We start from the raw sequence: 576,716 nt of genomic DNA, 5'->3' as shown, positions 1-576,716 counted from the left end.
ACCCCCAAGTGCTGTTCATAAGTTCCTGTGACCCTTGGCAGTGTCTAATTGAACTTCATACTAACATCACTGAAACTCAGGGACTTGAAGACCTCCAGAGGACTGGGACCAACCTGCTAAGCCGATCTGCCCAAAGTGGTTTGACACTGGGTTGAAAAAACAGGATTCTCCCACTAGGAAATTATTGCTGCAATTCAGTAGGACCTCAGAAGATATTCAGCTTCTTCAGATATAGCCTTCAGCCTTACCTGCTGGAGGATTCCGAGGTCTGACAAAGAGAATACATTTTAGATTTGCAAACATTTTAGAGAACGCAGATTAGAAAATGAAGTTGATGTGACCCGTAAACAGGAGAGAGACAAACTGTGCCTTATTTAAAATAAATTGTGCAGTTCTGTTTTCCCCATGCGGCTCACTTGGGCTGCTTAGCAGCAATGCCAGCACCCTTGTGGCATAGTGCAAGGGTGTTGGGGTTGTGATCATATTTTTTGTGTAGGAGGGGCTCAAATATCTTCCGATGCAAAGTAACACATGTCAGCACAATGTGCTGCATCCTTTTGTTTTTAAGAAGGAAGGCAAATGGTATTTACATTGCTTTGTGTAAATACCAAAATGGATTTTGCGCTGCGTCTGCTTCAAAAAAGTGTAGTAAACCGGATGCAAAATCATTGTATATCAGGTCTTGAGTCTGAAAGCAGAAATCTTGGCAAAGTCACCAAATGTATCCAAAGGTGAAGAATGTTTTCCTGGGTATAAAATTCGAATGTTCCCACTCTGAGCTTTTTCCACGAAAATCACCGGCTTCAGCATGTCATCTTCCAAAGTGTATCTGATGTAATGGAGCCCTCCTATGATACACTCTGGTGCCTTGCCCTGCTGAAATATTTTGGTCGGAAAAGAGTCTCAGGGGCTGATTACGAGTTTGGGGGTCTCACCTCCATACCGCTGTGGCAATGGCCCTAAGAAGATCAATGAGACAGTGGTCTTCCCCCTACCATATTGCGAGTTTTACACAGGGTTGGTGGTGTGTAGGTGGCAGAGTCATGGCAGTGGCATGCTTCGGCTCTGGAAATGAGCCTCCAGCCAATTCTGGCCATACTGTGATACCTCCAGTCAGTCAGGCACACTGTTTCCTTGCATTTTGTTGTCCAAGTCAAACATTGCGGGCACCCAACCTGGAGGCATTGAAGGGCACTACATGAGCACCAGCTACATTACACATGGAAGCATTTGCCCCTGACCCAATACTGCCATTCTGCCGGATCCTTTATGGCGGTGTAGGGAAATAGGATCTGTTTTTATTGTTACCCCTACTTTTTGCTGGTGCTCTATTGTTTTTCTACTAGTCTGACTGGGATTCTGCTAATCAGGACCCCCACCACTGTGCTTCCTCCCTTAATTGCCTACGGTGAGTACCTTGGTACATTACTAATTGGCTTCTGGTGTATCCTAGTAAGTCCCTAGTATATGGTACTAAGGTACCAAGGGCCTAGGTACACCAGGGGTCTCCATGGGCAGCAGCATATGTTATACCGCCCATATGGATCTCTCCAAACTCTAACCACAGGCCTGCCATTGTAGCCTGTGTGAGTTGGTGCATGCACCTCTCATTAAAGATATAAGTTCCCTTTTATTCTACATTAATACACTTGAAACCTATAAGTCACCCCTCTAACATTCCTTTCAGTCCCAAAGGCAGGGTGCTCGGTTCTGAGTATGAGAGTGGCCCTTCATGAGTGGACCACTCCTACAGACCCCGGAGTCCATTCTCCAGAAGTTGAAAGTGAATCAGTCATTACTCCCCTGTATCTGCAGGCACAGCAACACAATCGGCTGATCTGCCGAACCTGGGCTCCCACAGACTCCAAAGGGCTCAGCAACACAGGGGCTTGGTCTGTATTCTCTTGCAGCCTGTTGTCCTCTCATCGAGTTGAGGCCAACATCGCTCATAGAACACCCTGCAACCAAACTTCTGTGCATCGCTTCTTATCGCTTCATCACACGGTTACCGCATCGGTAACGTCAATCGACTCATATCATCTGAGTCAGATGCAGTGAAATGTTCTGTCGAGTCTGTCCCCGCTATATCTGACCCGTGCCAACACGGTTGGTTGAACGGACAGACTCTGTCGTCTTCAGCAAAACAATGGCTTGGGCAGAGCTGCAGATTTGGTGTACCCGTACTTGAAGCCTTTTCATCAACTGACCTGTTTCCTAAGATTCGAGTGGCGTTCATCTTTCATGCCTCCTGGACGTCCCGGTGTGGCATAGACTCTGTCTCCTCTGCTTTCTGGTACTTTTCAACACTATCCGTGCCCGGGTTCCAAAAGACTCTTTCATCCTTTTGCAACAGCGGTCTCGTCCTGAAGTCCCCGATTGTGCTCAACAGTGGTTGTAGGTATCCTGATTCCAACGGTTTCCACAGTTGGGGTAGGTCCTCAACCTTCTGTCTTCCACAGGGTCTCTTTGGAGTCCACTGGGAAGGGTCTTTTCCTATTCAAGACTGCAACCACAACATACCCTGAGTAGTATTGTGTACGCGGTCGTGTATCCTCCTGGCATATGACTATCGTGGGGTAACTGACTCCCACCTGGGGTGGTATCTTGGGTCCCCAACTCTCTACATCTTCTGGGTTCAGTCTCATCTACTGTCATGGTTTGCATTTCAGTATTTTGATATATGGGTTATCTCCCCCTGGGGACCACCTTGTATTGGTGCTGCTTATTGTTCTACTTTGAAGTATTGTGTGCATTGACAGAATATCTCCGGGTAGGTGATATTGTATAGTATTAGTGAGTGATTGTAAAAAAATATCTATTTTTGTAAGTACACTGTGTGGTTCTTTTTCACATAGCCTAAGCTAAAGATTGGATACTCTTAAACCAAGCTGCTTTACAGCTAGTAGTGTACACTAATCACTGTACGTAAGTCACAAATGCAAGTCCACATCCTAACGGCTGACCACCAATTTTAGAAATAGGGGTCTCCAGCTGGCAGAGGTAGGTACTTTTGTCCAAATAGGGGCCCTTGCTTCTAGTCAGGGTAAGGGGGATACACTCCTAAAATAACCCCTGCTCACCCCCTTGGTAGCTTGGCACGAACACACAGGCTTATCTCTGAGGCAGTGTCTAAAGCATTTGTGAACACATACAGTAACACAGTAAAAACACTACAAATGGACACCAGTTTAGAAAAATAAGTAATCTTTATCTAAAGCAAAACAAGACCAAATGACAAACATCCACAATACCGTATCAAAAATAAGAATCTTAAATGGTAGAAATAGTTCAGTTCAAAGCAAGTTGGAAATGCAACACTTTTCGGACAAAGTACCTTAGATGCGGCACGCAAAACAAACAAAAGGGTCGTAGGGAAGGTGATGTGTCAGTTCCTTCCTGCGGGGAAAGTGATGTGTCTGTTCCTTACTGCAGTGGAGGGGATGCATCTGTTCCTTACCGGAGAGGAGGGGATGGGTCTGGTTTTTTACTGTGTTCCTTTTAGAATGCGACAAATGGCGCCTTGATGCGATGCGATGATTCGGTGCAATGACACAAAATGGTGGCTCAATGCAATGCGACGATCCGGGACAATGCATGAACGTTTGCAGTCACACAGCAGGTGTTACAATGGTTTTCTCGGCGATGGGTCCGGACCCGGTGATGATGTGGTGTGCTTCTTCCTGGTTGCTCGGCGAGGTGTCGGAACCAGGTGCGGATGCAGCAGGCTTCTTCCTATGGCTCGGCAAAGCTTTGGAAACAGGTGCGGATGTGACATGCTTCTTCCTCTTGCGTTGATCTTCCAGCTCCCAGCGACAAACTCTCTAGAGGTCCTAAACAGCAGCAGGCACCTCTATGCAGGTTGGAATTCCCAGCAAGGAAATTCAGGTGAGCTGGTGGTGAAGTCTTTGTGGCCCTGAGAATTCAGAACAGGAAGCAGGCTCAGTTTCAAGTCCTTGGAGATCTTTTCTTCAAGCAGGTGACAAAGCAAAGAGAAAAGTCCTTTTTCTCCTTTACTTGGCAGCAAGCAGCCACTGCAGGCCAACCCCAGACAGCTTACGGCGCAGGTGAAGTATTCCTCCTCAGCTTCTCCGGCTCTTCTCCTTGGCAAAGGTTTATCTTGATTCCCAGAAGTGATCTAAAAGTCTGGGTTCTAGGTCCCACTTTTTATACACACAAATCATTTGTTCTCTGAAGGTAGGAAGTGTCTGTGCCTAGCCTAAACCAGTTCTGTCCTCTCTGGGTCAGCTTCCTAGCAGAAGGTGGGGACAGCATAGTTAAAAGCAGACCTGGTCCAGGGAGGTGAAAGGAAATCTCCTCCCCTACTCTAAATTCAACCCAGGTCCATTCAGCCCAGCCCTGACTCTTCAGACTGCTGGAGCCGCTGCCCTCCTCCAGCCCCTGTCATTCAAAAGCCAGACATGCAATGCACAAACCTAGCAGAGGCACACTGGATGGTTAGGCAAGAAAATACCTACTTTCTAAAAGTGGTATTTTCAAACACAGAATGTAAAACTCACCCACACTTAAAGATGCACTTTACCATTCTGAGTTCAGGCAAATTAACCTTAATTTTTCCATATTGCTCCCAGGGTCAGTTGTGTTTATAAGATGTTATTAACAAACTGCCGATTCTAGCCTATGGGAACAGATAGCCTTTCAATAGTGAAAAACAAAATTGGCAGTATTTCACTATCAGAACATGCCACACACATCAGGGCATGTCCTACCTTTCACATACAATGTTGCACCCTGCCCACAGGGGTACCTGGGCCTACCTTAGGGGTAAATAACATGCAAAAAAGGGAAGGTTTGGGGACTGGCAAGTATGTGCACTTGCCAAGTCAACATAGCAGTCCCAGACTCCATACAGGCTCTGCAATTGCGGGCCTGAGTCGCATTTTACAGGAGGCTTCTGTGGGTGGCACAATCAGTGCTGCAAGCCCACCAGCAGCATTTGATTTACACGCCCTGGGCACACATGATGCAATATACTAGGGTCTTACAAGTAAATAAAATAACCAATCATGGAATCACTAATCCATAACAACAATTTACAAAAGGGAGCACTTGCACTTTGGCACTGAACAGCAGTGGCAAAGTGCCCAAAGCATGTAGGCCAGCAAAAACACAGGAGGCAACAGCAAAAAAAATGGAAGGGAGGCCCATGCCAATGGTGCCAAATCTAATAAGCACCATAAAAGGTTCCCCCAAATATTTTAGTGTTACAGATTTCTAACGCTGGGGCCACTTTCCTGGATTTTACTTAGGCGAGCAGTTTGATGTACTAATGATATTTGAGCCTTTTCGATGTGAGGCACCCAATTTAGCTTTGAGGTTAGGTGGATACTTAGATAGTCGAATGCAAAAACTTGCTCTATATCCTGTTACATTTGACTTCTTGGTGGCTTAGAATTCCCCTGCAAGAAAATCATATATTTCGTTTTAACCTTGTTTAGAAGCAGGCCATACTCATTGCAGAACTCCATAAAATTATTCAACAACTGTTGCAAACCATAGGAGGATGTAGAAATTAATAGGGCGTCATTTGCGAAGACTAGGGCTGGTGCTCTTCTCCCCCCCACCTTTGGTGCGTCGCATCAATCCCTATCTAGATAATCAATCACCCCATTTATAAAAAGGGAGGATAACGTGGGCGCTGGAACAAACCCTTGTTGCACTCCGCATTCGACTGGGAATTGCTCTGATTGTTGATTGTTATCCCCTCACCTGACTTGTGCTGTATTTGAAGAGTGCAGCCAAATTAATTGTTTTATATAACACCATACAGCATCCAAATTTGCTGCACTGAGTTGGGCAAGGCGGGCAGTGCAGAGTCATATCTATAAAGACTGGCCTACTGCTGGTGTCATGGCCTCCATTAGAGTCCAAATAAAGCAACCCTTGTGTGATTCAAAGCCTCCCACTATGGTGCAGAAATGAGCCTGTGATGTCTATTATAGGATTTGTATACTGTATAAATTCCCATGTGTAGGCAAACTCGAACTGTTCCCAGGAATTGGGAGCATGTGTTTCATTACATATCACATACAATGCGTTTGTTTTCAACACATTTCCCTTGTTCCTGTCAGCTTGAAGGTGGCATTAGTTTTTTCCAGTCTGGCCATTTTAGTCAATCGGATTTTGTGCCAAAACACAGGGGATTTGCACTGATCTACCACAGTAAAAGGCATTTGAAACTAAATAACTGAAAGGGGTGTGTAGCAGTCTTTGCACTGTGAAAAGTGAACCGGTCCGGTGCAATACACTATTTGCGCTAGTTAGTTAATTGCATCCTCCACTTTCCTTTGCACTAGAGCAGGCCTAAAGGTTTTGTAAATTTAGACCGAAATGTGAACTACTTCAAGACAGCCAAACATGCCAAGGGTGGTTGGAGACATTTTAAAGACAAACAACAATTATGCATTGCACTAAAAAAACGTTCTCGCAAAAAATATGGTATTTGAAATTGACAACATTTCAAGCTACACAAAACATCTGATGAATTTTGGGACTGTCAGGTTAAATACTTGCCAAGGAATGTTGGCAGAATTTGCTATTTATTGGTCACATCTATCCAATACAACATGTTTGAGATTATATTTATTGCAGTGAAGTTATTTCCCAAAAGGATATTTTGCCAAGTACAGCTTGGTGGGGGGGGAGGAAGGGTCAGAAACACACATTTTTTGCCAGGTTTCTAATCAAAACATGATTAAATCATTTGTGTTAAAAATATTGAATGCTTAAAGAAGCTGGGATCAAAATAGCCACGTACATTTGATTTTTAAAATGATAATTCAAAAGTAAAATGATATATAAAAGAAGTATGAATGGGGTAAGGCCAGGGGAAAGTGTGAGGGATGTGGGCAAGGTAAGTATCATAAAAATGTTTGGATTCATATTTGGTAGGATTGGTGTACGATGAGGAAAAGGAGTAATGTTAGAATTCGAAATACTTACATGTAAGGGTTAATTTATGCATTAGGGAAATTACAGGATTAGGGCATGGGTATATTTGGTTTAAAGTTGGAGAATGGGATAATGTTTGTCAAGGTTTAGGCTTAGGATAAGTTCAGGTGTTAGATGAGCATTACAATTAGAGTAACGGGTTGTGTAGAGGACAACTGTCCATACCAAATCCTTGAGATTCTATTTGACGTTCTAAAGAATTTGCATTTAACGTCATGGTTGATAAATGTATCCTTTGTAAATATTCTGAATACCAGTCTTTGATGCAGCCCTTCATGAACTTTGTTGGATACGCATGGCGTACTGAATGTTGAAGCGGTTAGAGTAGGAGTCAAATTAAAGTGCAATACAGGGGATGCAGTGATGGTTAGAGGGTACAGTAATGATTGCTAATGGATCAGTTACGTTTTGCAAAATTGTAAAATGGAGGGTGTGATGCCAGTCAATGTTTTTAAATGTAGAGTTTTGTATTTCACATTGAAATACATGTAAAGCAGGACTCTGTAGGGCATATTACCAACGTTTAGCGATATTTACCGCTAACAATGCTTAGCAACGAATTTTTTAACGCTAAGTATCGCCGGAAATTATCGCAGAGATAACTTGCTATTAGCAAGGTTTATCTCAGTAGTGATAAAAATCCTCGCTCTTACTGCCTATTGAGAGATTATCGCAGGAAAACCAACGATAATCTCTCGATGTTTGGCGTTAGCTTGATGATAGGGGCTCACAAACTTATATTATAAACAAATAGGGAGAGTAAAGGGATTTTATCCACCTTGGTGGACGGAAGAGTACTCCTGATCCCCTGGGATAGGTAAATATATAACAAAAAAAAAGGAGTACCACCATATACAAAGCTCAAGGAGCGATTTTGGTGGGATGGAGTTCTAATGAGAAAAAAGAAGAAGTCCTTCTTTGTTTTTAATAAACCCCTCACTCACCGACCTGGTCGGTGGCATGCTTCCTCATCGGGGCCACCTTGACAGCCGAGTGCTATCAAGGTGTGTAATCTCACAAACTTAGCCATGATATCCACCTTCCATAGGATATCATGGCTAAGTCAGGAAAATACCAGGGGGCATATTATCAAGGGGGTTTATCTCCGCTTTTTTGGCTTTAAAAGCCAAGAAAGGGGAGATAAAATTATCTCCCTATTACACCAGTTAGCGACAGCTAGTAGGAGATAGTGACCATCTTGGGCCCCACTTTGCATGTCAATGATATTTATCACTAATGACATGCAAAGTGGGCGTGACAAGATGTTAGCGACTGAAAACAGTCGCTAACATCGCTATCTCCTATTACCAACTTTTGGAGATATTCGCGCTAAGCGCGAATATCTCCAAAAGCTAACACCTGCCCTGAGCAGTTCTTAGCCATGTTATCCAGTGGGAGGTGGATAACATGGCTAAGAGCATTAGCTCGGTAATGCATGAATATTGCTGACTTTTTAGCGATATTCATGAATTGCGGCGATTTTTATTGCATTTGCGATAAACCTTGGTAATACCAAGGTTTATTTGCGGTAAAAATCACCGCAACTCAGCGGTAATTTTTTGTCTCTAACCAAGCAATAGCAATAATTATCGCTATTGCTTGGTAATATGCCCCCAGGTGTAAAAAATGCAGTGCTAACCGCGGTTAGCACTGCTTTTTTTTATCACTAACAGGGTTAGCGAAATCCTTGATAATAGTAGAAATGTCGCTTAACAACATTTCTCCTCTTATTTTTCTCTGGAACGCCCCCTTTGCATCTCATTAGCTAACATGCGAATTTGCGAGTTAGCACCCTGTTGCTAATAGGGAGATCATTTTATCTCCACTTTCTTGGCTTTTAAAGCCAAAAAAGCGGAGATAAATCCCTTGATAATATGCCCCTGTATTTTTTACGTCTAGATTTTTGCCTTCCTAAGCCTTGCCCCGGCTGAGCATTCCAAGATATCCCACAAGAGGAGCTGGAGGACGAGGTTCCCACTCTCTAAAACTCACTGTTTGAAGCTGGAGTTTTAGTGCAAACAAGTAGTTTTATGTGATATACACACACTTCATAAACACATGCTTTAACATTATGCAATAAGGAAAGGACTTTGGACAAAATACAGAATAAAAAGTATCCTGCTACAGCAATATCGTGCTAAGAATATCAGGATTACAAATATATCATGGACAGCAATATCGAAGATAAAAGTATAATTTTAAGTCTCCTTTTTAATATCGCTGTTAAAAATAACAATGCAGTAAATGTCACTACAAATATTTTTTTTAGTGTTAATTAGTATGTAATGTAATGTATTTTTTAAAACTATGTGTTTTTATTTTCTCCATTATTTCTATATTTTTCATTCTTTTATTTGGTGAAATGTTTAAATTTGTATTTAAGATTGTAATATGCTTTAAATTAATTATTGCTTTTTTTAGCAGTGGGTTGTTGAGCTATATGGGGATTAGGATGAGGAGATTATTTTTCGGAAAGATGTAGTTTATTTGTAAACTTGTTAATAATTGTAAAGATATGTAAATAAATTGCTTTGTATTTTAAAATGTAATTTATCATATTATCTTTTAATATTTTTAAATATCATATTAAATAAGTTATATAGCTATGGAATTATTAAAAATAAATAAAACATGAAATATTTAACACTTTTACGATTTTTTAAAATAATTTAATAAAGTAGTATATTTGAATACATTTTGATGTTTACATGAAAAATGTTACATTATTTTTATGAAATTGTTAGAATTGTATAAGCAAATATTCCCATCATGTTCATTTACAATAATTGAAAATGAACTTAATGGTCATATATTTTTTTTGTGCATATTTATATAGCGCGAACTCGACCCAAAGGTATTGGAGCGCTTTACATGAGCACCGTATTTACATCACACATTGAGGCACAAGGAGATTAAGTGATTTGCCCAGAATCAAAGGATGTGGACGCGACCCGAGGCTCGAACCCTGGTCTCCAGGACCTATGCGTGTATCTGGTGACTGACATTGAAGGACTGGGTTCTTTAAGACCCAGCGGTGCCAGGGCACAACACCTGAAACCTTCGTGGGTAACCTGCTCCGGCGTACAAATCACAGAGACACGGGACACTTCCTTTGGCGTCAAAGATTCAAGGTTTATTTGCTGCAGGGAACACAGATATCACGACAAGTACAACTCGTGCAACTTGGGGAGACTGCTTCAAATTGGTTCTGTGGATCGCTCCTTTTATACAGTTTTTACCCATAGGACAACATGGTACACAAAGGTTTACAACCCGGTTCCCACCATTATCCCCCAGAGGGGTCGCTTTGGTCACTTTGATACACATGAGGTCCGGAACATAAGTGCGGAAACATTTGGCGGTTCCCAACTGTAAAAACCCATCTTCCCAACATTAGTGCATTCCAATCGGCAGTAAAATCAGATCGAAAATAGGAACAAGGACAGGTGCAGAGGAAGACGGAGACAGTGGGGAGATCGGAAAGGGTGTAAAAGGGGAGGTATCGGGAAACACGAGATACAGGCATCAAAGGGACGTGCCTAATGAGATGCACGGCTGAGACAATAAACCGGCACGGCGAGATGAGCCTCGAGCGGGGCCATCTGCCTTACAGCATCATCCCCCTCGTCATAAAGACACTTTCAAAGGACATGTGTCTTCCGCAAATATCTTGGGAGTCCCAGGGTCGCGAAGCGGACATCGTCCGTTCGCTGGCTACTTGAGGGCAAGAGACAAAATGGATGCCGTATCTAAGATGGAACCCGTGGGTACAGATGAAAAACCCACATGACAAACGAACGGTTTAAGTTAGCACAGCGAAACTGCGCACACTTACTAAACTCGTCATTTGCGGTTCATAGATACCAGACTCGACCATATTCGTGCGAGTCGAAAACACCACTTACAATTGTCACGGAACCTCAGACGCTCCTTTTGCCCTCATGTAGGCAAGCACTAGTCGGAATCATATTCGATATTCATCAGACCATCGAGATGTTGCTGTAGCATAGCTCTGTCCAACCGAGTCCCCTTGGTAACAGGTGGCTGTCTCATACACGTTGTAGCACAGAGGCCACATAAGGCAGGACCACACTGCACACAAAGGCAACACGTGAACAGGAACACCACAACGACTCCGATGATCATCAGAATCTTCCAACCCCAAGTCGACATCAGGCCCCAAAACCATCCAAGTAGCGTCCAATCCCCTACATCCACGTGTATGGATTCGGAGATCTTATGCAACCTCGAGATGGCTTGATAGACAGTTGGAGCGTTATCTGGAATGAAAATGCAGCAGCTCGAATGGATCACCTTACATACCCCACCTCGATCTGCTAAGATGACATCTAAAACCATACGGTTTTGTAACGTCATAAGTCTATCCGCCTGAAGTTCTGTGGTGATATTACCAAGGGCACTGGCAGTAATATTAGCTGTCGATTCTACCACTCGAGTCAATTGTCTCAGGTTCCTACTATTAACCATAGGTCCCCAAAACGGGAGGAAACCCTTGAAAAAGTCTCCTGCCTCTTGACCGGCAGTATCCTCTTCGCTAATTACGCCTCGCACAACTCTAGTCTTATGATAATCGGCATCTACAGTGAACGTCGGAGGCAACAGATTTGCAATGAAACATGAGCCCATGAAGTCAGCGGGCAACCATGCGTATGCACGATCATAACAGATAAAGTATGTACCCTTGGCAGCCAGAAACACAGGGGACGAGAACATCGGCAGAATGTAATTTTCAGTGCAAGCACTCGCTCCAAGTCGGGCTTGCGATCTTCGGCCACGACCCATAAGACAAAAATTACCAGTGTCGGGTACGACCCATATTGGAGGCGAGCTTTTAAGCTGCTTTTCACTGGTGAACACACTATATTCACCTCTACTTAGGACCCTATAGGCTTGTACCTCTTCTTCGGGAATAAGCGAGGGATCATAGATATCACTATCTAAATCCTCTATGGCTATCGACAAAGGTTTTTGATACGAGGTAGGACCAGAGTAGGGAGAACGTGGTTCTCGAATGGGGTGGAAACCCAGTGCGCTTCGAAACATTGTCTGAAATGCTCGAGCAGACCCTTGGGAACTATACGGTAACACCAGATATGGAATTCCCTTATCCGTAGTATGTGGCATCAACCCACACACCCAACAATTAGTAGTGTTAACCACTAACTGATGCTGATGAAGGAGCTGAATAAAGGAATTGTTGCGGAATTCTACACGTCTAGCCTGTTCGTGTTCGGGTAACATATGAAAGGAATGAGGAGAAACAGTGGAGGTAAGTTTAGGGTCAGAAGTAGGAGTAGGTGTAGCAGAAGGTAAGAAGTAAGACATCGTGTAATACACCCCACCCGCCAATAATGCAGAAGCAGTCAAAAACAATACAAATAGTTGGAATATAAAACATTTGGTGCGACTGAGTTGCTGCAGCTTGAATCTATGAGCCTGAGCTCCTTCCAAATCATTCAGCTTCGAGAATGCCATTCCCTACGACCGTCCGCAAAGTTTCTTGACGCACTTTGTTCTGTGTAGCAATAGTCAATCCCTAGGAGTTCCCAGGAACCGACGGCCTTTAACCTAGCGTCAAGACCTACTATCCAGAAGGAAGTACGCGCGCGGCCCTACGGCCTTTAATGCACAATATATATGCAAAACAATGTCTCTCAGCTGTAGAAGCAAAAAGTGTAAGAAATAGAGCTCAATGAATATATACAAAATAATTACAATGGCACGAATGTTCAAAACTGATCACGGAAAACGGGATAATGCAGTTGTCAATACAGCAAAGCAGGATCTTTTATTAGTCTTTAGTGCTAGATCGCAAAAAGTATCGGGTTTTCCCAGGACGTGTCTGTTCGTCAAACAAAGGATCCGTTGAAGGGACAGCGTCCTGTTGATCAGCTGAATGTTTTGGTCTTGAGTCTTTTACTGACAATTGTTCGACAGTGTCTCTCTGCTGCACTGAGGATTCTCCGACAGGCTGTGCGTCGCTAAAAGGTACAAACGCCGGCAATACTTTGGTTTCAGTTGATGCAATGCCTTTCCTCACCCACGAGTCTGCTGGCAACGGGATGGGGACTTTTTTGGTGTGGGTGGCGTGCACCCAATTCTTCCGCCCCTCAAGACGAACTGCAGTTCTCGTGGCAAGGAGGACCTGATAGGGTCCGGTAAACCTCGGGTCCAAGTTGTTCTTGCGCGAAAAGTTCTGCGTCACTACCCAATCTCCGGGCTGGAGCTGGTGGCCTGGACCCTCCGTCTGCGTCGGCAATGCTTCGTGAACCTGTTGGTTAATTAACCTCAGTTTAGCAGTCAAGTCATGAAGATAATCGATCAACATTGGGTACTCAAGATCACAGAAAATACCTGGCCTAGGAACCCCCCACACATTCGCAGGACGACCGAACACTATTTCATAGGGACTAAGCCCTACTCGGGAGTGTACAGTCGCCCTAGTTGACAGTAATGCTAAAGGTAAAGCGTCAGGCCACGAAAGACCAGTCGTAGCCTGAATCTTCGCTAGCTTTAGTTTAAGGGTACCGTTATACCCTTCAACCAAACCAGCTGACTGGGGATGATTGGCGCTGTGGAATTTCTGATTAATTCCAAGGCCCTTGCACACACTCTTCATCACACTACCCACAAACTCACTTCCGTTATCTGACCACACGACTCTAGGCATTCCATACCGAGGAAAATATTCCTTCAGCAGGATTTTCGCAGTAGACAAAGCAGTATTGTCTTTGAGAGGATAAGCCTCGATCCATCGGGAGAATGCGCAAACCACAACTAAAACGTATTTCAGGTTATTGCATCGCTCCATATGGATGAAGTCCAATTGAATCACCTCAAAGGGGCATGAAGGGGGAGCAAAACTGCCAGGAGGAGTTGGGGTTCCTTTGCCAGGATTGTACATCATGCACACCATACAATTCTTCACCAGACGTTCAGCACATTTTGTGATACCATCATTCTTCCATACAGGGGACAGCAATTTGCAAATACCTTTCGCGCTAATATGTGCTAACCCATGCGCCATAGTCACAACGGCCAGCAAATACACATCCGGTAACATCCATCTTTTCTGATCAGACAAATCAATCCAACAACCATTCGCATCCAACTTTCCCGTACTTTCTTTCCACTTCGTCTTTTCAGTGTCGGTGGCTTCATTCTGAATTGCTTTCACACTCTCGATAGTGTCCTCACACATACTCGATTCTGTAGGCCACCTAACCGAACTCGTCACATACATTCGAGTGCTAAGGTTCCGGGCAGTCTCCTTAGCAATCTCATCCGCAAACGCATTACCACGACCAACATCATCCGTCACCTTACGATGCGCACTACATTTAACAATCGCAACTTGCTTAGGCAACGTCAGTGCATCCAAGAGATCATTCACAAGTTGTCCATGCTGAATCTTCGTACCATGCGACGTCAAGAAACCTCTCTCTCTCCACAATCGTCCAAAACTATGTGCGACGCCAAATGCATATTGGCTGTCGGTAAACACATTCACACGTTTCCCTTTCGCTAACACACACGCTCTAGTAAGAGCAATCAGCTCTGCAGCTTGGGCAGAATTCTGATTTAATCTTGCAGTCTCAACAACAGTATTCAACGTTACAACAGCATAAGCAGTAGTCACATCGCCGTTCGGCAACTTAAAGCATGACCCATCCACATACAGCGTACCATCCGGATCTTCCAATGGGGTGTTTTTAAGGTCCACTCGACCTTTTGTTTCTTCTTCGGTCCTCAAGTAACAATCATGTTCTACTACTTCATCTGACTCTGTGCTAATTGGTAACAAAGTTGCCGGGTTCAGGACATTATAACGTTTTATTTGAATGTGGCTTGCCAACAGCGTCAGCTCGTACCCAGACAACCTCGCACTTGTCAAGTGCTGAGTTTTCGTCCGATTCAAAAGAGTATCGACTGCATGCGGAACCATCACCGTAAGCATATTATCCATGACCAATCCTGCTGATTGTCGGATGGAGACCGCGGCTGCCGCTGTTGCTCGTAAACAACTCGGCAATGCTCTAGCTACCGGGTCCAAGGTCGAGGAAAAATATGCACATGGACGTTGCTTACCACCAAAAGGTTGCGTTAAGACACTCAAAGCACAACCTTCTCTCTCGTGAACATATAATGTAAACGGCTTGCTATAGTCAGGAGTACCCAACACAGGAGCCGAACACAATGAATCACGCAATTCAGAAAAACTTTTCTGACATTCTTCCGTCCATGGTAAAGGAATCGAAACATCCTTGCACGTAAGAGCCACTAATGGTTTCGCCAGCAATGAAAAATTAGGAATCCATTGCCTGCAGTACGACGTGATACCTAAAAAGGCACGCACATCTCTTTGGGTTGTTGGCACAGCCATTCGCGCAATTGCTGCAATTCTCTCCGGGGTCAACCTCCTTCCCTCCTTTGACAATAAGTGGCCTAGATAGGTTACTTCTTGACAACAATATTGGAGTTTAGTAGGTGACACCTTGTGATTTAACTCACAGAGATGTTGCAGCAACGACACCGTAGCAATTTGCAAATGTCCTGAGTATCAGCAGCTACCAATAGGTCGTCGACGTATTGGATTAAGGCCGCGCCAGCCGGCAACCTAAACGCATCCAGTTGACCCTTCAAGGCTTGACTGTAAATCGATGGACTTTCACAGTAGCCCTGAGGGGCGCGTTTGAACCGGAAGCTGCGTCCACCAAGAGAGAAACCGAAAAGGTCTCTGCTCTCCTCGGCAATTGGGATGCTGAAAAACGCATTTTTCAAGTCAATCACCGAAAACCACGATGCAGAAGCTGGAATCAGAGTCAGTAGCGCCGTGATGTCAGGCACAACGGGGAATTGAGGAACCACAATTTTATTCACCTCCCGTAAATCGATAACAAAGCGATAAACAGGCGGTTTCGAAGGATCGGTACGTTTAAGAATGGGCAGTACAGGGCTGTTGCACACGTTTCCCCTAGTCTCCTCAATGACATCTTTCTCGATCAGATCATAAATGATCGCTAACAGTGCTCGTTCACCATCAAGGGAGATACGATATTGGGGAATACGTGGCAATCGCACATTAGATTTCAACTGAACAATATAAGGTGAGATATCAAGTAGGCCCACATCATTTGGACCAGTTGCCCACAAAGACGCAGGAAGATAACTCAATTCCGGTGGGAGCTTATCGAGGGACAAGTACATGGGAGAGACAACCCTCTCTCCTAACGTAAGCTTTACACCCGCAGGAGAACAATACAAAGTCGCATACAAACGTTTAAGCAAATCCAGGCCCAAAAGATTTTCACCACAACCCGTGGTTAGAATCAATGGAGCTTCTAGCTCACGTGGCCCAATTTTAAGGGGCAAAGGGCGCGAAACTGGATTGCTAACGGGGGCGCCAGAGAATCCAACGGAAACATTTGTTAAGCCAGACAAAGGTGCGCCAGGGAGTTTCGAATGCTTAATGGAACTTTTCGCTGCACCAGTGTCCAACAGAAAAGGCTCAACGACGCCCGATGTAGCAACTGCGACGTAAGGCCCTCTCTGATCAACCGGAACTGATACCACTCCCTCTCCTTGTCTTTGGCTGTCCTAGTAATTACTGCCGTCAGTTCCCTGATCGACGTAATAATCGTCTACATTGTACTGCGCAGATCGTCCTTGCGACGAACCACGTTGATCGAAACAATTATCGGAATTTGATGAGTTATCTGAGCGATCGTTCTGAGCACCACGACCTCTACCACGTGATGCCTGCTGTGAACCACCACGACCTCCTCTAGACGAGTTACCACTATTACGTTCATTTAGAACAGGACAATTGAATTTAATATGACCCTCTTGTCTACAATAAGCACATTGATTGTACCCTAACGAAGATCTTTGGGAAGAGGAGTCATTACGGGTTTGAGATCGGTTCGATTGCGGCTGCGATCTATTCTGTTGCGAATTATTCTGATTAGAACGTGGGGGATACGCTTGCTAAAGCAGCACTTTAGTTTTTAGCTCTTTCGTCTTTTTATCAGCACGGTCATTCTCTTCTTTCTCTCTGTTCTCATAATATTGTGCCGTAGCCAATATCTGAGCCGAAGTAGAAACAGCCCATGCACTTTCTGAATTCCTCAATTTATTGCTCAAATCGGGCAGCAAGTTCGAAACAAATTTATCCACGAACAACCTTTGACCACCCTCAGTGCTCATATCCTGGCCACTATGGTCGATGAATGCCTCCTCGAACCTCGTAAAGAAGTCGGAAACACTCTCGTCCTTCTTTTGCTTACACGCTGACAATTTGTCCCAATTTACCCTCATAGCGGGCATAAGAGTTTTCATTAATGTTATAATTCTTTGAGGAAGGGCAGTAATCAGCTGCTCGGGTTTAGCACCACCAACTTGTCGAGCATCCGCCGCTACAATGGCAGCCCAAGCACCACCTAATTCGTTTGCATGATTTTCTTGGCGAATCTTAGCCCATACCGGTTGCGGTACGACATTGCCGAACAACATATCGATATCGGCAAGATTCATTACCGTAGCATCTACGAGCTGCGATAATTCTTTGTAATACCCTGCAGGATTCTTGCGAGGGTCAGGCAAAGATTGCTTCACCTGTAACACTTCCGATCTTTTCCATGGGAGATGTATCCATACCCTCTGGAAAAACGGCGGGATCGGAGGGTTAGCTGCAGGATTACCTGGCATCCAAACTGGCGGAACTTCCCGCATAGGATACTGACCAGACTCATCTGTCTGTCTTTCGACATCCTCGACAAACAAGGCTTGAGGTATAGGAGTGGGACGAAAAGATAGCAACCGTTCAACAGCACGTCGAACATTAGTATCCACTATCAGTCCAGTCGAGAACTGAAGCTGTAAATCAGACAACGCGGTCAGCACCTCGTCAGGTGCGTCGGCCGATATCTGATCACGAAGAACCTTACACATTTCCTCGAACACAAATCTTTGGGTTGGTATATTGAACTGACAAAACGTCTCGAGTACAACGCGTGGTGGATTTTTAAGGGGGTGCGTTATCCAACCCATCGCCATATTATATAGCGAAGCACGTTCCCTATTACCAGGAAGCTGACTACGTCTCTGAGGACCATCTGAACCAGCGGACCCAAGAACAGGTCCGAGCGAATGAAAGAAGCTAGCCGCAAGAGGAGAATTACGACTACGAGTAGAGGGAGAAGCATAGGACACAGGGCTAACAAGTGAAGGGGTAGAGACAGAAACAACAGCAGGGGTTAACAAAGCAGGAGCAGTAGCGTGAGCGGGAGTATGTGGAAGCGGAGGAGCAGTAGGAATAGAAACAGATGAAGGAGCAGGAACAGTCGGAAGAACGGGTGCAGGTTGAGGAACGGGCAAAGGAAGAATAGGTGCAGGAACAGGTACAGGGGGAATCACAGGGGCTGTGGTACCCTGTACGTACGGAGGTGGCGATTTCATAAGATAGGATATTAAAGGATCCTCAACTGACTCATCCTTCTTTTCCGACTCCGTAGGCAAAGTAGGATAGCATTTATCTATAGTCATACGCTGTAATCTATCAAGCACTTCCTTTTCCCTAACCTCCTTATCATGCTGGAACTGCTCTGCTTTCTTTACAATGGTACCAGCACTATCTCGCTGATTTCGTTTAGTCTGTCTGATTTCTTTCTGTCGGGCTTCTTTACGCCACAACCGAAAGGCATCAAACATGGCCGGCCTTGACTTCTTCGCGAACAATTTAACCTCTAGATTATCTAAGATCGGGGCCTCGAAGCTACCATGTGGTGGCCAGCGAAGGTCACCATCTTTCTTCGTATATTTGATCCAGTATTTATTAAAAGTAATCGGGCCTAGCCCATGTTTGCTGTACAGTTCATAAGTGGGAGTTCCAACCGGAGGTATCGGACACGAGTCCTCCAGTCGGGAATCCGTACCACAAGGTCTGAAACAACTAAACAAAGTACTGCGGCCAGGCATCTTGCACACTAGCCGAGTTTCACAAACTTCAAGGGTTACGGGATTTACCAAGTCCCAGCAAAGAACAAAACCCTCGGTTTTTGGCGGCTGCAGTCGTCAAACAATACAACAAAGTACGCTAGCAAAGTGTCACCGACAAAAACACTCACACAGCGTTAACAACAAAAACACTCGCTAAAGTGTCAACAACCAAGAACTCTGGGAGCGACCCACAAATACTTAACTCAAAGATCGATGGCGTCTCCAGGAAGGCCCGTCAATCGTCTCGCTATACCAAGGTCTACGCCAGGCGCCAAAACAGGTCTACAGTCAGGGCAGCAGTCCGTCGCAGCCGTCAGGAGGCGGGAATCTTCGCGGGAAAAGTCTTCGGGCCACTTATTTCGACAACAGGATCGATGAAGCGGAGTGCACCTTCCTTCGGAGATTTCACACGAAGTTCCTCACGATCGTCGGGCTTGGACCGGTACCACTGATGCAGCCCCACGTTGGGCGCCAACTGAAGGACTGGGTTCTTTAAGACCCAGCGGTGCCAGGGCACAACACCTGAAACCTTTGTGGGTAACCTGCTCCGGCGTACAAATCACAGAGACACGGGACACTTCCTTCGGCGTCAAAGATTCAAGGTTTATTTGCTGCAGGGAACACAGATATCACGACAAGTACAACTCGTGCAACTTGGGGAGACTGCTTCAAATTGGTTCTGTGGATCGCTCCTTTTATACAGTTTTTACCCATAGGACAACATGGTACACAAAGGTTTACAACCCGGTTCCCACCATTATCCCCCAGAGGGGTCGCTTTGGTCACTTTGATACACATGAGGTCCGGAACATAAGTGCGGAAACATTTGGCGGTTCCCAACTGTAAAAACCCATCTTCCCAACATTAGTGCATTCCAATCGGCAGTAAAATCAGATCGAAAATAGGAACAAGGACAGGTGCAGAGGAAGACGGAGACAGTGGGGAGATCGGAAAGGGTGTAAAAGGGGAGGTATCGGGAAACACGAGAAACAGGCATCAAAGGGACGTGCCTAATGAGATGCACGGCTGAGACAATAAACCGGCACGGCGAGATCAGCCTCGAGCGGGGCCATCTGCCTTACAGCATCATCCCCCTCGTCACTGTTAAACAGTGCTGCGAGTCTTCCTAATTGATTTGCACTAGGATACAATGTGGTTCATGGTGATGGGTGTTAGTCATAGATAAAACATAAACCTGTCAAACATAACAGAATATGATTATCTGTAGGCCAACTGTACACTAACGACTTTCATTAATCTATTCACCTACTTCCAAATATATTCAGAATACTTCCTTTCATGTTCTTCACACTTCCACCATGAGTGCGGAACTGTACTTTCCACCCCATCTTGTCCATGTGCTATTTCTGGCCCTCCTCTATGAATAATGAAGCTGAACTCTCAGTATGTTTTTGTGTTGAAGGATTATGATTTCACTAATGAAGTTAACCCGAATAGAGATTCAACCTGACGTTTTGCCTGCATACTCACATAAGGAATACTCCAATTCTTTTCAAAATAATATTGTTTTTTGGATATGGTAAGTAGAAAAACGATCTTATATGTCTCAAGAGGATACATCAATCACAAATGCAAAGAAACCCCTGCTGGAATATCTGTTAAAGCTTTATGATGACCTGAATCTAAAGACCTGATGTATCACATCTATAGTGAAAATGGTAGAAATTACTGCAAATAGGCTTTTCAGAGGAAATGCACGGGTTGAGCACACATTATGTAACACTGATGCAAGAATGAGGATGCTAAACTGTTGTAATGTAGGGACGCCACATATAAAGTTGCTACGTTTGCAGTAGACAATTTCCCTGGGAAAGGCTATCACCTTTTTATCTGTGGCAACAAGTCCAAAATGGCAGAACAGTGAGACAGAATGTATGTCTCATATCCGAGTCCTGGAGATAGAATCCACATTTAGAGACCAGATCCATTCCCCATATAACACATGTCTATTATTTGCTCAGTGTTGCTTTATCGTTTAAGATGTAAGTTTTCTGCTGGAATGTTTTTTTTTAAACTTTTATCTGCCATTTTTAAGAATCAAACAGTTACATATCCATGAATGTGCAACGACAATTCTGCCGGGATATTTAAAAAGTGTTATGTTTGGACTGTTTGAGACTGTCAAGGCTTCAAAGGATGTCTGGAACTGAAGGAAGCAGAAGATATTTGAAGTGGAACTGGAGAAAATTGTTTTTGGCTGACCAACCATAAATCCTGTGGCCCATATGAAACCATTCCCAGCATTCTTAGAACATCCCACGACTTGACCACTGAAAACTCTGTCTACTGGCACGCTCTAAATGGATGGTGGTACGGAGAAAATCATTGGCATAGCTTTTGCCTATTTTATTTATTTATTTATTTATTTACGGATTTTGTAAAGCGCACGGCTACCCCCAATGGAGGTGTCCCGGCGCTAAAAACTGATTGGCAGAAAAGAGAGGAAGTAGACTACACAGATACAAAAAGCCAAGTCTTCAGGCGTCTGCGGAAAAGCACTTCAGATGGGGCAAATCTAAGATCAATAGGTAGACTGTTCCAGTATTTGGCTGCAAGGACGGCAAAAGCTCTGCCACCCATTCTTGTGCGACGGAATCTAGGCACACACATGAGGCGCAGATTGTTGGAGCGGAGATCCCTGACCGAGTAGGACAACCTCAGTCTTTTTCTTAAATAGTCTGGGCCAGTTCCATTCAACGCTCGAAAGGCGAGGATGAGCGTTTTGAACTTAATTCGGTTAACTATAGGCAGCCAATGAAGCTCTTTGCGAAACGCTGAGATCGAATGTCTGTAGGGAATGTTACCAATCAATCTTGCGGCAGCGTTCTGCACCACCTGGAGACGTTCAATTTGGTACAGAGGGGCCCCTGCATATAAACTGTTCGCGTAATCCAGGTGGGAGGTAATTAAGGCCTGGGTAACAGTTCTGCGTGCCTCCATAGGTAAAAAAGGAAAAATCTTCCTCATCATTTTTAATTTACCATAACAGATCGACGTGACCTTATTGATTTGAGGGCTGCAAGATAGCGTGTCATCGAATATGAACCCCAGGTTGCGGGCAGAGTGAACCGGGATAGGAGGAGGGTTGAGTATCGTAGGCCACCATAAAGAAGGTGGAATGGTCATTTTTTGATTGAAAAACAAAACCTCCGTTTTATCGGTGTTTAATTGCAGATGGTTAGTGGACATCCAGGAGCAGATCTCGCCAAGACAGTGGCGAAAACTGGAGAGGCTGGAGTCAGAGTGATCGCTGAAAGAGAATATAAGCTGAGTGTCGTCAGCATACGAGATCACTCTGACTCCGCATGCCTCTACTACCTTGGCCAACGGGGCTAGGTAAACATTGAAGAACAGGGGGCTTAACGCTGATCCCTGTGGGACTCCGCGAACCAGAGGTTTGCATTCTGATTCAAACGGTCTGAGAAGAACCCTCTGTGATCGTCCTTGGAGGAAGGAACCCAGCCATGATAAGGCAACGCCGCTCACTCCAATCTGCTTCATACGGTCAAGGAGGATTTTATGGGACACCGTATCGAAAGCGGCGGACAGGTCGAGGAGGACCAGCATGGCCTCCTCGCCCTTGTCCACACACTCTCGCACAGTCTCCGACACTTCAAGCAGTGCGGTCTCAGTGCTGAAACCAGCACGGAAACCGGACTGGGAATCATGCAGAAGAGAATTGGTCTCCAGGTATTCTGCTAGTTGTAGTTGGACTGCCTTTTCCAAAACCTTCGCAGGTTTAGGAAGTAGAGAGATAGGCCTATAATTACTGAATTGCGTAGGGTCGGCATCCGCTTTCTTCAAGATGGGTACAAGCAAAGCTTCCTTCCAGGCTAAGGGGAACTGGCCTAGTTGTAAAGAGGCGTTCCAGATGGAAGTAAGAGGCTCTAACAGTAAGGTAGACAACTCACTCATAATTTTAGGGGGGACCGGGTCCAAAGGGGAACCTGATTTGCACTGTAATAATAGTTTATGTGCAAGATTAGGGGTGAGGTCCTTAAAAACAACTAAAGTAGGAGCAGTGTCCTGGTTAGTTGAAGCCGGGAAAAGGGAGAGGTCTAGAGCACCAGCTGGAGGGAAGGAGGAAGCAATTTTGTCAATTTTTCCTTGAAAGAAGTCTGATAGTCCATTACAAAGAGACTGACTGGCAAGATTATTGGGTGTCATAGCGGGGGGTTTAACAAAGTCCTTGACAATTTTAAACAGTGTTTTTGCCGAATTATCTGCGTCTTTAATTTGTGAGGTAAAAAACTCTTTCATGGCCAATTTTCTTGATTTAGTGAATTTCCTAAGGGCCATTCTATAAATAGTTTTTGCCTCAAGGTCGTACGTAAGTCTCCATTTACGTTCGAGTTTTTTACAATGGCTTTTTTCTTTACGTAAGGCATCTGAAAACCAAGGAGCAGAAGGGCGAGTTCTGGCAGAGGACATAGCTATACAAGGGGCAATTTCATCGATCGCAGCCGATAGAGTGGTGTTAAACTTAGTAACACAGGTATCAATATTTCCTAAGCTAGACTCAAGAGGGCAACTGAATATTGGCTCTAGGGTAGTACAGGTAACCTTATGCCATTTTCTTCTATGGCCTAGCCCCAGTTCCACCGGGATGGGAGCCTGAGGGATAGGAATGCTTATTTTTTTAATCCTGTTACCACACATCCTAATATGAGGCTATGAGTCTTCCCTAAAAGTAATGGTGAGTTGAAGCATTGTGTGATGAAGGGCATTTCCGAAGTTTGACCTGTAGATGGAAGTGTTGAATTATTTAAGAAGTTAAGAACTGTATCCCCAATTACTATTATCCCCAATAAAATGTGCCAAAGGAAATGTGAAAGGTGCTTTAATGTCTGTCGAACGCATTATGAGTGCCCCTTTTTGTCACTCCATGTGCTTATGGAACCCATGGAGATTAGATGATTTTCAGGATTACTACATGCACCAATTTCTTCACCCGGATTGCTGAAAGCAGCTGATATTTCTATGTGGTTCTCTAGTCAGACATGGAGAATCAGTGCACAAGCAATAATTTCCCATATTTTAACCCCCATTAACATGCAATCACCAGCAATACCCTCCCCAAAAAATAATCACTGCCCAGTGTATTTCGGAGGGGCTAATGCTGGGCTGCTAATCAGCCCACTTATAATGATCTTGTCAGTGCATCACAGGCAGGGTGTGAATGGTCTTGAGCAGAGAGTACCTCTAGAATTTTCACTGAAAGTTACAAAATCAAAAATTACAGGGGAGGAGTAATTAATTTTATATTGAGGATTGAAGAACTGGGAGTCAGAATCCTTCTTAATGATTAAATTCGAGAATGAATGTTTCATTGCCCGTGGGAACACTCTTTTTCTCAGATTTGGACCTCATAACATTGGAAAAGATGTAATCCTTCTCCCAGTTGAGAAGGATTTGAACAATTTTGAAAAATGTAAGGAGTAGTCTGGTGCAGGTGCAACTAAACATGAAGACTAGAGTTGTAATATGTTAGAAATTGGGTTTCTGGTTGACAGAGGTTTGCACCCTGTCCAAGCAAGAACCACAATCCTAGTCAGGGTAAGTCAGTAACAAACTATAAATTACCCTGTGCTCACCCTCTGCTAGCTTGGCACAGAGTAGTCAGACGTAACTAAGAGGCAATATGTAAAGTATTTGTTCACACATAGTAACACATTGAAAACACCACAAAAGGACTCCACACCAGTTTAGAAAAATAACCAATATTTGTATGAGTAAAACAAGACCCAAAAAAACTAAATTCCAATGAACAAAATTCAAGATATGATTTTTTTAAAGTATTAATTTCTCAGTAGTGCTTAGAAACAGATAGCACCAACCGGAGCTCTCTGATCGTACTTGATAGGAGCAAATACCTAAATTCAGGTCAAAAGCAATGGAGTGCAGGTCAGATACAGGGACTAGTCTTGGTTCACTGAACAGTACCTCAGATGCCTAGATGTCAAGGAGGCGATGTGTCAGTGTTGATCTCTCAGATGGAGTGATGCATTGGTTCCGATCTGTGCGAAGTCAAGGATGCATCAAAAGTCAAGATGCAATGAACATCGAGGTGATGCAATGTCGTTGAACCGCTGGAATGTAGGTGATCAGTGCAGCAAAAAATTGATGTTTTGGCACAGAGCAGAGCAAAGTTGGGGGATGATGCGTTGAGCTGTTGGTGATGCAGGGTCTGCAGTTTGTGCTTCAGGGGGATGAGTCAGTTTTGAAGGTAACTTGCTTGTTTCGAATAGTGCAACCATTGATGCATTGATTTTCTGGGCTGTAGCACAGAAAACTCAATTCCCAACACCTAGGTCTGGATTGGCACCACGTGGTAGAGCAGGACTCACAGTAGACAGGCACTGGTTGCATGTTGCAGGGTGAAGTGTTTGATATCCCTGAGTCTTCAGAAAAAGGAGGCAAGCCAACAAGCCATTAGTGAAACTTTGATCCTGGAATTTAGAGATGCAGGTCCAGTCCTTCTAACTCCCAGACAAAAAGCAGCAGGCCACGTGCAAACATAGCAAGCAGTTCAGAAAAGTGTCATTCCCTCCTGGCAGCACAGCAGTCCTTCTTCCTGATAGAATGTCCTCAGTTTTGGAGGAGCTTTGATTTGGCAGTGTCAGAGGTCCAATACTAATAACCATTTGGGCCTTTAAAATAGGAAGACTTCAAAAGGATGCCTTTGATGTACACAAGTCAATGTCCTTCCTGCCTTGGCTCCAGACTGAGTACAGGACAATATACAACCATTTGTGTGGGGGCAGGGCACAGCCCTTTCAGGTGGGAGTATCAGCTTGTCCCTCCCATCCTGCTCAGGATGACCTATCTGCATGCAGATAGCCTCTCAGTCACACCTGCCCTTCCTTTGTGTGTGGCTGTCTATATGGAATGCAGGAAGCCAGCTATCACCCACCCCTGGAATGTATTTTAGAGACAGGCAGAAGACACCAAATGGTTACAGTAAGAAAATGCCATCTTTCTTAAAGTGGCATTTTCAGAATTACAATTCAAAAACCAACTTCACCATGAGTTGTGTTTTTTGACGAATTCCTGTGACAGAAATTGTGAAGGCCCCATCACTTTCCGATTGTAAATTACACTTATAAACTTTAATAATGCAATTCCAATGCGATCCTGTGTGAGAGATATGCCTTGCAGTAGTGAAAAACGAAGTTAAGTGTATTTCACTACCAGGTCATGTGAAAAACTAAAAGTACATGTCCTACTTTTAAATGCACTACACTCTGACCCTGGGCTGTCCCAAGCCTACTTTAGGGGTGACCTAAATGTAATAAAAATAAGAATGTTTGGGCCTGGCAAGTAACTTGCCAGATCAAAATTTCAGTTTGCAACTTCTCACACAGGCTCTGCAGACATGTTTAAAAAGGTTATTCAAGTGGGTGGGACAATCCGTGCTGCAGGCACACTAGTAGTATTTGAATTATAGGCCTTGGGCACATGTAGTGCACTCTACTAGGGACTTATAAGTGAATCAAATATGCCAATAGTGGATAAACCAATGTTGCCATGTTTTAAGTAAGGAGAACATGCACCACTTTAGCACTGGTCAGCAGTGGTAATGTTCCCAGATTCTTAAGGCCAGCAAAAACAAAGTCATTCACAGGGTGCCAGGTCTAACAAAATCGTGATTGTTAGTGGTGTGCAACCAAAATGGTACTCCAAAATCTAGACACCCCAACATTTTTATCTGAATCATACCTCCCACATTTGCTGGATAGCAGACGGTGGTAAACCTCCATTTAAAGAGGCAATGTGTCTTCACATTGAGGCATCTCCCCAAAAATCAGATCAGCAGAGATAAACACCTCATTAATTAACGAGATTAACTTGATAACTGAGTTCTAGATCAAGAGAAAGTTAAAGGGTTTTAACACAAAGTAAAACAAAATAAGAGAGACAGAGTTAATGTTAAAGGCTCTTGGATGCAAAGTTACAGAGTATGTAAAATTCCAAAACTATTCCAAGTCCCAAATGAGCAAGTAAATCAAAATCAAATCAGGCAGCATCACTAGCAGCATAGGAAAGCTCAGGAAAGTATATGGATCATCCCCAGAATCAAGGGGGCTATAAACGTAATTTTACATATTAAATCAACAATTCCGTGGCTTCATTGTGGTGTGAGCAAATGTATAATTTCTTCGGCAAATCAGAGTACATAATAAATGAATTTCCAATTGCCCTCACACCTAAGCAATAACCCATTCATTAATATTTATTCTGCACCGTCTATGCTAATGTCATCCAGAGATGTTTGAATAAAATATGTAACACTGACAATAGGAATTTCTTCAAATGAACAGGCACAGTGAAGAAACTGAAAATGTTGTTACATGTAACATCTATACAGCTGCACCAATTAAAGTTAATTGTAAGCAAAACAATACAAAAATACAGCAATTAAAAGTAATATGACATTTGCTCAACTGTGTACTGTGGAGCATGTGGGGCAAGGTAGTGCGCAGGAGGAAGAGTGCCAGTGAGTGGCAGAGATGACACATATCTTGTACAAGATTATTTTACACAGAAATGTGGTATAACTAAAACCCATTATTTAACAAAATCATTTTTCACATTATAAGAAATTTGTTTCAAAGACAATTACACTATATCAGGCTGTAGATGTAAAATCGTGTGTTAAAGGCATGTTACACATTTTTAATGATGTGCAACAATATAAATCTTTAAAACACTTCCACAGTAACTGCTATTAAGACTGATAGCAACTGGTTTCCCACAATAATGTTTCTGGAGGCTAACGTGTTTTGGGTTCTTTTCCTTATGGTCTCAGTGGGTTTGGGTTCACACTAGGATTATAGAGATATATTTACAGAGAATTCTGAAAATAGTTAAATTGAGATACTAATAAATACTATACTTTACTATTTAAATAATAAATGAGTGCAATCTTTGGGTTAACGTGTTCCATTTACAACCACTCTTGCAGTGTTTTTGCAACCTTAATTTTGCTCTATGGGATTGTTTTAATAATAACTTTATTCTCAAAAAATAATAACATTCAGAATAAAGGATTTGGTTCTGAATGTTACTGGATCCAATGTATGCCTAGAGAATTCACTGTTTGCCCTTCATAAAAGATGGCAAATATTTCTGCTTACTATGGGTTAGTCATAAGCGGATTTGTTCATGTACTCCAGCTCGCTTACAGTGTAGAAATGTAGTTTTATAACAATTTCTTCAGCAGTTTAGCTACTGGGTAAAAAGCAACATTTTAGATGCAGATCAAACTCATTTTTTCTACATGTAAAATCAGCAAGGGACTGGCTAATTACCTTCGCAGCAGCTATCTGTTGCGATCATCTGCAGGTAACGGCAGGCCAAGTAGGAATTAAATCATGGCCTTCTTATCCTCTCATACTTCTGAAGTGAAAATGTCATATGTCATCCTCTCCCCATGGTAATAACAGTATTAGGCAGGAATAGGTAATATTCCTTTGCAAGGAAGCTTGATATAAACGTATTCCAATTACTGTTGTTATTATTGTTATTATTATTGTTAATATTATGATAATTAGTACTAATATTGTTATTATTATTAACATTATTATTAGCATGATTGTTTTAATATACAATTTCAATTATTAATTGGGATAAGCTATGATGCACTGATAATTGGAGTTTAGGTAGGATTGTCCTATTACTTACCGGTAATCTTCATTACTCCGGGTCCCGTTGTCTTCGTCCCCTTCATAATCAACAGTGAGATTAACCATCTCTCAGACAGAAAAAAGAAAGCAGGAATGCTGTTACGCCCCTCCCTCTCCCTATAGGGAGTACATAAGGGTACAGTACCCAGCATGCCTCCTGAACCACCAAGCCCAAGATGAGGGCCAGAAAGCCCGGGAGGGAGGGAGGGATGCTATGAAGGGGACGAGGACAACGGGACCCGGAGTAATGAAGATTACCAGTAAGTAATAGGACATTACCCCCAGGTCCCTCCTGTCGTCATCCCCTTCATAATCAACAGTGAGAATACCCAAGCAGCAACCGGCCATCATCAAACAACAAACCACCAAGACACAGCAGTACAGCAAAACCCAGCAATTTATTGAAAAACGACAGCACAGGACAAAGGAAAACAAGGGGAATCAGGAACAGTCAGCCCGAAGAACCCCCAAACCAAAGTTAGTGTCATCCCCCACAACATTCTGGATATGGTATTGCCTAACAAAGGTATTAGCAGAAGCCCAAGTGGCGGCGCTACAAATTTCAGAAAGGGACACCTCACGAACCTCCGCCCAGGAAGCCAAAATCCCCCGAGTAGAACGCCCCTGAACCCCAGCCACGGGGGGGGGGGCCCGAAAGGGAATAGGCCAGAACAATTCCCTGCTTCAACCAACGCCCAATGGAAGAAGAAGAAGCACGGCAACCCCTGGAGACAGCACCAAAAGAAACGAACAGGGAGTCAGAAAGCAGAAAGGCACTGGTCCGATCCAAATAAACCCGCAAAGCCTGACAAACATCCAGCAAGCACCAAGGAAGGTCGTCCCCTTCCACTGGAGTTGAAAGCAAAGCAGGCAGGACCAGCTCCTGAGAGCGATGGAATTGGGAGGAAACCTTAGGAACGATCTATCTGGAACAATCTGGCAGCCTCGATCCATCACAGTCAGGCTTCAGGCCAAAATATAGTACAGAAACGGCCTTGCTGTCGATAACAGACGATCTTAGGCAGTACCAGGACAAAGGCTACTCTGTGGTCCTGGTGCTGCTAGATTTATCGGCAGCGTTCAATACTATTTCTCATAACATCCTTATCGAACGCCTGTCTGGGAGTGGAATCGGTGGTACAGCACTGGAATGGATCAAAAGCTTTCTCTCCAACCGCACCCAATCTGTCACCATGGGTGATTTTAGGTCGGAGGAGGTTGACATTACCAAGGGGGTCCCGCAGGGTTCATGCCTAAGCCCGACCCTATTTAATACCTATGTGGCACCCCTGGCAGATGTAACCAGAGCTTTTGGTTTTCATCCAGTGTCATACGCTGATGACACGCAGCTGCTCTTCCCGTTTAAACATCTTACTCCGGAGATAATACAATCTTTCTCCGATGGGATGAAGGCAGTTGCAAGGTGGATGTCCTCCAATTTCCTCCAATGCAACGTTGGAAAAACGGAGGTGATGCTTTTCGGGGAAGTAAAGGTCCAATGGTCTCCTGACTGGTGGCCTCTTGATCTGGGCCCAGTTCCCGAGCCCAAAACAGTAATCAAGAATCTAGGAGTCAGATTGGAACCGGAATTGACCATGAAACATCATGTCACCACTACTGTAGGAACATGTTTCCACGTAATAGGTCTCCTCCGGAGGATTTTTCCATTCCTCCCTGACTCATATAGGAAAACCTTAGTCCAGGCTCTTGTTATCAGCCGTCTTGATTACTGTAATGGACTCCTGATAGGAGTTAACGAAGAGGTTCTGGACCGCCTACAGGTGGTACAAAACACAGCAGCTAGGTTGGTGCTTAATGCACCTCCTATGTCCCCCTCGAAACCACTTCTCCATAAACTACACTGGTTGCCTATTCGGCAACGAGTAAAGTTTAAGGCGTGCTGTATTATCCATAAAGGCCTTAATGAATTGGGACCAGAGTATCTGGCCACTAAATTTGTTCCATATGCTCCCACCCGTAGCCTCAGGTCTAGTGATCAGCTGCTGCTAAACATTCCTAAAATAACTAAAGCTAGGTTAGGAGGCAGGGCTCTGTCTGTGGTAGGCCCTAGCCTCTGGAACTCTCTCCCGCTTTTCTTAAAGCAATGCAGGAATCATCTTAAGTTCAGAAAATGTCTGAAAACCTTTCTGTTCAGCTCATTTTAATAGGCATCCTGTTGGATCTGAATAGTCCCCTGATACATTCTCCATTACTGTGGCCTATTTCCTGTTTTATACCTGGTGTCACCAGCGCGGAGATACTCCTTCGGGAGTTTATTCATAGCGCTCTATAAACCTATAAATAAAAAAAATAAAATAAATAAACGAAGGAGGAATCTAAACGAAGAACCACCCCATCAGCAGAAAAGGCTCCCGAGCCATCAAAGCACCCAGCTCCCCTAGGTGACGAGCAGAAGTGATAGCCACCAAAAAAAAAAACCTTCAGGGTGACAAACTTCATATCGACCTCCTCGAAAGGTTCAAAGGGAGCGGCAACAAGAACCCTCAAAACCAAGGGAAGATCCCAGAGAGGAAAAGAAGGACGCACCACAGGGCGGGAATTAAAAAAACTACGCAACAGACGGGAAACCAGACCATCCACATCCGGCAGATTCGTCCAAGGAGCCCGAAAAGCCACGATAGCAGCCCACTGAGCTCGTAGAGTAGAAACAGACAAACGCTTCTCGAACCCATCCCAAAAGAACTGGAGAACATCCGGCAAAGGACAAACCAAGGAGACAAAGCCAGGCCAAGACCAACGCTCAAAGTTGCCCCAATGCCTACCATAGGACTGAAGAGTAGAAGGCTTCCGAGACGGCTCAATAGCCAAGGCTAAATGCTCCGGGAGACCCCTATTCCGCCACCCCTGCCTCTCAACCGCCAAAACGACAGCCGAAGCCGCCGCAGGGGCAACATTGGAGAGGACCACAATGGAGACGGAGGGAAGGGGAAGAACCATGGACCCTGAACAGCCAACAGCAGCAGCGTGGGAAACCAAGACCTGCGGGGCCAGAAAGGCACCACCACCACGGCCTCCCGATCCTCCAGCAACAGCCGGAACAGAAAGCGAGAGATCAGAACCAGAGGAGGAAAGGTGTACAGCAGGCGGGACGGCCAAGGAAGGGACAGGGCATCCACCCCCCAAGTCCCCTCCTGAGGAATCCGGGAAAAGAAACGGGGAAGCTGCGCATTGTGCCAGGAAGCAAAGAGGTCCAGAAAGGGAAGACCAAACCTCACGCACACCAGACGAAAGGCCACCGGAGTCAAGGCCAACTCCAGGGAGGCAGGAAAAAAACAACTGAGGGCATCCGCCACCCCATTGTCCACCCCCCGAACATGTACAGCCACCATAGACAACAGATGGCACTCCGCCCAGCAAAACAATGGGGACACCACCGCGTTCAGGGACTGAGAACGGATACCGCCCTGGTGATTCAAGTAGGCCACCGTCACCGAATTGTCCGACTGAACCAACACATGTTGGCCCACCAGAAGGAGCCGAAACCCCCGAACAGCCCGACACACAGCAGACAACTCCCGCCAGTTCGAAGACCGACAACCCTCCAGAAAGGAGCACCGACCCTGAATGCACTCCGACCCCAAAGTCGCCCCCCAGCCCAGAGCGCTGGCATCCGTCGTAAGGACCACCGGAGGAGGAGACTGCAGAGGCAAGCCCTTGTCCAGATTGGACGACAGAGTCCACCAATGCAGGGAAGGAAGGATTGACAGGTACACAGGAACAAAAAGGGACAAGGCCCCCAACAACGGATCCCACCGAGCCAGCAGGTAGGACCACAGAGGAAGTTGGATGCGATCCGGATCCTTCCACTCCCGATCCAAAACCTCCTTCACACATAGATGAACAGGCATCACCACTGGCGCAGAGTACTGGAACTGGCGAAGTAAGGAACCCCCAGAAGTATCGGGAACATCATCCGCAGGGAACCCCATATTAGCCTTAACATGGCTCAACAAGTCTGGCAACATATCCTTATCGACATATTTGCCTTTAACAGAATCAGCGTCCAAACCACCCTCCTCCAAACCAGAGGCAGAAGAAGAAGAAGAAGAAGGAGGTGGAACACATCTGGACCGTGACTTGGACCTGGCCGAGAATCCCTTGGACCTGGGACCCCCCATCTCCAGCAATGTCTCCTTAATTAGAGCCTTCAACCTCGCATCACCACCCCTGGAATGATGCCTAGAACGGGCTGGAGAAGGAGAGGAGGATGAAGAAGCAGAGGAAGAGGAGGACACAGCAATATGCCGGCTCTTCTTAGCATGTTTCCCCATGACCAAGTCCAGCAGGGAACACAGAGTAGAGGAAAACTGGAGTCGCACCCCAGCCAAGCCAGCAAGCAAGCCAGGCAACGAAGGACCCAGAGCCCCAAGGCAAACAGCACGAGCCAAAGCAGCAGCACCATGCACCAGCCCCAGCAAGAAACGAATGCAGAGACACTGAAAACGAACTTCCGCTTATGAAGGGGAAGAAAAACAAACCACTACGCAGTACTTACAGGAAGGACCGGCAACACTGCCATGAAACTGCCGCCAGTCGATCACCAAAACGCCTGACTTCCTGCCCCAAACAAAGGAAGTCAGGCATACACCGGAAGGAAGCGCCCCAGCCACATCGCCGGAGTAAACCTTCCAACATCGCTGCGTCTCCGAAAAGCCCGGCAGAACGGAGACGCGGCCCGGACACTTCCAGCGCCAAAACCGGAACCAGCACCCACGAAGAATCCAGGGAACATCCAGGAAGTGCCTCAGGAAACTCCCCAAGCCCGGCAGGAGGAGAGACCCGGGAAGACCAGATCTACCCAAAACCCAGCAACAGGTAAACCCCAGGAGCTCACCGGCTCCTGGATCCATGCAGAAAAAACTGTTGACAGAAAGAAAAAAGAACAGGAGGCATGCTGGGTACTGTACCCTTATGAACTCCCTATAGGGAGAGGGAGGGGTGTACCAGCATTCCTGCTTTCTTTTTTCTGTCTGAGAGATGGTTAATCTCACTGTTGATTATGAAGGGGACGAGGACAGGAGGTACTTGGGGGTAATATATACTTCAACGTATTGTTTGCGGTTTGTGATTAGGGCAGGCTGTTATGATACTCTATTAGCTGATGAGGCAGTTAGTCATTATGTTCACTAATTAGTGCAGAATGCCACCATGTATTGGTATTAATAATTTGTGCATGCTTGCATGCCATGACCATTTATGGTTAGGGCAGGCTGGCTTCCATGGCATATACTACTTAGGACAGATCGCCATGTTAAGTTATTAGGTTGTGCCCTAACAATAAACTAAGCAGCTTCACCAAGTTTTGATATTTGTTAACTTCACCTACCATTGAAAGTTCATGCAAATGTATGTTTCTGTGGGATATTATCCACAAAACAACTGTGAGATGATATTCCATGAAAACCTTGTATTTGCAGTCTTTTTCTCCAGCTAAACTGACATGCTGCATGATATTCACCCATTTGTTTCCAAACTTTCACCCATTTTGAAAAATTCTTGAATTTGGTGAGAAACTTCTCAAAGTTTGTGATGTTAAATTTTACAAAGATTGTACACCCCAGCATCCAAGAAATGTACTGTTGAACATCTCATCTCAACTGTCTAGTGATGGCTAACATGTGATACCAGGTCGGTGGACAAGCCTTCTTTGTGATTGCCTCCCATTTATTGAATTCAGTGACTTCTTCTGTATAGCTGCATAATTATCATGTTCCTTGTTATTATTCCTGGCATGTGCCAAGAACAACGACAAGAAGCAGTAAAAATATGGCTCAATGGAATGATTTTAACAGTTTTGATTTCAACTCTAAAGCAGTGCCAATTCACTTGGATTTACCCTGGACACCATCCTCACCCTTAAGGAACACATTTGAAAATAAAACAATGGTGGCCTGGTAACAGCACTCTCTTCTAAACAATAGAACGGTTTCTTCCCGAAAGGGTCTTCAGGACTGCTGTTCAATCCCTCCTACCCGCGCATCTGGACGGTGATCTGCCCTGCTCCATGGCCCCAAAACCAGCAGGATCCTTTACAAAGCCATCGCGGCCTGCACCTCCACCTTTCAGAGAGCCATGCACACAACACCTGATGGTTCTTGGCAGGCCGCAGCCAGCACGTCATCAGACGACAGATGACATACTGCAGGCTGAAAATGTCAAAAAGGAACTCAAGACAGTAGGCCTTTTAAATCCCTGTATCCATCAGATCTGCAACCATATAGCTCCATCTTAGGAAATAATGGAAGAATCGCTTCGATAAAGAGCAGTACATCCAGATGCATTAACAGCCCACAAACCAGCTCGCGCTCACACCTCCCGTGGAATTTATGGATGTCTTTGACCCTGTGCAGCACCCTGCTACTTTTTTTCTCGGGTCGAGTATGCAGACATACATAAATACATTATTTTTACTATTACTTCGTAATTGGTGGAAGAAATTCAGAGAACAAAATACATTGTACAGTAGTATTAAGCGTACATAGGATTGGGCGACTGAGAACAATGGACCAAAATCCCGTACAGTAATGTTCCTTTCCTGAAAGCTCTATATTTTAAAGTCTAAGAATGCGTCGTGTTAAAAGTCGCAAGAGTCAGGAGTGGGTTAAGATGAAACACTTCAAAATAGCTCTGAATAATGCACTACAAAAGTCAAACGTCAGTGTTCATATTTCTGGCACAATTTCCAGGCAGAATCGAACAGCTCAAGTGATTTATGAAAATCATATCCACAGTAGCTGCAGCCCGAGCTCTTAAAAGAGAATTATGCCTTACAGCCTCCTATAGCTCATATGTGAATGGCTTTATGTGATCTACGCCGCAATCGTGCTATCTAGCAGGGTGCGGAACCGTCCAAGGTCGCCGATATTCCGCTGACGTGGGCAGTGTAATAATAGATAACTGCGACAGGTGGATAATAGATGCTACAATAATCGCAACTATATTAATGCACACAATGGATAACATAGATGACGCACGCGCCCAATTCTTCAAGCTCAGGCCATGGTAGAAAAAGCATTGTTTATTTTCAGATAGATGAAAATAGTTACTTACTTACATAATATTACTGATACATATTGAGGCACGCTCAAGAATCCACTGCACGTTGAACGCGTCTTTATAATTTAATAAAGTTTGTGGCATGGTCATGACAAATGAAACCCTTATCTTAACGATTGCAGTCTCTGCACATAAAAAGATAGGACAGCCCTATCTTTTAATGTGCAGACACTCTGCAGTGGTAAAGATACTACTCGTAAAATACCTTTGTGAAAAGTAAACAATTTTAAACGTACACAAAATTGTATGTTTACCTTTTTCTGGTCATCTGCTCCTTTCAACCCTGCAGACCTAAATAGGCGATTTTTCTACATGGACTTTTATGTGGTGATACCAAAACCTGATGAATATTGCAAGGTGCAGTTCTTAATATTGCTTTATTACCTCCACTTCCTGAGTGTGTTCACATACAAGGCGGTCAATGTAGTAATTAATATCACATTCTTACCCCCACTTCACATAGACAATTACAGTATTGTTTCCACACCTTTTGTCAGGTTTTCTTGGACATTTGTGAGCAGCAAACGTCTGTTATTTCTGGACCACTTATAATTCTGATTTTGGTGCAAGGTGCCATTTTTGAACAGATTCGAGTTAAGGCCCAGACAGGAAGAGGAAGAGAGAAGCCTCAAATTAAACAGGAAGTTATCCTTTGTTCTAATGTCCGCATTCAGGACTGGTAGACCTAACCTTCTCTGGAGTGTCACCACGATTTTTGCCTTCCTCTACCTCCCATTGCTGATCATGTTTTTGTTGGCTTTGAGTATCTTGTGCGCTTTTAACCACCTAAACAGAGGTAAAGTGCTTGTGACATCACTTGAAAACATGGTAAAAGTGGCCAAAATCTGTTTGGTTAATACAGTAATAAGTCTCTAATATATGGTTCTACAGGTACCTCAGGCCTGTAAATTAAACGCTACTAGTGGGCAGCAGCACTTATTGGGCCACCCACTAAAGTAGCACTGTACAACCTGCCTCAGGCTTGTCACTGCAGCCTGTAGTGCAGTTTTACAACTTTTGCCAGGCCTAAACCTTACTTTTATGGTCTGGCATGATAGCACAGCTGCTACCTTTACAATTGTGTGAGAACCACCATTGGGAGCCAGAAGTATATGTATTCATTGGGCAGATGTGGTGTGCTTCCACTAAAATGTGTTTGCTTTCCATACAGCTGTGATTATTTTGTTTATTTATCCAGCTACCTGAGCTGGAAGTTTCCGAGGCACACAATTAACACTGTAATGCTATTACAGTGTAGTAGACAACTAGATAATTTAGATTTTTTGAAATTCACTTACACAAAGACTAGCACCAGGTATAAAAATGTGAAATTCATAACCACTCACCAGAACACTCGTGCACCTTGAAAGATTAAGAATAAGGACTGCCCTGCCGCTGTTAGACAGGACTGCCCTGTTGCCTGATAGGATCCTTTGCTGTCTGAAGAAGGAAGTTTGGACATGTTTGCCTCTCTGCAACTATCCAGCTGACGAGCAGCAATGGCATCTGTTAAGCCTTGCTGCTATCCCCTGCTAAAATGATTCCTGATCCTCAAGAGGTGACTAAAGGTCCTTAACCCTTGGCAGGCATAAGTAAGACCTCCTTGTAAAGAAAATAGGTGAAGCAACAGACATTTTGGTCTCCTCGCAACCACAAACCTACCTCTCCATGCCGAAAATTGACCACCTTTGACAACCTCCAATGAGAAACTCCAGAGGGAGATGCTCTTTGCACTGACACTGGATGACTGCAATGACAGCCAACATGAGCCACACACTTCACAGTACAGCAATGTTCATTTGCAATGCCCCACCTGCTCCTTATACCAAAAGCCTCCTCCACGCAACTACTGCCACGGTGAACAGCACAATTAGTACCAAACTTAAGATAGTAGATCTTCAGCAGGACCAACCGGGTCCTTATATCAAACCCACACTCTATTGCAGTCGGCCTGAACTTGTGAGTTTTCCTGGTCTAGTGTGACTGGGGGAAAGTCACAAGTGACAGTGAGTGGACCTTTGTGCTTTTATACCCTTTTATCATTCATTCATTCATTCCGTCTTTATTTCGATCAATTTTAGATCATAAAAGATATACAAAACACATTCAGTTAAAACTACAAGACGGTTAAGCCAAAATGCACAACATTCAGAAGAATATTAGATTTACATAAAATCAGAACATTTCAGTTATGCCAGCTCTTGCTCAGATTTTAAAAGTCAATTATGGATGTGCCACATCGCAGTTAAGAATTTTGCCACCCCAAATACAATAGTAGGTGAAAGGTCCGTTTTTAAAATCCTATAAGCTGGGAGGTATCTTGTAAAACCCCCATTTTCAGGAGGGGGACAAGCCAGTATTCCCTGGGTCTTCGATAGGCCTTGCAGAAGAATATGATGTGTAGATCATCTTCCCGATGGTGCGAGCAAGATGGGCAATGCTCACTCAATGAAGTCTGAGCCCAGTGTTTTGCGAATGCCCTTGTAGGAAGTGTGCCATATCGCCATTGTAAGAAGATCTTCCTTGTAAGGACCGGGGAAATGTCATCTAACACACGCTCGAAAAAATACATTTCCTTGAACTTGAGAAACAATTCTGTCAAGGACCCCTCCCGTTGTTTTCCCAATATAACAGTGAGCCTCCTCTCGCGAAAATCTCTCACTATGAGTTTGCGTGGGGTCCTGATGCAAGTGTTGGCTGGATCTAACCATAACTCTGGTCTGCCTATTTTCTCACATGTTTGTTTAATGTAAATCACCCATGGAATTTGTCTTGATTTAGGCATGCAGAGAATCTCTTGGAGCTCACTTCTGTAACTCGCAAGTTCTGGTGTGCTCCATATGCGGCGCCAGAAGATGATTGGCCTCAATCCCAATTCCTCCATAATGGGTCTCAGACCTAAGTCGAGTCTCAACGGGAGGAGAGCGGTGCTTACAGGTAGGGCCGCCATCTGCCTAATAAAATTATTTTCAGTAGTTTGTAGTTTTTGACTAGGAGAATGACCCCACAATTCACCTCTGTATAGAACTGCCCCTCTGGCCTGCATTTTGTAAATTTCAAGGTCAGCACTAAAGGGTTTATAGGTCGATCTACTTATCATCCTAGATATACCTCCCGATAGTTGGACCAATTTCATGTGAGCCTTTGCCTGATGCGTGTCCCACGTCATATCCTGGTTGATAGTTACGCCCAGGTATTCGAAGGTGAAAACCCTCTCCAGTCTTGTTGAGCCAATAGTAGGGTTGGGGCGTGTTAGTGGGGGGGGTTGAGAATCATGAATTTGGTTTTTAACGAATTGATCTCAAGCCCCCGCTCCACACAGAACGCTGAGAACCCATCCAGGACTCATTGTATACCCATTGGTGATTTGGACAGCAGCAGGGTGTCGTCCGCAAACATAATTGCGGGCACCCTGCTGCCGTTCAACTTGGGGGCATCGATGTCTTTGATCCTGGTCAGGTGGTCAATTTCCCATTTGACAAAGAGGCAGAACAGGGTTGGTGCCAGCACACAGCCCTGTCTCACCCCCCTGTCAACGGAGAACCTGTCTGAGAGTGCCCCACTTCTACCACACCTGACTCGTGCAAAATTTCCCTGGTGTAGCCTTATCAAAATAATTTATCACTTTAAACTTAGAAAAATTATATCTCTCAGTACTATTGATTCGATTTTGTTTGCTTTTTTGTCATTTTATTTATTATCTAGCTGCTTTTGTGCCAAGGAAACAGAAAGTTATGGTCAACTTAATATAGTGACTGTTTGTTGTTCACCATGACAATGGTTGTGTTAATTATTTTAGTGGACTTCCCACTCCTCTAAACTAATAACCCAATTTCTTACAAGGACCTTAAACACATTATTATGATTTTCTCTTTCAGGAATTTTAGAAATATTCCTCATTTAATTCCCTCAATGATTTGTCTGTCCAGTTGGATCGCAGTGGGTGAGCCTTACATTTGTTGCTACATCAAAACACTATTAGATACCCACCTAATGCACCACCACCAAGCAAGCAAATGGTACACCAGTCCAGACAAAATATATCCTTGCACCAGCCTTTGCAGTGAAAAGATTTCAACATCAACTTGATCCTACCAGGATGCAACATATGCAACATACATTATAGCTCTAATTCATAGATTGCTGCCATGGTGTAGGAAGCTGTTCTCTGCAATGTGCACTAAAAAGAAGCACACTGTGAAGAGACTTCAGAAAGTCCCAGGCTGGTATACAGAGGCAAAATAAGTTAATATTAATGCTCTATTTGTGATAGTGTGGGTGAGCAGTTAGGCTTATCAGAGGGTAGTGCTAAGCATTTCTTGTACCCACAGAGGCAATAAATGAGACACACGCTCAAGAATAAATCAGAGATGATTTTGCAAAAATAATACCTATTTTTATACAGTTTTTTTAGACCAAGAACTTTGTCCACAGATAAGTACTTATGATTTATCAAATTTTGAAAAATAGTTAACTATTGTGCACAATTACGCACAATGATTTTCTATAGGAGAAAATTAAATAATGCATATAAATTCATGAAGTGGGTCCTAGGGGTTAATCTTCGAGGTTTAGGGTGACACCAGGCCTAGGTATAATGTCCCACCGGTTGATTGTCAGGAACATTCCGGATTTGCGCCGGAGCAGGGTGCTGGAGGCTCTGGTAGCTGGTGCACCTCATAACAGACTGCACAAGGAGGCTTACAGGTAAATATGAGGGATATCAACCAATGAATTAAATTGCAGGGGCCTCAGGAGCATTAAAACAAAGCTTGTTTGTCTTTACCCAGGTAAGTTGGGCTGGGTGCAGAGCAGGTTGGTCAGCCGGGCTCTTTGCGTTAAGACAATCTTCGTCGTCCCAGGCAAGCAGCTTGCAGGGATGATTTCCAGACAGATGGGCTACCCACTAAGTGGGTTTCATGTGTCTCGATGTCCCTCGATGGGTGCTTGTTTCCTGGGCAGTTGAAGTTCAGATTGAACTTTTTGCCTCAGTGTTGGTTTCTGGGGTCCAGGACCCCAAGCAGTGCTACAGAACAGCTCCAGTAGGTCCTGCTGACTTCACACTCAGTTAGGAGACAGATCTAACCCTCAATAGATGGTGTACCTCTTCTGGCTCAGTTGCTGTGTCAGAGTCACAGGGGAGCGGCAAGTCCGTAAACCGAACTTGGTGGCTTAGAAGTCTGCAGTCTGAAGTGGAGTAGCTCCTCTACTCCAAGGTTCTTGGGCACTTTGAGAAGTGCCGGGTTCTTGAAGTCCTCTCAGTGGCAGGATAAAACAGTACTTCATGCTGGTTGAGCCTTTGCAGCTGCAGGTAATGTTTCACACCCAAAGTCAACAGCGGGTACTCGGTTCTTTCTTTCAGCAGCTCTTCGTTGTCCGCTTTCTTTTTAGGTCCATCGAATCTAAAGTTCAGGATCCAGGGGTGCCAACTCAATTCTAAATTTAGGGGCATTGAAAGGGAGTGACAGGTAGTACCCAATGGGTGACTACACCCTCATATGACCACTTCCTTCGGAAAGAGAGAATAACCCTAACTCTGGTAGGCTAATTCGCTACAAGACACAATGGAGAAATTGAAAAAGTGGGGTTCACAACACCTGCCCAACTCAGGGGTGGTGCTGGCTTAATGTGGGCACACCTCTTAATCTAATTTTCCAGCCTGTCATCCTGTCAAAAGTGTAGCAGAACAGATGGTTTGGCATCCTCCACTAACTGAAGAGGCTGGTTTGCATTTCAAAGGTGGCACGGCCTTTTAAGTTTCCCGTCTTGGAGGAGGTGTGAAAGACCTCCGCCCAGAGAATGCATTGTTCCCGGCATCTGAGAGTGAAGGCTCCCACCCCATAAAGTCAGAAACATGTCTAGTTCTGGCAGGTTGGCTAAGACTCATCAGAGATCACACCAGAGTTTGGTAGGTTTTCTGGGGGCACCACTAAGGTGCCCTCTGTGTGCGTTCAATAATAAATGTAATACTTGCATCAGTGTGGATTTATTAGGACAAAATGTTTGGTATGAAACATCCCTGGGTACAGTGAAGCCATCATGGTGCTTTGTAACCCATAGTAATAGATGTCCAGCACATGTACTTTATATAGCTCCCATGCACACTTACAGTATCCAAGAATAGACTTAGAAATTTTAAGGTCTTATCTGCTCAGGCAGATAGGACCACACATGTGACATGGTGCACCCTGCCTTAGGGCCATAAGACCTGCAGTAGAGGTGACTTCCCTATACCTCATGCAGTGCCTGTGGACATAGCACACATGGATTTGTGCCATGTTAATTCTTCAGTTTTCTCAGCACCAAGACACACAACCTGTAATGAAAGTTTGCATGGTCTTGGTGAGGGGTACTTAGGGGGGCACAATTTGTGCTGCAGCCATAGAGGACCCTATTCAGTCCCAGTACTCTAGGTATCTGTGGGTACCATAAACTAAGGTCTTCTAAGGGTTGCTGAAGTTGTGCCAATCATGCTACAGTTTGGGGAAAGACCACTGGCACTTGGAACCTGGGTAGCAGGGACTCAGTGCACTTTCACTCAAAATCACATAATGTTCCAGGCAAAAAGTGGGGGCAGACCATGTCAAAAGAAGCACTCTCCCACATGACCTCCCCCAAATGAAAGACAATGAAACTAACCTTTTCCCTAGATAGTCTTCATCTTCTAAGTGGAATAACCTGTAAAGGCCATCTGCATTGGCACAGTCAGTCACAGGTCTGTGTTCCACTGTAAAGTCCATTCCCTGTACAGTAATGGACCACCTTAACAGTTTGGGGGTTTCACCTTTCAGTTGCATGAGCTATCTGAGAGGCCTGTGCTAAATTTGAACTAGGAAGTGAGAACCAAACAAGTATGGTCTCAGCTTCTTCAGGGACTAAACCACAGCAAAGGCTTCCCTCTTAATAATACTCCAACAATTCTCTCTCTCATACGGTTTCTTGAAGAGCCATTGTCTCTTTCACAATCAATCTCTTCCACAAAAATGTATCTGTAAAAACTCCTGTGGATATGCAAGGTCTGAAATACTCAATTGTATTTGTATCTAAACACTCTTAGGAGTTTCACTGGTATTAAAAACCATAATGGCAGGAAACAGTTTTGTTAAAAAAATACATGTCATGATGGCCATTTGTTAATACATGATTCCTCTGATCTATTAATCAATCAATCAATCAATCATAACATTTGTATAGCGCCCTACTCACCCGGCAGGGTCTCAAGGCACTTGGGGGAAGGGGTCCGCTATTGATCGAACAGCCAGGTCTTGAGTTGTCTCCTGAACGCGAGATGGTCCTGGGACAGCCGAAGATGGATGGGGAGGGAGTTCCATGTCTTGGCTGCCAGGTAGGAGAAGGATCTACCTCCGGCGGTGGCTCTTCGGATGCGTGGTACGGCGGCGAGGGCAAGGCTTGTAGAACATAGCTGGCGGGTGGGCGTGTAGAAGGTCAAGCAGTCGTTGGGGTACTTGGGGCCCAGGTCGTGGAGAGACTTGTGTGCGTGTGTGAGGAGCCTGAACGTGATCCTCTTGCTGACCGGGAGCCAGTGCAGGTCCTTCAGGTGGCCGTAGATGTGGCTGCGTCAGGGGATGTCCAGGATGAGTCGGGCGGAGGCGTTCTGGATGCATTGGAGTCTTTTCTGTAGCTTGGCTGTGGTTCAGGCGTAGAGGGTGTTTCCGTAGTCCAGTCAGCTGTTGACGAGTGCCTGGGTGACCGTCTTCCTGGTTTCGGTCGGGATCCATCGGAGGATCTTGCGGAGCATGCGTAGGGTGTTGAAGCATGATGAGGAGACGGCGTTGACTTGTCTGGTCATCAAGACGGAGGAGTCCAGGATGAAGCCCAGGTTGCGTGCGTGGTCTGTTGGCTTGGGAGTGGTGCCCAGGGCGGAGGGCCACCAGGATTCGTCCCAGGCGGAGGGCGATGGTCCCAGGACGAGGACTTGCGTCTTGTCTGAGTTCAGTTTGAGGCCAATGGATAATTGGTCACATTTGAAGACATTATTGCTTCTCAAGACCTCAGAATGGCTTCCATAACATGAGTGGATTATGGTCACACCTTAGTTTTTTAATATTTTTGTTGAAGATACTACTTTTAAGGTTTGGTATATATTTATATCTCAGAATTGTAAGTGTGACTTCAATTCCCCAGGTAGAAATGTCATACAACAAATGGTTTCTGGCACACAGTTACCTAACTATGTGGATGAAACAAACTTCTCTTGTCAAATGAGATGTGTAATATGCCACTCCACTTTTGTTATATGATGTTTAGAATTGTCACTAGGTCAGTATTACATTTTCACTCTTTGAGCCACATGTCTGGGTTTTCTATAAGGCATCATCAATTTCTTTAATGCCATCACCCAGGCTTAATTTTGTGTTCCAAAGAGAAACCTGTTAAACATTTGGAAGCTGGACCAGTTCACGGGTACATTAATTTGTATTTATTTTAGAATATTCTCTATTAGAAAATAAGTCATCTTGAAATAGTCCTTAGTTTTATGGAATATGTAACAATAAGGTTGCCTTTTAATCTCTGAAATGTTCACAGTAATCACAAATGTCAGGAGATACTTCTTCTCGAGATGCAGATGAAAAGGTCCATATACCTTTAGGATTCATGTTGTCTTTTTCTGGTGGGTCTCCGGTTATTTTTATCTTTTTTATGGAGTGATTTTGATCATAAGATTCTGGGCATTATGAAAATCCAATTTGCTTGCACAGTCTGCAAGAATTGGGTTATTGGTTGGGAGGGGTGGAAGCCCCACTCCAGAAACAACAATAAACCTTGTCAAGATGAGCCACAAAATTCAATAAATTAACCTATGATTAACCCTCAGGGAGCTTAGGACAAAAGCAGTCAGACATAACTTAAAGTTCAATGTGTAAAGTATTTGTGCAGCACATAACAGTACTAAAGTGAAATCACAACACAAGAAAAATCCCAAACCGATATAGAACATTTTAAGAAATAAAATGATACAAGAATGTTTAGCCAAAAACTGCAAAAAGGCACATATCGCCAACTGTGGTTTTCAAGTTGTGTTGAACTAGGACCAAGTCACAAGTTCAGGCCAACTGTGATTGAGCACAGGCAAGGCACAGGCCCACTGAGAGTTGCACCTTACGTCATTGATGCAAGTTCTCTGTTGCGTTTCTTTGTGAGGTTTTGCGTAGTTATGTGTTGGTTCCAATCAAGCTTTCAGCTGTGCAGCAAAGCTCTGCGTTGCTGAGTGTTAGGACTGATGAAGCTTTCAGCTGTGCAGTGAGGTTTTGCAGGGCTTTGCATCACTCCGTGTTGGTTCCACTGATGCTTTCAACTGTGCAGCAGGGCTTTGTGGAACTACCTTTAATACTGCATTAGTTATGATGAGGATGTCAGCTGGTGGTGAGATTTTACAGGGCTTAGCATTACTTTGTAACAGATTTGATGGAGCCTTCAGTTAGGCAAGGAGGAGTTCTCTTGAATGCCAAACAAAGACTCAGGACCTGCATGGCACAACCCAGTAATCACACCAGCAGAGTCCAGTTTTATGACTAAGGCAGGTTCAGGCAGGTCTAGTTGCAGCAAATCAGTTGAGCATTTGCAAGATGGACTCTGAAACATGTGTCTCTGTAGTTCACACACAAGGTCAGGCAACTGACCCTTGGAGTCACTCTGTGTAGCCTGGTATCAAGGCAAATGCATCCAATCTTTCTTATTGTCCCCTGACCTTCTGTAACTTTCACAAGTCTGGGAGTGTTCTGATGAATGGTTCTGGACATCCAATATTTATACCAGTGACAGCCTTTGCATGGAAGGACTCTGTGTCCTACCCCCATAATTTATTCCCCTTCATGTGCCAAGGCTCCAAACTATATAGAGTGACAAAAGGGCAAATCTGTTGTCAAATTCCATTGTGTGTGCAAGAAGTAAAGCCCTTTAAAGTGTAAATAAAGCTAGGTGCAGTCCCTCCGCAGTCATCCTGCGAGAATGGCTTATCTTGTACACACTTTAAGCTACTGCCTTTGCGCTACTGCCTCGAAGCAATACACAAAACCTGGCAGCAGAGCCATCCACAGTCATCTGGCCTAGGACACTGACAGGAGGCCCCAATGGTTAGGACAAGAAAATGACAACTTTCTAAATGCAACTTATGGAATGGAGCAACGTTTCCCTCCAATACCAGGTGCACATCTTCAATTGTTATTCTCACAGGTTTTATTCAACCGCTCTTGCACTTTTATCACTAATTATACCATGTACTCTAAAGTCTATTTGAAACTTCATTTATTTTCTTTGCACTTGTGTGACGTTTATATGTTTCGACAGCTTCTCATGTCCCAGATATGCCCATCCGAGCCTTTGTCTGGGCACGCCAGAAAACATAAAACATCATCATTTGCGAATCATTATTACCTAATACATTTCGAGCTTACAATTAGCTCTTCTTCGGGGGTTCACTACAAATGAAAAAATATTGCCATTAAAATGTGGCTTCAAACTGCTATGTACAACATTAAATCTTTTTACATAGACACATTCAAACCATGTTCTCAGATTGACCGTTACACAGCACTTCCCCTCTAAATACGAAGCAAAATGCTACCACTGTCTTGCTTGAAAATCCTTATCTAGACCTCCTTCACCCCTCATTTAAATCTTCCCTTTGATGGACTTCTCATTCCACGCATAATCACCTATTTTATCACCCTCGAATTTCCTTGTCAGTACCCCGTTCTTTTACCATCTAAACGTAGCCCCAGTCTCTCATACCTTCGCAGCTTCTACCCGTGTTTTTCTTTTCCAGATGGTTCCCTTTGGAAAAGAGTGCAGACCTCCCCCTTAATTATACTCAAAAAAAGTAGTCACAGCCTTAAATTTAAATGTAACCTATCAACGCCACCCTCCGATCACCATGTTAGCACTCACAACTACGTTACCGATAATGCACCCCTATGTTGATTCACGGAGTCTTCATTCAGTATTTTATCATCAGTAACCTTACTTCCTCAAGTGACTTACTCCTGTACCCCGCCCACCCTATTGTGGTTATTTGCTGTGCTTAAACTTAGATGTTTCAATTCATCATGAAACATAGGTAACTAATGGGCGTCAAGTAAAATGCTAAACTAAAAAGGTGTTGTAATTTCTGTCTTTCACATAATGTTCAATTCCATAAACTGAATGATACCAACAGTCTAATAACTGAGGGGCATATTACCAAGCAATAGCGATAATTATCGCTATTGCTTGGTTAGAGACAAAAAATTACTGCTGAGCTGCGGCGCTTTTTACCGCAAATAAACCTTGGTATTACCAAGGTTTATCGCAAATGCGATAAAAATTGCTGCAATGCATGAATATCGCTGAAAAGTCAGCGATATTCATGCATTACCGAGCTAATGCTCTTAGCCATGTTATCCACCTCCCATTGGATAACATGGCTAAGAACTGCTCAGGGCAGGTGTTAGCTTTTGGAGATATTCGCGCTTAGCGCGAATATCTCCAAAAGTTGGTAATAGGAGATAGCGATGTTAGCGACTGTTTTCAGTCGCTAACATCTTGGCACGCCCACTTTGCATGTCATTAGTGATAAATATCACTGACATGCAAAGTGGAGCCCAAGATGGTCGCTATCTCCTACTAGCTGTCGCTAACTGGTGTTAGCGACAGCTAGGTAATAGGGAGATAATTTTATCTCCGCTTTCTTGGCTTTTAAAGCCAAAAAAGCAGAGATAAACCCCCTTGATAATATGCCCCAAAGTTCCTTTAATTTCTGAGGTGAGTTTCTCACGAGTGGATGTCCTTTGAAGTTGATTTATCATTTTTCTCCGTGGGTGCAACTTGCAGATAGGGCAGATATTTCCATACTTCGATTCCAAGAATTGCAGTGCACACCACCCCAACATTTTCATCAATTTGCCAATATCCATTTCCAACTTAAATCCGTTTGCGTGCTCCCTGGATGGCATGATCTGCCCTAATGTCACACGCTGATCAATACATCTTATGGAATGGAGCGAAGTTTCCCTCCAACACCAGGTGGTATTGGCGGCATTCTCGGAATTGTGCCTTAACATCTGAATTTACAATTAAACAGGATTGTAAAGTACAATTCACTTAGGTGAAATCAGCATATGTCTATCTGCTAACTTCTATCTGCTCTCTCGTTGAAATTAGCACTTATTAAATGTAATAGGCAACCCAGTATTAGTCAATGGGAGAGAAAGGCATTACAACAGTGAAAAATGTATTTAGGAATTTTCTACTGCTATAACATGTAAAATTTAAACACACATCCTACTTTTTAAATACAATACACCTTGCCTTATGATCCTTCACTGCCTACCTTAGAGATGACTTATGCGTATTAAAAAGGAAGGCTTATACCTAGCAAATGATTTATGTGGGGAAAAATGATTTAATATATATAGTGCGGTTGTGTGACCTCACTGTGTAATAAACTCACAACCCTTTCTTGGGTCCAGTCAGACTCGTTTGGAAAACCTTAGCTCAATTCTGAGTAGCTGTGGATTTGAGGAGTCAAGCTTTATCAAAGGCACAAGTGCAAAACATTTAGAAGTACAAAAAACAATTGTATAAGAAAGAAACACAGCACAACAGAAATCCTACACTAATTTATAATAATAGATTGTGTTTGTATAATGTTTTAGACACTCAAACAAACAAAATCCACCAACGGTTCAAAAGCATTGCTAACTATTGTGATTAGAGGTTACTTTGAAACTTTAAAACACGTTTTAGGAAATTTTGCTTGGTTACTTCGGCGCACTTTGGGTGATCAACTCCTTTAAGAAGTAGGTAAGTCAAGGTGGTCATTAAGGCTGAGCATGACAGTTATCTTGAAGTCTTAACAGTCTCCAGTCCAGTTCTCAGCTCTAGGGGCATGCTACCATAAACATCAATTGAATGGTCCTGATGCCAGGGATAAAGGATGCTGAAGATGCTGATCCGGTGGACAGGGGTCTTCCTTGGCCACCCATAAGTCACCGAACATGAGGGGGCTACTATTGCTACAAAGGTCAATGTCTCAGAAGTCCAGCCAAAAATCAGTCACTTCTGGTCTACTAGTCTCCGGTCACAACAAAATCAGAGGTTCCTTTAGCTGAAGCTAGTGTCAGTTTTGTGTGTCCAAACTGCACTTTGATGAATCAATCAATTCCAGCAGACTCGGATGCAACTTTTTGAGTGCTAGCATTTGGTCTCCCAGGCTGTGTTTTGGATTTCAGTGGATTGTGGCTACCAAAACTCCAAAGTAGGCTTCTTCAGCTTTTGTGGCCATGGATCTGTAAGAGAAAGTCAGCCAAATGATGCTTACAGTTCACATCTTCTGTCTGGGGATCGGGGATGACTTTTCCACAAGCAGGGAACCAGAGGTACAATCCTCACTTTGCTATCCCATGAGCAACAGGTGCAGTCTAGTCTTTGATGCAGATTCACTTTGCCAGGTCCAGGGAACAGCAGGGCAGTCCTTTTGTCTTCACACTAGTGCAGGCATGATCTGAGATCTGCATGCTAGGAGTAACACTTTTATGCCCACATTTTGCCCTTGGCGAATGACGTGACTGCTAGCCCAATGGGTTACCAGGTCCTCTTCTGCCTGATAATGACTTCCTGCAATATGTGACATCTAGCTGTCCCAGAGGGCAACATTCTGCCCTCTCAAGTTGGTAGAACCTCTCTCTTTGTGTGTGGAGCTTCTAAGTCTGCACTAGAGGTGTGGCAACCTGAGCACGACACAATCACGGAAAAAACGGTTTGGCATCCATTTACCGCTCTCTATCTCTTACATCAGCTTGTTTACAAGGACAAAAGAGCATCCCCTCTCCTGTGTGTCCACATATGTCCTTCAAAGCAGCTCCCACTTTGAAGCTCACCTTTTGGGCTCACACCCTGTGTAGCATTCTGCTAGGGAGATATAACACCTCCTCCAATGGTAGACCTTTATTATTTCCTTTCCAGGACGTCTTTTACACTTCTCCCAGGAAGGTAGAAGGCTGCCTTGTGGCCAGCATCTGCGAATGTCCACTGGAAATCTTGGGTAACCTAGTGGTAAATATCCAAAGTTGCATTTTACTCAAAAGGTACAATAAATTCGATTTGGGCATCAAGTTTGGTTTAATGTAATTATTGTTTTGATATCTTGCATTACCAACTTCAGTAGTTCCATTCAGAAGTTAGCATAGCTGAGTTGTCAATTTGTAATTCTGTAGGTGTCAATGGGGCTACTAGCCTTTTTAAGGTAAAATTACTATTTGCGATTTTACTGTTAAGACATATAAAAATGCATGTCCTAATTTTTTATATACAGCATGCACCTTAGAGCTAAATGAGCCTACCTTAGGGGTTACTTATATCAAGAAGGAAAATTCAGGCTATGCCAATATTTTAAATGGCAAATTTTAATTAGCAGTTCGAAACTACTGTTTCAGTCTGCAGGGGCTGACTAAGAGACATGCTTTTACTTTGTCACACTCTTGGTGGCTTAATAAGTGCTTCAGTCCATGAGGGACACTTTAACCTACAGGCCTTGGGTACCTCTTCTAACAAATACTAGGGACTTATCAGTTAGTTACCTTATGCCAATCAAATATACACTTTAGAGGGTCAAAACATTGGCACTGAAGTCTGGTTAGCAGGCCTCAGTGAACTCTCAGAAAGTCCTGGGAAGAGCTTGCAGAGTTTGAATTCATGGAATTCCACAGAGTTACCGAAAAACTGTGGAATTCCACGGAGTTCCACGACTGGGAGGAGTATTGCTCAGCTACACCTAGTTGATTTACCTTGCACATTCCTCTTGCAGATCTCCCCCTTTTCATTTGTAAGAACAACTTCTGGAACATTGTCATCTGTTGTTTATATTGAAAGGACTAGTTTACAGCATGTGATATATTTTATAAAACAATATTTAGAGAAACATTGGAACAAAGCAGCTTCCTTCTCTCTCTCCTGCAGGCTCCTATTTTAGGTCTCGCCTATGCAGTGCGCATGCGCTGCTTAGGAAAAAGACCTTTTGAAATCGCTTCCGTTTTGCAGGCAATAACGTGCACGCGCTGCATAGCTTGCGGGAGCAAGCTTTAAAACCATCTGGTTTTAATGAACATATGTTTCCTGCTCGCTCCCACAAGGGAAACAGTTGCAGGCCCCCTCCTCTCTCCCCTCCACCTGCAGCCAGCGCGAGGCACGAGCGCTTGTTTTTTTTTTTAGTAGCGCGAATCTGACACCAGTGTTTTAAAGCACTCTATAATAGACACAGACACTACACTTAAGGCACATTTTTTTTTTTAAGTAGCTCAAATCTCACACCGGTGCTTTAAAGCGCTTTATAATAGACCCAGAAGCTACATTTAAGGGACAATGATAATTAGTGATTTGCGCAGTCACAAGATCCGTCGTGTCAATGGCGGTTTTTGAACCGATTTCCTAGTTCCAAAGTCTATATTTTGCAAATGTTAACGCCAGTGGGCCACAGTAAACACAGGAACGACAGCGCCTGACTCCGTCTTTACAGGTACCAAGTGTATTTAGCCTTAAGGTTTCAATTACAATTGCAAAATAGCTATTTTTCCCCACACCATTTTTCTTTATAAAAATATGACACACTACAAAGAATCCCAATTTAAAGAAACCCCCTGTTTACTTTTCTTACATAGTTACAGTTTTTTGTATAGAGCAAACTCGACCCAAAGGTATTGGAGCGCTTTAGATGAGCACAGGTTACATTACATTAGGTTAAATTTCACAAGGACACATTAATTTTTGTAGGCCACTGGGAGGTTACGAGATTTGCCCAGAATCACAGAACGTTGACCCGATGCTGAATGAATAAATGAATAATTTTATTTGTGTGGTAACTTAAAACCTAAAGGTCGAGACTAGAGCCTGGTTCCCCGGCTCCAAAGTCAGCATATTTTGGTCTGACACTCTTTTAATATTCAAACATCTTTATCACCTCAATAGGCGATTCACTGAGTATGCAGCTAAATTTGAGTAATACAAACTTGCGTTTCTTTGAGTGCTTGTGCGTGATCTGCTCATTCCAGGTGGTTAGTGATTCTTGCTCTGCGCATGCATAGAGGGTTGACAGGAGACTAATCCATCTGCTCTACTTCAGCATCTGCACAGGGAGTGAATTGTGTGAAGTCCGGTGTCCGTATCCTCCATCCTCTCTTCCTTGACAGGACACCGCAGTCCACCAGTGGGAGCACAATGTTCAGGAAAGAAAGGATGGCTTGGCACTCAGTGGAGAAGGTGAGTTGTGATGCTGCATGCCTTAGAATTCTGGCCAATGGCCCCTCGTAGCCAGCCCTGATTTTCTGGTCTGTATGGGGTTGCATTCTAAAATTTGTAGTTCGTGTTTCCCTAGTAGACGTTTGGGTTTAAAGGTCCCGGTGTGCAAAATCAGGCCTATAAATAGGTCATCCATAGGAGGTGGTGTATCAGACTGCACTAGCCATGTGCCAAATATGAATACATGCATGAATGAAGGTCCCATAGTCTGTTATCGTGGCTCAGTGTGTTAATGATTCTGCCCAACTGGCCTGTTGGGATGCTTTCCAGAGCCCCCCGAAGTGGCTCCAGGTCTTCTGGTATTTTCTGCAAGTGGTGGCATTTTATCTAGCACCATTAGGCATGTGGCATCTTCAGGCCCTGTTTACAGTGTCAAAAGCGTGACTACAAGTTCCACAATTCAGTATTTGTGGAGGAAAAAAGCTAGGCGTAAGTGAAGAGGCCACACATGCGTTGCCACTGGACATCTTGTCTTTGGAGAAGATGGTATTCCTGCAGTGTCCGCTCAGACATGTATCATTCTAAGGCTGCTAAAATAACTAGCATTGGAGCCAGCACCTGTCATGTGACAGACAAAAGACCATGAAGGATTTTAGTGTGCCTTGTGATGGTTTTTTTACTATGTGAGAAGACGTACCCCAGGAGGTACATTATAAGGATATATCAAGACGTCAAAGAAACCTTTCCTTTTTAGGTCATAGAACTTCAGATAACTTGTATTACTCAGTAAGGTTAGGTGGCAGTATTTTATTTATTATAACTCAGGGTCACACCTTCACTCAGACCCCCTTTGCTTTATGAGATCCTCGGACTCTTCAACTTATCTTGTCAAGAGCAGGTCTGGTTGTAGATAACCTGTACCACATTTGTTGGATGTACTGTGACTATAAGCACACCCAGGGCTTTAAGTGGGATGAAAAAACTAGGGGGTCTCTCAGAGGGGCTTGGCCAATGTAATTATCGGCATGGCTTAAAACACGTAAGTTAAAAATCTGGGCTTGGTATAGTGTGCATTTTGCTGTTTCTGTCATTGCATCCAGATATATGATACAAGCAACACTACACCTTCAACAAGCCAGGACTTTTGGCTTTATCAATGGTTGTTAGTTGCAAATAATAAATAAGCAACGATTATGGCTTTTATATAATATTGATAAATCCTCCACTTATGGTACTCGTGACGCCAAGACAATGTTGATGCTCCTGAGTTTCAAAAAGAGAAGTGAAACCCAGAGAGAAAATGACTCTCTTTGAAAGATTTTTTCCCCTACCACGCTCACCTGGCATGACGTCATACCGTAACTTCTCCACTAGTGAGAGTGTGCACCCGCACATCCATGTGCCTGCTGTCACTGCAGTTGGAAACACGCATTGGCATAGCCAATAGGTCTTTCTTTTGGGACCTTATGAGTATTTAGTTATGCAGCACAATATCCTTGGTGCAACAAAATTACCTGTTGCATGGTTAAACACGTATAAGGTCCCAAAGGCGAGACCTATTGGCTCTGCCAATGCTTGTTTTTTCTTGCACACATGCACAAATGCCCACAAGCAGCATGAAGCTTTTACGTGATATAACTCATGTGCAGATGCAAGCACTTACAGGACAAATACTAATACGTGCATATTTGCACATGGCTATACACGCACACAAACACCACAACAGACCTTAAATTATGCATTTACACTCACTCATGGGCAATTAACCCACCACCAAAACACACAGCTATTTACATGAACAGACAAACACACTTAACAGCATACCAAGATATATACAGACACGCAGAAGAGCGCCATTTGCACACACACACACGCAGATGCATATGAAACTGCTCATATTGGAGCATATCTCCCATTGGTAGTAAACTGGAAAAATCACTGCCAAATAGGTGAACTTACGTTGTAATAATCGCTTTTCTTTACCCAAATCTCTGGAAATATGCACATCAGTTCATCCTTCTTCACTTACATGCTCTTTCAGTTAATAATGAAATTGAGGTTATTTTTACTCTTTCTTCTTCAAGGCTCTCAGTAAAAGATGTCTAATTAGAGCAAGTAATTTGTACTTCATCTCAAGTGCTAAACAAATAGGGCCCGGCAAATGCTTACTGAGAATGTCATATTCAGGGGGCGGGGAGGGGTGAAATTGAAGAGGAAGCACTCAACGTGCTTTGACTCTGCAATGAGCCGTGCCAGCTCAGCTGCTGTAACACTTTGTACCTGATGCTAGCTCATCAACACCTCTGAGAACAAGCAGCCAGTGCCCTTGAACCCCTGAACCCCAGCAGTATCATCATGTCTCCCCTTGCAGTCCACCCCCTATTCACCACACTGCTTGTGTGCCTCAGACTCTTCACACTTGTATGTATCTATCAACATTTGTGTTTGTAACTGGAGTTAAATTGTTTATTGTGTGTGCCTTGAGCTCCTCACCATGCCGGGGTGTCTCGCTGTCCATGTGCCTTAGCTCCTCGGGCTCTGTGTCAGGGAAGGGCAGATGATAGGAGAGCCACTTCCAGAACACAGAGTACCTCTTACACCCAGGGAGCTTTCTTCGCTTCTGAGATCTGTACCAGGGGAGAGCAGACGGTGTTAAGGCCACGCACATCCAATGGTAGGCAGCACGGGCAGGCAAACTCCACTCCGTTGGCGGATTGCGGAGTTCTTACCGAACTTTGCACTCCAAATGGAGCATGGTGTTACAAAACTCAGCAAACCTTTCTGGTGGAGTTGAGTTTGTCACTCACTCCTACTCTCAGAGTAGAAAATTCAAATGTATTGGTCCACAACTTTGGGGTGATCATGAAAAAAAGGAATTTCCTTACTGTTTATTGTGGCAGATCAAAATGGCAGTTTAAAACTTCACTCCAGGCTACAGTAGGCGACTTGAGAAATGTTTAAAAAGGCTATTGTAATGGATGGCACAATGAGTGCTGCAGCACCACTCGCAGTATTTGATTTGCATGTCCTGGGTACATGTAATACCATTAACTAGGGTCTTAAAAGTAAATACATTTATCAATCAGGTACATGCCATTTGAGCCATGTTTAGGGAGAGATCCTAACACTTCTTATGGAGGAAAAAGTGCAGAGAGCTAATATCAACAAAAAAAACCTTTGGGTGACCCTACAAAAAGGGCCAGGTCCAATACACCCCTCAGGCCAAAATCTAGTGTATACTAATTAACACTTTGATTAACTTTCCTGCTAAGATGACAGAATATGGATGATAGCCATCTTCTGCAGTGGCACTTGTCAGTTCTATGCCCATTTAAGTATGTTTGTATACTTCTGGCACTATCCTCTGGGGATCATAACACTAGCTCATGCGTAGCCCTTCTCCTCATCTGTTGACCCCTTCTGTGAAGTTCCTAACCTTAACTTGTTCACAGATGCATGCCAGATAGGCAAGGTAATGTTGCCCATTTCACCCCTTGGGTCAGAAATATGTTCCCAAACCAGGGAAAACTCTCCCCATAAAGACAACAACTAGTAGAGGCCACTGATAGTTGTCAGTCTTAAGAGACATGCCAGGTGAAGGCTCCAAGGTAGGGCTTTGCAGCACTCTTTTTGAGCCTTGGGGCTGGCAAGGAGATCCCTACTTGTTCCTGAAGTTTCCCAGATGTTCAAATTTCTAAGAATAGGGGTCAACTTCTAATCTCCTTCGACCAGTCCAGGGGTGGTATCCCATAGCTAGCAACTCAAACCAGAGTCTGGTACTAAAGGCTGAACAAGTGCTTGGCAAGCCAGGACTTCCAGGAGGGTACCACTACCCCTTCAAGGTTAGCACACTCTGTCTGAGTCATGCTGGGGTCTGCCTAGTGCAGAGCTCCTTTCCTTTGTCTCTGTAACTGCATGGGCAGCACCTCCAGGTCAGAAATGACACGCCAGGGTTAGTAAGGGTGTGCTCTTCTGTCAGAGCAGGTAAACCCCGATCTTCTGCTACTCCCACCGTGGACTGTCTCTGCATCTTGCACGCCCTCTGAGCCTACGCACTCTCCTTTTGGTATCAACGAAAACCTGTTCTTTCAGGGCCTCCTGGTCAGCTGCCCCGCCTAGCTCCTCTGACAATGGTGGTAACTAATTTCCCAGAATGCGGTTCATGTGGGGATTAACTTTGACTCTCTGCTGCGTCACCTCTCTGCCCCATTACAGGGACAGCAAGGCCAGAGGGCAAACAAAGTATGGCCCGTGGGCCTGAGTTACTCTACATGCCTCCTTGGTGTACTGCTCTGCGGAAACCAGTCTTTTGGCCACCATGATCCTACTGTCACAGGTTTCTTTTAGGGCAGTGAAAGAATATCCCATTAACCATGACCTGATGGAAGTGATGAGTCACACTCTTAGGGATTGCAAGTTTACTCTTAGAGTCCACCTCCCAGCTAAGGGACGTCTGGCCATGTTCAGCCCTCTGCTCCTAGGGACTACCTCCCCCTAAATCCATATTGGCCAGCCATTTAGAGGTCCAACCAATTAATGTTTTTTTAGGTTAGAAAGAGTTACCCTGCATGTGTCCTAAATTAAAACAACTAAAGCACTACATTTGGAAGTAGGGTGCCCTGGACCACCGTCAAACAGAACCTCCCCTGTGTTTCTCATAAGGAGATTGGATCTTGTTACCCCTACCATATTCAGGAATCTGTCTGTTTCACCTTGGACCTCCAGCTTTACTTTGCTAGGGGGAACATGAACCACCTTAATTGGGGTCCCTCCCTTGTACCTTCTAGTGGACCCTGGTGCTGAGCCAGAGGTCGGCTTCCTTTGTGCATTTCCTGGGATCGCAGAGTCTGGAATCAATCAAGCACTGGTGCAACTCTGTAAAGCAAGTATTGAGTAGGAGCTCCTTCAAAATCAGATCATATAGCCCATAAAAATCATTCAAATTACTGTCCTTCGCCCAACCAATCAGTGCCTTACTGGAGTAATCAATGAAATCCACAGAGAACTGCTTTGACAGCTTAAGGTAGTTTTTGGGGATGAGCTCAAATTTAGTGAAAAGAATGACTTTGATGGGGACATATTGTGATGTCTTTCTTCATTCAATTTGTATGACAATTCTTATATGGAACATAGAACTTAGTATGTAGGCAAGTTCCCATCTGTCAGTTGCTGCCTGGTAGGTGATGGATAAGGTGCTATTAATAAACACTCATATCTAATCTAAGCTGTGTTGTACATTATTTGAAGGACTTTTCACTGGCAACGAGCGAGGGTATAGAAAACGGAAGGGACACCTCAACATTAAGCTAAAGACTATCAGAAGGATTGATAACAGTGTATTGGTGAGATATGATTTTGAACGGTGTCAGGCATAGAACTTATGACCGCTTGTGAAAAGCGGGAGCATCGGACGCACAAGGTACTGTGAAAGTATTATTTTATTGAAATTTGCTGGAGAGTTGGAGGGGTTAACGGTTGGTGTGCACAGCATTAGGACATTGCGAGCTTTGTTTCTTGGTCAGCTCAGTGTGTGGAATTCACTGTTAGCGTGAGCGATATGGAGCGTGAGACAAGCATTGTTTACTGAATCAACGTTGGCATGTGCATTAATTAAGACTGACTGAAGTTCACAGTCTCTGCGTGCGGAACGCGCGAGTGAACTAGAAAGTTTAAGTTCATTTAAAAAGGGAAAGAACTTTTTGAAGAAAAGTTTGACATGCAATATTTAAAAAACATTTTTTATTTGTGCCTGGTCATCATGAGTAAAATGCGTGAGTGTGCAAAATAGTTGAAGTGCATGTCATTGCGGAAACTTCTTTTGAAGTCGGGAGGATAAAAAATGTAATATTATACCTTGGAAGTGTTGAACAAAGTGTTGAGAAAGAGAAGATTTGAAGCAGATTGAAAGTACAGAGGAGCTCATTTTGAAGTTGGAGAGTCTTACGTGAGAATCATCATTGACCCGCACACCAGGAAGTACATCTGAGGAGGGCTTGAATCATCAATGACGCGCACACTAGGAAGGAAATCTGAGCGTGTTGAGTCTTCGGGGAGAGCATTGCTGGCAGTTTTAAAGTTGGGTCATGTGAAGATGATCAGTGATAGGCACCGAAGGAAGAACATTTTGGGAATTACTGTGTATCAAGAGAGATGTGCACATCAGAAAGTGAAATTAAGAATAGCTATTTTCATTTGTAAAAAAAATTGTATTTGAGACTCAAGTATTTCAAAGAAAATTTTAATATTTTGTGAGACATAGGTATTTTGAAGATTTTTGTGATTATATGCAAAAAAAGGAGAATTAGAAATTTAAGGTTCGTTTTATTTCACTATAATTTGAAGAATATCATATAGACACACCTTATTTTGTTGTATTTTATTAATACCAAGTAAGTCATGCAAAATGTACCTGCTCCACCATTTTTCTTGCCCAATCCAGGTGAACCACTTGTTAAATGGAATAAGTGGAAAAACATGTTTGCGCATCAAGGGTCTGTGGAACAAATTTAGGTGCAGAAAGAAAACATTCATTACTTTTACATTGTTTAGGTGGTGAAGGTCAGGAAGTATTAGAGAATGTATCCGATCTAACCACAGAGGAGCAACGAGGTTTAAATGAGTATGACATTTGCAAAATTAGATAAACATTATTTACCTAGGCTCAGTACCATTATGAAAAGGTATAATTTTGGTTTAAGGGAACAATTAAAAGATGAATCTGTACAAGATTATTTAACATGATTGAGGAAGTTAGCTGCAAGCTGTAAGTTTGGGGGAGCTATTGAGGGGAGAATATGAGGTCAATTTGTATTAAAGTGCAAGGAAGATAAAATAAGAGAAGATCTATTGCAAAAAAAGTTGAACACATGCTTAAATGTGTTAATGAGTTAAAGTGTGAAAAGAGAAAGACTCAATCTGTAGTTGAATAGGTACAGGAAAATATATGAATCTTCCAAGACCACTTTTGAATGTTTTCGTTGTAGAAGATAATTAGAAAACTTGTCCTGCTTTGAGTTTTGTTTGTCATGGTTGTGGGAAGAAGAGACATTTTATTAAGTCTTGTAGATCTAAACAAAGGAAATTTCAGAATATGGAGATAAAATAAATAATTTGTCAGGTCAGTGAGAGTAAATCTACTGATCATCCCATAGGAAGAGTAAACATTGAGGGATTGATCTTGAAATTAAATTTGATGCTTGTTCACATCTCACAATAATTTCTAAGGAAACTTTCTATAAATTGTTTCAGAAAAATAATGCTCTTAAAAGAATGGATGTGAAAACAGGTGGATATGGAGGCCAACCTATTAGTATGTTGGGATACTTTGACGCTTGTATTGAAATGAAAGAGAAGTTGATTGTTGGTAAAATTTATGTGTCTAAACAACGTGATGGATTACTTGGCTGACCACATCAACGTTTATTGGGGGTTACTTTTAATCCACATGCTGATCCTCAAGTCCAAGTTCAAGGTATAGAAAATAAGTTAATTGATTTTGTGACAGAACTTATTTTGTTTGAAGATAATTTAGGTTGCTTAAAAGGATATAAACATTGTATCACATCAAGAAATGGAGCTATGCCCTCTGTGTCTAAAGATAGGAGAGTTACCATTGCTTTACAAGAGAAGGCTGAACATGAATTAGCAAAATTTCTCAAACAAGACAGAATTCCTCCAGTAGAAGCATCTGAATGAATGGCACCAGTTGTTGTTGTGAACAAACCCAATGGTGATATCAGACTGTGTGTAGATCTTACATGACTTAACAAGGAGGTAGTTGTGGATAAGTTTCCTTTACCAAATATAGATAAAATGATGTCTACGTTGGGTGGTGCAAACATTTTTACAACTCTTCGTCTAACACAGGCTTATCCTCAGATATACCTGACACAGAACTCCCAGGATCTGACAGCATTCATCACTCCAATGGGTGCTTTTTAAATATAAGAGAATACCATTTGGTCTGGTGTCAGCAGCATCCGTTTTTCAGAGGGTAATGTCATCTATTTTGAAAGGTATAAAAGGTGTAAAATACTGTCAAGATGATCTACTTATAATTGGTTTGACTCAACAAAAACATGATGTTAATGTAAGAGTAGTTTTAAAGAGACTTGAAAATGCTGGACTCACTTCGAAATTTGAAAAATATACGTTTTCAGTACAAGAAGTAAATTATTTAGGACACTATTTCTGCCACATGTATTACTCCCAAGAAGGAATTAGTTTATATTTGTAATTTGGATTCTCCAAAAACAAAAGAGGAGGTAGTTTCATTTGTTGGAATGATTGAATATTATGCTAAATTTGTGATCAATTTAGCAAGTAAATCCTGTAACATGAGATAGTTACTTGGTAAGAACAAACAATTGCATTGGTCTTATGAATGTCAAAATGAATTTAATGAGTTTAAGGAGGATTTAAAAAATGCTCCCAGTTTACAATCTTTTATTCCAGGCGAGGAAACTACAATTTTAACTGATGCAAGTTCTAAAGGGCTTGGCGCTATTTTGAAGCAATGTAGAGAAGGAAAAGAATATCTAATTGCATGGTCATCAAGAAGTTTACGTGGAGCTTAGATAAATTACTCAGTAATTGAAAAGGAGGCATTGGCTATTTACTGGGCCCTTAACAAGTGTCTAAACTTTGTTTGGGGAACTTGTTTAAGGTTTGCTCAGATCACAAACCGTTGAAAGAAGTATTTTCAAAAAAAAGTTTCGATTTTATTTCATCTAGGATAAGACGATGGGTATTTATTCTTCAATAATTCAATTTTGAGGTATAATATCTTCCTGGTGTATATAATACCACTGCTGATTGTTTGTCTTGTTTGGTTTCTCACGTGGAAAAAGAAGAATTATTGGATGATGTTTTGAATGAAGAGGTGAGTGTTTGTGAAATAACTTCTGGTGTTATAAAAGAGGATGAGTTGAAAGTTGAACTTCAAAAAGATAGTGAACTTATGAAAGTCATGAATATGATTCAATCTAAAGTTTTATTTGACAATTCTTTGTTGAAAATTTGGCTCAATATTTCTGATGAATTGTCTCTTGATAAAGGTATTTTGTTAAGGGGAACTAAATTAGTTCCTCCTATCTCTTTAAGAAAAAGATTCATTGAGGAATCATATCAAGGTCACTTAGGTATTGTAAAAACAAAAGAAAGATTGAGAGCCTGTTTCTTGTGGCCTGGTATGGATATTGAAATTGAGCAAGAGGTTAGAGAGTGATTGTAATGTAAAGTAAGTGATGAAATCCTTACTCCTCGAACCATGCCTATGGTTTGTCATAGATTACCCAATAATCCATGGGATGACTTTGACCTTGATATTGTTGGTTCTCTTAGAGGAGAATATTGTACACCGTATTTAATAGTCTTGATTGATCTGTATTCTAGATGGGTTGAGGTTTCATGTGTATCTGATGTGACTTCTGCGTGGCTCGTCTCTTTTCTACAGGATGTATGTAACAGAGAGGGTTTTCCGAAAAGTATTTTGTCAGATAATGGTCCTCAATTTTGTTCTGGGGAAATTACTGATTTTTTTTGTCATGTGGTATTGCACATAAGAAGTACTCAGTTTATCATCCTGAAACTAATGGTGCTGTTAAGAGATTTAATAGAGTGATAAAAGGAAATATTCAACTTTCAAGAGTTACTTTGTTGAATTGGAAGGCAGAATTTTAACTCATCATTTTACGCCTCACTCCACTACTCGGAAGTCTCCTTTTGAGTTATTCAAAGGTAGGACTCCTAATAGAAAGTTGTGTCCAAGCTGGATGATTGGGATAAAGGTATAGAAGATAATAATACTGTTGTGTGGCGACAAAGGGAGGAAAGACAACAACTTAAAAATGCATTGAATTTTGATGCAAGGAAAAGGGTGAAGCCGGTTGTTGTAAAAGTTGGTGATTTTGTTTGTGTTAAAGCTGCTGTAGGTTCTATGTCTTGGTCCAAATTGACTCTTCCTTTTGGTGTAACAAAGTGTTTTAAAAATGCAGTTAAATTCGGAAATTTAAACATTTCGAATTTAAGTTGTGTTGCCATTCTTAGACCTAACTCTGACAAGACTGTGCTTGGAAATATTTCATCAGATGTTACAAATTGGTTTTCGGGCTCAAATCCAAGACGAAGTGCTCGTAAGACAACTGTGATATTGTATGTTAAAGATTATGTTAAGTAGTATCTCTTTCATTCTTATAGATAGAATGATTTATTTTTGTGTGGATTTATGTTTGTATTATATGTTCATCTCAATATTGGAAGGGAGATGTGTGGTGTCTTCCTTCACTCAATTCGTATGACTTTACTTATATAGAACATAGAACTTAAAATGTAGGCAATTTCTCATCTGTCAGTTGCTGCCTGGTAGCTGATGGATGAGGTGTTATTTATAAACCCTCATATCTTATCTAAGCTGTGTTGTATTTTATTTGAAGAGCTTTTCACATACATCATCTGGCCATCTACCTCCAATGATATCAGGGTATCCCTCCTAACTGTAGTCATGTGTTTCTGAAGAATTATCCCTAATTCTTTTTTGTGATGCTATGCATCCTTAGGGCTACCTAATACACTGAAAACGAATTGTTAATATCATACTTAACTATATAGCTAAGCACTAGGGCTCTCATTTATGGAGATTTGGTGTAGGACCACGTGGCAAGCCAGTTGCTGCACTGCCCTAAGTCAATGTGAAAGTGCAGGAATGCAATGTATTTATGCAATACGGTGCATTCCTGTCCTATCTCCCTGCCCTAGTGTTGTTTTAGCAGCCTAGTGTCAATGCAGGCACCCTTGCACCATGGTGCAAGGGTGCCTGTGTTGTCAGCAGGATTTTTCTGTGCAGGAAAGGGAACTTTCCTGTACAGAAGCAATCCTAGGATGCATTTTCCTCATTCTATGTGTGCTGCACAATGCAGCACACATAGAGAGAGGTCGAACAAGGAGAAATAAAGATATTTCTACTTGTTACATCTCACTCGGGAGGCGTAATGTTTTGGCACTTCCCCAGGTTCAAATGCTCTCCTAAATCAGGGGAAAGGTCAAACTCCATGGGTGTTGCTTGGGAAAACCCACTGCAATGCCCATGGAACACCTCACTTGCGGATCATCTGACGTGTATGAAGACACAGGTAAAATTCTGACTAAGACGACAGCTGAGACTTCTGTATTTACGGACGTCTCCACCTAACTAAATAAAGACTTTGTGGTGAGCGTTTTCCCCACATTGGCCATTTTCAATTCAACTTTGATTCTTGGTGTGCCAAACTAATTTTGTGTTGCTGTCTAGTTTGACTTTGTAACTTAAGATTAGGCTCCCAATTTGTCAGGGTCATCAGTACACATAAGAACTTGATTCCTGAAGATGGTCTTACAGATGCCTTCGCCATAGAGACTGAAACGTCAACAATTTGACCCATTTTCTTAGTGATTAATATTTTAGGAAATGTTCACTGTATAGTCAATGATACTGTTCCTGTTGTTAGATATGTGAAATGGGTTATGGCAAAAGTATTCATGATAGAAAGATCCATATGAAGGAATCTTCATTTCAGTTACTTTTGCCTCAATGTGAATTGCAGTTTGTGCCTTTTTATATATTACAACCTTTAATGTAAATTTTGACCTTTTGCAGGATACACCAATGCTGAATTTTGTTTCTTACTCAATGTATTTCAGTTTTGAGTTTGATTAGTTGTTTAATCAAATAATTCATTTTTTACATTTTTACATACATAGGCCAGACCCAACAGCCAATCAAAGCGCGTTTTGGGCAGCATCGCAGCAGAATCAGGAATGCTGTTCCCAATGCCCCACTTGTCAACCACTACCTAGAAAAATCTCACACAGCAAATGAGCTTAGGTGGCAGGTTATAGACAAAGTCCAGATCCCAGCAAGGGGAGGTGACCTTTCTCAAATACTCCAAAGACTAGAGTGTCGCTGGATTGAACGCACCAACTCAATCACAGAGGGGCTCAACTCCGCAGAGGAGTGGCGGGGTTTTGTGACTTCACTAGCATCTTAAAATTTCATTTGGCATGACCACACCCCCATCTGACAGTCCTACCCTGGCTGGTAGATCCTTGACCTACTATGTTCACACAGTATATTTGCATGCATAACAACGCAGCAAGGTGTTCTGTTCTGGTACTATAGCGCGTAATAACTATACTATGCACATCAACTGTAATAGGGTTGTGTACGAACGTACATTAATTTGGATAGAGCTGTTTTTAAAGGTATTATATGCCTGTTTGTTCAGCAGACTGCCCCACAGAACAGTAGGATACTCCAACTGTAACCGTGCTTAGATCGCCACATGAGTAAAGGTTGCTATCATATTGCGTTATAGGACCGTATGATCCTTTAGATGCCTCTACATTGTCGTCACTACATAAGTAATGGTTAATCTTGGTTCACTTTGCAGCACCACAAGATCTAGCAAATGTAACCTTGTTGTTTTCACTGTATGCCTAATGGTGGTAAAATAAAGGCGCATAATGACTAAATCATGATCATTGACTGTATTTACAATGTCTGCAATGGTACAGTATGGCTTCTCGATTACCGTAATGTCTTAGAAGACCCCATGATTAAGCATGAGCGAATTTTGCGGATCTCGCGTTCGCGAATTTTGCGGATTTGCGGATTCGCAATCCGCAAAATCCGCGAATTCCCGCGAATTTGCGGATTTTTTTTTTTTTGTGTTCGCCCGTGTTTCTGCCAGTTCGCGAGGGTTTTTACAATTTAGCAATTTGCGAACTTACCTGTCGGGTCGCAAGTATTGCGAACTTGTTGTTTCTACGTGTCCAACCTGTTTGGGACACTCTTCTTCATCACTGCCACTCTCTGTCACCACTGCCACTCTCTGACTACTCATGCCACCCTCTGGCCCACCCATGCCACCCTCTGTTTCATCACCACACCCTCTGGTTGTCCAGTGTACATTATTTTCGGCAAAGCAAAGCACACCTTCCCTGCCTCAAGTGACCTGAATTAATTTGGGGCTGATTAATGTGTCACAGAATATTTTTTTAGCTGGCACCTGCTTCCTTAGTGCGCCCTGATTAGTGATCTTTTGCACTTGCTAAGTGCTTTCATTGTTGCAAAATTAGTTACAACACCTGCCCTGCCCCAACTGACAATAATGAATTAGGGGCTGATTAATGGATTTTAACTTCCAGCCTGGCTCCTGCTTGTCTCCCTTAGCTGTAATTCATGACCTTTGTGGCATATGTGTAACTATTCTGAGGTTCAGAGCAGGGTCACATAATAGTTTCAACTGGCAACTGAACTCTGGAGGGGCCCCTCAGGAAGCACTACAGGAAATGGCTACTAATGATGTGCCTGAACTTCTGAACCTGGTAAGTAGTTACTTTCAGTTTTGCTTAGATCGTATTTCTGCAATTTCGCACTTATTCGCGGGGCGCGAACTCACGCGAACAGTGCGAGCAGTGCGAGCAAAATCCGCTGCTCGCGGATTTGCGGATTTTTCAGGAAATTCGCAAATCTCGCGGATTGCGGATTTCCCGAAAATCCGCAAAATCCGCGAGCGGAACGGATTTTCCGCCCATGCCTACCCATGATCCTTTTAATTGTTTGAATGCTATTATGTTGTCTATGCTACAAGAATTATAGCTGATCAGACAGAGGTGACTTTTCATGCTTAAACACCTAGCGCATATAACAGCGTAGTGCTTTGCATCTTCCAGTTCGACCATCTCTCAATACTTTCCACACAATTTTAGTCTCGATAGCTCCTTGCCGCAACGTCTCTTACACCAGCAAAGCACTGATAAATGCCGGGCAAAACATAAAGGATACTACACAGTTTTGTGCATTGTCCACACAAGTACCCTTCAGTCTGTTGGCCATTTTAATGGGTACATGGATCCTGTGATCACAGATATGCGGATTACTACGGCGCTCTGTTATCTACTTACCAGCCCCCACAAAATGGCCATATATAACGCCACTAGGTGCAAGACATTCCCTGTCATCGCACCAACAAGAGAGGACACGCCACAGAGACCGTCCACGAATACCACGCTATACCACAGGTATGCGATCGTGCTCGCTAGATAGCAGATGTCATTGTTCTCATGCATCAACTTTTTAGTTAACTGGGATAAGACTAATTTTAGATTCCTATCCACAGCACCAGCATCATCTGGCTTGATCCACCGAAATCGGGAGGAATCCTTCTATCCATTCCATCAGACTCACCCATGTAGAGAGCACCCTTGTGTGTATCTTGGTGAGAATTACCATCAGTTCAATTCATGTCTAATATTCACTATGGATGCATTGTCTTCATTCCTTCCCTCATTTGCATCCATTTCACGGTCTCGTGCCTCTCCTGCAATTTGCCATTTTAATTTCACGACACAGATTCTATGGACCAATAATTAACATACGCTTGCCTGCTTACTTCACCCTTATGGGGTAAGTACTGATAAATGCCCTTAACTTTTCAATTGTTTCGTGTCTGAATCCAATCACCTCGAGTTTAGAGTCTTATTCGATGATTTCTTTATTAAACCTTTTACAGATCCTGGCTGGGAACCCTGTAAGTTTTTACTGACTTTCACTTATACCTCATGGTGTCACCAATTTCTCGTTACTGAACATTGCAAGCCCCTACAGATACACCAATACACAGTTCCTTACGACACTGCTGACTACATTACAATTTTATCTCCCTTGCTGCAAACTAGCTAACATGTGCTTATCAAACTTCATAGGTGTTCCAATACTGACCAGTCCTGAGGAGACCCGACATCCATAACGGGTCGAAAAGTCGTCAACAGCTAAAAAGAGACAGACCGTGCACAATAGTTGCTTACACTTTCCAACTGCTGTATATTGATTGTTTATACCTGACTTGGTCGCCTCTTTGAAACCAAATGTAAACTAGAAACCTCCTGCTTTCTACACACTACTACTTCTCACTTTAGTAGTATAGGTTCGTTTTCTTACATATTCACTTGGGACACACCATCACTATGTTATTATTTGTATGTATATAATGTTGGATATGCTTTGTAAAAATTGTTTACGATTATTTACACAATCTATGCGAATTGATGATCAGATTCACCAAGTGTGTATACAGCTTCCTTTTTGACATCCCACATACCACCCACATTGCCCTTGTGCCTTACACTTATCTGAAAAAATATCTATCTATCCACAGGAGCCGTTGTTGTTTTCATAAAACTTTATACCCAGGCTCCAAGTGAGTAGGGTTCTCTTGTTTTCTTTCCCAATAGTTTGACGTAAAGTCGGGCATAATAATGTCAGGAAAGAACCCCTAGGGAATAGAAGTTCTTTGCAAAGTACATGAGTTTTTGGATAAATCAATATTCAAGCAAGGGAAGGTCCCTGACTGCTTAAGCCGTTTTTCCAAGAAATCGTCGTGACATTTGGTACGGGTGGAAGTAACCATGCCTGTATTTGGTCTGCATGGGTTATGTCTAAATAAGGGTTTGATTGCTATGCCTATATTAGGGCAATGTGAATTGTACCTATATAAGGGCATGAATCTGGAAAATTCACTCGGAGCCTAAAACGCCACACAACAAAAATGCCCTAGGAAACCCATACCAAAGGGATGCTACTATTCAAAAAGGGGGTCATGTGGCTATCTCCCTGAGCGTTCTATCGCCCTTGGGACCCCAGAGCCCAGGGCTGGCTCACTAGCTCTCTTCCAGGGAGCCCTTCCCCTGGAGCACAGATGTTTCCCTGCCCATACTGGAGCTGTGTTTGCTCTTACCTGGCAGGACCATTTTGTAATCTCCTACCACGCAGGAAAAAGCATAAAGTTTGCCCCACGAGGGGGCCACTAACTGGATAATGTCATCAGTGAAGTCATTTGAGATGTCACCAGTGATGTCACTAACCATGTCATGAGTGATATATTATGTGAGGTTATAAGAAGTGCATTGTTGGGGAGTAAGCTATAGTTAGCTCAGGTAACTATAATTACTGAATATCACTGGGTTTGTATGAGTGAAATCGAAGCTTAACTATAACGTCTCTGTAATCATTGTATTTTCAGTGAATTTCTACATTTTTTAAATTGTATTTCCTAACTGTAGTCTGACACCTTTACAAGTGGGCGTGTGAGTGGCTGTATAAGTCGGTTTTGTCTTAGCCCTTTTTGCAGGGTCATCACAGACCTTTTTGCCTTCCTCCCTGTATTTCTCCTGACCTGTTTTTGTTGGTTTTATGACTCTGGTCACTTTACCACTGCTGTTCAATGTGAAAGTGCATGTTCTCTCTCTTGTAAACATGATAAGATTGGTTTACACCTGTTCGGCATATGTCATTTATAAGTAAGTCCATTGTACAATGCTATCCCATAAACCCAGGGCACATAAATCAAATGCTACTAGTGGGATTTTAGCGTTGCTTGTGACACCCACCAAGCAGCCTTTCAAACCTGTCTCAGGCCGCTGCAGGGCTTGCGCACTCAGTTTACTGCTGCAGTAACATGGCATGTAAAGTGGTTACCATGTCTGCAACTCCCATTTTACTACATATAAGTCACCACTAATGTAGGATCCAGCTAGCCCTATGGGCAGGGTGCTGTGTAGGTAAAAGGTCAAACATTTGCCTTACATGTGTGGCATGTCCTGGTAGTGACAAACAGCCTATTTGTTTTCTCACTACTATGAGGCTACCCTCTCATAGGTTTGCATTGAAATTCCTTGAAATATACTTCAGTTGTAACTTCTGATATGAGTGAGGTAGCGTGACCATTTTTGGTCTGTTTGGAATAGTAGTGATAAATCCTGCATGTTGGTGACAGCCGATTTGTCATTACCATTTTAGAAATGCCACTTTAAGAAGTGGGCATTTCTGTGTGCTTATTAGTCTTTGTGACCTGCCTGGATGAGTATTCACTGTCTGGTTTAGACTGACAGGAGAGAGGGAATGTGCATTCACTCTAGACAGTTACAAGGGGGGTTGTGGACGGTGTGTCCTGCCTTTCCTGGGTGACTCATTGTTAGGCTCAATTGAACTTGGCTGTATTTAGAGTGGCAGAAATAGTTTCCCTTGCAACTGAATTGGGTGTGCCTGCCTTTTACAATGCTGTCACTGCCCCCCTGTAGTATGTTTGGGGCCTAGGCTTGAGATGAGAATAGGGGTGTTGTACACTTCTAAACAGTGTTTGAAGTGCCCCCCAGAACAAAGATGTTCTGACTGTAACTACAGGTGCTCTGACCTCTGGAAAGGGGAGACACTAAATGGGACCAGAAGATTACTGTGCTGCCAGGGAACCGCCATCTGAACATTTGCTGTGTGCTGGCCTGAGTCTGCTTCCTGCTGGGGGCACCCAGCGATCTCCCAGGGCTTTGTGGCTTGCCCTGTGTGACTTGGAACAGTGCATAGTAAGCACTGTGGTGGTGCACATATTGAGTGTCGAGCGCGGCACTGTCCATGGTGTTTGAGGCAGTAGGAGGGGACAGCTTGGGTTTGGAAGTGCTCTCCCCCTTCTTTTTTTTTAGCCAGTGCATGTGCCCGATGTGTCATAGTGAGTGAGGCAGCGATTGCTTTCACTTGAGTGGCAGCCGCAAGCCCCGGGCTGTGGGGTACTGTAACCCTATTGCCGCAGGTGAGGTGGTGGCACAGCTGAAGTCTCAGCAGGCCCACAGAGTTTCCCTCCAACCCTCACAGCATTAGGGGTGGGCAGAATTTGCGTAATCGCGTTACGCAAATCTCTGCAAAACTGTAAAAATCTCTTCGAACACGCAGAAATTCCACGAACATGCAAAATTGCTTGTTCGCGATGCTTTTTCACTGTTCGCAATTGCTGTTTCCATGCTCGGGGGGAAAAATCTCGCGAACATGCATTTGAGAATGCAAACAAGCAAAAAATTTCGTGAAGTCACGGAACGCAGGTTTTTGGGCAATTTTGCGTTCTCGCAAAATTACCCAAGTTCCGCAAATTCCGCAAACGCAACGCAATTTACCGCCCAGGCCAACACAGCATACAAGTAGATCATGCTGCATGCCGGCCTCGGACGAGTTTGCACTTCCTGCCCAGACCGGGCCGAGCAGTGCACATAGCTGGTTGCTCCATGCAAGCTCGCCAAAGTTCCCGCTTGTGCTGCGGCAACCGCACCACCCTGGGAAATGCTTGCCTCATCCTCCAGGCGGACGGGAGGAAGTAAACACACCAACATCCTCACAAAGTACCTCTTCTGGAATGGACTTCGGCAGTAATCCAGCTCTGCCATCGGCAAGCATGGATGATGAACTGACTCTCAAAGGCACAGTAACACCCTCAGAGGGAGGGCCATGTTTTCTTTTCTTCCTGACTGCCGCTAGCATGGGGGCATATGGCTTTTATCTCTGGTTAAAAAAAAAAAAAAAAAAATAGGAGCAGCCCAGCAACAGCCCCTTGCTACATGCTTGCGCTGTTAGCTTTGGATATAGTGAACTCCACTCATTTCAATTACGCAGCCTCAGTTATTACCGTAACCTTGCTAGAAGGCGGGCAGGTTTTCTGAGGCCCATATTTTCCTGCTGTTATTGATGTGCTTAGGGTGCGATTTTGCAACCCATGTGTTCATGGTGACAGATGGAGATGTAGGTGTTGTCTTATTCCAATCTAATTTGACTGCATGGCCTGATGTGCATATAGGTATTGTTTTATTCACTAAGCTGCTTCATTTTCATGCTCTGGTGTTGAGCTGCATGTTGTGTGGAGGCCCTATGCAAATAACAAGATAACGAGTAATGTTTCAGAATGCACAGTACATATGCAAAATGTGATTTTCCATGAGCTTCATTATGTGTGCAGCCTAAATGTGTTTACTTAATCCTGCAAAATGTATCACTATGACCATTGCCTAGTGGCAAAGTGAGTTTATGATCTATGTGAAGACTTGATAAGTGCCTAGTGGCACAGTGATTTATGTGATTATTGTGTTTTATGATTAAAGTGGTTTATGAAAAATACTAAGGATATTTTTATATAGCCTTGTGTGGAGTCTCTTTTTGTGGTGTGCCTAGTGTGTCACTGGTGTGTGTATGTGTTGTGCAAAATGATTTACATATTGCCACTGTGATAGGTGTGACTACTTTGCAAAGCTACCAAGGAAGTGGGCTGGGGCTATCTTGGGTGTGTAACTCCCTTACCCTGACTAGCCTGGCTCAGGTGTAAATACAAGCCAACCGGAAACTCTATTTCTAACAGTCAGTGAGTGGGTATGTGAGTGAGTGGATATACGGGGGTGTGAGTAAGTTTGTGAGTGTTTTGGGGGCATAGTAGTAGATGTATGAGGGGCGCATGGGTCAGTAAGTGGGTGTATGAGTGACTGTATGGGTCAAGGAGCGGGTGTGTGAGTGTCTACATGGGTCTGTTGGTAGGTGTGTGAGTGTATTAGTGGGTGTCAGAGTGGGTGTGTGAGTGTGTTTGTGGGTCTGTGAGTGAGTGAGTGCCTGTGCAGTTTTGAGAGTAAATGTGTGAGTGCCAGTGTGGATCTGTGAGTGGGTCTGTGAGTGCTTGTGTGAGTGAGTGTGGGAGTGCCTGTGTTAGCCTGTGAGTAGGTGTGAGAGCCACTGTGGGGTGGGTGAGCGGGTATATGAGTGTCCTTTATGGGTCTGTGAGTGGCTATTTGGGTCTATGAATAGGTCAGTGAGTGCCTGTGTGGATCTGTGAGTGGGTCTGTGAGTGCCTGAATGGGTCTGTGAGTGGGTCTGTGAGTGCCTGTGTGTGTGTGAGTGGGTTTGTGAGTCGTGCTATGGATTTTGTGCATTTGCATACTGTTGGTATTTAAAAGGGATGACCATGGACTCTGCGCTCACCATGAGACTACAAGAAAGAAACCTGTCACCACAGTCACTACCGATCAGATTGTTCTCCAATAGATCAATGATGAATTCACCTTCATTAAGGATTTCATATAGTTTTTCAAAGTGGAATACAAAAGGACACAAGCTTGCTTTGCCTTTGCACCGCTCAATACCTTCTGAATATTTGTGCTTTACACAAGTAGAGATTCAACGGGGGCACTGCTATGTTTATATTTGTAAGTGCTTCCCATTGAGGTTTAATTTCTGTGAAATCAGGACCATAATTGAACATGATTTATCTGAAAAGAGTCCACAGTTTTGCCAAAAATATCTACCTAATTGCGGTGCTTCCTACTGGTTAATTAGTGAATGCAACAATTAATCAAGAAGAGGGATTAGGGATTGGGATATCTGTTTCATTCCCCAGGGTAAGTAGATAGCTAATCAGAAAGGAGAAACAGACACTTGTTACACTTCTAGACCATTGGTATAGAAGATTTTAGAGTAACCTCAAAAAACCCTATGCTGATGTTGTTGTGCGGTATATCTGATTCATCCGCCCCGCATTCGGGTTGTTGGCAGTTATCATCGGTTACTCTAAAGTAGTGGTATTGCCCGCCTCAGCCCGAGGCACCTCTGGTCTATTGTGCAGTGTCCAGAGAAGTGGAGAAAAAGTGTGCAAAAATAAATTATCAAAAAAAGGAAGAAATGGTTAAAAAACTGGAAAATCACCCTAGGAGACTTTTAATATTGGTGTGATTACCAGATTGGTTAAAATGGTTTCGGTACTACTTGGTAGATCGAGTTACTGGGCCAGAGTAGTTTTATATATACAACGTCGACATGTTTCAGCTCTCTGGGCCCTAGGGGTCTATAGAGCTTTCGTCAGGACTCACACACATATAAACAATGGACTTTTTACTCACACCATTTGTGTAGTTTTAAGTAGTAACCTGTTTAAATTTTCAGGAATAATGGCTCCTCCAGTTTCTGAAATAGAATGGGGAGAGTACACAGAGAAATACACACTTTTATGAACATCCTAATTCAGGTTTGCGCATTTGTTGAATAAAATTATTATTCATTTACAGCGACTTTACGTGGGTGGGAGGGGTCTCGGGATCGAGTTTTTCATAAAGGTGACATTATTGATAGGCTAGAAATCCAGATGGTTTACTTTACGCGCTGGCGTGTGGGGGGGCGCGCTATTTCAAGTTATGACCAGGGACTCTCTGAAGTCTGGTATAGTCTTTACACATGTTAGAATTAAAAATCCCCTGGTATGCGGGCGGGAGGACTCGCAAGGAAATTAGTTATAAACGCTGTGCGCTGTCCTACCTTATACCAGGAAGGCGCTTGCTTGCATCAGGGAAGGCACTTGACCCAGAGCTGTATTAAAAGTTATCGCATTAGTTTGCATGTCACGCAGGCATCTTACCGGGGTTCTGTGAATTCACAATCCTCCCTCCGCCATTACCCGCGTGTGTTTGCAATTCCGTCTGGTGCTGGCTCTGCCCCCGGAAGTGACGGACTCGTGAGGAGGGATCATTTTTAAAGGGGCAGGCATTCAGAGCGGCGTTTTTTTATCAAAGCGAACTTTATTCGGTCATGGAGTTAGGGACAGAGTTCTTATGTCCTTATGTGCCCAATCTTTAACATGGTTGGCGAGTGATTCGTTTTTCATTTGCAATTCTAAATATACATAGACCTATGTACTAGCGGGCATTTGGGACAGCTTTATTTTGCAAACTGGTGCCACGGAATTGAATCATTAAGTCTGTGTTCGTGGGTTTTAAGGCGTTCCACCCACCTCTGCTCCTTTTCAAATAGTGTTCTCTCACATCTTTGAGTTTTGTCACTCAACATTTCTATTACTGTCCAGCGAATGTCGTCGCAGGAATGACCTTCTTCCACGAAGTGTGAACATAACTTGGTGGTATTCTTTTTTAATCTGATATTACTCCGATGTTCTCCAATTCTAGTTTTTACTTTGCGACACGTCATTCCAATATATTTTTTTGTCGCAAGGGCAGCTTACCATGTAAATGACATGTGTCGAGTTGCAATTTGTGTGTTGACGCTGGTGCCAAATTAGTGTGTCTGAGAGTTGTAATGATTTAGATGCTGTTGTTGTTTTACATGCGATGCATGAACCACAAGGATAATGCCCAGTTACAGGTGCCATGGTTGCGTCTCTTGTTGTGACCACTTGTACTTTTTTTGTAGGTCGAGTATGTACTAGGACATCTTTAATATTCTTTGATCTTCGATTTGCAAATCTGGGTCTGGGCCAGTTGAAAGAACCCGTGTGAAGAATGTGCCAGTTTTTATTGATCAGTTTCTTTATTTCATAGGAAGCTTGGCAGAATGTGGTTACGCAAGTTGTCAAATCTGGTGTTGGTACTTTTGGGAATGTTTGTAAGAGACACTCTCTCGGTTGGTTACTCGCTCTTTTTCTACAGAGTCTGATTGTTTTTTCTGTATAGTCTCTTTGCCTGAGTCTGTCACTCAGTTCTGTTGCTTGCATTTGGTAGTCTGCGTTGTTGCTACAATTCCTCTTCAGGCGCAAAAACTGGCTGTAGGGAAGATTGTCCCTCAATGGTTTTGGATGGTAGCTCTTATACGATAAGATGCTGTTTTTGGCCGTGGGTTTTCTGAAGGTCTTTGTATGAAGCACATTGTCTTTAGCAAATATTGTTATGTCCAAAAAATCGAGGTTGTTACTTGTGGCCGTGTACGTAAACTTTAGCCAAGGGTCAAGATTATTGAGCCAGTTCATAAAAGTCTGTAAATCCAGCTTAGAGTCCCAAATCATAATGATGTCGTCAATGTATCTCTTCCAGTATAATATACTGGAAGAGAACATGTTGGTTTCACTGGTTATGTGTTGCTCCTCGAAGTGGCTCACATAGAGTCCTGCCACCGAAGGAGCGAAGGCGCTCCCCATGGAGGTTCCATGTATTTGGAGGTACAGGTCATTACCGTAAGCAAAAAAGTTCTCTTTCAATGCTAATTTGCAGCATTCGAGGATAAAGTGTCTCGGTGTATTATATTGCCACTCTCTCGTAAACAGTACATCCTCCAGAACTTGTATGGTGTCATCTTGGGGGAGACTTGTAAATAAAGCTTCCACATCTAGGCCCACCAGGAGCATCGTGTTGGAGTTGAAGGGCATTTTTTCAATTTGCACTAGAAGGTCACGAGTGTCCTTTAGATACGCCGGTGTTTGTTGGACGAGCGGTTTAAGGTATTCGTCCGCGAATTTAGAGAGCGGTTCTAAGATCGATCCGATGCCCGAAACTATCGGACGACCAGGTGGTGGGGTTCTGTTCTTGTGCGTTTTCGGCAGAGAGTAGAAGTAGGGTGTGACGGGCTCTTTTGTCATCAAATAATCGGCCTCTTTGGGTGTAATCCAGCCTTTGGTCTCTGCTTCGTTTACCATGATGGAGATGGTATTTCTGAGTCTTTCGGTTGGATCTGAAGAGATCTTCTGGTAGAACCTTGTGTCAGACAGGAGGGCTAGGCATTGCAGATTATATCCATCTTTACTCAAGATAACTGTACCTCCCCCCTTGTCAGCTGGCTTGATCACTATTTCTTCATTTGTTCTCAAAGCCTCAAGGGCTGTGCGCTCTTTCTTACTTAGATTTTGGTAGACCTTTTTATTTTTCAGTTTGTCTACACCATTCAGAAGTGCTTGTTCAAAGGTCTGTAATTCTGGGTGTACAGTCGTATTAGGAGGGTTGAAGGTGGATTTTTTTCGTAGAGTGGTGTCACCCTGTTCAATCATCCCAGTATTGGTATTCTGGTTAGAAAAGAAGGCCTTCAGCTTCAATGTTCTACAAAATTCTGCTAGCTCGCACTTCAATTTGAAGGTGTCGAGTCGGGGGGTAGGCACGAATCCTAATCCTTTGTTAAGGATTTCCAACTGGTCCTTTGGTAACTCCAGACCTGAAAGGTTGACTACGAGGGATTGGTTTTGCTGGTGGAAGGGTGGGATGCTGCCATGCTGCGTGTCTGCACGTTCCTCTGTTGGTCTTGCCATCTGAGTGATTTTTTCTTGCCTCTTGGTTGGTTTTGGCCTCTCGATAAACAATGAGGTTCTTTTTGGGTAGTGTGCATATTTTGTCCCATTTGTTGATCCCCCATTGGTGGCATCTGTTGCATACCTGAGTTGAATGGGTCCATCCATCCTCCGTATGGAGGCATGAATGGCTGGTAGTATGGCATGTTGTAACCATGGAAATATGGTCTCTGCCATCTGTTTCCTCTTCTTGGACGATGTTGTCTGTAGTTGTTCCTGCTTCTCTTTGGGAAGTAATCATCTGTGCTGCTTACAGAGTTGTTGGAGGAGTTATTGCCAGTTGATTCATTGTCTGATCCCGTTTCTAGTGGGGAGTATTCCTCTGCAGTATATGGGTGCATCTTTTCTTGGCTGAACTTTTTTAAATCTTTGCCAAGTTTATTCAATTTACTCTGTGTAATGAATTCCCGAGTTTCCTCCATTTCTTTATTAATTTCATCCAACCTTTGTTTGTAGATTGCGGGATTAATGCCCTTCTTTAGTTCTTTCTCACAATCTTCAATTTCTTTGAGGAGTCTGTCTGATAGCCTTTTCGCTGTTTTTACAATAAGAACCAGATAGTCAAGTGTGCATTTCCACGATATTGACGACCAGTCCCTTCGGAAGACTAGGTCACTCAGAAAAATCCGTGGGGCATTGTTAACCCAAAGGCCTCTTGGTGCCGCTTTGACCCTCAGGTATTCTGTCATTATTATACCATGTATAGATGTTCTAATCTGCTCTCTTTTCTTTTCTGTCATCTTGTCCCAGTCATCTGCCAGTGCTAATGCTTCAGTGAGTTCAGTATTTTGTAGGAGAGACTGTCCCGCCAGGATTTCTTCTATGTCATTGGCGTCAAAACTCAAACCCAAGTTACCCTCCATTGTAAGTCTCGTGTGGGTATATATATATACAGATGTATATATAATGGAATCCCGCTGCTGCACGCAGCTTAAGAAACAATTAATCAAGAAGAGGGATTAGGGATTGGGATATCTGTTTCATTCCCCAGGGTAAGTAGATAGTTAATCAGAAAGGAGAAACAGACACTTGTTACACTTCTAGACCATTGGTATAGAAGATTTTAGAGTAACCTCAAAAAACCCTATGCTGATGTGGTTGTGCGGTATACCTGATTCATCCGCCCCGCATTCGGGTTGTTGGCAGTTATCATCGGTTACTCTAAAGTAGTGGTATTGCCCGCCTCAGCCCGAGGCACCTCTGGTCTATTGTGCAGTGTCCAGAGAAGTGGAGAAAAAGTGTGCAAAAATAAATTATCAAAAAAAGGAAGAAATGGTTAAAAAACTGGAAAATCACCCTAGGAGACTTTTAATATTGGTGTGATGACCAGATTGGTTAAAATGGTTTCGGTACTACTTGGTAGATCGAGTTACTGGATCAGAGTAGTTTTATATATACAACATCGACATGTTTCAGCTCTCTGGGCCCTAGGGGTCTATAGAGCTTTCGTCAGGACTCACACACATATAAACAATGGACTTTTTACTCACACCATTTGTGTAGTTTTAAGTAGTAACCTGTTTAAATTTTCAGGAATAATGGCTCCTCCAGTTTCTGAAATAGAATGGGGAGAGTACACAGAGAAATACACACTTTTATGAACATCCTAATTCAGGTTTGCGCATTTGTTGAATAAAATTATTATTCATTTACAGAGACTTTACGTGGGTGGGAGGGGTCTCGGGATCGAGTTTTTCATAAAGGTGACATTATTGATAGGCTAGAAATCCAGATGGTTTACTTTACGCGCTGGCGTGTGGGGGGGCGTGCTATTTCAAGTTATGACCAGGGACTCTCTGAAGTCTGGTATAGTCTTCACACATGTTAGAATTAAAAATCCCCTGGTATGCGGGCGGGAGGACTCGCAAGGAAATTAGTTATAAACACTGTGCGCTGTCCTACCTTATACCAGGAAGGCGCTTGCTTGCATCAGGGAAGGCACTTGACCCAGAGATGTATTAAAAGTTATCGCATTAGTTTGCATGTCACGCAGGCATCTTACCGGGGTTCTGTGAATTCACAATCCTCCCTCGGCCATTACCCGCGTGTGTCTGCAATTCCGTCTGGTGCTGGCTCTGCCCCCGGAAGTGACGGACTCGTGAGGAGGGATCATTTTTAAAGGGGCAGGCATTCAGAGCGGCGTTTTTTTATCAAAGCGAACTTTATTCGGTCATGGAGTTAGGGACAGAGTTCTTATGTCCTTATGTGCCCAATCTTTAACATGGTTGGCGAGTGATTCGTTTTTCATTTGCAATTCTAAATATACATAGACCTATGTACTAGCGGGCATTTGGGACAGCTTTATTTTGCAAACTGGTGCCACGGAATTGAATCATTAAGTCCGTGTTCGTGGGTTTTAAGGCGTTCCACCCACCTCTGCTCCTTTTCAAATAGTGTTCTCTCACATCTTTGAGTTTTGTCACTCAACATTTCTATTACTGTCCAGCGAATGTCGTCGCAGGAATGACCTTCTTCCACGAAGTGTGAACATAACTTGGTGGTATTCTTTTTTAATCTGATATTACTCCGATGTTCTCCAATTCTAGTTTTTACTTTGCGACACGTCATTCCAATATATTTTTTGTCGCAAGGGCAGCTTACCATGTAAATGACATGTGTCGAGTTGCAATTTGTGTGTTGACGCTGGTGCCAAATTAGTGTGTCTGAGAGTTGTAATGATTTAGATGCTGTTGTTGTTTTACATGCGATGCATGAACCACAAGGATAATGCCCAGTTACAGGTGCCATGGTTGCGTCTCTTGTTGTGACCACTTGTACTTTTTTTGTAGGTCGAGTATGTACTAGGACATCTTTAATATTCTTTGATCTTCGATTTGCAAATCTGGGTCTGGGCCAGTTGAAAGAACCCGTGTGAAGAATGTGCCAGTTTTTATTGATCAGTTTCTTTATTTCATAGGAAGCTTGGCAGAATGTGGTTACGCAAGTTGTCAAATCTGGTGTTGGTACTTTTGGGAATGTTTGTAAGAGACACTCTCTCGGTTGGTTACTCGCTCTTTTTCTACAGAGTCTTATTGTTTTTTCTGTATAGTCTCTTTGCCTGAGTCTGTCACTCAGTTCTGTTGCTTGCATTTGGTAGTCTGCGTTGTTGCTACAATTCCTCTTCAGGCGCAAAAACTGGCTGTAGGGAAGATTGTCCCTCAATGGTTTTGGATGGTAGCTCTTATACGATAAGATGCTGTTTTTGGCCGTGGGTTTTCTGAAGGTCTTTGTATGAAGCACATTGTCTTTAGCAAATATTGTTATGTCCAAAAAATCGAGGTTGTTACTTGTGGCCGTGTACGTAAACTTTAGCCAAGGGTCAAGATTATTGAGCCAGTTCATAAAAGTCTGTAAATCCAGCTTAGAGTCCCAAATCATAATGATGTCGTCAATGTATCTCTTCCAGTATAATATACTGGAAGAGAACATGTTGGTTTCACTGGTTATGTGTTGCTCCTCGAAGTGGCTCACATAGAGTCCTGCCACCGAAGGAGCGAAGGCGCTCCCCATGGAGGTTCCATGTATTTGGAGGTACAGGTCATTACCGTAAGCAAAAAAGTTCTCTTTCAATGCTAATTTGCAGCATTCGAGGATAAAGTGTCTCGGTGTATTATATTGCCACTCTCTCGTAAACAGTACATCCTCCAGAACTTGTATGGTGTCATCTTGGGGGAGACTTGTAAATAAAGCTTCCACATCTAGGCCCACCAGGAGCATCGTGTTGGAGTTGAAGGGCATTTTTTCAATTTGCACTAGAAGGTCACGAGTGTCCTTTAGATACGCCGGTGTTTGTTGGACGAGCGGTTTAAGGTATTCGTCCGCGAATTTAGAGAGCGGTTCTAAGATCGATCCGATGCCCGAAACTATCGGACGACCAGGTGGTGGGGTTCTGTTCTTGTGCGTTTTCGGCAGAGAGTAGAAGTAGGGTGTGACGGGCTCTTTTGTCATCAAATAATCGGCCTCTTTGGGTGTAATCCAGCCTTTGGTCTCTGCTTCGTTTACCATGATGGAGATGGTATTTCTGAGTCTTTCGGTTGGATCTGAAGAGATCTTCTGGTAGAACCTTGTGTCAGACAGGAGGGCTAGGCATTGCAGATTATATCCATCTTTACTCAAGATAACTGTACCTCCCCCCTTGTCAGCTGGCTTGATCACTATTTCTTCATTTGTTCTCAAAGCCTCAAGGGCTGTGCGCTCTTTCTTACTTAGATTTTGGTAGACCTTTTTATTTTTCAGTTTGTCTACACCATTCAGAAGTGCTTGTTCAAAGGTCTGTAATTCTGGGTGTACAGTCGTATTAGGAGGGTTGAAGGTGGATTTTTTTCGTAGAGTGGTGTCACCCTGTTCAATCATCCCAGTATTGGTATTCTGGTTAGAAAAGAAGGCCTTCAGCTTCAATGTTCTACAAAATTCTGCTAGCTCGCACTTCAATTTGAAGGTGTCGAGTCGGGGGGTAGGCACGAATCCTAATCCTTTGTTAAGGATTTCCAACTGGTCCTTTGGTAACTCCAGACCTGAAAGGTTGACTACGAGGGATTGGTTTTGCTGGTGGAAGGGTGGGATGCTGCCATGCTGCGTGTCTGCACGTTCCTCTGTTGGTCTTGCCATCTGAGTGATTTTTTCTTGCCTCTTGGTTGGTTTTGGCCTCTCGATAAACAATGAGGTTCTTTTTGGGTAGTGTGCATATTTTGTCCCATTTGTTGATCCCCCATTGGTGGCATCTGTTGCATACCTGAGTTGAATGGGTCCATCCATCCTCCGTATGGAGGCATGAATGGCTGGTAGTATGGCATGTTGTAACCATGGAAATATGGTCTCTGCCATCTGTTTCCTCTTCTTGGACGATGTTGTCTGTAGTTGTTCCTGCTTCTCTTTGGGAAGTAATCATCTGTGCTGCTTACAGAGTTGTTGGAGGAGTTATTGCCAGTTGATTCATTGTCTGATCCCGTTTCTAGTGGGGAGTATTCCTCTGCAGTATATGGGTGCATCTTTTCTTGGCTGAACTTTTTTAAATCTTTGCCAAGTTTATTCAATTTACTCTGTGTAATGAATTCCCGAGTTTCCTCCATTTCTTTATTAATTTCATCCAACCTTTGTTTGTAGATTGCGGGATTAATGCCCTTCTTTAGTTCTTTCTCACAATCTTCAATTTCTTTGAGGAGTCTGTCTGATAGCCTTTTCGCTGTTTTTACAATAAGAACCAGATAGTCAAGTGTGCATTTCCACGATATTGACGACCAGTCCCTTCGGAAGACTAGGTCACTCAGAAAAATCCGTGGGGCATTGTTAACCCAAAGGCCTCTTGGTGCCGCTTTGACCCTCAGGTATTCTGTCATTATTATACCATGTATAGATGTTCTAATCTGCTCTCTTTTCTTTTCTGTCATCTTGTCCCAGTCATCTGCCAGTGCTAATGCTTCAGTGAGTTCAGTATTTTGTAGGAGAGACTGTCCCGCCAGGATTTCTTCTATGTCATTGGCGTCAAAACTCAAACCCAAGTTACCCTCCATTGTAAGTCTCGTGTGGGTATATATATATACAGATGTATATATAATGGAATCCCGCTGCTGCACGCAGCTTAAGAAACAATTAATCAAGAAGAGGGATTAGGGATTGGGATATCTGTTTCATTCCCCAGGGTAAGTAGATAGTTAATCAGAAAGGAGAAACAGACACTTGTTACACTTCTAGACCATTGGTATAGAAGATTTTAGAGTAACCTCAAAAAACCCTATGCTGATGTGGTTGTGCGGTATACCTGATTCATCCGCCCCGCATTCGGGTTGTTGGCAGTTATCATCGGTTACTCTAAAGTAGTGGTATTGCCCGCCTCAGCCCGAGGCACCTCTGGTCTATTGTGCAGTGTCCAGAGAAGTGGAGAAAAAGTGTGCAAAAATAAATTATCAAAAAAAGGAAGAAATGGTTAAAAAACTGGAAAATCACCCTAGGAGACTTTTAATATTGGTGTGATTACCAGATTGGTTAAAATGGTTTCGGTACTACTTGGTAGATCGAGTTACTGGATCAGAGTAGTTTTATATATACAACATCGACATGTTTCAGCTCTCTGGGCCCTAGGGGTCTATAGAGCTTTCGTCAGGACTCACACACATATAAACAATGGACTTTTTACTCACACCATTTGTGTAGTTTTAAGTAGTAACCTGTTTAAATTTTCAGGAATAATGGCTCCTCCAGTTTCTGAAATAGAATGGGGAGAGTACACAGAGAAATACACACTTTTATGAACATCCTAATTCAGGTTTGCGCATTTGTTGAATAAAATTATTATTCATTTACAGAGACTTTACGTGGGTGGGAGGGGTCTCGGGATCGAGTTTTTCATAAAGGTGACATTATTGATAGGCTAGAAATCCAGATGGTTTACTTTACGCGCTGGCGTGTGGGGGGGCGTGCTATTTCAAGTTATGACCAGGGACTCTCTGAAGTCTGGTATAGTCTTCACACATGTTAGAATTAAAAATCCCCTGGTATGCGGGCGGGAGGACTCGCAAGGAAATTAGTTATAAACACTGTGCGCTGTCCTACCTTATACCAGGAAGGCGCTTGCTTGCATCAGGGAAGGCACTTGACCCAGAGATGTATTAAAAGTTATCGCATTAGTTTGCATGTCACGCAGGCATCTTACCGGGGTTCTGTGAATTCACAATCCTCCCTCGGCCATTACCCGCGTGTGTCTGCAATTCCGTCTGGTGCTGGCTCTGCCCCCGGAAGTGACGGACTCGTGAGGAGGGATCATTTTTAAAGGGGCAGGCATTCAGAGCGGCGTTTTTTTATCAAAGCGAACTTTATTCGGTCATGGAGTTAGGGACAGAGTTCTTATGTCCTTATGTGCCCAATCTTTAACATGGTTGGCGAGTGATTCGTTTTTCATTTGCAATTCTAAATATACATAGACCTATGTACTAGCGGGCATTTGGGACAGCTTTATTTTGCAAACTGGTGCCACGGAATTGAATCATTAAGTCCGTGTTCGTGGGTTTTAAGGCGTTCCACCCACCTCTGCTCCTTTTCAAATAGTGTTCTCTCACATCTTTGAGTTTTGTCACTCAACATTTCTATTACTGTCCAGCGAATGTCGTCGCAGGAATGACCTTCTTCCACGAAGTGTGAACATAACTTGGTGGTATTCTTTTTTAATCTGATATTACTCCGATGTTCTCCAATTCTAGTTTTTACTTTGCGACACGTCATTCCAATATATTTTTTGTCGCAAGGGCAGCTTACCATGTAAATGACATGTGTCGAGTTGCAATTTGTGTGTTGACGCTGGTGCCAAATTAGTGTGTCTGAGAGTTGTAATGATTTAGATGCTGTTGTTGTTTTACATGCGATGCATGAACCACAAGGATAATGCCCAGTTACAGGTGCCATGGTTGCGTCTCTTGTTGTGACCACTTGTACTTTTTTTGTAGGTCGAGTATGTACTAGGACATCTTTAATATTCTTTGATCTTCGATTTGCAAATCTGGGTCTGGGCCAGTTGAAAGAACCCGTGTGAAGAATGTGCCAGTTTTTATTGATCAGTTTCTTTATTTCATAGGAAGCTTGGCAGAATGTGGTTACGCAAGTTGTCAAATCTGGTGTTGGTACTTTTGGGAATGTTTGTAAGAGACACTCTCTCGGTTGGTTACTCGCTCTTTTTCTACAGAGTCTTATTGTTTTTTCTGTATAGTCTCTTTGCCTGAGTCTGTCACTCAGTTCTGTTGCTTGCATTTGGTAGTCTGCGTTGTTGCTACAATTCCTCTTCAGGCGCAAAAACTGGCTGTAGGGAAGATTGTCCCTCAATGGTTTTGGATGGTAGCTCTTATACGATAAGATGCTGTTTTTGGCCGTGGGTTTTCTGAAGGTCTTTGTATGAAGCACATTGTCTTTAGCAAATATTGTTATGTCCAAAAAATCGAGGTTGTTACTTGTGGCCGTGTACGTAAACTTTAGCCAAGGGTCAAGATTATTGAGCCAGTTCATAAAAGTCTGTAAATCCAGCTTAGAGTCCCAAATCATAATGATGTCGTCAATGTATCTCTTCCAGTATAATATACTGGAAGAGAACATGTTGGTTTCACTGGTTATGTGTTGCTCCTCGAAGTGGCTCACATAGAGTCCTGCCACCGAAGGAGCGAAGGCGCTCCCCATGGAGGTTCCATGTATTTGGAGGTACAGGTCATTACCGTAAGCAAAAAAGTTCTCTTTCAATGCTAATTTGCAGCATTCGAGGATAAAGTGTCTCGGTGTATTATATTGCCACTCTCTCGTAAACAGTACATCCTCCAGAACTTGTATGGTGTCATCTTGGGGGAGACTTGTAAATAAAGCTTCCACATCTAGGCCCACCAGGAGCATCGTGTTGGAGTTGAAGGGCATTTTTTCAATTTGCACTAGAAGGTCACGAGTGTCCTTTAGATACGCCGGTGTTTGTTGGACGAGCGGTTTAAGGTATTCGTCCGCGAATTTAGAGAGCGGTTCTAAGATCGATCCGATGCCCGAAACTATCGGACGACCAGGTGGTGGGGTTCTGTTCTTGTGCGTTTTCGGCAGAGAGTAGAAGTAGGGTGTGACGGGCTCTTTTATCATCAAATAATCGGCCTCTTTGGGTGTAATCCAGCCTTTGGTCTCTGCTTCGTTTACCATGATGGAGATGGTATTTCTGAGTCTTTCGGTTGGATCTGAAGAGATCTTCTGGTAGAACCTTGTGTCAGACAGGAGGGCTAGGCATTGCAGATTATATCCATCTTTACTCAAGATAACTGTACCTCCCCCCTTGTCAGCTGGCTTGATCACTATTTCTTCATTTGTTCTCAAAGCCTAGAGGGCTGTGCGCTCTTTCTTACTTAGATTTTGGTAGACCTTTTTATTTTTCAGTTTGTCTACACCATTCAGAAGTGCTTGTTCAAAGGTCTGTAATTCTGGGTGTACAGTCGTATTAGGAGGGTTGAAGGTGGATTTTTTTCGTAGAGTGGTGTCACCCTGTTCAATCATCCCAGTATTGGTATTCTGGTTAGAAAAGAAGGCCTTCAGCTTCAATGTTCTACAAAATTCTGCTAGCTCGCACTTCAATTTGAAGGTGTCAAGTCGGGGGGTAGGCACGAATCCTAATCCTTTGTTAAGGATTTCCAACTGGTCCTTTGGTAACTCCAGACCTGAAAGGTTGACTACGAGGGATTGGTTTTGCTGGTGGAAGGGTGGGATGCTGCCATGCTGCGTGTCTGCACGTTCCTCTGTTGGTCTTGCCATCTGAGTGATTTTTTCTTGCCTCTTGGTTGGTTTTGGCCTCTCGATAAAAAATGAGGTTCTTTTTGGGTAGTGTGCATATTTTGTCCCATTTGTTGATCCCCCATTGGTGGCATCTGTTGCATACCTGAGTTGAATGGGTCCATCCATCCTCCGTATGGAGGCATGAATGGCTGGTAGTATGGCATGTTGTAACCATGGAAATATGGTCTCTGCCATCTGTTTCCTCTTCTTGGACGATGTTGTCTGTAGTTGTTCCTGCCTCTCTTTGGGAAGTAATCATCTGTGCTGCTTACAGAGTTGTTGGAGGAGTTATTGCCAGTTGATTCATTGTCTGATCCCGTTTCTAGTGGGGAGTATTCCTCTGCAGTATATGGGTGCATCTTTTCTTGGCTGAACTTTTTTAAATCTTTGCCAAGTTTATTCAATTTACTCTGTGTAATGAATTCCCGAGTTTCCTCCATTTCTTTATTAATTTCATCCAACCTTTGTTTGTAGATTGCGGGATTAATGCCCTTCTTTAGTTCTTTCTCACAATCTTCAATTTCTTTGAGGAGTCTGTCTGATAGCCTTTTCGCTGTTTTTACAATAAGAACCAGATAGTCAAGTGTGCATTTCCACGATATTGACAACCAGTCCCTTCGGAAGACTAGGTCACTCAGAAAAATCCGTGGGGCATTGTTAACCCAAAGGCCTCTTGGTGCCGCTTTGACCCTCGGGTATTCTGTCATTATTATACCATGTATAGATGTTCTAATCTGCTCTCTTTTCTTTTCTGTCATCTTGTCCCAGTCATCTGCCAGTGCTAATGCTTCAGTGAGTTCAGTATTTTGTAGGAGAGACTGTCCCGCCAGGATTTCTTCTATGTCATTGGCGTCAAAACTCAAACCCAAGTTACCCTCCATTGTAAGTCTTGTGTGGGTATATATATATACAGATGTATATATAATGGAATCCCGCTGCTGCACGCAGCTTAAGAAACAATTAATCAAGAAGAGGGATTAGGGATTGGGATATCTGTTTCATTCCCCAGGGTAAGTAGATAGTTAATCAGAAAGGAGAAACAGACACTTGTTACACTTCTAGACCATTGGTATAGAAGATTTTAGAGTAACCTCAAAAAACCCTATGCTGATGTGGTTGTGCGGTATATCTGATTCATCCGCCCCGCATTCGGGTTGTTGGCAGTTATCATCGGTTACTCTAAAGTAGTGGTATTGCCCGCCTCAGCCCGAGGCACCTCTGGTCTATTGTGCAGTGTCCAGAGAAGTGGAGAAAAAGTGTGCAAAAATAAATTATCAAAAAAAGGAAGAAATGGTTAAAAAACTGGAAAATCACCCTAGGAGACTTTTAATATTGGTGTGATTACCAGATTGGTTAAAATGGTTTCGGTACTACTTGGTAGATCGAGTTACTGGATCAGAGTAGTTTTATATATACAACGTCGACATGTTTGCCAAAAATATCTACCTAATTGCGGTGCTTCCTACTGGTTAATTAGTGAATGCTCCTTCATTGGGTAAATGTATAGTGAATAGTCTACCCTACAGCTGTGAAAAGGACTGTGATGTAATGTCTTCAGTGACCTTGTGTTCAAGTAATTCTGGCAATGTGATTGTTCCTGCAGCATCTTCATCCCCAATTCTGTGGTGACATGAATCCTTGTGAAGAGAAGAGGACAAGACACTCACTTTAGGTCTATTATGAAGCTGTAGTGTAGATTATGCACTAGACATTTAGGTAGTACTTACTAATTATCCAATAAAAAGTACTCCAATTGGGTAAACTTTTTATGCAAAACTGTGGACTCTTGTTAGATAAAAGGGCAGGTGAACTTTTGTTTTGGCCCAGTCTCTCTTGCAGCTACTGACACCCATTCAGACACTCAGACACCTTTACAGCCACTCGCACATATACTCACAGACCCACACAGTTTCTAACACACCCACTCACACATCCATACAGTTACTTATGCATTCACTCACACATCCACATAACTACTCACACACCTACTCACAGACCCATTAAGCCACTTACACTCCCACTGGTAGACCGGACGCTTTCTGACTGGCTAGGACGCATCAATGCCAGAAAGATTGTATCATCCTAGATAGGATGAGTATGATACACTTGTGTAATAACCTGTGTGAACCCTTGTGTAGCTTGGTTCAGAGCAGACAGGCCAATCCTCAGGGTTAAAGTGTAAAGTATTGGCACAACACCATTTTCACAACACACTGCAAACGTGATACAAAGACTCCCCAATGTATGGATAAAACACTGATCTTTGTATTACACACACATTGAAATCAACACAACATGCCATTGGATATATACTTTACCGTTATTCTATGGAGGTGTGAGCTGCAGTTGCTCCGGGCAGCCAGCCATGGGTGCCCACAAGGCACAACAAGACTCCTTGGGTCCATCACAATATGCTCCAAAACAGAGTACCTTGTGGTGTGGGTTCGGGGAGAGTGCGCCAGTGGTCTCAGACGTTGTCCGCGATGTGAGGCACTACCATCCTCCTGATCTGGAAGTAAGAGGGAGTCTAGGCTTCCAACTCAGACCCTGTGGACTCAGCAAACATCCCTAGCACCTCTTGGACACTACACACTATAAACTACAAGCTAGCACAGGTTTCTGGTTGCAAGCATGGTTCCCTTGGACTCTGCACACTCACCCCAAACTGCTCAAACTCCTCACAGTCTGGCACCACAGGTGGGCCACTGACCTTAACAAGCACACTCCTCTCCACAGTGTGAATATGGAATACATCAGGATGCTCCTTGTCTTAACCGATTATCACTTCAACCTGTTTATGCCATACCCTGGTGTAAGCAGGGAGATCCTTTCTATCTCTGGAATCTCATGGACAGGAGGCCAGCCACCGGACCTTGGAGAGTTTTTACGGACCTGGACCATGGCAGTTGGCAATTAGCTGCAGGCCAACAACTTCCAGGCAAAATCCACCAAGTGATGGTCCCCTTCCTTGAGCACTAGAAGCACAAGGCCACCTCAAGACTGTGGATAATCCAGTTGCAGCCCCTCCTGCCCCAATAGTTCCTCTTCTCGATATCCCAAAGTCGAACCAGCATGGTATGGTTCCAATTTCAAAAGCATTCCAATAGTTATACCTATAATGGCCTTTGAAGATGAGATCAGTTCAAAAGGCCACCTTTGATATACACAGGCCCTCTCTAAATGTTGTCCTGTCTGACATCCTACCCCAGGAGGGTTGATAAATATTTTTAGAGATACCAACACCCTGCCGCTTTGACTTGGAATACATTCCAATTCCTCACCCACACATCCCTCCCAGGTAGGCCCCTCAGAGTCAGAGACATGCAGTTTTCCTTTATCCCTTAGCTTATGGCCTTCTATTAGGAATGTACAGATGTAGCTGACCCCTCAGCACCAGATGTGATTGTAGACAGGCAGACAGGCACAAAGAGTCATGAGCACAAATATGCCCACTTCCCCAAAGTGGTATTTCCACACTAGTAATGTTGAATCATCCCATACCACAGGATATAATCTGTCATTACTAACTCATCAATATCAAACATTATACTGCCACTCTTCTGCACATAGGAAGTACAGCACAATGCGAAAAGCAGGCCCTGCGATACAGAACACCCCATCCAATGCCATTCACTACCAGTACATGTAACAACCCGTTGCACATGACCTACCTCTTCCCTACTCGGCACACTGCCCCCAGGGAGTACTCAGATGTAGTGAGAGACATGCAGAACCTTGGCAAGTAGATTGTTAAATGCCAAGTCGAGTAACATTAGCCTGTACACACAAGCACTGCCATGGAAAACGTATGGCACATTTGAAAAGATACATCCATGGGAAGCACAGCCAGTGCTGCAGGCTCACGGGGAATCATTTGAATTACATGCTATAAGCATATGGCTTACCCCTAGACAAGGGACTTACAGCTAACTCAAATCACCCAATCATGTATACACCATTCACCAGTATGTATATTACAAGCAGAGCACTTTGACATTGAATAGCACTCCTATGTCAGCAAAACAAGGGCTAAACAAGAAGTCGGAATCCACAAAGGCCAGGGGAGACATGACAAAAGATGCCAGGTCGAACACCCACTCACACACCTACATCACCACTCATACACCCACTCACAGACCCATAGGGCCACTCAAACACCCACTCACACACCCATAGAGCCACTGATACATCCACTCAGGAACCCAGACAACCGCTCACACAACCACACTTACATGCAGACTCACTCACACACCCATACAACCACTTACAGATCCACACAGGCACTCACAAACCACTCACACACCAACACAGCTACTCACACACCCAGTTACAGACCCATATAGCCACTCACACACCCTATCACAGACCAAAACGTGTCTCTTCCTGCACATAAACGGATCACTGACAGAATATCGACAGTCAAAATATCGACTTGCCAAAATATCGAGGTAAAAATATCGAATGCCAGAATATCGACTTCTTATCTACAAACAGGTAAGTACAAAAATATCGACTTCAAAATATTGATAGGAAAAAATATAGAGAGTCAAAATATCGAATTTTTTAAATATCTTAAAAGTAATTTAAAACTAATACAATAATACATATAATTAATTTAAACATACTTAAAATACTTAAATAAACTTAAAATTAATAAATAAATAATGTCACTTAAAAAAAATAATAATAATTTTAAAACATATATATATATATATATATATATATATATATATATATATATATATATATATATATATATACATATTATTAACAAAACATATACAATATTTTTTCCGTAGGATAGCGAGAGAGTTACATTTACTATTCTCACTCCAGAGAGTGCAACAGTAGGGAAAGCGTTGGATAGCGTAGGGGTAAGAATTACTATTCCCACTCCAGAGAGCGCAACAGTAGGGAAAGCGTTGGATAGCCTAGGGGTAAAAATTACTATTCCCACTCCAGTGAGCGCAACAGTAGGGAAAGCGTTGGATAGCATAGTGGTAAAAATTACTATTCCCACTTCAGTGAGTGCAACAGTAGGGAAAGCGTTGGATAGCATAGGGGTAAAAATTACTATTCCAACACCAGGGAGTGCAACAGTAGGGCACGCGTTGGATAGTGAGAGGGTAAAAATTACTATTACCACTCCAGAGAGAGCAACTGTAGGGAAAGCGTTGGATAGCCTAGGGGTAAAAATTACTATTCCCACTCCAGAGAGCGCAACAGTAGGGAAAGCATTGGATAGCGTAGGGGTAAAAATAACTATTCCCACTCCAGAGAGTGCAACAGTAGGGAAAGTGTCGGATAGCGTAGGGGTAAAAATTACTATTCCCACTCCAGTGAGTGCAACAGTAGGGAAAGCGTTGGATAGCGTAGGGGTAAAAATTACTATTCCCACTCCAGTGAGTGCAACAGTAGGGAAAGCGTTGGATAGCGTAGGGTTAAAATTACTATTCCCACTCCAGTGAGTGCAATAGTAGGGACAGTAAATACTTCATATATAAATATGAATAACATAAATATTAATACCCTAATTAAAATATTTTACAATTTTATACAATATATTAATTAATCAATTAAAATTACAAATACAAATCAACTAATAATAAAAATTACCTACTAATACTAATTATTTACCAATTACCAATAAATTAATTTACAATATAAAAATAATGAAAAATTAGACACAATTTGTTTTAAAAAAATGTCATTACTTACAATTAAATTACTTCCCAAGCTATTCCCCTATAAACACTCAACCCACTACAGAAAATAATGTAATAAAAGTAACATATGTATCAATTAATCAATTACAATAAATTACAATTTATATTTTAATTAATTACCAATTAATAATTAATTAACAATTAATTCTAACTAAATAACAATAAATAAAATAATATATTTAATTAATTATAATTAAATTACTTCCCACCCTATTCCCCTATAAACCCACAATCTGCTACAGAAAATAAATTACTAAAATTAACATATTTATCAATTAATCAATTAAAATGAATTACCAATTATATTTTAATTATTTACAGAGTAACAATTAATTCACAACTATTTCCCAAAAAATACCAATAAATAAAATAACATACTTAATTAATGATAATTAAATTACTTCCCACCCTATTCCCCTATAAACCCACAACCCGCTACAGAAAATAAAATACTAAAATTAACATATTTATCAATTAATCATTTAAAATTAATTACCAATTATATTTTAATTAATTACCAATTAATAATTAATGGACAATTAATTTTAAATAAATACCAACAAATAAAATAACATATTTAATTAATTATAATTAAATTACTTCCCACCCTATTCCCCTATAAACTAACAACCCGCTACAGAAAATAAATTACTAAAATTAACATATTTATCAATTAATCAATTAAAATGAATTACCAATTATATTTTAATTATTTACAAAGTAGCAATTAATTCACAATTATTTCCCCAAAAATATCAATAGATAAAATACCATTTTTAATTAATTATAATTAAATTACATCCCACCCTATTCCCCTATAAACCCACAACCCGCTACAGAAAATAAATTACTAAAATTAACATATTTATCAATTAAATAATTAAAATTAATTACCAATAATATTTTAATTAATTACGAAATTAGTAGTTAATTGACAATTAATTTTAAATAAATACCAATAAATAAAATAACATATTTAATTAATTATAATTAAATTACTTCCCACCCTATTCCCCTATAAAATAACATCCCGCTACAGAAAATAAGTTACTAAAATTAACATATTTATCAATTAATCATTTAAAATTAATTACCAATTATATTTTAATTAATTACCAATTAATAATTAATTAACAATTAATTCTAAATAAATACCAATGAATAAAATAACATATTTAAATAATTATATTTAAATTACTTCCCACCCTATTCCCCTATAAACCCACAACCCGCTACAGAATTATATTACACAAAAATTAAAAATTAATATTAACTTACCTTAAATTCGATATTTTTGTTGTCTATAGTCTGTCTAGTCGATTATATGTCCATTCTATATTTTTGATTCGATATTATGTCCATTCTATTCAATATTAAAATTCTCTAGTCGATATTTTGGTAGTCTATATTCTGTCTAGTCAATATTATGTCTATTCTATATTTTTTACTCGATATTATGTCTAGTCGATGAAAAAAACTCGATATTTTTACTCTATACCACATAAACACAGTAGTGGCTGCTACTAACAAGGGGTGGTGGGGCAGGGGATGAGAGAAGGAACGAGGGAGGGAGAATAATAAAATAAATTACACTTACCTCTTTACTGTTGGCCTTCGCTGCTGCCTCTTCTTTCTCCGGCCTCTTCTCTCAAGGAAGCACACAGCCTCCCAAATTCCCCTGACCAATCACAAAGCTTCAAAAGCAGCGTTGAGATCGGTCTGTGTGCTGAGGTTCGACGCTCAGACAGGGGATGGAAGGCTGTGCATGTTGTCCACCCAGGCGGTAATACAGCCTGCATGGAGAACGGAGCCGGCTGACCAATGCATCATGTGCACCTATCATGCGCACTTTAGGTGCAGCCACCACCCAGAGGCCTAGCCTCGCCCACCTGGCTTCAGCTGCAAGCTGAATTTAAAAAACAAAATGATAATAACAAACCTTATTATCATTTTAATTGTTTTATTCAGCTTGCAGCTAAAGCAGTGGGGGTGATACACAGCGGCCTTGGCTTAGGAATTGCCATTGCATAAACAATCATTAGATAATGACGATTTTCAACTTCTATATGTGCTGCATTCTGCAGCACACATGGAAGTTAAAAATTGCCATTTGTGATTGTTTATCTGCAGGAAGGAACACCTTGCTGCACATGAACAATCATTCCCTGCAACGCGGGCACCCTTGCACTAATGTGCAAGGGTGCCTGCGTTGGCGCTAGGCAGCTAATTTAGCACCAGCTCTAGAGGTAACGCCGGGATGAGACAAAATACTGTAAATACGGTGCTTCCCTGCGTTTTCAGAATGGCAGGCTTAACTAATTGTGGTGTAATACCACGCTCAACCATTCTGTTGTAAATATGCCCCTCTGTGCCTTTCTTTCATGCATCCCAGGCATTACAAGGAGTTGTAAAACAATCTTTTGTAAAGAAACTCCCAGAACACCATGTTGCAAGCATAAGTTCGGTTTTTGATTAACAGAAGCATTTCCTCTTTTCTCATCAGCCATACATGGTATTACTCAATTTAAAAACAACAGCCAAGCTCTCGGTTCTCGGCAGAATGACTAAAACACACTACAGATTCTATTTCTCCTGAAAGCAGCCTGGCGTATAACGTTGCTTTAAAATACAGCACTGCAACAATGGAGAAGAAAGCCAATTACTCCCAAACTGTCGGAGCTGAAGCTCGAGCCTGTGCTTTGAATGGTTACAGGAGAGAGTCTTCCAATCATATCCAATGCAGTATGATGTCTAAGCTCCAAGTACCTAGGAGACCAACCTATTGACTACACTATCTATCACCACAGCTGTTAAGACCCGCAGAATAAACACAGCTGACAATGGCCAGACAGATTGTAATCTGGGGGCATATCCTTCATTCCTGATTAAATGGAGCACGCGTTGCAGTCAGATACAAATGGACACCACCGACATACCGCCCTTATGAGTGAAATCTCGAGCACGTATAAGTCGGGATTCAATGCGGAAATGAAATGCAGCGTTTCAGATCGAAAGCTCGTGCATGAGAGTGTCGCTTGTCCTCACTATCCATTCTCTCGCCAACCTAAGAGGTGCATGATATCATATTTTCAATAAATGCTGTACATGTCGCATCTATCACATTTAATATTTTACATCTACTTGGTCTGTTTCTACAAAGAAGTCCCTCAAGTGAACCTTTTCAGTGATTCATTTATATATTGTAAAAAAAAAAAAACTTCAGAGCATTTATATAACGTTAAAAAAATTAGCTCAGGTGCTGAACGTTTTTCTGAGGATCCCACTGCCAAATGCTGTGACTACCGAATTCCAAGGCCGGCTAATATCGATTACTCAGAATGCATGTCTCCGCCTCCCCACCCCCACATTTTCTCTCTTTTTTTCACACTCGTTACTGTGTTCCTAGCTTACTATTCCTGTTTCTTTTTGATTTTTCTTTTGTTCTGGCGCAAAATCTGATACTGAAAAAGAAGTCCCTGCGCCGGATCACATATTATTGACTGTAGTTATTTCATGTCCTTTGCAGTAAATTAAGCCAATGCTTGGTGTAAATACATTTGACCACTTTATTCTAAAAGCATGTTTCTGGAGTGAGAGAAGAATGTTTGTGTAAATGTACTCAATGGCATTTTACCATAATTTGTGTTGTATTTTTACGTTTGCATTCTTCCAATATGATATTGCTACTGCTGTGTTACATTCTGGTTGTTACATTTTTGTTGTGCTCAGTTCTAATTGTGTTGTTATTCTATTACGCATATGATGTTGTGTTATGTTTAGATTTGTCAGCAAATGCCACTACATTTCCTGGCAGGCACAGCACGTCTAATTAATTATTTTGAAAAACAACTACAGTGTAAAGTGGTAAATAAAACAATTTAAGTCAAGAGTCAAAACAAAACCGGCAGAGGCTGTGTCTTACAACAGTGCCTGCAGTTCTCGCGGTATGTGCTCTGGCCGAAGGTCTCCAGACACCTACAGCACTACCACAGTTTGAAGCACTGATTTTGGCTCCAAATGGCAGATTTATGTCTGTATTTTTGATATTGCACTTGGGCTGTACTCTAGTATTCTCGAAATAACTGTTGAGACTCTACCCCTGCCCGCCACCCCTTGAAAATAGACTGTGTTTCCTTCCACCACTTTACCATCAGCCAACTCCTCAGCCCAGTGGGAAATGTCTCAATGCATGCAATTGATGTTGGTAACAACAAACATTTGTTATTTCAGATCCAAGAGACCCAAAGCATGGGTGAACATGTTCTTTACAAATACATGTCATGCCATGCTGAACTGAGGATCCAGAGCATCAAGCAAACTACCGGTGGGCTAGAGGCATGGTAGGAAGAGCTTGCAGGTCCTGCGCTGTTCTGGACACATACAGCCCATGATGGGCTTCATGACAGCTGTTCAAAATACCATATATGCAGACAACTGGACTGTTATCAGTGTCCAATGCCTCATACAGTGCAACTGTGTGTGTACGTATAGCGCATCATGTCAAGCTGCATTTCTGCTTTCCACAACTTTCAGAAAATATCTGTGGTTTGCAGAATCAGTGTTTATGAATTACACGTGCAAGAAGAATGAATACTCAGTTGCTGGGTGATACACTCCTGGATCGTTTATGTCCCATTGGTCGCACACTGCTCGTCCTATCAGCGAGTTGCCCCAAAGCACCGTGGTCCATGTAGTCAGCATCGGCGGGTTCGCCTCTGCCAGGGTCTTCAGCAAAAAATCAAATCGCGTTGGCCATCCCTGGACACGTGTTTCGAGGTTGTTGCCTCTCGTCAGCAGGGAGTAGGAATAAATGATGGGGTGCTGCATAGGCTGCCAAAAAATGTCTTCAGGTTCGGTACCACTCATGGCACGCAGGTGCGTAACCCGGCTCGTCAGCCCCACCAGCTCCAACGAAGGAGCTTGAATATAAGTTTATGTCCCATTGGTCGCACACTGCTCGTCCTATCAGCGAGTTGCCCCAAAGCACCGTGGTCCATGTAGTCAGCATCGGCGGGTTCGCCTCTGCCAGGGTCTTCAGCAAAAAATCAAATCGCGTTGGCCATCCCTGGACACGTGTTTCGAGGTTGTTGCCTCTCGTCAGCAGGGAGTAGGAATAAATGATGGGGTGCTGCATAGGCTGCCAAAAAATGTCTTCAGGTTCGGTACCACTCATGGCACGCAGGTGCGTAACCCGGCTCGTCAGCCCCACCAGCTCCAACGAAGGAGCTTGAATATAAGTTTATGTCCCATTGGTCGCACACTGCTCGTCCTATCAGCGAGTTGCCCCAAAGCACCGTGGTCCATGTAGTCAGCATCGGCGGGTTCGCCTCTGCCAGGGTCTTCAGCAAAAAATCAAATCGCGTTGGCCATCCCTGGACACGTGTTTCGAGGTTGTTGCCTCTCGTCAGCAGGGAGTAGGAATAAATGATGGGGTGCTGCATAGGCTGCCAAAAAATGTCTTCAGGTTCGGTACCACTCATGGCACGCAGGTGCGTAACCCGGCTCGTCAGCCCCACCAGCTCCAACGAAGGAGCTTGAATATAAGTTTATGTCCCATTGGTCGCACACTGCTCGTCCTATCAGCGAGTTGCCCCAAAGCACCGTGGTCCATGTAGTCAGCATCGGCGGGTTCGCCTCTGCCAGGGTCTTCAGCAAAAAATCAAATCGCGTTGGCCATCCCTGGACACGTGTTTCGAGGTTGTTGCCTCTCGTCAGCAGGGAGTAGGAATAAATGATGGGGTGCTGCATAGGCTGCCAAAAAATGTCTTCAGGTTCGGTACCACTCATGGCACGCAGGTGCGTAACCCGGCTCGTCAGCCCCACCAGCTCCAACGAAGGAGCTTGAATATAAGTTTATGTCCCATTGGTCGCACACTGCTCGTCCTATCAGCGAGTTGCCCCAAAGCACCGTGGTCCATGTAGTCAGCATCGGCGGGTTCGCCTCTGCCAGGGTCTTCAGCAAAAAATCAAATCGCGTTGGCCATCCCTGGACACGTGTTTCGAGGTTGTTGCCTCTCGTCAGCAGGGAGTAGGAATAAATGATGGGGTGCTGCATAGGCTGCCAAAAAATGTCTTCAGGTTCGGTACCACTCATGGCACGCAGGTGCGTAACCCGGCTCGTCAGCCCCACCAGCTCCAACGAAGGAGCTTGAATATAAGTTTATGTCCCATTGGTCGCACACTGCTCGTCCTATCAGCGAGTTGCCCCAAAGCACCGTGGTCCATGTAGTCAGCATCGGCGGGTTCGCCTCTGCCAGGGTCTTCAGCAAAAAATCAAATCGCGTTGGCCATCCCTGGACACGTGTTTCGAGGTTGTTGCCTCTCGTCAGCAGGGAGTAGGAATAAATGATGGGGTGCTGCATAGGCTGCCAAAAAATGTCTTCAGGTTCGGTACCACTCATGGCACGCAGGTGCGTAACCCGGCTCGTCAGCCCCACCAGCTCCAACGAAGGAGCTTGAATATAAGTTTATGTCCCATTGGTCGCACACTGCTCGTCCTATCAGCGAGTTGCCCCAAAGCACCGTGGTCCATGTAGTCAGCATCGGCGGGTTCGCCTCTGCCAGGGTCTTCAGCAAAAAATCAAATCGCGTTGGCCATCCCTGGACACGTGTTTCGAGGTTGTTGCCTCTCGTCAGCAGGGAGTAGGAATAAATGATGGGGTGCTGCATAGGCTGCCAAAAAATGTCTTCAGGTTCGGTACCACTCATGGCACGCAGGTGCGTAACCCGGCTCGTCAGCCCCACCAGCTCCAACGAAGGAGCTTGAATATAAGTTTATGTCCCATTGGTCGCACACTGCTCGTCCTATCAGCGAGTTGCCCCAAAGCACCGTGGTCCATGTAGTCAGCATCGGCGGGTTCGCCTCTGCCAGGGTCTTCAGCAAAAAATCAAATCGCGTTGGCCATCCCTGGACACGTGTTTCGAGGTTGTTGCCTCTCGTCAGCAGGGAGTAGGAATAAATGATGGGGTGCTGCATAGGCTGCCAAAAAATGTCTTCAGGTTCGGTACCACTCATGGCACGCAGGTGCGTAACCCGGCTCGTCAGCCCCACCAGCTCCAACGAAGGAGCTTGAATATAAGTTTATGTCCCATTGGTCGCACACTGCTCGTCCTATCAGCGAGTTGCCCCAAAGCACCGTGGTCCATGTAGTCAGCATCGGCGGGTTCGCCTCTGCCAGGGTCTTCAGCAAAAAATCAAATCGCGTTGGCCATCCCTGGACACGTGTTTCGAGCTTGTTGCCTCTCGTCAGCAGGGAGTAGGAATAAATGATGGGGTGCTGCATAGGCTGCCAAAAAATGTCTTCAGGTTCGGTACCACTCATGGCACGCAGGTGCGTAACCCGGCTCGTCAGCCCCACCAGCTCCAACGAAGGAGCTTGAATATAAGTTTATGTCCCATTGGTCGCACACTGCTCGTCCTATCAGCGAGTTGCCCCAAAGCACCGTGGTCCATGTAGTCAGCATCGGCGGGTTCGCCTCTGCCAGGGTCTTCAGCAAAAAATCAAATCGCGTTGGCCATCCCTGGACACGTGTTTCGAGGTTGTTGCCTCTCGTCAGCAGGGAGTAGGAATAAATGATGGGGTGCTGCATAGGCTGCCAAAAAATGTCTTCAGGTTCGGTACCACTCATGGCACGCAGGTGCGTAACCCGGCTCGTCAGCCCCACCAGCTCCAACGAAGGAGCTTGAATATAAGTTTATGTCCCATTGGTCGCACACTGCTCGTCCTATCAGCGAGTTGCCCCAAAGCACCGTGGTCCATGTAGTCAGCATCGGCGGGTTCGCCTCTGCCAGGGTCTTCAGCAAAAAATCAAATCGCGTTGGCCATCCCTGGACACGTGTTTCGAGGTTGTTGCCTCTCGTCAGCAGGGAGTAGGAATAAATGATGGGGTGCTGCATAGGCTGCCAAAAAATGTCTTCAGGTTCGGTACCACTCATGGCACGCAGGTGCGTAACCCGGCTCGTCAGCCCCACCAGCTCCAACGAAGGAGCTTGAATATAAGTTTATGTCCCATTGGTCGCACACTGCTCGTCCTATCAGCGAGTTGCCCCAAAGCACCGTGGTCCATGTAGTCAGCATCGGCGGGTTCGCCTCTGCCAGGGTCTTCAGCAAAAAATCAAATCGCGTTGGCCATCCCTGGACACGTGTTTCGAGGTTGTTGCCTCTCGTCAGCAGGGAGTAGGAATAAATGATGGGGTGCTGCATAGGCTGCCAAAAAATGTCTTCAGGTTCGGTACCACTCATGGCACGCAGGTGCGTAACCCGGCTCGTCAGCCCCACCAGCTCCAACGAAGGAGCTTGAATATAAGTTTATGTCCCATTGGTCGCACACTGCTCGTCCTATCAGCGAGTTGCCCCAAAGCACCGTGGTCCATGTAGTCAGCATCGGCGGGTTCGCCTCTGCCAGGGTCTTCAGCAAAAAATCAAATCGCGTTGGCCATCCCTGGACACGTGTTTCGAGGTTGTTGCCTCTCGTCAGCAGGGAGTAGGAATAAATGATGGGGTGCTGCATAGGCTGCCAAAAAATGTCTTCAGGTTCGGTACCACTCATGGCACGCAGGTGCGTAACCCGGCTCGTCAGCCCCACCAGCTCCAACGAAGGAGCTTGAATATAAGTTTATGTCCCATTGGTCGCACACTGCTCGTCCTATCAGCGAGTTGCCCCAAAGCACCGTGGTCCATGTAGTCAGCATCGGCGGGTTCGCCTCTGCCAGGGTCTTCAGCAAAAAATCAAATCGCGTTGGCCATCCCTGGACACGTGTTTCGAGGTTGTTGCCTCTCGTCAGCAGGGAGTAGGAATAAATGATGGGGTGCTGCATAGGCTGCCAAAAAATGTCTTCAGGTTCGGTACCACTCATGGCACGCAGGTGCGTAACCCGGCTCGTCAGCCCCACCAGCTCCAACGAAGGAGCTTGAATATAAGTTTATGTCCCATTGGTCGCACACTGCTCGTCCTATCAGCGAGTTGCCCCAAAGCACCGTGGTCCATGTAGTCAGCATCGGCGGGTTCGCCTCTGCCAGGGTCTTCAGCAAAAAATCAAATTGCGTTGGCCATCCCTGGACACGTGTTTCGAGGTTGTTGCCTCTCGTCAGCAGGGAGTAGGAATAAATGATGGGGTGCTGCATAGGCTGCCAAAAAATGTCTTCAGGTTCGGTACCACTCATGGCACGCAGGTGCGTAACCCGGCTCGTCAGCCCCACCAGCTCCAACGAAGGAGCTTGAATATAAGTTTATGTCCCATTGGTCGCACACTGCTCGTCCTATCAGCGAGTTGCCCCAAAGCACCGTGGTCCATGTAGTCAGCATCGGCGGGTTCGCCTCTGCCAGGGTCTTCAGCAAAAAATCAAATCGCGTTGGCCATCCCTGGACACGTGTTTCGAGGTTGTTGCCTCTCGTCAGCAGGGAGTAGGAATAAATGATGGGGTGCTGCATAGGCTGCCAAAAAATGTCTTCAGGTTCGGTACCACTCATGGCACGCAGGTGCGTAACCCGGCTCGTCAGCCCCACCAGCTCCAACGAAGGAGCTTGAATATAAGTTTATGTCCCATTGGTCGCACACTGCTCGTCCTATCAGCGAGTTGCCCCAAAGCACCGTGGTCCATGTAGTCAGCATCGGCGGGTTCGCCTCTGCCAGGGTCTTCAGCAAAAAATCAAATCGCGTTGGCCATCCATGGACACGTGTTTCGAGGTTGTTGCCTCTCGTCAGCAGGGAGTAGGAATAAATGATGGGGTGCTGCATAGGCTGCCAAAAAATGTCTTCAGGTTCGGTACCACTCATGGCACGCAGGTGCGTAACCCGGCTCGTCAGCCCCACCAGCTCCAACGAAGGAGCTTGAATATAAGTTTATGTCCCATTGGTCGCACACTGCTCGTCCTATCAGCGAGTTGCCCCAAAGCACCGTGGTCCATGTAGTCAGCATCGGCGGGTTCGCCTCTGCCAGGGTCTTCAGCAAAAAATCAAATCGCGTTGGCCATCCCTGGACACGTGTTTCGAGGTTGTTGCCTCTCGTCAGCAGGGAGTAGGAATAAATGATGGGGTGCTGCATAGGCTGCCAAAAAATGTCTTCAGGTTCGGTACCACTCATGGCACGCAGGTGCGTAACCCGGCTCGTCAGCCCCACCAGCTCCAACGAAGGAGCTTGAATATAAGTTTATGTCCCATTGGTCGCACACTGCTCGTCCTATCAGCGAGTTGCCCCAAAGCACCGTGGTCCATGTAGTCAGCATCGGCGGGTTCGCCTCTGCCAGGGTCTTCAGCAAAAAATCAAATCGCGTTGGCCATCCCTGGACACGTGTTTCGAGGTTGTTGCCTCTCGTCAGCAGGGAGTAGGAATAAATGATGGGGTGCTGCATAGGCTGCCAAAAAATGTCTTCAGGTTCGGTACCACTCATGGCACGCAGGTGCGTAACCCGGCTCGTCAGCCCCACCAGCTCCAACGAAGGAGCTTGAATATAAGTTTATGTCCCATTGGTCGCACACTGCTCGTCCTATCAGCGAGTTGCCCCAAAGCACCGTGGTCCATGTAGTCAGCATCGGCGGGTTCGCCTCTGCCAGGGTCTTCAGCAAAAAATCAAATCGCGTTGGCCATCCCTGGACACGTGTTTCGAGGTTGTTGCCTCTCGTCAGCAGGGAGTAGGAATAAATGATGGGGTGCTGCATAGGCTGCCAAAAAATGTCTTCAGGTTCGGTACCACTCATGGCACGCAGGTGCGTAACCCGGCTCGTCAGCCCCACCAGCTCCAACGAAGGAGCTTGAATATAAGTTTATGTCCCATTGGTCGCACACTGCTCGTCCTATCAGCGAGTTGCCCCAAAGCACCGTGGTCCATGTAGTCAGCATCGGCGGGTTCGCCTCTGCCAGGGTCTTCAGCAAAAAATCAAATCGCGTTGGCCATCCCTGGACACGTGTTTCGAGGTTGTTGCCTCTCGTCAGCAGGGAGTAGGAATAAATGATGGGGTGCTGCATAGGCTGCCAAAAAATGTCTTCAGGTTCGGTACCACTCATGGCACGCAGGTGCGTAACCCGGCTCGTCAGCCCCACCAGCTCCAACGAAGGAGCTTGAATATAAGTTTATGTCCCATTGGTCGCACACTGCTCGTCCTATCAGCGAGTTGCCCCAAAGCACCGTGGTCCATGTAGTCAGCATCGGCGGGTTCGCCTCTGCCAGGGTCTTCAGCAAAAAATCAAATCGCGTTGGCCATCCCTGGACACGTGTTTCGAGGTTGTTGCCTCTCGTCAGCAGGGAGTAGGAATAAATGATGGGGTGCTGCATAGGCTGCCAAAAAATGTCTTCAGGTTCGGTACCACTCATGGCACGCAGGTGCGTAACCCGGCTCGTCAGCCCCACCAGCTCCAACGAAGGAGCTTGAATATAAGTTTATGTCCCATTGGTCGCACACTGCTCGTCCTATCAGCGAGTTGCCCCAAAGCACCGTGGTCCATGTAGTCAGCATCGGCGGGTTCGCCTCTGCCAGGGTCTTCAGCAAAAAATCAAATCGCGTTGGCCATCCCTGGACACGTGTTTCGAGGTTGTTGCCTCTCGTCAGCAGGGAGTAGGAATAAATGATGGGGTGCTGCATAGGCTGCCAAAAAATGTCTTCAGGTTCGGTACCACTCATGGCACGCAGGTGCGTAACCCGGCTCGTCAGCCCCACCAGCTCCAACGAAGGAGCTTGAATATAAGTTTATGTCCCATTGGTCGCACACTGCTCGTCCTATCAGCGAGTTGCCCCAAAGCACCGTGGTCCATGTAGTCAGCATCGGCGGGTTCGCCTCTGCCAGGGTCTTCAGCAAAAAATCAAATCGCGTTGGCCATCCCTGGACACGTGTTTCGAGGTTGTTGCCTCTCGTCAGCAGGGAGTAGGAATAAATGATGGGGTGCTGCATAGGCTGCCAAAAAATGTCTTCAGGTTCGGTACCACTCATGGCACGCAGGTGCGTAACCCGGCTCGTCAGCCCCACCAGCTCCAACGAAGGAGCTTGAATATAAGTTTATGTCCCATTGGTCGCACACTGCTCGTCCTATCAGCGAGTTGCCCCAAAGCACCGTGGTCCATGTAGTCAGCATCGGCGGGTTCGCCTCTGCCAGGGTCTTCAGCAAAAAATCAAATCGCGTTGGCCATCCCTGGACACGTGTTTCGAGGTTGTTGCCTCTCGTCAGCAGGGAGTAGGAATAAATGATGGGGTGCTGCATAGGCTGCCAAAAAATGTCTTCAGGTTCGGTACCACTCATGGCACGCAGGTGCGTAACCCGGCTCGTCAGCCCCACCAGCTCCAACGAAGGAGCTTGAATATAAGTTTATGTCCCATTGGTCGCACACTGCTCGTGGGACATAAACTTATATTCAAGCTCCTTCGTTGGAGCTGGTGGGGCTGACGAGCCGGGTTACGCACCTGCGTGCCATGAGTGGTACCGAACCTGAAGACATTTTTTGGCAGCCTATGCAGCACCCCATCATTTATTCCTACTCCCTGCTGACGAGAGGCAACAACCTCGAAACACGTGTCCAGGGATGGCCAACGCGATTTGATTTTTTGCTGAAGACCCTGGCAGAGGCGAACCCGCCGATGCTGACTACATGGACCACGGTGCTTTGGGGCAACTCGCTGATAGGACGAGCAGTGTGCGACCAATGGGACATAAACTTATATTCAAGCTCCTTCGTTGGAGCTGGTGGGGCTGACGAGCCGGGTTACGCACCTGCGTGCCATGAGTGGTACCGAACCTGAAGACATTTTTTGGCAGCCTATGCAGCACCCCATCATTTATTCCTACTCCCTGCTGACGAGAGGCAACAACCTCGAAACACGTGTCCAGGGATGGCCAACGCGATTTGATTTTTTGCTGAAGACCCTGGCAGAGGCGAACCCGCCGATGCTGACTACATGGACCACGGTGCTTTGGGGCAACTCGCTGATAGGACGAGCAGTGTGCGACCAATGGGACATAAACTTATATTCAAGCTCCTTCGTTGGAGCTGGTGGGGCTGACGAGCCGGGTTACGCACCTGCGTGCCATGAGTGGTACCGAACCTGAAGACATTTTTTGGCAGCCTATGCAGCACCCCATCATTTATTCCTACTCCCTGCTGACGAGAGGCAACAACCTCGAAACACGTGTCCAGGGATGGCCAACGCGATTTGATTTTTTGCTGAAGACCCTGGCAGAGGCGAACCCGCCGATGCTGACTACATGGACCACGGTGCTTTGGGGCAACTCGCTGATAGGACGAGCAGTGTGCGACCAATGGGACATAAACTTATATTCAAGCTCCTTCGTTGGAGCTGGTGGGGCTGACGAGCCGGGTTACGCACCTGCGTGCCATGAGTGGTACCGAACCTGAAGACATTTTTTGGCAGCCTATGCAGCACCCCATCATTTATTCCTACTCCCTGCTGACGAGAGGCAACAACCTCGAAACACGTGTCCAGGGATGGCCAACGCGATTTGATTTTTTGCTGAAGACCCTGGCAGAGGCGAACCCGCCGATGCTGACTACATGGACCACGGTGCTTTGGGGCAACTCGCTGATAGGACGAGCAGTGTGCGACCAATGGGACATAAACTTATATTCAAGCTCCTTCGTTGGAGCTGGTGGGGCTGACGAGCCGGGTTACGCACCTGCGTGCCATGAGTGGTACCGAACCTGAAGACATTTTTTGGCAGCCTATGCAGCACCCCATCATTTATTCCTACTCCCTGCTGACGAGAGGCAACAACCTCGAAACACGTGTCCAGGGATGGCCAACGCGATTTGATTTTTTGCTGAAGACCCTGGCAGAGGCGAACCCGCCGATGCTGACTACATGGACCACGGTGCTTTGGGGCAACTCGCTGATAGGACGAGCAGTGTGCGACCAATGGGACATAAACTTATATTCAAGCTCCTTCGTTGGAGCTGGTGGGGCTGACGAGCCGGGTTACGCACCTGCGTGCCATGAGTGGTACCGAACCTGAAGACATTTTTTGGCAGCCTATGCAGCACCCCATCATTTATTCCTACTCCCTGCTGACGAGAGGCAACAACCTCGAAACACGTGTCCAGGGATGGCCAACGCGATTTGATTTTTTGCTGAAGACCCTGGCAGAGGCGAACCCGCCGATGCTGACTACATGGACCACGGTGCTTTGGGGCAACTCGCTGATAGGACGAGCAGTGTGCGACCAATGGGACATAAACTTATATTCAAGCTCCTTCGTTGGAGCTGGTGGGGCTGACGAGCCGGGTTACGCACCTGCGTGCCATGAGTGGTACCGAACCTGAAGACATTTTTTGGCAGCCTATGCAGCACCCCATCATTTATTCCTACTCCCTGCTGACGAGAGGCAACAACCTCGAAACACGTGTCCAGGGATGGCCAACGCGATTTGATTTTTTGCTGAAGACCCTGGCAGAGGCGAACCCGCCGATGCTGACTACATGGACCACGGTGCTTTGGGGCAACTCGCTGATAGGACGAGCAGTGTGCGACCAATGGGACATAAACTTATATTCAAGCTCCTTCGTTGGAGCTGGTGGGGCTGACGAGCCGGGTTACGCACCTGCGTGCCATGAGTGGTACCGAACCTGAAGACATTTTTTGGCAGCCTATGCAGCACCCCATCATTTATTCCTACTCCCTGCTGACGAGAGGCAACAACCTCGAAACACGTGTCCAGGGATAGCCAACGCGATTTGATTTTTTGCTGAAGACCCTGGCAGAGGCGAACCCGCCGATGCTGACTACATGGACCACGGTGCTTTGGGGCAACTCGCTGATAGGACGAGCAGTGTGCGACCAATGGGACATAAACTTATATTCAAGCTCCTTCGTTGGAGCTGGTGGGGCTGACGAGCCGGGTTACGCACCTGCGTGCCATGAGTGGTACCGAACCTGAAGACATTTTTTGGCAGCCTATGCAGCACCCCATCATTTATTCCTACTCCCTGCTGACGAGAGGCAACAACCTCGAAACACGTGTCCAGGGATGGCCAACGCGATTTGATTTTTTGCTGAAGACCCTGGCAGAGGCGAACCCGCCGATGCTGACTACATGGACCACGGTGCTTTGGGGCAACTCGCTGATAGGACGAGCAGTGTGCGACCAATGGGACATAAACTTATATTCAAGCTCCTTCGTTGGAGCTGGTGGGGCTGACGAGCCGGGTTACGCACCTGCGTGCCATGAGTGGTACCGAACCTGAAGACATTTTTTGGCAGCCTATGCAGCACCCCATCATTTATTCCTACTCCCTGCTGACGAGAGGCAACAACCTCGAAACACGTGTCCAGGGATGGCCAACGCGATTTGATTTTTTGCTGAAGACCCTGGCAGAGGCGAACCCGCCGATGCTGACTACATGGACCACGGTGCTTTGGGGCAACTCGCTGATAGGACGAGCAGTGTGCGACCAATGGGACATAAACTTATATTCAAGCTCCTTCGTTGGAGCTGGTGGGGCTGACGAGCCGGGTTACGCACCTGCGTGCCATGAGTGGTACCGAACCTGAAGACATTTTTTGGCAGCCTATGCAGCACCCCATCATTTATTCCTACTCCCTGCTGACGAGAGGCAACAACCTCGAAACACGTGTCCAGGGATGGCCAACGCGATTTGATTTTTTGCTGAAGACCCTGGCAGAGGCGAACCCGCCGATGCTGACTACATGGACCACGGTGCTTTGGGGCAACTCGCTGATAGGACGAGCAGTGTGCGACCAATGGGACATAAACTTATATTCAAGCTCCTTCGTTGGAGCTGGTGGGGCTGACGAGCCGGGTTACGCACCTGCGTGCCATGAGTGGTACCGAACCTGAAGACATTTTTTGGCAGCCTATGCAGCACCCCATCATTTATTCCTACTCCCTGCTGACGAGAGGCAACAACCTCGAAACACGTGTCCAGGGATGGCCAACGCGATTTGATTTTTTGCTGAAGACCCTGGCAGAGGCGAACCCGCCGATGCTGACTACATGGACCACGGTGCTTTGGGGCAACTCGCTGATAGGACGAGCAGTGTGCGACCAATGGGACATAAACTTATATTCAAGCTCCTTCGTTGGAGCTGGTGGGGCTGACGAGCCGGGTTACGCACCTGCGTGCCATGAGTGGTACCGAACCTGAAGACATTTTTTGGCAGCCTATGCAGCACCCCATCATTTATTCCTACTCCCTGCTGACGAGAGGCAACAACCTCGAAACACGTGTCCAGGGATGGCCAACGCGATTTGATTTTTTGCTGAAGACCCTGGCAGAGGCGAACCCGCCGATGCTGACTACATGGACCACGGTGCTTTGGGGCAACTCGCTGATAGGACGAGCAGTGTGCGACCAATGGGACATAAACTTATATTCAAGCTCCTTCGTTGGAGCTGGTGGGGCTGACGAGCCGGGTTACGCACCTGCGTGCCATGAGTGGTACCGAACCTGAAGACATTTTTTGGCAGCCTATGCAGCACCCCATCATTTATTCCTACTCCCTGCTGACGAGAGGCAACAACCTCGAAACACGTGTCCAGGGATGGCCAACGCGATTTGATTTTTTGCTGAAGACCCTGGCAGAGGCGAACCCGCCGATGCTGACTACATGGACCACGGTGCTTTGGGGCAACTCGCTGATAGGACGAGCAGTGTGCGACCAATGGGACATAAACTTATATTCAAGCTCCTTCGTTGGAGCTGGTGGGGCTGACGAGCCGGGTTACGCACCTGCGTGCCATGAGTGGTACCGAACCTGAAGACATTTTTTGGCAGCCTATGCAGCACCCCATCATTTATTCCTACTCCCTGCTGACGAGAGGCAACAACCTCGAAACACGTGTCCAGGGATGGCCAACGCGATTTGATTTTTTGCTGAAGACCCTGGCAGAGGCGAACCCGCCGATGCTGACTACATGGACCACGGTGCTTTGGGGCAACTCGCTGATAGGACGAGCAGTGTGCGACCAATGGGACATAAACTTATATTCAAGCTCCTTCGTTGGAGCTGGTGGGGCTGACGAGCCGGGTTACGCACCTGCGTGCCATGAGTGGTACCGAACCTGAAGACATTTTTTGGCAGCCTATGCAGCACCCCATCATTTATTCCTACTCCCTGCTGACGAGAGGCAACAACCTCGAAACACGTGTCCAGGGATGGCCAACGCGATTTGATTTTTTGCTGAAGACCCTGGCAGAGGCGAACCCGCCGATGCTGACTACATGGACCACGGTGCTTTGGGGCAACTCGCTGATAGGACGAGCAGTGTGCGACCAATGGGACATAAACTTATATTCAAGCTCCTTCGTTGGAGCTGGTGGGGCTGACGAGCCGGGTTACGCACCTGCGTGCCATGAGTGGTACCGAACCTGAAGACATTTTTTGGCAGCCTATGCAGCACCCCATCATTTATTCCTACTCCCTGCTGACGAGAGGCAACAACCTCGAAACACGTGTCCAGGGATGGCCAACGCGATTTGATTTTTTGCTGAAGACCCTGGCAGAGGCGAACCCGCCGATGCTGACTACATGGACCACGGTGCTTTGGGGCAACTCGCTGATAGGACGAGCAGTGTGCGACCAATGGGACATAAACTTATATTCAAGCTCCTTCGTTGGAGCTGGTGGGGCTGACGAGCCGGGTTACGCACCTGCGTGCCATGAGTGGTACCGAACCTGAAGACATTTTTTGGCAGCCTATGCAGCACCCCATCATTTATTCCTACTCCCTGCTGACGAGAGGCAACAACCTCGAAACACGTGTCCAGGGATGGCCAACGCGATTTGATTTTTTGCTGAAGACCCTGGCAGAGGCGAACCCGCCGATGCTGACTACATGGACCACGGTGCTTTGGGGCAACTCGCTGATAGGACGAGCAGTGTGCGACCAATGGGACATAAACTTATATTCAAGCTCCTTCGTTGGAGCTGGTGGGGCTGACGAGCCGGGTTACGCACCTGCGTGCCATGAGTGGTACCGAACCTGAAGACATTTTTTGGCAGCCTATGCAGCACCCCATCATTTATTCCTACTCCCTGCTGACGAGAGGCAACAACCTCGAAACACGTGTCCAGGGATGGCCAACGCGATTTGATTTTTTGCTGAAGACCCTGGCAGAGGCGAACCCGCCGATGCTGACTACATGGACCACGGTGCTTTGGGGCAACTCGCTGATAGGACGAGCAGTGTGCGACCAATGGGACATAAACTTATATTCAAGCTCCTTCGTTGGAGCTGGTGGGGCTGACGAGCCGGGTTACGCACCTGCGTGCCATGAGTGGTACCGAACCTGAAGACATTTTTTGGCAGCCTATGCAGCACCCCATCATTTATTCCTACTCCCTGCTGACGAGAGGCAACAACCTCGAAACACGTGTCCAGGGATGGCCAACGCGATTTGATTTTTTGCTGAAGACCCTGGCAGAGGCGAACCCGCCGATGCTGACTACATGGACCACGGTGCTTTGGGGCAACTCGCTGATAGGACGAGCAGTGTGCGACCAATGGGACATAAACTTATATTCAAGCTCCTTCGTTGGAGCTGGTGGGGCTGACGAGCCGGGTTACGCACCTGCGTGCCATGAGTGGTACCGAACCTGAAGACATTTTTTGGCAGCCTATGCAGCACCCCATCATTTATTCCTACTCCCTGCTGACGAGAGGCAACAACCTCGAAACACGTGTCCAGGGATGGCCAACGCGATTTGATTTTTTGCTGAAGACCCTGGCAGAGGCGAACCCGCCGATGCTGACTACATGGACCACGGTGCTTTGGGGCAACTCGCTGATAGGACGAGCAGTGTGCGACCAATGGGACATAAACTTATATTCAAGCTCCTTCGTTGGAGCTGGTGGGGCTGACGAGCCGGGTTACGCACCTGCGTGCCATGAGTGGTACCGAACCTGAAGACATTTTTTGGCAGCCTATGCAGCACCCCATCATTTATTCCTACTCCCTGCTGACGAGAGGCAACAACCTCGAAACACGTGTCCAGGGATGGCCAACGCGATTTGATTTTTTGCTGAAGACCCTGGCAGAGGCGAACCCGCCGATGCTGACTACATGGACCACGGTGCTTTGGGGCAACTCGCTGATAGGACGAGCAGTGTGCGACCAATGGGACATAAACTTATATTCAAGCTCCTTCGTTGGAGCTGGTGGGGCTGACGAGCCGGGTTACGCACCTGCGTGCCATGAGTGGTACCGAACCTGAAGACATTTTTTGGCAGCCTATGCAGCACCCCATCATTTATTCCTACTCCCTGCTGACGAGAGGCAACAACCTCGAAACACGTGTCCAGGGATGGCCAACGCGATTTGATTTTTTGCTGAAGACCCTGGCAGAGGCGAACCCGCCGATGCTGACTACATGGACCACGGTGCTTTGGGGCAACTCGCTGATAGGACGAGCAGTGTGCGACCAATGGGACATAAACTTATATTCAAGCTCCTTCGTTGGAGCTGGTGGGGCTGACGAGCCGGGTTACGCACCTGCGTGCCATGAGTGGTACCGAACCTGAAGACATTTTTTGGCAGCCTATGCAGCACCCCATCATTTATTCCTACTCCCTGCTGACGAGAGGCAACAACCTCGAAACACGTGTCCAGGGATGGCCAACGCGATTTGATTTTTTGCTGAAGACCCTGGCAGAGGCGAACCCGCCGATGCTGACTACATGGACCACGGTGCTTTGGGGCAACTCGCTGATAGGACGAGCAGTGTGCGACCAATGGGACATAAACTTATATTTAAGCTCCTTCGTTGGAGCTGGTGGGGCTGACGAGCCGGGTTACGCACCTGCGTGCCATGAGTGGTACCGAACCTGAAGACATTTTTTGGCAGCCTATGCAGCACCCCATCATTTATTCCTACTCCCTGCTGACGAGAGGCAACAACCTCGAAACACGTGTCCAGGGATGGCCAACGCGATTTGATTTTTTGCTGAAGACCCTGGCAGAGGCGAACCCGCCGATGCTGACTACATGGACCACGGTGCTTTGGGGCAACTCGCTGATAGGACGAGCAGTGTGCGACCAATGGGACATACACTCCTGGATCGTGATTAACGGTAATTTGAATTTTTGAGTTTAATTTTACGCCAAAACACCCATTCACATAAAAAAAACAATATTATTCCAAGAACTCTTTTTATGCAGCAATCAATCGAGACACCATTTAAGAACATCATTATTTTTTCATGTCTTTATCTTTTCATCTTACACTAACATGCTCATTTATGCATAAACTCATATAGCGGAACGTTCCTATTATAGACGGGAATTCCGGAGTTGCATGCCACGGCGACCTGCTGATGCAGGACGCTGTTAGCGTTTACATTCAGAGAGACGTTTGGTAGTTACACTCATGTTAATGTTTATGCAACGTCAACGTTAGTAATATGTTTGGATTTATATCTGCCCACACATAATGTTGATCTTGCCACTCAGGGATTTATGTACATGTAGTTTTGTTTCCAGAAGATACATAATGTTTCTTTGTTATTAACTTGTTAACAATGGTGCCGAAGTTCAAGCTAAGATTGTCCCTTTTTTGTGTTCACGATACTAACACACGTACTCACCATCACAAATATGGCAGCTATCTCATATGCTGACACAGAAGGGTCAGAAATATCTTGTTACTCACCGGTAATCTTCATTACCCCTATTAGGGTCCTCCTCGTCCCAGTCCTTACATAGTAAGGCTGTACTGCTTCCAACCAGCCAAAATGCCTGAAAAACACAAATTAAACCCCTCCCACCCACCGCCATGCCTGTTATCAACAAGTCCAGGACACAAACACAGCGGGAGGGAGGGAAAAGGACTGAGACGAGGAGGACCCTAATCGGGGTAATGAAGATTACCGGTAAGTAACAAGACATAACCCCTCATGGGTCCTCCTCGTCCCAGTCCTTACATAGAGAGGAACTCACAAGCAGAGAACCAGGAAGAAAAAACGCACGACACCAGGGATCCATGCAAGAAGTACAACATTTTAATCAATCAGATGGTCAACGAACAACAGCGCTCAGACCGGCAACAGCAAAACTGTCAACAGAAGCATGTAAAACATCAAGACAATAATGTCATACAAATGTGTGATGGGACTGCCAGGTGGGCACAAATCTCCTGGATAGAGACCCCCGCCACCTCAGCCCTGGAAGTGGACAAGAAACATGTCTAACGACCCTGCACCTGAGACAGAAGAGGCAGACCAACAGACCTATACGACTGGCAGAGCATTCCGACCGCTGTCAGAGCATGAAAAAAACAGTGGTCTTGCTGACAACTAGTCAGCAAGACCACTGACTCATTGTAAGTGAAATTGCTCTCCCCCTCGCAGCTCCACCATCAAGTGGTGCCTTCCCCTGAGCCCCTGCACTCTCAAGTGCTGGTGTTGGATGCCCTCCTCCACAACCTGAATGCCGCAGCCCGAACCCTGCACAGATGGATCTCTGACAGCGCCAACAATATAGCCCCGCTCAAGAAAAACTACAACACCCACGGCAAGAAAGCCAGATGGTTTGCCACTGAACTTGGAGAGTCCAGACGCACTTGCCGCCGCCTCGAAAAGGGCTGGAGGAACATCATATCCACAGAAGCCTACAACAACTTCAGAGCCGCCACCAATGCCTGCCACCAACCCATCAAAAAAACGAGGTAAAAAGCAATTGAAGACAGAATCTCCAATCACGCACACAACAGCAAAGAACTCTTCAACATTATCAAGCAGTATGCCCAACCCATCAGCGAGTCCACCCACATCTGTCCCTCACACTACCTCTGCAACAAACTCAGCACCTTTTTCCACCACAAAATCAAGAGCATCTACAACAACTTCGATGAAGACAACCAACACACTGAACCCACACCAACCACCCCCGACACCCTGAAGCCAGCGATCGACAACTGGACAGCCCTCACCACGAAGACACACTGTAGACAATGAAGTCAATCTACTCCGGGGCCCCACTGACCTCTGCCCCCACTACATTTTCAACAGAGCCGCCGACACCATCGCACCCATGCTCTGCCACACCATCAATTGCTCCCTTGCAACTGCCACATTTCCAGATGACTGGAAACACGCCAAGGTCAACCCCTTCCTGAAGAAACCCTTGGTGGACCCCACCGACCTCAAAAACTACAGACCCGTTGTTGGACTCTTTTGTCAGGTTCACCCCTAAAATTTTTGCCTTTTCTGTGACCTGATATTAGTAATTTTTGGCCTCTGCGCACTTTAGCACTGTGGCCCAGTGTAAAGTGTGCGCGCGCTCTGAGTCCGCGTGCTGACATTGGCCTGCCCTCTCATAGGGATGCATGGGGATATGTGTGTCCATAGTAATTCCTGGTATGAGAAGAGTGCAGGGGCGAGTTTAGTATGTATGAACTTGTGAGAATAAATGCTGTGCAATGGTGTGCGCAGATGTATGGTGACTGGTGGAGAAATGCCACTTTTAGAAGTTGGCATTTCTGTGTGTGGCGTGTCTGCCTGCCTGATGTGAATTGCATGTCTGGCTTGTGATTGACAGGTGCTGGATGGTGTGGGTGGCTCCAGGAGCCAGGGTGAGTCTGCCCAGTGGTGAATAGGGAGATCTGCATGTAGATAAGATGGAGAAGTTGCACCTGGGACCTGAGTAGGACTATGCCTCACCTCCACAATGCTGGATCTGCCCCCTGTGGTGCACCTGATCCCTGGGCCCCCACCTAACTAAGGAGAGAGGAGCTGACCAAATCAAAGTGCTCCAAAGCTCCCCCAAACCAGTCCTAACTGGTGTCCCCAAGCCCTGTGCTGTGACACAAAGGAAAAGGGCATATAAATGAAGGGGCTGTGACCCCGCGAAAATGTTCTCTGCTGTGCTGGTCCTGACGCTGGGGGCTGCTGCTGCTGGGCTCCAGGAGGAACCGCCACAAGGGACTGCCTCCCTGCTGGAGGGCCATGTGTGCTGGCCTGCCTGAGCCCAGCCTTGTGCCCCCTGAACTTGGCCTGTATTTGGAAGAGTGCTTTGCTCTTTATTGCTGGGAAGAGCGCTCCAATTTTGACCCTGGACTTGAATCCTAGCACCTGAAGAGCACTTTACTTATTTTTCATTCCTGGGAGCGCTACATCTTCTTATCCCTGAGTGCTGTTCACGCTCTTTAAAGGATCGCTGGTAGCCTGCAGCGCAAAGCTATAACATGTGGGAGTCCCCCACACTGCCCCTGTATTTCGAGGGAGCCCATCCCACATTTCAGCAGCCTTTGGTGCTTATTTTTAATTATTGGCGGGTGCCCACCTGTGCTTTTGCTCGCCGCATTGTGCACTGAGTTGGTGCCCAGACCGCATTTTACAGATGTCGCGGGTGCCCACCCCGCATGTGGACAATGTTTTCCTTTTAAAATTAGCAGTGCCCACCCCGCGTTTTGGCAGCAAAATCACCGCTGCAACCCGAGTTGCCAAAAGGAGCGCTGCCGAAAAGGAAGTTATGTTGGTGCCGCCTGACTGTGGGCAGGGCCTACACTGGAACCAAGAAATGGTGTTGTCCAGAGCGGGGGCACCCATGAGCTGGTGGGAGCCCCGCACATGTTCCACAACGAGACTGAAGAAGAAATCCAGGTGGGAGCCTACCCCGCCTGCCTGTTGCCCGGACACGTAACGAGGAAGCAGTCCGGGAGCCTTTCGGGCTGCAGAATGAAGTCCCGGTCCCGAGAAGATGAAGCTCATTGTACAGCGGGGCTCCCGAGAGTGAGGGAAGCACCGGAGTACCACCCGTGCGGGCCGTCTGTTCTGAAACCCTGAGGTCCGCTGAAGGAAGTAGCATGACGTACGCAGGGCACCGTGTGGTGAGAGAGCCCTGCATGTTGAGGAGTCTGGTGAGTGGGGCCAAGTGGAGGACCGGGAGGAGGGGGGGTGCAGAGGTACATTGTCAGTGCCTTCCCCGTAGTTGCACCCCAGAGACACAGAAGTGCCAGAGCCACAGCTTATTTATTCACAGCTGTACCAAAATGGTGGACAGCTGCAACGTGTGGGTCACAGTGTTGGAGGAAGCACCAGTGGGGCTTCAGGGGCACAGTTAGTGCCAGTGCCATCTTTCCTTAGGGGGCAATTGGTGCAACGAGCCCCCAGAGCGGGGCCCAGGTGCACTGTAGTGCCAGAGCTTGTTTTTTACCTAATTTCCCCAGGTGCCTTACGAGAGTGCAGGCAGCTGCAACCAGGGGGCCATTTCTTTAGTGATTGTAGAAGCGGTGAGAAGTACCCCAAGCCCCCAGCGCAGTGCACCCTTTGCTTTTGCTGCCTTTGCAGCCAGCCCAGACATACTGGACATTGGGCATTTGAGCCTGTGTGAGAGGCCAATTGGCCTGGGGCCAGGTTCAATGCTTTGTGCCTCCGACTGGGGCACACTGCGTTTATGCTAATTATTGGCCATTGTGATTTCGGCGTAGTGTTATGCCTAACGTGATGATTATTGCATAATGTCTTTATGCTTGTGATGCCTAATGTCATGTTATGATGATTAGTGGTAGTACCTAATTGCGTAATGTGTTTATGCGTAGGAGGTTGGAGACCAATATGTTTTATGCCTGAGGTGATAATGCTGAGATCAGATCTTTACCAGTATCAACTGGTTGTGTGCTATTTTTGTTTACTATTGATGCTACATTTCCCATTTGTTATTTGTTCTGATTTTGACAGTGGGCCAATTGGCCCTGTCATGTGTAAATAATCTCCTGTAAATACTGCCTGGTGCCGGTTGCCACAGTGTACATTGTGTAATAATTATCTAATGTTATTATTATAATACAAAGGCTATTTTTATATATAGAAAAACACAAAGGATGCCAAGGATCTAAATAACACTGTCAACTCACTCAATAGGTAGTGTGCAAACACAGGTATACAAATGTATTTATATGTGTGTGTTATATAAAAGGAGAGATATATAAACCCATCAGCCCACCTATCGGCGGAGTCTCGTCATCTGGGTTGTTTTGTACAGATTGATACCATCCACATTTGATATTTTTATATATAACCTTGTGTGGAGTTGCTTTTGTGGTGTGCCTAGTGTGTTGCTGCTGTGTGGGTGTTGCGCAAGAGCTTTACACATTGCCTCTGTGATAAGCCTGACTGCTAGTGCCAAGCTACCAAGGGGGTGAGCAGGGGTTATCTTCAGTCTGTAACTCCCTTGCCCTGAATAGAGTGGTGGACTCTGCCTGGCTTTGGCTCAAGCCTTAGCCAACCAGAAATCCCATTTCTAACAACTATCTCCCTGCTCCTGTTCCCAGTGAAAGTCATAGAGAAAGCCATCAACATCCAACACGCCACATTAATCCATGAGCACAATATCCTTGAATCCTCTGAATCCGGCTTCAGACAAAACCACTGTACAGTAACCGCCCTCCTCGCTGCAACAGACAACACCTGCACCCTACTGGACAAAGGAGAAACAGCAGCTCTCATGCTCCTTGACCTCTCAGCGGTGTTCAACACAGTCTCTCATTGCACCCTAATACGCAGACTCCATGACACAGGAATCCAGGACAAGGCCCTCAACTGGATTTTCTCCTTCCTCTCCGGCGGAACACAGCGGGTCAGACTCCCCCCTTTCCTCTCCGACCCTACATCTACCACCTGCGGAGTCCCCCAGGGGTCCTCCCTCAGCACTACACTCTTCAACATCTACATGGCTCAGCTCACCCCCATCGTCAGAACCTACGGACTCAACATTGTTTCAAACGCAGAAGACACCCAACTCATCCTCTCCCTATCCAACGAACCCAACACCGTCAGACACAATTTTCGAGAAGGCATGGAAGCTGTCGCCAAATGGATGAAAAACAGCTGCCTACAACTAAACACCAACAAAACAGAAGTACTCATCATGGGCCCAAACAACGACACATGGAACAACACTTGTGGCCCTGCGCCCTCGGGAGTCCGCCCACCCCCACGGACCACGCACGTAACCTGGGAATCATCCTGGACTCTGAGCTCAAAATGGACCACCAGATCAACTACGTCTCGTCCTTCTTCTTCCACACCCTCCTCCTCCTAAGTAAGACCTTCAAATGGATCCCCCTCTAACACAAAAAGACCATCACTCATGCCCTGGTCACCAGCAAACTCAACTACGGCAACGCACTCTATAGCCAAAATAAACAAAACCTCACCCATAAGCTACAGAACATCCAGATCGCCGCGGCAAGACTGGCCCTCAACCTGCCAAGATACTGCCACATCTCCCAGCACCTAGCAAAATACAAGTGATGCCAATGGTGTTCAATTTGAACGTAGGTATTTAAGGACAAGGATACCATCAATTATCCCTCCCCAATGTACACATTTACAATGACTCAATCCAATGTCCTACTTTTATGTTCATCTTATGGTTAATTTTCTAAAGAAACACAAAACACATAAGTGATATCGTTTTTGTAATCATACACATCAAAAAATCACACAATATCTTTTTTCTTATGTCAAGCAATTTTCAACAAGACATACAGGCAGAAAAAACAAATAACAAAATAAAGTTTAGACAATCGTTGACCCTTAAACCATGGGTTATGTCTGAAGCCCAATAGCTTACAACTAAGGAAAATTGGAAATGTCTCTTGTAACCTTAATTCCTTTTTCGAACAATTTGTAAAAAGTAAAAATTTGTTTTACTTGGAAGTAATATGGGATATACGCCCGAGGAGTTGGAGTGACTTGAGAAGCCATAAAAACATTGAGTTGTGCTTCACCGACTCCCAAATACAATTGTGGTGTTCGAAAAAGGAATTAAGGTTACAAGAGACATTTCCAATTTTCCTTAGTTGTAAGCTATTGGGCTTCAGACATAACCCATGGATTAAGGGTCAACGATTGTCTAAACTTTATTTTGTTATTTGTTTTTTCTGCCTGTATGTCTTGTTGAAAATTGCTTGACATAAGAAAAAAGATATTGTGTGATTTTTTGATGTGTATGATTACAAAAACGATATCACTTATGTGTTTTGTGTTTCTTTAGAAAATTAACCATAAGATGAACATAAAAGTAGGACATTGGATTGAGTCATTGTAAATGTGTACATTGGAGAGGGATAATTGATGGTATCCTTGTCCTTAAATAACTACGTTCAAATTGAACACCATTGGCATCACTTGTATTTTGCTAAATGTATATTTACCCAGATGCCTAGTGGTTAATTGGGTACCCCCTGTGTTTGCTAGAGACATCTCCCAGCACCTGCGCACACTCCACTGGCTCCCCAGCAAAGCTAGAGTCACCTTCAAGATGCTCACCAACACACACAAGGTCCTCGACGACCCCGCACCAGCATACCTGAACAGTGAGCTACAAAACGGTGATGGATCAAGCCCTGATCTCTTGACTGGGTAGGAGTATTCTGCATCAGTATACCCAGACGTGAGTCCCTAGCTCATTGCACCATCAGGATTCAAGCAAGCCGGGCCGACGACGGCTGAAATGCCAGAAACCGGTCCCCGGAAGCTTGTCTCCTTCCCAGTATAAGAATTGGCTTGGTAGTTTGGTTTGCCCTGTTCCCATCATGCACTGAGACAGGAACAGACTAATTTGCATATAGCCAGGTTCTGAGCTGGGATGGTGCAGTGAGCTAAAAAACGGTAATGGATCAAGCCCTGATCTCTTGACTGGGTAGGAGTATTTTGCATCATTCAGAAACTCTGTCCATCACCTTTTCCAAAATTGATTTTATCCACACTAAGTGTGGGAGGGTATACTCAGACGTGAGTCCCTAGCTCATTGCACCATCAGGATTCAAGCAAGCCGGGCCGACGACGGCTGAAATGCCAGAAACCGGTCCCCGGAAGCTTGTCTCCTTCCCAGTATAAGAATTGGCTTGGTAGTTTGGTTTGCCCTGTTCCCATCATGCACTGGAACAGGAACAGACTCATTTTCATATAGCCAGGTTCTGAGCTGGGATGGTGCAGTGAGCTAAAAAACGGTGATGGATCAAGCCCTGATCTCTTGACTGGGTAGGAGTATTCTGCATCATTCAGAAACTCTGTCCATCACCTTTTCCAAAATTGATTTTATCCACACTAAGTGTGGGAGGGTATACTCAGACGTGAGTCCTTAGCTCATTGCACCGTCAGGATTCAAGCAAGCCGGGCCGACGACGGCTGAAATGCCAGAAACCGGTCCCCGGAAGCTTGTCTCCTTCCCAGTATAAGAATTGGCTTGGTAGTTTGGTTTGCCCTGTTCCCATCATGCACTGGGACAGGAACAGACTAATTTGCATATAGCCAGGTTCTGAGCTGGGATGGTGCAGTGAGCTAAAAACGGTGATGGATCAAGCCCTGATCTCTTGACTGGGTAGGAGTATTCTGCATCATTCAGAAACTCTGTCCATCACCTTTTCCAAAATTGATTTTATCCACACTTAGGGGGTCATTAGGATGGAGGATTTTCCGCATCCTCCGGGCCGGCGGAAGCCACCGCCGGCCCGGAGGATGCGGAAAATCCTCTGCGGACCCACCAGGACCCACCGCCACATTAGGATGGCTGGTGGGTCATGGTTTAGGTCCGCAGCTTTTCCGCCGCGGCTGGCTTACAACCGCGGCGGAAAAGCACTAAAATGGTGAAGGTGTCTCTTAGACACCGTCAGCCAGATTAGGATGTGCTTGGGAACATGCTTTTCCGCGGCGGCTTTTCCGCCGTGAAAAAGCATGTGTAACTGCACTGCAGGGGCCCGTTGCGGGCCCCCTAGGTGTAGTGGGGGGTGGGGGGTGCACATGGGGGGCACCTATGGTACCCCCCTGCATTTGCGTGCACAATGCAGCAGGCACCTCGCGGTGCCTGCCGCTTTGTGCACGCAAATGCTGTGCATGCATTTTTAACATTGCTGCGGGTGCAGCTTGAAGCTCCACCCGCAGCAATGTTAAAAATAGAGGATGTGACCGCCACCCTGGCGGCCACATCCTAATCTGCACAGAGGGAACGCCGCAGCCCATGCGGACGTTCCCTCATGCTCTGGGGTCGCGGACGGACTCAAGTCCGTCCGCGATCCTAATGACCCCCTAAGTGTGGGAGGGTATACTCAGACGTGAGTCCCTAGCTCATTGCACCATCAGGATTCAAGCAAGCCGGGCCGACGACGGCTGAAATGCCAGAAACCAGTCCCCGGAAGCTTGTCTCCTTCCCAGTATAAGAATTGGCTTGATAGTTTGGTTTGCCCTGTTCCCATCATGCACTGGGACAGGAACAGACTAATTTGCATATAGCCAGGTTCTGAGCTGGGATGGTGCAGTGAGCTAAAAAACGGTGATGGATCAAGCCCTGATCTCTTGACTGGGTAGGAGTATTCTGCATAATTCAGAAACTCTGTCCATCACCTTTTCCAAAATTGATTTTATCCACACTAAGGGGGTCATTACGATTGCGGTTTTTCCGCATCCTCGGGGCCGGCGGAAGCCGCCGCCAGCCCCGAGGATGCGGAAAAACCGCAGCGGACTGACCAAAGACCCACCGCCAGATTAGGATGGCTGGTGGGTCCTGGTTTCCGTCCGCAGCTTTTCCGCCGCGGTCGGATTACAACCGCGGCGGAAAAGCTCTAATATGGTGACGGTGTCTTCCAGACACCGTCCACCATATTAGGATGGCCAGTGAGTAATGCTTTTCCGCGGCGGGTTTTCCGCCGTGGAAAAGCATACGGAACTTCACTGCGGGGGCCTATTGCGGGCCCCTAGGTGAAGTGGGTGTGGCAGGTGCACATGGGGGGTACCTATGGTACCCCCCTGCATTTGCATGCAGAAAGCGGCAGGCACCGCACGGTGCCTGCCTCTTTCTGCATGCAAATGCAATGCGTGCATTTTTAACATTGCCGCGGGTGCAGCTTGAAGCTGCACCCGCGGCAATGTTAAAAATAGAGGATGTGACCGCCAGGGTGGCGGTCACATCCTAATTGCACAGGAGGGAACTCCGCATGCCATGCGGAGGTTCCCTCCTGCTCTGGGGTCGCGGACGGACGCAAGTCCGTCCGCGATCCTAATCGACCCCTATGTGTGGGAGGGTATACTCAGACGTGAGTCCCTAGCTCATTGCACCTTCAGGATTCAAGCAAGCCGGGCCGACGACGGCTGAAATGCCAGAAACCGGTCCCCGGAAGCTTGTCTCCTTCCCAGTATAAGAATTGGCTTGGTAGTTTGGTTTGCCCTGTTCCCATCATGCACTGGGACAGTAACAGACTAATTTGCATATAGCCAGGTTCTGAGCTGGGATGGTGCAGTGAGCTAAAAAACGGTGATGGATCAAGCCCTGATCTCTTGACTGGGTAGGAGTATTCTGCATCATTCAGAAACTCTGTCCATCACCTTTTCCAAAATTGATTTTATCCACACTAAGTGTGGGAGGGTATACTCAGACGTGAGTCCCTAGCTCATTGCACCATCAGGATTCAAGCAAGCCGGGCCGACGACGGCTGAAATGCCAGAAACCAGTCCCCGGAAGCTTGTCTCCTTCCCAGTATAAGAATTAACTTGGTAGTTTGGTTTGCCCTGTTCCCATCATGCACTGGGACAGGAACAGACTAATTTGCATATAGCCAGGTTCTGAGCTGGGATGGTGCAGTGAGCTAAAAAACGGTGATGGATCAAGCCCTGATCTCTTGACTGGGTAGGAGTATTCTGCATAATTCAGAAACTCTGTCCATCACCTTTTCCAAAATTGATTTTATCCACACTAAGTGTGGGAGGGTATACTCAGACGTGAGTCCCTAGCTCATTGCACTATCAGGATTCAAGCAAGCCGAGCCGACGATGGCTGAAATGCCAGAAACCGGTCCCCGGAAGCTTGTCTCCTTCCCAGTATAAGAATTGGCTTGGTAGTTTGGTTTGCCCTGTTCCCGTCATGCACTGGGACAGGAAGAGACTAATTTGCATATAGCCAGGTTCTGAGCTGGGATGGTGCAGTGAGCTAAAAAACTGTGATGGATCAAGCCCTGATCTCTTGACTGGGTAGGAGTATTCAGCATCATTCAGAAACTCTGTCCATCACCTTTTCCAAAATTGATTTTATCCACACTAAGTGTGGGAGGGTATACTCAGACGTGTGTCCCTAGCTCATTGCATCATCAGGATTCAAGCAAGCCGGGCCGACGACGGCTGAAATGCCAGAAACTTGTCCCCGGAAGCTTGTCTCCTTCCCAGTATAAGAATTGGCTTGGTAGTTTGGTTTGCCCTGTTCCCATCATGCACTGGGACAGGGACAGACTAATTTGCATATAGCCAGGTTCTGAGCTGGGATGGTGAAATGAGCTAAAAAACGGTGATGGATCAAGCCCTGATCTCTTGACTGGGTAGGAGTATTCTGCATCATTCAGAAACTCTGTCCATCACCTTTTCCAAAATTGATTTTATCCACACTAAGTGTGGGAGGGTATACTCAGACGTGAGCCCCTAGCTCATTGCACCATCAGGATTCAAGCAAGCCGGGACAACGACGGCTGAAATGCCAGAAACCGATCCCCGGAAGCTTGTCTCCTTCCCAGTATAAGAATTGGTTTGGTAGTTTGGTTTGCCCTGTTCTCATCATGCACTGGGACAGGAACAGACTCATTTGCATATAGCCAGGTTCTGAGCTGGGATGGTGCAGTGAGCTAAAAAATGGTGATGGATCAAGCCCTGATCTCTTGACTGGGTAGGAGTATTCTGCATCATTCAGAAACTCTGTCCATCACCTTTTCCAAAATTGATTTTATCCACACTAAGTGTGGGAGGGTATACTCAGACGTGAGTCCCTAGCTCATTGCACCATCAGGATTCAAGCAAGCCGTGCCGACGACGGCTGAAATGCCAGAAACCGGTCCCCGGAAGTTTGTCTCCTTCCCTGTATAAGAATTGGCTTGGTAGTTTGGTTTGCCCTGCTCCCATCATGCACTGGGACAGGAACAGACTAATTTGCATATAGCCAGGTTCTGAGCTCGGATGGTGCAGTGAGCTAAAAAACGGTGATAGATCAAGCCCTGATCTCTTGACTGGGTAGGAGTATTCTGCATCATTCAGAAACTCTGTCCATCACCTTTTCCAAAATTAAAAAAGCCAAATGGATGAAAAACAGCTGCCTACAACTAAACACCAACAAAACAGAAGCACTCATCATGGGCCCAAACAACGACACATGGAACGACACTTGTGGCCCTGCGCCCTCGGGAGTCTGCCCACCCCCACGGACCACGCACGTAACCTGGGAATCATCCTGGACTCTGAGCTCAAAATGGACCACCAGATCAACCACGTCTCGTCCTCCTTCTTCCACACCCTCCGCCTCCTAAGTAAGACCTTCAAATGGATCCCCCTCTAACACAGAAAGACCATCACTCATGCCCTGGTCACCAGCAAACTCGACTACGGCAACCCACTCTATAGCCAAAATAATCAAAACCTCACCCATAAGCTACAGAACATCCAGATCGCCGCGGCAAGACTGGCCCTCAACCTGCCAAGATACTGCCACATCTCCCAGCACCTGCGCACACTCCACTGGCTCCCCAGCAAAGCTAGAGTCACCTTCAAGATGTTCACCAACGCACACAAGGTCCTCCACGACCCCGTACCAGCATACCTGAACAGCCAACTAAAATTCTACGCACCCCAGAGGACCCTACGATCTGCCCAGCTCTCCTACGCTGTGGTCCCCTGCACCAGAAAGACCAGATTGAGAGGCTGCTCCTTCTCCTTCGCTCCTTCTCCTTCTTCGCGACCCGAGCCTGGAATGCCCTGCCACTCCTCCTCAGACATACAACATCGCTCCCCATCTTCGCAAGAAACCTCAAAACCTTCAACAGACCCCCCCTTGATGGACTGGAGCCTGCTAACCCCTCCCCCCAGCGCCTTGAGACCCTTACGGGTGAGTTGTCACGCTTAACAAACGCCTGATTGATTGATTGGGTGGGAGGAGCTTATGTGACCTTTGGCTTTGTGTTTTTCTGGCATTTTGATTGGCTGATTGGAGGCAGGACTGCCTCACTATGTAAGGACTGGGACAGGAGGACCTATGAGGGGGTAATGGTCCTGATATTTTAACACGATGAGTGATTAAAGTGAGCACCATGCTTAATTACACTTTTTATTGCTTAAAACCGATATGTACTTTTGCATTTTGGACTACAATACACGTGCATGTTTCAATTTCAAATCACATGCACATGAGACTGTATCGTTTTTTTGCTTTAGCTGCATTCAATTCACTAATGAGGACTATGAGCTCTGCACGTGTGCATGACCTTATTTCCTTCAGTCATTTATCTGTTTTCTAACGAGTATTGTTCGTTTGGTAATTTTATGGCTTCACCACAATTTCGTTTTGGTTTGCTGAGCTCTGAAGTATGCATGACCTCATTTGCATGTAAACTCATTGGAATATTCACTGGTAACCTTTTTCTTCTGTTTAACAAAGAGCACTTTGTGTTTTGATAATTACATGGTTTTATCATGATTTCATTCTGGCTTTGTTTAGCAACATACGGAAGTCTACACCTTTCCGGAAATTTGGCAAGCACATGATGGTATTTACCTTTCAGTTTTCCATGACGGGCAACGCTTACAAGGAAATCTAGAACATCTAGGCCTCAGAATTTGAAATGGCCGATATACCCTTGATAAAAGGCCTGGGCTTTTGTTTTTTTTTAACCAATTTCGGCGCTTCACTCATTGACACCTTTTTAAGCCTCCCATTACTGCAGGGCTTTATTGCTTATGGGCTTGGTGAGAAATCGGAAGGTGACGATGGCCCACAAAAAATAACTCTGGACCTAGGTTTACAAGCACATATACCTGCAACGGGTTTGGGATTTCCTGGGTCTACGAACAACCAAAAAAGCCTAAAATGCACGGCTGCCTCCCTACCAGCTCCGATACAAACAGCAAAATCATTGGTGGTTAATCACTTTTCGAGCAGTCACTTTAACCACGGGGATCAACATAGGTGCAAACTAGAGGATTTGGAGTTAGAAAACACTCCACACATCACAAATAGGGGTAGGGTCCCAACACCAGTTGTTTGCACAATCAGTCCTTGTTCTGAGCAGAGGCGAATTGCAATGAGATGTAAAGAGGAGGTTGGGCCCAAACGGCTTTCAACCAGTCTTCAATAAGGAGGATCCACCATTATGGGCGGCCTCGGTTTTTTAAGGCTGTAAGGCAGCACCACAGCATTCCTTCCTCTTGGAGGGGCTCAATTCTTACCCCAAAATACAAGGGAGGAGACACGGGTAACCTTGGAAAAGATCGATTAATAGCCCTAATCGATAATGACGAGTATTTTGCAGAAGTCTTATTGGAGGAGCTACAACACTGGGCGGAGGAACACTCTATTATCCCTGTGAATCAAACCATCTTTACAAAACAAACTGTGACCACAGCAAACATCATGGCACTTTCATTGTTCGCCTATACACAAAAACAAATAACCACCCAATCCACCTGGGTTTCATTGACCTCAAATTAGCTTTTGATGCAGTGGACCAGGAGTAACTCTGAAAAAAGAGGCAAATAAAACATCCTATTTCGGCTGCTCAAAGCCCTGGAACTACTACACACAGACACTTGGGTTAGGCTTAAGGTAGTGGATGGTTCCCATCTATCAAGCAGAATTAAAACAACACAAGGGCTGAAACAGGTATGTGTTTTCGTTCCAACCCTGTTTAACTTGTTTCTTGCAGATCTTATACCCCTATGAAACAAAGTGAATTCTCACTGGCCCAAGCTGATGGGCTTTCAATTATTTAACCTAATGTATGCAGACTATTTAGTCCATATAAGTAGAACTAAGGTCCGTTTTCAGTGCTTGTTTACTACAACCCTTGCATATTCTGGAAAAAATGGATTGACCATTGTTAGAAATGGGGGTCTCTAGTTGGCAGAGGTAGGTACCTTTGTCCAAATAGGGGCTCTTGCTTCTAGTCAAGTTAAGGGGGATACACTCCTAAAATAACCCCTGCTCACCCCCTTGGTAGCTTGGCATGAGAAGACAGGCTTATCTAAGAGACACTGTGCAAAGCATTTATGAACACATACAGTAATAAAGTGAAAACACTACAAATGGACACCAGACCAGTTTAGAAAAATAAATAATCTTTATCTAAAGCAAAACAAGACCAAATAACAAAAATCCACAGTCAGTTATCAAAATATATTCATGGAAATAAAGGTTGTAGCAACAAATAAGTCCACTTGGAGTTATAACAACGTTGTGGTAGGTGAAAATCCCAAAGTACGGTGCCGACGCGAGGTGCGCAGTGTGGGGCCCACACAGAACAGTACCTTGGAATAATGAAAGCAAAGATAGTTCACAGCGTAAGGCAGGTGCGTATTCGTTGGCGCTGTGCTGCGTCGGGTCCTTACGACCCATGGGGAGGTACAGCTTCTGTTCCTTACGGCAGTGGTGCAGGGGAGAAGAGATGACGGTTCCTTACTGCGCCAGGGACATGATGGCACAATGACGCCTAAACCACTGTTCCTTACAATGGCACGCTGTCGATGGATTCAGGAGACACCCACGTCGAGGATTGGCTCTGCAATGGTGGAGTTGGCTTCGGAGTCAATGCGGCATGGCTGCAGGCGTCGGGCCTACTTCACAAGTCGGAGCAGCACTCACAGCTTCGGTGCAGGTTAAGGCTTCGCTCGCCAGCCTTGGTGTTGCAATTTCCTCTGTAGCAGCTGAAACAGCAGTTCCAGATGCAGAGAGACAGAAGGGGTGGAGTCTTTGTGTTCCTGAGACTTCAGAACAGGAGGCAAACTGAGTTTCAAGCTCTTGGAGATCTTTTCTTCAAGCAGGTGAAAAAGCAAAACAGCAAAGTCCTTTTTCTCCTTTCCTTGGCAGCAAGCAGCCACTGCAGGCCAACCCCAGAACGCAAACAGCACAGGGGCAGTATTCCTCCTCAGCTTCTCCGGCCCTTCTCCTTGGCAAAGGTTTCTACTTGATTTCCGAGAAGTGATATAAATTTCTGGGGGCCTGGGCCCCAATATTTATACCACAAAATCCTTTGTTCTCTGAAGGCAGACTGTCTGTAGAGCCAGACCCAGAACCAGCCAAAACAAGTTCTTTCTTCACTGGTGCAGCTTCTTGGCAGGAGGTGGAGACATCATTGTTGAAGGCAGACCAGGCCCATTCAGGTAAAAAGGAAATCTCCTTCCCCTACTCTAAATGCAGCCCAGGTCTATGCAGCCCAGCCCTGACTCATAAGACAATTGGAGACACTGCCCATCTCCAGCCCCTGTCATCCAAAAGCCAGACATGCAATACACAAACGTAGCAGAAGCACACTGGTTGTGGTTGGTTAGGCAAGAAAATAGGATATTTCTAAAAATGGTTTTTTCCAGTACAGAATGTAAAAATCACCCTCACTAAAAGATGCACTTTAACATTTGCAGTTCAGGCATACTAAACTTTTTCTTTCAATCTTGTTCCCAGGGTCAGTATGTTCTATGGGAACAGATAGCCTTGCAATAGTGAACAACCAAATCGGCAGTATTTCATTATCAGGGCATGCCACACACATCAATGCATGTCCTACCTTTGACATACAATGCACCCTGCCCACAGGGGTACATTGGGCCTACTTTAGGGGTGACTAACATGCAGAAAAGGGAAGGTTTGGGGACTGGCAAGTGTGTGCACTTGTCAAGTCAACATGGCAGTCTCAGACTGCACACAGGCTCTGCAATGGCTGGCCTGAACCACATCTTACAAGCTGCTTCTGTGGGTGGCACAATCAGTGCTGCAATCCCACCAGCAGTATTTTATTTACACGCCCTAGGCACACATGGTGCACTGTACTAGGGTCTGACAAGTAAATTAAATAGCCAATCATGGAATCACTAATCCATAATAACTATTTACAAAGGGAGCACTTGCACTTTGGCACTGAACAGCAGTGTCAAAGTGTCCAAAGCATATAGACCAGCAAAAATACAGGAGGAAACAGCAAACAAAATAGAAGGGACACCCACACCAATGGTGCCAGGTCTAACAACCATCAATAGAAAAATAACCCATTAACAGTGCAAAGAAAACTGGCACAGAAACTTACATGGTTCCTAGGGGTGGGGTGTATTGAATCATGAAAATGCTTTAAGTACCTTGGATTTTACATCATGGGAATGGAACCAAGATTGACCTCCTGGAGGAATTCAGGAAAAAGGGCAATGCTTTGGCATTCAGCTTCAAGTCTCTCTAGAGCAAACTTAAAGGATCCACACTCACCCTCATCGTGCAGGTAGCGCGAGCTAAGATCCCACCCACTTTGACCTATGGAAGTGATCTCTCAGGGGAAGGGACTGCACCACCTTGGACAGAATGGTTCATAAAATATACAGGTCAGTTTTCCAGCTGCCCCCAAATACATAAACTTGCAGCTGGAATGTGGCATCACTAAACAGTCTCTGGCTTGGATTGCAACTTTTGTATCCTACTGTTACAGGCTGAGGTTGGCTCCAGCGAGCTCCTTGGGCAGCTATCTGTCACAGGAGCTGAAATTAAGACCACACTCCCTGGCATATGCCTTTCTAAATCAGGCCATGATCTCACACAGAGTAACAAATGTCTGAGATCTACAGTATGACCACTGGGAGCTCAAAAAACAAGCAAAATCCAGTGCACAGCTGCTATCCATGCTTGAGGACAAAGACAAAGGGGGTCATTAGGATGGCGGGTGGACTTTCTCCGCCGCCATCCTATCAGGAAATGGGACCACCCGCCATAAGGGTGGGGGTCCCGTGGTGGCTATGAGGATGCGCCCGCCACGGTGGCGGGTGCATCCTGCATTCCTGTCATTGTGGCGGGCGGTGCACTCAGCACCGCCCACCCCAATGCCAGGAAGGCATGTTGTGCACTTCCATGCACAAAATGGCAGGCACTGCATGGTGCATGGAACTGCAGGGGTACCATAGGTACCCCCCATGTGCACCCCCCACCCTCCTGTGTCCCTGGGGGTCTGCAACAGACCCCCGCAAGTAATCCCTGCATTGCCACCACGAAAGGCCTGTTTCCGCCCCATCCGAATATGGCTGGCGGTGTCTAACAGACACCTCCACCATATTAAACTCTTTTCCGCCCGGTCAACTTGTTGACCGGGCGGAACAGTGGCGGACGGTCTTTCCGTCCGCCGCGGTCCTCCATCACAGTAATATGGCAGGGGGGAAATGAGTGGCAAGGGGGGAAGGATCTCAGGCGGATTGCCACCGCCCAAGATCCTAATGGGGCCCAAACTGTCTAAATGCATCCACGGATGGATGACACTTCAATCCTGTACAAGGCAAAAGCCACAGAGCTACTTAAGTGAAACCTACGTCAACAGGGTTAAGGTGCTCTTTCTGAAGTACAGGCTGGGTCTTTTACCACTACTAAAACACTTCCCCCCATGAAGGAAAAGGCCTAAGCAAAAAGCCTGTTGATTATGCATGCAAGATCCAAAGAACAATGTTCATGTCCTGTGCCTATGCCGACCTGGTATGGGGGACTTATGCGCGTTTCTGCGCCAGAAGTGGAGAACCTGGGGCATTAGGTCTTGTAAGGTGGCCGTGCGCGCATGTGTTGATCCTACTGATAGTATTTTGAACTGTGCTATGATCACATTTATGCAGAGTTTTGAAAAGAAGAACAGGAGCAAGAACCTTGCTGCAATTGGGCAAACAGGGTCTGCTGGAGAAGCTATTACATGAGCACTCAGCAGTAGCCCGCAACAATGGCCAAATAAATAATCTTGTCTAACCATGACAGAGGGATAAAATTGTACCTTAGCTTCACCTTGACTGCACTTACTCCTACTTTATCAGCACATCCAAAGAATTATGTGGGTTTGCTAATTGATCTGCACATCTCTTGACATACTAAGTCTTAATGTTGATTTTCAATTGTACTACTAAGGGGTGCTCATATGATGTTGTAATATCCACCAGGGTATTTATATCTCTAGGACTGCAAAGTCTAGAACAATGATCAACCACAATACATCAGAGCACAACCGATCACTATATCTATAATCCAATAAGATTGTGAAACAAAGAATATTGGAGATTTTTCCCTGAGATGTGTTCCAATTTTCCTTGTCAAGTGTCCTTTCAATAAAGTTTCAAGCACACTCCTGAATCAGGTCTTTTACGTTTAACATTTATTTCCAATTTTTTCAACACACAAACAACAACAGCAGCCGACAAGCGTTTCGCCAACTGGGCCTTTTCAAGGCACTGAGTTGGTTATTTATGGTTTTATTTACGTTGCCAATTAACAATGGCCCGGCTTCATGAAGGGAAGGCTTCCCGTGTTAAATCGTTGCAGAAAGAGTAGCAAGTCGCGTTTGACCTGTATTGGAGCAGCGGAAATTGATAGTCACGACTACAAACACGGACAGCGGAGATACAGAACGGACGTATCAAGGTCCGAGAACGTACACAAGCAACCATTGAGAAATGGTAGCGATCCTCAGGATCAGGAGGTAGCTTCCGAAACAGGTTCACAGTCTGAAACTCAATTTTCGCTGCTCCACTAAGGGCCAAACGCTACTTTCTGAGGCTGCTGGGAATGTTATTGGCACCCATAAAGTATATAGGGATGAAGGGCTTCTGTATTCAGATAATAGATAGCCCAAGCATGGTGCTTCCAGGAGGTTGGTCATACCTTTGGCATTCAGGGGCTTTCTTTTGACACTAGCCCATGATATTCCCTTAGCAGGACATCTTGGCCAAAACAAGACTTGGGACAGGCTTGTCCCTCACTTTCACTGGCCCCACTTGTCTGAAGACACAAAGGAGTTTTGTTGCTCCTGTGTAACCTTGCAAGCCAGTGGTAAAGCATGTGGCGCTACACAGGCCCCCCTTATCCCAATACCTGTGGAGGGGGTTCCCTTTGAAAGAGTGGGGATTGATATTGTTGGACCAATGGATCCTCAGACAGCATCTGGGCACTGGTTTATCCTGGTGGTAGTGGATCATGCCACCAGGTACCCAGAAGCTATTCCCCTTAGCACCACTACAGCACCTTTTGTGGCAAAAGCCCTCTTGGGAGTTTTCTTAAGAGTAGGTTTCCCTAAGGAGGTAGTATCAGACAGAAGTGCAAACTTTATGTCTAGTTGACTGCAATGTGGAAGGAAAGTAGAGTGAACTAGAAGTTCTCCACACCCTATCATTCACAGTGCAATGGTCTAGTTGAAAGATTTAACAAGACCTTAAAGGTATGATTAAGGGTCTCCCAGAAAAGCTCAGGCAGAGATGGGATATCCTACCACCCTGCCTTATGTTTGCATACAGGGAGGTTCCATAGAAGGGGGTTGGCTACAGCCCATTTGAACTTCTGATTTTCTGTTTGGGTTCCCTGTCAGAGGACCACTTTGTCTGTTGAAGGAGGGATGGGACAACGCACACAATTCAGCGAAGACATCGCCGACTTCATCAGCCCACACGCCCTCTGCTCCGCTGACTACATCCTCCTCGGGGACCTCAACTTCCACCTGGAGAACAACAACGACCGCAACACCACCACCCTGCTGGCCAACCTTGCCAACCTGGGACTCAAGCATCTGGTGACCACCCCAACCCACTACGCCGGACACACACTCGACCCCGTCTTCTCATCCAGCAAGGACATCGCCTTCAGCCACGCCACCGGGCTCCACTGGACGGACCATAGCTGCGTCCACTTCAGCTTCGTAAGGACCACGATCCACCACCACCAGCAACAGGCTGCACGCAGGAACTGGAACAAGATCACAGCCGACCAGCTCGCGTCCGCCCTGAGCACGAACGCTCCCACCTTCACAACGAACCCTAGCCAGGCGGCCACCAACCTCACGAAGTGGATCAACGACTGCGCAGACAAGCTCGCCCCCCTGAGGACCCCGCCCAGCAGACCCAGAAGCAAGAAAGCCCCATGGTTCACCGACGAACTCAAGAGCTCCAAGAAGAACTGCCGAGCCCTCGAGAGAACCTGGCGCAGAGACCCAACACCGGACAACATGACTGCCCTCAAGCTCGCCACCCGGAAACACCACCAACTCATCCGCGCCACCAAGAAAACTGCATTCAAGGAACAACTGGACAACAACGCACACAACAGCAAAGAACTCTTCAACATCGTCAAAGAGCTCTCCAACCCCAACGCCGGAAACAACGACATCACCCCTTCGCAAGACCTCTGCAACTCCCTCGCCTCCTACTTCCACAACAAGATCGCGGACATACACAACAGCTTCAGCACCCAACCGACGAGCACCACGACCAAACCACCGCCCCCCACCTCCACCCTCCGCGCCTGGACTCCGATCAGCACCGAAGACACCGTCCGCACGGCGAACTCCATCCACTCCGGATCTCCGACCGACCCCTGCCCTCACCACGTCTTCAACAAGGCCGACGCTATCATCGCACCCCACCTGCGGGACATCATCAACACCTCCTTCGACACCGCTACCTTCCCAGAGAGCTAGAAACACGCAGAACTCAGCGCTCTACTCAAGAAGCCATCGGCCGACCCCACCGACCTCAAGAACTACCGCCTCATCTCGCTGCTCCCGTTTCCTGCAAAAGTCATCGAGAAGACCGTCAACAAGCAGCTGGCCGCCTTCCTCGAGACGAACGGATCCCTCGACCCCTCGCAGTCTGGCTTCCGGGCCAACCACAGCACCGAGACCGCCCTGATCGCAGTCACCGATGACATCCGAACGCTGCTCGACAACGGAGAAACAGCGGCCCTCATCCTCCTTGACCTCTCCGCGGCCTTCGACACTGTCTGCCATCGTACCCTAGTACAACGCCTCAGCAACGTCGGAGTCCAGGAGAAGGCACTGGAGTGGATCATCTCCTTCCTCGCCGGAAGAACACAGAGAGTCCGCCTCCCCCGTTCAGATCTGAAGCCACCGAAGTCATCTGCGGCATCCCTCAAGGCTCCTCGCTCAGTCCAACCCTCTTCAACATCTACATGAGCTCCCTCGCAGACATCGCACGCCAGCACAACCTCAACATCATCTCCTACGCCAACGACACCCAGCTGATCCTCTCCCTGACCAACGACCCCGGCACCGCCAGAGCCAACCTTCACGAAGGGATGAAAGAGGTAGCCGAATGGATGATGAACAGCCGCCTGAAACTGAACTCGGACAAGACGGAAGTCCTCATCCTGGGATCCTCACCCTCTGCCTGGAACGACTCCTGGTGGCCCCTTGCCCTAGGCAGCGCACCCAAACCAACAGACCACGCACGCAACCTGGGCTTCATCCTGGACTCCTCCCTCTCCATGACCAGACAAGTCAACGCCGTCTCCTCGTCGTGCTTCAATATCCTGCGCATGCTACGTAAGATCTTCCGGTGGATCCCCACCGAGACCAGGAAGACGGTCACCCAGGCCCTCGTCACCAGCCGTCTGGACTACGGCAACACCCTCTACGCCGGAACCACCGCCAAACTCCAGAAGAGACTCCCGCAGATCCAGAACGCCTCAGCACGACTCATCCTGGACATCCCCCGTCGCAGCCATATCTCCGGACACCTGAGAGATCTGCATTGGCTCCCGGTCAACAAGAGAATCACCTTCCGCCTCCTCACCCACGCACACAAAGCCCTACACAGCCAAGGCCCAGGATACCTCAACAGCCGCCTCAACTTCTACGCTCCCAAACGCCAGCTTTGTTCGTCCAGCCACGCCCTCGCCGCCGTCCCCCGCATCCGCAGGGCCACCACAGGGGGACGGTCCTTCTCCTACCTCGCCGCCAAGACATGGAACTCCCTCCCCACCCACCTCCGCCTGACCCAGGACCACCTCGCCTTCAGGAAGCAACTCAAGACCTGGTTGTTCGAGCAGTAGCAGATCCCCCCCCCCCCCCCAGCGCCTTGAGACCCTCTGGGTAAGTAGTGCGCTATATAAATACAATGATTGATTGATTGATTGATTGAGTTACCTCTCAAACCCCCTAAACAGGATATTGTGGACTATGTACTTGGTCTCTGCTCCAGGTGGCTGAGTACATGAAAAAGGCAACCAAAAACCTTGAGTCTAGCCAGGAATTACAGATAGCCTGGCATGACCAAAAGGCTGGACTAACTTTTTACCAGCCAGGACAGAAAGTGGGGTGCTGGAGCCTGTGGCCCCAGCAGCTCTCGAAGACAAGTGGAGTGCACCCCACACTATTGGTAAACAGAAGGGAGAGGTTACCTATTTGGTAGATCTTGGAACTCCCATAAGCCCCCATAGGGTGCTTCATGTCAACAGATTGAAACCATGTGTTAACAGGGCAGACGTGGGCTTGCTCATGGCCACCGATGAAGGACATGAGGAAGAGAGTGACCCTCTCCCAGACCTGCTCTCAGAACCCTGATGAGGCATCAGTTGATGGAGTATCCTTGGCAGGCAGCCTCACTGATCAGCAGCAGACTGCTTGCAGACAATTTCCACAACAGTACAGAATTATGTTTTCATTGACTCCAAGTCAGACTACCTGGTGCACTCATCAAGTGGACACTGGGAACATTCTGCCTGTTAAAAATAAGATTTACAGGCAACCTGATCATGTCAGGGACTGTATCAGGACTGAAGTCCAGAAAATGTTAGAGCTGGGAGTGATTGAACCTTCAGATAGCCCTTGGGCTAGTTCAGTAGTCCTTTACCCAAACCTCACACCCAGGGTGGTAAGATAGAGATGAGGTTTTGTGTAGACTACAGAGGTCTCAATGCAGTCACTAGGACTGATGCCCATCAAATTCCAAGAGTAGATGAGCTCATATATAAGTTGGCATCTGCCAAATATCTGAGCACATTTGATCTAACAGCTGGCTACTAGCAGATCAGACTAGCTGATGATGCACAGCCAAAAACAGCATTTTCAAACCCTAGTGGACATTATCAATTTGTGGTAATGCCATAGGGGCTGAAAAATGCACCTGCCACATTTCAAAGGTTGGTGAATACAGCCCTAACAGGCTTGGAAGACCACTGTGCAGCTTATCTTGACGATATTGCTGTCTTTAGCTCCACCTGGGAGGATCACCTGATCCACCTGAAAAATGTTTTGGAGGCCCTGCAGGCCTAACTTTCAAGGCTACTAAGTGCCAGATAGGGCAGAGTCAGGTTGTGTACCTGGGCCACCTTGTAGGTGGAGGCCAGGTTCAACCATTACCGAGGAAAATCCAGACCATAATGGACTGGGTTGCTCCAACCACCATGACTCAGATCAGAGCTTTCTTGGGCCTGACTGGGTATTATAGGAGATTTGTCAAGGGGTATGGTTCCATAATGACACCACTGAATGACTTAATTTCTAAAAGAATGCCTAAAAAAGTTCAGTGGACAGTGAGCTGTCCAAAGGCATTTGATGACATTAAGCAGGCCATGTGCACTGCTCCAATTCTTCAAGGTCCTGACTACTCCAAAGAGTTCATTGTACAAACAGATGCTTCTGAGTTGGGGGTAGGGGCTGTGCTATCACAATTGAATAATGAAGGTCAAGACCAGACAGTAGCTTTTATTAGCAGATGGCTGACCCCTAGAGAGAAACGTTGGTGAGCTATTGAGAGGGAGTACTTTGCTGTGGTTTGGGCTCTGAAGAAGCTGCGGCCATACTTGTTTGGTACTCACTTCATAGTTCAGACAGACCATAAGCCCCTCTTATGGCTAAAACAGACGAAGGGTAAAAATCCCAAACTGCTCAGTTGGTCTATTTTCCTACAGGGGATGTATTATACAGTGGAACATAGACCTGGGAGTAATCATGCCAATGCAGATGGACTCTCCAGATATTTCCACTTAGAACATGAAGTCTCAACTGGAGAAGTGTGGCTCACTGGTTAGAGAAGACAGACCCTGACGCAGAGGTCATACCCAGGACCAGGGTTCAATTCCTGACGGGGCAGGGTCTTGAGCCCAAAATGTCCAAAGACTCGATAATTCTCCCCTACTCGAATCACTTGTTCACACTCTGCAACTCTGGGCATTAGCTTGCTTAATCTCCACTGCGGCGGGATGCCTGGCTTTCACCTTGGGGATACCCAGTACGGGTTATCTCGCAGGGAAAAATCAGGACGGGTTCCCAAAGCAAGCGCCGAGATGCCTCACGGTGATTCGAGCGCTATAAAAGAAGACATAACATAACAACTGGTCAAGGTTAGTATAATGTCCCTGCGTTTGGCGAGGGGTTGTGTAGGAGAGTATTGTTGCTTCCTATGGTTACCCCCACTTTTTGCTGTGTTTCACTGGTTTTTTGACTTTAGTCTGGCTGTGGCCCTGCTAATCAGGACCACAGCCTAGCTGTTCTCTCTCTAAATTGATACCATGTACTTTAGGTACATATCAGATTGGTTACTGGGTCACCCTTGTGAGTCCCTGTATATGGAAACTTAGGTACCCAGGGCATAGGTACTCCAGAGAACTACCAGGGGCTGAAGCAAGTATTGTGCCACCCCTGGCAGCCTTCCAAAATGACACCACAAGTCTGAACTTGCAGCCTGGGTAAGGTGGTGTAAGCACCTCTTACTTGGATATAGTATACCTATGTCTACCGGTATATATAGACACATATTACCTATAAGTCACTCCTATGACAGGCCTTGACAATCCCGAAGGCAGAGTGCTTGGTTTTGTGTGAGAGGGTGCCCTAGCATGAGCTGAGACCCTCTGCAGCTTTCGGAACCATCCCCTCATAGCTGTACTATGATATAGCCATACCATATAGTCTTAAGTGCATTATAAGCCTCGCGGTTAATGCTAACTTTGGTTTGGCTTTATCAAAACATGTTGTGTATGCTGTCAAACAGTTTGGAATAATACCCCCCCGTCAGTTCTGGCGGCGGGGGTAGCATTCCACCCTTCTAGAGCGAGAAAACATATACCTACCGGTATACCCGGTTAAAGTTTAAAAGAGCCTCAGCATCACAAAATGGATGCTGCTGCCACAGACACGAATCTGACCTCCTGTTGCTGGAAGAAACTCCGGCAGGGGAGGTCTGGGCAATTGGTTTACTCAGACAGGGTTTAGTGTATTGGGGCATGGTGGGTTGCATTCAGTGAATGATTTTCAGACACTGCCTGGGACACACAAGGTGCTCCATGCATTTCCCAGTTCAAACCGGTTGCTGGGGATACCCAAGTGCTACCTCACAACCTCCTGTGACTTGCGTCATGAGCCTCTCAATCGACACCAGTGACCAGACTGCAAAGCTCCTCTTAAATCTTGTGTCAGGCTTCATAGCAGGAGAGAGAGATAGTCATGATTGATCAGCACAAGAAGCGGAAGCTGTGAGCGATACCAGAGAGTCAGGTACGTAGTCACTTTTAAGTGTTTGCCCTAAGTTTATGTTTTGTTTTATTGTAGAGCTCAACTATCACTTCTTGGCGCTAATAACGGGTCAAATATGGACTCATGCTTCAAGTACTGAGTAACGATCGTTAAACACCAGGAAAAAGCCAGGTCTTTAGCAGTCTCCTGCAGCTCATGACCTTTGACTCCTCTTTGAGAAAACACAGAAGCAGTGTGTAATGGGAAAAGCCTGTCAGTGGCGAAACTTAGGACCCACCTATGTGATGGGAGGGCGCTAAACACATTCTGGAAGCATAACATAACATTAAACTCTAGTGCATCTTTCCTAATAGCACATTTGTTTAATTTGATGTTCAGACCATGTGTGCAGTGTATAGTAAGAAACGCCTGAAGTCATATATGGCTATTTTACATAAGAATCTGCTACACAATGAAGATCGTGCTGGCATTCCCCTAAAACCTGATTCTGCTATTTAGGACTAATTATACTCTCCCATGAAAGCACAAAGTTGTAATTGAAGCAGAAATTAAGCAGCACTTTTTATCCCAGACCAATCAAGCTAATTATAGCATTGTGTAACTGTAGCATTCTACGAGCGTTGCTGTAGTTAATGGCCTTCTCAACTGTTTATTTTTCATCTTTTCCACAGTACATCTTAAATGCAATGATTTAAAGTTAAAGACCGTGATTTAAAATGATAACAAGCACACAAAACTGGCATCAGCCAATCACTGATTCCCAGTCTTTGGTGTAGATTAGCTCGTCCGTGGTCTTTGTACACCAGGCCTCGCCAACCTGCAAGGATGTGTTAATGTAAGGGGCTCTCACGCTGGCAGCCTGTTGGGTCACATGCTTGCCCCACTGTCCTGATGCCTGAGAACCGTGAGCACTAGTGAAAAACTAAGCATTGGCAAAGCAGCAGGTCTCACCTATGCAAGATCAATTGTTGTAGTGTTTTATTTAAATTTTTTTGTGTAGTATGATATGGCTTGTCATTCATTGTACAGTATTGTATGGTCCGTTATTTTATAGAATAGTATGTTATGGCATGGTGTGGCTTGTCGTATGGTATGGACTGTCGTATGGAATGCATTGGCCTGGTATGGTATGGTATAGTATGGTATGGTATGGCCTGTCATTGTAGGGTATGGTATGGCCTGCCATTGAATAGTATGGTTTGGTATAGCCTGTCATTGTATGGTATGGGCTATCATTGTATAGTATAGTATTGAATGATACGGTATGTTTGGTGTTTTGCTGTTGATTTGAATGAGTTGTTATAATTGTGTGGCTTTGGCTGAGACAATAGAGACCATTTAAATAACTGAGATTCCATAAAAAACTGTAGAAATGCATAATTTATTCAATATTACAAGTAGTTCATAAACAAATGGCAAATCTCTCAATATGTACTTTCTGGTACCAGTCACACATGGAGGACTTACAACGTGGAAAGAGGAAAAAGCAAGTTTGAATGAGCTTCTGTCTGTTTATACAGCTCACACCGTATTATTAATCGCCTCTTGGCACTTGCATAGTGGGTGTTTTATTTATTCAATGCAATGACGCTCCTGTTATTTCTCTTGGAAAGATGAAAGACTGAATCAGCAGAGGTTCACAGGTGGTCCTACAGACAGAGTTCAAACCACTGAGCTACTGCTCTAAGTATCTATCACTATCAATGTCTATGATATCCTGTTCTCAGTGCACACACCTCTTGTCCTACAGTTATGGTGAGGCACCAGGCGGCCCCTGCACCCTTGTTGGAGGTCTGCCTCCTCTCTTTCCTACAGCATCACATTCACAGAAAGTATGTCAAGGTTTGATACTGTGTATAACAAGTCAAGCATAAGTTACACACCTGAACTGTGACTGACACTGTGTCCTTGGGAAGATAGCTCAGTGAGATATGCTCTAGCTGTCGAGTGGGGTGTATATATATGTGTGTGTGTGTGTGTGTGTGTGTAATCTGTAAGCTTTATACTCAGTCATTTAACCTTTTGAAGTAGATTCACTGAATAGTAACACCTAGTATTTACAGTGCTTTAAAGAGACAAAGTCCAAAGTTAGCAAGCACGATAACAACAAATAATCACCTTTTATGGTTCTAATATTTAAACCAGTTACATAATATCACACTATTGTCTATATAATTGTATAAAGCAAACACAAGGAAATGATGGAAGGAGTGCTGAAACTTTTCAAATACTCACCCCCAGTCATAGATCTGGGTTGAATCCATCATGGATGTTTGTCGTTACAACGCATGCTTTTTCCACGCATGCCTTTACAGCGCAGATTTTACAACGAAAGTCGTTACAACGACTTGCGTTGGGTGGCGCTGGATAGTGAATCGTTTAATTTACTATTCCAACTCCAGTCCCTGTGGATAGTAGGGAAGGTTTTGGATAGTAAATTAAACTATTCCCTATCCTACAGCGCCCTCCAGCTCAAGTCGTTGTAACAAATTGCGTTGTAAATCCTGCGTTGTAAAGGTACTGCGTGGAAAGTTTTGTTGTAAAGAATTTTTCCCATCCATCAGCATTCTTTAGCTCACTTTGCCACCCCAGTTCAGACATAGCTATATGTTCTGCATTCATTCTGTCCATCAATTGTTCTTTTTGCATTTTTTAGATAAATGTATAGGCTCAGATGTTATTCACTTACTTGCTTCACCGTCAGAAGGCTCCCTTGCTGAAATTCAGATCAGACATTACATCTGACTTTCAGCAGTGCAAGTTGAGTATGTGGGTGGAGCCAGTGGAATAAGTAGGTGGAGCTGGGGAATGTAGGTGTGGCCTCTGAGAAAAATTTGAGCACCTGGACCTCATATTTTACAAATTAAGCACTGCATAGGCGACGCTTCGCCTGGTGCAGAGAGCCAACTTACTGAACAAGCATAAATGCACCAGCTACGCCTCGCTGGTGGTATAATGAGCTAGTTGCTGTTAATCTGTGAGTTGAGGTGCACGTTGCAGGAGAGTCGAACTGGTGCATTGAGGTGCGATTGTGGGATTAAATGCACAATTGTATCTTTTTATCAACGCAGTTTACCCCTAAGGAGCCTCTGGAAGTGGATAATAAAATATACAGACAATACACAACATCAGCCACCAACACATTTCAATTTCTAAGAGAGGGACAACAAGGCCTATGCTGCATTGATCAACAAATAGGTATCAAACTTACAGAAACCTGAAATGCTGTGACCAATGTCTGCTACATTGTGCCGACTGGAGAGGCAGATGGAGTCTGGACAGCAATCCTGGGACTTAAATAGGTGAAGGAGTAGAAAGCATATAGACTAAAACACTGATTCGAGTGCCCAAAGTGCAGTCTCTAAGGATTAAAGGACAGGGGCTTAATACCACTGAGAGCAGAGCAAAGGAGCATGTACTACAGCAACACTTATCTACTAACTCTATGTCAAGTAAGGAGAATAGAATGAGAACTGAGACAGAGATGGGTTTAGGAGTTGAGACAATATGGACAAGGCTAACGAAGGGAGTGGAGAAAAGAGCCCCAAAGAGCAATACTGAAAAAAGAAGGGAAAAAGATGGAGAGGAAAACGGGGAACAGATTAAAATATAATGAAGACAAAGAAATAGTGATGAAAGAGACAAACAAAGGGAACAGGGGTCAAGGAGGAAAGCCTGGTTGCAGAAACGTTGGAAAAACAAAACACCCCCATGGAAGGGTAAAATCCCATGGAAATTAAACCATGGTTAAGAAATCATAAAATCACTAAAAATCTAAGCTTGTGTCACATTTTTGTGCAAGAACTGAGGGAAGAGGGGTACCAAGCCGTCATCGGCTCAGGAGAAACCCACAGTGCCGGCATATATTTCTCTGTACTTGCACGTGATATGCAGTTAACAGGAAAGACAGAGCTTTGCACTGAAGGGAATAGCGTAGTTTTATAAAATTGCATTATTTACAGGTAAATGGATGAATCAAGGTGCCTTACATAATGGATAGTATGAAAATGCTAATAAAAAGTTGCTTTACATATGTGATAGGATGAAAATGTGAAAAGGTGCTATGCATACAGTAAACAAAAGAAAATCCAAAATTAATTTTGATATGAAAATATTGTTTTTCTTTCCATTTACTAAGTCTCTCAGAGCCCACTGAACATAGCCTTCCCGCCAGCAGAAGAAATTCCTGTGTGCGCAAGGAAAGGAGGTTTAGTGATGTGCAGAACTCTGCTTTGCCTGTTACGGTGCATTGGGTTCAGTTCATGTTCCTGGTCATTATTATCTAATTCTTTTGCTGAATTGAATGTTTTTTATTTATAACTTAATCAGACCATAAAGTCAACTGTGTTTCCACATCACCTCCAAAACACAGCATAGGCCCTGAAAGACTGCACAAGTGATAATAGTTGCACAATCAAAACAAGGTTGCACTTCACTTAATAGGCTCCTACTGCTCGGGAACCCGATATAAATGAAGATAAATTGATCTATTCCAGAAAACTAAATCCCTTCCTTGAAGCTGAGGACCTAAAAAACGCAGTTCAGGGTTAGTTATCTCCAAAATTGAATATGGGTGCTCAACCCTATCTGGCCTACCAAAGACCTTTACGGCCCCCCTAAAAGATTGCCTTAAAGCAGCAGCAAGACTCTTAACAGGCTCACATTTTTTTTACCACATCTCCCCACATCTGAAGGCACTGAACTGGCTTCCTTTTGAAGCCAGAATCCAGCTCAAACTGGCCTGTATCACGCACAAAGTACTATACACAAACTCCCCAGCATATCTCGCCCAACAAATTGTGGTATCTGGGGGAGTCAGAAACTCCAGGTCCAGCAGAGACCGTGTGCTCCAGCAACCCCACTTCCGTAAGGAAAAAACGTATAACCGTGCCTTCTCTGGGGCTGCACCAAGAATCTGGAACTCCCTACCGTCCTCCATCAGAAGAATAAATACCTTCTCTGTCAATATTTAAATGGGAGCTAAAACATTCCTAATGAGCAAATTCCTCCAATAACTCCCTTTCATAGTGCATACCGCCATGTGTCATTGATTCTGTTTCTAAGCAAAATTTTCTGTTCTGCTTGGTCGCCCCTATTCCTTGTACCAATTTATTCCTCCTTCAAGTGTATTGCTGGTTCTCTCTGCTTTTTGCTCTCATATCTCCCCTCATATATATTTGCTGTTTTTCTCTATATATTGCTGACATGTCACTCTGTTGATTATTGTATATTGCCATGGTTTTTGTCCTGATGTAGTCTCTTCCCTCTATCCCTCACCATGTGTGTTGCCTTTGTCAAACCAATTCACAGCGTGTTATCCCTGCAAAAGCGCTCAGATACCCCAATGGGTCACGTTTGCGCTCTATAAAACCTCAAATAAATAAAAAAATACAAATAAATCTTAGAACCCAATAGGGAGCCCTTAAAAGTAACAAGTAAATCATTGAGAATTAATTGTATCTCTTATTCCGTGTAGTCCCTCAAAAAGAGTGATTCTTCTTTAATTCCATTTAGAAACTGAAACCCTAGTGTAATATCGAAAAATATTTACTTGTTACTTTTAGGCACTCCCTATTGTGTTCTAAGGTTTGGAAAATGGTTTATTAATAAGTGTAAGTAGGTAGCTACTCTTGAAAAGTGGTTTATTAATAGGGATATGTAGTGAATTTCTACTAATATTAAGTCCATAAACACAATTAAAGTTTCAGACAAGGTCTCAATAAATTATTCCCTTGCTCACCTCTTGGTAGCTGGCAATGAGCAGGCAGGCATAACTTAGGAAGTAGGTATGTAAATCATTTAAAAATAACAATGCATTAAATATGTAAGACACAACAAAAACAAAAATCCAACTATTTTTTTCTTTTATGAACAAATAGACACCAAAGGGACTAAAATCCAATATAGGGAAGAGGAGATGTGCATTTTTAAGTAATAAACAGTTTCTAGTGTTTATAAATATATTGTGCCACTATGGGACATCTGGTTGCGACTGCCCGGGACGAAGTCAAAGTTTGAGGCTCACTTTGATGGAGCCCTAGTCGAATATTCTAAGCGGGGGGCCTCGGTCAAAATGTTGCTTTCAGACCTATAAACATTTTGGGAGGATTTTCTCTTAGTATCAAATGGTTCCCTCCAGCAGGCCAATTTCAATGCAATGTTGTCTAATTGCTTCTCTGCAAGGAGAATCTTGGAAGTCTGGTAATCCGGAGCATTCAGCAAGACAAATCTGAATTCTAGATCAGGTTGTAATTGAAGGTAGCTGGCTTGACTCACGATGTCAAGTCGGTCACCTTATGGAGCTCAACATTTTTTCAAATTTCTGGAACGTATTCCTGCACTCCCTCTTGAGGTTTCAATGTGTCCAAAACACACCTCCAAGGGTGTGGAATCATCTACTAGACGGTCCTTGGGATGTTTCGACTACAATTCCCACAATGCAGCTGGACAAACCCTCTAAGTACACTGGACGCACTCCAGGTTGGGGACTCTTGGTGGAGATGATGCATTTGGGCTCTGTCAACCTGTAGCGTGCAGGGAGTCCACTCCTTAATCCTTGTTGAAGCAAGGCAAACTCCTTCAGGCTGTAGTACCAGATTGTACAGCAGGTGCAGTCCTTCAGAGTACAGCTCTTTGGGCACCGATCCAGATTCCAGCAGGGCAGTCCTTCTTCTCCTGATAGTTTCAGGCAGCAGATCTGAGGAGCTATGCAGTTCTTCCATATTTATCCATATCTCTGGGTTTTAAAACTGGGGGGCACCCCTGACCAAAAGGATACAGGATGCCACTCAGGTGTATGACCATTTCCTCCAAAGTGTGGCACATTCTTGTCCCAGAAAGCACTCTTTCTGTCAAAATTAAAAAGGGAGAAAGTCTTTTCAGAGGAGCTGAATCAGTCCCTAATAGTGTGGCAAATTTTCCTAAACACCCCCTTTCAACCCTCTCCCTAATATAATTACAGGGGCTCCTGTGTGGCAAGGGTGACAGGATGTAGGGGTCAGCCTGGGCTATCCTAAAATGTCACTCTCCCCTTTAAGGACAGTTTGGCTACCCCTCACCCCCTTCCTTCCATCTACTCTGAAGTTTCTACATTTTTGCCCACAGGGAACCCATTTGTCTCCCTAGCAGGGATTTTCACACCTTATTAGAGCAGCCTGGCAAGCCTGGGCAGAGGCTGGTCAATCAGAAGAGAGCAGGTGAAAGACTGGATTTTGGCTCACAGAAAAGGAAGTTTAATAACTTATTTTCTGTCATAGTTATTTTAAATACACAATTTGATGTTTTTACCTTAACTATTAATTAGATTCTTTGAAGTATATTTTTAGATGGTTCCTGTCAATATTTTTACGTGTATAAAATATCTCAATGTTAGCCAACAGAGTCATACACTACAATGGGGAAAACAGAATTGGAAGTTTTTCCCTCACCTGGGTTTATACAACATATTTTATAATTTCCCTGTTTGTTGTTACACGGCACCCTACCACTGGGGAACCTATCAGTGACGTTAGGGGTGACTTATCTGGTGAACTTATAGATCACACCACATTCTTCGCAAGTTGCCCTCAGATAGCTGGGATTTAAATTCATGCCTCTATCTGAAACCACCTCCTTTGGGAATCAAGTTCAAGTTCAAGTTCAAGTTCAAAAATTTGTATAGCGCACTACTCACCCAGAGGGTCTCAAGGTGCTTGAGGGAGGGGGGGTATTTTACTTATCGAATATCCACGTTTTTAGTTGCTTTCTGAAGGAGAGGTGGTTCTGTGTAAGACGGAGGTGGGTGGGGAGAGAATTCCAAGTTTTGGCCGCTAAGAAGGAGAAGGATCTACCCCCCATGGTGGATCTATGGATGCGTGGAAATGCGGCAAGGGCTTGATTGGACGATCGCAGTTGTCGGGTGGGGGTGTAAAAGGACAGGCGCGTGTTGAGGCATTCGGGTCCTAGGTCGTAGAGGGCTTTGTGTGCGTGGGTGAGGAGACGGAACGTTATTCTCTTGTTGACGGGGAGCCAGTGGAGGTCTTTCAGGTGACCGGAAATGTGATCTTGGCGGGGGATGTCTAGTATGAGTCTGGCTGAGGCGTTTTGGATGCGTTGGAGTTTTTTCTGTAGTTTAGCTGTGGTTCCGGCGTAAAGGGTGTTTCCGTAATCCAGTCGGCTAGTGACCAGTGCGTGGGTGACCGTTTTTCTTGTTTCGGTGGGGATCCAACTGAAGATTTTTTTGAGCATGCGTAGGATGTTGAAGCATGATGATGAGACGGCGTTGACTTGTCTGGTCATCGAGAGGGAGGAGTCCAGGATGAAGCCCAGGTTACGTGCGTGGTCCGTTGGTATGGGTGCGGATCCCAGGGCCGGTGGCCACCATGAGTCCTCCCAAGCAGAAGGGGATGAGCCTAAGATGAGGACTTCCGTTTTGTCCGAGTTCAGTTTTAAACGGCTGTTCTTCATCCACTCGGCTACATCTTTCATTCCTTCATGCAAGTTGGTTTTGGCGGTGTTTGGGTCTTTGGTGAGGGAGAGGATCAGCTGGGTGTCGTCAGCGTAGGAGATGATGTTGAGGTTGTGTTGGCGCGCGATGGATGTGAGGGGACTCATGTATACGTTGACGAGGGTGGGACTGAGTGATGATCCTTGTAGTACGCCGCAGATGACTTCGGTGGCCTTTGGATTCTCTGGGTTCTTCCGGCGAGGAACGAGATGATCCAGTCCAATGCTTTTCCTTGTATTCCGACGTTGCTGAGGCGTTGTATGAGGGTGCTATGACAGACGGTGTCGAAGGCTGCGGAGAGGTCAAGTAGGATGAGGGCAACTGTTTCTCCGTTGTCCAGTAGTGTTCGAATGTCGTCTGTTGCTGCGATGAGGGCGGTTTCGGTGCTGTGTTTGGCTCGGAAGCCGGACTGTGAGGGGTCGAGGGATTTGTTTGATTCGAGGAAGGCGGCGAGCTGACTGTTGACGGCTTTCTCAATGACTTTGGCAGGGAATGGGAGGAGCGAGATGGGGCGGTAGTTCTTAAGTTCAGTGGGGTCTGCTGTGGGTTTCTTCAGAAGGGCGCTGAGTTCGGCATGTTTCCAGCTTTCCGGGAAGGTGGCGGAGTTGAGGGAGCAGTTGATGACGTCTCGGAGATGGGGTGCGATGATGGAGTCTGCTTTGTTGAAGATGTGGTGGGGACATGGGTCGGTTGGTGATCCTGAGTGGATGGAGTTCATCAGGCGGATGGTGTCTTCAGTGGTGATTGGGTTCCAGGTTCAAAGGTTGTTAGAGGGGGGTTTTGGTTCGGAGGTGGGTGGAGCGGACTGGTCTCCGGGCTGGTTATCAAAGCTGTTATGTATGTCGGCGATTTTGTTGTGGAAGAATGAGGCTAGGGAGTCGCAGAGGTCTTGGGAGGGAGTGATGTCGTTGGTGCCAGTGGTGGGGTTGGTAAATTCTTTGACGATGTTGAATAGTTCCTTGCTGTTGTGGGCGTTGTTGTCAAGTCGATCCTTGAATGCTGATTTCTTGGTGGATCGGATCAGTTGGTGGTATTTGCGGATGGCGTTCTTGAAGGTGGTCAGGTTGTCAGTGGTTGGGTTTTTTCTCCAGGCTTTCTCGAGGGCGCGACAGAACTTCTTGGATTTGTTAAGGTCATTGTTGAACCAGGGGGCTTTTTTGCTACCTTGCTTGAATTGATGGTTTTTCAAGGGTGCTAGTTCATCGACGCTGTGGGTGATCCATTGTGTGAGGTTGGTGGCAGCTTGGTTTGGGTCCAATTATTTGGCAGGAGGGTTTTAGTTTAGCGATGTGAAGAGCTGGTCGGTGGTAATTTTGTTCCAGTTTCTTCGGGGAACTGGTTGTGGGAGGTTGTGGGTTGTGGTCTTTTTGTAGTTGAAGTTAACGCAGCTGTGGTCTGTTCAATGGAGAGCTGTGGTGTGGTTGAAGGAGATGTGCTTGCTGGAGGTGAAGATTGGGTCGAGTGTGTGTCCGGCATAGTGGGTGGGGGTATCAACAAGTTGTTTGAGTCCGAGGTTGGCCAGGTTGTCCAAAAGGGTGGTGGTGTTGCTGTCGTTTTTCTTTTCCAGGTGGAAGTTGAGGTCTCCCAGTAGAATGTAGTCCTTGGAGGGGAGGGCGTGTGGGCTGATGAAGTCAGTGAAGTCTTCACTGAATTGTGTGCGGGGTCCTGGTGGCCTGTAGATGAGGGTGCATCTGAGTGTGGTCTTGGGGTCGGTGTGGATCTGGAAGTGGAGGTGTTCGGCGGTTGTGAGGTTGTCGTCGGAACTGGTCGTGATGCGGATGGTGTTCTTATGGACGATGGCGATGCCTCCTCCTGTTTGGTTGGTGCAGTCCTTTCGGATGATCTTGTAGCCGTCCGGGATGGCTATGGCGATGTCTGGAGCTGAGGAGGCGTTCATCCAGGTTTCTGTAAGGAAGGCGATGTCCGGCGATGTAGTGTCGAGTAGGTTCCAAAGGTTAATGGCGTGTCTGTGGACCGAACGGGTGTTGAGTAGGATGCATTTCAGGTGGTTAGTGTTGGAGCTCTGTTTGGAGTTAGTGGATTTGGTGTGGGTCCTGATGCTGTCAAACTTGCAGGAGCGGCAGGTGAAGGGTCCATGGGTGTGTCCTGGGGCGGCTTGGTAGCAGTTTGGGAATCGGCCGGGGTTAAGTGCTGAGAGGGTAGCGTCGTCGTACGTTATGCGGGCGGAGTGGAATTTGCAGGGAACAGGGGGTCTGGCGCTGGGCGCGGTCCAGGCGCGGACGGGCGTAGACGGGCTTACCTTTGGCGCACCTTCGGCACGCATAGTGCGCGTTCTTTGCGCGTGAACACTGCGCGCAAAAGCGTCTGTCATAAGTCGATAGTGGAGGGGGGTGGGGCAAGGGAGGAGCAGCTGGGAGGCGGGAGCGGGGTGGAGGGACGGGCTGGGAGGCAAACAAACAATAAAATGGCATCAGCAATAAAAGCGAAACCAGGCTCAGCAAACACTCAGGCAATGCGATATAGCGCTACGATATAGCTCTACGATGTGGCACAATTTAAATGCAGGCAATATTACAGTCCAGCGCAGCGCTACGATACCAATCTGGCACAATATGAATCAGGCAATGTAGCAGTCCAGCGCTACGAAGTTAGGGGGCGTGGGGAGCGACCACCTCTGCAGGAGTCAGGATGGTCCCACTCTGTGAACACACCAAGTAGGACCCTAGCCACTGAAGGAGTAGTGACTGTTCTGAGCGGGATTGCTTCAATGTATCTTGTGGTATAGTCCATTACCAATAAGATATACTTGTTCCCTGATGCAGTTGGAGGTTCTTGGGGACCAACAATGGCCACCCACAACATCTCAAAGGGAGTCTGAACCACTGGAAGTGGTATAAAAGGAGTCTTTGGTTTGCCCCTTGTCTTGCCACTGGCCTGACAGGTTGCAAAGGAGATGCAAAACTCATTCCCTTTGCTAGTCATGTTGACCCAATAGAAATGGTTAACCAACTGGTTCCAAGTCTTATTTTGATCCTAATGACCTGCTAAGGGGATTAAAGTGAGGAGAAAGTCTCTGCACTTTTGGGGAACTACCAGGCTCCTGGTGGCCCTTTATTTTGGTTTCTGACCTTATTGTAGAGAACTCCATCCTTCCAGTTGACTCTGTGGAATCCACTGACTTCCCCTCCTATTACCTGTAGGTGGTCTGCCTTAAGTTCTCAAGGATAGTACACACTCTCTGTTCCTCACAAAACTCCTCTCTCTAGAGGGTCTGCCAGCACCTGTCAATGCTGTGAAATCTGACAGATATTGCAAGGTTTGAATCCTTACCTCAGATGTCATATCCTTCCCCTCAAGGTCAGATTCCTGATGCACCTCTGGAGTTCCTTGGGCAGACAGACCATACCCATTGCCCTTTTTTTTTGCCAATTGATGCTTGGCTCATTGTTCCAGGATCCTTAGTTTATTGGTTATTGTTATTAGTTATTAAAAACCATCACAATACAGGTTAGATACATTTAAACAAAACGCTTTGAAAAAAAATAAATTTTCTTAAAAGCATTGATTAATGTTGGTGCAACACTGAAGAATATCATGGATTTGTTAAAATAGAATGTTTAAAATTCATTCAATTCATAATTGTAGGTAAACTTCACCATTTTCTTAATGTAGCGTGTGCGTCTGTAAAAAAAGAAAATTCCGCAGTTCTAGATATTAACATCCTGCTATTGTTTTATCATCATATCAATATCTTCCATGATCTAACTGTCCAGCATTTTCCTACTGAATCTTGTCACAGCACATGCCCACACAGGGAGATGTAGCATCCGTGCATGGACCATTTTCCCTACCCCTGACCAGTCAGATGCTTTAAGATCATTTACCAGTAGATAGTCTACTGGGATTGCAGGAGACACAACTACCTTCTTAGGGCCTGTCACATCTCCCCATTCCAAACTCACCATTGCCATGGGATGGAGTTTGGCTCTGCTGTCTGCATAGGTTACCTAGTGTTACACACAGGTATGATTTGCTCTGGAGAAACCAGTTTCTCCATGGGGACCATAGTCACAATTGCTTCAGTATTTCTCAGAGCCTCAACCTTAGTTCCATAAATTGTATGCCTCTGTTTACACTCCATGCTTGGAGGCAAGGTGGCCAGGGTTGCAATTTCTACCCCACCCAAAGACACTAAAGGTAACTCTGTCAACCCCTTCCCCATCTCTAGGACAATCTCCACCACCACACCTACATTGACAGCCCCCTGGTACTGCCCACCAGTGGGGGGCTTCTTTGTGCGGACAGCATCTCCTTTCTTGTGTCTGGGCTGATTACAGTCATAACACTTCCCCACCAAAGAATTTCCTATGGGCCAGATGTATTAAACAGTTTTACCCCTTCTGTGTCTATGGGAAAATGTTTCTCCCCTCAATGGACACGTTGGTTTTGGTGGGGGGGGGGGGAGTCCCCTCCCTTCTCTAGCTAGAAGTACAAACCTAGTGCAGAAAGTAATGGACATGTCATCCTCATCTACCTCCACTAGGAGATCGCTAGGGGCTCACCTTCCCCTTCACTCTTTGGAGCTGCCTGTGCCCAGGCCTTAAGGGCCCTAATCAACTTTGCCTTTCTGTTCTTGTTGCCATTAGGTAGCCTCCTGGACCTACACTGAACCCTAAGCTCAGCCACTGTGAGTTTTTTCAGGTTAGCCAGATCTATCTCCATAGTATCCCTGGTTTTGGTTCACAACACAGTGACACAACACTGACTCAACACAACACAGTGACACAACACAAGACTGTGTTGCCAATTCTGTTGGCAACACAGAGATAGAACATATTGAAAAAAAGAAAACATGGATTAGAAAACAGTTTAGTCCAAATTTCAAAAATGCAAACATCAATTTTTGTTCTACATCAATGTAGAGTATTTTTAAAGATCTTCACTTAATTATTGTTTGGTGTAGAAAAACACAGATAGTTATCCTCACCACTAAACAAGAAATGTTGGAGAGAAGTTTATTAGTAGGGCTAAGTAGGTTGATCAGGTAATATTTTATTTAGACCTTGACAACTTTTTATTGTGATTGTGGGCCTGCTACTAGCGGCAGGTACTTACTTACCCCTACTAATAAACCACTTCCATCATAAGTGTTTAAACATTGTTTTACCTCGAGGGCGGTGATAAATTGGGCTAAGCATGCATATATAATATTTCACATAGAATGTAGTGTGAAATAGAAAAGGAAGTGAAGAACATGAAGTGAAATCTTTAAATGAACATAGCGAAATGCTTCACATACACAGCAATGTGCAAACAGAGATTAATGGCCTCATTTATGGCCTTTTGGCATGGAACAGTGCAGCAAGGCACCTTGTACGCTGCCGCACACCTGAGTGAAAGGAAGGAATGCACCATATTTATGCAATACAGTGCATTCCGGTCCTTCCTGCCTGCGCTTGTGCCATTTTGGCAGCCTAGCACCAACCTAGGTACCCTTGCACCATGTGCAAGGGATCCTCTGTTGCAGGCAAGATTGTTTTTGTGCTGGATCCTGCACATAAATAATCCTACAACGTGCTTTCCTTTCTATGGGTGCTGCATAATGCCACACACATAACACTTGGAAAGAGGAAATAACATATTTCTCCTCAATATGCCTAACCTTGGGAGGCGCTCAAATTTGTCACTTCCCTAGGTTTACATTACTTTGTAACTCTGGGCAGTGTCAAATTCCATGGGTGTTGCATGGGAAAACCCACTGCAACGCCCATGTAACATCTCTCAAGTGCAGAATCGGCAACATAGAGAGATGCACTGGGTCGTCTTACTCATGATTTATGAGGTCACTCAAAGTCATGCAGTGTGGCTTTGTGTGGCTTCATAAATCTTTATGCGAGCCCTGCTTCACACATATACCACTTTTTGCTGTGAAAAAGTGAAACAGGGCTCTCATAAATAGGCCCCTGATTGCTTTAAGAACAGAGAAATCTCAAGATAAACATGCATACTTTATACAGATCATAATGCTTCCCACACAGAACACTGTGAAAATTTGACTGACAACGCGCTTTGGATAAAGGGTAATTTGGAAACATTCATAGCCATGTTGTTTTTCTTTAATACAGCGAAATTGATCCTGGTTACCTTACAGTCTTATAATGTCTCATTGAAGAATTATGGGGTACAATTAGAAAACTGGATTGCATTTGTAATAAGTAAGTGTGATGTGATATTAACACATTCTGTATCAGCAGGGGTCAATCGTTCCTACAAACGATTGACCCCTGCTGCCTACCTCTCCACGACATTTTCACTTAATCTAAAACGCTGCCTGATTGCCCTAAGAATGGGAGACTGGCGCTTTCTTCAAAATCTACCCACCTGGCGTCGTAAGGAGGACACAACAGGCAGAGGATGCGGGTTAGCAACAGAAACAATCTTGCATATGCTCTGCATCTGTCCCTCATTTAATTCCCAACGCAGATGTCTGCTCAAGCCAGAATGGAACAGGCTGGGAGTTCGGACCTGTAGGCATGCCATTATCGCTGCTCTGTCTCCAGATAATACTGTCTTAAACATAAATTTGTCCAAATTTATTCAGCATGCTTATCGCAACCTAGATAAAATGGACACTGCTGAGGCCTTACTGCTGATTGACAAGACTGAACATGTATTTTAATATTACTTGCAAAGACCGGGAGGGCTAATCTACAAATTGAAATGTTTTAACTAGCATGCTTACGGTCATATTTTATTTTTCTACTCTTTTATCATTTTTTTATTCATAAAACTGTACACAATGTGATTTGTGCAATCTTTTAAAGATATGTTTTTTATATCTAAATAAAGAATTATTATTACATTCTGTATCAATACAACAGAGCCATCGAATGCACTGATATTGGTACTAAAAAAAGGAATACTAATTGCTGGTTCTTTTCTGGTCTCAGTATTCCTTAAAGATTCAATATGATGTTTGTGTTAAGTCGCTGCATATTCTTGGTATCCTCCTCTTCATACATCTGCTTAACATGAACTCTACATTTTCTTGTGGTGGCCCACCCCCAAAACAAGACCACACTTACATTAATCAATGTGAGCTCCGCTGCATGGATGTCATCTGTGCTACACTCAGAGGTAATCGTGAAGTGTACCTGATGTTAGATTGATAGTGTTAAAACCGTGACATACATACAGACTTTCTTTCTCATAACATGGCATTACTAGCACATTACGACGATTAACACCAGTGTCAATTTTCTGCTATCAAGCTACAAACTCGACAGTGTTATACCTTGTTACAGTGAATAAATACAATCAGCCTCATTCTTATAAACACTAATTAAAAATGAATACTTAAATAGCCATTTACAATTTATAAAAGCAAGACATATTTCCAAGAGTTTTGCTGTCAGAGACTTAATTGAAGAAATGAAAACATACCACTCTACACAAGACCTTCCTAACAAAGGTCGTCGAAGTGAATTATCACCACAGCATCGCTCGGGGATACAGGCGATTTAATTTGTATTCATGGGCAATTGTCAGTACGCTTTGCAGGTGCCAAGTATTCCTAATAGGAAAAAAGAATTTAAACCTAGGGATTGTAGATTGTGAAATACATTTAACATACTACCAGCAAGCCAATGAGGTAAAACCCATCAAGGACATCACAGTCCGTGATGGAACAGCGAATACCCCTGTAAAGCACTTGACGAAGTCTTGTAAATAATTCACATATGCATATTTTAAATTTCGATACCTAATAGAAAACTGCACATGACACCAAAATAGTATACTGCAAAAAGCAACGACATACAATCAGACAAAATGAAACTGTTATACGAAGCAGAAGTAGAAGAACACACGATTCCCCCCAAAGTTGACACAGACGTTGATGTTCGTTCATCCAGTGCCCATGCTGGTGTCGGGTCCTGCAGCCGAGTGTGCTAATGCATTCGGAGAAGTCCCCTCTGCTTGCACCAGTGCCTACAAATTCGAATCCTCGTACTTCACTCACCCTGCCACGCCTCTGGGTGTTGGTACAAAGTGAGGGACAGAGTTGAGTCGAAATGCTGGCCAATATACTAACATACTCTTCTCGTTGAATTCTCGTTGCTCTGAAATGCAGCAGTTGTGATATTTAGCAATGTGGTAACCACTAAGGAAGAAAGTTGACATCCTAAATGCCTTAAATCATGGAAAAGGCTGCAAAGACTACAACAATGAACCCTACATTGGAGAAAATGGAATGCTAACACCTTTGCATTTTAACCTTTATTGGGTTACATACTGTAACCATGTCATTTAATAGAATCGTGATTTCCGTAGATTGCACCAAACAAGCTTCTTTTATTCCATGGAAATCGTTTCATCAGCATTTGAGAAAAGCAATGCAGTATTTGAGGTATGAATAATCACAAATGTAACCAACAAGTCCAAATTGCACCCCTCTGGGTTACAGCAACACCATAATAACTCATTACTCGGAAGTCCTCTGGTGCTGGGTGAATGTTATAAACTAATGTTGCTTGGCCCCCAAAGTTCCAGGTGGTAATCCAAGAAAAAACAATATGCTAATTGTTCACCTGCACTCAATCCTTATTAAGTTCTATTCTTCAGTTCCATAACACAAAACAGCATAGTTCATTAGTCTTCCATGGTACAAGTAACCAACTTCTTTACTTTCCTTTATTGGTTTGTCAACAGTATATTAAGAACCTCTGGCCAACATCTATTTCATTCCTTAGGAGGTTATCCGTAGAACTTCGTTAGGGTGCTGGTAGGTATTGTGACATAAGTAAAAAGTAAGTGCATAAAGAGGAGAAAATCTGGAGTTCTAATGTATAATGAATGCGGAAGGACTGTATTCAGTTCAAATAGTGGTTGGCATATAAGAGTTCCTTTCCAGTACATAAGGTATTTAAAAGCAATCATTGAAACTTGATGTGTATATACAATCAAAGTGTACCAGACCTGGTAGTGTGGTAATTTATGGATTACAAACTCTTGCAGGTAAAGAGTCAACCACTGTTCAAAAGTTTTTGCATTTAAGTTCAATTTTGGTGGCTGTCTGAAGATACAAATCAGCACTGTAAATTTACAATCAAAGATTTTTCATCATTCCACATCTTACATAAATTCGACTTAATGTGTGTCTTCTATATTATCTATTTCATAGTATTTACATGTTTCTAAAGTCATCAATATTCATAAAACACAATCATCAAAAACAAATGACGCACTTGGACATTATAAGTATTCTAGAAAATGGACTTGTAATCCCCTGCCACCATAGCTACAGATATAGGGTGTACTGGTAACTATGTTGTGAGGAATGTTCAGCTCATTAGAAATTGGGAGATTATTAGGGAAAGCAAAAACTCCAAACCAATTCCCCATTTAATACTCATGCTTCCCTGGTTTTCTATTTGGCAATTGCACCTGTCTGAAGCAGGTGAAATCTCTAGGAGAAATGAAAACGGGTCCATCTTAAATTTGTTGACCATTCCAATGGGAAGGTAACAGGAATTAGTGGCACCATTGGTATTAGGGGCTAAGTTGCAATGAGTGCCATGTGGTTGTTTCATTCAGGCAAATATTCAATTGCACCAAAGCTTCAGGAATAAGCATTGCAAACATCCCCCGCTGGCCCATCCTCACAATTCCCTCTCTTCCTTCTTTCCTAATCTCAAACTGAAACATCTTATACTTTTAACAGAAGACTCTCAAAAAACAACCAAATAATGCTATACATGCGAGTTACACACTGTTGATGGAAACAAAAGCATATCTGCAGTATTTGGAGATGGTGATTAAGATGTCTGGAATATAACACGAGGGAAAAACATACTCTGGAAATTTTTTACAGGAGCTCCAGGGCAGTCAAGACTGAGGGGTATATTCAGAATAACGTGTGATAAGTACTGCCAGTGAAGCGTAACACAACTTTCAACATCTCAGCCTATCGCAGGAAAATATCCTAGTGTCAACGTGGAATTCACAACACAGCGGTAGCATGCAAAGGTTTGCCGAAACCGCGGCCAATGCCTGCGACACAACCACCTTGATGGTAATAAAAACACAAACCCCAACACGAAAAAACCAGAGAGGGGTTAAAGCGTGATTATAAAACAGTGACAACCAGCGTGAGGGCAGCAATACTTAAGCGCAATGCAGGAAAAAGAACAAGAACAGCATACGGAAAATGCCACAGAACAAAATTCCTCAAAAGCGGAGTACCACGGACCTGGCCAACTGCAGAGGACAGCATGTACACCACAACATCCAAGCACCGAAGGAAGAACAGAACCGACAGGCACATCGCATGAAAGAGACCATTGGCAGACAAATTAGAGCAGCAGGAGCAACACACCCACTGTGCAGCATACTTACATAAGCAGGAGCGACCTTGACATTGACAACATCCCGATACAAACAGCAACCCCTCCACAGTTGAACATAGGACACAACTGGTTTCGCAAATGGGCACAACCTGGCAAATCATATCTGAAACCGCAGGGAAATGTAACATGACAATGTACAAGTACAACCTGTAACCTGCAAATATGTTTTAATCACACATGCAGTGCAGTTGAACATCTTCTACTGTCGCATGATTGCCATGGATGGTCACAATGTGACGTGCTCATGAGAAGTACGTGTCAATGATGGTGTTCCTCTGGGCCATTCCTGCCGCAGCTGCAGTGGGATGTGTGCCACCTGCCCCTTAACCACCATCATCGGCCGGTACCTCTTGAACTGGAATCCATGGGGCCCTGGTGCGAACACAGATGTTGTGCAACACACAACATGCAACGATCATCTTGCACACGATGTCCGGGCTGTACAGGAGCTTCCCACCTGTGCCATCCAGGCACCTGAAATGTGACTCTAATACGCAAAATGTGTTTTCAACAATGCCCCTGGTGCATATGTGGACTGCATCGTACTGCCTCTGGGCGGGTGTGGCCAGGTCTCAGAGGGGTGTCATCATTCAAGGGCAGAGTGCATATCCTTGATCACCTGTGACAGTGCGGGGAGAAAAGAGTCAATACTTGGTTCGGCAGGATGTGATGGCAGGTCCACCAATCCAGTGACGCTTGTGCTGGCTGTGTGTGGGGTGAATATAAGCCAGCTCTCAGGGAGTATCTGATGCTGGCAACTACACCAACAGTCATCAGGCACTCAGAAATGCAATGTCAGAACTACAAGGGGGGATGATTCGAGTTGCACAGGGCTAGTGGACCCAGATACACAGCGGCTGACACGGGCCCACCGTCACGAGACGCTGACCTGCGGGAGATTGGTGTAGGGTCATGAGGGCAGAGCAGTGCCTCAAATGTGTCATGGCTGCATCCTGCATCTCCACACCTTCAGCTGGTGTGTGGCTGTGGTGCCATGAAATGTCTGTATTGGTTGCAGGGGTGGCCTAGGAGGACCATGGAGTGGTCGTGTCTGGTAGGTGGTTGTGTAGTTTGACATGTTGAATGTGATTTGGTCACGTGTGCATCACCACAGTTGTGCTTTGTGCGTTGGAGGCTTTGGGATGTGTTGATTTGGTACTTAAAGACGAGCACTCCCGTTCCATATGAGCCATCCTGAAAGCACTGGTTTATGATGGACTGTCGGATGATGAAGGAATCATTCACACTGCCTGGGCAGTTGGCTACGACATTGGTGAAGAGTCCTCGGTGGTCCACTATTGCCTGCACATTGATGGAATGTGTGTGCTTTCTATTGCGGTAATGGTGTGGAGTCTCCGCAGGGGGCACTATTGGGACATGTGTGCAGTTGATTGCCCCCAACATGGCCAGGAATCCTGCTGTTGCGAAGAAGCCTTGCTTTGTCTCCAGCTGTTCCTGAGCAGTGTTGGGGAAGTGAAGGTACTAGGATATGAAGCTGAGGTTTTTGGTTTGCATCGCGGATATGTCAGTCCGTTGGGAAAGTGGTGTTGTAGGTTTTTTCTGTGTGTTTCTGCACGGGTACGCCTACTCTGCATCTCATTAGGGTTAGTTGGTGGTGTCAGCCGTGGTTTTAGGTTTTGGGGCAGTTATCGCAGGAATACTGACAATGTCTGCTGTTTGCACCAGCTTGTGAATGGGGTGTTAGTTCTATCTCCACTTTTGATGCGTTAAGGTGGAGATAAATTGGAGGTAAGTCCTTGTGAATATGTCCCTGAGAGTTACTGGGTTAAGAGTGGGACAATCAGAGATATTTGCCACTGGTGTCCTGGCACTTAATCTTACTAATAAGCCTGAAACTGAGCACAAGTGCACAACTTTAGCACTTTAACCAGATGGTAGCAACGTAGAACAGTCCACAATGGTTTAGGCTTAGATATTGTGGACCATGGATTTATCAAAAGCTAGCATTGCCCGTGCGCTATGCAAGCTGACAGAAGGGTAACACAAGCCTTCAGTCAGATTTACCAATCGATGCAGGAGCCTTCCTGGATCATTTGTAGGCACTTGTGTGGTACAAGTGCTGCAATGAGTCAGCCTGCATCATTCAGCAATAAATGAATGCAAGTTAGGTTTCCCATGCAAAATCTGACTCAGTGGAATTTATCTTCATTCCACTGCATGACGCATCATCACACAGTGTAATGCAGGTGCATGCAATAAAGCAAGGACAACAGTATAAAAAGATCACCATGACAATGCACTTTGGCAAGCTCAACTGCACCATGGAGGGAGGTAGTCATTTGGGAATTGGTAGTAGGTGCAAGACAACAAAGACAGCCAGCAAAGGAGGGTGGAGTGTGTATTTCAACAACGGTTATCCCTCATTGATCTTAGGGAGGAGGAGGTCATCCTGTTATACAGATTGAATAAGCAGATTATCTTGGAGTTGTTGGAGAAGATATCGTCAAGTCTACAACCAGCAATTTAAAGGACCAATGCCATACCAATGCCATACCAATGCCATACCAGCCCATGCCAAATTGAAGGCAGTCCTACACATGTTGGCCTCTGGATAATTTTACAGCACATCTTCCAGTTTGGCTGGCATTTTACATGTTGCGTTTTCAGCATTCCTCCCATCTGTGTTGCATGCGATCATCAAACTTACACAACAGCACCTTGCTTTTTCAAAAAATAGCCAAAAACAATTAGCTACCAAGCAAGGTTTTTATAAAATTTCTGGATTCGCTCGTGTTCTTGGTGCTACAGATTTCACTCATATGCAATCGGTCCCAACTGCTGCCCCTGCGTACATTTTCAGAAAATCACAACCTCAATCTACATCCAAGCAATAGTGGATTATCATGGAGTATTTACCAATGTCCTTGCAAAGTACCCTGGAAGAGCCCACGATGCATATATAATTCACAACCGTACCACCAGTGAGTGATTTGAGAATGGAAGATATGGAAAAGGCCTTCTCATTGGTACAGAATACACAATAGAAATGACAATATTTTCACTCAAGCTCATTACATTACATTTTAATCTTTATTTTCAAAATCTGTGTGACATACACGTAATTGGTGTGTTTCAATAAAACACAGAGCCAAATGTTTTCCATTGTGGTATGACTTCACTGATAACACAATCAATGGTAAACACAGCACACAGTTAGAAGTAGTGTGTCATGCCACACTGCTTGTCGCCCAGGAACAAATGAATAAATATAAGACATCTTCACAGCAACTCAGAGCTTCTGCCTGAAACAAAATGGAGAAGAAGGACTGCCCTTCTGGAACCCTGATCTTTACCCGAAAAACTGCTTTCTGAAGGACTGCACCTGCCCCACAATCTGGTACTACAGCCCTAAGGACATTGCTTGGCTTCACAAAGATTAAAGAGTGGACTCCCTTAAAGCTACAGGTTAACAGAGCCCATCTACTTCATTTCCACCAATAAGTTTCAATCCTCAAATGTGTACAGTGGACTTTGAAGGATTTGGCCAGGTGCATTGTGGGAACTGTAGTCCGAACATCATGAGGACCATCTCAGAGCTTCTAGACCCTAGGATTTGTGTTTTGGACATATTACACCCACAAGGGGAACTTCAGGAAGAACTTCCAGAAGTGTGGAAATGTTTCATACGGTGACCAGGTGCATTGTAGGAGTTCTAGTACCAGGCCCCTTGGCTTGTATGGTGTATCACTTTCCTGCATCAGAAAAACTAATGGAAGTAAGTGTAAAGAACTCTTGACTTTGTTCTGGTCCAGCACAACCTTTTTTAACCATTTGAGCACTAGTTGTTAATTATCGATAGTTTTACTTTTAATCTTCAAAGATATATATCTCTGGGTCCCTACATTGGATTTTTGTTGCTTTTTAGTGTCTATTTGTTCATACAAATATACCCTATTGTTTATAAATTGGTGTTGTATTTTTATTGTGTGTTGTATTTAATGTATTTGTGTTCTTCAGTGCTTTTCACACCTGTTTCCAAGTTAGCCGTGCCTGCTCTTTGCCAGCTACCAAGGGCAGAGCAAGAGAATACTTTGTTGAGACCTTGACTGGCTCTCCTACTGGGATTGTGGCTTTTTTTACTTGTGGTAGGTATCTACATACCCCTACTAATAGACCACTTTTGAACAATCTTGTTGCACCTATTGAAATATTAGAATATACTACTGCAATGTAAGGCAACATAACATTTCTAGTTTTTTTTGTGTCAATGTGAAATCAAATTGACACTCAAGTCACCTTTATGTGTTTCTTCTCAGGACTGGCAAGTAGTACATAAATATTTCTAATATATCCTTGTCACCATGTGAGACACAAGGCAACATTCAATGTTAAATTATCATAAACTAAGGTACTACAGTAGTTTTTGCAAGGTTATAATACATTCTATAGCATGAGAACAACAATTTCTAACCTGTGTCATAGACATACATGTACTCCAACAAGTAAATATTGTCACACATAAACACATACACATTAAGAAAGTAATAGGGGCTTGTGTAGATGAATGTTACTTCACAAAGCATCAATTGACTTCACCAGACAAATGGATTAATTGTCGTACCAATGTCATCATTATACGTTTTCTCAAATCCATATCATACATGAATTTGTTGCTGGTGTATGTTAAATCCTAAAATAAATATCAATGCTGCATGGAGATTAATGGCTGATTGTGATCATAATCAAAGAATGCTACATTGTACTTTTCAATGTAAGACAAACCAAACTATTAGGTACAAAAGTAAGTAAATCCCTGGGGATAAGCCAAAGTATGGTTTTGTGACTGACAATGTGGCAGTCACTGATAGTAGAGAAATGATTTCCTTTATTTCATGAATGTAAATTGAACAAGAGCAAATATTGCATAACAAATGTCTACATTTTGGTTAAACACTGAAGGCAATATTTGAGAATGCTTACAATGGTAAAATGTATTAGTCAAAATGCAAATTGTATGTTGATGTGTTGTACTTCTAACACTGATTAAAATACTCTCACTGCACAATATATATAAAACATTAATGAAGAAAAAGATTTGCTACATAAATTCACATTTATTTTTACATCAAATATACTAGTTTTTGATAGTTGTGAAACATTGCATGTGATATACATTTTACTACTAGTTCAAAAATAAATAGGTTTAATTCTCAGTTCAGGTGATCAAGGATAAGGATTGCAGCCATGAATGATCACCCCCTATCAAAATACACAGAATGATGCTCAGAAGAAATATGTCAGTTTTGGGAAAAGCTCTCAATGTTGTTGAGCGCATGTTTGTGGTACTTAAATCATGGTTTCAATACCTCGATCACTCAGTTAGAAGATGTATTTACTCTCAAGAAATAGTAGGCAAAAAAATTTGTGTGCGCAATTTTACACAACATTCCCCTAAAGCTCAAATTTCCTTGGGACTATAACTGTACAATCACACCTGAGGATGATGAAGATGAATAATCGCAATCTTAAAAAATGCATTCAATAGTAGGCTGTGCCAGGTGAGATGATATGGTTGGATTTAGTTTACCTGAATGTAAAAAAAAATGGTCACTTTGTTTTGAAACCTGTGCAATAGCAATAAATGATTATTCAAAAAGCTAAATGTATGAAGTCATGGTTTACGTTTTTGGGCTTCTATATGGACATATACTGTGTGTCCTTTACTTACAAATCCAAATGTAAACTCATGCAGACATGTTAGTGTTGCTACTGTGTTGCAGCCATTCAGTAAGTCTGGATTTGTTGTTTAGTGGATCACCTTTTATTTGGATTTTTTACTCTGAGTGAGTCTCAATACATATGTCTCACCCACAGTGATAACATTGCAAATTAAGTGTATGTATATTCCGCCGGTGTAAACCTTTTAGGAAAAGGCTGCTGCAAAGTTAAGGGTCATATGGCTAGTTCCACGAGGACACCTGTGCACACCCATGTGCACAGGTGTGAGAGCTGCATGTGTGAGACTACCTTTGTGCGCAGTCCAGTAACTGCACACAGGTAGCCCGCCGAAGAGGGGAATCTGCAGGATTAGATATTGACCTGGGGTAGATGTTATAATGTAAGGGTACTGTAATAGGGAAAGTCAGTGTGAGTTACTGTTTTATCTGGAGCGACACTTTATTTTGTAAATAGCTAAGAAACTGTCTTAGAGTGAAGTTTTGCTTCCCATTGGCCTACAGAGACCAATGAGGTATCGAATTGGGTTGTAACCTATACAGGAAAATCAGTTCCTCAAGTTCTACAAAGATATATGTACAAATTATAGGCCATCCTTTTTCTCTGCCTAAATTTAAGATTAGAGCCCAGTCGTTTGTAACCCTGTTGTGCCAGATTAATTGCAATTCTCTCCAGCAGCAGAAACAAAGGCCTCCCTACACAAAGGGAGACATTAAGAGTGGTTCAGCCAGCTCCGGAGGAGGAATGGGATGGGGATGAATTATCTGCATCAATCAATTACCTGTCACACTCTACCAGGGATATTCCTGCTCAATGCCAACATGTGTTTGCCCGGAAGGACCGCTCACCCCCTAAAAAGATCAAATAAAATACAAAGAATGGCGCACTGCCCAAGGCCACGTGTGAAGAAAAATAAAAGTGTCTCTTGCCACTCATGAGATTTTCACTGCTCCTGGGTGGAGGGGTCCATAATGCCCTACGGGGCTTCCTTCTTTACATAATTATTTACTTTTGGTGGCCTCTGTGGGTCTAGGGAAACACCAATGAATCAAGAACGTGTTGTGGAGGGTTGTAGCATTTACAGCAGCCCCCAGGAGGAAATAAAAGGGACTGGCCCTAAGTCTGCAGGATCCTAGAAAACTAGACCACTCTGGTATTTCACTCAGCTTTTCAAAGTACTCCTGAAACTGAAACTTTAGCTGTACAGCTGGGAGTGCAGCACCCTATAGATGTTCATTGTATGGGAGCATTTATTGTGGTGTGAATGTCCTTGACAGCCTTAACAACATGGTCAATAGCACGCATGCTGTTAGGATGCAAGTGTTGCCACGCTTGTGTTTATCATGCATATGCCTTTAGCACGCATATATCTGTACCATGCATGCCTTTACAATGATTGTAAAGTTGATAAAGATATATGCGTGGTAAAGGCAGTCAGCACTCTAGATTTGTAGCTGATGGGTGGGGGGGGTGGGAGATGTTGGAGACTTCTGGCCTGGACGAGAATGGAAGGAACAGAGTGGTGAGTAGTTTCTTCTGTTGTTTTTAGGGCTGGAGTTTGGGTACATTTTAGGGCTGGGTTTTTGGGCTCAATGCAGGGGGCCGTGGTCCTTTTTAGGGCTGGGGCCCTGTTTTAGGGCTCAGTGTAGGGGGTTGGGGTGTTCTTATAGTGGGACGGGAAAATTTTTAGGTCTGTGGGCTAGGTTTCAGGTATCAGGGGAGGGTTTTGGTGTAGCCTTTAGGACTGAGTGCTGGTATTAGGGCTCAGTACTCGGGATTGAAGTGTTTTTAGCGATGTGGCCGGTGTAGTTTTGAGGGCTGGGGGTCGGTTTGATTTTGGTGGCTCAAAGGTTATTAGGCAATGTCTTCCAAGAAAAAGTACCTTACTGGACAATCATTGACTATCAGGCACGTGCATCAACGTTTTTTGTGATCGCAAATGGTGCAATTCGCAAAAGTCGGCCGTTTGCAATCGCAAAATTAGCTTTTGCGATGCATGAAACAACTTGCCCCTCGCAATTTAAGAAATCGCAATTTTTTGCGATTTCCTAAATTGCGATTGCATGTAAGGACTCGCAATTTGCGATTCCTTAAATGCAATGCAATAAAGTCAAAATAATTGCGATTTCACAATTAAGAATCGCAATTTACCATCAAATGAAAGGTGATGGTAAATTGTGATTTCTTTGGAAAATGCACCAAAGTGCATGTTTCAAAGTCATGTTATGCGCACACATGCCCTAGGGGCATGTGTGTCGTAACATGGGTGCACTTATCAATTTCAGGGGTGCAACAGGGTGTCCTTTTAACACAATTGCACCCTTGAAATTGGATGCGCAATTTGCGCATACCTATTGGTACTCGCAAATTGCTCATGCAATTTCCCATTCATTCCTAAGGGCCTACAGAATGGGAAGCCATTCCTTATTTGCAACTCGCAATTTGCGAGTCGCAAATTAGGAATATGTAGGAATCACTATTTTTATAGTGATTCCTACATGCATAGGATTTTGCGAGTCCTTATTTGCGATTCCTTAATTATCGCAATTAAGGACTCGCAAAATCCTACCTTGATGCATGTGCCTGTAAGTGCTATTATTGCCTGCCAATGAATACTGATTGGTAGCCCACACCACCTCTCCTAAGTAGGTTTTGGACAGCTCTGCTTCACTACCCTGAGAGAGTCAAGAGCTACAATGAGGTGCTTGGTTTCCAGTAAGGACAGTTGTGGACCTATTACATGTGCACCCCTCCCCCCAGGCAGTCGGGGGGGAATTGAAATCTGTCAGCATCCCGACTGATGTTGTATTGATTAATGCCCCAGATATGTCAAATTTTTAAGACTGACACATTTTTTTCTCCATGCCTTATTTCCTCCCCCCCACCGCCTTAACAGATATGTACATAACTGGCTATCATGAACCTAAAGTGCATGATTGCCAAAGGCATCTCGAGAATGTGTAGCTGCACATTGAAATCAAGTGAAGAATGACGTAAATAGCTGTAAATGAGGGACAATTAGCTCCTCTTAGAGTGGTTGTGAGCCTAATTTCAGTGAAATGGCTGCCTTTCTTCTGATGGTGTGTGGTTCTATTTGTGGGTTGGAGAGCTCCTTCATCATCTTAGGGAGAAGAGGCAGGTTTTTTACTGTAGCGCAGAAACCTGCGTGGTTTTGAATACTTATTGTCTTTGCGGGAGGGAATCTCATATTTTTGATGTGTGAGGTACCCTTTTAATTTTTTTCTTGTATCAAGGAGGAACCTGATTCCAGTCTGATGAGATTGGTTCTGTTCTATGAGCATCTTTGCAAAACAGAGTACCTTGAACGTTTAACATCCAGCCATAGACAGGAAGCAAATTGACAAGATGACTCATAAAATAATGTCCTGTTGCCAAAGGTGTAGCAGTTGTGTTGCTGCTGTATTTCGGAATATTTACCATCTTCAAAGCAGCAAGAGTATTGCCCTTAAGTGGAGTTCAACGGCAAAGCCTACAGGGGATTCTGATAAAGGAAATGGTAACAAGTCTTTTCTTTGGGAAATATAGATGTGGGTAATTAGTTGTCATTGTTTAGAAAGTGCTTATTGTGACTTGATTCACTAGAGGGACAATAGAAATGTTAAAATGAATGATTACTCCCTGAATTGTTATGTCAAAATGTGCAGCTGCTGGTGGGAATATTTTCTGCATGTGATAATTTTCCAATGGGAAAATAAATAAAAAGTTAGAGAGCTGCTACTGACCAGAGGAGGCTGTGGGTGCTCCTGTGCTCCTCCTGACACCCGCTGATCCTGGGGCGCGCTTGTTGGCTCCTCCACCAACACCCAGACCAATCCACACTCTCGTGGGTCTTCCAGTCCCAGAGTGCAAAGCGTGGACAAAATCACTCTCAACTGCGAGGGAGGCACTGCCTGAAGCCTCTTAAGCGCCGCTTGCACCCTGTGGTGGGGACGCACGAACTGCCGCGGGTGAGCTGCCGTGGGTGAGCTGCTACTGACCAGAGGGGGCTGTGGGTGCTCCCGTGCTCCTCCTGACACCCGCTGATCATGGGGCGCACTTGTTGGCTCCTCCACCAACCACAAGACCAATCCACACTCTGGTGGGACTGCCAGTCCCAGATTTCAATGCACAGACATAATCACTCTCAGCTGCGAGGGAGGTACTGCCTGAAGCCTCTTAAGCGCCGCTTGCACCCCGCAGTGCCGGATGCGCACCGGCCGCGCCCTGGCAAAGCCCGGACCAAGGGTGGGCCCGTCCACGCCTGTCAGTGACCAGAGGAGACTGGGCTGGGCCACCCCCCTGAGAACTGTTTTTATGCATTGAATTGTCCGTAAAATTATAAGATTGTGTGCACTGTTCCAGATCAGTGCTGTATTGATTGCTGGTTCTCGATTTAATTAAGTATTATTATTGCTACCCATATATCTATGACTATGACTATGAGTAAGCGTAAACGTGCATCAGGCCGCTAGATGCTTTTTTAACCAAAACAGAATCCCAATTGACACATGATATCCAAATGACTGAGAGATGGTTGTCATTGGATCTTACACAACTCCCAACATATAGGCAACCATTCATTTTGAATTCGAACGATCTACCACAACAACTTCTACTGAGCCCAATGATAATTGTTCAAAGCAAACCAACAATATCTGCTTTGTCAAGCATAGTTATAAGTCCAGCCTTAATTGATCACGGTAGACAGGGTATAGAAACAAGATTGCGAGCTCCAAAAGCATCAGAAGAGCTCAAAGACAAAGTGCCCCAAACAAAGCATAAGCGAGTTATGGGGCATCAAAAACCTAAAATTAAGAGTCCAGGGGGTTCTAGGTCCTTTCCCCAAACAACTATACATGTAGAGAATAAGTTGTAATATTAACAAATACTGTAAGCATGCAGACAGATGCAGCTTTCGACCCTCCCATGCTGATAATGAAAGGTAGCTCAGGGGCTCATGATTGTAAATTCACAACAATATTGGAATCAAAATGTGGGTCCATGTTATTACAACTTACTGATTTAAAGAACACAAGGTTTGATATGTTAGATAAAAAGTTCTATCACCTATATGCAGTGATTGGAAATATGGGAGGCAGTAAGGAACCAAAGGAACTGAAGGGTGCCCAAACCTCTAGTCTAGCTGGTATAACTAAAAGGGGCTATAGCATAAACGTGGAAAATCCCATGGCACAAAGAGAAAATAGGGAGAAAAGTAGACAGGCCAAGGCCCACAGAACAGATCATAACTTAGGGGAGAGGCAAGTTATATGTCCTGAACAGTTAGACCCGAATGTTTCTGCAAATCGCTTGGGTTCTGTTGTAACAAAGGATCTGCAAGGTACAACCTTGAACCCAAGTACTGATGTCATAGGGTTACCACCCACCTCATGTCCCTATGTTTTAATTGGTTGTTTAACCCATTTGATGCTGATGACGAGCTCAGCTCGTCATCAGCCACGGTGGTCGTGTGCTGATGAAAAGCTGAGCTCGTCATGTAACGCGGCTTTTGCAAAAAAGCCGCGTAGCGCAAAAATAACCCCTGCACGCATGTGGTTAAGCATAAAAACTTTAACCCACGGAACGCGAATGAAATCTTAATGGTTCGCAGAGTAGGGTGGATTGGTGTTTCCCCGAAGAAGATTGATGGCAATTGTATAGTAATACATTTTTGCAGACCCCATATGGTTCACAGATTGCTAAACCAGCATCTGTGTATTCCCCTTAGGATGTTTTTATAAACCACACCCTAGGGAACTTGCTCATGATAACACCCCAATAGCACTCAAATAGATTTCAGGCATTATCTGACTTAAACACCTTAGATTGACAACCAACAAATGGAGGAAAAAACATACATCCTTTTGCTATTACTCAGCTAAGTTGCAATATGGAGCAGATATGCTCCCCATTAGGGCAGCACTTAAAGGAGACCCACGGGGAGGTAAACAGTTGTAGTACAGCTGAGTCTAATGGAAAATTAGGAGTGGAAGAGTCATGGGGGCTACCATCTAGCTTTTCTCAACCCCCTTTAGAGGAAATAACGAAATGGTCATGGTTAAATACAATAAAGACAGGAGCAAAGAAAGTGCCAGAAGTACGTCTTACCGCCTGGAATATTGCGGGATTAAATAGGAATCTTAGAGACACCAAATGGCTAGAATATATGGAGCAAAGTTGTATCTGCCTATTGCAGGAGACCTGGACATTAGACACCCCTCACAAGGTTGGGTTCAAGACATTTAGTATCAATGCTATTCCATCAGCTAGAGGTAGGCCTTCAGGGGGTCTCGTTATATGGATTAGAATAACTCTAAAATCGAGTTAACCCAGTTGGATATACCATCCCAGGGTTTGATTGGCGTAAAAATCATAACACAGGATAAAAAAATAATATACTTGATCAACATTTACAATAGGCCAAGTCCAGCCACAAAAGAATCGTTGATCATCAAACAGCTTCACTCTTTTTTAAACTCACTAGAACCAGGGGCAATGGTAATTGTAGGGGGTGACTTAAATTGTAACTTTGAACCAGTGGTGAGCTTTGAGAACCTCTTTGCAGAGGAGGATGCAGCAAATATTATGTCTGCTCTTGAAAGTAGCTCGACAGTGTCTTCTATTATAGCCGTCGCACAAATTATGAAAATAACAACAGGGGAGGGGATTAGAGCTTGAAATGGTCGCTTACCCTCAGACAGACCAAAAGCTTTTATCTTTAGTAGAGGCAGTTGCAAAAGCAATACAGGTTACATACTGGTCTCAATCGAACTCTGGCCAAATGTACTAGGTCTGACAATAGGCTCCAGAACCGACAGTGATCACCGCCCATTACATTTAACATTAGTAACTGACCTTTTTATTGAAATCATTGAGAATAATGAAGAAAGTAATATCTCAATTGATGATATCTTTGTCAGCAACAATCATCGAGCCGCAAAGTGGCCACATATTCTAGGAGACACTCAAGCCAAGACGCATATTTGCAACACCTTTCTAGATGTCATATCTCTGCACATGGGTACACCCGCAGCAGAGTTTCCGACACTGGCCGCACATTAAGCTTTGATAGATGCTTCAGCACTGATTGTCGGTGGAATTTCCAAAGATCCTAGTGGTAGAGACTTTAAAACAAGAGATAATATGTGGTATAACAAAGAGTGTTGGGAAGCAAAAGTTGTTCTTATATTGGCAATCAAAACAAACGATATATTGGGCATAAGGGAGAAAATACTTCATTATAAGCTAGTTCTTCCTCACGCCAAAAAGATATGGGATGATAACATCTAGTCAGACTTAATTTGTGCAGCTAAATCCAAGGACCAAGTAGGCTTTTGGCGCCTAATTACAAAGGGCAACAAGACTGGTAGTGACAGTAGGGATCTCTATCTTTAGATGCTAACATTTGGGAGGATTATTTTTCTAGCCTTTATCTGGCAGTACAAAATGACAACATTTCTGTTAGTGCAGCTCCTGTAGTTGACTATAATAGGAATGATCTCCATTTTTGCTTAGAAGAAACACTAATGGCAGTAAATGCAGTCAAGCCTGGAAAAGTGCCTGGCCCTGACAAAATCCAGGGAGATATGTTAAAGCATGACAAGTAGTGTTTGGGGGCCAGACATAAATCGCTTATGCAATGCTATTGCATTTGGCTCTCCCATACCTGAATCCTGGATCATTACGATTTTTAAGAAGGGCAATCGTCACGACACCACAAATTATCATCCTATAAGTTTAATTGATTTATTACAAAAAATGTTTGCTGGGCATAGTTTAATGAGATTAAATGGTTGGCTTAATGAGAACAGTGTGCTTACGAAATCCAGGCGGGATTCAGATAAAAAATCAGCACAAATGATCCGGTTTTTAGATTCATTTGTCTATGCTGGAAATACATTAACTTAAAAAAGGGACACTTGTATATCGCTTTCATAGATCTTAGGGCCGCTTTGATCTCATCCCACGGAATTTACTTTGGGGATCATTGAAATCTCAGGGATTGCCAATGGAAATACTTACACAAATAATAAGATTACACATGGAAAATTTCGCCAAAGTGAGATGGGGTCCGAGGGGCGAACTCACTAAGGCAATCCTGGTCAGAAGGGGTGTACATCAGGGATGCGTACTGACGCCCACCCTATTTTCTTTATATGTCAACAATATCCCAAGTCACTTGCTTGGGTGTACCCATGACTCGCCAAGGTTGGTGGGGGGGGATCTGAAACCAGCACTTTTATTTGCTGATGATACAATATTAATATCACAAACCCCCAAAGGCCTGCAATGCTTATTGGATTCATTTAATAAATATTGTAGTATTAAGGGCCTCAAAATAAACGCCAGCAAAACGAAATCTATGGCAATAAACCCACACAAGTCTTTTAAAAAAGAACCTAGTAATTAGCAATCAAAAACTAGAATAAGTTCAATCCTTTAACTATCTCGGTATAACCCTGGATACAAAGCTGTACTAGAAGCCACAGCTAGAAAAAAATAAAATTACCCTGCTCCAAAACACATTGCCTATAATAAAGAAGCATGGGTCTAGTATCTCGAAGGCGGTGTTTCCCGCCGTAGAGGTCTTCAAACACAGAGCTCAATCAGCCTCTCTTTATGGGGCAGAAATCTGGGGACTTAATTGTAAAAAGAGTTTTGAACCAGGAGAGAATACATTTTTTAGAAGACTGTTAAGTTTACCAGTGCGAACACCCCTAATCCCGATTGTTATGGATTTAAACGTTAAGCGAACAGACCACCACGCAATATTAAGACCCTTGTTATACTGGGTGTGGCTCTGGTCAACTCAAGAACTATCAGACTATAAGAAAGTCCTTGAGGAGATCTTAAGTATCAACCAGAGAAAGAACATCTCGTGGCTCAATCATGTTTCTTCTTGGTTTAGAAATTAGGCCTGTACCATTTTGGGGAACACCCGACACAACTGACACTAACATTTAGGGAACTGCTAAAATCAACATTTTGGGTTTACATTCAAAATAACGTGTTTTATGGCACAGATAATGGTTCATAAACAACCAAGTTCCTTCCTTTTAAGGAGGTAACCAGTTTTGAGTCATTACTAGATGAAGTTCGTCCACAACTGGCCAAATCGATATAAATTAAATTTAGATATGGCGTGCTACAAACTAACACAAATATGTTAAACTGGGCTACAAATCAAGATGGAAACAGTAATGAACATTGTGAATTATGTCTAAATATGTCTAAGGAAAATTATTCAAACATATTATTCTCCTGCACGGCATATGTAAAACCTAGGAACAAATGGATTAAACCCATCTGTAGAAATTTGAATTTTGAATACCAGACGTTGCCTGGGCAGGAAGGCAGGAAGAATATTCCTCTCTCAAAGGGTTGTTTTTAGTGTTAGCAGATTCTTTTTTAATGTGAGCCTTATAAGGGCAAAAGCAGGGTTAAAACTTTATGGTCTAACAAACTAAGAATTGGTATTTTTTTTTAAGCGAATGATTTCTGTAAATTATGCACATGTACCTTAGGGATAATGGTACTTTAAGGCAAAATGTGTATTAATTGATTGTTATAAAGTATCTGTAATCTGTGTTAACCAAATGGGATCATCATTTAGATCTATATACATAATGTATTAAGAGCCCGTATTGGAGTAATGGACATTGATTATTTAATTCACTATGCAAACGAATTTTAAAATGTTTATGCCTAGTTTTAATTAGTTGTATATTTTTGTCTGTTGCTTTTGCGGTTAGGAAATGAAAATTATCTTTTTCTAACGACAGCCCTTAATTTAATGAAGTGTTATTTATTACAACAGAAGCTGCTACTTCTGCAAATTAACATCCAAACAAATTGTATGTTAATTTTATGATGCATCTTTTATGGTTTTATGTGAACCGAAATAAAGATATATTGAATTGAATTGAATAAAAAGTTAAATGTCAAATGCACATGTGCATCTCATCTGTGCATTCAAAACCTTCTATCAGTCGGAAAATCTCCTTTTGTAAATGTTAAATTTTTTTGGAATCAAGAATATTCATGAATGTCCAATATTTCCTTGGGAATACATAGGATTATTTGTTAATCCCTGTAGAGTCACAAATTGGATAGATTCATAGAAGAATGTATTGTAGAAATACCAGTTTTAGTGAAGAAGTTACATTTGTTGTTGTGGTATAGGGTGCGATAGTATGAAAAGAGCTGAGCTACCCCTTCGATAAGTGTTCTGCCTTCTCTTACCATAGCCTCATTTTCGTATATGAATTGCTTTGCAAACCTATCAGGGACCCAAACAAGAATGATACTATGGATAATGAATCCATGTGCTGCAACAGTACAATGCCAGAAAATTATTCGTTCTTCAATCAACTGTAGCCTATTATCACATTTCTCTTGCTTTTTATTGTAACATATAGGACTGGTGGCACTTCCTTTGTCTTGCAAAGCACATTTGCAAGTGTCAACAAAAGCTTTAATCAAGAAATCGTTAATCAAGACTGGAATTAGATTGACTAAAATTGCATAATGTATGTTCCGCTGCTGGCTACTTGAATGTGTGAAGGAAATGGAACACATTGTTCTGTATTCCACTTTCTGCACAAAGGAAAGCAGAAACATGGCTTTCTTTGTCAAAACTGATAACCCCTGCGTCCTAACACGCAACAAGGACATTCTGTCACAAGATAAATATTTCTAGCTTCAATAGGTTATGGTTAATATTATGTTGTAAATCCTGTTGAAAATTAAAAATAACATTATTTTTACTTGCACTTTTGTTTCGCGATGCTGTTCTCAAAGTGCTGTCACTCTGTACTCGGAGTCTTTGAGAACTAAACCAAGCACAAAATCAATGGACCAAATAAATAAAGAAACAAACAAACAAACAAGATAAACGACAATTTATAGACTTAAGTCTAACCTATTACACAAAAATTATGAAAGTCACTTGAACTGATGTATAAATAGTCAATAGTGTTTACAATATTTTGTCAAAAACAATTCCTAATCACATTGGGCTTGGAGAAAGGATTATACCTGAATGTAAATCGCTGTCTTTATCATAAATGCGTGCATTTGTGAATTGATTATTAAAGTGGGTACAGTCTTGCAGAACAAGCAGTGGGTACATTTGCTTATGTGTGCCTGTGTCTATCAATTTTCTTCCAGATTGGACATAACTGGTACACTCTGACCATAAGCACAAAACCTTCACAAAGCAAAACATGTAATGCAGGACAGGGTACCATTGACCGGTGGAGGAAATGAAGTTAAATAGGAAGAAAAAAACTGTAGTGCCTTACGTCAAAAGAAGACAGGGTCTCGAGCCAGCAAATACTTTAAGATTGTTCGATTGTATGAAGAACATGGTAGTGCTGGAAGCACGGTAACACAATAATGAATGTGCCCCTTCTTTCCTTCGAGGTACACATTTCGTATTTTTTGCTCTTAGTGTTACCCTTCCTCTCTGCTGCTGCAGAGCCCTTCCGCTAGTGACATTTATGGGCTGTCTGGAGCAGTAGAATGAAGTATAGATTTTTAACCCTATATTACTGCATGGAACCATCATGTGCTGGTTTTCTTTTCAATCAATTTAATTTGTCTAATCTGACATCTGGAGTCATATCACAAAAACTGCTTGGTGTCAGCAGTTTTTGATTATGCCAGCCATACTGTACAAATTACATAAACAGAACTCGGTTTGCTATAGTTCCATATGTCAATGGCAAAAGCTGACTACATTCTTTTATTTTATCAGCAGGGAGTGTGCAGTGCTTAATCTTAGCACTATATTGAACAATACATTTTATTTTTGTTGTTGCCAGTAGTGTTTCAATGATAAACATTGCGCACAGCATGTTAATAGAACAAAGAGGTTTTATTGTTAACATAGTACAGTTTAGAGTACATTCTCAGATCTTCCAAAAGAAACAATGCTTTTAGTTTTTAGATTTTTTGTTTTTAATCCTTTGCCCGTCACAGTCTATCAAACTTGTCCAACGGCAAGTATTCAATACAGCTGATTTCCCCCAAATTCCTACAATGACCCAACATCAGGCCCAAGGTTCATGGCGCTGCCTTTATTATCAAGAGGCAGTAAAGGCTAGATAGTAAAGTAGCTTTAAAGTCCTCTCTGCTGATATTGATGAAAACAACGGAGCTGAAAACTCTCCTCATCTACAGAGATTTTACTTTCAGAAATAGGTGAAGTTAGGTCAAAGATTGGGCTCTGTCCATGGAGAAACCCGTTTCACCATTCTGGCAGATCCTGTTCTTTTTCTAGTACAAGTGGTCAATGGCCTGAGTCTCCACAACAGAAGATCTGGATGATTTTGACATGTTATTAACAACCAGAGTAACAGACTTTTTTGGTGACTGGAGTTCATTCAAAAACATAATTCCTATTAATGTGTTGATTTACCACCCAATTGACCCAGCCATGACACAACTAATGGTTGGTAGTAGCTGACTCTATTGGTGGAGTACAGACCTTTTTTACCAGTACTGTAGGGTGGAGTCTGTCTACCGTTTCTCCCAAGTAATTTCATTATATTTGGGTGGATCCTCCAACTTCTGCTCCTCTCAAAGACCCGTTGAGGCCTGCAAACCGCATTAAATAGATTTGATGAGTTTGCAAAGCCAACGATATGAAAATCAATGTGAGCAAAACTAAATTTATGGTCTTGACTAAAAGCCGCCCACTCAAAAGTTCAGTGAGCATGAATGGGGAAAGTCTCGAACAGGTAGAGGTCATGACCTACCTAGAAGTAACCCTGGATCACCGCCTTAGTTGGAAACCACAGGTCCATACACTACATCTAAAATTTGCATGCCATACTGGTTGTCTCCTGCAGGAGCAAAAAAGGTCTCTAACAAAAAGGGTCAAACCCGCTCTTAGGATCTATGAAACCAAGGTCAGCTATGCCATTTTATACGGGGCTGATCTATGGGGGTAGAAGAACCTATCATCTCTGGTAAAAGTCCAAAACAAATTTATGCGCAAACTGGTAGGACTCCCCCAATCCACCCCGACTAAACCACTCTGTCTGGACCTGGGTTGCAAACCCATCAACGAGATGGCTCGATATCGGTTAGTAGCTTTGTGGAGACGCATCTGGACGTCCCCAGATTTAAGCCTTTTTGCCAGGGAATTGGAGGAAGTAAGATCAGTTCAGGGGTCCAGTAGTATACCCTGGCTGCATGAAGTCAAATTAATTTTGGAAGATATGGGTTGCAACCAACTGTGGGTAACCCCAGGGTCCACTATCTTCCCCTTCAAGCAAGACTTCAAAGCACTTTATTGGGCCTCTGTTCGACATGAGTCTGTTATTAGTTCAGATGCTACTAGCTTAACAGGTAGATTCCTGTCTCACAAACTGGATCCCTCTTATGAGAATTACTGGGACGTTATATCCAAGCCACTCGACAAAAAACTGTATCACCAGTTTCGAGTTGGGTCTCTGCCTTTGAGGACTTTTACCGAGAAGTGGTCCCCCCTATCAACTGATTCCTGCCCATGGTGTACTCTCCATAAGGAGAGTGCTGGTCATTTTTTATTTGCATGTCCTGCCTACCACGCACCAAGAAACAAATGGATTAGGCCCATTTGCCGTCAGCTAAAAGCTCGAGGGAGCGCTGAGGCTTTGTGGGCGCCACGTACTACCACCTCAGAAGTGGTAGTCGTAGGTGTTGCCAAATACTTGGGGTGGGCATGGGTTTTAAGAGCCAGACAATTGCAGGCATCTTGATTCTATTTTTTTTAAATGGTTCTAAAATTTGAGGTCTTCATTATACTGTTTAATCTTCTCTTAACGATGAAATGCTCTATGTAATTAAGATGTAATTAATTTATTATGTTTGTTTCACACTCTGTTGTTTTAAGATGTCTTTTATGATGTACAAATCGCAATAAAGACTTTAAAACCTGGTAGTGCTGGAAGCACAGTAACACAATAATGAATGTGCCCCTTCTTTCCTTCGAGGTACACATTTCGTATTTTTTGCTCTTAGTGTTACCCTTCCTCCCTGCTGCTGCAGAGCCATTCCATAAGTGACATTTATGGGCTGTCTGGAGCAGTAGAATGAAGTATAGATTCGTAACCCTATATTACTGCATGGAACCATCATGTGCTGGTTTTCTTTTCAATCAATTTAATTTGTCTAATCTGACATCTGGAGTCATATCACGAAAAGTGCTTGGTGTCAGCAGTTTTTGATTATGCCAGCCATACTGTACAAATGACATAAACAGAACTCGGTTTGCTATAGTTCCATATGTCAATGGCAAAAGCTGACTACATTCTTTTATTTTATCAGCAGGGAGTGTGCAGTGCTATATTGAACAATACATTTTATTTTTAGGTTTCGGCCTGGCGTTGCAACTGCGTAGCAGTTGCTCCGCCCAGGCGAAATCTATTGTTATCTCTATAGTGGGGACTTGACACCGCCCCTTCTTCCATTGGCTAGCTCCATAAATGGAGGCTAGCCATTGGAAGAGATTGGCCGTCAATCACGTTTTCCAGAGAAAACGCGATTCGGGGGCGTTTCTGGGTCTTTTTTTAAGCCCCGCCCCTTGTTGGCATGTGTCCCGGGCCGCGCTGTGATTGGCTGCAGGCCCGGGACACCCCAGTGACGTCATTTCCCGGGCCGCGCTGTGATTGGCTGCCGGCCTGGGACACCCCGTGACGTCAGCCAATCACAGCACGGCCCAGGACCTGACTTGTTTACCATTGAAAGCACGGAAGCAAACATTAAACATCTCCTCTCCCCGCTCCAATTCAGCACATAATCCATGAGCGTTTCACCTTCCGCGTCACTTAAATGACTGCCTTGGCTCAGTGGCCGAAAACACACACTGTAAAACCATACATTATATGATCACGTTTTACATCGTTGTCGAAAGCTTCATAATGGAACAGTAACTCCAGTGTGTCACCCGGAGGAGAGAAGGGATTATGAGTGTAATGAATGGTAATAGAAGAAAGACTACCGTATATCGTACTAAGAGACAAATGCTTGTGGGGAAGAGCTTGTCCTGAAGGTGGGGCCATCTCAAACAAGACTGAGACAGAGGGTAACGGCGTCGTTCGAAATTTGTATGCATAATGATACCTACACGGACACACATTTTTGTTTTTATCAGAGATGTTGCTAATATGTTGAAGTTTTGGATATGCAGTCATTCACTTATCATTATCAAGCCATCAACAAGGAAGACAGAGTGCATCTCTATATTTTACCCATGAATGTCATTTGAACGTATGCATTGAATATTCTGAAGAAACCCGTTTTAAAAGCATCACGCTGGGGCAAGGACAACACAGTAACAGGAAGGACATTGAAACTACAGTTTCTGATGTGCTTATCATTGGTAGGTGAAAGACATACTTGCTACAAATAACCTTCACGACAGCATACAGGATGGCGGACCAAGATCTAAATTATTGCTTGAGTAAACAAGGCACTAAAACGTAATCTAGAGTTGCCCTAAACCGCTCTACCCCTGAATGCGCCGATTATTCATCTCAAAGTCCTATGCAATCCGACAACAACTCTTATGCACGCATAGGTCACTCTTTCACATTTTATTTAACTTGCTTTCTTGTAATTGTAATATTGCATATGCAGAGTGGAAACAGTAAATAATTAACACACGCCTGGAATGGAGTGACATGAAAACTCCGCTTTAGATCCCGTCCAGTCAAACATCCGCCCCCTGCCACTTGCATAGTAACTTAACCGTACCGCCGTTCCTTTCAAATCTATTGTGTGGTCGCTTCCCTGCTCCCAAATGTCCTTGCTCCCAAATGTCCTTAACACTAGTTCACGTTTCACAATCAATGCCATATTCCATGCGCGTCAATATTTTCACCTCACCTCACTGGCTTCCGATTTCTAGCGCAACTCCCGAACTTCTCATGCCGCCTGTCTCACAGCCGAAGCTCCGCCTGCGCCTCGTGCTTCCGTTGCCAGCCGTTTCCTAGGAGATGAGTGGTCGCCGTGAGGAAGGCAGAGGGAAAACCAAGGTTTTGACACGGGAAGTGGGACCAGAAGAACCGGAGAGAGGACCCCTACGATCCGAAAGAGAGTCTGTCGAATTAGAGGGAACGTCGGAACGCCAGGGAGAACAAAAGTGGAGAAGGTAAAATTAATTGGAAACCTCAGCTTCAGAAAACTTCGCAACAATTTCAAAACACTTGCCCGCTTTTGCGCATTTTGATATAAGCGTGTGTTTGCATTAGCAGAAAAATAGCGTTCTCTTGCTGGGTTTGCCGGAAGTAACGCTCTTCTGCTTTGAACACTACCCATTGTGGCATTTGTGAAGTTGAAATGGGTGACTAACATTGAAAATATTTGTATAATGATGATGATGCTGGTATCAATGCAGAATGAGGAGGCAGACTTGGTGACTATGGGGAAGGTCGCTTTATTATAATTACAGGATCGCGGGAGAGCGCCGAGCGTCTGCTCTGCTCCGATCCGCGGGCTCTCTTCGCGCGCATGCGCACTCGCTCGGACTGGGTGTCTTCGCGTGTTGCGTCATGACGCAACGCGCGAATACTAGAGCACAACTCTACATATCTCCCCTTTTTATACATACACAAAAGAGTCCCCAGGGGCTTAACATCCCCCTAGTTCAAAGTCTCTGAAATGATTGGGTCTGACCACCACTCTACCGGCGCGTGTGCGTCTTACCGGTGTGGAGGCTTCTCTGGTGTAGTTCTCTTCAGGGCTTACAGTCTTGTCTCTGCTGAATCTGCTCGGCTCTTTTTGGTGTCACACACCTTTCTCCCTGTGTTTCCTCTGCAAAGGGTCTTTCTTGATCTCCCAAGTCCTCGTAAGATCCTTCTTCCGTCTGGTGCTCTTCCCCAGCTGATGTACATCCTTCTCTGTCTCTTGGCCCTTGATCTTGTAGGGCTCTCTCTTCCTCCGCAGGCCACTGAAGGATCTTGTTTAGGTTTCGGCTACCGTCCCACTGCTTAAGCAGTGGGTAGGCGGAGCCGAAATCTTTTGTTAGTAGTATAGGGGGCCTGAACACGCCCTCTTCTCCATTGGCTGGCCTCGTAAATGCTGGCCAGCCATTGGAGGAGAGGAGCGTCACTGAGTTCAGGGCCCGCCTTGACGCGATTCGGGGGCGTTTCCGTGTCTTTTTTTAAGTCACACCCTCTCCTCTTCCCATTGGCTGGAATTTTACCTTCCAGCCAATGGGAAGAGGAGAGGGCAAAAACACGCCCCCGAATCCCTACAGGGCGCGCTGTGCTTTCAGTGTACAAACGACAACTTGTTTTATTTCTGTGCAATGCCACGGACTTAGCCCAGGCACGCAGCTTTCCTCCCACAAGTTTTAGGAGACTCGCAATGATAACCGTCTGGAGCAGTACGGTACGTATGCCTGAAGCGTGCCCTTCCGCACCGCAAGTTGAGCTGCCAGAAGACGTACTGCCTTACTTGGCTTCCGTACGTCTCGTACTGCCTGGAATTGTGTTGCCTAGTGTCTGCCCCGTACGGCCCATACTACGGACCCAATTGCCAGGCGTGAGCAGATAGCTGCGCGGTGTGGGATGCCGGCTCGCTTGAGGAGGGTAAGGAGAGCTGGGTTTGGGGGTTTGAGTGGAGACGTGTCTGACACACTCCCTATCCCTTCCCAGTAGCAGGCATATTTTGGGATGAAGGACAGATGGAATTATGCAATTCCACGGCTGCAGATTTTTTTTCTTGCATGATTATGGAATTGCTGCACAATCCTTCATCTTCAGCACAATCTGCAGATTTTAACAAAGATATTGTTCCAAGCTCAAATGAATCAAAAGTTACTAAAACCGTGGCACCGTGGTCGCAGTGACGTGAGTTTGAGGTATTTACATTGCAAATAACAATGCCTTTTATTTCTTTTTATTTTTTAAAACATAAATAAAAGGCATTGTGATTTACAATGCAAATAGCTTAAATTTGCGTAACTGTGGTAACTGGCGGCTGCCCCAAGCTGCACAGGTACGAGTCGTACGCCAGGAGCGTACTGAAGCACACCGCACCGTAGCCCCCGCTCCGAGGCCGCGCCGCACCAGAGCCGTCCTGTACATGTGGTACAGCCCGCCCAGCAATGCATCTTGGCGAGGAATGATGTGGAACGTTCTTGAATTACGAGACTGCTTGTATATTCCCGATGTGTGATCCCACGTAAAATGAGAGTGTAGTGAATACGAGTGTATGACTGGAGCATTTGAATCTATATAGTTACGTGACAGCTGATCTCTGTAATGTAGAGAAGTGCTTGTGGGGTGCTTATTGCCTGTAGGGCAGACCTGTGGGGCTTCTGTCTTGTCAGGTCCAGAATAGGTGTGCAGGGCATTATAATTCCTGACTCATTGGATTCTGGCAGACTAGGGAAGGGCTCTAAGCTTTTCTATAATGAATGCTGCTCCTGCTCAAGGAAAACCTTGATGGGCTCATTGCTATCACTGTGAAATAATGACCATATTGGTAAACAGTATACTAGTAACCACCCAAAGGCTTCTGTTTGAGTTACAAGCAGAAGGAAATACGTTATCAATGTGCAATGACTCTACATGATTAATGAAAAAAAAAAAAGACCTGAGGCAGCACACGCCCAGCAGTAAATCTCCCCAACTCAGTTTGAATTACCATTCAACTCTCAGCTTTAAATATGCTTTGGAAATGCAGACCATTTTGTCTTTATCAGCACGTCCGTTTCTGAAAATAAAAATAACTATCAAATAACTTTGCCATTTTGGAATAATAAACTACATTTTCCGAATGTATATTCCGAAAGAAACATAATTTCTGCTTTTAAAATAAATACCAGTTTTATCTTGTTTAGTGAATACCTTGTCAGTTGTCACTATGTATCGCGCGTGTACAAATACGTCACATTGTCCGAATTTGCTTCAAATATCCAGGCTTTAAATACACCTGCAGTGGATACTCACTATAATGCCAAGGATGGCAATAATACGCCAAAAATGCTCACCATTATGTCAGAGGCAAACACTGTGCCAAGGCTTACATCGTACCGGGCAGGGTGCTCACAGCACACGCCTGCCCATTATTATGATGGTGCAGCCACCATTATGTCAGGGGTGCCCAAAATTAAGTCAGGCATGCTCGCAATATGTGAGGAATGACTCAAAGTACACACACCAAGACCAAGGAGGATCACAATATGTTAAGGATGATAATTATTATGTATGGGACACTATGATGCCAGGAATGGACATAATGTTGACAGAGATGAACCGTAGGATGAGAAGCAACACATTATTTTGGTAGCTCTTTACAACAGGCATAGCTACCACGGAGTGGCACTCTAGATCAAGGAGAAACACAATGCCAAGTATGCATGCAAACAGACACACACATAAGTGTGCGCACATGCATGCACACATGTATGCACAGACAAACATTCATGCACAGTGAGGCTTGGAAGTGGATCTCTGCTCTGCATACAGCCCCTGCTCGCATCCGCTCATACACTGATCATGGACCCAACTCACACACTTTGTCTCTCGCTCCTGCCAGCCCACACTTAGGTGGCTCCAGCCCTGGCTACTGCTGGGCCCCATCTTTCCTAGTCACACAGTAAGACTGATAGAGTGTGGCCTACACCATTTTCAATCTCCTTGTGACTTTACTAGTTTTACAGTGGTTAAATATGGTCATACTGAAGGCCCTGCGTCCAACACAGTGTGTGCTTGTGTCTTAGCATGAGTCTTCCCTCGGTTTGGCTGGCTACCACTCTAACGTTCTTTAGATGAACAGTGCTATCTTCTTTATAGTCCATAAACACCCTGATTGATGTTCTGGGCTGAGCTTCACTCTGGAGAGCTTAAAAATGTGTTGGCAAGCTACCAGAAGCTCCTGAGATAACAGCTGGAGACCCATGGGCTAGAATGACCAGCTTGACAAGAAAGACTGGATATGAAAGTGGGCCATTTTCATTTTTCACTTTCAGCCTAGACGTTTTTTTTGTCAGTGAAATTTGGAGGGGGGGGGGGTCATATTCATTGGAAGACTTGCTCCTCTGTCATTTCCATGGCCTCTGGGCCGGGGCGCTCACCTAGACTTTGATCTGCGGCGCAGCCGCCCGCAGACTCCCAAATCCTTCTCTCAGATGTAATCGGGGCTCTGTGTGTTGTGCGTGAGGGGGCCTCTGTGTGTGTGTGGTGGGGGCTCTGTGTGTATGTGGGGGAGGCTGTGTGTGTGGGGGGGCCTGTGTTGTGTGTGGGGGCCTGTGTTGTGTGTGGGGCTGGGCTGTGTGTGTGGCTGTGTGTGTGGCTGTGTGTGTGTGTAGGGCTGTGTGTGTGGGGCTGTGGGTCTGTGTGGGGGGCTCTTTGTGTGCGTGTGGCCGTGTGTGTGTGTGAGTGCAAATGCAATAGGTCTCGCTTTAGCAAAAGATTAAGCTATTGACATTGTAAATGACAATGCCATTTATCTGTTTTCAAAACCAACACATAAATAAACAATTTGTCATTTACAATGCCAATAGCTCTAACTTTGGCAAAGGCGAAACCGTTGCATTGTAAATGCTTGTTGCTGTTGCCAGTAGTGTTTCAATAATAAACATTGCGCACAGCATGTCAATAGAACAAAGAGGTTTTATTGTTGACATAGTACAGTTTAGAGTACATTCTCAGATCTTCCAAAAGAAACAATGCTTTTAGTTTTTTGATTTTTTGTTTTTAATCCATTGCCCGTCACAGTCTATCAAACTTGTCCAACGGCAAGTATTCAATACAGCTGATTTCCCCAAAATTCCTACAATGACCCATCATCAGGCCCAAGGTTCATGGCACTGCCTTTATTATCAAGAGTCAGTAAAGACTAGATAGTAAAGCAGCTTTAAAGTCCTCTCTGCTGATATTTATGAAAACTGTTCCAAACGAGGGAGTTGAAAACTCTCCTCATCTTCAGAGATTTTACTTGGAGAAATAGGTGAAGTTAGGTCAAAAATTGGGCTCTGTCCATGGATAAACCTGTTCCACCATTCTGGCAGATCCTGTTCTTTTTCTAGTACAAGTGGTCAATGGCCTGAGTCTCCACAACAGAAGATCTGGATGATTTTGACATGTTATTAACAACCAGATGTAATGGCAGAGTTTTTGGCTCTATTTAGCAGTGATATAGATCTTAGTCTTGCTCACATCTAGGATAGGTATTCTTAGCCTGTGTTGGCCCTTTTAATTCCTTTCTTCCAGACCTAGAAGAGGATAGCTGCTTAATATGATGATAGATCCCTTATTCTTGACTCTAAGCTGTCTATTGCCTATTGGCTTTGACATACTAGACACATTGGTATGGTTTATGTAGGTATTCTGACAGAGCTAAGGGGTATTTCATCCCTTTCAGGCCTACAGGCCTAGAACTAGAGGGACTCCATCTTGATGGAGCTGAGAGGCTTTTTAGAGTGAAGGTAAAGTTTACAGTAAGGCTGTTTGTGTGCTAGAGGAAAATCCAGTTAGGACTGCTTCTTATCCGAGGAATGTGTTTTTCTCTTGGGCCCAGACGTAACATGCAGATGCGCACTGCGGTTGCGTGGAAGCCTGGGAGCTGGCACAGGAATTCGGTAGGAGACAGCCCTTTGTTGGAAATTTCCATGAGGGGAGGGGAATCCATATTAGCGAGTTGCAGGAAAGGAGGAGTGTTCATTCCAGCTTGTGTGCAGTTCAGCCTGGAGCTCAGAACAGCTTGGAGCTCAGAACAGCTGGGAGCTCAGTTCAGCTTGGAGCTCAGTTCAGCTTGGAGAGAGAGAGAGGATGTCTGCTGGAGCTGCAGAATAGAGTGCAGTTCTTGAATGGAGAAAGAAGGCAGACGATTGCTGAAGATGAGGAGAGAGAGAGCAGTGCAGAGAGCATCAAAGAAGGCTGTCAGCTGGAGCAACTGAACCAGAGGCGTGGTGATGTGGTGAAGGAGGGAGAGACAGAGAGAGCCCTAATCCCACCAGAGGCAGAGAGAGCCCTGATCCCACCAGAGTCAGAGAGAGAGAAATCTTCCTTCTAATAGGTGAGGTAGTCTGGACCAAGTCCCCTTTACATGTACACCTTAATCTTGTTCTTATTCCCTAGGCTATTGTATGTCTAATCTTTTCCCTTTCAGCGGTGTGTTATAAATTGTATGCCTAATCCTTTTCTTTCAGCGGGGTGTTAAAGTTACTGCTAGTTATAGAGACCCCATAGTTTTGTGTATGTGTACTTTCTTATTGTTACAATAAATGACCCCATTTAATTAGTGAATTAGTGTGCATGAGTTTTTTTATGATAAAGCTAGCCTGGCTTCTAGCCAGTTGCCGTTGAGCCACTGATGGATCAGAAGGGAGTAGGAGCGCTTAAATCAAGGAATAACTCAATCACATAGTGTGTATATCTTTGTCCCCATACAGTGAGGGTAATCCCCTTTCCTAGTAGTATTACTGTTTGAACAGATGCTACCCCTGATCAGGTAAGTAATAGTGAGGGAGAGAGGAGACCTGCAACTAAGGGACCAAGTTAGTACACCCTCCCATAATCCTGTAAACAGCGTCTTCTGTTCCAAAGCATAGGTAACCTTTTTCTCCTAGTCAGATGTTACAGCCAGAACAGATGCTGCCCTGATCCGGTAAGTCTGAATAAATAGAGAGAACAGGGAGCCCTTGAGCTAGGGAATTGTTGACACTAAGTAATTTGGCTATCCCATAATATTATTGTAGTAGCAGACCCTTAGTGAAGAGACATATAACTGAAGGTGTTCATAGGAATGTGGTCGTCGTTGATATACGGCGTTAGTGAGAGCGCTGGGGTGGATGACCAGCGTGGATACCCACAGGATTGTGGCTTGTGTAAGTGAGAGCGCCAGGGGGGATACTGGCGTGTAGGTTTGCCGGATTGTAAACCGTTTGGAAAAGAGAGCATTGGGTTCTGCAGGCCCATGTGTAGACGCACCGGATTGTGTGTCATATCTGCCCTGGGGTAGATCAGTCTGGGTCGGAGTGGCCGCGAGACTAACTGATGTGAATAAGATATCCTTAGTAATCAGTGAGTATTCTTAGTATCCCTATAGATTTAGTGGTGTTTCTAATAATATGAGCTTGTATATTGCGAGTTCCCCATCCTCAGGTAGATACCCAGGTGCCTGGATAGATGGTCCTGAGGAGGGAGGTGGTTACGTTCTGGCTGGGTTGGAGGGGCCCCTAGGGGCTGATCCCATCTAATCAGAAAACCCGGCCATTACACCAGTGTAACAGACTTTTTTGGTGACTGGAGTTCATTCAAAAATATAATTCCTTTTAATGTGTGGATTTACCACCCAATTGACCCAGCCATGACACAACTAATAGTTGGTAGTAGCTGACTCTATTGGTGGAGTACAGACCTTTTTGACCAGTACTGTAGGGTGGAGTCTGTCTACCGTTTCTCCCAAGTAATTTCATTATATTTGGGCGGATCCTCCAACTTCTGCATGTATTTGGAACTAAGAATACTTTGATTCATTTGACATATCATATCCTGTGAGATTCCTCCATTAGGGGAGAGGAGTTGGCCTAACGGGTAGGGCGGTCGACCTCGAATCTGGGGAAATGGGTTTGGGTCTCGGCAATGACGCTGAACATCCTGTGATTCTGGACAAATCAGGTGATCTCCCTGTGCCTAACAAAAATAAATGTGTCCTCATGTAACGCAACTGGTGCTATGTAAAGCTCTCTGATACCCAATAAAAGTTCAAGTTCGCACTATATAAAACTCCATAAAAAAATTAAAAAAATAAAAAAAATATATATTCACAACTCGCTCTTTAGTCAACAAAGTAAAAGCACTCCAGTGGGTTCTCCAAACGATTTTAATCCGGTCAACAAAACAGACGCGTTTCGGACGTCTAGTCCTTCGTCAGTGTTTACCACATAGTCAGTGTTGCCTGGCTATAAAACAACACGTCATTGCTAGCTATACATAAAAAGCAATGACGACTTCAAAAGTATTTCATTTCGTATGAAAACACCGTGGCCATTTTAGAATGGGCAAATCCATGATTAAACATTTTATAAAATATTTTACAAAACATTGTATGGGCCCGCATTTTATGCGGTGCCAGGTTGTCACATAAATAAAGCCGTGTATCGGCAAATAGGCCGCGTAGGGTCGGTGATTATAGCAGCAATCAAGCCGTGTATCGGCATAGCACCAGCCATCACATTACATACCGTACCGGGCCAAAACCATTGACAGTACTTATGTTAAGTCAAAATGATCAAAGGAATATTAATTTTTTGTTTTCATTGTTAAGTTTAACCTTTGTCATATATGTTCTAGGATATGGAGTCAAAGTTTCATCATAATCTACATCAAAATTATACATAGAAAGAGCAATTCAGAAAAATCAGAAAGAGTATCAAAATATACAGAATTATTTGCAGTTATAGATCGAAATAACAGTAACAATGCATGGTTTCATATTTCATTTGCCCAAATGAACTGTCATCTCTTCACCACTATTCATCCCTTGGGGGGTCTTAGTATCTAGGTCTATAATATAACGTGATTCTAGCCTTCTCAGCTTCAGTAATCTGTCCCCTCCTCTGGGTTGTGGAGGTACATGGTCTATACCCCAGTATTGCAATAGATCCCTATTGCTATCATGTAATTGGGCGAAGTGTCGGGCAACCGGATATGTTGTATCCTGGTTGGTTATTGCCCGTTGGTGTTCTAGAACCTGTAGTTTAACACTCTTGATCGTGCTGCCGATATATTTCAGGCCACACGGTTAAGACAAACAGTAAACCACAAAGGGAGTAGAGCAAGTGATAAACTTATTAATTTCCCTATTTTTTGATTGTCCTGGTATTTTGTAGGTCAGTGTTCTTCGACTATTCTCACATGCTCTACATTTCCCACAGGGAAAAAAACCTTTCATTTCCTTCAATGTTCCCAAGTTTTTAGGTTTTGGTGGCATGAGATGACTTTGGATTATTTTGTCTCTGATGGATTTTAATTTTCGGAATGTGATTAATGGACGGTCTGGGACATCTTTACCAATTACTGGGTCAGTGTTCAGTATATGCCAGTTCTTAGTTAGTGTCTTACGTAAAAAATTGGCATCGTCAGAAAAAGTTGTTACCATACGGAATTTGTCAACAGTGGACGTGGATTCCTTTATGTTTGTTTTGGCAAGTAGTAGCTGACTTCTAGGGATCTTGATTACTTTTTTATAGGTTTTCTCTAAGAGGTTGCTGTCATACCCTCTAGTTTTAAACCTTTTGATACATTCTTGTGCCTCCCTTATGAAATCACAATCCTGTGAGCAATTGCGTCGAATCCTGAGTAGTTCTCCGTACGGAATACTGCGAACTAGACTCGGGGGGGATTACTTCGAGCATGTAGTATGCTATTCCCCGCGGTGGGCTTTCTGTACAAAGCTGTATTTAATTTGCTCCCACCACTGTTCATGACCCTGAGGTCTAAATAATGTACCTCCATGTTGCTGATCTCGCTGGTAAATTTTAAATTCAGATTATTTCTGTTGAGTGCGCAAATGAAGTCCTCTGCCTCGCTGGAGGAGCCCCTCCACACGAGAAAGAGGTTATCAATATAGCGTCTCCAAGCCACTACCTGTGTTGCCCATTTTGCGTTATCCCCCGCCAGGGCCACCTGCTCCTCCCACCAGCCAACGAAGAGGTTCGCGTAGCTGGGGGCGAAGCAGGTTCCCATCGCAGTCCCGGATATTTGTTTATATTAGGTCTCCTGAAACATAAATATGTTATGGGTTAAACAGAATTCTAATAGTTCCATTATCATGACCCCATGTTCAGTATATTTCGCAGGCCTTTTGTTGAGAAAGAATTGTATTGCCTCTACTCCCCTTTCATGTTGAATACAAGTATACAAACTTGAAATATCAAGAGTAATCAATAGATAATTAGGGTCCCATTCTATTGTCTCTATTTGGCCAATAAATCCTTCGTATCTTTCACGTGTGATTTTAGTGATGTAACATGAGGTGCCAGGAACGAATCAATAAAAATGGAAAGATTCTCTGTTAGTCCACCTTTGGAGGAGACTATTGGTTTGCCAGGGGGTGAATTCAAATCTTTGTGTATTTTGGGCAGTTGGTAAAACGTGGGTATAATTGGTTCGGGGTTCCGTAGAAATAAAAATTCATCCATGTCCAGCATTTGTCTATTGCGCCATTTGTTGAGAAGTTCATGGTATGTTTCCACACTCTGCAGGTATTCCTCTTTGTTTGTTTTGATGTAATCATGGGAATTTTCCAATTGTCTGAGTGACTCCTGGCAGTATTGTTGTCGACTGATTAACACAATATTTCCACCCTTGTCAGAGGGTTTTACTATTATTTCATCCATCTCTCCAATATCATGGATTACGGTTGACTGTGTGATGGATAGATTCTGTTGTTTGCTTTTCTTTTTTTGTTTGTGTTGAGTCATTCTGAATTTTTTCAGATCCATGATTACTGCCTCCGAGAAAGTGTCAATAGCATCATAAGGCATTTGTGGATTGAATTGGGAAGGTGTTTTAAAATCAGTGACCGGGGCCTGTTGTTCAATTCCAGCCCTCCTCATACGTGCAATGGCATCAGTGCATTCCTCTTGTGTCTGTCCCAATCGTATGCCTTCAAGTATTTCTATGGTATTGACATCATCACTTACAAGAATGTCGGTGGCTTGCTTCGAGGTTTTTTTCTTTGAATTTTTAGATTTTTCCATTGTGGGTTTCAACATAAAGAATTTATGAAGTTTGATTTTCCGCACTAGTTTGTACAGGTCAATTCTTGTCTGCGTATATTCTAATTTTTCGTTCTTGCAGAATGTTAGACCTAATGTAGAGTCTCTTCTTCTAGTTTGGATAAAGTTTTATCAGTTAGATCGATGACAGTCAGGTTCGTCTCTGATTCTAGCGTCTCGTGCCCCTCTTCTTGCGGGTGATGTTCCGTGGGGTGCCTTGGGCTTTTCCCCTTCCTGTTCCAGCCACCTCTCCGAGTTCTTCTTCGTCGTCCGGTGGTCTTGTTTTCCCGTCTCTTAGCCAGGTTTTGCGGATAAGGTCGAATTCCACATGAAAAGGATTTTGCTTGGTTCCTATCTATGTTCCGGCTGTCTCCTCTCCTGACTGTTCATCTTCAGTTACGCTTGACTCAGATGTCTGTACTACAGCTGATGGTACTGTTGTTGCTTTTTTCTTGTTTAGTGCTTTCCTTGGTCCATCAAACATTTTAGAGAACGTTAAGATCCTCCCGAGAGCATAATCTTTTTCGTCTCACTCATACTTCTCCTGTTTTCTTTGTCTGATCTTCATTTCATATTTAATTAGGCGCTTCTTCATCTCATCCCGTAGTTGATTTTGTTTCACCGTGTCTGAGTCTTTGGTTATTTCGAGTTCCAAATTGCTCATTTCTTCTAGGGCTTTAGCTCGGTCACTCCATGCGAATTTGACTAATAGGTCAAGCATGGCTTTACATGAGGCTGCAGTTAATTCCGCCCATTGGTCTAAAAGTCTCGGGTCCGGATTTTCATATGCGGGTACTTATATCTATATATTTCAAACAACAACGGGGTCCTTCCGGGATCCTTCCTCCCCAGTCAGGTGGTGTGTCAAATTTGGCGGACTACACCGGCCGAAAAGTCAATTTTTCCACTGGTTGCTTGCAAGCAAAAGACGCACTCAGGAATATTGCAGGATAAAGGATGTATTATCCAGTTAACACGCTACGCGTTTCGACAATAACTCTTGTCTTGTACACACCTGAAGAAACCCCTGCTGGTCAGATAATAATATACACATTTAGTATCAATTCATGGACTTAGAGGAGGATATTCATCCATACTACATCATGTGATGTAAGGTAGTAAAACAAACCGCCATCTTGGAATGGTTTGCTTTGTGCACATTTGCAATGCTCTAAGTATGTGATGTATAAATAGGGGGGTTTACCCAAACATAGTCACTGAGACCTGGGTTATGTAGGTACTAAGAGGAAGGGGTCCCAGTGTGAGAGTAATATAATGTGTACAATTCAGAAAATTATTTTACACAGACACTGAATGGATCCACATTGTTTTATTCACAATGGGACTAGGTATATTGAATATAAAAACAACTGATCAAAAATTCTAAACGGTTGTACAGTGCCCCAGGGGAGAGGGGGGGGAAGTGGCCCTCAGGTGCTCTTGTATCCTCTTCCTCGCCATACATGTGGTACTCCCAACATACCTCTTTCTACACGGGCATTCAAGTACATAAATTACATAAGTTGTTGTACATGTCAGAAATTGCTTAATCATTTTGGGTTCTTTCCTGCCAGGTATGTCAATGTACTTACCATCATGCTAGTTGTACAGGCTTTACAGTGCCCGCATATATATATATGTAGCCCTAAGAGGTTTAGGATGCTCCAATGATTTATAGGTAGTGAGGATTGCTACCTGCATTGCCCTCTGCTTCCTCCTCCTCCTCGTGTGGAAATTTTATAAAATAAAATGCATATGGCTGGCTTCAATCAGCACCTTAAAATAACAGAATAGAGCATCTGGACCACAACCAATTCCTGCAGATCACTATGTGATTTGCCCAGAGCAATAAAGGAAAATAGGCCAAAATTTGGGGCAAGACTGCACAGCTTTTGCAAAGACTTTGGCATTCCAGGCTACCTTCTATTTATATTGCTTTGTTTTGCAGGAAAGAAAATAGTAGAAAGCAATACACAAAATTAGAGTAACAGTTTCATTTAGTGTTTCAGTGGATGTATAAATGCGACAGAGAGCAATAAACAATTCTATTCAAAACTTTTATTCAGATTTGAACAAAATGCATAAAAGAATAAAAACATTTAAAAGATAGTATGTGATTTACATAACCTTATTGTCAAGAGATAAAATCAGCAACATTATATCCTTAATGTGAAAAAGTCGTTCTCCATATTCTAAAGAAATCCTCACAAATTACTAAGAGAAGGATACCAACAAACTGTGAACGGTGACTCCAAAATAATATTTTGTCCTGAAGAAGGTGTTTATCTTTTTCAGTCAGACCAGCAGTACCAAAAATTCATGTGTATCTGAGGCTTTCTAGGCTCCACTTGGATTCTATATTAAAAACAATGCGTCAACGCGTTTTGGTGTTCAGATCCAATGGATGGTGAAACACCTTCTTCAGGACAAAATATTCTTACATTCTTAGAATTTAGTAATGTCGAACATAATAAAGTGGAGTGGGTGTTGTATAGCATTTTGAGACCTTAGTGTAATTTTCCAGATTCATGCCCTTATATAGGTACAAATCACCTTGCCTTTATATAGGCATAGAAATCATAACCATATTTAGACATAGCCCATGCAGTCCAAATACAGGCATGAATACTTCCACTAGTTCACTAAAGCCACAATGATTTCTTGGAAAACTCGGCTTCAGCAGTTAGGGACTTCCCCTTGCTTGAATATTGATTTGTCCAAGAACTCATGGAGTTTTCAAAGAACTGCCATTATTATGTCCAACTTTACGTCAAACCAGGCACCTTCAAGGTATAAATATGGCCACACTTACTCTGGCAAACACACGGTAGTTTGGAGCAGTTTAACTATCACTTGCCCGATGCAGCTCGCTACAGCAAGTGCCAATGGAAGCCGACCCTCCAGCTGATGCACTGAGAGAGACGCTGTCTTTTCTCTTGCCGAGAAATCCAGCACCAGTGTTTCCAAGCTCCCCTTGTGAGGTGTTGAGAAATTGAGTCCAGAGACAGAGAGATACCAGACCTCCTTCATTCTAAACCAAGGTGATTAGACCCTAAGAGAAATCTTGGATAGATTATTGGCAAAGAATACTAAACCTATGATACACCACACTTACTTCTTCCCTCGTACTAGACTTAGGTCAGGTACATCGGGGTAGGCATATTTTAGAAGCACCAGTTGAGTACTTTTAGTCTTTATTTATTTGTGTATGTATTTTATGGTTTAGAAACCATACCATGCTTTTACAGTATTAATTCATAATACTCTTCTTGCTGTACGTATTATACCTTGCAGCCAGTATTACGATTGTAGAAGTTCATTTCTTCTGCATGATAAAGAAGACTGTTCAATAAATACTTTTTATTGAAAACGCCTGTCTCTCTATTTCTCTGCACCTCTGTTGAAACGAAGCATGCACGAATGACTGAGTGAAATATCTATCTATTGTTTCCATGACTCTGAAGATTCGTTTAATCTTGGGGAAACAACGTTGTCAAGTTTATGCGGTTGTCAGAAACTAATCCCTTTGTGTTTATTCGCGAAAGTTTCTAGTGACCTCTGAGCTATCTGGCACTCACAATTAAGCTTAATGTATTCAATAGAGACCTAGTCGACCTAAGTCCTATGTCAATTCTATAGGATATATTATTCCAATACGCAGAGTCTATTGGGAATATCGGAACTACACTACAGTATGCCAGTAGGTGCGTGGTCATATATAATGGTGAGTGGGTGGTTATATGATGGTGGCTGTATTGGTGTTTGGCATTGGTTGTGCAGTACTGTGATGACGAGTGTGTTGGTATATTATAGGGTGTTGATGTTTAGGCATACTCTTTACTTGTTTGGGAGTATGATAGGAGCTATATGGGTGTATGATGTTGGATGCATGGGTGTATGATGGCTGGAGATAACACAATGATGCTCATGTTGGCCTAGTACGGAGGTTGTATAGGTTAACAATGTTCTATGCTTGGCAGTCTAATGGTCTGTGTGTGTTAGCATATGCTTGTGGCTATATGGCTGTTGGATGGTGGGAGTTTGATATGCAATGGTGGACATTTTAGCATTTTTTTGTATGTGTGTGCATCTATTTGTGAATGTAAGTTCATGATATCTCTGTCCCTATACATCTATCTATGCTGTCCCTGTCTCTCTTTCTATCCTTCTCTTTGGCTTATCTCTGTCTGCATCCCTATATTTCTGTCCCTTTTTCATATTCTTCTTTTCCTGTCACTCATGTCCAGTCCCTCTACCTCTATCAATGTAATTCCCTTTCTTTCTAGCACTTCCCAACTTACTTTGCACCACCGTCTTTCTATCACAGTCTCTATCCCTTTGTATATGTCCCACTGTGTCTCTCAGTGTTCCTGTCCCTCAGTTTCTGTCTCTTTCTCCCGGTCCTGCTTTTTCTTTTCTTCTATGTTCCTATCCGCCTATACTCTTAAAGCTAGATACTCCGTCTCCCAATTCAGCTTGCTTCTACAGTTACTTGCACTTTTTTACCCTCGATTACACTTACTAACCATTTCTTTACTCTTACTCCTTACTTCTACCTACTCAACTTAATTCTACATCTTGTAACTCCTATTCCTAGTCAAGCCCACCTTTGCTCCTAACTATTTACTTCTTCTCTTTTTCCTACATTTACTTCTACTTGCTCCAACTCTTTCCCATGATCACGCCCATTGTTTCTTTCACTTTTGACAACTCTTACTCTATGTCCCTTCTATGTTCACTTAGCCATGCTAACATTTTTCTATTTACTCCTACTATTACTCCTTCCTACTCCTAATGTTAGTGCTACATTTAGTTTAACTGATACTCTCACTCCGACGTTCACTCCTGCACAAGGTTTTACTTTATCCTGCACTTCTTCCTGCAGGCCACTGCGCTTATTTGTACACATACTCTTACTCCTGCACTTACTTTTTATAACTCCTATATGCAGTCCCGAGCATGTCTACCCAAATTTCTACTTACATCCATTTTTACTCCTACTCTTCCAATCATCCCTTCTTACTCCTACTTCTGCTCTTAAGACAACAACAAAATCACAGTGAAATATGAATTGTCATGACCATGCACAGTGGACATGATAGACCCTGTGGCTGAGTTGTGGCCTGGTCATTGGTGGGTTTGGCTGCCCCTCAATTGTAATACAGAGGCCCTGTGTCCAAATCCTCACAGATCATGGATGAAGGCCACTCTCAAGGGATGTTGAAAGCTTGCAAAAGGTTGTGTGCAGGCCCTTTGTACAGTCAACCCCCACTGCTCTTGTCCAAATATTGTGATCAATGAAATTACTATCAAGAAAATGTGGAACATGGACCATAGCCTTCAGTCCATACCTATGTGTATGATCAAAGGCTATGAATAGTGATTGTTTCTTTTATAGATGATAGAAATAGTATACTATCAAAACTCAATTGAAATTCATTGAAAAAAACTGTATTGAAGGTAAATAAACCACAACCTATGTTTGAATAATCTTTGAAATTGTTGTCCATATATATAAAAAAACGAAAGTATGTCTGTTTGTTCTTCATGCATTACTACACCATCCATCCGATCGGCATGAAACTTTGGGAAGTTGTTGAGTACACTCCCGCGAAGGTTTCTGGCAAAAAAAAAGAGCAATTTGTTAAATATCGGCCCCGGCCCCCCAGGGCCCTCATAATCTTTCCAATACTGAACTTTTACAGTTTCCGGTGCGACTCGCTTTTGCAATGACCATCAACAAAGCACAAGGACAATCGCTGCAAGTGTGTGGACTAGATTTGGAGAATCTGTGCTTCTCACATGGACAACTGTATGTGGCCAGCTCACGCGTCGGAAAACCTTCTGATTTATTTGTGTATGCACCAGACGGAAAAACAAAAAATACCTTGGAAAACACTTTAAAATGTTTTCCATATTAAAATGAATACTTTTCAATAAAAATTACACAATCTAAATTAAATATTATCATAACAATTTTCCTAAAATTTCCTTTCTTCTGATATCCCAGCAAACGCACGACGGGCAAGCTAGTTACCTAATAAAGCCTAAACATCTCTGAAATTGGGAAATTAGGTGTAGTCACAAAAACAAAGCCACGAAAACCTTAACTCACCCATCTGATGCATGAATAGAAAGAATAAGAGAGAGAATCAATATTGGGTTATTGAGTAATAAGGTAACATATTTCCTCTAGGCCTTCTGGTGACATCATAAACCACAAGATTGAACACTGAATGGTTTGTAAATTTCATCAGAACCCGAAATCGCACAATAATCCCATATTGCCGATATTTCCTGTTATGTATTTTTATATTACATGTTTACTTTGTAACCTGCTAACAATGGTCACTTTTTAGAAAAGGATGTAAATGCATCACAAGGGGTTGGAATGGAAACATAACTGGTTTATGAATAATTACGTACGTTTTTGTTGATGTTGCATGGATTGCGCCGAGCTGTGAAATGAAATTAATTTGTACTTGTAAAGCACACTTATACCCCAACCAGGGTTTCCTTACGCTGTACGCATACCGCGGTGGAACCCTTCCTGTCTTTACCCTGTGAAATGTCCACTCCTGGGCACCCCCAAGGTGAAGCCAGGCATCCCAGCGCTGTTGGGGCCATTCTGGAGATTAAGCAAGCTGTTGCCCAGAGTTGCAGAGTGGGACCCACGATTAGAATAGACACCGAGTCAAGAATTATCAGGTCCAAGGAAATTGAGCCCAAGACCCACCGAGGCAGGAATTGAACCCTGGTCCCGGGCCAGACCTCTGCATCAAGGTCTGCCGCTCTAACCATTGAGCCACACTTCTCCACTAGCTAGTCCCAGGTAGTCCACCAACTCCCCTTTTCACTCCACCAAATTTAAGACAGCTCAAAACCTACTATGGTATTAGGTTTTCCTTTCATGTAATTGGGTCTTTTTGTTCAAAAAGTTTACAAATACTGCTACCATGAGTTCATATATGTCTTGTCAATTACAAATAATCTTTTAGGCAGGTTTATACAGACTTTGTACCATCACAAAGGCGTGCACAGTGGCGCGGAAAGTATTTACTTTGCAAGGCAAAATATATTTTGTGCTGTAAAATTGCCCTTGCCTTAGCGCAAATGGTGTTCTGCACAACTTTGTGATAAGTGGGTGTTCCCTGGGTGCTATTTGGGCATTTCCCATGGTAACACAAAACTGCAAATATTGTCAGACTGTGTTTTGCATTGAAAATCATGCCACCTTGAGCCAGTCCTTAAATAGGAGGAACATTTGTATTTGTATTAATACTTCACATATTGCATCTATTCTGTGTGATATGCTTTCAAGTAGTCTGAGCATCTTGGTGCAACGATTTGTGTGGCACAAGATAGCTCTTCTGTGCGCCTGCGCAGGGTAAAAGAACAGCAGCAGGCCATGTTTTGACAATGTTTTTCTGCTCGCTCTCTCCCCTGGGCAACACAGCAACTTTGAGTGGCTGAAGGTTGTCATGATTCACTGTGTACATATTCAATACCTGTTCAAAATATGAATTGTCAGGTCATAGCCATTTACCGTTAGTACCTTAGTAAAACAAAAAATGGCCGTGTTTCTTTCCCCATGCCATTGCGATTTTCAGAGCGAAGCCTTCAACTCATGTATCTGCTTTCTGCATGTGAAAACAAAAACATGAAGTACTGATATCACACTCCCTTTTTCCAGTTGTTAAATTCAGGTAATCTGTTCCTTTTGACATTTCGAAATTTGGTTGACCATTTGCGTTGGTCTTTGACATATTCCACTGACAACAGTGACAGAAATAATTACATGTTCACCGCCATCACTGCACAGACAAATGTCACCGCTTCAGCTAATGGTTTCTTTGGAGAAGGATGAGCAGCCGTTGTTATCCGCGCAGAAATGTGTTTGGCTCAATGCTCTCTTAACTTGCATGTCATTACATCTTGTTAAAGAACAGCACCATGCATCACAACTCGCATTCGTATCTGATGAGGCGCTGTGATGACCAATTACAATGTCACTCGCTCCTCAGTCGCAATTCCCCAGAAGGGCTGACACGCGCGAACTGTTTCCGGTATATTGTGACGTGAATGTCATGTTTTCTCACTCTGTGAAGCAGTCCCGCTGCTTCCCTAATTATTCAAGAAGAAGATTACTATGTTGCTCCGTTGGTGGTGGTAGGGTATCATGGAGATGCAGCATTTCTTTAAATATTGCAATATTGTTTGCGAAACAATAAAATAATTGAACCCCTGGATACTTCAGATCCACTTTTAAAGGACAGGGGTGAAAATTAAATGGTGCAACTATTAGTAAGGATTATCAAAAAAAGAAAGACATTTTGATCTATGGACAAAAGAACTATAAAATAACTGGTGGCAGACAGAGAGCTGGCAGAGGCCAACCAGCATATAAATTAACTAGTCTCACCTAGCACAGTATCACCATCAAAATACCAGTTGTCACTGGCTTTCTCAATTGTGTCACACTTCCTCTTCTCTGGGCCAATTCCCCACCACAAGCATAATATCCTCGCTTCATCTTTTTATAGAAGCAATGGTATGTGCGTGTGTGATAAGCCTTGGAAGGGAGGAGTGAGTGGGTGCCTATATATATGAGTGGGTAAATGAATTGGTACATGATTGACTGAATGGGTCTGTGAGTGAGTGTGCGAGTCTCTGAGTAAGTTTGTGAGTAGTACATGAGTGTCTGAGTAAATCTGTAAGTGGCTGTGTGAACCTTTCAGTGGGTGAGTGAATAGGTTCTTGAGTGACTGAGGGGGTCTGTGAGTGGATGCATGAGCATATGATTGGGTCTGTGAATGGGTGTGTGAGTGTCTTAGTGACTCTAGGAGTGGGTGCATACGTCTCTGAGTGGGTCTGTGATAGAGTGTGTGAGAGCATGAGTAAATCAGTGAGTGGCTGCATGAGCTTCTCACTGGGTGAGTGAGTGGGTTCATGAGTGTCTCAGTGGGTTTGTGAGTGTGTGCACGAATCTCCGAACTTGTCTGTGAGTGGGTGCATGAGCATATCTGTGAATGAGTAAGTGGGTGCTTGAGTGTCTCAGTGGGTCAGTGAGTGGATGTGCAAGTCTCTGAATGGCTCTGAGTAGGTGCATTAGTCTCTGGGTGGGTCTGTGAGTTAATGTGTGGGTCTTTGACTAGGTGTGTAAGTGTCTGTGAGTTACTCCGTGAGTGGATGCATGCATCTCTGAGTAGGTTTGTGAGTGGGTGTGTGACTGCCTGAGTGGATCTGTGAGTGGCTGCATCAGCCTCTCACTGGGTGGCTGAGTGGGTGTGTGAGTATCGGAGTAGGTCTGTAAGAGGGTGTATGAGCTTCTGAGTGGGTGAAGGAGTGGGTGTATGAGTGGGTCTGTGAGAGTGTGTGTCGGCCTCTGTATGTGTCTGTGAGTGGGTACTTGAGTGAATGGTCTGTGAGTGGGTGTGTGAATATCTGAGAGTAGGTGAGTTGGTGCATGAGTGTCTGAGTGGGTGGGTCTGTGAGTCAGCGTATGACTGCCTGAGTGAATCTGTGAGCAATTGCATGAGCCTCTCACTGGGTGAGTGAGTAGATGCATGAGTGTATGAGTGAGTATGTGATGAGCCTCAGAGTGGATGAGTTATTTGGTGCATGAGTATATCAGTCAGTCTATGAATTGGTGCATATGTGTCTGAGTGAGTGTGTAAGTCTCTGAGTGGGTATGTGAATGGGTACATGAGTGTCTGAGTGGGTCTGTGAGTGGCTGCATGAGCCTCTGTGGGTTAGTTAGTGGGTGCATAGGTATCTGAATTGGTCTGTGAGTTGATGCATGAGAGTCAGTGGGTGCATGAGTCTCTGAGTAGATCTGTGTGCATGTGCGTGAGTCTCTGAGTGGGTCTGTGACTGGGTGTGTGAGTACCTGAGTAGATCAGCGAGTGGCTGCATGACCCTTTCACAGGGTGAGTGAGTGCATTTATGAGTTTCTCAGTCGGTCTGTGAGTGGGTACATGAGTCTCTGAATGGGTCAGTGAGTGAGTGTGTGAGTCTCTCAGTAGGTCAGTGAGTGGGTGCATGAAAGCCTCAGTGGGACTGTGAGTGGATGTGTAAGTCTCTGAGTGGGCCTGTGAGTGGATGTGTAGGTGAATGTGTGGGTCTTAGACTAGGTGCAGGAGTATCTGAGTGGCTCTGTGAGTGGGAACATGCATCTCTGAGTGGATTTGTGAGTGGGTGCGTGACTGCCTGAGCGAATCTGTGAGTGGCGCATGAGCCTCTCAGATACATGAGTGTCTGAGTACATCTGTAAGAGGGTATGTGAGCCTCTGAGTGGGCGAGTGAGTGGGTATATGAGTATCTGAGTGGGTCTTGGAGAGGCTGCCTGAGCATCCGGGTGGGTCTGTGAGTATGTACATGAGTGAGAGGGTATGTGAACATTTGAGTGAGTGCATGAGTGGATGTGTGACTGCCTGAGTGGGTCTGTGAGTGGCTGCATGAGCTTCTCACTGCATCAGTGAGTGGGTGTGTGAGTGTCTGAGTACGTATATAAGAGGGTACATGATCCTCTGAGTGGGTGAGTGAGTTGGTACATGAGTATCTTAGTGGGTCTGTAAGAGGGTGCATGAGTCACCAAATGGGGCTCTTAGGAAGTGTGTGAGTGCTTGAGTGGATCAGTGAGTGGCTGCATGAGCCTCTCACTGGGTGAGTGAGTGCATTCATGAGTGTCTCAGTGTGTCTGTGAGTGGGTGCATGAGTCTCTAAATGGGTCTGTGAGTGGGTGCATGAACAACTCAGTGGGTGATTGAGTGTCTCAGTGGGTCAGTGAGTGCATGTGCATGTCTCGGAGTAGCTCTGTGAGTGGGTGTATTAGTCTCTGGGTAAGTTTGTGAGTGGGTGTGTAACTGCCTGAGTGGAACTGTGAGTGGCTGTATGAGCCTCTCACTCTGTGACTGAGAGGGTACAGGAGTGTCTGAGTAGTGCCTGAGTATAAAAAAAGGGTGTGTGAGCATCTGAGTGGGTGCATGAAGGGGTGCCTGAGTGGCTCAGTGGGCCTGTGAGAGGGTGTGTTGACCTCTGCATGGTTCTGTAAGAGGGTAAGTGAGTGAGTTGTCTATGAGTAGGTATGGGGACCTCTGAGTGAGTGAGTTGATGCATGAGTATCTGAGTGTGTGGGTGAATGTGTATGTGAGTCTCTGAGTGGACCTGCTAGTGAGTGCATGACTGCCTGAGTTGATCTGTGAGTGGCTGCATGAGCCTCTCACTGGGTGAGTGAATGGGTGTATGAGTGTCTGAGGGGCTCTGCGAGTGGGTGCATGCATCTGTGAGTAGGTTTGTTCATGGGTGTATGACTGTCTGAGTAGATCGGTGAGTAGTTGCATGAGCCTCTTACTGGGTGAGTGAGTGGGTGCATGAATGACTGAGTGGGTCTGTGAGACGGTGTGTGAGCCTCTGAATGGGTGAATGAGTAGGTGCGTGAGTGTCTGAGTGGGTCTATGAGAGGGTGCATGAGCCTCTGAGTGGGTCTTTGAGTGGGTACATGAGTGAATAGTCTAAGTTTGAGTGCATGAACTTCTGAGTGAGTAAAGGAATTGGTGCAAGCTTGTCTAAGTGGGTGAGTGAGTGGGTGTGTGAGTCTCTGAGTGGGTCTGTGAGTGAGTGTGAGTGTCTGAGTTGGTCTGTGAGTGCATGCATTAGTACGCAAGTGATTGTGTGAATGCATATGTTTTTTAAATATCAGCAAGGTTTGCGATTCCACCGCAACCGTACACTGGGGCAGTTTTGGAGTGCAATGAGGGTCTACGACTCCAAACCAGTGAAAATTAATGGTTTGGGGATTCTGATACTCATAAGGGCTCCCTCTGAGACCCCTACAGTGCCCCCATAGGGACAGGTACCCCTACCCTGACCCCTTCCATAGCTTCTAATGTTTATTTTCATCCCCTGGGACTGTGTTCCAGTTTATAAAAAATGGCGGCTGCAACTTTCTATGCAGGTTGCAACTAGCCAATCACAGCACTGGTCATGGTGCAAGGGTTCGCAAAGCTTCGAATAGGGATCGTGAAGGATCCGCATCCCTAGATATCCAAATTCAGGTTTCTTTTCATAAGTTTAAAACTATTGAATGGATTTACATCAAATAATAATAAAATGGTGTGATTCCATCCAGCGGTTTGGCCTGTAGTCGTGTTCTAAATCCCTATCGGAATTAACATGGGAAAAAATGTTTTTGACTTCCCTTTTTTCTGAACCCCGGCTTCACGGCTCACCCAAAAACTTTCCATGCACTATTAGAATCAGGAGGTCCCTTTTTGAAAGGTTTGGTGGAGATATGTAAGACGGTGCCAAATATATAGGCAAACCAAAGAATGCTGTTCCTATGGATTCATGGTCCTACCTATAACTACCTAATAGTGACTGAAAAATCTAAACATTAAAGTAATATTATAGTTAAGTGAATATGTCAGAGACGACATTAATGTTTTGAACGAAAAAAAAACAGAAATTAATCAGTTATAGATAGCAGTGCTAACTATTACGTATGCCCCTGTTATGCACTGCTTATGACCTCACATAGTGCATCACTTATGGTATGTTCTATGACTTCAATTATGACATCACTGATGACTTATCAAATGACATGATTGATGACATCACTGATTGCATCAGCCAATGATCGTTAGTTTGCTTTATAGTTTGCATAGCAGTGAGACACTACCATATCACTTCTCTACCTAATTCTTTACAGCCTGTGTCCAGCTAATGAGCATAAGTGATTGCATAACACATTCTTTTAATGCATCATAGGTGTGTAAAGGTATTGAACACGTTATAAATATTTTTATTGAAGAGAAACTCTGTGTGCAGTTGACAGTTGACAACTTGTGTCTAGTATTTTGCATACAAGGTTTTTGGCTCTGCAAAAAAAGTTCACAACCAGGCAAAGATTATTCTTGGTAGATACTAGGCATTGTGAACAGCCTTGAGATTTTAGACAGAATCATCTCAGCATTAACATTTTTACATAACATCGAAGACTGTGTGCACCAGGTACTAACTTACATACAGGTGCTTCTTTTTCTCTTCTGAAGACGGGTTATCTAGTTTTCACCACAATATGAAGGCTGCAGCTGGTATGATCTTTAGCTTTAAGACTTTAGTTATTTAAAGGGAATAGTGTCTTTTTTGAAAAGTGTTGCAAAAAGTGTACCATGTTCTTAGTAGCTACCTTTTTAATACTGTTTGGAGTTTTTCCCATGAGATTTTCACCGTCTGCAAACAGTGTAGTTTTTTTAACATAAAGCACAATTTTATTATCATACGTAAAACCAACCCCCCATCAAGCATTGCCAAAAGTCCTGCAGCAAACCCCCCACTGGCAGCCAACGCAAGGCTGCGCACAGCCTTCGGAACTTTTGCATACTCAGCAGCAATTAAAAGGGAGAACAATGGACTCTGACCTCAAACTTGGAGACCACAAGAAAGAACCTACATGTCTTGAACATTCACTGCTGAAGACATTGCACTCCAATTAATCAACAATGTAGAGCACATAGACGATTGGTACCGTTGCACACTCAGAAGCAATTTAAATGGAGAACCGTGGACTCTCAGACCAGGAGACAAGAAAGAACCCATTTGTCTTGGACAGTCAATACAGAAGAGATTGAGCTCAAATAAATCAATGATGCATTCACCTCCATCAAGGATTTTAGATAATTTTTCAAGGTGGAATTGATAGGAAAACACACTATCAACCTGAGAATAGTGTTGCTACTATTAACATGGAAGGGGCAGGGCCAAATGGACATTGCTCTATTTTTCTTTTTTTTAAAGAGAAGGCAGGCGGTGCAGCCCCTAAGCCTATTCTGGCCCCAGGGACTCCATTCACCTAGGCCTACTTTAATATGGGTGGATGCCATGGTGGTGGCCTAAAGCACCCACCATTCACTCACAGAGGGCTTTTTGGGAGCCCCTAGGCCCCTTGGCCCCAGCTAGCTCTCTACATGCCACGGGAGCCAGCATTGCTACCACCCACAGGGAGCAGCTCCTTATGCCGGCTTTTGAAAAGGGCTTGAACCAGTTGTTGTTTATGCTCCACTGGAATGAGGAGAAGAATATTTTTGTCAGAATCTTCATGGTGTATTAGCACGTGGCAAATGTTTGGATACCTGCAACTTGAAAGTCATTTTTCCATAAAAGATAAAACAAAGCTTGGCGGAGCTCACAGAGTGTCAGTACGTGGACTTTCATGGAGTTACCAGGAAACTGCCAAATTCCACGTTGCCTGCTACGATCTTGCTGGCATTCTGGCAAAGTCACACAGAAGCTGCTGAGAGCTGCACATGGATACGTGAATTGCTAGTTAGGTCCTAAAATGCTCCTTTTAGGGTAAGTATAAGTAATAGTATACAAGCATAAGCAATACAAAGCTTACCACGTATCTGGATTCCTGAAAGCCGCCCGACACAGACTGGAGGCAAGCAGGGGCTTAGTCGTAAGCAACCAGTGATGCAATCAGGGCTGGGTGGCTCTCGGCTGCAGATGGTGCCACACAGTCTGTCTTGCAGAAGAAGAGGACTAAGGCACGACAGGCTCTGATGCTAGTTCTTAAAGCAAGGTACCTCAGTGAAGGTTGCTGCCTAATCAGGATTTACAATTTACACGACCTCCATAGAGCAAAAAAACAAGACGCGGAAGGATTTAGAAAGAGAAGGACGGGAAGGCTTCCAGTCTGGATGGAGACCTTATTTAGGGGAACTTAATAAATTAAGAAATACTGACAATGATGAACTTAGAACTTGGAGAATAAAATCGTTATAAGAATGTGCTAACTTTAGAAGATGAAAAAAAATAGCAAAATCAAGAGACTATAAAATCCCTGAAGAAGCGCAGTGGAGCGAGAAACACGTGTTGGCTTTGAACAGACTGCAGCTATGATTTGACTGCTTACGAAAAATAAATAACAACAAAAGAGAAATGAACTAAGAAGATATGATTAATATTGATGTCTTATGTGTGTATATCTCAGTGATAGTTTTTGATAAAATAAAGAAGCTTGTATACCTTGGCATTTTACTCCCCCGTCATTCTGGGAAACCCCTCTCACTTGCATTTGAATTGAAAACAAATTGTGTTGACTTAGATATGGCGGGATCAGCGCTGCTCGCCTCTGTCTGATACTTTATGAAATAAAGCTTGTTTTGCTCACCTTGAGGGATTGCTTTCAGACTCTTGATGCGTTGCACATCCTGATCGCAACAGAATGTCAGGGAGGTTCCCTGCCCCTGGGCAGTTGTTATGGCAGCAAAGCAGCTTTTTAATCTCTTTAGTGGTGCAGAGTCCCGCTTTTAAGTAAATGTGGAAATTAGTGGACGGAGTGCTTATCTGAATCCTTGCCTAGAAGTGCAAAAACAGCTGGCATGCTCTTCCCTTATTGTATACGCCCAAGTAGCATAAGAAAACGTTTGCTAAATGCATACAAGTGGAAGAAAAAATATGCAAAAATAAGACTTGGCAGAAGAATTCTCTTAGAAAAAATGTTTTCTTTCTTTTTTTATGCTGAATGCTTTTCTGTAATCTTGAGTGGGTGAAATCATCAGCGACCTATTGACTGGATTGTGTTCACTTGAAGGGTTCCTGATTTGTGTTGCTGACACATTTCAGACTCTATATCTGTAAAGCGTGTCATTAAACTGAAACTTCCACACAGTTGTGATGTTTTCAATGGTTTAGGAAGTATGTTGGAAGTTCGCTACTAGATGTGGGATATCCTTCTTGACCTGTATTCACATGTTTTTTAGGCTCCCCACCTTCCAGTGAAGTACCGGAGGGGCCCTATCCATTCATGGTCACATCAGATGTTAGTTTGTTAGGTTAGGTGTTGGTAAAACACCGCCACCCAGTGGAGTCTGAGTTTTATGGTGAACTCCACTCTCCCTGCGGGGTGCGGAATTGACAAAACTCTACAAACTCCGCTGGCGGAACGGAGTTCACCACCTACCGCAGATTTTGAGCTTTGTCAATAGGTGAGGATATCTGTTCCTAAAGATTGTCATCACTGTGATTCTGCCTAGGCTGAAGGGTTACCAGAAACTTCCTCCTCTGTTTTATCAGTGTTCATTTACAAATAGTTGGCATTCATCAAGGAGGTTACACTAGTGAACCCTGACTAAAAACTTTCTTTTGAGTTCCCAATCCTATCCAGCCTTATCAGTGTCATCTGCAAAGGTGTAAAAATTCAGGCCGATTGACTCAATCAATTTTGCAAGAGGTGCCACATAGAGGCTGAAAATAATGGGGCTCAAAGCTGATCCTTAGGGTACGCCACATAGTTTAAGGCACTGCTTCTGACTGTAATTGATCTAGGTCAGATACATGGTTCCTGTTCATATGAAAGGATGTAAACCATCTGAGCACTTGTCCCTTCACTCTTGAATCTTGGAAGTGATTAAGCAGGAGATTATGGGAGACAGTGTCCAATGCTGTCAATAAATCCAACAGGATGAGGACAACTGATCCACCTGCCATTCTTATATCATTGGATGCAGTGATCAACACTCTCCATCTATGCTCATGGTTAGGTTGAAGCCGGACTGGACCCTGTGAAGAAGATTGTTTTCCTTCATGTATTGTGACAGCTGTATATTAACTCACTTCTTTAGGATCTTTGCCATCAGTGACATCAAGTAGATCAGTTTTGGTGCAGTTGAGTTTGTCCATTGTTGGGCTTTTTAATAGAAGTTGGGCCACTGCCTCCTTACAGAATTGAGGAACTTGGCCCATCTCTAAGGGCTGATTAGATTTTATAGTCATCATGGGAGCTAAAGATTCTTCAATTATTCTGCATTGTTTGGCTGGCTTAGGGTCCCATGGAGAGCCTGTTTTGATAGTGAATAACTGTTTCTACCATATTGGATAGGACGTTATTCCATCTCTCTGATTTACCATTTAATATGACCTGGATGATGGTGAAGGCACTATCTTCTGCAGACATGCTAGTACAATGTAAGAGAAGAAGGTTGTAAGGAGGCTAGACTTTTTTGTTCCAAAATAGGATGACAATTTTTGACAGAACTCTTGGGAAGAGGGAATTGTTTTAATATACTGCTCCTGTTGACAAGGCTTTGTAGATCAAAAAGGCCTCTGTCGCATGGCTTATACTTTCCAAAGTGAAACTGTGTGTTTTTTGGACAACATAAAAATCAGAACTGTGTGAGACTGATTTTGAACACACCATCATGATATGTTAGCCTAAGTCCTGCTAGCTCACAGTGCACCATCTGTACCCATAACCTGACAAGGTTACAAATGGATTGTGCAAACTCAGAACATGACTATCCTGAGTCCTGAAGGAAATCATTGCAACAGATCTAGAAACCTTTATGTTGGGTTAATAATTCATACCCAAAGAGGTGCACAACAAACACCAAAGATGCAGTTAAAACATATATTGACGAATTGTGAATCTTGAGTGAAATGTGTGCGCTGCAATAAACAATAGAAGGAAACAGAATAATGTGATCACCATTTCAAGAATGTAAAAAAGATACACAGTTCAAGCATTTAGCTGTGTTCAGAGAATATATGCTTGCATATAAGACCTGTAATAAATGGTACTCTTACCTAATGTTCCCTAACCTAGTGTGGGTGAATCTGCCAAATCCGTGTAGGGAGATCGAACTCCCTGTTACCGGTGGGTAAGTATCATCAGTCTGCCTGTTTTTGTGGAGAGCTGTGCTGCATCCCTTGCATAAAGTAAACACAAATCAGCTGGACTGGAATTCCAGTATGAAGTAACTTCTCAGTTCCTACCAAATGGTCTTCTCTCTAAACAAACAAGTGATGTTGTTTACATAAAAAACATCATCCATGTTGCCATGCTAAAGCCTCAGTCAGGGTGCTATTCTTCATTCTATTGTGATTGCTCTGTCGCTGAACTGCAAATAACCACATTTTGCATAATAAACTTCGCCCTTGTTCAGAATATTCACAGCATTTGATAATGTTCCTACGAAGTGGAAATATAAGCAAAGTTCAATTCGAAGAATGTTATCCTGCACAGGCACAAAATGAATGTATGTCAAATGTCCTTTTGTTTGAGAAAAGAAGGCAACAAATAAAACGTGAGAATTCAAAATTATAATTTTCCCAGAGCCTTATGTAATCACATGACACCCACCCCTTGGGCATGAGACAACTAAAAAACTTCCTAATAACAATGCTAACAATACAGGTAAAGGCATAACACCTTATAATATAAAAACTATTGTGCTATTTTGAAAATCAGAGCATTCAGAAAGCCAAAATACAAAAATGTAAAAAGGAAACGTAAAAAGCAAGTTACAAATTTCATGCAATTTAAAAACAATTTATGATATTAAAAACATGACAGAATTAAAAGTTCCCTCAACATAAAACTGCCAGATTATTTATGTGCTACGAGGAGTAGAAGAAACATTGCTGTTCCCAGCAACTGCAGACATTGTCCCCATGGGCACCCAATGCATTAGGTTCATAGAACAAACAGTCCATCCCCCTCAGCCTCCTCCAAGGGAGGAACACCCAGTAGAGTCCACAGAGTATAAGCTAGGATCCAGATCACCAGGAGCCAAAGCATCCAATAAAGGCTCATAGTATGTATTTAGAAGCAACAGCAAACATGAAGGACAAGGGTACAAGTGGGCCTTTTAGGGACCCACCTGCAGTTCTATGTTTGGAAACTGAACCAGGTGCATTCCCAAGCATATGTCCAGGGCACACTCAAAAGTGCACAGCAGACATTGGCAAACAGGCTGCACACTATAGAGCCCGATGGGATAACAAAAAAAAAGAACCAGTGGTCATTGAGTTCCTGAGGTAAGGGTGAGCCAAATGACAGTATTATGCATTTTTGACACAGGAGCACAAGTGGCAGTGCCTTCCTCATTTGGCCTCGTGATGGGACATCCATTGCAGAGCATTAAAAAAAGCATAGTGCCAACAACTAGGAACAGGACAAATGGTAAGCCTTCAAAAATGCGTCCAAGTATGAGTATATGAATGATGGAATAACTCCGAAGACCATCTGGAAGGTGCTAACCAACCCGAGGATAATGGTTTTGAAAATGTGCGCTACCCCCTTAGTACTAGACATGTTAAAAATACAGTGCACATGGTCCCCAAAATGGTGTCGGAAATTATTGTGGAACAGTAACTGTATCTCAGAAGAAGACCTTGCAACTTGAAGAATAAACATCATGCTTGCACATGGCCGGACTGGGAACCAAAACCAGCCCTGACAAACTGCTCATCTAACCCCCCCTGGAGGGAGGGGTGCAGCTGAGCTGTTTATGAGGGCCGGTTTCAGCCGATTTTGTTACAGGGAGCTGATATTGCCAACCCCGGTAACAAAAACACCCCTAAGGGGCCCAAAAATGACCCACACGCCCGGTGCCCGCTACGGCCAGTCTGGCCCTGCGCATGCAGATGCTAAGGCCACATCCTTCTGGAACAGAAAGGCTTTCTGTCTGCTTAAAATGCTCAAACTGCACATTTGAAATCTTTATCAAAGGCCAAAGCAGTGCATTTGTAACTATATGGGCAGGTGGAAACAGTACTTTGGTACAACAGGTCATGACCGCAGAAACCATTACCAGAATGGACATTCTGGTCTCACCCCAGAGGATCAAATAACTCCCATTAGAGAGTAATTTGAAAGCCGGGCGTATCATAGCAGCCAGAGGGACCTTCAGATAACACAACAAATTTGGCTTAGACACATTCCATTTGCTGTAAAGTGAAACTTTCCTGCAAACTAAGGAATGGCCCAAGGTACTCCCGCAGTCATACCCAGTAAATAAAAATATCAGTCTCACCATTCCTGCATCAGTAATTGAAAGGTAAAATCCATGATTTGTGTACATATCCTTCCCCTAGCGCTTCATATCTGCCCACTTGATGGTTTTGTAATCAGTATTGGAATTGAAAAGTCAAGATTGGCAGAGAAATAAAGCTGTGGATTATCTAATCTGTGAAAGGTATTTCTGCAACAGTGATTACTAGGTTTTCTAAATTCTTTTGTGTAACATAGTGCACGTCGCTTCCTTTTAACCACAATCATCTGTTGTTTAGTGACATTGTATGGTCAAAACTAGTGCCAGAATGGTGTTTCAAAAGAACGCGGGCCAACATAAAGTGTCTTTAGTGTGCAACTCAGTAACATGATAGCCCTAAACTGCGACTGTCCATGTTGTAATGAAGACATGTCACTCTGTATGATGTCAATTGCAAATGACACAATGTTACCCTGAGAGAAAATCCTGGTGGATAGAATAGTCATACTATTATCTACTACGGCCAGTGCCCTTTATAAATTTGTCCTGCCAATTTCACGCTGTCACTCGGAAGCTTCCTTTTTTACTCCTTTTTATTGCAAATTTGAACATATAGACCTCTGGACTCCCACCCCACCCAACACCCTAGCCCTCAAATTCATCCATTCGTACAATTACAAGTGCCAAAAACAATAAATCACAGAAAACCGTTTACATACAGAAACAAATAAAATAATGGCTTAGCTAGTCCCACTCTCACCCAACTCCTTCCTATCCCCAAACCCCTTCCCCATCCATAGTCTCACCATCTCAGTCTCTAGTTTAGTTCCTCAAAAGGGCGCAGATTTCCAGCTCCTTTTTCTTGGCCCCCCTGCCCTTCCAAACATGAACTGCTGATTCCATAAGGTATATAGCTAAGAGTAGGGCCATCCAATGCTGACTTGTAGTCGGGACCAGATCTAACCATCCTGTAGCCAGACAGAGCCTTAAAACTGTCATAGCCACACACTTTTTTTCTCAGGAAATCCTGTCTGCAGGGACTTAAAAAATTCTCTATGTCGACCCATACTTGCTTTTTACCTCTTTAAATGAACAAATACTCACATTGCCCACAAAATCTCCCAGTTTAGACAGCCCAAGCTCTTTCCACGCCTGGCTGGACCAGCCCTGAAGATATCAGGGAGCAGGTTATTGTTGTTTATGTTAGTGTAGCAATTGACATGCCCTAGGCCTAGTTTCTTTCGGACTTTCATCCTTATTTTGTATGCACAAATCACTGTATTAAACTTGACCCTTTTATAATATCAAAACTCCAATTAGTACATGAGGCAGCCCCTAGCTTCCTCTCCTATCAATAATTCATACATTGAAGGGGGGCCATCCTCAAATAGTCCTGCCTCACCATCCCTTTTCAACAGGACTGTCATTTGTTGAAGGGCCAAAGCCCAGTAATACAATAGGAGATTTGGGCAGCCCAGCCTCCATGGTCACTCGTAAGTGTCAGAAACACCAAAGCTCTTCTGGGACGTGAATAGGACAACAAAAATCTAGAGATCACCTGGTTTAGTATCTTAAACCAGCAGCCATCAATCTCTAAAGGGATAACCCTGAAAAAATCCAGAATCTTAGGTAAAAACATTACTCCTTTCAATCAGGGTAAGCCTAAGGTTGTTCATTCTCACAAATTCACATTTAGTTCTTTGAATCAATGGCCCCTAGGTTGTTCTCCACTATTTTCTCTATATCAGTGGAAATATCCACCCCAAGATAGACAGCGTGTGCAACCACCCGACTGTCGCTTGATTGAGTCATTCTGTTAACTACATTTTGTGTCTTGTTCTGATTTAGCAGATACCACAACACCTGTCCAAACTTCATCCATCCATCTCAATCTCTCTCAGAGCACCCTCAGGGTTGGAGGAAATAACTGCCAGATTGTCTGCTTATGTTAAATGTTCATCTATCCTCTTACTATACATAGGTAGGACTGAGAGATTAGCCTTAATTTTCCTGATCAAGAGGTCTGTATGCAAGGTGAATAGTAAGTGTGAGCAGGGGCATTCCTGTCTCGTATCCTGTCTTATAGCTATGACAACAGATATAACTCCATTACCAAAATTGTTGCTACAGGATTGCGATATAGAGATTGGATTGCTGTAATGAACCTAGCACCTAAACCTTTTTATCTATTACTGCCCATAAGGAAAGCCATGAGACCTTTCAAAAGCTTTCTCAGTATCCAGCAAAATTAAAGCCATAGAGTTGCCGGCTACCTTTGCAGCATCAAATATTGTAATTTCCCGATGAATATGATCGATAGTACTGCATCCGGGAATAAATCCATGCTGAACCGGAGAGACCATTTTCGTGGTCGCCCCAGCCAAAACTGTAGTATACATTTTAATATCACTATTAACCAAAGTGATTGGCCGATATGATCCTAACTCTTGGGCAGGCTTCCCTTTCTTAAGGAATACTATTATATTGGCCAAACCCCAAGACTCTCCCCTTGGTGGTGCTTTTGAAAAAACCTCAACCATAAAAATGTGTAGACAGGAGGCAAACACCTTATAAAACTCTCCTGGTATAAGGTCTGTCCTGGCCGCCTTCAAAGCTGGTACAGATTGAATAGCCTTAAAGACCTCCTCTCACGGAATAGGTCCTGTCTCTTCAGTATTTAGTGCCTCATATGGCATATCATCCAGGTATTCATCAATTTCTTGGCCCACTTGGCCCTTCTCCTCCATGTACAGTTGCTGATAATATTTTTGAAAGGAGAATCGTATTTCAACAAGGTTAGAAATCGATCTGCCTTGAGGATCCTGAAATTCCCTAATCTTGCCCTATGTTAACTTCTGTCTTGTGGGTAGAGCCAGCAGGTGTCTCACTCTTTCGGTAAATTCATATGTCCTATTCTTTCAGACCCTAGACTTATCCACTGCCTTTTTTGCTGAAATAATAACAATCACCAATTTGGCGACTGCAACCCTCAACTGGGCATTTTTAATATCTTCAACACTGGTTACTGTTGTGATTAGTAGCCACTAGTCTCTCATACAATTCTTGCAACAATTTCTTCCCCTTTTTCTATTGTGCCCAGATGTATCTAGTAGTCACTCCCTGCACCCTGGTCATAAAATCCTCCCAGACAACCTCTTTTCTGCAATAAACCTCAGTTCATATGTATGATATATTCTCATCTTACAGCAATGCCCTTTTAAATGACCAGATAGGGGCGGGAGGGGGGCTATTTCCATCTCTAACTCTGCCACCAAAGGATTGTGGTCAGACATGTCCCTGGGATATTTATATATTCTGCTTGTCAGAGCTGATTCATGAGACACAAAAAAATCTAACCTAACATGTGTCCAATATGGGGTGGATCAAGATGTATATCTCAGATCGAGAGAATCCTTTTTAACCCAAACATCGGATAACCCATGGGTCTGACATAAATACTTCAAAGATCTAAACACCCTAGGTTTGCGGCCGATGTATTGTACTTCCCCCATCTTAAGACAGCCACCTGTACCATTAATGTTAATATTAAAGCCCCATAAATTATAAGTGGGACCGGCCAGCCAGCAAGTTCATTATTAAGCCATTCAAACATGGTCGGATCGTCAGCCACGGCACCATAATCCAAGCATTATGTAAACATGTTATTTACACAGCATATCACTATAGCCCATCGGCAATTTTTATCTGCCTTGGTACATGGGAACCTATCTCCCCCTTTGCGCGCCCTAATGGCCACCCCGTCAATGCGACCCTTGTTTAGAGTAGGACACTAATTGGTACCCTGCCAACGCTGCTATTTTCCTGTCTATTTCCCTCTACATGCATCTCTTGAAGACAGACAATGTCTGCCTTCAAGAATTGTATATCCACATTTACCCTTCGTTTTTTCAAAGGGTTATTTAACCCATAGAGTTTATTGATGCTATCCTTAGCTTACTGATCTATGACTGGTAGCCATCTACCGGCACTTATCAACGATCCTATCCATACCCACTCTCCAACAAAGCCTGCTTGGAACATCCCAACAACGGACCAACCCCCCAACCAACCCCAAGCAGCCACTGGCCTACCTCAACATCCCCAATATTGTGAGCAATGGGATCATAAATACCCTTGTGATACCACCTGCACACACGCTGCCCTCCCCGAGCCGCCCCCCCAGCCCCGCCATACCAACTGCAAACCCTCTGGTGATTAAGAAAATCCCAAAGAAGAAAAAAACTATTTAAAGACTAGGCCTATTTGCAATAGAAACTTCTCAGCCCTCCCTGTGAAGTTGATTACCCCCCTCCCTCAGGCAGTTTCCAATTGCCATCATTTCTGTGCCCATTGTCATTTGAGAAAGTTTGGTCCTGGCCGAATCAATTATCAATCCAAGATCACACACTACTTACCCTGATCAAAATCTCCTTCAAAAATTCTTTGGCTTGGATTTCTGATAAAAATACCCTTGGATTCCCCTTAAAGATGACCTTTAGATGGGCAGGGCTCAAAAGGTAATCTTCACAGCCAAGTCTTTCGAAGGGCCCAATCATGTGTCGCAGTTGCCACCATCTTTCCACGGTCACGTTGAAAAAATCTGGCCTGACAAAAAAGGTATGGCCCTCAAATGTACATTTGGCCTCGGGCTTGGCCTTATCAACAAATTATCTGGCACAGGGGAAAATTCTCCCCAAAAATCAGAATGGCTCTAGGCTTGTTGTTTGAGTCTGGTTGACCCCTTTTTTTTAGCATAAGAGGGAACCAATGTACTCTCTGCACCTCGGCCTACTACTCCCAGTGTGCCAGCTCAGGGAATGCTGCCTTCAATACTCTAAACATAAAATCCCGAATATGGCTCCCCTCAGAATTCTCAGCAATACCAAGAAATCAAAGATTATTTCCACGCTGGCGATTCTCAAAATCTTCGAGCTTCCACAGCATGTCTGTCATCCGAGCTCCTTGAGAGGCTAGCTGACTTCCCCTAGCCTCAGCACCTACCTCTAGCACTATCTGTTCTTCCACTGCTGTTGTGTGCTCTGATATTTTAGTACAAATCCTATTAACCTTGCGCATGGCCCGTTGGAGCTATTAAGTAGCCAGATGTGTTCTCCTATTCTCCATGCGGGCTTCACTTTGCATTTGTTTCAATGTAGAATAAATTAGTCCCATTGAGGTAGAGAATCAGACTCCAGATTCAAGATTGGCACTTCCTGTGGTGTTCCTCCAGCTGCTGCTGAACCACTGTCCTCCAGCACAAGATTCGAGTCAGAAAGGCCTAATTTCAACTGTTTGGCCGTACTCCAATAAGACTCAAAGCCGAGCTAGCGAGACCTCGATTTTCCACTAGATGTCTTCCTTTTTTGGGAAGCCACCCATTTTGTTTGAGTGACCAGCTTGACCAAAGAGCTATCAAGTCCATCCCCAAAGGTGCTTGATATCGAGTCTGCATCAGATTGGACATCACTAGCGGCAGGGGTTGGCACTCTGAGTCTACCAAGCATATGGTTGGCAAAGACTGGATTAGTGAAGAGACAAAATCTGCTGACCCAGCCCATATTTCATCTAGAGGGAGCTTTAGGCTGTCTTTGTCGACTGCTGAACTGCTTGGAGACGTCAAACAGGTTACAGAGGTACTCACAGTGTTTGCCTCCCAGAAGGAATTTTTTGCCATATATAGCCTGTTGAGTCCTGGCCGAAACCTCCACAGGACCAGCTTTCTTGCTGCCTGCCCCAGCACAGCCGGAAAAGATCTGCAGGATTTTTGCCAGCTTCCCTCTCGGCGGTTCAGCACAAGGCTGCATACCATTCAGTCTAGTTTTGTTCGCGGTGGGAGCTGCCGCGTTGCCAGACTTTTGCATGACCAGCGTTTTCTGGCTAAAGGGAGGATCCCCGCACCCCATAGGTACTCCACCTTCACATTGACCGCTGCAATCATTAGCAGCAATATTCATTTTTGGGGGCAATGAGACCAACTGGATTGACAAAACCCAAGGAATAATCCCGCCAAGCACCACTGCAGTTGTATGGAGAAAAAGTAGGGTAAGCTTTCTGGCTTCAATAAGCTCCAAGAAGATATTTCCTTTAAGGTGTTTCAGGATCTTTTTGGCTGCATAAAGCAGCACTGTCTGCATTGTGTTAACGTTACCAGAACTATAAATAATAACGGTGAATGGGAGCGGGCAGCTAGTGCAGCGTTCAAGCAGCCGCCATCTTGCTCCACCCTGCCAGCGCAAGTCTGGCACTCGGCAGCTTCCTGCTGTGAAATCTTCTACACTTCATTGTATATGGCATACAGAAATCCCTTTTGACGTGGTCTTTGAGGACCTCACAAAAGGTCCTGTGATCCCATGTCGAACGAAGAGACAAGTTTTGTTTCATCTGAGACAATGTGTGACAACTCCCCAATGCTGTACGTTGTTACCAACCCCGTGTTGTGTCCGAACATAATGTGGGTCTGGTCTATTGTTCCTAAACCCTTTGATGCTGTCTAGAAAACGTGCCTGACATCCGTTAGTTTCTAACAGCGACACTAATCCTTCCTTCTAATTGGTTCACAAAGTAATGTATGAGCCATTGCGAAGCATGGGGCATATTACCAACAACTAGCGATAATTTTTGTCTCTAACTTGTTTAGAGACAAAAATTATCGCCGCACATCGGCGATTTTTATCGCAGATAAACCTTGCTATTAACAAGGTTTATCGCAAATGCGATAAAAAACGGCCGAAATGCATGAATATCGCTGAAAAGTCAGCGATATTCATGCATTATCGAGCAAATGCTCTTAGCCATGTTATCCACCTCCCATTGGATAACATGGCTAAGAACTGCTCAGGGCAGGTGTTAGCTTTTGGAGATATTCCTGCTTAGCGCAAATATCTCCAAAAGTTGGTAATAGGAGATAGCGATGTTAGCGACTGTTTTCAGTCTCTAACATCTTGGCACGCCCACTTTGCATCTCATTAGTGATAAATATCACTGACATGCAAAGTGGGGCCCAAGATGGTCGCTATCTCCTACTAGCTGTCGCTAACTGGTGTTAGCGACAGCTTGGTAATAGGGAGATAATTTTATCTCCGCTTTCTTGGCTTTTAAAGCCAAAAAAGCGGAGATAAACCCCCTTGATAATATGCCCACATGTTTCTTCCGTGTAATTTCTTAATTGTTGCCAGCTTGCAAATCGTGCAAATGTGGGACTATTTGGTGCATTAAAATCCTTTATCTTGGCCAAGCCATGGTAGAATGTTTGCTGCACAGTATGTTCAGGAAAATCATTTTGTGTTGTGTAAAGCATGCTCTAAATAGTGCCTCACTCCCCTGATCCCAGTAACCTTTAGTTCCCCAAATGGATTTCAAATCAACATTGTCTTTCCAAAGATCAAACACTTGCACAGAGAGCTGGGAACTGAAAGATACAGAATAAACCAGCTTTGTGTCAGTAAGCAAAGTTTTCTTTGGCCGTGAAGGTGTGAGTTTATAATAATAAAACTCTGGGTCAGCTCGATTGGTTTGAAAAATATGCAAACTTGTGTACAAATGTTTTTGAGCTACCTTGTGGTGGTATAGGGCAGTGTACCCATTGTGGGTAATTAAGTACTGCACATGGAGTTCTCCCTTTATGCAAAAAATGATTACCATAATAGTGAAAACAGAACATTTCATCATAATTGGGTCTACCAGCTTACATATCTTCAGTATTAAAAATAGTAGAATGCTGTAGATCGTCGAGCGTTTCATGCATTGTATCAATATGCCAATCATCAGAGATAGTACTAGGAGTGGAAGCATCATGCAAAGAAATGTTAAATACATATGTTGTTTTACTCGACTTAATTGGTCTAAATATATCATATGATATCTTATCTAAAACAATTCCAACAGGAACTGGAACAGCAGAAATGTTAACTAGGTAAAGGTTTCTGCGCACTTTGTGTGATGAAGAAGATGTGTTAAAACTAAATTAACTAGTTCAAAAGCAGAGTATTCTAGGAGATAGTGTTTATTCGGAAGCAAGAAAAAGACTGTCACAAAACCAATCCAAATGAAGAGAAAAAGTAATGACAATTTAATCCAAATGTTATCCAAGGCAAGATAACGTATGTCTTTTTCAGCCAAATGTAGAATGTATGCAATCCACCTCAGGGTGGTGTTAGTGTTGGGTCATATGTATATGGAGAAAAATCATCAAATTCGACGAAGTAGCTGGAGCCTGTTCAATCTATTTTTTGCAGTCCTGGTGTCTGTGTAGAACTGGAAGTTGACTTGAATGGTGGTATGCTGCAGTAGATACCACCTTTGTTTATTTGTAGAATTTAAATCTGTGTTTTCGTACATGTGTGTTTACAACAAAGTAGTTTTTTGTTGTAACAGAAAAGTGGTACTTCAGTGTTTGCTGTCCCCTGCCAGGGAGTAGACGCTGCATATCTGATCAAAGCTTCCTTCCATCAGGACTTCCTGTAGGGTAGTGAAAGGATGTAATTCGCAAAGGAGCCAAGAGGGAAATAAGGGTACCTACGGGATAGCCCTACACTCAACAGACGTCAATATCAAAAAAAATCCCTGTACCCTGGACATTAGCATTCATCTAATAGGCATCCAATTACTATTTTCTGGAAAAAACAATACTATTTAGATCCAGTCTTTCACCCTCTCTATATGTAGTTGGGTATATTCTATCTCTGCCTAGCTGTCCGTCGGGCAATTTAAAGGACAGGCTTGTCCATACCCATGAACGGGTGCCCCCCAAAAATAAATTTACAACCCTAATGGGCATTACCCCTGCGGGTCGTGCTCCGTGTGCCCACTCACAAAGAAATGCAGCAGTGTTACGTTGGCAGCGGGCAAGGAGTGGTTTTTAAACCACTTCAGCAACTGCAATACCACCAATGTGGTCTATAGACTACTCTGTAGTTGCGGCCTCCAATACATTGGACTCACCTCTAGAAAAATAAAAGACCGTATTCAGGAACATCTTAGTACTATAAAGGCAGTCAAATTAACAACCAAATTGGTCCAGCACTGTTTTCATGAGAAACATAGCTCACATGGACGGTGCTTGAGAGAGTCAAGGGTAACCCCAACAACATTGAGGCTGTGTTCCTAGCTAAGGAAGCTAGATGGATTTTCAGAGAAAGAAGTGACACACAGGGTCTGAATGAAATAATTGAATGGAACAGAGTGAAGTAAAGTAACCTGCAGTATTCCACTGTGTTCCACTTCCAGTATTTTGAGCTTGCCATTGCCCCCCCCTTGTGGGTTAGTGGGGTATAACTATGGTCAATGCTCCACTTCCGGTAATCCGAGCCCTTAGTGTCCCCCAGAGCGACTGGCTATGCGTGTCCAACTCAGCCGCTGACTGCAACGATGGGATCCATTTCTGGATTCCCTGAGTGTTTAGGCCACACAACAAACATCAGAGGATGGCAAGTGGAGATTAGTCTCACCCTTACTAACGCCGTACAGCCGCAAGACACTAGTGTTTACTTTTGGGTGTCTACTTGTTGGCACCCTGGTGTCCGTTTGGAAAGGATGCTTTTTTGTAAGAGCATACGGGATTGCTAGACACTTTTGTTTATATTGTGTATCTATAGTTCTGTGTCCAAGTTTGTTGAATAGAGGTATTCTCAATAAAGTTTTTTTTAATAAAAAAAAAAATTGTGGTTACCTATGAACATTAAAAAAGTCATTGCTAAGAATTATACTGCTTGCCTCCCCACGGGCAATGTAAGCATATAGTGAATGGCACTACGGTCACACTGGACATGGATGTGAGTCCGGTTTATATATGTGATTGCGTGAAATATATTGATAATACAATTAAACATGAGGTTTGTTATTTGCATGGCTTGAACTCCTTTTCGCTATGCGTTAAAATTGAGGACTCGTTTATTATAATGAGGAATGGCAGTGATTTGCACGTTTGTGACTCCGTTCAAAGATGGCGCCCACAGTAATCTCCAGGGTCACATGATGTCTACACCACGTGACCGGGGGCAGCCTGGGTCCGGGAAACTTGGTTTGTTTAAAAAGCGGACAGACAGGAGCCTCGGCGTTCCTGGGATGATTCAAGGTCCTGGCTTAATACCCGTACGGTGAGGAGTTGGGGGCATGAAGAATGATAGTTTGTGTCGTGATTTGTGCTTGGAGCTGAGGCTGACATGCGTTTTAAACTCGGCATTAATAACAACAACGGCTGTGTGTCGGAACCCTGATGAGTGCATCTTTTGGGTACAGGGGAAAAGACAGGCTACAGCATGAGACCATAAGCTGCTGGGAGAAATGTGCGGCATGCGTTTGGTCCATTCACTATGGGTCCGTGTTTATGGAGGGAATGTGAGTTTGTTAGGCTGGCAATTAACATGGTTCCTGAACAAAGCAATATGAGCCAGCATGCAAGAGAGACATGGTTGATTTTAAAATGAATAGTAGCAACGCAGCAACAGGGGTTGTCCTGTGAATGTGTTTGCAGTACATCAACGCTCACCATATGTGACAACGTGTTTATTACTTCTAGATTGATGCGACGATCAACAGTAGGGTAGAGAGCTATCCCTTGCCAGCTTGTATGGGAGGACGTGGCTGTACAAGGGTAATTGGTCTTTTTCTTTACGAATAGTATGCAAACATATGATGAATGCTAGGAGTGTGGTCCGTAGGTGGTTTTAACTAAGGCTGTGTTTTCAACTCGACAGTTCCCATAATGATGATGTCCAACACTGGTGCAGTGACCGAGTGGTGAGCCCTGATGAATCTGCTATAAAGTGCATAAGGCAGTGAAACATGTTGGCTACAGGTATTGGTATGCAACGTTAAGCTACCAGCCTTTTTATTTCATCAGTACACACCAGATCTAATAATAAAGGTGTACTATTGGTGTGTCTGCTGATTTTAATCACTTTTGATGTCACATCAGGGAGCGAGTCCTTGAGCCCTTTGTTTTGCACCTGTCCTTTGTCACAACACGTATAGTTTTGTTTTGGACACTCTTTTCCTTCATCTTACTTTGAAAAAGAATGGCAAACGATGATGAGAAAGGGGCTGTAAACTGGTAACATCTGCCAAGTGCCCCGAGGGTTGTTCGCCCGTGAGGTGTCATTCTTTTTCACCACACATTTTTCACTCTATTTATTTTCAAGTGTGGTTGGATGTACTGTCTCAGTTGAGCAGACATCTGGGGGTGTGTCGAGTTGAATTCCTTTCAGAATCTCCCTTTTTAGCTACAAACAATGGTTTGATTTGGGCAGCTAGGCAGAGATAGAATATACCCAACTACATATAGAGAGGGTGCAAGTCTGGATCTAAATAGTATAGTGTTTTCCAGAAAATAGTAATTGGATGCCTATTAGATGAATGCTAATGTCCAGGGTACAGGGATTTTTTTTATATTGACGGGCAGTGAAAGGAGACAGGTAACTACCCAGGAGAGCTGTTGGCTTATTGTGTAGGCCACATGATGTGGTTTGATGATATCTATTGACACAATACTCTTGTTTTCACAGCTCGCAAGGATTGCCAGAAGCACAGTTCTGGTACCTTCGGCTGCCATTACAGGTACAGGTGCTTGTTTGGATGGCCTGAACTCCTTCTTGGCCACTATCTTCCATTGGACTAGATCATTGATCTTTGGAATCTACCCAGGAGTTGCTAGTGCTTTCTTCACTTGGAAAACACAATGAATTCACTTTACCAGTGGTGGTACTTGTGAACTGGATTTTATTCTGAGCTTCTCAAAAGTTGTTCAGGTCTTGTAAAACATCCATTCATGTCAAATTATGCTTCTGCCACCATTGTACTGGGACTTTCGAAGTCTGGAACCAGCATGTTAATCTCAAACAGGATTTCATAGGGAATCCGGACACCCAGGGATTTTCTAGGCAGATTATTGAGGGCTCTCTGGACCCCATATAGGTGATGGTCCCAACTGCAACCTGAACCTAGTATCCTAGCTATTAAAAGGCTGCTTTAAGTCCTCGTTCTTGTTTTCCACTACCTCACTTCCCTCTAGATGGTAGGGGAGGAGTATAGCATCGTTGCACCCTATTTTCCCATTGTGTCACTGTAAGCCCAGGAGGCAAATGCTGGACTCTAAATCAATTGGAATGTGGCTACTGCTAATGGCCCAATGAAGACTTGCAAGTCTTTTACAATATTTCAGGCATAAACTGATTGTTGCTACTGAGATGTATTTGTAAGTCCCATCTGATTATAAAGGGCAAGAGTAGTCCAAATAAAACTGAGATCAGTAGAGGTGTCTGTATTGGCCAAACTATGATGGAAACCTCTAGCTGCTGGCGGATGTTGCATTTAAGGACAAAATCCTTGGTCAGTTATTAGACACCTCTCCACCTATACCATTGCTGTAATAATAAAATTGCAGCTGATATCCATGCATGCGGTGCAAAAGGGGGTGGTGATGGACAGAGCATCAGAACGAATCAAGCACACACACACACAGTCAACAGATCTGGGTTTAATCCATCACCGTTCTGTAGCCCACTCTGCCACCCCAGTTCAGACATGGCCATATGCAAATCAGTCTGACCCTGTCTCATCCTGGACTCCTCGCTCACAATGACCAAACAAGTCAACGCCATCTCATCCTCATGCTTCAACACCCTGCGCATGCTCCGAACGATCTTCCTGTGGATCCCCACAGAAACCAGAAAGACGGTCACTCAGGCCCTCATCACCAGCCGACTGGACTAGGGGAACGCCCTCTACGCAGGAACCACAGCCAAACTTCAGGATCGACGTCAGCACATACAGAACGCCTCCGCATGACTCATCCTCGACATCCCCCGCCACAGCCACATATCAACCCACCTGAGAAACCTTCACTGTCTCCCCATCAGCAAGAGGATCACGTTCAGGCTCCTCACCCACGCACACAAAGCGCTCCACGACATGGGCCCCGAATACCTCAACAACCGCCTCCCGTTCTATTCTCCTACGCCCTCGCACCCATCCCACGGATCGGCAGAGCAACCACCGGAGGAAGATCGTTCTCCTACCTCGCCGCCAAGACATGGAACTCCCTCCCCGCACACCTACGACTGACCCAGGAGCATCTCAACTTCAGGGAACACCTCAAGTCCTGGCTATTCGAGCAGTAGCATCCCCCTCCCTTCAGCGCCTTGAGAGCCTCGCAGGTGAGTAGCGTGCTCTATCAATGAACTGATTGATTGATTGATTGATTGATTGATTGATTGATTGACCCTGTGCCTCATGGGAACAGTCCAGCCCGAACTGCCAAGCCATGCCTTCCCTGGACCGTAAACAATCTTCCTAGGACCAGTTTCTGGCATTGCAGCCGTCTTCAGCCAGGCTTGCTTGAATCCAGTGGCAAAGTGAGCAAGAGACTCATGTCTGAGCATACCCTGCCAATTTATGGCGAACAAAGCGGTACAAAAGGGGGTGGTGATGGACGGAGCATCTGAACCAATCAAACCCTCACACCCAGTCCACAGATCTGGGTTTAATCCATCACCGTTCTTTAGCCCACTCTGCCACCCCAGTTCAGACATGGCCATATGCAAATCAGTCTGACCCTGTGCCTCATTGGAACAGTCCAGCCCGAACTGCCAAGCCATGCCTTCCCTGGACCGGAAACAAGCTTCCTAGGACCGGTTTATGGCATTCCAGCCGTCTCCAGCCAGGCTTGCTTGAATCCAGTGGCAAAGTGAGCAAGGGACTCACGTCTGAGCATACCCTGTCTACTTATGGCGAGCAAAGCGGTACAAAAGGGGGTGGTGATGGACAGAGCATCTGAACCAATCAAACACTCACACCCAGTCAACAGATCTGGGTTTAATCCATCACCGTTCTTTAGCCCACTCTGCCACCCCAGTTCGGACATGGCCATATGCAAATCAGTCTGACCCTGTGCCTCATGGGAACAGTCCAGCCCGAACTGCCAAGCCATGCCTTCCCTGGACCGGAAACAAGCTTCCTTAGATGGTTTCTGGCATTCCAGCAGTCTTCAGCCCGGCTTGCTTGAATCCAGTGGCAAAGTGAGCAAGGGACTCACGTCTGATCATACCCTGCCAACTTATGGCGAACAAAGCGGCACAAAAGGGGTTGGTGATAGATGGAGCATCTGAACCAATCAAACACTCACACCCTGTCAACAGATCTGGGTTTAATCTATCACCGTTCTTTAGCCCACTCTGCCACCCCAGTGCAGACATGGCCATATGCAAATCAGTCTTACCCTGTGCCTCATGGGAACAGTCCAGCCTGAACTGCCAAGCCATGCCTTCCCTGGACCGGAAACAAGCTTCCTAGGACAGGTTTCTGGCATTACAGCCATCTTCAGCTGGGGTGGCTGAAAAAGGATCAAATGCACGCCAACCAACTTACCAACTTTGGCCGATATTGCCCTCCAACGATATAACACACAAAAAACAAATGCAGCTGGGCATATCCTCCACTGGGAGCAATATACAGGATCCTTGCTAAAAGAACTGGCAACTAAGATCCCCCCAAAAATGTACTTGCATAAAGAAATGAGTAAAACCAACTTTAAAAAAGGACCAAAAGCAGAATTAAGTCAACACAAAAGATTAGTAAATTCGACCCTACGAAAGCTAAGATCAGCCCCCGACAACGCACATCTTCGGACAGTGCTGAAGAAACAAAGAACTGAGCTCAAATGCATAAAATAGAACATAAAAAAAGATGCTGAAAATGAGACATGGGCAAAATTATTACATGACTTCAAAAGTAGTAACAGCCCATGCTTCTGGCAATCAGTAAATAGGATCCTACGACCACAGCATAAAGATCTAGGCTCGCACATTGTGGAAGAGTCATGGATTAATTACCTCTCTAGCCACTTCAATGACTTACCAGAATACGCAGGAGCGCAAAAAATGAACACCACAGAGCCCAACTCCATAATGCTCACGCTGAAGGCCCTGACCAAGAGAGAGCAAGGCCTACCCTAAAACATACCGGATATAACAGCCGGCCAGCAAAGAACATTAATAAAAAAGCAGATTCATAAGGGCAGGAAGGAAGGAGCTCCGGGACCAAATGGCATTCCGCCAGCCCTATTCAAGGAAAAAGCTACTGGTTACAGGAACTGCATGGGGATTGCACTCGTGAAAGTCAAGGATGCAAAGGCCTCCATCAAGCATCATAGCTAATTTTGGACTGTAGATATGGGGAGAAAGCACACCTGCCCAGCCAACAAGTGCACAATTTTTCTGAGGCTGATTAACTTTGCCATCACGCCGAAGGGCGCCGGGGTCCCTCGAGTGAGCTGTCCATCATAGTGGGTAAGGGGCGGGAAGACGGTGCACACCGCTAGTGTGTGGGGAGGGGGGCAAATGGGGGGGCTTCTTTGCGAGTTCACATGCCTCTTGTGTGTATAAAAGGTCAGGCACCGATCAGAGCAGCAGACAGGGAGAAACAAGCTACTGGTTACAGGAACTGCACAGGGATTGCACTCGTGAAAGTCAAGGATGCAAAGGCCTCCATCAAGCATCATAGCTAATTTTCAACTGTAGATATGGGGAGAAAGCACACCTGCCCAGCCTCGAAAAAACACACAATTGTTTGGGGCTGATTAAGGAGTTACTGAATTTGACCTTCAACTTGGGCACCTGCTTTATCTATATCTGTAAGTGCTTCCTGTTCACGGAGCCTCGTTGTCTACTTGTAACTATTCTCTGACCCTGCTTTGAGGGTCAGAGCAGGGTCAGAGATTAGTTGCAAGTAGGCAATGAGTTGCCACTCAGGAAGCACTTACAGGGTTACAGCAGGTGCCCAAGTTCAAGTTAATTTCTTTGTAACCATTTTGTAAATGGTTACAAAGAAATTAGCTTCAACTTGGGCACCTGCTGTAACCCTGTAAGTGCTTCCTGAGCAAAATTTGTCCCGCTCGCGAATTTGCTGATTTTGCTACGATTTCGCGCAATTCGCGGATCGTGAATTTGTGGAAAATCTGCAAATTCCGCAAGCGGAACACATGTTCCACCCATACTTACTCACCATGCATCCTAGGACCAGTTTCGGGCTTTCAGCCCTCCTCATCAGGATTTAACTCAGATCTCTTGACTGGGGGTGAATATTTACATTTTTCTGCATTCCGTCCATCAATTGTGTGTCCTAGGATGCTTGTTTCCTGGCTTGGGCAGTTCGGGCTGGACTGTACCCATGAGGCACAAGGTCAAGACTAATTTGCATATGGCCAGGTCTAAACTGGGGTGGCATGTTGAGCGAAAGAATGATGGTTGTAACTCAGATCTCTTGACTGGGGGTGAATGTTTTGATTTTTTTCTGCATTCTGTCCATCAATTGTGTGTCTTTTGCAAAAACAAATAACATTTTGCATAATGAACCGAGCCCTTGTACAGAATGTTCAAAGTATTTGATAATATGCCTACGCGTACATGAATAACGGTCAAATGTCCTTGTTTCTAAGAATAGAAGACAACTTAAAAAGGAATGCATGTAAAATTACGTTTCTAACCGGGCCCAATGTAAAAATGTGACACCTCTTCAGTGTGATCTTTTGCCGAACAGATGCAATTTCAGTAAAATTAATTGTAGGCTTTGGTCAACAGATGTTTATAGTGTTTAAGTTCTCTTTTATATTCCTTTTTAGCATTATCCTGGTACCTGCTTTTCCATGTTTGCTCTTTCAACTTGCATTGGTGTTTGGCTTGGACAAGGGGTTCATTGTTCCATGGAGCGGACAAGTGTTTTTTTCTGAAAGGACCTTATCCAGGGATGCTGACATTGATGTCTGCTGACAGTTGTTGATAGGACATTCTATCTTTGACTCCTGAGTTGGGTATGTGCTATGCCAGAGGCTGGTTTCAGCATCCCCTCTCTTTGCACTTGGTAAGTCAGGCACTTTGTTAACTTTACATCTAACTCCTTTCCTCTTTTAAACCCTTTAATAATTGGGCCCTTCCCTTTTTTTTTTAACACTTTGCGGCATATTAGCAAGGAATTGCGATATTTATTGCAAAACACGCTTAGCGTGTTTTTTGTATCGCTGCCTATCGCTGGATATGTTAGGGGAGAAAATATGCTATTAGCAACGTTTTTCTCCATTGTGCTAAAATATCCAGCGATAGCAGCGAAATGCGTGAATATTGCTGGAAATCCAGCGATATTCACGCATTAATGCCAATGGGGGCTTAACCTGACAAACCACCTCCCATTGACTACACAGGTAAGTCATCCTATTAGCAGGTGTTAGATTTTAGCGATAATTGTGCTTAGCATGACTTTTTTTATCGCTAAGCCTGCGTTGCTAATTGTGATAGCTGTGCTAATGATTGCTTTCAGTTGCTAACAGTTTGGGTACACCCACTTTGCATGTTATTAGCAATAAATATTGCAGCTTTAGTGGGAAAAAGTCCCGCTAAAGCGGCGATATTGCCCTTGCTAATATGCCCCTTTATTTTCAGCAAAATTGCATCAGTACATAGCTTTTTCATAGCAGTATTAGTGCTCACAATACAGGAATCCAGCATCTTTACATTCACATCATATTAAGCAAAGGTTACCACATTTTGCTGCTTCTTTTCAGTGTTGGTGGATGTCCTGCCCATCTAACCTGGGCTTCTATTGGAATTCTATAACGCATATTAGAGAGCCCATTATCGCCATTTTAACGGCATTTTGTTGTTGCTAAAACAGCGATAATTTTATCGAGGTTCTTGCTAATATGCCTCTGTATTCCTAGTTTTAGACTCATCCTGTTCTGCTGATATTGTGCCCCCAAAGGCTACAAAGCTAGCAATTGCTTAAAAGCCCTTCACGTTTAAGATGAAATGTAGGGGCATATTATCAAGCAGGGGTTAAAATAATTGCTGTTTTAGTGGCAGAAAACTGCTGCTAAAAGGGCGATAATGAGCTTGATAATATGCCCTGGAGAATTCCAATAGAAGCCAATGTTCACACCAGAAAATGGGTTTCTATTGGAATTCACAAGGCCATATTATTAAGCCCATTATCGCCGCTTTAGAGGCAGTTGTCTGCCACTAAAAACTGCGATAATTTTTAACGCTCTGCTTGATAATATGCCCCATAGTTTGTAAATCAAAGAAAGTTTTAAATTTGGCATCCCGCTAACATCTGTACTAAGCAAAACATTTCTTGTGTCAGGCATGAAAAATAATGCTCCTGCAAGATCTGCCCAAACGTTCTCAACTCTTGCCAGCTGTTACAATATAGCTCAAACATCTTAAATTCTATTTTCCCTAAAAACTTGGGATGATTTAACTTAAATAATAACCCCTTAAAATACTATCACCCACCACCACATTAACCAGACAAGAGCTGTCATATGATATTGCATAAATAGTCTTAAACAATCTCCGGAGATGTGCAATTTAGGGACCACTGTGCATGGTTCAGGCTCAAAACACCCTTGACATCAAGGCAATGGTAGACCAAAGTCATGAGTCCTGTGAACAAACAGCATCCAACAAAATAAGGCATCAGCCAGAACAAGAGTGCTAATTGTATAACTCTATTATTTCTTTTCTCTATTTCATCTTCATTAGATACCCAAACTATGTAATACTTAAGGACACTAGAACTAAATAAATAATGTAACACAGACTCAAAATAATGTTAAATTAATGATTTCACTATTAATAAACGAGCTGTTAGCTTAATATTGAAATTAATTTAAGTAATTTAGTGAAAACTAGAAAGAGATCTCTAGTTCCAAACTTAACAGCAGACTCGGCAAGCAGATACCCATACTATAATTCTCATGATCTTCAGGGTTCATGCACTGAACTGAGCTTAGTACCAAGATGGTACCCTAGTAATGGGGAGCAAGAAGAAGGGATAACTCAAAACCTTTGCTAGTTCAACAAAGCATAACAGCAAAAAATATTTTCAACAAAACATTTCTCAATCAAAGTTTGCACAATCTATTTGCCTCAGGCCTAATATGAGTAAAGTATTGGGTCTGCCCACAGAGAAGTCATCTTTCCACCCTCAGCGAGGAATGGAGGGATTGTGGTCAAGCACAACAGTCAACTTGAAAGCATCTTCCCCTTTTTTACATTTTACATTGAGAAACTCTTTAAGTGCCTTGGGTTAAACGATTTTACACTGTCAATAGGAAACTCAGGGCATATTCTCAAGTATTCATCGCCGAGTTATCGGCAATTCATCGCAGCCGAAGTGGCAATACATTTATCGCCCCATTCACAAGCTGGTACTAACAGCCCATATCATCAGTTTACCTGTGATAGAAGCCGCAAAAAACATTGCCACAGATGACCCCGGCAACTATTACTAATGTGATACAGAGTAGGCTTTCCCGTGCAAAAACAACACCACCCTGCAACATTCTCAACGACCAGCCAAATCGGTGATAAGAACCCAAAACAGGCGATTAGGCGCTTTATCAGCAGGAAGTTAACACCTGCTCTTATCTGGTGTAAAGTCAGATGACAGCCTGCACCAGAAAAGGGAGCCCAGCCCAGAGCCACACCTGAAGATCAACAGATGCAATGGAGCCACTGATAATGCAGCTCGGAGCCACAACACCCACTGCCACCACCCCCATTACCCCCCCACCCCCTGGACCCCCATGCTCCCCTTACCACCACAGAGGCAGTGCAGATAAAGACAGCAACTTTCAGAAAACGCACCAACCTCACAGACCCAACACCAGAGAATGTCATTGCCCACTACAAGCTCAAAAGGACATCATGACAACAGGATGGCAGTATCATCACCGCAGACAAACAACATCCCACCTCAAACAAAGCTGCTGGCCATGCTGCACTTGTATGCCTCTGGTACCTTCCAACCAACAACCACCAGGGTCGGAGGAGACTCTCTGCCAGCCCAATTTAAGTTTCTCACAACGGTCTTAGATGACATCATCAGCTTGGTACCCCACTACCTATACTTCCCCCACACTGTGCAGGAACAGCTGGAATCCAAGCAAGGCTTCTACGCCATTGCTGTCTTCCCACACATGTTAGGGGGCAATTGACTACACACATGTCCTACTTGTACTCCCTGGCAAAACTGCACACAATAACCGCAACAGAAAGCAGATGCATTCCATCAATGTGCAAGCAACAGTGGACCACCAGGGAATCCCCACCAACGTTGTCGCCAACTAACCAGGCAGTGTGCATATTTACTACATCTACCGACAGTCCATCATCAACCAGAGCTACCAGAATGGCACCTATGGAAATGCACTGCTCGTTGGCAAGTACCAAATGGACACACCACACACCTCAACTGCACAATCATGCAACTAATAACACTGGGAATGCACATGTTACAAACTCACATACAACATGCCAAACAACATGCCCACCCACCAGACATGACAGCAGAACTTATTGTGGGAACCTGGGCGAGCCATGTACATAAGCCATCAATGGTATGGTACTTCAGCCACACAGTATCAGATTGTGGGGAGAGGTGGGGACCAGGCATGTGCGAAGGAGGTAAGTGACCCATGAATAAGAATTTACTCAATGCCAAGTGTGGCATGGATGTGATGGCCAGACTGCAGTATGCAGACCACACACATATCCATGTTGATATACACTGCTGGTGTATGGAGTGTAGTGGCAGTGGACGCAACCATATCACCCCTGGCAGCGGATAAGACCTTGGACATGTAGCTTTGTCATCACCCACTCAATACATAAGAGAAGTGGACTGGGCCATCGTACGGAGGTCCAGCGTGGGTGTGCGAATCATGATTATGGGGCTCTGGGCGTGGTTCATTACAGGAAATGTGCAAATGCATGTGTCTCTGTCACAGTGTGAGTCTCCTTTGTGGGGTGTAGGTGGTCCCTGATGGGATTTAGACACCCTCGTTTGGGATCTACTTCAGTTTGGAGGAGGTCAGACCCCATCTGCACCTGTTCGGCCACCTTCTTTTGGCATTTTAACACCTGGCACTAGATGCGATGCAATGTGTGCCTCAGTAAAGTGTTGGGAGCCAGCCGAAGTGGCGGGTGCTCCCTGCTCTGTGGTATGTGCAGGGGCTGGGTCTCATCTATGTAGCTTGGCTGCCCTGCTCCTCGGGGCGGGTTGCCTAAGATGCCCATGAGCTGTTGTAGGGCATCGGTGTCGAAGGTGTGGTGCTCCTCTCCAGCATCACTGATGAGTTATCTGGTCTGCTCTGCTGGAGGTGTTGTTTGTCCCTCTGCAATGTGAAGGGGAGATGCATGTTTCCAATGTGTTAACATGTATGATGGCGCATTGTTCTAGTTTACATGCAGACTGTATGACAATGTACATTGTGACTGTTTGGGGGTGCTGAATATTTGCTGCTGGACAGTGGACATTTGAACTACACGACGGATATGCGATTGTACACGTACATTTCCATCTCACAGTTTCCTGCTATGTTAGATGTGATTGGCCAGTTTCTGCGCATGAGCGGACCCAGTTGTGTCCTCTGTTCTGTAGTGTAGGTGTTGCACTTTGTGCCACATTGTCATCGGATGTGCTATGATTGCTATGTGTGTGTGCTCCAGTGTGCCACAGGGATCAGGGACATGATCCTGGGTCCTTGTGGGTGTGCAGTGTGCTACACATCGTTGTGCATGTGTGTCATTGTGCCCATCTCCCCCGGTCCCCCAATCCCTGGTTGTTACTCACCCTGTTGATGTTGTCCTATCGAGCTGTGTCAGTACTCCCAACTCCTTGCAGAGTCTCCACACTAATGACTGTGGCCTCCCTTTTATTCAGCTCCTCCTGTGGTGCAGGACCCCAACCTCCCGTTACCGTTGCTGCCTTCCTTTTGGCAGCGGGTTTGTGCTTGGTTTGTCTTTTCACATCATGCCAGCGCCTCATGGGCTCTTCCACTGACCTCCTCGACACTCCGACTGCATTCACGTCTGTCAAATTGACGTTCAGTTGATGGTGATGTTCTGTCACCTCTGTGACGCTGTTCTGGTTTTCCTGCGGGCTGCACCCCGTCTTCCTCTTCCTCTTCCCCTTGGCCTTTCTCGACCCCTAGGTTCCTTGCTGGTGGTCTGTGGGGCTTGTGGGGTTCGCGTTGGCCTCTGCAATCGCTCCGGGTGCATCCATCGTGCTACGCAGTTTGTTTTTGTTTCCCTTTGTTTTGTTCTGTTTTTATGTTGCCTTTTCCAGCTTGACGCATGGGAATTGCAGACCTGTCACTGGTTTTCGCGGATTTTTGTATCGCTATTGGCCTCATCACAATGTTTTTGACGTTCGTGTTTCACATTTTTGCAGCACCGCGTTGACTTTATCACGGACATTTGACGCGTTATCGTGAGCCTATCGCATGGTACCACTGTGTTGAGAATACAACATTAACACAGCGTTATTTTCCCATGATTGACTGCAATGTGAAGAGTTGCGTTAAGCTAATTTTGCGGAAATTATCACACGTTCTTGAGAATATCCCCCTTACTGTATAAATCTCGAAAATGTCTAAACCATTATTCATGCTGTTAGTGCAAATATGCACATCACCAATTGGAGACCTTGTCAAGGCAATTGTATTTCTTTACAAAACTGTGCCTCTCTGTATTGATGATCCAGCATAGTTTAATCTCCCTGTGGATTATACTCCAGGTCTTACATCATGCCAGCATTTTGAACAAGACAAACTTCATTTCCAATATATGTTTACATTGTTACCATTATTATAGCAAACTCCATACCCTTCATTTTCAAAAGGTTGCTGACGCAGTCACAAAAACATAAGAGAAGAACCCTTCCGAAAGCAGCGCCCCATATGTTTTTGCTTCTTTCTATGCCTTATTTTTCACTGAGGAGTAAGAGGATAAGGAGCAATGTAAACACTAATGGAACCTTTCTCTACACACAAATACCGTTCCTTTTACAAGTGTTTTCAGCTAGAGAGCAACAAAATAAATTCAGGAAAAAGCTTCTGCAGAGATATTTTTTTTATTTTTGTGATGCTTAGAGAGATGCTTCATTAGGTGATGTCTACGACAAATGCCATTCTGATTTGTGACTCATGGCTTTCTAATGTGTTCGATGGATTGTAAAATTCCAGCTGAGAGTTGAACCTTATCTGCTGGGGGTTTGTTGTGTATTTCCTGCTGGCAAATAAAATACTAAACAGACTCTGCCGCAAAGGAAGCCTGAAAAGGAACCAACCCCATTGAGTGACAGTGCATCTAGCATGGGATGGTGCTTCGCTAGGAAGTCAAAACGTTTCATATTTAGGTTTAAAGGCCTCCACATCAGATTGCCAAGGTGGTGTTGAGGAGGGAAAAGGCTTGTAATCCCTGCATTTAATTTTTGCGTTTTTAATCTTTTCAAATCTTCTCGTGTACTTAGACGAGCTTGTGCCACTCCACAACAGAAATTTGTTTGTGCAGGCCACTGTAAATACCCATCCTTCAAACTATGAGGCTGCTAACCCGTGTTCGCGTTGCACTCCGCTGCGAGTGTTGGCTAGTAGGCCTGTGTTCAGCGTGGGTGTGTGACGGAGGCAGGCAGCTGCTGTGAGTGCATCCTTGGAAGACAGAGGCAGGGTGCTGCTGTGAGCGCGTCCTAGGGAGCTGCTTAGCACCAGTGACTCCCTGTGCTACTATCGAAAGAAAAGGAAAATATATATAAAATAAAGAAAGGGTGCTGTGCCAGAAGAGCATTAAGCAGTCGCGGCCGGCATTAATCGCAGATGAGGGAGCAGGGGGTCATGCAGGGAGGGAGTAAATGTAATAATTGATAAAACAACTGACCTGTCCGCTTGGCCAGGTTCCAATTTTACTCGGCTCCTGCTCTCCTGTTTCTGGCAGATACAGGAAGCAGGCAGCCTCCCTCCCCTCCCCCTCCCGTAAGCCAATAGCAAACCCAAATGGTGGGGGTGGCGTCCCCACCATTTGCAGCGTTGCAAATGGTGGGGACGCCGCCCACCCAGGGTATAAGGGAGGCCATTTTCTCCATGTAGGCTGCATTGCAGCCTGCATAGAGAAAGGGCAGAGTGCGCAAGACTGGTTTGGGCAGCCTCAGAAGGCTGACCAAATATGTAATTGCACCCTCAGGAGTAGGCACACCGCTCCTCCCCTGTGCAGCCCTCCTTGCAGAGCAGCGCCGCCTACCCACCCAACTGCCCGCAACCAATCCCTTTTGCTTTCTCACAGTGCGAAAAGCAGAAACAGAAAATGGTAGTCATTACCATTTTATGTTTCTGCTTCTTGCTCTGTGCGAAAGCCGTGGGGAGCCACTCCTCTGCCCTGGTGGAGGAGCCACGCCTGGCATAGGGAGCAGGACGGAGGGCATATTAAGAATTTTTGGCAGACATTAAGTCGACGCTCGATCTTGACAAGGACGCAAAAAAGAGATTCATAGATATTGGGAAGGGACACACAGACAACTGGTTACTCATTCTGATTGGCCAACAGATTAGCAGAGAGGTAAACAGCAAGGAAGGACTCACAATTAGAGAACTGCCCATTGTCATTGTTGGAAAGTGGATCATTAGTAGTTATGAGTAGTAACTTACCACTACTAATAAGAGCACAAACACAATAAAAGGGTCAGTAAAGGTCTCAATAAATCATTCCCTTGCTCAACCCTTGCTAGCTGGCAATGAGCAGGTGTGACTTATGAGACTGGTGTGTAAAGCAATTAAAATCACCAAGACATTAAATAAGTAAGACATAACACATAATAAAACTCCAAGTCCAATCATAAAAATAGATTATATTTCTATGAACAAATAGACACCAAAACAACAAAAAACGAATGTAGGAAATTGGAAATATGAATGTTCAAGAATAAAGACTTTCTAGTGCTTAAAATCATATAGAGCCACTTTGGGACATCTGCTCGCACTTGGCCGGCGCAAAGTCAAAGTGTGAGGCCAACTGCAATGCAGATGATCGAATAAACTAAGTGGAAGGCCTCAGCCAAAATTTCCACTTTACATTTAAAAACTTTCTGGACCTTTTTTTCTCTGACGTCGAGCAAACCACTTAGTCAGGACGGATTCAGTACAGGTTCACCAGCTTGAGTTTCTGTGAGACACCTTGTTAAATCATGGAAGTCTGGAGCTACGGAGCTTTCAGGAGGATGAACCTGAAATCCAGGCCAGGTCACGTTTGAGGGGTGCCGGCTTGACTGGACATTGGATCGGTCAATACAAATCTAATGTTCTAGCATCTCCTGGATTGTCCTTGGGAGGTCTGGACTACAATTCCCACATTGCACCTGACCAAATCCTTAAAAGTCCACTGGACACACTCCAGGATCGGGACTCTTGGTGGAGATGATTCATTTGTGCTCTGTTAACCTGTTGCTTGTAGGGAGTCCACTCCATAGATTCAGGCAAAGTCCTTTTGATGCTAAAGCCCAACGTTTGCAGCCATTGCAGTCTTTATGAGTGCAGTCCTCTTGGCACAGACCAGGGGTTCAACAGTGCAGTCCTTCTTCTTCTTGTTTCTTCATGCAACAGATCCCATATTTATCCATGGTTTCTTGGCATCAAGCGGGGGGTAACCCTTGACCAATCGGATGCATGGCGCCACCCAGGTGTATGAACACTTCCTCCAAATTGTGGCATAGTCCTATCCCAAAAAAAACATCATTATTTTAAATCCCAACATGTAGAAAAGCTCACCAGAGCTGCATCAGGCGAACCAAACCTACTGGTGTGGATTTTTTCCATAAACACTCCCTTTCCAACCCTCTCCCTAATCTAATTAGAGAGGCTCCTGTGAGATTTAAAGAGCAGGATGTGGGGCTGGGCATCTTAAAGTGACATTCTCCATTTGAAGAACAGTTTGGATACCCCTCACCCCCATCTTGCCTTCTGCTCTGCAGCGTGTACTTCTCAGTCACAGTAAACCTATTGTGTCCTTTGACAGGACACTTCACACCTCATCAGGCAGCAGATGCACAGCATGGGAGCAGGCAGGCCAATCAGGAGAGAACACCTGGAAAGCTGGACTTTGGCTCAAAGAAAATAAAGTTTAATAACTTCTTTCATTTGATAGTTATTACAAATCCAACAGTAGCAAACTGTTGTATTTATTTCAACTATTAATGTGATATGCTGGAGTATATTTTAAAATGGCTCCTACCACTATTTATAGTCAAATAAAATATTACAATGATGGTCTTTGGAGCCATTCACTACAATGCATCATCCCTAATGCAAAAATCGCAATTTAAGGAATCTCTAAATTGAGATTCCTTAAATTGCGATTGCATTTAAGGAATCCCAAATTGAGATTCCTTAAATGGGTTGCATCAAAGTAAAAGAATGTGCGATTTCGCTAATAGGAGTAGCAAATTACCATGAAGTTGAACTTCATGGTAATTTGCAAAAACTTTGAAAAGTGCACTTTTGTGCTTTTTTCAAAGTTTCATGTTGCGCTCACACATGCCATTAGGGCATGTGTGTGGGCAACATATGTGCACAGATCAATTTCAGGGGTGCAACAGGGTGTCATTTTGACACCCTTGTACCCTTGAAATTGCATGAGCAATTTGTGAGTACCTACTGGTACTCATAAATTGCTCATGCAATCTCCAATTAATTCCTTTGGACCTGGAGGCCCATAGTAATGAATCGGACAGCATTCCTTAATTGTGAATCGCAATTTTCAAGTAGCAATTAAGGAATGTGTAGGAATCGCTTTTTTTATAGCGATTCCTACATGCAAAGGCTTTTGCGATTCCTAAATAGCAATTCCTTAAAAATCGCTATTTAGGAATAGCAATTCCTTCTGTTGATGCATGTGGCTGATAGATTGGGACTCAATGATGAAATACCATGGAGCCAGCTGACCCGCACCTAAAGGACCATCTTAGGCTGCCAACTTCACAACATAGTCCATTACATGGAAATCATACAGATAATGCATAATGATATAAGAGCCCCCGAACATGTCAAAGTGTTTCAAAGAGAAACAACATACCCTGGAATGGTTACTTACCCATCATTTGGGTTAACAGGAGTGAATAAACAGACTAAAGAAAATGCTGGCTACTCTTCTTTGGGCATCAGATTGGTCCTTTACTTGATCTGAAAGATGGCTTTGATTAATCATTCCAACACCATCTTATTGGCAAATAAGTGTTACTTGCCCCCCAACACAGCATAATAATGTTTCCAACTTAATACCCTTAAACGATTGCTTAAGTCATTTCTAGGGTTAACAAAGATCCAAAACCAGATGATTCTGGAATATCTAAGCATTCGAACAATCTATTGTAACTACAGATACCTCATACGCACAAGCAAACTGTATGTGAATATTTCCAAAATCAAAGATTGTAAATCTAGCTGTGGAATAAATATTACTCTACTGTGCGTATGTTCATTCAAATGTATAAAGAAAATAGCCATTTTATACCGCAAGCCCCACGATCTTTTGGTTTTTAACTATTGTTTTTCATACCATATGAGCCTACTGTGCACAACATACTCACATCATCATGTCCAATGAGGACAAAACAGCACTACATATCCCATGATTCCCTGGGGGTATGTGTAGTTATTGACATACTAGACACACCATTGAGTGTGTCACAGGGACATCACAGTGCCTAACGAGGGTGTTCTCAGACACTCAATCAGCCACAGCTGCAGTAGAAAAGGAAATACAACAGCAATGTGTGATCCAACACATTGCTGTTGTCACCCGAGATGCTAGAAGAACGCTTATCATGGTGGACCAGCCTTTGTTACTCGGAGTTCCTTGATTTCGCTAAGAGTATCCTTCTATCCATTTCTTCGTATGCCAAGACAGTCTCTTCTTTGTCGCGCCATCCCCACAACTTGTTGTGTGAACTGAAGATACCGATTTGGTCATTTATTGTAATATGTTCACTGACTGTACTCCTAATATAGAAGTTATTCAATTTTTGACTTTTGAGCCCTGAAGAAGTTCTGAAGACTTGTGCCTTTAAAGAACAAAACGTGTTGGCGCTTTTAAAGATCTTATATGGATGCTATAATAAAGGATTAAATTGAAGAAAACACTAAAAACTACTAAGAGATGCAATTTACCTAGGCATGAGTTGTTTAATGAGGGATATTCTTTTCTATCTCTCCAATAAATAATGGATGAATGACTTCATCAACAAAGTAACATCTACTGGGTAAACTATCATTTTTGAGCTGTAGGGAGGTGTAATCGATACACCTCAGGCTTTCTCTATAGCAGGTGAGGAGTCCGTGAATTTGCATTAGTATATCTCCATGAGAGAGACGGATGAGACGCATTTTTATGCACACTTTGAATAAATTGTCGAATGGCTAAACTAGCTTTCACAATATGAGCACGCACTGGCTGTTGCATGCCAGAATAGAGAATTTTACATTGGGATTCAATGTGATGCACTGACCAGCCAAAATATAAAATACGTTTACATGCAAACAGTCACTAATTAGGCTGTTTTTAATTACGGGTTGGACCTAAGAAAAATAAGAAAACAACCAAAAGCTAAAGTATACACTTGACCTTTGCAGTTAGGTACTTGCATCTAGTTTGCACAAAAGTTAACAGTTTATTGAGCTGACATACCAGGGAGATGAGATTAGTCATCCAAATAAAAGCCCCGTGCTCAATGTGGCCATAGAGTAGGGCTAAAACATGTTCACTTAGGGTCGTAGGACCATTGTATCCTTTAAATCCCACATATTCATTTTATTTTTTAACATCCCTAACTGCTCCAACAATAAAGGGGTACCTTGGAGCGAGCTGAGGGATTTTTAATCTTTATGCCCCCCGGTCTTTTTTCTTTCAAGTGCTCCCTGGAACATGGTTGAGCCCACCCTGACCTTAAGGAAGCAGAGTAAATGTAAATGTAAATGTACATGTATTTATATAGCGCAAACCACCGACCCAGTATCTAAGCGCTTGCTTAGGGAACCCGTCCTGGTATTCCCCTGTGAGATAACCCCGGCAGGGTATCCACAAGGTGAAAGCCAGGCATCCCACCGCGAGGGGCCGTTGTGGAGATTAAGCAAGCTATTTCCCAGAGTCGCAGAGTGTGAGCCTGTGAATCGAGTAGGCACCGGAGCGAGAATTGTCAAGTCCGTGGACAATTTTAGGACTCAAGACCCGCCGAGCCGGGAATTGAACCCTGGTCCCGGGCTGACCTTCTGCTTCCAGGTCTGCCTCCTCTAACCAGTGAGCCACACTTCTCCACAGAGTGAACCCGATGATGAAGCGTCACATTATTGGAGTGTGTGAGGGTTAGTTAAAGAAAAGAAACCCTTTCCTTTTATGCTTTTAGCAAGGCAGAGCTATAACTGAAAAAATGAGTGCCCACAGGTTAACCATGACATGATGTGTACTTTGTTTGTTTCTGTATGGCAAAAGCACACTGGGTGCTTATACAAAATGACAGAAAGCCTCATGGTCACAAACACAACAATGAGCATGAAGGCATGGCCACAACAAAAAACACATGCAGGCCCATATCGAAAGCCACTTTGTCACAGCAACAAAAACTAGCATGAGGGCATGGCCACCACAAAGAACACATGCAGTCCTATGGTAAATGCACACTGGCTGCCTACACAAAATTGCTACATGCCACATGGTCACAACATGGTCACAACAATAACAACAACAACCACTTAAGAGTCATTGCCAGAACAAAAAACACATGCAGGCCTATGGCAAAAGCATACTGGCTAACTACATAAAATGGCCACCAGCCACATGGTCACAACAAAAACAACTAGTAAGGAGTCATGGCCACTACAAAGTGCACATGCAGGCCTGTGGTGAAAGAGCACTGGCTGCCAACACAAAATTGCCACCAGCAACATGGTCACAACAACCAGTAAGAAGGCATGGTCCCAACAAAGAACGCATACAGGCCTATGGCAAAAGCACATTATCTGCTTACACAAAAAGCCCATCAGCCACATGTTCACAACAACCTGGAAGGAGGCATGGGGACAACAAATAAAACATGAAGGCCTTTAGCAAAAGCACACTGGCTGCCTACACAAAATGGCAACCAGCCACACGGCCACAACTACAACAACCAGCAAGTAGGCATGACCCCAACAAAGAAAACATGCAGGCCTATAAGAAAGCACGTTGGCTGCCTACACAAAATGGCCACCAGACACATGGCATAACAACAACAAACAGCAGGGAGATATGGCCATAACAGAGTGCTTTTGCCAAGAAGGAGAAATAGTCACAACAAAGAACACATGCAAACCTATGGCGAAAGCATACTGGCTGCCTGCACAAAATGTCCGCCAGCCACATGGTCACAAAAACAACAACCTGCAAGTAGGCATGACCACAATAAAGAAAACATGCAGGCCAATGGCAAAAGCACACTGTCTGCCTACATAAAATGGCTGCCAGCAACATGGTCACAAAAACAACAACCAGCAGGGAGGCATGGTCACAACAAAGAACCCATGCAGGCCTAGGCAAAAGCATACTTGCTACCTACATAGAATGGCCACCAACCACATGGTCACAACAATAACAACCAGCAAGGAGGCGTGGGCACTATAAGGAACACGTGCAGGCCTATGGTTAAAGTGTACTTGCAGCTACACAAAATGTTCACCAGCCACATGGTCACAATAACCAGCAAGGAGGCATGGCCACAACAAAGAACACATTCAGGCCTATGGCAAAAGCACATTGGCTGCTAACATAAAATGGCCGTCAGCTACGTGGGCACAACAACAACAACCAGCACAGAGGCATGGCTACAACAAAGAACACAAGTAGGGCTAAGCCCCAGGATATCCGTAGGGTGACAGTTTTGTGCGATATAAATGCACAATACAATACAATACAATACACACTGGCTCCCTACCCAAAATGGCCACGAGCGACATGGTCATAAAAACAGCAACCAGCAACGGGGCATCGCTACAACACAGAGCACATGCAGGCCTATGGCAAAAGCCCACTGGCTGGCTACAGAAAATGTTCACCAGCCACACGGTCACAATAACTAGCAAGGAGGCATGGCCACAACAAAGAAGGCCTATGGCAAAGCACATTGGTTGCTTACACAAAATGTCCGCTAGCCACATAGTCACAACAACAACGTACAATGAGTAATGGTCACAACAAAGAATACATGCAGGTCTATGGAGAAAGCACACTGGCTACATACACAAAATGGCCACTAGCCACATGGTCACAATAACAACAACCAGCAAGGGTGCATGTCCACATCAAAGAATACTGTGAGGAGGAGATATGCCGACTCTGCATGACAGAAGGTGCCGACTCACTGCATAGACCGGATGATGTGTGCGGTCTAGCATCAGCAGGGAAGAACCCGGAAGGCCGCCTGACGTCATCAACAGATGACAGAAGAAAAGACACAGAGACGGAGTCGTCGACAGCTGACCCAGAAGAGTCGAGTGGAGAATCGAGAGAAGGAGCTGACCCAGAAGACGGAGAGGAGGACACCGGAGAGAGAGGGAAGATCGCAGAGAGAGCCACATAAATCATGACTCAGCCCGGCGGTTCAGCAAGGAGAGAAGGTGCCCCGGGTCCTTTACCAAGGTCCTGGACTCGGACCGTGGTTCAAGGTGAGTACCATTGGGGTGGACCTTCTGGTGGGGCTGGTGGGGAAATATGGGGAATTGAATCACATGAGTGTTATGTGTTATGTTAAAAAGATTTTTACCGCGCACGGTCACCAGTCGGTTTCATGGCGCTCGTGTCACCATTATTATTATTATTATTTTGAAACAGATTTTTATTGAGTGCATAATAAGCATATATTCTGTAACGCTCTGTCACCCAGAGTCAATCACCATCATCATGAAATTTGAACACATATGCAGTCATTTTCTCGTGTTACATTATAAGAAGAAGAAAAGGGAATGCAATTCAAGGATATGACAAACTGGTACCTTCCCCCCATCCCCCCACCACCCGGAACTCCCTCCCCCTCCCTATGTGCTGCTTTCTGCTCTACTGGGTAATACACTTTCAGTGCACAGTATAGTACTGCCACTGACCATTGTACAGAAGTGCCTAGGCAGTCTGGCTACATTCGAGGCTGGTCCGTGGTGTCATCGGGAGGCGGGTCCAGCTCCAGACCATGATAGTCCGCCCACCGTGTCCACACCCTATAATGTTTGAGTGGGCACCCCCTGGCCACAAATACAGGCTGCTCCATCCCCAAGTAGAAGTCCATGCCCCGCTTCCATGCCGCCAGAGAGGGAGCCAGGGGTGCTTTCCACGAACGCGCAATGTCGCGTTTCGCCAAGGTTAAGCCTAAGAGGAGCAAGTGGCGCTTGTATCTGTTGCCTCCCACCCCGGCCATAACATGCAGCAGAGTCAGTTTAGGGTCCCTCTGAAGTACCCAGGCTAGAACTTCATCCAAGCACTGAAGCACTCCTGTCCAAAATCTCTGCAACGCCCTGCATTCCCACACTGTATGTAGTAGCATTCCAACCTCCATCCCACACCTGAGGCAATCCGGGGACGCAATCAGCCCCGCCTTCCATAAGCGCTGCCTAGTATGGTATGTGCGGTGTAGGTACCTAAATTGTATGAGTCGCAGGTGCGTGATTTTTGCAGCTCCCCTAGGGCTCTCCAGTGCCTCCACCCAATCCTCCTCATCCATGTCCCCAACGTCCCGTTACCATGTTGTTCTAAGGTGCTACAGGTCTGTGGTACAGTGTCGGACTACAGTTTGATATATTCGGGACAGTTTCTTGTCAGGTAGCTCCCCCATGAATACTTTTGCCTCTAGCGGGCTAAATATAGGCAGGTCATCCAACCCCGCTATATATGGTGTCAAAGCATGTCGGAATTGATGATATTTATAGAACTGGGTACTCGGCATCGCGTATTTTACGCGCAGGTCATCAAAGGACTTGAGCACTCCCCTTAGCACAACATCGCCTAAGGTGGAGATGCCGATCGCATGCTATTCCCGAAAGCACAGGGTCAGAGCTGATTTGCATATCGCCATTGTCTAACCCAGGGTGGTGTGGAGTGCAAAAAAATGATGGATTTGGGCCCAGATCTTTGGACTGGGGTGAGTGTGTGACATTGATCCACATTCGGTCCATCACCTGTTGTGTTTGCATATTCCGCCCTAAGTGCGCTGGGGATGCCCAGATGTGGGTCCCAGGCACTCCACACCTCTGGAGTCAAGCTAGCCGGGCTGATGAGAGGTGTTACCTCGAAACCGGTCCGGTCCTCGGATGCTTGATTCCGTTCTGGGAAGGACATGGCTTTTGTAGTTCGGACTGGACTGTTCCCATGGGGGCACAGGGTCAGAGCTGATTTGCATATCGCCATTGTCTAACCCAGGGTGGTGTGGAGTGCAAAAAATGATGGATTTGGGCCCAGATCTTTGGACTGGGGTGAGTGTGTGACATTGATCCACATTCAGTCCATCACCTGTTGTGTTTGCATATTCCGCCCTAAGTGCGCTGGGGATGCCCAGACGTGGGTCCCAGGCACTCCACACCACTGGAGTCAAGCTAGCCGGGCTGATGAGAGGTGTTACCTCGAAACCGGTCCGGTCCTCGGATGCTTGATTCCGTTCTGGGAAGGACATGGCTTTTGTAGTTCGGACTGGACTGTTCCCATGGGGCACAGGGTCAGAGCTGATTTGCATATTGCCATTGTCTAACCCAGGGTGGTGTGGAGTGCAAAAAAATGATGGATTTGGGCCCAGATCTTTGGACTGGGGTGAGTGTGTGACATTGATCCACATTCGGTCCATCACCTGTTGTGTTTGCATATTCCGCCTTAAGTGCGCTGGGGATGCCCAGACGTGGGTCCCAGGCACTCCACACCACTGGAGTCAAGCTAGCCGGGCTGATGAGAGGTGTTACCTCGAAACCGGTCCGATCCTCGGATGCTTGATTCCGTTCTGGGAAGGACATGGCTTTTGTAGTTCGGACTGGACTGTTCCCATGGGGCACAGGGTCAGAGCTGATTTGCATATCGCCATTGTCTAACCCAGGGTGGTGTGGACTGCAAAAAAATGATGGATTTAGGCCCAGATCTTTGGACTGGGGTGAGTGTGTGACATTGATCCACATTCGGTCCATCACCTGTTGTGTTTGCATATTCCGCCATAAGTGCGCTGGGGATGCCCAGACGTGGGTCCCATGCACTCCACACCACTGGAGTCAAGCTAGCCGGGCTGATGAGAGGTGTTACCTCGAAACCGGTCCGGTCCTCGGATGCTTGATTCCGTTCTGGGAAGGACATGGCTTTTGTAATTCGGACTGGACTGTTCCCATGGGGCACAGGGTCAGAGCTGATTTGCATATTGCAATTGTCTAACCCAGGGTGGTGTGGAGTGCAAATAAATGATGGATTTGGGCCCAGATCTTTGGACTGGGGTGAGTGTGTGACATTGATCCACATTCGGTCCATCACCTGTTGTGTTTGCATATTCCGCCCTAAGTGCGCTGGGGATGCCCAGACATGGGTCCCAGGCACTCCACACCACTGGAGTCAAGCTAGCCGGGCTGATGAGAGGTGTTACCTCGAAACCGGTCCGGTCCTCGGATGCCTGATTCCGTTCTGGGAAGGGCATGGCTTTTGTAGTTCGGACTGGACTGTTCCCATGGGGCACAGGGTCAGAGCTGATTTGCATATCGCCATTGTCTAACCCAGGGTGGTGTGGAGTGCAAAAAAATGATGGATTTGGGCCCAGATCTTTGGACTGGGGTGAGTGTGTGACATTGATCCACATTCGGTCCATCACCTGTTGTGTTTGCATATTCCGCCCTAAGTGCGCTGGGGATGCCCAGACGTAGGTCCCAGGCACTCCACACCACTGGAGTCACGCTAGCCGGGCTGATGAGAGGTGTTACCTCGAAACCGGTCCGGTCCTCGGATGCTTGATTCCGTTCTGGGAACGACATGGCTTTTGTAGTTCGGACTGGACTGTTCCCATGGGGCAAAGGGGCAGAGCTGATTTGCATATCGCCATTGTCTAACCCAGGGTGGTGTGGAGTGCAAAAAAATGATGGATTTGGGCCCAGATCTTTGGACTGGGGTGAGTGTGTGACATTGATCCACATTCGGTCCATCACCTGTTGTGTTTGCATATTCCGCCCTAAGTGCGCTGGGGATGCCCAGACGTGGGTCCCAGGCACTCCACACCACTGGAGTCAAGCTAGCCGGGCTGATGAGAGGTGTTACCTCGAAACCGGTCCGGTCCTCGGATGCTTGATTCCGTTCTGGGAAGGACATGGCTTTTGTAGTTCGGACTGAACTGTTCCCATGGGGCACAGGGTCAGAGCTGATTTGCATATCGCCATTGTCTAACCCAGGATGGTGTGGAGTGCAAAAAAATGATGGATTTGGGCCCAGATCTTTGGACTGGGGTGAGTGTGTGACATTGATCCACATTCGGTCCATCACCTGTTGTGTTTGCGTATTCCGCCCTAAGTGCGCTGGGGATGCCCAGACGTGGGTCCCAGGCACTCCACACCACTGGAGTCAAGCTAGCCGGGCTGATGAGAGGTGTTACCTCGAAACCGGCCCGGTCCTCGGATGCTTGATTCCGTTCTGGGAAGGACATGGCTTTTGTAGTTCGGACTGGACTGTTCCCATGGGGCACAGGGTCAGAGCTGATTTGCATATCGCCATTGTAACCCAGGGTGGTGTGGAGTGCAAAAAAATGATGGATTTGGGCCCAGATCTTTGGACTGGGGTGAGTGTGTGACATTGATCCACGTTCGGTCCATCACCTGTTGTGTTTGCATATTCCGCCCTAAGTGCGCTGGGGATGCCCAGACGTGGGTCCCAGGCACTCCACACCACTGGAGTCAAGCTAGCCGGGCTGATGAGAGGTGTTACCTCGAAACCGGTCCGGTCCTCGGATGCTTGATTCCGTTCTGGGAAGGACATGGATTTTGTAGTTCGGACTGGACTGTTCCCATGGGGCACAGGGTCAGAGCTGATTTGCATATCGCCATTGTCGAACCCAGAGTGGTGTGGAGTGCAAAAAAGTGATGGATTTGGCCCATATCTTTGGACTGGGGTGAGTGTGTGACATTGATCCACATTCGGTCCATCACCTGTTGTGTTTGCATATTCCGCCCTAAGTGCGCTGGGGATGCCCAGACGTGGGTCCCAGGCACTCCACACCACTGGAGTCAAGCTAGTCGGGCTGATGAGAGGTGTTACCTCAAAACCGGTCCGGTCCTCGGATGCTTGATTCCGTTCTGGGAAGGACATGGCTTTTGTAGTTCGGACTCGACTGTTCCCATGGGGCACAGGGTCAGAGCTGATTTGCATATCGCCATTGTCTAACCCAGGGTGGTGTGGAGTGCAAATAAATTTTGGATTTGGGCCCTGATATTTGGACTGGGGTGAGTGTGTGACATTGATCCACATTCGGTCCATCACCTGTTGTGTTTGCATATTCCGCCCTAAGTGCGCTGGGGATGCCCAGACATGGGTCCCAGGCACTCCACACCACTGGAGTCAAGCTAGCCGGGCTGATGAGAGGTGTTACCTCGAAACCGGCCCGGTCCTCGGATGCTTGATTCCGTTCTGGGAAGGACATGGCTTTTGTAGTTCGGACTTGACTGTTCCCATGGGGCACAGGGTCAGAGCTGATTTGCATATCGCCATTGTCTAACCCAGGGTGGTGTGGAGTGCAAATAAATTTTGGATTTGGGCCCTGATCTTTGGACTGGGGTGAGTGTGTGACATTGATCCACATTCGGTCCATCACCTGTTGTGTTTGCATATTCCGCCCTAAGTGCGCTGGGGATGCCCAGACGTGGGTCCCAGGCACTCCACACCACTGGAGTCAAGCTAGCCGGGCTGATGAGAGGTGTTACCTCGAAACCGGTCCGGTCCTCGGATGCTTGATTCCGTTCTGGGAAGGACATGGCTTTTGTAGTTCGGACTGGACTGTTCCCATGGGGCACAGGGTCAGAGCTGATTTGCATATCGCCATTGTAACCCAGGGTGGTGTGGAGTGCAAAAAAATGATGGATTTGGGCCCAGATCTTTGGACTGGGGTGAGTGTGTGACATTGATCCACGTTCGGTCCATCACCTGTTGTGTTTGCATATTCCGCCCTAAGTGCGCTGGGGATGCCCATACGTGGGTCCCAGGCACTCCACACCGCTGGAGTCAAGCTAGCCGGGCTGATGAGAGGTGTTACCTCGAAACCGGTCCGGTCCTCGGATGCTTGATTCCGTTCTGGGAAGGACATGGCTTTTGTAGTTCGGACTGGACTGTTCCCATGGGGCACAGGGTCAGAGCTGATTTGCATATCGCCATTGTCGAACCCAGAGTGGTGTGGAGTGCAAAAAAGTGATGGATTTGGGCCCATATCTTTGGACTGGGGTGAGTGTGTGACATTGATCCACATTCGGTCCATCACCTGTTGTGTTTGCATATTCCGCCCTAAGTGCGCTGGGGATGCCCAGACCTGGGTCCCAGGCACTCCACACCACTGGAGTCAAGCTAGTCGGGCTGATGAGAGGTGTTACCTCGAAACCGGTCCGGTCCTCGGATGCTTGATTCCGTTCTGGGAAGGACATGGCTTTTGTAGTTCGGACTGGACTGTTCCCATGGGGCACAGGGTCAGAGCTGATTTGCATATCGCCATTGTCTAACCCAGGGTGGTGTGGAGTGCAAAAAAATGATGGATTTGGGCCCAGATCTTTGGACTGGGGTGAGTGTGTGACATTGATCCACATTCGGTCCATCACCTGTTGTGTTTGCATATTCCGCCCTAAGTGCGCTGGGGATGCCCAGACGTGGGTCCCAGGCACTCCCCACCACTGGAGTCAAGCTAGCCGGGCTGATGAGAGGTGTTACCTCGAAACCGGTCCTGTCCTTGGATGCTTGATTCCGTTCTGGGAAGGACATGGCTTTTGTAGTTCGGACTGGACTGTTCCCATGGGGCACAGGGTCAGAGCTGATTTGCATATCTCCATTGTCTAACCCAGGGTGGTGTGGAGTGCAAAAAAATGATGTATTTGGGCCCAGATCTTTGGACTGGGGTGAGTGTGTGACATTGATCCACATTCGGTCCATCACCTGTTGTGTTTGCATATTCCCGAAAGCCCGGCAAGGTGTCCAACTGGGGCAGGCGGCCATTGTGCCAGAGCGGGGTCTCTCGGGTTAACACATTCCACCAACCCATTCTACGTAGCGTCTGCCTCCAGATTTGAAAGACCACCTGCGTGGCTGATGGCAAAGCCTTCCTGAGCGGCGCCGAGTATAGAAGCGTATGTACGGATGCAATACCCATCAAAGCCCTCTCCACCGCGTAGGCGGGGTCACTCCTGTCGGCATACCACCAGTCATTTAGGACCAACAAGTGACCATTATTGTATTTTTTGTGTGATTTTACACCACGTTGGTTCCCTCCCTTCAGAACCATTCCTTTATTACCCATTTTCTTTGCTTGTTTGGGTGACGGTAGCACCCAGAATAGACAGAAAAAGACCAGTGACGTAAAACAGTAACCCCCGGTTTGTTTGTCTTTTTTTTTTTACGTTGACTGACAAGTCCGGACCATTGGAAGAGATTAAGTGTAACAAGAAGCCCCATTACCTAAGAGCCCAAATAAGAGGGGACCTGGAGAGACTGTGGAGAAACCTGTGCCTTAATGACATTTTTCTTTTGTTTTATACCTTTGATTGTCATTGTGTCAAGCACCTTAAAATTCCCTCATCGAAGAAGTAACACAAAGTGGCAATAAACACCTTCTTCGAAACTACCAGGGTTTTTTTTGTAATCCCCCTGTCCCATACCCTAACAAATACATGCATGCCTAAGGGAAAATCACACTGACTGTCTACTCAAAAATTGTCGCCAGCCACATTGTCCCAACAACAAAAAGCAAGGCATGGCCACAACAAAGAACAAATTCAGGCCTATTGCAAAAGCACACTGACAGCCTACACAAAATGGGTAACAACCACATGGTCAGAACAACAACAACCAGCAAGGAGACATGGCCACAACAAAGAATGTATGCAAGTTTAGCCAAAATATACTACATAAAATGGCCACCAGCCATATGGTCACAAAACCAACAACCAGCAAGGAGGCATGGCCACAAAAAAGAACACATGCAGGACTATGACAAAAACACATTGGCTGCTTACACAAAATGTCCGTCAGCCACATGGTCACAAAGACAACAACCAGCAAGGAGGCATGGCCACATCAAAGAACACATGCAGGCCTATGGCTAAATAACACTAGCTGCCTACACACAATTGCCACCAGCAACATGTTCACAAAAACAACAAACTGCAAGGAAGCATTGCCACAACAAAGAACACATGCAGGCCTATGGCAAATGTACACTGGATACCTACAGAATATGGCCAACATGTAACATAGTCAAACAAGCAGGAGGCATGAAAAACAAAGAACACATGCAGGCCTCTAGCAATAGCATACTGGCTGCCTAGACAAAATAGCCATCTGCCACATGGACAAACAACATGCAGAAGGCATGGAAAACAAAGAAGACATACAGGTCAATGGACACTGAGTGTACAAAAAGATGCCCCCTGATCACATGGCATGGGGAACAAAGACAAATGGTGGTCTATGGCACACACACTCACACACTGGCCAGACAAAGGAGTCATGGTAACACAGAAGAACACAGCAATAATTCATCAACGGAAAAAATCTAAATTAGGTGGGCTGAAACCTTTTAAAACTGCACACATCCTCCAAAGACATCAAATATATTACTTCACCGATACACTGTTTGCAGAAAAAAATATGAAATACTCCAAACAAAACACAATTTAATCTAATGCCATCCATGGCCTTAATGATGTCAACAGACACCATAGGATCAGTTGTTTTGTGCACCCATGACCAGTGCTGGGCCTACTGGCTGGAAGGTCCTTTTCAAGACTGGGCCACAAAATGAATTAAATGAATATTGCAAATGTATCACAAAACATAAAGAAAATGTGCTACTTATTTCCTTTACAAAACAAGAAAACGTGCATGAAAAAATAACTGGGCCCCTATTGAAACTGCTGGCCACGCACAAAAATGAAGTTTTAAAAGTGCAAATAAATTCTGCTCCATGCTGCTATTCAAACAAACAAACAAACCCTTATACATCAGTTTTTTAACTTACTTGTGAAATCTCAGATACAGTGTCCTGAAAACCAACGGCATGTATGCAGCAGACAAAAAGAGAGATCCTTTCAGCTCCAAATCCAAATGAAAAGTGACCCGGAAATGGAAAAAGCACTGGGAGGAGACTGCTGGCCAGAAACAGGAAGTTGTAGTTTCTGGGACATGATGTTTCTGTTGGAAAAAGAGTTTTTAAAAAGGCTTCTTGCACAAAACAAAACCCACCACAACGCACATAGAGTCTACCACTACCATCTACTTCTCCAAAGATGCCTGTGTCAGTGGATCCGGAAAAGAAGAAACTCTGGCTACTATTACAGGCAAGTTTAGGAAGAAGGGATAGTATAAGCAGAACCACCCAACAGCACATTTGTACTATAGGAAACTGGCAAAAATATCAGCACTGGACCTGCTCACTTTTTTCTTTTTTGGAAGGAGTGGGATTCTTAGAATCTGTAGCAGCCATCTGCATTAAATTAAAGCTACCAAGTCAGACCCATTTTGCCAGAGTTGCTGTTCCAGCACTGCTTCATTAAGTGCTGCAGTTGATTGGACAAGATTTGCAGAAAAGTGCTCACATTATCCACCTGACAACAGACATGTGGACCAGTTTCCAGGAGTCTGATTATATGTTCATCACTGCATACTGGATCTCTTTTGCAAGGGTAAAGCAAAAGATAGATGTAGATCTTGGCCCTGAAGAAAGTTTTAAAAGCATTCAGCAGCATGCAACAGTTGCCATGTTCTCCATGGAGCAAGTACAACCATCCTTAACATCTTGGAGGAATTTAACAGCAAGGTGTATGAATGGCTGTGACCCAGAGGTGTCAGAATTGGGTTTGTTGCCACTGACAATGGCAGGAACATAGTCAAGGCCATGTCAGAAGGTGGCTGTATCAGGGTCCTGTATGTGGCATATTGCATCAACCGGTTGGTGCACGAGTTTCTGAAAAAGAAGAAATAATCAGCAACATACTGACCACCTGCAGAACCTTCACTCATTTCTGCCATTTTTTTAGAGCCCGGAAGCAGTTGCAGATTATTTAGTGTCCTAACAGAGCACCCGTTAAAGCCCTGATACAGGATATGCCAACAGATTGGACCTTGACCTATTACATGTTGCAATGTCTGTTTCAGCAGCACAAGCAGATCCATGACTATGTCACTCAAAGAGGAGGGGATGCAGTTGGGAAAGCTATGGCCATGATGCGGAAAAATGGGGCCTAGTTGAATGCCTGACACAGACACAACTCCCTTTTGATGTGTTCACAGAGGAAGTTAGTAAGGAGGACAGTATGATGGGACAAGCTATCTTGTTGTTGCATCTGCTACAGGTGCAGGTAAAGAAGGTGTCTAAAAGGTATGCCCCCACAAGTGTGAATGTTAAAACAAAGAAGCGCATGCCTTGTTTGAGATCTATAATGGAAGGCAAAAAAATTATATCATCTGGTCCAAACAGTACATCAGTGCCCCACTACTTGATCCACTGTAAAAAAAGAAATTCTGCCCACTTTCATTCCTTGTTCCGAAGGGTATGTTCCAAAATTCCAGAGGTGGATTGTTGAGCAAGCTGAAGACCGGCAAGAAGAAAGTCCAGAGAGAGCACTTTTGTCTCACAGCACCCAACAACACCGTCAACTAGAACACCGGCAATAACAGCAAGAGAAGGAATGAATGAATGAAACACAATTTATAAAGAGCAAAGGCTACCCTAAGGCCTCTCAGCGCTATGGAGGGCAACAACCAGTGGCCAAGAGGAGATTAAATGCAGTTCATAAAAAGCCATGTTTTCAGAAGTCTACAAAAAGCCAACAAATTGGGCTCCTGATGGAGAGAAATCGGGAGAATGTTCCAGAGGATGGCCGAATTATAAGTGAATGATCATCGACCACTTCTGGCTCTTTTTATTTTAGGTGTTTGGAGAAGATAGGCATAGTTGAACGGAGGGGCCTATTAGGTTGATAGGGGGTGACCAGAGATTGGATGACGGTAGGGCCATTCTTCCAGAAAGCTTTGTGGGCCAGGCACATTGCCTTAAAGTGGATCCTTTCTCTAACCGGCAACCAATGCAGGGCCGCTAAGGCTGATTTTGCAGACTGTTGGGGGGTGGGGGGGATCTGCAAGAGCAGACAAGCAACACAGTTTTCAATGGTCTGGAGTTTCCTGGTGGTATATTGAGGAGCACCCAGATAAAGAGCATTCCCATAGTCCAGGCGAGAGAGAATAAGAGCCTGGATACAGGTTTCTTCTGGCTTGAAAGGGGAGAAGAGGAAGTATCTTTCGCAACTTTCTAAGTAGGCCAAAGCATGTGGCTGAGAGTTTCACTGCCTGGTGAATGAATGAGAGGGAACAGTCAAGCCATATGCCTAGACTCCTAATCTGCTCTTTTGGGGCTGGTGCGCGTCTAAGGCAGTTGGGCCAAAGGAGGGCAGAGTTAAATGTGGGAGAATTGCCCAGGAGCATAAGCTCCGTCCTGTCACCATTAAGTTTGAGGCAGGACAGCCTCATCCATCTGGTAACCTCCTCTAGGCAACAACCTAGGGAGCTAGATGACAGCTCATGGTGGTTTAGCACCATCACAAGTTGATTGTCATCTGTGTAGGTACTGATTTTTATACCAAATGGATGGACAAACTCTGCCAGGGGCCTCATGTGCAAGTTAAACAGTGTATGGCTCAAAGAGGAGCCCTAAGGCACCCCACAGTTAAGAGGCCATTGATTAGAGACCGCATCACCTTCGAAGACCTTGAATGACCGCTCGTTTAAAAAGGATTGTATCCATGTTAGAGCAGTACCGGATAATCCCAAGTTTTTGAGTCGGAGTATGAGGGTGTTATAATTTACAGTGTTAAAAGCGGCACTGTGGTTGAGGAGGATAATCGCATCCTCCATCCAAGATCCTCCTTGCCTCCTCAGTTGCTGCGAGCAGGGCGGTTTCAGTCCCAAATTACCAAAGCTGGTCAGGGAGGGGTGGAGTAAATTGTTTGACTCAAGGTAATCCACCAGTGTGGTATCAATGTGTTTCTCAAGAATTTCGCTTACCCAGGGAAGAAGGGAAATGCGCCGGTAGTTGGAAAGATATTCCTGATTTAAGTTGGGTTTCTTTGGGATGGCTTTGGCCATGGCACACTTCCAGGCTCAGGGAACAATGCCTGATGAGAGGGAGGAGTTCACAAGGTCAAGAATAACCGAACAAATGATATCGATGGCTAACTTTAGGATCTGCGGGGGAGCAGGGTCTGTCGGGGAATCAGATTTGAATTTCATAATGATTGAACCCAGTAGTGGAAGATCAAGAAGGGGGAACTGTTCAAGAGAAATTTGGATTCCAGGTTGTGGATCTGGCATAGACAACACAACAGGAAGGTTCTGAGGAGTTGGAAATGAAACAGAAATGTTTTGAAGTTTCTGAGAAAAAAATTCCACCACGCTATTACAGCGTGAAATAGCACCATCCAACGAGGGCTGTTTCTGAGGCAGTTTGGTGAGGGTTTTGGCGGGGCGGAAAATTTCTTTGGGAGAATTAGCCGCTAAGTAAATTTTTCTTTCATAGAAGACAGCTTGGGCAAGTTTAATCTCAAGTTTATAAGATCTAATTGCCTCCCTGTATTCTAAGGACCCGATCCAACCTCTGCATTGCATTGGTTTCAATCGGCAGGGCTTAGGTCCAGTGCAGAGGTGATAGCAAAAGACTTTGAACAAGTGGCAGCACCAATGACCAACCACAGGATGTTCCAGGAGATGTTCCAAAAGAGGTCTGTGTGGATGAAATCCCAGTGATGTTTTGGTATGGGAAGATGCACCAATAACCAGGGCTCAGCAGGCAGGCAATAAAGTATCTGGCTTATCCTGCAGCCATTATGTCTGCTGAGCGTGTGCTCAGTGCAGCTAGTACGGTTGTTACAGTGAGAAGGACAAGTCTCCATCCTCAAAACATGGAAGAATTGACTATTATCAAAATGAACCAACATTTCTTACCACCCAATTATACTGAATTTTATGGCAAGGCCCGGAGGCCAATATTATGCATACACCTTTTATTACTCCTCAAACACAGCAGCAAAATCATAACGAATTAGAATATCATAAACGCTCTGGAATGCAGAACATGCTTATAACCCTAGAGCAGGCAGCCATCTTCCTGTTTTGTTGCTGCTCAAACACAAGATAAGTACATTCTTTTAAAGCCTTATTATGTATGGAATGATTTTAATTATATGGTTTATTAAGTTTAAAGATATATGCAAGTATTGAAGGAATGTATGTTTTAAATATGAGAGAAATATTTTTTTATATGGGGAAAAGGATTTGGTATTTAAATTAAAAAAGTTGAGATCCTTTTCTTAGTTTGAGATATTGTTTATATAGATGATATTTACGTTTGGGTTAGAGGAAGCGTAGCGCTTATTGTTAGGAGTTATTTAAGTTTGGGATTTCATAAATTGATCGTGTTAGGTACTGGTGATTAAGTGGTTACCATTATATGTCGTTATTCAAACGAAGAGCGCGTGAGGTTTGTTGATTGTGTGTCAGCCGGCTTAGGTTGGGTTTAGAATGCAGGCATTCGCGTGACGCTCGAGCACACCCATTGAGTGACGCTCAAGCCCATCTATTGAATGTCTCGCTGGAGCGCTTACTTGTCTCCTCGGCAGCTCGGCGGCTTTGTGCACGTGTGAGTGAAGATTTTGGTTGCAACATAATTGAGCCACGATTTATGGTATAAATGAGCTGCCGTAGGCACGCAGCGTGGGGCGGCCATTTTAAAAGTTTGGGAAGAGGTTAGTTATGTGGATTTAGAGTAGGTCGGCCATATTTTGGGAAATAAGTTGCGTCTGACTGAATGAAGTCAGTTTCAGTCAGACACCGGTTAAGAGTTGTTGCGAAAGGTCAGTTTATGAGCGAGAGAGTGTTTTGGGTCGAGTTGTGAGGAGATTTTGGTAATTAATAAAGCTTTAGAATAGGTTTCTTTATGATTGAAGTGGAGTTTAAAATAGGAAGTTAGATAGTTGTTATTGTATTACTGTGTTGACTGGAATTAATATATTATTAAATGGAGACCGTAGAGGCACATATGGAACAAAGAATAAAATCATACATGGAGAAAATGTTTGGGAATTATCAGCCTCAATTGACAAAAAAATTGAGGAAAAAGTAATAAGAAAAAGAACACTAGACAAAAGTCTTGAGAGGAAAATTTAAAAAGAAAGAGAAAAAGAGACATATTTTGGAGGGAAAGCAGTCAAAGTATAATGAACGTAAGGATCAACAAGCATTGGCATAGCCAATAGGTCTCGCCTTTGAGACCTTATGTGTTTAGCCAGAACTTTCGGCTATGTTGTAGAGCATTGTGGCTGCTGTGCATTATGTTGAAAACTTATAATAAAAAGTGTTAAGCATTTTTGTTACCTTCATATAAACAAAGGCACATTATATGCAACTCAATAACCTGATTAAAAAAAAGATTTTAAAAGAAAAATTGACTTCTACTTTTTTGTGCTTGCACTGCTGGCAACTACTTCCTGCCTGTTCTCATGCTTGTTTGTTATAATTTTTTTGTTATGGGTGAGCGGGACATAAATAACGGGGGAGTGGATGTTTGAAAACAGTAATTTAATTAGAACAGAAGCAGGGGACAGACACTAGGGGAGAATCAACAGATGCCCGATTCCAAGGGCAGACTGACGTGATGCTTAGGTGGTGCGCTGGTGCAAAATGGTGGTGGTGAATGATGTTTGGTGCTCAGATGGTGACACATTAGTTGGGGGAGGGTGAAGGAGGCTTTTGCGGTGAGTCCCCATGAAACTCATGAGATACCTTATTATCTTGCTTGGTGCCCGAAACGTGGCTCAAGTTAAGTTGCAAGCTGCCAGCACAAGGGGAGGGACGAGAGGAAGGGCGAGTGAAAACATTTCACTTGCAAGAACGTGCAGCCGCGCGCTCCCGCAAGTGAATAGCCACACGTGCACGCTTGCACATTTTTGGCTGAAAAGCCAAAGCAATTACATGAGGTCCTCTCCTATGCAACGCATGTGCGTTGCGTAGGACGAGACCTAAAAAACAAACCCTTTCTGCTGTTTTGTCCCTACCAAATGTGCAGGTGATTTGGATGATATTGACTTCTATATAAATTTTTGCTCAAATGGTTTTATGGATTCTTGATGCACACCTTTTTGTTTTTTGCCCGTATTTTATAGCAACGACGCTCCAAACACCCACGAGCTCCCCTTTGAGTATTGGTTTCTTTGCACCAGAGGCAATAGACCGCAAATCTTGGACTAAAGGGTCTCGCAGGTCACTGTAATGCCTCTCTGGGGACAGATCTAGGGTACAGCAGCTGATGTCCTAGAAACAAATGCTAACCACCCAGGATCCAACTGAGTTTGGACTCTTACTTCTGTAATGAGCACATCTAATCTTGCTGGGGTTTTAGCGTGGGCTGATAATGAGCATGAAATGCAAGGATATGTGGAATCAATGTCTTATCCACAAAAAAAATATCCCATCAGGGATTATAAGTGGGGTGAATTCACTTAACCCCACTAATGCAAATCCACAGTTGAAAGCATCTGTCCCCAACCCACTGACACTGGATTTCAGTTTTACCCACAAGCGCTCCTTGTTGAATGGGCTGTGGTTTTGCAGCTCAGACAGTGTGACATACCAAACCATGCACAACAGATTCCTGTGTGGTATTCTGCAGTCAGGTCTCCTTTCTACCCTCAATCTGGGGGCGACCTCGCTGCAGCACAAATAATTGAGTGATCTGGAGAGTGAAACATGCATGATTCCGGCACACAGGGCTACATTTCATCAGATAAACTACAGCAGAGCTGATAGGCACCTCTAGACCAGAGGGCCCCCGACTGTTACATGGCAACTAAAAGGCAAGCAGTTTGCAGAAATCTGTATTCCTCCACATGTGATTGATGTACATTAGATCTCTTGGGCATCTTTCCACTCTTTAATCTATCATTAAACTGAGAGGCATGTATGACAAATGTTGATAATAAGATGTACATTCCCGTGCTTCGCTCCCATTAAAACGAAGACACTCAATAAGTTTATTGTGCCAGATGCCAAGATTTTGCAACTCTGAAGATTTCTGACTTTAACTCTCTTAAAGTTCCCTTCCCTTTCGGAAATCTAGCAGCGCTCTATGCCCCATGGACAATGGTTAATTTTAGGCCTGGTCTTGTAGCTGGGACACCGTCTGTGTTGTTGAGTCACACAGGCCCCCTCGTCCTTTAATATATTGTGCTTCTCTTCAGTTTGTTGAAGAGCACTATTGAGGTTGTAGTTCGACAGCTGTTGGGGCTCACTGGGACCCTTCATTGGGGGAAGACTAGTGCTGAAGTAGGCGCTGGTACTGAAGTGGCTTATTCAGAGGGGGCCAGTTACGATGAGAACAGCGAGTCCTGTGCAGAGGGAACCTTGTAGCCGGGGATGGCTTGAGTACTCGTGCAATGACCCAGATTGTACAAAGAAAGCGCTGATGGGCAAAAGATGAAGAAGGGCAGGCCCTCACCCGCCGAATCTCTTGCCGGCATTCTCTTCACTCGCACACCTCAAAGTAAGCTGTGTACACACAGTTGGAGGTGGATGAAACCCAGATCTGGTCACTCTTCCCTAAGAAAAGATCTTCCGCTCCCTCTCTCGCACATCTGTTTCTTTTGTTTTCTTGTTAAGAACTCCAACGCAGTAAGTTTGGTCAAGTTCTGTTTATTACCATGAACCAACACACATGCTCCAACACTAGTCGGAGCGAACGCCTGCCAGCTCTGTGATCAGCTGATAACTGTCAAATGTGACAGTTCCAGCTGATGACCTCACTGCTGTACGGTGTCCACACAGGGACACTGATGCGCACACTTGATACGGTGTCCCATGAAGGACACCAGCATCATAAACATAACACATCCTCCCCCTTAGGGAACGAGACCAACAAAAACAAGAAGGAGCATAAGGTTCCTCTATTACCAAGCATAGTCCATGAGTTTGACAGGTGGTCCCAAAAGTCTTCCTGCCCTGCTTCGGTCGATTGGTTGTGCAGGCTCACACAATGGAATGGTAGGTTACTTCCGTCTGGTGCCTTCTGGTCGGGCCTGATCAGTTGAAAAGTCCTCTGGCCTGGTGTCCTCAAACATACAGCTTCCACTCCACTCTTCTGAAGGTGCTGTCCATTCATAGTCCGATTCAGTGTCTAAAAAGTATCGTTTGACAGCGCCATTTCCCTGCACCCTGTGTTGTTCTTCAGTAGATACGATGGGTGTGTTTACCTCCATCTCACCCGGAGGATGTTTGTAGGCAGAAAGAGCTGGGAAGTGCCAGACTTTGCCATCGCTTCAGCGCGCGGAGTTACAGTACACCTCCTGTACAGTTAAGGGTTTGGTATACCTTTCTTGACCCTTGCCAATGTGTCCACTCTTCTTCACTTTGACAGCATCACCTGCCTTGATTATTACATCCTTCCATCCGTGTTTGTTGTCATAGATGTAATCAAACAGACGCATAGAAATTCTCACCAACCGTGGTGATGCTGTGTATAACCCGTTAGTGTTGAGCACCTTTGTTAAGGATTTATGGTCCGTAATAAGTTTGACCTTTCTACCCCATATGTACTGTTGTACTGTCGGAAGTGCTCAAGTGCCCAGACACAGGCCAAAGCCTCCCGTTCTATTACAGAAAATGTTTCCTCTGCCGCCGTTAGAGATCGTGACGCAAATGCAATCGTGAACTCCACTCCTTTGGTATATTTCTGCGTGAGTACTGCTCCAATGCCCTTGTTGCTGGCGTCGGTTGTTACAAAGTTATGGAGATTGAGGTCAAATCCCTGAAGGGGCAGTGTTTTGCACATGTCGTTTTTTAGGTCTTGAAAGGTTTGTTCACACTCTTCGTTCCATTCAAATTTGTTCTTGGTTTTCAATTGCTGTCTCAATGTATATGTTTTTGTTTAAAAAATTTCTGATGAACTTCGAGTAGCATTCCACTAACCCGAGGAATGATCTTAGCTCATCTCTGTTGCTGGGTACGGGCGAGTCCTTTATGGCTTGGATCAGTTTGTTTTTTGGACTGATGCCAGCCCCAGTTATGTGATGTCCCAGATAATTCACTGAATTGCATGCGAACTTGCATTTTGAGTGCTCTGCAGTTAATAATTTTGCGTTCAATATTTCCAGAACCTGCTCCACTCGGCTGTCATGTTCCTCTCTCGTCTTACCCATCACTAGGATGTCATCCTGGAACAATAATATACAGGTAATACCCTCAAATATATTGTTCATTAATCGCTGACATTTTGCGGCCGCAGAAGCCAAGCCGAATGGCACTCTGGTGAACCTAAAGCACCCAAACGGCGTCACAAAGGTTGTCAGTGACTTGCTTTCTCGATGAAGTTGTACCTGATGGTATGCCAGTTTTAGATCCATGGTGGTAAACCACTTGATACCCTTGGTCGTTGACAACATCTCATTTATTTTTGGGAGAGGGTATTGTTCCACTATGATGTTTTGAAGTCGCGAAGGTCTATGCAGAGCCTCAACTTGCCATTAGGTCGTTTTGCGACGACAAGCGGTGCAACCCACTCGGATGCCTCCACTTTTTCTAATATTCCATCAATTAGTAGCTTATCTAGTTGGTTTCTGACCTCTTCCCTTATTGCAAATGGTATGTTTCTTGCTTTGTGCACTGTAGGTGTGGAGATAGGTTTAAATTTTATTTTGTGTTGGTACCCCTTCAACACACCCACATTTCCACTGAATACTTTAGGGTATTTTGTCAGTATCTTGCTTGCATAATCGCTGGTGTCAGATATGCTCAACACTGGTTCACTGCTGTTCGGATCAAGCATGATTCCCAGGCTTCTCTGGTCCATTCACCCAAGCACATATGGTCCCACCTTGGAAACATAAAGTTTACAATCTGCTTCTCTGCCTTTGAAAATGAACTTTAGTCTTCTGTACCCACATATTTCAATAGGCCATCCGTTGAATGATTTTATCACAATATCTGGTTTGTTAAGTCTTTCTCCAATCTTTTCCTTGAATTTTGTGCTCCAAAATTCTTCATTTACAATAGTGTACGGTGAACCAGAATCCGCTACAATGCTTATTTCCACTCCACCAATTGTCATTTCACATACCGGTTTTCTTGTTTTTGCCTGGCTTTTAGTTCCACTGTCCCTTTCCTGTTCGTCGTCAATGTTAAGTATAAACATATTGATGTCTTCATCTGAATCTTCTTCAAACCCATCTTCTTTGTCTTCTACTACTTCCACCTGTTGAGGTCTTCTTCTATTGCACGCCTTGTTGAAATGTCCAAGTAGACCACAGAATGTGCACTTGGCCTCACAGGCAGGACATTTAAAATCGTATGCCATGTGCGCTGTGCTCAAACATCGGTAACAGTATCTCTTATTTTGTGTTTCTGCTTTACTGTATGTTTGCGTGCCTACTCACATGTTCACCTTCCTTCTTTATTTTGTCTTCTTTAAGTACTGCCTTAGCACATCTTCTAGTGAGTTCTGCTTTTCTTGCAGTATCTATTATATTCTGTACAGAGTATTCCCTCTTGGCCCATAGGTTGTCTTAAATGTTTTCGTTAGAGCATTGCATCACAATTTGATCTCTTATCAACTCATCATGGAGATCACAAAAAAACTGCAGTTTCTTTCCAAATTTTTAAGTGCGGCGACATAATCATCTATTGTCTCTTCCTTCCCTATTTTCTGTGGAAAAACTTATATCTGTCTACTCCCACACAGACTGTTGGTTTGTAATATGTATTTAAATTGTCAATTGCGTTTGTAAATGCATCTCCTTCAATTTCTGCTCTTATCTTTTTGTTAATTGAATTATACACCTTAATTCCCCCTGCCCCCAGACTATGCATTAACATTTTGTACTTCTTTTCTGGTTTTATTTCATCATCTTCTTCTAGAGTGGCGATATAATTTAGGAAATATTCCCTCCACTCTTCCCACTTTAATGCTGGTTCCCTACCAGCGCGCAGAAAAGATTCTGGTGGTGAGAGATTCCAAATGCAGCCAGATGCCATTTTAGTTGAATATAATACTTTGTTTACAAGAGTGTAATATAATGTAATAAACCTTAGTCTTTGAAATTTTAAATAAAAAATTTCACTCGCTACAGTTCACTGTGTTATTTTCTTTTGCTCAGTTGTTTATCTTTAATATAATGTTCCTGTATTTTTATTCCAATGTGCACACTTCTCTTTATCCAGTTACTATGGCTCATTTCATTTGTGAATTTATGGATAGTGAATTCAGGTTGTTGCACAATCTTTTAAACTGCTTGCTCGTTTAAAAAAAAAAATGCCTTTTCAAATTAATTTACTGACCTTTAGTATGCCTTCGTTATTCCGGTTGAATGTGCTGAGGTGTCGCGTTGCTTCTTTTCAGATTCTCCGCTCATTTTCGATGAGAGCTTGAAGACTAGACCGTTCCTTAATGCTTCCTTCAATTACCTTCAAAATGGCCGCCACGTTCAGTTTAGAGGCGCAATGACGTCACCATCAGCTGTCGTTGGTTTCACCTGAAACTGACAGTTGTACGCGGCGGTTCCTATTGACGGTTGCTCACATCTGCCTGTTCAGTTCCTCAGTCTTGTCACGCAACGCAACCTCTTTTCTTCTAACCTTGCACATCACAGTATGTTCGCTTGATGTTTACACCATAAAGCTCTCGATACAATAAATTTGAATATCGGCAGATTACTTCTTCTCACAACTTTTCTTCGTGACGATGCACAACGCTTTCTCTTATATTAAATTCAACTGCTCAATATTTTCCATGCGTGCTTCAATTCAACTGCTCAGTACTAGCTTTGTCAAAAGTCTTTCACTTTTTTTTTAATAGATGATATCTACATACAGTACATTTTTCCTTTGAAGGTACCTGTTCATTTTCTTGGCAATTTCTTAGGCATTTCCTCTTAAAAAAAAAAAATTGTCCTTATTTATTTTTTTTCCTCACACCGATCGCTGGTCATTACTTCAAATTTTTTTTCTCTCGGCGCGTGGATTCTGTGTTGGTTCCCTCATCGCCAGTCTTGTTAAGAACTCCAACGCAGTAAGTTTGGTCAAGTTCTGTTTATTACCATGAACCAACACACATGCTCCAACACTAGTCGGAGCGAACGCCTGCCAGCTCAGTGATCAGCTGATAACTGTTAAACGTGACAGTTCCAGCTGATGACCTCACTGCTGTACGGTGTCAACACAGGGACACTGATGCGCACACTTGATACGGTGTCCCAGGAAGGACACCAACATCATAAACATAACACTTCCTTTTCTCGCCTGGGAACATGTAGAAGTGCAGATATTCGTGTGCAACTAAGAGGTGTACGGATTCCTGCCCGTGCTGCTGCACGCGCACAGCAGCCTCCGGGACGAGGTGGACAGCTTCATGCACGTGCTGCTGGAGATCTCGGGTGAGTGGCAGCTCTGCCGACTCCTATCTTGAAATTCTTTACTCCTGTCTCAAAATTCGAAATTCTGTACTCCTGTCTCAAAATTCTGTACTCCTGTCTCGAAATTCTGTACTCCTGTTCCGGAAATTCCTTTACTCCTCTAACCTTTCATATTTGTCGCGCATGACCCCCCACCACTTCTTTCATCCACTGGACTGCCCTTTTAATGCTTTTCACAGAAATGTATTGGATCTCTTTTCAGGTGGCTTGCTTTCGGCTCTCCCTTGGCATATGCCTCGGCATAAGCAAATGTTGGAGTCCATCATGTTTTCTAGATGTGTTTATATAGTGGGCCGAGGGGCGGAGTCGGTGTATTTATTTATTTGAATGGCACTTGAAACCCCAAGCCGCTTTCCGGCCCATATAGAAACCGTGTCGCTGTGTTTTTTAATGCGTGACTGCTTGAATACCAGCCTGTATTTGAGTAGTGTGTTTTTCATGTGTGTTTTCTTTATGTTCATCTTAAAAGTTCCCTGGTATTTCTTGGGTGCCATATGGCTGTTCCTTGGTAATCACTGGGAGGGTTACTCTACGTCCACAAACATCCTTCTCTGTGTTTTTGCCCCTAATGCAGGCAGGGACACAGGACCTGGGCTGAAGGGTCGGACTGACCTATAGGGCAGTCGGGCAGTACCTGATGGGCTGGCCCAACAGCTCAGTTGGTGGACCTGTTTTTTGTCGTTTTTTGGGCCTCACGTTACCATGAACATTGCTTGCCGCAAGCGCGAATAAATGCGGTCTTCTATTCTGCACAGCCCCTGTACAGCTTGCCCAAAAGCTGTAACTACTCCAAGTTGCAATTAAGGCCATTTTTTTTAGCTATCTGATTCGGTAGTGGAGCCTCTTTAAATATGATGCCTGGGCCTATTTTCTGACCTGCTCCTACTACGCCCGACAGCAGCAATTTGCGGGCAGTGGGTCCCTCCTAACAACTCTGGGGCTCGATGCTAAGGTGACCAGGCGCCCCGTTTTTGCAGGACTGTCCCGGTTTTTAACCAGTTGTCCCAGCAGATTTCATGTCCCCGTTTTAGAGAGGGTAAACTGAAAAAAGTGGGAGGTATTTTTTATGTTTTACAAATCAGGGATAGTTAGCAGTTGTTTCAAGAAAGCAATTTAATTAGCAGGCAAGCTACGGGGTTTAAACGTTGCATTTTAAGTATGTTCTTACTGCCTATTCTGTAATTCTCTGCTGAGGAGCGCTCTCATCGCTTGAAGTAAAATTGTAGTTCTTTTATTTTAGCGAAATGTCCCGGTTTTTGGCTTTAACCCCTTGAACTCTCATGATGAGCTCAGCTCGTCATGAGCCACGGTGCTCGTGTGCTCATGACAAGCTGAGCTCGTCATGACCGTTGGAACGCTCGCACGCTGGGCTAATTCCCCTGTTGAGCGAACGTTCTACACAAACAAGTGTGACAAGAGCACCGTGGCTCATGGCGAGCTGAGCTCGTCATGAGCACGGGGGCACTGTGCTTGCACTCCCTCCCCCCAGCACAGCGGGGGAATGAGCACCTCATGCAAGGGGTTAAAATTCTGGTCACCCTACTTGATGCCACCGCACCTACTGGACTATTGTTAGCTACGACGTGCTTTCTCTATAAGCCTCTGCCATCTTGAGTAAAACTTAAACTATCTCTCTCTGGAAGAATCTCTGCATTTGAACAGAGAAGCAGCCTATGTGGAAAGGATTTATGAAGAATGAGTATAAATGCGCAGCCTTCCCCTCCCTCTCAGAAATACCGACCAGCCTCACCTCGATGGTGTATTGCGTGTAAGGGGAGCTAGTGACTTCAGAGCTGGGGTGTGTCCCCAGGTGGACTGCTTGGGCCTGGCCCGGATCCAGCATTGCCGGCCCGCGGGGTTCGGTAACTCTTCATTCAATGCCCGGCCACGGGGAAGGGGAACACTGCCTCTTGTACTAGCCTCGGGAAGCCCTCTTCGTACAAGGAGGCTTTTAACTGCGTATCACACCTGACCAATGCAAATGAGGCACTTAAAGGAACTGGGCAGTGTGCAGCCCTTAAAGGCGGAGGGTGAAGATGCACTGGCGTGGCACTGCCTGTCCACGTGAAAGGGGAAACAACACTTACAACGCAACTTTTACAACGCACTACCTTTACAACAAAACTTTTACACTGCAACATCCATTACAATGCATGAGATTACAACTCAACCATTACAACGCATGTCACTACAAGGCATACCACTACAACGCATGTCATTACAACAACGCATACCATTACAAGGCATACCTACACTATACAACACTTACCCTACTGTTTCACCCCCTGGAGTTAGAATAGTAATTTTTACCCCTACACTATCCAAAACTTACCCTACTGTTGCACCCCCTGGAGTTAGAATAGTAATTTTTACCTCTACACTATCCAACACTTACCCTACTGTTGCACCCCCCTGGAGTTAGAATAGTAATTTTTATCCCTAAACTATCCACATGCAATGTAATGGTATGCGTTGTAATAGTATGAGTTGTAAATGTAGTATGCGTTGTAGTGGATTGCGTTGTAAAGGTACTTTTAAAGAATTCTTTGTAATGGCATGCGTTGTAAGGGAATGCATTGTAATGGGTGTTGCGGTGTAAAAAATGCGTTGTAAAGGTATGCGTTGTAAAAGTATGCGTTGTAACAACATACATCCCATGAAAGAGTTACTTCAGCCACGAGAGCCAGTGGTTCAGTAACAGCCCACCTTTTCTCCTTTTAACTGCTCCCTTGATAAGTTCTCTAACACAGTAAATCCTGTCGAGTTATGGTCAATGTAATTATATCTGGGTTTAAAAATATCTGTGTAATTAAATCAAAATAGCAATAAATAATTGATGAAAACGTTGCAACAAAAACAAGCAACAAACATGCTCGCCTCGCGACGTGAGGGGGCGGGGGGAGAGAGGAGAGGGCGGGCGGGATTCACTTGCGGGAGTGATAATTGCGATCAGATGGGCTGCGCGCTCCAGCAAGTGAATCTCCTGACATGCATGCGTTGCCATTGAAGGCAATGTAATGCGTGCACATGCTTGGCTGAAAAGCCAAAGCACTCGGAAAAGGTCTTTTTCCTTTGCAGCGCATGCGAGTTGTGAAGGCCGAGACCTAAAAAGGGTTGGCTATAAAGGCCAGAGATTGCGCTATAGAGGCGCATAAGAGGAGACATAGTGCCGTGGCATGGGACTCAAGTTTATCCAGTGGGGAGGTTAGTTGACCTGTAGTTCTAGTTTGGAAGAGTCTGATGTGGAAGAGGTTCCAATTAAGAAAAGGAAAGTAAATGAAAAAGAGATAACATTGGGGGCAGGTGATTTTGTTGATCCTCAGGGTGAGGAAATGTACGACCCTTTGTTAATTCAACATCTGCTGTCTCCACAGTGGAATCCGGTTGAACATGTTGCAAGATATATAAGATATTGGATAAGAAGGGAAATCCCTAAAGAGGTGAGAACAAGGCTAAGGTTAGAGTGTCCAAGACCTAATCTTAATAGCAAGGTGGCTTTCACGCCTGAATTGTACCAAAAAAGTTGGCATTCCTAAATAAAAAAAGAAGAGGATTCTAGGAGAGGATTGGATTAGACAAAGGGTTGAAAAGGTTGCCAAGACAGGTTACTAGATGTCTTGGAACCATTAACAAAAATCTTTGATATGTGTGAAGAAGCACACACTAATAATACTGGTGTAGATGTTGGAGAGATGCTCCAGTGGGTGCAGAGAGCCATATATCTCCTAGGTAATTCTAATGCAGCATTGTGTTTAGAGAGCAGGAAGAGTATTCTGTTCAAAATTGATCCAAAACTTGCGGACTGGGCTAGTAAATAACTAGGTGAAAAGAGTGAAGGTCGGGGGCGTGGCTTGAGCGCCGCACAAGATGGCGGCTTAGCGGCAGAGCTCCGCTTTCCGAACGCTGAGACCGGCAATTTTCACCTGTTTACATCGGTGATTTCTGGACGCTGAGCCAAGCATCTTTTTTGCGAATATGAGGTGAGCTAGACGCTCTACTCCTTGACTCTAACTTTTGCGGATATGCAGTAAATTTTATCGCAAGGCGAGCCGTTTTCAGTTCGGCCGCCATTTTGTTTTTTCCTCATTACGCACTACTCTCAGTTCTATTGGCGCAATGCTTTTATTTCAGCTTATTTCCGTCCCTTCTGCCGTCTGCCTCCTTCTTCTGTCATAATATGGAGCCCTTTCAGTGACTTTTTTATCTAGCGGTGGTGTTTTTCTCACTTCATGTTCTCTACTGACCGCCATTTTAGTCGTCTGACGGGACCTACTTTCACTCGTCATCTGAAGTACGACTCACCTTGCTGACTGTTCGAGACCACTTTTCTCACTGGAACTTTCGTAATGAAGGTAACTCTGCTACTGGTTTCAAGTGTCTATATGGGGAGGTTGCACAATCTCAAACTTTCTTCTTCTGTCAAATCTCGTTCTCCCTCAGACTCTGATTTTCTTTCTCCCGACATGGAGAAAAATTCTTCTCACAAATCAGACTTGATCTCTGGGGCAATTCCTAAAACGGTTTCTTCAGGCAAGTTACCACAATCTGCATCGACGAAACATCTGAAGAAAGATCCTCCTTCCCCTGGCAGCGCTTCGCATTCTGCTTCAAAGGATCTTATTCTTGAAGAAATTAGAGCGCTGAACCTTTCATGGCTGAAACCACAAAGACTCTACAGTTCCTTCATGATAAGTGGTCCTCTTTGGAATCTTGTGTTCTTCTGGTGGAACAGTCGACGGAGTCCCTTCAGACCTCCTGTTCGCGTATCAATGCTCTGGAAAAAGATGTATCGCTTTTGAGGAGGCAGACGGAGGAGTTGGAAAACCGAAATCGCAGGAACAACCTCCGAATTTACGTTCTTCCGGAACATATTGAGGGATCTAATCCTACTACATTATTTCAGTCTTTTTTGCCTAAGATTTTGGATCTCCCATCTACCACCACGTTCAACATTCAACGTGCGCATAGACTGGGTCCCCAAATCTCTACCAAGCCCCGTGGTGTCATCATGCTGTTTCTGCAATACACCAACCTTCTTCAGGTTTTATCGGCTGCCAAATCTAAAAGACAAATTATCTATGAAGGTCACCGTCTGTATCTTTCTCAGGATGTGGCTAAAGTGACAGCGGATCGTCGTAAACAGTTCTTGGATTTGCGTCCTCAATTACGAGCTCTTAATGCCAGGTTTGGCCTGTTTCACCCATGTCTCTTCAAGGTGACATACAAGGACAAGACCACGACGTTTGAAGATCCTCTTGTCCTGCAAGAATTCCTTGGTCAACAGGGAGCTGATGTCAAGGACACTGCAAGAGCTGTTTAATCGTCTAATTTGAGCTGTTATTCCTGTTTCTAGTCTTTTGTTGTTCCCATTATGTCACTGTTATATTCCCTTGATATTCCCTGTTTTTCTTTTGTTTTCTTAAGTCTCATCTTGCTTTAACTTCTTTGTATTTTCTCCTTTTTTCTACAGATATGCCTTTTCCTGTGCATTCTGATGTTTTCCTCACGTTGTCCTACTTGCTGGATTTTTCGGTTGTTCGATGGCGTTGGTCTCATTGTTGATGACTTCGTCTTCTGGCGCCGTCCCCCCCATTATTCATTTTGTTTCTGTCGGTATGTTTTTCAGATGTCTTCTCCTGTTCTCTTCTGTCCACTTTCTATTCCTCTTCTATTTCTCTCTCCCCCTCTTTCATCTATCTCATTCTCTCTTTTCTTTGGACTTCACCTTATTTCTTAAACCTTCTCTTCGTGCTTATTGGTATGCTTCTCCCTATTTTCCTTCAATCTGCTCCTTTTTCTACCTTCCTTAACTTTTTGATATCATTACTTTCTCTTTTTTATCCCGGGTAGTTACTTGGAACGTTAAAGGTTTAAATAACCCTAATAAACGACAATGAGTTTTGACACATCTTGCTAGACTTAAATCTGATGTGGTCATTCTTCAAGAATCCCATCTTTCAGAAACCTGAGGCTTTGAAGTTCAAACGTTGCTGGGTGGGTCATGTTTTTCATTCCCCGGCTTTGGGTAAGAAAAATGGTGTTGTGATTTTATGTCATAAAAAGTTAAATGTTTCTATGGTTTCTCAAGAATGTGATGTGGAGGGTCATTGGGTACTTGTTAAACTGACTATTGATAGAATACCTACTGTTGACAAATCATTTTGGCCTGCCATTTCAGTCAAGTTAGCCTCTATTGATGAGAAATATATTATTTTTGGTGGTGACTGCAACCAGGTTTTTGACCCCATCATAGACAGGAACTCCAAGGTCAAGTTTATTCCCTCCAACATGCACTCCCAATTTACTACCTCTATCCAAAATAATGTACTGGTCGATATCTGGAGACTTTGCAATCCTGATCTCAGAGAATACACTTTCTACTCCCCATCTCATCACTCCCAATCCCGTATTGATTACCTTTTTCTTAGTAAACCCTTAGCTCAACTTGCCCTTCATTCAGATATTGGCTCCATTTTAATTTCCGATCATGCACCTGTTTTTGTTGACATCAATCTCATTCCCTTTTCCCCTCATTCTGGCCGGTGGAGATTTAATAATTCCTTGCTCCTTGATCCTACCTTTTGCTCTAAATTTAATGATTTTGCTGTTGAATTTTTACATTTAATCAGGTTTCAGATTGCCCCTTTGTGATGGTTTGGGATTCCTTTAAGGCTACAGCTAGAGGTTTTATTATTGATTTTGTTTCCCAGAAGAAAAAACAATCAATTTTCAAGTCAGCTCAACTTTTGACCAATATTAAGAAACTGGAATACACTTACTATAACTCTAGTACTGAGTCCTCTCTCAAAGAACTTATCGAAGCTAAATTTGCTTTCAATAAATTCACTACTACTGCTGCCTCCAACACTCTCCTGAAATGTAACTCTCATTATTATGGTGGTCAAAATAAAATGGGGAAGTTGTTGGCTAACTATCTTAAGAAACGCAAAGATAGGACAAAGATTGATTCTATCCAGGGTCTCGCTGGTACATCTTTGTTCAAAGATAAAGACATACTGAACGAATACGACTCATTTTATAAAAATTTGTACACCCCTGAATCTTGTCCTGATCCGGCTGAGCTCCTCTCTTATTTTCAGGACATTCCTTCTCCTGTTTCTTCTCATATAGATTTTAATTCAATTGATTCTGATATTTCCCTTACTGAAATTTTGCATGCTGTCTTGGTCTTACGTCATGGCAAAGCACCTGGCCCTGATGGTTTCACTATTGAATTCTACAATCATTTCTCCTCACTCCTTCTTCCAAAACTCCATTTATTATTTTGATCCTTTTCAGGTTCCGGTTCCTCCCGTGGGACCTTCCAAGAAGCCCTAATTTGTTTAATCCCTAAAGAGGACAAAGATCATACTTTGTGAAAAAATTATCATCCAATCTCTTCAGTTAACACAGATTACAAAATGTTCGCAAAAATATTGGCTCTCCGACTCGATCCCCTTCTACCCGATTTAATTGGCCCGGAGCAGTCAGGTTTTGTCAAGGGTCCATTATCCGCAGATAATTCTCGTGTCTTCTTCAATATATTAAGTAAAGCCCCGTCTCTCTCCTTTCCCCTAGTGGCAATTTCCCTTGACGCCGAGAAAGCTTTTGATAGGATTGGGTGGGATTTTATGTTCCCAGCTCTCACTTGGGTAGGTTTTTCCCCTAAATTTATTTCTCTTATCTCTTTACTTTATTTGAGTCCCCACGCATCCATTTTTGCCAACGGAAATGATATCAGATTACTTCCCATTACAAAAAGGTGTAGGGCAGGGCTGCCCTTTATCCCCTTTATTATTTGTTTTAGCTTTAGAACCCTTTTTGACGAAAATTAGACTTGATGAGAATATTTCCGGTTTCTATTTTGGTTCCCAGCAAGTTAAATTAACAGTTTATGCTTATGATATTCTTCTGTATTGTTCTATCCCGCAATCTTCTCTTCCTTTCTTCTTAAATAAAGTCTTCTCTTTTTCTAAAGTTTCCGGTTATTGGCTTAACATTGATCAATGCAAAATCTTACCATTAAATTCTCTTTGCCAAAAACATCTCTTTGATTGTTCGGGTTTCTCTTGGCAACCGTCAAAAATTAAATAATTAGGGGTCTGGTTTGCTCCTCGTTTATCAGACACTCTTAAACTTAACTTTGATTATCTTACAAAAAAATTTACCTCAGCCATTGATCGTTGGAATCCTCTTTTCCTCTCCTGGTGGGGTTGCCTGGACTCTATTAAAATGATGTTGGTCCCCCTTGTGCTTTATACGATTTCGATGATCCCTATTCAAATTCCTGCTTACTATTTCAAATCAATAGACTCCCTTTTACTAAAGTTTTTGTGAAAAGGTAAAAAATCTCGGATTTCTATCGCGGTTTTGAAAAAAGATAAATCGACGGGAGGTATTAAATTTCCGGATTAAAAAAATTACCACAAAGCTTTCTTTCTGAAACAAGCTCTGCGTTGGCTTTCCCTTGATCTCCCCTTCTACCCTCCTCTTTGGCTTAAATTTGGATCCTGCTTTCTCTCTCCTTTTAGCTTTCACAAGGTACTTTCTTTCTCTGCTAATGCGGCTTCTCTCCGCTCACCTATTATCACTCACTCTCTAAACCTTCTTACTCCGTACTTACTCTCGTCTTATCCTTCTTTTTCCTCCATTCACATCCAACCTATTTGGTATAATCAATGCCTTAAGATTCGTAATCGTTCTATTTTTTGGAAATCCTGGCATTCTCGTGGCCTCAAATGGATTTCTCAACTTGTCTCATCCAATCAACCCCTTCTATTTCTAGACCTCCAGACTCAATTCTCGTTGCCTACCTCTTCTCGTATGCATTACAATTCTCTCCTTCCCATTCTTACTCAATACCTACATTCCCTTCCTAATACTAATGATATTCCCGTAACATTCGTTCCCATATCTAATGCACTAGAACACTCACCCTCAGCCTCTTTTCTCTATAAGTCAATTCATTATCCAGTTGATAGAGTTAAATCTAAAGTTGAGTTGGCTTGGGAAAAAGATCTTTCTCAAAACTGGCCAATCCCCGTTTGGGATAAAATTTGGTTAAAAATATATCGAACTTCTAGAGCTGCTAACACCACTCAAACCTTATTTTTCATTTATAATCGTATTTTATTTTCTCCACTTTCCCTTTCATCCATTTCCCCAGACACTCCTGCTTCTTGTTGGTCATATCCTTGCCCTTCTGCTGACCTAAAACATATGCTTTTTGAATGCCCACCCATTGCACACTTTTGGCATTTAGTTTGGTCCCAGCTCCAGAAATTTTTTAAATTGCAGTCCCCTTTCTCCATTCCTAATATTTCTCTAGGTTCACTTTCCCCTATTTTTGCTTTTTCCCCACAACAATATAAATTGATCGATCTTTTAATAGCTATTGCTTTCCATCATATTACCTCTAACTGGAAACAGGCCACTGATGTCTCCTTCCGTGCTTGGTGGAATGCAGTGTGTTTTATTCATCGTTTAGATACTAATTTTGTTACTCCCATTTCCTTAGCAGTCAAACGTGATCTGTTAAGGCTCCCCCTTACCAATTATCTATCCTTGGTTGCTTCTTCTCCACCACTTCCCAGAGTTCAAACTGTTGAAGTCCAAAAACCACCATGAACTTTTACACTTGCCTTATTGCATTGTATATTGTTTATTCGATTTACCATCTATGTTTCTAATTATTTGCATTACTTTGTATTTGCTCTACTTCTTTACCATTGTTATTTTATTTAATTCTTATTTTATAATGCCTATGTTATACAGATGATATCTTATCTTGTTTATGTAACCTTTGATTGTTTCTTCCTTTTCTGTCTTTGATTCTTTTCACTCAATAAATGCAAACTTTAAAAAAAAAAAAGAGTGAAGGTCTGCTTTTTGGTGACGATTTTGTCATAGATATGGCGAGATATGTAGGAACTTTAACTCCTTACAAAAAGCCCAAAAGGACATCAGAAGGGTTTTTGAGATGGCCGGGAAAACGCGCGGTTGGGTCCCCAAACGGGCCTATGGAGTAACCAGAAGCAATTTTGAAGAGGAAATAGACCCTATGGTGCTAGTTATGGAGGAGGATATGGCTATTCAAGATCAGACCAGGGAAGTTTCTTCCCACAAAGACAGAGAGGCAGAGGAAGGAACTCCCGCTCGGAAAGAAGACCAAGGGGAGTCTCAGGTAAGACTTTTATGAGACCCTATGTTTACGCAAATAAAATTGGGCGGCAGACTAGCCCAGTTTGTTTCAAAATGGCAGGCAATTACTCAAGATCCATGGTCTTTAGAAAATGTAGCTGGGTACAGAATAGATTTTATCAGTACTTCAGTACAAGAAAGGGTTCCAAAAATGTTGTGATTTTCAAAAGTGATGGAGAGATTAGTAACAAAAGAAGTAGAGGAATTGGAGAGAAAAAGAGCAATAGAGATTGCAAGGGCAGTTCTGGGTTGTTTCTTAAGCAATCTATTTTTGGTGGAGAAGAAAGACAAAACAATGAGACCAGTCATTAATCTAAGGGATTTAAACAATTGGGTTGTTTACAATCACCTCAAAATGGAAGGGATTCTTATGCTGAGAGATTTGTTGAGGAAAGGAGATTGGTTGACAAGGTTAGAACTAAAGAATGCGTATCTGACAATTCCGATGTGTCACGAGCAAAGGGATTATCTGCAATTCAGATGGATGGGAAAACGTTGGAGGTTCAAGAGTCTAATTTTCGGCCTAACGTCGGCTCCATGGTGCTTCACAAAAGTAATGAGACCAGTAGCGGCTTGGTGAGATCAAGGGGACTTCGTCTGATTGTTTATCTGGACGATACTTTGATGATGGCAGAGGAGAAGGATTTAGCGAAGGAACAGACAGAGTTTGCAGTGAAAGTTATAAAGGATCTTGGTTTTGTTGTGAACAAGGAGAAGTCTTGTGTAGAACCGATGCAGGAAATTACGTTTTTAGGTTTCCGGATACAGACATTGGAATTTGTGTTGAAGTTGCCTATGGAGAAGTTGAAAACGATCAGGAAAGAGGTAAAGAGAGTAGGGACAGCGGATTGGATTACCCTGAGGCAGTTGGCACGATTGCGGGGCCTTCTGTCGTCGTCGATTCAAGCAAATATTCTGGCACCTCTTCATTATCGTGTGTTGCAGAGATTGAAGGCTTATCATTTAAGACAGGATGGAAGATATTCTTAGAGGGTGAAGATGAACCAGGAGACTTTGGAGAAATTATATTGGTGGTTGATGAGTTTGGAAGCCTGGAACTGATGGCGATTTTTGGAGAAATGCCAGAGATGGAAATAGAGTCGGATGCGAGTCTGTGCGGATGAGGTGCAAGGTGCGGAATAGTTGCAACAGGGGGACAATGGTCCAAAGGAGAAGTTCAGTTGCATATAAATTGTTTGGAACTACTGGCAGGATCATTTGCGATAAAGAGTTTTGTGAAGGATCAGGTGAGATGTTGTGTACTTTTGAAAATGGACAATTTGTCAGCAGTTTGTTATGTGAACAAGTTGGGAGGTCCCCAATCAAGAGGGTTGGCGGAACTGGCCAAGGAATTTTTGAAGTTTTGTTTGAAAAGAGGGATAATGGTTGAGGCTCAGTATATACTAGGATTGAACAATGTAGAAGCGGACTGGTATTCAAGATACCTCAGGGATGCGAGTAGCTAGAGGTTGAACAGGGAAGTTTTGGTGAGCTTAGAGAGGATGTGGGGTCCCTTGAAGTTAGATCTTTTTGCGGACAGATTGAACACACAGTTGAAGGAATTTTACAGTTGGAGACCGGATCTAGAGGCAAAGGGAATAGATGCATTTCTTCAGATAAGGAAGGAGGGCAGGAATTATGCATTTCCTTCATGTTCAATGATTCAAAGGGTATTGAGCAAGGTCAGAAGGGAGCAAGCAAAGTTAGTCCTGATAACACCGTATTGGAAGACTCAGGTATGGTTCTCAGATTTAATGAATCTTTTAATGGAGGATCCAGTCATTCTGCCGAATTACAGGGAAATTTTGATGGATGTTCAAGGAAATGTTCACGATCTAGTGGTATCGGGTCAGTTAAGATTGGTAGCATGGTTAATTTCAGGAGAATATCGCAAATGCATGGAGTATCAAAGGAGGCTGAGGAACTCATATCTAAATCATGGTCTAGAGGACCATCAAAAGTTTATGGATCAGCATGGAGAAAGTGGAATGGTTGGTGTATTGAGAGGGGTTTGGATCCCATATCGGCAACTGTAGTAGAGGTGGCAAATTATTTGTCAGAACAATTAAATGAAGGTTTAGTGTATAATACTGTCAATTCAAGTAGGTCAGCCATGTCTGCTGGGCATGCTTTGGTGGCTGGGATTCCAGTGGGTCAGCATGTTTTAATTAAAAGATTAGTTAAAAGTGTTAGAGTAGTACTGCCACCTAAAGTGAAATATGATTTTTTCTGGGATGTTTCTTTGGTATTGAGAGAACTGGAGAATTGGGAATGAATTCGAGTTTGGACTTAACGTTTTTGACTAGCAAGTTAGCTATGCTTTTATGTCTAGTTTCCTTTAGAAGAGTTTCATATATTAGGGCTTTAGAGATTAATTCTAGATGTTTTCAAACAGAAGGGGTTTGTTTTGAATTTAGGAAAAGGACAATTATTTATCCTTTTGTGGAGGGTGAAAATTATTTATGTGTGGTTAGATTTCTAAAGGAATATGAGAAGACAACTTCAAGTTTGAGACAAGTTAATTGTACACAACTGTTAATTTCGTATGTGAAACCGTATAAAGCAGTTTCTGCACTTACCTTGGCGAGATGGATAAGGACTGTTATGTTTTAGGCAGGGGTGGATATTAGCGTGTTTGGGTCACATTCAGTTAGAGGGGCTAAGGCTAGTAAGGCTTTTATGAAAGGTTTTAGTTTGAATGGTATTATGAAAGCTGCAGATTGGCCAAATGATGCAACTTTAGAAAAGTTTTACTTTAAACCTGCGGAAAATGTTTTGGAAAGACTTTTGGATGAACTTTGAACATGCATATTATTGGCCTCCAGGCCATGCCATAAAATGCAGATTTCCCACAGTTTTAATGTATAGAAAATCATGATCTTATTAAAGGTTCAACCCGCCCTATTACTATTTATTTATTTGTTTTATAGGTTAAAGAAGAAGAAGAACGTTAAAAGTTAAAGGAGACTGATTGTTAGACCTGGCATCTTTGGCGGGGTTTCCTCTGTCTTTTTGGCCTCTACCTCCTGTATTTTTTGATGCTGTGCTGGATTTCGTTTTTGCTGGTTTAGATGCTTTGGACAATCTGCCCCTGCTGATCAGTGTCAGAGTGTAAGTGACCCCTTTGTAAATTGTTATTATGATTGGATACACATGATTGGCACATTTGTATCACCAAGAAGTCCCTAGTAAAGTGCACTGGGTGTGCCAGGACCGGTGATGACAAATGCTACTAGTGGGCCTGCAGCACTGATTGTGCCACCCACAGGAGTAGCCCCAAAATAGTGTTTCAGGTGTGCCACCGCAGTGCCTGTGTGCAGTCTGTGAACTGTCTTGTCCTCCTGGTCAGTGGCCCCACTGACCAGGCCTAATCTTTCCCTTTTTGTGCGCATTGGTCACCCCTATGGAAGGCCCAATGTGCCCCCTTGGGCAGGGTGCAGTGTATGTGAAAGGTAGAGCATGTACTTGTGTAGGTGACATGCTCCGGTAGTGAATTACAGCCATTTTTGTTTTTCACTGCTGCAAGGCTATCTTGCTCCATAGGCTATCATGGGAGATGCTGGATACAGTGGCTACCATCATATATTGCCATAGGAACAAGATAGGACATAAAAGTCTAGTATTCCTGAACTCAGAATTTAATAACACACCTTTTAGGAAATGTTGTTTTTAAATCCTGTGTTTGAGAACAGCACTTTTAGAAAGTTGCTGTACTCTTGTCTGCCCTTTCTGTGTGCCTTAGCCTGTTTGTGTATTGACTGTCTGGTTTGAGAGTTACAGGTGCTGGGGATTCCCCAGGAGGCTGGCTGAGTCAGCCCTAGGCTGAATGACTGCATTTGTAACTTGAGTGGGGGGAGGAGATAGCACCTGGGCCTGAATTGGGCTGTGCCTGCCTTCCACAGTGCTGGCTCCACCTCCTGCTGGGCGGCTGACAACCCTGCCCCTCACTCTGAAAGGAAAGGAGAAGCCAGGAAAACAAAGTGCTCAAGGAACACCCAGAACTGGTTCAGACCGGACTCAGAGCCCTCCTGCACAAAGGGAACAAAGACTTTTAGGGGTGTAAGTATAGGACCCCTGACTACAGAAAATTAGATCATCCTGGAATCAAGAAGAACCTCTGCCAAGGAGAAAGCTGAAACTGAAGAAGGAAGATTGTCCAGCTGTTGCTATGCTGGATTGCCCTGCTGTTGCTTTGCTGCCAAGGAGATGGGTAGGACTTTGCTTTGTGCTGTGTCCCCTTGCTTGAAGGAATCTCCAAGGGCCTGAGAAGAGCAGGCTCCCTGTTTTGAAGTACCAGGAAAAAAAGGACTTCACCCCCAGCTTCCCCTGAGCTCACTGAGAGAGTTATGTCCTTCCTGGAGTACGTGGCCCATGTGTGGTGCCTCTGGAAGTTGTACCTGTGCTGGGAAGCTGGAAACCAAGATTTAAAGACTTTGCTATAGAAAAGTTATCGCACCGCTCGCTGCGGAGCGCATCCCCGACAGTGCGAGGAAATTTCCGCCGCTACGAAGGCTGAGATCATCGCAGGGCCTGTTGCCGCTGCCACAGCTGTCGCATCCTTCGTTTGTGGGACACACCAGACCGGTGTGGGAAGACTATCATCGCTGCGAGTGTTGTCGCAGAGCCTGTCGTCGCTGGGTAAGATCTCTGCACCACTTGCTTGCGGACCGCATCACGTCGCTGCGGGCAGTGTCGCAGAGCCATCGCATCGAGGAGCTGCGAGAGAGAGATCGCCGCGGGATGGCGCATCGTCGCCCCAGAGATCGTTTGCAGCTCCTACGAGATCGGCTCATCATGCCTTTGCAAGAACAAACTTTCTACGGAACCTACGCACCGGAATCCATACAAGTGGCCTTCCTCCCCATTCAGACCGGATTCTTCTCAACACACCCTCTGCTGCAGCGGGGTTGTCACATCGCCTCCCCAAGGTCTCAGGAGCAACGCATCGCTTGTTTTCCACCGCCCCAGCTTCTGCTTTTGGAACTTTGTCACATCTAAAGGTACTGTTGGCTAAACGTGACGCAACTGTGAACTTTACACGCAACTGTGGATTATTGTTATCGCAACCTAAAAGAACTCTTTTGCAACCATATTCTTGAACTGTGTATGTTGAATTTTTGTCGTTTTGGTCTTGTGTAGTTTAGATTAAATACCTTTATTTTTCTAAATTGTTGTGGAGTCAGTTTGTGGTGTTTTCACTGTGTAACTGTGAGTGTTGATACAAATACTTTACACATTGCCTTCTGATTAGCGCTTGACTACTCGTGCCAAGCTACCTAGAGGGTGAGCAGGGGTTATCTCAGAGGTTTTCCTCCTTACCCTGACTAGAAGCAAAGGTCCCTATTTGGACAGTTGTACCTATCTCTGCCAGCTAGAGACCCCCAGTTCTAACACTGATGAATTTTAAGTTTGAAGAAAGAACAGTTGAATCGTGGTCTTTGGGACTTTGTTTTTTCGTAGCTACAAAAGAGGAAGATGGCTGCCTGTTCTAGGGTTATAGGCATGTTCTGCGTTCTAGAGTATTTATAATATTCTAATTCTATATGATGTTGCTGCTGTGTTTGAGAAGTAATAAAAGGTGTATGCATAATATTAGCCCCCGTGCCTTTAATAAAATCATGATTTTCTATACATTAAAACTTGGAAAATCTGCATTATTTGTGTTAGCTAATCAACTTCTGAGTGAACCACCTGAGTTTGAGGACTAACTCTACTTTCCAGAGTGAGTCTGCCAATGCCCCCATAGAACCATTTAATTACTTCACATTGAACTACTATCTTTGCAACAAAAACAAAAGTAGCTAGTGGAACATTATGATTTTTGTGTCAGATTTATGCTTTCCAACCATTTTTTAGTCAAGTCAAGTCAAAAAAATATGTTTATTTAGACCATTTGATCTATAAACCACAGTTCATACTTTATCATATAAAATCACATAACACAAATCCATATTCTTAACAGTAAATGTTATATTATCCTAAAAACAACCTTTGTACAATTTAAGACCAGAGTTCAATTGGAGTATAGGGTTATTGGATATTTTTGGGCCTCCAGTCAAATCAGGAACTTATATACCCCCTGCATAAATTTCTCGATGGCTGTCGCAATATCAAGATTTTCCATATCAACTAGAAGCTTCCTTGCTTGGGTACGATCCTCAACCTCATATTTTAAAAATATTGGGCGAAGAAACTGTTTGCGTAAATTTACTTCACATTGAACTACTATCTTTGCAACAAAAACAAAAGTAGCTAGTGGAACATTATGATTTTTGTGTCAGATTTATGCTTTCCAACCATTTTTTAGTCGCGTATTCTGCTGGATTCCAATTGGAACAGTGTGCATTGAAGAAGATTCCATGATTCCTTTATGACATTGGAGACAATGCCTGTCCCCAATGCAAGCCTATACTTTTTTGCATTACTTAGCACTAGCAGGGCTTTCCCAGAAGAATGTTGATTTACAAGATTCCCAAAACCAAATTCAAATGTGTTGCCTGTGTCAAAGGTTAATTGTGTACCCACTACTCTCATCCCCAGAGGACCTCCAACTCCTCTCTCCCCACCTCCGGAAGCACCCCTAGCTACCTATCCTTCGCCATTAGAGATCCACCCCAATATCCCCACCCTTCCTTGCTCTTCCACCCTGTTAATCCGACGTCCTTTCCCGCCCCAGCTCTCCCTCTCCCTCCACCCCCATCCTCCTCACATCACTCCCAAACTCCCAGTAGTCAGCCCCCCACCCACCTCCAAAAGACCCTCACCCCCCTTTCCCCAGTCCCCGATGCATCACTAGCTCTCTACCCCCCCCCTGAGAGATCATCCCCCCACAGAGATCCTCCCCTCCTCTCCCCCTTACCCAAGCTGTCACATCGTCTCGACCTTATTGATGCTCAGATCGCGACCCTGATCATTGGCCTGAAGGAAACCCTATCCGCTCTAGGGAATCTCCAATTGCCCTTTCCTCCATCCCCACCACCCCACATCCCTCCCCCTTCCCCTAGGAATGACTATCCCACTACCAACCGGGCTCATCCGCACCCAGGCTCCCTGCCTCCACGCACTAAAGGCCAGATTGAACTGCAAACAGTCAATCCCAGAAGAACTATAACCTCCTTCTCCCCCCAGGAAGTGAGCGCTCCTGTTGCCTCGCACGAACCCCCCAAACCAGTCAGCCCAAGATCCGCTCACGAGCTCGAATCTCACCTCTTCGGAACAAGTCATCACCGGAGTGGGTAGAGACCTCCCCCCCGTAGAGCCACTAGACCTCCTCTGTTTCTTTCCTCCATTCCCAGAGCCAAGCCTGACAAGTTAAAAGCGAAAGAAGACCCCCCCATGAACTGCATGCTTATCAACAGTCGGTCCGCAGTCAAACATGCTACGGAAATAGCAGAAGCCATCCTCTCCATTGACCTGGATGTAGCCTTCATCATGGAAACATGGCTAAACACCCTATCCCCCCCCCAAAGACCTGAAACAGGCCACGCAGGCACTTGTGCTCTCCAGAATTGACTATGGCATCGCAGTGCTGACTGGAACTGCCAAGGCGCACCTAGGACCTCTCACCTCCACCCTCAACGCAGCAGCAAGAATGGTCACAGGAACTAAGAAATTCGACCACATTTCTCCAGCACTCAAAGAACTGAAATGGCTCCTGATTGACCAATGAGCCAACTTACGCACAGCTTGCCTCACACATAAAGCCTTGCATACAGGCAAACCGGAATACCTGGCCTCCAAACTCAAAAGGGTGGGTCAGTCCAGGAACCTCAAACGCTCCAACACACTACTACTCATCCTTCTGAAATCACAGAAACGCAAAACCTCAAATAAATACTTTGCGGGGAATGCCCCCAGGATCTGGAACTCCTGCCCCCCCACATCAGAATGACCGCCTCCTTCCCGCAATTCAAATCGCTACTCAAAGCCCTCTTCCTTGAACACTCTGGTGCCTAAGGAGAACCCCACACTTGTTGTTCTTGATTCCTGTTTTTGCTTATTCTCATTTGCTGCATATCTGTAAGTGCTGTGAAGCACTCTGATACCCTCGGGTCCAGCTAGCACTATACAAAACTTCAATAAATAAATAAATAAATAAATAAATAAATAAATAATTATGTTCGCAGACACTGGGGGAGGGTGTCAAAATGTGATTGGTTAATTTGCTTGAGATAATTTGCAATGTCTAGGGCATAAATAATGGGTGATAATTGTTTTCCCTGGAGGTGATTGGCCTTCACAAATGTACATACTTAGCAACAATTAATTAACCAGTATGGTCCACTCCTATGATCCTTCTGTTTCTGTTGCATCAAAGGGGATGTAGTGTAACTACCATCTTGCTTGGATTGCAAAAGGTAACCATTGCACCAATGAGTAGTTTGATTATTGAGTGATTGTGAGTGATGACTGATTATTCATGTGGGGGCAAACAATGAAGGAGGATGTTGAACTGTAAATTGGGAAATTGCTTGAGATTATTTGCAATGTTTCGGGCCTGAATGATGGGCAATTATTTTTTCCCTGGAGGTGATTAGCTCTTTCACACTCATTCAGATTTACTTGCAGGCTCCTCTCCTTTTTCCTGGTTCTTCAGAGACCAAAACAATCATTTTAGTTTACAAACAAAAACCTGTGCAAAATACTGCAATTCTGTTTCTCTACGCATTCTTCAGCAGCAGTGCACTACACTTCTAATTTGCTCGGGTCTTGACTGTTCTGGGACAGAGTTTCTCAGAGTCAGGAGGAGGATGGAAGAACTCAGGGCAGGAGCCACAGGACTAACTCAACAGCTAAAAGCATGAAGTTATCAACTTCAAAGAAAAACCATGAGTCTGATGCCTAGTACTCAGCTATGTGGAATGTAGAGATATGTGTTGAGATGTGAAATGTTGTTGTTCATGTGTGCTACACTGGTGACAAAAGTGAAAGTCTGAGTCCCCCTTTTTTACTTTATTCGCTCTGCCTGTGGGTCTTCATAATACACTCCTCATGAAGCTAGCCATAATTCTGTCCTTCTCCTTGACTCTAAAATACAGTTTCTGTTGTACAATCTGCAGGCCTTCTTGCCTCCTGCATGAAGGAAAGGCAAAAGCTGAGCTCACCACTCCAGCTTACCTACCCAACCAGTCCAGACAGGCAGCCAAGGGTGATGGACATTCTCGAGAAGACTGAAGATGCACCACATAATTTTGCCATAAAGTATAATTTTTCTTTTAACAATCATATTTGGAGAACTGGGTGAGTGGGTACAATTCCAACATAGAACATTTAGATCTCTGATAACTTTGGTCTCGGGGGCAGAAGGACTGTTTGTAATGCATTTAACTGTACTGTGTTATTCTCATTCCTTTGTTTCCTTCCACAACAGATTGATGATGAATGGTGTGCTGCTCATTGCCCAGATGAATGCGGTCCTTGTATAGTGTCTGTCTTTGGCAAACCTTTCCCCAAATCTCCTTTCCCAACCATTCATCAAACCCCTAACCCCTTTTCCCCAGGCAGGGTCATTTATTGAAGTGTGGCTTAATTTACACCATCAATGGATCACATACTTGGTGGGATGGATGTAGTGAAAGCAACACCAACTCAATGCACCAATGAGTAGTCTGATTATTGAGTGATTGTGAGTGATGACTGATGATTCATGTGGGGGAAAACAGTGAGGGAGGATGTTGAACTGTAAATTGGGAACTTGCTTGAGATGATTTGCAAAGTTTGGGGCCTGAATGATGGCCAATCATTTTTTCCCTGGAGGTGATTAGCTCTTTCACACTCATTCAGATTTACTTGCAGGCTCCTCTCCTTTTTCCTAGTTCTTCAGAGACCAAAACAATCATTTTAGTTTACAAACAAAAACCTGTGCAAAATACTGCAATTCTGTTTCTCTACGCATTCTTCAACAGCAGTGCACTACACGTCTAATTTGCTCGGGTCTTGACTGTTCTGGGACAGAGTTTCTCAGAGTCAGGAGGAGGGTGGAAGAACTCAGGGCGGGAGCCACAAGACTAACTCAACAGCTAGAAGCATGAAGTTATCAACTTCAAAGAGAAATTATGAGTCTGATGCCTAGTACTCAGCTATGTGGAAATGAGAGATTTGTGTTGAGATGTGAAATGTTGCTGTTCATGTGTGCTACACTGTTGACAAAGTGAAAGTCTGAGTCCCCCTTTTTGTCTTTATTCGCTCTGCCTGTGTGTCTTCATAATACACTCCTCATGAAGCTAGCCATAATTCTGTCCTTCTCATTGACTCTAAAATACAGTTTCTGTTGTACAATCTGCAGGCCTTCTTGCCTCTCGCATGAAGAAAAGGCAAAAGCTGAGCTCACCACTCCAGCTTACCCACTGAACCAGTCCAGACAGGCAGCCAAGAGTGATGGTCATTCTAGAGAAGACTACAGATGCACCACATCATTTTGCAATGAAGTATAATTTTTCTTTAAACAATCATATTTGGAGAACTGGGTGAGTGGGTGCAATTCCAACATAGAACATTTAGATATCAGATAACTTTGGTCTCAGGGGCAGATGGACTGTTTGTAATGCATTTAACTGTACTGTGTTATTCTCATTCTTTTGTTTCCTACTACAACAGATTGATGATGAATGGTGTACTGCTCATTGCCCCGATGAATGTGGTCTTTGTATAGTCTTTGTCTTTGACAAACCTTTCCCCAAATCTCCTTTCCCAACCATTCATCAAACCCCTAACCCTTTTTCCCCAGGCAGGGTGATTTATTTGAAGTGTGGCTTAATTTACACCATCAATGGATCACATACTTGGTGGGATGGATGTAGTGAAAGCAACACCAACTCAATGCTCGATATTCTAAACAATATCCCACACTGGCCCCATTTACACACCTGCGCATTAAAGTGATCCATATTTTAGATATATAACCAAGAACATCAGTCATCAGCATTATTATTCAGGCCTTGTGTTGCCTAACCTTAATCACTTAACTAGTAGCCCCCAATTGCTCAAGTTACTACTATAGGTATGTTATGTAATTTGATCATTATTAGGAACACTTGTTGTGTCAGCATGTTGTAGTTTGGTCTCAATTGATGCAAAGCTTTGATATAACCCACTCAGGTTTTTTTTATTTCCATTTAGTTGCCTGCAATGGATAATCTTTCTGATTAATCCTACAATTGGAGCTCACCTGGGTGGAAGTGAGACCTCACTTGTGAATTTGTGATACCTTCCCTGTTATTGCTTCATCTACATACAGGTAAGACAATTATGGAGTGAAGTAAACTAGTTAAGTAAGTAAGTAACTAACTGCTACTGGAAGGCATAATTTATCTAGGTTGTTGTAGACAATATATTTCATGGCCACATCTCTCCAAATGGTCAAGATAGTTAGAGAGAAATAACTCTACAACTAAGCGGTAATATACATTCTTATAGGCATATAAACAGGCTGCTTAAAAACTAAATTAAAACAAACTACTTCAGGCATGAATTTACAAACAAAACCCTTCTCTCTACCCACAACAGGCCCACCCCTCTCCCCAGACAAACTGCCCCAACCACCAATCTCCAAAATTCTGAAGTGTCCAACGAATAAAAAAACCCAGTTCCAACTCTGATCCCACCCACAAGTCCCTCCCATCAAAACAAAATATTTAAAAAAAGAACTAGAATTGGGCATTGTCCATTTGGATCTGGAGCTGGTCCATTCTCTGCTCCATCCTGACGAGCAGGCTCTGCAAAGCATCCAGCCGCTGCAGGATGTGCCGCAGAAATGGCCGGTCAGAATGGGAGCGGGTGGCAGCAGTTGTGGTCCGCTGACGGTGGCGCTGGTGATGGGATGGCTGGGAAGCTAGAGGCTGAGGGGAACCGGCTGCACTGGGGCCCAGCTGAGATTAAGAGACAACTATTTCTGCCTATTCTGCCTCCAGGACCAGCAGTCACCAGTATACCTGATGTATATGGTCCAGCCTCTGCTGCCACAGACAAGCCGCTATCTCCTGGCTGGTGGGTGGTATGGGTAGATCAGCAAGAGTAGCTATATTGAGAAAAACAAAAAAGACATGTTTTAAATATTTCTCTGTGCAAACAATTGTTTTACAATTGAGGCTGGCACAGTCTAAGTACATTGGTGGTCTCTAGCGTCATTGAAATTTGATTTGATTATGATTAGGAGAGTCACAAGGCCAATTTCATGGTTTACCCACCCCTACCTTGCATAAAAAGCACTGACGGTGTGGCAGAAAAGTATTAGGCAGAAGAAGAATCACACCATATTAAAAAAACTGTGATTTTGTTTCTTCTAAAGAATTTTTAAGAAACTAAACAAACCCTTTGAGTGTAAAAATTAATTACCTCTCACTACGGAGTAACACATTATGCACTATGGAGTGCAAGTCATGTGCTGTACTAAATTAATGGAGCCATGCTCATTGCTAGTCAGTGCATGGGTATTTTGCTATTGTCTGCAGCTGGGGCAGCTGTACTTGACAATTAGCTATTTTTAATTCCAATGGCCCTGCTCTTCTCCAAATGCCTTCTCTCTATACCCTAACTCTAAATAGGCAGTTGAATAATAAATAAGATACTATGCCACACACCTCACTTATGAAATGTGGATATTATCCTGTCTGCCAAAAGTAGGACCTCACATGGCATCAAATGATTTACTTTACTCACTGGCCTCAACCACCACCACATATTTCCAGCAAATCCAATCGCTGGGCAGTAAGGGAAGGAAATATGACTTACTTTACTGCAGGATAGAGTAGATAGATTAGGTGGGTAGGGTAGAGCTTATGATATAGAATAGAGGTGTCACTACACTGATCATTTATTCATCATCTTTGGCTTATTCAGTCCATGTACTAGTAGACATAAATTGAAAGGGAAAAAGCAGGCGTACAATAAATCTGCTATGGGAAATTTCTAAATATATTTTTGAATCATATCACATGGGAATAAAATCAAACGTGGCTCATACCAAGAATAGATTTTGCATTTTTTTGGTATGCTGGTACAGATGAACTTAGGAAAAAATAAAGATGAAATACTTAGAGGTGACTAGGTGGGTGAAAGGAAACAACTTGGGTGCTCGATTTGCAATGCATTGAAAACTTTGTAAATTCAGCATTTACGAAAGCAGACAAACATTGCACTAGTCCTGATTTGAACCGTACTGCACTTCAGTCATAGGTGGAAAATGTCATGGGCGAGGAGGGGGGTGATGAATGCTTTGATAACCCAACATAAACATAGTAATCCAAGTAGTTGAGCAGCATGCCCATCTCCATGGAAAGAGCTGCCTTGCTTATTCATCCAAGCAATCTAAATATTCATGTATGCTTTCTTTCTAATTCACCCATAGCTACCATGAGTATGCTTCACTTTCTCTCATCCAGTCTTTCATCAAAATTTCCAATTCATTGTCCATCCATTCAATATTCACACTTTTTTTCAACCATCCTTTCACCCATCAATCACTTTACCTACCCACATACCCTTTCACCCACCTGCCCTTGTAGCATTTTCATTTCTTTTAAGCTTCCGTTCTTTAACATTTCCCTCAAGCCATCAATGCTCATTATGTGAGCTTTTGTTAGTTGCAGAAAAAAAGATGCCATAATAACTCAATTACTGCTGGAGCTGGTAAAGCTCGGGGGTTCAGGGTAACAAGTTGATGACTCCCTAGTACTAGCTAGTGAGTATAATAATAAATGCCAATAAGCAAGCAATTATGTGACTTACCAGTGCCCATCCCTGCTGCTGCTTCTCCCCATCCAACTAATTCTCCTCCTTTAGTGGCACTACTGGAGCTGGCATCACTGGTGGTCTGTGTAGCCAGAATAAAACATTATACATATTTTAGATGCCAGATATGCTTCCCTTAGTTTTTTTTAATCAAAAAATAACTACCACAATACATCACTACAGTTCGGTTAGCACTGCAATATTATCTAACAAAAATATTACTCTGGGCATTTAATTGGTTGACAATGTCATACAAGCCAGTATGTAAAGCCAACCAAAAAACTTTTCATAATAATGGGGCAGAGCTATAGCTTATGAAGACTCATTCATTGAAGCACTATAAAGTGGTGGAATAGTGATCAATGAAAGACAATGGTATTGGTTGGCAAATGCAATAAGACCTCATACTTTTTCCAGCCATGCTGCTCTATTTTGGAAACTGATGGTACACTGTATAAATGATCTACACAGAACACAACATTGGGGGGATGATCCATGACCATGGCCACTCTCTTGTGAACTTAACTTTTAGAGTATGAGCAGGAAAAAGAAAGCCTTCTCAACAAACATACGTGGTCAATGTTATTTATAATACTAGCTTTACTTGGGCTTGCAATTTTCACAGTAGGCAGAGTGCCAAAAATGTGTTCTTAGTCTTACTCTTACAGTAACACAAGATATATATGAGAGAGGGAAAGATTACCAACAAAGCAGAAGATATGTGAACTAGAGACAGGAGAGCGGAAAAGGTCAACTACTAAAAAAGAAAACCATGTAATATAAGCTAAATAAAAGAAAGTGCAGGGATAACAAGAATGAAACAAAAATTGAATAGGGGTGTATATGAAAAAAAGGAGCAAAAAGAAATAGACACAGCAAAATGTAATAGTAGCAAAGTGGGCAGAGGAAAAAGAGCTAATCTTATGTGCTTTGCATGGGTGGGTCCGTATCCTGTCCTTGTTGCCATTTGAAAGGAAGACGGCAGGTAAGGATGTCAGAGCTATTTTAATTCTTGCCAACAACACCAACCTCCAAGCAGTAACTCCCATCCAAGAACCCAGCACCAAAAATCCAATAGCCCAAGATTCTTTACAAAGCCACAACAATCATAAAACCCTTCATTCGGGAAATATTAATATTAAATATTAGGACTAACTGGGGTTAGCAGAGTCCCCAGCAGCTGTGCTGGCGGTCCGCGCCTTCTGTTGACCAGCTACTCCTGAACAATCTGCAAAGTCCCTCTTCTTGCCCTTGGCTCATAATGTGAGAAATGAAATGAAGAAGATAAAAAAATAGATTTGTTATTCAGTTAATCTCCACAAAATTATTATGACAGGCAAACGCAGTCACATAATTGTACTTCTCTAAAACAGATCACCAACAGTACTAGTTTCGAGTCATTTAACTATTGTTGGGTTGCCCATAATAATCCTATCATTCCTATTTCAAAGTAATTTAACAAAAAACTACATTTGGACCTAATGCATTGCAGTAAATGATCATTAAATCTATTCTCATTTCTCAATCCCTTTGATTGACCAACTCAGTCTCCCTTTTTTGCTTTTTTTCACTGTATTATAGCTTGGAACTGTATGAGCAACATGAAAAAGTCACAGAAAGAAAGCTAACTATAGTGACAGGAGGACAGTTTGCAACGGATTCTTATTTAACCAGCCAAACCAAGCACCAATGAGGGGTATGATTAGGAAGCACTGAGCACCTGCCTAGCAGAAACTAGAAATTGGTTCACATAATAATAATATTCATAACATAAACTTAATGTAACTTACCTCTGAGTGTGAGCTGCTAGTCAAATTAGCGTTGGAGAAACACATCAAATAAGGCTCATAGAGTCCTGGTAGTATCAACAACGAGCAGGTCAAGCAGGTCAATCAGTTCCTGCTCCTGGTCAAGTATATCCACCAAGGAGTGCTCCAGCTGGTTGTGGTGTGGAGAACCTGGCTGGTGTGCTGCACACAGCCGACGCTCCCGCAGGGGGTATCCACTACCAGTCTTGCTGCCAGCATAAATGGGAGGTGGTACTGCAAAAAAAAAAACTATCACTGCAACCTCCTCCTTACTGAAGATCAATCAGGGCTGTACACGTGGTTGGCAGTGCTGTCCGCAATGTAGGCAACCTTCTGCCATTGCGCTGGGTGGGGTAAAGAAAGATATAAGAGATAGAAACAGGAAAGGAAGGAAAGAAAAGAAGAAATAAGGAAGAACGTGGAAAGGTAAACTAAAAGCAAAAAGTCACCAAAAGAATTATACAATAATGTAAAATAACAAACAAAAGACACACTAATAGTGTAAATAAAAATGAGGGGTAGATAAGTTTGATAGGGTGAGAATAAACAGGGTACAAACACAAGATGTCCGCACCCATGCAAACTGCGTGGTGGCATTCCTGTGCAATTTGAAATTGGAGGACACAATCTGTGTTGCATTTCACAATGCAAATGGGTAGCTTGAAAAACTCTGCCCACTCGTGGAACTCCGCATAGTGCAGCAGAGATTTTTAGCCACTCAGCGGAGATCTACATAGCACAACTCCACAAAATACTTCTAGGCTGAGTCCATATACAGTTTTAAGGTGGCATAAAAATACTTCTCATGATCCCTGTTTGGTAAACGAATGTGGGCCTTGTCTGTGGAGTCATAATTAAGGCCCCTAAAAAACTTGCATGGACCTAATTTGGGCATATGGGGAACGTGTCCAGAAGTCCGTCATGAGGAGCAGATGATCACTGCATGTACTATATGTGCTGAGTACTAATTGGATATGTGTTCCTAACTTCATGTGTCTTTTGACATTATGTTAATATTTTTAGGACAGATTCACTGTGAACATGTTTTTGAGGCAAGAACAAAGAATGATTTATACTTGGAAGGACAGTATTTCTGATTCCTGGAGTGTATTTTAATTGTGGACAAAATGAGTATTTTACATTGACTAATGAATGGCATGGCACCTGCTATCTTGGCATAGTTTTCCAAACATTTGCCATGTGGAACATTTTGATGATTCTGTGTAGTAAAAGGAACATAGAAAGAGCAAAGCGAGGTATTAGTGCAGCGGAAGCGGTAGAAGAAGTTTTTCGTGCTGTAATCCTGTCTGTAGATGGGATTAAGAATTATTTGAGGATTATACATCTGCATACAGCAGTGCATAAGTTAGCTACTGGTACCCCAATGTTTGTATTGCTGTCATATACTGAGATGGTTGTGTTAAGGTCTATGGCTTTAAAAAACTAACTTCTCCTAGACATTTTACTCGCAAAAAGAGGCTGAGATTTACAGGATGCTCAAAGTCCAGCAGTGCTGTACTTATATTCCTGATGAAAGTCAGTGTAGGAAACTGGGTTTTTGTGGCAGTACACACCACTTTTTTCACAGTTTTTGATGCAACTTTGACTGACGTGTACTGGGTCCCTGCTAACCAGCTTCCCATTTCCAGTGCTCTTGCCCTAAAAACTGTACCCTTTGTTTCCCAATTGGCACAACTTTAGTGGCCCTTCTAAGTCCCTAGTATATGGTACCTAGGGCATTGGCACTGAAGAGGAACCCCAAGGGCTTCAGCACATATTGTGCCACCCTTGGTTCCCGTTACCAAGACCCTGTCAATTCAGACTGCAGATCAAACTGAAGAGTTGACATAGCATGCAAACTTGTGTGCCACACCCACACACACACAGCAAACATAATTAGATGATGGACAGATCACTGAAACTTTTCATACACTCACCCCCAGTCACATATCTGGGTTGAATCCATCATAGTTCTTTAGCTCACTTCGCCACCCTAGTTCAGACACAACTATATGCAAATCAGCCTTGAACCGGTGCCTCATGGGAATAGTCCAAGCCATATCTTCCCTGGACCGGAAACAAGCATCCTGGGACTGGTTTCAGGCTAACAGCCCTCATCATCCAGGCTATCTTGAACACAGTCCCAAAGGGAGCAAGGGACCCACGTCTGGGAATACCCTGCCAACTTAGGGTGAACAAAGCAAACACCACAAGATGATGGACGGAGCACTGAAACTTTTCATACACTCACCCCCAGTCACAGACCCGGGCTGAATCCAGCACCGTTCTTTAGCTCACTTCACCACCCCAGTTCAGACACAGCTATACGCAAATCATGGAAAAAGTCCAGTGCAAATCAGTCTTGACCCTGTGCCTCATGGGAACAGTCCAGACCAAACTGCCAAGCCTTGTCTTCCCTGGACCGGAAACAAGCATCCTGGGACCGATTTTGGGCTAACAGCCCTCAGTAACCAGGCTAGCTTGAATCCAGTGTCAAAGTGAGCAAGAGACCCACACCTGGGCATACCCTGCCAACTTAAGGTGAACAAAGCAAACACAACGAGATGTGCTCATGTCAAGGGGTGCCGAGGATGAGTCTGGTCATGGTGTTCTGAATGGTCTGGAGTTTGTGTAGCATTTCTTGATTCTGGTATAGAGGGTGTTCACATAGTCCATTCTGCTAGTAATGAGTGCATGGGTGACGGTCTTTCTGGCTTTGGTGGGGATCCACTTGCAATTCTTGTGGAGGATGCGGAGGGCATTGAAGCAGGTGGAGGTGACAGCGTTGATCTGGCTGGTCATGGTGAGGGAGTTGTTGAGTATGGTGCTGATGTTGTGGCCGTGGTCCATGGGGGTGAGGGATTCCCAAGGTGTTGTAACAAGCTTAGGGGGTGGATCCAAGGACAAGGACTTCCAACTTCTTCGAGTTGAGCTTAAGATAGCTGAAGCTCATCCGAGCTGCCGCATCTTTCATTCTGTCCTGGAAGCTGAGTCTGGTGGTTTTGGGGTCCTTCATGAGGTAGAGGATGAGCTGGGTGTCGTCGTCATAGGATACTATGCTGAGTCCGTGATGTCTGACAATGGCGGTGCGGGGGGCCATGTAGATGTTGAAGATCGTGGGACTGAGCGTTGATCCTCGGGTACTCTGCAGTTGATATTTGTGGGTTCAGAGAGGAAAGGCAGTAGTCTGATTTCCCTGTATCATGGCGTCGTGGAGGCTGGCTGTGAGAGCGGGGTGGTAGATGGTGTCAAAGGCTGCATAGTGGTCTAGCAGTATGGGGACCATGGGGTGGCCTTGGTTGAGGAGCGTGCGGATGTCATCTGAGGCTTCGAGGAGGGAAGTCTTGGTGCTGTAGTTATTGCTGAATCTGGATTATGAAGAGTCGAGGATGGCGTTCTCTTCGATGAAGTTTGTCAGCTGGGCGTTGATGATCTTCTCAGTGACTTTGGCTGCAAAGGGGAGGTAAAAGATGAGTCGGTAGTTTTTCAGGTCCGTCGGGTCTGCAGAGGGTTTCTTAAGGAGGGGCTTTACCTTTGCACTTTTTCACTCATCAGGGAAAGTGCAGGATTTGGAGGTGACATTGATGGCGCGTTGTAGCTTGGGTGCTATGGCATCGATGCCTCTGTGGAAGATGTGCGGCAGGCAGGGGTCCATGGGGGCTTCTGAGTGAATGCTCTTCATGGTTGTGGTGGTTTCTTCGGTGGTGAGCGGGGAACAGGCGGTAATGGTTGGCTGGCTGTCTTGCTGGAGGGAAGGGGGGTTTCTGGAGTCTGTTCGATGAAATTGTCATAGAGGTCCTTGATTTTCAGGTGTAAGTAGCAGAGCTTGTTGCAGAGGTCCAGGGAGGGTGTGACGTCCATGGCTTCGCTGGGTGGTTTGGTGAATTGCTGGATGAGGCTGGACAGTTCCTTTGAGTTGCTGGAGTGGGTGAGGATTTTGTTCCTGACGAAGGTCCTCTTGGTGGATCTTATGAGTTGGTGGTACACTGTCATGGTGTTCTTGTAGGTGGTCTGGTCTACAGTGGTTTCGCTGTTCCTCCATCGTTTTTCGAGCAATCTGCAGGAGTGCCTGGCTTCTTGGAGGTCAGTCGTAAACCAGGTGACCTTTAAGGGCCGCTATCTGTCGGAGGTGAGGAGGGGTGCGAGCTTTTCTGGGCAGTTAGTGATCCATCGGTGTAGTTCCTTAGCAGCAGAGTTGGCGTCGGTCAAGGTGGGGGGTTATGGATGAGGGTGGAGTTGAGGTGCTCCTTTGTGACCTGGCTCCAATTCCTTCACAGTGGGCATGGAGTGGGTATGGGAGCTGTGGCTGTGTTGAAAGAGACGTGTATGCAGTAGTGGTCCATACAGAGGGGCTGCGTGGTGTGGCTGAAATGGAAGATGTTTACTCCTGCGAAGAAGGGGTCGAGGGTGTGCCCTGCTTTGTGGGTAGGGGTGGTGATGAGCTGTTTCAATCGGATGTTGGCGAGGTTGTCCAGGAGGGCAGAGGAGTTGGGGTAGCTGAGGTTGTCAAGGTGGAATTTCAGTTCTCTAATGAGAATTTAGTTTATTTATTTATTTATTTATTTATTATAACATTTGTAGAGCACGAACGAAGGCCCTAGGGCATCTCGGCGCTGATAACTGAGATGTTAAACCCACAAGGGGTGCCTAGGTGATAGTCAGGATCATTGGTTAAAAAGCCAGGTCTTCAGATTCTTTCGAAAGGACCAGAGGGAAGAACTGGCCTTGATAGAAAGAGGAAGAGTGTTCCACAGCTTCGGTGCCGCTACGAGAAATCGTCTGTCACCCCAATGGACCGTTTTCGTTCGGGGGACCACCAGGTCAAAGGAGCTGGAGGAACGCAGTGTTCTGGAAGGACAGTAGGGGGTCAAATTCTGAGTGAAGAACACTGGTCCAGCGTTATGTAAGGCCTTGTAGATCAAACACAATGACTTGAACTTGATCCTTTTCTTCACTGGGAGCCAATGGAGTTGCCGTATGATGGGGGACACTGATTGGTATTTTGTGGTTCGCACTAGCAGCCTGGCTGCCGCGTTCTGGATGGCCTGCATTTTTATTAACACTCTCTCCTGGGCACCTAGGAACAGAGCATTGCAATAATCTAGGGTGGAGAGAACCAGGGCACTGACCAATGTTTTGGCGGCATTTTCGGGCAGGAAGGGCAGAATTTTCTTGATAAGCCGTAGCTTGTAAAAGGCTGAGGAGGAGATCTGGTTTGCATGGGGGAGAAAGTTCAGCCGGTCGTCGAACAGAACGCCCAGGTTCCTCACCTTGTTGACCGGTTCTGGGGGCTGACCCATGAATGAGGGCCACCACAAGGGGGACCACTCCGGGGAGAGGTTGCCAAAAATGACAACCTCTGATTTATCAGAGTTTAGTTTCAGGCAATTATGGGCCATCCAGCTCCCAATTGCCTGCATACCCTGATTGAATGTATCAGCTTTTTGAGGCCCGTCATTCTTAACGGAAAGGACCAATTGGGTGTCATCTGCGTAGGATGTTAGGCTCATCCCGTGTGCTCTGATGACATTGGCAAGGTCCGACACATAAATGTTAAACAGTGTCGGACTAAGGGATGAGCCTTGAGGAACACCACATGGCAGTGACAAGGGGGGTGATTCAAATGGTCCTACAGTGACAACCTGGGTCCTGTTAGCCAGGAAGGAGGCAAGGAGATTTTTAGCGTTGCCTTGGATACCTATACTCTCGACACGGTCGACCAAGGTAGTGTGGTCGACCGTGTCGAAGGCCGCCGATAGATCCAGTAGGATCAAGACAGCAGTGCCTCCCGCATCTCGGATGGATCTAATGTCATCCGCCGCCTTGACCAAGGCGGTTTCGGTTCCGTGAAATCGACGGAAACCGAACTGAGATTCGTCCAGGCATTTGTTTTCTTCAATAAAGAGGGAGAGTTGTGCGTTCATGATTTTCTCAACTATTTTGGCTAGTAGTGGCAGACTCGCAATGGGCCGGTAACTTTTTGGTTCTTTTTTATCCAGGGTGGGCTTTTTGAGGAGGGGTTTTATGAGAGTTTTCTTGAGGGTGTCCGGATAGGTGCCTGTCAAAAACATGGAATTGCAAATTTCGGTAGTAGCAGGAAGAACTACTTCCATGATTGGCCGTAAAACCTTCATGGGACAGGGGTCCAGGGCTGACCCCGATTTGATGGTAGAGGTGATGTTTAGTACCTGAGAGCAAGACACTTCTCTGAACTGATGAAGCGTGGGTCCGTCACAGTGAGTGGAGGGCCTGTGGGAGCGCGTTGAGGAGTTGGCAAAGATCCGATAAATATCGTCAACTTTGCTAAAAAAGAACTTAGACAGAGCATCACAGAGAGCTTGGGACGGGGGAGGTGTAAGATCCATAGAGGAGCCAGCTAGTTGTTTAGTAGTCTCATAAAGACATTTATGTGAATTTTGAGCGGCTTCAATTTTGCTACTGTAATACTTTTTCTTAGCGTCAAAGATAAGATTTTTGTATGTAGCTACCGACTCTTTATACAGGGATTTAGCTTCCTGATTATAGTCTTTTTGCCAGTGTCTCTCTCTGTTTCGGCATAGTTGCTTTTGTGTGCGTATTTCATCTGTGTACCACGGGGCCGAGGGGGTCGATCTATTGCGCGACCGCAATAGTCCATGGAGGTGATGGCTTGGGGTGCGATGAGATAAGCTATGCTAGTCGTGAATGATGCATGAGGCCCGGGGGGTCTGTAGGGCAGGGTGCCACGCAGGGGCAGCATCGTTCTAGGGCTGCTCTGGATCCGGAAGTGAAGGTGTTCGGTGGTGGAGGGAGAGTCGCTTGTGCTAGGGGTGGAGAGTGGGAGGTAGCTCTTGTGTGCAATGGCAAGTCCTCATCCTGGGCGGTTGGAGTGGTCCTTCCTCTGGATCTTGTATGCTCCAGAATGGCAGTGGCGATGTGGGGTCCGGAGGGGTCATTGGTCCAGGTTTCGGTGAAGAAGGCGATGTCTGGAGAGAGAGTGTAGAGGAGGTCTCAGATCTCTGAAGAATACAAGTGTTTAGATGGTCCTTCTGATAACATCAAATTGTAATCTGTGATGGCTTGATTTGCCATCACAGGGGGGATTAGAGCTGCGTAATCTTTGCTCCACTCTTTCATGATTAGTTATGCCACATATATGTTTACTTATTGCCTCATGTATCTGTGTGACTTAATATGAATAATGAGGTTTAGTACACTTGAACCAATATAAAAGTGCATTTACATTATAATCTCCACATATATGTGTGTGTGTGTATATTAACATTTTCGTTTATAGTAACAATGAAGTGCAGTTCTCATATATATCTGCACATCTGTGGTTTGAATAACATTGTTAATCCTCATGTATACGCATACTCATTTAAAAAACATTTTACATCTATTATATACCAGGAAATGTATTGATTTGAAGAACTTTTTACATTTATAATGTGACTGTCTTATAAAATCATGCAGTTACAATGTGATTGAAATGCTTGCTAAACTAAAGTTGATCAAAGGCCTTAAGCATTTGGATTTTGCAACATTTAAACTTTCAACTTTCAACGTTAATATTTGCTCTGGGTGTATTGTTTTTCTCTCCTCTGCAGGTGCAGTTGCATGAACTAATAAATAAAGAAAGGCCAATTGAAGTAACAATACAGGGAAGCTCGAAAGGACCAGAATGCTAACCAACAAAGGGGGAACTACACTCTGTGCAGAATGAGGACCTGGGTGGGATACAAGGATGTTCTTAATATGTGGATCAAAGAAGGGAGTCGCAAGTGTAGCTGCCAAAATGTATTGTTTGAAGGTGGACATTAGTGAGAACTTTGATATCAGATTCTAGAAGTTTCCTTCTGTGGATATAGTTAAGCAAACATCCTTTAGTTTGTTTCAGATTCCTTTCAGACGTGCAGACCTGCATGAGCTAATTTTGTTGTGTACCTTTACGCTATGCAATATTCTTTATTGGGAGAACATTTACTATTACTGCTATGCAAACACAATCAGACCTGGCATCATTGGCCTGGGTCTAACTCTGCATTTTTGCCTTTGCCTCCTGGGTTTTTGTTGTGAGTTGAACTTCGTTTTGCTTGTCTAGATGCTTTGGGCACTTTGACACTGCTGTTTAGTGCCAAAGTGCATGTGCTTCCTTTTTAAATTGTTGTCACGGATTAGTGATTCCTAGATTGGCATATTTGATATACTAGCCAGACCTTGGTACAGTGTAGTATGTGTGCCCAGGGCCTGTAAATAAAATGATGCTAGTGGGCTTGTAGTACTTATTGTGCCACCCACAGAAGCAGCCTGTAAAAAATAACTCTTAACTGCCATTGCAGAGCCTATGGGCATGCCATGTCGACTTGGCGATGGCATACACTTGCCAGGCCCTAACCTTTCCTTTTCTTACATGTTAGTCACCCCTAAGGTAGGCCCAAGGTACCCCTGTGGGCAGGGTGCAGTGTATGTGATTCACAGGACATGCTTTGATGTGTCTGGTATGTCCTGATAGTGAATTACTGCCAATTTCGTTTTCCACAAATGCAAGGCTACCTGTTCCTATAGGGCTGAATGGGGAGTTTGTTTATTATATCTTCTAAACAGAACTACCCCTGGAAACAAGGTAGGAACATGTATTATGCCTGAAATCAGAATGCTAAAATGCATCTTTTAGTGAGGGGGGTTTACATTCTGTGTTTGATAATACCACTTTTAGAAAGTAGGTATTTTCTTGCTTAGCCATCCGGTATGCCTCTTCCTGGTTTGTGTATTGCTTGTCTGGCTTTTGGATGACAGGGACTGAGCAGGAGCAGTGGTTTCAGAGAGTCTGATGAGTCAGGGATGGGCTGAATAGACCTGGGCTGCATTTAGAGTAGGGGGAGGAGATGTCCTTTCACCTGAATGGGCCTGGTCTGCCTTCCAAAGCTGTCAGGAAGATACACCAGAGAGGACAGAACCGGTTTTGACCAATCACAGGGCTTCTCTGCCACCAGAGAACAAACAATTTTGTAGTATGAATATTGGGGGTCAGACCCCAGAACTTGAGATCACTTCTGGGAAATCAAGAGGAACCTTTGCCAAGGAGAAGAGCTGGAGAAGCTGAGGAGGAATACCGACCCTGTGCTGATTGTTGTCTGAGGTTGGCCTGCAGTGGTTACTTGCTGGAAAGGAAAGGAGAAAAGAACTTTGCTGCTTGCTTTGTCCCCTACTTGAGGAAAAGATCTTGCCCCCTGTTCTAGAGGTCTCAGGAATAGCAAAGGCCTCACCGTGTCTATGGGCACCATTTTTGATCATCTACGCAGAAGAAAAAGGGTAACCGACTCAGTCAACGAGTCCGTCACAGGATTCCGTGTTCTGAAAGCACCGCCGAGAGCAGCGCCTTGCTTTGCAATGTAACCCTAGTATCACCAACTTCTTCAATGAGCCGCTGCTTGCACTGCATCCTGAGGGCACCGCACTCTGTAATGCTTCGCTACATGCTGCAAGGATGTCACCATCTCTGTTGCTGCCCGACCCAAACATCGGCTGGACCCAACGCTGCACCATGACCTGCCAGCACCGCAGCGAGCATCCTCTCACCCTTCAATGCAAATCCTGGTCTCACAGACTCCGTCAACAAGTCGCTGCCTGCATCAAATCGCAAAGACACCGTCCTCTGCAACGCTCCATTTCACAATGCCACCGCAACGTTTGCCTCGACCGATGTTTTGGTCACAACAAAAAAGGTACTGTGTCCGAGTCTGTTGGCGCTTTAACTGGCCCGTATTGATGCGGTTGGCTGGACTTGTAAGACTCTCTCATATTTAGTATCGCAGTAGCCTCAGAAGGAGCTACTGAGTTGGGGAACTGTGTTCTATTGATTTTCCTGCAATTTATAGATTATTTTGCACAAGTACTATTTTTCGAGGAAATCGTATGTCGGATTTTTATTGTATTTGGTCTTGTTGTTTTAGATAGATGTATTATTTTTCTAAACATGTGTGGTGTCCATTGTCCGTGTTCACAAATGCTTCAAAGGCTGCCTCTGAGATAAGCCTGACTGCTTGTGCCAAGCTACCAAGGGGCTGAGCAGGGGTTATTTTAGGAATGCATCCCACTCACGCTGAGTAGAAGCAAGGGTCCCTATGTGGGCAAAGGTACCTACCTCTGTCAACTAGAGACTCCCATTTCTAACAGACACCATTTCATTTTACTGGATCTAAATAGGGTTTTCCCATTAAGCAATAATTAGTTTAGGTTAGTTAAGAAGAATTAGAATCTCCTCATGCATCATAGGCAGGTGTATTGAAACTTTCAATTAAATCATCAGACTGTATTCCTTAGCCTTTGTACTGAGGCTACTGACTTGCTCATTTGCTTTCTAATATTGAGGATAAACATTGTGCAGATTTGGCTTTCTGTTGGAAAAGCTGTACTTTTATACTGTGTTTCTGAGACTGATTTATATTACCTTGGCTCTAAATTTGCAATAAATCTATACTCAATCCTACTTATTGACTCTGAGCTTTACAGTGTAAAAAAATGGTGGTCAAAAAAATGGAAGGTTGCATGAGCTTCAGATTTCTCATTGATTTCATTGAAACATCTTTTAAAACACATTAATAGAGAAGATCAAAATGAGAGGGGCTTAAGAGCAGCAGAAAGACAGAGAAGTGTGGACTGATAAGGGGCACTTAAAACACATTTCCCAAAATAATTTGCATTTTTTTGGCCTCAAAAACAGAGGTGAGCGAGTGTGCTTTTGTGTGTGGTTTTGTCAGTGTAGGCATGTAAAAATCCCAGGTGAAATTTGACAGATACTTTATTATACTCAAATTAAAGCATTTGTACCCAATTTAACTACAGAATACATTTCTTAGAGTGGTGTAAAATTCCAACCATCCTCCCTGAAGCTACGCCCCTGACTGTGTGACAAAATGGGTTAACTGTAATTGAAAATGTAAATTGATGCCAACTCCTTTTGCTCCTCAGGCACCCAAGAAAGGTCTATCGCAGGGGGTAGGCAACGGGAGCCTGACTATTATACATTGTCATCAGCAATGCTCACACGCTATCCATCTATGCTTTTTAATACATTCCTATGACGTTAAATTGCAGGAGTCATTCAGCCACAATGCAACGAGGCAATTCTTGAAATAAAGTAGGTTCATAAAACTGCATTAAAACTTGTCACTAATGTTTGAAAGAAATGCACGGACAAATCATTCGTTTCTTCATTGCATCTGCCTGTGATTTTAGGATAAAATCAGTCGTGTCTTAGTTAAAACAGTGAGCAGAATCTGTACGAATCGCAATTGAACAGAAGCCACATGAAATTATTGTCGAGATAAGTCACACTGTTGGTGGAAAATATATTTTTTCTTCTCTTTAGTGACATCAATTACACTAAATTGTAATTTTATATCACGGGCTTTTAGGCTCTAATTCAAGCAAGGAATCACCGTCCTTTCTATTTTTGTTTTTTAATATAGAGATCGAGACTGCTTCGGGACTGTGAGAACCTTACCCTGCCTGAGGAGTGTTGGAGGTCTCTGTACCTTGGGACCTAGCTGCTGTTTGCCGTGCTGTGCCTGCAGAGGAGCGAGGAGCAGAGACCGGGACTGCGAGGACCAGCATTCCGCAGAAGACCTACAGCTGGTTCCTCTTCCCGGCCCTGCCGCGCCCCCTCTCAGTGACACGCCCCCTCTCATTTCTTTAAACCTTCTCGTGGCCCCCGCTTCGCGGGAGCCGCTTAAGACTGCTTCAGGACTTTGAGGACCTTACCCTGCCTGAGGAGTGTTGGAGGTCTCTGTACCTCAGGACCTAGCTGCTGTTTGCCGTGCTGTGCCTGCAGAGGAGCGAGGAGCGAGGAGCGGAGACCGGGACTGCGAGGACCAGCATTCCGCAGAAGACCTACAGCTGGTTCCTCTTCCCGGCCCTGCCGCGCCCCCTCTCAGTGACACGCCCCCTTTCATTTCTTTAAAACTTCTCGTGGCCCCCGCATCGCGGGAGCCGCTCGAGACTGCTTCGGGACTGTGAGGACCTTACCCGACCTTACCCTGCCTGAGGAGTGTTGGAGGTCTCTGTACCTTGGGACCTAGCTGCTGTTTGCTGTGCAGTGCCTGCAGAGGAGCGAGGAGCGGAGACCGGGACTGCGAGGACCAGCATTCCGCAGAAGACCTACAGCTGGGTCCTCTTCCCGGCCCTGCCGCGCCCCCTCTCAGTGACACGCCCCCTATTGAGTATAAGTCTGACTGCCCCTCGCACATCATGGGACGCGCGCGGGGCTCAGCCCGGGGCTAAGCCCGGGCAAAGGGGGGGCCTTTTTGTGGCCGTTAGGTGGCTGTAGGAGGCTGGGCTGGGGCATCTCCCTTTCATCCCTTGTTTATTTGCATTCTGCTGTTTCATATGTTGTGATTATATTGCCACCCGCTACAGCATTTAATTATCAGTCCCACCACCTGTACCTTGCTTCCTTGCCGCTGGAGCACTTCTTGCAGTTTTTCTTTAAGTATCTACTTTGGGCTTAGGAGGCTCTGCTCAACAGCCACTATTATGGACTCACCTACGCTGAGCAGTGTGGGGGGTAACATCAACAAAGGCACCCTAGACAAATACTTCAAAAAATCCACCTCTGAGATAGATGGGGAAAATGCACTGGCTGATCGAAGGGTAGAGCGTCGTTGCTCCATAGAAGGGATTAAACCCAGACTTTCCTCATCGATAGCACCCCTGACCCTAACTTCTGGTCTAGCTGTGGCCCCAGTTAGTGAGGATCCCCTTGCCACCCAGGGTATTCCTGCACTTTTTCGGGACACCCCCCCCTCACCTCCTTCAATACCCGTCTCAAATAGCATACCTATTAGTATCACACTATCATCAGGAACTACTGGTGCAGGGCAAGAAGTTTCAACTGTTACCCCGCGTATAGCTAAAATGACTGCTAGGAACATACCAAGAAAATTGGAAGTCCCAAAAGTATATGGCCCGCCCCCAAATAAAAGACGTAGGAGGGGGGGTTCTCTTCAAAAAGGTAGGATCAGCCATTCTGACTTTGGTAAGGGTAAAGGGGTGAACCCACCTTCTCCTCCCAAACTAAAGGATGCTCCTACATCTGTAGAAATTCTAATGGACCCTCAAAAAACAATACCACCTCCCGTATAGTCTGCCCCAACAACTGGCTCAGTATCTCTGAGTGGTGGACTGATGGACTCTCAGTCGTCTGTCCCCTCTCTTGACATTCTTGAGCACTTATTCAGCACATATACTCTCCCAATCCTAAAATAATTATTGGGGATAGAGCATCGATTGGGGCAACTGGAAATGGCAATCTCCGATAAAAGTGACCACCAAAAAGATCTTGGCAATCCAACTGCAACTCCTCTCGCCGCAGCTACATCTCTCAATACTACATCTGACAAGGCTAAAGAGCCCAATGTATCCAGTAATATAGTGAGCAGAAGTCCCGTAGGGGCCAAATCAACCAAAACTGCTCCCTGACCACCCACGCACACTTCAGGCGCTATCCCGAAGGGGAGAAATAGTCCGGCTGCAAGAAGTACGCGGGAGGTAAGAGGGAGGGCGTCCCCGAATAGGGTTGAACATCGCAGGGGTCGCCAGGTTGAACTTCTGCCCGAAGCAGTTCCATACGTGGTGGTGCTTACGGGTTTCCCTATATTGGAGGGTGACAAGAGAGAAGGACCCCTACAGCTCAAAAATAAAACTATGCACTGGCTGACTCAAAATAGACCGCCCCCTGGTAATAATAATGGGGAGATCGTGCATGTACACCGACTCCCATGGCTGGGGAGCCGAGAAAAAGGCATAAAGGGCGATCTTATTGTGGTTAATTTTAGAGATCCAGAAGCGGTTAGGTATATCCTCAGCTGGATGCCTGGTAACTTAGGTATAGAAATTGTGCCCTGTGATCCTACTTATTTCTATCCCAGAGCCCTAGTGGCTCCTTTGTCATGTCCCTGGCTACCCCCTGCATTACTGAGCAACCCTGGTACCAAATTTAACAACCAGCACTTGTCTTCGATGCCCAGTTCCATGGCCCCAAAGAACGCATTTGGGTGGGATACTGTTCCCGACAGGGGCTATGGTATCAATCCCGGGAGGTTGGTTCATATGTTTGAAACAAGGGGGATGGAACATTTGATCCCCTGTACCCCTCCTGAAGTTAACAATGGATTCAAAGCCTTTTCAGGCCTAGATGATTGTGAATGACGGTTGGACACTTACACCAACTCATCGCTACTCCCGATGAGTATCAGTAAAAACATGGAGTTTAGTAGTTGTAAACAGACCTGTTCAACTATCAATGTGCACTATGGCCAGGGGAAGGCGGGAGGAAATGTGGACAGTATCACCTGTGAAAACCACAGGTTGCAGCTGGATAACCCAATTCCTTGTAGTGTGCGGGCCCTAGACAATATCCTACCTGATAATGTACATGCGCATGCACAGATTTCTAGTGATCTGCCTGACACGATCCCAATACCCCCTGTCTCCCTTAATCAGGATATTACATCTGCACCTGGGTCCCCCGTCTTGCAAATGGCAAATGACCACACCCATACTAGGGCCCCGGGCTCTACATCTAAACACCAACCCGGAATTTTGATGGTCCTGTCATGGAATGTTGCAGGTATTGCTAGTAAAATTCACACTGATGACTGGGAATCCATAGTAACTAATAGTGATGTTTGTCTCTTTCAAGAGACTTGGGCTAGGGAACCTCTATCCAGAATGGGGTATGCAATTTTTGAAATTAAGGCCAGCTGGAGTGGTAAGGGGAGGCCCTCAGGTGGCTTGACGGTGTGGGTAGCTAGTCACATTGGATGTACTGCAGAGAACATAGTAACATCCTCCCAGGACATACAGTGTGTTATATTGAAGTGGCCTAATGTCCCTAAGCTAGCAATTATAAACGTGTACTCCCGTCCTGTTGGTCCAACTATGGAGTCACCCACACTTGACGATCTTTCGTCCTTTCTGGGCCAGCTACCTGCAGATTGCAAGATAGTGATGGGTGGTGACTTTAATTGTCATTTTGAACCACTAGATGGGCTGAGGGAGGGTGCACTCACTGCAGAAGAGGATTTCTGGGGCGTTCCGGTGTGCCAATCTCCCCACCCCAAATCATGGTCCCCACTTGCGGTACAAATTATGTCTTTGACGCTTAATTTAGCGCTAAGGGCATGTAATGGACAAACAATTTCAGATACCCCCTCACAATGTACCTTTAATAGGAAAGACCACGAGTCGCGTCTGGACTATATTTTTGTAGACAGTAGCTTGTGGCCCAAGGTCGAGGATTTTAAAGTAGTTGCACGTACGGAAAGTGATCATAATGCACTTTTACTACACTTGGTGCATTCTGTAATACCACCCCGCCCCCAGCCCGCTGAGATCAGGGAGGATTCATGTAATTTGGTAATCACCTCTAATAGGCGTAGGGTTAAATGGGAGAAACTCGCAAATTCAAAAGATTGCACTAGGAAATTGTATGAGCTAGCACTCCCCAAGTTAGAGGATCTGGATAATTTAATTAACCAACCCAGATCTCAGGATTTCAACAATAGATTAACCCAAATCCACGAGGAGTTGGTGGGTGCTTTGGGTGAGGTCCTCTACCCGGAGGTAGTGCAGCGCAAGCAAAAGACTCAGACCTCTTCCTGGTACAACTCAGCTTGTAAAAAGGCCAAGACGGAATTATTAACAGCAGTAAAAGCAGGTATAAACAGGACTAGGGTGGCTGAGCTTAGGCGTGAATACAAGGATGTAATGGCCCGGGCAAGGTCAGACTGGGACTGGGATAGATGGCAGGATCTCTCTTGTGCCCTTGAAATGAGGGTCTCTAGGAGATTTTGGTCATTGGTAAACATTGGCTCAGGTGAACCAAAAGCTGCAGTAGAGCCCAATATTGCAGCTTCAGTGTGGGAATCCCACTTTGGTAATCTTTATGAAGATAGTTTTGGTGATACCAATGATGTGGTCGCTGCCTTTCTATCGCAACCTAGCAACAAGTTGGAGTTCAGTCTTGGGGAGGTGGCCAGTGCAATAGACAGGCTGGCGATGGGCAAAGCACCGGGACTCGACAAGCTGCCTGGTGACCTTTTTAGGTCCTTTCCTGAAATCTGGACCCCGTACCTCCATATTATTTTCAATTCCATTGCAGGAGGCATGGAGATCCCCTGTACTTGGCTGGGGGAGGAGATAGTACCCATTTTCAAAAAGGGCTGTCCTCTCCTCCCAGTCAATTACAGGCTGATCAGCCTTATAGACGTGCCTCAAAAGCTTTTTTCCCTCCTCATATTGGACCATCTCCAGGATTGGATGGAGGATAGAGATATCCTAAGTCCTCTTCAGGCTGGCTTCAGGAAAAACACGTCCACCTTGGACCAGATCTTCCGCCTTGTCCTCCTCTACTGGAAAACCGTGAGGATTGAGGGCGGGAGGCTGTACATGGTGTTCGTGGACTACTCCTGACCCAGTCCTGAGGCGGAAGCCGGGAGCTGGAGGTACGATTCAAAACCTTGTTACATCTTGTTTTAATATTGTGTGGTGTCACTGAATAACTTGCTTCACCTTCATTACTGTTCCTGACACAAACAGTAAAAGCCTCTTTTTAACTCACAGCGCTGTTGACGCTGTCGCGCTATTATCTGGACAAAGCGGCCGCCATTGCACCTGGCGCGCTCGCCGACCACGCCCACTAGAGGCCACGCCCCCTTTCTTGCATATATAAACGCTGATCAACAGCGCAACGTTCCTACTCCTGACCCAGTCCTGAGGCGGAAGCCGGGAGCTGGAGGTATGATTCAAAACCTTGTTGCATCTTGTTTTAATATTGTGTGGTGTCACTGAATAACTTGCTTCACCTTCATTACTGTTCCTGACACAAACAGTAAAAGCCTCTTTTTAACTCACAGCGCTGTTGACGCTGTCGCGCTATTATCTGGACAAAGCGGCCGCCATTGCACCTGGCGCGCTCGCCGACCACGCCCACTAGAGGCCACGCCCCCTTTCTTGCATATATAAACGCTGATCAACAGCGCAACGTTCCTACTCCTGACCCAGTCCTGAGGCGGAAGCCGGGAGCTGGAGGTATGATTCAAAACCTTGTTGCATCTTGTTTTAATATTGTGTGGTGTCACTGAATAACTTGCTTCACCTTCATTACTGTTCCTGACACAAACAGTAAAAGCCTCTTTTTAACTCACAGCGCTGTTGACGCTGTCGCGCTATTATCTGGACAAAGCGGCCGCCATTGCACCTGGCGCGCTCGCCGACCACGCCCACTAGAGGCCACGCCCCCTTTCTTGCATATATAAACGCTGATCAACAGCGCAACGTTCCTACTCCTGACCCAGTCCTGAGGCGGAAGCCGGGAGCTGGAGGTACGATTCAAAACCTTGTTGCATCTTGTTTTAATATTGTGTGGTGTCACTGAATAACTTGCTTCACCTTCATTACTGTTCCTGACACAAACAGTAAAAGCCTCTTTTTAACTCACAGCGCTGTTGACGCTGTCGCGCTATTATCTGGACAAAGCGCCCGCCATTGCACCTGGCGCGCTCGCCGACCACGCCCACTAGAGGCCACGCCCCCTTTCTTGCATATATAAACGCTGATCAACAGCGCAACGTTCCTACTCCTGACCCAGTCCTGAGGCGGAAGCCGGGAGCTGGAGGTACGATTCAAAACCTTGTTGCATCTTGTTTTAATATTGTGTGGTGTCACTGAATAACTTGCTTCACCTTCATTACTGTTCCTGACACAAACAGTAAAAGCCTCTTTTTAACTCACAGCGCTGTTGACGCTGTCGCGCTATTATCTGGACAAAGCGGCCGCCATTGCACCTGGCGCGCTCGCCGACCACGCCCACTAGAGGCCACGCCCACTCTCCCTAGAAATGTGCATGCATAGGAAGCGCAGCGGACGAGCGCAGCGGGAGCGCCGTTTGCGCGCCGAAGGCGCACCTAAGGCAAGCCCGTCTGCGCCCGTCCGCGCCAAGACCGCGCCAGGCGCAGGAACCTCTGCCCAAATTCCTCCTGTCTTCAGGTACGCTTCTAACGACCTCCACCAACTCCGAGGCGAACTCGCCTGCCCCTGTAAACTTGATCTATCTAATGTACTTGGCTCTACCAGCTGCCTCAAATGCCACTGGACACTCAACCTCGAAGCCGAACGGCCAACCTCCCCCAAAACCCTGCGACCTCTCTTTACAGGTGGCCTGATAAACGCCAGGTCGATGTGTAAACACAGTCAGGACATCCACGATCTCATCATTGACCACGACCTAGATTGTCTCATGATCACTGAGACCTGGCTCACTGAAGACAGTAACCCAGACATAGCCATTGCCCTCCCCCCGGGTTACTCCTTCCATAGACAGGATAGACAGAAAGGTAGAGGAGGAGGTGTTGCATTTATCCTTAGGAACACCTTTAGTTGCCACACCTTCTGCCTTGATTCTCTCACTGACGCAGAAGGATTAGGTTTTTGCATCAAACTTAGCCAAGCGTTCTCCTTCTCCGGTGGCCTGATCTATCGTCCACCTGGTAACGCGGCGAAATTTTTGGACTCTCTAAACGACGCTCTTGGATGCTTCCTTCTCCGCTACCCACACTTTACTCTCCTGGGAGATTTCAACTTACATCTCGAAACCTTAGCCGACTCTCACACTAGAAACTTCCTGCAGTCACTGGACATCTTCAATCTACAACAAAGCGTCAAACTGTCTACCCACTCCCTTGGACATACCTTGGACGGTATTTGTTCCAACTTCCCGTCCCTCTCCACCCTGTCCCCCATTCCCCAAATTTGGACTGATCATTGTCTGATCCCCTTTCATATTTCCAGCTTTCACCTTCCTACCTGCAAAAAACGCACGCGCCATCCCGTTCATCCTATTAACTGGAATACTGTCCAGAAAAACCTTATCCTTCATCCTTTTTCCCCATCTAATGCCCCCTCTCCCTCGGGTAACATCGACAGAGATGCAGTTTGTCTCAATAACTGGCTCTCTCAAGAAATTTCAAGACGATGCCCACCCAATCAACAGGACAGGGCTTTGAAGACAACTAAAATCAAAGCTCCCTGGTATACACCTGATCTTACAGCCGCACACCTCCTCTGCAGGAAAGCGGAACGGAAATGGCGCAGAACCTACGACAATGGCGACCGTAACAATTACATCCTACAGAGGAAAATCTATCTTTCAACCATCAAATCAGCTAAGAAAACTTACTAAGTTAACGCCATTAAGGATGCCAGCCAAAAGCAAAAAACCCTCTTTGCAATAGTAAAATCCTTTACCAAACCTAAAGCTCTTCAACCGGAAATCCCCCCATCTCAAGAACTTTGTGATAAAATTTCCGACTATTTTGATGATAAAATCACCTCCATCCATAAAAACTTCCCCCCTCCCCCCCCTGTTCACTCAATCCCGGACCTGGACCAATCTTGCCCGACTGCTAATAGTCTCAAAAGCTTTACTACGGTGTCCTTGTCTCAGACCAGAGAAGCGATCCTCTCCTGCAAATCTGGCTCCCCCTCAGACCCTTGTCCACCTAAGATTCTTCACCTCATCATTGATGAAGTCAACCCCTCCATCAATGCAATAATCAACCTATCCCTCAAATCCGGTTCTGTCCCCCGCTCTTGGAAAAAAGGGGTGGTCAAGCCACTCATGAAAAAGTCGAACAAACCCCCTTCAGACTTGACCAACCTCCGCCCTATTACCCTGCTACCCGCACTGGGTAAAATAACGGAACAGTTGGTCCAGTAGGAGCTCAAGACCTTCCTGGATTCTCATAACTTACTTCATCCCCAGCAATCCGGATTCCGGTCTAAACATTCTACCGAGACGGCCCTGATCGAGCTGACCGATACCATCAAAATCCTTCAAGATCAAAGGAAGAAGGCCATATTGATCCTTCTTGACCTCACGGCAGCTCTCGACACCATCTCCCACCCCATTCTGATTAATAGACTCATGGACATCGGTGTTACCAACTCTGCCCTATCTTGGATTAGTTCTTTCCTCAGTGACAGGTACCAAACTGTCACCCTTGGCCCCTTCCATTCTAATGAGAAAAAGGTGTCCTGTGGAGTCCCCCAGGGTTCCATTCTAAGTCCCCTCCTCTTCAATATCTATCTTATCCCTCTTCTTACCCTCATAGAATCGTTCGGCATAACCGTCACCTCCTAGGCCGACGATACTCAGCTTATCATCCCCCTAGATGACAATTCCAATACGGCAGAGCTCAATCTGAAACACTGTCTCACAGCAGTCTTCCAATGGATGGACGCTAACCATCTGCGCTGCAACTCGAATAAAACCGAGATTCTTCCCATCGGAAAAAATACCTCCTTTTGCCCTGCCTTGTGGTGGCCTGACAATTCTGCGGCTCCACCTCAACAGTTTCATCAGCCAGGAACCTCGGGGTTCTCTTCGACTCCGAGCTCTCTTTCGATCTCCATGCTTCGACCACAGCTGGAAAATGCTTCGGCATAATAAAGTCCTTAAGAAAGTTTTTCGATTTCCTCCCGCTTGACTCCAGAAAAACTGTGGCGGTAGCCCTCATACTCTCTCGAGTGGACTACTGCAATGGACTTCTGGCAGGGACCAAAAAGTCCACTCTCTTGAAACTACAAAGTGTCCTGCACACTGCCGCCCGGCTTGTCTTAAAACTTCCACGCAAATCTTCAATCTCCACAGCCCTTAAAACCTTACATTGGCTCCCCTTGCACAAGAGAATACTCTTCAAAATTCTCATTGTAGCCTTCCGAGCCTTCAACAAATCCGGTCCGTCCTACTTGACTAGACGCTTCCCTCACTATATTCCTTGCCGCTCCCTCAGATCTTCACAAGATAACCTCATGACCCCCACTAAATTCAATCTGAAATCTAAAGGCGGTAAAACTCTCAGCACCCTGGCTATTAAAGCCTGGAATAGCATGCCAAGGCATCTTAGGCTTCAAACAGTCGAGAAGCCGTTTAGGAAGCTCCTCAAAACATGGATTTTCAGTCTTCCCAACGACTGGTCTAAAGCTGCCATCTAGCCCCCCTCCCTTCACTCTGTGAACTGGCAACAGGATTCTTAGCGCCATGATGCTCCTTCCGGAGCGACCGTCTGCGCTTTAGAAATACCCTTCCAAATCCAAATTTCCAAATTCCAAATTTCAAGGTCAGCATTTGACCTGGTCCCCCGATAAAAACTCTGGGAGGTTTTAAATTAGATGGGAGTCCCTGTGCATCTCTTACAGGCCATAATTAGACTTCATGAAGGTAATTTTGCTCAGGTCCGGTGTGGGAGGGGTGGAGTTCTGTCAAATAAATTTCCTGTCCATAGGGAGGTAAGGCAGGGTTGCGTCTTGGCGCCAACCCTGTTTTGCGTATATGTTAATAACGTTCTATCCCATCTTAGTAATGTTAAGGACAATGATGCCCCACTTTTGGCGGGCAGGAGAGTGCCGGCCATTATGTTTGCCGACGATACCATCCTGCTCTCCAAATATCCGATGGGGATACAGCGGACCCTGGATGGATTTGGTCTTTTCTATAGACAGTACGGTCTAGAGATCAATACAGGGAAGAACAAATTCATGATTTTCAACCCCGCCCCTAAGACAAGACCAAATCCTTCACTAAGTTCTGTAAGCCTGGAGAGGGTAAGAACATTTCAGTACCTAGGGGTAACACTGCATGAGAACTTAGCATGAGAACCACAGATAGCAAGTTCTCGGATTAGGCTGTCTCAATTGTCTGGGGCGATTTTGAAGGTTACGAACATCTCTACCTTCAAACCTATCGCCCCGGCAATTGAAATGTACAAAACACAAGCTAAGGCGGCTGCAGTATATGGCAGTGAGTTGTGGGGGCACAAGGCTGGGAAAGCGTTGACGAGCGTAGAAAATAATTTCATGAGACGCCTTCTGGCCCTCCCCCGTGGTACACCCCTGACTCCTTTAAGATTAGATATGGGCCTCTCCCCCATAGGGGAGGATCATGAATCAAAGCCTTTAAGATTTTGGCATAGGCTTTGGACCACCATTGAGCTCAAGCACTACAGGCATGATCTAATCCACTTATTGAACCTAAATCAATGTGACAAAATTTTGTGGTTAGCTTTTGTAAAGAAAGAACTGTATCGTTTGAGCCTCCATGAGCTCTGGGAGGCCCCTGAGATAGGCTGCCAAAAGTTTCCCGGAAAAGACTCATTGAAGTTTATAAAGAAAGAAGTCTTGCTTCCATTGTGCTTGCACCCACAATGGGATTTTAACTCAACGTTTCCTGGAGTGCAAAAATTCTTATTGCTTTGAAAGCTTTATGGATATTTTTTTCCCACTACTGGCTAGAAAGCTATTCATTCAATGGAGGCTTGGCACTTTGCCCTTCAAATCTTTCACGTGTAAATGGGCCAAGGGGGAAGATAAAACATGTCCCGGTTGTGATCTCTGTGATGAGGAGGAAATTCATGTCCTGTTCTTCTGCCCAGCCTACAACAGACCTAGGAAACACTGGCTAGCGCCTCTGTGTAGGAATTTGGGCATAAGGAACTATGTGATTTCGCACAGAATATTAATAACCAATACCTCCCCTCACATAGTATTTGCAATTGCAAAATTTTTAATGCCCATGTGGCACATCAGGAGGAAATTACTAAAAGCCTGATCATCTAAGGATGGTTCTGTCATACCAACAGTGGTGCCAATGTATCTCCTGACTACCACCTGGGAATTGGTTGCTGTTTTATGTATCCTTCTAAAGTATGTTTTAACCCAAATGTTTTATAAATATGTATTTCCTGTAATGTATGTTTTCATATGCATCTTTTATGGCCTAAACGGCCGAAATAAAGAATTTTTGGATTGGATTGAATTACCTTGGCTCTAAATTTGCAATAAATCTATACTCAATCCTACTTATTGACTCTGAGCTTTACAGTGTAAAAAAATGGTGGTCAAAAAAATGGAAGGTTGTATGAGCTTCAGATTTCTCATTGATTTCCTTGAAACATCTTTTAAAACACATTAATAGAGAAGATCAAAATGAGAGGGGCTTAAGGGCAGCAGAAAGACAGAGAAGTGCGGACTGATAAGGGGCACTTAAAACACATTTCCCAAAATCATTCGCATTTTTTTGGCCTTAAAAACAGAGGTGAGCGAGTGTGCTTTTGTGTGTGGTTTTGTCAGTGTAGGCATGTAAAAATCCCAGGTGAAATTTGACAGATACTTTATTATACTCAAATTAAAGCATTTGTACCCAATTTAACTACAGAATACATTTCTTAGAGTGGTGTAAAATTCCAACCATCCTCCCTGAAGCTACGCCCCAGACTGTGTGACAAAATGGGTTAACTGTAATTGAAAATGTAAATTGATCCCAACTCCTTTTGCTCCTCAGGCACCCAAGAAAGGTCTATCGCAGGGGGTAGGCAACGGGAGCCTGACTATTATACATTGTCATCAGCAATGCTCACACGCTATCCATCTATGCTTTTTAATACATTCCTATGACGTTACATTGCAGGAGTCATTCAGCGACAATGCAATGAGGCAATTCTTGAAATAAAGTGGCTTCATAAAACTGCATTAAAACTTGTCACTAATGTTTGTAAGAAATGCACGGACAAATCATTCGTTTCTTCATTGCATCTGCCTGTGATTTTATGATCAAATCAGTCATGTCTTAGTTAAAACAGTGATTGAACAGAAGCAACATGAAATTATTGGCGAGATAAATCATGCTGTTGGTGGAAAATATTTTTTTCTTCTCTTTAGTGACATCAATTACACTAAATTGTCGTTTTATATCACGGCTTTTAGGGTCTAATTCAAGCAAGGAATTACCGTCCTTTCTATTTTTTTCTTAATAGAGATCGTTTTCGGTAAAGTGCTGATGATCGCCGTGTGTGCATTTCCAGTCCGTAAAACGCTGGTGAGTGTCTGGATTAACTGATGTGATTCTACTGCAGATTTATTGGGACCGGAAATCGGTCATATAATTACCTCCAGATGAGATAGCTGCAGAGACAACAGATACAGCAGCATAAGTGTAGTATCCCTTTAACTGTGTGCTGCTGCCTTACTATGTGGTTTCCACCATCGCTCTAGAATTGTTCTTGTTTGATATGTACATTCTACATTCTCTGTGTGGTGGTTGACCATTCCTCCTGAGCCCTGCCTACAAGTGGTTGTATAAGCTGTTTCCTTGGTACTGAATAAAGTACTCTTCTTCCAATACCTGTTTCAGTTTACTTCATAAACTGGCGACGAGCGGGACCATATGAAGAAGAATTTATCATATGAAGAAGGACCCATCTGCTATTTCAAAAGAAGAAGTATTTTTTTTTTTACTATTCCTGTCTAAGAAACCAAGGATCAGCGTTCACGCGTTTACAAAGGTATTTCATTTCTTGTTTTCCCTATGTGTAATATGATAGCACCAGCGGCTGCAATATTGACATAGTGCTTTGATCGCATCGGCGGCAGTTCATCACAACGTGTGCTCCCAAACCGTTTTTTTTTACTTAATGCGCATATCTTGATACTGCAGCGCGCAACGACCTTACGTTCACTAACTCTGCCTAATTTCAGTTTTCGACGGTGTTAGTTTACTGAGACTTTCATTGTACGAAAAATCACAGCGCTAACCTGTTTATGTTTGAAGCTGCCTTGACATTCTTTCACGCACTGCTTCGCGAGCTCTCCACGAGCTCCAGGTTCGCTGTAAAGCCTCCATTTCTGCTTCGCGTCTGCCTACTCTACGTCAATTCATTCATGACGCATCGAACGCATTACCCTGCGTTCCTCACACGTAAAGGTCAAAGGCTAAGCGCTGCGTAGCGGCCATCTCCACAACTATTTTTTTTTTACTTTATTTTGATTTACCTCGTATTTTGAAGTACTGTTTGAAACACGAAACGGTGGCGTTTTTTTGTTTCTCCGTGTTGAATTAACGCTACGCTCAATGGAATTGACTGATTACTAAAGAACACAATTTCTACTTCATCGTATTTTCCAAGAAACGAAATTGACTACGGTGACTACGTTTATTTTATTAATTTATTATTTTCAATCAACCAGCCGGCTTACTTTGTATTTTTGCTCCAGTTTTCACTGTGTTATTTGTACAAGCTTACTTTTCTTACTGAAATGTCTAACAATATTGCTGCTCCATCTCATTTCCTACCTGCTGCTGGGGATCCTAAGGTTGAATGGGACTTGTGGTATCCCACATTTCTGGCCTATGTGGATGTAGTGGAAGAGGACGGATGTTCTCCCAAAAGAAAACTGGCTTTATTAAAGAATTGTTTGGGTGGTGCAGGTCTTAAGGAATTGGAAAACCTACCTCCCATTGATGGAGCAGGCGATTTTAATATTTTTGAGATTGTGGTAAAACAGTTAGCCACCAGATTTGGCAGGAGAATAAATATAGTTATGGAAAGGTTTAAATTTTATTCCCGTGCGCAGAAAGACGATGAGTCAATTGAGAATTACGTAGCTGTGTTAAGAACTTTAGCTGCCTCCTGTGCATTTGAGACAATCAACTTTGAGCAAGTATTAAGAGACCAGTTGATGATGAAGACCAAAAGTAAAAAAATACAAGAACGGCTGTGGATGGGCACTGAGTCCTCCCTTAATGCTGTCATTAATATAGCTAAAGGGATTGAACAGTCGGAACTGTTTGTATCTGAGATCAGAAGTCATGATGTTAAAAGCAAAGTAGTAATTCCAGAGGTTGCCTTAGTAAAAGAGTTTCATAACCAAAGAAAGTTTCCCACTCCTCAGACTAGGTATTTTCCTAGAGATAATAGAGCCCCTGGTAAGAAAAATCCTATCATTTGTTATAGGTGTGGTGCGAATGACCACGTTGGCAATTATAAGGGTTGTCCAGCGTGGAATAAAATTTGTGTGAAATGTAAAAAAACGGGGCATTTCAGTAAAATGTGTAGATCTCCACAGAAAGTGAATTTGTTAACTGATCTCGACTATGAGGTCTCTGAGGAAATCCAAGAAATCAACACTCTGCTATGTGTTGGTGATTCTTCTTGCCCAGGGTTTCCCAAGGACAAGGTTCTTATCAATGGCATAGAAATCACTATGCTTATAGATTCATGTGCTTGGTACAGCATAATTGGTAGTGACATTTTTAACAAGCATTGGAATTCCTCATGCTTATTACCATCTGATATTTGTCCTGGTGGGTACACTGGTCGTAGGATTGATTTGTTAGGATACATGTGGGCGGATATAGGATTTAAAGGCAATAACATCAAGGGAAAAGTTTACGTATCATCCAAGGGTGCCTCTCTGTTAAGTTGGCCACACCAACATGAGTTGAAAATCAAACTAGATCCCAATGCTTCTCCACCTGTATATATTGTATCTCCCGCTGAAGATGAATTTACTGTGTCAGTCAAGAACAAATTCCCTGAGATTTTTTCTGATGTTTTGGGTGAATTTGTGAACTTTAAACACAAAATCATCTTGAAAGAAAATGCAACACCAGTTCGACATAGAGTCAGGAACGTCCCATTGGCATATCGAGATAAACTAAAAGTGATCCTTTCAGATTTGGTGACTCGTGGCATCATCGAACCAACCGAGTCCTCCCCCTGGGTTTCTCCAGTAGTTTTGTCAATTAAAAGTAATGGGGAACTTCGTCTCTGTGTAGACCTCCGCAGTCTGAATTCTGAAATTTGGGTGGACAGACATCCCTTACCCAACATCCACGAGTTAATTTCCACTCTTTCTGGTGCTTGCGTTTTCTCTACCCTAGATTTAGCCAGTGCCTATCATCAGGTTCTCCTCCATGAAGACTCCAAATTCCTTACCACGTTCATAACACCGGAGGGTATGTTCCGGTTCCGTCGCATGCCATTTGGCTTAGCCAGCGCAGCGTCGGTTTTCCAACGCCTCATGAAAGAAGTCTTGGAGGGTTGTAATAATGCTATTGCCTTTCAAGACGACATCTTGATATATGGTAAAGACCATGAGGACCATGACAGGAATTTGGACAAAGTACTGATGTCTGTCAAAGCTAAGGGCTTGACATTGAAGCTTTCTAAGTGCAAATTTAGACAGAGCACTGTGGAGTATTTGGGCCACGAAATCTCCTCTCAAGGTATCAAACCTAAACTTAATCACATTTTAAGCATAACCAAGGCACCTTCCCCTAACAATAAAGAACAATTGGTGTCCTTTTTGGGTCTTACCGAGTTTTACAGCAAATTTGTTTCAGATTATTCCTCCAAAGTTCATGTTTTAAGACTGTTGTTAAAAAAAGATGCAAAATTTGTATGGAAGGATGAGCATCAAACTGCTTTTGAGTTACTTAAAAAAGAGATTATCAATGCCCCCTTCTTGAGACCTTTTGACTTGGGTAGAGAATGCATTGTGTGTGTGGACGCAAGCAACGTGGGACTTGGTTCAGTTTTGATGCAAAAGTATCTAGGTGAGGAATATGTTGTCTCCTATGCCTCCCGCACTCTTCGTGGGGCAGAATTCAACTATTCCACTATAGAGAAGGAATTGTTGGCGTGCACCTGGGCTGTTGAACATTTCAGGCAATTTATTTGGGGAACAAGATTCCGCTTGCGTACAGACCACAAACCCTTGATAAGTATGTTGACCGCTGGTGGTGGTCGCACTTTGACTGCACGCTTGGCACGCCTGGCTGCTAAGTTACAGGAGTTTCAATGTGTGGTGGAATATGTCCCTGGTCGTTTAAATGTCCATGCCGACTGTATGTCCAGACTACCTTGTGTTTCCTTAGTTACCACGGACTTTCTTCATGATGCGGACGTAGTTTTAACTGTTGATGATGTAAACGATGCCAGATGTAATACCACGTCCAGTATTATCTCTGAGTCAAACTGGCGAGATGCCATGTCTAAGGATGTTTCCTTATCCAATGTAGTAGATTTTCTGAAGCATGGGTGGCCTGAAGAGAGGAAACTTTCTGGCGATATCCTCTCCTTTAGCAAAATAAAGGAAGAACTCATGTTTGACCAGGGTTTTGTAACTAGGTGTGACAAAATAGTACCTCCCTCTAGTCTACGTGAAAAAATAATTTCTATGGCCCATGAAGGTCACATGGGGATGTCTAATACCAAGAGGCGTGTCCGTGAATTTTATTGGTGGCCCGGCATTGACAGGATGGTAGACAAATGGGTTAGTTCCTGTTCCCCTTGTTCCAGCAGTGATAAGTCGGCAAAACCTCTTGTTGCCAAATCTGATGTTTCACCTATTGAATATTCCATGTGTCCTTGGAAAAAACTTGGAATTGATATTATCGGCCCTTTAGACTTGTCTGACAATAAAGCTGTGTTTATTTTAGTCTTAATTGATTACTTTTCCAAGTGGCCGGAGATCAAGGTTGTGGACAGGACTGGCTCCTCTCAAATTATTGAATTCCTCGATGAAGTTTTCTGCAGGGAAGGGATTCCGGCTGAGTTAGTTTCTGACAATGGCCCACAATTCATTAGTTGTGAATTTTCATCCTTTCTCGACAGATGTGGAGTTGTTCACAAGAGGGTGTCAAACTACAACCCTCAAGCCAATGGCCTTACTGAGCGCTTTAACAGGGTCATTAAAGAGTCATTACAACTTGCTATTAAAAGTAAATTGGATTGGAGGAAGTCTCTTCGTGCTTCTCTCCTTTCGTATCGCACTTCCCCTAATTCGGTTACGGGGTTTTCCCCTTTTGAGTTATTAAAGGGTCGTAAACCTGGTTCCAAACTTCTTCCCTGGTGGATGAAGGTAAAGATCCCTCCCTTGCCTAGTGCTGATCCTTCCTTGGTTAGAGACAAGGTGTTGAAGTATCAAGAGAAGATGAGAGGTAATTCCACTCGCCTTTCTAAACCTGGTATCAAAATTGGTGATTTGGTGCGGGTCAAGTTTGGTAGATCTTGTGGTTCAAGGTGGAACAAATGGTCTGATCCATGTAAAGTCACGGAAGTTTTCAGTAAGGCTGTCAGAGTGGATGGTGGCAAAGTGTGGAACTTTCGTAGAATTTCTTTGTGTAGAAAATCCGATGTAACAATGAATTCTCTACCCTCCTCAAATTTTTCCATTGGCTCTAATTGTCATCCCTCTGATGACTGCCATCCCGCTCTGCTGGACACCTCTTACAGTGATGTTCAACCTTCCTCGTGTAACAATGATGTTTTTGTTCCCAACATTGTTCCTCCTTCTCCCAATATTGTTGTTCATTCTGAACAGTCTTCCCCTCACAATTCTGTTCCTTCTAATGGTATGCAATCTTCTGATGTACCTCTAAGAAGAAGTGCTCGTATCAGGTCAACTCCTGTTAAACTACGTGATTTCGTGCACTAGTTTTTCTTTCCAATGATGATTTCTCTTGTTTTTTTTTTTTTCATTATGTTTTTTTTTTTTTGTTTTTCTTAAGGGGGGGAGGTGTGTAGTATCCCTTTAACTGTGTGCTGCTGCCTTACTATGTGGTTTCCACCATCGCTCTAGAATTGTTCTTGTTTGATATGTACATTCTACATTCTCTGTGTGGTGGTTGACCATTCCTCCTGAGCCCTGCCTACAAGTGGTTGTATAAGCTGTTTCCTTGGTACTGAATAAAGTACTCTTCTTCCAATACCTGTTTCAGTTTACTTCAATAAGCACATTTTCTGTGTTTAACTCTGTTTGAACCTTAAAGTGCAGATACATTAGAGTTTGGTACCAACAGGCCACTGTTTCTATCATTGAAGGCTAATTTGCTGGCCTCTCACTCATCACGAAGCTTGCCAGAGATGAGTCTCATTCCACCTTCCCACAGTCTTATGATTTGTGCCATGACTAACATTTGGTCTAAACCTTGAAGGCAGCAGAGAATGGCCCTGCAGATGCCGTGAGGTTTTACTATACGTACAAACCTATGTGGAAGATGCCAGGACACATGGGACCACAGTTGTTGGGTATCGACACAAGGCCTGGAGTGTACAAGAACACCATGATTGTAGTGGGCTTTCTGTCAGTCCATTGCGTATCATTGGTGGACTTTCTTGCCAATCTCATTTCTTGCTTTTTAATCAATGACTTTCCTTTATTGTGTGTTTTTCTCTCCTCTGCAGCATAACGTCTTTATCATTCTTTTTGATTGCACGACTTGTATTCTTCCACAGCTGACATCAAGAAAATACTTTTTAAATTGCTTTTAGACCTCCTTTCTTGCTTCTACCCTGTGGGCTGTTTTCCCTTTCACACCCCTGTCCTCGTTCTCTGTGTTGTTTCCCCACCCTAACTCCCCTGTTGCTTCATTAACACTCACCTTTTAATTTAGCTTTTTACTGACCCTTTCTGTATTTTCTACAATACTACTCCATACTTACTGCCCCTACTCGTTAGCAGTGTTTACTTGGCCATCTTGGAAAAGCAAATAATTAAAAAAATGACTGCCATCTCATAATGCATGCAAATGCGTACATCATCACACTGGGGCCACCACAGTATCGTGACACATATATGCACACGTTTAGTAATGCATATGCAACCATACATTTTCGCTCTAGGGACTATTTCTCTGCCACTCCTCTACAGGATTGGTAATACAAATATTTTTGCCAGTGATGAACTGTATCAGCAAAATCATTAACAAAGCCAAAAGACAAGATGTACTGGCTTTGACAATGCTTGTTTGTTTTCACATTACACTTGGGCAAAGGATACTTTGCCATATATCGGTTTTATTTTTTTGCACTGCTTAACAGTCCCAAGTTGTGGCAGCAGACTTTCTAAATCGCTTTTTATGCTTTAGGCAATAGTATTGATTAAGTAGTTTCACCATATGAGAATGATATTCATGTAGTTGTTTGGAGGACTGCATTGCTGTGTGAATAAATGACAGAGAAAGGGGCCTGCATGTGAAAGGAAAATAAATGCTCACAATTGCAAATTAAGTAATATCGAGCAAGCATGAAATCTCTTTCCCAAAACCTGTCCCGTATATGAAAAATAGTAGAGAAAATTGTATTTGTGCAAAAAGCCTAGTAAAGGTGTCAAGGAAAAAATCCAGCAGGGAATTGCTCATTGAAGTGAATGACATGGAAAGATAAATACACGAATGTGTTTTTTTTCATATATATAACTTCAATGTTATGCTTTATTTTACATGTTAACAATAAATCTTTGACCTTTTTCTATAGGTGAGCTCGACATTTATTTCCCACACAGCTGCAAGATTAAAGGCCTGATTTATATTTTGGTGGACGGGCTACTCCGTCACAGGCGTGAGGAATATCCCTTCCGCTGTAAACAAGTGCCATTGGATGTAATGCACTTCTATTATGGTGGACGCGATATCCTTCACTCTTGTGACAGAGTAGCCTGTCCGCTGAACTCTAAATTAGACCCCAAGGTTGTGGTAGATCCGCCTAATGCAATAGAACACAACATTTATTTAAACATGTAGTACAGGGTTACACTTTCAATCAAATTTAAAGAATACAACCTCAAATTCTTCTGGAAAATTTAATAGTAGAAGCTGCAACTCAGATTGCTATAGGCAGAAAAAACCTCACTATGTGGTTGAGATCCCACAAAGTCTATATAATCTATATCGACGTAAGTAAACCGGTTTCTGTGAAGAATCGAAAGCTTAGCTTTCTCAACTTGGCACCCGCAGCAAGGCTCCCTCAGAGAAATGTGCACATGACATGGTACAATAAAGCAGTGGCGTTAGGAAACTTGAGGGGCCCCCTTGAAAAGTACACTGAGGCCCCCCACCTATGGAGTCAGTCAGGAGCTTTCAGGCCAAGGTACTGTGCTGAGGGGGCCCCCTGGAGCTCGCGCCCCTCCACCTCCGCTCTGCAGTGGCTGCTGGAGGCCTATGTTATGCCACTGCAATAATGTGAAAACTCCAAACAAGCATTATAGTCAAGAAAAAAGAAAGCTGCATTTCCCAAGATGAAGGAAAGTCGATGCAGAATACATTGATTACATAAATATCAACAAGCATTTGCAATGTCAATAGGTCTGGTTCAAAAATCATGAGAGAGTAAGGGCCATATGCATGAACACATTTTCCCATAGACACAGAATGGGCAAAAACCTTTGATGCATCTGGCCATTATAAGTCCCTAGATAAAGAATTGGGCCGTTGGCTTAACAAGCCAAATGCATTCCTTTTATTTAAAAGGTCTTCAAACAGTTGTTCGGTGACATGCTCCATCATAGAGCTGCCTCATACTCCGGGATCGGGAATGTGCTGAAATGCTTAAATACAAGGGAGCATGATCACAGGATTAAGGGGGGATCACCAAGGAAAGAGTGGTTATTTTAAAATTGCCTTCACAGTACCCTGGAACTTTCTTATATACTCAGGTCTGTTTTGGCAAGGTTAAAAACTGGTGTTGGGTTGATTGGGATGGGCTGGGTCACTATTATCCCCCCAAAACCTTTTTTCTGTCTGTCTACATTTTTCAGCCAGACCCCTCTCTCTCGCTTTCTTCATGACTTTGAATTCCTTACCCTCCCTGGGTACAGTGGTTACCTGTGGAAAACATATGTACACCCTATTGAGTCATTAAGTCTTCTAAGAGAAGTTATAATCACTCACTTTGGTAATTCTGGTAAGCCTTCTGTAAGGATGATAAAAGGCAGAGGTTTAGCAAATATATGTAGGAGAAACAGCAAGCCCACACGCAGTTGTTTTAAGGTTTGCTTGCAGTTAATACTAATGATATTTTTATGACCAGAGTGGGTTATATTCTCTGGTTAAAGGAGATCGTAGTGACGTGCAGTCAGCATACTAGTGTTTGTCAGTGTATGTGATACACTGTACGCCCACCCACCACAGACATCTCTGGTCAGGTGATGCTGAGATAATAAAAGTGGCCGAGCGCACGTGCTCTGGGCCAGTTGTACCCAGTAACCACTGTGTCCGTGTCACCCGTCATTCCTAGCATGTGGGCCTAGAGCCCAACATTACAATGGCGATGAGGCAGAAGCTGTGCCCAGCGTGCCACAGCTGAAAATCGTGGGGAAAAAGAAGGGGGAGTGAGTTGCCCGCCGAGAGGGCACCCCCGTGAGAGGGTGTGATGCGCCGAGAGGCATGCGGAGCGTGTGCTGAGCCCCGGGCTGATATGCTAATGAGAAGGTGACTGGGAGCCTACCCCGCTGCGGCTACCCTGGCGAAGAAGTGCCCGGAGGAGATCAGCGGACCGACCGTAGCCCACCCGCGTCGGCCGCGACAAAGTGACCCCACCGAGAGCAGACCGACCGGAGCCCACCCGTGTCAGCCGCGATGGAGTGACCCCTGGCGAGTGGCGGAGACCACGCAGAGCCCACCCGCGTGGAGGAAAGAGGCCCGCAGGCCGGATGTGAGCCTGTGTGCGAGAAGCGACCCCGAGCGCAATAAGGCCAGTGGGAGCCCACCCCACATGAGAGCAACTGCTACCCAATCCCCCACAGAAGCCGTGGCCCTACAGATAGGCGAGGCCCGGAGAAGAGACAAGTAATGGCATGGGGGCCGGACTGCCATGATGCCGGCCGCCGCCTTGGAGTGCCAATAGGAGAGTGGGGCCTGAGTCGGCATCGGGCAAAAAGGTGAGCCCGTAGAAAAGTGGACTGTGTCGTGGGCGGTGGCAGAAGTAAACCCGAAGGCAGGAGGCGAGCGGAGACCACCTGCAGTGGTGACCCGCCAAGCACGAGTGACTGGCTCGCTCACACATACACACCCCCCTCCAAACTAAAAGCTGCTGCTGAACGCTGCGACCCCCACGCACTGAGTGAATCAAGGCTGGTGGGAGCCTACCCCGCTACAACAGCCAACAGCCTACTACTCTGGACAGAAGCAGGAAAGCCGTGCCCACCTGCAGCCAAGAGGCAGTGACTCCCCTCCCCCGCCGCGCAGCGTGTGAATGTCAGGCGAGCTGCGGCGGCGGGGTGAAAGACTGTTAAGGCCGCACCCGGCCAGCGCTACCAAACTTAAATGGGGGCGGGCAGGAAGCACAACTGCCGATAGCGCACAGCCCCATACGCAGTACATAAAGCGGAGCCCACCCGCATTCACCACAAGGCCCCTCACCCCACAAAGCACATGGACTGTCGGCACCAGCGAGTGTTCCCGGTGCTGTCCACGAAGTGAAAAGTGGAATAAATGACCGAACCACTGCCATAAATAAATAAGCAAAGCGGAGTCCACCCGCTGAAACAGGAGCCCAGTGTCTGTGCCCCAACCCCCCCTGCCAAACTCGAGCTCGACTCCGCTGTGCAGAACACTGCAATATTGAAATAAGAGGCTTAGAGGGAGACGGGAGGTCATGCTGCTGTCCAGAGGGAGGGCCTCTGGTGGTGTGCATCGACAGTGGTGCCCTGAGCCCACTGGTAGAAGCTCTGCACCCAGCTTCCAAGTTGAGCCGAAGCCAAGCACCGGCAGTGTTGAAGAAAAAGATCCAGAAGTGAAGAAAAAACTGCCGGTGACTGTGAAAGCAGTCCCCTGCCACCTAGTAGCCGTTTCAGGCTACTACCAGGAGCTGCAGGGAAAACGCACAGCAGCACAGAGACAGTACAGACTGCCACTATTCCATAGGAGTTGCATGACAAGGCTACCTGACGTGCCAGTGGTACCAAGACAACACAGAACTTTGAAAATACAAAGAGGCACTGCGCAGTAAAGCGCCAGCACCACACAGACAGGCAGCAGTGCAAGACTGGCGCAGGGACACCACCTAGCAGCAAGAAAGCGACCTAAAGTGTGACACTGCCAGGACCTGCAGAAAAGAAGAGGAGGTGACGCCTGATGGCCATAGGTGGTCACCACAGTGGCAACCAAGACACCGGAGCCCATGCCACGAAATGTTCCTGAGGAAGGGCAGCACGCATGTTGAGTAGCGCGACGACGCCAGCGAAAGTAAAGAAGCACACAGAGCAAGGAGCAACGCTACACTGAAGGTGCACCACAGATAGTACGAAGTAAAGCACAAATTTGAGACTGACAAGCAAAAGGACACAGGTAGTCACACAACGTGACTCGCCCTGCCAAGGTAGCCTGGAAAAGGCAGCGAAGAAAGAACCACGCCACCATGATGGAGAGACGCTGGGAGCGCATCCTCGGAGACCTGTCAGAAGGTCACAGCGAAGATGATTTGCAAGAAAGTCACCGCCAGAAGCCAACCAGCCGGATGGTCGCCGAAGCAAAGAAGCCGACCAGCCAGATGGTCGCTCAAGCAAAGAACCCGACCAGCCAGATGGTCGCCCAAGCAAAGAAGCCGACCAGCCAGATGGTCGCCCGAGAAGGAAAGAAGAAGCCGACCAGCCAGATATTCGCCCGAGAAGATAAGATGAAGCCGACCAGCCAGATGGTCGCCTGAGGATAGAAAAACTGACCTGCCAGAAGGTCGCCGGAGTGCTGACCCGCCAGAGAGGCACAGCGAAGGTATCCTGCCAGGAGGTCAGGAGGAAGATGACCTGCCAGAAGGTCACAACAGCGAAGACATGCTAGAAGGTCAAAGTTAAGGTAACTGAGTGGTCTGACAAGAAGACCGACATGAAAATTGAGAAGAGGTCCATGGACAGGACCAAGAAGAGGTCTGATGACACCGACCCGAAGTAAAGGAGTAGCGACAGGAAGGAAGGTGCGATGCCTGGTCGGGTCATTGGAAGAAATGAAAGCATGTCCTAGGGGTAGGACGCAACCAGGGAGAAATGTGTGGAGTACACGCCAAACGGAGATGGCCTGGGTGGTGAAGACAAACAAAAGGGACCGACCACGCCGCGAAAGGAAAGGAAGAGAAGAAGGGAATTGAGTGGCACAACACCACTAGGAACAACAAGAAAAGAGGTGTGACCAGTCAACTCACACACACCAGAAGAAGGTGACATGCACTTGAACATCTGAGTGCATTGGAGAACAAGGCCTGGCAAGAACACCGGCAGCACAGGTCAAAGACATCTACCTACAAGCCATCCATCCACATGTCGATCGCAGAAGAGGGCAAGCTGGACTGTTGGCAACATCTACCTTCGGGGTTGAGCGGAAGATTGGATGGCGAGAGTGCTCAGACATCCGGAAGCTGAGGAACGGACCACTCCACACCAACCCGTTGGCAACCCAAGGAGCAGAGGCCTCAAGGGACTCTGGTGGCAGCAAGTCCAGCAAAAGAGACAGATCCACAGCTGCGCGTCTGCAGGAGGATGAAGGCTTCGTGTGCAAGGAAAGGAGTCAACAACACAACCTTCAGGTGGTGCTAAGGACAAAACCGTGAGGCTCGTAGCATGTCCCACTCACGGCACGAAGGCTATGGTGAAGCAACACGACAGAAAGACCCAGTTCAGTGGAAGTGGAAGCCTGGCAAAGAGGGCCTCCCGGACATCTTGTGAGAGAAGAACACCGGCGAGAGGGGCATCCTAGTGAGAAGGATGTTTGCACCTACTCTTTTCACCTGCCAAGAGAACTTTGAAGCCTTCCCGGAGACATCACCAAAGACCAGGACTGAGTATGGGAAGCTAGTAGACAGACAACACCCATATCATCAACCCTTCTCTCCAACTACTCATCGTCACCAGTTGAGTGAAGCAGAGGCAAGACTGAGAACAATGTCCAGGCGGCGCAGACAGAAGACCTGACCTGCTGAACACCTGCGAACCATGCCTCAGCAAACTGTTGGTCCTGGATGCTGTAACTACACTGCCTGCAGCCTGCAGGCAGCCAAAAAGACTCATTTGAAATCATGAGTCCAATGTTATATTTTGGTATATTTTCTTTCCAACATGTTTTGGACTTTGTCCTTGGTGTTGATTTTTCCCCAAGTTTGGTAGGGATGTAGTGACGTGCAGTCAGCATACTAGTGTTTGTCAGTGTATGTGATACACTGTACACCCACCCACCACAGACGTCACTGGTCAGGTGACGCTGAGATGATAAAAGTGGCCGAGCGAATGTACTTTGGGCCAGTTGTATCCAGTAACCACTGTGTCCGTGTCACCAGTCATACCTAGCATGTGGGCCTAGGGCCGAACATTACAGAGATCACCAGGGTGTGGCCCTAAAAATACACAATATTTTGCAAACAATAGGTCCTGTGGCTGCCCCTGCAAAGCACCACACACATACACCCAAACACACGCACTCACGCTCAGTGTGGAGGATAATGTGGCAATTGTTAGACACTCACATAGCTTTTTGTGGGCGTTCACTTCCTGGGTTCAGGAGCAGTGGCGTGCCTCCTAGTCAAACTCTGGTAAATAAGGGAAAAAGAGAAAAGCAATCTCAGTATCAAAATGAAAGCACTCACCTTCCCATTATCCTCTTTGTTAGGGTATAGGTGACGTACATCATCAGAGGTCCTCGCCCGCTTGGGCACCTATTCTCTGTTCCAAACGACAGTGCGTGCAACAGGCTTCCAGAGCTTCCATTAATGAAGGAGTCGGTGCTCTGCTTTCCGGTTCCATGCAGTGGGAGTGTGACAACAGATGCAAGGAGAAAAAAAGACTAGACCACGCACGGTAGTGCGGTGTTATTACCCTGCCCAGTTTGAGTCCTGGTTGGGGAAGGTAGCCAGTGTAATTGCTATTGACAAATATTATGAATGTAAAATCTAATCTTCGCAAAAGGATTATTGCAATACGGGACTTGGTGTAGTGGTGGGAGAATTAGGATTGTGTATGTAGGTCATCAGTTATTATTAACATCTACAGCCCAATCAGTAATACTGTATTCTGTTCACTGATCTGGGTCAGGGGCCTCAAGGACAGCACGGACTTGATGTCAGGAGAGTCAATCCGGGTGTATCTTGCAGACACACTTATGGCCTGAATACATTTGGGGGAAAAAAAAGATGACCACTGAGGTAAAAGTGTGATGGCATGGCTAAGTTTCGGATTAGTCAAAGTTCAATCCAGTCTAGTGCACCGGTAATATTAGTACCTCAGAGTGCACATCTGGATATCAATCAATGTCTGTGAAACTGTCCCCAGGAACCTCATCGGTAAGACCCTAGATGTTGGCTCGCAGACAGTGTATGCATCATTGCCCTTTTTCAAAAACAGCCTGTCAACAGCTCCTAAATCTGTCATCTACTCTAAGACAGTCCAAGTCATATCATTACGAGTATGGTTTACATTAAAGAAATGGCTTGCAAATTTTGCTGTGACTTTTCTACATGCATGATGACGGGGATGTTCACACAACATTGTGCTTACCTTACGGCTGGTCATCCCTACATATCCTATGCAGTAGATGCAGGTCTCCAGATCAATGAACCTTGCAGAGTTGCAATTGGTGAGGCCACAACTCCCCCAAGGGTAGTGTCCTTTTGGCTTTGGGAGATCCTAGAGGGTCCTTATGCTCAATTTTTGTCTTTCTGCCGGGTGTTCCAAATGTTTTTACTTTTCTTGTAAGAGAAAATTGGTTTCTCTAAATTGAGGTTACCGGAATTGAGTGTCCACCAGTTTCTAGTGAAGATAATTTCTACCACAGCTGATAGAGGGTTGTAAGTGTTTTTGCAAATTGGGCACAAATTTTTTCTCTCATGAGGTGTATTTTGCAGGAGGGCATCTTGTGCCCTCCTGCAATTTGCAGGAGGGCATTTTGGGCCCTTATCTTGACTCTGTTCATCAGCTTCTCAGTGTGGTCCATGACTATCAGTTTCTTACTCAGCCTCATAGCCTGGATTTTGAATTCACTCATATTGCTACAATCCCTCCGGATCTTTTAAGAATTAACCTATATGCAAATTCTCCCCCCAGTGTGGTGGATGGTAGCTGTCATAACACAGGAGGATATGTTTTGGTGTAGGTTTGTAATGTGACCTTGTTCTGAGGCCATTTCCCTCTTTAAAGAACTCAAGGTCTAGGAAGATCATCAGATTATTGTTACTGCTGCCTGTGAACAGTAAGTAAGATTCCTGGTTGGTAAGCCACTATATGACTTGATGACTCCTGGGTCGCGACTTCAGACTATCAATAAATCATCTATATATCATTTCCACAGAGTTATATTGTTACGGTAGGGTTTGGAGTTATCAAGGGTCTTTTTCTTCTTCAGATTAAAAACGTATAGTCCCGCCAGATTCAGTGGAAAAGTGAGAGCCTTTAGCCTATCAAGCCAATGGTCCAATTCTGGTGTTTAGTGACTTACTTGCTTTTGATTTTCAGACTAAGTCATACTGGGAGGTCGAGTGTTATCCCTTATGTAGGCGCCAGTAAAGATTTGGGCACCCCTTAAACCCTGTCACACCCTTCTTATGATTAAAGTTTATAAATGAAAGTGCCTCTTATATCATTGAAAGGTTTGTTGAGATGGGTGAATGTGAAATCAGTGATTATTGTAATGTGTGCAAGCCCCACTATGGCAATACAAGTAAATGCAATATCAATGTACGCTATAACCTGTGCCAGCAGGACCATGCCAGTAGCCATCACTGCAATGTTAATATATGTCATAACCTGTACCCACACAGTAACACAGATACTGGCAATGATGATATCAATGAATGTCATAATCCTTACTCAAATGATAATATTAGTACTACTAAAAACAAATCCAATGTATGTTATGACTTAAGAAAACGTAACCGTGTAAATACCAGTAAGAACATTGTTAATGTATGCTATGACAACTATATGCACAATGTTAAGGATGACAATAAAAAGGATACAATTGACTGCCATATTATTTTTAGGAGTTCTGAGGAACTTGTATCATTGCTGACGGATTCGCCCCCAAAGGTGACCCCCCACAGGTTTTGATAGTGATGGCGGGTCAAGAGGCACGGCGTTACTAGTGGAAAAGAAATGAGTTAACAACACTGAAGAAATAATAAACTCATGTAGATCACCTATCAAAGTGATCACAAGATTTTTGAACTTGGATTGCTCTACTGACATTGGAGAATTATCACATCGTGGCTTTGAGCTACTACGGACTTTGTATATGAGTTGGTGGATGAACTGAAAGGTTTCCGTTTGGAATATTTGTCTTTTTCAGAATATAATACACACCATTGTGAAAGAAGTTCTGATCCAGGTACTTTAGAGATCTATATAAGAGTGGAGCATTTGACGATTGCCCAGAGGAAGCCCTATTTAGGGCAAAACGCATTGGCTGTACTCTGTGCTTATCATTTTATCACATATGGCCAAAGATTCCATTAAAGGATTAAATCTATCATCAGCTGAAAAGTCTATATCGATTTATCTACTGTGCATTTGTGCATTTTGAAATGTTTATGTTGCCTCTCTGTACTTTTTTAAGAGACTCCCCACATCAACCCTGATTCAGAGATAAGTGGTTAGACAAGTGCCACAACCCACACGAAAGCCTATAAAATACAAGATCACAAGTGGGGTATCTCTTAACCCAAAGACAAACACACGCCCAGGGAAAACCCTGATTGACCCCACAGATAGATAGTTGTACCCCAAACAGGTCAGAGGAGATTGGACCCAATAAAACATGTTTGATCAAAAACTCATGTTCCCCAAAATACCACAAAGCTAGATACCACATGTGGATAGAAACACTCAACCAATCAGGACACAACATTTACACCACACGTAGTGATTATTCGCTGCTCATGCCGAACATATGGATACATACATACAGGCCCACACTAGCTCTCCCATGGTCGAGAGCCATCTGTGTCATTATCAGATGCCTGCATTCATTGATTTATGACTGAGATGTTTTTTATTATGTAGAAAATTGCGTGAATGTACCTCATGAACTATATACTACAGCAGCCAAAACGTTGTACACCGAGTGACTTTGAGCACATGCACTCTGTCGTGGCTCTCCCAGTTGCAGCGTTTAATTAAACCAACTTCTTCCTGTTGTGTCAAATGACTCTTGTCTTTTCATTTATTTAAGGTAAACTTGTATCCGAGCAACATTTTGGTGGGCCAGATAGAAGAGATTGGTTTATCGAGCCCGACTGTTGTTAAACGGAGGACCATAATGGATTCACATCTCCGCAAAAAGATCAGTGAACAGATGCCATAATTGATTAGAAATTCCGCTGAATCCATGGGCGAAGGTCCTTCCAGAGGCAGCCATCATAGTGTAAGAGACTACATCCGATCCTTAGTCCCAACATGTGGCATATGACAAACTAGGATAAGCATGTAGATCACATTTGTATTTCCTCTAGTCAACAACCTAAAAGAGAGCAAAGGTAGCTACCTGACCTTGGGCGGGAGCACAAGGTACGACTCATGCCTGGGTGTTAGTAAGGGATAGCCTGACCTTGGGTGTGGAATAGGGTTGGCCTCATCCCTGGATAATAGTAAGGTATCACTTGTAGCTCTGGGAGTGGTTCAGAGGATAAGCTTCATCCTGGGCAGTGCTTAATTTGATCCAGTGGTTTCAGGAGCTCGGCACCTTACTTAATTTGTTTCCCGTGCTTGGCACCAGCACTTAATTGTCAGCACCACACTTATGATAGTCTGCCACATGGTGACACTGCTCATATAATTTAGTTATGAGCAGAACATCGGTTATATATTATTATAATATACCTAAGAAATTGCTAATATCTGCCTCCTCAGTCAGTCCCTTAGCTTTGGGGTCCTGAAATAATCAGTGCTGTAACCCTTATAGGCGAGAGAGATGGTTAGTTGTTATTTTGGTACCACCATTTGCAGCGATGACAGGGGGAATGGGTGGTGCAAGCTGCTGTGGCCTCCTGGTTAGGGCCCTGGCACTTATTATTTTACAAATTAAGCACTGTTTCTGGGTGACAGTAAGAGATAACTTGGACCACTGGGCATGGTGGGAAGTCGGTATGCATAGGCTCTAGATTAGCGCTAACAACTCAAACCTATTTTTTCTAGTCAAAAATGTTTTCTTAGCGCTATTGATTCCACATTGGTAGCATGGAAAAGAAGAGCAAGATGCCCCCCTCTTTCTTTCTGCTTGAATCCCTGGGCATTAGGCAGTGATAAGCATAACCCCTCAGTGTGATGTAGGGTGTAATTTGGACATTAGGGAAAACAGGTGTAGCCTGTGTCATGCCACAGTGGCCGACAGTTATCAGGGTATTCCATTTTGTCTGCTTAAATTGTTGTTAATTTTTGTCTGATGAGCTAATAATGACAGACTATCAGGCTCATCCAGATCTGTATACTGTGCAGAGAATCCCCTCTCCCCGGGCTATTGACATTAGGAGAGAGCCAGGTTTTTGGACAAAATGCAAAGTTTTTCTGTTAACCTTTTTAGTCTCTATTATATTTTTTCAATTTTTATGCATTTATTGATGTTGTGGTGCTGTTAAAATTTTGCAAAGCATGTTGCATGTTCTGTCATTTTAGTAAGTCTATGCTTTAGGTAATGATAACCCTTTTTTCAAATCAAAGGTTCATGATTACTATTCTACTGCTATAAACAACTTGCACTGCTCTGAAATAACAATTGCACTTTTGTTAAAGATTGTTATGTCATTGCATATTTGTCTCTATTTAATGTTAATCAATCGCTTTGATGCCTCAGTATATTTTGAGATCATGGTCAAGTAGATTGGTTTTCGATACCACCTAGTGTACGCAGATCCTCCAAATTAGAATAGAATTCTGAATATTTAAAAATAAACCTCTGAAGGCAATCAAAATTTTGCAAAGACTTTAAAACAAAAAAGCTTCTCAATTCATCATGAAGACTTCACTAGACCACATGAGAGCGAAGTTCCCCAACCAGGTTTGGATACTAGAGAGTCACCGCCGCGAGTGGTATGCCCAAACCAGAACACACGTATTTTCCAGGCCAGTGGGAAGAACATTTGATATCAACACCATAGAACTCACCAGAACTTTCATTTAGACCAGGCATGAGGACCAAGAGAGAGCCCTGCAAATGACCCTGTTAAGAATGTGGGCTGATTGCGGCGTAGCCCCAAAATGCTTCATACATGACCACAGAGCTAGCAACAGCTTAGAGGAAGGCTACAGCTCTTCTGAGTCTAATGGCAAAAGTGAAAGCCTCTTCTGAGTCCAACAGCAAAGGTGAAAGCCTCCACCACTTTGGAAAGGGGCAGATCCATAGGTACAAAAATCAAGATCACCCCATCCTTACGCTCCTTTTTCAAAGTTCAATCCAAACAGACAGAACTCGCTGTAGCTACCCAGAAGGAGATAAAGGAGACCTCCGAAAAAATAGGCAAAATACCATTAGGGTAAAGGATCCTAACCAGCAATAGATACCATGTCCTAGCAACAGAGGAGACAACCACACAAGAAACACCCCAACTCCTAGCTCAGACAGCAAGCAGGGGGAGACCAGTGGACAAGAAAAGGAACGGCGACCCCAAGAAACTAGTGGACATACAGGCATGGAAAGAATGATGGAAATGCCAATAAGAGAAATGAAGGCAAATTTCACCACGTCCAAGAACAGTCAAGAGAAAATACAAATGGTATGTGAAGCCCTAGAGGCTAAGATCAATATACTAATGGATTGAGTATCAACCGTGGAAACATCATTTGAGGAACTGGGCTGTGAGGTTGAGGCAAACCAGGAAATGATACAAGTACTGAAAACTAACAAGAAATACCTCAGCGAACAAAATCGATACTATGAAAAACCAGGCAAGACAAAACAAACTGAGGATCTTGAATATAGCACTAGGGATCGAAGGGAAAGGTGCTTTGTCACAAATCTTCTAAAGGTTTCTGTTGCAGGCATTTAGCCTTCCCTCCTGGCTGAAGATATCCAGAGAGCCCACCGAGACCTTGTCAGATAAGGAACTTTAACACCTTGGCTGCTAAGGGTTTTCCCCTCTTGTGCTGAGCCTCGTCGAACCCCATTGTTCATGACAAGGTCAGCTCGTCATAAGCACAGCTCCACTGTGCCTCATGACGAGCTGAGCTCGTCATGAGCATGGAAGGGGTTAAGGAAGAATCCACAGAAGATCTTAATCAACTTCAAAACTTACGTACTGAAAGAGAAGATACTGAACAAGGCCCTCAAAGCAGGCTCCTATCCCAAAGGTGACAGGTCCTTCAGAATTTGATCTGACATATCGAAGGCCACACAAGATCGACACTGGGAATTAGGGAAACATATCCAGGAATTAGGGTCCTTGGGGGCATCAGCGCAAATGCGCATTCCAGACACAGTAAAAGTGATGTGGAAATATCAAATGCACAATATAAGGGATCCCAAGGAGGCAGGGGCACTCACTAATCAAACCAAACTTCAGGTAAAGGGATGAAAGGGAGGAGAGGAGGGGAGAAGGGGACACCAAACCACCTGGAGAGCAAAGATCTTATAATGGGCAAGAGCGGTATTTGCCCAAAAGAAGATAGGGAGGGTTTTTCAGGAAAGGAGGGCACACATGGTAAATCACAAATATAAACTTGCAATGGGTGTGGGGCAAGAGGAAAGGGGGAAAAAAATGACATGTCTTCATGAGAAAAGCCAAGAATCAGGGCTTAAAGAGAACATCTATAATTTAGATGGCAATTAACATAATAAGCTGGAATGTGAACAGCCTTAGAGTAAAGAGCAGAAGGCAGAGAATTATGGAGTACTTAAAAGCAATACATTCTAGATTTATAATTCTACAAGAAACTCATTTAAGGCAAGTTGAATGGGTGGATATAGTGAAAAAACAAACATGGATAGACACAAATGAGTGTACTAACCAAGGATGCAATGTTAAGAGGATAGCTATATGATTCAAAAGATCAGCCAAAGCAGTAGTGGAAGAAGTAAGGGCTGATACAAAGGGGAGGTGGCTCACGGTCAAAGTCAGATTGTCCAGCAAAGCACTCGTCCTGGTAGGCTGCTATGGCCAAACTTGGATGACCCCTCACCCCCTTTACAAACCTTATATAGTCAACTTCTGGACTTCTCAGACCCGATAATCATTGGTAGAGACCATAAGCTAGTAATTAATCCAGGTGAGGACAGAAGGGAAAGCAACTAACCTCTTGAGAATGAGAGATTGGCTGAAGTACTACATAGATGACTTGGGCATTGAGGATGTGTGGAAAACTAAAGGGATCAAGGAACACAAATTCACCTTCAAGAGCAAAAAATATGGTCACTCCTCTAGAATAGACTTTTTCCTGACCGATAAATCCACAAGTAAGATCATTCAGAAAATCAAGCACCTTCCTGCATACCTGTCGGACCACAATGCAGCCCAAATGGAACAAGTAGCAAATAATAATATACCTCCACCCCAAGATGGACTTTGGAAAGAGCACTACTCTTAGACCACCTGATCAAGGAGAAACTGTGAGTAGAAACAAAAGATTACTTTCTAACAAATAAATCTGGATCCTCCCTACAGATTACCTGGGATGCATACAAGGCTGTCCTCGGGGGGAGCCTAATTATCATTGCTGCTCAGAAACACAAGAATAAAAAGAAGGAGCTCAATCCAAAAGAAACTGAACTGCAACGCTTGAGTGGGGCATTACACCAAGCTCAACAGCCTAAAAATACAGACAAAATAACAGAAGAGTTAGCAATAAAGAAACAGGAGTTATTTAACATGTTGGAACTCTCAGTCAGAAGTAAGTGGGAGGCCAGCAAACTTTCTCACTATGAATATGGAGAAGGCAGCGGAAAACTACTAGCCTGGAAACTAACAACAGAGAAAACTTGTAATAAGATCACGGCAATACACCAGAAAGACCAGATAGCTGCCCAGCACGGAAGACTCTGAAATCAGGAGAGCTGTGCGCATATTTTTCAGAACCTCTACATGGAAGATACCATAGCCACAGAGGAACAAATCAATAATTATTTAGTCAGAAAATCTACTCTAACACTGCCAGAAGCTCAGAGAGATGTACTCAACTCAAAAATAATAATTAAAGAGGTAGTCAGTACAATAGCAACATTTTAAAAAAGGAAGGCGACAGGGCCATATTCAGTGCCAAATGAAATTTACTTCACTCTAACAGAAGAAATAGCTCCTTCCTCAACTGAGCTTTTTAACACTATTTTTGTTGATGGGCAAGAAATTATAAAATCATGGTGGAGGTAATCATGTGTAACCCTGGGCGTAGTTTGTATAGTAGAGCGAGCATACACGACCACTCGCAATGAGAAACCTGACCGTCTCAATTGAGAATCTCACCGGGGGGTTTATTTTCCACGCTTGCGATTGGCAACTTGATGTTGCTGATCGCGAACGAGGAAAAATTCTCACCGGGATGTTGATTTTGCTCGCTTGCGGTCACCAACTTGAGGTTGAGGACAGCGAGCAAGCAAAAAATTCCAGATACGCTACGTGTTTTTGCACTGTGGTACTTGTAATTAGCGTAGTGTGTAGTTGTGCAAACTACGCACGCTCCACGAGCCTAGCGTAGTACTGCGCCCAGGGTTAATCATATGCCTAATACTTAAAGCAGGGAAAGTCCCTAAATATTGTGAGTCTTATATACCCATATCTTTATTGCCCTGTGATTATAAAAATATATACACAAATTATGGCCAGAAGACTGGGGGAAGTTGCCGCACATTTGATACACTTATATCAAAAAGGCTTTATCAAGGAAGACAAATCAAAGAATTGACCGATGAGTTATAGGGGCGAAAGATGTAGCCTCCCAAGAAAAGATCCCCCTCTTGGTGCTCACATTGGATGCGGCAAAAGCTTTTGACAGGGTTTGCTGACCTTTCCTGTTCAAAGTATTTGACAAGAATAATTTAGGAAAGCTATTCAAAAGGGCGATAAAAGCTCTATATAGATAGCAAACCACCACAATTCTACTTCATGGGGACCTCACAGAACAGATAGGCATAAGAAGGGGCACTAGAGAATGCTGCCCACTCTCCCCCCTACTTTTTAATCCATACATGGAACCATTAGCTCCTGCTCTTAGATAGAGCACCAAATTCAGGCTCTTTTATTTCCAGGGCTGGGAAAAGAAATTCGCTTTATACGCAGACGACCTAATGGTTTTTATAAATAATCTTTCTTTACATTCCCGACAATTCTAAAAGATCTTGAAGACTTTGGGAGAGTCTCTGGATACCAAATAAACTGGCAAAAACAGAACTTATGGTGTAGAACTCTCAAAGCAACAACCCCTTGGTAAAAGACAGAATAAAATATCTAGGCCTCTAAATAACACAAGATATAGACAAAATTGCCTGGGTAAACTTTAACAAACTTCCATAACATTTTATAGGCAGATCTAACTTTCTAAAAATGTCCTAATGTACTTACATCTTCAACACGATACCATAAGAATTTGAAGGACCTGATTTAAAAAACTACAGATTTATATGGGCATATAAAGGAGTCAGAATAGCTTGTAAAAAGCTCACAATGAAAAAAGAATGTGGGGTGATAGCCACGCCAGACTTTTATCAGTATTCCAGACCCTTCCACTTAAAAAATGCGAGAGTACTACTAAGAGACCACCAAACGTACCCCCCTCACTTATTGGCCATGACAAAACCTGAAGGCATCTTCTTCCTTTAAAAATGTGCCCACCCAAAGTTCTACAAAAAAGTGAAGTTGAAGACACTATGCTCAGCCTGCAAATTATGGTACCAGATTAGGAGGACAACGAAGATACCATACCTATAGTTAATTTGCGAAAGTCTGGAAATCACCAGGGACACAAGCCTGCTTGAAAGACGCACTTGCATGACTACTAAATCAAGATGGTATCTTGAAGTGGGGTCAACTGCTAGAGGAAAGCAAACTAATAGGCTGGGAACTGCTCTTAACAAGGACAAATGCCAACACATTCACATTTAAATACTATTAGCTTAAAAGCTGGGCATCCCCACTTAACAATGAAGATTCAGGAAACAGGGACCTAGAAAAAACAATGCAAGATAGTCTGACGAAACAAAAGGAAGTAGTATGATGGTATTGAACCTTAATAACAGCAGAGGATAGGGACTTTACCTTGTGAGTTGCGGTTTGGGGGAGACATCTTCAGACGCTGGAGCACCTTGACATCTGACAAGTATCAATGTCTACATGCTGGTATGTTGTTAAATCCGCACCCCTCAGGAAGAATAATTTATTTAGAGTGCACAGAGCATACTGGATGCCCAAAAAGCTGAAGAAAATTAGCAGACAAGAGGTGAAGTGCTGCCATAAGTGCAGAGAGGAAAAGGCTGATGATATGCATATGTTTCAGCAGTACCCTCAGCTCCAAGGTTTCTGGAAAAATGTGGGTAAGACAATTACTGATACGATGAGCTACAACATAGCGGTAAGCACAGAAATAACAATATTTGGGGTACTTAGTTGTAAGGAAAGCAAAGCGATATTAGCCAATAGGCATGAAAATGTACCCTTTATTTTGATCTTATTGGCTAGGAGGGAGGTTTGCATTAAGTGGGTATCTAACATTTTGCCCACACATGAGGAATGGGCGACCTCAGTCCAGAAAATAAACAGATTGAACAGAGGGGGGGCACCAAGTAAGAGGGTAGGCTTCTGGGATATTTGGGAAAGAAAATATAGTATAAGTTTAACGGAACATGGGACAACATAACGTCCAATGATTACGTGATCCCAGAAAGCATATCTATTTTCTTGTTGGAGCCAATGGGACAAGATGGAATTTGTCAATCAGAGCACAAGGGCCCCAGAAAACAAAACCAGACTGAAAATGGTACAGAGAGAAACAAGACTCCGGATATCTCCTTAATCCCTGGTAATTAAACAAATGAAGACTAAAAAAAAAGCCTAGAATGGGGCCTGCCAACCCAGGGGCAGATATGGTGCACTTGCTAAAGATCACCCAGGCAAGTAAGAATGTGCTCAACCCCCTGGCAGCCCCGGACAGCCTAGAGGAGATCCTCATGATCACAAGGCTCATAAGCAAAACACCATATCACTTCCTGGTGGATTCAGGGGCGACTAGATCATGCCTACTGGAAGGAGCAGCCTTATATAAAACACCACTGCCACAATACATGGGATTTTGGTATCCATGGTAAAAGTTCCTCTCGCTGAACCACTCAAACTGAATATGGAAGAAGCAAGATCAGGGAGCAGTTCTTGTACTATCCATCCTTCCCAATCAATATATTAGGATGGGACCTATTGTCCAAATTGAGGATGTCTATCCAGTTCACTGAGAAAAGGACTATGGCCTGCTCTCCCTTGGACTCTCCTCCGTAGAGTGAGGCCTAATAACATCCGGCCACTTTTCTGGGATGCTAGCCAGAGCAACTCCAGATGGTCCAGTGCTCCTCAAAGGAGCAGTCATGGGTTGTATGAAAAACCTCTTAGAATTGCACTGCCTAGCATGACAGTGGACCAGCCGCACACACCATCAGGGAGGGAGAGGATCAGCTGGGTGTCATCGACGTAGGAGACGATGTTGAGGTCGTGCCAATGGTCGACATGGGCGAGCGGTGCCATGTAGATATTAAATAGAGTTTGGCTGAAGGTTGAGCCCTGGAGTACGCCGCAGATGGTCTCTGTGGCTTTCGAGTGGAAGGGGGGAAGGCGGACGCTTTGTGTTCTGCCGGAGATGAAGGAGGTGGTCCAGTCGAGGGCCTTCTCTTGGATCCCGAGTTGTGGAGGAGTGTTCGTAGTGTGTGGTGGCAGACTGTGTCGAAGGTGGCTGACAGGTCAAGGAGAATGAGGACCGCCGTTTCTCTGTTGTCCAGCCGGGACTTGATGTCATCGGTGGCGGCGATGAGGGCAGTCTCGGTGCTGTGGTTGCATAGCGTAGTGGGCATTTTTTGCTTGCTCAAGGTCCTCAACTTCAAGTTGACGACAGCGAGTGAGCAAAATCAACATCCAGGCGAGACTTTCTCCTCGTTCACAATCAGCAACATCAAGTTGCTGATTGCAAGCGTGGAAAATATACCTAATTGCGAGATTCTCAACGCAAAGAGGTCAGGTTTCCCATTGTGAATGTTCGCGTATGCTCGCCACTGCTCGCGATGAGAAACTACCAGTCCACGTTGAGAAAGCTGCTGCTCGAGTACAAATTACTTGAGCGCCAGAAAACGACCGCTTGCACTGTGCAAGATGCCGTGTCCAATGATTGCACAGTGCAGACAAGCATTCGGCACTGTGCAACTAGTGTGAACAGTATTTTTCCTACCGCACTATGCAGTACGCGTAGCGCTACTATGCAAACTACGGCCAAGGTTAATTTCTGCACAACACCTGGTATCAGCACATGACTGACGTAGGCACACAAACCATGAACAGATCATGTTACATCTGTTAACTTATACCTCATGATGTAGGCACAGACAGTATTTAGATAGCCCCCGAAAAAGCGAAGTACCTCATCCATCTGTACCTATGCAGAATCAGGGCAAAAATGTAACCCAATAGAGTACAACCTTGTAAGACACTAGTAAACATCACCCATCATGAAACCAACCCCGCTGTACTACATCTCCTCACTGAGCCAAGTGATATCCAATCTGAAGTAGACAGGATGTGCTTAAAGGGCACCAAATCGGAGGAAACTGTTTGGCCCCAGAACTTTGCGGAAAAGAGATTCCTAGAGGTAGCAAGACCAATGCACAAACACATCCACTCCGCTTCCATCTGCAGTCCTATGGCATCCCATAACATCTTTGGGGCCACCTATATAATGACAAAAGGGCTCAGAAATGGAAATCTAGTGCAGTGACACTCATCTCAATCACTCGGGGGGAATAAGTAGCATGGGAGAGGGTCAAAAGCCTGCATAGACATCCCGTGCCAGAAAACCTGGGATAGTGGGATCAATAGGAACACATGGTTGGAGGGGCAGGGGCAACCCCTAGTTGTACGGAAACTTACATTGTACTCTTTATGTTTCAGAGGCAAAGGAACCATACAATTGGGCAGCAGGAAGAATTGCAGCAGGATAATGCACATACCAGATCTGCAGTGGGGCACTTCCATGTTGGTTTATTACTACTGGCAATATAGGGACCTTGCCTACTTCCCTCCTGTCCCCGGATAGTGGGGCTTCTACACCCTCATGGCCACACACAAGCCAGACCTGGTAATCCCTGGAGAAGATCTTTCTAAGTTGTCTCGAAATCCATTACAGAAGAAAACAACTGTGTTGCATCAGGTTCAAATGGAAAGAACTACTGAGTATTTTGCCTGGGCTCAGCACAAGGACATTCTAGAAGAATATAGACTGTTCAGAGAGATTCAAGCAAACATCGTAGGGTCAAAACCCTTCTTCACCATACAAACAAAAGTAATCGAGCAATGGTTACAAAAAACCAGATGGGAGATGATGAAGATGATCAACAGAACAAGCTCGGCCTAAAACTATCAACGAGGAATTGAGAGCCATCCGCCTCATAGTGATGGAAAATCTGTTCATGTTGGACTTGATGACCAATATGAAGGGTGGGGTGTGTGCTGAGATTGTAGCTTCTAGTTGTACTTTTATTACTGGAAATTATTTGGGCAATGGGACATTAGACAATGCTGGCCAAGAACTGCGGTTCCCCAGAGCAGGACTTTTTGCATAGTTTCTTTTCTTGGATCCCATCATGGGAATCCACCCTATTCATGTTGTTTATGCCAGTTCTCATTACTGTACTTCTGCATTTGTGGATTCCTATAAGTGGGAGTTTCCTGCTGTAAAAAAGCCATCCTCAAATTAGGTAGTATGCACATAGCTAAGAAAAAGATAACAGACACTACACACACACATTCTAATAACATAAAAGTAATGACATATGAGGAGGAGAGAGTATTTGAAGAATCAACAAGGGGGAGTGTGTTGAAATGGGTGAACACAATGTCAATTAATAACGTGATGTGTGCAGGCCGGACAAAGGCAATACCAAAAAATGCAATATCAATGTATGCCATAATCTGTGGATGCACGATCATGCCAGTAGCCGTCAATGCAATGTTATTGTTTTTTAAGGGAGTTTTATAGAGCACAAACTTGGCCCGGTGTCAGGTATCAGAGCGCTTTACATAGCACCAGTTGCGTTATATCATGAGGACACATTAATTTTTGTTAGGCATGCAGAGATTAAGTGATTTGCCTAGAATCACAGGGTGTTTAGCGTCATTGGCGAGACTTGAACCGGGTTACCTAGATTCGAGGTCGAAGGCCCTAGCTGTTAGTCCAACTCCTCTCCTGGTAATGTATGTCAGAACCTGTATCCGCACAATAGTGCAGACACCGGCAATGACAATATCAATGTATGTCATAATCCATGCTCAACTCATGGGCGTAACAAAGGCCCCTGTAGCCCCTGTGAGGTGCGGGGCCCGAGTTCCAGGGGGCCCGCTCAGCACAGTGCACCTACTGGGACTGACCCTGGGACCATTAAAATGCCCTCTGAGGCTCGGTACTCACGGTCGTAGTCACTGCATGTTTTCACAATTGGTCCTTACTGTGCTCCTGTGTGGTCTTCAGGATGGGGCAGAGTGTGTTAGTCATGCGCAGTGTAAACTGTAAGGGGAACAACGCCAGCATTCTGCACCTGCCACCGAAGCTACAAGGTTGGGTGAGTACTACTCCTTCCTGTCGAAAAGGTGCTGTATATATCACCCCATGTGCAATGCTACACCCACTGAATGTGGAGGTATACACAAGTGTCTTTTGAAGAGGGCGGTTTATTGTTAAACTGTGTGGGCATGCATGTACTAGCTATGTTTATAGTACACAATGACATATTTGTCTTTTGAGATGAGTTTCTCTTTGCAAGCATGCTCATCAGGGGCATGGCGAAGGGACCCTTCAGCAGCTAGTCCCTATTGCTGAGCGATGGTGAGTGATAACTTTCCTGGATGAGGGAAACCCACTGAGCTGCCTTGGCTCTAGACACCCCCATATCTCACTGCCTTGCACAGATCCAAGATAGCAGACCCTCCGAGGTCCTCCTCAGAACCAAGCATTCCTCATTAATAAAGACACAAGGGAGCACCATGTCAAAACAGTGCATTCCTCCAGCTAGGAAGGTATGGCTGGTGTCCAGGGGCAAGGTGGGCATTGCCCTGCCACCCTGAGGAGGTAAAAAAATGCAAGATGGAGCACAAAAATGTAAATCTGTGTTTTTCTTTGAGGGGGTTCGGGAGATGACCCTTGGCTCTGCACATGCCTTGACTGAGAGAAGATTTATTTAACCTAGAGCCAGAAAGCAGGGCAGTGATGACAAACTGTTGGGCAAGGTCTGTGTATCACTTCCAGAATAGAGCTTGAATTTGGGCATTAGTTACATAGCCTAGGGAGGAGTCCGAAGCCCTCCAATAATTTAAATAGCTGGAACAGGGCAGTCCGGCTGAGACCCAGGCAGCTACAATAGCTTATTTTTAAAATGATTGGTGGGCTGGGGTCTGGGGGAGGAATTGAAATCCAGCAGTTTCCAGGTCCTTCCCATCTTAGGCTTGTTCCACGCTTTCTGCAGTCCACACACAAGGAGACCAGCACAAGAACGTTCCATTGGTGAGCTACATACTAAACTATAAAAATCAAGAGAGCAGGGCAGGCTCTAGGCCAGAGAGATACCAAAGTGGGAGAGGAGTGACCTCAGAGTTGGTTTACGGGAGCAAGGAACAACACCAGAGAAGCAGAATGGAGCACAATATCAGTTCAGGTTAGCAGATACCCGGGGGATCAAGGGGCAAGAGATTTGCCCTTGGCCTGGTCTCCTTTGGATTCACTAACAGTTCACAGCACTGCCCACTCTTGACTCTCTCAGTCCATGGCCCCTGGAAGAATCACACATAACAGGAAGCTTCAGGCACTGAACAGAGAGGTGGGCTGCTGATCAGGCAGGTAACATGCACTGAGCAACCCTGTAGCTATCAGATGCAAGCACATCATAGCACATCACTGGCATGACCACAAGCAAGCAGGGTAAATAACAGACACACAACAGGCTCTAGAAAATTGGAGGTAGCCTGAAGTGGGGCCCTAGTAGTCCTGTACTGGGCGCGTAGAAACACATAGTATAGGAGCTACGGCCTGACGGGGTGATATGGAGCACGATGTTGCTCCACTCAGGAGGGTGGCGGCAACTTGCTTGAGAACCTACCCTCGCTCCGGTTCCCTGTTCTTTAGTTGTGCTCCACATTTCACATAGGTCCTGAAGAAGTGCCACGCGATTCCTTTGGAACAACTAGGCACAAAACATGTCGACCTCACCTTAGAGACTGTCCGCTAGGAACATCACATTCCCAAAGGGGGTCCACTCTGTTTTTATCTAGGCAGGATCTACCTCAACCATTACAATGTATTGCGATTAGGACTGACCCTGACCCATTTTAGTTCACCCTCAAATGCACGCAACCCCACACTGCCCCCAGACCCACACACACCCAACGGCTTCCTTTAAAAATATCTCCGACAAAGAGCCCCAGAAACGCTGAGCCCGTTGAGCATTGCAGCGCCGGCCAGACAAGGAGCAAGGCCCAATGATGAAGCATGACACCTCTCGCGGTGTGTGAGGGCAACAAGACAAAAAGATTTGTCTTTTCCCCTTTCTCTTCCATCCCCTCTCTAGGAACTGCACCTCTCTTGTCTTAAACGTTCCCTTCGGAGCCAAGGGTGCAGGACCTGTATAAATATTGGCTCCCGGTCCCACCCCTCTCTGTTTCAAATAGTAATTTTTACCCCTATCCTATTCAGCGCTTTCCCTACTGTTGCACTCACTGGAGTGGGAATAGTAACTTTTACCCCTCCGCTATCCGGCGCGTTCCCTACTGTTGCACTCACTAGAGTGGTAATAGTAATTTCTACCCCTCCGCTATCCAGCACCTTCCCTACTGTTGCACTCATTGGAGTGGGAATAGTAATTTTTACCCCTCCGCTATCCAATGCTTTTCCTACTGTTGCACTTACTGGAGTGGGAATGGTAATTTTTACCCCCTTGCTATCCAACGTTTTCACTACTATTGGGTTTATTTTGTTATTAAATGTAGGTTTTATTCTTTTTTAATAGTTTATTGTGTTAATTAAATATTGAATATTTTATTTAATTGTATCCTATTTATATATGTGTATATTTAATTTTTATATTATTTAGAAAGTATATAAATTAAATAAAGATAATAGTTAATAAAAAGTGTTTTAGTAAATATATGTATATGTACACATTTCTGTGTGTTTATATTTATTAAATTAAGTTTATTAGTTATAATTAGTTAAAATATATTTTAAATTGAATTAGTTTTGTTAATATTATTAATAATATTTAATTAATTTTTTTAAGTTATGTTAGTACGTTAGTCAATATTTTTAATTTCTATATTTTTCACATCGATATTTTTGTGACAATATTATTGTACTTATTTGTTTATGTATAGGAAGTCGATATTTTTGTTATCGATATTTACACATCGATATGTTTTTCATCGATATATCCTATACACTATTCCGGTCATTAATGTGGGCTTTAATCAGGCTGGAATTTAGGTTTCCCCCTCGGTGGTTCTGCTTGATCTTAGGATTTATCATCTGTTTTTAATTGAGGGGCCAGTCATTGTGAAAATGCATTTCTGGGACATGTCTACACAGCATCTGTAACCTCAGGGCATCCTGTCTGCACCGGGGGGGGGGGGGGGGGCGAGGGGGGCAGCAGGAAACAAATACAAAGGCCTACTCTGGCACAAGGCGGCCCATCAGAAAGGCAGAGGGCTGCACCCGTTGGTGCCTACAAATGCCAGCCACACAAGTTCATGAACAATATCAAGTACTACAATTTACAAATTGTGTTAGTTGTCTTCTCTGTACTTCTGCCACCCCCTTTGGCACTGTACACCTAGTTTGCCGCACTCCCGCCACTGCCTTTGTCACAGTACACATAGACCACAGCCCCGACCTCTGATCGACAGCTGCACTCGGCAGCATGGTTGCATATCAAATTAGATTCCATATTTCCTCATTTGTGTTCCACCACAGGTGTGGGCAGGGAAGAGGTGTTGATACCAGAGGCCTACGTGCACTTATGCAGCTGGTCATGTCTTCCAAACAAGCCATCCACAGCCTATGGGGTAGGGTATATGGGTCTGCACCAGTGGCCCAGGTTCTGGCATGTTTTCCCTGCTACATTCCCCAAGGTTGTGTAGGTGGGCCTTTTGAGATGCACTATCCTTCTTTCTTGGACAATTCCCTCCAGTAGGGCGGCAGTGGAGGCTTTAAACCCTTTGGGTTTTACCCAAAAATTAACTATTGGGCAGATAATTGGATGGCAATGAGAGGATGTTCAGCGTGGCGCTGGCCTGGAGGGCTGCAATCAGGATTCTACTGAAGCTTATCAGTGTTTTCCTCAGTAAACAATTTAGATTATTTTTGTATGTCCATCAAATTGCTTTTCTAATTTGGAAACAATTTTCAATCAATGTAATAAAATATGACAAGGGATTTTTATTTCTTTGAACAAATATTTTTTTATTTTTCTCGGGTCATTGGTTGTTGCACTGACACTTTGCTTAGGCCTGCTGGTCTGAGCTTGAGGAGTTACTAACATAAGAACGTGGGAAAACGTAACTCCCTAAGCACCTTTTCATCAATTTTAAGGCTGAAAGTACTTGCTTACTATTCACTTTGGAAACCATTTTCTTGTCTCCCTGCCAGTTTAGCTTGATTGCTGGAAGTGGTGTGTGTTGCAGCATTAGCTGTCTCATCAGCCTCATGTAATAAAAACAAACATCTAAAAATACATATATTTATATATAACCTTATTCATCCATTATTCTGTTTAGCTTTCATTCACATTTTGCTTCTGCCCTCTATAGTGTACACCATGAGCAATATCTTTTTTCAACTGGGAGTGAAGGCATTTTTCCGGTTAAACAGGGGCTTGTGGTCGAATTCTTTACTTTGTCCAATGCTTATCATTTTAATTTATTTGTCATCCTTGTAATTTTAAAATGGGTCTTCTGATACAAAAGGTGGGCGAGCCACTGAAAATCTCGAGCCAGGTTTGCGCTTGAAGCCAGGCTCTGGAATAGCTCGAGCTCCTGTTCGAATCTAGAGCCAATATTGAGCTGAGCTTTTATATTGTTTCTGCCTCTCTCCCTCTGCCCAGGATCTGGCCTTATGGTCAGAGCTGCTGACTTGGGAACTAGGTTTGAGTCTCTGGGTCGGCTCAAAATATTGTGATTCTGGGCAAATAACGTAATCTCCCCATACCGATAAACAATGTGTGGCATTTAAAGATAAAAAGAAAGCCTTCTCATAGGGTAAGACAAAAAGGTACCCATTTACTGGCTGATTTGTGCAAAGTGAAACAAGAAAAATTGGAGAAATGACGGCTTCACTGTATAAATTACATCATCTTCGGTGAAGATTTTAATTCACTAAAACTGTGGGGACATATTATCAAGCAGGGACTTATAATTTATCGCTATTTTAGCAGCAGAAAACTGCAGCTACAGCGGCGATAATGAGCTTGATAATATGGCCTTGTGAATTCCAATAGAAACCCATGTTCTGGTGTTGTGGTATTGGGCTCCCAAGGCCTACATACTCCGCAGAAATACCCACTTACACCAAAAGAACTGTTGGCACGGAAACTGAAAAGTACAAAAGACAAGTTTATTAAGACCCCATGGGGTGGTGGTACATTCCTACAGCACCCTTCGGCAATGCAAGAAGTATCACACCGAACGTTGGTGCGAGTCCTTCTTTTATACAGGTTTACAGTAATAAAAAGGTAGGCGGTAGTACCGCCTACCTTTTTATTACTGTAAACCTGTATAAAAGAAGGACTCGCACCAACGTTCGGTGTGATACTTCTTGCATTGCCGAAGGGTGCTGTAGGAATGTACCACCACCCCATGGGGTCTTAATAAACTTGTCTTTTGTACTTTTCAGTTTCCGTGCCAACAGTTCTTTTGGTGTAAGTGGGTATTTCTGCGGAGTATGTAGGCCTTGGGAGCCCAATACCACAACACCAGAACATGGGTTTCTATTGGAATTCACAAGGCCATATTATCAAGCTCATTATCGCCGCTGTAGCTGCAGTTTTCTGCTGCTAAAATAGCGATAAATTATAAGTCCCTGCTTGATAATATGTCCCCACAGTTTTAGTGAATTAAAATCTTCACCGAAGATGATGTAATTTATACAGTGAAGCCGTCATTTCTCCAATTTTTCTTGTTTCACTTTGCACAAATCAGCCAGTAAATGGGTACCTTTTTGTCTTACCCTATGAGAAGGCTTTCTTTTTATCTTTAAATGCCACACATTGTTTATCGGTATGGGGAGATTACGTTATTTGCCCAGAATCACAATATTTTGAGCCGACCCAGAGACTAGGTGTGGGCGGAAAATCCGTTCCGCTCGCGGATTTTGCGGATTTTCGGGAAATCCGCAATCCGCGAGATTTGCGAATTTCCCGCAAAATCCGCAAATCCGCGAGCAGCGGATTTTGCTCGCGCTGCTCGCACTGTTAGCGTGAGTTCGCGCCCCGCGAATAAGTGCGAAATTGCAGAAATACGATCTTGGCAAAACTGAAAGTAACTACTTACCAGGTTCAAAAGTTCAGGCACATCATTAGTAGCCATTTCCTGTAGGGCTTCCTGAGGGGCCCCTCCAGAGTTCAGTTGCCAGTTGAAACTATTATGTGACCCTGCTCTGAACCTCAGAATAGTTACACATATGCCACAAAGGTCCTGAATTACAGCTAAGGGAGACAAGCAGGAGCCAGGCTGGAAGTTAAAATCCATTAATCAGCCCCTAATTCATTATTGTCAGTTGGGGCAGGGCAGGTGTTGTAACTAATTTTGCAACAATGAAAGCACTTAGCAAGTGCAAAAGATCACTAATCAGGGCGCACTAAGGAAGCAGGTGCCAGCTAAAAAAATATTCTGTGACACATTAATCAGCCCCAAATTAATTCAGGTCACTTGAGGCAGGGAAGGTGTGCTTTGCTTTGCCGAAAATAATGTACACTGGACAACCAGAGGGTGTAGTGATGAAACAGAGGGTGGCATGGGTGGGCCAGAGGGTGGCATGAGTAGTCAGAGAGTGGCAGTGGTGACAGAGAGTGGCAGTGATGAAGAAGAGTGTCCCAAACAGGCTGGACACGTAGAAACAACAAGTTCGCAAAACTTGCGACCCGACAGGTAAGTTCGCAAATTGCGAAATTGTAAAAACCCTCGCGAACTGGCAGAAACACGGGCGAACACAAAAAAAAAAAAAATCCGCAAATTCGCGGGAATTCGCGGATTTTGCGGATTGCGAATCCGCAAATCCGCAAAATTCGCGGATTGCCAATCCGCAAAATCCGCTCATGCTTAGGCGGTACATGGTTACAAAGTTTAGGTACATATATGGTCATTTTTGGAACACAGCCAACTCATGGGAGGGGTTACAATACCACTGGTCAGTTTGGCGGAACATTCCTAAGGGGTGACTGGTCAGTCGGAACTGCGCATGTACAGGCTTGACCGTTACTAAAAATAGCCTGTTGCTGGGCAAACTCGATCGGTCAGCAGCACGGACAAAGGACTAAAGGGCATGCTGACCACGAGGCCGCTCATTCTCTAAAATGGCCACCGGAACATACAAAATGGCGTTTTCGAATAAGGCCAAGTTAAGGGAAATAACGTGTAGCAAAGCTAAGCGCTAACCCAGCCATCGTCAAATTACGACAGACGACCCTTTTAGCGTTTAGCTGAAGCTACCTCATAGTGGACAGAGTCGGGATACTCATCTTCTATATCAATTGACATAATTTGCGCCATTTCTTTATGAAGCATCAGTTAATTTTGGGCAAGAGCTCGTCTAGATGGAATACAGGCTGATAAACACATGGAACATAATGCAGGACCACATTGCATACATAAACACAAGAAGAATAAGATCCCAACTATGATACATAAGATTGTCAGTAGCTTCCAACCCCATGTACTAAGCATTGACCAAAACCACCCCGAAAAGGTCCATGTACCATTGTCCGGATGTATTTCAGCAGCGATTTTATGCAGTTTTGAGATTGCATCATATACAGATGGTGAGTTGTCAGGGACGTAAACACAACAGCTACTTCCGATAATTCTATATGCCCCCCCTCGATCAGCTAAAACAACATCTAGAACCATCCGGTTCTGGAGCGTAACAATTCTAGATATTTGAAGTTCTTCCGTTATATTTCCCAATGCAAAAGCGGTATCGTTAGCCACAGCCTCAACAACACGAGTCAGTCGTCGTATTTTCCGACTGTTGAGAGCAGCCCCCACAAAGGAAAACAAACCCAAATTGAAGTCTACGTATTGTTGTAGTGCAGTATCGGTCTGATCGATATCCTCCAGGACTACAGCACGTTTAACTCTATTTAACACAAAGTCATGATACAGTACATAATCATTATGGTACATAGGTGGGGCAATGAATACAGGGGGCAATACAAAAGAGATATAACATGTACCTAACCATCCTAACGGTAGACGATGATAACCTTTATTGCCACAAATAAAGTATGCATTTCGAGATGCCACAAAGGATATGCCATTCGGACTGTCAAATGTAAGTGTGGTGTTACATTCACTTTTCCCAACGGGGATTGTACCTTTATTTCGTATGCAAAGATCGGCCTTAGTATCTATGACATTAATGACATGAGAACTAGACATATTAATATTCCTTTGGTTACTGTAAACCCGGGGTGCAGATACATTATCGGGGCGGTACTCCTCCCATTCAAACCGAGTACCTTCAGCTTGTGGATAACCATCCCGGTCATGATAGCATATTTTATTTATATGGAAAAACACCCCCCCTTTTGTTGGCCAGCGCAAAGTGAATAGAAGGGTATACCAAGCATTGCAGGAACCATTAGGGGAAAACGGGAGTGGGATGAGTGGTGTGCCCCCTTTCTTCTGATGTCCATGCAACATCCCACACACCCAACAATTAGAAGTGTTCGTCATGTTGTGAGTATGATGCAAAATTTGAATGAAGCTATTGTTTAGATAAGTCTGTCGGTGCCGTTCTTCATGATAGGGTAAGGTGAAATGAAAATGTTCAGATGGAGCCGGGGTAGTCGGCAGCAAATGTTCTCGTACAGGCACCACAAGTTCTACTACCCAGGCTATCACTGCTATCACCACGATTGTCAGTACGAACAAGATAGCACCAAGAATTCTCTTGTCTCGTGATGTAGAAGACGCCATAGTTCAAAAAGTTCACAATGTCTTAAATACACAACTAGAAAATAAAAACGTGAGTGCTGAGCTCCGAGGTAGCCGTTGTTTTCTTCTCCGGGGTCAAGACGGGTGTCGCTACTCTTGGCAGAACTGATCCCCCCCCTTGAGATTCCCGGCTTCCGTTTCACAAACCCCAGAGCGGTAACCAACCAGTCTCGCACCAAAAAAAATCTTCTTTCTATCTAGGCCGCAGATTATAACGCTGTTGTCCGGAAACAGTATGGTCCGGGAAGGCTCCCTCCGATTCGGCCGACGTCACAGCTGGGCTCTTTTCCTCGTCCAAAATATCTCTGTAGTCGGACAGCACAGTAGGATTCACCAGGTCCGGAGAGACACGACGGCAGTGAGTTGAATGCACCAACCGCTTCCGATTGGTCACTCGTACAGCCGTTCGAGTCGCAAGCAAAACTTGCTCGGGGCCACGCCACCTCGGTTCCAAGCTGTTCGCTCTCTCAAACGACTTGACCATCACAAAGTCCCCAGGACGAAGATTGTGAGCCTCTCCAATGGAATTGTCAGGGAGCGCTTCTCGAACCTGTTGGTGAATAGAAAGTAAATCATTTGTTAATCGTGCCAAATAATCGTACATCATTATACAAGGCACATCATGTAACAATCGCGGCTTAGGAACTCCCCATATATTCATAGGCCTTCCAAACACCACTTAATACGGTGTGAGGCCAGTTCGAGAGTGGGGCACTGATCTAATAGAGAGTAATGCTAGCGGCAAGGCGTCCGGCCACTTCAAAGACGTGGACGCCACAATCTTAGCCAGTTTTAGTTTCAACGTGGCATTGTACCGCTCGACAAGACCTGCTGACTGAGGATGGAACACAGCATGAAACTTTTGCTGAATCCCCAGTCCCTTTAGCACATATTCCACAATTTTCCCAACAAAATGAGGACCATTATTGCTCCACAAAAATTTGCAAACTCCAAATCGAGGGAAGTACTCTTTGAGCAGAACCTTAGCTGTTGTCAAAGCTGTATTATCTTTCGTGGGGAAGGCCTCAACCCATTTGCTAAAGGCACACACCACCACTAAGACATACTTAAGGTTATTGCAACGCTCAAGCTGGATGTAATCCATTTGAAGTACCTCGAATGGTGCAGAAGGTGAAACGAACCCTCCTTTCGGAGTATGCGTCCCTTTTGCAGGATTGTGCTATAAACATATCAAACAAGTCTGCACTACTCTCTTAGCAGTATTAGCAATATCAGGATGCTCCCAAACTCGTGTTAACAATCGAGTGATTGCAAGGGCTCCAACGTGTGCCAACCCATGTGTCATCTGGACCACACTTGCAAGTAAGCTGCAGGCAATTTCCATCGTTCCATGTCCTTGCTCCTCCAGCAACCCTCGTCATCCAACACCCCTTCTGCTGCCCATGTTACAAGCTCTGCTTCAGTCGCTGATTTTTGGATGTCTAGTATCTCTGCTCTAGCATCATGCCATCGCTCGGCCTGCGACTTCACTACATACATGGGGGAGTCGTTTCGTGACATAGCTGTTTGTCTTGCTATACTGTCTGCAAAGGCATTGCCTTGTCCCACTTTGTCAGTGACCTTTTTGTGTGCACTGCATTTGATTATCGCTACTTTCTTTGGACAAAGCAACACGTTTAGGAGATCACGCACTAGTTCTCCGTGCATAATGTGTACTCCATGAGAAGTCAAAAACCCACGCTCTCTCCAGAGTAGGCCAAAGTCATGCGCTACTCCGAAGGCATACCGGCTGTCTGTGTAGATGTTCACACATAAGCCAGCACTCAATTCGCAGGCTCTTGTCAAAGCTATCAGCTCCACTGCTTGGGCTGATTTCTGGGGTATTCGTGCTGTTTCTACCACCGTCATAAGTGCCGTGATCGCATATGCTGCAGAAGTTGTGCCATCCGGCAGCCTCAAACACGATCCATCAACCCGCAGTTCCCCAGCCACATCTGCAAGTGGCATATCCTGTAAGTCGACACGACCCTTTGTTTGTTCCTCGGTCAGGAAAACACAATCATGGTGTTTTTCCTCCTGGCCCTCTTCAACCGGATCAGGCAATAAAGTGGCAGGGTTCAGGGTAGCACATCTTTTCAGTGTGATATGTGGCGCCAGGAGTGTGAGCTCATATCCTGTTAAACGTGCGCTCGTAAGATACTGGGTCTTTGTTTGATTTAACAGGGCATCTACTGCATGGGGAACAAGCACCAACAATTTGTGCGACAAAACTATTCCCTCACTTTGCCGTATAGCTACTGCTGTTGCCGCAACTGCTCGAAAACACCCAGGTAACGCTCGTGCTACAGGATCAAGGATGGCTGAAAAATACGCACATGGCCTCTGCTTATCCCTGTGTGCCTGCACTAACACTGATAACGCACAGCCATCTTTCTCGTGCACGTACAACGTGAAAATCTTTGTGTAATCTGGTGTACCTAACACGGGTGCAGAGCAAAGGGCCTGTCTCAATTGTTCAAAAGCATTTTGACATTCATCTGTCCATTCAAGGGGCATTGGTGTAGATTTGGACAGTAACGCTAACAAAGGTTTTATAATGTGCGAAAACCCCATTATCCACTGTCTACAAAAGGACGTTAATCCTATAAAGGCACGTACATCTCTCTGAGTGCTGGGGACTGGCGTATCTAAAATCGCTTGAATTCGATCTGATGTTAATGCACGCCCCTCCTTAGACAAAAGGTGACCGAGGTAGGTCACCTTGGGTCTACAGTATTGTAGCTTTTTCTTGGAGACTTTATGATTGTTCTGAGCCAAAAAGGAAAGCAAAGCAAGTGTACTCTCCTCACATTGTGCATAGGTGTCTGCAGCCAACAGGAGATCATCTACATACTGTATAAGTGCCACTCCGGATTGTAATTCAAAAGAGTCAAGCTGTCTTTTTAAAGCCTGACTATAGATGCTGGGACTCTCAGTGTAACCTTGGGGAACACAACAAAATCTATATGATTTATTATTTAACGTGAAGCCAAATAGGTATCTGCTGTCGGGATGAATGGGAATGGAAAAGAACGCATTCTTAAGGTCAATAACAGAAAAGGTTGTTGCTGTTGGAGGGACCAATGTAAGCAATGTCGTGATGTCAGACACCACCGGGTATTGGGGAATGACAATTTTGTTAATTCCTCTCAAATCAATAATAAATCGATAGATTTTGTTGTCAGTGTCTTTCTTAAGGATCGGAAGAAAAGGGCTGTTACAGACATTATAGGGAACTTCCTCCACCACTCCTGCAATGATCAAATCTTGAACAATACGTGTCAGAGCAATTTCACCTTCCCTAGAGATCTTATACTGTGGTACACGTGGCAAAAGTACTCCCTCCTTGACAGTAATTCGAATAGGTGGAACAAGCATCTGTCCCACATCCGTATCTGATGTCGCCCATAACGTATGTGGGAGAGAGGCTAATGCTTCAATTTCCTTCATTGTACAAAATCTGTCTGAATCTGGGTAATTGTCGTTCAAAATAACCCGCACTCCTTCAGGAGCACAGCGTATCGTCGCTGGAAAATATTTAAGCAAATCAATACCCATAATGTTGTCTGGAGTGTGAGGTGATAACAAAAATGGACAAAAACTGAAAAATTTGTCAATACAAAGTGCAAGAGGTTGTGATAATGGGCTAGGAGAGGGTGTGCCATCAAACCCTATACATGTTATCGTTTCGCCAGACAGGGGAGCCCTTGGAACCAAGTTTTTGGACAAAGCACTACAAGTAGCTCCTGTGTCAACTAAAAACTGATCAGTAGAACCCAAAATGCCCGCTGATGCATATGGACCTCTTTGATCTACTGGCACTTCAACTGATTCCCCACCCCATCCTACGCAATCCTATGCATGCACATAATCCTGATGTTCCACATTCTCACCCTCCGATATCTGATATTGATTCCGTCTATCAAAGGTATTTCGTTCATCCTGACCACGACCCCTCGCTTCAAACCTACCACGATCACTTCCGCCACCTCTCGCTCCTGAATAACTATTCCTCGACCTTCCACCTCCTCGACCACGCTGACTACGTTGCTCACGAAGCACTGGACAATCTTCAGCCAAATGCCCAAACTCTTTACAATATGCACATTGGTCTTCAGCAATGTCAGTACGACCGTACGACGCATTACCCCCTCCTCGCCTGCCTCTATCATTCCCTCTAGATTGCGCACCGCGAACCTGTGCCAACATCACCTTCGTTTTCAATTCTTTCGTTTTCTTATCAACACTTTCTTTAGCCTCTATTTCCTGCCGCTCGTAATACTGAGCCATAGTTAACAAAGACGCAGGGGTCGCCGTGGTCCAGGAACTTTCACTTGTTTTCAACCTATTTGCAATCTCCGGTAGGAGATTAGCCACATACTTATCAACAAACAGATGCCTACCCGTATCATCTGTTAACGATTGACCACTGTAGTCATGAAACGCTTCCTCGAAACGTGTAAAGAAATCAGATACCGATTCGTCTGGCTTCTGTTTGCACGAAGCTAGCATAGTCCAATCGATCTTTTTAGGAGGAACAAGCGTTTTTAGTTTGTTCAAAATAGCCGCTGGGAGTTCTAAAATTAAATCACATGGTTTGCATGCAGGTTCCCTGTCTAAGTCAGCCTGGCTTATCTCTTTCCAAGTTGCCCCGAACATCGTTTGATCATTAGTCTTACGAATCGACCTCCACATATCAGGCGGAAGAATTAATCCAAAGAAAAGATCTATATCAACAAGAGTCATAACACATGAGGAAATGGCCCCCTCTACCCCTTCATAGAATGCGGCCGGATTCTTACGGAGATCAGGTAAAGCATTTTTCAATGCCATAACATCTGCTCTATTCCAAGGCGTATACACCCAATTATATACAAAATACCCCTTTGAATTTGCCGACGTTTTATCATCATCCGTACCGTCCCCTTTAGGGGGAACATACAAAGGTGCAGCTTCACGCATAGGCATAACATGCACTTTAGAACTCTTATCTGAGCCTCGGATAAAACACTCTTTGGACTGCTCCGTCGACCCCGGCGCGGACTCCTTGTCTGCTTTTCGTGCTTCCCGCAATCTGGACGCCTCATCCCGTAGCTGGAGCAGTCGCGTGAAAAAGTCATCTGCATCTGCAAGAACAAATACACCTTTACTCAAATTCTCATGATGGACCGACATATCCTTAGGCTCTAAGTCCTCTTAATGTTTACGGAATCGAGTAATAACTTCATCTGCAAAAGTATTCAAAAAACACATTAATTCTCGTTCTGTTCACTTATTCTTTTCGGCTACAACTTCTGACACAGTTATCTGATTCAGATTTAGCTTCCTAGCAAAACTACCCAAATCGGCGGCTCTCTGCGCAGATAACCTGACACTCGACTTATCCGTCTTATCCGACTTATCCCGTTCTTCATCACCGGAATCCTCAGTCGGGGCCGTAGGCTGAACGTACGGAGGCGGAGATCGATCTAATAACGAAAAATCATCAATTTCATTATTAAGGACAGGATAAAGCGGACGTCGAATAGGAAATTGACCGGTCGTTTGCAAATTACGTTCCCGTGCCTCCCTCTCTTTCTTCTCCTGCGCCTCCTTCTCCTCAAGCTGTAAAGCCTTATCTCGAGCAGCCTTGCGCTGCTCTTTGTCCGCCAAGGCAACTTTGCGCTTCATACGTTCACGCACCGCTTTCTCCCACATTCGCACACAATCAAACATATCCTGTCTAGACCTGCGCTGAAACAAACATTGCTCCACAAACTGAACCTTTCGTAAATCAAACGACCCATGTAGTGGCCATTGCAACTCGGGATCAGTTCTAGTGTATTTATGCCATAATTTACTGTACAGTATAGGGGGAAGGCCGAATTTCACATACATCTCACGATTAGGTGTTCCCTCTGGTGGAGCCGGCTGAGATTCTGTTAACCTATATGTGTTACCATTTCCAAGACAGCACACCCTTCGGAGTGTGCTTAAAACAGGCATGTTCAAAAAGTACCACGAAAGCGTGATACCACAAAAAATGGCACTTACAGTACTTCACACAAATGTGCCGCTCAAAGTACGAACAAAATTAGAGAAACATCTCTACATGCCTGCCTATGTGAAGTGCACTACACATATATATTCAAAGTTCACAAAGTCAAAATGTTAGCTAACTCAAATCATAGTCATATTCATAGAACTTCAGTAAGCGTCCGCAGACTACCTTACCGATCACAAATCTTACCCAAATCTCAAATGTCCAGATTCCAACTGCCAAGGTCTTTGATCGAATCAGCCAAACAGGCACTGCACAGCAACACAGACGAGCAGGATCTCAGTCGGAGACCGGCGCCACCTGGAAGGTCAGATCAGAAGGAAAGGAAGAAAACACCGTGGGTGCCAAGACTCGGGTCACTCAGTGGCAGCGTACGCGTCCATGGCGAGTTTCCAATCCTTCGTCACGACCTCTCCTTCGGGAATCCGAGTCGCCGATGAGTCCCTTCGTGGTCGCCAATTTGTGGTATTGGGTTCCCATGGCCTACATACTCCGCAGAAATACCCACTTACACCAAAAGAACTGTTGGCACGGAAACTGAAAAGTACAAAAGACAAGTTTATTAAGACCCCATGGGGTGGTGGTACATTCCTACGGCACCCTTCGGCAATGCAAGAAGTATCACACCGAACGTTGGTGCGAGTCCTTCTTTTATACAGGTTTACAGTAATAAAAAGGTAGGCGGTACATGGTTACAAAGTTTAGGTACATATATGGTCATTTTTGGAACACAGCCAACTCATGGGAGGGGTTACAATACCACTGGTCAGTTTGGCGGAACATTCCTAAGGGGTGACTGGTCAGTCGGAACTGCGCATGTACAGGCTTGACCGTTACTAAAAATAGCCTGTTGCTGGGCAAACTCGATCGGTCAGCAGCACGGACAAAGGACTAAAGGGCATGCTGACCACGAGGCCGCTCATTCTCTAAAATGGCCGCCGGAACATACAAAATGGCGTTTTTGAATAAGACCAAGTTAAGGGAAATAACGTGTAGCAAAGCTAAGCGCTAACCCAGCCATCGTCAAATTACGACAGTGTGAACATGGTCTTCTATTGGAATTCTCCAGGGCATATTATCAAGCCCATTATCACCGCTGTAGCAGCAGTTTTCGGCCGCTAAAACATTGATAATTTTAACGCCCTGCTTGATAATACGCCCTTACGTTTTTTTCACACTTGTGCTTTATAGCTTTATAATGCTATATTTGGATACCCTTTTATCAACAATTTGCAGTAGATATGTGGCTTAAAAGTCAAGTCACCATTGGAATCCCTTTTTTTCAAAATGTTCTTGCGGGGAAGACCCCCCCCCCCCCTCCAACCCCCTCCACGCCCCCCCCCCCGGCATCCTCCTTTTGCCTTTTGCACTTCGGGCTCGCTCATTATATCGGGTAGAAACTTTTTCGCCTCACCACATTGAAAATCCACCAGCTGCCACATGGGCTACTCTATTTGGTATTTAAGTAACTGCCACACCAGATAGAAAACAATACTCTTGGGGAGTTAAAGGCTCACACTTGACATTCATGGTAAACCGCAGGGCACTAATTGCAATCTTAACTAGGCAATTTGGCGTCCATCCTTCTAAGGTTGGTCGGTTGATAAATACTAATCCTTGTTATGAACAGAGCTTAGAAATGGCAGGAGGGGAGTCGGAATTTTTAAATATATAATATGGCATTAGTGCTGTAACATCCCATCAATAGTCAATAAAATGTATTTTTATCCTCTCTTTTCAGGGTTTATGTCTATTTATTTTGTGCTCTGAGAAAGTTAAAGTTGCAACTTGTATGTTTCCACATGCTTGTAAACTTGCACATGCACACATGCATGTGGATGACTGTCAGGTTGTTGCAATGCACTCAAATAAAAACATTCACTTTATTGCATAGACACGTTCACAAATAAACATTATTTTAAAGAAATCTCATCCCTTTTTAAGTTCCTGTTGCTTCCAGTCAGCCTAGATATTGCCCTGATAGTTGTTTTTCAAAGATGGACGGTAACACAAAATAAGTCATAGTTCTGGGGTAATTTTAGTTCCTAACAGTAAATATAGGCAAGTAAACACATTGTTTACCCTTTGTATTTCTGTGTAAAAATCAGTAAAAGAGGAAAATTGGGAACTTTAACTATAGCTACTGAATGTAATGTTAACTAGTGTATTGACTTTGGAAGAATGAAGGAAAGAGTTAGCCCTGCTAGGATTTGAATTCATAGTTTGCTGGTCATGCCAGTGTCCACAGTGGGGTAGTACCCTGATAACCCACTAGGGTAGGTTGCTACTCTCTTGGAAGTTTTCTTTGGCTAATGCACTATATTTTGGCTTTTCTAGTCACAAAATATGACAAAAAAGTAAAGAAAATGTCTACTGTCATCCTTGGATGTGTACCCAGGTAAACAACTACTTGCATTAGCCTACCAAGAATTCCTGGGGCCCTTGTGCAAGCAAGGAGAATGGCTCCTTTGACTAATGTTTTGGTAGGAAATACAGCAATTATCAGGGTTTGATGACCCCCTCAAGTTACTGTGCCTGGTACCACTGCACCTGCTGCACAAAGGACCCAGGCTACTTGGGGAGGAACTACAAGGTATACCCACTGTTCAAGCATCACCCAGGAGGACAGGGACAGCAACCAGTGAGTATCCTCACTTTGTGCAGCAGAAGGGGGCAGCTGCAGCCTTGGAGGAGAGCTGCTGGGTGCATTTACTGTGTGAGTAGCTCCCAAGCAGCAGTGGAGAGGAGATGCTGGCACCACCTCGTAAAGATGAAAGATGTAATAGGATAAATACTAAATGGCGCTAACTGGGCATGATGACATGACTGCAAGATGTCAAGGTAAGCAGAACATGAAACTTTGATCTGTCTCCCTGGGCACAGTTTGTGCTGTTAATCCAGCTGGATGTTCGAATAAAGTTTATGATTCAAGATAAACAACGTCCCATTCCTGTTGATTATTTATGATATTTCTTTTTATTCAACAATCTTTCTTCTTGATTAGATGTTATATTCACATCTCTTTTTTCTCGTTACTGTTTCCTCTTCAAAACAATTCTATTAACAATCATGTTTTCCCTTTATTCCCAATGCTATTCTTCGCAGAGCGCCTTTATCAAGGGATTGATCCGTTAAAAGAACAATGATACGTTTTGTTAAGTAATTAATTTCGCTTACCAGTGCCTCCAAATCATATATTTCACATAACATCAATTACAACTTATGTCCTCCTGTCTAGATTCAAAACATTGGATTTTCGTCCCTGAAAGCTTAAATAATGTTCGTGATGTTCGCCCCTTATGTTCATGCAAATGTGAGCCATGCGTTAAGATATTAGGTTACCGTTGGGGGTTTGGATTTGAGACGTCGCGCTGTTTGTTGGTTAGAGATGCATCGTTATGCATGTTAATACATAGCCTGGATAATTTATACAGTTTATCGTGCTCTGAACACGTCTACACTCCAAAAGTTCAAAAATGTGAGATAACTCACTATAGTGGCAAGGTTAACAGCTATTGCAGTGCGGGTCTAATAGCGCTTACCGTGTCGGCGTTCTGGAACCGTTACTCCGCTCTATGCATGCTGGGATTGTGGATGTTGCGTCGTGAGGCGTGGGTTAAGGTGTTCGTGTTATAAAGAGCCGCCTACATTTGCAGACTGCTATTTAAAGACACAGTGTATTATATAAGTCTATCACGGCTAGCTTTCAGGATGTTAACTGCCTTCACCTTACATACAATGACAGAAACAATACAAAATTCATTAGTGTTTATCAAAGATAACAAGCAAATTCGATCCTGCCGTTTAAACCCTTCGGGTTCATCGTTTGTAAAAAATAAATCCAATGATTCTCTCGTTTTAACAAAGTTTTTCTATTATCTCTTCCTGGCTGTTTAGTCACTTGTTCCAAGATGCATGCTTTAAGTTCACCTATTTGGTGGTGGGCCTCTATAAAATGTGACGCTATTGTAGACTTCATCATTTTAGTTCTGATATTGCTCTTATGTTTGTTAAGTCTCAATTTGATTTTCTTTTCTGTTTGCCCCACATATTGATTTTCACAAGGGCAGCTTAAAAGGTAGATGATGTTGGTCGAATCACATGTACCGTTAACTTTTAGTTTTATCATTTTCCCACTTTGAGAATGGCGGATGTTGTTGCCTTTCATGATATTGGTGCAGCTGTGACAATTTAAACAGGGTATTTTCCCCCTGTATTTGACTGTGGGTGTTTTGTTGATATTCGGTTTTAACAATTGGCCACTATTTTTTGTCCTTGTATATGCAAACAGAGGTCCTTGAAGAAATTGTCCTTTGAAGTCTAGTTCAGTGCTTAATAAAAGCCAATGTTTTTTTATGATTTTCCTGAAGTGATAACTCATAGTTGAGAACTTGCTAACGCTTGAAATTCTTTGTTCTTCCTGTGTGTTACGTGGTACAAATAACTCTTCTCTAGATTTCTGCGAAATTCTTTGTTGTGCTTGTTGTAGTATTGGATCCGGGTATCCTCTGTTTTCCAACCTTTCTATCATGGACTTGGATTGAATTTCAAATTGTTCTGGTTCCCAGACGCACATCCACCAACAACGATTATATTGAATGACTGCAAGATGGCCACCTTCCAAAATCTTGCAGATCTTGGTGGGAGAAATCACACCCCTCTTTGGAAAGTTCCCCTGCTTGTCTCTTCAAACTGAACTGCCCGTATTGTTACACTACACATTGAGGAGTCACAAGTGATTGCTCAGTGCATGTGTTTGTGTGTGTAATTGCATGTAAATGATTTTAGCAGACACAGGCATGCAGCTTGTCTGTTCTCTGTATATGGAGCAAGAGAAAAGCCATGCCTGGTTCTCTTTGCACAAACCCTCAAATGTCTGCAGCCTTAGTTCAAGGAAGAGGTGAACATACCTTTCTTGGTAGGCTTTGAGAGATGAGATTGCAATTGAATGTGTGTGGTGTGCTACATACAGTGGAGCTTTTAAAGACCAAGACGAGAAATATGGTTCAGGCCTGCTTTTCCTTCTGGATTTAGGATAATGGGCCACCAAACCAGTGTAGGTGCGACCGGCATTTTTCTCCATGGGACGGAAAGGATATAAATCAGCTTCACGAAGAATATCACATTTTCACTGTTACCGTTTGTAACATTTTAAATGCTTTGAACTGACCACTCAGTTTACAGAGTTTTAGTTATAAGTGAGAACCCTGTAGGAAAGTGGGGATGGGCTCGGGTGGAGGATCACAGTATTAACATCTCCACCACCCGCAAGGTTTGCTATATCTGAGCATGTATGAGGTGGAAGCTTCGAGTTTACAAAGGCATAATTCATACGATGAAATCTACTGCCAGCCAAATTCAGGACAAGACCTGGACATAGTAACAGAAAACTGTAAAGGTCATGTGGGTACTATTATCCATCAGAGTCAAAACTTCTGAGGGCTCTCCAGAGACAGAGAGCAGCTGGGTGACAGACATCCCAGAAACGTACATGGTGCATAACGTGAACACAAAGGGTAGGGCGTAATGCAATCCCCTGCATTGTTGGGGGAGGCAATACTGCAGTATTCTCCATATCAGTCAGGAGGCCCCATTCCACTCCAATTACCATGAATATCTGTGCAATATCGGAGACTCAGGGGGGCCCTCCTTTACATTCTGCAGGGGGGCCCCATCAATTTGAATCATGCCACTGGTTCAAATGACGATACTATTACTAGTAACAATAATGCTGATATACGTTATGACTTAAGCAAACTTAACTGTGTCAATACCAGTAGAAACAATGACAATGTATGCTACGGCCACTGTATTACATTGATGTAAGGTATTATTTAGTGATGTACAAGATCCTGGAAGGTGGCTAAGAAGAGATTTTAGCAAGAATTATTAAAGTGCAAATCTTCTGCCCCTAAGGGTTGTCCAAGTACTACCCAGCACCAAAATAATTTTCTAAAAATGGAATCTATGACATTTCATGTAACAAAATACCTATCTGTAGGCTTTAATTAAGAGAAGTGACAATCAATCCTAAAATGCCTGCTGATATGAACATATTATTTTTTCAATCAATATGTCCGGCCAAATGCTTTTAACATATCTTTTAATATGGCAACAGAAATATTTTTTATATTGGAACCATCAGGCCTCTAGCTTTTATCATGTGTCTGTCAACATAACCAACTGAGTTCTCCTGTACTTAACTTAAGCTTTCCCATGTGGCAACCATCAGGCAAACAATCATAACATTACAAAGTATACAAAAGTGGTGTCTGCAAAGCAAAATACAATCTCTCCTAAGAGTGCTTAACAATAATTTTGGCAATACAAATCTTCTATACCCACTGTTTATCAGAGATTAACCAGCACCATAAACCTTTGCCTACTATGGTAATCCATGAGATTCAATGTAACAAAATAATTATCTGTAGGCTTTAACACAAAGTAATAATAATCTACCCTTGAATGCCTATATAACTTTACCATATGCTTTCCACAATGAATGTCAGGCCTGCTCCCTCCATCATAGTTTTTTATTATAAACAATCAGGCATAAGTATTCTTTATTATTATTTGACTTTGCATTGCCCAACGTACGGAGGTCTTCCTTGGACCTACTTAAGTTTGACAATTCTTAATGATATGTTCTAGATGAATTAGTTTTATTTATTTGAGTCAGCATTTGAATATTTATTTTCCCTAGAAAATGGTATCTTAGCTAAATGACCATTTTGGCATGGTTTGAGATATGAGTTGGAGAGAAGATATGAATAAGGTTAGCAAAAGGCCAATGACAAAGACTGACAATGTCTAGGATTCAGTTTTACCCTTATCCTAGTGAATCAAAGTTGGATATTATTTAATTGTATAACCCTAAAAATGCATGTGTTGGCAAATTGTAAATACACTCACAACCAACCCAGTACATTTGTCAGCACTGTTGAGGCACTTAAAGGTCAGGAGTGGGGCACAGATGGGGGCTATTTCTTGATCTGCTGGCTTAGGGGGGCAGAAAGCCCACTAGACACCAAGGATTTATTTTTAAAAATACAAATAAAGGGGTTGGGTTATCCCGGAATGGGCAATCCCATATCACTGAACCTATTAAAAGGGGAAGCAGTCATTGGGCCCCCCAGGGGGGAGCCCAGGAGGAACCAGCAATGTATTTTGAAAATAAAAATTGAGGGAGCTGGGCTGCCCAGAACCTGACCTGCCAACGGGGGCACGCAAAAACACCACTAAATGACAGGGAATTAAAAAACAATGTAGGGGCAGGGCAGACAACCTGCGCATGGCAATCCCCCCCACCCCAACTAAAGAGGAAAACAATCTCTACTGCCCCTGTGGAGCAGATTGTGGCAATTACCCCATATCAGCGCCCTGGGGAGCATATAAGCCCACTTATGCAGTATATATAATTGATAACATAATGGGGTGGGTCGTTCCCATCCGGACATCAGGAACCCACAACATCGAGTCTTTCTGCTTGCAATGGACTAAAGCACCCCATCCCAATGTCAAGCAGGATTTTTTTCTTTTGAGTGTTGATATGAGTCAGGAGAGTTTGGTGGTCCCAGTATCGTTCCACTTGCAATGGTAAACGCCTGCACTTTTGGGCTTGGCTAAGCTGCCACCTGGAAAAACCTACCAGACCCAGACAGCTCTGAAAACTAGACATCTGGGCGAGTCCTGGTTGGCGTGTTTGCAAGCATCTCATATCATTTTCTTACCCCCAAATGCCCCACAAACATCAAACATTGACTAAAAACAAATTTGTATCACATTTATGTAACGAAAATTTCGGGAATCTGCATGGAGGCACACATTTCCTACCACACAGCATTCCCCCAAGTCTCCCGATGAAAATGGTACCTCAAATGTGTGGGTGAGCCAAAAGACCTTGACACAAAATGCCCTAAAGTGCTACATTGAGAGGACAGCATTAGGGATAGTTGCGAGATTTGGGGTCATGCTCGCCACCACCCATGGAAACCTACGAGCCACAGAGTGGATGAACAAGAACACACATGCTGCACCCTGGGAAACCTAACCAGCTTGAAATATAACGTAATGCAGAGCAAGCCACTGGGCTGCTTTACATTCCTTTACAAAGACATGCAAGGCAATACAACACACCCCTTGCTTAACGATGTAAATCTCAATAATGGCAGGACGTGAAATATTAATTTGTCGTTAGTTTAGAAAGAAGGGTATTGTACCTCTATAAATGGACTGTGTACAAATTATGTAGAGAATGATTTGTGACCTGGCTGAAACTTAAGGCAGTTTGAGTCATGGAGGTACGACATTTCGGAACCGGTTGACATGCTATCCGATTTACTCAAAAACTTTGCTGAACATTCAAAGTTTAACATCTTATGTTTATATTTCTCTTTTATGTACTAGGTTCCTATTACTTTAATCAATCTTACTAGGTTGTGTTTTAGGACATTTTGGCACCTGTGGTTTGTGGATTGTATGACCATATTTGCTTCAGGTGGTTATTTATATTATTTTAGTTCCAAAATTATAATTGTATGATAGATATTTTCTACTGACTCTTTGATTAGAAACCATGGGCCACATATATCAATATTTGTAATAGCGATTACCTAATTGTGATTTTTTGTGAATCGCAATTAGATAAACAATATTACAAATGTATGAAACTCCAAGTGTTTCATATAGCGATGTGTAGAGGGTCGCAAATCAACCTACCTCATTAACATTAATGAGGTAGGTTTCAATTTACGATCCTCTAGGAATTGCTAGAATCACCGGGATAGTGGCCTTCTGGGGTCAGCAGACCACCATATCCGTGATTGCTTTTTAATAAAACAATCTTCTGTTTTTTTAAATGCAGCCCGTTTTCCTTAAAGGAAAACGGGTTGCGATTACAGAGAAAATGAAAAGTTTTCTTTTCTTTTTTTAAGAGTAGGACCACTGCCTGCTCTTAAAAAAAGTTTTCATACATTCACAAAGGGGAAGGGGTCACTTGAGGACCCTTACCCATTTGCGAATGGGTTACCACCTCATTGAAGTATGTGGTAAAACACAAATGTTTTGCAACCGCATTTTGGTCACAGAACATTCCTAAATACTGATACAATTCGGGATTAGAAAGGGACACCCTGAACACTCCCCTTCTCAATAGTGAATCTCTAACCCATTTTGCGAATTGGTAATAGGTTACCGAATCGCAAAATAGGGTTTGGTACATTGGAAAAGCCTTTTTGTGGTCTTAAACGGTTTTGCGAACTTAAAAAAGGTACATACATGTGGCCCCATCTGAAAACTATGAACAGTAACATTATTGGACAGGCACCACTAATCTTCGGAACAAGCAAAAGTTTGTCCTACTGAGAGATGTTTCAAATTTAAACAAAGGATATGTAATACAATAGTTAAATTTCGAGTATTTGTTTGAACTTTAAATAATTAGAATGTAGGTCAAGATGTTGTTTAAATTAAATGTACAAATTTAAATTGGATTTTAAATTCATTTCAAATGAGCCAAGTACTATCGAATAGAACAGTTTATTTTGTCAATATTTACAGGACCATTTTCTTTCTCTCTATCTCCTATAATAAAATAGGTCTCATTAGACAGTATAATGCTGTAGCAAATAGGAGGTGTTGATGTATTAATAAAAGTGTAAACTAATGAACTATATGAGTATGATCAAAGTTGAGAAGCTTAAAAGTAATTACAATTAATGATGATACATTGTGAACAGTATGATTTGTGTAATGTAATGTAATGTATTGGCATTTATATAGCGCACTACTTACCCGTAGGGTCCCAAGGCGCTTCGACCGCTGCGAAACCCTTCCTGGCTTCCCTGAGAGATGGTCCCTTAATGGGTATCTCCAGGGTGAGACCAGGCATCCCCAGCGGGGCCGTTAGTGAAGATGAGGCAAGCTAATGCCCAGAGTTGCCGAGTGTGATCGCTGATCAGAGTGGGCACCGAGGCGAGAGAATTATCAAGTCCGCTGACCCTGGTCCAGAAACCTGCCGCGCCGGGAATCGAACCCTGGTCCCGGGCCGTCCTCTGCTCTCGGGTCTGCCGCCTCTAACCAGTGAGCCACACTACTTCACTAATAATAGTCCTAATTTGTGGGATTAATGTAATTACTGAATAATGTAATTTGAAAGTATGAAGAAGGTTGAAAGTCTAAAATGTTTTATGAATATTCTAGTGAATTTTATGAAAAATAGAACTTTTATGAAGCAGCCTCAAGAAAGAAACAGGTGTTGCTAAACACTTGTTGGGGGTTCGGCCAGGGGATACATTAACAGCAAACATGCATAGAGGAATTATTGGACTGTTTACTTTGTCTAAAGTTTTTTAAATAAGTTGGTTTTAAACATGTTTTTAATTCGTTTTATGGAAATTGTATAGTACAATTCTAATTATGTGTTTGATACAAACTATTGCCAGAAATAAATATTAGCAAATATTAAATAAGAAACTACATTTTGGAGTATAAATTGTTGGTGCTTTCTACATGTTTAAGTAATTAGTAAACTTAATGATTTGCTTACCACTGTAACCAACTCAAACCTACTGGGTTGGTTCATAAGCATTCCCATAAAGTAACCATCATGTATACTGTAATAAAATATTAAATATATGCAAAACAGAGTTGTCACAATAATATAAAATTCATGCTAATAGTGCTTAGTAAGGTTTACCATAGTACAAGATAGATCACCAACACAGAAACCCTTGCCTACTACAGAAATCTGATAGATTCAATATAACAAAATACCTACCTACCAGATTTAGCACAGTGTAATACCAATCCTCCTTGAAAGCCTATTGCCTTTAACATATGTTTTTCACAAAAATTATGTACGGCGTTCATGCTTTGTCAGAAAGTGTCCTTGTAAACAGATCACCCCTAAAGAATTTGATAACTTTTCCCAGTAAACCTAAAAGGCCTCAAGCCTTTATCAATGGCCTGCCACTATATACAATCCAGGCAGACAAATGCGCTCATACACTGGTAACCATCAGACATTTATTTTATAAATGTAATGATATGTACAAAATTACAGTTAGCTAAACAATATACAACTTCTCTCAATAGCACCTAACAAGAATAATCACAGTGTAATTCTACTCTCAGTGCTTGTCAGATTAGGGGACCAGCACCAAAACCCTTGCCTACTATGGTAATCTGTGAGATTACATATAATCATTTACCATTCTACGGCATGTAACATAATTTGACAAAAATTCACTGTTAAAGTTCTATTGGCTTCACCATATGACTATCACAATAAATAAGCCAGGCCTACTGCCGTTATCATAGCTTTTCATTATAAACAATGAGGCATAAAACCTTAATACTTGGCTTGTCACCAAAACCAAATCAAGCCCTCTGTACTGAGCATAATCTTTCCATAAGGTAGCCATCTGGCATACAGTCATCAAAGTACAGTTGGCAAAGCAAAATTCTATCTCTCCTAAAGGAGCTTAACAAGGAGTATTGCACTGCATCCATCCTTAAAACATATGGTTCAACAGATGCTCTTCACAATAAGTAGGTCGGCCTACTGGCCTTGTCATAACATTTCATAATAAACAGATCATATATTAAAATTGGCACGATTTATCCCAATATACCTTTACTCTTTAACACTGGCTTTAGACTTTGCCCAACACCAGCCTACTCAAGTGCACATATACTGACAACCTTCCTGCATACAGTTATTAAATTACAACATATGTAGAAAAAACGTTTGAGAAGATGGCTGCTGCCAATCTAATCCGCCCGGATTTTCCACTTTATGATCACAGTTTTTGACCTTTTACTAAGGGGGAGCCTCAAAACTGTGATCTCACTCATGGTGAATTGACCTTTGATCCCCCAATGAGACTTGGAGAGCGTGGCACTGCGCTGGCTAAGCATTTTCAATCCCCCAGGAACAGGGGGCCACCGAATAATGGAACTTCCATTTTTTAATGCCAGAAGGTGGCGTGCATGGAGCTCCATCTCCAGTGTCCAGAGGGCCTGGGGACCCCATCCCCCAGATAGGCTTAATGATTTGGGGACTTGGGACCCCAACTCTGGACCTCCGATGACAGTCATGATAGGGAAGCACTCTTGCACTTGCCCGAGAAAGAGCCAGAACGAGCAGGGTGAATCCAGCACATGCAGGAGAGAAAAACTGCCAGCTCCCCGAACAGCGGGAGAAGTGCTGTTGCACAGAGTGGGACTGGGCACCCCGAGAACAAACCAAAAAAAAGGGAAGAAATAAAGTCAGTGGCGCTCCCCAATGCAGCGCGAGAGCCACTCACCAAATATGCAAGCTCCTGAGAGAGCATCCCATAATGCCCAATAGAGCTTGAAATTGCCAAAGTAATTTCGGCCACCTCCAGATACATATAAAGGAGGCAGGAAAGCTGCAGGGGCAGCTTAGCTTACCTCAAAGAGACCCTAAAGTATTAACATGAAGTACTGACCCTAAGTCTGCAGGGTTGCAAAGAGAAGGAACAACCCAGTATTCGCTTTGATTTTCAAGCACTTTACAGGTTGGAGCTTCATCTCTGAAGCTGAGTGCAGTGCTCTTCAGAGTCTAAGTGCATGGTCACAGTTAGCGTGGCCTGAACATGAATAACATAGTGTGGGTAGCCTGAACATGAATAACATAGTGTGCATACTGTTCAGTACCCACTAGGGGCTGTGGCCCACATGCATCAATATGGGCTTTTGCCTTTTCTAATTTGCGAAAAATAGCGATTCGCAAATTAGAAATCGCAAAAGCCTATGCATGAATATTTTTGCATTTTTTATGCAATTCTGTAAAAATCGCTATTTTTACCGAATCGCATAAAAAATGCGATTTTCAAATTGCGAATTCGCAATTCCCATTCATTCCTATGGGCTGAAATGCCCATAGGAATGAATGGGAATTGCGAATTCGCAATTTGAAATCGCAATTCAACAAAGCATTTCAAGGGTAGAGAGGGGGGTCCAAATGACCCCCCCTTCACCCATGAAATGTACTTTTGAGTATAAGTTACATACCCCCACATGCATCAAGCATTTTTGGAGTCGCAAACGGTGCGATTCCTTAAAATCGGCCGTTTGCGATTCCAAAAATGCTTTTTTGGATGCATCAAGCAATTTTAGAAATCGCAACATTTTTGCGATTTCTAAAATTGCGATTGCTTTAAAGACATCGCAAATTTGCGATTTCTTAAAAGCAATGCATGATTACTTTTTAAATTGCGAATTCGCAATTAGAGGGATAAATTTACCGAGTGGTTGAACCACTCGGTAAATTTGCAAAAAGTGTAAAAAACGCAGAAAATGCATTTTTAAAACATTCATGTTACGGACACACATGTCCTTTGGACATGTGTGTGTGCAACATGATTCGAAAAATACATTTCAGGGGTGCATGAGGGGGTCCTTTGGACCCCCCCTGCACCCATGAAATGCATTAACAAATTGCGATTTTCAAAGTGAAAATCACAATTTGCTAATGCCTTCCCATTGCTTCCTATGGGCCTTTTGGCCCATAGGAACCAATGGAAATAGCGAATTCGCAAATTGTATTTCGGTAATTTATGCGATTCGGTAAAAATTGCGATTTTTACCGAATCGCATAAATTTACCGAAAATAATCATGCATCCCGTTTTGCAAATTCTAAATTGCGAATCGCTATTTTTCGCAATTTTGAATTCTCAAACTCCCGGGATGATGCATGTGGCCGATACACACATGTCCTAAGGACATGTGTGTCTGTAACTTTACAGTTTAAAAAATGCATGTTTGAGCTTTTTTAAACAATTTCGCAAATTACCACGAGGTTCAACTTCGTGGTAATTTGCACTTGCAATTTCAAATTTCGCAATTTGAAATCAAATGATGCATAGTATTTTAGAAATCGCAAAATTGCGATTTCTGAAATGCTATCGCAATTTTAGAAATCGCAAAAAAGTTGCGATTTCTAAAAAAGCATGATGCATCTCAAAAAGCATTTTTGGAATCGCAAACGGCCGATTTTAAGGAATCGCACCGTTTGCGACTCCAAAAATGCTTGAATCATGTGGGCCTGTGTGATTGAAAGTAGAAGCCCTCTAGGAGCTGTTTTTATAACTGCATTTCAAGGGTTGAAAGTATTTGAAAAGCACACAAATGCATGGGAAGTTCATTTGTAAATGCGTTATTTGAATAATAATACTAACACTGACTATTGATCAAAGTGCATATGCTTTATTAACCCCTTAAGTGCTGCGTCGGGCGTTGGCCAATGGCAGCACTACCTCCCTAGTGCTGCGTACGTCCATTGAACGTTCATTCAGCACTAGTTCGAATGGACAGCGCAGCACTGGGGAGGGAATTGCGCCGCAGCTAAGGTGTTAACATTACTAAGTGCATTGACACATTGTTATTATTGATTATTGCATTTGCTCCTAAAATGATGATGTTTTGAAATGTGATTTGTAGCTCTTGAACCTGTGACCAAGCCAATTTACTTACCCAATGTGTTTGTATGGCCCTTTTAAGGGTTAAAGTTGTTATCAGAGTTGATTTCACTGGCCTTAAGCATATTTGTAAATTAGTGCATAGTATTAAGTAGTGTGTATTTCTCCTTAAACAAAACAAAATGCACAGATTGGACAATCATTTATTGAGTGTTATTGTTGTATGCCAGTGAATGGTGATTATTAGCCCACAGCACCTCCCCTGAGTAGTAAGCATGGGCGGAAAATCCGTTTCGCTCGCGGATTTTGCGGATTTTCGGGAAATTCGCAATCCGCGAGATTCGCGAATCTCCTGCAAAATCCGCAAATCCGCGAGCAGCGGATTTTGCTCGCACTGCTCGCACTGTTCGCGTGAGTTCGCGGCTTCCCAGTACAACTTCGCGCCCCGCGAATAAGTGCTAAATTGCAGAAATACGATCTTAGCAAAACTGAAACTACTTACCAGGTTCAAAAGTTCAGGCTCATCATTAGTAGCCATTTCCTGTAGTGCTTCCTGAGGGGCCCCTCCAGAGTTCAGTTGCCAGTTGCAACTATTATGTGACCCTGCTCTGAACCTCAGAATAGTTACACATATGCCACAAAGGTCCTGAATTACAGCTAAGGGAGACAAGCAGGAGCCAGGCTGGAAGTTAAAATCCATTAATCAGCCCCTAATTCATTATTGTCAGTTGGGGCAGGGCAGGTGTTGTAACTAATTTTGCAACAATGAAAGCACTTAGCAAGTGCAAAAGATCACTAATCAGGGCGCACTAAGGAAGCAGGTGCCAGCTAAAAAAATATTCTGTGACACATTAATCAGCCCCAAATTAATTCAGGTCACTTGAGGCAGGGAAGGTGTGCTTTGCTTTGCCGAAAATAATGTACACTGGACAACCAGAGGGTGTGGTGATGAAACAGAGGGTGGCATGGGTGGGCCAGAGGGTGGCATGAGTAGTCAGAGAGTGGCAGTGGTGACAGAGAGTGGCAGTGATGAAGAAGAGTGTCCCAAACAGGCTGGACACGTAGAAACAACAAGATCGCAAAACTTGCGACCCGACAGGTAAGTTCGCAAATTGCGAAATTGTAAAAACCCTCGCGAACTGGCAGAAACACGGGCGAACACACAAAAAAAAAATCCGCAAATTTGCGGGAATTCGCGGATTTTGCGGATTGCGAATTCGCAAATCCACAAAATTCACGAACGCGAGATTCGCAAAATTCGCCCATGCTTACTGAGTAGGCCTTTCTCATGGTTTATGGTCTAACATTCCTCATAGTTCCTGGTATGTACTAAGTTTATGGATTCTAATAATAGTGGCGTGTTTCTAACATTACTAAGTGCCTTTGTATCCATGCCTCAGCTTTAACAGCGTGATAGTAATGCTGTTCTTTGTTCCCAGCGTGATGGTAACGCTGGTACTGGTAGTATGTTCCAGCATGGTTTTCCCAGCATGAGGGTAATGCTTGTAATAGAAGTATACAACAAACATGGTTGTTGTTCCTTGTTTCGGGCGTGGTTACCCAAGTGTGATGGTAACGCTAGGAGTATGTACGAAACTTTGTTAAGACCAAAGTAAATGATTATGTACAGAACCTTTGGTGTTAGGAGTCCTGAGAGGCATTTTCCTCTTTCGATGTAGACTGCGGAATGCAGCGCACATTGAAAGAGGAGAGAACGAGGAGAAATGAAAGAAAAATGTATAGAAGGTCTAATATGAATGACAGTATCGTGCCCACCAGGCCTGCATGGACCAGCCATCCTATTGACCACAACAACCGCTATCTCTCCCTTTCCTACATCCTGGGAGGTGCACCTGGATAGTGTATTTAACTCTAATACAAAAGCCTGTGCTTATATTATACATTTCCTACACGGAGAAGGCACTTTAAATGAGACAAGTGCACATTTATCTATAAGTTTAGCCTGTAGGGTGGAAGCATGCCCTGTGCAGCCTCCGGGGCCTCTTTGTTTTGCCAGTTTGTTTTATTGCTTTTATTCTGCTACTGGGAATTTGAAGCCTGTGTGTCTAGTGTTCTCTGTGCTTGGATGACTGTGTGCATCAGTATCTGTATGTCTAATGTTTTCTGTGCTTGATAACTGTATGTGTAACAGGTGAAACATTGATATTGTAGAGTTTTCTAGAGCTGGGAGGCCTTTGGGTAACCACGATCCGTGTGCATCGGTGTCTATCTGTTAGTGTGTGTGCGTTGGAACGTGTGTGTCTCTAGGCCTATGTTCAAGGGTGTGTGTGTGTGTATGGTAGTGTGTGTGCAAGGGTTTCTGTATGCCTACTGATCTGTGTGCCTGGTCTGTCATGGGTGCCTGCATGTGGACTGTGTACATGAGTATTACCGTGTTTATTTCCCCGGGTGCCTGCATTCATTTTGGTTGCTTATTTACCTGTGCACATGTTTGTCTAAATGCTCATTGTCCTGTGTGCACCGGTGTCTATATGGATGCTAGTTAATGTGTAAGGGTTTTATGTTTGGCTGCTAAAATTGTCTAACATAATATGCATGCAACTGCACCTTCAAATTTAAAATGCTATGTGTCAAAGATACAATAATCATGAACAGTGCTGAGCAGGCAGGCCAGAGTTTAACAGATCAATTATCCCTGCCACAGCCAGCCTTCCTGTAAGTCTACTCTGTGGGTACCAGCCATCATGCGTGTGATCCCTAGGACAGGTCTTGCCTGCTGTTTTCTCACAATCACAGCACCCTTTTGGTGACCAGAAGCACACACATGCTTCAAAGATTGCTTTGTTTTTCTTTGCCACACCAGCCAGCAGAGAAGTCATATTACCTGAGTCTCTTGCGCAGGATGGTATAGTTTTACAGCCTGCTGGGCCCATTCCCACCTAAGCCCCTGCCTCAGACTGGACAGAGATTCTTGACCTACCTGGCCCTCTATATTTGTGTACGTTTGGGAACCGGAAGTACAGTATTGGTCTTGTCACTTGATCCCGGGACGTTATTGTCATCAGAGCAGCACACAAGTGTTTAAGTATGACTGGCAAAGGTAAAGGTGTTTTTAAGAACAAGCGTATAATCCATATTTTCAAACATTCTATTTATATGATATGGGTTTAAAGCAATAATCGCTTATATACTTCAAAAAACTTTGTTTTGGAAATAATCTACTTTGCCACAATTTTTGAATCATCGTCATTTAACTAGTGTCACTGTCAATGAACCTTGCTTTACCTCCAATTTTGTTTCCTTAGAAAATGGGCTTCGTGAGATTAAGTTTGTTACCCAACCCTTACCTCAGCTACCACCTTCACCCCAAAGATGGGGTGCCACAGTCTTACTTCCTTGTCAACCAGTAGCTGCTGTCGAGGGCACATCATTTCAGGGGTCAAGAATTAGGTTTTCAGGGAAAGGGAATGGTAATTCTGTCGTAATTTGACAATGGCCGGGTTAGCGCTTAGCTTTGCTACACGTTATTTCCCTTTACTTGACCTTACTTGAAAACGCCATTTTGTATGCTATGGCGGCAATTTTAGGGAATGAGCGGCCTCGTGGTCAGCATGCCCTTTAGTCCTTTGTCCGTGCTGCTGACCACTCGAGCTTGCCCAGCAACAGGCTATTTTTAGTAACGGTCAAGCCTGTACATGCGCAGTCCCAACTGACCAGTCACCCCTCAGGAATGTTTCCGCCAAACTGACCAGTGGAGTTGTAACCCCTCCCATGAGTTGGCTGTGTTCCAAAAATGACCATATATGTACATAAACTCTGTAAACCTTGTACCGCCTATCTTTTTATTACCTGTATAATGTATAAAAGAAGGACTCACACCAACGTTCGGTGTGGTACTTCTTGCATTGCCGAAGGGTGCTGTAGGAATGTACCACCACCCCATGGGGTCTTAATAAACTTGTCTTTTGTACTTTTCAGTTTCCGTGCCAACAGTTCTTTCGGTGTAAGTGGGTTATCTGCGTAGCATGTAGGCCTTGGGAACCCAATACCACAAATTGGCGACCACGAAGGGACTCATCGGCGACTCGGATGCCCGAAGGAGAGGTCGTGACGAAGGATTGGAAACTCGCCATGGACGCGTACGCTGCCACTGAGTGACCCGAGTCTTGGCACCCACGGTGTTTTCTTCCTTTCGTTCTGATCTGACCTTCCAGGTGGCGCCGGTCTCCGACTGAGATCCTGATCGTCTGCGTTGCTGTAAAGTGCCCGTTTGGCTGATTCGATTAAAGACCTTGGCAGTTGGAATCTGGATATTTGAGATTGGGTAAGATTTGTGATCGGTAAGGTAGTCCACGGACGCTTACTGAAGTTCTATGATTGTGACTACGATATGAGTTAGCTAACATTTTGACTTTGTGAACTTTGAATATATATATGTGTAGTGCACTCCACATAGGCAGGCATGTAGAGATGTTTCTCTAATTTGTTTGTATTCTGAACGGCACATTTGTGTGAAGTACTGTAAGTGCCATTTTTATGGTATCACACTTTCGTGGTACTTTTTGAACATGCCTGTTTTAAGCACACTCCGAGGGATGTGCTGTCTTGGAAATGGTACCACAATTAGGTTAGCGGAATCTCAGCCGACTCCCCCAGAGGGAACTCCAAACCGTGAGATGTATGTCAAATTCGGCCTTCCCCCTATCTTGTACAGTAAATTATGGCATAAATACACTAGAACTGATCCCGAGTTGCAATGGCCACTACATGGGTTGTTTGATTTGCGAAAGGTTCAGTTTGTGGAGCAATGTTTGTTTCAGCGCAGGTCTAGACAGGATATGTTTGATTGTGTGCGAATGTGGGAGAAAGCGGTGCGTGAACGTATGAAGCGTGAAGTTGCCTTGGCGGACAAAGAGCAGCGCAAGGCTGCTCGAGATAAAGCTTTACAGCTTGAGGAAAAGGAGGCACAGGAAAAGAAAGAGAGGGAGGCACGGGAACGTAATTTGCAAACGACCGGTCAATTTCCTATTCGACGACCACTTTTATCCTGTCCTTAATAATGAAATTGATGATTTTTCGTTATTAGATCGATCTCCGCCTCCGTACGTTCCTCCTACGGCTCCAAATGAGGATTCTGGTGATGACGAACAGGACAAGTCGGGAAAAGGGGATAAGTCAAGTGTCAGGTTATCTGCGGAGAGATCCGCGGAACTGCGTAGTTGTGCTCGGAAATTGAATTTAAATCATATAACTGTGTAAGACGTTGTTGCCGAAAGGGGTAAATGGACAGAACGAGAATTGATGTGTTTTTGGAATACTTTTGCAGATGAAGTTGTTAATCGATTTCGTAAATATTCAGAGACTTTAGAACCTAAGGCTGTGTCGGTTCATCGTGAGAATTTGGATAAAGGTTTATTTGTTATTGCAGATGTCGATACCTTTTTCAAACAACTGATCCAGCTGCGGGATGAGACGTACAGGTTGCGGGAAGAAAAGAAAAAGGATAAGGAGTCCGTGCCGGGGTCAACAGAGCAGTCTAAGGAGTGTTCTCTCCGGGGTTCAGATGAGAATTCTAAAGTGCATGTTATGCCTATGCGTGAAGCTGCACCTTTGTATGTTTCCCCTAAGGGTGATGGTACAGATGATGATAAAACGTCAGCAAACTCAAAGGGGTATTTTGTATATAATTGGGTGTATACGCCTTGGAATAGAGCAGATGTAATGGCGTTAAAAAATGCTTTACCCGATCTTCGTAAAAATTCAGCCGCATTCTATGAAGGGGTGGAAGGGGCCATTTCCTCTTGTGTTATGACTCTTGTTGATATAGATCTCTTTTTTGGGTTAATTCTTCCGCCTGATATGTGGAGGTCAATTCGTAAAACTAATGATCAAGCGACGTTTGGGGCAACTTGGAAGGAAATAAACTAGGCTGATTTAGACAGGGAACCTGCATGTAAACCATGTGATTTGATTTTAGACCTCCCAGCGGCTATTTTAACTAAACTAAAAACGCTTGTTCCTTCTAAAAAGATCGATTGGACTATGCTAGCTTCGTGCAAACAAAAGTTAGATGAATCGGTATCAGATTTCTTTACACGTTTCGAAGAAGCGTTTCATGATTACAGTGGTCAATCGTTAACAGATGATACGGGTAGGCATCTGTTTGTTGATAAGTACATGGCTAATCTCCTACCGGAGATTGCAAAGCGGTTCAAAGCGAGTGAAAGTTCTTGGACCACGGCGACCCCTGCGTCTTTGTTAACTATGGCTCAGTATTATGAACGGCAGGAATTAGAGGCTAAAGAAAGTGCAGATAAGAAAACAAAGGAATTGAAAACGAAGGTGATGTTGGCGCAGGTTGGCGGGACGCAATCTAGAGGGAATGATAGATGTAGGCGAGGAGGGAGTAATGCGTCGTACGGTCGTACTGACATAGCGGAGGACCAATGTGCATATTGTAAGGAGTTTGGGCATTGGGCTGAAGATTGTCCGGTACTTCGTGAACAGCGTAGTCAGCGTGGTCGAGGAGGTGGTAGGGCGAGGAATAATTACTCAGGAGCGAGAGGTGGCGGAAGTGATCGTGGTAGGTTTGAAACGAGGGGCCGTGGTCAGGATGAACGAAATACTTTTGATAGACGAAATCAATATCAGATCTCGGAGAATGAGAATGTGGAGCATCAGGATTATGTGCATGCATAGGATTGCGTAGGATGGGGTACGGAATCAGTTGAAGTGCCAGTAGATCAAAGAGGTCCATATGTATCAGCGGGCATTTTGGGTTCTACTGATCAGTTTTAAGTTGACACAGGAGCTACTCACAGTGCCTTGTCCAAAAACTTGGTTCCAAGGGCTCCCCTGTCTGGCGAAACGATATCATGTATAGGGTTTGATGGCACACCCTCTCCTAGCCCATTATCACAACCTCTTGCACTTTGCATTGACAAATTTTTCAGTTTTGGTCCATTTTTGTTGTCACCTCACACCCCAGATAACATTATGGGCATTGATTTGCTCAAATACTTTCGAGCAACGATACGCTGCGCTCCCGAAGGAGTGTGAGTTATTTTAAATGAAAATTACCCAGATTCAGACAGATTTTGTACCATACAGGAAATTGAAGCATTAGCCTCTCTCCCTCACACGTTGTGGGCGACCTCAGATACGGATGTGGGACAGATGCTTATTCCACCTATTCGAATTACTGTCAAGGAGGGAGTACTTTTGCCACGTGTACCACAGTATAAGATTTCTAGGGAAGGTGAAATTGCCCTGATGCACATCGTTCAGGATTTGATCGTTGCAGGAGTAGTGGAGGAAGTTCCTTACAATGTCTGTAATAGTCCTATTCTCCCGATTCTTAAGAAAGACACTGACGACAAAGTCTATCGATTTATTATTGATTTGAGAGAAATTAATAAAATTGTCATCCCTCAATACCCCGTGGTGTCTGATATCACAACATTGCTTACATTGGTCCCTCCAACAGCGATAACATTTACTGTCATTGATCTCAAAAATGCGTTCTTTTCCATTCCCATCCATCCCGATAGCAGATATTTATTTGGCTTCACGTTAAATAATAAATCGTATAGATTTTGTCGTGTTCCTCAAGGTTACACAGAGAGTCCTAGCATCTACAGCCAGGCTTTAAAAAGACAGCTTGATTCTTTCGAATTGCAATCTGGAGTAGCCCTTATACAGTATGTTGACGACCTCCTATTGGCCGCAGACACTTATGCACAATGTGAGGAGAGTACCCTGGCTTTGCTTTCCTTTTTGGCTCAGAACAACCATAAAGTCTCTAAGAAAAAGCTTCAATATTGTAGACCCAAAGTGACCTACCTCGGTCATCTTTTGTCTAAGGAGGGCGTGCATTAACATCAGATCGAATTCAGGCGATTTTAGACACAACAGTCCCCCGCACTCAGAGAGATGTAGGCGCCTTCATAGGATTAACGTCCTTTTGTAGACAGTGGATCATGGGGTTTTCGCACATTATAAAACCTTTGTTAGCGTTACTGTCCAAAACTACACCAATGCCCCTTGAATGGACAGATGAATGTCAAAATGCTTTTGAACAATTGAGACAGGCCCTTTGCTCTGCGCCCGTGCTAGGTACACCAGACTACTCAAAGATTTTCACATTGTACGTGCACGAGAAAGATGGGTGCGCGTTATCAGTGTTAGTGCAAGCACACGGGGACAAGCAGAGGCCATGCGCGTATTTTTCAGCCATTCTTGATCCTGTAGCACGAGGGTTACCTGGGTGTTTTCGAGCAGTTGCAGCAACAGCAGTAGCTATACGGCAGAGTGAGGGAATAGTTTTATCGCACAAACTGTTGGTGCTAGTTCCCCATGCAGTAGATGCCCTGTTAAATCAAACAAAGACTCAGTATCTCACGAGCGCACGTTTAACAGGATATGAACTCACACTTCTGGCACCACATATCACACTGAAAAGATGTGCTACCCTGAATCCTGACACTTTATTGCCTTATCCGGTCGAAGAGGGTCAGGAGGAAAAACATCACGATTGTGTTTTCCTGACTGAGGAACAAACAAAGGGTCGTGTCGACTTACAGGATATGCCACTTCCAGATGTGGATGGGGAACTCTGGGTTGATGGATCGTGTTTGAGGCTGCCAGATGGCACGACTTCTGCAGCATATGCGATCACGACACTTAAGACAGTGGTAGAAACAGCACGAATACCACAGAAATCGGCTCAAGCAGCAGAGCTGATAGCCTTGACAAGAGCCTGCGAACTGAGTGCTGGCCTATGTGTGAACATCTACACAGACAGCCGGTACGCCTTCGGAGTAGCGCATGACTTCGGGTTACTCTGGAGAGAACGTGGGTTTTTGACCTCTCATGGAGTACACATTATGCACGGAGAACTGGTGCGTGATCTCCTAAATGCGTTGCTTTCCCCAAAGAAAGTAGCGATAATTAAATGCAGTGCACATAAAAAGGTCACTGATGAAGTAGGACAAGGCAATGCTTTTGCAGACAGTATAGCAAGACAAACAGCTATGTCTCGAAATGACTCCCCCATGTATGTAGCGAAGTCGCAGGCCGAGCGATGGCATGATGCTAGAGCAGAGATACTAGATATCCAAAAATCAGCGACTGACGCAGAACTTGTAACATGGGCAGCCGAAGGGATACTGGATGACGAGGGTTGTTGGAGGAGTAAGGACATGGAGAGATGGAAATTGCCAGCAGCTTACTTGCAGGCGATGGTCCAGGTGACACACGGGTTAGCACATGTGGGAGCTCTTGCAATTACTCAATTGTTAACGCGAGTTTGGGAGCATCCTGAGATTGCTAATACTGCTAAGAGAGTAGTGCAGACCTGTTTGATATGTTTACAACACAATCCTGCGAAAGGGACGCATACTCCAAAAGGAGGTTTCGTTCCAACTTCTGCACCATAAGAGGTACTTCAAATGGATTACATCCAGCTTGAGCGCTGCAATAACCTTAAGTATGTCTTAGTGGTGGTGTGTGCTTTTAGCAAATGGGTTGAGGCCTTCCCCACGAAAGATAATACAGCTTTGACAACAGCTAAGGTTTTGCTCAAAGAGTACTTCCCTCGATTTGGAGTTTGCAAATTTTTGTGGAGCGATAATGGTCCTCATTTTGTTGGGAAAATTGTGGAGTATGTGCTGAAGGGACTGGGGATCCAGCAGAAGTTTCATGCTGTGTTCCACCCTCAGTCAGCAGGTCTTGTCGAGCGGTACAATGCCACGTTGAAGTTGAAACTGGCTAAGATTGTGGCGTCCACGTCATTGAAGTGGCCGGATGCCTTGCCGCTAGCATTGCTCTCTCTTAGATCAGTGCCCCACTCTCGAACTGGCCTCACACCATATGAAGTGGTGTTTGGAAGGCCTATGAACATATGGGGAGTTCCTAAGCCGCGATTGTTACATGATGTGCCTTGTATAATGATGAACGATTATTTGGCACGATTAACAAATGATTTGCTTTCTATTCATCAACAGGTTCGAGAAGCGCTCCCTGACAATTCCATTGGAGAGGCCCATAGTCTCCGTCCTGGGGACTATGTAATGGTAAATTCGTTTGAGAGGGCAAATAGCTTGGAACCGAGGTGACGTGGTCCCGAGCAGGTCCTCTTGGCGACTCGAACGGCTGTGCGAGTGACCAACAGAAAGCTGTGGGTGCATTCAACTCACTGCCGTCGCGTCTCTCCGGACCTGGTGAATCCTACTGTGCTGTCCGACTACAAAGACATCTTGGATAAAGAAAAGAGCCCAGCTGTGACATCGGCCGAATCTGAGGGAGCCTTCGCAGACCACACTGTTTCTGGACGACAGCGCTACGATCTGCGGCCAAGATAGGAAGAAGATTTTTGTGCGAGACTGGTTGGTTACCGCTCTGGGGTTTGTGAAACGGAAGCCGGGAATCTCAAGGGGGGGGGATCAGTTCTGCCAAGAGTAGCGACACCCGTCTTGACCCCGGAGAAGAAAACAACGGCTACCTCGGAGCTCAGCACCACTGTTTTTTTTATTTTTTGTAGTTGTATATTTGAGACATTGTGAACTTTTGAACTATGGCGTCCTCTGCATCACGAGACAAGAGAATTCTTGGTGCTATTTTGTTCGTATTGACAAATGTGGTGATAGCAGTTTTAGCCTGGGTAGTAGAACTTGTGGTACCTGTACGAGAACATTTGCTGCCGACTACCCCGGCTCCGTCTGAACATTTTCACTTCACCTTACCCTACCATGAAGAACGGCACCGACAGACTTACTTGAACAATAGCTTCATTCAGATTTTGCATCATACTCATAATATGACGAACACTTCTAACTGTTGGGTGTGTGGGATGTTGCCTGGTCATCAGAAGAAAGGGGGCACCCCGCTCATCCCACTCCCATTCTCCCACAATGGTTCCTGCAACGCCTGGTATACTCTCCTATTTACTTTACGATGGCCAACAAAAGGGGGGGTGCTTTTCCGTTTAAACAAGATATGTTATCATGACCGGGATGGGTATCCACGAGCTGAGGGTACTCGATTTGAATGGGAAGAGTACCGCCCCGATAATGTGTCTGCACCCCAAATTTACAGTAATCAAAGGAACATTAATATGTCCAGTTCACATGTCATTAATGTTATAAATACCAAGGCTGATCTCTGTATACGTAATAAAGGTACAATCCCGGTTGGGAAAAGTGAATGTAACACCACACTTACATTTGATAGTCCGAATGGCATATCATTTGTGGCATCCCGAAATACCTACTTTATCTGCGGTAATAAAGGTTATCATCAGCTCCCTTTAGGATGGTTAGGCACATGCTATGTATCTTTTGTATTGCCCCCTGTATTCATTGCCCCACCAATGTATCACAATGACTACGTGCTCTACCACGATTTTGTGTTAAATCGAGTTAAACCTGCTGTGGTCTTGGACGACATTGACCAGACCGATACTGCCTTACAACAATATGTAGACTTTAATCTGGGATTGTTTTCCTTTGTGGGGGCTGATTTGAACAGTCGGAAAATACGACGACTGACTCGTGTTGTTGAGGCTGTAGCTAATGACACTGCTATTGCACTGGGGAATATAACGGAAGAACTTCAAATTTCTTGAATTGTTATGCTCCAGAATCGCATGGTTCTTGATGTGGTTCTAGCTGATCGAGGGGGGGCATGTAGAATTATCGGAAGTAGCTGCTGCGTATACGTGCCAGATAATTCGCCATCTGTTTATGATGCGATTTCCAAACTTCACAAAATCGCTGCTGAAATACACCCGGACAATGGTACATGGACTCTTTAGTGGTGGTTCTGGTCAATGCTTAGTACTTGGGGCTGGAAGCTGCTGACGATTTTATGTATTATAGTTGGGATACTATTTTTTGTATGTTTATGTATACAATGTGGCCCTGCCTTATGTTCCATGTGTTTATCAGCCTGTATTCCATCTAGACGAGCTCTTGCCCAAAAAGAAATGATGCTTCATACAGAAGTAGCTCAAATAATGTCAATTGATATTGAAGATGAGTATCCCGACTACGTCCACTATGAGGTAGCTTCAGCTAAACGCTAAAAGGGTCGTCTGTCGTAATTTGACAATGGCCGAGTTAGCGCTTAGCTTTGCTACACGTTATTTCCCTTTACTTGGCCTTACTTGAAAACGCCATTTTGTATGCTATGGCGGCCATTTTAGGGAATGAGCGGCCTCGTGGTCAGCATGCCCTTTAGTCCTTTGTCCGTGCCGCTGACCACTCGAGCTTGCCCAGCAACAGGCTATTTTTAGTAATGGTCAAGCCTGTACATGCGCAGTCCCAACTGACCAGTCACCCCTCAGGAATGTTTCCGCCAAACTGACCAGTGGAGTTGTAACCCCTCCCATGAGTTGGCTGTGTTCCAAAAATGACCATATATGTACATAAACTCTGTAAACCTTGTACCGCCTATCTTTTTATTACCTGTATAATGTATAAAAGAAGGACTCACACCAACGTTCAGTGTGATACTTCTTGCATTGCCGAAGGGCGCTGTAGGAATGTACCACCACCTCATGGGGTCTTAATAAACTTGTCTTTTGTACTTTTCAGTTTCCGTGCCCACAGTTCTTTCGGTGTAAGTGGGTTATCTGCGGAGCATGTAGGCCTTGGGAACCCAATACCACAATTCCATGTGTACGTAATTCAGGACCCGAAGAGTAAAAAGTAGAGCTTTCATTAGAATTCTCTGCATGCTGCACAGAGAAGGGTATTAGACATATTTCAGCAGTAGAATGAAAATGCTGCACTGCCGGGGTTCTCTCCCACTGCCAAACAAACTATGTTCATTGGATTCCCATCCTTTTCCGACTCCAAGCACAAATATTTTTTTGTAGTGACTCTGTCCAATCATGTTGATTTACCTTATGCACTCAAGTTCAGCCATTTTAAATTTTAAAAAAATTACCTCCGTATTTGTACAGCGCAAACTACTCACCTTTACGAGTCTCAATGCGCTGGGGGTCTTTGTGGAAATTAAGGGGCATATTATCAAGGGGGTTTATGTCCCCTTTTTTGGCTTTAAAAGCCAAGAAAGCGGAGATAAAATTATCTTCCTATTACCTAGCTGTCGCTAACACCAGTTAGCGACAGCTAGTAGGAGATAGCGACCATCTTGGGCCCCGCTTTGCATGTCAGTGATATTTATCACTAATGACATGCAAAGTGGGCGTGCCAAGATGTTAGCGACTGGGAACAGTCGCTAACATTGCTATCTCCTATTACCAACTTTTGGAGATATTCGCGCTAAGCGCGAATATCTCCAAATGCTAACACCTGCCCCTAAGCAGTTCTTAGCCGTGTTATCCAAGGTAGGTGGATAACTTGGCTAAGAGCATTAGCTCGGTAATGCATGAATATCACTGACTTTTCAGCGATATTAATGCATTTTTGCCGATTTGTATCGCATTTGTGATAAACCTTGGTAATACCAAGGTTTATCTGCGATAAAAATCGACGCAGCTCGGCGATAATTTTTTATCTCTAACCAAGCAATAGCGATAATTATCGCTATTGCTTGGTAATATGCCCCTTAGTGAGCTATTTCCCAGAATCACAGGGTGCTGAGCTGAGCTGCCACCGTAGCCGGGGATAAAAACATGAAACCTGTGCTCCAGAGTCAGCTACCCTAGCCACTGCACCACACCTCTAGTGCAAGATGATCATTAACCCTCAAAGTAGTCTGCTTGCTTCCTAAAAGCACCACACATGCAATGGTCAAAGTGGGCTGGATCTGCAGGGTATGGTGTGCCCCTACTTCTTTGATTTAATAGATTCTGTTCCCCTGATGTTTTATTTTAAACACGCATCCCAGGATGGCAGAACTAGCTAAGGCCCACAGATAAGCTCGGCGTTAGTGGCAATTCGGGGGGGGGCTAGGTATTGAAGGAAAACTACTCTGTCTCTTCCTTCTTGCCCAGAGAAGACAAGGACAGTGTCAACTTCTGCTCAGCAGCTGGCAAAAGCACTCATTGATTACTGAATAATGATTGTAAAAGCGTTAAGGTAACCATGTTGTTCCTCCTTACATTTCACATGCTTTACTTAAACTTGCATTCTCTATGGGTGTTTGCTTTTTCCAGGATGTTGTTACATTTTGGGGTGGCATATTATTCTTGTGTGCATTTGTGTGAAGTATTCATGTTAATTGCAGCTTGAGACGGGTGCTGCAATTAACAAGAATACTTATACAAAAGCACACAATGTGCCCTGCAGTCGCACTCTAGTAAATAAAAGAAATGTAGTGCTCCCTCCTTGAGCCCACAGGCTGCCTCTTCCTCTGCAACCAGGAAATGTCAGTTTTTTGCGCCGCTTGGCTCTTAAAAGTGGCAGAGTGAACGCTCTCGGGAATGTGTGTGCACACCACACACATGGCACTGTGTGCTCGGGGCACAGAGGTGCGCACCTTAAAAGGAACAGTGCCTGTCACCTATGTGACTGTCCTCTATATCCACGGAGCAGCAAGCCCAAATGTATGTTGCCGGAGTAACTGCACATGGTTCCTACAAGAGAGGGCTAGGAGCTAAACATAATTCAAAATAATTCCAATCTTGGTTTTTTTCCATGTAGAAATTAGTTAAGTCCATCAACCCCAGTATTTATGAAAGTTTAGAGGAAGGGGATGTGCCATTATTGATTTTAGGTTTGTATCAGCTCCTTTGTTTTTGTTTATTAACAACTTTAGTTTAGTGCATAGTCCATTCAGTGATCATAACCCCTTGTCCCTAGAAATCAGTGGGTTAAATGGTGGTGCTAGAACCTTATCAGAGGCTCAGGGTGCGCTCTCCTCAGAAATCAATTCAATGAGGCTTAGTTGGCCTCAGGTGTCATGCAAGCAGTTTATACACTGTTGCAGGCAAGCGATTTCTACGCTTGGACCCATGTCCCCAAGTGGTACTATTTTATCAGCATACAAGGATATTTCACACAAGGTCTCAGTGCTGTAACAAACAGTAGCTCCCAGGGACCAAAATGGTTTGACACCAGTGGGTCTAAAGCCCTGCATCTGTTGAAGATCGCCCTAAGGCAGGTACCTAAAGACAAGGCACTTAAGGAGCACAACAAAATTTGCCAAAATGTATGTCATTTGTTTCTGAGTATTCTTTATGCTTTATGATATGACACATCTTTCCTCTGTCAAACAGATTTTAGCATGCCTGAGCGGCGTGACCAACAGTAGCCAGTATAACTTAAGGAACTTTGTATTTTGCTTAGAAATTATGTTTACTATTATAGAAAGCTATACAATGTTTCGTTAATTTATGATAAGCTTAAAAAGCGCTAAACAACCCCTTCCTTCATTGTGTAGGAACAGACACCTTTTGTTTCTATAACCAAAAAATAGTAAATAGAAACTATTCATTCCAAGCACGAAGAGTTTTACTTGACTCTCCCCTTTCACCAGGCGCCCAACGCCATAGTGCTTAAAGGGCTACAGTTGCTCCCACCCCCCTCCGTCATCTGTGTCAGCCCGGCCTGAAAAAGCTTCCCTCACTCACACACAGAGTTTGTGATAGGCATCCATCTTATTACAACAGCACCCGAGTACTTCACAGGTCTTTAAAAGACCATTCACTTGTTAAAGAGGCTTTGTTGTTTTGTCATCCCTTCAAAGCATGAGCAGGGCATTCCCTAACAACGTGTTTGCTTTATTTGACCATGCCTCAATAATTCATTCTTTGAAGGTTTTAAACTTGGCCATTTCACTGATCTGTTCTTGTTAACTTGGATAATAACAGGTAGTGGTCCTTATTTTGTTTATCTTTTGACATCAGTGTACCCCATCTTCTTTAAGACTCCGTGTTCAGACTTTGACAACTACATCAATTACATTGTATATGTTTGTAGATAAAACAAGATCCTTTTCAGTATGTCTAAAGGGTCAAACTAGATGTACTGGATACATAATTTAGAACACATCTTTTTGGCATCTATCTCTGACACTTTTAGGACTGTGAAATGGGAGCATGTCCCACAGATTTTACTCTACCCTAAATTTGGTGCTACAAGTTACTGTTGTTATATCACATTGGTTCCATCATGTATGCCTGTTGCCAAAAAACAATCCCAAATTAAAATCACAGGGAAAATATCTGGTGTTATAGTGGTAGGCCTGTCATGACTTACTGCTATACACAGTTTTTAGCTGAGAGCTTCCCGAAACAAAGCAGGAGAGTTAACAGCAGAGTATGGTATGAAGGTGGGCTTAATAAAGAACATCTGTTAATGGTAGGAACCACTAGCTAACTAGCAAGACTGGGGGGCATATTATCAAGCCTGTGCGCTAAAATTATCGCCGGTTTATCGGCCGTTTTCGGCCGATAAAGCGGCGATAATGGGCTTGATAATATGCTCTATGGAATTCCAATCGAAGCACATGTTAGATGTGAAGACATCTAACATGGGCTTCGATTGGAATTCCACAGAGCATATTATCAAGCCCTTTATCGCCGCTTTATCGGCCGTTTTCGGCCGATAAAGCGGCGATAATTTTAGCGCACAGGCTTGATAATATGCCCCATTAACCCTAACGCCACAGTAACAAATACAAAATATATATAGAGTTCAAGGGTAGGACACTCTTCACTACACAGTTGCTCCAGCTAGATGCTACACTTCTCCATTCCCAGAAGATTATATATAATTAATGGAATGTTAGCCAAACTGTATAATATGCACAGATTTGAAAAAAGCAAACAAAATGTCAAATAAACCTATAGACAGCCTATAAACATTTACATACAACTTCTATCGTGGGACAAAGATCGAAGACAAAATGAGTAGAAGTGGGCAGAGCTCGCTGAGATTCCTCTGTGAAATTCCACAGAGTTATGTAGAAACTCTGCAAGATTTCGTGTTGTTCCGCAAATGGGTTGTTTTAGACACGTCGCTCCGCTCGTGCTGATTTTTAATGCCGAGAGCTTGTTCCACAATGTAAAATCAGCTCAAGCTGTACCACGCGGCATCCCAGAGGTCACTGCATCTTTTTGCCCCTCGTGTAGATTTTCTACTTGAGCAGCAGATTTCTCAGCAAGAACGGTCGCAACCTGCCACAACCACCTACATTGAGAAAATCTCGCTGGGAGGCATTCTCGCAGTGGAAATTCATTCAAGGGGAAGCTAATTCCTGCTTGCCAATTTGATATTAGTGAGCAGTGCAAGAAAAAAACTCCCCGAACTTTGCCGGTGGAGCAGAATTTTGCACCACCCCTAAAAATTTAATAGCAGGCAGCACTTGATAATCCTTCAGTGAATATGGTTTTTTGTTCTTTCTTGGTTTTTTAACCCTCTAGCTACTGCTACTTCTCACCTTCCTGGGCTTAGATAATTGCTTCTTGGAATTGTTAAACAAACACACCGTTATCTTCATGAACTTCCTTTGACTTTGACTTCACATCATTCAATCACTCAAAAATAAGGTGTTCTATTAGCCATGACCAATTCAAATTTTGAGAGAGAGAGTTCAGAGACTCCTTTCTAAGCATTCTTCCATTCTTTACTCTATTCCAGTCATCAGCAGTTCATTGGTCATTTCCTCTTAACTGTAATCAATACTGCTCAGCTTACCCAGGGGCATAAAGAAACTTGAGGGGGCCCCTCTGCAAAGTACATGGAGGGGGGCCCCCACATTCCAGATCCAGTAGGAGCTCCAAGGCCAGGGGGCTGCCACCTATGCACAGTGCTGTGTGGGGTTTCCTGGAGCTTGGGGACATCTATCACTGCAGGGGCTCAGGGACTATTGTTACACCACTGGGTTACCTTCTCAAACTTCAGATTGACCGACATTGGAATACCACCTTTGGACTGGTGAAAAAGAGAGTGGAAGCTGGTAGCCCTAACACCTTGGGCTGCTATTCCCCACTCAGAGAATCCACAGTATACAGAGAACCCTCAGGTGGAAGTAGGGAAACCCTTGCCAGCACCAGGGATGGAAGTGAGGCTTGTGGAAGGCCCCCGCTCTGAGCCTTTACCTTGCAGTAGATGTCCAGGAGCCTTACTCTTAACAATGACAATTGTCAGTTGCCTCTGTTGGTAGCTGTCTTTAGGGGTAGAGTTTTCCCTGGGATGGGGCAGAAGCCTGACCCGAGGGGTGCAATGAGCCACATCACCGTGTTGGCCATTGTAGTACTGCCTGCCAACAAGGATGTATCTGTGAGCAAGTTAAGATCAGGAGCTTCATAGATGGTGTCCACTGATGAGGAGAAGGATTCCCCATGGGCTACTGTAGTAACCCTAGAGGAGAGTGCCAGGGGGCTACAGTTAGGCTTAGATTGGGCTAGAACTGACAAGTGCCTCTACATAAGAGGGCTATTGCCTGCATTATATATTGCCTAAGCAGGGAAGTCCATCAAGGTATTGATTAATCTATTCTAGTATTGGATGGAGGGAGTTCATGTTGGAACTGGCCCAGATTTTTGCAAAATGTCTGTTGCTGAACCCGTTTTTGTTTCCTTTAGTACTCCGTGCATTTTATCAATTCTAACCAGTGTTTAAGTGCTTGTACTCTCACCATAAACATGGTGAAACTGAACTACACCTATATGGCACATAGGCTCATAGGGCAGGGTGCATGGCATTTAAATGGTATGCCATGTGGGCTTAAGTTTTATATGTCCTGGTAGTGAATCCCTCCTTATGATTTTTCTCACTATGGTAAGACTTATCTCTCCCATTGACTAATACTGGGTTTCCTAATTACTTTTAATAAATGATAACTTTAGATTAGGAGCAGATAGAGATATGATTTTTACAATCAAATAACTTGTAATTTAACCCCTCTTCAATGATAAAGTCGGATTTTAAGTCACAATTCTGAAAATACCACTTTTAGAAAGTTTTCCAAATGTAGCCTCTGTCTGTGTTGTGGGTCACATGCATGGGATTTCTGTTGGGGTTTGAATATTACTTCCAGACAGTGGCACAATTGGGGGATTAGGTGTGTATAGGTTGGGTCATCCCACAAGGATGGGTGTGGGGAGTGCCACCTAGTCCTACTTGCACTTCAAAGTACTCCGCCTCACACACACACACAAATGAATTTGACACCAGGCATGCCCAAACTTTTGCCACCCTAGAAATCCTGGAGATTTGAGAGGGGAATGGAAGAACTTTTCAGAACCAGTTATGGCAGTAGTGCAGGGAATAGACCCCACTTCAAAGGCTGGAACCGGGTATAAATATTGTACCACCAGAGGCACTCATCAGTGCATTCATGAGCATGTGGACATTACAGATGACTTCCCTGCTTCTACCATTGGACTACTCTGCCACTTAATGAGTGCCTTGCTCTCTGAGAAGGAAAACTTGACCTGCTCCCTTCATCCCATGCTAAGCTGAGTGGTTCTAGTGTAAGTTGGCTGACCTTCTGTCTGAGCAACAAGAACACAACAATCTCCAGAGGCCTCGCTGTAATTACCCAGCTGGCCTGCTGCATGGGAGCTGCCTGGACTTGCAATTGGAACTGACTGAGAACTCCTGGTCTCTGCTGGTGCGAGTTCCTGATCATTAAACACTGCCATCCCGGACCCTTGGCTGGCATCAGTTGAGCTACTCCTGTGATATCCTAAACTTTTTGGCTCTTCGCAATCGTAAACGTGCCCATTTGTGACTCGGCCTCCTGCAGCAATCTCCAAATTGAAGCTCAGGTGAACCTGAGTCTTGGCGCAACAGTGGCAAAGTGCAATGTGAGATCTGCACTTCACATTACAGCAACCACAGGCCACATTGCTCGCCAATGCAAAGCTCAAGTAACGACCATCCACGATGCCCATCTGGTTCTTTGTGCTACACAAATGACCATCTGCAATGCTCTCCTTTGTAACCTCCTACACCACAAATGGATCACTTTGATGACTTTGAGATGGTAACTTTTTCAGTGGGAATAACTCAGTCCCTGTATTTGACCCGCACTTCATAGCAGTCGGCCTGAACTTTTAACTTTCTCCACATCCAGCATGGCCAGATGACCACAATTGTCAAGTTGTGGTTATTGATGCTATATCTACATATGTAAAACTTTGAAATTGCATATCTCTGATTCTACTGAATGGATTTTTGTCATTCTGGTATCATTTAATTTATTAAAATTTACTCTATTTTAATTTCTGTAAATTTGGTTGCATGAATACTTTACACATGTACTAAGTTAAGGCTGACTACTTTGTGTTAAGCTACCAGAGGTTAATCACAAGTTACTCTATTGTCTTTTGTGGTTCACCCTGATAAGGATTGTAGTTGTAGCCTAAATGGGGCTTCCAACCCCTCAAATAACATGATTTCTTACACTGGGGAATCCACAATTGACACTCTGTGTACTTGAATGGCAAGACTAGTGACAAAGAGGTCTGACTATTGTCAATCTGTGTTCAAAGTCCCCTTCATGCCACTCTTATTATCTTATGCTGGGTATGTCTAGATTCCAAAATGCTAAGCCTTCTTCCCTCCTGTGAAAGATTGCCATTTTAGGGCTTTTTCACAAGGAAGGGACTAAACAGGAGGTAAGCTCAATTCTGGAAGAGGTAGTGTCTGAAATGCCACTTCCGAATAAGGGAGAAGCTAAGTATTAATGTGTGTTCAACCTTTTAGAGTTGATTAGGACCCTACCTATGTTACAGTTGTGGTGAGGCTAGGATAAATGAAGTGACTCGAGGGAGTTCACTTACTTATATTGCCACATTTATTTGACAGACTTAATTTGAGACTTTAGTTCTCTTTTCCTTTGTACAATTTACTAATTTACTTGCTTTCTTTAGTTTGCATTCACACATTACATTGTGTAGCAAAGGAGCAAAGTGTGCATAGGACTTATAAACTGTTATGTGTGTACATTTCCTATGATTATGTAGTTGCATGTGACAGAATCTGCTTACATAGGAACATTACCACATGACTTAATTTCTGTCATGACAGATCGGCCATTTTTCCATCAGGCATTTCTCTCGATGTTGAAGCCAATAAAGCCATTTTTTAAAAGTTGATAGCCTCTGTCTTCTGCCTCTTGGGGTTTATGAGAATAGACACAGCAGACAAACATAAACAGAGGTTAAAGAGAGATTGCAATGAGAGGGATGGGAAAGAGAAAACTAGGAATGAATAGGTTTTTTTAACAGTTTAGTGGGTAGTGATTAGAACATGTTTGCCAAGGCTGATTTTGGTTACCACTCAGGCCTTGATACATATCCTCAATCACATTCTCTCACAAGCTCTCACTCATACTAACTTGCTCTAACTCTCCCTTAGTTTAACTCCCTCCCACTTCTTCATTCACATTCCTACACTCACTCTTACTCACTTTAACTAACACACACTCACTGTTTCGGCTCACTGACTCTCACTCTGCCTCTCCCTCACCCACACTAACTCATGCTGCCGCAATCACTCTCTCACACTGATCGATTTTTACTCATTCTCACTCACTCGTAGATCATAGGTTCACACTCATAAACACACTTCAACTTACTCACTCAGACCCTCACAGATTCACAGTCAGTCTCATTTACTCACAAACACACACTCTCTCGCACTCTTACTGACACAGAAGCAGAGTGCACACACTTGATTTTATTTTTACTTACTTTGCTACCTCTGCTGATTACTCCTTCATGGCAGCAATAGGGCAAGAAACAAGCACTGAACATAGGAGCCAGCAGGACATGATGCCTGGGCTTGGAACCGAGGTATGATGGGTTGGAGAACTCATCTAGTTGCGCACTGTGCACTTGGTGTTATCCTACACCTTAAATATTTTACTCGTAAACTTGTTTTTTACAATTATTTATCAGTTATTTATTTTCATAATCTGATTTATTCAAGTCATCATAACAAAATACATTGTTTGTGCATTTGTTTACTTTCAATTACAATTTATACAATACATTATTTGGTGATACCAATATTTTCACATTATAACCATTAATCGCATTTCACAATTTTCACTCCCATGCCCAATGCATTTCGGTACCAACAGGTACCTTCATCAGGGGATGATCTGTTTCTAGTGTGCTTATGATCAATCAACGAATGTTCTCCATAGCCTGGGGCTTGTTAATCTGTTCTTCAATGGTTGAGATGACCTGAGGAGTTATACTCTGTCAATCTTTATATTCGTCCTTCGGGGCTCGTAAAAACCGCTACTCCACTGATTCGCCGTGTTTGTACTACGATAGATTAGTTAGATAATTCAGACAAACCTGGTGTGCTCCTCACACCCCCACTACCCCGTTGGGCTTGGAACCAGGCATCAGAAATGGGCATCAGAGTCAGGAGACATCAACATTTCTGAGAAATAGAAGTGCGTACCTGCTGCCCGTTTGCTGGTGGAACAGCTTCCTTCTTGTGGACCCAGGCTACTCCTCGCCGGACCCGCTCCGCGGGTCCCGCTTCGTGTTTGGGAGCAGAGGAACTTCGGGAGTGCGTGCAGACGCCAAGGGTGCCGGTAAGCCTTGCAGGGCTGCGAGCAGCGTGGTCAGGGACTCCATATCCCAGGAGTCCCTGATAGCCCGCCTGCAATCACCTGGGCCGCTCTCCCTGCAAGCCCCGCCCCTTCACCAATCACACCATCTATATACAAACGCTAGCTCCACCGCTACGCGGGAGCGAGCGGGAGCGCGCCGGGAGAAGCCCGGGACAAGGGCGGGACCGTCTGTGGCCGTCCGGGGCCGGAGGAGGCCGGGCTGGGCCACATCCCTTGGCTCCATAAAGCGGATATCTAGTCACCAGGATTATGGCTTCAGGAACCCGGTCTTGTAAGACAAAGAAATCTGCTGGAGACGTTGTTTTGGGTACTATGGACCAGTTCATAACCCGTGCTGTTTCCATAGTTGAGAAGGAGATAATCTTGGCTGAGCGAAGGTTGTCTCGGGACTCCTTTAGCACGTCTAATAAGCGCTCTTCTTTGGGCGCCATTGCCCTAGCTGATAGCCCTGGTCATATCTCATCAACTCCTTTATTAATAGTTGATTCCCCCACCATTGACGAGAGAGTGAGTCGGATTAGGGCTAGCCTAGAAAGGGTAACCACCACAGCTCCAAGTATTGTGCTCGACCCGACACACTCCACTTCCTCTCTTTTTAGTATTCCATCACCAGAGAGGCAGATTCCAGATCGCACTCCCAGTACCCCTGATGATTCGAGCCCCCATGTGCTTGTTAATATAGCTGTGAATTCCCCATCCACTGCAGGCCATTCTGATACTATCACTCCTAGAGTGGTAGTCCCTGAAACTGTACCTGTGGGGAATCTAACCCTAGGCACCGTCTCTCAAAAGAAGAGAAAGCGTCCCACTAGTCCCCGTAGGGGAGGCTCCCTAAAACCTCACAGTAAGGTTAGTAGGAACATCACACCAAAAGGGGGTATTACCCCGAATCAGGTTCCTCACTCAAAACCCCAAGCGTCCCATATTGGAGACTCTGCTGTCGAGGGCACTCCTGGGCAATTGGCTCCTATAGATGCTAGCATTTTCCCCCAAGTCGAGAGCATTATTAAGTCTGTGGTGATGCCACTTGTAGATAAGATCGATGGCCTCACACGCAAACTAGCCTCACTTGAGCAGTCAATGCTGGACAACTTTTATGCAGTGAAATCGTTAGTTAAATTTCACGCTAAAACCCAGGCTGAAGAAAACGGTGGGCTAAGGAGTGGTGCCGCTCCAACAGTTCCGTCTATTCCGACAGCCCTCCCTGATCCCTCACCTAGTTTAAAAACGCCTGCCTTGGCTAAGGCTCCCAAACCTATTACTGGAACCATACCCCTCCCATCGACCCCTACCCCTGAGTCTAGTTTGGTACGTCCAATGAACAAATCCAGCACCCATGCACCAAAGGCACCTAAGGTCAAATTTGCTGCAAATCCCAAGCCTACCACTTCCAAAACTAAGGCAACTGGAGATACAGTGACCGTAAGCAAGGGCGCCGCAATCATAATCACATCCCCTCCTACTTCTGCTTCGCATGCAGCGCCCAAATCCCCAGCTAAAACCACAACAAAATCCCCAGCCAAAGACAGGATAAAACGGCGTACGCCAAATGCTAGCCTTCCGCCTGGCTGTAAGCCTTATGTGGTTATCCTAACAGGGGTACCCGAGCTTGAAGAGGGTTCTTGTGAGTCTTATTCTGAACTCAAACACAAGTCGCTCTCCTGGCTAAAAGCTAATAGACCCCTCCCAGGGCACATTGATGGCAGAATAGCCTTCGTCCGACGGGTGGGTTGGATCGGTAACAGACGCAAGGCTATTACCGGGGACTGTGTGTTGATTAATTTCAATGATCCCAGAGCTGCTGGCATGATTTGTAGCCAACAGTCGCAGCACAACTTTTGCGACATACAAACTAGGGATTTGGGGTATTTTTATCACCCCCCCCCCCTTAATGGGGCTCAATAATAATAATAATTTCTTTCAAGATGGGGGTAGAGGTGTATGGTTCCCTCATTACCCAACCTTGGATCCTAGAGCAAGGGTATGGACCCCCTCCCAACCAACCACTCCACAGGGTTGGGGCTGGTGACTTAACACCTTAGAGGTAACAAATGTCTCCCCCCAAAGGGCTAACATAACTTCTCTGGTAGGGGAGGTACCGCTGACCAATATTGTTGTGCCCCATCCCTCGCCTACCCCAATCCTACCCATTCCCTCAGGTGATGGGACAGATAAACTTGAACTAGTGGCTGGACCTCAAATTTCGGGTCCTCACGGTGGGAATAGCGGTTATAATGAGCCCCAGCATCATGCCCCTTTGAAAATCATTAGTTGGAATGTGGCAGGCTTAAGCAGTAAGCTAGATGTCCCAGACTGGGTGGCGCTCGTTGAACCCCACTCAGTTTGCGCATTTCAAGAGACATGGTGCGTAGAACCAAGGCACCGAGTAGGTAATGCCACCTTTTTTGTCCCGGCAGAAATTCCAGCTTCGGGAAGAGGTCGCCCCTTCGGAGGTCTCTTGGTTTGGATAAACATTACCTTGGGATGGAGGGTACACCATCACCCCCAAAAAACTCCAGATTTGATGCACCTCACTGTAACTTGCCCGAGGAGAGCAGAAAAACTGGAGATTATTAACATCTATACACGAGGGGCCTCCGGGAGAGCTTTGTCACCAACGCTCTTGGACCTGGAGGCAGCCCTGGGTGAGTGCTGTAGCGATTCCCTAATTTTGGTCATGGGGGACTTCAATTGCACATTCGAGCCTTTGTTACCCGATGAATCCCTGGATCTAAATGATGAAGATTCTAGGAGAGGTGTCCCGTCACTCGACTTGCCCATCATAAATAGTTGGACCCCCAGAATCATCCAACTAAATTCCCTCACTTTAGAGCATGGTCTAAGGGCAGCCAATGGGAGGACACCATCAGACCTAGTGGGGGCTCATACATATAACAGGGTTGGTCATTCTTCCCGGATCGATTATATCCTTCTAAACTTTTCTTTGTGGGCTCACATGAAGGATATGGTAGTTCTACCCTCCCTGGACAGTGACCATAACGCCCTTTCTTTGACCCTATCAACCTGGTGGAAAGAGAACTTCCCTGGAAGTGGAAACCATGATGCTCTTGCAACAGGGCCACTGGGAGGAGTGGTCCCAACAAACTGCTTAAGACGCTTGAAATGGGACAAAGTGGCAATAGATGAGGAGAAAATGGCATGTATCAGAACTGTTACTTCCACAGCCTGCGCCATTTTAAAAAGTCAGCCTATTTGCCCTAATCAGATTACAGCATTGTTCTGTGAGGTCTCACTCTCAATTGGGGACCTTTTCAAGGCCAAAGTAAAAAATGGGAACCCTAATCGCAACAACCAACAAGGCAAGTCAGGATGGTACACGAAGGAGTGTCGTGCCAAGAAGAGAGCCCTGATACTGGCGGTGAAAAGTGGAAATGCCACCCTAATATCCACTGAACGGAAGGGCTATAAATCGGAGCTTAAAACAGCAAAGAGAGACTGGGAAGACAAGTTCTGGCAGGATCTCCGAACTGCCAGCGGCGGAAAAAACGCAAAAGCTTTCTGGGACTTAGTTCACAAGAAGGACAGACCACTTGATACAGTTATCACCTGTAATATAACCGAGGACTTATGGTTCACACATTTTTCGAAATTGTATACGGCAACCGCAGTTGAAGCGTTGGATTTCGTTTTACCACAGTCCCTTAGAGTGATGGAAAGATCCGAGGAAAGTCTGTTTACTAAGATAGAAGCGGAAAGTGCAATAAAATCTCTGGTTCCACGCAAGGCGGCTGGCCCCGATGGTCTTCCGGGTGACTTGCTCCGAGCTGACATAGATGATTGGAGCACACTGATCTCCTCGGTCTTGAATGCTGCTTTGGAAGGCGCACCTCTGCCTGCCTCCTGGATGGCCGCTGAAGTGGTTCCCCTTCACAAAAAAGGTTCGAGAGAAGACCCAGGGAACTACAGGCCAATCAGCCTGATCGACTGCTCACAAAAAGTCGCAGGCAAGGTTCTTTTAACAAGAATACAGCAATGGGCAGATGAGAACAGGATCCTTTCGGATTTTCAGGCAGGGTTCCGTGCTGGCACTGGAACAATTGAACAATCGCTAAGGCTTCTTATGATTCACTGGAAGGTCGTCACAATTGGGAAGGGTACATTATATCTGGCCTTCATCGACCTCCGGACGGCCTTCGATTTGGTCCCCAGAAATAATCTATGGAAGGTTCTTAATGATCTTGGCCTGCCACCTTACCTGCTCCACCTGGTCATGAAGTTTCATGAAAACAACTACGCCCAAATTCGCTGGGGTCCCAATGGCCAAAAAACCCGAAGAATAGATGTGAACAGAGGAGTGCGGCAAGGGTGTGTTCTTGCCCCAACACTCTTTTCGCTCTATGTTAATGGGGTGGTGGACCACTTGTTAAGGATTCCAGCAGATGCCCCTCGTCTGGCAGGTCGCTCCATCCCCACCCTGCTTTTTGCGGACGATACTTTGCTCCTGTCAAAATCGCCAATGGGCCTACAACAGATTCTCTCAGGCTTTGACGATTTTTGTAAACAAAGAGGACTCTGTATAAATACAGACAAAACAAAGTACCTTATTTTGAACCCTCCGCAAAAACTGGGCCCTCCGCCAACATTGGGCTCCGTGGCATTGGACAGGACTAAAACCTTCGATTATCTGGGCATCAGGTTGGTGGATTCCATGAAATGGGACCAGCATCTGCTCAAGATGTTGTTAAACCTAAAAAGAATAACCGGGACCCTGCTAAAAGAGCAGAGAGCAGCCTCAACTAAACCCATAGCTGCAGTATTGGATATCTACGCGGCCAGAGGAGTAAGTGCTGCCTTGTATGGGGCGGAATTATGGGGAATGTCGAACCTGAAAGACCTTACTCGAGCTGAGAATTCCTTCTTGAGAAGCCTGATGTCCCTTGGCCCGTCTGTCCCCATCTTGCCTCTGCAATTGGACATGGGCTGTCGGGCTATAGAAGACCTAGCGAAGTTACGCCCTTTGCTTCTGTGGGCTCGAATCTGGAGAGTTCCTGAACTCTCAAGTTATGCGGACGGTCTACGGGAGATACTAAGATCGACAGGGTGGGCGAAAATAAAGTGGCTAACGGATATTAAAGCCTTACTTACCAATCTGGGGCTGGAAGAAGCATGGCACCAACAGTCAGCCCCCCCCAAATCCACAATAAAACAACTTTATTGGAATTGGGTAACAAACAGAAGGAACTCCTCCACCTCGATATGCAAGTCGACTAGAAACTTCATGGAGTCCAAAGATACCCCCTTTAGAGAACTGTATCTGGACACCATCTCAGCCCCTTGGGAAAGGTCCCTGTACTTTAAATTCAGAACTGGTCTTCTCCCTGTAATGGAATTTACTTGTCACTGGAAAATCCCATACCAGACTGCTCCGTGGTGTCCCTTCTGCCCTCAGCGCAGTGAATCTGTCCCCCACTTTTTATTTGAGTGTCCTGCATATATAGTTCCACGGTCAAAATGGCTCAAGCCCATGTGTCGTACTCTGGGCACTAGGCATTGCAAAGTGGCTCTAAGGATTCTCTATTCGGACACTCGTACTTTTTACGCATGTGCCACCTCGAAGTACCTTGGGTGGGCATGGCGAATCCGGTCAAAAAGACTTAGACAAATTGTTTAATTACACTTTTTACCATGGTCTGTTTTAAACTAAATGCTTATTTTAAAAACCTATAGATCCATTTTCTGATAGCAGAAAGTTACGGTTTATTTTAAATGCACTGAAAAGATTCTTTTTTTATTGTATGTATGCTTTTTAAGATATTGTTATATGTCGAAATAAAGCCTTTTTGACTTTGACTTTGACTTTGACTTTGAAGTGAACGATCCACCTCAAGCCCTCTACCAGCTTATGCTAGGACTGGAATACCAGCCCTATCAGAAGTTGGGTTAGGGATTTCAATTATATCACTCCGGCTCTGTGGGCACAGGGATGCACTGATGTGTGCCCTGGCAGCCCCATTTTAGCAAATATCATTAGCTGTCTCAGGCATGTGCTTTATGTCTGCTAAATAAAATGGATTGTGTGTGAAGGAATTATAGTTGATTTATGCTCGTAATACATCCATATTGAAGACGTGTAACTACATCGTGCTGTGTTTTTAAGTTCTTCAATGCAACAAAGGAACAGCTAATGACCTCTGCACTACATTTAGATAATACAAATGTCAACATGTTGTCTTCCATACTCAAAATAAAAATGTTTGTGGTGAAAATGCCCAAAATATTATCTTTTCAAAAGTCAAAGTTGCGAGGAGATAGGAAGTGTTGCCCTTGTGTTCACAATTTGGTATTGTTATAATGTCAGCACCACAGCAAAACTAAATGAAAACAGACAGTGATTATGGGGGGCATTAAGCCAGGCAGAAAGCCCACTAGACCACAAGGGAATTAGGGCCTCAATAATATGTTGGTGGTAGGTATACTCACCTTGTTATGGAGTGTACCTGTTGCCAACATGAAGGTCTGCCCAGCCAATTTAAATGTGGGCACACCATTGGTTTGGCTACGATGGTGACTGCTCCATCACTGCTGCAGTCAAACAAATTTTGATGGCCCAAAGGCGTAAGCGCGGTCATAGAAATGGCTACATGTCCACCCACCTAATCTGGATGTGCAGACATGAAGCAATTTTTGACTATCCGTCACAGCCAGACAAACTCTGGTGGTGAGGGACATTAAAAACCAAATAATGTTTGTTAAAAAAGCTGTTCCTAGTTGGCAGAGATGTGCACCCTGTACAAGTAGAGCCCACAATCCTGGTAAGGGTAAGTTAGATATACACTAAAATATAACCTGTGCTCACCCTCTGGCAGCTTGGCACAGTCAGTCAGGCTTATCTAAAGAAGCAATGTGTAAAGTATGTGTGCACCACATACATACACACACAGTAACACAATGAAAAAAACACACAAAAATACTCCACACAGATTAAGAGAAACAGAGAATAATTTTATTAGTAAAACAGTATCAAAACAACAAAAATCAAATTAGTAGAAACAGAGTTTTGTATTTTCAAGAAACAATCAAATATTAGTGCTTAGAGTCAAATAGCGTTGAGGGGTTACTTGAGGTCGCGCTGGGCTGGGATAAATCCAAAGTTCAGGCTGGCACGAAGGAGGGCAGGCTGGCTACCAGAACCATCCAGGACCCGTTGCAAAAGTACCTTGAATGTAGAAAGCATAGCCATTGAAGACTCCATGTGCCTGTTCCGATTCATGCTGTCAGGTTGAGGCATCATCGTCGAGCCTCGCAGTCGAAACCCACGTTGTCATCAAACTGCTAAGGCTCAGGACTGCATTTGCACCTCAGGCAGGGATAACTCTGCTGCTACACTGCAGAGTGTAGCAGCTGAGTTATAGGAAGTCTTTGATGACTCTAAGACTTCGGAAACAGGGGGCAACCCAGCAAGCTCTTGGAGTCACAGTGGGTTCAAGTGGGATGGGCCCAGTCCTTGCAGGGCAAAGATCAGCTGGCAGCAGGGCAACTCAGCAAAGCTGAAAGAAGTTCCTTTAGAGCAACGGTGAGGCAAAGAGGCAATCTGTGTGGCATAGCAGATTTTAGTCCTGTCAGAATTCTTCAAAGGTCCAGTAGTGTCCTATCTTGGTAGGGTTAAAGCAGGCCCTTGAAGTGCACAGGTTCCCTTACATCTGGGTCATGTCTGCCAGGCTATCTATGGGTGGTAATCAGCCCTTTGTGTAGGACACAGAACACTGGCTATTCAGGTATACATGTCAGCTCCCCCATCATCTTTCTGCCCAGGAAGAGCTATCAGAATGTAGATGAATGCATATGAGTTCTTTGTCACAAGCACCCTTCTTGTGTGTGTGGCTGTCTAGAGGGAATGCAAAAAGTGTAACTTTCATCCCCCCTCCCCAGATGTGTATCGGAGACAGGCTACAATTTACACAGAGCAGAAAGCACAGAGAACTGCACACTTTCTAAAAGTGGCATTTCCATAATAGTAATGTTAAATCCAGCTTTACCAGTGGAGAAGATTTATCATTACCATTTCCAAAGATATGAAACATGAGTCAGCCACACCTTTCTAATCAGGAATTACAGCCGTAAAGTATTTTAAGGAATTCCCAATGCTAGCCTAAGAGAGGAATAGGGTAGTGAAAATGGATTTAGCTGTTTGTCATTACCCGGGCATGTAAAATGTAAAAGTAGACTTTTAGGTACACAGCTCCCAGTCCTTCGGGCTACCTAGGGTCTACCTTAGGGGTGACATATGTGTTATAAAAGAGGCGTTTACGGCTTGGCAAGTAGTTTTAAATGCCACGTCATTGTGGTAGTAAACTGCACACACAGACCTTGAAATGGGAGGCTTGAGACAAGTTTGAAAGGTTATTTGTGCGGGTTGCACACCCAGTGATGCAGGCTCACTAGTAGCCTTAATATACGGACCCTGGGTATATGGCATATGACTTTGCAAGAGACTTAGAAGTAAGCGAAATGTGCCAATCAAGTATGCAATAATGTCACCATGTTTAGGGAAGAAGCACATGCACTTTAGCACTAGTTAGCAGTGGTAAAGTGCTCAGAGTCCTAAGATACAGCAAAAAGAAGAGGTTAGCAAAAGTCTGGGGGAAAAAAAACCTGTGGATGACAGGTCTAACAATGCTATCCCACCATTGTAGATGACTGCCATGGTGAGGGGAGCATTAATTTATTTTCAAAAATTAAATCCCAACGAGGGATTTTCATTTAAAAATAAAAAAAGTAATACTGTTTTGTGCAGGGATGAGTCATGCTGATGCAACCCTGCACCAAACAGCAGATTGCATTGACAAGAACTGCTTAGTGGTTATTTATAAAGTTGTAGGGCAGTCCCTCCAGTAAAGAGGATGGAGGCATTTATTCCTTCACTATTGTGGAACGGTATGCCAAGACATAAAATATGCCATTCATTTGCGTTATTGTTTGGGGGGGCGTCTCACTCTGGGCGTTGGTCTGTGTTCTTCCCAACCCCAAGCACAAGAGTCTTTCTGCCCCCAGGGGGTGGATAAAGGCTGTTTACCCCCACTCTGCCCCTCTGGAGCAGAAAGTCCACTACACTACCAGGAATTATTGAAATGTGGTTGGGGGGTGGGGAGGAACTCTTTGGCATAGGTTTGTGCTCACCCTCTGGCAAAGTAGTCTTTTTTTGCCTCCCTTCCCCGGGTGGACAGAGGGTGTTTAACCAATCTGAAATAAATATCATACAAGTTACACAAAGTAGTAGGGAAAGGAAGACATGTATAGCAAAGTGAATACATAGGAGCCAAAGGCATGTGTACAGTGTGGAAAAACTGCCTTCACTCACAAAATTGTGACATGCTTCATCATAGGGCGTGCTACTGACACCGCCACGCAGACTAATGCCCGGGGTGGAGCAACAGGCAGGGGAAGACAATACAAACAATGAAATGTTTTGGGATCACCAAAGAAAATGTCTGAGGAGAAAACTATTCACTAGACCACTACAGAATATACTTTACTGTTTAGGGGTGAAGACTCCCTGTGCATGCCCTGTACTCTCTCCTATGCACAAGATTATTTCCGCCCCCCTCTGTGGGGATAGGTGCTGTTTACCCTAATCTGCCCCCCCTACATAGGCAAATAGCCCTCCAGCCCACCAAGGAGTATTTTTTAACCAATTTCGGGTTGCAGTTCCCCTGGCACGGGAGTGTGCTCTCCCAAGGCAATAGAGTATTTCTGCTTCCCGAGAGAACGCTATAGGGTTGTTATTGCCAATCTTCCAACTTGAGGTGCAGAAAGACCACTAGACTAGCAAGAAATATTTCTGATTTACCATCTGGGGCAGTGCCTCTGTGGACATGTGCCTCTGTTTTCTCCACTCCTGACACAAGTGTCCTTCTGCCCCCCTGGGGAAGGATAAGGATGTTTAACCCCAACCTGCCCCAAGGTTGGGGTTAAACACCCCATGGCCTACCAGGAAAGCTCTTTATTTACTTATTTTTGCAACAGAGTAGCTTCCCTGGTGCATGGACTTGTTGTCTCCTCCGTAGATGCAAGGCAAGAGTATTTCTGTCCCACTGTGAGCAAATAGGGGGTGTTTACCGCTAATCTACCCCTACAGGGGGCATGCAGCCTACTAGACATGAAAAAATGTAGGGGTGGTGAGTCTTGCATGGTCCCTAATTGGAACTCCTCTTTTTTACTTGCCCTTGGCCCAGTCACACAAGTGGAGTACCCTTTTTATCAGGAGAAGAGAGGGACTGCTATGTACTAGAAAATATGTGTATCTGCACAGTTTCAAGAACTTTTACTCCCAGAAATGTGGGGAAATTATTGTTTAGACAACGTTTGAGGTTTGCATCGTGTTGTGGGCAAGGAAACGTTTTGGGACTCATGCAATTAGACACCCCTGCATGTCGTTTTAAACATGGCTTCATTTGGTAGGTTTCCCTGGGTAGTAGTCGAGCTGGTGTCAAATTCTGCAGCTATCCATATTGCCAAAACAGATCATTTATTTTATTTTTACAGAAAATGTTTATGTCTCCACATTGCATTTTAGGTTTTGTTGTGTTACGGGAGCATGGTCAAGCCACACAAGTAGTGTAATGTTTTTATAAGAAATAGTCTGTGAATACTGGGTTGTAGGAATTTTGTGATTCCCCATAGAATCTAGAAATTTCCACTTGAGAAATATGAGGACACTGAGTGACTTTATGCAAAGTTTGAGGTTTGCAGGGCAATATGGGAAAGAAATCATCATGAAATCCATACTAGGGACTCCAGTTTTTATTTCTCTAGGTGTCTAATTTTCAAACAAATCTGAGTTGTATAGGTTTTCTTTGGTGTTTATAGAGCCCAGGTCCAATTACTGCAGCCTGTCCATGCAAGTTAAAACATTTTTACTGGAATTTTTGCTCGAGCAATACAAATGGGATAGCATTTTTATTGAAAGAAGTGTGGGCCACTGTGCAAGAAAGATCACTTTTTTGCAAATTGCCCTCTGAATCATATGATAGTATATGTAACCCCAAATACAGAGGTATACAAATACCTACTAGTCCTAAACTCACTATTTTGTGCACATATCATACCTATTTTCATTCCTTTCATTTTCCATAAAAATTACAGAATGGTAAATATAAAAGGAAAAATCATTACAAGCTGCAGCTGTTTTGCTGACTCTTGGTATTGCGTGTTTTTGGCAACCAACATGGGTCTGACAATACTTGTTACTATATTACTTTTGTAATCAACCATCATATCAAATTATTATAGATGAAAATATTGTCTCAAATTGTTATTTTTTATACTTATTTTCATTGTTTGTAATTGAATTATTAATTTATTTTGGAAAACCATGAACAATCTACACAAATTACCCCTTGCTAAATTCAGAAGGTTGTTTAGGTTTCAGAAAAGTATAGATGTCTGCCCTACCTTGGGTTTCACATCAGTTTTCACCTGTGTTTACCCCAAATTGCAAGTGCTGGGAATGAGATTTTAATATGTTTTATGATCAATTTGATAACTTATCTCATTCGTCAATTTAGGATCGGTTGTTATCTGTCATTGAGTAAAAGACAAACCCCGCATAGGTTAGATAAACCCCATAAACTGACGCCACTCTGAAGAACCACTTACAACTGATAAAGTTTAAAAGGTTTAATATAAAATTAAGAAAAGTTGCAAATACAATCCTCTCAGGATCAAATTCAACAAATATACAGGAACTAGAAGGAACATATATTCCCTAAAGAACCTCAGTCTACAAACGAATACAATTAAAGTCAGTTCAAGAATCAGCAAATTAAAAAGCATCGATATGAAGTGGTTCCTTTGCGTCATCTACAGAAAGAGAAAAATAATCAAGTTAAATCTGTCCCTACTCTGTACTACGTGACATCCCTACTTCGCAAGTTCCTAACCTAAAAAGGTGTCAGCAATTTGACTCCCAAAGAAGTTCAAACTCTCTTAGCCTCTAAAGGTAACTTAAGTTTAAGAAGCAGTACCCTCGCTGCCTACCCATCCGCTCTCTAAGGGTCCTCGGCCTACTGCTCTCTTGCGCTCTGATCTCTCTCACTGGACATCTGCTCCTGCCATCTGCGCTCTCTTATCCCCGGGGTGCTGTCCCTAAAATACACAATCACAGTGTGGGTGGAACGCCCCTTCAACGCCCACCACGGACTTTCCCGTGAGGTCATCTTCTAGCCTTTTTCTTGCTTCGTCTCTTTCACGTCGTCCGTTAAGTTGACCTTCTTCTTTAGACGCCATCTTCGTCTTCTTGTTGGTGACTTCATTTGACACTTCGGATCAAAAGTCTATAACTTCAGCAGAACTTTAATCTTTATGACTATGTATATAACCTTTCTTGGTCCTGTGAATGGTCATTTCAAAACAAGACTCAAATTCCAAGTGTCTCCTCTCACGTTTAGGCAATAAACTTTGTCCGGCATTGTCACCTTAAATCTAACAAAACTAGACTCCTTGGCTCTCACGTTCACAGCAAGGCTATTCACGACTCCTGTGAGCCCACTAAATTACAAACAACGGACTACCCTCCTGCGAACCCTTGGTCAGTCAGGTTAAAATCACAAATGACCTAGACTCTTCTAACATTCCTACTAACTTCTTCTACACAGTATAACCTTTAACACACATTTATATACAATCGCATTTAGAAAATCCTTTACGTATAAGTGAATACATTGTACATAGAATATAAATTACACAGAGTATAACTTTATATTCTCATTTGTTACATCGCCGTATATGTTCTCTGCACATTTCTCCATGTTACATTTCACACCGTTTCTTCATTTAAAGTTACACACGTACATGAATTCTACTTTGCACGTTCTACATTTCGTAAGCATTTCTACACCTCTACATTAGCCCACTACGTATACGGGCCTTCTAAATCTAATACATGTTCTAAAGTAAATACAGTTACATTTCCTATATTACTTTGATTACATCTGTTAATTATATGCTATAAGTGTCAACTTCATGTTACGATATACATTTCATTCCTACGTTTATACGATGTGCTTGTAAATATGACTCATATATATGTTTTATTCAAATTGCGCTCTCTCAGTTCCCCCCTTTGATGACTTCTGGGAGTCATCACTAAATGCAATTTGAATAGCACCTTTACACAGAACTAGTTACAATATTCCCTCTTTTCATCGTTTCGAGAGCTCTTAAACTTTTGTACTGTTGATCTTGTAAAACAGCTAATCTCCTTTCTTGCTCTCTCATTGATCTTTGTAACCGGTTCGACCTATACCATTTATACAATTTTACAAATCCTAATAAGGTGATTATGCAAATCAATACTATCAATACAGGTTTTAATATATACCATATTATGCTTTTACCAAGGTTGGCAAACCAACTCCCAACCTTTCCTACTCCATGACCTACGTTTTCCCAAACATTTATTTTTGATAAATCTTCGATCTCTTGATGAATCTGTGTAATGTTGCTTATGACTTTCTCAAGTGGTTTTGAATTATCAGGAATATAAGTACAACATTCCTGAACCTTCAAAGCCTTACAAACTCCGCCTTCTTTTGCTAATAGAACATCTAAAGCAAGTCTGTTCTGAAGAACCATAGCTCTAATCGATTGCATTTCGCCTTCTACTAGCATTAATGACCTTGCAGTACTTGCAGATAATCTATCTACTACTGTAGCTAGTCTCCTGATCTTAACATCGTTAAGGATTAAACCTAACATAGGAAACATTGCTCCAAATACATCTCCTACTACTTCTGCATCTCCTACTTCCCTTTTCGCTCTCGTCGAAGCCTTTCCTTCTATGATCGCTAAATCCTTTGCATGATATATTTTGGGGAAGACAATTGCCAAGTAACACGAACCATACCAATTGTCAGGCAGTTTTACATAAGCATTTCTTCCACATACAAAATATACATTTGGAATTGCTTGCATCCCTTTCATAAAATCTTTCGTGTAGTACTCTAACCTAAAAGCATGTTCGCAATTCACTTCACCTACAAATACACTTTCATAATACGTCTTGCTTCGAGTTAAACATAGCTTCCCTTTCTGCGTCCTATCCAAAGCTATTGGACCATTGCTACCTTTCTTTTTATGTGCCTTCTCTTCTTCGGTCCAATCAGTTTTCCACTGTCCTGACATTTTTAGAATCTTCTGCCTTCTGTACCGGTCATCTACTTGTCCTATGAACTTTTTCTCAACCTCTGACACTTTGCAAGTTAAATTATTTCTGCGTGCATATGATGTATCTAATGTATCCCAAGGAAGAAAGAATTTAGCTAGTCTATCCTCCTTTTTGTAATAGTCCCACTTATTAATTTGTTTATAATTCGGAACTTCAGGCAATACCGAATCATAATTTGAAAAGTAGTACTCAAACCCTTCTCTACCATAAAATATACTAAGCAGTAAACTACATGTTATCCCGTAAGTCAGTGGGAGATGATGATATCGGATGCCTTCGTCTACGGAAGCCGGCAATTGCATACAAACATAGCATTCTTTGGCCTCCATGGCATCGATATACTCGTACAACAGTTTAGCATATGCGTTTGACCTAAAGTTTCCCTGTGACTCATCTACGTGTAACCTACGAGCTTCATCTGCCAGTAACGCCTTTTCACGTATTACATTGCTCTCCTCCTTCTTCCCCACAAGAGTAGGTCTCAAAGTCGTTACAGGCTTTACATCTGCTGTTTCTTTATCGCTTTCATGTCCTATTATGTATGATATTGTCACTACTGTAATTATGAGAAAAATCACTACCGTTATAAGTGTACCTACTATACATTTAGCTTTTCGGTTTGGGTTGCCGTTCTCCATGTCATCAAACAGCGTAGCTCCTTCTTTTGCGAAAAGTTTTCCTTTTCCAGTCTTTGTTTGCTTTATTTGCTTTCTCAGTCTGTAAAGTGCTCTTTATCAACAAAAGTCTCTTTTCGCAACCAATGTCTTTTTCTCTTTAGCAACAGACAACCCTAACCCTTCTCCGTCCTCTAAATGTAATCCCTAATTTTATTCTTCTTTCCACTCGGCGCTAGGTTATCTCCTTCTTTATAGCTTATATACAAAAGTCTTTATGCATCTACAATTATTCTCGTACCTGCAGCTTTCACAACAATTTCCAATAATTCAAAACGAATGACCTTTTCTTCTTCCTCTGGAATTTGATGACCAAAAGTCGGAAACTGTAATCTATTTAGCACTAGATCTTGGATTTGACTCAAATATGGGGGTATGGGAAGTGTGAAAGTCAGTAACCCCTCAGTCTCGAGTCCAGGCGTCAACATCCATATTTCCACTGCCACAAATGGATCGTGATCGATCACTTTCACTTTCTTCACTCTCCCAGATTTCTGTCCCCAAGACATCTGCTAGATAAGTCCACTCTGGGGTGGCGTACCTTCTGCAGGGCACACGTACCCTTCTTGATCTTCTTGGACTTTCAGTTCCTGAGTCTGTAGTTTCCTCTTCCTGATCCGATTCTTCAGCGATCGGGACAAGAGCTCTTTCTTGATCTGCTTTTAAGCTTGGCCTTCTCCTTCTCTCCGGCCAACTAGCTTCGTCACTCCTTGTCCTCCTGCTCCTTGTTCTTGGACTTGTCTCTTGGTCACTCTCAGCTTGTTCAGTATCTGATTCGATCTCCCAATTACTCTCTTCTCCTGAGGCGACTTCGGTCTCACTGGTGTCCTGACCTTCGTCGACCTGTTCCGACTCAGTCTCAGCCTCTTCGATCACCTCCACAGCTTGGCTTTCCCCCTCTGTGGCTTCTCCGCTTTCTGCTGGATTCTCATCCGAGAGAGGAGCTGTTTCTTCTAGAGGTGTTGGCACTCTTCGGGTGTGTGAGGCATGTATCCAGTTTGGCAGACCTCCACACTTTACTGCAGTGTTCGTCACAAGTATGACTTGAAACGGTCCTCTCCAGCGCACGTCTAAGCAGTTCTTCCTGACATGTTTTTTCACCAAAACCCAGTCCCCCGGACTCAGGTCATGGCACAAATCTTGTGCTGATGGAACCTCCGCAGCCTGGACCTGGAGGGACACAGAATTAACGGCATCAGATAGTCCCTTACAGTAGTCCAAGATCAAATCGTCTGTGATGTTCACTAGGGCTGCAGTCGGAACCGATGGCAATCTCATGGCTCTCCCCATTAGCACTTCATGAGGAGAGAGGCCTGTTTTTCTATCTGGTGTGCTACGTATGCTCATAAGAACCACTGGAAGTGCGTCTGGCCAACTCAGGGATGTTGATGAACAAACTTTGGCAAGTCTGGACTTGATTGTACTGTTGATTTGCTCTACAATCCCTGAAGCTTCTGGTCGATAGCTGCAATGTAGTTTCTGATCGATACCCAAAGCTGAACATAGCATCTTCACTATTTCGCTGTTAAAATGAGTTCCTCTGTCCGATTCCAAAGAGGATGGCACCCCAAACCTCGGTATTAACTCTCTAAGTAACAATTTTGCTACTGTAAGTGTATCACACCTACGTGTAGGGTAAGCTTCAACCCATCTAGAAAATATGCAAACAATCACTAAAACGTATCTGAGTCTATTGCACTTAGGCATTTCTATGAAGTCAAGCTGCATTCTATTGAAAGGCCCCCAAGACCTCCCAATGTGACTCAATGTGACTGGTGTTCTCTTTCCTACGTTTAGCTGCTGACAGATCGCACAACGCTGACACACTGCTTCTGCCGCTACTCTGAACTTCGGGTTGAACCACGTTTGTCTGAATACTCTCACCATAGCATCTCTACCTATGTGTGCTGATCCATGCAATTTCCTTGCCATTGGACTAACAAGTTCATTTGGTAAAACTGCTCTCCCATCTGCAGAGATCCAAAAGTTCATCTCACTTCTAGTACAACCCGCTGTTTCCCAACTCTTTTTCTCATCATCTGGTGCATTTTCCTGAACACTCCTTAACTCATCCCACGTATCTACAGTATCTAACAACATTGTCAATTCCGTCCTTTCTTGGATTCCCCCCACTTTTACATCAGTGTGAGAATATCCCTGTTCTGCGCAGTAACGCGCTACTTCATCCGCATAGCGGTTACCTTGTGACACAAAATCTACATTTTTCGTATGCGCAGCACATTTGACAACTGCAATGGCTGTCGGGCCTTGCAATGCCTCTAACAAAAGTCTCACGAATTCTCCATTCCTAATGGGAGAACCCGAGGAGGTCATGTAACCTCTTTGAGACCATAACTGCCCGTAATCATGAACTACCCCGAAACCATACTGGCTATCGGTGTATATGGTGACTCGAAGTTTGTCGCCTGCTAAACAAGCGCGCGTCAAAGCAACAATTTCAGCTACCTGAGCGGAGTGTACTCCTTCCAGGCAAGCGGCTTCTATTACTCTCGTAATTGTGCAAACTGCATAAGCTGCTCTCAGCTGACCGATATCGTCTCTTACACATGAACCATCAACAAAGAATATTTCATCGGTGTCAGTCAATGGCTCATCTACAATATCAGGTCTCGGTTTGGTGCATAGTTCAGTCACATCAAGGCAGTCATGATCTGTACAAATTTCATCATCAATCTCATTTGGAAGTGGCATCAAAGTTGCAGGATTCAAGACGGAGCATCTTTTTAGGGTCACATTCTCGGCAGCCAGTATGACTTGCTCGTAGCGTGTGAGCCTGCTATTTGTCAGATGCTGAGTCTTAGTCCTGGTCATTAACAATTCTACAGAATGCGGTACGTACACCACTAACTGATGTCCCATTACCACGCTTTCAGAACGTTCAATGCTGACACCCGTTGCAGCTACGGATTTGAGACATCCGGGCAACGCTGCGGCTACTGGATCTAATGTAGCCGAAAAATAAGCAACTGGCCTACGCGCATCTCCATGTATCTGGGCCAAAACTGCTAAAGCGCATCCCTCTCTTTCGCAGCAGTAAAGCAAAAATGGTTTTGTGTAATCAGGCATTCCTAAAGCCGGGGCGCGACATAAGTCCTCCCTCAGCTGCAAAAACGCCATCAAACAATGTTTGTCCCATGGTACCGGATCACTTACTCCTTTGTGCGTCAGTTGTAGTAACGGTTTTGCCTTCAGTGAGAAGTTGGCTATCCACTGTCGACAGTAACCGACCATGCCTAGAAACATCCTGACTTCTCTTTGTGTTGTAGGCGCGTTCATTTTCATGATCGCCTCTATTCTGTCTAGAGACACCTTCCGTTTTCCTTTTTCTATCCTATGACCCAAGTATTGCACTTCAGTCATACAATATTGCAGTTTACTTGGAGACACCTTGTGTCCGTTCTCGGCCAAGTGATTCAGCAAGTTTATGGTGTCTACTCTGCAAGCTTCCTCAGTTTCTGACGCAACTAGGAGGTCGTCTATGTACTGGACTAGAACCGAATTCTTGGGCAGTACTAGACTTTCAAGATTTCTCTTCAATAGCTGGTTAAAAATCGATGGGCTCTCTGTATACCCCTGAGGGATACGACACCATGTTAAAACGCGATCTTCCAGCTTAAAAGCGAAAAGATACTGGCTCTCTTCATCTAAAGGAATCGAAAAGAAAGCCTGGCACAAATCTATCACGGTAAACCATTCAGCTTGGAACGGTATCTGAAATAATATCACTGATGGATTCGGTACCACTGGACAACATGAGACAACAATATTATTAATCTTTCGAAGATCCTGCACTATTCTGTATTTTCCACTAGGCTTCTGCAAACCCATAATCGGGGAGTTACATGGACTTCCCACGATCTCCTTCAGTATTCCCTGTTTAATCATGGATTCGATCACAGGCTTTATTCCTGCAATCGTCTCTGGTGTCAACTTGTATTGTGGTGTTCTTGGATATTCGGCATTGAGTCTTACCAGGATCTTTACTGGTTCTACTCCTTTAATCAATCCTATTTCCTCCCCAGTAAAATCCCACACCTCAGCTGACACTTTCTCCCTCAAGTCCTGTGGAAGCTCCTCCACTGTTAAGGTAGGATATAGTTCCACGCACTCCTGCGAGTTTACAACCTTAAAATCGACATCCTCATCATTGGTCTGCACTTCTACTCCTTCAGGTGTGCAATGTATTGTGCAATTCAGTTTACACAACAGATCTCTTCCTAGCAAACACACAGGGCTAGAATCACAGATCACAAACTGATGTTCGTCACTGTAATTCCCTATCTTTACTGACACTGGTTCGGTCAGAGGATTCGTCATCCTCTTGTTTGCAACTCCTACCACCTGAATCGTCTCTCCCGATATTGGCAGACCTGGGACTACCGCTGATCTCAGCGTGGATCGAGTGGCCCCCGTATCCACCAAAAAGGTTGTAGGACATCCAGCTACTTCAGCCTCTACGTATGGTCCTCTCTGATCTACTTCCAGGGCTGCACCTAGAGTACAGTCTTCTTCCCTATTCACTCGTTGCCCTGTAAGAGGATCAACGTAGTAGCATTCTTCTCCTCCTACGAACAATGGCATTTGTCTATAGGTTTTCCCTCCATTTGTAATACGAGGTGGTTGAGGAAACGGGGCTCGAGGAGTCTGAGTCCCCCCTTTGATAAACTTTCCCTTCGGGACTGCGGCTCCCTTAACCACGTTGTTCTGTACCTCTTCCTCCTCTTGTTCTAATTCCCCTGTCTCAACATTGTAAGGACACTCGCGTCGCCAATGTCCCACCTCATTACACTGATGGCACCTCGTTGTCTTTTTCAGTGTCGCAATATCCATTCTTGGTCTTGGTCTTTCCTCCTCATCTCTGCTCTGATTATTCTGTTTCTTTGCTTGCGTTCCTGTTCCCTGTTGCCGCTGTCCACCCTTTCCAGCTGCTTGCATTTGTACCAGCATTAGCTTTTCCTTGAGTTTCTTTGCCTTCGAATCTATTTCATCGCTACAGTACCTTGCATACCTCAGAATCTCATCTAAAGGTTTGTTCTGCCAACAGATCAAATGCTGTTGTATCATCAGGCTTATGTCTGGTCTCAATCCTAAAACAAACTTCGACACAAACTGTCCTATGTCCTTAGGATCCATTACGTCTAACCCACTGTATTGTTTAAATGCTTTCAGTAACCTCTCATAGAACTCGTGAACTGTCTCTTTAGGCTCCTGAGTTGTTCGATCTATCTTAACCCAGTCTATGTCCTGCACTGGCACTTTCTCTTTTAGCCATGTTATTACTCTTTCGTATTTTTCCATGACTCTATCTGATAGACCATTTGTCTGGGTATCTCTTGGAGGCTCACAAGTGGGCCATTCAATACTAAGTTTGCATGCCGTCCACAAATCTCCGGGTACTACGATATCGAACAACGTGTTCAAATCGATCCACAGCACCTTAGAGATCTTCACGAACCTCTCTACCTGCTTGTACCACTCTACAGGGTTCTCTCTAAGTTTCGGGAAAGAATTAGTGAATGCCGCTAAATCCCCCCTACTCCAAGGTACATGAACGTAGTTTCCGTTCGCGATTTCTCACAAAGGGAAAGCTTCCATTCGCATTAGGTCTGTATCCTGGGACTTCACAATTGTACTTCTTCTGACAGATCCCCTCTTAGACCATTTTTCCTCCCATCTATCCAGATCTCTCCATATTCTAATACACACAACTAGTTCCCTTATGTGTACTCTTAGTCCAATCGTTCTACGTTCATCCAGATCTCGGTCTGTGCAATTTAGCCTATGATTGGGCTGTAAAGCTTTAGTTCGTGACATGTCTATCATATACTTGTCAGCCAATTCAGATAATTTTTCATGAGCTGCCCTTGCTTTCCGAGTCACATCCTTAGATAAAAACAATATTTCATCTGGTGCGTACAGCTCTAACCTCTCTATTGCCACTGTGCCGTCAATTATTTCATCTAAGTCTGATTTCAAACTCATTACATCAATCCGTCTTGCTTTTATTTCAGCTCTCAATACGTCAGTCCTAGGTTGTTCACTCACACCCCTCTCACCTCCACTATGCGCCCTACGCCTAAACACAGGTGAGTTATGAAGAGTTTTCCTTCCCTCTCTTTGTTCCCACCTCTCTAGATCCCAAGCCTTCCCATCTTCCCGTGGGGTGTGGTGGAACAATGCTCCATCCCCCATCCCTACATTCCGTTTTTTCGGCTCGGTTTCTCCAGATACGAGATAGGATCCACCGTTCTGTTCAAAACCACTGTAACTCGCTTGCTGTCTGGTGTCGCTCAATAAACGATAAGGTCCTTCATGGCCCTCCATGCTCCCGTGATCTCGATCCTGATCACCAGAAGTATGGCGAGACGTTTCGCGACTCCCTATATTCTCATGACTTCGCTCGCGATCACCGGATGCATGGCGAGACCCTTCGCGACTCTCCATGTTCCCGTGATTCCAATGTTGCACTGTTTCACCCGGGGTATGGTGAGTGCATCTGAAAGTATTTCGGTACTCCTGCGTCCTTCGTTCCCCCTCACTAAAGGTGACGCGAGGCACTTCGCCACACCCTGCACTCCTGTCGTCGCACATTTGCCTATTGCCGCTGATAGTAGGACAATTATTTCCTCTGCTTTCCTGGCTCCCTCTCTCCCACTCCGGGCTGCTTTCGCCAGCTCCACAATGAGAGAGGATTCTGTTATCCTGGTCTCTCCACTCTGCTCCTGTTTCTAACCTTTTATTCCGAATCTCTTCGGCAGTATCCCATTCTTTCAGGTATTCCCTTAATTCCTTATGGGATTTCGGTTTTGGTCCCCTTAGGTCCATTGGCCCTCTTTGACCCCCTTGTTCTACCCAGGGACCTGTTGCGGCATCTAATGGGGTACTCCGACTCATCGGTGCTAGTATCTGCCTCTGAGGATTTATCATGGTATTCCTATTCTCCATCTCTGCCCTTTCCCTGTCCCATCGTGCCTGTTCCTCCTGCTGGACCCCTTCTGGGTTGTAGATTGACACAATAGGGCCTATGGTAACAGGTACCTGTAAAGCGTCTGGCATTTGGTACGACCTTGCATGTTGTGTTTCTGGCACCTTCTGGACCACTAATCTTCCCACTGCTCTCTGTTCGGAACTAGATTGAGGTATTTCCTCACCTTTCTTGGTATCCCACTCTGTTACTGGGATCGATTTATATTCCCCCCATCTAGCTCCGTCCCCTTGCTGTAGTATGGGACTTGCGGTTTCGCTGTTGTACGGAGGTGGTCTATCTGTTAATAGCCTCTCTATCAGATCCTCCTCCGTCTCGCTTTCCTCATCTTCCTCTAGAGGTTTCTTTTCTCCCGTAACTTCTAGCATCGGGTACAGTTTGTCTGCTTCTATTTTTTGTACCCTCCATTTCTTAGCTTCCTCGTCCCATTTAGCATCCTGCACTGCCTTTACTGATCGTCTCACTCTTTCTTGGCGCCTCTTTACGCTCTTTTCGTGTGCTGCTCTAAACCATGCACTAAGGGCTTCAAACTGTGTTGGCCTCGGTAGAGGTCTCGTTGCAAGCATTACCGCTTTCAGTTCGTTCAACACGTCTAGCTTAAACGTTCCGAATCTCGGAAACGTCAGTTCTTTATTCCCTTCAGTTAGCTTATTCCACTCGGAGATCCATAGTATCGAGTGTAAGCCTACATTTACTGCCATATGATAAGCTGGTGTGCCTTCTGGTGGAGCTTCTTCTCCGGCATATAAGTTTCTTCTATTCCTCCTAAAGATTGCTCTTAAACTCTTAAAACACTTAATTTTCGATAATCTACGATTTTCTCTTATTAATTCTCTTCCTTGTTTACGTCCTGATGACAACCACCCAATCCCTACGCGGCTCTCGCTAATCGGCCTATCCCAGCGCGACTCTACGCTGACCGACCAATCTCAGCGCGGCTCTACGCTGACGTATGACAAACTAACCAATCTCAGCGCGGCTCTATGCTGACGTCACTCGTTCCCTCTGAAGCAGTTCTCCTTCTTTCTCAACTCGTCTCACGATCTCGCATGCGTTTTCATTCATACGCCGAAAAATGACTACTTCCGTCCAAGCGATCACTTTTCTCTGACTGTACGGCCACAGTCTAACTGTAATTGTCACCTCAACTGGCGAAACGCCTTCCCTCTTACGGTCAGACGCTTGCCTCAACTGATAGGTTACTTACACACAGTAAACGTACGACCAGCGTCCGTTACTCATACACTCACTCTTACGCTCCCCCTATCATCGGTCTGTCGGGCGATCAATGGTACCTCATGACCCCCTTTCAATGGTAGACAAATTACTCTGGGTGTTCGATACACCCGAACCACTTAAGTCCTCCCCTGGACCTTAAGATTTCATCCGGTTGCGCGCGCTCACAACCTTCTCTCAATCATACTACAGGCATTCAACTCCGCTTGACATTATAACACAAGTACAACACAAAATACTGCAATCTTACAACGCATGACCCTTATACTCACTCTCGACCGACTCTGCTGCTTTCCTCTCGACACACCGTCAGCACCTTCTTCGGCAGGGATTCTTCTTCTGGTCGTCGATGACTAGGGACCTTGGGGTAAACTAGACCTGACCTAGGTTGTCTTCCTCAAGAAGAAAACCATCTTTCTCTGCTACCAACTGCTGGGAATGAGATTTTAATATCTTTTATGATCAATTTGATAACTTATCTCATTCGTCAATTTAGGATCGGTTGTTATCTGTCATTGAGTAAAAGACAAACCCCGCATAGGTTAGATAAACCCCATAAACTGACGCCACTCTGAAGAACCACTTACAACTGATAAAGTTTAAAAGGTTTAATATAAAATTAAGAAAAGTTGCAAATACAATCCTCTCAGGATCAAATTCAACAAATATACAGGAACTAGAAGGAACATATATTCCCTAAAGAACCTCAGTCTACAAACGAATACAAATAAAGTCAGTTCAAGAATCAGCAAATTAAAAAGCATCGATATGAAGTGGTTCCTTTGCGTCATCTACAGAAAGAGAAAAATAATCAAGTTAAATCTGTCCCTACTCTGTACTACGTGACATCCCTACTTCGCAAGTTCCTAACCTAAAAAGGTGTCAGCAATTTGACTCCCAAAGAAGTTCAAACTCTCTTAGCCTCTAAAGGTAACTTAAGTTTAAGAAGCAGTACCCTCGCTGCCTACCCATCCGCTCTCTAAGGGTCCTCGGCCTACTGCTCTCTTGCGCTCTGATCTCTCTCACTGGACATCTGCTCCTGCCATCTGCGCTCTCTTATCCCCGGGGTGCTGTCCCTAAAATACACAATCACAGTGTGGGTGGAACGCCCCTTCAACGCCCACCACGGACTTTCCCGTGAGGTCATCTTCTAGCCTTTTTCTTGCTTCGTCTCTTTCACGTCGTCCGTTAAGTTGACCTTCTTCTTTAGACGCCATCTTCGTCTTCTTGTTGGTGACTTCATTTGACACTTCGGATCAAAAGTCTATAACCTCAGCAGAACTTTAATCTTTATGACTATGTATATAACCTTTCTTGGTCCTGTGAATGGTCATTTCAAAACAAGACTCAAATTCCAAGTGTCTCCTCTCACGTTTAGGCAATAAACTTTGTCCGGCATTGTCACCTTAAATCTAACAAAACTAGACTCCTTGGCTCTCACGTTCACAGCAAGGCTATTCACGACTCCTGTGAGCCCACTAAATTACAAACAACGGACTACCCTCCTGCGAACCCTTGGTCAGTCAGGTTAAAATCACAAATGACCTAGACTCTTCTAACATTCCTACTAACTTCTTCTACACAGTATAACCTTTAACACACATTTATATACAATCGCATTTAGAAAATCCTTTACGTATAAGTGAATACATTGTACATAGAATATAAATTACACAGAGTATAACTTTATATTCTCATTTGTTACACCGCCGTATATGTTCTCTGCACATTTCTCCATGTTACATTTCACGCCGTTTCTTCATTTAAAGTTACACACGTACATGAATTCTACTTTGCACGTTCTACATTTCGTAAGCATTTCTACACCTCTACATTAGCCCACTACGTATACGGGCCTTCTAAATCTAATACATGTTCTAAAGTAAATACAGTTACATTTCCTATATTACTTTGATTACATCTGTTAATTATATGCTATAAGTGTCAACTTCATGTTACGATATACATTTCATTCCTACGTTTATACGATGTGCTTGTAAATATGACTCATATATATGTTTTATTCAAATTGCGCTCTCTCACAAGCAGGCTAAAACTTCGAAAAATAAAAAATAAACATTTTAAAAAATGCAAAACCGTTGATGAAAAATTAGATTTCTTTCACAATTCTCCTATTTCCTGTCAAGATCCTCAGCACATCAAAGCTTTTGTTGATATCATTTTTAGGAGAAAAATCTTTCACTTTCTTGCATAGGATTTTTTTCCTCATAAAGCCTAAACATTGCTATCATTTGGCTACTTCCTTTGTTCCCTCCAGTGGAAATCACAAGCTGTGAGTCCCTTTAAAGTACAATTAAGTACGTGCTTCTAATGATGCATTAGTTGCATCCCTGTATGCACACTCATGCTCCTCTTTGAGAAATGAGGATTCCACACTAGTTCATGATGAAAAGTACTTCATTTTTTATTTTTTATTTCACATAATTTCTTTGAATTTCTTTTTTTCATTCAAAATTCTAAACGTGTTCAGAGCGGCATTACTGAAGCAAACTATAATGCATTTCGGGTATATAGAACGCCCTTCGTCAGGGAGAAATACTGGGGAATAAACAATAAAACATAATATATTCTGGTGCTGTCAACATCAACAATGTAATATATATGCCCATGTCCTTCTGGTGTTCTATGGTGCTCAACACACACTTCGAAGGATAAAAAACTGGTGGTGTGTCATGTGCTGTAGATCCGTGACTCTATGGTGTCACCTTATAACCTTAATGCCCGCATGGTATTAAGTGAAGCAGTCAAAAACGCTCAAAAGGGAACTTACTTTTGAAGCGTGTGTTGAGCATCATAGAACACCAGAAGGACATGGGCATATATATTACATTGTTGATGTTGACAGCACCAGAATATATTATGTTTTATTGTTTATTCCCCAGTATTTCTCCCTGAAATATGCCCGAAATGCATTATAGTTTGCTTCAGTAATGCCGCTCTGAACACGTCTACAATTTTGAATGAAAAAAAGAAATTCAAAGAAATTACGTGAAATAAAAAATATAAAATGAAGTACTTTTCATCATGAACTAGTGTGGAATCCTCATTTCTCACAGAGGAGCATGAGTGTGCCTACAGGGATGCAACTAATGCACCATTAGAAGCACGTACTTAATTATACTTCAGACGCCCACGGACGGAGGACGCCACCTGCAGAGCACCTGAAAATTTGTGAATGTATCACAGTACATTGGTAAAAGAAGGCATTGGAAAAATAAGGCTGTGCGCCTGACCCATCAAATTTGATACCTTTAAAGTACCCCTTGTGGGGAAAAAGACTCACATTTTGCCTGGATACCGTTGGAAAAACGTTGTGAAAGCCTTAGCGTGAAGTGTCACAAACAAAAAAGAAATGGGTTCTTCACTGGGGTGAAAAAGCCTCATCAGCTAAGGCATTAACCACAACCCTGTAGATGGATCTTGCCTCATCCATCTCAGCCCCGTTCATGTCCTCCTGTTAACAGGAGCCTGGAGAGGCCTAGAGAGTTGACCTGCAGTGCGCACGGTCATGTTTTCATCCACACGGCTAAATTGAATAATGAGCAGTGTGGGCAGAAGCAAGAAGCACCATGTAGTGGCTCACCGGTGGCACGGCTGCTCCGCGAAGCCCTTATTTATTCACTCGACTCCGAGCCTTGTGCCTTTTCTGGGGTCACGCAACGCCGCCGAGACTTGAACTATCCTTGTGTGTGGTCGGGCTTATGTTAATCACTTGTCACACAATTACCCTTCATTTAATGCTAACATAGAAAATGAGCGACGGTAGGAAGAGAAAGACAGGCTGACGTTACGAAGATCTGACCGAAACAAGAATGTGGATAAAAAGAAAACAATGCAGTTGAAAGGTACTGTGGGATGGGAAATGTGGACTATGAGTACAGGTTCCTAAATAAAGAAGCACTAAATATAATTTCGATGTTGAATTCAACCCATTAATCAACCTTCATCTACAAACATTCTTCTAATATTGTTGTTCTATTTCTCATTTTACTGCACATATTGACAATTCTATAACAATATTTTAATATGTTTAAATATATTTTAAATACTCAAGAACTTTAGGTGGGGTGTTTCTAATGATTCCTTTTCAGACAGGACCATTTAATGATGCTTCCGTATTCAGTACCTGGACATGACATTATTCGATCATTTTTATTCAGTTTCATGAATAACAGACGGTAATTTAAGTACATATTAATTTAAATGCTCAATTTTCTCTGGTCAGCAGGGGGCGCTCTTTTTCCATTACACATCTATTAGGTCCCAAACTTAAGAAAACATTCGCGAAATAAAAAAATAAAAAAATAAAGGAGCTCGGTTTAATCGTTCTGAAAAAAACAGGATGCCGTCAGTTTAATTGTTGGTCGTGTTATGATTACTCACATTGAAAAAGAGCTTTTAGACGCTAAGTTGGTGCACCGTTCTGGAATCAGGGGACAAAGAGGTTTTGCAATATGAAAAAATATGTCTAGTGAAGAAAAATATGAATATATTTAATGGATCAGCACACGGGCTGTATATAAACTCAACCCATTTGCAAAATGACGTGTCAAACAAACAGATTTTTCCTTCAAGTGTTGGCGGTATGGGAGATGCATTTTGCTTTGCATGTGTTTTCTCGTGACAGTGGGCAAAAGTATACGAGTGTTCTTGCGATCAATGCAGCCCACTTCTTAACACTTCGGTGCAGATTTTATCATTGTGTAGGTGTCTGCTCAAGAAATCAAAAGAAAGACTTTGTGAGAGTTTAATGCTTGCTCAATTTATGGACCAAATACTGAAGAGAGGGCTCGCGTCTGTCTCTATCCTTGCTTTTAGTGATTTTATTAGCATCTTTTTATCAAAAGACTACTGGGAACAGAAAAGAGCTGACCGCGGTATATTTCCACTCATGAATTCTGCTGGGTGGGGAATCTCTGTATCCGGTGTCCGTAAATGTAAGTTAATACAGCTTTACCCTTGATTTCTCACTTAAAAATAAGCTCTGTATAGGACTGTGAGCATCTTTGCTATTCCACTCCCCAACCGCGGCTAAGTAATAACGTAATTTCCCATGGACCATGAACGATTTTTAAAAAGCGGCCTCGTTTAGTGGCAGTCTTTACATTTAAGATATGGCTTTTAAACCTGGGGATGTGGGCTCAGCCGACCGAATAACACCCTGGCGCCTCGGCATTCCAGAGTCCATCTGCCTCGGCCGAGTCCAATGTGATTATTCACTTGAAAATTAACATTTATCGGAATATTTCATTCGGGGGAACCGCGGAGTTATCTGAAATAAGACAGGTTTGATTCCGATGCTTAACATTAAGCTATGCAATCTCTCAGTTGTGGAAATCGAGCAGGGCAGTGGAAAAAATGAAATGATGGAAAACTGCAGGGCGGAGGCCGGGCGACTTCAGGACATTGGGGCACTGGCTGCTTTCCGGGGAGGCTGGGTGGGTGATCTGACTGCAAAGTCAGTACATAAGACTGTAGAAAAACACAATACACTTCCAAAGGCTAACTTCAAATTGGATTTTTGTTTTCAAAATGGCGTATTTCAGAAGGCCTCATTGCGGGTTTACCTGGCTGTTGTAGTGAAGACGCAACAAGTAACATATACAATACAACAGAAATACAGGTGATTTCCGACAGTAGGCAGATCTGTGACCTTAGAGAGCCAGGGCTGGTTTCAGTTCCCAATCCAGACATGCCTCCCTGCACATAAACCATCTTTAAATGGAGTTGTGAAACTTCTATACGTACTGCTAAACGTAGCACACATTAGAAGTTGCAAAATGTCAATTTTAAATTAATTATTTATGTGCAGGAAGGGGCACCTTCTGGCATATGAACAATCAATGGCCTTTTGCTGTTTCTGAACAACGCAGCACACATCGAAACAGCAAAAACAAGGAGAAATGAAACATTTCTCCTCATTGCATCTGTTTAAGACCAGGTGTTCATTGGTCATGTTGGAACTGACCTGTATTTACACTGGCATTGTAAATATGGGGCAGCTTCAAAATAAATGGGTGTTGCAGTGGAAAGCCATTTTTGATGTTGGTTCTAGCCTCACACTAATCTAGCTTGTACTCAAGGCCTAGGCCTGCCTCTTGACCGGAGTGAGGTCCTGGACCTGTCTTGTGACCTTAAGGGGAGCACCGAGCATGTCCTCATTAAACCAACAATCCACTACTGTCCCTGTCATGTGTTTAGTACATAAAGTTGCAAGGCCACAAATAATTGTCTTTCCTTAATTAAATTCTGTAAGGAATTGGTGTATTTGTTGCAACAGATGTCAGTCTTTCACAAGTAATATATCCACAACATTCTCTTTACTGTGAACCAAGTGTCCCATTGTAGCACTTGCCTCCCTCAAGATAGTGAAGCAGAGCAATCCGCAGGCCTACTCATGGGAGGTGGTGTAAGCTAGTATCCGCAGCTTGCTGATTAGCACCAACAGCACTCAATAAATCATTGTCCAGTGTTAGACCTGGCATCCTTGGCGTAGTTTTCCCTGACTTCATGCCTCTACCTCCTGTGTTTTTGATGGTGTGCTGGATTTCGTTTTTACTTGCTTAAATGCTTTGGGGACTGCTGATCACTGTCAAAGTGCTCCCTGTGTAAATCGTTTTTGTGATTGGTTCTCCCTGATTGACACATTTGTTTTACCAGTAGGCCCCTAGTAATGAGCACTAAGTGTGCCAGGGCAGGTAAATCAAAGTCTACTAGTGGGCTTGCAGCACTGATTTTGCCTCTCACATGAGTAGCCCTGAAAACAGGTCTCAGGCCTGCCACTGCAGTGCCTGTGCGTAGTTTGTTAACTGCCATGTTGACTTGGCAAGTGCAACCACTTGCCAGGCCTTACCCTTCCCTTTTATTTGATATTTGATATTTATTGGAATTTGTATAGCGCGACTATCGCTCCGGAAGGAGCATCTTGGCGCTGAGCAAACAGAAGAAACCAGCTTGGTGAAACAGGAATCAGATGGCTGCGAGAACCGAAGAATCGGGCTGAGGGAAAATCCAAGTCTTCAGGAGTTTCCTGAAAAGGCTTTCTGAAGGGGCGTGCCTGAGGTTGAAGGGGAGGCCGTTCCATGCCTTGGCCGCCAGGAATGAAAAAGTTTTTCCACCTTTCGTTTTGAGCTTGAATCTGGGTATTATTACACATAGGACACCCCTATGGCAGACCCAAAGTACCGCTCTGGGCTGGGTGCAGTGCATGTGAAAGGTAGGACATGTACTGGTCTGTGTAACATGTCCTGATAGGGAAATACTGCCAATTTTGTTTTTCACTATTGAAAGGCTATCTTATCCATAGGGCAGAATAGGGAATGTTTTGTAACGTTTCACAAGCATATCTTCCCATAGGGATAAGATAGAAAAATTGAGTTTAGTACTCCTGAACTGAGAATTTAATAACACATCTTTTAGTAACAATGGTTTTTAAATTATGTGTTTGAAAATAGCACTTTTAGAAAGTGGATATTTTCTTGTTCAACCGTCCTGTGTGCCTCTGCCTGTTTGGGGATTGACTCTCTGGCTTTGGAGTGACAGGGGCTGGGGAGGTGCAGTGGCTCTAGGAGTCTGGATGAGTCAGCACTAGGCCAAATAGGCATGATCTGCATTTGGAGTGGTGAAAGGAATAGTAAATGTACCTGAATAGGGCTGTGCCTGCCTTCCACAATGCTGGCTCCGCCCCACTGTGGTGTGTCTGTGACCAAGGCCCATACTGACAAAGGATGTTGTTGTGCACTGACAGAGTGCCCCCAGAACTGGTTTGAACTGGCCTTAAAGCCCCTTTCACAAAGAGAACAAAGCCATTTTGGGGTAAAAGTATTTGACCTAAAACCCCTGAATTTTAGATCCTTCCTGGAATTCAAAAGGAACCTTTGCCAAGGAGAAGAGCCGGAGAGACTGAGGAGCATTACTGTCCTTGCTGTGTGTCTGGGGTTGGCCTGCAGTTGCTGTTTCTGCCAAAGAAAGGAGAAGGACTTTGCTGTGACTCCCTGCTTGAAGGAGATCTCCAAGGGCCTGAAGTGAGCTAGCCTCCTGTTCAGAAGTCTCAGGGACACAAAGAGTTCACCCCAGCTCCCCCTGAACTCTGCTGTTTTGAGTTCTAACCTGCCCAGAGGTGCCTGTGCCAGTTTCTGGGCCTTTGGAAGTTGTTTCTGCGGTTTGGGACCTGGAAGAGAGAAGAAACTCAAAGAACTACAGAAATCGGTGCATCGATCTTCTTGCGGCTGTTTTTCCATTGCATCTTCATGGCGCAAGAAGTATTTCCACGCATCCCAGCGCCGGTGAAAAAACTGTCACAGTGCTTGTCATCGCTGCAAGAACCGATGCATCGAGGCTAAAGAGAACCGACGCAGCGCCGCGCAAAGCCACATCATCGATTGCCGATGCATCCTGGATTTCCACACATCGTACCTGTGCGGCTAGTACCTCTCCTGCATCACCGGTGGGCCAGAAACAGCATGAAGAATCAACACTTCACTCCCCATACAGCCTGGAATCGACTCAACCTTTCCTCAGGGTGCAGCGGGACGCTCGCATCACCATCTCAGGGTCTCAGCAGTTTGGTGAACTTTGACGCAACTACAGGTACTTTGGTGAAAAGTCACGCATTCATAGTTTTCTATGGTACGAGTTCTTGAAACATTTTGGAAGTCATATTTTTAACTGTGTATGTTGGATTGTTGGCGTTTTGGTCTTGTTTAGTTTAGATAAAGATATTTTATTTTTCTAAACTGGTGTGGTGTCTTTTTGTGGTGTTTTAACTGTGTTACTGTGTGTGTTGGTGCAAATACTTTAGACATTGCCTTTGGGATAAGCCTGTCTGCTCATGCCAAGCTACCAAGGGGCTGAGCAGGGATTATCAAAAGTGTGCATACCCCTTACCCTGACTAGAAGCAAGGGTCCCTATTTGGACAAAAGTACCTACCTCTGCCAACTAGAGACCCCCATTTTTTATATCCAATCAGTGCATTCTCTTATAAAAAGGAAAAGTAACTCATTACAGAAATGCTGCTTAATACTGCATGGACAGCTCAGATGGGTAATGCATATGTGGGGTGAGAACGTAGTTCATCTCTCTACAGGAAATGGACTTTATGGTGGAACAATGCCCTGGAACTGACCTCGCCAATGCTGATGGTCTTTCCAGTTCTTCTGCCTTAGCGAGGAAAAGTCTATTAGGGTGGATAGTATTTCCTGCTGTCAACTGGGGGAGGATGCATGTTAGACCTGGCATCCTTGGCTTGCACCTAATTAGCACATTTTGTTTGTTGGTAAGTCCCTATTTAATATAACACGTGCTCAGGGCCTTTAAATTAAATGCTACATGTGGGCCTGCAACACTCATTGTTGTGCTAACCTCTAAATTAGCTATTGGGATGTAAAAGACCCTTATGTTGTGATGGACATAAACTCCTTTCCTGAGTGCCCCAAAATATAATTATATCTGGATCCATAATGCTGATTTGTGTGATCATGGGTGAATATGGATAATGCGTGTGTGCCGTGACATAGGCCTGTCTCATGGATTGTGGTCTTATTGGACCACGAGGTGCACCTAAAGTGCACCCCTTATAGTGGTTCTTGGCTGTCAAAGTGGGTAGAGGTGGTATAGGTCCATCCTTGTGCCCTATGCCGGCCCACCCTGAATTAGTTTTAGGCCCTAACAGCATGATTTCTGTTTTATCCGGGTTGCACTGTAATTGAGTTTCTTCAAGCCAACCTAAGATTGCTCTCATGCACTTTGAGAAGGATTTCATGCAAGTGTCTGAGTTGCCCTCCTAGGACAAGATCAGATGCATATCCTTGGCATAAGAGACTATTGTGAAAGCGAGCGATTCTACTAGGTTGGCCAGTGGGGACATGTAAACATTAAACAATTTTGGGCTGAGTGAGGAGCCATGGGGTACCCCACATTTTAAAGGTTTGGCCTTGAAGAAGTGAGGTTTCTTACAGACTGATTGTTCTCACTCAGAGAGGAATGACGTCAGCCAATCTAATGCCACTTCCCTGACTCCACAGTTTATTAGGCGTTGCAGAAGGATATCAATGCCGGCAGTGTCGAAACCTGCTGACAGGTCTAACAAGATGAGCGTGGAATTGTGTCAAAATGGTGCAATGCAGGGATAATGCAATACGTTGCAGTGCATATTTACTATATGAATATGCTACGAGGAATGTGTGCCTGTGAGTTGTTCAGTACATAGGGATTCTGCGTTTCATTTTGAGAGACCCAGGGATGATGGCAGATATATGAGAGAGGAAAGAAGAGAGCGGGGAATGGGTTCATGCGCAATTGCACTTATCCTAAGTACTGTATAGTGAGTTGATTATTTTAGGTGCCACGGACCGGAGATTCACAAGTCCCTAAATCTCCCAAGACAGATGCCTTGCTCACAATTCTATAATACACAATGGCCCAGCACACTAGAGCATTTCAATATTTCAACAAAAATACAATAACAATTCTCCAAATGATGGAAGCAGCAGTTCAGTGGAGTTCTTTTGTAGTAATCTCGATTATGGAGTACGCCACGCTATGGAGCTGGCTTTGAGACCTTTTGATAAAGATTGACTTTTCGGATACAGAAGCACTGCTGTCACAACCTCTTTGATCAAAAATGAAGACAAAAAAACATTTTAAAAGGCATTCTTGAGTTCGAGCTGGATGCAACTGGGGAGTGACTTAGGACATTTTGCCAAGGGAACTAAAACCATTATTTATTTTTTCCGCCCTGAAGAAGTCCATGAAGGACGAAACGCGTTGGCTACAGTGTTTTTTAAATTGAAGAAATAAAGAACGAACTACAAACAAACTCCACTTAACTGCTGCTTCCATCATTTTGAGAATTGTTATTGTTATTTTTGTTGAAATATTGAAATGCTCTAGTGTGCTGGGCCATTGTGTATTATATATGAGAGAGGAGTTAGCAGTATCCTTCAGGCAGATATGTGTATTGCTGCTCTCCTATGAGCTGGTTTTGACACACTGGAGGAAGGGAGAGTCAAGCATTCCAGTACACTTTAAAGGGTGCATTTTGTTTCAAAGAGAGGTCACTGTGAATGGTCCTGGGAATATATCTGGAAGGAGGTGGGGCTTATAAGAGAATAATAGAAAGTAGGGCAGAGGCCCAGGTGGAACCGGTTGATATGCATATCATTGTGGTTGGCAAACTGGTGTGAATGTCTAGCCAGCTCCACATCCTGTGTTGCAGGACTATCTGATTTGGATTTGCTCCTGCTGTCACAGTCTATTTTCTAGAGAAATAGAGATCAGTGGAGAGGGCATTTCTAAAGAAAGTGGACCCCAACATAAACTTAAATGATGACTCATATTCTAAATCACATTAGGTGTTTGAAATGAAATATAAGAATAGCCGCTTGAGGCTCTGAAAATTGTAAGCTGTCACACAGCCAGATGGGCTGTGCAAGGAGGTGAAGTTGTTCCAGAATTCTGCCTGTGACCAGGACTGGGGGGAAAGGTCTTCTAGTCTTGCAGCTGGGTGAGGGGACATCACCCAGGGAATCCAAGACCCCCAGCCCTGGAGACTTGTGCCCCAGTGCCTACCTGCTTGCCAAGACCTATGTGCCATGTAAGTAAGAGGAGAGCGTTTGAGGGAGGGGGAATCCTGGTGAGTGCATCCCCAAAGTTAGTTCTTTGGAGACTATTTATCAACTGATCAAGCTGTTGTCTGTGTGGAGGGGAAGGGCAGCAAACCCTGTATGCCAGAGGAGGGCTGCAGTTAAATGAGCCAGGACTTGTCCATGTGCACTATTAAGTTGCCAACCCCATATGGCAGGTGGAGATGCCATAAAGATTAATGCGATGCTGATTTGGCATTAGCCCAAATATGGTATTAGGTCAGTGACCCTGTATGCAAGGTGGGGCACCATAAAGATTGCTGCAGTGCTGATCGGTCTGTAGCCCATGAGCAGTATCAAGTCCGTGACCCTGTATGCCGGAGGGCAGCTGCAAAGGCTGCTGCTGTGATTTTGGTCTGGAGCCCTTGTGCAGAGGAGGAACGGTGAACCTCTATACCAGAGAGGGCAACTGGACCAAGCAAGTAGTATAGTCTGGTTGAGACCATCGGCAGAGGAATGAGCCCACAGTGATGATCCTATCAGGCCTGAGTCCTGTACCAGTATTGTCGCACCCATCCCCTACCTCTGGGAATAACTGAAGAACTTACCTAGCATTGAAGGAGCACCGAGAACAACCCAGCGGCAGCAGTCGCAGGATTGCATGTGAGAAACTCGAGGACAGGCTACCACAGACCATCTGCACCACTTGTGAAAAATTTACCAGAGACAGCAGCTGCAGCTTCAGCACCCACAAAGGGGGTTTGCTCAGAGTCTCCGGTTGCTCAGATCCTTCTGGTGTGGGTAAGGCTGATGTTGGGCACTTGCCAGATAGCACTACAGCACTTGAACTCTTTTGAATTTATTAGTCGGAGTGGGACTCCTGATACTTATACTTCTAGCGGGGCTTAACCTGAATGTAGACTGTAGCAATGGTGAATAATCACTACTGATAGCATAGGAGAGTGAACTAAGGGACCTGCCTTTGAAACACTAGAGCTCTAACCTCAGGGGAATGTGTGTATTGTTTGTGATTCTCATATTTTCCTCTGTAGTCGTATATAAATACTTACTTTTTCATAAAAGCAAATATTTGGCACATTTGCTCAGGACCCATATTAGGTCGAGCCCCGGACATCAGGCGTAAAAGGCCTCCACGGTAGGGAGCAATTACTCCTGCTTGCCCTGTGACCCTCTGATCGGTATTCTGACAGCAGCCTTCTAAAACATGTCGCAGGCCTACCACTGAAGCCTGTAATGTTGTTTTACACTGATATTTTGAACTGGCATAATAAATATTTTGCTAGACCTAAATATTCCATTTTATTACTTATTAGTCACATCTAAGGTAGGTCCCAAAGGCTCATAGGGCATAGTGCATTGTATTTTAAAACATAGAGCATGTGTGCTTACGTTTTACAGAACCTGGCAGTGAAAAACATCCAAAGAAATTTTTCAATGTTCTAAGACCTATATCCCTTACTAACAAACACTGTTATATTATCAAATTTAAGAAGTGCAAACTTGGGATTAGGAACAGTTAGAGATATATGGGCACATGCATCAAGGTAATCATTTGCGATTACCAAATAGCGAATTTTAAGGATTTGCTATTTGGTAATCGCAAATGCATATGCACGAGGGTTTCGCAATTAAATTTGTAAATCCTTTACATTCCCTACTAGAGATTCGCAAATTGTGAATCACTATTAGAGAATGCTTTTTGTGATTACCAAATTGGGTATCACAATTTGCGAATGCAAATTCAAGGGTGCCTGGGTGCCAAAAGTCCCCCTGAGGCACCCCACAAAAAAGGTAAGCGTGCACATCTGTACCACACACATGCCCTAAGGGCCCTAAGGGCTTTTGTGCGCTACATAGCGCATTGAAAAAAATGCATTTTTTGCATTTTCCAATGCATGCACAAATTACCATCAACTGGAAGATGATGGCAATCAGCATTTCCTAAATGCACAGTTGCATTTAGGAAATGCTACATGCATCTCAAATAGGGAATCGCAAATTGCGATTCCCTAAGTGCATTCACAGTTTATGTAATGGCGAAAAATTGCGATTACGTATATTTGCGATTGCACAAAAGATAATTCATTAGAAAAAGCATGTTTCTAGTAACAAACGGGCTGATTCTGCGAAATGCTTGATCCATGTGCCCCACAATGTTTAGATGCAAATTAATTGTACTTTCAAATCCCCTTTATTGGTCACCTCGGACTTTTATGTCACGATTCTAAAAATGCACATTTTAGAAAGTCTTTGATCTAATCATTAAACATCAGCATTACATTTGGATTGTTTACCATCTCACTGAAAAAAAGGATTGTCATTCATAAAGCACAATTTCGCACACTGTTTCATTTAAGTCATATTATCAGATTGGCTTATGTATTTTTTCATGCACATGTTTGTATTTTTTCTCATTGTGATTAGATTCTCGGGTCGTTTTATTTTTATTGGGCAACTTGGGGATTTTTGCGCTTTTTGGTAACTGCGTTGGTGTATAATGGGAGTAGTAGGCAGGAATTCTTCTGGTGGGCAGGTGTGGTGAAAGAGGTCACGGGATTGCACTAATGAGGGACGGAGGGGCAGATTTATGAGGCCGTTGCGCCTCTTTGCGCCGCAATTGCGTCACTTTATTTGACGCAACTGCGGCGCAAACAATGCACCCTATTTACAACGTGACGCATCTAGGAGATGCGTCACGTTGTAAAGCACTGCGCCATAAGGAGGCGTTCCTGCGCAGGGGGGGGCGTTCCTGCGCCGGAACGCCTCCTGAAAGTGGCTGAGTGAAATCTATGAGATTTCACTCAGTCACTTTCAGGGCAATGCTGCGTCAAAACCCTGCGGCTGCTTGAAGCAGGCGTAGGTCTTGACGCAGCATTGTGCACATGGTGTACCCCCGAGCCTTGCTGGAGCTGCATCGCGCTTGCGACGCAACTCCAGCAATGCGCCACATTTCCGGCACAGATGCGTCACGCATCTGTGCCGTTTTTGCACCACGGTGAGCCGCATTATAAATGCGGCGCACCATGGGTGGCGGAGCTGTGGCGCACTGTGGCGCACGTTAACTGGCGCATCCCTGGGGATGCGCCAGTTAACATAAATCTGCCCCTAAGTAGGGAAATCTGTGTGAGCAAGTTTAAAATAAAATCATGCCGCCAGAGAAAAAGTTGATTTGCTTTTGTTAATGAAGGAAGACACGCACACAGCATTTTGTCAACTATGGCCGCTTAAGGTAAATGATTATGGATGGTTTCTGAGGCTACTACGAATCACGAGTGGTTCTGTGGGTTCTGTTTTGTTTTGTTTTATTTATTCTTGTTAGTATGACAGTGTTAGGAGGGAGATGAATGAAGGGTTGCAATGATGGGGGGGATCACTGATATAATTAATTTTTCACTACCAATTCAATGCGTATTTTTCTGTAAAGTTGTTTAAACAGTTATTTTTGACTTATTGCAGTACCCCTGACGAAGAACTTACTACATTCGAAATGCATTGTTTTTTTTACTGCATTGGGTCAAAGGATAGTTCGCATCACGTGTCAATGTCTAACAGCCTGATTCATCATAGGGAAGTTTTGCGAGTCTGAAATAGCGAATCATAAGGAATCGCTATTCCAGACTCGCAAAACGGGATTCAGGTAGGAATAGCAATATTTTTTGTGAATCCTACAGATTCCTTATTTGCGATTAGCTAATTGCTAATCGCAAATAAGGAATAACTCCCCATTCATTCCTATGGGCCTAAAGGCCCATAGAATTGAATGGGGAGTTATTCCTTATTTGCGATTAGCAATTAGCTAATCGCAAATGAGATTGCGATTTCAAGGGTGCAGGGGTGTCCAAAGGACACCCTGTAACACCCCTGAAATGTCAAATTACACAGATGTTACACACACACATGTCCAAAAGACATGTGTGTGTGTAACATGCAACTTAGAAAAATGCTTTTAAAAGCATTTTTCTAAGTTTTCGCTATTTACCACGAGGTTTGACCTCGCGGTAAATAGCGGCCCGAAATTGCAATTTCGCAATTTGAAAATGGATGATGAATTGCATTTAAGGAATCTCAAATAGAGATTCCTTAAATGTAATTCCCCGACAATTTTGCGAATTCACTATTACCGATTTTTGCATTTGGGATGATGAATCCTAAATGCAAAAAATGCGCTCGCAAAGGGCCAGATTCTGAGATTCTGGCCCTTTGCGAGCGCAATTCTCCTTCATGAATCAGGCTGTAAGTTTGGATAAACAGCGTATGGCATTTGACAATGAGGAATAAAGTATTCCTTAGATTCATTCATAGATGAGGGGTCGGCTGTTGGCTCTGCAGTCAGACATGGACTCAGTTGGGGTTAGCACTCTCGACCTTAAGGCCAGAAAGCAAGATCTGTAAAACCGCATGAGACCCTTGGAGACCCAATCTGATGACCTTTGAGCACAGTTGAAGGCCACGGTGCTCCAGTGTGAGTACCTGGAGAGCCGCTCCCACTGGTAGAACATATGAGTGAGATGCCTGGAGGAAGGACGCGAGGGCCCAGACCTGGAAGCCTTCATGGTGGGGCTCTTTACAGTACTAGAGGTCTCCGAGGTCCCGGTGATGCCAGAAAGCCCTGTGAAGTGTTGGCGAAATTCAGTTCCTTTAAAACGAAGGAAAGAGTCCTCCAGAAAGCACGAGTCCTGGACAAGGGTTCTTTCCATGACGTGGCCCGAGCCACACTAGCTTGACGTCAACAATTCCGTCCTATCACCCTTATCAGCCTTAAGAGAACACAAGGTGAGGTACCATTGCACATACCCCTTTGGGCTTGCATGCATGTGGGACAATAAAAATAATCACTGTACGGAGTTAGAGGAAGCAAAAAATATCCTGGACGATGAGGTGCCCGCCACAACACATGCAACAACTGAGAGGAGGGCAGGGCCGGTTGACGAATCTGGGGTTTCTTAGAGACTGAAAAGACATGCTCTGTCACTCATGCTAAAGCGATGCGGAGAAAGGCTTGAACTTACGATGTCGACCACAACAACCACATTACTGGCGACCTACTGGTTTCCACTATTTTCAACATCTACGATACTGAAAATGGGCCGCAGTGGCGAAAATTGGTCCGCCCCAGTTTTTTGCTCGAAATGAGGTCCTCCTCCATGATCGAGGATCTTCTGGAGCAAATTGTTGGACTAGTTGGACGCGGTTCACTTTTTTCTTCCTTTTTTTATTTTTGTTTTTTTGGTGTCACAGTCAATTTGTTTGCTGCTTTTCCTTTATGGTTGCTGCTACGGGGGGAGGGAAGGGGTGAACTTGAAGACCAGAGTGTGGAGGGGAGGAGTAAGCCTAGCTGCCCTGTTTTCATCGACAAATGGCAGGCTTTAATTGTCTGACATGAAATGTTAAGGGTCTTAACTCTAACAAGAGGCAGTTGATCTGAGAAAGTCTTACACGATCACCAGATCCAAATTGCTGCCCTTCAGGAGACACATCTACCCCGTAAAGAGGAACACTGTTTTAAGCACAGGGCATACCCAAGGTTTTTTGCTCTTCGGCACACAACAAACACAATGGGGTCGCACTGCTCTTTTACACTTCAATCCCCTTTCTGCTCCAAGACACTAAAACAGACAAGAAGGGGAGGTTTGTGATGGTGAGGGGGGAGTTAATGGGCAGGTCTTGTACGTTTACGATGCTTTATGCACCCAAAACAGGACAGCATGATTTCCTCAACGTTTCTTTATCCACCCTGGGAGGCTTCACAAGAGGCGATGTTATACTGATAGGTGACTTCAACTTAATATGGGACCGACTCGTGATACCACACAGCCACAGGGTAACAGGGGTTTTGTTCACTAAACCGCTTCAAGCTACTTTAGGGGTCTGGGCTTGGTAGACGTCTGGAGGAATGCCCATCCGATGAAACAAGATTACTCCTTCTTCTCCCACTCACATAGGACACACTCCAGACTAGATCACACCTTATTGAGTCAATCCCTCCTCTTTATGGTGCTGGGTACTAAGTTGCCTCTCGGATCATGTGCCTCTAGAACTGACCATAGATTGGCGTGCACCACGTTCCAAATTTGCCAGGTGGTACATCAGCAAATACCTGTGCAGAGATAGACTCCTTTGGGACGAACTGCGACAAGCAATTACGGACTTCTCTGATCTTAATAACCCGGAACACATTTCTCTAGCCAGCAACTGGGATGCCTTTAAGGCGGTCATTAGGGGGAAGTACATGGAACTACATGCCAAGCTCAAGACGCAACGCAAGGGAGAACATCTCCTTCTGGAGAGCAAACTTCGCTCAGCTGAAGAGGACCATAAGGCATCCCCCTCGGTACAAACCCTCCACAAGGTTACCCTGGTTAAGGGGAAACTCCAAGCGATCTACACTAATGGGTCCGAAAAGACTCTTTTGTGCCTCCAAGCTCGTAACTATGTGGGGGAAAACAAGGTAGGCTCGCTATTAGCATGCCAGCTACGGATCTGGCAGGAGAAGAACTTTGTTTATTAGGTAGATAATGGGGAGGGGGTCCTGCACCAGAGTGAAGAGGGTAAGGTCAAAGCTTTTGGGGATTTCTATCATACTTTCTACACGGCGGACCAACCATACTTCCAAGCCCATGCCTAATATTTAGAGGGACTTACCCTGTCACAGGTACCTGCTTCCACCAACGAGGTGCTGAGTAGCCCCTTCTTTTCCGAGGAGGTTCAGAAGGTGATCGATTCGCTTAAGCTTAAAAAAGCACTGGGTCCGGATGGCCTTAACGCTCACTTCTATCGTACCTTTGCTCCAGATCTCCTCCCCCACCTAGTAACGCTTTTTAATGATATCACTTCTTCACAACAGGTGACCCCCTCGATAGGTGAAGGCCTGATCTCTGTCATCCCCAAACAAGGGAAATACCCCTCCCACTGCTCCTCTTACAGGTCAATAGTACTCCTCAATTTGGACGCCAAGCTCTATTCAAAAATCTTGGCCACTCGCCTGGACAACAATAAGCCATCCTTGGTGCAGGCCGACCAAGTGGGCTTTATCAAGGGGATATATGTCAACAAAGAGAGAGGTAGGGAGAATCAAGGACACTCTCTTAATCCCCGGTTAAGTATCAAAAAACAAAAGAAGAGAGGTCTGGTCAGTCACAAGGCTGCCAGGAATATGGAGCAAAGAGATAAGAGGGTTTTTTTTGTACACAGTCACTCTGATTGAGTAGGAAAGCCCTCACACACCGACCTGGTCAGTGTCATGCTTCATCATCGGGCCCCACCGAAGAGACCGAGTGTCTCTTCGGTGTGCTGCGATGCCAGAAAGACTGCGGAGCTGGTCGTGTGGGGAGGACGTGTTGTGAAAAATAGAAATTAAAAGTGCCTAACAGGGTATCAAAAAAACTTTTAATGAGTGATCCCTAAGACACGTGTGGGTGGTATATGTGTCTGAATTTAAGTGCCAAGGTTGTTAGGATTTGGTTAAATTCAGCTAAATACCACGAGGTTTAAATTAATCAGTCAACATGTTTCTGCCGTACTAGTGGTATGTATTCACCAAGGCATTCTTCAGGACTATACCCCGGCGGTATGGACACTCTAATAGTCCACCCTAACCTGGGGACGTGAAAGTGAAAAAAGAAAAAGTGAAAAAGTGCTTAAAAATTAGAAGAGCAAATGCTCATTCTAAAAAAGCCCCAAATTCAGGGGTGTATCAGCACCTGTAAGAGAGAATATACAGACAAACATATATAGACATACATATGATTAGTATATGCCAGAGTAGACTTATCATAGTGCTCCTAAGATGGTGGCAAACTTTTGTGTGCACACAATAAATGATATCTTATGCACCATCCAAGTAGCCCTTGGGGATGTTGTAGTATTATACACTAGGAGGTGGAGTGCTAAAGGTGGTTTAAAAACTACTATTGTAGTGGGGGAAGTAAAAACACGATGTGAATTCTCCATAAGGAGGGATCAATTTGACCAAATGGTCGGTGACCCCCCTAAGATGGTAAGTATGGAGTTTATCTCACTTTAAAACAGGGCGCTACTAGCACCATGGGTCTCGGGAGGAGGATTGGAGCGCGCCTGGCACATCCTAGGAAAGGAAAGAGTTAAATGTCATTGCAACCCAAGCATACAGGTACTTAGCTTATGGTGATCGTAAAAGTCGTTCCGCTGAGGATGCAGACTCACGCCCTCAGCGCTCACAACCCGCTTCTCAACCTGCAAGAATCCTCAAAACCGGACCCCGACGATGGAGAGCGGGGCCGGTAAATGAGTTTAAAAGCGCTTTGTTTTCCGTTTACGCGCTCGATTCCGGGTTGGGCGTGTCTCGCTCGAATCGAGGCTTGGAGCGCACACGCCCATGTGGGCGGGGTGCGCTTCGGATCAGAGCGAGGCTTGGAGTAGTGAGCCTATCCTTGAGCTTTACCTGAAAGAGATTTTGGCACGCTAACGGTTGCTGCGGCAACAGAAGGCGCTCGTTTCCTTTCAGTGATAGTTTGTGAAATCAAGTATTAAGATGGGCAAATTCCTTAACTTTGGAGATATTAGTACTGCTATGATTAAGGAGACAATTATATGGCATTAGAGGCGAAATGCACACACTGTTGGGGAAAATTACAAACATTTGTGTTTTGTTGTCAGACATAGTTCAATATTGAGGCATTGTTGGTGAAAATGCGCAGGTTGTAGAAATGCACCGATTATTCAGTATTCGGGGTATGTCTATTTAGATCACCTTTATGTCTCGTTATCAGATACAGTTTCAGACATATGAAACTGGGAGCCAGGGGGTTTACGATAGGACTGTGTTCCAGGGGATATCGTCGTTGAGGCCATTGGTATTTGTTCCCAGACGGTATACCCAGCGCTGTTCTTTTTCGAACAGTCTGTTTTGTACATTCCTTGTACCATCGATTGCTTCAATAACAGTCCACCTCATATCATTGGTGGTGTGATTTTTGTCTAGGAAGTGGCGACTCAATTTTGTTGTTACTTTTTTGCACCTTATGTTGCTCCGGTGCTCGCAGATTTGTTGTTTCACTTTTCTAGTGGTCATACCTACGTACCGGAGCTGGCAAGGACAGGTGATCAAGTAGATCACATTGATCGAGTTGCAATTGGTGTGTTCACGTTGGGTCCACACTTTCCCTTCTTCTAGTGCCAGTGTTTTGGTAGCTTGTGTTAAGTGACACACACTGCAGTCCGAGCAGGGGTAGTGCCCGGTAATTTTAGGGAGACCCCATGATGTTGTCACTGACGGTGTCGTGTTTTGTGGTTTCTCTTTTGGGCGTGTGTGGACCAGGGCATCTCTTAAACTGCGTCCCTGCGTCACTGCGATATATGGTCTTGATCCTCTGCTTGTTTTACCAGAGAGCTGATCATTTTTGTGAGGTCAGGAATTAAAAAATAGAGGCTACCCTACTTCTACCCTCAATAAAGGATTCAAAAGAGCTAAAAATCAACCAAGGGAGGCACTCCTTGAAGAAAGGACTAACAATCCAGAACAGATTCCACTCACCTGTGTCACCACATACAGCAGTCTCTCAAACATCATGAAAAAGAGCATAAACAAACATTGGAATATTGTAAAAACCTTTAAAAAGGACTGGGAAAAACCCCTTTTTTCATTCAAAAAGGGACGCAGTTTAAGAGATGCCCTGGTCCACACACGCCCAAAAGAGAAACCACAAAACACGACACCGTCAGTGACAACATCATGGGGTCTCCCTAAAATTACCGGGCACTACCCCTGCTCGGACTGCAGTGTGTGCCACTTAACACAAGCTACCAAAACACTGGCACTAGAAGAAGGGAAAGTGTGGACCCAACGTGAACACACCAATTGCAACTCGATCAATGTGATCTACTTGATCACCTGTCCTTGCCAGCTCCGGTACGTAGGTATGACCACTAGAAAAGTGAAACAACGGATCTGCGAGCACCGGAGCAACATAAGGTGCAAAAAAGTAACAACGAAATTGAGTCGCCACTTCCTAGACAAAAATCACACCACCAATGATATGAGGTGGACAGTTATTGAAGCAATCGATGGTACAAGGAATGTACAAAACAGACTGTTCGAAAAAGAACAGCGCTGGGTATACCGTCTGGGAACAAATACCAATGGCCTCAACGACGATATCCCCTGGAACACAGTCCTATCGTGAACCCCCTGGCTCCCAGTTTCATATGTCTGAAACTGTATCTGATAACGAGACATAAAGGTGATCTAAATAGACATACCCCGAATACTGAATAATCGGTGCTTTTCTACAACCTGCGCATTTTCACCAACAATGCCTCAATATTGAACTATGTCTGACAACAAAACACAAATGTTTGTAATTTTCCCCAACAGTGTGTGCATTTCGCCTCTAATGCCATATAATTGTCTCCTTTATCATAGCAGTACTAATATCTCCAAAGTTAAGGAATTTGCCCATCTTAATACTTGATTTCACAAACTATCACTGAAAGGAAACGAGCGCCTTCTGTTGCCGCAGCAACCGTTAGCGTGCCAAAATCCCTTTCAGGTAAAGCTCAAGGATAGGCTCACTACTCCAAGCCTCGCTCTGATCCGAAGCGCACCCCGCCCACATGGGCGTGTGCGCTCCAAGCCTCGCTTCGAGCGAGACACGCCCAACCCGGAATCGAGCGCGTAAACGGAAAACAAAGCGCTTTTAAACTCATTTACCGGCCCCGCTCTCCATCGTCGGGGTCCGGTTTTGAGGATTCTTGCAGGTTGAGAAGCGGGTTGTGAGCGCTGAGGGCGTGAGTCTGCATCCTCAGCGGAACGACTTTTACGATCACCGTAAGCTAAGTACCTGTATGCTTGGGTTGCAATGACATTTAACTCTTTCCTTTCCTAGGATGTGCCAGGCGCGCTCCAATCCTCCTCCCGAGACCCATGGTGCTAGTAGCGCCCTGTTTTAAAGTGAGATACCCTCCATACTTACCATCTTAGGGGGGTCACCGACCATTTGGTCAAATTTATCCCTCCTTATGGAGAATTCACATCGTGTTTTTACTTCCCCCACTACAATAGTAGTTTTTAAACCACCTTTAGCACTCCACCTCCTAGTGTATAATACTACAACATCCCCAAGGGCTACTTGGATGGTGCATAAGATATCATTTATTGTGTGCACACAAAAGTTTGCCACCATCTTAGGAGCACTATGATAAGTCTACTCTGGCATATACTAATCATATGTATGTCTATATCTGTTTGTCTGTATATTCTCTCTTACAGGTGCTGATACACCCCTGAATTTGGGGCTTTTTTAGAATGAGCATTTGCTCTTCTAATTTTTAAGCACTTTTTCACTTTTTCTTTTTTCACTTTCACGTCCCCAGGTTAGGGTGGACTATTAGAGTGTCCATACCGCCGGGGTATAGTCCTGAAGAATGCCTTGGTGAATACATACCACTAGTACGGCAGAAACATGTTGACTGATTAATTTAAACCTCGTGGTATTTAGCTGAATTTAACCAAATCCTAACAACCTTGGCACTTAAATTCAGACACATATACCACCCACACGTGTCTTAGGGATCACTCATTAAAAGTTTTTTTGATACCCTGTTAGGCACTTTTAATTTCTATTTTTCACAACACGTCCTCCCCACACACCCAGCTCCGCAGTCTTTCTGGCGTCGCAGCACACCGAAGAGACACTCGGTCTCTTCGGTGGGGCCCGATGATGAAGCATGACACTGACCAGGTCGGTGTGTGAGGGCTTTCCTACTCAATCAGAGTGACTGTGTACAAAAAAAAACATCTTATCTCTTTGCTCCATATTCCTGGCAGCCTTGTGACTGACCAGACCTCTCTTCTTTTGTTTTTTGATACTTAACCGGGGATTAAGAGAGTGTCCTTGATTCTCCCTACCTCTCTCCTTGTTGACATATATCATAGCAGCGCACAGCTGTGAGAGCCTTTTTTACTCTGAGCAAGACAATAACAACCCCCTATTATTGCTTGTTCTTTTAACACTAATATCTCACTATGGCGAACCTGGGTCTGACATACTCTGAGGCGGAAATCGAGGAGTTGATGTCAGATGCTGCAATCTTTGCAGATCCACATATATCACAAGCGATAGCCAACACTGCTGAATGGGAAAACCTGTCAGAGAAAAAGAAAGAGCACATACGTACTGTCCTTCATGGCACGATCCTTAAGGGCTATCTAACAACCAACACAGCCCCGAAAGGCCTTTTGGTGGCAAATGCCCCACGCATCTTTCTGAACGATGCTGCCTTTCGGAAGGACTGGGCCTCAATCGCATGGCATTGCACACGCGATTGGATGGTCTCAATAATAAAGACAGCATTGAGACTCTCGGAATCCCTTATGGTAGAAATCAGAGAAACTGAGTCTCACTTCAAAGCCACCATCACCGGCTACAAGAAACGACTAGATGAACTTAACAAGGAGATGAACGAATATAAAGACAACCTGATGCAATCGAAGGTGACCAAACTTCAAAAAGACCAAAAGAAGTTTGAGTTCGAAAAAGTGTACCCCTACTCTGCTGCTTCGTTCACTCCACCAGCACGCAATGCCAACAACTCAGACTACTCAGATAATGATTCATCTAATAGCAGTGGTTCTAGTAACAACTCTTTTAAACAAACGAAAAGAAGAGGGAACCGTGGCAATAGAAACAACAGAGGCGGACATGGAAATCAAGGCAACCACCAACAGTGGTATCCCCCACAAATGGGGATGGGCACACACCCTTATGCCTTTCAACAGCCACCCTATCCATTCATGGGCTGGAACCCAGGCTTCATGCCCCCGGCCAATTTCCAACAGCAGTATAGACAGCCTTTTTTAGAGAGCGGCCGGAGAGGCCGAGGCAAAAGGAGAGGGAACACCAGAGTAACCTGGCAAGAAGACGACTCGGTAGCGAACCACACCCGGAGCAACCAGCAGCCGGGCCCGAGCGGAGTTTGAGTCTAGTGACAAATCTATCTACCAGAATACTAACTCCGGTGGAGATCCAGGTATTGGAAAAAGGGTTAGGTTTTGTACCTACAGCCAAACCTGACAAGTTCAAATTGCACTGCGAACTGGCAGGATTTTTCCGCAAACTGAAATTGAAAGCGTTTTTCGATGGAAAAACAGACCCAATGGAATCAGTTAGGAAAGGTGACAAAGGATTAAGACCTAGCTCTACTTTCATCCCGCCTCCACACACAATACCAGCGGCCATAACTGCTTTTGAGCAAGCTGTATTTAAAGACCTAGAGAATTGCCAAAACCCGAGAACATTCGGGAATTTCAGTACAGCTGAATTCGAGGCATTGCAACAATTAAAAAACGACTCCTCCATAACTATAAAGCCTGCGGACAAGGGCGGAGGGATTGTTATCCAGAATACAACTGACTATGAGATCACCTGTAAAAACCTACTCGGTGATGCCAGAAATTACACTCCACTGACATCGGATCCAACTCCTGACCTCACAAAAAGGATCAGCTCTCTGGTAAAACAAGCAGAGGATCAAGACCATATATCCAAGAATGAAGCGGCATTTCTGAACAATACGAGTAGTGTTATACCCTATTTCTATACGTTGCCGAAAATGCACAAGAACAAACTACCACCACCTGGACGCCCAATCGTCTCAGGGATTGGTTCACTTCTAGAGCCGTTATCACAATTCTGTGATCACTTTCTAAAACCATTAGTACAGTCTACACGACCTACCTGAAGGACACAAAAAGTCTGTTGCGTCTGCTAGCAGAGATCACATTCCCTGAAAACTCGATCACCCTTGTAACATTAGATGTGGAAAGCCTCTACACAAGTATTCCACAGGACGATACAATCGAGGTCCTCGCTAAGGTACTTGATTCAACTACCTGGGAATACCAGACACCGAAAAAGTTCATTATTGAGTGTGCCACTATAGCACTGAAAGAGAACTTTTTCTCATTCAAAGACCAACTGTACCTACAATGCTCTGGGACATCCATGGGCAGTACTTTTGCGCCAAGCGTGGCGGGGTTGTATGTGGCAGACTTTGAAGCCAAACATATCCTACCACCCAATGCAACCTTTTTTTCGTCAACGCTTCTGTGGAAGCGTTACATTGACGACATTCTGCTCATCTGGAATGGTAGTAATAGTGACCTGGAAAATTTCCTCACATGGATCAACACCCTAGACCACAACATAAGATTTACCAACACCACAAGCAAAACAGACATTGTGTTCTTAGATGTGGTCATCTCAATCAGTGGAACGACACTCACCACAAAAACCCATAACAAACCGACTGCAAAGAATAACCTCCTGGAATTTAACAGCTTCCATCCGCGTCCGCTGAAGAAAAACCTCCCTTACGGACAATACCTTAGGCTACGAAGGAACTGCAGTACGACCACAGACTTCAAAGACCAATCAGTCAACCTGACGGAAAAATTAAAAAATAGAGGCTACCCTACTTCTACCCTCAATAAAGGATTCAAAAGAGCTAAAAATCAACCAAGGGAGGCACTCCTTGAAGAAAGGATTAACAATCCAGAACAGATTCCACTCACCTGTGTCACCACATACAGCAGTCTCTCAAACATCATGAAAAAGAGCATAAACAAACATTGGAATATTGTAAAAACCTTTAAAAAGGACTGGGAAAAAACCCTTTTTTCATTCAAAAAGGGACGCAGTTTAAGAGATGCCCTGGTCCACACACGCCCAAAAGAGAAACCACAAAACACGACACCGTCAGTGACAACATCATGGGGTCTCCCTAAAATTACCGGGCACTACCCCTGCTCGGACTGCAGTGTGTGTCACTTAACACAAGCTACCAAAACACTGGCACTAGAAGAAGGGAAAGTGTGGACCCAACGTGAACACACCAATTGCAACTCGATCAATGTGATCTACTTGATCACCTGTCCTTGCCAGCTCCGGTACGTAGGTATGACCACTAGAAAAGTGAAACTACGGATCTGCGAGCACCGGAGCAACATAAGGTGCAAAAAAGTAACAACGAAATTGAGTCGCCACTTCCTAGACAAAAATCACACCACCAATGATATGAGGTGGACTGTTATTGAAGCAATCGATGGTACAAGGAATGTACAAAACAGACTGTTCGAAAAAGAACAGCGCTGGGTATACCGTCTGGGAACAAATACCAATGGCCTCAACGACGATATCCCCTGGAACACAGTCCTATCGTGAACCCCCTGGCTCCCAGTTTCATATGTCTGAAACTGTATCTGATAACGAGACATAAAGGTGATCTAAATAGACATACCCCGAATACTGAATAATCGGTGCATTTCTACAACCTGCGCATTTTCACCAACAATGCCTCAATATTGAACTATGTCTGACAACAAAACACAAATGTTTGTAATTTTCCCCAACAGTGTGTGCATTTCGCCTCTAATGCCATATAATTGTCTCCTTAATCATAGCAGTACTAGTATCTCCAAAGTTAAGGAATTTGCCCATCTTAATACTTGATTTCACAAACTATCACTGAAAGGAAACGAGCGCCTTCTGTTGCCGCAGCAACCGTTAGCGTGCCAAAATCCCTTTCAGGTAAAGCTCAAGGATAGGCTCACTACTCCAAGCCTCGCTCTGATCCGAAGCGCACCCCACCCACATGGGCGTGTGCGCTCCAATCCTCGCTTCGAGCGAGACACGCCCAACCCGGAATCGAGCGCGTAAACGGAAAACAAAGCGCTTTTAAACTCATTTACCGGCCCCGCTCTCCATCGTCGGGGTCCGGTTTTGAGGATTCTTGCAGGTTGAGAAGCGGGTTGTGAGCGCTGAGGGCGTGAGTCTGCATCCTCAGCGGAACGACTTTTACGATCACCATAAGCTAAGTACCTGTATGCTTGGGTTGCAATGACATTTAACTCTTTCCTTTCCTAGGATGTGCCAGGCGCGCTCCAATCCTCCTCCCGAGACCCATGGTGCTAGTAGCGCCCTGTTTTAAAGTGAGATACCCTCCATACTTACCATCTTAGGGGGTCACCGACCATTTGGTCAAATTGATCCCTCCTTATGGAGAATTCACATCATGTTTTTACTTCCCCCACTACAATAGTAGTTTTTAAACCACCTTTAGCACTTCACCTCCTAGTGTATAATACTACAACATCCCCAAGGGCTACTTGGATGGTGCATAAGATATCATTTATTGTGTGCACACAAAAGTTTGCCATCATCTTAGGAGCACTATGATAAGTCTACTCTGGCATATACTAATCATACATGCCCATACACTTCAATCCCGAATATCACTTGGCATTGCAGGAAGGTCCCTTTAACTCCTGGTGGGAGGGGGGATGTTTTATACTTTCCTACATGTTTGAGAGAGGGAAACTGCTCTGCTTCCCAGAATGTTATAGGGCATTTCAACTCCAACCTTCAGAGGAATTCCAATAACTTCAACTTAAACACTGGGCTCTGAAACCGCAGGTGCAGCTGGCCGCTACCAGGGAGTTATTTCCCATTGAAAAATGTGCCTAGTCAGGGGCCTCGTCAAAAGGCACCATCTCCTTTCTCCACTACTTTTCTAATGGTGCACAGCTCCCCTCACCCCCAAAGACTCCAAAGGTTCTGGGATACACTATTAGACTCCCCACTACAGAAGAAACAATGGTCCTCACTCTGTAGAGATATTCCCAAGTATAACCGGTATATGCGCTTAATAGATCCCACTATAAAATTATGTATGATTGGTATCCCCACCCTCAGAGGCTACACACCATCTTCCCTAACGCTAAGGATAGGTGCTGGAAGCAGGGTGACTTTAGACATATTCGGTGCCACTGCCCCTGCATCAAGCCTATTTGGAATGAGGTCCTCACTCAAATCAAGCAGATCTTGGGTTACCCGATTCCAGATACTCTAGAACACACACTTGTGGGGACCTGGGACACTAAGCTAAAGTGCCAGACACAAGGGCACCACTTGGTGATGTGGCTTTGCCTTGGGGTGGCCAAGATGGCAGTGCCCGCACCTTGGAAGAAGTCCAAGTCCCCCTCCCTCACACAACGGCACACCAGGTTGTGGCTGGCACTGGTGATGGAACAAATGGCAGATATTGTAGAGGACTCCCGTAAGGGTTTAACTTTGTGTGTGCCCCACTGGTGGAATACCTATCTGAGGGGCTGCCCCTGTCTGCTTATGGACCGAGGATGTAAGCCCTTCATCTCTTCAACATCTAGTATGGCCACTGACAACCCCGAGAGGTTGCAGGGGAAGCTAAGACAAAAGGGCGCCTAGCTCCTCTGACAATGAGCTTCACAGAAATCATTTGGAACATTTCCTTTTTTATGTTTGACCGTGACACCTTAGTTTATGTTTTCATGTTCTAACTTTCTGGGGAGGGGGGAGTAGGAGGTAGGGGGAAACAAAAGTTTACCACTAAAGATACTTGTAAGACGCCGATTAGTAGTTCACAAACTGTATAGGATCTATTAGCACACTGAACGGTTCGGTTGAGATTATGCGATTCCCCTACATGTTATTTTTGCATTTCTAGGTACCTCGATCTCTTGAAAATTAAAAGAAGATGTTTGACAAATAAATTGACATTTGGTGTAAAAGGCTCGCCAGGTGATAAAATATGATATTAGGAAACACAACCCCACCCTGTGCCTGTGGGAGTGTCAGGTATTTTAAGGTACAGCTGGCTTTTCCGTATTGTCAAGTGAATTTTAAAAACATGGCTTCTAGTGCTTTTAAAATTACTGCATATATAAGATTTTTGGCAGCATTGTCATTTTTAAAACGTTTCTTCACCCAATAACAGATTGGTTTATCCATTTAGGGTCTGTAGATATTGTTTTTATCAGAGGGTTAAAATTAATCTTAACTATTGCGTCTATTTTTGAGCTAATACAGACTCCCAGATAAGTAGCGTTTTCTACACGCCGAGGATCATTATTGATAATATTATCTGTTATATACTATCAGTATTTTACAGAGTTTTTTGTCCCAGGGTTGGCAGCCATCTAGGAAAACCTAACAAACCCACACATTTCTGAAAATGAAACAACCAGGGGAGTCAGGGAGGTATAGTTTGCATGAATCCCATATAGTTTCCCTACCCAGAATTCCCTGCAAACCTCAGTTTTTTGCTGAAAAAAATCAACTTTTTAAAAAATATCTGTGTAGGAAAGTTGTAGAATCATCGGGCTGACACAAATTTCCTATCACCCAGCGTTCTCCCAGCTCTCCCGATAAAAATGGTACCTCACTTTTGTGGGTAGGCATAGTGGCTGCAACAGGAAATGGCCCAAATCGTACTGTGGAGACTTCAGAAATTACCAATCACAAAACAATCTGCTTTTGCAAGGGGTGTCCCATGAGTTGTTGGTCCTGGACTCAACGGCCATCTAGGGAAACCTACCAAACCCACACATTTCTGAAAACTAGACACCCTGGGGAGTCTAATGAGGTATGGCTTCCGTGGATCTCTCAACATTTCCCTATCCAGAAAGTTGTAGGATCCCAAATGTTCTGCCACCCAGCATTTTCCTTGTTCTCCTGAGTAAAATGATACCTCACTTGTGTTGGTAGGCCAAAGGCCTTTGACTGGGACAAGCCCAAAACATAGGGATTAAGGGTATAGCACTGAGAATTCTAAGCGCTATTTTTTTAGAAAAATACGTTCTTAGCCCATAATGCTTTGGACAGCCACACAAGTGAGGTATTAATGTACTCGGGAGACGCTAGGTGGTAGGACATTTGTGCTGGCACGGTGACCCCACGCAAAAGCTTATGGAAAAAGTGATTTTTTCAGCCAAATTTGAAGTTTGCAGAGGATTCTGGGTAGAGAAGCGTTAGGGATCCACGCAAGCCATACGTCATTAGACACCCCAGGTCTAGTTTTCGGAAATGTGTAGGTTTGGTAGTTTTCCCTAGAAGGCTGGGGCCCCGGGGCCAAAAAAACAGGTGCCCTTGCAAAACCAGGTACTTTTATGATAAGTAATTTTGAAGTCTTCCTAGTAGGATTTGGGCTATTTCCTGTTGAAGGCACTATGCCTACCCACACAAGGGAGTCCTGAGGGAATGCTAGGTGTGAGGAAATTTGTGACAGTCTGGTGATCCTACAACTTTCCCCCACAGAATTTTGAGAAAAAAGCCATGTCTGAACTGGGGTGGCAGAGTGGGCTAAAGAACGGTGATGGATTAAACCCAGATCTTGTGACTTGGTGTGAGTGTTTGATTGATTCAGATGCTCCGTCCATCACAACCCCCTTTTGTACCGCTTTTGGCCACCATAAGTGTGGCAGGGTATGCTCAGACGTGAGTCTCTTGCTCACTTTGCCACTGGATTCAAGCAAGCCGGGCCGAAGACGGCTGGAATGCCAGAAACCGGTACTCGGAAGCTTGTTTCCGGTACAGGGAAGACATGGCTTGGCAGTTCGGGCTGCACTGATCCCATGAGGCACAGTGTCAGACTGATTTGCATATAGCCATGTCTTAACTGGGGTGGCAGAGTGGGCTAAAGAACGGTGATGGATTAAACCCAGATCTTTTGACTGGGTGTGAGAGTTTGATTGATTCAGATGCTCCGTCCATCACCACCCCCTTTTGTACCGCATAATATCAATGTAGGCCTTGTAAAATTCAGCTGGAAGGCTGCCTAAACCCAGCGACTTCCCATTCTGAAGCTGCATAATAGCCTCCCTAATTTCGTCAATCACAAATGGGATGCTGAGGAACTTCTGCTGTGTATCCCCAAGCCACCCAAGCGCGACATCCCCCATGAAGTCCTCCATATCAATGGCCTCCCGCCTCTGAGATTTAAACAGTGCTGTATAATGCATGATAAGTGCCTCCAGTATGTGTGGTGAGTCCCTATGCGTCGCCTTTCCCGGTTCCTGTATTTCCAGCACATGTGTGTTGAAACGAGGGCCCTTAGCTAGTGCAGCTAGCACCTTCCCTGGTCTGTCACCTTCCCGGTATTTGCGTGCTGTCCAGTACCGCGCCCTGAACTTCGCCTCTCTGTGTGCAGAATCTTCATATTCAGTTAAAAGTGTACAAAAGTCATTTTGTACCTCCTCACTTCACCCCGCCCCATCCGTCTCTCCAACCCCTTCAGATCTTGCTCTAGTTTGCGAATTGCATTCTGTATATCCCTCAAAACTCTTAGATATGGGATGAATTGAGGAGCCGGGCAGATACTAAAACACCTAGCGCCCTGGTACTACTAGACCTCTCCGCGGCCTTTGACACCGTATGTCATGAACAACTTTTGTCGCGGTTGAGGTCTTTTGGTATCAGGGGTACAGCCCTGGCATGGCTTACTTCATTTCTGCAGGGCAGGACACAGAGAGTACAACTGGGGGACCTGCTTTCCACCTCCGCACCTATTACTTGCGGGGTCCCACAGGGCTCTGCTCTATCACCCCTACTCTTCAACATCTATCTGCAGCCACTGATTGCACTCCTGAATAGGATGGACTGTTTTGTATATAACTACGCTGATGACACCCAGATTATCATCCGGTTAGATGACGGTCCAGGAGCGTCTACCAGGCTACAGGACATACTTAAAGCCACGGTTAATTGGATGTCAAAAAACTCCCTAAAAATTAACCCGGACAAGACGGAAGTGTTGCCCATTTCCATCTCGGGCAACCCCTGGAACGAGAAATTCTGGCCGGTAGAGCTGGGTGTACCACCGAAACCAGCGGTTGCAGTTAAAAGTCTGGGTCTGTATATAGATGGAAAACTTTCCATGGAAAAACAGGTCACGACTGTAGTAGGTACCTGCATTGGCTTAATGCGACAACTGAGAAAAATATCGGCACTGCTATCGTTTTCCACCCTGAAACATGTGGTCTCAGCCATAATCTTGGCCAGGCTGGATTATGGAAACTCTCTGTACATAGGGCTACCCCAGCGGCTGCTGGATAAGCTACAGGGGGTCATGAACGACGCAGCTAGACTGATTTACAAAAAACCCAGGATGACCCACTCATCCCCTCTGATGCAGGAGCTTCATTGGCTCCCAATTCGGCAGAGAGTAGTTTTTAAAGGACTGTGTATAGTGCATAAGGCGCTGTACGGGAATGCACCAAAATACCTAAAGTCCCGAATTTCCCTCTATACGCCGAGCAGGACCTTACGTTCATCAGATGCTACTCTCCTATCCCAACCCCGGTTCAAATTGGCCACGGTGGGGGGACGTGCCTTCTCTAAAACACTCCCAGCTCTGTGGAATAAACTGTCCCCAGATCTAAGGAAGGAACGTAATCTGTTAACCTTTAGGAAAAAGCTAAAAACTGTTTTGTTTAAACAAGCATGGTGCAGCCACTAGGTGTACTTCCTAGATCAAGTAATATGCTGAGCCTCACTAGGTAATTTGGATAATCAGCGCTTAGAGGCCCCGGTGGTTATAACGCGCTATATAAATTAAATAAATAAAATAAAATAAATAAAATATGCAGTACCCTTGGATTGTCACTTTAAAAGTCTCCCATATCAGTTCTATGCATTTGATGAAGCCTTTATTCCGGACAAAGAAGTCCTAGATCTCCTCACCCAATTATGCTTGAAAAACCAAATCCAACAGGGCCGTGGGCTGGTTCCGCCAGCTCGGCCGAGGTCTATCATACCCTGGGAGGGACAACAAAACCTTGACCGGACAGTGATCAGAAAACATCGGGGCAAAATGCATAACATTTCTAATAGTCGGCCCAAGACCCTAGTAACCGTACAATAGTCTATGCACGGCACGCCCAGGTTCCCCTATATGATGTAAAATGTGTACCCTCACATTGGGTGGTATGCATGTATTTCCAGCTGTCAATCAACCCACCATGTATTATTATTTCCAGCAGAACCTCCTGTGCTCTGGTATAATACTGTAAACCTGCATTGGACCTATCTAATTGTGGGTTTAGATCCACGTTAAAATCACCCCCCCAGATAATGTGAGTCGTTCCAATCGCTAGAATCTTACCCCATAAATTGGTAAAAAATTCTGGGCAGTCTGAATTAGGGCCATAACAATTGGCTATTGTTACAGTGTCTCTACCCAATCGCCCCCAAAGTATGACATATCGAACCCTGTGAATACTCCACCACCCCCATCCTCTCAAAGTGAATAGATATACTGCAAAGTATTGCTGTACCCCGGGCATAGGAGGGATAGGAGGAGAACACTCGGCAACTCGCCAATTGGCTAGCAAATAAATTTGCGGCCCGCGGGGCAATGTGGTTTTCCTGTAGGAGTGCTATTTGAATCTGCTGCCTGTCAAGATAGGCCAATACCTTTCTCTGTTTTCTCGGATCCTCAAGGCCCGCACATTCCATGAGATCACCCTAAGAATGTCGCCACCCTCCTGTGTCATCAAACAAGGGTTTCATCTCCTGACCAACATGCAGTGCATGTGGACAATCCATCATTCGTACATATAGCAAGACATAGGTGGTTACAGAGACCTGCATACTTGTATCAATGTGACAGCAAACTGACCCTCCCATCCCGCCCCCCTCCCACTGAAGCATCCCAATCATGCCAGTAATGTACAACCCACCCCCCTCCCAAATAACCCACATCTTCTCAGATTGACCAACTGGGCCTAATAAATCCCCCCATGAACTTTAAGGGAAGACTGATGAGAAACATCAATAAAGTAGCAACAAAATTGGGGTTCTCCCTGGTGGGAAGTGCGCCTGGGTAGCCCACTTAAACCTCTTGTCAACCCAAAAGCCACACCACTCAACCGTGGCCTTCCAGGTCCAACTCGAGAGCAACCAGTGGTTCAACGTTCTCGCGCACCCTCTGAAATATCTACAAACCAATGGCAAAGTAGCGGGCATGCAAAGTGTCTCATCCCACAATTCTATTATCCTTCAGGCTACTAGCCATAACAGCAAAGCACGAGGTGTAACTATACAGTGCAACATAGCCATGTGCCGAGAGCCTCACTCTCCCTCCAGGGACTGGGATCTAGGGGAGCCCTCCAGTTCCTGCTGCGATCTTTTCTGCTTCTTAAGTTGTTTCAAGTAATCCTCTACTTGTTGTGGATTAGTAAAGAATTTTTGTGTCCCCTGATGAGTAACGCGAAGGCGAGCAGGGTATGGTAGAGCGTAATCTATTTGAGCTTCCCTGAGTTTTTGTTTCACTCCCAAAAATTTGCGGCATTCTTCTTGCACATGAATGGTGAAATCCGGGTACATGGTGAAAGATATCCCATCATATGACAATTGCTTTTTCTCCCGAGCAATTCGTAAAGCGACGTTTCTGTCCCTATAATTTAATAGGCGAGCAATGATAGCCCTAGGAGGGCTACAACGGCTAGGTCTTGATCCCAGCAAGCGATGTGCTCTTTACTCTACAAAGTGAGGAAACAGCAGATCAGTACCCACCACAGCCTTGAGCAAGTTCTCAATATGCTCCTTCATCTGCCCTGTGTTTGTACTTTTTGGAATCCCAGGTACGCAGATGTTATTTCTATGGCTTCGTGCCTCTATGTCCTAATTTTTTGCTGCTATTATCTTGAGCAACCTGTCCATTTGCGTTGTCGCCTTTTTCAGCTGGGCAGTGGTGTCCTCTACATCTGAAACAATTTGTTCCGCTTCCTTAATGCGCGTCTCAGGCCCCTCTATTGTGCGCACTATGGCATGCATTCGCGTAGGGACCGTATCAATTTTATCCACCATTGTCGAAAAGCCTTGCCGAACTTCAGTGAGAAGCGACTTAAGATCTTCACTCGATGTTTGTAGATGATCCTGTTGAGGAGCCTCCGCTCCAGCATACTCTTCTGCATTCTGCTGTTTAGTCTCAAACGTAAGCTTCGAATGACAAGCATCTAGCCTCCCCATCTTGACTCCGGGCCCAACAGTGATCCCCGTACAACCGGACCCTGCGATTTCTTGAACGAGACATACGTCATTATCCCACCACCAAGCCACCAACGTTCAGATGTGCCCAGAAAGTCACCCACCGCTATCCAGCAGCGCCTATAGCAGAGATGTTCAGGGGCACAAAGCTTCGCGCCGCACACTTCCTGATAATAGTTGTGTAGAAGCAATCCGATATGTCGACCTAGGATAAGCATTTCCTTTCACCCCGCTCGCTAATACTCAATTCTGCACCTCAGGTAGCAGGCAACTCTTCACTCTGTTTCAATTACCAGTCATAAGTCACGCATGAGTGCTTCTCCTTCACCAGTGACCACACTCAAAAGCCTGCAACCAGAAAAATTGGAAGACCTCCAGCAGACAGTACAATTATACCCCCAGCCGCCTGTACCATCCACAGCTTCCTCCAGCACTTAGTCCAATGCACCCCGGGGGACGAACAACGCAGCCGCCTGTCTGCGTGAGGATCTGCTCCCAGCGCCAGCCTCTGTATCACTCTCCACTGGGGCAGTTTACCCTCATCATTGCTCGCCGTCCTTCCTTATACCCCTGGCAGCTGCACCGATTGTAAGGTCTCAGGCTCCGTCACACAATTGGGTACAGTGTTCTCTCCTCACGTCTCACAGCAGCTGATGCACCATTGGAGTAGTACGGCGTCTCTTCATTTAACATGTCATGAAGAGAAATGGTCTTGATCCCTATAGTAGCCGGAGGAACTCAAATGAAAAAGAGGTGGTTGTGATTCAGCAGTCAGATTTGAAAATGTAACTGTGTAATGTTAGCTGTTTCCAACAGCGGATCAGTATACATAATATCCATTAAAGAAGATGTAGATGTAGAAACAGGTAGCAAATAAACAGATGTTTGGATATCTTCCCTCGGGCATCTGGGGAGAAGCAGCAACAGTGGTGCTTAAGAAATGCAAAGGAAAGTCTTGAGTATCGCCCATTTGGTGTAAAGTGACATGTTAAATGAAGACAAAGCAATTTTCTTCATGTCCTGGAAGTGGTGGCAAAATCAAGGTTCGTTTGCCCTGGCTACCAAGGAATGTTAGAGGACGCATGGTATGTTGGTCCAAATTCCTTCTTGAAGGTCACCTTTTCACGGACTAGGTCTCAAACTTTCAGAAGCCAACCGGATACAGGAATTTGAGTGTCTGGTCTCAAAGAGAGAGGCACAGGCCCATGTTTGCAAAATAGGGCATCACAGCACTTTTATATATCTTGTCAGACAGTACAATGGTTATCTACATCAAAGGTTGTGGCTGCCGCCACAACGTCTGGGCCATCAAGGTCTGGAACATAAATCTTGATGCCAAAGAGCATTTTGTACGGGTCTGCACACCAGGAGATCTTTAAGGGAGATTATTTGATGCTCATTGTACACGATAGAGATGATACAACCAACCACGCTCTGTGCCTAATACTCTAGCCGTTAAGGTTTGCTTTGAGTCACGGTTCATCCTCCCCAAAACTGAATTGTCCTAAAGCCTATACGGAGAAGACAAATGCACTTGCACACCCATGGACTTCATCGAATCATGGTACGTCTTTGAGGCAAAAGCCGGGCCTTGGACAAAGTCCTGGCAAAGACTTGCAAATCTTTAATAACAGTTCAAGTATCAGCCAAGCAGAGTAGCCAAATCCATAGGAGCCTGGAACAAGAATCAACTGCAATCAAAATAAATGTAAAAGCAGTATCAGAAATTAATGGACTGCAATGATGTAAGTAAACACAGCCAAATGGCTGATTGGAAATAAACAAATGCGTCTGTGGTGGACGAGACACAGTAGAACCTTTAATTTGTTGACAGATTTGACAACCTAAAACATATTTTCTGGTTGGCTGATATAAACCTTGCCACCAATAACGTTATTGTAAAAGTGAGATAGTGGCAACCACTCCTGCATGTGCTGAAGTGACTCCTTCATTCAAGACAACTATCAAAGACTGTCTGTGGTCAAGGTTGAGGAAACAATGATCACCAACCCCAGGAATAGTCACAAAAGGAACATTTTGTTCATTTTAAAGATAAGAGTATTTTATAGGAAAACCTGTAGGGAAAGTGGTGCCAGCTTGAAAAGCTTATATGTCAGACAAGATGTCACTATCAACACGTGTTTTTGAATGCGTAACTGTCGTTATTTTACATGTTGCTACTGCAGATTTGACTGCCTCATTAGCCATAGAAATCCCTATTGCTTGTGATCCCACAAGTTAATGATCCAATCTATGAATTGCATGTACATGTGACAATGTATCTTTAAAATGTCACCATAACCCAAATCATTTGATGCTTGATTGTGCTAACTTTGGAATCCTTAAAGACATTTTGTTGCCAAAAATGCAAATGATCATTAAATGATTGTACACAGTAAAATGAATCACACACTGTGAGTGTGGGGAATTCGGTATACATATGTTCTAGTGTGAGAAGCAATGCTTTCACTTCAGCCAACTACACAGTACAGTCCCCTAGAGACTGAGTGTGTGTAAGTCAGATGAAAAATGCCATCTGAAACAGTGCCTAAAACAACTGTGCATGCTGCAGAGTATTGTTGTCTAGAACCTATGGCAAGTTGTGCTGAACCATCGGTGTAGATCATACACTTGTATTAATCAACTAGAAGAAGAGAAGAAGGAACTGGATACACATGCTCATACTGTGGAAATCTTGTGTCTGTAAAGAAGGGTCAAAGACAAAGTCCACATCAACGGAGTATGTAGCCCATTTATTCCACTGGGGATGAAGTGCTTTTGAATTAGGAATGCTAGATTTTATGACAGCCTCTATTGCGGGCACCGGAAAAACATGAATAATTTGCAAACTTTGTGCAGGGGTGGCGGTATACTCTGCTCCACCGGCAGATTTCTCAGATTTTTATGCACTCCATGCTCTGCTTAGAATGAGGAGTTCGGCAAAAAGCTCTGTCGCATAGTGGAGTTTGCTGCCTGCCAGTAATTAAACGCTGCAGGACATAATTGAGCACAATGATCTACTAATCTGTCTCCCATTCCGCAACACAGCTGTCTTCTCACTGTGTCTCCCAGCACCTTATGAAAGCAAGGTATGTGCCTGACTGGGGTCTAAGCATTACTCTCCTGCCCAAATGCTCATTACAAGCAGCAACACCTGTCAGGCTACATTTATGGGGCACCGCTTTTAAAGAGCTGGAGCGAGACCATGCTGTTACCTGACACTTGCAGTGCAGTTTACTCTGCACCAACTGGGGCTGGAGCAGCCGCCTTCCTGCCTACTGAATTTTATTACCGTCAAGCTGTGGAAAGCCCTCGCTGTTGGTGAAAACATGCAGATCTTACACTTGCAATGTGTGTTTCATTTGCAAATATAGCATGCCTGTCTGAGTTGTACTGCTGCAGTGCTTCCCTTGTGGAGTAAAAAGGGAGGGCAGACAGGCTCTTGGTTGATAAATGATAAGATTAGTAAGTAGGCAGCCATTTGAAAGAGCGAGGCAAAATACTAGCAAGCCCTACTATTCATACTGTTTCTTAAGCTCTGTGCTACATTTGGATATCGGTCTGCTCCTACTAAATTAAAATGACAAATTACATGGGCGTGTTGTTTTGTTTAATGAAAAATTCATAGTCTACTGAGCCAAATGCAGTAAATGAATGTACTCATAAAGGTAGGTAGACTTGTAATATTAAGCAGATTGAGAGTAAACTTAAAGTTGCCTGGAGGTAATGTAAAGGAAACACCCCGCACACATGTAGCTCAGTTACAAGACTTCAATAGCACTCATCTCATGGCCCACTCACTATTGTGTTCTTGTCCAACAGCATGGCTTCTCCTCTCCTCCAATCTTTCAGAGCTAGAACTTATTCTGGTTGGTAGGCAAATTAAGGGAACACACATAAGTGGCATGTCAGCAATGATTGGCTAGTAAAAAACTACTGGACAATGAGTACAAGACAGGCAACGCAAATAATGAAACATGTACCTCTTCAAACTTGTGCAGAACCTCCGGTATGGAGTGGGGGATGAGAAGGGAGGGGAGGTGTCCCTGGGAGCACCAATATCTTTATATTGTCCGAGCTCTCGTAGGTGTAGAGAAGGGTCTTGCCAAGCAATTTGAAAATAGGTTGTTAAAATAAAACTAATTACGTACAGTGGACCCTCATCTTGTGCTGATTCATCTGATATGAAAAGGCTTTACAGTGACTTGGAATTTTATACAAGCAAACTGGTAACTATGAGTGGAAAGGTGGTGAAGCCCAATGAAGAGAAAGATGCTTCCAAGGGAAAACAAAGCTACTTTGTTTGATTACACCTGAGTGTGGTATACATGCCTTCGTTCAATCAGCCCTGCTGATGTGTTCATATGTTGTTTTCCTTTTTCTTTGATGGTGCATATCTGGTGTGTTATATGATACTACCTGCACCACTTTCTGCCAATCAGGGATATTTTGTGTGGAGTGTTGGTTAGATAGGGGTCAAGGGAGGTGCAGTGTGTGTTGTTCATATATCAATGCTATAGCATATGTACAAAGTCTTTTCAAATAGTATGTGTGTGTGTCCCAAGGTTTTTTGGGCACACTAAAAGTAAATTTCTCTCATAATGTGTATCAGTGTATGTTTGGGAGCACATGAGCCTGACAGCCATGCCCAGAACCAAGAAGCCTAACAAAGAAGAGCCATGGCTTATATGGTGCACTAATGAAGGCATAATCGAGGTTGCCTCTTTGTTATGTGCTGGTGGGGAAGTTCAGCAGCCCTCCTCCTGAGAGATCGATACTGCAGAGGGTTATATGTCTAACTTATAAGCCTATATTGACACCCATGTGCAGATCCTGGCCAATACTGACATGCCCTCTAGTCCTTATTTACAGCGCTGTCTGCTGCCCTAAATTGACGGGAGCTGCGGACCAGACTCCCTGCGAACCACCAGTGCTACTTTGGTGTGAACTGCAGAATCTGTGAAGGCCTCCTATCACATTGGTAAGTACTCTAGCAGCCTAGACTTGCCTGACTTCAGGGCGGCTGCAGTTCGGACAACAGTGGCTTTGGGCGCAATGAGGGGTAGGCTCACTCGAAATTAAATATACAAGAGCGGGGTGGGCACCCGCGGTTCTTAGGGCATAAGCAGGGTGGGCACCCGCGGTTCTTAATGCATAAGCGGGGTGGGCACCCACGAAGCAGGCCAAATGCGGGGTGGGCACCCGCAATACATCGGACAGAATGGGGGAATCCCTACTTTGGGATTCCCTCGGCGATGATCGCAGCCTGGTGCTGCAAGTCAAAAACAGGAGCGCTCCTCAGGACCACCAAGGCGTTCCTGGAAATGTAAAACAAGGCACTCACAGGGCGCAAGGGCCATCAAAAATAAAGCCCCATAGAAGAACGGGCTCTGCAGACAAACAAATCAGTCCTCAGAGGAATAAGGGGGGAATGCAGAGCCCAGAGATGCAAGCCCTCCTGGCAGCACCCCTGGGCCCCAGCAGCAGCACGCCCTGCAGGTTCAGGATCCAAAAACAGTACAACCTCATGGGGTCGCAGCCCCTATATTTTTATGGCCTTTTCCTTTTTGTCACAGCACAGGGCTTGGGGGATACCAGTTAGAACTGGTTTAGGGGATCTTTGGAGCACTTTGTTTTGCTCAGCTCCTCTCTCCTTTGTCAGGTGGGAGCTCAGGGATCAGACGCATCACAGGGGGCGTAGACGGCATTGTGGATAGAAGGCACAGTCCATTCAGGTCCCAGGTGCAACTCTTCCGTCCCATCTGCATGCAGATCTCTCTATTAACCACTGGGCAGACTCCCCCTGGCTCCTGGAGCCACCCACAACTCTCATACCAGTGAGAGCGCACACACTTTACACTGGACCACAGTGCTAAAGTGCTCAGAGGCCTAAAATCACCAACACCAGGTTACAGAAAAAGGCTAGGAGAACTCAAAATGTTTTGGGGTGAATCTGCCAAAATGCCATGTCCAACAGGAATACTCTTAGAAAATTTGGGGGAAGTATCAGGATACCCGGTGACTCAACAGAAAACTGAAAATATGCTGTAGAATAGCCAACTTGTGAATCCTTTTACAAACAGCAAAATAATATATTTAGGGATTCAGGTGGTGCAAGATCCCTGAGAAATTAGCCCAGGTAAACTTTGATACGGTAGCTTTAGAGCAGGGGTCTCCAAACCGGTCCTGGAGGACCGGATCCATGCCAGATTTTTAAAATTACTACATGTATCTCAATGGGGATATCCCAAATATCTGGCATGGATCCGGCCCTCCAGGACCGGTTTGGAGACCCCTACTTTATAGAATAAAAAACTGATTAAAGTATGGGAGTCTCCTCCAATATCCTTTATAGGCACTTCTAACATCCTGAAAATGTTGATCCGGTCACAATTCAAATTTCTTTTTAAAGCAATCCCTCTGGAGTTCAAAACTACATGGTTCAAGAAGTTTCAAGGGGAACTAACTAGTTTTATAAGGAGGGCAAAAGGCGTGAGAGTTGCCTGGTGCAAAATATGCAGGAAAAAGAGCATGGGGGCATTGAATCACCAAATCTTTATCAATACTACTGTACCTTTAACCTGAAAAATATTAGAGCATTGCTTTGAGATAACTCCTCTTTAGCTCTACTGTTAAGATCCTTGGCAAAGATCTTTCCCTTGGGAGGGGATTCTCTTTCCTGCATGTCTTGTCACCCTAAGTATCTAAAACAAATAAGACTTAAGATCCTGGCAGACGCTTGTAAAACATGGTACCATATTAGACGAGCTTTAGGAATACCATATTATAATACTTACTCTCCAGTGTGGAACTGCCCAGGTAAACCAACAGGTCTTAAGGATAAGCTGGCCAAACCTTCACTGACTATGGTATTCTTAAATGGGGGCAGCTCTTGAACAATAATTGCCTACGCTCATGGGATGAGTTGCTAGAAATCCCTGGAGGCAATTTATCTAGATTAAAGTACTATCAGGTAGCAAGCTGGCCAAGCGGGTTAAGTAAAGATGCAAAAGGTAATGGAGTCTTGGAAGACAAACTACATAAGAAGATATTCTAGCAAAAAGAAGTAGCAGAATGATATTGGATGTTGATACAAGCTGGAGAAGAGGAGTTTACCATCATATATCTGGCAGGCGTCAATATAGTTTCTTTGTGGCAAGTATCTATGTCATTTCTTTGGTCTTCTTTTAAATCTGCACCATTTAAGAAAAATCATTTTTTTACAGTTCATAGGGCATATTATACAACAAAAAAGTTGGCCAAGATGGGAAGTCGTGGGATCAGAAGATGTCCTAAGTGCGGCGAGAAAGAGGTGGATGAAGTCCATATGTTTTGGCAGTACCCTTTGCTTGCGCCATTTTGGTTAGAACTAAGCATGGCTCTTTCGGAAATATTAGGCAATAAGAAAAAGCCTCTCAACGGTTATAGTTAGGGTATATGATGGGCAGGGGTTCTGCCCAAAATACACTAGGGCACAAAAATCCCTTATTGTAGTCTTAATTTTTTTAGTGTGTAGAGATATTTGCCTGAAGTGGATTAGTCCTAACCCCCCAGAGATGAAGGAATGGATATTATCATCACATAAGGTATACAGTGTGGATCAGAGTTGGGGTCCCGCTAAGAGAACAACGTTTTGGGCCATACGAGAATCTTGGCTTAACTTACAATTTAAAAGTATTGAAATGTAGGGGGTCATGGCTTAAGCGCCGATGTGAGCAGCAGCGGTTCCCGGAGCTCCTCCGCGGCTGCCCTCCATACACACTGATTCTGACACTTAATCCGGGCCCCCGCACTTCATTTGCTGGCGGAATAGCCAGTGCCCGCTTTGGGATGAGATCGGGGCACTGAAGACGGAATAAAGAGAGAAGACCAAACTTTTTCCTTTCTTGCCACGGGCCGCTGAGCTGAGACCCAAAATGGCAGCTGATTGAATTTCATAAACATCATGGTAATGATTCCTTCCAAATCGAAAAACTGTTGTTCAATAATTTTAACCTTTTTATAGATGAGCTTCTTAAGAGAAAAAACAATAAGATCCCTTTTAGTACTTTTCAGGCAAAATGTAAAGTCGCAGTATTTTAACACCCAAGTCGCCGTGTGGTCTTCTGGTTAGTTTGGAAGGAATCATTACCATGATGTTTATGAAATTCAATCAGCCCTGAAGAAGTCCGGTAATGGACGAAACGCGTTGGCTATCTGCATTTTTTAACTACGAAAATTGAATAAAGATTTCAACTGAACTGAGGAAACCTCAGCTTACTATTTCTGGGGAAAACTGACAATACTGAAAAAACATTTGTATTTAATAAGATCATTACTTGTAAGATGCAATATATGTACTAGACATTTGAAGGGTGCAGACCATCTCCTGTGAATTTTGTTGAGGGAATTAGGGTTTCCTGTACCCCTTCCGGATTTTATAGGGATTGCGTTCCTGGGTACTATCTCCTTCTGCATCAATTCACATTTTTTGTGAGGTTTATTGCTGGTGCAGACTTCTCTCTGCCCTAATCCCTAAATTGTGTTTCTTGCTTGTGGTGGAACTGCAGTGGGATCAGGAGGCAAGCTGGTCCACGACCTTGTAGGCACTGCATCGTGATTTACTGATTGGTGTCTGGTGGCACCATGACGCGGGCCTTCTCTGAGGGGTATCAACGCACAGCAGGCAGGAGGTGGCTGGCCTACGGTCACTGACCCGCACGTCTTTGTTGATTGCGCCTGTGGTGGGGGAAGGAACAGACCCGAAGAGTTCCCACAGGAGCAAAGGTTTTGCCATAGGAGCCCTGCATCGGTAACGGGGGTTGCAGCACAAAACTGTAAGGGACAGAGGGGCCTGGTAAATGTGGACTGGTGACAGACGGATTGACACAGCACAAGTCCGGAGTGGTGTCTGAGGCTGCGGTTTCCAGAGAGATACCGGGGAACTACGGTGCCTTGCTGAGGAGTGGGACCTTGGACTCCCCCAGCGCTGCTGATCGTGGCCGCGGGCAGTTGCCACAATGGGCAAGGTGTCAAAGATAAAGGGATTCGAGGTGCTGCACCTGGATGAGTCGGAGCAACACATGGAAGACAAGGATGGTGAAGTTGGGAGACGGAGACTGGGGTGGCCTGGGGATCCTACACTAGAAGAAATTATGCAGGCCATCGTAGCTTCGCGGGAGGCACTAGAAAAGAGGATGGACGCCATTGTCTCGGATCTCACCCTACTGAAGGATGACCACCGGAAGCTCAAGGAGAGAGTGGCGACCCACAAAACCAACATGAAGGACATCCCGGATACCGTGGCTGCCCTGCGACAATCTTTGAATGATTAACGCATAGAGTCAAAGTGCTCGAGGGAAGACCGGAGGACAGTGAAGGGCGCTCGCGGCGCAACACTCTCCGCATAGTGGGAATCCCGGAGCGTGAGGAGGGGGCAGATGCAGTCCGGTACTTGGAAACATGGCTGGAAACCGAGGTAGCACCGGAGGGTCTCTCCCCATTTATGTACTGGAGCGGGCACACAGGGTCCCGGCTTGCCCGCCTAAACCTGGAGCTCCACCTCAACCAATGGTGGTGAGACTGTTACACTACCCCGACCGGGACTTTATACTTCAGAGGGCTCGAGAACAACAGAATCTGCAGATAGGGAACAGCAAGGTGCTGATGTTCTCGGACTACAACAGGGAAGAACAGCACCAAAGCTAAATATTTCTGGCTGTGAAACGAAAGCTGCGTCAGCTCTTAGGTTAACGGCAGATGAGGAAACACACTTCTTTCTTACACCGCAGGCAGGATGGGACTAGCTGGAGGGTCGCAGTGGCGCGGCTGCGTGTACCCCTCGGACGGCCTCGCAATGAGAAAGGCTGGCGGGCATGCCACCGAAGCGGAGGCCCACCTCCCCAGTGGATCTGTGTCAGGAGCGAGACAGTGCAGTCCAGGCAGTCGCGGCCATCAGCTGAAGTGTGGTTAGTCCGGCTAGTAATGATACGTACGTTGAGAAGAGCAGAACAGAGAGCCCGAGATCTAGTAGCGCCCAAGGGCTCTCGGACATGGAAATACCAGACGTCACCCCGCAGACAGCAGATGGGATGTTTGGGGGATGGGGATGCAAAGGGTAAGCGGGAAAACTGGTATGATGTTTGTTGCACTTGCTGGGCTCAGGGGCCAGTTTGAGATAAAGCAGCACGGCGGGAGGTGACCCACCAAAAATGCCAGGGGCCCGACTGGCTGTATATGTTCCTAAGGAGGGCTAGGTCGGGGGGTTCTGCGAGCATTGTCCGCAAGTCACGCGTTACCTCCTAGTTACGGTTCTTTGTATGAATATCTTGGTTTGGATGGGGACCTGTTCTTGTGTGCCTTTCCTGGGGTGTGGGAGTTGGGTAAAGTTTGAAGGTTGGGTGGGATAGGGGAGGGTCAGACGTGTTGCTAGAGGGATTTTAGAAGAGAGCATGCATGAGTTGGATGCATGGGCACCTCCATAGGACTTAAAGTTATGTCTTGGAATGTACGGGGGATGCACACCATGTTTCAGCGATGCAAAGTACATGCCTACCTAGTACGGAGAGGAGTGCAAATTGCACTGCTACAAGAAACTCACTTGACGAAGGCAGAGGGGATGGGATTACAGCGCCGTTGGAGGGGCCAGGTGTTCTACACTACCTACTCCGCCTACGCCAGGGGGACCTTAATTTGGGTGCGGGCGGAGGTACAATTCCAATGTGTTAGTCAGGTGATTGATAAGGATGGCAGATTTACGGTGGTCACAGGGCGACTTGATGGGAGGGACATCACACTAGGAAGGGAAGCATATATGCCCCCAATATTGAATCTTTGCACAGCTATCACAGAAATTGGCGGGGGAGTTAACAGGGCCTGTTCTTCTGGGGGGAGACTTTATTTGCGTGACTGACATAGATCTGGACCGCTTCCACCCTCCGCTTCCGGAAACCCCTACTCATAGGGTTGCAGAAGCCAGACTGGACTGGCAACACCGTTGGGGACTGACAGACACCTGGAAGGCTCATCAACCTGGGGACCGAGACTGCTCTTATTTTTCAGCTGTCCACGAGTTGGATGTTCGACTGGACGCTGTATTGTGTTCCCCCGATGTCCATGTGATGATCACGATGAGCGAGTAACTGGCTAGGACAACCTCTGATCAAAACCCTCTCTTGGTGGCACTGAATTGGGTTCGACTTAGAACAGCGATCCCTAATTGGCGTCTACGAACTGAAGTATTGGAAGACCAGGTCTACCGGACCACCATAGGCACTACCATAGAGGACTATTTTCAGCAAAACATCAACACATCATATAGTCTGCACAATGAGTGGGACGCATTCAAGGTAGTAATACGTGGGCGGTGCATTGGGGAAGCTGTGGGAGTTCGAAGCACGCTATTGAGTGAAGTACAACAGAGAACGGTGGCTCAGGGAGAGAGAAAGTTAGATGCCTGGACGGGTGGATACTCAAGAAGACTTGTTGAGGGCGAAGGAAGAGTTGGCAATGCAAGTGGAGAGGCTGAGATGCTTTGATTACACGCATACATGATGCAAGCACATGCAGAAAGAGACAAGTCTGGGGCGCTACTTGCTTGGTTGGTAAAAACCAGAGCGCAGAGGTACACCGATTCTTGAACTACGGAAAGAAGGGGGGACAATACACCATGGACAGCAGGCCATTAACATGCAGTTCCTGGAATACTATACCACCTTATATTGTAGCAGGTTGGATCCCAGAGAATTGTAGGAAGGGGATTGTCTAGATATAGATCTCCCTCAGATTGAGGCGGAAGATGCGGCGAGCCTGGGCCAGCCAGTGGAATTGGGAGAGGTCAAAAGGAGCAATAAAGCACATGGCCAAGAACAAAACGCCGGGTACTGATGGGTTACCATCGAAGTTCTATGTAACATATATAGATCTACTGGCCCCACAATTGGTGACCCCCTACAATCGGTCGAAACAGAATTGATATCTGCCTAGCTCGACAAGGGAGGCAGTGACCGTACCTCTCCTTAAACCGGGCAAGCCGGAGTGGGACCACATAGCGTACCACCCACTGGCGATGTTAAACATTGACTATAAAATCTTGAGCAGTATCTTGGCCAGTCGTCTGATGGTACACATGACAACTCTGGTACCTGGGGACCAGACTGGGTTCATTCCTACCCGGAACACGGCCATGAACATCCGGAGACTGTGTCGATTGCTGCACAAGACGACGGCAGAGGGAGACGAGGCGTGTGTACTATCGATAGACATTGAAAAAGCTTTCGATAGCTTAGAGTGGCAATAGCTGTTTAGGGTTCAGAGGGACTTTGGCTTAGGTGAGGGGTTTGTGTCCTGGACAAAGATTCTGCATACTCGCTCGGTGGCTAGGATTCGAACGGGGCGATTTCTGCGGCTTAAGCTGTAGGCAGAGGGATGAGACAGGGCTGCCCGCTGTCTCCCCTCCTGTTCGCCCTGGCAATGGAGCCTCTGGCAGCTCATGCACAAATGGGGAGACAATGCAGGGACTTGGAGGAGATGGGCCAGATGCACTACAATGCTCTTTATGCTGATGATTTGTTAATGTTCCTTGCCAATGCTACGAACGACTTACGGGGTGCTCGGGAATTACTAGAGAGGCTGGGGTGAGTGGCAGGGCTCAAAGTCAATTGGGCTAAGACCTGTCTATTTCCGGTATGAGGAGGAAGAGGCGAAACTCCAGCGGGGTTGGAGGTGCGCTGGGAAGGCAGATGCTTGCCTTATTTGGGGGTCCGAATCTATCATGAGGCTGCTGATTTATTTGAGGGAAACTAAGGGCGGGCCCTGCGAACTACCAAGAGTAATCTTGATATCTGGGGGTCTATCCCTTTATCGGTTGCAGGACGAGTGGCATTGCTAAAAATGATAACCCGGCCTCATCTGCTTTACTACTATGGTACGCTACCACTATGGGTGCCTAGGAAATACTTTGCCCAACTAAACTCAATGGTCACGAGTTTTTTGTGGGGATCAGGGAGGTGTAGAGTGGCTTTGAATACCATGATGCGCCCTAGACAGGATTTTGAGGCTTATTATCATGCGGCCCAGTTCCAATGGTTCACGCAGTGGATGGCAGGGAAGGTGGCAATAGAGGATCGATCAGAGAGGTAGGGACCTGGGGCTTTGCCATCTGACTAGGATTCTGCTCCAAACATTGGCAATGCTGGAATAGGACGCTGTGACGGAATAAAGCAGGCCCTGCGTATGCGCCTGAGATTCCAGTGTGGTTCTGTGAGAGTTGCCACACGGGGGGATTGGCAGAGGTTGTGGGAATGGGAGGAGATGGGGATCTCCTTCATTGGGGAGCTATACGAGGATTGTACCCTCTTACCATTTCAAGACCTCATGGAAAGACATGAACTGCCTGCTCAGGATTTTCTGTTGCATGCGGCATTGACGGCTGCTGTGCGTAAACACTGGAAAAAAGGACTAGAGGTACCATAGGTCTTCCTCCCTTGCCAATACGTGGTCATATCCATGGGTAAGATCAAGGCGGTTACGTGCCTATATAGGCGATTGACACAGGGATTGGGAACTCCCTTAGAGGGGCTCGCATTAAATGGGAAGCGGACCCGGGGAGGCCTATAGAGGCAAAGCCCTGGGAGATGTTTGCTGGAGCGAGAATGGAAATGCTCTTGGAATGCGAGGTTTCAGCTCATACAATTCTATGTGTTTCATCGGGCATACCTCATTCCCTGCAAAATCAACAACTTCTTTGGCTCCCACACTGCCTGCCCGCGATGCAGACTGGAAAATGCAGCGTTCATGCAGATGTTCTGGGATTGTCCATTGCTCTGGGGGTTCTGGGGGGAGGTCCTGACCAGGCTGAAGGAGGTGACAGAAAGGGAGCTGTAGCTTACTCCAGGTGTCTGCTTGTTACACTGGTTACCCCACACTGCCCGCAACAAATCCACCAGTAAATTCCTGGACTTGGGTTTAGTCCTAGTTAAAAGGGAAATTACTAACCATTGGAAGGCGGTCACAGGCCCCAACACTCTGCGATGGCTGCGGGAGTTTATAAAGTGGGCATACTGTGAGGGGACCCTCCGACTTCAGATTGCTCAGAGAACTGACAATGATAGATTATGAGACACGGCGCGAGCCTGGGTGGCGTTGCTGGATCTTCTTAAAAACCCGACGGATGACGATAACTGATCTCTACGGGGGTGGGGAACTCCCTTCACTACATGGGAACACAAAAGCAGGTGACAGGGTGGGACGGTAGGTGGGGGACGACTAACGTGGGTGCATCCTCCCAGATGGGACAAGGACTACTGCCATAGGGAATCCAACGAAGCGATAGGAATATATACTGTATAATAAGTGTACTGTTAGGGAGAGTGACATGTCTGAGGGGAGGAGGGAAGTGGGGATACTGGGGGGGACCGGGGAAGGAGGGGGAATAGGCTTGGAGGGCGGAATTGTGTTCTTAGTTGACTGGTAAGGCAGAGTGGTGAAGACAATGTACGAATAACCCTGGGGTAGAAGGGTTCGGCCCCTCAGGACTATAACACAAGTTAGATGGGCCTTGACTCATGCACCTGATGAACAATTCTCCTTGCGTAGAAGGGGATGAAGGCATGGCCGATCTAGGTTGATGCAGGACCATGATTTGTTGTAATCCTACGGGGATACAATATTACGTGATTATATATGTTACCTGCAAGACTATGAGAGTGTTCTATATGTGAGAAATGTGGAAAATTGAATAAAATATGTTAAAAAAAATAATAATTGAAATGTAGCCAATTGTGAATCTGGGCTTAACTTGCGACATATAAATAGTTGAATTGTTGCCTGTACTTCTCTTTCTTTCCTTTTTATTCCTTCCCTCCTTCGTTATTATTTGATGGTCCAATGATTAGACATCTAACGCAACAATTCTGGAAATGAAATTGGGTCAACGGCTTTTATTAAAAACCCCCAATTTAAGTCAGTTATGCATGGAGGGCTTGAGGTACCGGGCAGAAAACTTACATGAATACGGACTGCCTGTCTGAAAATGACTGGCAAGAAGGTAGAGTCTCCCCTGGGCCTCCTTTCCCTCCATTGATGCACAATGAGAACAAAAGCAGAAGCAAAAGAAGCAATACTAAAGATCATTGATGAAGCCATAATGATCTTCACTGTTAAAGCTGCTGAAACCGCCAGCATCAATTTCTCTCCCTTCCCAGGGTGTCCGAAGAGATAGACACAGCTCACTGGAATCCTCTCTGCTGCTATCCATAGATAGGAGGTTGACCGCCCGAAAACCTTGCAATTTAAACAGCAGTTCCGCAGAGTGGTGACTCTACTTGATGATAAGAAAACTCACTCTCTATACCACTGTATATTATTGTTATTTCCTTTATGGACTGTGCTGCTGTTGTGGTGGTTCAAAATAAAATAAATGCTAAATGCTTCCGGCAAAGTAGCCTCAGTTATGTGGAGTATTGTGAATCCCTAATTTTGCGATATGCTAATAGTGGTTAGCTAGCCATTGCAGCCATTTTATTATTTGCAAACATTGATTAGCACACAGACTAGCTAATCAACTGTCTATTTCCTGGCAGTGATTCTTTGTTGATGAGCAGTTCATGGAGTATAAGTCACCATCAAAAATAAACGTTTGAGAAAATTAAAGAGTGGTCAACATGGCTCGGTGAGATGGGGACTTGCTGTTGATCTCTTCTGTGATCTTCAAATCTTGGCAAGGCTGCATGGCATTTAATGATTTATAAGGGAATAATTTGTGTACCCTTAATTTGGGTAATAATCAAACTTTATTTACAGCAATTATACACACCAAAGCTGCATTTCATGTTAAATGTGGAAGCAGATTAGACACTACGAGGAGGCCACGCTTGGTAGTTTTACAGTCAGCTATTTAAAATTTATTTTTTAAGGGATGTATGGTTATGAAATAAAAGAAATTAAACAGACGTTCATCTCAAAGGCAAATCCTGAACTCATTAAATTGTCAGGCTTTGGGAGAGAGAAAAAACACAAACATTGAATAAAAAAAAAATGACATTATGAGATATAGGCGCAGATTCTGAACACTGTCCTGCAACACAACGAAGCCTCCTGAGAGGCTGAGGTGCATTGCGTGACAGGGAGAGAGCAGGAGAGAGCCATATTCACAGAAAATGGCACTCTCCTCCCCTCTCCCTAGCACTGTAACTGATTTCAGCAGCCATGCGCCAGGCACATACCTTAGCGCCATAGAGCTAGGGTAAGAGCCTGAGTCTAGCATAGGTTTTGTACAGGGTACCCTTCCTGTACAAAATACTCTGACTTTTCTATTCTGTATGTGTTCTGTGCAGCGCAGCATGCATGTAAAATTGGAAAAGCACAGAGAATGGTAAAAATTGCTCCATTTAATGCCTGCTTTTAACCAGCATTCATTTTTGGAGGATTCACTTTGGTGCTAAGCCCTTTCCACTAATGTTAGTGAATAGGGTTTAGCATTACAAGGCATGGGCGGCTACAATGGAACTCCCATGTACCACCAATGCCCCACCCCTCTAAAGCAAAGTAAGGCAAAGCAGTGTTTCGCACTGCTCTGAGTTACTTTACCTTACAAACCAACACAAATATTCATTTGTGTTAGTTTGTAAATCCCAAAACGGGTTTAGCTTTTTGGCGAGCGTTAAAAAAAATAACGTTAAAAACATAAGGCTAAGCCGACGCTAAACCTTTGAGAATCTGGGCCTATATTCAGTACTAACGTTGAAATTCCTTGCAAATGTATGGAAAAGTGAGCACAAAAAAGTGTTTGCACAAGGCCATGTATCAAAAACATTGAAAAGTTAGAGACTGATCTTAATAGAGGGTATCCCTTCGAGCTGAGACAGCTTCCTATGCCAGTCACAGTTATGGAAATTAAACAGAAGAGACAGCCAGAGTTGGAAGGGCCAGTACATGCTACTCCCAACATTTCCTTCACAATTTGCCACCTATTTGGTGGCATTATAATACTGATGTTTTATTTAGCAAATGCGAATACTAAGAATCCAAAGAAAGCTGTGTCATGTGGATCATGATCTTGGCATCAGCAGCTTGTTGCACAGATTTGTAGAAACAATCTATTCTCGGAAATATTGATATGGCACTTTTATTTACATTTCCTGTCACCAGCCTCTTTGTACTTGACCGATTCATACATTCAACATGTCACAACGTTTTGGCTAGGTCATATCTTTGACTCTGTCCAAACAACGCGTTGTTATAGCAACCACATCAAACGAGCATCTATTTCATGATTTATGGTGTATTTGTCTTAATTATTCTCTCAACACAGATATGCATACTGAAACACGAGCACGGACATATATTTATTTATTTTATTTTTGAAATTTATAGAGCGCATCATATACCCTCGGGTGTCTTGGCGCTAGTAAAACCAGTTATTTGTGATGGATGACGTGAGGAAGAATCAATCATTGATCGAGCAGCCAAGTTTTTAGGAGCTTGCGGAATTGGAGGAGGGAGGAGCTCTGCCTGATGTTTAGGGGTAAAGTGTTCCAGAGCTTCAGGGCTGCCACCAGAAAGCGTCGATCGCCCCAAGATACCGTTTTTGTACGAGGTATGACCAGTTGGCTGAGGGTAGTTGAGCGTAACACTCTACTAGGTTTGTACCGTTGCAGCTGCTCTTTCAGAAAGTGGGGGCCTTAGTTGTTGAGCGCCTTAAACACGATACAGAGGGACTTAAAATGGATTCTGTTTCGAATGGTGAGCCAATGGTAATCCTTTATGCTTTTTGATATTGATTCGTATTTTGTTTTACCAGAAAGCAGAAAAACAAACATAGGCTTATAAAACTGTGACATTTACAAACACGCTCTTTTCCTTTTCCTTGCTCATGACTTCTCTGAGTTTCAGTCCTTCTTTCACAGAGCCATACTTGCAGTGTCAGTGAAATGTCATTGGAAAGTACATAAAGTGTTTTTTCTGCTCTGTGAATAAACGCCCATCTATCATATTTTGTTATAGCTCTGTGATTTAGGTAACTATTCCTGACAAGAATGCAAATTGCCTTATGAAAAATGAGTTTAAAAAGAGAGCTAAGATAGCTGGGCATTTTTCCAAGCATACATTTATATATAATCATTAGCAAGCGTTACACCTGGCAGGAAGCTTCAGCAAAGCCAAACTGAAATGTCCTCTGCACTGCACTAAATGAGTGCATGCATTTAAATGTTGGAATAAATTTACAAAGTTTGCTACAGTGTGCATTTATGGAAGAGAGATTTGCAGCACTTTGTCAAATTGTTTTCGCATAAAGAATCCAAAGAAGAATGCATCATTCAGTGATGCATACTCAAATATACCTACAAAGATATTGTGCTCTTTTTGAAGAATCGTGTCAGACCATATAATATTTAAAGTAAGCAACACACAATCATTCTTCGAACTATATTGTAAGTTGTAAATTTGTAATTCCAAGACGCATTTTTGGAGCTCTACAGATTTTATCATAAATTCCAGGATTCTCAATAAATGTAATGAGAGATTAAAGTATCAGAATGTTTTTCATGAATGCTAAAATATATGAAAAGAACTGCATCTACAATTGCTGAGTGGGACTAGAAATAACCTAATTCAGCGAATTCGTAAATCACATCTACATTTATGACCACTATTAATATGTGCTTTAAATAAATCTTTTGGGGCGTTATTATAATTAAATCTTTTTTTTTCTAAATTCATTTTGCGTTTTTCATTGTGATTTACATTTGCTCTAAAACCACATGTACACTGTGTTTGTGTTGTGTTTTAATTAAGTAATTTCAAAACTGTTCAGTCTATTTGGGATATTGAGACTACAACTTACTGGAAAAAGGGCATTATGAACCTTCAAAGAAGCAAAACCCCGTTGCAAAACAAAGTTTTTAAACAAAATATGTGAACCCTTCCAATGTTTTAGTTCTTGCTCTGTTGTGCTGTGTTCTCTCTGCTGTTTACGGAAGAGTTAATAATCACATCTCCACAACTGCAAAATGTTTGCAGCAAGCTATACACTCTTGGCATTTGAATTTTGTTTGATTTTTTTTTTCAATTAAACCCTTGACAAGTGCTATGCTTTATTGGTGTTTTGTGTTAGACCTGGCATCATTGGCATGGGTTTCCCTTGTATTTTTTGCCTTTTTCTTTTTGCTGGGTGTTGGACTTCGTTTTGCAGTCTAGATGCTTTGGGCACTTTTGCCACTGCTGTTCAGTTGCAAAGTGCAAGTGCTCCCTCTGTAAATTGTTGTTATGGATTGGTGATTCCAAGATTGGCATACTTGGTTTACTACTAAGTCCGTAGTACAGTGCACTGTTTGGGCACAGAGCCTGTAAATCAAATGATGCTATTGGGCTTGCAGTGCTGATTGTGCCCATCACATAAGCAGCCTTTCAAGATAATTCAGTGTGTGCAGTCTATTAATGCCATGTGGACTTGGCAAGTACCCCCACTTGCCATGCCCTAACCTTCTATTTTCTTACTTGTAAGTCACCTCTTAAGTAGCCCCTGTGGGCAGTGTACCCTGTATGTGAAAGGTAGGACATGCCCTGATGTGTCTGGCATGTCCTGATAGTGAAATACTGATAATTTCTTTTTTTTTCACTATTGCAAGACTATCTGTCTAATGGGATAGAATGGGGAGTTAACTTATAACACCTTATAGGTATAACTGCACATCAGAACAAGATACAAAAAGGAGTTTGGTATGCATGAACTCCGAATATAAAAATACAGATATGAATATATATGTATTGTATGTATATTGTATGTTTGAAAATACCACTTTTAGAAAGTAGGTACTTTCTTGCTTAGCCATCCTGTGTGCTTCTGCTAAGTTTGTGTATTGTCTGTCTGGTTTTGGAGTGGCAAGGGCTGGGGATGTGCATTGTGTACAGACAGCCCCTTGGGGAGTGGGATGGGGGTGATTTGTGTCCTGCCTTTCTAGGGTGAGTCAGTGCTGGGCTTAATTGACCTGGGCTGCATAATAGGGGGGATTTCTTTCACACCTGAATGGGTCCGGTCTTCCTTGGATACTGCTGTCTCCACCTCCTGCCGGGCTGCTACACCAGAGAAGACAGAAATTGTTTTAGTAGAGCACAGACACTCTGCCTTCAGAAAACAAAGGATTTTTTACTATAAAAAGTGCGGCCCAAACCTTTGAACTTTAGATCACTTTTGGACTTCAAGAGGAACCTCTGCCAAGTAGAAGAGCTGAAAGAAACTGGAGGAGGTGTACTGCCCCTTTTCCGTATGCTTTCTGGGGTTGACCTGCAGTAGCTGTTTCTGCCACGGAGAGGAACTGTGTGTGTATCTTGCTAGTGAAATTATCTCCAAGGGCTTGGAAGTGGAGCTTGCCCCCTGTTAAAGAGGTCTCAGAAATAGACCTTCCCATCCTTCTGGGTATGGTGTGCATTTGTAGTGTTTTCACTGTGTTACTGTATGAATGCACACATGCTTTACACACTACCTCAGAGATAAACCTGTCTGCTCCTGCTAAGCTACCAAATGGGTGAGCAGGGGTTATTTTAGAAGTGTATACCCTTTACCCTGACTAGGAAGAAGGGTCCCTACAAAGGTGCGCACCATTACCAACTAGAGACCTCCATTTCTAACACTTTGTATTTGACTACTCACAAAAGTAGGTCATTTAATCCAGTAAGATTACTTCTAATGTTAAAGCAAATTTCCAAAATTTGTATAATTCACAAAGAATCCTGGAACTAATTGTAGAAATCTATTTAAGTTAAATTCCTTTCTTAATTAGTTAGAATGAATTAAAATTAGATTCATGTTTTCTGTATCTTTGAATACATTGCATAAATTATCAGCTTTTCCCTTTATTCAGCGCCTTAATATTGGAGCTTGAAGACCAGCATGAAAGCTTATGTGTTCCATGCACAAACGTAACTTGCTCAAGTCAACAGCAAGCATCCATTGTTATATCAGAATGGAGCTGGTCCTTCATTTGAGCTAGTTCCTTTTGTGCGTGGCCCGCATAGTCATAACCGGTGGGATGGATCCACAGTGGTCAATTTGAATTACTCACGATACACTTTTTTGGATTACCTTAACACAAAATAATAATATTCCTTTAAAAAAATCATTAGTAAAATATCTACTACTTTAAGTTCCTCCAGTGTCTGCACAGATATTCATAGACGAGCCAGATACCCACATGCACTTGTCATTTCGCTGATATGTGGTTCGAAATGGTTAGGAAAATCTAGTGAGTTTCTTAAATGAATATAAAGTGATTATTTGCCTATGATCTCTGTGGCAAATATGACATTAAGAGTAAGACCGAGAATACAGCACTTAAAGAGATTTCCCCATTGCAACACTTCACTGAGGCCTCCAATTAGGATCCATCCTGGAGTGTAAATTTGTAGCCCAAGAGACTCCAAAACAAATAGATACTGGCCTAGGCAGATCCCAATGAGAGAAGGGAGCGAAATACAAATTGCAGGGTAATGTAAAGGCATCGCTTTCCCCCCCTGCGTTCTGTAGCCTACCACAGGAGTCCGTGAGTGCACGATGCAACTGCTGGAAACAGAACACAGCTTTTCCCTTTTCTTAGAAATGGCCAGGCTACCCTTAAAGGAAGGTGGGATGGTGATGCCTCCTTTATAGCCCCACAGTACCTTTTGGGGCTAACTGGGCTAAGCTTTGATTGCCATGCCGGCCCTTAGCAGCCCTCAGGTTTGATCTGGTAGGGCCAAGTCTTTACAATTGTAGGTGCACCACACTTCACTCTCTCCCAGCCCAGGAAGACCATTCAATATGCTGATGAATGCAGATGCAACCCTGTGACACCCAACCCTTCCAGTGTGATGGCTGTCTGTAAAGTATGCACAAGCCAGGCTGTCAATCTACTCTAAACATGCATTGGAGTCAGCCTGCAAAGTACAAAGAGTCATAAGGACATAGAAATGCCCACTTTCTAAAAGTCTATTACTGGGGGGGTTTTGTCCAATGGTGTGGCCGGGTAGGACAAGTTACAATTGAAAGAAAGAAGAGGACCCGGTCACTTGTTTTTTTGTTCTGCTCCTTTTTTAATTTGGGCAGAATCATACACTAAGGTATTTAATCCTTATGTGTAACCATTATGTTTTAGAATTTTAGAAAAGAAATTGCAATAATTTTTACAAATTCTATGACAGTCCGAAGAGTTACTTACTGTCCTACACAAGAACACATGTATTTACAATAACTCAAAATATACATTATTTAGAAAGACAAAAAAGAATTACACATTCATATACTTCTACACAAAAAACATTTAGACATAAATCGCTCATTAAGGTTGAGAGTACCCTGTCCACATATTTTATATCAGGCCACTAGAATAATTGTTTTTCTCTTTCTTTTGGCCTGATTGCGCATGGGGCGGCTGATACAACAAACATTCAATTTATTTGAAAAAAACAAAAGCCTTATGCGCAATGAAAGAGCATTCGGATTTAAGACGAATGAAGGGTCATAAGCCTGTAAGCCGACGCGTTTCTGAGCCTGTCTATATACTTGTTCAGGCTCGTCTTCAGGGCTTCGGGCTGGGTACCTATATAAATACAAATATAGGGCATGATAAGTTTTTGACCCTCTTTGATGTGTCACTAAGACTGTTTGGCTTTCTCTTGGGAGGACTCTTTAAGTTCTGTAACGGAAACAATAACATGATATATGTTTCCAGAAATTCTTATGTTACGTTGTTTGTTTGTTACCATCGCGTGCTTCACTCACGTGTTTTGCAGCCACAACGTTTTCTAGCGGGTTGTAGATCTCCTTTTTAAAGGGGAATTAACGCTGGCGCTACAAAGTGAACAAGCACGTATTTAGCAATGTGGAATTGAGTAAGTGCCGATACGACCAGCTGCCCGTGCAATACCGCTAAATTCATGCATTGAATTTAATAATAATTCCACATTGCTAATTACGTGCTTGTTCACTTTGTAGCGCCAGCGTTAATTCCCCTTTAAAAAGGAGATCTACAACCCGCTAGAAAACGTTGTGGCTGCAAAGCACGTGAGTGAAACACGCGATGGTAACAAACAAACAACGTAACATAAGAATTTCTGGAAACATATATCATGTTATTGTTTACGTTACAGAACTTAAAGAGTCCTCCCAAGAGAAATCGATCAGATGAACCGATATAAGTGACATTGCAAAGTAAAAAGGTAACAATAACGCAAGCCGAACAGTCTTAGTGACACATCAAAGAGGGTCAAAAACTTATCATGCCCTATATTTGTATTTATATAGGTACCCAGCCCCGAAGCCCTGAAGACGAGCCTGAACAAGTATATAGACAGGCTCAGAAACGCGTCGGCTTACAGGCTTATGACCCTTCATTCGTCTTAAATCCGAATGCTCTTTCATTGCGCATAAGGCTTTTGTTTTTTTCAAATAAATTGAATGTTTGTTGTATCAGCCGCCCCATGCGCAATCAGGCCAAAAGAAAGAGAAAAACAATTATTCTAGTGGCCTGACATAAAATATGTGGACAGGGTACTCTCAACCTTAATGAGCGATTTATGTCTAAATGTTTTTTGTGTAGAAGTATATGAATGTGTAATTCTTTTTTGTCTTTCTAAATAATGTATATTTTGAGTTATTGTAAATACATGTGTTCTTGTGTAGGACAGTAAGTAACTCTTCGGACTGTCATAGAATTTGTAAAAATTATTGCAATTTCTTTTCTAAAATTCTAAAACATAATGGTTACACATAAGGATTAAATACCTTAGTGTATGATTCTGCCCAAAATAAAAAAGGAGCAGAACAAAAAAACGAGTGACCGGGTCCTCTTCTTTCTTTCACTTTCTAAAAGTGGCATTTCTGAACTAGGAATGGAAAATCCACCTCCAACAATAAGCAGGATTTATCACCACTATTCTAAACATACCAAAGAAGGCAAGGCTTCTCCTTTCAAATCATAAATTACCACTGAAAAGCATCAGGAATACACAGTGCAAACCTATGAGAGGAGAAGGCCTCAAAGCAGTGAGAAGCCAAATAGGCCTTTTGTCACTACCAGGACATTCCACACAATGAAAGCACATGTCCTACCTTTTGCCCACATAGCACCCTGCCAATAGAACTACCTAGGGCCTACCTTTGAGGTGACCTATGTGTAGAAAAAGTTGGAACGTCAGGCCTGGCAGTACCTTTAAAAGCTTGGACTATATGGCAGTAAACTGCACATCAGGCCCAGAGACAGGTTTGAAAGGCTACTTCTCTGGGTGGCGCAAGCTGTGGTGCATGCCCAATAGTAGAGTTTAATTTAAAGGCCCTGGGTATATGGGATACCACTGTACAGGTGACTTACAGGTAAATTCAATATGGCAAACAGATACATACCAACCATACCAAGTTTAGAGGCGAGAGCACATGCAATGATTTGCAGTGGTAAAGTGCCCAGAGTCCTAAAGACAAAAACAGGTCAGTAAAGATACAGGAGAAAGGCAAAAAGTTTGGGGATAACTCTGCAAACATGTATTAAGGAGTAACAGTGGTCTATACGACCACACAGCTGTATGGTCATGCCCTCTCTTAGGTAGAATGACTGTCAGGAATTTCTTAACGGATTCTGGGAGCGACCTTCTGTCTGAGCTTCTTCATACACTCAGATCAATTTTGGTGTGACCTGGGAATTGTATGTTGAATAAAATCCACTGTGTAAACCCTCTACCACACACAAGAGTTGTTACCTTGTCATCTGACCAATCTCCATGCATATCTCTCTCATAAGGAGGGGTTGTTCCAGTTCACTGTGTTGCAGTGGGTCAAGTATAGGGAGCATTATCCCCTGAATGTAAGCATGTATACTTTAGGTGGTCACCAGAGTATGGTCTGTGTATAGTGTGGTGTAATAATCTGCAAAAGCATTATTTATGCCCTTCTGTGTGTTCACTATTTTGCCCACAGAGGACCAGACTGCCACAAATAAGACTCTAGTCGTCTATCCCTTCAGTGTTTTCCCTGCTCTGTCCCCTTCCTCATTTTGCCTGACTGTGTATTCCCTGTAGTCTAGTCGACCCGCCTTGCAACTTAGGGCTGTATGTTTTTGTTTGAGCCACCCGTTCTAGGTGTTGGGTGTCATTATTTCAGTTAAGCATGACTTGAGCTCAAGTCCAGGTCATGTGTGCTAATACATTGCCCCTGCAGAAGCATCTCAAATGCTTCCCATTCTAACACCCTGGTCTCTGTTGACTATTCATTCTCACTAAATGATTGTGAGAAAAAACACTGGGGCAGGAAGTGGGCTACTTTTACCCTCTCCAAATGGGAATCAGCGCTCGCTGAATCTAAACCCTCGGAGGTTACAAATCCTAACTTAGCTAGCACTATTTTTAATAACTGGATCACTAACTCCCTTAATTTAGTACTCCCGAAGGAACCTCTGCACTCTATAAAGAGGCAAAAAGTAGCTCCCTGGTACACTCCTAGATTAAGAGAAATGAAACTATCATGCCGTAAACTTGAAAGAGCATGGAGACAAGATCGCTCTCAGATCAAAAAATCAGACTACAGAGCCGCAATTAGGCTATATAAAAAGGAAATTAAATCCGCCCAAGCCCAGTTTTGTGATTTAAAAATTAATCTGGCAGCAAATGCTCCCAGAGTAATCTTTAAAATAGCCAAATCTCTGATCTCTCCTCCTCCTGAGCGAATGTCATCAGACGGGGCATTAGTTCGCTGTAACAAATTAGCAACTTTCTTCTTCCAGAAGATTCAGACCACCTACTCCTCCTTTTCCACTGATGGAATCGAATTGGAGGTTGCTACTACAGCCTGCCCCAACATCTCAGCTCCCTGTATGTTGGAAAGATTTACTTTCTTGGACTTTACCTCCCTAAATGAAATAATCTCCAAAGTCACATCAGGATCCCCTAGTGACCCAGCACCCCCCCTGTTCCTCACTTTGGTCATGGATGTTATCCAACCAGCTCTTCTCGATGTTCTTAACACCTCAATTGCTACAAGCATAGTCCCGACTGGGTGGAAATGTGCAATGGTCAAGGCTCTTTTAAAAAAGCCCACCCTAGACCAAAACAATCTAGCCAACTTCCGCCCCATCTCCCTATTACCCTGGACGAGTAAACTGCTAGAAATGCACATTAACAACATCCTAGTAGACTACTTGGAATCTAATAGTCTGCTGTGTGTCTCTCAGATGGGATTCCGTCCCCAACATGAGACTGAGACAGCTTTGCTAGCAGTAACCAAAGAAACACGAACTGTCTTAGACCGGGGAGGGAAAGCAGCCGTCATATTATTAGATCTCAGCGCCGCGTTCGACATGGTTAACCATGCTACCCTATTACATCGTTTGAAGGGCATAGGAGTGTCGGGCGCGGCCCTCGCAGGGCTTACATCCTTCCTGGACGAACGCTTTTTCCAGGTGTTTGAGGGTGAGGCTGTATCCACCAAACAGCCACTCAGTCGTGGGTTCCTCAGGGCTCTGCCCTGAGCCCCACACTTTTTAACATCTACATGAGGCCCTTAGCAGAGATAGTTCATCCATTTGGCATCCGTATTGTCACCTACGCAGACGACACTCAGTTGGTGGTCTCATTAGACCACTCTGAGGGGTCGTCTAGCACGCTGAGCTCATGCTTAGAAGCAGTGGCTAAATGGATGAAATCCTCCTGCCTCAGATTGAATGGAGAGAAGACGGAGGTCATGCTACTGGGCAACCCTTCACCTACCAGTCTGGCCTCCATCTGGCCCACCTGTCTAGGCCCCCTCCCCTCCCCAAATCTGAGATAAAGAGCCTGGGAGTTTGGCTCGATAAATCACTGGACTTCACTTTTCAGGCTACCAAAACCGCATCCATCTGTTTTGGGTTGCTGAGAATGCTCCGGAAGGTGCTCCCCCTGCTCCCATTTCAGGCGAGGAGAGTCATGGTCCAGGCCCTCATACTCTCCTGCCTGGAGTATGGTAATGCTCTCTATCTGGGAGCCCCGGTGGCAGTGATTAATAAACTCCAGGTCACCCAAAACTGTGCGGCCCGGCTGCTTTTTCGAATTCCACGCTGGCAGTCGGCCAAACATTCCTTAAAAAAGCTACACTGGCTTCCTGTGGCAGCTAGGGTACAATTTAAGGCCATGTGCCTTGACCAAAAAGCAATTTGCAGAACTGGACCAGCCATAATGCACCCTTTAGCTACTCCTTACCTTCCGCTCAGAGCCTTGCGCTCCAGTTCGTTGCAACTGGCCACCACGACCAAGATAAACAAAGCTCGCTGGGGCAGCCGCTCATTCTCACACAATGCTGCGAGAATTTGGAACAACCGGATGGCATTCAGGAGGTTTCTAAAGACCCACTTGTTCAGTAGTGCCTGTTAATCACCCTAGTTGGCTGCCTTGGATTTCAGTTAAAAGCGCTGCGAGGACTACGGGTAGTCTACGCGCTCTATAAATGTAATTTTTCATTTAATTTCATTTAATTTCAGATATGTATGGTTATACTGTCCCTGAATGGTGGGTCTAATAAGCCTCCGTCCATAGTCTCCAGGTCAGTATTTTAGACCTGCATTACCCCAGACATATTAATAATTTAAGAGGACAGTAGTCTGAGATTATGCGAGCTATATATTCAGTAATAAGCACTTGAGAGCAGAGTGTTACATTGCAAAGGATCATATGCAAATGTGTGTGGAGCTGATTGACTGGGAAGTAATAATATTACTCTCTATGTGTAAGGCACATCACTCTCCACATATCATGCACCTATCGCTTTCTGACCATTGCTGAAAGTGACGTGGAATTTTATGATAACTAGTGTTTCGCATGGGAGGTGTTGACTGGTCCATATCAATATCTGATACACAGTTGAGATCTATGTCCCATGAGCAAGGAGATTGCGGGTGTTACAGGAGAGCTGGTGTTAATTTATTTAGAAATTCTGAGTGATAAGTGTTTGCGACATATAGCGGTATCAGTGTCAATAATTCCCCATCTAATCTACCCTCTACACTACAACATATCTACCCTCAGAGTCTATTTTATGTGTGACCATTGTAAGCAATACACTTGCTGCAGTCCAAATCAACACACACCCTGCGTATGTTGAGAAGTTTGTACCCTAAATCTGCCCACACAAGTGCTTTTTGGAATTTCTGGAGTTCTGTGTTTCTTGTGAGTATACAATAGCAATATGTATGTGACACCTTTTTAAATATGAGTACCCTTTGAGAGGCTTTCTCAGCATAGCCATCCCCCTATTTTCTATACAAGTATATTTCATTTAGTGGCTTGAGTCCCTTTATCCCTCATCATTATGTGTCCTCACTGTCCTCTGACTTGAATGTTCTTGCCCCCGCTGAGCACATGATTTGTCATGTGGTTTGCTGATCATGAATCCATCTTTTGCCATCTTTTGAGTATATAACTAACTGTTGTTGCTATGTGGTGTGTTTTAACTGTATCTTGAGCTTTTATTAACCCCTTCAACATCCTCTACCCTGGCAGGGCATTTGCCATACCCACTGTCAACAACTGTGAACTTCTGATAGCAAAATGAAACAGTAGAAAGATTTGTGTCCAAGTCCATTTAAGACTTGAGGAGCGTAGCACTGTATCAAAAAGTGTTCCATGGTGAAAGTTGAAATTCATTCCTCCACCACTTATCCATCCTGCTGGTAGCATTACCTATGGCTGCTGTGTCCAGGCCCTACCTCAGTTTTAGGAGTCAGCACTATGCCCTGTTGTCGCACCCCACCATAGGTACTAGACCCACTGGTTCCTCTCTCTGAATCGGATCCATGATCCGATCCCAACACCTCACACAGGTTTTTGTGGTAGTCTGTTACTGCCAATACCACTTGCACTCTTGCCTTGGAGTCTTGCTCCACTGAGGGGTGATTGTGTGCCGTCCGGTTGTCTTCCACTTGACTTGTTGCCTTCCAGACTCCTCTACATTGACTTATCCTCCCTCAATATGTTTGTGCCCTTTGATGACAGCCAGGAACATGCATCCTCAGGAGATTGGAAGACGTGCATCAATGACTCCACTAGTAGCTTTGCTGGAAAATAGAGGGCATATTTCTTATTTTTTTGCCATTAATTTGAAATTGGGCTGTATTTCGGCCTCTGTTGGGCAGTCTGATTAGGTGTTCACTGTCGTGCACTCAAACCGCTGAGTTCATTTGGGTCGGAAAAGCAGCAGTATTAGGTCCCTGTCCCAGTAGTTTGGCAACCTTGCAATGAATGAGTGCGGTGCTGCCCTCATTTGCTGTGGCTGCCCCAGAATTTTGTGCACCCTTTCAATGCAGAAGAACTTGGGTGATCTGCCAGCCAACACGGTCTCCAAAGCCATTGTTTGAAGAAAAGTTCTGTACTGGGGCTTTCCGCTGATTCGGGTAGCCCTGGGAGTAGACTTTTGTATGCTGATAGCATACTTCAGAGCCGCAGCTCTAGCCTGGAACTTTTTCACTTCTGTTGTTACTCTCTGTAGCTGGACTTGTTATTTCACGTTTTGGGGTGTGTTACTGTAAGTACCAATTCAGTGTCATCTGCATGTTCCATTCATTTCTTATGGTCAGCTCACAGCAGGTTTGCCTCTATAACAACTGTGCCAATTGCTGTCTTCAGTGTGAACTTTGTGTCTTGTATCACTTGAAGTACCTTCTCAAATTGATTAGTGTGTTTCTTTAAGGTCACATCCACCTGCCCAAGGACCGCCCCAGATGTTCTGACCACAGACATTTCCATTAGTTTTGGAGGCAGTGGGGGGGAGGCTATGTTAGCTTGGATTTAACCATCATGATCACAGTGATAAATACCAGCTGTAAAAAACAAAAGAGGAACCCTGAGAACAAAACAAAGTTCTAGGGGGAAAACAAGTCCATGGAAAGGTACAATAGAGAACATGAGAGGAATCCCCCACTCAAAATTCATGTAAGTAGGTAATAATAACTATATATAGATATATATCTGATGCACAGAGAAAATCATGTTTTAATTATTTATTCTTCACAATATAGAAATGTATTTATTTTTTGTATGGGTAAATATATTTTAGTTTAAACAAGCAATCAATTACAAAGGACACACTTTTACATATAATAAATAATCACAAAATAGTATGTACAGTTTAAAGAAAGAGAGCCCTGGGTAAGTACTGAACAGACAATCACTATACAACTACAAAGATGACAAACTTATTAAACATGTGCAATGAGACAATACAAAAATACACAGACATCAACAAATTCTAAGAAGAACAAATACGAAAGGGAAAAAAGGTTCATTAGAAAAAAATTACATTAGATATACACCAACTACAACAAACAGAAGGACAAAGTGAATGAACAAACGAGCGTTTCAGAAGTGCCAGTTTGTTTTAACTCCTTCATCAGGGTGCAGAGTTCATTAATCCAGATAGTGGTCACACAGGGCCGTCAATATTCATGATACATGTTGAATAATGAAGAAACAGGGCTCTAGTAAAGGAAGGGTCTGTGGGGACAAGCAAACAAAGAGTCAAAATACATTCTAGAATAAAAATAGCCAGTCAATAGAGAGCAAACTCTCAGATGCGATCTGGGTGTCAGAAAGGCTTATAAGTACCCAAAACCACCAGATGTATAGACCACCCCAGAATACAGTGTGTGTTGGGGTATAGATATAAAGATCTTGCAAAAAGTACCAACAGGACACCAAAAGAGAGGGAGAAAGAATAAATCCAAATAATGGATGCCAATATTTACATGATATTAGGACTGGTATTGGATCAGGGCAAGACTAGATGACTGTGATAAACAGAAAACGTAGGACGAAAAAGGAGCATTGATCCATAAGTAATATCAGTGTGCCTACGCAGGATAAGTTAGGTTCCTAAAAGAAATAGAGAGCAATAGACATAGATAATAACAGAAAAACTATTCGTCAGGTGTATGTAAATAAAACTACGATATGGGGATGGGGATACATATGCCTGGAAATTATCCAGGCGCCTGTATCCAGGACTCCATGTACAACGGGGAAGTAAAGCAGGATATGGTTCCAACCGAATAAACGTGATTGAAAACAAGAGTGAAAAAGTTGATGTATCGATACTGATAAGAGTGAAACAGTGTAATTAAAAGTATAATAAATAATACTCCAGAGACTCACTCAAATGCAGTGAAAATGGAAATCTCTAGACTGTCCTATCCTTACTGTATTTAATGGATTAGGAACCGTGGCCCACCTGAGAATGTGGGTAAGGGGTCTGAAAGTGGTGAAATGAAAAGATAAAGTGTTAATACGAACCGGGCAACCTCATGTATGGGGAATATAAGAAGAATAGTAGAGATATAATTACAACAATTATGGTGGTAAGATCCTTCCCAACATCCCACTCCGGTAAGGAGTAGGGTGGAGATAAAAATAAGGCCCGCAGGCTGGGAGGGAAAAAGAATAAGAGGGTGTTGGAATTAGAGGGAATATGGGGGCTGGAGAAAAACCTATTACCATTATCAAGAGGGTTACTTACATCAGATGTCCTGCGTGCGGTCCGTGTGGCTGCTCCTCCACGTATCCTGCCTGATCCTCGCAATGCCGGCACTGGTCTATATAAATGGAAGTAACCCGGGAAAGAAACTAGGAAATTACTTACACGTGTGTGGGCCAAAGAGCTGGAGTGCAGGAGATGGAATCCAGTGGGAAAAGTGTCGGCCAAGTTGGAATAAGCGTAAACACCACAGGCGTTATAAGGATGCATACCAGAAAGCCCAAGATCCGTACCTATTAACAAAATACAAATTAAAAAGTGTGACGAAATCACACATATTCCAGGGGTAGAGCGCCACAGCAGAAACAATGAAAGTATAACAGGAAAATACCGGAAGCCATTAACTACAGATGATTTCAAATAACAGAAGAATTTTTTTTGGATATGAGAAGAACTCCCTCGTAGTAAAAGTCCTTAGTCCAATGTCCTGAAAGTTAGACTCTCATAAGTACTCCAGCCACATTCCAAAATCAGGCCTTGTGATTTTTATTTCCAAACTACTACTACTACTACTTCACGGAACCAGTGAGAGGGAAAGAGCCTGCTGGAATATAGTCTTCGGACGTATCAAGGTCCGCTATGTACCACTTGGGCTCTCTGAGGGCTGCGTAGGACCGTTTGCAGTCCCAAATGTGCATTTTTCCTCAAAGCAACGTTACTGAATTTATACTCTTAGCGTCATTATGGGAAACTGAACACGCATATTGCTTAGAAGTTTCATCGTCAATACACCGATCTTTATTCATCAATGACAATTACAATTTGTAAAAAGAAACGTATCTCTGAGCCTTGATAAAGCCCTGCGGGCAAAACGCGCGCCGGGTGCTGTTGTGTCTTCACTCAATTTGGAAATAAAAATCATAAGACCTGATTTTGGAGTGTAGCTGGAGTACTTATTAGAGTCTAACTTTCAGGATATTGGACTAAGGACTTTTATTACGAGGGAGTTCTTCTCATATCCCCAAAAATTATTCAGTCATTTGAAAAAAGTTTCTGCTGGATTACAGATATAATGCTTGAGTGTGCTCTGGTGCAGGGTGGTCAAAACTTAATTTTGAGTTGTCGGGCATGAAATTCGAAGTTATTGATGTTGGTACAATTTCTGCAGAGCCGCAAGAATTGGCTGAAGGGTGTGCTGTTCTTTTGAAACCATGGGTGGTAGCTTTTACAATAAAGAAGTGTATTGCGAGCAGTGCGTTTGGTGTATAATGAAACCTTAATGGTCAGGTCCACCACCTGAATCCAAACATCCAGGTATTAAATTTTGGTTCTGCTGGTATTCATACTAAATTTAAATGGGAATCAGATAAATTGATCCATAACAGGAATTCGGTTAGCTGCTCTTCAGGACCTACAAATGAAAAAAATATCGTTGATAAATCGATGCCAGTGAAAGATGTTCTCGAAGAACGAACCCATGTAGGTATTGGCTACATTGGGTGCACAGGCAGCACCCATGTTGATTCCTTAGACTGCCTTGTATATTACTTTGTCAAACTCAAAGTAATTCTCCAGTAGCACAGTGGCCAGGCATTCAAGAATTAACAGGTTATCATCCTGGCCATTATATCTTTCTAGAGTGCTGTTAACCGCCTCCAAAGCCACTGGTTTGGGGATGTTAGCATATAAAGCCTCAATGTCCATTGAGACTAACAAATCTGTGAGTGGGTTTAAGTGAATGCCCTCTATTTTGCTGATAAGATGGCCTGTGTCTCTGATGTAGGCAGGTCATTCAAGAAACAACGGTGAAAGGAAGGCGTCTTCATATTTAGACAGGGGCTCTGTGAGTGAGCCTACAGTGGATACAATGGGTCAAAATGGGGGATTGAGGACGTCTGTGTGTGTTTTGGGAACCCCATAAAGGACCGGGATCATGTAAAAAGGTCTATTCAGATATTTAAACTCCTGTCTTCATATGGAGCCTCGCTCTAGAGGTCTCTGGGTCGTGTCTAATATCTCTGTCTTGATTCTTTGAGCAGGATAAGTGGCAATGCGACGGTAATGTTCAGAGATTCCATGCTGTCCAAAACCAAAATACCTCCCCCCTAGTCACTAGGTTTAATAGTGACGGTATGGAAATACCAGCTGCACTGAAAGATGGTGGGGTGCCCCGGGACACTTGTTCTACCATCTTCACAACATTCCCTCAATAGTGTCTCTTTTAGGCAACATTTATCACTCTGTGGTAAGTATATCAGGCGGTGCAGAGCCAGGGCATGGGCCCAGTCAACGAAGGTGTGGTCCTGTGCCCCCTGCTGTCAAAAAAGCTACAAAGTCCCCCCAGCGGGATGATCACCTGGTCTAACAGGGCGGGCTCTCTGGTCCTGTACAGTGTCAGTCAGTCAATTATCTTTATTCGATTATTAAAAATCATAAAAGAACGAGCATAATTACATATCACCATTTCATCAGAGCACAAATTGTTACAAAGTTAAAACAGACAATCATTATTTTAAAAGCACTAAAATCACAATAAATCATACAAAGATATTTAAAAGTGATAAAAGATAAAAAAAAAGGGGCTTATTAAAGCACAAAACATTCAAGTAAATGAAATAAGGAGGAAATTCATTATTCGGAGATAAGGTGCCTATATCTTGTGCGGTGCTTATTTAAACGTGCAGCTGCAACTAAGAAACTAGCAACAGAAAAAGCTACTTTTACGTTAGGGAGGAGTTGCAAGAACAACAGGGCTGGTTTTACCAGAATAAAACCCTGGTTACGTAAGATTGGAAGCAGGTATCTTTTTCTAATCTCAATATAATGTCCGCAAAACATGATAAAGTGCATCGTATCCTGTGTGGAAAAGTGGTCACAATCACATGGTTCAGCATCATCAGGTCTATTCCAGGTTCTAAAATTGCCCAGTATAAAGTGGATTAGATCAAAAGGAAATCTCGTTAAAAGGAAACGATGATAAGAATTAGTTACCAGGAAAAGATATGATTCCATTCCTGGAACAGAAGACAACATACAGTGTTTCCTTACCATGTTTTTTTTTAGCTCTGTAGCTTCCCTCTCCAGGGCATATAAATTCATCAGAGTATTTTTAACTAATTTAAGGTCTTCATGGGTTATCACATCTGGAGATGAAAAGAGTTCCGGACGTCCAGCTAAAGTTAGCTGCGTTTTGACGTATCTTACCCATGGGATGTTAAGGGCTCTATCCAGGGCTAAACAATCTTTTAAAATGGTGTGATTTAAAGTAAGCTCCTGGTTAAGCCAGGTTTTTATCCAACCAATCACTGGGGCTAGTTTTAGAATATCAGATATATAACCCAAACCAAGCTCTGTATGCAATACAAAGGTCAAAGTCGATTGGGGGACAGAAAGCAGAGATCTCAGGAATTTATTTTCTACTTTCTGGATTTTATCGGAACTAGTATATCCCCAAATAACGGAGCCATACTGGGCAACGGACAGGCATTTTGCTTTATAGACTTTGATGATGCTCTCCATGGGACGGGAGCCTAGTTTTTTAGCAAAGCCTAGCAGCCCTGCTGCCGCTCTAGCAACAGCGCTGCTTTTGACCAAAAGCTGAGGACCCCAGGTGCCCTTTTCGTCAAAGGTCACTCCTAAGTATGGAAATGAAGGGACTCTCCTTACCAGCACAGTAAAATGTTATCAACTTTCTTTTCCTGCCTGCGGCTCCAGCAATCATTATATGAGATTTTTCTGTATTGATTTTCATGTCCAGTGAGGACATAAAATCTCCAAAAGATAGGAGGAGTTTGTTTAACGCAACTCCGGAACGTCCCAAGAGAACAGCGTCATCCGCGTACAGGAGAACAGGTATCTTTGTCTCACCTGCACGCGGGATGTCACTGTGGGATGTTGCCATGACTGCCTCCAGTTCGTTAATATACAGGGTAAAGAGGAGGGGGGCAAGTATACACCCTTGCCTGACCCCCCTCTCTGACTTAAAGTGACAAGTGCATCTTCCTTCCCTAGTTACTCTGACTGAGGTCACGAGATCCTTATGTAGCTCAGCTAGGTATCCGAACAAAGGGGGGTCAAGGCCCATGGCCAAAAGGATCCTCCACAGCTTTGCCCTGTTGACCAGGTCAGAAGCTGATGAGAGGTCCATGAAGGCCATGTACAACGAGCCCCCCTTGGCGGTTACATATTTATTTAAGATTAATTCTAGATTTAGGCACTGATCTAAGGTTCCTCTTTTGGCTCTAAAGCCATATTGTGCGTTAGATAATATACCCTTACTTTCTAAAATCAGGGTCAGTCTTCCTAAGAGGACTCTTCTCAAAATGTTAACACTTGAGTCGATAAGGGAAATTGGCCTGTAACAGGCCGGGTCTGTCCTCTGTCCTTTTTTAAAAATTGGTACTATGGTCGACCTAGCCCAGCTAGAAGGAAAAATAAACTCCCTTGTAGCGTTAAAAATGTTAGTGAGAATCTTTGAACTTAGTTCGGGAGCACTCTTAAAGAAATCTGCGGGAACCCCGTCGGGCCCCAGTGCCTTTTTACAGAGTGTGTCGTTAATTGCTTTTTTAACCTCATCTTGGCTAAAAGGAGAAATGTAAGTTATCGATTGTGTGGGAGGTATTTCACATTCTAAAGTTGTACGAGTACAGCTATAAATGTTGCTAAAATGTGTCACCCACTGTTCATCTGGGATAATACAGTCAGCTCTCTGATTATCTAATCCCGCGAAGTATGGGTGATTTATGACTGCCCAAAATTTTGCACTATCTTTCTGTATTTCAGGCAATAATAAATCACTCCAGGCCTCATTTTTTATCTCAGATTTCCTCTTCCTGATAGCTTGATTGTATTGTTTTCTTAGTAACACTATCAGCTCTCTATCTCTGGGTTTACTTTTTAGAGCCTTGAGGAGGATTGAGTGGGCTTGGAGCAGTTTGTGTCGAACCATCTGGGGCCCTTAAGCTTGTTGGACTTTGCCTTTACAGTCAGATCTAAATTGACCTGGTGACAAATAACATTAAAGGCCTCAACCATAGTGGCGCTAGAGTTCTTATTATCTAAACAGATGGCGACCTCCCCCTCGACTTTGGCCAAAGTTTCCTGTATAAAGGTTATTGGGGTAACTTGATCCCATTTGAGCCTCCGATTCTGGTCTCTCAGAACAAGTTCTGTCGCGCATAAAGCGTCGATCTTCCTTTTTCCCAAGACTCCCTGAGCTAAAATCTCTAAAATCACAGGATTGTGATCACTAAAAACTGAAGTTTCTACCTTATAATTGATTACTTCAGGCAGAATACTAGAAAATAAAAAAATATAATCTATAATTGTGCCTGAATCGTTGCCCACATATGTCGGCAACCTCGGACCAGTAGGACAACTACATGATTCATAAAGGTTGAAGGTAGCCAAGAGCAATTCCAAAGCCTCACCGCGTGGTGTATGTTCAAAATGCGGTGGGGAGGAGTAAGAGGAGAATTCCTCAAGTTCCCTTTAACAATCCACCTGGCACGGGTGAATATTAAAGTCTCCCAAAAGGATCACCTCATACCCTTGGGCACTGTTCTCGCTATGGATGGACAGGAATTCCTCTAAGGTTACCAAATGCTCGATTGGAGTTTGACTGACAGGAGAATTATAAAAATTAACAAATAAAATGGGATGGGAATTTGATGAAGTTAATTCAACCGCTAAACAATTTTTGGATTTAGACTTAATATGTCTAGGTTTTCCCTGGACATCTAATGAAATGTATATAGCCAAACCCCCCCTTGCTCTTCCTGCTTTGCTGGGGTCTGCAGGTACATTAAAGTAAGAGTAGCCATCCAGGGCCAAACCATCTGACGTTTCCCATGTTTCTTGGAAGGCAAGAATATCATAGGTTCTAATTATGTCCAGCCAGTTCTTATCATTAAATTTAGCTCTAAGTCCAGCGATATTCCAGCTCATGATTCTACAGACCCTAACACCTGCAGAATACTGAACTGACGGACCAGGAGCAGGCTGGGGTCCTTCTACATCACTATCTTGTCTTGGCAAAAGTCAGTCATTTTGATCCATGAAGGATAGCGGCGCATAGCGGTTAAACAGTTCTAGTGGCTGTGTAATTGGGTTAAGCAGTAAAGGTTGGTGACGAGGAGCTGCTGCGTTATGCCATGAATCTTGTCCCCATCTGAAGTTAGAGTCCCAGTTGTTGTCCCACCCTATGGCAGGGGTCCTTGGGTAAGAGACGTTCTGCTGTTCCCCATAAAAGAATTTTAAAGTTAGGGGGACCACAGTACTGCGTCTTCGTTGGGGAGGAAAGATATTTGCAAGGATGTTCGGAAGAACGTCTTGGTTAGAAAAGCTCACTGCCACACAGTCCCCTTTGAACTTTTTCGGCCGATTTCCCAGCCAGGGAACCCTGGTTGCTGACTTAATTACACTTGCCAGGTGATGCTTTCCCCCTGGTGCTAGCCGCATATTACTAGTTAGCCAATGTAAAGCTTTGCTGCAAAGAGAAGTGGAGCTTTCTACTGTACCCCCTTCCTGTACAGTGTGTAGTATGTAGAGTGGGGCGAACCGCCAGGTTCAGGACCATGTTGTTAGCAACGTCCCTTGCTTTCCACCTGCTGCTCTGCTCCGTCCTCTATAGGGAGATGTGGGTTGTCCTTGGCCAGGCCGTGCCTGCCAAGTAAACATATGTTTCCAGCAGCCAAACCTCTTTGTAGATGCTCGTGGCACCCCATCTCTATCCTGAATTGTGAGGATGTGTGGCTTCAGCAGCACCCAGACTGGCAATTCACCAGGCCTCCTTTCTCGCAGCCATGCACACCTCAGCACCCAAGACTGCTCCTAGTCACTGACCTAACAGCCAATCTCAGGATCTACCACGGCTAGTATCAACCTTTGTCTGGGTGCTGCTGGTCCCAACCTGCATTCCGGTGCCTCAGCCCTGTGACTAGGTCTTCTGCAACAATGGTGTGCTAGACCTGGCACCATTGGCGTGGGTCTCCCTTCCATTTTTTGCTGTTGCCTCATGTATTTTTGCTGGTGTTGTATGCCTTGGGCACTGTGCCACTGCTATTCAGTGCCACAGTGCAAGTGCTCTCTATTGTAAATTGATGTACTAATCAGTAGTTCCATGTTTGGCTATTTGGTTTACTTGTCAGACCCTAGTCTAGTGCAATGAGTGTTCCCAGGGCGTGTAAATCCAAATGCTGCTGGTGGGCCTGCAGCACTGGTTGTGCCACCCACAGAAGCAGCCTTGTAAAAGGTGTCTAAGGTCTGCCATTGCAGAGCCTGCGTGCAGTCTGGTACTGTCATGCTAAATGGGCAAGTGCACCCACTTACCAGTCTCTAAACTATATCAGTCATCCCTATGGTATGCCCAAGAACTGGATGCATTGTAAGGATAAGGTAGGACAAGCCCTGATGTGTGTGGCATGTCCTAATAGTGAATTACAGCCATTTTAGTTTTTCACCATTGCAAGGCTACCTGATCTCTATAGGCCAGAATGGGCTGTTAGAAGTATTACATTTTATAATCCTAACTGTCTCAGAGAACATGGTAGAAATTCGAGTTTAGTATGCCTGAACTAGAATAATAAAATACATCTTTTAGTGAAGTTGGCTTTAATATTCTGTGTTTGCAAATTCCACTTTTAGAAAGTAGGTATTTGCTTGCCTAACCATTCAAACCTGCCTCTGTTAGGTTGTGTATTCCTATGTCTAGTTTTGTGAGTGACAGCGCTGGTGAATCCCAGGAGACAGGCTGAGTCACCCAGTTGTGAAAGAGAGATCTGAATCTAGATGAAAGTTGCACCTGAACCTTGTATTGGGCTGTGCCTGCCCTTGCACAATGCTGGCTCCACTTCCCTCCCCCCCCCGGGAGAGGCTTACGTCTTTGCCCTGCACACTGAAAGAAGAGAAAGAGTCATGTAAACAAAGTGCTTCAGGACTGTACTTACCTTCACAATGCTGGCTCCATCTCCTGTTGGGCGTCTGATGTGCATGCCCTGCACTGTGAAAGGAAATGGGAAGTCTGGTAACCAGAGTGCTTCGGAACTGGTTTGGACCAGGCAAAGGCCCCTCTCCCCTCAAAGAACAAAGGATTTTGGGGTATAAATATTGGGACCCTGATACCATGAAATTAGATCACTTTGGACTACAAGAAGAAACCTTTACTGAGAAGACGAACCTGAAGAAACTGATGAGAGACTATTCCCAAGCTGAAGAGCTGCTTCGGGGATTGGCCTGCAGTGGTTGCCTTACTGCCAAAGGACGGAGAAAGTGCAATGCTGTCACCCTGGTTTGTCAAATGGGATTCACTCACGATGTCTTCTCTGGTTCACCTCCTATCTTTCCAAACACACACATAGAGCGGCTTGGTGCTGTACTGACAGATAACACCATCAAGATTCACCAATATGCTGATGATACACAACTCTACTTGAAAATCTCCCCTGCTTCAAATATCCAACACCTGAAATTATGCTTTGCACATCGTTCTGACCTGGATCTGCAGCAAGTATCTGAAGATCACCCTAACCAAGACTGAATTTCTGTTAGTTGACATTAACAATAAACAAGGTACAGTAGTAACCTGGCTCAATAACATGTACCTTAATGGTTTCGAACCCTTTCTTTCACCAAATACAAGTTGTGGAGTCTTGTATTGGAAGACAACCAGATGGTTGACTGACAAAGTGCAATTCTTTGAACATGTGTCTAGGTTTGAGTCCCAAAAAATGAAATTTAATGTGTGCTCTTTAATATGTGTAGGGTTTGGGAATGAGTTATTGTAGGTTGAGCATGTCTTAGCCTGTGAGGATTGCTCTTAGATGGGACATGTTAAGTTTGCCAAACCATATGTTAAGGTAAAGAAATATGCATGGTTTTGAATATTTCGTAACCAGGTTTGAAACTGTGTATAGAAAGGTGTTTGGGAATGCTCCATTGCTAGGTGGTAGTTTCTAAAGAAGGAGTTAGTTAAAGCAAAAGATGAGGTAGGTTTGCATCTGATGAGGAGAACCTCACAATATGGTATTTCTATTTTGCATACCTAGTTTAAGGGCAACAGAGAACTGTAGTGGTTCAAACTCAAGCAGAAAGGCAACAAGTGATAGGAAAGGACGATGGGGCACTGATGGTTAATACCTTTTATTGTAGAGTTCCTGAATGAGGCGTGTTTTCAAATCTTTTCTGAATTAGAGCAGTTTAGGGCCGATCCTGATGGAAACATAGATGTGAATTCAAATCCTGGGTGAATAGATGGAAAATGCCTGCTGTCTTGTTTTTTATTTTTTACACTTCTTAGTCTGCTCTCTGATAATGTCCTGGAAGCTGATGAGCCAAGCACCACCAGAGATAGTGAGCTTGTTTGAAAGATACGTGGGGTTGCTTTTCATGATGGTTTTGTAAATGATGCTGCTATTTTTGACGTTGATGCGGACTGGCAAGGGGAAACAGTAGAGTTCCATCAGAATGGTGGGAAAAATATGATCATATTTCTTCAAACCCTGGAAGTGACAGGGTAAAGCATGTAGTTTTCTGTAGGAGGTGCCATTGTGGAGTCTGGGAGGTGATTGAGCAGGGCATTACCACTTTCTAGATGTGAGAGTAAGAGGGCTTGAACAGCTTTTCAGAAGTTGCTTTCTCTAGGAAATATTTAGACTTTCTGTTATTAAGTGAGATATTGTGTCAGGCAATCTATGCTTTTTGGCAGGGTACAGTACAGATTTCTTTAGAATTGGGAGGATCTGGCCTGCTATGAGAGTTTCTAGGAAGATGCATTGAGTGAGGGAGGTGTTGACACTGGGAACTATGGGCAAAAAAATATCCGTTTGAGTTTTGATGAATGATGAGGGTAAGACCAGGACCTTAAACGGATGGCTTTGAGGAGTCGAGTATATTATCCAAAATATGTGCGAGAGAGGGCTTTGAAGGCTGACGATTTCCATATTCTACAGGAAAGTATTGGCCTAGGAAATGAAACATGTGTTAAACAGTAACTGTGCCTCCTTCCTTCTGATGATTTAGAAAAGGGGGTGGTGATGAACAGAGTGTCTGAGTTAAACAGACCACTCTTACCCAGTCCAAAGATCAGGGCTTGATCCATCACCGTTATTTATCTCACTGCCCCATCCCAGCTCAGAACCTGGCTATATGCAAATCAGTCTGTCCCTGGCCCAGTGCATCATGGGAACAGGGCAGACTAAACTACCAAGCCAATTCTTCACCAGAAAGGAGACAAGCTACCGGGGACCGGTTTCTGGCATTTCAGCGTTCTTCGGCCCGGCTTGCTTGAATCCTGATGGAGCAGTGAGAAAGGGACTCATGTCTGAGTATACCCTGCCACACCTATAGTGGCCAAAAACGATTTAGAAAAGGGGGTGGTGATGAACAGAGTGTCTGAGTTAAACAGACCACTCTTACCCAGTCCAAAGATCAGGGCTTGATCCATCACCGTTATTTATCTCACTGCCCCATCCCAGCTCAGAACCTGGCTATATGCAAATCAGTCTGTCCCTGGCCCAGTGCATCATGGGAACAGGGCAGACTAAACTACCAAGCCAATTCTTCACCAGAAAGGAGACAAGCTACCGGGGACCGGTTTCTGGCATTTCAGCCTTCTTCGGCCCGGCTTGCTTGAATCCTGATGGAGCAGTGAGAAAGGGACTCATGTCTGAGTATACCCTGCCACACCTATAGTGGCCAAAAACGATTTAGAAAAGGGGGTGGTGATGAACAGAGTGTCTGAGTTAAACAGACCACTCTTACCCAGTCCAAAGATCAGGGCTTGATCCATCACCGTTATTTATCTCACTGCCCCATCCCAGCTCAGAACCTGGCTATATGCAAATCAGTCTGTCCCTGGCCCAGTGCATCATGGGAACAGGGCAGACTAAACTACCAAGCCAATTCTTCACCAGAAAGGAGACAAGCTACCGGGGACCGGTTTCTGGCATTTCAGCCTTCTTCGGCCCGGCTTGCTTGAATCCTGATGGAGCAGTGAGAAAGGGACTCATGTCTGAGTATACCCTGCCACACCTATAGTGGCCAAAAACGATTTAGAAAAGGGGGTGGTGATGAACAGAGTGTCTGAGTTAAACAGACCACTCTTACTCAGTCCAAAGATCAGGGCTTGATCCATCACCGTTATTTATCTCACTGCCCCATCCCAGCTCAGAACCTGGCTATATGCAAATCAGTCTGTCCCTGGCCCAGTGCATCATGGGAACAGGGCAGACTAAACTACCAAGCCAATTCTTCACCAGAAAGGAGACAAGCTACCGGGGACCGGTTTCTGGCATTTCAGCCTTCTTCGGCCCGGCTTGCTTGAATCCTGATGGAGCAGTGAGAAAGGGACTCATGTCTGAGTATACCCTGCCACACCTATAGTGGCCAAAAACGATTTAGAAAAGGGGGTGGTGATGAACAGAGTGTCTGAGTTAAACAGACCACTCTTACCCAGTCCAAAGATCAGGGCTTGATCCATCACCGTAATATATCTCACTGCCCCATCCCAGCTCAGAACCTGGCTATATGCAAATCAGTCTGTCCCTGGCCCAGTGCATCATGGGAACAGGGCAGACTAAACTACCAAGCCAATTCTTCACCAGAAAGGAGACAAGCTACCGGGGACCGGTTTCTGGCATTTCAGCCTTCTTCGGCCCGGCTTGCTTGAATCCTGATGGAGCAGTGAGAAAGGGACTCATGTCTGAGTATACCCTGCCACACCTATAGTGGCCAAAAACGATTTAGAAAAGGGGGTGGTGATGAACAGAGTGTCTGAGTTAAACAGACCACTCTTACCCAGTCCAAAGATCAGGGCTTGATCCATCACCGGTATTTATCTCACTGCCCCATCCCAGCTCAGAACCTGGCTATATGCAAATCAGTCTGTCCCTGGCCCAGTGCATCATGGGAACAGGGCAGACTAAACTACCAAGCCAATTCTTCACCAGAAAGGAGACAAGCTACCGGGGACCGGTTTCTGGCATTTCAGCCTTCTTCGGCCCGGCTTGCTTGAATCCTGATGGAGCAGTGAGAAAGGGACTCATGTCTGAGTATACCCTGCCACACCTATAGTGGCCAAAAACGATTTAGAAAAGGGGGTGGTGATGAACAGAGTGTCTGAGTTAAACAGACCACTCTTACCCAGTCCAAATATCAGGGCTTGATCCATCACCGTTATTTATCTCACTGCCCCATCCCAGCTCAGAACCTGGCTATATGCAAATCAGTCTGTCCCTGGCCCAGTGCATCATGGGAACAGGGCAGACTAAACTACCAAGCCAATTCTTCACCAGAAAGGAGACAAGCTACCGGGGACCGGTTTCTGGCATTTCAGCCTTCTTCGGCCCGGCTTGCTTGAATCCTGATGGAGCAGTGAGAAAGGGACTCATGTCTGAGTATACCCTGCCACACCTATAGTGGCCAAAAACGATTTAGAAAAGGGGGTGGTGATGAACAGAGTGTCTGAGTTAAACAGACCACTCTTACCCAGTCCAAAGATCAGGGCTTGATCCATCACCGTTATTTATCTCACTGCCCCATCCCAGCTCAGAACCTGGCTATATGCAAATCAGTCTGTCCCTGGCCCAGTGCATCATGGGAACAGGGCAGACTAAACTACCAAGCCAATTCTTCACCAGAAAGGAGACAAGCTACCGGGGACCGGTTTCTGGCATTTCAGCCTTCTTCGGCCCGGCTTGCTTGAATCCTGATGGAGCAGTGAGAAAGGGACTCATGTCTGAGTATACCCTTCCACACCTATAGTGGCCAAAAACGATTTAGAAAAGGGGGTGGTGATGAACAGAGTGTCTGAGTTAAACAGACCACTCTTACACAGTCCAAAGATCAGGGCTTGATCCATCACCGTTATTTATCTCACTGCCCCATCCCAGCTCAGAACCTGGCTATATGCAAATCAGTCTGTCCCTGGCCCAGTGCATCATGGGAACAGGGCAGACTAAACTACCAAGCCAATTCTTCACCAGAAAGGAGACAAGCTACCGGGGACCGGTTTCTGGCATTTCAGCCTTCTTCGGCCCGGCTTGCTTGAATCCTGATGGAGCAGTGAGAAAGGGACTCATGTCTGAGTATACCCTGCCACACCTATAGTGGCCAAAAACGATTTAGAAAAGGGGGTGGTGATGAACAGAGTGTCTGAGTTAAACAGACCACTCTTACCCAGTCCAAAGATCAGGGCTTGATCCATCACCGTTATTTATCTCACTGCCCCATCCCAGCTCAGAACCTGGCTATATGCAAATCAGTCTGTCCCTGGCCCAATGCATCATGGGAACAGGGCAGACTAAACTACCAAGCCAATTCTTCACCAGAAAGGAGACAAGCTACCGGGGACCGGTTTCTGGCATTTCAGCCTTCTTCGGCCCGGCTTGCTTGAATCCTGATGGAGCAGTGAGAAAGGGACTCATGTCTGAGTATACCCTGCCACACCTATAGTGGCCAAAAACGATTTAGAAAAGGGGGTGGTGATGAACAGAGTGTCTGAGTTAAACAGACCACTCTTACCCAGTCCAAAGATCAGGGCTTGATCCATCACCGTTATTTATCTCACTGCCCCATCCCAGCTCAGAACCTGGCTATATGCAAATCAGTCTGTCCCTGGCCCAGTGCATCATGGGAACAGGGCAGACTAAACTACCAAGCCAATTCTTCACCAGAAAGGAGACAAGCTACCGGGGACCGGTTTCTGGCATTTCAGCCTTCTTCGGCCCGGCTTGCTTGAATCCTGATGGAGCAGTGAGAAAGGGACTCATGTCTGAGTATACCCTGCCACACCTATAGTGGCCAAAAACGATTTAGAAAAGGGGGTGGTGATGAACAGAGTGTCTGAGTTAAACAGACCACTCTTACCCAGTCCAAAGATCAGGGCTTGATCCATCACCGTTATTTATCTCACTGCCCCATCCCAGCTCAGAACCTGGCTATATGCAAATCAGTCTGTCCCTGGCCCAGTGCATCATGGGAACAGGGCAGACTAAACTACCAAGCCAATTCTTCACCAGAAAGGAGACAAGCTACTGGGGACCGGTTTCTGGCATTTCAGCCTTCTTCGGCCCGGCTTGCTTGAATCCTGATGGAGCAGTGAGAAAGGGACTCATGTCTGAGTATACCCTGCCACACCTATAGTGGCCAAAAACGATTTAGAAAAGGGGGTGGTGATGAACAGAGTGTCTGAGTTAAACAGACCACTCTTACCCAGTCCAAAGATCAGGGCTTGATCCATCACCGTTATTTATCTCACTGCCCCATCCCAGCTCAGAACCTGGCTATATGCAAATCAGTCTGTCCCTGGCCCAGTGCATCATGGGAACAGGGCAGACTAAACTACCAAGCCAATTCTTCACCAGAAAGGAGACAAGCTACCGGGGACCGGTTTCTGGCATTTCAGCCTTCTTCGGCCCGGCTTGCTTGAATCCTGATGGAGCAGTGAGAAAGGGACTCATGTCTGAGTATACCCTGCCACACCTATAGTGGCCAAAAACGATTTAGAAAAGGGGGTGGTGATGAACAGAGTGTCTGAGTTAAACAGACCACTCTTACCCAGTCCAAAGATCAGGGCTTGATCCATCACCGTTATTTATCTCACTGCCCCATCCCAGCTCAGAACCTGGCTATATGCAAATCAGTCTGTCCCTGGCCCAGTGCATCATGGGAACAGGGCAGACTAAACTACCAAGCCAATTCTTCACCAGAAAGGAGACAAGCTACCGGGGACCGGTTTCTGGCATTTCAGCCTTCTTCGGCCCGGCTTGCTTGAATCCTGATGGAGCAGTGAGAAAGGGACTCATGTCTGAGTATACCCTGCCACACCTATAGTGGCCAAAAACGATTTAGAAAAGGGGGTGGTGATGAACAGAGTGTCTGAGTTAAACAGACCACTCTTACCCAGTCCAAAGATCAGGGCTTGATCCATCACCGTTATTTATCTCACTGCCCCATCCCAGCTCAGAACCTGGCTATATGCAAATCAGTCTGTCCCTGGCCCAGTGCATCATGGGAACAGGGCAGACTAAACTACCAAGCCAATTCTTCACCAGAAAGGAGACAAGCTACCGGGGACCGGTTTCTGGCATTTCAGCCTTCTTCGGCCCGGCTTGCTTGAATCCTGATGGAGCAGTGAGAAAGGGACTCATGTCTGAGTATACCCTGCCACACCTATAGTGGCCAAAAACGATTTAGAAAAGGGGGTGGTGATGAACAGAGTGTCTGAGTTAAACAGACCACTCTTACCCAGTCCAAAGATCAGGGCTTGATCCATCACCGTTATTTATCTCACTGCCCCATCCCAGCTCAGAACCTGGCTATATGCAAATCAGTCTGTCCCTGGCCCAGTGCATCATGGGAACAGGGCAGACTAAACTACCAAGCCAATTCTTCACCAGAAAGGAGACAAGCTACCGGGGACCGGTTTCTGGCATTTCAGCCTTCTTCGGCCCGGCTTGCTTGAATCCTGATGGAGCAGTGAGAAAGGGACTCATGTCTGAGTATACCCTGCCACACCTAAAATGGCCAAAAACGATTTAGAAAAGGGGGTGGTGATGAACAGAGTGTCTGAGTTAAACAGACCACTCTTACCCAGTCCAAAGATCAGGGCTTGATCCATCACCGTTATTTATCTCACTGCCCCATCCCAGCTCAGAACCTGGCTATATGCAAATCAGTCTGTCCCTGGCCCAGTGCATCATGGGAACAGGGCAGACTAAACTACCAAGCCAATTCTTCACCAGAAAGGAGACAAGCTACCGGGGACCGGTTTCTGGCATTTCAGCCTTCTTCGGCCCGGCTTGCTTGAATCCTGATGGAGCAGTGAGAAAGGGACTCATGTCTGAGTATACCCTGCCACACCTATAGTGGCCAAAAGCGATTTAGAAAAGTGGGTGGTGATGAACAGAGTGTCTGAGTTAAACAGACCACTCTTACCCAGTCCAAAGATCAGGGCTTGATCCATCACCGTTATTTATCTCACTGCCCCATCCCAGCTCAGAACCTGGCTATATGCAAATCAGTCTGTCCCTGGCCCAGTGCATCATGGGAACAGGGCAGACTAAACTACCAAGCCAATTCTTCACCAGAAAGGAGACAAGCTACCGGGGACCGGTTTCTGGCATTTCAGCCTTCTTCGGCCCGGCTTGCTTGAATCCTGATGGAGCAGTGAGAAAGGGACTCATGTCTGAGTATACCCTGCCACACCTATAGTGGCCAAAAACGATTTAGAAAAGGGGGTGGTGATGAACAGAGTGTCTGAGTTAAACAGACCACTCTTACCCAGTCCAAAGATCAGGGCTTGATCCATCACCGTTATTTATCTCACTGCCCCATCCCAGCTCAGAACCTGGCTATATGCAAATCAGTCTGTCCCTGGCCCAGTGCATCATGGGAACAGGGCAGACTAAACTACCAAGCCAATTCTTCACCAGAAAGGAGACAAGCTACCGGGGACCGGTTTCTGGCATTTCAGCCTTCTTCGGCCCGGCTTGCTTGAATCCTGATGGAGCAGTGAGAAAGGGACTCATGTCTGAGTATACCCTGCCACACCTATAGTGGCCAAAAACGATTTAGAAAAGGGGGTGGTGATGAACAGAGTGTCTGAGTTAAACAGACCACTCTTACCCAGTCCAAAGATCAGGGCTTGATCCATCACCGTTATTTATCTCACTGCCCCATCCCAGCTCAGAACCTGGCTATATGCAAATCAGTCTGTCCCTGGCCCAGTGCATCATGGGAACAGGGCAGACTAAACTACCAAGCCAATTCTTCACCAGAAAGGAGACAAGCTACCGGGGACCGGTTTCTGGCATTTCAGCCTTCTTCGGCCCGGCTTGCTTGAATCCTGATGGAGCAGTGAGAAAGGGACTCATGTCTGAGTATACCCTGCCACACCTATAGTGGCCAAAAACGATTTAGAAAAGGGGGTGGTGATGAACAGAGTGTCTGAGTTAAACAGACCACTCTTACCCAGTCCAAAGATCAGGGCTTGATCCATCACCGTTATTTATCTCACTGCCCCATCCCAGCTCAGAACCTGGCTATATGCAAATCAGTCTGTCCCTGGCCCAGTGCATCATGGGAACAGGGCAGACTAAACTACCAAGCCAATTCTTCACCAGAAAGGAGACAAGCTACTGGGGACCGGTTTCTGGCATTTCAGCCTTCTTCGGCCCGGCTTGCTTGAATCCTGATGGAGCAGTGAGAAAGGGACTCATGTCTGAGTATACCCTGCCACACCTATAGTGGCCAAAAACGATTTAGAAAAGGGGGTGGTGATGAACAGAGTGTCTGAGTTAAACAGACCACTCTTACCCAGTCCAAAGATCAGGGCTTGATCCATCACCGTTATTTATCTCACTGCCCCATCCCAGCTCAGAACCTGGCTATATGCAAATCAGTCTGTCCCTGGCCCAGTGCATCATGGGAACAGGGCAGACTAAACTACCGAGCCAATTCTTCACCAGAAAGGAGACAAGCTACCGGGGACCGGTTTCTGGCATTTCAGCCTTCTTCGGCCCGGCTTGCTTGAATCCTGATGGAGCAGTGAGAAAGGGACTCATGTCTGAGTATACCCTGCCACACCTATAGTGGCCAAAAACGATTTAGAAAAGGGGGTGGTGATGAACAGAGTGTCTGAGTTAAACAGACCACTCTTACCCAGTCCAAAGATCAGGGCTTGATCCATCACCGTTATTTATCTCACTGCCCCATCCCAGCTCAGAACCTGGCTATATGCAAATCAGTCTGTCCCTGGCCCAGTGCATCATGGGAACAGGGCAGACTAAACTACCAAGCCAATTCTTCACCAGAAAGGAGACAAGCTACCGGGGACCGGTTTCTGGCATTTCAGCCTTCTTCGGCCCGGCTTGCTTGAATCCTGATGGAGCAGTGAGAAAGGGACTCATGTCTGAGTATACCCTGCCACACCTATAGTGGCCAAAAACGATTTAGAAAAGGGGGTGGTGATGAACAGAGTGTCTGAGTTAAACAGACCACTCTTACCCAGTCCAAAGATCAGGGCTTGATCCATCACCGTTATTTATCTCACTGCCCCATCCCAGCTCAGAACCTGGCTATATGCAAATCAGTCTGTCCCTGGCCCAGTGCATCATGGGAACAGGGCAGACTAAACTACCAAGCCAATTCTTCACCAGAAAGGAGACAAGCTACCGGGGACCGGTTTCTGGCATTTCAGCCTTCTTCGGCCCGGCTTGCTTGAATCCTGATGGAGCAGTGAGAAAGGGACTCATGTCTGAGTATACCCTGCCACACCTATAGTGGCCAAAAACGATTTAGAAAAGGGGGTGGTGATGAACAGAGTGTCTGAGTTAAACAGACCACTCTTACCCAGTCCAAAGATCAGGGCTTGATCCATCACCGTTATTTATCTCACTGCCCCATCCCAGCTCAGAACCTGGCTATATGCAAATCAGTCTGTCCCTGGCCCAGTGCATCATGGGAACAGGGCAGACTAAACTACCAAGCCAATTCTTCACCAGAATGGAGACAAGCTACCGGGGACCGGTTTCTGGCATTTCAGCCTTCTTCGGCCCGGCTTGCTTGAATCCTGATGGAGCAGTGAGAAAGGGACTCATGTCTGAGTATACCCTGCCACACCTATAGTGGCCAAAAACGATTTAGAAAAGGGGGTGGTGATGAACAGAGTGTCTGAGTTAAACAGACCACTCTTACCCAGTCCAAAGATCAGGGCTTGATCCATCACCGTTATTTATCTCACTGCCCCATCCCAGCTCAGAACCTGGCTATATGCAAATCAGTCTGTCCCTGGCCCAGTGCATCATGGGAACAGGGCAGACTAAACTACCAAGCCAATTCTTCACCAGAAAGGAGACAAGCTACCGGGGACCGGTTTCTGGCATTTCAGCCTTCTTCGGCCCGGCTTGCTTGAATCCTGATGGAGCAGTGAGAAAGGGACTCATGTCTGAGTATACCCTGCCACACCTATAGTGGCCAAAAACGATTTAGAAAAGGGGGTGGTGATGAACAGAGTGTCTGAGTTAAACAGACCACTCTTACCCAGTCCAAAGATCAGGGCTTGATCCATCACCGTTATTTATCTCACTGCCCCATCCCAGCTCAGAACCTGGCTATATGCAAATCAGTCTGTCCCTGGCCCAGTGCATCATGGGAACAGGGCAGACTAAACTACCAAGCCAATTCTTCACCAGAAAGGAGACAAGCTACCGGGGACCGGTTTCTGGCATTTCAGCCTTCTTCGGCCCGGCTTGCTTGAATCCTGATGGAGCAGTGAGAAAGGGACTCATGTCTGAGTATACCCTGCCACACCTATAGTGGCCAAAAACGATTTAGAAAAGGGGGTGGTGATGAACAGAGTGTCTGAGTTAAACAGACCACTCTTACCCAGTCCAAAGATCAGGGCTTGATCCATCACCGTTATTTATCTCACTGCCCCATCCCAGCTCAGAACCTGGCTATATGCAAATCAGTCTGTCCCTGGCCCAGTGCATCATGGGAACAGGGCAGACTAAACTACCAAGCCAATTCTTCACCAGAAAGGAGACAAGCTACCGGGGACCGGTTTCTGGCATTTCAGCCTTCTTCGGCCCGGCTTGCTTGAATCCTGATGGAGCAGTGAGAAAGGGACTCATGTCTGAGTATACCCTGCCACACCTATAGTGGCCAAAAACGATTTAGAAAAGGGGGTGGTGATGAACAGAGTGTCTGAGTTAAACAGACCACTCTTACCCAGTCCAAAGATCAGGGCTTGATCCATCACCGTTATTTATCTCACTGCCCCATCCCAGCTCAGAACCTGGCTATATGCAAATCAGTCTGTCCCTGGCCCAGTGCATCATGGGAACAGGGCAGACTAAACTACCAAGCCAATTCTTCACCAGAAAGGAGACAAGCTACCGGGGGCCGGTTTCTGGCATTTCAGCCTTCTTCGGCCCGGCTTGCTTGAATCCTGATGGAGCAGTGAGAAAGGGACTCATGTCTGAGTATACCCTGCCACACCTATAGTGGCCAAAAACGATTTAGAAAATATTTTTTTCCACCCTAAGCGTGGAAGGGTATTCTCAGATGTGAGACCCTTGCTCATTGCACCATCAGGATTCAAGCAAACCGGGCCGAAGACGGCTGTAATGCCAGAAACCGGTCCCCGGGAGCTTGTTTCCTTCCCAGTGTAAGAATTGGCTTCTGTAGTTTGGTTTGTCCTGTTCCCATCATGCACTGGGACAGGAACAGACTAATTTGCATACAGCCAGGTTCTGAAACTGGGATGGTGCAGTGAGCTAAAAAACGGTGTTGGATCTAGCCCTGATCTTTTGACTGGGTGAGAGCTTTCTGCTTAATTCAGAGACTCTGTCCCTCACCACCCCTTTTTGTAAATATTTTTGTCCACCCTAAGCGTGGAAGGGTATTCTCAGATGTGAGACCCTTGCTCATTGCACCATCAGGATTCAAGCAAACCGGGCCGAAGACGGCTGTAATGCCAGAAACCGGTCCCCGGGAGCTTGTTTCCTTCCCAGTGTAAGAATTGGCTTCTGTAGTTTGGTTTGTCCTGTTCCCATCATGCACTGGGACAGGAACAGACTAATTTGCATACAGCCAGGTTCTGAAACTGGGATGGTGCAGTGAGCTAAAAAACGGTGTTGGATCTAGCCCTGATCTTTTGACTGGGTGAGAGCTTTCTGCTTAATTCAGAGACTCTGTCCCTCACCACCCCTTTTTGTAAATATTTTTGTCCACCCTAAGCGTGGAAGGGTATTCTCAGATGTGAGACCCTTGCTCATTGCACCATCAGGATTCAAGCAAACCGGGCCGAAGACGGCTGTAATGCCAGAAACCGGTCCCCGGGAGCTTGTTTCCTTCCCAGTGTAAGAATTGGCTTCTGTAGTTTGGTTTGTCCTGTTCCCATCATGCACTGGGACAGGAACAGACTAATTTGCATACAGCCAGGTTCTGAAACTGGGATGGTGCAGTGAGCTAAAAAACGGTGTTGGATCTAGCCCTGATCTTTTGACTGGGTGAGAGCTTTCTGCTTAATTCAGAGACTCTGTCCCTCACCACCCCTTTTTGTAAATATCCTTCCTTCTGATGCACACAGTCAAACAATGGATGCTGTATCCTGTGGAAAGTAGGAGTCTGGGATGTGTGGAGATGTAGGGATGAACCATGTTGTGAAAGGTGACGAGGTCTGCAACATCTCGTGCATGGGGTGCTGCAGAGCCAGTGTTGGTATCGCTTTGTTCGCCCTAAGTTGGCAGGGTATGCCCAGACGTGGGTCCCTTGCGCACTCTACCACTGGATTCAAGATAGCCTGGCTGATGAGGATTATGAATCCGAAACTCGTCCCAGGATGCTTGTTTCTGGTCCCGGGAAGACATGGCTTAGCAGTTCTGGCTGGACTGTTCCCATGAGGCACAGGGTCAGACTGGTTTGCATATGGCTATGTCTGAACTGGGGTGGTGGAGTGAGCTGAAGAATGGTGCTGGATTAAACCCAGATCAGTTGACTGGGGGTGAGTGTTTGATTTGCTCAAATGCTCCATCCATCATCCCTTTTGGTATTGTTTTGTTTGCCCTAAGTTGCCAAGGTATGCCCAGACAAGGGTCCCTTGCTCACTCTACCACTGGATTCAAGATAGCTTGAATGATGAGGATTATGAATCCGAAACTGGCGTAAGGATGCTCGTTTCCGGTCCAGGGAAGACATGGCTTGGCAGTTCGGGCTGGACTGTTCCCATGAGGCACATGGTGAGACTGATTTGCATATGGCCATGTCTGAACTGGGGTGGTGGAGTGAACTAAAGAATGGTGATGGATTAAACCCAGATCAGTTGACTGGGGGTGAGTGTTTGATTTGCTCAAACGCTCTGTCCATCATCCCCTTTGGAATCGCTTTGTTCGCCCTAAGTTGGCAGGGAATGCCCAGACGTGGGTCACTGGCTCACTCTACCACTGGATTCAAGATAGCCTGGCTGATGAGGATTATGAATCTGAAACGGGTCCCAGGATGCTTGTTTCTGGTTCAGGGAAGACATGGCTTGGCATCCCTGGCTGGACTGTTCCCATGAGGCACAGGGTCGGACTGATTTGCAAATGGCCATGTCTGAACTGGGGTGGTGGAGTGAGCTAAAGAATGGTGATGGATTAAACCCAGATCAGTTGAATGGGGGTGAGTGTTTGATTTGCTCAAACGCTACATCCATCACCCCCTTTTGTATTGCTTTGTTCGCCCTAAGTTGGCAGGGTATGCCAGATGTGGGTCTCTTGTTCACTCTACTACTGGATTCAAGAAAGCCTAGCTGATGAGGATTTTGAATCCGAAACCGGTCCCAGGATGCTTGTTTCCGGTCTAGGGAAGACATGGCTTGGCATCTCATGCTGTACTGTTCCCATGAGGTACAGGGTCAGACTGATTTGCAAATGGCCATGTCTGAACAGGGGTGGTGGAGTGATCTATAGAATGGTGCTGGATTAAACCCAGATCGGTTGACTGGGGTGAGTGTTTGATTTGCTCAAATGTTCCGTCCATCATCCCCTTTGGAATCGCTTTGTTCGCCCTAAGTTGGCAGGGTATGCCCAGACCTGGGTCCCTACTCACTCTAACACTGGATTCAAGATAGCCTAGCTGATGAGGATTATGAATCTGAAACCGGTCCCAGGATGCTTGTTTCTGGTCCAGGGAAGACATGGCTTGGCATCTCAGGCTGGACTGTTCCCATGAGATACAGGGTCAGACTGATTTGCAAATGGCCATGTCTGAACAGGGGTGGTAGAGTGAGCTAAAGAATGGTGACGGATTAAACCCAGATCAGTTGACTGGGGTGAGTGTTTGATTTGCTCAAACGCTCCGTCCATCATCCCCTTTGGTATCACTTTGTTCGCCTTAAGTTGGCAGGCTATGCCCAGACGTGGGTCCCTTGCTCACTCTACTACTGGATTCAAGCTAGCCTGGTTGATGAGGATTATGAATCCAAAACAGGTCCCAGGATTTTTGTTTCTGGTCCAGGGAAGACATGGCTTGTCAGTTCGGGCTGGACTGTTCCCATGAGGCCCAAGGTCAGACTGATTTGCATATGGCCATATCTGAACTGGGGTTGTGGAGTGAGCTAAAGAATGGTTATGGATTAAACCCAGTTGACTGGGGGTGAGTGTTTGATTTGCTCAAACGCTCCGTCCATTATCCCCTTTGGTATCGCATATAATTGATCCGTCATATATTTGATCCGTCATTTAAAGAGCCTAGGAATCCAATAAATATTCAGATAAGATGTGGAAGATCAGAGGAAGAAGTGGATAGGTGTTTTCAAATAATTGACAATCTTCGAAAACAAAAAAAACAACACAAAGCACGAATGCATAAATGCATTTTCTAATTGAATTTGTAAAACAAAAGAAGAATTCAACTAAATAAAATAGCCGATGGTCTGTGTAACTAATGCTTACTTAGAGGTTGGTCACTTTCATTATACAGTATTCAACTTTCTGAAAACAGCATACATTGTTTAATGCTAAAATTAGACAGAGTACTCTCAGGACTAAAAGGCAAGGCTAGAATGAGGTCCATAAGAAGTCCTCACAGATATGTTCAAACCAGCATTGCTTTCCTCCTCCTTTTGCTCTCTCTTTCCAGCCCTCTAGTCTCTTTTTTATTTTTTTCCTCTCATCCTTCTTTGTGTCTCTGATATCTCTCCAAACTCTCCCTTTCATTCGTTTGTCTTTTCCCCCCTCTCTTTCTCACTCTGCTTCTGGCCCTTTTTGGAAAATGAGGCATTAGTTGTAAGGTCTGCATAAGTAATGGGTCTGCATTTGTCCTTCACTGGTAACCAAACACCATATTGTAGCGCTTGACTCTCTGACGGTAGCATTGCAGAGCAGTCCAAGGCTTACTCAAGGGTGGTGGTGTGGGCTAGTAGTCACCATTGACAGATACGCAGAAATAACACTGATTGATTTTCCAGTCTGTACTTTTCTTTATAAAAAGGAAAAGTAAATTTATTACAAAAACACAACTCAATACTACGCAACAATTTACGAATATACCTAATTTGCAGGAAATAATTCTTGACATTGCATAACAATTCACACCTCTCCCTCAGGGGGGCGGGGGGTATAGTACCACCACTCACGTGTATGAACATCATATTCCCCCAAATGCCAAGGAATGACAATATCTAGTGTGGGCTCTTACCACTGGCACCCAGCCAGTGGCTGCCCTCCACATTATTTCAACAAGTTGGTAATGGGAACACCTGCCAAAGTGACATAAAACCATGACAGAGAGTGCAAAATACAAACAATACAGTATAGACACTTAAACAACAGTGGCTGACAACCTTGTTTTTCACCTAACACAGTAGCAAGAATACATTTCTAAGCATGACTTTGAGTGGGAAGTACTGATCACATCTGGCCACATGTACAACGCAATTCAATTACAGCCCCTAAAAGGCATCACATTCAAAATCATATATTGCATGTGAACTCTAGTGCCAAAAGGACTGCATTTATATAAATGTACCTCCGTGAATTTCTCACCTTCTATTACTAGAAAGTGCTGCTCCAGACAGTCATCATCCTTTCCACCAAAATCCTTGTCCTTGGTAGAAAAGATATTCCCTGCTGTAGGGCAAACATTCCAGCCCCCAGGGAGCTTCACACATTATTGAAGCCCAGGAGGAGTTATTCCTCTGTGTTCCCCAGAGACTTACGGGGTGGACGTTCCCCTATTTCAGGAGGGAGTCTGCGCTGCTTCATCAGCTCCCCTCACCCTGTTGCGTCATAAGGATGATGACCCCATCTTCCTGGTGTCACAACAAGCCAAAAATGAGCAGGTTTCCTCAAAGGCATGGACCCGACCCTGCAGGGTATGAGGGGGCGCTCCCTCAGGAGCGTGCATATCTGAACAGTGGCTTTCCCGCCTCTCCAGGTACAGCCGCGCTGGATTTCTTGGTGGCCCCATGACTCCTTCCACTTTTCATCGGTGTTCCTGGTCCCACCCAGTCACCCAAAGTGCATGTGAGTGGTTGGAGAGCAGCTCGGGTATCCCCTCCCGGCTGCTCTCACCAGCTCTATGTCTGGCCAGTACCCTTGCGTGCTGCCACTGGAGCTGTCCCTTCATTCTTGTCCATCTGCTCCTGTGGGCAGATGCAGGAGCTGTGCCTGGCCGGGCGGTGACACGGGGGAGTGCGAAGGCCCTCCACCCTCCTCAGGCCTGCTTCAGGGGGTCTGACAGCACTTCCCCCTCTTCTGCTTGGCCATCGGGGCACAAGAATGGGATCCTTGGCCCCCATCTAGCTTCACGCAAAGCACAACAGCGCTCCTCGACTTCCTCATGATTGGGTCCCAGGGATGAAGTAATGAGAGCGCTCCCCGGCTTGATTTTATCAGGGCCCAGGGATGGAGTCCTGGGCCCCTTGGGCATCTTCAAGGAGATATGCGACGGCACTCCCTGACGTTACCTTCATTGGGGACCAGAGATTGTGTTTTGGGCCCCTTAGGAATATTTATGGGGGTTCTAACAGCACTGGTTGACTTTCATTCGTCAGGGCACAGGGATGGGCTCCTGTGCCCCACAGGCATCTTCACAGGGGGCACGACGGCACTACCCAACTTTCTGAGGGCAGCGCCCGAGATCTAACCTACCCCGGGGGCGCATCAAGTCTGCTGGCGGAGCAGCACACTCTTCGCGATTGGTCCGATAAAGGTCAAAGGTCGCCTACCTTCTGAGGGTCCTATCTTGGCCCCAGGTGGACCAATTTTGCCGATCTTGTCTCTTTTCACTCCTGGTGGCCAGCCCTAGCCAACTGAAACATGTATCACCACCCTCCTGACCTCCAAGAGGGATAGATCAGCAAGGAGCTGACGTTACTGGCTCCCTGTGCCAGACTTTCACCTGACTCTCTTTCTGAGCCTCTCCTCTCCTTGCGCAGACACCCAGGCCTTCCCTCACTGGTCCTGGACTCGCTCAGAGGTACAGTCCAGTCCAGAGTCCTGGGGTCAGTCAGAGTGTTCCTACTTCCAACTGTCCATGGGGCCAGCCTCCAGCACCTGTCTGCCTCAGCAAGACCACACCCTAATGAGGGCTCCTCTTCCTGTGCAAGACATTTTAAGACAAAGCAGAAGGTACTGGCAGGAAGGTACTTCTGCCCTATCCTGCAGTGCCACATCACCTCTCTGCCCCTGATCCCTCCTTCCTGCACAGGCCTCTGGGATACTTCAAGATGGCGTCATTCAGGGGTCCCATGTTACATGGTCTCTGAAAAGCAGGACCAAGCCCAGAGCCTGGCACCAGGTGACATCTACTGATCGATGTCCTGCAGCTTCACACAATATCTCCCTCTTGGAGAGAAGACCTACGCGTTGGGAAATGCTTGTGAATGGCTAGACCTCTGATGCTACAGCTTGGGGAGGAGGGGTATTATTCCGGCCTGGCAGGGTCACACAAGGCCTGGGCTGTGGTTCTGAGCTGTGTTAGAGGAGTATGAAATTTCTGGATGACCTATACGCAGTACACATATGCCTTTGAAGAGAGCAGAATGGTTCTTTTCACACAACTTCCTATGTACTTCGGTGTGTATCCGGATTTATAGCCAAAGGGAACTGAAACTACTCCATGTGGTCTCCTTCTCCATAGGAGTATAATAGAGTGTTCCTCCAGTGAAACAGTAAAGCACACAGATTTTTGCCTTACATGTGTACCCCCACACTATAATACCTATTCCATGTCACCACCCAACTCTGCATTGTTCCTTCTCCACCATTCTATCTGTACCCAACTCTTGGGCTGTGCATGACAGAAATCTATTCCAGACAGCCCTTACACGGGTGCACACAAGTGTGCACACATGTCCACATGTTACTACTCTGATGCCAGTTACCCTGGCTACAGAACAGCACCCTTATGTCAGAAGGCGGACACCGGTGGAAACCACATGCAGACCATTTTATCATGAGTTTACCATGGGTGTGTCCCTGTTTATGAGGCTCTCACACAGTAAAAGCTCAAAAATCAGATGTTCAAAAAGCAGCAAATTCAGGTGGTTCAGATGTTCAAAACCACCTTCTCACAGCCCTGCTGTGCCTGCAGCAAAAAGGGATTCATAAGATGTGCACATTACAAAAAATGAAGAAAAAAATCAAGTCACCTTTTTCTTGCTATGGGCTTTATGTACAATACCATTTTGTGGTTGCAAACCCTGCGATTTAAAAAATTACAGAGTTTGCAACTGTAAAATGGCTTTTTGGTATCTGGAAACATAGTTTGTGATTCAGTAAAGCCTTTTCAAATTACAAAATGGGTTTATTGATTTGCAATTTGGAAGGGACATAGGGCGACAAAGGAGGAGCTCTCGACACATTGTGAATGGCAATGAAATGTATCAATGGTTTCTGACTGCAATGTCTGTTGCAAAGTATTAAAGGTTTCCAGCTCCTCCAAGGATGTAGTAACTCATTCGCACATGGGAAGCTGTCCTGTTGGATAGCTTTCCTTTTGGGAACTGTATCAAAAGGCAGGGAGAGCAGCTCTTCATGATGTGTCCCATCGTATAAAAGAGACTTGCTTGGATGCAATCCTCTCATATAAACCCATAACTAAGTATTAATAATGTAATATTATACTAATATGCACCACATTCATATATTGTACAAATAGGGGAAGCTTGCCTTTGTGTGCTACTAACAACTAACCCAAGTGTGAGTTAAAATGGCTGCTAAGGTTGGAAAATCTACTGCGCATGCGTTGCCTGCACCTACACAGATTAACGTCTTTATGATTGTAGGGAAAATTTGCTACTGCGCAATAGCATTTAAAATGGCTGCTTGGAAACTTATGTGCTGAGCATCTCCGTTGCTGAAACTAAAATGAGTTATATACTGAATGCTAACGCTTGAAGAGTCTTTATAAGTAAATAGGATTAGGGTAGAGATAGGTGAGATCGTTTTATTTTTTAAATTGATACTTTCTCTTTTGACCTCTCTATTAGTTCGTATTTGTGCCTCTGAGTGATTCCAAAAGCCTGCTCCCCACGTGGTTCTTCACACGTGTGCAAAGATAGCAAGTCCAAACCAGTGATGTAAAAGCTTGAAATTCGTCCAAGGACATTCTCAGTACATGTCCTGGGAACCAGATGAATATCCTGAAGAATCAATGGAAAACAGAAAACTGTACACATTGTTGTTGATAAAGTTTGCAAATACAGTGGGAAATAAAGCTGGGGAGAACAAATTAATGGGCGGGAACCTAAACAAATGAACTAAAGAAAATTAATAAAACTTAGCATGGTGTGATGATCATCCCCTTAGCTTGTCCGATCAGAAGTAGGGATTCCATAAAGTTGAAACATGTAGGAGTGGTTCATGCCATTAGGAAAGTATAATTGAGGTAGTTTAGATAGAACAGTGTGGTACTTAAAGAAGCAGACTTAGAATGTAGAGCAAAATAAATTAGAAGAATATCACAGAAGACTGGAGGAGGTGATAGAATTAGAAGAAGATCGCAGACGAATCGATGAGGTGATAGAATAATTAGAAGAAGATCGCAGAAGAATAGAGAAGGAAGTTAGTGTCAGAGAAGGGTGAGACGCAGGCATCAAACCCGGAAGAGGTCATCTATCCTGTCCAGAATCCTCTCCTGAAGTCCCTGGCACCTTTTCATTCCCAGAGGAAAGAAAATGCAGGAAGGGTGGTCTGCTGTTCCTTCCAGGTCACCATCACCTGGGTTTGTAATAAATCAAAGGGTGTCACAAATGGCGGCATTGCCTAACTAACATTCATTATGAAGACCATTCTGCTACCCCTTGTGATTGAAGATGTGGAACTAGAACTGTTAGTACATAGGTGCATTGCCAAATCAGAGACGGGTTGCAATTTGTCAGTGCACAATTTGCAAACACTATTTGCAGTGTGTCTCTTTGTACTTCAGCCGTAAGTTCCCGCTGTATTAAACGAGAAGTCACTTTGGAAGTACATAGCAAATACTAGATTCCCTTCATTACTTCTTATAGAAATTATTTCACCTAAGATGATATTTTAGCAGCACACTTACACTATTTTTCAGTGTGCAGTTCAGTCTCAAAATGAATACATCTATAAATTCCAGTCTTTGTAATGAAATATGCATATTGATCCTGCCTGCCGTTATTGAAATGTGGAATTAAGGAGGAAGCAGAGAAAGGAAGGGTATTTTACTTAAAAGCATAATTTATGAAGAATCTTCACATTGTTATTCTATGAAGAAATAAATTACCAGTACTCTAAAAATTAATGTCGTTATCGAGAGCTCAGTTGCAAATGGAATCTTCATCAGAAATGGGAAAAACACATTCTTTACATTCTTCCTAAAAATGGCAGTTTTAATATTTCTTCTGCTGCATGTATCAAACTACGAACAAGAAGTAATCTCGCAATTTAAAAAAAAAGTTAAACAAATTTAGTATGAAAACAATTGCACAATCCACCCAAATTCGTTCAAAATTTAAAGACAGTCAATATGACGCATTTTGTTTTGGCCAATTTTCAGACATATAAATTTGAGTTTTCTTTTTTCTCATACATTTTCCTTCTGCACATGGGCAATTTCGGAAACAACAAACTGTCATTTACTGAAAAAGCCAGTTCATTGTAAAAATTATTACTGTGCGCAGATTTAACTTAGACATTGAGGAGCAGATCTACAAGGATGTACCACAGCGTGGCACCGCAACCCTTTGGCTGCGTTATGCTGCGGCATTTCAGAAGCACAGGGATGCAACATATGTACAAGAATATATTGCATCTCTGTCCTTCCCCCAGCGCTGGCGCACAAACTGCAGCCGTGCGCTGGCTCAGGCACCCTTGCACCATGGTGAAAGGAAGCCTGCATAGTGGGTTTTTTTCTGCAGGAAGGGGCACAATCACTACAGGCATTTTCCTCTTTCAATGTGTGCAGCACGCACCTCTCAGGTGTCATAGCATTCAGACACATCTCCAGATTTATGATTTCTCGTCAATCTGGAGATTTACGATTTCTCGTAAATCTGGAGATGTGTCTGGTTCCATGGGTGTTGTGTGGGAACACCCACAGCAGCACCCATGGAATGCCCCTTCAACGCAAAGTGCTGCGTGTGAAGGAGCCGTATTTATGAGGAGAGGAAAAGTCACGCAGGGTGACATTTCCTGTCCTTGTAAATATGGAGGAGCCCCCTGCGCCGCCAGTACGTCACGAAAAGTGACGTACTGGTGGCCTAGGGGGGCTTGTTAATCTGCCTCTTAGGGGCTTATTTACAAGCCCCATACGTCACTTTTCCCATGTTAACTTACGCAAAAGTGGCGCAAGAGGCTTGTAAATAAGCCCCTCAGATGGTTTCAAGAGCTATTTCACACTGAACATTTTGTTTAGGTTGGAACCCACACCTGTATAAAAAAGGATTCTAAAAGGCAGTATAGCATTAAATTCTGCTCCTTGTACACATGCCACAATAAAACAAGGGTATAAGATTCTAAGATTAAGTTGGTACTTTATCCTTCGCTATATATCAAATCAATTTTTTTTATTCCGCACAAAAAAGGCCATAAAACATGCATATGACACATTCACATGAGATCATTTTTAAAATAACGAATCAGTATTAAAACCACAACAAACCAAACCAGCAAATACAGTAACGAATTACTTCTACTACTCTAATTCCCCCACAATAAACAAAGCCGTCTCAAAGGACTTTCCACAATTGATATAAAAAATACAAAGAAAGAAGAAAAAGTCTTATCGTACCTAGCCATCCACTGACTTTCTGCACCTCGCTGCTGCTTTAAAAAATGCACAAACTCTGTAACAGATATCAAGACTGTTTACCAATTGAAGGAAATACAAAGCAACCCTGCATAACCTTAAGGATTTTAAAACTGGCTTGATAAATAAGATTAAATATACCATATAAAATTTACAAAGTAACATAAAGTACAGTGTAGTCTGGTCAGATAATCCATCACAGGGATAAAACAGTACCAGTGACCCCGGAGAGCCAGCGGTACCTGGGAAGTTCAGAAGCTGCACCACTGTGCAAAAGTGAGGTACTCACTGACAAGTACTTTTACTAATCTCAACATGTAGCGTCTGGGAGTGACAATGCTCTAATAAATGGCGCTTATCATCAACTTGCCATTTTTTTTTATAGTGAGAGGTGCATAAAAAAAACTGTAGGTGTAGTACGTGGAAGATATTTTGTACATATGCCAACGATGGCATTGATAGCCCCTTATCCAATTTGAGGAAGTATCCGTGCTGTTCTACACACTAGCCCATATTAAAAAGGGCGCTAACTTAACTTTGTTGGAAATATACTGGAGAGTAAACTCTGAATGCATAATAAAATGAGAGCTCATGGGGGGAAGACACACAAGCTACCTACAGATGTAATTTTCCTGTCTGCAAGGTGGTAGGGTAGCCCCATATCCCAGCTCCGTAAAGAGCCACTGATGCACAATGAAAATTGTAAATAGTTAAAAGAAGGAACTGTGCGTGTTGCAAAGGTGCCTGCATTTGCAGTAGGCAGTACATTGTGAGCCAGGGCAATGAAAAGTCAGGAAAGCACTATTGATCCAGCGTGAGGCTACTACCGAATAAGGGAATCAATACTCAATATTATCACAGAACAATGGCTCATATTAGACATCCCGCGTAACGAACACATCTCTGGTCACCTGAAAAACCTCCACTGGCTACCCGTCAATAAGAGGATCACTTTCCGACTTCTAACCCACGCACACAAATCACTCTACGATATCGGACCAGAATGCCTCAACTCACGACTGTCCTTCTACACCCCCTCCCGCCAACTACGTTCTTCCAGCCAAGCCCTCGCCACTGTACCTCGCATCAACAAGACCACCATGGGTGGTAGATCCTTCTCATACCTGGCAGCTAAAACATGGAACTCACTCCCCACTTACCTTCGCCTTACCCAGAACCACCTAGCATTCAGAAAGCAACTTAAAACGTGGATATTCGACAAGTAATCCTCCTCCCCTCCCTAAGCGCCTTGAGACCCTCTGGGTATGTAGTGCGCTATATAAATTCTTTGACTTGACTTGACTTGACATACTCATTCACCCAAATCCCTGATGCGCTGGAGTCAATTTATATACCTTTAGGTCCTTTACTTCTAAAATCCAATTATGACATCATAAAATACTTACCTAACTTATACACCACATTTCCTTCTACTTGGTTGATGAACCAATTAGTTGAATTGTTGATGGTAATGATAAAACTCTCTACTTAACTATTCAGTGATCTAAATAATAACAGACTCTCTGTAAAGTTATGGAAGCTTTATCTCAGTATTATCACATTGGGTGCATTCATTCCCCCTTCATTACCTTTCTCTACCACACAGCACAGGAATGCACCATTTATTGTTAAATTACCACTGCATTCCTGCCCTTTCCCTATCTCACAATGCAGCAAGATGGCTTGCTGCACTGCATGATTTCTTGATCAATGCGCCCCATGTTACGGATTCCAATTTCTAATTAGCTGTTTTGTAAATAAATGTGGGTGTGTTTCAGTAACACAGAAGGAAGGATTTGAGACAAGGTATGATGGACATAGGATGCAAGGACCATGGAGTTGAAGTTAGAAAACCCAATCAATATCCTTCGGCTGAGGAAAAGGAAAGTGAAACTATAGTAAAGCACAACCCATATTGTAATACAAACAAGGATGAACACCTGCTCTCTGGTTTAAGTAAATGGGTGAACTAATCAGTTTAGACAGCATCATCATAGGATTTTTGGGACCTAGCAAAACTTATTTTGGGACCCTCATTTAAGGAACAATGTTTACTTTTGTTACCCTATTTCTGCTAATTCAAGCCAAACAGTATTGAATTGCATGTTAATCTTTTCAGAAATGTGGGCACCTAAAAACATCTGAAAGCTCAAACTGCCTCCTTACCACATGTGCAGAGGTGGCCCTTGGAAGGTAGGGGCCATAGCAATTCCCCACTTTCCTCAGGCCTGAGAGGCTTTCACTTTCGATTGCTCTTTATTGTCAGGGAATGCTAAGCCGGCTGAAGCCGACTCCCCTCGCTGACAGCTTATAGATTGATTCCCAGTGCATTCCATGATGTAATAATAAGTATGAGAAGAGGTGAAGTATGTTGATTGAGCGATCTAGGATTATATCTACTATTAGTCTTTTTTATTGCATGGGTGTTCTCGCTATGCCATCATATATTTCCTATGACAGAGATTTGCACCTTTTTTTTTAAGTTTGATTTATTAAGGAATAGAAAAGGGGGAGGAAGGGGAAAGGAAAGGAAAGGAGAAGAGTTACAATAAGCAAATGACAGAAATAATCATTAAAATAAAAACATCATAAAAGTAAGGATTATAAGCATGTGAGAGCATGAACATATCCTATAAATAGAAATATAGTAAGCAAAATACAATATATATGAACACAATAATAGTAGTAATCAAATGTATGTGTAAATAGATAGGTAATAAGGAAATCATGGAGGTTTGCGAACTTCAACCGTGTCTGGAGCAGGAGAAGGAGGAACAGGAGCAGAGGGAGAGAGATATGTTACCAAAGGAAGCAAAAGTAGGTCACGGTTAATAGCCAGGGAGATGGGGGATACATAGTTGGTGTCTAAACGATGATTAAAACAAATTGTATTCCACCAGGATTGATAGGTAACATTCGTAGCTTGCTTCCAGTTAGAGGTAATAACATGAAAAACAATTGCCAGGAAAAGGTCAAGTAAAGGGTAAAGACTGGAGGAGTGAGGAAGTTCCGACAAGAGGGAACCAAGGAAAACTAGTGAGGGTGAAAAGGGGACCTGGAATTGAAAAATCTTTTGAATTTGCTTCCAGACCAGCTGCCAGAACTGGGAGACAGGAGGACAATCGAACAACATATGTTTGAGATCAGCGGAGGGGGATGGACAGGACCAAGAGGAAGAGGGAGTGTGTTGAAAAACAGGATAGGGCGATTCGGGTAAATAAAATTCTATGATAAATGAAAAATAAAGTCTGGGTAGTATTAGCAGCCCTAGAGGTCTTATGGAGTTTAGTCCAAATTTTATCCCAAAAAAGGACCGGCCATGTCTGAGAAAAGTCCAGCTCCCATGCAAGCTCGGTGCGAGATTTTAATCTATCATTGGTAAGACAAAAAGAATTATATAAAGCAGAAGCAGAAGCAGACATTTCCAGTAAAAGGGAAGTGGGTCTACGATCTTCCGGAATCTCGTTAGAGGATGGGAGAGTTTGAAGATATGAAAACAAGACTGGATAAAGGGTGTTATATTGCGCTCAGGCAGAAGCGGGCAAAGAGAAAAGAGATTGAAGATGCTGAAATGAAAGAGGTTTACCTTGAGATAATAATTGAGAGATCCAGGAAAGTCCTCGAGAATGCCAAGTTTTCCAATATATGGTACGGTTAGGAATTTTGAGAAGAGCGTTATTCCAAATCAGTTGTTCGTGAAGAGAGAGAAGAGAAAAATAAGATGAAGAAATGTAGGGGGAAAGGAGGTTACGAGAGTGTGAAAGAATAGGTGAGCGGAGATGAGTTAAGGAAGATGTAAAAGACAAGAATTCCCGGAAAGTGAAAGGGGAAATGAAAGAAGATTCCATATTTAGCCAAACAGGGGGATGGTGTGGCAAATTAGAAGATAACCAGCGAATCGATTGTTTCAGGGAAAAAGCACGATGGTATTGTTTGAAATTGGGAAAGCGCATTCCGGATTGAGCTTTGTCTTTACGTAAGGAAGCAAGGGCTATTCGGGATCTTTTACCATTCCAAAGGAATTTCAATAATAAAGAATTAATCTTCTTAAAGATAGAGAGGGGAATGCGTAGAGGAAGCATGGAAATAGTGTAAAGAAGGAGGGGAGAAAGCATCATCTTTATAGAGTTGAGTCGGCCCCACCAGGACAAAAAGAGCGGATGCCAACGAGTGATAGCTGTATCTATTTTCTTATATACATAGTCAAAATTTAGCTTGAGAGTTTCGGAAATCGAAGGAGCAAACCATACCCCTAGATATTTAATTTTGGATGGTTACCATGAAAAACCTGTACAAGAAAAAAGATGTTTCTGACAAAGAGGATTCAAAGGTAGAATCTCACACTTATCAGCGTTCAAACGATATCCGGAGACTGCGGAAAAAGAAGAAACCTGTTGAAGAAAAGAGGGAATGGAAGTAGTAGGATCATAGCAATAGAAAAGAATATCATCGGCATAAACCGAGAGCTTGACTTGTTGGGAACTAAAAGGAAAACCAGAAATAGTGTCATCTAAGCAGATTTTAGTAAGGAAGGGTTCTAAGGCTAGAATAAAAAGTAGGGGGGATAGTGTGCATCCTTGTCTGACACCTCAATGTAGAGAAAAGTAATCTGAAGATATCCCATTAACAAAAATAGAAGCTTGGGGATTAGAATACAGTAAAGAGATAATAGAAATAAATTTAGGGGGAATACCAATCCAACGTAAAGCCTGAAACATGACATCCCACCCAATGCGATCGAAAGCCTTCTCCGCATCTAAGGAAATAGCTGCAAAAGGAAGAGTGAGTGAAGAAGATTTACCAAGTATGTTGAGAAAAACTCGGGAATTGTCTGAGGAGAGACGCCCCTTGACAAAACCAGATTGTTCTGGTCCGATGATATCCGGTAGAAGAGGGTCCATACGTATGGCTAATATTTTCGCTAGAATTTTATAATCAGTGTTAACTAAAGAGATTGGTCTATAGTTTTTGCATAAGGAGTGATCTTTATCTTCCTTTGGAATTAAACAAATTAAGGCTTGTTGGAAGGAGCCGCTAGAGGAGCCGGCGTCGGAAAAGGATTGAAATAAAAGTTGGAGTTTGGGAAGAAGAAGAGAAGCAAAGTGACTATAAAATTCAATTGTAAAGCCATCAGGGCCTGGAGATTTACCATGATGAAGCTTAGAAACAGCATGGGAGATTTCAGAAAGAGAAATATCACGTTCCAGAGTGTGAAAATCAACATGTGAGGTTGGGGGGGAAGGGAGAGACTGAAAATAGGCAAGAAGATCATCGGGAGTAGGAGTCTGCTCTGGAGTATAAAGCGTATCATAGAATTTAGCAAATTCTGCATGAATTTCTTTATCTTTAAATGTGAATTCACCAGAGGAGGTTTTAATAGATTGGATTTTTGTGCGTTCTTTACGAATCTTCAAGTAGTTGGCCAAGAGCTTCCCCATTTTATTTTTACCACCATAATATCTAGAATTACATTTGAGGAGGATATTAGAAGCGGCATCTGTTGTAAATTTATTAAAATAAATTTTTGCATCAATAAGAGCTTTAAGGGATGAATCAGATTTAGAAGTGAAGTATGCGTGTTCTAAAGCTTTGATGTCAGTTAAAATTTTCTCCGATTTGGCCGCATGTAATTTTTTCCGCCGTGAGACAAAATTAATAATAAAACTCCTAGAGGCTGCTTTAAATGAGTCCCACACCATAACAAAGGGAGAATCTGGGTTTTGGTTTAAAAGAAAAAATTCCTTGGCAAAAGCAGTAAACTCAACACCAAAAATGGAATCAGAAAATAAAGCATTATTAAAGCGCCATCTGCCAGAATGCGGGGAGAATGGGAGTAAATCTAGGTCTACAAAAACTGGGGCATGGTCTGAGAGTAAAATGGAGCCAATCTCTGAGCGAATAGCGTGTTGGGATAAGGGTTTACTGAGAAAGATATGGTCAAATATCTACAAGGGCATTATTTTTAAAGGAATTCAGAAATTGCGTGTGCATTTTAGATGGGGTAAATTTGACTTTTGAGTGGCGATCTAGGAAGGGATCTACAATCTGATTGCAATCTCCAGCAAGGAGTTTGTACTCTCCAGTAAGGGAGGACAACTTGGTAGAGATAGCAGGCCAGAAAGATTTATCAATTACAGTAGGGGCGTACACATTGAAAAGGGTAAGTGGGATGTTATCGATGAGTAAATTAACAATAAGCCAACGGCCATCAACATCACATTCATGAGTAATCGAGGAAACATTTAACTTTTTGTGTAACAAAAGAACAACTCCATTCTTCCTAGAAGTCGTAGGGGAGCAAAGAACATGACCCACCCAGCAACGTTTAAGCTTCAAAGCCTCCGGTTCAGTGAGATGAGTTTCTTGAAGGAGGGCAACATCAGTTTTAAGTCTTGCTAGATGGGAGAGAACCCTCTGCCTTTTGATGGGATTATTTAATCCCTTAACGTTCCATGTCGTTACACGGAATGAAACAATTTAGAAAATAGCTAGAAGCAACATGCTTAATAATGCATAAAAATACAATTGAGAAAAGTAGAGGAGAAAGGTGAAAAGAAAGCAGAAGGATGAGAACAGTGATGATTCCTGAAATGGATACCAAAAGAAGAGAGAGAAAAGAGAAGAAGAATCCAGGGAAAAGGGAAAGAAGAGTGCAAGAGTAAGAAAAAGAGAATAGAGACAGAAATGTACATAGAGACAGTACAAGTTTGAACGAACGACTGAAAAACATACTTACGAAAACGGAAAAAAACAGACAGGAATGGGGGTGGTGGCCGCAGGAGATGACGACGAAAACAACCAGAGCGAGCAACCAACCAGTAGTAGATAGGAATCCAATGGGCACGACAGACAACAATAGGAAGTATCGAGATGGGTTGACGAGGGAAGGATCTAAAGGAAGGAGATAATCATTAGGAAATAATGTAGGAAAACATCATGAAAGCACGACTTGACTAAGGATAATAGTATATGAAACAGTAATCTAAATTACCAAAACAGCTAAGATAACGAGAAATGGTAATAAAAAAGGACAAAACAGGAACAAGGCAAGTATAGCCATAATTAGACAAGGTCAGAAAGAAACATCAGACTATGGACAAACAAGGCTATTCAGCTAGGTTTGGAGGTGTCCATGACATCCGGATGTAGTTGACGAAGAAAGGCTTGTAGAGCCGCAGGATCCTCATATGTGGTAGTCTTGTCTTTATATGTAACCTTGAAGAGGCAAGGATAAAGGAGACCGTATCTTGCATTAATAGCCCTTAACTGATGTCTCAAGTCTAAAAACGTTTTCCTTCGGTCCGCGGTGGCCTTGGAGACATCTTGCGAGATATAGAGACCATGACCTTCCCACATGATTTGCTTCTTGAGCTTGGCGGCTGAGAGGATCTGCAGGAGGTCAGTGTACTGCAAGAACAGCATAATAACACCTCTAGGCTTGGTAGCAACCCTGGGTCCAAGACGATGTGCTCGCTGAATATTCATGGAGGACAAGGCTAGGGTGTCAAGTAGTTTTGCAAGGAAAGATTGGAAGAAGATGGTAGGGTTGGACCCTTCTGTAAGTTCTGGAAGGCCGTATAAGCGAAGGTTGTTTCTGCGTTTTCTATTTTTCAAATCCTCAGCTTGACACCTAAGTAGAAGAATTTCAGCTTCGATTGCAGGAATGCGGGAGCAGGAAGAGTGTAAAGAATCTGAGGAGTGTTCCAAAGTTGCAACGCGTGAGTCCAAAGATGTCCACTTCTCCTGCATTGCCTGCATGTTCTTTGTGGTGGCTTCCATAAAAGGCTTGAAGGCACGTAGCTCCTCCAGAATGAGATCCATGGAGAAGGAGGAAGAGTTACTCCCAGGAGATGGAGGATCCTTCTTTAAACGCTTTGATGAAGTCAGGGAAGACTGTGATTTACCTGCAGTTTGAGCTTTAGGAATAGCCCCATGGCTGCATCCGACTTCGAGGGTTTAGCTTCCTCCATTTCCTGAGTAGGAGAGTCAGAATCGGAACCAGGAGGCAACTTCGGCAGAGGAGTGAGTTTCAAAGTACAGAGTTTCCCCATAAAAGGTAGTCAATAAGCAAAGAAGTGGGAGACAGGAGAAGTCCGTAATACCAAACCTGTGATAGGCAGCAGCGGCCCTACGTATGTAGAATAATCCACAGAAACAAAATTAGCCAGGAACACAGAGCTGTAGGCAATTGTTAAAATAGAAGAATCTGACAGGATGGTTCAATGCAAGAAAGAACAGAAGCGTCAGTCAATGGAAAATAACGCAGGAGAAATGTTGCGCATAGCAAAGTCTATGTAGCAGGAACCATTGAGGTTGAAAGAAGGCACAAAAAAACCTGAGAAAAGTCTGAAATGCGTCACTGGCAGAGCGTGAGGGAGGAGGCGCCGCTGAGGAAGTCAAAAGAAAAACACCATGACGAAGAAATGCCACAAGGGAATACAACTGAGCATGATATGAGAAAAAAACACACATGTTGAGGAACTATTGATGCACAAAATGGTGGCTGAAGCCTGTAGATGAGGTCTCAAACAGCGTGCTCAAAAATTAGTGACCTTGACTCAGCATATATCGAAGTTGAGAGGTTCCTTGAGGAAGCATTAGAAGAAGACAGCACAATAGAGGTGCATAGGAGTGCTGTAAAACGCTGCTGCAACAGTTCATATAGCCTTAGTGGGTTGGTTGTAAATACCTCATGAAGTAGCACAAACGAAATTCAAAGAGGAGGACGTTTCCTGAAAGCCATGTGAAAGTATTGAAAGGCTTACCCAGGAAAATAATGTTGGAGAAGCTGCCTAGTATTCAGAGCAGCGCTCGTGTGAGGAGAAGTGATGAAGAGCCGGCCGCCGCTTTGTTCCGCTGCCGGCGCACAAAATGGCAGCAGGAGCCGCGAGATGAAAGGTCCTCCATAGCTCCGTCCTATGACCGCGAAAACCGAAAACAGCGAGGACATTAGGGTGCACTCACGTTCCGGTCCGCGGGACGATGTGCATAATGCCGAAAATCGTCAATAAAATGCCCGCTATAAGAAAACGGGATCCGGTTGGCAGCGGAGCGCTCGGTCTACGCAGCCATCTTGCCGGCGTCCAAGCCACGCCCCAGAGATTTGCACCTTTAACCCTAAATCACACGGTATTGAATCAAAAAAAGTTATATATTTTAATCTGTGTATGTACTCGACTGCACAGGTTACATGTGAAGTTACATGTAATCTTATCAATAATTCATGCAGGTTGTACACCATTAAAGCTGTTTCTGAGGCTCACTACTCGAAGTGTCACGTGACATCAGTTATTCTCAAAATGCAGAGTTGTACAGAGGAACAACTACACTTTGTAGAAAGGTAGCTTACTGTGCAATTGTCCATTTTTTTGTTCATACTTAAAACATTTTCCTCTTGAAGAATCCCCTTCCTGTATAGACTTATCAAGTTTGGGGCTGTTAAGTTACCCTTTCATTTTTTGATGGGTTATTACTCCATCTATTTAGTGGAATATATCTTCGACCATTTACAGGCTGGGAATGGGTCAGGGCAGTCGCCACCGCTGCAGGCAAGAGCGGTGGGGTGGTGGGGCCAGCTGGGGGGATTTCGAGAGATGAAAATTAAATAAATAATTAATTTTCCCTCGTGGTCATCCCTCGAAATCCTCCCAAGCCAAGCCCACTGCCCCACCGCTCTTACTTGCAGCAGCCGCAGCTGCTTTAGAGTGGAGTTTATGAATGCCACTAACTTCACATGTGAGGGTATTTAGCTTCCCACTACCATCACTTGTATTGGGAAATCTGCTGTGGAAAGGGACTCAGTTGTGATATAGTTTTATAGAGTAGTAACACTATTTATACTTGACAGACGTTCTTATCTGAATACCTGCCAGGTATAAATAGAGCTATTTCTAGCCCTGAACTTAATTTATAGCCATAAATTGCCTCTAGAATAAGCCCCTTGTGATTGTTCTCTTTTTGTGGATCTGTGAATGATAATATACTTTTGCCAATTAATGGCTTGACCCATTACAAATATCAAATTAGTTTCCACTTTTTCTTGGGAAACAAAGCTTACGGATTTTCCTTGCATTTCAGTTTTTTTTCTTTGCCTCAGTTAATTGGTGATTGGTTCTTGCCTGATTCTTGAATATCATTTTTCCCAAGTGATGTTAAAATTTTGTTTGAAACTGAAGTGTTTTATATGGTGGTGATATCCCTTTTCAAGCTATGTCTTGTTCTTCAGGCCATGCAGGCAGGCAGCAGCAAGTCAGTATGCTCAGAGTCCTTGCCTACGTTTTCTCACCGTGACAGATGCTATAGTATTTTCCTCGTCTTTTATTTAAAGTATTACGCTTTTATGTGCCATCTGCTGATAGTCCACTAATTTCCGAGGATATCCTATTTTTTTGTAACATTAGTGTCTTCTGTTTTGTACCTATTATAGCCTTATAGCCTGCTGTAGCGGGCTATACCGGCTATTAAAGGCTCGCTCCAGCGTTAAAGGCCTGAGCCAAAGGCAAAGGCCTTTAACAAGGGAGCAGGACTTTAATAGCTGTTATAGCCCAGCTACGAAGGGCTGTGAGGCTATTAGTGCATTCTGCCTCTAGAGGGCAGAATGTTCTAATGTTCTAACAAATAAAAGAAAGGCTTTTGGGAGCGTGAGGCGATTGAAATCCTCTCACGCTCCCTGAAGTCTTTGTTCACAGCCACAGCTGTGAACAAAGAAACAATGGAATGTTGGAGCTCCGGGCTTATACCAGCCGCTATAAGCTCGGAGCTACTCCATTGTTTTCAATGGAGCTCCCAACATTACAATGTTTTAATATACAATATAGTTTCACATCCCTCAGTAGAAGGCTCTTATTACAGTTGACTTTGTCTTGTGCCCAGTATTAAAAAAAAAGATTTCAACCTACACCACTGCAGATAGAATACATATTTGTGATTAGTTTCTTTGGGTGGAATAATTGCTGGCTGCTCCATAATCCTAGTATTATTTGGACTGTCAGATTAGCAATGTAATGATTTAAAATTGATAACGACCCCATTTTGAAAGATGAATATACCTTGTTTTGTTTATATTAATTTTTCATTGCATGCACAATAATAAAATTCAAACACCTGACCCCGTTTCAAGGAAAATGGAAAGCAAACCATTAAAAATATTGTCAAAGTCATCTGTGAGAAAATATGGAAATTGTATCATGGAAACATAAAAGGTAGTGACCAATTTAAGGGACCCTTTCATCCTTAGCCACTTTACTGGAAGACTTACGGAGTAGTATCTTTCATTAAACATGTTACTCAAGTATTGTAATGGTGGTATAGTATGTTGTTATGTTAGGAAAGCTTATACGATGCTCATACAACCAAGGGTTTCTTGGCTCTGTGACAACCGGAAGGAAAGAAGTGGGGGCTTAGGCTAATTAACACTTTGTTAAGTAGCCAAGCCTTTAAAAGATTCCTGACCCTCAGGAAGTTATGTTCTAGGCTGACCGAGGAAGCGAGAGAGTTCTATGAGATGGGGTCTAGGGAAGAGGAGCTCCGGGTGATAAAAAAAGCAACCTCCTTATGAATTTCAATAGGTGAAGCACTTTACCATGGTTGCCTTGATCTGGGGATCATGGACAGTTGATTATCTAGCACGAAGCCCAGGCCCTTGGCAGAGTCTGTTGTGACAGGAAGAGCACTGAGCTCCTGTGATTGGAAATGACAGGTTCCGTTTTATTGGCATTTACCTTGAGGCAATTAGTATCCACCCAGTACCGAATGAACTTCAGGATATATTGAAATTCCTGATAGGATTGCATAGTACCAATAAACCCTAAGATGAGCCAAGAGTCATCGGCGTAGTAGTAGAATCCACAATCATGGCTAGCAAGGGCGGCTGAGATCAATGTTCAGATGTTAACATTAAACAGTAAAAGAGATAATGCAGAGCCCTGGGGGACCTCACAAATGATACACATCTTAGAAGAGAAAGAACAGGCCTAACTGCACTTCCTGTGTTCGGCCTCCCAGGAAGGATGATATCCAACTCAGAGTCTGACCTGATAGATGGTCCGCCTGTAGATGATTAAGCAGAATCACCTGGTCCACAGTATCTAAGGTGGCCAATGGATTTAGGAGAACTAGTGCGAACACATGCCCCAAATCCAACACCCATTGTAGATCATAAAGGACAAAACATATTTGTCTGGGTGGAAACCAGGCTGCAATGGATAAAGAAAGTTGGAAGAATAAAGGAATCTGCTTAGCTCTTGAGTAACAAAATGTACTTAAGTTTTGGTTGCATAGGGAGGAGAGAAAAGAGGTAATAATGTTTAAGCAACTTAGAATCGTCGCTCTGCTTCTTCAGCAAGGAAAGGATCACTGCAGCTATAAACCTGTAATAGACAATGCCCTGAGAGGGTGACTTATTCTAAAGGTCTAAAAGAGGGTTGGCCGTTATGACAAACAGAGTGCGCGTGGTGGTAGGTGTGCAGAAATCCTACAGGGAGCTAGATTTTACCTTATGCATGCAAGAAATAAGAGCTTATGCTGGAGCTGGGGAATTAATGGTGCCCTAGTGTGTATATATGATGTTACAACGCATACCATTACAATGCATACTTTTACATTGCATGTTTTTACAATGCATACCATTACAAAGCATGTTCATTAAGCATTGCATGTTTTCATTGTTTATATTTAAAATTATAGTAATTTTGTTTTTCAAACTGTCCCCTGGGACGGAATACAAGGGAAATAGGGGTTTTTGGGTGGATGGGGGAAATGATTAATACCCAGGTATTCATTGTAATACTTGGGTATCCATTTCCATACATGAGTATTAATAATCAATTGTAAAAAATGCTTGAAGAGACAGGGAAAATTAGACATAGAATTCCAGCATTTTTCAAAAAATACACACTGTTATCATATGCAAAAAAAAGATTATACATACAATGATTTTGGAGCACATAAAATGGCAGTCCTTCAACTATTTTTATTATGGCCCCTAAGCCAGCAGTCACTCAAAATGGCTAACATTCCAAGAGGGAACATCTAAGCGAACCTTTTGTAAACATGACAAAATAAATATACATTCTGTCAGGTTGTAAATCATGCGAAAAAACTGTGTTCAAAACAAATTTTCTTTTAAATTCTCGTTTACCCTCACAAAACGTATAAAAGAAGCCGTCCACCATTTTGCGCTCAGTGGTAAACTGACTTTCACGGTGACCACATTCAGCAGGATTAGCAGGAAAGTGTTGCGGTTTATCAAGTTGAGCACTGCCATCTACAGACTAAGTAAATGTACACTTAACATAAAACAGCATCAAAATAATAAAACCTGAATAACAAGTATGTACAATTATAATTTCTAACTTATTTACAGCATTTACTGATTTTGAAAAGCAGCCACCAATATAAAGCAGATATTTGTGAAATTACCTTTCCTAGAAAAAAATTATTACAATTTCACTTTTGATCTTAACAGAGATTGGACATAAATCAACACCTAGCATGAAGACAAAAACATTTACAGAATCAAATGTAAGTAAAATCTTAACAATAATCTGAACATAGGACAATAAAAACTTTATTGAAATGAGAAATCATACAATAGCACACACAGATCAGAAATATGTTTAAAATAATACTATGTTAACACCTTCATGACTTTGCCTCAGGGAACAAGCTCAGGGAAAGTGTTGGATGGTGGTGTGGGCGAATTCACTATTCCTACTTCGACAGGTGCTTGCCTCAGGTAAAGTGTTGAATAGTAGTGAGGGCAAATTTACCATTCTTACTCCAACATGTGCTTGCCTCAGGAAAAGTGTTGGATGGTGGTGGAGGAAAATATACTATTCCTACTCTGACAAGTGCTTGCCTCATGGAAAGTGTTAGATGGTGGTTCGGGCAAATTTACTATTCCGACTCTGACAGGTGCTTGCCTCAGGGAAAGTGCTGGATTATGGTGGGGGCAAATTTACTATTCTTACTCCGACTGATGTTTGCCTCAGAAAAAGTGTTGAATGGTAGTGGGGCAAATTTTCAATTCCTACTTCAACGGGTGCTTGCCTCAGGGAAAGTGCTGGATGGTGGTGTGGGCAAATGTACAATTCCTATTCCAACCGTGCTTGCCTCAGGGAAAGTGCTAGATGGTTTTTGAGGGCAAATTTACTAATCTTAGTCCGACTGATACTTGCCTCATGGAAAGTATTGGATGGTGGTGGGGGCAAATTTACTATTCCTACTCCGACTGGTGCTTGCCTCCGGGAAAGTGCTGGTTAGTGGTGGGGCAGATTTAATATTCCTACTTGGACAGGTGCTTACCTCAGGGGAAGTAATGGATGGTGAGGGGGCTAATTGACTGCACTTAAATTAAAAATTAAAAAGTTTAAACTGTAAATTTCATATTTTTATTTCTGTTTTTTGTCAATCGTACAATCAAACAATTCTTTTTCTTAAACCTTCTCAACAGATTAAAACATATAAACCAACAAGAGTAGAGGAACATATCCTCAATCAAAGTAAAAAAAAGCCCATCACCACTGAAGAAGCCAAACTATACAAAATGTAAAAATGATCAAAAACCACAATATTGTCTTTTTTTTGCAAGTTTACAGAATAATTTTATTTGAAAATGTATCTCTGCATTAAAAAATTTGAGCCTCGCAAATACAAGTAAAATAACTTTTTTTCAACTACAAAACCACTCATCTATTTCTTTGAAGGCTATTGGTAAAACTAACAATATCCAAACAAACAACTAATAACATTTGTACACTTTTTTTAGAATTAAAGAAGCAAAAGCACCAAACGCAACGTAGTGTGAACTTAAAGAAAAATCCCCTAAAAACAGCATCCACACCAGGACTTTCCAACCAGACAACAGAAAAACCTAAAAAAAGTAACTTTTATCATTCTGTCAAGCCTAACCAAAATTAAACTTTTTTCATCAAAGGTATAAAAGCAGGAAACAATTCAAAACAAACATTATCAAGCCATCCTATTGCACAGGCAGAGCGGTTACTCTTGGTGTCACTGTTGAAAGGACCACCGAGCATAACCACTCTGCCATAGCAATGGAGATACAGGTAAGAGAAAATATTAATGAAATCAAAGCCCTGGCATCCACCCTCAATCAACCCTGTGGCTCAGTTTTGAGGGAGATGTCTCAAAACATTCCAAAACATATAGCAAGTTGTATGCCCACAATCTCCAACGTATGCAGAATTATTCCGCGTAAAAACAGGCAAGTAACCCACTTCGTGTAACACTCCAAACCTTCTCCTAAATTAACATTCCACCTGAACTTTCTGTAACGGTTACAAATGAAACCTATATTTTGTATGACAAAAAAACCCTCTCAAAAGAATTTTAAAACATACTTAGTTGAGGATTATATATCAGACAGGAAACAACAATTTGAGTTTAGAAACTAACTGCACTTTACTTTGTTCCTCCTGACAATGTAGATGAATACTACACATCTATTACTGAATCTGGCTATTTTACTGCAAACAAGGACAAATTGGTAACCCTGGGCAGTGAACTATGCTACGCTCATGGAGTTTGCGTATTTTCGGCAACTTCGCGGTTCGTGTAGACAGCGTAGTTACCGAACACTAGGCAATCTGCAATGTAGGGTAGTTGTTTTTCTTCTTCGCGTGCTCAATATGCGTTCTCGTGGTAATGACTTACCAGGATTCTGCATTCGCCGACAAGATTTCCTATCCGTTTGCGTGCACCATGAGATTTAGTATCCAGCTGCTCGATCCCGCGAGAGTGTGGGAACACAAACACGTAATTCAGACGCGACATCTGACTTCCGGCATTTTTAGAAAAACAGTGGTACCTTTGGAATAGATACCTAATAATGACTTGAAATACAAAGCATGAATCGCGCATGTAGGCAAGGGTTATGTGAGATGTCAGAGAGAAAGGACTACAGATACATTGATATGGTTGTATAACGGGTTGTATTGAAAAAATTTTATTATAGTGAATAATTTCATGCATATAACAACAAATATTTACAGTTGTATAGTGTGTCTCAAGTGAAAATATGAACCAAAGCATAAGAATAACATTTGTGAGACAATATATGCAAGGTTTCAAATAAACTTTGTTTACAAAAGCGACCACTTTCTTTTATCCAAATACATAATGCTAGAATGCTAGTTTCAAAGGTTCGCTTTTCTCAATTGTTGACGGCATTTCGACCCTAATATGGATGTAGGGTCTCTTCAGGACCTAAGGTGAAGGGGACATCTGGGAAAGTAGAGAAATGTGTGTTTAGAATGTACTTTGAGGTTTGGGCACTGTATTTAGAGAGTTAAAAGCTGGAGATTTACCTGGTTTGAGAATTGCATCAATGCTGGTGATGTGAGTGCAAACCGTGTGTAAGTGAAATTAAAATTACTCACTAGAAAACCCAGCCGGGTTCTGTTTAATGAAAACAAAATCATATAGTCTTGGTTAGAGAGGTTAAGGTGATGAAAAAAGAAAGAATAAGAAGGAGAGGGAGAAAAAACACTGGTGATTGGTATGGGTGTATCGAGACATGATCACTTACCCCTAATGAGGGCGTGGATTTCGCAATTCAGGTGGGATGCCCAATGGCTGTCCTCTTGTTTCCAGAAGCTCAACTTCTATGTATAGGTGGATTCCTATCAGCAATTAGTGAATATCTTGCTCAAGTGCAGGTGCTCGGTGGCAGTGACCGCGATTCGTGATGATTTCTGTTTTAAGCTGGGGGTCTGATTTCTGGTGGCAGTGTTGGTAAGATCGCAATCCTGAACACGCAGACATTGCAATCTGGCAAAAAATATCTCTTGAGCATCATAAAACCTTCTCGAAAATGACCATTTTGCTCAAAAAAACTCCTCAGATTGTGATTTGGCTGTAGTTTTTTGTGTAAGGAGTCTTTTTTCTAACTTTACTTTTTTTTCAAGAGGAAGGAAGTGCCCCTGAGTCACTAACTTCCTGTTCGTGTCCAGCAGGCTCCTCCCAGTGCTTTGCCCATGTGCTGTTCACTTTCATTTGGATTTGTAGCTGGAAGGAACACTTTTTGTGTCTGCCTGCTGCATCATATCATTAAATTGGATTTGGGGACCTTTGTATTTGAGATTTGGAGAATTGGTGTACTTTGTTGTTTGATAGGAGCATTGTTTGTACCTACTTTTTTATTGAATTTTCATAGTTTTTAAAATGTATTGTTGTGGGTGGCCAGTAGTTTCAGTAGGGGCCTAGTTGTTTTTCTTTGATTTGTAATTTCAGCCAGTAGGCCCAGAGGTACTCATGGGTGCATTAAACTACTGTTTCTGTGGTGTCTATTGAATTTAAACATTATTTAGGGCATGGATGGCATTGGATTGAATTGCTAAATGTGGCTTTTTGGGGTGTATTTCACTTTTTGGGTGTGTGTTAATACATAAATACCTTTGTTGGATGTGTGTGTGCTTGTTGTGTAACTTTCCAACCTTTCTTAGCCCTGTAGATTTTTGTTTTTGTATTTTTGTATTATAGCTGTGTTGAGGTCAATTGCATTTTGTCTTACTTGGTCAGTCCCCCCCCTTCATTGTTTGGGACTTGTGCCCTGCAAGTACTTTAGTTCATGTCTGTCACATGAGAGGTGTCCGCACAGCTTGTTCACTGCACGGTCCAGGAATACTGTCTGAACATTCTGACCGTGGTTGTAGAAGTCTGTGCCTTGTCATTCTGTTCTGGAGAGGCAATAGCACCCAAAATCAACAAGGTCTCATAGCTGCCAGAGGACACATATCCCCTTTGTTTGACATGGGAATGCGGCCCAGATGCCCCACCCTTGGAGAGTCATCCATCCAGTGATGAGTGCGACACAGCCAATGTTGTGCAATCTCACAATATACAGTCTGGGTAGTGGCTTCTGCTGACAAAGGCCATAGACCAGGGACATCCCATACGTCACCTTCCTGCAAGGGGTGGTGGATATGCTTGTGGTTTGATGTCCAGAGGGGATACTGATGCCATATCTTGCTTCATGGTAAATGGATATGTCACCGTATCTACTGTTTAAGTACTTATGCATTTTCAACCTGTTGTGGCACATATTTAGTATGATTTGACAGTAAAAACCTCACATTTGGAAACGTTTCTTGCCTTCAAATTGTCTGCTTGTGTACATGTGCTTGGATGCCTCAGTGTGAGTAGAGGAGCAAGTGAAACAGTATGGCAATGGTGGCCTGTGGTTAGTGGTGCTTCTGGGTGCTCAGTCCCTGCATGCATGTGTTTTCAAATCTGGCGCATAGTCCGATATGTGTACGAAATCTCAGGGAAATTTGTCTGAGTCTGTGAGACAACAGCAAGGCACATAGACACAGTCATAGTCATTTTTTGTTGCATCACACTCAACGGAAGTAGTTGACTATGAGCTGTAGAAACTGTTCAAGCCCTTCTTCCTCACCACTGTCATCACCACTGAGCATGTGTGGGTTGGTGCGGGGGTGATGTTGCTGGTCCACCAGATGTAGCTGTCATGTGCTGACCCCGGATACTCAGCACACATGTGTGAGATGATCTGCTCCGCCTGTCATACCACTTGCACATTGATGGAGTGGTAGTGTTTGCAATTCCTAGGGATGGGTTCACTTGCCAGTGGTGGTAAAAGGCCAATGTGTGCGACATCAGTGGCTGCCATTGACATTTGGGTTTCCTCCCAGGCAGGGCCGGCTCCGGGAATCTTTAGTTGTGTGGTTCAACAATGCATTCGGGTGGGCCACTGGGTGCCGGAGTTGTCTCTCGCCAGGCCTGCTTCAGGGCCCCATTTTATTTATCCTCAGTTTTACAAGGGCCAGGGAGACGCAATCTTTCCTTCCAGATTTTCTGGCTAGATGTTGTCACTCTCAAGAAATGTATATTTTCCTTGAAAGGTCCTCCTGATGGGAGGAGGTTTCCTTAGTTGGGAGTATCAGGCAAGTGACACTTCTCATGCTCTCACTCATGCCCTCCTCCTCAGATTCCCTCTCTTTCACCCTTGACTATGGCCCCTCATCTCTCTATGTCCGCTAGCTCATGCGCATTTCATGTATTGTATGGCGCTACTGATATAAGTGTGGGGTGTGACAGTGCTTTACATCACGATCACATTGTACAGAGATAATCAGTCATGCAAGTATGTAAGTACATCAGTCAACAGGGAATGTCACGTGAGCCAATTAGGATTGCAAAGTGTAATAATCAAAGTCATCAATATTGGTGGGCAGGATTTTTGAGGGCGTTTGGTTGGGCGAAGCCCTGACTCAGGACGTGTGTGGGGACATTTACGGGCAGTGGCAGCTAGGCATACTGCACGCCACACCAGTACGTGTGTTGGGTGTGCTAGGGAATACACTTATGTCTGATTTGCATGCAATGGACACCTGTGTTTGTCTGCCTATGCCACTGACCCTTCACAATTGGACCCCTAGCCAAGAGACGCCAGTCAGATGTCAAGGGAATTTTCAAGCGTGGTTCACAGGTTGGATGTTCCATTACACAACATTGGTACAGTGCGGGAGACCTTTGTCCTTTTTGACTCCTTCCCTCATTTAAGTCCATGCTGGCCACGAGACATGGCTATGCATGTAATGTCACTCTCCTTTGCTTGGACATTCCATGTGTGTAAAGAGTTGGCTCACAGGTCACACTCTCCCATACCTTCACAGTGTAGTGACCAGCTGGTCACTGTGCTAGCTAGTTGTTCTGATGAGCCAGCTACTCCAGAGGGCTGACTTACCCCCCCACAGCAACCCAGCACAGGCGTCACTAGATATGTGACCCTGCCAACAAACAGGTCCGGAAGTACGTGCCCTGGGCCAGTTCTCCTATGCATGTAGTGTCTGTGTGTTTACTCTATATGCATGGGGGCCTTGTGCCCCACATTATTATACATGGGGTGCACCAGTCACTTTAGGCAAATGAGTTGTGATGTGTGGTGTAATAGTCAGAGCGCCAATGCAAATGCAGTATGTGTCCGCATGCGCTGTAGCAGGCATTTGCAGCAATGACATGCATTGGTCACACTTGACAGTTGCACAGGGGTGCAGTCACAACTTCTGGGCCACAAGGGTGTGGCACACACAATGCAGATGAGCAATCAACCAATGGGTGCCTTTGGGGTACATGTTTAGATGTTGCGGTCTGCGCGTTTTGCAACTACAAAGCTCGTCATTGGCTCCAATTGCCTTCGTGGCATCAAGGGTCAATTATGGGGATTGGGAGGGCATCACACTTTGCATTTGGCAGGTTGCCACATTCATCTTGGTGCCTCCATGCTTGCTGGGAGTCTCCGATGTTGTATTTTGGACATTCGCTATGTGGTGGTTTTTACACTGTGGTAGGAAGAGCTGGGTGCAACATTGTGTTTGCTTGGCGGACAGAACGTGTTTCTGCATGCCGGTCCTGCCCTGTTGGCTCCATCAGCCACCTTGCCTATGCAAAAAACGTGCAGAGCCTGACAGATGGTGGTGGATTGAAAATGGCCTCTGTGTGTCCATTGTGATTTGTTGGTCGCAATGTCTGCACCCTGAGCAGAAAACATGACGGGTTTCCGCCACTGCCACCAGCACGGATGGCCTTCCGTCCATCATCGTAATGGGCCCCATAATCTTGCATTTAAATAAATGTGAGGTGTTACAATTGTAGAATGTATTAACATAATTATGTGACATATTTAGGTTACTGACAAATAGTATGGAGAATCATTCTAGGAATTGAATGTAACTAGCAGAAAACGTTAACATGAAAGCTCATATTGTTAACTTGACACTACTCATATACTAAATGTGATTAACAATGTTATTTCTATAATTTGGTAAGTTGTGTTAGTCAAAACGCTATAGAACTATCCAAATATGTAATGCCTAAAGTGAGATGTTCTTATGTTAGCTAAAGTCGGAAGCCTAAAATGCAAGTCCCTGACAACTCTCACTTTAGAATCAATAGTTTGAATCTCATGTGCCCTGTGGAATCTGTTCTTTCTCACGTTTGATTTGCAGGTGGAGAAGTATTCATTAGGCAAATGTAAAGTCTTTGTTTTAGTAGCTAGGCAAGGAGAAAAGAAGTTACAGTTACCTGGTTTCAGAGGTGATAAAGGCAGAGATGGATTCACATGGGACAAGGCATAGCAACCAATAACAAATTGTTAAGAGGGATATACGTGGAGAACACAGTGAAAAAGTATTGCCATAACTGAGCCAATTGTGAACTATACGCAAGCTAGCCATTATGGGAAAGGATAATAAATGCAAGTCCCTGACAACTCTCGCTTTAAAATGAATAGTTTTAATTCTGTTCTTTCTCACATTTGCATTTTAGGTAGAGAAGCATTCAGTAGGCAAAACTCATGCCTTTGTTTTAGTAGCTAGGTAAGAAAAAAATATGTTACAGTTACTTGGTTTGTAGGTGATAAAGATGGATTCACACAGGAGAAGTCATGGGAAACAAGGGCCAATCGTTATGAGGGATGTACATGGGGAACACTGGGGAAATTACTCCAGTGACTGTCTCTATTGTGAGCTATGCGCAGGCTGGGCATTATGGAAAGCTACCTGTGGAATACAGATTGTTGGAATTAGGGACAGTGTCCACTTCTTTCTTGCCATCAGAGAGGGACCATCTCAGAACCTGCTCTTTCTCTTGTGATAGTAGCTTTATGCCGCTTGACCCATTGATGCAGGAGAGACTTCTTAGGAAGACTCCACATACTGACATCTTTCCCTTTTCATTTGGAATGCACATACAGAGATGTTATCTTAGTGATAGAGTAGGGATAGATGTAATGCTCTTTCTTCATGAACCCTCAATGCAGGGAAATGTGGACTCATGCTTCCTGATTCTCTTTATCCTTCTTCTTTAATTAATAGTTTTTTTCGTGCTGCACCGTTTAGATTGGATGCGTAGATTTGGCTTCCTGCTAATTCCTTTGGGGCAGATTTATGTTAACTGGCGCATCCCCAGGGATGCGCCAGTTAACGTGCGCCACAGTGCGCTACAGCTCCGCCACCCATGGTGCGCCGCATTTATAATGCGGCGCACCATGGTGCAAAAACTGCACAGATGCGTGACGCATCTGTGCCGGAAATGTGGCGCATTGCTGGAGTTGCGTCGCAAGCGCGACGCAGCTCCAGCAAGGCTCGGGGGTGCCCCATTCTACTAATGCTGCATTAAGACCTACGCCTGCTTCCAGCAGGCGCAGGGTTTTGACGCAGCATTGCCCTGAAAGTGACTAAGTGAAATCTCATAGATTTCACTCAGCCACTTTCAGGAGGCGTTCCTGCACAGGAACGCCCCCCCTGCACAGGAACGCCTCCTTATGGCGCAGTGCTTTACAACGTGACGCATCTCCTAGATGCGTCACGTTGTAAATAGGGTGCATTGTTTGCGCCGCAGTTGCGTCAAATAAAGTGACGCAATTGCGGTGCAAAGAGGCGCAACGGCCTCATAAATCTGCCCCTTTATATTTTTATACCCTCATGTTGAGGTGTCTCGATGTTCAGTTATTTTTAGTTTTGTAATAAATCAACTAACTTTATATAGTTGTCCGGGGATTAGTATGTGTCAAAGAGAGTTACGGGCTAATTGACTGTGTATTAACCATTTTTCTTCCCTTTACACTTTCATGCTGCTAAAACGAACCATTGGAGTGACTTTACAAAAGGTCTAGAACTAATGGGCCTGACCCTTTCAGTTGGTAGCAGAGTCGGATGGTTCCCACATGAAGTAAAGGGAGAATCTAGAAGTGGTATAGCATGGGTGGAACTTAGAAACCCAAAGCCCCAAACTAGAGCCCAATGATCGAGAAAATAAGGCGACGAAGGCAAAGGCCAAAGACGGAGACCAACGGAGTTTGATGGTGCAGCTAGATCAGGAGGAGTGAGTATTTACAGGGTGTAGGTAGAATGTTATATTATGGGAATGATTTGATTACGTGATGTCTTGCGGAGGTGGGGTAAGAGTTGAGTGAATTTGGTTTCAGGTCTAACGTGGCCTAAGGATTAAGATTTGAATTGCTGGTCCCGAAGTGGCTTAAGATCCCAGGATATAAAATGGTGTAGAAGACACTGAGATTGTGACTGTCTGACCAAAACAAGGAGAAGGTATCGTGAGACCTCATTGGCAGTTCCACCTAAGTCAGGGAACAGGAGAATAGATCGTATGGGAATCGTCTAGTTGACCTTGTGTACAGGGTTACCTATATCGATCTGGTGATCCAAGCTGGTCGAGGGATACCATGTGTGAATGCTCTTGAGTGGCTGAATTCTATTGATCTGTTCAGAGTGGCAGCCAATTATGGCTTTAAGATGATTGTGTGAGTGAATGCGTATAAAGAAATTGGGAAAGAGGGTGCGCTGGTGAGAGGAGTGAGAGTGACGTTGGGTCGTGCCGTGCTGTGATAGGCCAGATGGTGTACCACCACGCTGGGACTGGTTAGTAGTTATCAGGAAGTCTATGATTGAAAATAATTGTTCTGTCATAATCAATTGAACAAAAATTGCATTCCTGAAATCATGCAATGCTTTAGGGTGTTACAGGATCTTTTATGGGGCATTAAAGGGGTTGTTACTTGAGTGCCACCCGAGGATACTCCAGCACACTATGGAATGACAAAAGCTGGGCTCCACACAATCATCTGTCTCCAGAATTGGTACAAAATCACAGAAAAGGAAGGGGAATTGTCATTTCCACTCTTTGGCACACGCAAGGGAGAGGTGTTGAATCAACTCAGGGGAACGATGTTTGCAATGCAACCTTTGCCCAGAGGCACACAGGTTGAAGGGCTAGATGCATAGATTCATGCTGCTCATGCTAAGCAAACAGAGAAATATCAACAGAGGATGAGGAAAACTATGAAGGTGTATCAGGATCCACAGTGGGAAGATAGGCTTAAGAGGCGGGGAGTGGATAACATTGAGGGAGAGAGATTGTACCCAGTGCTGGTAGGAGATGAGGACCACAGGATAGTAAAAGATGGATAAATGGGAGTGACAGTAGTGATAATGAAGACAGCTTGTTGGATAGGTTATTAGCTGAGTGTCCGCTATCCGTTAGTCCACAACTCAGTGAAGGGGGAAGGCGCAGAAAGCACCAAGAATGTGGCAAGTACATCAGCCTCAGTGGCTCCTGATCCAGGGTTTATGGGGATGATATAGGGGATGGGAGTGTCCATCTTGTGGGGTATGGAACAGAATGGTGTTAATGTCTCTGCATGGTTGCCGGAAGCTTTTACAGTACGGGTTACCATTGGTCTTGTTGTTCCTGTTTATGGCCGAAGCCTATTAGGAAGCCTTCGTCAGAAACAATCCATACATGATGAAGGGAATAGTTTGGGAAGAACATGGAGCATGAATGGGAATTGTCATCCTTTAGTGCCAATGAAATCCAGTACCCCTTTAACGACTATTTCTTACCCTTACAGAGTACAGATTGGCTCCAGTACCATAATGCCTATACCTATGGTAAGCACTAGTTCAGATCTGCGAATGTGGAAAAGTCCTGTGAGAGCATAAAGTGGCATTACTCAAGAAGCACGCACTGAAAATCAGCACGTTCTAAATGTTGTGGATCATGGTTGAGGGACCATAATAACAGTAAGGATAGCCAGAGTGGTCATTTAAATCAGGGTACCATCACGGCTGCAAAGAAGGTGAAGCTAGTGGATATGGTAAGGATGAAGGCAGAATTAAAGGAAATCATCTGTGGGAGTCTACCATTAGACAGAATAGAGACTCATGAGCCAGATGACTTCTTGTTTATGGCTAAGGATGTCACCCGGAGGGCAAGACAAGCAAATGTGAATCTGTCGGAGTAGGCTCAGAGGTATAGGGTATATTTATCCAGAACAAATGTATTGCAGGGAAATCACAGACTTATCTACAGTGACCTAGAGTTGGAGAAAAAGAGAGAAGTAAGCCCTGTGTGTTGTAAAATAATGGTTTCTCCTCAATCAAGCTGGCTTCAATACTGAAAAGAGGATGTTAAAAGATGTCTGCCACAAATCCTCCCAATCAGTTTCTGGAATAGCTTCCCCCATAACTGCTCGGCCAGCTTGAATTCGCCGTCACAAGCCTCTTCGACAGCCCAATAGAAAAAAGAAATGTCTTTCTTTCTTACTGGTTTAATAACCAGATGATCTTCCAGGGGATTTCCTAGAGCTAATGGAATCTTGGAGTTCTGAGGCCAACTTAGTAGCTGCAGATACTTGAACCTGGACATACCACCCTCCAGCTTGTCATTTAGCATGGCCTACAGCAAAAGAGATCCATATACCGCAAGGTCCCCCCATACTGCTACTCCCGATGTTTTCAAAGGGGCTGCCAACTGATCCTTTAGTCAACTGGAAGTTCCTGGGCTGTCCCACATGGGGGCAAGTCTTGAGTAGAATTCGAAACCTATTAGTTTTTTATCCTAGCCCAATTTTGAGCCATACCACTTCGGACTTTCAGTTTGACCTTCTTAAAAAAAATGTGTCCCCATACTAAAACATAAAGCCTTCTTGAGGAAGCTCCAATTGTCCCAACATGGCCCAAAACATTTTGCCTCTCCCTGAAGAGTCTGGGCATTTTAGCAGCATTCTAGAATATGATAACTGAAAGGCCCAAGCATAATATTGAATATCAGAAAGAGCCAGACCTCCTTTCTCCCTCCTACGTCTGAGCTTCTTCCATGATATTCTAGCAGCTGTTGATGCCCAAATAAAGGGGTTAATGGATTTCTGAAATTTATCAATCAGTGCTTTCTCGAAGTTCAAAGGGATGGTGTTAAACAGGAACATTATCTTTGGCAAGATAGACATCTTTATAAGTTTTACTCTGCCCAAGATAGACAGTGGTAAATGTATCCAAGATTTCATAAGAGTTTGAGAATCCTTCAAAATATTAATAAAATTAACTTTTGGTATTTGGTCTATCTCTGGAACGCTCTTTACACCTAAGTAGCGCAAATCTTTTTTGGCTTCGTATCGGGACACTGGCAAATTCCATGTCATTATCTCGGTTTTGTTCTCATTAACCTCATAGCCAGAGACCCGGCTGAACTCCCTAGCCAATTCAATCACTCGGGGGAAAGAGGAACCTAGATCTGACACCAAAATAAGAATATCATCGGCATACAGGGATTCCTTCCTCTCCCATGAGCCGCTCTTAAATCGTGTAATAGCAGGCTCCTTTTAAGGCACTGCCCAAACGGCTCTATATACAGGACAAAAAGGAGAGGAGAGAGGGGGCAGCCCTGTCTAGTTCCCCTTTCAATTTTGAATGGTCTGATCGTTCTACCATTTACCACCAATCTGGGGATGGCTCGCTATATATAAGACGGATGGTGCGACAACATTTTGGCCCAAATTTCAACTTTTCCAAAACCGCTCCAAGAAATTTCCCATCCACCCTATCAAAAGCTTTGGTTGCATTCAATGTCATTGCTGCCAGGGGGAGAGAAAAGGTGGATGCAAGATCTATTGCACCAATAAAATCGTGGGTGAGATCAAAAAGGTTCCTACCCTTAATAAATCCCTTCTGGTCAGTATGTAAAAGCCCACCTGCTATGCTCCCTAGTCTATCTGCCAATATTTTGGAGAAAATCTTGTAATCGGAATTTAACAAGGATATTGGCCTATATGAACTACGTTTTGTAGAGGGTTTACCTGGTTTAAGGACTAAGATAACATTTGCTTTCCCACAGGTAGCAGGAGGCTGAGCTCCTTCTAACAAGATTTTATTAAACACCTCAACCAAAACGGAGATTACTGCCTCACACAATTCCTTGTATAATTCCACAGGGAGGCCATCTGGCGCTGCAGCTTTGCCCTTTTTACAATCCTGAAAAGCCTTCCTAACCTCTTGGTGCAATATTTCTACCTCCAGGCTTTCCTGATGTATTATGCCCAATGAAGGAAGTTCAATGGAATTTAACCAGCCTTGGATAGATGTTATGTCAGAGTCACTTTCATCTTTATATAGCCCTTTAAAATAAGCGTGGAAGATTTCTACCATCTCCTCCTCCTCGCTTATTAATACATTCGAGCCTTCATCCTCTATTTGTTTAATTTAATTCCTTACTCTGTATATTTTAGCTTTCCAAGCTAATAGCTTTCCAGACTCTTCTCTATATTCAAAGTGAGCAAGCTTGCTCACCTACCACCTGTTAGAAATTCTTGTTTGAATTATATTTTCCACCCGGGCCTTTAACACCTCTAATTCTGCCATTAGTGTCTCTTAGAGATCATGCTCTCACTCAGTTGCCTGATTAAATCTTTCCTCCAACTGCTTCATTTGGGACTCCACAGATGCAATCTCCTGCCTGTATTGTCTATTTTTATTGACGGTTTTATTTCTAATCAGACCTCTCAAAAAAGATTTCAGTGCATCCCATACCACCATTATATTAGTTGATCCCATATTGATATTTAAAAAATGCTTCCACCTCCTGGATCAAATATCCAGTAACAGCAGCATCTAGGAGAAGTGTGCCGTCAAACGTCCACACCCTTTATTGTTCTCTACCGGCTAAATTTAAGTTAATCCAGACCGCCGCATGGTCGGACAAGTGAGGGGTTAAGTACCCGATATTCTTTGTACGGTCTTTAAAATCGTTACTAATTAGGATATAACTATTTGTGACTTATGTCTATATTTTTTGTTATAGAAAGATACGCCCAACTGTGTACCCAATCTCTCTCTCCATATACCACAAATATCATATTGATTCATCATTGTTTTTAAAAAGACCCTTGATTAAGAGGGGTTGTAGCCCTACTATTTGAAGATTTATCCAATCTCGGGTTTAAAACAATATTGAAATCCCCTGCTAGGATTGTTGAATCAGGGAACTCCAAGAGATTTAAAAAGATGTTTTTTAGCGTTGATGGATCATCCTGATTAGGACCATAATATACAACGATTGTAATAGGGACATTCTCTACCAAGATCTTCGCTATCACCACCTGCCACTTAAATCAGTTCTCACATCTTGTAGGGACACATTTGCTTGTTTTTTTTATTAAGATAGCCACACCCCTAATATTAGCTGTCTGACATGAGCAGGCATAGTGTTCCACCCATCTAAGCTTTCCACAAATGTCACTCATTTCTTTTTGTACCAGGTGGGTCTCTTGAAGATTAATTATCTGTGAGTCTGTGAGTCTTTTAAATATTGTAGGATTTTTCCCTCCTTTTTTTAGCTCGCAGACTGTTCACGTTTCAGGGTAGGCACTGTAAAATATTCATGGCGGATAATGATTGAAGCTGTAACCCTGGAATTTCAATATATTCCAGTTTACCCTGTTCCGATACCAAACCAAAGACAATACAATTTAAACTTCATCTATATTATGAGGCAAATTCTTTTTATGATTATTTTTTCCCTTCTGCCTCCTCACCCGTGTACTAGCCCCAACCCAACCTTCCCCCCCCCGCCCTCCCCGGAGAACCCTGCCCCCATTTACCTGGAGTAGCCCAGGTTCTGCCTGTCCGCCAGCATACTCTAAACTGCTCCATAATTTAGTTCTGCTTACTCTAATACTATATCGTTAAACAGCTACCTCTAACTACAATTCCAACTGCGATTCTAATTGTCTACTGAGGAAAGCATATTCTGTATAGTATGCAGAAAGCTTGAGTGAAATAAAGGTTTTAGGTTCACTAGAAGCTCGTCTGCTTCTTGCAATGTTTTCACAAAATACATTTTATTATTAAACATGATTTTTAGTTGTGCAGGGAACTTTAATTGGACTGTTGCCCCTAGCTCCCTAAAGTCATCCATTTTTTTCCCCAGCTCCCACTGTCTATCCAAAGTCGTACGAGAGAGGTCAGATCTGATTTCAAAGAAAAAGCAGGAGTCTCTTGATTTCAGAGATTTCAGTTTAAGGGCTGTTGTTAATATTTTTTCATTAAGGGAAAAAGTCAGGAAGTTAACTAAGATATTCCTAGGCTTTGTCCTATTGGGCTGTCTTCTAAAGGATCTCTGTGAATTCTCTGGATATCTCTTTTTAAATCATCTTCTGTGGCATCGATCTGTATAGTATCCTTAATGAGGGAGGTAATATAAGTTTTAAGATCCTGCCCCTCTTTCCCTTCTGGTATATTTAGGAGTCGCAAATTATTACGCCTGGAATTATTCTCCAATAATTCCACTCTGCCCCGAAGTGTAGCTTCCCTTTTTTTAAGCATGGAAATATCCGATCTGACTTTGCCCAGGCCATCTTTATTGATTCTAACCTCACTCTCCAAAGCGGTCATTCTTGAACTTAAATTGCCAAATTTTTTTCCCAATGATTCACAGAAGAGTCGTAATTCCCCCTGCTTTGCCTCTGAAACTGCAAATCCCTTTTTAATGTCCATGGCCATTGAAAAAACAGGAGTTTACAAGGAGATCCCTGAGGGACCAGGGTCACCCGAAGGTACAAATGGCCCCAACACGTCCCAACAAACCTCTAATGCTCTTTCCGCGCCATGTCCAGCTCCCTGCTATCTTTATCTTTTGCTGTCCCCTCCATATTTACCAATGTTAACTGGTTGACCTCAGTGCTGGCCAAAATTATAGAATTTTCTACTGAAACAATTTGGTTGGCTTGTGATTCACTTAGCCGTGGATCAAACCCTGAAGAATCTGAAAGCAACCTCAATGAGGAATTAGCCCCAAAAGAAAAGTCTAGTGCAGGGCTCAGCTCAGAAGATGATGGGATAGCTACTGACAGGGGTAGGGTAAGAATCAATTCCGTAGTTGAGGGTGCAGACATTTTTATTAGCCCAGAGGATTCTAAATCTTTCCTTAACACCCTGTGCTTCTCCCCCCTGCTTCTCTACTTCCAGCACTTGAGGGAGAACCTTAAAATAAGATCTCAAAGAGGGGGTAATTCATATTCTTGCATCTGCTGGGAAACCCCTTTTCTCTAATTTTTTGGTGCCCTTCTTTTAATATTCTCGGTTTTGGGGATATCCTTTGTTGTCTCGTTCAAAGTCTAAAGTTGAGTGGACTTTATCTACTGGAGTTTTCTTAAAAACTTCATCGACCTCAATGTTCTCCTGAGATGTCCATGCTTGTGAATCAGAGTTTTTTCCTGCCCCCCCCCTTTCCCACCTTTCCTCCCTCTCTTTGCACCCTTACTTCACTGCACCTTAGATGGCCCAGCGCCCCTCTCACCCTCCTTGTTTTTCCCTGCTGCTTCTCAGTGGGCTGGATTTTCAAAGGGGGCGGCAAAAACAAAGAGGACCGCTTTGCAGAAGCAGATACAGACACAGAAGTAGATATATCCACCAAAGAATCCCCTTTCCAGTTAAATTTGTGCAGTGAATATGGGGGAGAAGGCTTACTGTGCTTAAGGATCACCCAGAGCCCCAGTACCTCGCCTCTGGACTTTCCTTCTTGCTTTGTTGCAGCAGGCTTCGTATTGCTATCTCAGCATCTGCCGCCTCAACCGCCTCTTCTTCGGTCGCTGCAAACGTCTCTCCCTCCAGCGCGGCTACACCGGCATCCGTTCTGCTTCTGCCTTCTGCTCTGCCGGAAACACACCGAGTGAGCCCACCTCGAAGAAGTCCGCGCGCAGTAAGTCCCCGACCCCGCCTCAGCTCGAAAACAACGCTGAAGCAACGGGGGAGATCCAGGGCCGACTCCACACACATGCCAGGTAGGAGAACTCTGTGTTTAGTAGATTAAATAGACTTTAGCAGATTTTTGAAACGCTATTCCCCCACTTTCAGGATTTAAACTATCAGTTGGACCCTCGTTACTCCTTAGGAACAGAGGAGCAGCGGAGCAGCTAGCACAGGCATGTGACCACTTAGCTCACGGCCGCCATGTTCTCCCCACAGCTTACTTTTTCAAATCGCTCATGTAGGGATGTCATCTTAGTGATAGAGTAGGGATATATTTAATGCTCTTCATTCATCAACCCTTGATGCAGGGAATTTTGGACTCAAGCTTCCTGATTCTATTTATCATACTTCTTGAATTAAGAGTTCTGTTCATGCTGCACGATTTAAATTGGATTCATAGATTTGGATTCATGCAAATTCATTTGTATTTCTATACTAGTGTTGAGATGTCTCTATGTCCAGTTATTTTGGGATTTTGTAATACATCAACTAACCTTATATAATTGTCTGTGGATTATTATGCGTCAAGGAGAGTTACTGGCTAACTGACTGTGTATTAATGATTTTTCTCCTCTTTACACTTTCATGCTACTAAAACGAACCTTTAGAGTGACTCTAGAAAAGTTCTAGAACTAATATGCCCGGACATTTCAGGTCTCTTGGTGGCCTATTACCGGTCGGTAACGGCCGAAATTGGCCGTTACCGACCGGTAATAGACTCTTCCTATGTTGGGGGCATATTTAACGAATCGGTATTTAACGATTCGGTATTTACAGAATCATCATTTACCGATTCGGTATTTACTGAATGGGTAAATGAAATGTAGGAAGCACTTCAAACACTGCTTCTGGGTTTGTTATTTACTACCAACTATTAGTTGGTGGTAAATAACGAATTTCTATGTAAATGCATTATGTGCATTTACACCTGTGCCATGTGACAGATATACATGCCCTTAGGGCATGTATGTGTGCCACATGTGCACACAAGCACTAATCAAGGGTGCAACAGGGTGTCAAAGTGCCACCCTGCCACTCTTGACTTTTTCCCAATTTTACCGAATCGGTATTTACCGATTCGGTAATTGACATTCATTCCTATGGGCCTCCAAGCCCATAGTAATGAATGGCAAATACCGAATCGGTAATTACAGAATCGGTAAATACCGAATCTTAACGATTCAGTATTTTTTACCGATTAATTACCCATATAGCATTTTCCGATTCAAAAATACTGAATCGGTAAAATTCGGTATTTTCGAATCGGTAAATTTAAATTACCTACCCTTAGTGTTGTAGTCCCAAAATGACTCCAGTGGATGCCAATGAAAAAGCAAGCCATTTTTAAGGTGCTGTGTATTGTGTATTTCATATTTTAATTTGGCTGCACCTGCTTTCAAAGAAAAAGATCTTGCATTATTAGTCTGTGCATATACTTTATTGTGCATGAGCAAACTTAACCATCACTACAAAATACGGTTTTGGTAATCAACTGTTGGATTAGACCTATGTCTGACCTAAGGTTAATGCATATAAAGGAATCATAAGCAGCATATTTTCCTCTCTAAAAGCCAAGAGACGTACAAATTAAATAGAATTAAAGAAAAACGCGTTGTACAGCCCGCTTAAATAATTGTACTCAAAGTCCCTGGAAATTATACCTTCCCAATTGTATCATTTAAAGGTGATGCTGCTTTTTGGATTTCTGTTAAACCTTTTGTTTTGGGTTATATTGCTAACACCTCAACAACTAAAACATTTTTACATAAAAGACAGGGCACAAAAGGCAATATAGCATGTTAATCAGAGAAGTTTATTAATGAATAGCTTGGCAAATGTATTCAGCAAATTATTTTTTAAACAATGTCTCTCTGTGACCACAAGATGTTAAATAGGACTGTATTTATATCGGCATTGGACTGACCTACTAAATCTGGAGGTAAATCCAGTGCTGCAATGTCCTCCCCATAACGGTTGATGTAGGCTTACAGCCTATTTTGTTTTAGTCTCAGTTATGACTGATCCAGGCACAACTACTGCCGGCTCAGTTGGGAAGGGAAGGGTGGGATGACTACGCCAGATTGCTTCTGGGCATTAAGACCTTGTTAAATAGGACTTTAATTGGGAATATATAATCTGTACATTATTGATCTTATTACATCGATCATAGAGCAGTTCTAATCAACCCTTTAGAAGGTAGCTTCAGGATGGATATGTTTTAAATGTTTCCTAAGAACAGATCATTTGGTGGTGCTCTCAACAGAGCACTGGCTTCCCATAAACAGCACATTCACTGTCGTGCTGCACAAGCCCTAGAAGTTCTGTCAGATCGTCATGCTTCCTCACATTTTTTAATTTCTGCGTTTCTCCTTGCTTAAAATTCCACACTTTAAGAAACGATTCCTAAGACCCCGCTTTGGAATGCTCTCTGTTCGCGGCTCCGCTTTAGATGAGAGCCTTGATGGAATCAAGATCTGCCATTGACAATTCCAGCAAGGAATGTCAATCAAATGAAACGCCCCTGGTAGACTGCCGGCGCAGTGCCCTGTCAACGCTTTAGATGCTCATACTTCTGTGTTCACCGTGTTTTTATAAAATCAATAAAAATATTACAAAAAAAGAAAATTGCATCATCCCGCTTGTGCAGTGCTGACGCATGTAATAATATATTATCATAGTATTGTTAGATGGGATGGTGAGAAATGCAGGTAGTTTCTGTAAATACAAGCAACAAATGCAAGTGGTTTCCTTTGTTTCCTCCAATTTGACACTGCGAGTCAATTTAACGTAATTACACTCGATATACTCAATTTAGGGCAATGAAGAAGGATATTTTCTCCATATCATTTTTGGAGAACTCATTGCGAAAGTAGATCGTACAAATGGAACGCTGTTTTTTACACTAAATGCTTTTAGCGACCGTTGGTTAATATTCCTGCTATGTTTAAATACATCACACTACACACTTTATATATATATATATATATATATATATATATATATATATATATATATATATATATATATATATATATATATATATATATATATATATATATATATATATATATAAAGTTATGATTGTGTTGTTTTTCCATTCACTGCAGTCATTTCTAAAAGAGTTAATGAAAGAAAATGTGATAATTAAAAGTACTGTACAATGATTAATCGGTGAAAAGAACTACACCGGTGCCCCGCGCCTGCGATCAAGGCAGCGCAAAGATGTACGTTTTCTACAGTAAGTAAGGGCGTTCAGCTGTTAGATCTTAATGAGGATTATAAAACACATCTTCATGAATTAGAAATACCGGAGAAGGGAAAATCTCATTACTATGACCCCTTTACTCAAGTCCTGCTGCAGCTCTTTGTAACCTACCGGCATATAAGATTACAAATCTGCAGGGCGGCTCATTTCATGCTGACTTGCAAGTGTGTGTAGAGCTTAGATTCATGGCTTTCGGTGGCATGGGAGCCTGAATTATTTATTTTACACTTGAGATAACAAAGTTATTTTAAATACATCTAACCTCACACAAATACGCATTCCTCTCTTTCAAGAAAAACCCTGTTTAACTAAGTACTCATTTTTGCTATGCTGCTTTCTTGATCAGAGTAACATTTGATTTTTTTTTTTTTAAATATACAAACACAAGGAAACAATCCTTATGAGGATGTTCACACTTTACTGCGACAAGGATCCTTTATAGAAGGTACACACATCCAAAACAATGGGAAAGGAAGTGGCATTACGGCCAGCACTGCCGACTTTGAAACTGGGGGAGCAGGTTCCAGTCTCCTGGTCGACACAACATCCTGTGGTTATGGGCAAATCATTGAGGGGCCTGTTTATCACCTTGCTGTGCTGCGTGAAAGGGAAAGGATAAGAATGCGCTGCATTTAACATTATGCGGCACATTCCTGCTCTCTGCCTGTGCTGGGGCACAAACTTCTCCCTAGTGCCAAAGCAGGCACCCTTGAACCAGCCTGCAAAGGTGCTTGCGTTGTAGGCAGGATTGTTTTTGTGCAGGAAGGGACAACAGTAGAACCGAGGACTGAAATGCACACCAAAGTATGTTATCGACATATGAACTAACTTTCAAATTAAAACAAGGAAGCAGGAGTATTAATATCCCAACACATAGAATCCGCACTTCAAAGTATGGATTGCAAGACAAGATATTAAGCACCTCTTAATCTATACCATAAACTGTTTGGCATGCCAGTTGAGGAACATTTACATATTCCCCTTTCACTGTTAGCTACTGTGGCAACACATTAACTACTCTTACGCAAATGCATAGCCATATACCTCAGGAAGACAGTCCCATACCAGCATGCCGGGCATTGCCTGAGTAGTAAATAGTCAACAGGATTAACAAAGGGAAAAAAGGCCATCCTCTCTCAACGCTCTACGGCCCTGGATCAAGACCCCCGCAAAATCAAAAGTCGTCAGATCCTCCTGTCAGTAAAAAAAGCCCAAGAATGGTCTCTTCAAGGCACTCACTTAAATATATGTCCCCTTGAAATGATCATGGTGCCCTAGAGCCAGTGGTGTAACAATAGGACCCCCTGCAGAATGTGGTGAGGGGCCCCCGAAACATGGGTGTAGGAAACATTAGATTTTGAAGAGGAACACTGACCGACTTGGGGAGAGCCAATCCATGAGTCTAGTGTGGCATTAAAGCCAAAGCATGAGCCAAGCAATCAGTAGATGTAAAACAGAGTAGAGAGGTCATTAAAAGTATGATACAATCTTTTTAAACAATTCTCAGTGTTTCCCTCAGCACATATGATTATATTGCTGAATTGACTGAATAGAACGTATTTTTTATAATACTCTTTGATATTTGGTGCAATGGAGATGTCTACCTTTATATTCTGGAGTGCACCCCAACCCTTTTAATATTTGAGATACCATCACAACATGTCTACCAGTAAAATATATTTTATCCCTGAAGGGGGAAGAAGGTGACAAACCTCAGAAGGATGTTGTTCCAACCCACCCTCCCTTCCACCATCATCCCACTCCAAAGCTACTGCTTTTAAACTCACCTTGGTTGGCAGTCATTCCACCCACCTTGCATTACATAGATAAGAGAGATGATAATAATTATTTTGCTTCTATAACACTATATCAATAGTCAACATTGGAAAAACTATTTCTATTACATCAATAGCACAACAGACATAACAAAAGGGCTAGCCAAACAGTGGATGAGAAAAAAGTATATAATATCTGCAGAACTATATGCAATAGAAGCAATATCATTTGCAATACTAAACATGACTCTATTGTTTGTTTGTTTATTATATTTTTATTTGGCATATATAGACATAAAAAGAAAATGATGCAATACATACAATTAAAATCTGATTTGTACATACCCTATAACCGTAAAAACAGTATAAAACACAATAAAATCCTGATAAAATCAACAAAGGGAACTGAACGAAACCATAGGGATTATCTAGTTCATCATTGGCAAGGGGAAGGAGTCACCTATACATTAGGTATACATTTGTACATCCACCCTAAATAACAATTGCCCGGGGTATCCCCGAATATTGGTGACATCACATTTCTGCCCGACCCTTTTAAATTATATAACCAATTCCTTCAATGACTACTGTATAGCAATTAAAAATCTGCCCATTGCACATGTCACATTTAAAAATCTCATATTTATCAGCAAGCTAAGCGCTTGATCCCTACTAAAGATTTCATAGACAATAAAAAGGGGTTTCAAAAATATTTTCAAAAGCAGTCTAACAGAATATGTGGGCCGTTGCATTTCACTTGTAATCCACATGTGCACAAGCCTTGTTCATTCCTCATAGCGGATTTTATCTTCCAATCTGTTGCATGGGTCTAAATTTCAAGATTATATTTTTAAGTTTTGGGTTAGGCATGGACTCGATATAGGGGAATATTTGATTGTTGGTCCATCCGTTAATCAAGTACCTAGAGGACGATTTACTCCCTAAATAACCCAAATCTTCCTCTCGGGCCTTCGAAGTAATAATAGCACAGTATGCCGACTTGGGAATCTGCTGCCCCATCCTCCATTGGTCTTGTTCTAGGGATAGTTTTACACACAACTTAGCTAGCCTAATTATAGCTTGGGATGCCCAATTTAGTTCACTAGCCTATATTTCTTTTTTACAGAGCTTTGTTATTTTAGCTTGCCCCTCTCCATTCATTCTCTGCCAAAAATTCAATACTGCTTGCATACCCTGAAAATTCCAGGCAGTAAGGTGACATTCCACTTGATCAACATGTATCATTGTTGTAAGGAGCTGTTTGACACATTTACCCTCTTCTAAGTTCCAATCTTATTTACCTCCCATATATAATACCTCTACACCGTATTGGAACTGTGAGCGTACCAAGGCAGTGAACGCTGATTGAGTAGGCCGCAGAGAGGGACCTCTATACTTTTGCTTGAAGTGTTTGAGGCCCCACACTGATGAGAGCGCCTTTGATTTGAGTGACTGTATATGATCCCTCTAATTTAAATTATTATCGAACCACATACCAAAGTATTTGTATCTATCCACTTCTTCCACTCTAACCTCTCCCAGTTTCCAGTACAGGGAGATCTTCTTTTTTACCAATACCATTATTTTGGTCTTTTCTAAGTTGACGGTGAGGCATTTTTTTTTGCAATATTCATTAAAGATATCCAATTTTTTTTGCAAGCCCAGCTCTGTCATATCCATTATCACTAAGTCAACTGCGTATAACAAACAAGATATATGGGTGCCTCCCATCTTTGGACTTACCCCACCTGCCCTACTCAATATATGGGTAAATCAGATAAAAATAAGGAGAAGAGCAATGGGGCAAGAACACAGTCCTGTCGCAAACCATTCATTATCTGGATTTTGTTAGATAGGGTTCCCTGGGTATCCAAAATAACCCTAGCCGAATTGCTTAAGTGCATTTCCTGGATTAAAGCAAGTACCGCCTAGTTGATTCCCAGCTCTGCTAGCATGCTCCACAGTAGGCTACGATCTACTGAATTGAAGGCAGCTCGGAAATCCACAAAGCAGCAAAAGAGGTTACTTCGCACTTCGATTGCTTTTTTTGCCATTGCAAACACTGCCTTCCTTTCATTTTTCAGTCCAGGTTTTTGAGGTGGAAGCCCAGGTCTAGTCCAGTCCAGGTTTTCGACCACGTCCGGCCAGCAGGCAGCAGGCAGCAGGAGCGGAGTAGAGCAGGAAGAGCCGTGCAACGCGGTCGAAATTCGCAGCCGAAATCGTGGGCGAATATTGCCGAAAAAACACCAGCTTGGGAGCCCAGGACTCAAGGCTGCATGGAAGGAGGGGGCCCTGACCAGCTGTCTCCCTTGCTGACTCTCCGGCTGATCTGCCTCTCGTTGTCTCTCACGCCGAACCAGGGCTCCTGCTGTCAGAGCACAGAGAGGGGTTGTCACAGCACCACGTGAGACGACTCTCACCGCTGGCTGCATCAGAGGGAGAAGGAGAAGGACACCAAGACCGGCAAAACTGCTGAGGTGCTGTTTCGTGCCCCCCGTGCCCCCCAGACCCTGGACCCCGGCTCCTAGCACCCACTACAGCCTTTACTACCACAGTTTACCTCGGAAGACAGACAGTGCAGCACTGCAGAAGCATAAAGGGGAAAGGATAGCCCCACAGAATAGGAGTAAAGCGTTGAGAACAAGTTGAGTAGACAAGTAGCTGAGTAAGCAGAGTTGGCTGCAATTAAGAGGCGGTCCGATGCTCACTGTGGATCCTCTGCCAACTGGCTAATAGGGAAGCCAAAGGTAAGAGCGAGAGTGAGTGAAGAGCGCCTTTGACTTTCTTGTCCAGTCGGTCTTTTGCATCTACCCCAATTGCCAGTCATGGGAGCAGCAAGCAGTGAGCAAGGCATAGGAGGAGGCAGATTCCAGCCCAAGAATTAATATTATTTTTATTTATTTTTTAGCTACTTCAAATGACATCAAATAATTTCCAGGGTAATAGGAGAACAAGAAAAGAACCAACCGTAGTGCTACCATTCACAAAGCACGCATAACTTCGGCACCTAAAGCCCACAAACATTTGGCACACAGCTGGAAATTGACGTATAAAGTAACATACAAACTTGGAGACAGGATTGCACGAGGAGACCAAAAACAAGCCTGCGCACAGTAGGGGAGGGAAATGAGCAGACCAGGCACCAAAATGCGTAAAACGAGAGCAGGTGCCGGCACAGAGAAAAACCTAGTCAAGGAGATCCAAGCGCAATTACAGTCTACCCCTATTGTACATACAATCTTAAACAAAAATACCAAAATAAATAGAATGGGAATCTGCAAATACTTTATGCCAAAGCTGCCTGGACAAAGAGCATCGGGGAAGGGAGAGTCCTGCGTCACTACACCAAAACAGGAGAAGCAACAAGCTGAAGATGACCAGCACCAGGAGCTATTGAGAAATTGGATGTCAGGAAATATTCTTTTTCCTGGGAGAAAAGAGCAGTCTCTTGCATACCCCCGAAAGACAGAAAAGACACATTAGGGCAAGAAAATTTGGTGGCTTTTGAAACTACTTCAGCATTGGAGCCCCATGAAATGGGGGAAGATGCACCAGGGCAGGGAAACCCGGAAATTCTGGAAATATCCTCACCAGCCCCGGAGTCCCTCATTAAGGTCTATCAGCAGACGTACGGGTCGAGCCCAGTCCCGGAAGTCCTAGAAATATCATCAGCTTTGGAGTCCCCAACAAAAGTCAAACTAGGGGACAGCTCGGTGACACCACAGGCAGGCAGCAGAAGATCTCCGCTCGAACTGTCCCAGTCACCTTATCTGTCAGCGATCAAACTCCTCACATTTAATCAAAGCTTATTCTTGCAGGGACCGGAGTTGAGAGAGAATAGTCACTCGGGGGAATATAACCCCCACCAACCAACCACAGAAACAAAGACCACAAATCAAAGCAACCCTCACCATCAAAACACCTTGCTATCCTCAATAAACTTTACACTGATGACGGCCATCAAGGCGCTCACTTGGCAAACACACAAATTGGAAATTCAAATGGACATAATGCAAGCAATAGTAACCGCTATGATTAACATAAAAGGTAAAATTGATGTTTTAGTAGGAAACTTGGAGTTGTTGAAATCGTAGACAACAGTTTGGTGCTCTTATTTACCAATAGTTGAGAAGCTTAGCCAGCTCCCCGAAGTTTTAACATCAATCATGTCAGAGCTAAAGCAAAGACAACTAAAGCCCGCAGACCAACCAAATCAAAACACAGCCGAAAGAACACCAAAACATGTAAAACACAATGGTATTAATGCCACAAAAGGGGCTGACAGCTCCCTCATTTTTCTACATCAAATGATAACAAAGAGCGCAAATCACAGCCCAAGACCAGAAGTCAGACTCTTCAAGCACAATAAGACTCAAGATAGCAAACCTACTCTAGAGATGGACACACCTCCGTCATTGACACAGCTAGCATCAGTAACATGTAAAAACAACCCCAACCATAAGGAATCAGTGATGGGCACGACCACTCATAGTAACATTAGCCATTTAGACAACCCGCAAGAAGCCATAGAACCTATTAAAGCACTAAGAAGGAGAGCAAAAAAACGCTTGAAGAAGCAAGCAAAAATGAATAAACAACGTGGGCGTGCAAATGAATTACACCTGCGCCCGGTCCCGCTACACGGTAGCCAGAGTCAAAAAACAATCGCAAAGAAGGCCCACGCACAAAGCCACCCGGAGCCTCAGAAATGTTATCCTATATTTCATAAACGTAGACCAGGAAATGATGATTGAAACAAAACATCATTAACCATAAATTCAAACTGTGAAGATAAGCAGCCAAATAAATCACCAGCAATTACATTAAGCATACGTACAAATCCTGAAGCTGGTCATACCACTGAGAACAACAAGCAGTTTACTGGAGCCTCACATGAGCCTAAACCTCTGTTAAAAATAGACACCGGAGTGCGCCACCTCACAGAACAGAGCACAAATAAAAAAGAGTTGGTTGCATTGCCTCAGGCTATGGGCAGCGTATGGACATGCTTCCCCTTAGCTGAAAACCCCGGGTCAAGGGGGAATATGGCTGTCCACGATGACAACAGAGTAACCATATCAACGGCCCAAATCCTGGAAATACAACACCCGCTGTTGGTCAAAGGGCCCAAGTACACAGGGAATCAGAGAATAACATCATCATTTTCACACCTGAATATATATCCCGTGGAAACTCAGATACATTAAACAGGTCCAATGTTTTACACATTTTCCAACACATCCCAGAGCTCTCTTTTATCGTGACCGAAGACCTCACTCAAGTTCAATTCAAGAAATTGGGGAGTAATACAACAAGAGAGTCAACAATATTAAAATGGAAAGACAACTCAATAGCCCACAAGATCATGCAAGAAAGAGACCAATTTGCGAAATGGGGGATCAGTGTACACATACCAAAACAGGAAGGTATCCACACATGCTAGGAGGTGGACCTATTGATAAAAAGACACTAACCCCAAGAAAAACCATCTTAAGAGGGACAAAACAAGTTCCTCCCATGTCAGCATTTCTAAATCTAAGAATACATCTCTCATCAAACTCCAACCAAATAGAAAGAGAACAAAACGATCAATCTAGAAACCCCCAAAAGGGAGCTGCAATGACCCAAACATGTATAAAACCAAATTGCTCCTAGCATAACAAGGAATAAATGTCAGGGGAGTCGAAAGATCATCAATATGAAACTCATCTCATGAAATGTGTATGGTCTAAAAACCACGTTGCAAAACATAGGCACATTTGAATTTTTACAGTCTGGGGACCAAGGTTTCTTCAAGAAACCTGGTTAATCGCTCCAGTGGCCATCCCAGGCTTTGTTGAATTCCAACAGTCAGCAAAAAAGTATATATATTTGGCAGGCCATCAGGGGGCTTATCCGTATACATACGAATCGGCCACAACATAAAAGCTAAAACCGTGTTAGTCACGGACACGGTTCAAGCTAATTACCTCCAGGGATTAAAACTGAATGGCCGCTGACTAACAATCCTGCTTTTAAATGTCTATTTGAATTGCAAAGAAATACCAAGACACTCCGAGATGAGAATCCTGGTAGACACACTTGAAGATTTGCTCAATAATCATTCACATAGTGGGATCATATTGGCCGGGGACTTTAACACCCAGACTCTTGGGACAGCAAATGAGGCCCTACTGCACAAGGATCGGGCTGGGCCCTTATTAAATACATTTTTAAACTCGTACAGCTTGAGGCCAATACAAGATCTACTGCTCACCAACTATGTCACGAATAATGCTTCAAACGGGAAAACCAAATCTCCAATTGATTACATCTTCATGTGCAATCGTTTGTATGATCACGCAGCTGCACTACGAAATCCAGTGCTGCAGACTAGTGACCATCTCCCATTAGCCACAGGTATTTTGCTGCAAACTGCAAGTCTCCCGTACATTCCCCTTGTAGGTCACTCCAATGGGGAGGAAATTCACGTACTTCTGAGAAGGCTAAAATGGAACAAAATAGACACAACTAGCCTGTTAAACTGGAAAAGTAATTGGTCCGTGTTTGCGAAAGATTTCGTAACTGGCAATGTAGCCGACAACTGGACTAACTTGGCACCAGAGCTGTATCGCCTCTTGTCAGGCAAAAGACCATACCATCAGCAAGACTGTGAAGAAAGAGAGTGCTGCCAATTTTCAACCAAGATGTGGAAAAATCGAACAAAGTAAGCTGGCCTTGAGACAAGCCAACCGTGAACATAAGAATGAGGGTAATGACAAAACACTTCAAAATAGGTTGCTAGCAAGAAAAGCTCACAGGAAAAACCTATGGAACCACAAAAGGCAACTGCAGGACTCGCAATGGTTGGATATCTTCAGCCTGCTGACGTCCAGTAGACAGGCTGAATTTTGGTCATATATCAACAGGCACGATCAACAGGCATATCATAGGCACGACCAGCGCAATGGGGTCGCCAGCCACACATGGATCTTCCATGTGACTACATTGTACTGCAGTGCTCCAGATCACAGACCAGCACATCATCAAAGAGTTCCTAGTAACACCAGTTCAATCAACTCTCGCATAAGGATCACGGAAGAACCATTCAAAACTTTTGAAGTAGGAAATTGGGTATTTCCAATATTAAAAAACATGAAAAGACGGGGCCCGGGACCCAATGGCCTGCCTGGAAGCCTCTTCAAAGAAGACAGTGATTTTTGGGAAACCCTATTTACTCCGCTTTATCAGTTTTGCCTGTATAACTCAATGGTGCCTGAAGCTTGGTAAGGCTCCTTGCTTCAACCGATTCATAAAAAGGGCGACACTGGAGACCCAACAAATTATAGGTTGATAGCCCTTTTGGATATTGAGGCAAAAGGATATGCAAGCCTCCTTCTGCAAGACCTGCAAAACAGGGCTACTGATAATGAAATTCTTCCAGCATACCAATCCGGCTTTAGGCCAGGAGTTTTGACATTAGACAACATCCTAGCCCTTGCCTACCTGGTAGAACAGTCTACTAGGGAAAAACAGCCCCCTCTCTTCGCATGCTCTGTGTATTATTCTGCAGCATTCGATGGCGTCAACAGGAATTTGCTGTGGAGGAAATTACAAGATTGGGGATTCCGATAACCCTGTTGAAAGCAATCACTGCTCTCTACACCGGAACTTGGGTACGAGTGAAAGTAACTACGAACTCGGTGACCAAAAAAATCTACACAGACCGTGGTCTAAAACAAGGGTGCGTACTGGCACCCTTTCTTTTTAACCTCTGTACTGCAGACCTCGGCAAAACAATTTCCAAAGCCAATTTGTTATCTCCGAAAATTGCATCTACCAGACTGTTTTTACTGCAGTATGCAGACGACATGGTGCTTATGGACCATACCAAAACAGGTATGCAGTGAATACTGGATGCATTAAACATCTATAACAATGAAAATTACCTAAGAGCAAATGTAGGAAAAAACAAAGGTTGTAATCTTTGGGAAGTATACAAATAAACTAAAAAACTGTGGAGAATGGGTAACCTGAAAATAGAAACAACAACTAAAAACAATTACTTAGGGGTTTGGATCACGAGCAGTGGGAAGTCTGCAGCACACACTGCATCAATTGAAGCAAAAGCCAAAACAGTGACATATGCCCTCTGCAATCTGAATTCCAAACTAAGCAGTTTGACAACGGGACCCAACAGAAAGGTTATAAGAGCCAAGTTACTCCCCTCGATTATATGCTGCCAACTAGCAATTCCCGCTGCATCAATCAACATTATGGATCGCGCCAATTGCCGGGCATTTAAACAGATCTTCCATATACCTGCCCATGCCCAGAACACCTTGGTACGCCTTGAATTTGGGCTAAACAAACAGCGCTATGAACATTGGGCATCGTTTGTTCGGTACTACTGAGGGGTTTGTGCTGCCCCCCTAACACAATGAAAGCAATCTTGAAGGAAATCTGTCTGAAAAGTAACAACTCGTGGGCCAACGGCCTTCTAACTGCTTGCACTGAATTGCACCTAGATATGTCCAACTGGCAAGATTTTATTTATCAACCTGGAACCTTAAAAAATATTCTAAAGAAACAAGTTAGATTGTTATCCAAGGAAGAGGACCTGAAGGAACTGGAGTCCTCCAGCAGCAACATCAGGCTATTAGCCAGTTCCTTCCATGATAAACTGAGCCAGCCATACCTTGACTCATCCCTGAATAAGTCAATTTTAAGGCAAATTCTGTCAGTGAGATTGATGGGACTACCGATAAAAGACATCAACAGCCGTTGGAAAACATTAGAGGTTGTTACTACTTGCAGATTGTGTCACCAGTATGAGGAATCCATGGCCCACATGGCCTGTATAATTCACCATTTGAATTAGGCACGTCGCACTTTACTGAAACCCTTGTTTTTAAAATACGGGATACGCACCTGTTTAGATGCCATGAAACTTCTCTTTAAGCTGGAGATCCCAATGGAACTAGCAAGATTAGAGAAATTTGCCCACAAGGTGAAAGAACTATTACATAATGACTCAGTCAAAGACTAGAGAAAAACTGTAGTTTTAAACTTGCGGTTCGCTTTTTTTTTTTTTTCTTAAATAAGTAACTACTAGAATGTTTTATATATTTCTAACAATGCCGTTAAATGAAATAATCATGTTTTATTTATGCTCAAAAAGTGTCTGAAAGGAGTGTTCTCCAACCAGCCTTTTTTCTTTTATTAACAATTTTAATTCATTGGAACAATAAACAAATACAATACATTGCCCATAGACTGGGGCAATGGTCAATGGTTGAATGGCCCTCCTGGAACCCACTTTGCTCTATTGATATCAGGTTATACTGCTCTGCCTAGGATTTCACTACGCATAGTAGTATTTTAGAGAAAACTTTCTCCCCTACATCCAGCAAACGTATTAAGCTTAGGATGACTATATTGTGATTAGCTTGATAGGGACATCAGCGCTACTGGGAGTGGTGATTTGATGTCTGGCAAAGAGAGAAGGGAGCAATAGTACACAACGTTTGTGGCAAGTGGTGAATTACATGGTGTGGCTGTGTGACCTCACCATGTAATACACTCATAATACAGTTTAGGGTCCAGTTAGATTCGTTTGTAAAACCTTAGCTCAACTCTTGGTAGCTGTGGCTTTGAGCAGTCAGGCTTAAACAAAGAAGGAAGGGCCAAACATTTAGAAGTAACAAAACAATTGTGTAAGACACAAAAACAAACAAAATCCACCATAGGGATCTGGAGATAAAGATTTTTAGTAAAATGTAAATCGCTGCTTTTCACACAAAACATAACCAAGCATTGACAACTACTGTGTTTATTGGAATCTTTGAAAACTTTGAACTTCCTTTATAAAATTGTGTTTAGGTTCCTGACCCACTTTGGGACACCAAGGCTGACAGAGAGTAAGTCAAGTAGATCAGTGGGAATTTGTAGAACAGTTACCTTGTCACCAAATCAGACTCCATTCCAGTTCCAGGCTCTGTGTGCCATCTGCCATAGACATCAGATTAGTGGACCTGATGCAAAGGATACAGGATGATGAAGATGCTGTAGGATGCTGAGGAAGCTAAGCAGTGCATGGAGGGCTCCTAGGGTTACTCCTCTGTCCACAGTCATGGTGAGGTGAATTTTGCCATAGGGGCCTACGTCCCTTGAAATCCTGAGGGGTTGAGCAAAAGTTCAGTCGTCCCTGGACTACAGGTCTCTAATTACAATGAAACCAGCATTTTCCATTGTTTGAGGCAGTGTTCTTTTTTGGTGACCAAACTGCACTCTGATAAATCTCCTGAATCCTGAAGATTTGGGCTCAACTTTTGAGTGTTGAGATTTGATCCCCCCAGGCTGCATTTTGTTGATAAGTGGTGATCAAGCTTTTACAGGTACTGATTATCCAAGGTGGGCCTCTGCAGCTTTGTGGCCATGAAGCTGTAACAGGAAGCCAGCCAAATGACTCCTGGAGTACATCTCTTCTGTCTGGGGCTCAGAATGACTTTTTCTCAAGAAGTCCAAAAGCAGCAGGTATAGTTCAGTCCTTGGTGCAGCCTCTGTTTGATGGGTCCAAAAAACAACAGGCAAGTGCTTCTTAGTACCATATTTATGCCCAGAAAGTGCCCTTTGGGATAAGCAGTGGTTACTTGCCACTGAGCAACTAGGTCCCTTCCCACCTGATGACGACTTTCTGCAATGTGTGGAATCTAGCTACCCCAGAATTCAATCTGCCCTTCTCTCCCAAGATGACAGAATCCCTCTCTAGGAGGGTGGAGCTTGGCATACCACCCTAGAGGTGTAACTACCTGGGGCTTACACAACAAGGACAAAACTAGTTAGATGGTCACATTTGAGAGGGATCATGGTGGCTTGCTAGGAAGCCGGCCAGGAGCTACTCTCCACACTCAGGGGTGTGATCGGCAGCACCCTGTATCACCACCACCGCTTGTTGTGCGTCTTACCGTGTAAGGGAATGCCGCAAGACATGCAGGTCATTTTCTAACTCTTCTTTCATTTGATGTCTGGTCGATATGTGGAGGCTCAGCTTTGCTCAGGGCTGTGAGCACGCTCACTGATTTCCGAGCAGCGTGGCGTCTCCTCCCCCCTAGGGGCTGCTACCAGTGATGTCTCTGCCAGGCTCCCCAGGGGGGAGCCTGGCAGAGACATCACTGGTAGCAGCCTCGAGGGAAAGGCGAGCAAAGGCAGCACCGGCTCAGTCTCTAGGGATTGTGGAAGTTCAGTCGTGCCATTAAGAGGATTTGAAGAGGCAGGCCGTAGTGGAGCAGAACCATACTACAAAGACACCAACTGGAAGAAAGGAAGGGATGAGAGGTAGAAGTGTGGTGCTGGGCTTTTCCTTATGGAACCCATGGCCCACTTGTTTGAGGGTAAGGAGTGTGCAGACCAGGGGGAGGGTTAGTCACAGACCATAAGCTAGCAGGCCATTAGCGCTGCCAGCTAATGACTCATCCCTTTGTAAAAGGTATAAGCTCAGGTCTAACACTTTTCATTTTAGGGAGATAAAACCACAAGCTGAATCAGCAACTAGGCAGCTCATACAGCCTCTAGAAAACCCTTCAGGCAAAGCTAAAGACCTTCTTATTAAACTTTTGCAAATGAAGGACACCTCCCTAAAAGAGAGAAAGAAGAAACTGGCCCTGAGGGGCCCTAAAGCGACACCCTTACTTAGGTCGTACAATTTACTGAATGATCAAACTAACATGGAGACCTCACAGGCGACAATTACCCTATTAGAGAGCATGCTTAGAGGAGGGGTAGGTGCTCTCTCCCACCCAGAGATTCCTGCGGCGAATAGATTTTCGCTACGGGATGACTCTGTCCCGCCACCAGGTATCAATGAAGAGAGAGGGAATACAGAAACCCCAACCAATACACATAAAGCCCAGTAAAACATTTAGCATCAAGCAAACAGGATGATAAGATTGGTGAGGTTAGTCATGATGCACCAGGTCTTATCATGGCTCAAGGGATGCTGAGTCAACTCTCTACTGAAATTAAAGAGTGATATTCAACTTCAGAAACTAATCAGAGGATTCAAGATACATGTAGCAGCCTTGAGGAAAATCTATTTGTGCTAACTCATTTTACAGAGGTACTGGAAAACAAAGTTCAGGAGCTAGGGTTGGACATGAACGACACCCGGGAAGTGGTTAGGTTAAAATAAAGTGTGAAAGACATATCAGAAAGGTTAGAAAGGCTGGAAAATAATCCCAGAAGGAATAAAATCTGGATCCTGGATGTTAAGAAAAGGGTGGAATGAGATGATGTAAAGTTGTTTGTAATAGATCCCTTGACCAAAGCCTTCCTGCCTGTTATACCTGCTACAAGTCTGGTATCTGAAATTCAGTGGGTGCATCGCGATCCATTTAAACTGAACTCCAGGTGGAAGTAACCCAGGAACATTCTGGTGACCCCACAATAAAATTCTGGGGTCTGCCCTCAAGCAAAACACCACGCAGGTCCAGGATCTAACCTTTAAAATCAAGTCTGATGTCTCTCTTATGACAGAAGATAGACGGTAGGACCTGTCCAAGCGAATAGAGCCTCTAAGAGAAATGGGTGCCTGAGTGCAGCTAAGGTTTCCAGCAATTCTGAAAGTGCTGTGGGCCAATAAAATGCATAATTTTGCATTCCTAGAAGAAGTGTATAGACTTATGGCCCTCAGTAAGGCTCGTAAATAGATAAAGCACTCACGATAGAAGGCGGTTGGTGGTGACACTTAAAGTTAAGTAGTAATACCGGATTCTGTGAATAGCAGCTTGAATTGCCTTTGACAATAGGTAGTAAGGGAAGGTTCCTTGGGGAGGGAGGGGATTTCGGGGGAGAACACGAGTGGTTGGGAGCATAGGGAAACAAATATTTAAAAATTGTCCACATCCAGAATAGAAGGGGTTAGGAGATGTTGTGCGGCCATGACAGAAGATGATAGGGGATATGGGGAGATCGTAGGGGGATGAGTTCTTGGAGGTTATGAGTTGGAATGTGAATGGTTTAACAGTTAAAAGGAGGCAGCGTGTGGTCTGTCAATTGTTAAAAGAAAGCCCAGCTAGGGTTCTTTTGCTCCAAGAAACTCACCTTTTACTGCCTGAATGTTAAGCACTATTTACAAGGCAAAGATGGGTAGATAAGGTTATAGCTACAGACCAGCAATATTACTCTAAGGCCATTGCTATTATAATTAAAGCAAATTCACCTGAGTGATCTTTGTATACCTTGGCTAGCTACGACGGCCCTAATGAAGATCATACGTCGCATCTGAATAATCTTTGTTCAACTTTACTAGAAGTTGAGGCTCCACTAATAATTGGTGGAGACTTCAATGTCCTTTTAAACAATAATTTGGATAGATCATCTCCCTGCACTGAAATCACTTCACCACGAGTTAAAGCCTACCTCCTTTCTATGCTAAATAATCTAAATCTGTGAGATGTGTGGCAGTGATGACTCTAGAAACTATTCCTTCTGCAGCAAAAAGAATGGTCACTATTCTAGAACTGATTACTTTTTTTATGGAAGTGCCAGAAATCAAAAATGTAAAAAAAAAATGATTATCTGCCTATTCATTTATACAATCATGCTGCAATTCGGTTAAACATCGAGCTCCCCTTGAACCTGACTCCTAGAAGGTGGACCCTGAATAGAAGGTCACTCTTGCAATCAGATATTATGAGCAAGATAGAAGGGATCACAGCAGATTTCTTTGAATGGAACTCAACTTCAGCTTTTAAAGCCTGGTCATGTGGGTCCTTAAAGGGTGCCTTGGCTGCTTGGGTTAGAGCAGAAAAATGGCAGAATGCTTCTCCTGAAGATCAGCTAGCGATAGCAGAAGTTAATCTGAAGTCAGGACATTTCCAGGGGGTGTAAAAGGTGAATTTAGCTGGTAAAGTTGAGGACTTGCAACTTAAATTCAGACTTATGATGGAGAGGAATCTTATGCAGAAATGGGAAGTCAGTAAGCTGCGTAAATTCGATCAAGGGGAGAACTGTGGAAAATTGTTAGCAATGAGGAGTAGAATGGATTGGTCACGTAATTATATCCGGAAGATCAAACTGAAAGGCGGGGATCAGGTTGTGGAGGATAGGGAAAACAGTCAGTCTTTACAAAATTCTTCCAGCATTTATATCTCGAAGATATGGTGGTAGATGAGGATGTGTTAGATCATTGGCTTTCTGAAAAACAACTTCCAAAATTATATCTTAATCAGGATATATATATCAGGGAACAAAATCCTGACTGCTCTTAAAAAATATAAGGAAGGGACAGCAGCAGGGCCAGATTTGATCCCAAATGAAATGTATGTATTACTGGCTGAAGAAATTATTTCGGTCTGGATAGAGGTATTCAATGAAGTGTTGAGGGGCACCTCATCACTTCCAGACCCTTGGAACAGGGCTGTTATTACCTTAATTTTTAAACCAGGTAAAGACCCCACTCAATGCCAATTTTAACGCCCAATAACTCTTGTGAACGGTGATTATAAAATCTTCACAGGGATACTAACAGTTCTTTTAAGTAAAATCGCTGGACCCCTAATTAATGAGGATCAGAAGGGCTCCCTTCCAGGGAGGCACATTAAGGAGCACATCACACCCTGATAGGCTCAATAGACCTGCCACAATACAGCAAGCTCCATTATCAATAATTACCCTAGTTGCAGCAAAGGCCTTCGATCGGGTCAACTTGAAATGTTTGAGTGGGACTTTGAAGGCTTTAGACTTTGGTGAGACATTTAGGGAGATCCTCTAAAAAATCTATCGGCACCCCCAACTCAAATATGGTGAATGGCAATCTCACGGTTCCCATGGAAATAGGGAGAGGCACAAGACAAGGGTGCCCTCTATCTCCTAGCCTCTTTGATCTGTACATTGAGCATATGGCTCAAAGCCTAAGGCAGAATAAAGAAATAACCCCCTTCATGGTGGGTGGGTTCTCTAGGAAGCTGGATCTATACTCTGATGACTTGATTCTGTTTATCTCTGATGTCAATCAAGCTCTTCCTGAACTATTTTCTGAAGTGCAGGCATTTGGAAAGATGCCTGGATATGAGATTAATAACAGCAACATGGAATTTATGGCCTGGAACCTAGATTCCTATGGCATCAGGTTGTCAAATGAAATAAGATACTTAAGTGTAACAATATTACAAAAGTTAAAATAGCTCCCTAAAGTGAATTTCATGAAAATCTCTAAAGAGGTGGACAAGTTGTTAAAGAATTGGTAGAATCTCCCCCTTAAGCTATATAGGCAAATTAATCTAGTTAAGATGTGTGTCCTGCTTAAGTTCGCCTATCTGTTTGACAACATACCATTGGAGTTTGATAAGTAACTCCTTGCCAAAATACAGGGACAAATCTCATCTCATATGGGCAGGCAAGGGTATTAGACTTTCCAGGAAAAAGATAAGACTGAAGCTTATACATGGTGGTCTAGGCCTCCCAGATTTTCAACTGTACTGTTGGGCATACCAGCTAAAAAACTGCAGGACGCCAGCGCAGTGAAGGTACCGCCGCCGGCATTTGTTACTGTAGCTGCATGAGAGGTGCAGATGGCAGTCAGCGTTCTTCGGTGGAGCGGCTTCCCTGCTACATTGTTGCTCCTTAGTGATGCGGATGTATTAAGTGGGCCGAATGCTTTGGCTCTAAAAGTTTCGCCGATTAGAGCAGCTCTCGATTCCCCACCTCACACAACTAATCCAGGGATCTGCACTCGGCTGGTGGCGGCTGCGGAGCGGGCGTGTGCCTCGGACTGCAGAGACTGAGGGGATGGCTCCAAAAAACTTGCCCAGGTCTACTCGAGCGACCAAACCGGCTGTAACAGACCAAGCTGCAGTATCGCCGGGGCGAGTGACAGTAGCCACTGCTGGGACTACTTTGCTGGCAGTATCATCTTCACAGCCGACTGCTGCAGCAAAATCACCGGCGAGAGGCACAGGGACTAATAAACAGGTACTACGTCCTCCTGTGTTGATTGCTTATAGTGTTCTTCCGTCTAAAGTAACATCTGAAGTCACAATAACTAAATCTATCAAGGAAGTAAATACCAACTCGGACCCTTTTGCAGATCATAGCAGGGGGGTCCATCGGACTTGGGAAAAAGAAATGACAATAAGAAGGAGCACAAGGGGTCTAATGTAATTACCTCGCGAGATAAAAATGATTCATCTAGCATTCTAGCTCAGCAAAGTATTTTAGAGCTAGGAGCTGCTTCTGACTCTATTCCTAAGGAGCTGAATACACTAGCAGCTAGTGTTAAGGAGGTAGCTGCTGGTGTGGGGCTTAAGGAGCAGGTACTGGACACAACCAATCCTTCAGGAAATGCTTTGGGGACAAACACCATTAGCCCATCAAACGTGACTCCGCTACCTTCTGAGGGGGCTGCGGCTGCGGCCCGGGATGATGAGGTCGAGGGCGAGTGTGAAGAAGACTCCGCGGAGGGCTCTGAGTATGAAGAGGGAGAGGAACATGAGATAAGGGGCAGAACGGCTGCAGAGATAGCTAAATTTATGGCGGATCGAAGGGGCAAAGCTAAACAGAAAAAAAAAGAACAGGAATAAGAAAGGAAAAAGAACACCAGCAGAAGGGTTATCCTTAATTAATCTTGCTTCAACCACGAAAAAAATCCCAATCTGGATAATAGCCCTCTCAGAAAAAGGATACAGGCTAAGGGTCTTGTGAAGAGTATTACTCTTCGACTTTCAGGCTCGGCCCTACCCGCTGATGAATCTCAGGCAAAACAGCTGGACACTCATTCTTTACCCCTTGTTCATCCTGCATCGGCGCCAGGATCGGCTCTGGTTACAGATTCTGTCCCGTTTCTCAGCCCTACTGGTTCTACAACCAGTTCTATACCGGCAACCTCCCCTGATAATCTTGAATCATCCTGCCATGGCCTCAATACACCAACATGTGTGCCCTCCGATTCTTCCTGCAATATTTCACTAGATGGTTCTGAGAAACAATCTCCTGAGATGTCCCCTTTTGAAGTTATCCTAGACACTTTAACTAGCCATCGAGCTGAGGCGCAGGAAAATTTTTTGCAACTACGGGGGGATAATACCAAACTACAGAACTCATTGTCTGAATTGACCTCCAAGCTAAGTGGGATATCGAAGGAAATAGAAGATCTTCAACAAAGAGTAGTTGGTATTGAAGAGAGTTCAGCCCACACTGAGACTTCACTAAAGGATCATGACAGCCAGATTCTGGCATTACAGCTGAAGGTCGAAGACTTGGAAAATCGCCAACGCCGATCAAATCTGAGACTCTTTGGTGTATCGGAGGGTTTGGAGGGGTCAGACGCAAGTGCATATGTGGTGGCACTACTAAGCAAAGCTCTACCTGATTTAGCTGACTGGGACTGGGATTCTCAGGTCCAGAGAGCCCATCATCTCCCCCCATTTCAGAAGAAGAGGGACAGTAAATACCCTAGGCCCTTCATAATTTATTTTGGGAATTTTCTCCTGAGAGAGGCAGTAGCTTTCAAAGCACGCCCCAATTCTCCTATTAAATATGAGAATATGTCTCTATTTGTTCGCTCAGATTTGAGCAAACATACGATGGACAGGAGATGGAGATTAAAAAAGTTTATTGACCCTTCAAAGCTATTGGGGGCAAGCATTTTTGCAAAAGTTATTAAAGGTGCTCACACCTATTACTTTCCGGATGAGAAAGAGGCGCAGAGTATGCTATCAAATTTGAGCTAATGGTTGGGCTGAAGATGAAAATGAGGGTCTACTATATGTATAAATAACTTTTTTTTATTTTTTTGGTGTATTTTTCTGAGTGTTCATTAGCATTTGGGGGATAAAAAAAAAGAAAAAAAGAAAAAAAAAAAGGAGGAGCTAGAAAAGCAAAAGAGGAAAGGGAAAAAATAATGGTTAGGGGATGAAGGGGAAAAAAAAAAGCGGGAATGGGTGGTCGGATAGCCCCGGCGCTGTGTTCTGTGCTGCCCCCTTTAACGGCAGCAGATTTGGAAGGGGCTCCCTCTGGTTCTGGGCTGAGGGAGAGGGGGGGTGGGGGGTGGGCCCAGGTTCTCCGAGGGTTGGTTGGTATGGGAGGGGTTAAAATTTCTAAAAACTCAGCACATCGTGATAAAAGTTTAAACTTGTATGGATGGTTTCGCTGTTTTTTTTGTCTATTTTCATTTCTTTATAATATACAGTTTGGCAAAGCTGATTTAGATCATATACTAAAATGCATACTTTAAAATGTTTAGCATGGAACGTAGCTGGCCTAAATAATAGGACTAAAAGAAGACTGATATCCGAAGAACTAAGGCTTTATAACCCTCAGCTAATTTTCCTATCTGAGACACATATTTCGTATAAAGATAGAAAACTACTTAATCAGCTGGGCTATGAGGTTATAGTTTGCTCTTCTCAATTGGTTTCTCTCAGGGGGGTTGCCATATTAAAAGATAAAAGGTCTAAAATTGAAATAATCAGATCTGGCACCGATAAATTGGGTCGGTGGGTGATTGCGCAAGTCTGCATTGGTAATTGTAAATATGTACTATGTGGAGTCTATGGCTCCAATAGAGAGGAAGCTTTTGTTTTTGATGAATTAAATGTGGAATTATTGGGCTGGGAGGGGGAGCTAATCATGATGGGGGATTTCAATTGCATTATTGATTACAAACAGGACACCACTAGACCGGGGACTCACCAACGTATGCATAAAGTCAGGGCTGCTATTTTAGATTTAAGCAGGGTACATAATGTTAAAGATGTATGGCGCTCCCTTCACCCTGCTATCCCTGGTCATACGTTCTATTCAGCTCCCCATAAACTCTGCACGCGGATTGATATGGCTTGGGCAACGGATCAAATCATTCAGAATAGTATTATCGAAATCTGCCCCCGGGTGTCCTCGGATCATAACCCCATTCTACTAACTTATAGCTATGATGACGATCAAAATAATTCCAGATTCTTCTCGTTCCCTCTGTATCTATTGACTGACACAGTTTATATCTCCCAACTCAAGCTTCATTTGTGTGAATTCATTAAATTAAATCTTCATACTGCTTCTCATACTTGTGTTTGGGATACATGTAAGGGCAGTACCAGAGGTCATGCGCAACAATACATTCTTAAACAGAATTCTGAACGTCGCAAGGAGAATAACAAATTAATAGCAGATATTAGGGAATAGGACATTTTATTGATTAAGGCACTTTGTTTACAATCTACTAATATTCTAGAAATAGAACTAAAATTGGGAACATTAAAATCAAATCTAAAAACTACCTTAATGGAAAAAAAACTGTGCCAAAATGCTTAAGTTCAAAATTCAGTTTTATGAAGGAGGGGATAAGATCGGTAAGTTATTGGCGTATAAAGTGGCAGATGACAGAGCCCAGACTCGTATTAAATGTATAAAAGGCCCAAATCAAATTATGTATAATCAACCCGTGCAGATCTTGTCTCAATTCAGAGATTATTATAGTACCCTTTATACACCGGAGAATCAACCCCTTACATCTAATATATTAAAATACTTAGAAAATAACTTTAAGGAAAAATGTAATCTTCCAGGCTTGGAAACTCTTTCGGATGATATTACCGAGGTGGACTTGAGACATGCTATTATATCTCTGCCAACAGGGAAAGCTTCAGGGGAGGACTCAATCCCGCTGGAAATATACAACATTTGCATTGAGTAAATAATTCCTCTTTTTCTTCGTGTAACTCAGCATATCGGGTTAACTGGGAAGGCCCCGAATTCTTGGAATATTACGAAAATAATCTTCTTTTAAAAAAAAAAAAAACCAGCGGAGGAATGTGGGTCTTATAGGCCAATTTCTTTGATTAACTCTGATGCGAAAGTATTCGCCAAAGTGTTGGCAAACAGGCTGGCCCTGATTGTCCCGGGGATTGTTAACGAACAACAGCACGGTTTTGTACTCAGCAGAGACACAACAACTCACATCAACACAGCTATCACAGCCTTCGACATTGCCGAAACTGAAGACTGCCCACTTGGTATGATTTTATTAGACGCCGAAAAGGCTTTTGACCGAGTGGGGTGGGATTATCTGTGGTCGGTTCTGTCTTTTATTGGTCCCAGGGGCAATATGGTTAGCTGGATTCGGGCCCTATATGATCAACCTATGGCTAAAATCAGCTATTCAGGTCTACTATCCTCTGCTTTCTCTATAGCACGGGGCACTCGCCAGGGGTGCCCGTTATCACCTTTGCTCTTTTCAATCTCTATGGAGCCATTTCTATCTGCACTCCTGGCTCAGCCCAAGATAATCCCATTTAGCTTCGGACCCCACTGCTTGAAAATAACCGCTTATGCGGACGATATCGCTATCTACTCATCAAATGTCATAACAGCATTGGAGGGTATTATGGTCGAAGCAGAAAAATTCGGCAATGTTTCCGGCTACAAATTAAATACGAATAAAACTCAGTTAGTGGTTAACTATAAACTATCGGGAGGAATTATGGGGTTTTGTAGGGTAGCCAACTATCTGGGGGTAAAAATTTCATCTAAGATTAATGATATAATTCCCATTAATTATGATACGCTGGTTAAATCAACTAAATAGCTTTTTAAAAAATGGCATAAAATTCCATTAAACATTATAAACTTAATTAAAATGAAAATTTTGCCAAAATTTCCTTATCTTTTCCGTTCTATTCCTCTGGCACTTAACAATATTTTATTCAAAAAGTTAGATGGAATTTTTAGTAGCTTTATTTGGGGTTATAAGAAAGCTCTAAAAAGTTAATCTTCATTAAAAGGATCAACTGATATGGGTGGTCTCTGCTTCTTGGACTTTAAACTTTATTTTTGGGCGACTTTTATAGGCCGCCTTCGTTCCCTTCTTAACCCTGAGTTAAAAAATTTATTTTTTCATACTATAATGCTGAATCTGGAAGCAAGAATGTTTCTACTTAGATTGAATGACTCAAATTTCTACAAAAGAGTCAAATTTAAGACAGCTCGAGATACTGCTAAGATCTGGTTTAGTATGATGCGTTTTTGCAAGACCTCCTTTTTTCATTCAAAATTGAGGCTTTGGGATAACCCATGACTCCCGGGGATATTTAATGATAGTAGGGCTAGAGTTTGGGCAACCTATGGTATTCTAACCTTAGGAGACATGTATGGTGCTTATGGATTTCTAGATTTTGAGACTCTTAAACGTTTGTACCATCTTACGGAGTCTATGAGGTTTAAATATATTCAGGTACATGATTTTCTGATACGTCGGATGAAAATCTTAACTGTCTCAGAATCTGATATCTGGGATTGCCTCTACTCTTTTAAAACCAAATCTGTAATAAGTACTGGCTATAACTGTTTAACCTCTTATATAAAACAAGATTGCTCTAAATCAGCGGAGAAGTGGAGCTCTAAACTCGGATTGATGATCTACTCGGATCAGATTTCTCATTCTCTTTCTAAAATTAACAGTTTGGTTCATTCAGCTAGCCTTCGATTACAACAGTTCAAAACGTCTTGTTTGTTATATCATTCCCCGGAAGTGATTCTTAAATGGTCTTCAAACCCATTATATACTGATCGCACTAAATGCCCCAAATGTGATATAGTCGGTGCTAATATAGAACACATGTTATTTTCCTGCCCGCAATTGAAGGATTTTTGGCATAACTTGGATAAAGCTTTGAAGCTTAAACTAATAAAACCACCAGTATTATCAGCTTCAAGTGTACTTTTAGATATACACAGTACTACGCTACCTCAAAAAGCTTTAATTACTATTTTGTTATCCTGTGCCAAACTTACCATAGCTCGGGCATGGATCTCTCCTCAGCCACCGCAGATTATGCAGTGGTGGTCTCTGGTTAATGAAATCCACAATATGGAAGCCGGATTAGCCCGTATTAGGGGTACTAGGGCAATGCCTAATTTTGAGAAAATTTGGGGCAACTTTATATAATTTTTTCTGTGGGGAATATGCTTCTTTTTATAATGTATGAATTTATGTATATATACATTTTTTTCTGTTTTTTATGCCTTTCTGTATAAGTACTATGTATACATTCTGATGGTATATTGTTCTTGCTTGAGTTTCACTATGTGCTGTTAATAAAACATATTTAAAAAAAAAAAAACTGCAGGATGCTTTTACCTAGGCCCGATGATACTTCAGTGGGCCATATGTATAAAGCTGTGTTGGCGGGCAGTGTGGAAGAGGGTTTCTTGTAAGAAATTTGGAGCTCCCAAATTCTTTTAAAAAGTCCACCTGAAGGTTCTGTATGTTGTAGCCAAAGTATGATTTGAATGTCACCTACGTATGGGTATCCCTTACTACAGGGAATGGGCCCTAGTGTGGGACTCTCTGGGAACTCCAGAGTGTCTCTTAGATGCCCTTGCAAAACCTCTGAAAACCAGTGGTGTCTCACATTGGGGGGACATAATAGAAGGGGATAGCTGCATGTCTTGTGATGCCTGCAGATATTTGACAAATGATACGTTATCCAAGTTCAAGTTTTACCAGTGAAAATTTCCATCTGACAAATCAATGGAGAAAGATTTTAGACCAAGAAAGAAGAAGGTGGCCCTCTGGTATGGATAACTGCTTGCTGTAATGGAAGAAAGCCTAAGACACCCTTACCTAGTCTGGGAAGACTGCTTGCTTGATGAGGAGCTGAAAAATGTATGGGAAGTATCCTTAGACATGCTTTTTTTTTATTAATGCAAAAACCACAGTTGATGGACAGAATGCAGAACAATGTCATACATTCACCCCAGTACAGAGATCTGGGCCTAAATCCATTGTTTTATTGTACTCCACACCACCCCAGTTCAGACATGGACATACGCAAATCAGTCTGACCCTGTGCCTCGAGGGAACAGTCCAGCCCGAACTGCCCAGCCATTCCTTCCCTGGACCGGAAACAAGCTTCCGAGGACCGGTTTCCAGCATTCCAGCCGTCTTCAGCCCGGCTTGCTTGAATCCAGTGGTGTGGAGTGCATGGGACTCACGTCTGAGCTTACCCATCCCACTCGGGGTGACAAATGCAAAAACCACAGTTGATGGACAGAATGCCGAACTGCCAAGCCATGCCTTCCCTGGACCGGAAACAAACTTCCGAGGACCGGTTTCTGGCATTCCAGCCGTCCTCAGCACGGCTTGCTTGAATCCAGTGGTGTGGAGTTCATGGGACTCACGTCTGAGCATACCCATCCCAGACCAGATCTCTGTACTGGGGTGAATGTATGACATTGTTCTGCATTCTGTCCATCAAGTGTGGTTTTTGCATTTTTTTTTTTTATTAAGGCCGTTGCACTAAGGAGAAATAATTTCTTCACTCTGGTCTCCACTTAAGCTGTCCAAAATAAGAGGTGGTGGGGATACCAAAGGTAAAATGGCGGTCGCCAGGAAGCAGACAATATCCACATATCCACCACTTGCCTGCCACTGAAAGAGTTTGAGGATAGTTTGGGTAAGACCATGTCGGATGCTTAGGGCACAGAAGTAAAGGTCAAACCTTCCTTAATCTTGTTTGGCATTATGTAGCCATTTTAGGGCTTGGAAGGTTCTTTGGGATTGTGGTACAAGCTTGTATTTTACTTGAATAGTTTGGCAAGAAGGGAGATATGTAAAAAGTTGCACCAGGTGGCTCCCCCTACATGGAACAAGTGGTGGAATACTGTGAGATTCTTTAGAGATCTTGATCAAAAGGCTAATTGGCTTAGAACCAAACAGAGATCTGGCTATTTTGGAACTGATTGGACAATGAACACCATGACTATGAAGTCCAGTGATTACAACTCTTGGTCAGCTCATGATGTACAACACAGGTTGAAAGTTGTTGTGACATCTGCTGAGATTAGATCCAAAGATGTAATCTATTGAGTTGTAGAGACCAGGAGGATGCTTATTTTTCCGAGGAAATATGCGAACAAGAAAAGAAAACTGCTTTCTCAACTGCTTTTCCCTCTCCGTGCCCATCACCAATTGTTAAAACTGTCATTCTTAGTGTGGTCTTCACCCAGCATTCTTGCCTGCTTATCTCTGTTGCTGTGTGGTTTTGTTGGCCTTAGGATTCTAAGCACTTTGCCGCTGCTAGCCAGTGCTAAAGTACATGTGATTCACCCCTAAAACATGGTGACTGATTGGCATATTTAGTTTATGTGTAAGTCCCTTGTAAAGTGGTATTCCATATACCCAGGGCCTGTCCCCTAAATGCTTCTAGTGGGCCTGCAGCACTGGTTGTGCCACACAAGTAGCCTTTCAAACCTGTCTCCGGACTGCCCTTGCAGGGTCTGTGTGTGCAGCTTACTGCCATTTTGACTTTGTATTTAAGACCACTTGCAAAGCCTTGAACTCCCCTTTTATTACACATAGGTCACCCCTATGGTAGGCGGTAGGTAGCCCTATGGACAGGGTGCTATGTAACTAAAAGGCAGGATATGTACTTTTAAGTTTTACGTGTCCTGGCAGTGACAAATTGAGAATTTGTTGAAACAATTTAAAGCTGTGATTCCTGATTAGAATGGAATAGCTAAATAATGTTTCATATCTGTGGAATGATAATGATTAATCCTATTTTAGAAATGCAACTTTTAGAAATTGGATATTTCTTTGCTCTTATCTTTGAACCGAGTGCTGGCAGCCTGTTTCCAATACAAAAATGTGGGCTGGGTGACAACTACACTTTGTGCATTTCCTCTAGACAGACACAAACATAGGAATGGTGGGTGTAACAGATGACTCATCTGCATTCATCTGCAATAGGATAGCATTTGCGGACAGGAAGGGGTAGAGGGAACTCTCACTTACATCTGAATAGGCTGTGTCCTGTAGTCACACAAAGGACTGGCTACCCCTGCAGAAAGTCTGGCGGGCAGGGCTTTGATAAAAGGGGACCTGGGCACTTCAATGAGCTGCTTTGAAGTCACACCCCACTTCAAAGGCACACTAGGTATACGCACTTGGGCTCTGACCCTAGCAAATCAGGACACTACTGGACCTGGGAAGAACTTTGCTGTGTTCTAAGGATTGCCAATTTGCTTGGCCTGACTGTTCTAAGGAACAGCTTCTCTGCTTTGCTGAGCTGCCTTGTTGCCTGCTGATCTCTGCCCTGCTTAGGAAAAGACTCTGACTTTAACCCAGGGTGAATCCAATGGCTTGCTGTCTTGTCTCCTGCTTTCTGAAATCTCAGGGACATAAAGGTCTTCTTGCAACTCTGATTGTGCTACTGGACTCTGCCATCTGGGAGCAATAGGCTTGCCTCAGGGTCACCCACGAGTTCTGGGCCCCAGAAGAGGGTTCTGTAGCTGTTTTCTATAAAAATTGACGCAGTGACAACTTTGCACCAATGTGAACCGATGCAGTGCCCTCCAACGCAGTGATTAGTCAATGACAATGTGGGTTCTGACTGCGATGATCAACTATGTTGCAGCACCAATACTTTGGCACAGACTGTGAGGCTTGACATAGATAAAGAGTTGACTCTTCCACACCTATTGTGAGACTCTACTCCGACGCAATGACACGCCTGCATTAATCAGAAGAGTCAAAGTGACGTTTTCTATGCCAGCTCTTGCTCTATGCAACTTTTTCAGTCACTTTTTCAGTTGGGGGATCTCTCTGCAAACCACAAAGTAGTTTTTGACCGCCAGGAAGCCTGCCAAATTGTGCCGGGGACTTACCCACTTGAAGCGGTCCAGCAGTCGCCCGTCAGAGTTCCCTGCCTGCCTCCCGCCGCTCGCTTGTTAAGTGCAGCCGCCGAGTGGAGAGCGGGGCAGGGAACTACATTTCCCATCAGCCCATGCGGGCTGCGACAGCTGAAACCGCGCCAGGAGGCGCTTAAAACCAGAGTCAGCCCCTGACGAGGGGGGGATCTCTCTGCAAACCACAAAATAGTTTTTGACCGCCATGAAGCCTGCCAAATTGTGCCGGGGACTTACCCACTTGAAGCGGTCCAGCAGTCGCCCGTCAGAGTTCCCTGCCTGCCTCCCGCCGTTCGCGTGTTAAGTGCAGCTGCCGAGTGGAGAGTGAGGCAGGGAACTACATTTCCCATCGGCCCATGCGGGCTGCGACGGCTGAAACCGCGCCAGGAGGCGCTTAAAACCAGCATCAGCCCCGCCTCGCGGGACGCCGGGCAAAGCCCGGGCAAAGGGCAGGCCGTTTTGTGGCCGTTCGGTGGCTGAAGGAGGCTGGGCTGGGGCCATTCTCTTGCACCTACTAAAGCCATCGCCTTGCTACGCCCTCTGCCAAAGTAAGATTGCTGTGTATTTATATTGATTCACTCATCGCACCGTAATGGAAAGTTTACACCCTCAGCAAATATAGGAGCGATCTTTCCACCAGCATAATTCACACAGACCATCTTATGCCGCTGCCAAGTACAGTGATCGCCCCCCTGTTGTCTCTTTGAGTAAATTCACCAGCTGAGTGCCGCCACTGGGAGGAGACTGTCTGGGGCCTCGATTTGTTACCATTGCATGCTGCTTATGTTGGAGTAAATTAACCACAAAAAATCATTACCAGTTTTGTTGTAAAATCAGCTGATAGTAACACCTGGCTGACCATCTCCCATGGCTAATATCCCTGAAACAACCACGCTGGCAAACATAGGGGGAAATAGTAGAGGCACACTGGATAATTATTTTTAAAAGGCTGCCTCTGATATGGAAAGGGAGTGCGTACTGGCCGAGCACAGGGCAGAGCGACGTCGCTCCATCGAATGTATTAAAAGTAGACTTCCTTTGCTTCCCCTATCTCAGATTAGTCCATCTGGTACAGCTCTGGTCACTGAAAATGAGGACCTGTTATCTACGCAGGGTATTCCCATTTTTTTGCGAGACACACCCCTTATATCGGTTTCTCCTAACAGCATGGATAAAAACAACGTATCCAACGTATCCATCTCTAGTAACTTTAATATGGGGATAGAAGTTATATCTGACACCCCTCGAGTAGTAGCTGAGACTACCAAAAAGAAGGTTGGGAAATCGGATGTGCCCAAAGTTCATGTGCCCAAAATTCATGGTCCGCCACCAAATAAAAGGCGGAGGAGGGGTGGACTTTGGCAAAAGCAGAAAGGCTAGTATAACTCCTGCACCTACTATAAAGGCTAGTTTAATACCCGACCCAACCCAAATGGTCCCCCAAGAAACATCACCAACTTAAAAAAACCCTACACTGATTGTACCTACAACTGGCCCAGCACCTCCCAGGAACTGTACGCTAAAGGAACAATCACCTGCTGTCTCCCTCGATAGCATTGAACACCTATTCAGGTCATTTACACTACCCATACTAGAGAGGTTGAAGAGGGTAGAGCAACGGCTGGGGAACCTAAAAACGGCTGTTACCAACAAAGCCGGCCTATCTAAAGATCCTGTAAAGTCAGTCCCACCCCCGGCAGCTGCAGTGCCATCTCTTACCACTGCTATCCAAAAGACTGGAAAACCTTTAAATCCTTCTTGTCATTCTGCGAATCGAAACCACCAGGGGGTAAATCTATCTAAATCGGCCCATCAACCTGTCCCACACGTCCTTAATGAAACCTTGAAGGCGGTGAAAACATCCGCCACTGGAAACAAGCAGAAGGTAAGGGGGAGGGCAGGCCCAGCTAGAGCAGAAAACCACAGGGGTCGCCAAGTTGAATTGCCTCCAGAAGCGGTCCCTTATGTGGTTGTACTCACGGGTGTCTGCACATTAGAGGATGGCAGGAGGGAAGGCTTCTCTCAGTTAAAAAACAAAACCATGCATTGGCTCAGCCAGAACAGACCGCTCCCTTGCAACATCAATGGTGAGATTGTGCATGTGCGGCGTCTCTCCTGGCTGGGGAGCCGAGAGAAAGATATCAAGGGCGATCTAATAGTCATAAACTTCAGAGATCCTGGTGCGGTTAGACACATTTTAAATTGGACGCCAGGGAATGTTGGTAAAACCATCGTTCCCTGTGATCTGTCCTACTTTTACCCAAGATCTCTGGTGACTCCTTTAATGTGTCCAGGGGGTCCTTCTGGCCCATTGATTAATCCACCGATAACATTTAATAACCAGTATATATTGCATGCACCCAATCCTATGATTCCTAAAAATGCATTTGGTTGGGACACTGTACCTTACAGGGGTCATAGTAATAGCTTTAGGAGGTTGGACCACTCGATGGGAATCAGGGGAATGGGCCATTTGTTTCCATTTACCCCGCTGGAAGTCCCTAACAGATGTGAAGCCTTTTCAGGTTCTGATGACTGCGACTGACGGTCGGGGTCCTTTATTAACATGTCCCCGACTGGCGAGACTAAAGACATAAAAGCAAACCTAAGCTCCCAAAAACAAATTCTGGTTCCTGCACAAATCATTAGTACACAGGAACCTTATAACGTCATAGATCCTCAGCCTCAATCACAACTACTAGTGGAAGAATTAACATCAATTCCCCAGTTGGCTAATATCCCGGGGACAACTTCCAGTGTCCCATCGGAATTGGCTCCTGTAACAGCTATTGACTCAACACTGCTAATTAGCATTGAAACCCCCGGTAGCATAATTTCATGGAATACAGCAGGTCTTACCTCAAAAATCAACGACGTAGCCTGGCAATCAATAACCATGACTCACTCCATCATAGCTCTACAGGAAACATGGGCCATCGAGCAATCCCATTTGTTATGATATAAAACTTTTTTTACCCCGGCAGTTCCTAGCAAATAGGGTAGACGTAAGGGAGGGCTGTCTATATATTTGTCGATTCACACCGGCCCTATAGTCCTCAAGAGCTTTTTGGACTGTGCATATTTTCAAATATTAGTGGTAACATGGGGCTCTTTAAAAAATCTAGCTATAGTTAATTTCTATAATAACATCCCCACAGTCCACTTGGAAACCATCATCAAGAAATTGTCAGGCACCCTTAAGAACATCGAGGATAGCTGCGAGGGGATATGGCTACTATGTAGGTAGGGGATTTTAATTGTCCCTTATGTCCAAGGAGCCTTAAGGGTGCGTGTGGCTGGGAAGACGAAAACTTGGGGGCGTCTAGTCATTTTGCCCACACAAAACTAGGGGACATGCTTAATAACTTACTAGTGGAGCATTCCATGGCATTTATTAATGAGGCCTGCTCCTGCCCCAAAACATTTACTCCCACTTTCAACGCAAGAGGGGCAAAATCAATTATTGATTTTACTTTACTTTCGTCACGTTATGCCCCACTGGTCACTAAATGGGAGACACTTACTAGTGGTATTAGCGATCATTACCCTATTTCGGTCACCTTTAATCTAAATCTGGAAGTGCCATCCCATAATACTCATTGCGATTATGACCTTAATCCCATTCTTGGTCAGCAAAATGGATTTTGTATTAAATGGGAGAAGGTAATCCCAGCTAGTTTTCTAAAAAACCTAGTGATCAGTTCCCAAAAGGAAGTTAATAAGTGCCTGACCCTAGAAGAGGACGAAGACCTTGTTTTGGATTCTTTCAAAAAAATTTACTGCTCAATTAAACAGCTCCGGACCAGAAACCCAAGTAATGTAGTTAAGAGAACCCCTGGGTGGTTTGACCCAAATTGCACTAGGGCACTGAGGGAACTTAAACAAGCATTACATGTTACTCCAGTGGCATCACCAGGGGTGTGCGGGGGGTGCGGACCGCACCGGGTGACACCAGCGCAAGGGGTGACACCAATCTGGTTAGCTGCGTTGGCTGCTGGCCAAACTTTGCAGCTTCACGCCCGAGGCATCCGCAGCACGGCCTGACAATGACCCTGCCGAGGTAGTCCTGTATCCAAATACCGAGACCCCCGGGCGGGGCCTCCCCTCAGCAGTGGTTATTAAGTACTGGCTGGCGCCGCAGGGAAATGTGACCTCCTCACACCCAGAAAAAGAAAACACAATCTTCTGGTCTAGTTTAATCTGTCTCCCGTGGAGATGCCCACGAACACGGAACACCTAAATTATAAAAAAATTCACAACAAACGCTTTTTCCCGAACATTCTGCTACTGCAGTGAGAATAATAGCCTGCACGCTCCAGAATAAAACGTAGA

The sequence above is a fragment of the Lissotriton vulgaris genome, chromosome 4_1, assembly GCF_964263255.1.
Source record: "Lissotriton vulgaris chromosome 4_1, aLisVul1.2, whole genome shotgun sequence".
Lineage (NCBI taxonomy): Eukaryota > Metazoa > Chordata > Amphibia > Caudata > Salamandridae > Lissotriton > Lissotriton vulgaris.
This window is presented reverse-complemented; position numbering follows the sequence as displayed.